General features: G+C 46.2%; 2 protein-coding genes across 10 annotated transcripts in view; one reads left to right on the top strand and one right to left on the bottom strand.

The window, feature by feature from the left end:
• The window catches only part of SLTM (SAFB like transcription modulator), a 230789-nt gene extending 26921 nt beyond the window's left edge, over positions 1 to 203868 (bottom strand). The window contains exons 1-17 of one of the 5 annotated variants that reach the window (XM_030188772.1): positions 203674 to 203868; positions 202132 to 202219; positions 177923 to 177984; positions 176284 to 176439; positions 176067 to 176123; positions 151659 to 151686; positions 149767 to 150235; positions 149163 to 149209; positions 114698 to 114816; positions 99850 to 99999; positions 99659 to 99765; positions 99418 to 99569; positions 85296 to 85390; positions 81895 to 82052; positions 72506 to 72686; positions 46065 to 46189; positions 27612 to 27779 (exon numbers count right to left, since the gene is read on the bottom strand). In XM_030188772.1, the coding sequence (XP_030044632.1) occupies positions 27612 to 27779; positions 46065 to 46189; positions 72506 to 72686; positions 81895 to 82052; positions 85296 to 85390; positions 99418 to 99569; positions 99659 to 99765; positions 99850 to 99999; positions 114698 to 114816; positions 149163 to 149209; positions 149767 to 150235; positions 151659 to 151686; positions 176067 to 176123; positions 176284 to 176439; positions 177923 to 177984; positions 202132 to 202219; positions 203674 to 203808 (2297 nt within the window). In that variant the 5' untranslated portion in view covers positions 203809 to 203868. The remainder of the gene's footprint in view (positions 1 to 27611; positions 27780 to 46064; positions 46190 to 72505; positions 72687 to 81894; positions 82053 to 85295; positions 85391 to 99417; positions 99570 to 99658; positions 99766 to 99849; positions 100000 to 114697; positions 114817 to 149162; positions 149210 to 149766; positions 150236 to 151658; positions 151687 to 176066; positions 176124 to 176283; positions 176440 to 177922; positions 177985 to 202131; positions 202220 to 203673) is intronic. The other 4 variants (XM_030188794.1, XM_030188798.1, XM_030188779.1 and 1 more) reach the window with 4 other exon arrangements.
• A 98828-nt stretch (positions 203869 to 302696) lies between these two features.
• On the top strand, positions 302697 to 575434 carry RNF111 (ring finger protein 111). 5 transcript variants are annotated; one of them, XM_030188739.1, is made up of 14 exons: positions 302697 to 302792; positions 329850 to 330739; positions 377356 to 377482; positions 425974 to 426140; positions 483807 to 483992; positions 492131 to 492450; positions 518538 to 518793; positions 525320 to 525659; positions 533078 to 533203; positions 533744 to 533870; positions 566956 to 567048; positions 569587 to 569682; positions 571997 to 572124; positions 573168 to 575434. In XM_030188739.1, the coding sequence occupies exons 2-14, from the start codon at positions 329917 to 329919 to the stop codon at positions 573283 to 573285; spliced, it is 2907 nt and encodes a 968-aa protein (XP_030044599.1). In that variant the 5' UTR covers positions 302697 to 302792; positions 329850 to 329916; the 3' UTR covers positions 573286 to 575434. The 5 variants fall into 5 exon arrangements, with proteins under 5 accessions (XP_030044599.1, XP_030044606.1, XP_030044591.1 ...); XM_030188746.1 differs by having other exon boundaries at positions 302697 to 303017; positions 572021 to 572124; XM_030188731.1 differs by having other exon boundaries at positions 302697 to 303017.
• The last annotated feature ends 1282 nt before the right edge of the window (positions 575435 to 576716 follow it).

The following is a 576716-nucleotide window of genomic DNA, read 5'->3' as shown; positions in this document are numbered from 1 at the left end:
TTAGTTTCTTACCTGAATTTCCTTTCCATTAGTCCCGACAGATCAATCCAGAGAATTGTGGGTTATGCCTATCTACTAGCAGGTGGAGATAGAGAACACCAGAGCTCTGCCACATAAGACGCTGTGGTGCATCCTCACTTTCAGTATTTTCAACAGAGCAGTAAGGATAGAAGGAAGAGAAATCTTTTGCCTCTGTTAAGAAACAACTGAATAAATCAAGCTCCAACAGTGCGAACTTGGCCTACAGTGACAACAAGCAGCATCACCAAGAAGATAAAAGGATGGGCCACTGGATTAACCTGTTGGGACTAACATCGTCCCGCAGATCAATCCAGACACTTGCGGGATGTAAAAGCAATCCTCAAGAAGAGTAGGACCTGAAGTCCCTACAACAAGCAGAGGCTTCAAAGGTGAAATCACCTTGAGCCAAAACATCAAAGTGGTAATGATTTGAAAAAGTGTAAACTGAGAATCAAATACTTGACCTACAAATCTCATCAATGGAAACAGACTGATTTTGCAAGAAACGATTGTGCTCTTGTGGAATGCACTTGAGATGCAAAGGCAGGGTCTTACCCGTCAACAAGTAAGCAGAAGAGATGGCTTTAAAGCCACCATGCAATAGTAGCTTTAGAAGCTTGGTTACCCTTATTGTGGCCAGCAAACAATATGAGAAGATGATCAGAGTGCCAGAATTCAATGGTGACTTCCAAGTACTGGACAAGGGTCCTGCACATATCCAGACAGCGAAGAGAATGAAATTTCTCTGGGTAGTTGTCCCAGTGGGTGGGGGAAATCGGCTGATTTAAATAAGAGAGACCACCTCAAGCAGAAAGGATGGAACTGTTCCGATTGAGACTCCAGCCTCTGTAAACCAGAGGAAAGGGTCCCTGACATGATACCTCAGCATGGTGCCTGCAACACCAACGTATGCTAATGGCCACGAGAAAAACCTGTCTTCAGTGTAAGATCCTTTAAGAAGAGCCAATCCAAGGGCTCAAAAACAAGACCCCTCTGGAAAGCCTGAAGCACCCGGGTAAGATTGCCAAGATGGACAGATTGATAGACTGGGGGTATGTCTCTCTTTGTTAAATTGTACAGCGCTGCGTAACCCTAGTAGCGCTCTAGAAATGTTAAGTAGTAGTAGTAGTAGTATGCAGATGGTTAACCCCTCGCAAAACCAAACCACGCCTGATGTGCCACCAAATACAACTTCTGGATGCAGCCCTGAAAACAAGCAAAGGCTGCCGCCTGAACTTTCAGGGGAACTGAAGTCAAACTCGTGTCAGGACTGTCCTTCCAAAATACCGAAATGTGAGCAGAGGATGCCAACAACAGCATCACATCCCTGGAAGCGAACCGGGCCTCAAACATTCTGCAAACTCTCTCATAAGCAACAGAGGTCACCTATTTCTTTGCCTGGAGTAACGTAGTAATTACCTTCTCTGGATTACTTTTCTTCCTCAGTTTCGACTCCTCAATAGCAGGATGTAAGACCAAAGGGAGAGGGATCTTCCATGATCACTAGCCCTGCACCAGGAGACCCTTTCGGCCCGATAGCTGAAGGAGGCTGTCAACCTGCAACCATTACAGGTCCACATACCACAGCCTTCTGGTCCCAGATGACAAGAGATGTGGCCGAGAATCCAGCCAACCATCGTTCACGGCAGAAAAGGAGCACATCGGCTGGCTACGATTCAAGAATAGAGTCTGCATGCTGCATTGCTTCTTTCTACTGAAAAATCTGGGAACTTTGGCGTTGACCCTCCGGACCTTCAGATCCAACACTAGAACTCTCCACCAGGCCATGATCCAATGAAAGGCCTCCCAGCAGTTTCCACTCTCACAGATCCAATATATTCTGACTGAGAAAATCTGCATGAACATTCAGCTTGCCCACTATGTGTATTGCCAACAGCAGGGCAAGGTGAACCCCCACCCACTGAAAGAGGAGGGACTATTCCTGAGCTAAGGAGTCCACGGGGTTGAAGCATGTCTGAGAAGCAAAAGCTGTAGAGTCCTCATGTGAAGTGTGCCCATAGCAGAAGGTCATCGAGCCCAACACTTGCATGTAATCCCACATCTGCAGAGCTAGGAGCCAGAGAAGGTTGGATACTTGAGTATGGATCTTCAGCTAGTGAGCCACCAGAAGGAAAACCTTCCCCTGTCTGAGAATCAAAGATCACCCCAAGATAATAGACAGATTAAGAGGGAGTCTAATGAGATTTGGTGAGGTTGACTACCCACCCATGTGTGTGAAGGAGATAAACAACCCTGCCACTTGAACACTCTCCTGCCTAGTAGAGGCCATAATCAACCAATCATCCAGGTAAATATGGACCCCGGATGCCTTCTCGACAAAGAAAGGTATTGACTACCACCATCACCTTGGAGATGGTTCATGGGGCTGTCATGAGCCCAAAGGGCATGGCTCAAAACTGAATGTGTTCTCTAAGCACAAAGAACTGAAGGAAAACACTCATGCATTGGCCAGATCTTTTAGCCCCCAGAGATCAGAAATTCTCCAGGCTTCACGGACACAATGACGCATGGTTTTCCATGCGCAAGTGCCCGACCTTGAGAGCCTTGTTGACATTCTTGAGTCGAGCATGGGATGAAGAGAACTATCCATCCCTTGGGCCACAAAATAAAGTGGCCATAGCCTGCCTCCAAAAGGGGCACCATCGTGGATAGTGCCCAAGTGCATGAGATCTGAAGGAACCACAAGAACCTTGACGGGGTCTTTGCATGAGGACTTCAAATAATCCACCAAAAGACAAGCAAACTCCAGTTTGTAAATGTCTCCGATTACCTACAAGACACACTGGTCTGATGTAATCTTGGTCCACTCCTCCAGAAATAAAGACAGCCATCCCCCAATGGAGAGCTCTGAGGAATGGTCCATAATTGGGAGGCACAGGTGGGTGGAGCAGCCCAAGCAGTGGAGGTCAGAGCATGTTTGTTGTCCCTGAAAGGGCTGCTGCTTCTGCTGGAATCAGCCACTGAAAGGTCTGTACGGTGGAGGTCAGAGCATGTTTGTTGTCCCTGAAAGGGCTGCTGCTTCTGCTGGAATCATAGCCACTGAAAGGTCTGTACGGTCTTGCTTCCCAGAACCTAGAGACTGAAGAACTGAATGAAGCTTTTGGCTCATCTTCTGGCAGGTGCTGGCCTTTGGAATCCCCCACATCTTTTACAAGCTCAGAGGACCTTACCGCAAAAAGGAAGCTTCACAAGCTGAGACTTGGATGCCATGTCTGCATTCCAATCCCTGAATCAGAGCTGTACTATACCACAAGGGAGAGTTCCTTAGCAGAAGCTCTCAGGTGGTCATATGATAGGTGCGCTAAGTACACCAATCCCACCTCCAATGATGGCAGGGCTGAATTAACTCCATAGTAGAGGAAGCCTTACGGAACATCTTAAGCATGCATAAGCCACATCAGAGCCACAAACCATGGCTTACAGGCACAAAGCAGCCACTTCGAAGGGTAGCTTTAAGGAGCACACCAATTTCCTCCAACTTCCTGTCCAGGACATCCTTAAGAGTCGTACCACCCTCCACTGGCAGGGTAGTTTTCTTGGTCACAGCTGTGACCAAAGAATCCACCTTAGGGAGCCACAGCAACTCCAATTCCTCCAACGGGAGAGGGTACAGATGAGACAGCTCACACCATCCGCAGCCCTGCCTCACACATCAGAACTTTCATTGCAGCATGAATTTGGAAAACCCTAGGGGGCTGCTCAGTACCCGACATCACAGATTGCGAAGTAGCCCGAGGGATGATGATCAGAAGAAGAAATATCACGCATCTCCAACACCTTAGAAATTAAGGCAGGCAACTCCTTCCTGATGAGCCGAGCACTCCAATGCCAGGGATACCTCATCCAGTTCCTAGTGGTTCTCCAAATATGCTGTTTGTCAACTGATCTGCAGAAACCCCTAGGGTAGCAAAAGAGGACTGGGAGTTCGATCTGCAGAACCCCCTAGGATAGCAAAGGAGGCCTGGGAGGCCAGTGGTCTCTTCAACAAATGTGTTTGGTGCATCAAAAGAACTCACTCCATGGAGAAAGGGGTTTCAGCTGCCACCACAGAAAAATCACCCAAATCTGCACCACTGAGAGGTTGTAGAGACCACACAGAACACTGGTCAGCTGGAGGGAAAACCACATGCAGCTCGGACTAAGTGTGTGTCAGTACCTCAAAGATAGCGGCTGACGTGCAGAATGAGGGAAGAACCACAGAGCCCGCCAAAACATGCCCCCATTGAGACTGCTGATATCCCCGAGATGGCCAATGCAGAAACTTCAGCCCGTGGAAGGCTATGCAAAGAGGCGAGAGTACACATGCTGCAAGTCCCCTACACTGTTCTCCAGTTCCCACACCAGAAGCAGTGCTTAACTGTTTTGGAAGAGTGGCCCTCAGAGCAGAGCACAGAAATATAGTTACTCATGTTTAGAAGAGTTCATTGACCCAATTGTTAGAAGAGGCAGAGAAATGAAAATATATTTTTTTTTGTGCATTTGATCCTTGACAGGGGACTAAGTGGTTTATAACAATCCAACCCCTAAGTGCCAAACAGCACTGCTGGCTCTTTTAAAGTGGCCTTAGCCAGTGTCAGGCTCTCTTTGTACTCATCTCTGTTCCCCCCCCCCCCCCCCAAACTGTTTTTTTTTCCATCAGGAGCCAGTACCAGTATCAACCATGAGATGCACAGGTTATATGCATCCTCCTGCTAAAGAGGATACCAAGAGCAAGGCTGCTGCACAGGGTCTTATGTGGCAGAGCTCCGACGTTCCCTATCTTCACCTGCTAGTAGACAGGTATAACCCGCAAGTCTCTGAATTGATCTGTGGGACGACATGGATTATTTTGTTCACCCATGTTAGCACCAAAGCTGCTGCTGCTGGATATGGGGCAGTGAGAAGCAGGCAGGCATGCAAGCAAGCTGTATTCTCCTCAATCTTCCCACATGACAAAGGCTGAAGAAGAAACTTGCATTCTGGAGATTAATGCATGGCTGTTTAGATGTGTTGAGCACTTTGGTTTCCTTCACCATGGGATACTCAGGTCTGCTGAGTTGAGATTCCAGCCACTTACTGAAGCAGAAATTATGTGTTTTCCAGAACAGAACAGCTAACTTAATGAGGAGGGCTTTAAACTAGGATCACAAGAGACAGGTCAAAGCGGTCCTAAGCTCAGTAAAATATGTAACTAATAGAAATGGGCATAAAAGGCAACTGGAAAGCTATGTTTAGCAATACTTGAGACTCATAACTAGGAAATAGTTACACTAGGTTACAATCTTAAGGGAGGAGCAGTATCACTATGTATTTATATAAAAATTAGTAATATAAAACAGAACTGCAGAGCTTATGTGGCAAGGATGCAGTACTTTGGATTAACCTGAACAAAGCTGATCTAACATCTATTTATATTGGTTTGATATATAGACCTCCACAAGATGAAGAAGCAGATTTAAATTAAGACCATCGTCAAATTGCTATAAAAGTTCAGGTGATTACTAGGACATCCCTGCTGTGGTGACTGAACATAGGGAGGGATCTTGCTTTCTCTGTAATGAACTGTTTTGGAAACTTAACAGAACCCCCCCCCCCCCCACCCCTTAAAAAAAGTAGTGATAGTTAACCTACTGTTTAAATCAACAAATATGGAGAATATTTCTGATAAGTGTGCTGAAGAAAGTATTAGAACATGAGGATGAAAATGAAGAGGGCCCAGGAATTAAGGATAATTGTCAAGCTGGAGAATGGGAGAAAATACATCAATGAGACGTAGTTAGATGGGAAAACCTGGAGGAACTAAAAAAGTAGTGTGCAGAAATGATATGAGATTTTTTATTTCTTACAACTAAAAGTCTTATTCCCCCATGCTAGTCAGGAAAAGTGCTCCAGTGCCATAGTGATAGGAAGGAAATAAAGTCTTATTCCCCCATGCTAGTCAGGAAAAGTGCTCCAGTGCCATAGTGATAGGAAGGAAATAAAGATTGATGAGGAAAAAGTGGATCTGATCAACAAATTTCCATTGGGTTGTCACTGAGGAAAGGCCAGTAGTACAAAAAAGTCACAAAAGATCAACCTCAATTTTCAAATGACTGCTTTTAGTTTAGCTAATACCTCAAACAACTGGGCTGGATAGAACACAAAGAACCTAGGAACCAAGGGCCATTCTGGCAGACACAAGACAGGCAGGTCTGGCTTTATTTAAAAAAAAATGGAAGTAGAGGGGGAGAAATTACAGGACTAGTTATTCTAACCTCAATGGCGAGTAAATCAATGGAATTGCTGATAAAATACAAGATGGTGAAATTTAGTCTTACCTGTTAGTTTCCTTTCCTTGAATCTTGCTAGACTAGTCCAGATGAATGGGTTTATACTACCTTGCCAGCAGGAGCAGATGGAGGCAGAACACACAATTTAGTGGTGACATCACTGTCAATAAGGTACTGTGCCCACAAGAAAGCATTAATTTGTATCAAAGCCTAATATGAATCAACAAAAAAACACTGATCAAAAACCACCCATCAAAAAACCACAGGAAACGGATGGCAAACTCCCAAATCCCCAGAACTTAAGGGAAAAGGAACACACACACACATTCAACCAGAAAACAAAGTCTGCTGCCGAGCAACAAAACACACACACAGGAAAACACCATTAATAACTTCCAGGATAGAGGTGTGCACATGGACAAGGACAACAGGAAATCTGCAGGGAAGAAGAGTGGACAGTAGCAATATGATGGAGACCAGATTATGTTCCTGTACACACCTCTACTTCAAACTCAGGCCACCAGAATATCATCAGAGCAATCAATTGAGGAACACAGAACGGAACTCAGCTCTGTCTCTGTGGATGGTTTATTATTTTTACATTGTCTGAAATGGACTGAAGAATATTATGGACTGATAGATTTGAAATGGACTGAGTTAAGAAAATAATGATTTTTGTTTTGCATATTTAAAGCAAATTTTGTTAAATATGCTAAATTTTTAACAAAGTTCTAGGATGCATTATGTTTTGTTTGAATTTATAAGCCTTTTAAATATGGGTTAAATATAGGGATGGGAAAGGTATGTATGGGGATAGGTGGGGATGGAAAAGAACTGACTGGGAATGGTGACCAGCAGGCCAAGAAAGCTTTCTTGAAGCAGCTTCTCCATCAGGCCCATGAAAAGATTAACTGGTGATCCAACTTCAGAAAGAAGTTTGCAACCTTCAGACTGTGCAAGAGAACTCATCACACATCCAGCTTGTGCAATAAACTCTTTGGAGAACATCAGAAAGATGACAACCTGAGTCACATGAAAAGGGGGAGATGCATACCACTGGGCAAAACACTACACCTGGCAAAAAGAGCAGATAAGGAACTCTGCATGTCAAAGCTTGCCGCTCTGAAAAGCAGCAAGTAAATGGGCCACCAAGATGAATTATGTTGTAGGAAGTAGAAAACTGCAAAACTATCACATAACTAATATAGTTTGCTAATTAAGAGGATAGACACAAGAGGCTCTATATAAATTATAAACAAATGGAACCTCAAAACACCAAAAGAGCACTCAGTGCTATTATATCTAATATCCCAGTCCTATTGTCAGTTCCTAGCGAAAAAGGTTTGAAGAAAAAAAAGCAGTACAAAAAACCCCACAAAGGGAGAAAAAAATTACCATTCCCCAAAAAACTCAACCCTTCTCCTCTGTGAAAATCCTTTTATACCTAAAAAGTTATGTTCCATGTAATGTCAATTAGCACCTGGTACAAAATAAAGAATAAAAAGACTTATGTTGCACTTTGCATTAATGTCTGCTCATATATTTGGGTTTAAAAGGAGATTCGAGACGTGAAGATGGCAAGATAAGTATTCTTTATTCTTTATTGTGTAGTAGGATGCAAATTGACATTACATGGAACATAACTTTTTAGAGGAGTTCTAATTGTTTGAATAAAGGGTTGAGGTTTTTGGGAACAGTTATTTCCTCCCCCCCCCCCCCCCCCCCCCCTTTTTTTGTGGACTTTTTAATACTGTTTTTTCCCTCAAACCTTTTTTGACAGGAACCAACAATAGGATTGGAACTCTAGATATAATAGCACTATAAAAATCTACACAGCTGTCTGGAGTTTTTGAGGTTCTGTTTGTTTACAATATAGGTATTTAGAGCCTGTCTATCCTCAATCACCAAGATGAATGCCTTCAGACAAGTCCTTAATCGAAGCATAGTGAAAAAGTTCATCAGGCAGACCCAATAAGACATTCAAAACCAAATTGTGTCACTGAGGAACAGCAGCCCTGATCTTATTGACATCAGTCAAGCACATCATATTCAGATCAGAGACTACTGCAGAGCCCTGAATCTGACCCACATGAACAAGAAATTCCCACCACCTGCAACTGAAGACTTTAGAGCCAGGCCTTTAGAGACCCTTCTGCATAAAGGATAAAATGGCAGGTCAGATTTGAAAGGAGGGGCCATCTCAACTGTATCAAATTCTTCAAATAGGCACCAAACCTGAACCTAGACTAACAAAGTTGAGGCTTATGAGTCTCAGGAAAAGTACAGATGCCCACCAGGATGCAGCACTTTTGAACTCTCTGCACCCTTTCAAGTGTCAAGTTCTAAGACAGAACTGAGCCAGGTTTTCCATATACACATGACAGCCAGAACTACCAATAGATGTTCCTCTGCCAGATTGTAACATAGTAAGAGACGATAGTATGTGATACTTCTTATGTATACCTGGTCTTGATTTATCCTTGCCATTTTCAGAGCATAGACCATAGATGCCTGTCCAGCACTGTCCTTGTTCTAAAATTTCTGAAATTAACATCAAAGCACCTGAACAGCTCCACTCCATCCCATCCAGATCTATTCACCCACAATCAGGTCACAGACCTTAGAAGTCTGCCCAGCATCGGCCTTGTTCTCAAATTTCTGAAGCAGAAGCTATCTAATCATGATCAGAGCACAAACTGTAGAAGTCTGCCTAGTCTAGTTTTCATTTCTTATCTTTGCTAAACTTCACTGGATCCATTCCTTCTAAACAGGATTCATTTATTCTTATCCCACACCTTTTTGAATTCAGTTACCATTTTCAACTCCACCACCTTCTGCGAAAGGGCATTCCAAGTATCTTCCACCCTCTATGTGAAAAAATACTTCCTGACATCATTCCTGAGTCTGCCCCCTTTCAACATCCTTATGAAACCACTTCCCACCGTAGGAACACATTGTATTCCCTCTGTATTCATCACCTCCTTATCCCTCTCTTCACCATCTCTTTTTTCCACCCCCTTCTTCACAGCTCTCAACCTTCAACACTTCCTGCCTTCCATTCACCCCTCGCCTTTTTACCTGAATACATCTCGCCTTCGTCGCTGTCGTCATACCTCTCCTACTCTCAGCTGGTGACATTAATCCAAATCCTGGTCCCCCACATCAGCTCTCATCCTATTCATGCAAGCCTTACCGTGATACCTCCAATCTTATTTATATTCTTCTCCACCCCCCTTCTTCTCTGCCCTTCTCTTGTGCTCTATGGAACACCCACTCTGCAACAAACTCTCCTACATCAATGATCTCTCTCTCTCATACCCTTCATCTGCTTGCCCTAACTGAAATATGGATTTACCCTGAAGACTCTGCTTCAGTTGCGGCCCTATGTCATGGAGGTTATCTCTTCTCCCATACTCCTCACTCAGTTGGCCGCGGAGGCGGTGTCGGGCTAGTACTCTCACCCTCCTGTAAATTTCAACCCATTCTTCCACCTCAGTCTCACTGCTTTTCTTCCTTCGAAGTCCACTCGATCCGTGTATTCGCTCCTCTACCTATCCGGGTAGCAGTCATTTATCGACCCCCTGCTAAATCCTCCTCTTCCTTTCTCACTGACTTTGATGCCTGGCTCTCTTTCTTTCTTGAACCTTCATCTCCTTCCCTCATTCCTGGGGATTTTAACTTTCATGTTAATGACCCCTCTAACTCTTATACTTCTCAATTCCTTGCCTTAACATCCTCCTTCAATCTTCAACTGTGCTCCACCACCCCTACTCACCAGAATGGCCACTGTCTTAATCTTGGATTCTTCTCCAAATGCTCACCCTCCAATTTCCTTGCCTCAACTCTTCTATCTTACCATCATCTTAACTTTCACACACACCCTCCTCCTCAGTCCCGTCCTATTCTAACCAACACTTTTAGGAATCTACAGGCTATTAACCCTTCTACCCTGTCCTCCAGTATCTCTAATCTTTTATCTATTGCTATATCTACCAAGTCTGTCAATGAGGCTGTCTCTTCCTATAATACTATTCTGTCATCTACTCTGGACACTCTTGCTCCTCCCGTGTCTCGTCCTGTAAAACATACCAAACCCCAGCCTTGGCTGACCCCTACTATCCGCTACCTATGCTCTTGTGCCCGCTCTGCTGAACGCTTTGGCTTAAATCTCATGCCCATGCTGACTTCATACACTTCAAATTCTTGCTGACCTCCTTCCAATCTGCTCTCCAACTTGCCAAACAGGATTATTATATCCAATTGACTAACTCTATTGGTTCTAACCCTAGACGTCTCTTTGCCATGCTAAATTCTCTCCTCAACGTGCCTTCTCCTCCAACTCCCCATTCACTTTCTCCCCAGACTTTGGCTGATTACTTTCACAATAAAGTTAACAAGATTACACTTGAATTCGCAACCAGCTCTCCTCCACCCTCTCTTCCCTTAGTCCACTCTCTCAACCCTCTTAACCCCTGCCTCCTTTTCTTTGTTTTCACAAATCACTAAAGAAACTTTACTTCTTTCATCCTCAAAACTAACCACATCCCCACTCATCTACTCAACACTATTTCTCCTGCTGTCACCCCTTTCATCTGTCATATCCTCAATCTGTCACTTTCCACTGCAACTATCCCTGATGCCTTCACACTTCTCAAAAAACCTTCTCTGGATCCTACTACTACTATTTAGCATTTCTATAGCGCTACAAGGCGTACGCAGCGCTGCACAAACATAGAAGAAAGACAGTCCCTGCTCGAAGAGCTTACAATCTAATAGACAAAAAATAAAGTAAGCAAATCAAATCAATTAATGTGTACAGGAAGGAGGAGAGGAGGCGAGTGGTTACAAGTGGTTATGAGTCAAAAGCGCGAAGTCTGGAGTTGGCAGTAGTGGAGAAGGGAACAGATAAGAAGGATTTATCCATGGAGCGGAGTGCACGGGAAGGGGTGTAGGGAAGGACGAGTGTGGAGAGATACTGGGGAGCAGCAGAGTGAATACATTTATAGGTTAGTAGAAGGATATTGAGGGAGCTCAGAGACGTCCTGGTGGAACCTCTTAGGGATTTATTTAATAGATCTTTAGAGACAGGAGAAGTTTCTTGGGACTGGAGATGAGCTGATGTGGTTCATCTTCACAAAAGCAGAGACAGGGAGGAAGTGGTAAGCCTCAAGTCGGTGGTAGGGAAAATAATGGAGTCGCTGAAGGAAACTTCCTAGAAGCCAACAGGTTACAGGATCCAAGGCAACATGGCTTTACCGAAGGAAAATCCTGCCAAACAAATCTTATTGACTTGTTCAACTGGGTGACCAAAGAACTGGAAGAAGGATGCACTCGGAGTAGAAACCATGGTAAGGGATCTCCAAATATTAGAAGAATAGTCAAGGGTTTGGCAGTATAAAAATTTAATGCACACCAATATTTAGGAAAACTATAGTGGTTTTCCTGTAGGGAGTGGCCTAGTGGTTAGAGCCACCAGTCTTGCAATCCAGAGGTGGTCGGTTCAAATCTCACTGGTGCTCCTTGTGATCTTGGGCAAGTCATTTAACCTTCCATTGCCTCAGGTACAAACTTAGATTGTGAGCCCTCCTGGGGCAGAGAAATATCCATTGTTGTACCTGAATGTAACTCACCTTGAGCTACCACTGAAAAAGGTGTGAGCAAAATCTAAATAAATAAAATATGATGTACTCAAATATATTTCAGTAATTACATTCAAAATATACAAATTTCTATTATACTATCGTTTGGTAATTCTTTCAGTCCCACTACTCTGGATTTTTGACAACTTCAATCAGTGAAGAGTCAAGAACCATCGTTGCACCACTTGTGTTCTTCATATATATGCACACTAATGCCCCCAGTGTGCATTAATCAAGTGATGTTACTAGCAATTGTTGCCTGCGTATATACTCTTAAAATGAATCCACTGTTCTCATCATGTATTCTACATGACGTAATATCAATGAGAGCTAGCTGTGCAAGTGGTCTTTAGCAAAATTGCTTTCATCGCAGGTTCACAATTTATTCTCCGTCCTCAAAGGTCTTATCCATTCAACAACATTATAATGCCTTTGTGATACTTCACATGTTTATGCCAAAATTGTTCCTGCTACTATGGAAGTTGTTGCGGTCTGAATATTGGTCCAAATATGTTCCGATGAGTCACCACCAATTTTGATGCACATTTCGAGTCAACGTGTTTGACTGGATTTTGCATCCACAATGTTAAAATGTATTTCATTGGAATTAGCATCAAAAACTGTACAGGATTTGAATTTTTTAGCCATTCTTATAATTGTTTGGATTTTATTAGACCCCAAAAATGGCATTTTGGTAACTGTCGCGTGCTCATGAACTGACAACCTTTCCGAAAAGGGGGTCTAGATCTGCAACTATTGCAGTTAGAGACCTCAAATTTTGGGAAACTTTGTTTAACATCTGACTCGCGCAACAGATAAAATTTGAACAAAATTGGAGACATGATGGTGGGAAGGTTTAGACCACTTGGCGTGGAATTTTTTATTTATTTTACTTACATTTGTACCCCGCACTTTCCCACTCATGGCAGGCTCAATGCGGCGGGCAATGGAGGGTTTAGTGACTTGCCCAGAGTCACAAGGAGCTGCCTGTGCCGGGAATTGAACTCAGTTCTTCAGGACCAAAGTCCACCACCCTAACCACTAGAATAACCCAGCATCAACATTCCGGGCACCACACAAATATTTTATTTACAGCAGAGGATGGACTGTAATATACTGTATTGTTTGCCTGTGTTGTGTTTTATTATATTGGTCAGACTAGAAGAATTATTAAAACCCACATAAGAGAACATTTGAGTAACATACGATTGAATAAAGGTGAAGCACCCTTGGTAAAACCACTGGAAGGAAAAATGTGATTCAAGATCTGCAATATCTGGTTTTGTTACAGGTGTGTCTTCTGTGGGGCAGTGATGTCACTAAAGTTCTTCAAAAGGAGCAGAGATTTACATTGTTTTGGAATACAGTTTGCCCGAGTGGCTTAAATAAGAGGAAGTGGAGTGGTAACCTTTTTGGGAGACATTAGTATTCAGATGACATATTGAATTGTGACATCACTTCCTGGAGTGATAAGGATTTAAACTGTGATGTTTTGCCTGTTACTTTGATTTGTTTCGTATACGTGGGAGTGAGTTTCCCATTTGGTAAGCAGCCGAAATTGTTTTAATTTTATTTACTTCAAAATCTATTTATTGCTTAAGTTCTCACGCTAGTGATTTATATTGAGGAGTAGTGAGCATGTATATTTTGTGGATAGTGATGACATAATTAGTTTTTATGGGATGTTTCATTTGTTGTAGCTGTTTCTTCCTGAGGAAGAGTTTGAAACTCAAAACTGAGTAGAGGGAATGATTTTGGCATAAACACGTGAAGGTAATTAGTTAAGTATGCTCCCAAGTATCTCTCCACACTCGTCCTTTCCTACACCCCTTCCCGTACACTCCGCTCCATGGATAAATCCTTCTTATCTGTTCCCTTCTCCACTACTGCCAACTCCAGACTTTGCGCCTTCTGTCTCTCTGCACCATACGCCTGGAATACACTTCCTGAACCCTTACGTCTTGCCCCATCCTTGGCCACCTTTAAATCTAGACTGAAAGCCCACCTCTTTAACATTGCTTTCGACTCGTAACCACTTGTAACCACTCGCCTCCACCTACCCTCCTCTCTTCCTTCCCGTTCACATTAATTGATTTGATTACTTTATTTATTTTTTGTCTATTAGATTGTAAGCTCTTTGAGCAGGGACTGTCTTTCTTCTATGTTTGTGCAGCGCTGCGTATGCCTTGTAGCGCTACAGATATGCTAAATAGTAGTAGTAGTAGTAGTAGTAGTAATATATCCCATTCGGCCCCATAGCTTTGTCCACATTCAGTTTCTCAAGCTGCTTATAAATGCTTTCTTCCATGAATGATACAATATCCTCTCCATTCCCAGATACTCCCTCGACGGACAACCGTGGTCCTTCTGAAGGATTTCCTTCCATAAACACTGAGAAGTATTTAGCACATTCGCTTTATCCCCATTCACTCTCTACACAGCTATTCTCAGCATTTTTCAGTCTACCAATTCCATTTCTATCTTTTCTCCTTTCCCCAATATAACTGAAAAAGTGATGGTGGGGGCACAAATCAGTCATGGCTGCATATTAGTGTCAACCACCAAGAAACCAAACTCTTCCTGCCTACACTTGATATGGTACTGAGTTAGAACTAGGTCCATAAGTGAGGAGACCCCACATTCCCACAACTCTCTGAAAGACCTCCCAACTAATCTCCCATGCCCTGTGATCCTGCCTGAACATTCTGCACTCCTGTAAATTTGAATTGCAAAATGTCCCACAGAAGTTCTGTTTTGGGCAACTGCAACACCATGTTCCTCCTTTTCTGTGTATATAAGCTACACGGTCACATCAACACTCACACCCCCTTTTCCTGGCCAGAAGGAGAAACCAAAACACAGCCAGACTTATGGCTCTGGTACTGTGGGTTTACAGACCACCTTGACTCTCCAGGAGACTGAAGCCCCTGAGCCACCTAACCTAATGAGCTCCCCAGCCCTGCAGATTCACATCAGACATGAGTAACAACTAGTCCAGAGGACCTTGATCCATCCCCTTGACCAGGTTCTAGGTGATCTGCCACCAGCAGAAGTTCACCCATGCTGAAGACATCAAGGGGATGTGCACACTGTAGTCTTGGGTCTGTGGAAACCAGTGAAATAAGCCTCTCTGCAGGAGCAGCATATGTACTCACACCAGCTCCAGGTAAGCCATCACAGACCAAGAGCTGAAGATAATCTAAAACTGATGGGGACTGGTGAGCAAAGTACTTCCTGACCTAAACCTAAAGCATGGCCACCCTCTCGATAGTCAAATACCAGGCCTATTCCAGTACTGAACAGTATACCCCATAAGGTCTGGGTCAGTGTTAACTTGGCTGTTTTTGTAATTCACCACCCACATTAGCCAATCCAGGAGACCCATAACCCTGGCAATGGCTGGCAATGCCTCCTGCTCCAACTCTGCTCTGACCAGCCAATCATCCAAATATGGGTGGACCAAAATCCCCTCTCAACACAAAAGTTCACTACTGTCATTAGCACTAAGATGGTCAGAGGGGTCATGGACAAGCCATAAGAGCACCTTAAACTGAAAATATCAGCCCAGGATCCAATTGTGCAAGAATTCTGATCCAGATAGTAATATAGAAATAGATCTCTGACGAATCCAGGGAAATTTAGAACTGTCCCATCCAGACTGACGTCACCACTGATCTGAGCGTCTCCATGCAAAAATGCAAAACTAAGTTGATCGACCCCTTTTAAGGTTGAGAATGAAACTGTCCTTTCTGGGAGCTGATGAAATCCGCTGACAACAATGGCACTAGCACCTCCGGAGCTACCTACTTGGAAAGAGCAGGTTAGAAGATAGCTTTAAGATGTAGCCCTTATGAGTGACTAGGAACCAAGCATTTGAGGTGATGCGAGTCCATGCCTCATAAGACTACCTGCTGCTTTATTTTTATTAATGTTTATGTTTATTTCCAGGTCTTGATGTACCGCATAGGCCGACTTGGTCAATGTTGTATTCTTATATTTAAAAAAAAAAAAAAAAAAAAGGAAAGAACCTCAATAAAATCCACACATCCACAGGAAAGTCAACCAGGATAAAAGAGTGGTGAAGGTGGGAAGGGTAACTAAAGTTACAAATAAGAAGAGAAGGTATAGAAGTGTCACACGAGTGAAGAATCTCAATATATGCCCAAAACTGCCCTCCCCCCAAAAAAAGTCTTGAATAGTGTTTTAAATTTAATGAAGGATTGCTCTGAATGTAATATGGGAAAGATCCAAAATTTGTGGTTTGGGGGGGGGGGGGGGGGGGGGGGGGGCACACAAGGGAGAAAAAGGCCACGTGCCTAGTGAATCCAAGACATACATATTTTAACTTGGTTATATCAATAAAATATATTTTGGTTTATTAACGATCTGCTTTGTATAGTTTCCACCCTGGAGTTTGCGGATCGTCTGCCCCTTTGCTTTCTTGGAAGGGGAAGGAGGACCATATGGTGAAAATCAAGAAACCTCAAAGAGGGATATAGAGAATAGTATGTGAAAAGGTAGGATGAGACACCTATGAGCAAGACAAAGGAGATTAAACAATTCTAGCAAAAATGAAAAAGCCAGTGCAGGCAGTACAGAAGTGGAGAGACATAATCTGAACATTGAGCATTGCAAAAAAGACTAGATGCAATATTATGAAGCATTTGAAGGCACTTCACTTGAAGCTATGGTAAACCAGCATAGATAGTTACAGAAATCGATGAGATGTAACCAAGGCATGTTTGTAGGCCTGAAAAAAATCTATAGCATTTTTCAAAGAATGAATACAGTAACAAGTGTGAAATCCTGATTGCAGAACCTGAGATATTTGCTTGTAGAACGTGAGATTGGAGTAAAAAAAAAACAAACAAAAAAAAAACACCCAGGTATCAGAAAGAGCCCCACTGGAGAAATAGTAGCATCCAAAAGGAATAAAGGTTGTTGCAGCAAAGTGATCCAGAAGGATGCAGTTTTGAGACAGTGTTGCACCAGTTTATGCTCGGAGCCAAGCTGCAACCTGACAAAGACATTTTTGCGGAGAACATAAGAGTAGCCATACTGGGTCAGACCAATGGTCCACCTAGTCCAATATCCTGTTTTCCGAATAGCCAAACCAGGTCACAAGTACCTGGCAGAAACCCAATTAGAAGCAACATTCCATGCTACCAATCTCAAGCATCAATATTAGGATGGAGGGGGAAGGTGGTATAGAATAGAAGATCATCTGTGTAAATTAGAGCTTTAATACCAGTCAAATCAGGGTAACCAAGGGACTTTGTTGAATAGAAGGGTGATAAAATTGACTCGAAGCACACCACAAGAGATGACATGTTTGGGAGAAAAAGATGGAGTTGAGACAAAAAGCCGATCACATAGAAAAGAAGTGAATCACACTACCAATACCCAAATCAGATAAGCGAGTTAAGAGGAGAGCGTGATCAACAATCACAAGTTGAAGAAAATCCCTGGCAGACAGAATTGCTGCCTTCGGATCCCTAGTATACCACTGTATAAAAAGGAGGAATGTCGCCTCCACTAGAAGCACTCCCTCCAACTAGGGGATGCAACCCAGAGACTGATGTCCTGGGAGATGAGTCAATCTGCAGACCGCCCAGGGAGCCTCAATCCTGCTAGACCAGAACAGCATATACCACTATCCGCTAGAGGATGAGAATAACCGGAAGAAAGCACTCCAGTATAGTAACTTTATAAGCAGTAATGATGCAAAGTTAAGTTCTCTGCCTCCATCTGCAGGTGAGGTACAATAAACACATTCATCTGGACTGGTCTAGCAGGATGAATGTAACCAAATGGATTAGCAAAACCAAGGCAGCATGGCGAATCAGTTTGACTAGATGATCAAGGGAAGACACTACTGTGTTGGATTTCAGCAAGGGTTCTGACACAGTATCGCACAAAGCAATTATGAACTCTACGCCCTTAATATGGGTCTTAAAATGATGTACTAGATTATAAACTGGTTGCGGGAGAGGAAAAAAGGTTGCTGGTAAATGGAGTTCTCTAAACAGATATTTATACTAGAGGTGTGCCATAGGAATTTGTCCTTGATCCAGTTTTCAACATTTCTGAAGCTTTACAGAAAAGCTGTCAAGAAAGAGAAGATAGTTACTCACCTGTAAAATACACAGCAGAACACGTGGGTGACATCACTGAGGGAGCCCAGTGCACAGACCCTCCCCAGAGCTCTCTTAAGCTTTTAGAAGCTTCCACCATGCATGTGTAGATCTTCCAACGTACTGTTACCACACCAGAGCAGTCTACTACAATAGCTGACAGAATTCAACTCCTGTAGAGGTGATTGGATATTTGAGAATATATGCCCTGCTGTCCCTGGAAAGCAACTGCTACAGGCGAGTACCTTTTCTTTCTCCAAGGACAAGAAGGGCATATCATCTCACATGTGGAAATCCCTCACAACCAGACTGACATTTTTTTTTTGGGGGGGGGGGGGGGGGAAGAAGAGAGAGAAGGACACACAAAGTCTGCAATAGGCAATTTGAGGGAGGGGGAAGCAACTGAATTCCAGACAACAAGTATAATCGGAAACACTGACAGACCAAAGCAGCTGTAGGGTCAGAGAATCTTGATCCTGACAGTAAGGACGTGAATGTGTGGACTGATGCCCACGTTGCAGCTTTGCAAATCTCCTTGATGGAGGCTGATCTCAGGTGGGCCAACACTGCAGTCATGGCTTTAAAAATTGTGACCACTGACATCACCCTCAAGACTCAGCCTAGCCTGGACAAATAAGCACAGGAAATGCAGTATGCTAGCCAAATGGATAAAGAGCATATCCTGATGGCTGCACCCATCCTGATAGGGTCAAACAAACAAAAAGCTGGTTGGACTGTCTATGGGCTTTAGCCTATTTCTAATAGGTCAAGGATCTCTTGCGAGTAGGCAGTGCCCTTTCAGAGTGGGCATAAGATTTTGAGAAAAATGCTGGTAGATCAAAAAATGCTCAGATAGGAGGTAGTGTGGATTAAAAACTGAGGGAAGGGAAAGGGGGGAAATGGGACTTGATATACCGCCTTTCTGAGGTTTTTGCAACTACATTCAAAGCAGTTTACATATATTCAGGTACTTATTTTGTACCAGGGGCAATGGAGGGTTAAGTGACTTGCCCAGAGTCACAAGGAGCTGCAGTGGGAATTGAACTCAGTTCCCCAGGATCAAAGTCCACTGCACTAACCACTAGGCTACTCCTCCACTCTGAGATAGAAAAGAGAGAAGGGTTAAATAGTCAGTATTCTCAATGGAGAAGGGTAGATAGTGGGGTTCTCTAGGGGTCTGTGCTGAGACTGCTGCTTTTTAACATTTATAAATGATCTAAAGATGGGCGTAACTAATGAGGTAATTAAATTTGCTGACGACACAAAGTTATTCTAATTTGTTAAATCGCAAGAGGATTATGAAAAATTACAAGAGGACCTTACCCAGACTGGAAGAATGGGCATCCAAATGGCAGATGTTTAATATGAGCAAGTACAAAGTGATGCACGTGGGAAAGAGGAACCCGAACTATAGTTACGTGATGCAAGGATCCACATTAACAGTCGCCGACCAGGAACGGGATCTGCTCGGTGTGTGGCAGCAGCTAAGAAAGCAAATAAAATGTTAGGTATTAGGAAAGAAATGGAAAACAAGGACCCTATGCCTTTGTATCGCTCCATGGTGCAACTGCACCTCAAATACTGTATGCAATTCAAAAAAATATAGTGGAATTAGAAAAGGTACAGAGAAAGGTGGCAAAAATGATAAAGGGGATGGGAAGACTTCCCTATGAGGAAAGGCTGCAGCAGTTAAGGATCGTCAGCTTAGAGAAAAGATGGCTGAGGGGAGATGATAGAGGTCTATAAAATAATGAGTGGAGTGGAATGGGTAGACGTGAATCGCTTGTTTACTCTTTCCAAAAATACTAGGACTAGGGGTCATGCAATGAAGCAACGAAGTAGAAAATTTAAAACAAATCTGAGAAACTTTTTCTTCACTCAACATGTAATTAAACTCTGGAATTTGTTGCCAGAGAATGTAGTAAAAATAGTGTGGTTTACAAAAGGTTTTGATAGCTTCCTAAAAAAGAAGTCCATAAGCCATTAAAAAGATGGACTCGAGGAGAATCCACTGCTTATTTCTAGGGTTGACAGCATAAAATGTATTGCACTATTTTGGGATCTTGCCAGGTACTTGTAACCTGGATTGGTCACTGTTTGAAACAGGATGCTGGGCTTGATGGACCTTCGGTCTGTCCCAGTATGGCAACACTTATGTTCTTATCATACTGGTTAAGGTGGAATTTGACACCACCTTAGGAAGAAAGTATCCTAAGAGCTACTCTGTTATGATGAAAGCTTGTATAAGGTAAATCATCTAGTAGGGCCTGGAACTCACTCACCCTGCAGTCTGAAGTGACTGCCACCAAAAACAAGGCATTCCAGGTCAGGTACTTCAGATGGGAATCATCAAGTGGCTCAAAAGGAACTTTAATCTGCTGACTGACACTGGAGAAGGTTTGACTGGGGGCTTTGGTAACAGCAAACCCCACATGATGCAAACTAAAAGAGCACTGAGATGGCTTTATCCTCTACATGATGGTAAGTACTAGTACAGAGGTATTCTTAAAATCAACTCTTGTAAGGCCAAACTCAGAAAAGTGCAGAAGGTATTCAAGCAATTTTTGCATAGCAGAGGAAAAAGGATCTAGGGCTTTGACCTCACAGAAGGAAAACTTTTCACTTAAAATTATATGATCTCTTAATGGAATCTTTCTGGAAGCAACCAGGACACAAAGACAGTCATGCAGTTAGGAATCAATTTCTAGTCTCTCAACATCCAAGCTGTTAGGGTCAATGACAGAAGACTGGATGCAGAAGTGAGGAGAGTTGGAAAGTATTCCAGTCTCTCCGAGGGTCTCTGGAGGCTAGTTCCAGAACTAGAAGGAACCAAATTGTCTCAACCAATATAGGGCAATGAGAATCATGGTTCCCAGTCCTGCTGGAGTTTCAGTCGATTTTCCCTATAAGGGGCATATATGAGGATATGCATACTGTAGTCCCTTCCCCAATGGAGGAGAAAGACATCCAAGACTAGCTTGTAATGTGATCCCTATCTGTAGCACTACTAAAGGACCCTGTACTAAAGGACACCTGTTTATGTGTGTGGTGAAGAGATCTATTAAGGTTGTGTCCCACTATGAGACGATCTCCTAGGCTATGCCCGTACTAAGACTACTCATGTGGTTGCAGTATCTGGCTCAATCTGTCAGCTCTGAGCACTACGCCATTGCTGGATGCCCATCACATTCTGCTTCCCGACACAACAGGTATTAAACTGTGCCTCCTTACACTGTGCAGTGTATTACATAATACACTGCAACCTCACTGTCCATTTGAAGGAAGATAATTTGATACATTAGGTCTCTGAAAGCCACAGACCAGAGTGTTCCACATAGCTCGTAACCCTAGGATGTTGATATGGAGCCAACTCCCCTTGAGAAACCAATGACCCTGTGTGCATAAGTATATAAGTACTGCCATACTGGAACCGAACAAAGGTCCATGAAGTCCAGCATCCAACAGTGGCAATTCAGACTGGCAAGGTCCCATAAAATTACAATACATTTTATGTAAAGTACATCTATGAGAGTTCCCCAGCCCAAATTAGATACATCTGTATATGTTTTGTGGGGAGAAATTAATTTGGAAAGATAGTCCCCTTGGTCAAATTTCTTCAAACCAACAAGACAGAATTCTTAAGAGAAAGAATGACCATGATGATATCTGCTAGGTCCCACAGCTTGGGACCACTGAAGATAGGGCCAATCTCAAATGGAGATGTGGCCTCAACTGTACATTTCACAATGGCCTAACAGTCTCAACATTGGCCAAGCTGTGACCTGCTGGCTCTAGCAATGTTGCAACACCATGGCTACTAAATTCTCCCTACACTGGTAAAGCCTGGGCTCAAACCATGTCTAGCAGGGCTCCTATGAAATCCAATTGTTGCACTAGTACTAAATGTAGTTTATAAATCCTAGTAGCTCCAGCACCTGAATCGTTCTGTACAGAAATTGAGTCCCTCCTTTGATGCACCATACCAGCCAATCATACAGATAGGGAAACATGTGCACTCCCAGCTTGCAAAGCAACACTACTGAAAGACATTTTGTGAAAACTTTGGGAGCCAACATGACGCCAAAATATAAAATGCGATACTAGTACTGGTGTTTCCATAATCTTAGATACTTCCTCTGACCAGGATATATGTGAATGTGAGTTTAGGCATCCTTCATACCAAGAGAACATAGCCAATTGTTTTCCAGAATCATTGAGATTAAGATGCCCAGGGAAACCATCGTGAACTTCTGCTTTGATAGATATTTGTTCAGGGCCCTTAGGTCTAGGATGGGATGAACTCCTCCTGTTTTCCTGGGGACCAGAAGTACATAAAATCCCTTTTCTCCTGGTGGGACAGGTTCAACTGTATTAGCTTGCAATAGGCATGAGGATTTCCTTTATAAGCAATTCCTGGTGCTGAGAGATTAACTGATGCACGCAACAGGCAGTTGGATATGAATCTGTCTTTATCAACGAAGAGTGTAACCTGTCTGGAATATTGACAACCCACTAATTTGAGGTCACCTTTATTGGAAAAATACAGCCCCCCCTACTACCGGTAGGCCATCTAGTAGATTCACTTTTATTGCAACTACGCTCTCTTGGAGACAAGTCAAAAACTGGACAGCTAGCTAGGACTTCTAAGCTCTCTGTTGCTGCAGGCAAGAGTGGGAGCTCTGGGTTAGCTAAGAGAATAGAGAGAACCTGAGCCTTTGAACAGTAGGACCTTCATTGCCCTCCCCCAGAAAGCCTCCTGAAGTGGAGGCTGCACCAAGAAAATAACTTTATAGTATCAGTAAGCTTCTTGATAAGGTCAGCAACCTCCTCCACCTTGTCACCAAAAAGATTATCACCCCAATACAGGATGCCCTCTAGTTTTTCCTCATCTGCATGTTCTAGGTCTGAGGCACGCAGCCAGGCAAGTCTGTACATCCCAATACCCATCACAGAGACCCTATACAGCACACAAAGTATCATAGGTGTCCCACAGCAAATGTTTTCAACATTCCTGCTGCTTGGCTACTAGCTGATTGAGTTCTTGGAGCACTAAGGGATGTAACTGAAACCCGAGAAAACTTCCTCCCCTCAAGTGACTGGTTAACATCACTGTCTTAACCAGCACCAGCTCCCAACACCCTCTGATGAACTGGCAGCAAAGCACAGTCAACTAGTGTTGAATGGGCCTCCAGAATGGATGGGTTGGGGCTGCAACAGGCTCATCACTGAAGTTCCCAATGCTTTAATATTGAGTTAGGCAAGGAAGCATTCTATCTCCTCCTGAAGTATTGTCCAGATTCACCCGTTGATGTCACCATCAGTCAAGACTGTGGGCCAGCTAGTGTGGTAACATTTGAAGGCATTGGGACCAAATCGATGTCCTGGTCCTGACTCAGTGGAGGATGACACATTCGTACCAAGTCCTTGGAGAGTGTGGCCATTAACGCGGATGTTTCTTGGATAAAGAGAATGTTGATGCCCCGATGCTTTTGATGCTGTGCTTGCTGTCGGGTGGAGGCCAAAAAGTGCCCTTCAGTATCAACGAAGATTATGTCAAATCTGTATGTTTTCTTGGGATGGGATCAGAGTGTGCTCAATCTTGACAGCTGTTACCAATGCACATCAAGGCAGGTGGACACCTCCAAGATATTGGTGCAGAACCAGAAGCCATTGACCAGATGCCTCTGAAGCCAAAGTCAACAAACCAGAAATAGTTTTGTACTGCTTTTCACAACTCTTAATATTTCTACTTGAAATCTTCAAACACAGTTTACAAAAATTATGGTGGGGCTTCCGACAAGCCAAACACTAGTTATGCCTGTGTCAGATTTGGTCTTGCCATATCAGGAACATTTCTTAAAACTGCCTTGGTCCTGGCATGGCAGGCAGGAAAACGCGTGACTGCATGTTGGACACTTCTAAAAGCTTGAGTTAAAGAACACTGGGGAGCATGTCAGATGTTCTGCTTGTCCTCAGAGAAAATATTTTGACTTTTTGCAGGCAATACCAAAAGGAGCTAAAGGGCAAAAATGCGAGATCTAGTCATTTTGAGGAATGACCTAGAACAGTGTCTCAAAAAAAAAAAAAAAAAAAAAAAAAGCTATCCCTGCTAATCTCCAGACAGTTGGGTTTCCATAATATCTGAAATAAATATACTTAAGAAATTTGCATACAATGTTCTCACTGGTTGGGGTTCAAGAATCGTTTTGGAAAACACCAGTCTAAGATTTGGCAGCCAATATTTAAAGCAAGATTATGCATCTAGCCTGCAAAAATTCAAGAATACAGCATGGTATATTAGGATAAAATTGTTTTGTGCATGAATCATCATCTCCATATCCTGCTCTTGAGGTGGCTAAACAGATGGATAAGGTGATGGCAAAGGTCAGAAGGATAAATAAGTGCAAAAGGAGAATGGCCAGGAGTGAGGATGATTTATACAGAGCTCAGGCAAGAACTCCAGTATTGCTTGCACATATGGGGACCACACCTCCAAAAGGATGAAACAAGTAGATGGGGACAAACCGACAGACCTAAAATGTACAGAATGGATTAAATGCAAGCTATGATAGGTAGGAGAGATTTATAAATACACAGGACACGAGCATGAAAACAAAAACAAAAGATGAACACACACTCAATGCATGGAAACAAGGACATAGAAAATACAAATACTCAAGACAAACCAAAAGGTCCTACTACAAAACTAAAATAGGACCGCATTACAAAGATATGAAGAAACTATTTCAACTCTTAAATAAGCTACTAGACACCACCCCTATCACCACAACCAACACAGACATCCCACCCGCAGACAAACTTGCCAACTACTTCTACAAAAAAATAATAAAATTACGCAACGCACTTCCTCAGCACAACACTGACATCGAAAACTTCTTTAACGACCAGCTTACCGTTTCTGCTCAACATCTACTCTCCTCACCTCTGAATCAGTCACAGAAACGACTCATAGGTTTGCCAACATCCACTGCAAACTGGACATATGTCCCAGTCATCTACTCAAATTCGCCCCTGACCGCTTCATTCCAGACCTCACATCCCACTTAAACTTCATGCTACAACAAGGTCTCTACCCCGAGGAACATGGCAACATCCTACTCACCCCAATACCAAAAGACGCCAAGAAAAACAAACGACCTAACCAATTACCGCCCAGTTGCGTCTATACCACTACTAGCCAAACTGACGGAGAGTTTGGTGACCAAACAGTTAACGGAATACATCACGACTCACAGCCAAGGTTCCGCTCCCACCACAGTACCGAAACTGTCCTAGTCACACTCCTGGCCAAAATCAAGCAAGAAATAGCCACAGGTAAAAGTATATTTCTCCTCAATATACTACTAAGATTCCATGGCCATTTTGGGATCGATGGGAACGTACTTAACTGGATAAAGGGTTTTCTAACTACCAGAACTTACTGAGTAATATCAAACTCAAACATATCACCATGGAAAGCTACCTGTGGAGTATCCCAAAGATCACCACTTTCACCAATACTCTTCAACATGATATGATCCCACTAGCAAAGTCCCTATCCAATCGAGGCCTCAACCAGTTCATCTATGCAGATGACGTCACAATCTACATTCCCTTCAGTCATGACCTGACAGAAATAACCAATGAAATCAATGACAGCCTGAACATTATGAACTCCTGGGCAAATTCATTCCAATTGAAACTGAACTCTGAAAATACACACTGCCTTATCCTCTCATCTCAACATAACAAGTACAAACCCACAACCATAAACACCCTAGAACACCTCGGACAGCCTAAAAATACTAGGCGTCACAATTGACTGCAACCTTACCCTTGAGAGCCAAGTAAACTCCGTAATAAAGAAAATGTTCTATTCAATGTGGAAACAAACGAATAAAACCTTTCTTCCCGAGGGAAATTTCTTTTTTTTTTTAAACCATTTAACTTTATTGAACAACAGCATTTGAATGATACAATATCTATTCTGAACCAGCCTCTGGCATGGCTCAAGTAACAGTCCGAAGGAAACCTTTCGAAACCTAATACAATCAATGGTCCTATGCCATGCAGATTACTGCAATGCAAATCTATGCGGGATGTTAAGAACTTGCAAAAAAAAACTCCAGACTGCCAAAAACACAGCTTCCAGGCTGATATTTGGTAAATCACGCTTTGAAAGCGCTAAACCCCTCCGAGAAAAAGCTACATTGGCTCCCAATCAAAGAACGTATCATCTTCAAAATTTGCACCTTTATCCACAAAATTATCTACGGCAAGTGCGTAACCCTAGTAGCGCTATAGAAATGCTAAGTAGTAGTAGTAGAAAGTCCCAGGATACATGAGACCTCATAGATCTACGAACAAGAAACAGAATCATATCAACACGATCATACCTAAACTTACACTATCCAAATTGCAAAGGACTTCAATACAAAACAATTTACGTATCCAGCTTCTCCTACATAAGCGCACAACTATGGAATGGACTCCTAAAAGCTGTAAAAACAATCCATGACCATCTAAACTTCAGAAAAATCACTAAAAACCAACCTCTTCAAAAAGGCTTACCCCACCGATCCAACGTAAATCCCCATACCCAGCAACACAACACAACTAATGATCGTACTGGACAATACACAATTTTCATTCCCTTCGACCTTCACGGTGCCTGACACACACCTACTTCATTCAACCACTATTCAACCTTGTATTTGTTATTCAACCGACTGGCAAACGCCTTTACGGTACCATGTAAGCCACATTGAGCCTGCAAATAGGTGGGAAAATGTGGGGTACAAATGTAACAAATAAATAAATGTAATGGAAGAGAAGCTCTGAACAAGAAATCATCATAAAGGTGGAAGTGGCTTGACTTGAGAGTAATCCAAAAAAATATATTTTTATAGAAAGGGTTGCAGAAAGACAATATCAGGTTCAAGAAAGCATTGAGAACCAGAGGATCTAAGGACGAAGAGATTGTAGAACTGAGAAGTACCTGTGAATAGACAAGACTAGATAGGTCATATGTTTTTTTGTTTTTTTTTTGCAGTCATGTTTTCTGAAGTTGCTAAAAAACAAATCACACAGCATGAACCAATATCTTAACGAGCCACTAAAAAAAAAAAAAAACACTTGTCAACTTACCAGGTTGCTTTCAATTTGTGCTTTTCTACATAAATTATCTGCAAATGGTCATGACTATGTTAAAATGTGTGCACTCTCTATTTTATTATTACACCGTCACAAACTTTCAAATGAAGAAAGAAGTATATTCTGTATACCACTTATTTCTAAACATTCATAGTTTTTAAACAGTTAACAGAAAGTGTGTACTCGTTTTCAAAAACAAGCTTCCTTTGGACCAGAGCAAGCCAGGTTTGACTACAATGGTATTTTTGTTTAATGGGTCTTCTTTTAAACCAGAAATTTGCAAATGGAAATAGGGAAAAAAACAAGTCAAGAGAAAAACAAATATTGAAAAGGAGCAAGCCAAATTCAAATATAATGTATAGAAAAGTAGCTTAGTAGGTAGAACATAGCTTTACCTTTCAAAAGATGAGGAGGGTACAGATGAACTACCCTCAGGAAATCGTCCTCTGTGATCAAAGTCATTAAATCGATTCTGCTGGCGAGAATAGTCAGACCCATGGCTGAAGCGTGTATCAGTATCTAAAGATATTTTTTTGCTTTCTGTCCAGTAAGGATCATCCCGCCTAGGAAAACCAAGGCAAAGCTAATTTGGCTGATTCACTATAAAACATACTAGCAACATGGTGATATAAGGAAACTCCTACTACAGCAATAAATATTTTGGGATTTTCTTTTTCCCCTCCGAGAAGAAACTTACCCAAAGCAGGTGTTCTGAGGACAGTAGGACAAATCCTCACACATGGGTGATATCCAATGGATCCCATGCACAGGAACTTCCTCCAGCACTGAAAACAGAACTTTTGAGATCACTTAACTACTGATGTGCACGAATTCCCACCTGCTGCAGTCCACAAGACCTCATCTCCTTGGGTAGCTGGGAGACTTTGCGGATGTGTGTCCCACTGTCCTCTGAGAAAACGCACTATAGAGAACTTCTTTAAGGACAAGCAGGACACCAAAATCCTCACACATGGGACTCCCTAGTTTTACAGGCTTCTTTCAGAAGAAAAAGGGATAATAGAACCAAAAACACTTGAACAGGCAAATTATTTTTGGCAGCAACAAGTCTTATGTTTGAGCTATATTTAAAAAAGGCAAGGAAACCTGGAACTGAAATGGGCATGGGCGACAACCCCCCTCCCCAAGGACACACTGGCCAAACTTACTGTCATTTCTGAAGTCTTGCTGTAGACCAGTGGTTCTCAGTGTGTCAGGATACACTGGTGTGTCCAAGAGGAGTACAAAAGCTCCAAATGTGTGCTTCCTTTTAAACATCTGTCTGCAAGCTGGGAAGATCAGAGATCCAGAGAGCTAGTTACTTGAAATACCCATAACTGGTCCCTAATTTCTTCATCCCGTTACCATCAACGAGGGTTGCTGCCACCAGACCCACTGGAAATATTTGAAATTTATTATCCATAGGTTCTGTTTGCAACATAGTTTTTGAGTAATATTTGAACAGTTGTACGATGCTTCAGTTATCTGGGAGCAATTTCTCCAAAGGGTGACACCAGAATTTGAATACGCATGTTTTGTATGACAAGCTGTAAGGAGAAACATCCTATCTATATGCTCTGTAAGCACTAAAATGAGTAAAAGTTTTGACATTTGACAGTAAGTTTAGTGTGAATTTTCTGACCATTCAATCCCATTTTGAAAATCTGTATGTAAAACATTAGATTTCTCACTGAAGCTTTTTAGAAAAATAAAACAGTATATATAAAACACAGTAAATTTAAGAATTTTATATTTTCCTTGCATTACTTTTTATAACAATGAAATATTACGTTTTTTGTTCAGCAGTGAATTTTGATCTTCATTGTGTCACAAGAACTTTGTCAGCTGTGTCAAAACAAATGTTGAAAACAAAATGTTTTTACTGATGGACCCCCCTCCCTTATAAGGAAGGATTCTAACAACGTGTATTTCCATTCTTTTTCACTTCATATTGTTCTTTCAAATTAACCACCACATTCTATTTAATCATTAATTCAACCCTACAAGTCTTTTATACTTATATATGTTGTATTCACTAATTTGTATTGTTAGTTTAATACATTAGATACATTGAACCCAATTTGTATTGTTAGTTTAATAATCTGTTAGCCACATTGAACCTGATTTGATTGGGAAAAAAATAAATAAATGTTGAGAACCACTGATCTAGACAATCATGCTAAGTGAACGTGTGGACAGATGTTCATATTGCAGCCCTGCAAATCTCTTCTACTGAGAATGACTTCAAGCAGGCTACCAACACCGTCACAACTGACATGAGCAGTGCCATGACCCTCTAGTCTGTCATGCCTGGACATAAAAGAAAGAAATGCAGTCTGCTAGCCAAATGGAAAATGTTTATTCGCTGATGCAGGCCCCATCCAGTTAAGGTAAACTGAAGCCAAAGTGGGCTTTCTATGGGTTTTAGTCCTCTCCAGATCAAAAAAAACCCATGGCTCTCTTGCACTGAAACATGCAGTGTGCTTTCACGCCTGTGGGTTCAAGGTTTAGGAAAAAAAGTTTGAGAGAACTATTGCTAGTGTTGGAATTTCATCTCAACCAATCTTGTGAAGGACTTCACACTGGTGCTCAGAATCACTGTTTAAACTCTCAGTGTAAGAATGATCTATTACCAGGGCCCGAGACTGACAGATGAAATTATGGCCACCAAAAAAAAAAAAAAAGCTTCCCGATCAGGAACTTCAGCTGACAGGTGTCAAAACAGCTCAGGAGGAGCTTTCATTAGTTGGAAAAGACATTGAGGTCCCATGACACCACAGGTGGCTTGACGGGAAGCTTCAACAGAAGACCACCACATAAATCAACTAAAGACTGTACAGAAATAAAAGAAATCCTAACTGCACTAAGGTGTACCTTAATGACCTAGTCTTGACCCGACTCAAATGTAGAAGAATTCAACCAGTTTTTGTGTTAAACAGGAAAAAGGATCTAGGATCTTGCTGTCTAGACAGCAAACCTCCACTTAAAACTATTTTTTTTTATTTATGGATTTTAAACTATAACATTCAATCTTGTTGAATGTAAATCAAAAATTAAACTAAACCGCATCAATTAAACAAGAAAAATATCAAAATACACTTTAGCCCACAATATTTAGGACCAAGAAAGGAAATGCAAAAACATTTAAGAAAACACACACTTTTAAAAAGGACCTTTAGTGGGTCAGCAACAACTGGTCGAGACAGCCTCAGGAGAGCTCTTTTCACGGAACTAGATTCGAGAAAGTCCGAGTTATTTAGGGTGTCAAAGAACAGTTTTATACCACTGTTACTCAAAAAACATTGACAAGGAAATTGAAGTATAAAAGTACCACCTAAGGCTAAGATTATAGGCATTGAAGCCAAGAATTCCTTTCATCTAAGTTGAGTACCTTCTACATAAATCAGGAAGCATACAGAAGAGATCCAAAAAACTGCTGATTAATATGTCTGAAGCCCTAATACTGTGTTTTGGTCCAGTTCAAGAACAAACGTAACTACGATCAGACTTTCCAGTTACCAATTCCATAGATGACTCGTCAGTCAGATTTAGAGGATTTACTTGAGGATTTTACTGTGTTCTAACTCCAGGTGCTTCTCTACCAGGTAGTGATAGATTGCCCTTACAATAGGTAGTAAATCTTCTGAGAAGCTCAAAATCCCATGCAAGTATCTTTTAAACTATGTCCAAAGATATTACTGGAGACCTATGTCCAAAGATATTACTGGAGACCTATGTCCAAAGATATTACTGGAGACCTAGGAAAGTTCAAAAACCAAACATTGGAATATTTAGAAAATTATGGCAGAAATTTTTAACATCTCTCTCTTTAGTTCGATGAACATTAAGTTTTTCACATCAGGCACTTGACTCATACTAATCCACCCAAATTGTCCGCTGGGTTTGCATTGATGTCTGAGCCAATAACCAAGAACAGTACTGAATTTACCAAAATTTGAGATACAGATACCGGCATAGTGTTATGCAGTAGCTTAAGAGCCTCCTAGACTGTGTCCAAAGTGACTACTGCTGGTTTTCTTGGCAAATGCTCCAACTCCATGAAAGGTTGTTGAACTTGCAGTCCAGAGTGGAGACCTTAACTTTGTCTTACAGATCCCGCCAATCCATCCCCTATCAGGGAAGACACAGCCTGCGAAGTCCCCTTCAAGGGCAACACTCCAAATTCCTGCAATGTCTGGCATTCCTCTGACCCCACAGCAGTTATAATTCCAGGCTGAGTCAGCACAGCATGTTTTAGGGGCTCAACACCCCTTCTAAGCTAAACTCTGCAGTGTTCGCAGAGCCACCCAAAGCTGCTGATTCCAACAAGACTGGCCAAACCACTGAAGTCTAGGATCAGCTGGACTATTTTGGGGAGCTTGCTCAAACCAGGGGGTAAGTATGCTGCTTTGCCTTCCATTTCCCCATTGTAATACATAACTGTCTATGCTCATTCCAGAGTGGCCACACTTCATGTCCTCTGATGCCACCTTGGTCCCTCCACTCAAAACTCCTCTGATGCCACCTTGGTCCCTCCACTCAAAACTATGATCTCCTAGTAGAATCTCTCCTGTAAGAGAAAATCTGAGAAACACTCAAGCAAATCCAGAAAAGCCAACATTAACCTCCCAACATTCAAGTTAAAAGGACTAGGGACTTGATGCTGGGATACACCACCACTCCCGTTCTTGCATTATCAGTTTTGGAAAACATTCCAGTCCTTTTAGATGGAGAAATCAAACAGAAGTAGAACTAAACCTGCCTCAGTTAAGAGAGTTAAGAGAGTTAAGAGAATCATGGTTCACTGGTCCTGCTTGAGCTTCAGACTAGTCCTTGCTATGAGGAGAATCAGAGGATTCACACACAAGACCTTCTCCCCAACAAAGGAGAAAGGCATATGAAGCTAGTTTGCTGTGTGTTCAGAAAACTAAGGTACTCTCCTGCAGAACAGTGGCAAAAAAAAAAAAAGATACGCATCAAAGTACTACTCTCAAATCTTGTGGCATCATCCAAGGACCATTTGTGTAGAAGTACTCAAGAGTACTGTCCTCAGCTGTCAGATATATGGCCCTGAAGGATGTTCCATGAGAAATGGCCCGTTTCCACTTGACAGTCTCCCAACACAGGGTGTATAAACCTGTCTCTTCCTACTTGTTTATGTAGTATAAATTGAGCTCCTCAAATTCAGTTGGACTCATCTGTTACTTAAATTTGACAGATTTGGAAGGGTACTCCTCCTGCCAGATTGGAATTTGTCCACCATGACCATGTCCTGCACAAGACTGATGACAGATGTCTCAGATTTCCAGTGGCTTGAATCCATTGTGTGGACAAGGTCTCCTGGGCTTGCCTCAAATGGAGACATTTTATTCGAAATACGCAACTCTTTACTCTTACAAAATCAATAACTAATAAACAAATCAATAAGTAATGGAAATAACTATTTGCAATATAGTTTTCAATTCTTATGGCAAAAAGGCATCATACAAAGGTAGAATAGGATATTGGATCTCCTACAGCACACAGCTATTCCTGATTCGGAACTCACCAATTTGTATTAATCATCTGCTTCAAACACCGATTTAATTTTTATTAAACTGCTTGAGTACTTATGGGTAAAACCAACAAATCAAAAAACAGAAAGCAACCAACTACTTAACTGAACACTGAAATCACAGCACTGTGGAAAATTAGTAAAAACGGAGGTATATGCCAGGGGTGTTATACTGTGGAGGCCATGTGGCCCAACATCCTCAACATTTATATAACTAATGCCTCTGAATTTCTTCCAAAATGGATATTAGTATGACAATCCTTTGTTGTAGAAAAATGCAGATGCTTGATTTATGTTTTAAAAGGCACCTATGAACTTGTGGCAGGCTTAAATGGGATAGTTTGACAAAACCTAGCAATTCCAACACTCAAATGGTTCTTTCTGTTCCTCCAGATACATATTTTATCGAACGGGAAAACGTGTACCTCCAATTTGCGTATATATACAAACTGTAACAAACACTAGGTATTTTCTGAATGCACAAAAAGTGGATGGGGCAAAATCCTCAGAGACCAGGAAATAAAATTCTTGCTCCTTTTCTCTTACTGGAACAGGTTCTACCACATTGGCTTCTAAGAGGGAAGACAGTTCCTTTATAAGTATTTCCTAATGCTATGAGCTTGATTTCAAAGTTTGCAGGGAGTTATTTGGAGGAAATAATGGAAAGTTATCTGGAACAGAGAAACTGATGCCATGTTCTCTTAGAAGCAGTCAGAACTCCAATCCCAGTATCAGATGTGAAGCCAATGGAGTTTTCTTGACCTACTACTACATAGTATCAGAGATACCTGTCTAGTCTTGAATGAGCTGGAGGAAGAAAATGTATGCCTTTGAACAGCAGTTAACCTCCAATACCTCCTTGGAAAGAAAACCAGTTAAGAAGAGAATCTGGAGAGGGACCTATACTACTTGAAAGCTGTGGTCTCCTGCACACTCTGAAGAGATTCCCTCCATGGCATGTCAGCAATTTTTTTCCTGTAGGTGAAACCTTTGGTCAGAGGCACTCAGCCAGATGAGTCTGCAGGAACTGCAGCAGCTCTTCATGCCGTATTGAAAATGGATCACACGAACCATATTTTCCACAATCTTCCTTTTGGCTAATAGCACACGGAGATCAAACATCACACTAAGGCAAGGGTCCTAAAATACAGTCCTCGAGATACACAAGGAACCCCTTCTCCACTACACTGTGAACGGTATCTTGAAAGTATATGCAGGATTTAATTTAATGTGGACAAATGTAAGGTGATGCACATTGGAAAGAATAATCTGAATCACAGTTACGTGATGCTAGGGTCCACCTTGGGAGTCAGCGCTCAAAAGAAAAATCTGTGTGTCATTGTAGGTAATACGCTGAAATCTTCTGCTCAGTGTGCGTCAGCAGCCAAAAAAAGCAAACAATGCTAGGAATTATTAGGAAAGGGATAATGAATAAGACTGAAAATACTACAATGCCTTTGTATCGCTCGTCCACACCTTGAGTATTGTATCGCTCGTCCACACCTTGAGTATGGACCGTATCTCAAAAAAAAAAAAAAAAAGATACAGAGGAATTAGAAAAGGTTCAAAGAAGAGCGATGAAAATAATAAAGGGGATCGAATTGCTCCTGTATGAGGAAAGGCTAGAGGTTAGGGCTCTTCAGCTTGGAAAACAGAGACGGCTGACAGGAGATACGACTGAGGTCTACAAAATCCTGAGTGGTGTAGAACGAGTAAAAGTAAATGTTTTTTTTACTTGTTCCAAAAGTACAAAGACTAGGGGACAGTCGAGGAAGTTACATGGAAATACTTTTAACACACATAGAAGGAAATATTGTTTCACTCAACGAATAGTTAAGCTCTGTAACTCTTTGCTGGAGGAGGTGGTAACAGTGGTTAGCGTATCTGGGTTAAAAAAAGGTTTGGACAAATTCCTGGAGGAAAAGTCCACAGTCTGCTTGCCCTGGGATTTGTAGTATGGAGTGATGCCATGATTTGGGTTTCTGTCAGGTACTTGTGATCTGGCTTGGCCACTGTTTGGAAAACAGAATACTTGGCTAGATGCACCACTGTTCTGACCCAGTATGGCTACTCTTATGCCCATGAATAGCTGGTAGGATGCTATGCGAAATGTCACCATATTCTCCAAATTTCTCCCATGACCAAACTTCCCTCTGAGAGGACCCAAGCAAGACTTAGGAACTTCTGGCCCTTGACAGAGTGTGCTCAAACACCATAGAATGGTTAAGAAAAAAAAAGCAAGCTGCTATTTAAACCCAGAAGCCTTCTAGACTCTGTACATAAAGGTGACCTTTTTACCAGGCAAAAAAGTGGCAATGTCACAGTCATCTTGGGTGGGATGAGGATAAGCAACGCTTCTCATGCTGGGCTCCTTCTTCTGTCCCCAACTTAAAAATGGGGTGGAATGCACCATCCTATATAATAATTCTCACCTCCAACATTCTGACTGGCTGCCTGGGACCATGGCTCATTCCGAGTTGGTCTGCTAGGCTCCGTAGATCAGGCTGACATCACTGTAGCCATTATGATGTCAACTTCAGAACCCGGGGGGAGGGGGGGGAGGGGAAGACATGCCTCACAGCTGATCCATGTCCAGAGGAGGGTCGCTGGAGGGGGGGCAGGGGAGAGAGGAGGGTCGCTGGACATGGGTGGCTGGAGGGGGGCAGGGGTCGCTGGACATGGGTGGCTGCAGGGGGAGAGGAGGGTCGCTGGACATGGATGGCTGCAGGGGAGCTGAGGAAAACCTTGCTAGCGCCCGTTTCATTTGTGTCAGAAACGGGCCTTTTTTACTAGTCTCTTAATAAAAGATAAGCAAGAGCTCCTCTGGTGGGGATTTAACTCTCTGAGGTGACCAAGTATCTGAAGGGAGACAGGAGGATCCTTTTTCTGAGAAGATCCCTCTCAATTCTTCCTCAATCTCAAGAGTGCTCCGAGTCAGATTCATAAAAATACTCCAAAGATGATATCTGAGTCTCTGCCTCTCTCAATACAGACTACAAGATCAGGCTTTGGCTGGGACATTGTGACACTGAGGATTCCTGATGTGCCAGCATCACTTCCTTACCCGATTCATTAAAAACATATCAAAGTTGCATCATCATGTCAAGCAAATGAATTGCTCCATTCTCTCCTCAAATTTAATGAGCTGCTCCTGATAAAGGTGTAAGCATCACAGTTAAAATGGTCAAGTCTTCCCAAGTCAAACTGTCATCAAAACTAGGTCTGTTGCTCCCTGGATGAGCAGTTCTCATGTCAAAAGCGCTGGGAGGACACCAGTGACCATCAGTGCTTTTGGTGCCATGATTCAGTGAGAAATGATACTGAGTTGTCTCAGCCTTCATCTGACTTCACACTCCCTCAGCATCAATGAATTTGAGGATAAATCCCTCCTCTTCAGTAAAGAATCTGACAATGAGCGATCCTGATAGTCTTCATTGATGCATGACATCAAAGGTGACCATGACACTCAATGCTGTTGGCATTTCCAAAACCTACTGAGAAATGTTTCCAATGCTGCTCTCTACCACAAAGCCCCCTCTGAAATCTGGGAAAACAGAAGATGAGAGGGTTCACAGACAGGTCCTAAGTTCTGCAGGCATCAGCTACATATATCTAAAGCACAGTCCTGTTGCACTGTGAACACCTTCTGACATTGCTAAGGGTCATCTTTAAAGAAATGCCTTGAATTTGATGTTGTGGGGAGAAAAAAAAGAACAAACAAAAAACCCATACCTAGATGTGTACTTTATGCTTAAGACCACACCAAGCAGACAAGAAAAATGAAAGGAATATTAATCAAAAATTTTTTAAACTAGGGATGCTGCCAGGAAGAGAACCTCACAACAGCAAAGAACTTACAGCACTGAGGCAATTGTGAAAAATACATCTGTTCACCAAGGCAATTGTGACAAAAATACATCTGTTCTGCTCCATGGAAAATAAAGTGACAAGGTCCCACACAACAGTAGTGGGCAAGAAGAGGCATGCATGTGAAGTTGAGCTCTCTCAAAAGTTCTGTCTTCAGTGCTGGGAAGGTTTCCAAATAGGGCTCTGTCAAATGACATCACCCTTGTGAAAGAATTTCAATGTTCTGCTTGTCCACAGAAGGGGGAGGGGAAGGTTCTCCTGTAACCAAAAAGGTGAAATTAGGCCTTACCTGCTAATTTTCTTTCCTCTAGATCCTCCAGACCGTTCAAGACGCTTGGGTTATGCACTCCTACCAGCAGAGGGAGACTGAGAACACAAACTTCTCATACAAGTAGCCTGTGCAGACCTTCTAACCAGTAAAACAGTAACAAAGCAGAGGAACAAAACACCTCCACCTAAACAAAACCACTGAATCCACACTCAGATCTCCTCCCCTTAAGACGGGGGAAGTCAACTGCAGATGAGCACAAACAGTACCACAAACTGCCCTTAGTAAAACTCCAGGACCCAAATCACAGGAGCTACTAAAAATATCAGCAACTGAAGTCTAAAGAAAATATCATACTGAACTGTCCGATACACTGGGTGGGCTCTTGAACGGTCTGGAGGATCTAGAGGAAAGAAAATTAGCAGGTAAGGCCTAATTTCACCTTCCTCAGCAATCATCCAGACCGTTCAAGACGCTTGGGATGTACCAAAGCAGTAAACACATCTAAAGGTGGGACCTGCGAAGCCCAGAGGACAGGAATGCAGCTCCAAAACTGGCATCCTCCCTTGCCTGTACATCCACTCTGTAATTTTTTTTTTTTGTTACATTTGTACCCCGCGCTTTCCCACTCATGGCAGGCTCAATGCGGCTTACATGGGGCAATGGAGGATTAAGTGACTTGCCCAGAGTCACAAGGAGCTGCAATATGTAAGCCGAAGAGATGGCATCCTTCAACCACCGAGCTATAGATGCCTTAGAAGCAGCCGCTCCCTTCTTGGGCCCCCCATGAAGGACAAATAACCTGTCCGAAGACCTGAATTCCTCCGACCTGTGCAAGTAAACCTTCAACACTCTGCGCACATCCAATTTCGTCAAACGACGCTGAGAAGCATCCCCCATCTGGTCCCCCAAGACTGGCAACGAAATCACCTGATTGACATGAAAGGAGGATACCACCTTAGGCAAAAACGAAGGGACTGGACACAGCGAAACCTTTCCCTTAGAAAACCACAGTAACGGAGGCCTACATGAAAGAGCCTGAAGTTCTGAAATCCAGCGAGCCGACGATATAGCTAACAAAAAGACCACCTTCATAGTAAGGTCTTTTATCGAACAAGACTCCAAGGGCTCAAAAGGAGAACCCGCCAAAGAGTCAAAAACGATATTAAGATCCCACTGAGGAACTATTGGCCGCTGAGGTGGATGAAGCAACTTCAACCCCCTCAAAAAACGGACCACATCCGGGGAAGACGCAACCGACCTGCTCTGCACCTTACCCCGAAAACACGCCAAAGCAGCCAGCTGCACCTTCAAAGATGTCAACGCCCTTCTCAAAACCATCCTGCAAGAAATCTAAAATGCACGACACAGAAGCTGTCGAAGGGACACATGCACGGTCCCCACACCAATCTTCAAATATGCGCCACACACGCACATAGGCCAAAGACGTTGAACGTTTGCAAGATTGCAGCATCGTCTGAATCACCTGAGGAGAAAACCCTTTCCTTCTCAACCGTTCCCTCTCAAGAGAGAACCGAGCCGGATCCGGCATGACTACTGGACCCTGACACAACAGCACCAAGCCCCCCAGCCGCAGAGGCTCGCCTTCTAACAGGCACATCAGATCCCCGAACCACAGCCGACACAGCCAATTCGGAGCCACCAACAACACCGGACCCGCATGACATTCTACCCTTTGTAGGACTCAACCTATCAAGGGCCATGGGGGAAACATGTACAGCAACACCCGCTGAGGCCACGGAAGAACCAACGCATCAATCCCTCCCGCTCGCGGATCCCGACACCGACTGAAATACCGAGGAACCTGAGCATTCTGTGCCGACGCCATGAGATCCACTACTGGCATTCCCCACTTTAGAACTATCTGGTCGAACACTGACCGGTGCAGAGACCATTCTCCGGGGTCCAACATGTGTCTGCTTAGAAAATCCGCATTCATGTTGTCCACCCCGGCCACGTGTGCCACCGAAATCTGCACTAAATGCCTTTCCACCCAACACATGAGCAGAGCCGTCTCGATTGCCAACCGCAGACTCTTTGTACCGCCCTGCCGGTTGACATATGCTACCGCTGTCGGACATGACTCTTACCGCCTTTCCGACCACACTTGAGCGAAACACCAACAGAGCTAGCCAAATCGCCCTTGTCTCCAACCGGACCGACCGAGACACTGAGCTCCCCAGCCCAGCAGACTGGCATCCGTTACCAGAATCACCCACTGAGGAGGTTCCAACGGCATGGCCCTTTTTCAGATGGGCTGAGCACAGCCACCACTGGAGACTGCGCCGAGGAGCCTCCCTCAATGGCAACCGCAACTCCAAACTGTGTACCTGAGGAGACCACCGGGACAAGAGCTGACTGAAGCTGACGCATATGCGCCCTGGCCCATGGTACTACCTCTATCGTGACTGCCAAGAGGCCCAGAACCCGAAGGTACATTCGAACCGTCGGACTCTGAACGGACATTAACAGCCAGACCTGCTGCTCAAGAGAGGCGATCCGAGAATCCGGCAGAAAAACACAACCCACTGCCGTGTCGAACCGCACTCCCAAGTACTCCAGACTCTGCGATGGGATCAACTGACTTGACTACATTCACTACCCATCCGAGCGATTCCAGAAATGCGACCACCTGAGCCATCGCCGCAACACTGTGAGCCCGAGACTTCGCCCGGATCAACCAGTCGCCCAGATACGGATGCACCAGAATTCCCTGCCTCCGCAAAGCCGCTGCTACCACCACCATTATCTTGGAGAAGGTGCGTGGAGCCGCTGCCAGACCAAAACGTAGAGCACAGACCTGAAAGTACCTCCCTAAAACAGCAAAACGAAGGAAACGCTGATGGGCCTCTCGAATCGGCACGTGCAGATACACTTCCGTGAGATCCAGAGACGTGAGAAATTCTCCATGACAACAGCCACTAAGACCGAGCGCAGAGTCTCCATGCAGAAGGATGGCACCTTGAGCGCCCCATTGACCCTCTTGAGATCTAAAATGAGTTGAAACTGGTCCTCCAGCACCACAAAGTAAATGGAACAACCACCCATTCCCTGCTTGTGCCGAGGAACGGGTACCACAGCTCCCAACTGGATTAAGCGACCCAGACCCAGAGTCTCTTGAATAGCCTTTAACTTGACTCCACTCAACCAAAACTGCGCTTACTAAAGTCTCCAATGACCTATTACTGGCTAAATCCAGAGGTCAATATTCCATCCTCATTCTTCTTGATCTTTCCGCTGCTTTTGACACTGTCGATCACAGCATACTTCTCGATACCCTGTCCTCATTTGGATTCCAGGGCTCTGTCCTTTCCTGGTTCTCTTCCTACCTCTCCCTCCGCACCTTTAGTGTTCACTCTGGTGGATCCTCTTCTACTTTTATCCCTCTGCCTGTCGGCGTACCTCAGGGTTCTGTTCTTGGTCCCCTCCTCTTTTCTATCTACACTTCTTCCCTTGGTTCATTAATCTCATCCCATGGCTTTTCCTACCATCTCTATGCTGATGACTCCCAAATCTACCTTTCTACCCCTGATATCTCACCTTGCATCCAAACCAAAGTTTCAGCGTGCTTGTCTGACATTGCTGTCTGGATGTCTCAACGCCACCTGAAATTAAATATGACCAAAACCGAGCTTCTCATTTTCCCCCCCCCAAACCCACCTCCCCACTCCCCCCGTTTTCTATTTCTGTTGATGGCTCTCTCATTCTCCCTGTCTCCTCAGCTCGAAAACTTGGAGTCATCTTTGACTCTTCTCTCTCCTTCTCTGCTCATATCCAGCAGATTGCCAAGACCTGTCGTTTCTTTCTTTACAACATCCGGAAAATCCGCCCCTTTCTTTCCGAGCACTCTACCAAAACCCTTATCCACACCCTTGTCACCTCTCGTTTAGACTACTGCAATCTGCTTCTTGCTGGACTCCCACTTAGTCACCTCTCCCCTTCTCCAGTCGGTTCAAAACTCTGCTACCCGTCTCATCTTCCGCCAGGGTCGCTTTACTCATACTACCCCTCTCCTCAAGACCCTTCACTGGCTCCCTATCCGTTTTTGCATCCTGTTCAAACTTCTTCTACTAACCTATAAATGTACTCACTCTGCTGCTCCCCAGTATCTCTCCACACTCGTCCTTCCCTACACCCCTTCCCGTGCACTCCGCTCCATGGATAAATCCTTCTTATCTGTTCCCTTCTCCACTACTGCCAACTCCAGACTTCGCGCCTTCTGTCTCGCTGCACCCTACGCCTGGAATAAACTTCCTGAGCCCCTACGTCTTGCCCCAGCCTTGGCCACCTTTAAATCTAGACTGAAAGCCCACCTCTTTAACATTGCTTTTGACTCGTAACCACTCGCCTCCACCTACCCTCCTCTCTTCCTTCCCATTCACATTAATTGATTTGATTACTTTATTTATTTTTTGTCTATTAGATTGTAAGCTCTTTGAGCAGGGACTGTCTTTCTTCTATGTTTGTGCAGCGCTGCGTACTCCTTGTAGCGCTATAGAAATGCTAAATAGTAGTAGTAGTAGACTCGAGAGTGACAAGGAGAGGGAAGAAACAGATCCAGCAGCGGCTGCTCGAACTCGAGCGCATAACCGTCGCGAACGACCTCCAGCACCCACTGATCTGAAGTAATTTGGGTCCACCCCTGATAAAACAGACGAAGTCACGCCCCGACCTTCACCAGAGGCTGGACCCGCACACCTTCATAAGGAGGACTTATTATCATTTCCAGCTCCTCCGGAGGAGTCCCGACCTCCTCGACGACCCCCTCGAAAGGACTGCATCCGCTGGAAAAACCGGCTTTTAGGAGATACAAATCTGCCCGGCCTGTACTGCCTCGCGTCCTTAAACCGACCTCTAGCCGAACCCCCTCGACCAGCCGACTTAGGCCGTAACTCCGGCAACCGTGAGACCTTGGTATCCCCAAGACCACTCATCAGTTTATCCAAGTCCTCTCCAAACAACATAGAACCTTTGAAAGGTAGAGAACACAACTCTGCTTTAGAGGCCGCATCTGCCACCCAGCCCCTAAGCCAAAGAGCCCTGCGAGCCATCACCGCCAGAGCCATATTCTTAGCCGAAGCCTTTAGCAAATCATAAAGGGTGTCCACCAAAAGACCCCATCTCCAATTTGGCCAGGTCCTGAACCAAACCAGTCCTATCTAACGCAGGCTCATCCAAGAGCTTCTCCACCCAACAGACACAAGCTCTGGCTACCAAGCCCCCACACACAGAGGCATGCAAGGCCAAAGCCGACAAATCAAAGCTGTGCTTCAGGAAGGACTCTAGCTTCCTATCCTGAGGATCCCGTAAGGCTGTACCGCCATCCACCGGAATGGTCGTAGCCTTAGTAACCGCCGTAACCACCGCATCCACAGTAGGTGGTTTCAGCAGAGCCAAATCTTCCAGAGGCAAGGGATACAGCCGCACCATAGCCCTAGACACCTTACAACCAGCCTCCGGCACAGACCATTCCTGAAAAACCATGTCTCTAATGTCTGAATTCATGAGAAAGGAACAGGAGGCTCTCCGAATCCCCTTAAACCAAGGGATCTACCTGGGGTCCCTCCGCAGAGGGAGTGGCCGCCAGAGCAAACTTCAAAGTAGAGATCACCTGAACAATGAGCTCTAACAACTCCTCCTTATGAAAAATGCAAACCACTGAAGAATCTTCCCCAGGCCTTAGCCCAACCTGATCCTCAGACACATCTAAGAGATCCTCCTCTCCTGGGTCACTCCAAACCTCCGACCCAGGCAGAGAAAGTATCCCCATAGGCTCCGAAATATCCACCCGTGGGCGCTTAACTCCCACTGAGCTAGCAGCCTCCGAGGAACAAACAGCCTCAGGGTCAGCTCTCCAGGCATTATACAGAGACCAAACAAACAAGAGGAAAACCAGAACCCCCCCCCCCCCCCGACGCTGCTGAAGTCCCAACAACACTTCCCGCAGTCTCCGCGGCGGCAGGTCCATCGCGTGATCTGAGGCTAAACTTGGCACGCTTCCCGCCACACATGGGTCCCCCGGCACCGGTACAGAATGTGCGGCCAAAAGGGCCGTGCTTCCCGCCAAAACCGGCTCCGTCGAGGCTGACCCGGGACGCGCAGCCAAAATGGCCGCGTTTCCCGCCAAAACCGGCCCTGCTGTTGCCGGCCTGGAATGTATGGTCAAATCGCCGCCCAACACCTCCGCAGACTCAAGGGAAAGCAAGGGGGGGGGGGCAAGAGCGCTGACAACGTAGGCCCCCCACAAAATTTACATTGGCCACCTTTCACTTCAACGCCGCGCTTCGCGCAAAACAGACACCTCACCGGCTTGGACATAATGGCCGCGAACACAATAAAAACAGTTGCTTTGTGCTCTGTCAGACTAATAGGCAAAATCGCCTAAGGCAAGAACGCCAAAATAGACGCCTTTTAAAAACGTTTATTTTTTTTTTAAACCTCGTTGCTGATGCCTAAACGCCTCAAGGGTGCAGAACGAGGTCTGTAGCCGAGGTCAAGCAGTCCTCCAGAGGAAAAGCACAGGGGGAGGGACCCGGCCACCCGGGTGTGACACCCCACAGGGAATAAGAAGCCCCTTAGGACTTACACCCTATAATAGAGATCCAAGTGTGGGTTCTCTAACATTTACAACCCAACCTAGAAACCCCAAATGGGCCTACCAGACTGAGTACACTGCACAGGCTGCACAAAGCTACCCTCTGCTGAGACTGAGAAAATACTGGTTAGTAGAAGGTCTGCACAGGCTACATGTATAAGAAGTTTTAGTGTTCTTAGTCTCCCTCTGCTGGTAGGAGTGCATAACCCAAGCGTCTTGAACGGTCTGGAGGATTGCTGAGGAAATGAAAGTTTTACAACTGCGCATTGGGCTGTTCATAAATTACGTGCTCAATAGCGCTAAGGTAGCAGAAGCTATGAAGCTAAAACGATTCTTCACATCATACTGCCTATGTGACTTTTTGTATACCGAAGTCTTAATGTTTGCATAAAAACGTGACTAACAGTGTATAACCCACTTTCATGCTATGTTCATACACTTCATATTAGTATGGCATCTGAACAGATGCATTCATAAGGTTGACAAAGTAAACACATTGATATTTGTTTTGAAAATACTATGCCATAAGCATATTGGGTGGCTGGAAAAGAAAACCATTAGAAAAATACTCATTTTAAATGCTGTATGTGGCAAAACAGGAGGCTTCCATACTTTGTGATTTGTATTGCTGCCCTAGGACAACTTTTCCATTCAGAGTATTTCCCTTGGTTGGCCAGCAAGAAATGTTTGACCTCTGTACTGTAGCTTTAACAGAGGTCCGTTTTCTTTTAACTACATTCCCCAAAAGAAAAGTCACCTGAAGTCATTGGTCAAACATCTTTAGTACTAATGCTTTGTGCCCTGTCCCTTAAGCCAAAGACCTAGTCCAGAATTTGCTAGAACTCCTCAGTCTCAGTTGGGAGTGTGGAGGGAGTAGACCTTTGCTCACAAGAATTGAACAGGGCCTCAGCGCAGTGTTTTGCCTGAACTCCCCAGGTACTTGCTTTTACCATTCACTGTTCTATTTTTTTTTTTTTTTATAATAAACCTGTTATTCTAGGACAATAGAGCCAACAAACTAGGAATCCTGGCAGCTTATATTCAATCTGTGGGTGTTTTCTAGGAACTGTGGGACCCCTAGGCCTGTGGCCCCAGTGCCCCTAGAAACCACTGGGGAAATACCTGCGGGTGGGAGAACTTGTCCAGAGGCAAGTGGGACCCAGCAGGCTGGTGGAGGGTATACCCGTGTAGGAGCATGTGCATGGGTGAAGGGGGGAGTGCTGGGCCAGAAACTCCAAGTGACCACAGGTTTAACCCCAGGTGGGTACTAGGAGTAATGCTAAGGAGTTACGTGACACTGTACACTTTAAATACATATGCACCTAGGTAGCAAAAGCAGGTACCAATAGGATACGTAGTACAGAATAGACCAAACAGCAAACACCAAAAAGGATAACAATTCCCTACAAAAAAATGCAAATGGAAAAGTAGGGGAAGGCCAATAAAGAATAAAAACAAACCTAGGAATCATGACAAAACTAATATAATAAGAACTAGACACACAGGTCTAAACATAAACAATTCCCCAAAACAGTGGAAGTTCAGAAGGACTTGACTGAATAGTTCTAGCCACAAGTATCTGTTATTGGGGGTTAAATAATCTTCAGAAAGGAAAATATCAATGTGAATGGTTTCTTTGCTAAATGCTTCAAGAAATTAGTATGAAAAGTCAAGCGTGCCTGGTATACTCCAAGAGATATTTGCATATAATGGAAGTGAAAGGCATACAAACCCATTTTATGCATATTCATTAGGAATATCCTGAAAACCAAATGGACTGATAGTCTCCCAGGACAGTTTTGAGAACCACTGGTTGAATTATTTCTGAATGAATGAACATCCTCAAAGTCCACTCAGCAACCCGTTACTGCAATCCATCTTTCAAGTTAGTGAAATTATCAATGAAAACCAAAAATGCTACTTCCTCCACACAAATGTTCAATATCTTGTGTGTTTTTAGGTTTGTTTGTTTTTTTAAAGTAAGCCACTAAGTTGTTGTAAGTTGTACAGTATAGCAAATTTAATAAACCATAAAATTTATACAGCTGCTCATTTTTGACACCACCAAAAATCAACTCAAACTCAACAGAAGGATTGGGTTGGGGGGGGAGGGGAAATAGTTAGAGATGCTAACATTTCCTCTGGCTCCTTTCCACTTCCAGCTTTGTTGAAGCCAGACTGGGTAAGAACGTCAAAGCCTTCATTTGGGTACTCCCTGGAGGTTTTTCCTTCCTATTTTACATCACTTTCCAACTTCATCTACCCATAAACACCAACAGCCCTTGATTAGAGGCCACAAAAACTGCAACACCCGAAGGTTCTGCAGCATCCTTTGCCTCACTTTGGGATTCTTTTACAAAGCTGTGATAGCACTTCCTGCACAGTAAATGAGGACGCCCATTCAATTCCTATGGGTTTCCTCTGTGACTTTTAAATATATTAAAAAAAAAAAAAAACTTAAAATGCTTCTCCATTTTTTTCCCAAAAATGTCACAATAGTCTATACAGCCATAAAGCCACCAGTTTATAGAAAGAAATTAAGCTACCTGTGGTCTACATCACGCGGTCGCTTTATAGAACTCCGTTTTTCCTGTTCATAACGAAGCTGCTCTTGCTGTCGTCGAAGTTCCTCACGTTCATGAGCAATCCTTTCAGCTTCCTTGCGGCGTTCCTTTACAAAATGAAAATAAACTTCTGATAAAATTTTGTAAAACTGCTGAATACGTAAAAGTTTGCCATAATCATCCCAGGTCAGCAAAAATAACCACACTTAAGAATCCCAGCTGCAGTGAACATGCTACAAACACACAGTGGTATTCGACACCAGCATCAAGAAACACACATTACTTTCAAGAACCCAAGCCTAAAATTACAACCATTTGTGCACCTTATTTCAAAATCCAATTTCCCTTTTAAAAGTATTGGATTAGTACAAGTAATGTAATGTTTCTGTTCCCTTTATTTTTTCTCATTTGTATTCTTTTTCTTAAAAAAAGGGGGGGGGGGGGGGGGGAAACTTATGCAGTACATCCAGATAGGGTATGATACATACCTGTAGCAGTTGTTCTCCGAGGACAGCAGGCTGATTGTTCTCACGACTGGGTTGACGTCCGCGGCAGCCCCCACCAACCGGAAGAAGCTTCGCGGGACGGTCGGCACGCAGGACACGCCCACCGCGCATGCGCGGCCGTCTTCCCACCCGTGCGCGACCGCTCCCGCCAGTTGAATGACTAGCAAAAGATGAAACACACAACTCCAAAGGGGAGGAGGGAGGGTAGGTGAGAACAATCAGCCTGCTGTCCTCGGAGAACAACTGCTACAGGTATGTATCATACCCTTTCTCCGAGGACAAGCAGGCTGCTTGTTCTCACGACTGGGGTATCCCTAGCTCTCAGGCTCACTCAAAACAAGAACCCAGGTCAATTGAACCTCGCAACGGCGAGGGAACAACAGAAATTGACCTACGAAGAACAACTAACTGAGAGTGCAGCCTGACCAGAATAAATTCGGGTCCTGGAGGGTGGAGTTGGATTTACACCCCAAACAGATTCTGCAGCACCGACTGCCCGAACCGACTGTCGCGTCGGGTATCCTGCTGGAGGCAGTAATGAGATGTGAATGTGTGGACAGATGACCACGTCGCAGCCTTGCAGATCTCTTCAATAGTGGCTGACTTCAAGTGGGCCACCGACGCTGCCATGGCTCTGACACTATGAGCCGTGACATGACCCTCAAGAGTCAGCCCAGCCTGGGCGTAAGTGAAGGAAATGCAGTCTGCTAGCCAATTGGAGATGGTGCGTTTCCCGACAGCGACCCCTAGCCTGTTAGGGTCGAAAGAAATAAACAATTGGGCGGACTGTCTGTTGGGCTGTGTCCGCTCCAAGTAGAAGGCCAATGCTCTCTTGCAGTCCAATGTGTGCAACTGACGTTCAGCAGGGCGGGTATGCGGCCTGGGGAAGAATGTTGGCAAGACAATTGACTGGTTAAGATGGAACTCCGACACCACCTTCGGCAGGAACTTTGGGTGGGTGCGGAGCACTACTCTGTTGTGATGAAATTTGGTATATGGAGCATGAGCTACCAGGGCTTGAAGCTCACTGACCCTACGAGCTGAAGTAACTGCCACCAAGAAAATGACCTTCCAGGTCAAGTACTTCAGATGGCAGGTATTCAGTGGCTCAAAAGGAGGTTTCATCAGCTGGGTGAGGACGACGTTGAGATCCCATGACACAGTAGGAGGCTTGATAGGGGGCTTTGACAAAAGCAAACCTCTCATGAATCGAACGACTAAAGGCTCTCCAGAGATGGCTTTACCTTCCACACGATAATGGTAAGCACTAATCGCACTAAGGTGATTCCTTACTGAGTTGGTCTTGAGGCCAGACTCTGATAAGTGCAGAAGGTATTCAAGCAGGTTCTGTGCAGGGCAAGAACTAGGTTCTAGGGCCTTGCTCTCACACCAAACGACAAACCTCCTCCACTTGAAAAAGTAACTCTTTTTAGTGGAATCCTTCCTAGAGGCAAGCAAGACCCGGGAGACACCCTCAGACAGACCCAACGCAGCGAAGTCTACGCCCTCAACATCCAGGCCGTGAGAGCCAGGGATTGAAGGTTGGGGTGCAGCAACGCTCCGTCGTTCTGCGAAATGAGAGTCGGAAAACACTCCAATCTCCACGGTTCTTCGGAGGACAACTCCAGAAGAAGAGGGAACCAGATCTGACGGGGCCAAAAGGGCGCTATCAGAATCATGGTGCCGCGGTCTTGCTTGAGCTTCAGTAAGGTCTTCCCCACCAAAGGTATGGGAGGATAAGCATACAGGAGGCCGGTCCCCCAATGAAGGAGAAAGGCATCTGACGCTAGCCTGCCGTGTGTCTGAAGCCTGGAACAGAACAGAGGCAGCTTGTGGTTGGTCTGAGAGGCGAAAAGATCCACCGAGGGGGTGCCCCACTCTCGGAAGATCTTGCGTACCACTCTGGAATGGAGCGACCACTCGTGCGGTTGCATGACTCTGCTCAGTCTGTCGGCCAGACTGTTGTTTACGCCTGCCAGGTACGTGGCTTGGAGAAGCATGCCGAAGCGACACGCCCAACGCCACATACCGACGGCTTCCTGACACAGGGGGCGAGATCCGGTGCCCCCCTGCTTGTTGACGTAATACATTGCAACCTGATTGTCTGTCCGAATTTGGATAATTTGGCAGGACAGCCGATCTCTGAAAGCCTTCAGTGCATTCCAGATCGCTCGGAGCTCCAGGAGGTTGATCTGCAGATCCTTTTCCTGGAGGGACCACAGACCCTGGGTGTGAAGCCCATCGACATGGGCTCCCCACCCCAGGCGGGATGCATCCGTCGTCAGCACTTTCGTGGGCTGCGGAATTTGGAATGGACGTCCCAGGGTCAAATTGGTCCGTATGGTCCACCAGAGCAGTGAAGTGCGGCAACTGGTGGAGAGGCGGATGACATCCTCTAGATTCCCGGTGGCTTGGAACCACTGGGAAGCTAGGGTCCATTGAGCAGATCTCATGTGAAGACGAGCCATGGGAGTCACATGAACTGTGGAGGCCATATGACCCAGAAGTCTCAACATCTGCCGAGCTGTGATCTGCTGAGACGCTCTGGTCTGCGAAGCCAGGGCCAAGAGATTGGTGGCCCTCGCTTCGGGAAGGTAGGCCTGAACCGTCTGGGAATTCAGCAGCGCTCCTATGAATTCCAGAGACTGAGTTGGCTGGAGATGGGACTTTGGGTAATTTATCACAAACCCCAGCAGCTCCAGAAGTTGAATAGTGCACTGCATGGACCGGAGGGCTCCTGCCTTCGAGGTGTTCTTGACCAGCCAATCGTCGAGATATGGGAACACGTGCACTCCCAGCTTGCGTAGGTAGGCCGCTACCACCACGAGGCACTTTGTAAACACTCGTGGGGCAGAGGCGAGCCCAAAGGGCAGCACACAATACTGAAAGTGCCGTGCGCCCAGGCGGAATCTGAGATACTGTCTGTGAGCTGGCAGTATCGGGATGTGAGTGTATGCGTCCTTTAAATCCAGGGAACATAGCCAATCGTTTTTCTGAATCATTGGCAGAAGGGTGCCCAAGGAAAGCATCCTGAACTTTTCTTTGACCAGGAATTTGTTCAGGCCTCTCAGGTCTAGGATGGGACGCATCCCCCCTGTTTTCTTTTCCACAAGGAAGTACCTGGAATAGAATCCCTGCCCTTCCTGCCCGGGTGGTACGGGCTCGACCGCATTGGCGCTGAGAAGGGCGGAGAGTTCCTCTGCAAGTACCAGCTTGTGATGGGAGCTGAAAGACTGAGCTCCCGGAGGACAATTTGGAGGCAGGGAGGTCAAATTCAGGGCGTATCCGCACCGCACTATTTGGAGAACCCACTGGTCGGAGGTTATGAGAGGCCACCTTTGGTGAAAGAATTTTAACCTCCCTCCGACCGGCAGGTCGTCCGGTACGGACACTTGTAGGGCGGCTATGTTCCCGTGGATCCAGTCAAAAGCCCGTCCCCGGCTTTTGCTGTGGAGGCGCAGGGGGCTGCTTAGGCGCACGCTGTTGACGGGAACGAGCGCGCTGGGGCTGTCCCTGTGCCTGACGAGGCCTTCGGGCCGGCTGGTTGTACCTACGCTTCGCAAAAGAATAGGGTGCAGCCTGCCGAGCCCGGGAAAAACGCCCGCCCGCGGGGGCGGGTGCTGAAGGCGCCCGGTGGGAGAGCTTGTAGAGAGCGGTTTCCCGCTGATGCAGTTGGTCAACCATCTGCTCGACCTTCTCGCCAAAAATATTATCCCCCCGGCAAGGGACGTCAGCCAGTCTCTGCTGGGTGCGGTTGTCCAGGTCAGAGGCACGCAGCCATGAGAGCCTGCGCATCACTATACCTTGGGCCGCAGCACGAGATGCCACGTCACAGGTGTCAAAAATCCCCCTGGACAGGAACTTTCTGCACGCCTTCAGCTGCCTGACCACCTCCTGATATGGCCTAGACTGCTCCGGCGGGAGCTTATCGACCAGGTCCGCCAGCTGTTGCACATTGGTCCGCATGTGGATGCTCATATAGAGCAGGTAAGATTGGATGCGGGTCACGAGCATGGAGGATTGGTAGGCCTTCCTCCCAAATGAGTCCAGAGTGCGAGACTCCCGCCCCGGGGGCGCCGAGGCGGTATCCCTCGAACTCCGTGCCCTCTTGAGAGCAGAATCCACGACCGCTGAGTCATGGGGCAACTGGGGCCGCATGAGCTCTGGGTCAGAGTGGATCCTGTACTGGGACTCTGCTTTCTTGGGAATGGTGGGGTTAGTTAGTGGTCGCACCCAGTTCCGAAGCAGCGTCTCCTTCAGGACATTGTGCAGCGGTACCGTGGAGGACTCTCTAGGTGGTGATGGATAGTCGAGGACCTCGAGCATCTCGGCCCTCGGCTCTTCCACAGAGACCACGGGAAAGGGAATGCTTATAGACATATCCCGCACAAAGGAGGCAAAGGAGAGACTCTCAGGAGGTGAGAGCTTCCTCTCCGGTGACGGCGTGGGGTCCGAGGGAAGGCCCGTAGACTCCTCTGAGGAGAAATATCTCGGGTCTTCCTCTTCCCCCCACGAGTCCTCATCCTCGGTATCGGACATTAGCTCATGTAGCTGAGTCCGGTACCGGGCCCGGCTCGACGTCGAGGCACCGAGGTCTCGGTGTCGTCGAGCGGTGGACTCCCGCGCCGGCGGGGACGGAGCTCCCTCCATCGACGTCGACGGGGACTCCACCTGCGTGGCGGTCGAGACCGGCACCGCAAGCGGCGGCGGTGTCGACAGCCCCGGCGCCGGGCTAGAGCTCGCCGGCGCCACAGTCATCGGCGCCGGGGGCGCAAGCACCCCCGACGCCGGCACAGCCTGGCGCATCAGCCCTTCCAGGATCCCCGGAAGGATGGCTCTGAGGCACTCGTCCAGGCCCGCTGCCGGGAAAGGCGGTGGGGCCGGTAAGGGTGTCGGTGCCGGAAGCTGCTGGGGGCCAGGAGACGGCACCGAGGTGCCGGAACCCCGACGCGTCGGTACCTCCACCACCGACGGAGATCTCTCCTCTCTGCGATGACGCTTCGGCGTCGACTCCCCTTCAGGGTGCACCGAGGGCTCCCGGTGACGGCGCTTCTTATCTTTTTTCCGGTGCACGTCACCGGCGCCGGAGGGCATGGAGGAGGAGGAGGTCGATCCCCCTCGGTCTCGAGGTACCGGGTCCGACAGGGTTCGGTCCCGTGGCTCACGAGCTGAGGGAGTGACCGGGGCCGACAGCCCACGCGGCCTCTCAACCCCACTCTCACCGGCGGACCGGCGGGCCGACGGGACCTGTTCTCCTGGGGTCGCTGCCATCGGTGCCGATGTCTCGGGCATCGATACCGGTACCGAAGATCCGGCCTTCGATACCGATGCCGTCGAGGTCGACGTCGAGGGGCCGGCGCAAGTTCCAAAAAGACGGTCCCGCAGAACCTGCCTCGCAACCTGAGTCCGTTTCCGGAGACCGAGACACAGCGCGCACGACTTGAGATTGTGCTCCGGCCCGAGGCACTGGAGGCACCAAGCGTGGGTGTCGGTCTGCGAGATCGGCCGGCCGCAGCGACCACACTTTTTAAATCCACTCGGGACCTTCGAGGACATCGACGGAAAAATCGCGTCGGCGAAGTCAAAGTCGGCAATGGTGGCTAAAATCACACCACGAAAAAACTAGCCGACCGAGCGGCCACTAGGCCGCAACGAGGCGTCCCCGCTGGAAGCGAGGGAAAAGGGGAGCGCGTGCTCCACACGCGCGAAAATCTTTTTTTTTTTTTTTTTTAACAATACGAAGAAAGAAAGAGGAACCGAACGGGTCAAAGCAACGATCCGCGTAAACGCGGTCGAAAAATCCGGCGGCTGAACGGAGAGAGAGGCAATTGCACAACTCTCTCCAGTCGCGGAAAAAAAGTAACTGGCGGGAGCGGTCGCGCACGGGCGGGAAGACGGCCGCGCATGCGCGGTGGGCGTGTCCTGCGTGCCGACTGTCCCGCGAAGCTTCTTCCGGTTGGTGGGGGCTGCCGCGGACGTCAACCCAGTCGTGAGAACAAGCAGCCTGCTTGTCCTCGGAGAATTTACATTACAAATACTTCTCCAAGTCAGAGCAAAAGGCGAATTTCAAATTTAGGCACACTTCCCAAGGAGGCTTAGAATCTGTCTAGAACTTGTATCAGGTACAATACATGATGATCTTGCTAATAATTGAGTACAGGTGACAGAGTCTAATTTTTGGAATTTGACTGAGGTAGAATTGCTGCAGAATTATTTTTTTGAGTCCATTACTACTAATTATCTTCAATTATAGCTTCCAAAAATGTCATTCTACTATTGCATAGTGGATACTTGTTTGCCAATTCACCAATCATTATAATTTTATGGCTTGTTTCATTTTTTAAAATAGTTTACTGATGGTTGGGAAGCATTCAGGAGAGATGTGCTGCATTGCTCACTCCTATATCAAAGGCTCAGAATTTGGATTTGTAGTTTACTTCGTTTTCAACCATAGCAGGGATTCCTCTGCTTACTAACCCCCGATTACTAAGCCGCGCTAACAGCTGCTGATGCACCAATTCTGACACAGCCCATTCACTTTGAATTTGCTCTGTCCGCACTAGCAGCCGCTAGTGCAGGGAGGGGGAAGGGGTACATTACTAGAAACACTTGCTGGTCAACCGTTATTTAAATATATTACTACTACTCAGCTTTTTCAGCAAAATTAAGTCGGCTTCAGAGGGTTTTAATCCCAAGTATACTGTTTATAAGAGGGGGATATCCTTAATACAGCCTCTTGAGAGCGAAACATGATTGGTGTTGGATTAAAAACCCTCTGATACAGACATTATTTTGCTGAATAAGCTAAGTATTATTCTATTGACTTGAGTTAAAAGTCAAGAGTTAAAAATGTTATAAAGGATTCTAAGTTTACAAAAATTCAAGTGGACCAGTGACGAGCTGGGGTCACTTAAGCAACATCAGAACAAACTGTTTTGCCAAAAAATATCTATAAAAAATTTATATAAATAATTGGTCTAACAGGAGACTTAAACCAGGTCGAGTTTTCCATATTATATGGAGTGTGGTTTATTGATGACATATTGCTGATATGGAAAGGTAACAGTGAAAATTTAAATAAGTTCATTGAATATTTAAATTCCAGAAGTGCACATACTAAGTTTGTACATCATGTTGGCGGACTGGAGGTGAATTTATTGGATGTTAACATTCAGTGGACTGAAGGACAATTTGTGACAAGTGCATACTGCAAAGAAACTGATCGAAATGCCATCCTTCATTACTGCAGCCACCACTCTCAGAATTTGAAAGTCAGTATCCCCAACAGTTTTTAACGTATTAGGAGATTATGTAGTTCCCATTTAGAATTTCTGAAGCAGGGAAGTCAACTGATGGCCCGATTTCAACGAAGAGGTTATCCTCGTAAGGTGCAAGGAAGGCTTTAAAGCGTGCATACAATTTTCAGCGGGAGTGGAGATGCCAAAGTACACCTGAACAATGTTTGTCCCGTTTAACTCGTGTTTTGCCAATATGGGGGATACATAATTTAGATCGATCCCTATCTTTGCGTTCAGTCGGGGTATGATTTTGGGTGGACGGCAGAATTCTCAGACACTGGATATACATCATGCTACAATGAGTCAGATGGAAGGCATTATGCATGCCATCAATGTGTGGTACTGTTGGTATGCTCTTCAAGTTAAGGATATTTTAGTTCCCCCCTCCCAGGGTAAGCTATACAAGCTGAAAGGGCATACCGACTAATTCCACACAACGGGTCTATGGCATATGTTGCCCATGTGGTCTATGGGAAAAATTAAGGTGCGGATTGCTCAGCATTTTAGTAACTTACGTACTGCCTGTGCTGAAGCCCCCTTGGTCTCCCATTGGATCCAGAAGGATCACACTGTGCAAGAATTGCGATTTGTGGAGTTGAATCAAATAACAGTTCTGGGGGGGGGGGGGGGGGGGGGGCAATGTTCCCCTTATGTTGATAGGAAGGGAACAATGCTTGATTTTCCTATGGAATACAATAATTTCCCATGGTCTTAATAAGGAAATTGAGTGGCTTAGCCTATAAAGTTGTAAGGTATTTAAACTCCACTTTCCAGACATGGACCATACGTCTGCACGGGCATCCATTTTGGGCATACCCAGTCGTTTGGTGCCATGAATGAGATTTCAATGGCGTGCTGTATCTGGTAAGCATTTTTATGTATTTTTGTATTGTATGAGATGAAATAATGAAAAATTTGTCATTGCTACTGTTGTTCTATGTAGAGATACTGACCCCTGAAGACACTCGGGAAAGTGAAACATTAATCGTGTTGGGTTACAGTGGAAGTGACACGTTTTAAAATCTAACGCCATTCAATACGGTGATTGACATGAGTACAAAAAAAGAAAGAGAAATAGTTTGGGAGAACTGTCACTTGATCGCTCAACAGTATTGAACATGAATAGCGCCGGTTTGGGTGAAGCAGAGCAAATGGAGCACATGTTGATATAGTTTTATTATTTGGCGACAAGAATATGGGAGCAACTGAAGCCTTTGTGATGCTGAACACAGAATACATTATAAAAGCATGAAATATTGGGACAACAGTTGACTGATTGTGGAAAGGCTTGGACAATTCTCTAAAGTGATGCAGAGAGAAGTACTCCACAGTTAATCTCCTATAAGATATACGACTTGAAGCGCAATGAGTATGTTGGGTGCGAAGGGATTTGAAGTGTGACTGTTGTGGTGTGTGAGAATTATATGTAATAGAACATGTTTAAAAAAATTTTAAGAATATTTATATGAAGGATAGAATAAAGATTGATATATTGCAACAGTTTTTTTTAATAATTGTGATAGTATCTAAGTGTACAACTAGTATATTATAATTAACCCTAGTTTTATTAGTATGAATATTCATTGTGGATATCCTGAAAACCTGATTGGATGGGGTGCCTCCAGGACCAGGTTTGGGAACCACTGCTCTAGGGGACTAAGAAAATTATAGTGTATCACACACCTTAATCCCTACATCCAGTTCTTCTTGGATGATCAAAGACATCAGATTTCTTTTTTCCATTTACTCAGGATGCGAGTCCAACTCAGTTCTACTGGACACAGACCTACAAATCCCTTGCTCCAGCTAATTCCCCAATACCCGTCAGGCTTCACACGAAACACTGGATAGTTAGCCCTTGGGCTACTGCCGAGGGCGGCAGCGGCAGGAGGAACACCCACCAGAACAGAAGCCACAGCAGGGAGCAGGAAGATAGTCCACGAACCCAGCAGAACAGGGGCCAGGCAAGCAAAGGCAAGGTCCAGCTCCAGGAACAGGTTCCAAGGCGGGCGGCAAGCAAGGTCAGAGTCCAGGTCCAGGCAAAGGTTTAAAGGCAGGCGGCAAGCAAAGTCAAAGTCCAGGTCCAGGCAAAGGTTCAAAGGCAGGCGGCAAGCAAAGTCAAAGTCCAGGTCCAGGCAAAGATTCAAAGGCAGGCAGCAAAGTAAAAAATCCAGGTCCAGGCAAAGGTTCAAAGGCAGAAACTGAAAGCAGCAGGGAAAGCACAGCAACAAACAACCGCAGAAGACACCTCTGAGGACCTCTGTTGCAAGGCAAACTAGAAACACTTCCAGGTGGTTAATAAAACCATCAACAGACAGTCCATTGCGACCACCAGGTCTGACCACCAGGGGATGAGATGAATGAGAGCATGATACCGGGACAGAGTCATAATACCCTAGATGTCAAGTTTCTCTCAGATTTGAGTAATGACTACAGAACTTCTCAACACACCTGGGAATTATCCCCAGAATGTTATTCCTCTCAGTCTCCAAACGTACAAGCCCAAGAACCAAATTCCTCCATGCAGATGTCCTACAATGCCCTTTGCTCCAACTAAAAATTTGAATTACAGTAACATGGGAAAAGAAGGAGTCTGACAAAACCAGACATATGCTGGGACACTTGACTTGACACTCACAGTCTATTCTTGGAGTAAGAGAGAAAGCAATTCTCTTTCATCTCTATTTAAGACTTCATTCCCATCCTCCCTCTGTCAGTCTGTGATGGAGATTGTAAATGCTATGTTGGTAATTCCATTTGGTACTAGCATATCAAATGTTTATTAAACTGTAAATTATACTGGAGTTTAAGGATTTCTGGTTTGAAGAAAACCAGCTACCTAAACTAAACAGAAATCAAATGGAGTGAAATCCAAGCACAAAAGCATAACCAAAAAGAAAAGTGATCCTTATGGAATACCAACAGTAAAGGCAAAGGGGTCTGAAAAGAGGGCAATATTCGCTGAGAAAAAGCAGGCCCTTGTATTCTCACATGTGGGCAACGTCACCCAATGGAGCCCGGTGCAGACGCTAACTAAAGAAGTTGTAGAAAATTCTAGCAGTGTCACCCTGCGCATGCGCTGGTACCTTCCCACATGAAGTGCGAGCTTGGATCCCTCAAGTCTTTATTTTTCTGCAGAGCTGAAAGGACGTGTCATGGTCTTCCCTTCACAACGCATATTTTTTCTAGTGTTCTAGTGCCTTCCTATGTGATTCTCATTCCTCTTCCTTCATTCCGCACTCATGGTTCATCTGGTACCTTGGGCTTAAACATGAGCTTAACTTGTTCCGTTTAAAAATGCAGCTGTGGACGGAGGGTGCGGCAGACACAACGGCAGAAACCTTTTGGCCCAAAAAGCACAAGCACTGGTCCTCTAATGCACAGCGCCGGGAGCACCAAGGCACTGGCATCCCAAATATCTGTGAACCACCTACATCGAGAGAAGCACTCCTTCCTCCTCTTTGGAAGTGCCAGTGGGCAAGCCTCAAGGCAGCCAGGTCCCCACTTCCGGTTTGACACAGGCACCTTCTGAAGATGCCACCTTACCAGATCCCCTGCCTTTACTGACGCCTTCAATGAGTAGTTCCGAGCCATACTCAGCGAGGAGCTGGCACAAATGCTGCTGCAGCAGACTGCTCAGGGGTTGAGAGTGCCTGTGCCAGCAGCTGATCAGCCCAATGTGTCTGATGCCATGTCTGTGCAGATATCCTCGGCACCTCTAAGGGTGTCATACACATTGGGGAAACTCACCCAGAAGCGGTTGTGACCCAGTCGGTAGGAGGAGGGAGCTAGTGTAAAGCATAAGCAGGAGGTGCAGGCTGACCTGAGCTGTACTGGGGATAGCCGTCTAAGCGGCCTTAGGGTAACTCCAGGCAAGTGGCTAGGCATTTTGTGACATCCACCCTGAGGGTGTCTCACCATAATTATCAAGGAGATGGCTTTGACCAACCCATTTAAAGTTAGAAACGGAGGAAGAGCCCAGGGCAGAGATGTTGGCTGTCTTGGACTAGGAGTCTCCGCCTAAAAAAGGGGTCATGGTACTATTGCACCCTACCCTTAGAGATGCACCGATGATGAACTGGGAATCTCCCATCAATGCAGGTGGCACCAAAGAAGATGGATACGCAGTATCATGCCCAGAAGACTCCTGAATTTGAGGGGGCCCAATTGTCACATCGCGCTCTGGTGATCAAATCTATTCTCAAACGAACTAAGAGCTCCAGGACTCATGCCGCAGCGTCCCCAGACAGGGAAACCAGGATTCTGGACTTAAGGAGGAAAATGTTTCAGGCCTCAACGCTAATACTCTCTCCCATAGGAGCAAACTGCTGAGCTTCATCAGCTAACCAAAAACAGCTGAAATGTAGGAAATATATGAGCAGAGAAGCTTATGACTATTGGTGGTTTCAAGACTGTCTGCCATGGGTGTGGGAATGTGCAGACTTACGACTATATCTGACCTTGATCCAGCGGTTCAGGGGAGGATAGCAGATGTCCTGTGTCAAGGGGACAACTTATTGTAGACAGTGGAGGTCGCTGACCTCATCAAGAAACACACAGATACTATCCAAAAGCTATCTCAGCATCCTCCACCGCTCAGAAGTTTTCCAGTGGGTCTAGGCAGTCACCTTATTACTCTTAAATGCATAGGTTCCTGCTACCCTCCTGCTCTGCCCAGCAGTCCCAGGGCCAACTTGCATGGGCCTGTCAGCACCATCTTGAAAAGTCCCAGCTGGCATCCCAGTCAAAGTAGGGGACAAGCTTTTGACTGGCTCCAAAAGCCCATAGTCACACTAAAAGTAACTCTCTCAGTCTTCTGTTTTGTTTTTGTTTTTTGTTTTTTTTTTGGGGGGGGGGGGGGGCTGAATTTTTACAACAAGAGGTTCTCTCCTGTAACCTCCGACTAGTGGGTTCTTCAAATAGTCCATCTTGGTTACTGCCCATCAATACCACCTTCACTCAGCTCTTAGCGCAAGCAGGTACTTGTAGAATAAGTCTCCACCCTTCTCTAGATCAATACGGTTGCACCTGTGCCACCAGTAGAAGGGAAGGGATTCTATTCCAGGTACTTCTTTGCGCCCAACACCTTTTTTTTTGTTTTTTGGGGGGGGGGGGGGGGATTTCATCTAGATCTAAGACCATGAACAAATACCTGGTCATAAAAGTTCAGGATTTCCCTGGGTACCTTTCTCTCCATGATTCAGGCAGACAACTGACTGATCTCTAAACCAAAACCATGCTTACATCTTAAGAACATAAAAGCAGAAATACTAGTCAGACCAATGCTCCATCTAGCCCAGTATCTTGTTTCCCAAACAGTGGCCAAGCCAACAAGTACCTGGCAAAAACTCAAATCGTGGCAACACTCTATACTACAAATCCCAGGGCAAGCAGTTGCTTCCCATGTTTGTCTCAATAGCAGACTATGGACTTTTCCTCCAGGAATCTGGCCAAACATTTTTAAAACCCAGATACGCTAACCGCTGTTACCACATCCTCCGGCAAAGAGTTCCAGAGCTTAACTATTGAGTGAAAAAATATTTCCTAATTGTTTTAAAAGTAGTTCCACGTAATTTCCTCATGTCCCCTAGTCGTTAACTCGCGACAGGATTGTGAACAATTATAGAAGAACCTTACAAGACTGGGAGACTGGGCAACTAAATGGCAGATGACGTTTAATGTGAGCAAGTGCAAGGTGATGCATATGGGAAAAAAAAACCCGAATTATAGCTAGGTCATGCAAGGTCCCACGTTAGGAGTTACGGACCAAGAAAGGGATCTGGGTGTCGTCGTTGATAATACACTGAAACCTTCTGCTCAGTGTGCTGCTGCAGCTCGGAAAGCGAATAGAATGTTGGGTATTATTACGAAATGTATGGGAAACAGGTGTTATAATGCCGTTATATCGCTTCATGGTGCGACCGCACCTTGAGTATTGTGTTCAATTCTGGTCGCCGCATCTCAAGAAAGATATAGTGGAATTGGAAAATGTGCAGCGAAAGGTGACTAAAATGATAGTGGGGATGGGACGACTTCCCTATGAAGAAAAACTAAGGAGGCTAGGGCTATTCAGCTTGGAGAAGAGACGGCTGAGGGGAGACATGATAGAGGTATATAAAATAATGAGTGGAGTGGAACAGGTGGATGTGAAGCAACTGTTCACGCTTTCCAAAAATACTAGGACTAGGGGGCATGCGATGAAACTACAGTGTAGTAAATTTAAAACAAATCGGAGAAAATGTTTCTTCACCCAACGAGTAATTAAACTCTGGAATTCGTTGCCGGAGAAAGTGATGAAGGCGGTTAGCTTGGCCGAGTTTAAAAAAGGGTTAGACGGTTTCCTAAAGGACAAGTCCATAAACCACTACTAAACGGACTTGGGAAAAATCCACAATTCCGGGAATAACATGTATAGAATGTGTGTACATTTGGGAAGCTTGCCAGGTGCCCTTGGCCTGGACTGGCCACTGTTATGGACAGGATGCTGGGCTCGATGGACCCTTGGTCTTTTCCCAGTGTGGCAAAGCAGCGGTCCAAGCACAGACCCCTGGGGAATCCCACTAACTATCCTTCTCCATTGAGAAATCTGACCATTTAACCTTACTCTGTTTTCTATCTTTTAACCAGTTTTTAATCCACAATAGAACACTACCTCCCTATCCCATGACTCTCCAATTTCCTCTGGAGTCTTTCATAAGGTACTCTGTCAAATGCCTTCTGAAAATCCAGATACACAATATCAACCGGCTCACCTTTATCTACGTTTGTTCACCCTTTCCAAAAAATGTAGTAGATTGGTGAGGCAAGATTTCCCTTCACTAAATCCATGTTGACTGTCTCATTAATCCATGCTTTTGAATATGCTCTGTAATTTTATTCTTTATAATGGTCTCTACCATTTTGCCCGGCAGAGATGTCAGACTCACCGGTCTATAATTTCCCAGATCTCCTCTGGAATCTTTTTTTAAAAATCGGCGTTACTTTGGCCACCCTTGATTTTAAGGATAAAATTACATATTACTAATATTACGTTTTTCAGTTCTATCAGTACTCTGAAATGAATACCATCCAGTCCAGGAGATTTGCTACTCTGCAGTTTGTAGTACTACCCCATTACATCCTCCAGGTTTACAGAGAATTCTTTCAGTTTCTCCAACTCGTCAGTTTCGAATACAATTTCCGGCACCGGTATCCCACCCAAATCTTCCTCGGTGAAGACCGAAGCAAAGAATTCATTTAATCTCTCCACTACGGCTTTGTCCTCCCTGATCTCCCCCTTTTACTCCTCGATCATCCAGCGTTCCTACTGATTCTTTTGCCGGCTTACTGCTTTTACTATATGTTTTGGCCTCCAACACAATCTTTTTTTTGAAGTCCCTCTTAGACTTATCAGCACTTTGCATTTGACTTGACATTCCTTATGCTGTTTCTTATTATTTTCATTCGGTTCCTTCTTCCATTTTCTGAAGGATTTTCTTTTAGCTCTAATAGCTTCCTTCACCTCACTTTTTAACCATGCTGGCTATCATTTGGTCTTCCGTCCTCCTTTTTTAACATGTGGAATATATTTGGCCTGGGCTTCCAGGATGGTGTTTTTGAACAGCATCCACGCCTGATGTAAACCTTTGACCCTTGCAGCCACTCTAAATATGTTTTTCACAGTTCTTCTCATTTTATAATAGTATCTTTTTTTAAAGATAAACGCCCAATGTATACTTACTTCAAAGCTAATATCAAATCCGATATGATCACTGTTATCAAGTGGCCCCAGCACCATTACCTCCCGCACCAGATCATGTGCGCTCCACTAAGGCCAAGGTCTAGAATTTTTCCTTCTTTCGTCAGCTCCTGTACCAGCTGCTCCATAAAGCTGACCTTGATTTCATCAAAGAATTTTACCTCCCTAGCGTGCCCCGATGTTACATTTACCCAGTCAATATCGAGATAATTGAAATCATCCATTATTATTCTGTTGCCCAGTTTGTTGGCATCCTTAATTTCCTTTAACATTTCTGCATCCGTCTGTTCATCCTGGCCAGGTGGACGGTAGTACACTATCACTATCCTTTTCCCATTTACACATGGAATTTCAATCCATAGTGGATGGATGCCCAGTCTTCCAGTTTCCTAAGGTCCTCCTGCAATACTTCAGAGTCCGCATGTGTTTCAACAACCTTAGTTTTGTACCATCTGCAAATCTGATCATCTCACTCCTCGTCCCAATTTCCATATGATTTATAAATATGTTAAATACCACCAGTCCCAGTACTGATCCCTGCAGCACTCCACTGCTCACCCTCCTCCATTGAGAGAAATAACTGTTTAACCCTACCCTCTATTTTCTGTCCAATAACCAATTTCTAATCCACACCAGAACCTTGCCTCCTATCCCACGACCATTTTCTCTAATGAGGAACTTTGTCAAAAGCTTTCTAAAAATCTAGATACACTACGTCAATCAGCTCAACTTTATCCATGTTTATTCACGCCTTCAAAGAAATGAAGCAAATTTGCGAGGCAAGACCTCCCTTGGCTGAACCCATGCAGACTCGGTCCCATCGGATGAACCCATTAAACCATGTTTGTCTATGTGTTCTGTAATTTTATTCTTTATAATAATTTCCACTATTTCACCTGGCACCTATGTCAGGCTTACAGGTCTATAATTTCCTGGATCACCCCTAAAACCGTTTTTAAAAATCGGTGACATATTGCCCACCCTCTAATCTTAAGGTACTACGGACGATTTTAATGACAGGTTACATATTACTAACAGATCAGTAATTTCATGCTTGAGTTCGAGTATGCCATCCGGTTCAGGTGACTTACTACTCTTTGTCAATTTGACTCAGTACATCTTCCAGGTACACAGAGATTACTTTCAGTTCTTCCACATCATCCAGTACAGGCAGACCTCTTACATCTTCCATAAAGACAGAAGCAAAGAATTCATTCAGTTTCTCAGTTATGGCCTTGCCCACCCTGAGTGCCCGTTTTGCTCCTTCGTGATCTAATGGCTTTCTGCGAGTCACAGGAAATATCTCCACCACCACTACTGCATACTGCCATTTGGCCACGAGTCAGCCCCCAGGGTGTTTACCAAATTTCTAGCAGTAGTAGTGGCATATCTATGCAGGCTAGGAGTGTATGCATTTCCCTATTTGGATGACTGGCTGGTCAAGAGCACGTCGCAGGAAGGGGTGTTCGTTCATGTGTCTAGCTATTCAGATGTTGGAGCTACTATGATTCACCAATCCACCACGTACCACCTTCTCAAGGTCCAGCAATTAGAATATATAGGAGCCCTGGCTAGATACTTTGCAGGCTCAGGCCTTTCTTCCCCAGGCCAGAGCAGACACCTTATCCGCGCTTGCTTCAGTGCTAAAGAGGACAACAAACCTGTATGCGCCCTTGGTGTCTGGTCCGAGGGCCTACTTTGAGTGCCTCATGTCAAGAGATGTGGAGACTTCCCTAATACCAGTGCACTCCCAGTCTGAGCAGCCATCGAGGTTGATGATTCTGGTGGTTCCTATGTTTTATTTATTGCATTTGTATCCCACATTCCCCCACCTATTTGCAGGCTCAATGTGGCTTACATAGATTTGATAACATTGTCATAACAGGATATCGGATACAGTTAATAATGTGTATCGATTAAGGAAGGGGAGAGGGAAGAAGGAAGAGAGTTGTTAGGGTAGTTAAGATTTGTTTAATAAATCCTTGGAGACAGGAGATGTTCCGAGGGATTGGAGGACGGCGGAGGTGGTCCCTCTTCACAAAAGTGGTGATAAGGAAGTAGCTGGAAACTACAGGCCGGTAAGCCTCACTTCGGTTATTGGAAAAGTAATGGAAGCGATGCTGAAGGAAAGGATAGTGAATTTCCTGGAAGCCAATAAGTTGCAAGATCCGAGACAACATGGTTTTACCAAAGGGAAATCGTGCCAAACGAATCTCATTGAGTTTTTTGATTGGGTGACAGGAGAATTGAATCAGGGACGAGCTATGGACGTAATCTACTTAGATTTCAGCAAAGCTTTTGACACGGTTCCCCATAGGAGGCTTTTAAATAAACTGGATGGGCTGAAGATAGGACCTAAAGTGGTGAACTGGATTAGGAACTGGTTGACGGACAGACGCCAGAGGGTGGTGGTGAATGGAGTTAGCTCGGAGGAGGGAAAGGTGAGTAGTGGAGTGCCTCAAGGATCGGTGCTGGGGCCGATTCTGTTCAATATATTTGTGAGTGACCTTGCCGAAGGGTTAGAAGGTAACGTTTGCCTATTTGCGGATGATACTAAGATCTGTAACAGAGTGGACACCCCGGAGGGAGTGGAAAACATGAAAAAGGATTTGAAGAAGCTAGAACAATGGTCTAAGGTCTGGCAATTAAAATTCAATGCGAAGAAATGCAAAGTGATGCACTTAGGGAATAGAAATCCACGGGAGACGTATGTGTTAGGTGGCGAGAGTCTGATAGGTTCAGACGGGGAGAGGGATCTTGGGGTGATAGTATCTGAGGATTTGAAGGTGTCGAAACAGTGTGACAAGGCGGTGGCTGTATCTAGAAGGTTGTTGGGCTGTATAGAGAGAGGTGTGACCAGCAGAAGAAAGGGGGTGTTGATGCCTCTGTATAAGTCGTTGGTGAGGCCCCAACTAGAGTATTGTGTTCAGTTTTGGAGGCCGTAACTTGCTAACGATGTAAAAAGAATCGAAGCGGTGCAAAGAAAAGCTACGAGAATGGTATGGGATTTGCGTAACAAGACGTATGAGGAGAGACTTGCTGACCTGAACATGTATACCCTGGAGGAAAGGAGAAACAGGGGTGATATGATACAGACGTTCAAATATTTGAAAGGTATTAATCCGCAAACGAACCTTTTCCGGAGATACGAAGGCGGTAGAATGAGAGGACATGAAATGAGATTGAAGGGGGGCAGACAAGAAAAATGTCAGGAAGTATTTCTTCACGGAGAGAGTGGTGGATGCTTGGAATGCCCTCCCGCGGGAGGTGGTGGAGAGGAAAACGGTAACGGAATTCAAACATGCGTGGGATAAACATAAAGGAATCCTGTTCAGAAGGAAAGGATCCTCAGGAGCTTAACCGAGATTGGATAGCAGAGCCGGTAGTGGGAGGCGGGGCTGGAGGGTGGGAGGCGGGGATAGCGCTGGGCAGACATACGGTCTGTGCCAGAGCCAGTGGTGGGAGGCGGGACTGGAGGTTGGGAGGCAGGGATAGCACTGGGCAGACTTATACGGTCTGTGCCAGAGCCGGTGGTTGGGAGGCGGGGCTAGTGCTGGGCAGACGTATACGGTCTGTGCCCTGAAGAGCACAGGTACAAATCAAAGTAGGGTATACACAAAAGTAGCACACATGAGTTGTCTTGTTGGGCAGACTGGATGGACCGTGCAGGTCTTTTTCTGCCGTCATCTACTATGTTACTATGTTACTAAGTTATAGAAGGTGTGCGTTCATAATTGAGTGGACTTAGTGAGGTTATTGGTTCTCATTGTAGGCCTTGTTGAAGAAGAATGTTTTCAGAGATTTTCAAAAGATAGATGTTTCTTTGATTGCTTTCCGGTCTGTGGGTAGTGCATTCCATATATGCGTGCTCTTGTAGGAGAAGGTAGTGGCGTGTAGCAGCTTGTATTTAAGTCCTTTGCAGCTGGGGTAGTGCAGGTTGAGAAATTTGCGAGATGATCTTGTGGCGTTTCTGGGCGGTAGGTCCACAAGGTTTAGCATGTATAATGGGGCATCTGCATGAAACATTTTGTGTACAATCGTGCAGATCTTGAACGCAATGCATTCCTTAAGTGGAAGCCAGTGAGGTTTCTCTCTTAGGGGCTTTGCGCTTTCATATTTGGTTTTTCCAAATATGAGTCTGGCGGCTGTATTCTGGGCAATTTGGAATTTTTTGATTGTCTGTTCTTTGCACCCGGCGTATAGTGCATTGCAGTAGTCCAGATGGCTTATTACCATTGACTGTACCAGGGTACGGAAGATGTATCTCGGGAAGAAAGGTTTTACCCTTAAGTTTCCACATGGAATAGAACATCTTTTTCGTTGTGTTTTTCACGTGGGTATCAAGAATGAGGTTTCGGTCAATAGTGACTGAGAATTTTCAAGTTTTGTGAGACCGGAAGAGAACAGTAAGGTGTGATTATGGCGTTGAAGTTTTTTGTGTTATGTTGTGAGGTGAGTACAAGACATTGTGTTTTTTCTGCGTTAAGTTTCATTTGGAATGCATCTGCCCAGGTGTGCACTATTTGGAGGCTTTTGGTTGATGTCGTTGGTGATTTCATTTAGATCATGTTTGAATGGGATGTAAATTGTGACGTCATCTGCATAAATGTAGGGGTTGAGGTTTTGATTGGCTAGTAGTTTAGCTAGAGGTATCATCATTAGGTTTAATAATGTTGGTGAGAGATGGGATCACTGAGGGACTCCACATTCAGGTATCCATGGTGGTGATCTGTCCACGTTCGTTGTTACTTGGTACGATCTTGTGGTCAAGAATCCTTTGAACCATTTGAGAACAGTGTCTCCTACTCTGAAGTATTCTATGTATTAGTATTTCATGGTTGACCATGTCAAAGGCACTGGACACGTCGAATTGCAGGAGGAGGATGTTGTTACCTGTCGCAATTGCTTGTTTGAATGAGTTCATTGAAGACACTAGTACAGTTTCAGTGCTGTGATTCATCCAAAATCCTGATTGGGACTCGTGCAGAATTGAGTGTTTATTTAGGTATTCAGTTAAGTTGTTTCGTCACTATGACTTCCATGAGTTTGGTCATGAATGGAATAGATGCTACTGGTCGGTCGTTAGGTCCATTGTGCTTTTTTTTTTTTAGCATCTTTCGGTAACGGAGTGAGTAGGATGTTTCCTTTATCCGTAGGAGAGTCCATTTTGAAGCCTGTAATTTATATGCTTCGCGAGGTCTGTTTTGAATTGTTTGGATGCAGATCTTATTCGACTGTTAGGGCAAATGTCTAATTTGCATTGCGATTTGGCGTATTTTCCTAGCCAATATGAAATTTCTTTTCATGAGAGCGTGTCAAAGTCGGTCCATGATCGATTTTGCTGGGCATTCTCCGAGTTTTGGGTCTAGACATTCAAGGATATTTGTGTATTCCGTTGTGGTAGTGGGTATCATGAGTCGGAGCTTTATGATTTTTTCATTGAAGTAGTTCACAAGGTTAGTTGCTGATGGGGTATCTGAGTTGTAGGAGGTGACCTTGGTAGTATTTAGGAGATTGTTTACGAGTGAGAAAGTTTGTGTGTATCCTTGTAGTTTGGTCCTATTTTGGTTTTGTAATATGTCCTTTTCGTTTGTCTGATAGTGTATTTGTATTTTCTTTGTAGTTTCCATTCTTTGTGTGTGTTTTCGTCTTTTTTCTTGCTCCATGCTCTTACCAATCTTCTGACTTGTGTTTTTAGTTCTTTTAATTCTGCGTTAAACCATGGTATTGAGTTTTTCCTATATGAGGTTCTGGTTTGAAGTGGTGCTATGTTGTCTAGTGTTATTCTGCATCTGTTCTCCCAATCTTGGAGAAATTGGGATGAGTCTGTAGGTATTGTCCATTCATCAGTGTAGAGTTGTTGCCAGAATGTTAGTGGATCTGTTTTGCCTCTCGCTTGTTGTTTTTGTGCTTGTCTTTTTTGTTCTCCATTGGAGGGAAAGGTTTGCACTGTAGTGGTCGGACCATGGCCTAGCTGTCCATTTTGTGTCTATTAGTGTGATATTTGGTTCTGGTGAGCATTTGTGGGTGATGATATCTAGTGTATGTCCTTTGTTATGGGTGGGTTGTGTGTTCGGCCAGTGGAGTTTCCATAGTTGTAGGAAGTCTTTGCATTCATGTACACTGCTTGAGTTATTATCTTCAAGGTGAAGACTGATGTCTCCTGCTATGAGAAGGTTCTGGGTGGTAACACAAGTGTTTGATATAAAGTCCACAAAGTGCGTTTGTGAGTCTTGCCAATTGCCCGGGGGTCTGTAGAGTAAGATTAGGTTTAGTTGATCACATAGGTTGGGGTGGTTGATTCTGACTGAGGCTATTTCGAGTTGGGGAAGAATAGTTTCAGCTGTTGTTGTAACTGTGAATTGAGATTTATAGATTATTGCTATTCCTCCTCTTTTTCCTTCTCTTGTCCAGTGGGTAATTTTGTATCCTGGAGGGCAGAGCTCTAGTATTATTGGGTCTTTGGGGTCATGGATCCAAGTTTCGCTAATAAGTAGGAAGTCGAGATGGTCAGTTGTGATCCAGTCGGTTAGTATCGTGGTTTTATTGACTGCCGATCTGGCATTGATGTATCCTATTTGTATTAGTTGATGATGGTGTTGAGTTTGCGGTGGTGTTAATTTTTATCAGCTGTCTTCTTGATGTGTAAGTTTGTTGTGTCTTCGTTCCTTTCTTTTGATGGTGAGTGTGGTTAGCCGGTTTTCCTTGCCATTGTTTAATTATTTGAGTATGCATATTTGTATTGTTTGTGTGGCTAGATTGTGTGTTATGGAGGTTGTGTCGTCTGTATTGGGGGTTGTGAATGAGTAGTAGGTTAGGGAGACAGAGTAGGTGATTAAGACTAATTTACTGGGTTTCATATCAATGCTAGTTTGTGTATTAATATGCGTGTCTGAAGCGTTAGGGGTTTCGGTTATTAAACCGTAGTACTGTTATAGAGTGTTAGTCTTGTTAGTTATGTAGATGGTATTTAATGCATTATCTTAGAGCATTTAGAGCTTTTAAAGGTAGCATTTAGGCAATTAGAGCATTTAAAGGAATCCTTCAGTATGCTACAGTGTTGCTGAACAGATATATCAATAAGGCTTTAAAGGAAGTCTTAGCCTGCTATAACATTGCTAAGCAGATAAAGCGTTTCAATCCTTTTAGGGAGTAATCAAAGCATTATTAGGAAGACTTTCAGCATGCTGATGCCTTTCCCAACAGTGAGCATTTAAATCCTTTAAGGGAGCATTTATATCAATATAGAATCCTAAGGAAGTCTTTCACTATTCTACAGTAAAACCATTCAAATCATAAAGCGTACAAAGAAAGTTTTTAACTTTTTATAGATTAAAGATCAGAGAGTAACACTTAAATTCTTTAAATATGGTATTGCTCGTGTTACAATAAAAGCATTCAAATCATTGAAGCATACATAGAGGTATACATCGAAGCTAACATAAAAGCAATTATATCATTATTTATTTATTGCATTTGTGCCCCACATTATCCCACCTTTTTGCAGGCTCAATGTGGCTTACAGGGTGTTAATATGAAAAAGTCATTACATAATCTTAGATATAGTCGGTAATAATCTGGAGGTTGTCCGTGGTTTTCAGGGCCATGGGTAGTGCATTCCATATCTGTGTGCTTTTGTACGCAAAGGTAGTACCGTATGCCTGTTTGTATTTAATTCCTTTACAGCTGGGGAAGTTCAAATGGAGGAACTTGCGGGCTGATCTTCTGGCATTTCTGGGTGGTAAGTCTATTAGGTTTAACATGTAGAGTGAGGTGTCTCAATGAATGATTTTGTGTACGGTCGTGCAGATCTTGAACTCAATTCGTTCCTTGAGCGGGAGCCAGTGCAGTTTCTCTCTTAAGGCCTTGCGTTTTCGTATTTGGTTTTTCCAAAAATGAGTCGGGCTGCAGTGTTCTGGGCTGTTTGGAGTTTTTTAATGGTCTGTTCTTGGCATCCTACGTACAGAGCGTTGCAAAAGTCCAGGTGATTAATCACTAGTGACTGTACTAGGGTGTGGAAGACGTATCTTGGGGAAAAAGGTTTATTCTTTTGAGTTTCCACATCGAGAAGAACATTTTTTCGTTGTGTTCTTCACGTGGGTATCAAGTGTGAGGTTTTGATCAACAGTGACTCCAAGAATTTTCAGATTTTCTGAGATGGGTAGTGTGCAGTAAGTTGTGGTTATGGTAGGGTAGATGTTTGTGTTGTATTGGGAAGTGAGAACTAGACATTGAGTTTTTTCCGCGTTCAGTTTTAACTGGAATGAGTCCGCCCAGGAGTGCATGATTTGGAGGCTTTGATTGATCTCGTTGGTTATTTCATTTAGGTTACTTTTGAACGTGATGTGGATCATAACATCGTCCGCATATATGTAGGGGTTAAGGTTCTGATTGGCTAGTAGTTTGGCTAGTGGTATCATGATCAGGTTGAAAATAGTTGGTGAAATGGGGGATCCATGAGGAACTCCACATTCCGGTGTCCATTAAAGCATTCAGTTTATTTAAATTTAGTGTTGCTCACGAGTTATGTCCCATGTTTTACTACTACTTAACATTTCTAGAGCGCTACTAGGGTTACGCAGCGCTGTACAGTTTAACAAAAAGGACAGTCCCTGCTCGAAAGAGCTTACAATTAATGGGCGAAATGTCAAGTTGGAGCAGTCTAGATTTCCTGAGGTATGGTGGTTAGATGCCGATGGCGACATTGAAGAGGTGGGCTTTGAGCAAGGCTTTGAAGCTGGGTAGGGAGGGGGCCTGGCGTATGGGCTCAGGGAGTTTATTCCAGGCATGGGGTGAGGCGAGGCAGAACGGGCGAAGCCTGGAGTTGGCGGTGGTGGAGAAGGGTACTGAAAGGAGGGATTTGTATTGAGAGCGGAGGTTACGGGTAGGAACGTAAGGGAAGATGAGGCTAGAGAGGTAAGGAGGGGCTGCAGATCGAGTGCATTTGTAGGTTAATAGGAGAAGCTTGAACTGTATGTGGTATCTGATCGGAAGCCAGTGAAGTGATTTGAGGAGAGGGGTGATACGAGTATATCGGTCCGTTCTGTGGTACGCACGGTTCGTGATTAATCCGCAGGTTCGGTGTGGTCTTGGTGTTTTTGTCGGAGCCTCCCTTGAGCTGGGTTCCCGAAATTTGCAAGGTCTGATTCTTTTAATTCTGGTCCACGTGGTGGGAAGGCCCGGCAGTTTATTTATTTCTCCCTATTTATTGCAGACAGCTCTCTCTGCTCCTATGCAGTTGTTAGGTTTGGATCAGCAGTCGCGGCGGTTCCTTCCGAGTCGGGTGTAATATTCTATTGGAGGACTGTTGCCCGTGTGGAACTGAAGATTGAAGCAGTAGTGATCCTCTCTCTGTGGCGTCGGTCATCCTCAACGCTGTCTGCCATCGGGCATGCTCTCATTCAGCGTGAGATCTCTCGGATCCCCTCCCATTGTGTTCCAGAGCGTCCTCCCGTGTTTTTCGCGAGTCGCAGCGCTTCTTCTCAGCTCCTTTAGCGCCCAGTAGAGAGGTACAAGCACTAGGGTTCCCTGACCCTAACCCTGAGGATCGGACGTGTTGTCAGTGGGTCTGGTCACTTCCTGGGGAGAAGTCTGCAGCTCACCTCCCTTCTGGGTAGCAGCGACAGAGCGCTTTCTCACTTCTGTGCGGTTCCGCTGCTAGATCGCGGCGGCGAGAGAGCTCCTGTGGTGTTGAATGGGGTAGAGGCCCGCTCCCACAGCGTCCAGCCAGCACAGTCCAGCTGCTAGGCCGCAACGGTGAGAAGACTCCTGTAGTGTCGGTGTTGAGTAGGGTGGAGGCGTGTTCCCATAACGCTCAGTCAGCGATCTCGTCTGGACTCACTCCCGGTCCTCAGAGGGTTGTCTGGCTCTCCGCCTTCCACACGTTAATCCTCACCTCCATGTCTCGCGTTGCCTTTATCTACACTGCGGTCGGATCTCTCTCCGCCAGCTGCGTGGTCGGACCTGGTCACCAACAGCGCTGTGTCCGGCAACGGTGTTGTCTTGGGGTGGCCGCCCGAAGCCGTGAGATACAGCTACGGCTCACCTCTGTTGCCTCACAATCGTTGGACGCTCAGACCGCTTTTCCAATCGTAGCCTGATGGCTCTGGTTGGTCCAGGAGCACCCTTGGCTCAGGAGCTTTTTACCTGGGCTTCTGTCCATCGGCCATCTTACAGTAGGGTTGATGGGACTGGCCTTAGAAGAGCCAACAAGTTTTTTCTGCTGCACCCTGTGTCCTCAACTGCATTTTAGGCTCTTGGATAGGCCCAAGGCACCTGAAGCAGCATGAGTGCAGGTCCCTCACAAACAAAGCAACTGAAGTTCTTCTTAGACATCAAAAAAGAATTGCAGCCAAATTAAACTCCTGAATTGTGAACGGTAAAAAAAAAAAAACAAAAAAACAAAACAGCATTCAAATTGAGGTTGGTGCCTAGCAACTCATGAAAAAGAAAGGATAAACTTGATCCCAAAATATTATGAAAATTAAAAGAAAATTAAAGATTTCTGATAAAAATTACAAAAAGGTTGAAAAATATTTGCGTGGGAAAGCACTGTAATAATAAGAAAACACACTGAGGAAAACACAAAAGACACGTCCTTCTTGCTTCGCAGAAAAACAAAGACTGAGAGACTCTCACTCACAGTGACTGGATGGGAAACTGCTGGAAATTTTCTACAATCATCTTGGTAATCAGCATTTGCACCAGTCTCCGTTAGATGACGTCACCCAGATGTGAATACAATTGCTCTGCTTATCCTCCAATAATACACACCCCTGTGAATACCGCAGTTTATATTCTGCAGAAACATTTGTAAACCTCCACAAAAAAATTGTTTGCCTACTAATACGGTACTTGATCCTCCAATTGAAAAGAGCTTACCTGCTCAATTCTAATGCGCTCTCTTTCCAAGCGCTCACGTTCCATTCTCTCTCTCTCTAGCTTTTGTCTTTCGATTTCCAGTCGTTCTCGCTCCCTTTGTAAACGTTCACGTTCTTCACGTTCACGCATCATTCTAAAATGCTCTCGCTCACGGCGTGCATTCTCTGCCATTTCTCTGCGCCTTAAAAAAAAATTTTTGAAGTTAACACAGACCTGAAATACTCACCATTTGAATTTAAATATCAAGCAGCCAAACACATACCAGGACCTAGGAAGTTACCATTTATGCCAATCATATTGCTCCGTATATTAACTTTTCCATAAAAGCTATTCTTACTACTACTACTTGCTTTCCCCCTCTGTGTTGCCCAAAGAACTCTGTCCTCCATTGAAGCGGGAGTGGCAGAGTACCAAGCATTATAACATTTTCTGTTAAGTTAGCTAGATGGTCAGTAAAACCACCTTGGGTGGAGTGCCTTTTCAAAAAGTCTTGGGAAGAACACCGAGAACTGAAGCAGTTTAATTAAATAAGAAAATCCAACAGGAAACAGAATGTCTTTGTTAGAAATAGAAAATAAAGATTTAGGAGTAAATGATGCTTTAAACTACCTCTAAAAAAAAAAAAAAAAAAAAAACACCCACACAAACTCTGAGGTGTCACGACATAATAGTGTTATTCACTTCTCTCCAATACATAAGTTGTATAGAGGCACTCATGGTCAACCTGTATGTTTCAATGAATGCCTAAGTGAACAGAAGCAGACCACCACTACATGGTACCTAAACAAGAAACCTTGCTACAATTTTTAAATGCATTAACTACTATATATTTGCAGTCTTTTGTACAGGTTCAAATTAAGCAGCAAATATGGCAGGTGCAAAAGCTTTGGACACTGGATCCAGGAATGAGCGACTGAGAAAACTTGTCTGAGCATCATCTTTGCCAGCTATGTGGACTGCTGACGAGGCCAGAAGAGTGCTTATACCCAGTGACAAAGGGCTGCTACTTCCAGAGCCATTGTTTAACTCCTGTAACCTCCCTGCTTTTTAATACAAGCCACCGCTGACACAACATCCACCCATCACACAGACCGCTCTCCCTTAGAGCGGAGAGAATTCAAGAGTCAAGCTGACTACCTGGGTCTCCAAGTGGTTGATGGTCCAATGTCCTTGTACCACACTGCCACCCCTGCCCCCCCCCCCCCCCCAGGCTGAGGAGACTTGCATCAGTGGGTACCACCACTCAGTCAGGCGGGTCCCAGTGGAACCCCAACCCCTCTCCCAAGGCAGTGTTGGGGGCCAGTCCCACCACATCAGGCTGCGTCAAGCCATGAAAGGATGTGGCAGATGGCAGTTGAAGTCCTGTGAAACAGGTGTCCACTGAGACAGGAGGGCTGCCTAGAAAGGACACAAATGGGCCCCAGCCCAAAGGTTCCACCTATCAGGGTTCCTGCTATGGAGCACAAGAGCTGAAGATAATCTCAGAATCGTGGGGCTTCCCAACTGCACTTTGCCCATTAACTCTTCCCCATAACTCTCTGGCCAATTCACCACCCAGCCCAAGCACTGGGAAAAGAATAATGAAATTTAAGGGAAGTAGAAATGTCTCACGCTGCAGTTATGTCTTGACAGTTTAGGAGCGTCTGCTGGTGAATTTGGCTGGACCAGGGAACAGGCAGACAACTAGATATCAGCTATAGAAATGCACTTTTTTCCCCAACACGTCTTCAAATATAGCTGTCTGCTGGTGTTATTTAACCTAATTAGTTGTTGCAGAGGCTGAAACTGCAAAACCATTTCAAGACTGCCATGTCTGCCACTCTGTATAAGAGCTCCTGAGAAGCATGGTGAATAAGGCCCTTTCTTGAACCCAGCCCTGATTGGGCACTATGCAAGATCCAAACAAAGGCACTCCTGGTATCACACATCTCCATCATAAAAGACTCCCCAGCAGTTAACCTGCATTGGAATGTTGAAAACCTGTCTCCTTTGATATTGTCGCCTGCAAGATGGTCAACATAGCCCAAATCCATGGGTAGTGATACTGGACCCCAACCCAAGACAACTAGATCTAGAGCCATCACATATAGCTGCCTGGAAAGTGAGAGATTAAACAAGTTTGCTCTGCTTTAAAAAAAAAAAACACAGCACAACCTTTAGTCTTCCTGTGGAGGTCCCTGAATGCTGTGTGCCTCTCTCTAATTATGTTTATAAGAAACACAACCCCCCCCCCCCCCCCCCCATAACCCTAGGTGTTCCATTACCTTTTTTTTCTCTTCACTAGGAAGATCATATAAAACCCTTGGACACTTTATAGCTAGAATCAGTTATCACAGCCTGTGGATATGTCAGCTCTAGCTGTCAAATGTATCAGGAAGAACTGGCGCAGGGAGACTGAAGGCCTGTGATCATCCAGGCATACAGAATGCTCCTACAGCTTAACATCTCCCAAGAACCATTCGGCAGCTACCCAGAGCTCAAGCCTTAGAAAGGAGAAATTAGGTACTGCATGCCAATTTGCTTTCCCTTAGCCCCTCTAGACCATCACAGTTGGGTTATGCACTCCTACCAGCAAATGGAGGCTGAGAACACACTAAACTTCCAGTAGGCGTACAAGTGGGTTATGAAGTCCAATGAACATCAGTCCACAAATAGCAAAGCAGAGCAGGCCAACAAAGAATACAAGCAAGAGAAGGGACCAAGCCAAAGAGCACAACCCCCAAAGGAGCTACGAAGACCAGGGTCAGGGCAACTGCCCCACCTTCCTGCTATGCTGCTGCCCACATATAGAACTAGGAATGCAACACAAGATGTTATTTTTTGTTAATGTGGTTCTTAAAACTATATTCCACGCTTAAGGCACACACATACACTCTGCAACCACCTTTCATCGCCCTGAAAAACACAGGATGGAATGACTCGCCAAACTCCAGGTGGGCTCCAACTGTCTAGAGGAACTAAAGGAAAGCAAATTAGCAGTTAAGACTTAATCTCTCCTTCCACAGTGTCCCTCTAGACCATCACCAATGGGAAGCACTAAAGCAGTGACCTCATGGGTGAGGCTCCTACAGCCCAAACTCCAGCACCTGAACCCCAAACTCTATGTCCTGGCGCACATGAACATCTAACCAGTAGTGATGCATAAAAGTGTGCAACAACCAAGCAGCTACATTGCAAATGCCAGAGGAGCCACCAAGGAATGTTCCACTCAGGAAGAAGCTAGGGCCCTAATGGAATGTGCTTTCAAGAATGCTGGAATGTGGTTACCATGCCGCAGATAAGCCAATACTATGGCAACTTTGATCCACCAAGCAATGGCCACTTTAGAGGCCGCTGCACCTCACTGGAAGCCCTCGACGAGCACAAAGAGCCAATCTGCTGAAACTACCCGAGATAGGACCAGAGGACCTGTCGCATGTCTAAACAATGGAGACTGTGCTTGTTACTATGACCCCCAAGGACCAAAGACCAGTGACAAGAAAGGGAGACACCACCTGTGACAGAACAGAACAGTGGGATTTTAAAGCCTGTAGTCACCACCACCAGAAACACAGTCTTCAATGTGAAAGCCTTAAGAATAGCCCCATACAACAGCTCAAAGGGCGCCGAGACCAGCACATAGATTGAAATCCCAAGGCAGAATAGCCGGACGAACTGGGGGCAGGAGAAGCTGCACATCCGGGAGAAACGCAAGGGGCTTCCCCTCCACGAGACGACCCTTGAGACAACCAAGCCAGCCCATAAAAAAAATCTAGATGTTAGGAAGAGGCATTCAGGGGCACAACATCATAATCCTGACACCACCCCTCAAAAATCCACCAAACATGCACATAAACGAAGTAGAAGGCCTACGAGAAGATAAGTCGCAATGACTAGAGCCAAGTAACCCTGCTTCAAGCGCACCTGCTCAAGGGCCAGGCCGTAAGAGAATCGAGCTAGGTCTTCCATGAATACTGGCTCCTGCGCCATAAGGGTGGCCGAGCACAGCAGACAAATGATGCTGACCCACCAGCAGTCGAACCAAGTCTCTGTACCATGGTCTTTGGAGCCAATCGGGTGCCACCAGAATCACCAGACTTGGACACCACGAGAGACCAGGGAGAAAACGCGTACAGGAGCCCCGACATGGGCCAAGGCTGCAGCAGCGCATCCAGGCCCTCCGCCCAACTGCCCTCTTCCTGCTGAAAAACCAAGGAACCTGGGCATTGATGGAGATTAAGGAGAAGGGATTAGGACAAGTAAGCTCTATCCAAACACGAGGGAGATGTATGAGCTTCCAAATCTTTACTGAGGAACAATCAAACGACTTAACACAGCTGCCATGTTTTGGTGCAGATGCACCTGTGTCAGGAATCTTATGAAATAACCTGGCATTTCCTTGTTACACGATATAATTACAAGAAATAATGCACAGCTAAAAATCCCAAGGAAAGGCGATAAGCGCAGAGTCCAGCAAGGAGTTCCAGTTAAAGTTGAATCATCGCACCACATGGTTTTTGCCTTCATTGACTGGCGTTGCCATCAAATCCATCACAGGTGACCCCCATCGATGAATGATTAGCGCAGAACAGCTGGGGATTGAGTCTCCACTCTCCAGAACTCTTCAGATATAATCTGCACACTGTTGACCCCAGCTAGAGGAGCAGACAAGAGATCTGCGAACTGCTCCTCCATCCATGCAAAGAGAAGGGCAGCTTCCTCCATTACCTGTAGGCTCTTCATGCCCTCAACAACTAAGATACACCCAGCGAACACTCAGACCACCTTTCCCAGGAAAAATTCCTGAAATATCAGGTGGATCCGCCCTGGTTTCGAGGACACTGATGGACAAGGCCACTTTGACGAACAGCCCTGAGCCACGTGACCTGCACAATGGACTTCCCAGCTGGAGAGACTGGCATCTGTGCTTACTATGGTCCACTCTGGAGCAGCCAAACTGAAGCTCTTCAACAGATTATAACGCTCCAGCCACCAGTACAAACTGGCCCTCACCTGGACATGGAGAAGCAACATGCGCTCCAGATCCTGAGATTGAGGGAACCACTGCGAGAACAGCACCAGCTGCAAAGGGCATATGCCATGGATGCTGCCACAGACCCTAACACCTGCAGATAGTGTCACCTGTGGATGCCTGGACTGAAGCAAAGCAGACACTTGCCCCTGCAGCTTCTAAATTCGCTCCAGAAAGACGTGCCCCTGCAGCATGTCAATATACTACTACTACTGAACATTTCTAGAGCGCTACACAAATTAACGAATATACACCCCCCAGGTAGTCTAATAGTCTAAGACCTGCGAGGGCTGAAGCAGTGTCTTGGCCAGGTGAATCACCTAGCTCGGCTACTGAAGCAACTGCACTACCTGAGCTGTGTCCGATACACTGTCCTGAAAGGACTTCAATACTCCCGCTGCCCTCACCGTCATCACCTTGAAAAGATGCCTGCACAAAACGGCAAAATGAAGGAACCTCTGATAGCTGACCTCAAGGGAATATGGATGTATGACTCAGTGAGATCTAAGGGTGGGAGAAACTCCCCAGGCTGGACCACTGCGATTTGAGAGCCTCCATATGGAAGGATGGAACCCGAAGGTCCAGTTCAGAACTTTGATATCCAAAATGAGACAGAAGAAATCCTCCTTCGTAGGAGCCACAAAATAGATGAAGTAGAGACCCGACCCGAGTTTGGCGGAACAGGAACCACCGCCTAAAGCCACAGCAAACAACTACTACTAAACATTTCTAAAGCGCTACTAGTGTTAGGTAGCGCTGTACAATTTAACATAAAAGGACAGTCCCTGCTCAAAGAGTTTACAATCTAAAGGACAAGTGAACAGTCAGTCTGATAGCGGCAGTCAAATTGGGGCAGTCTGGATTTCCTGAAATGTAAGAGTTAGGTGCTGAAAGCAGCATTGAAGAGGTGGGCTTTAAGCAAAGACTTGAAGATGGGCAGGGAGGGGGCTTGGCGTAAGGGCTCAGGAAGGTTGTTCCAGGCATAAGGTGAGGCGAGGCAGAATGAGCATAGCCTGGAGTTGGCGGTGGTGGAGAAGGGTACTGAGAGGAGGGATTTGTCCTGTGAGCGGAAGTTTCGGGCGGGAACGTAAGGGGAGATGAGGGTAGAGAGGTAGTGAGGGGCAGCAGACTGAGTGCATTTGTAGGTAAGAAGGAGAAGCTTGAACTGAATGCGGTATCTGATTTGAAGCCAGTGAAGTGACCTGAGGAGAGGGGTGATATGAGTATATTGGTTCAGGCGGAATATAAGACGTGCAGCAGAGTTCTGAACAGATTGAAGGGGGGATAGATGGCTAAGTGGGAGGCCGGTGAGGAGTAAGTTGCAGTAGTCAAGGCGAGAGGTAATGAGAGCGTGGACGAGAGTTCGGGTGGTGTGTTCAGAGAGGAAAGGTTGAATTTTGCTGATGTTGAAGAGGAAGAAGCGACAGGTCTTGGCTATCTGCTGGATATGCGCAGAGAAGGAGAGGGAGGAGTCGAAGATTACTCCGAGGTTGCGGGCAGATGAGACGGGGAGGATGAGGGTGTTGTCAACTGAGATAGAAAGTGGAGGAAGAGGAGAAGTGGGTTTTGGTGGAAAGACGATGAGCTCAGTCTTCGACATGTTCAGTTTCAGGTGGCGGTTGGACATCCAGGCAGCATCCTTTGCCTGGGTCTCCACGGTGATGTCTGATGTGGAGAGATACAGCTGGGTGTTATCAGCATAGAGATGATACTGGAAGCCATGAGATGAGATCAGGGAGCCAACTAGAGTCTGCCAACTGCCAGAACCTTCCTGTGAGCCCAACAAGGAGAGCAGAAATGTGTCTTTTAAGGGGTGAGCAAACTCCAAAGCGTAATCGTCCCAAATGACCTCGACAACCCACTAGTCTGAGGTAATGTGGACTCATCTCTGGTAAAACTCCAGTAGGCAACCGTTCACTGGAACCTGAGGCTGTAAACCCACACCTTCACTCGGTGGATCAGCCAGCGAAGAGATGGAGGAATCACAGTCCCTATCGCCCCCACAAAAGGCCTGCGTTCACTGAATCAACTGTGCTGAGGAGTTGCAGAACCCTTACGTGGATACCCCCAGGCCTCCCAAAACCATCCCCGAACAGATAAGGCCCAGGCTCCCGAACAGGGCTTATCATCCGGCAGGTAAAGAACCTTATAGTGTTCCCCAAACTCAGCTTACCCAGATCTTCACCAAACAGGAGTGAACACCAAAAAGGAAATTTGTTGAGCTTGGACTTAAAGGCCACATCTGCAGACCAGGCGCAACCAGAGACCTTTGAGCCGCAACACTCAAAGCCATGGACTTTGCAGAAGTACGGAGCAGAACACAGAGAGCATCAGACAAAAAGGACAACCCCATCTCTGGCCACTTCCTAGTCCGCCGTATCACGATCAAGAACACATTCTGCTAATCTGAAGCAGGCCCAGTCCACTAAGACACCACAAATGGACGCCTGCACACCCAGAGCCACCACAAACCCCATGCATATGCAAAATTTCCTACCAGCAGTTCTGCAGCACCGTGCCCCCACCCACTATGTCCATATTCTTTTTGGTCACTGCAGACACCATCGCATACACATGATGCAGGGCTCCCAATCCTCCTCAGAGATAAGGTAAAGACGAACCATACAGCAAGCCAAACGAAAAGGGACATCTGGAGCCTTCCACTGGGTCTGGATAATAATATCCCAGATGTCCTGATTCACATGGAAAAATTCAAATGACTGGGTGGCCTCCTTTGGAGGTTCCTCAAATCTGAGGGTAGGAAAAGAAGAAATTGGGAAATAAGCTGACCACCAAGGAATCTTCGCTCGGAGGTAGAGCTATTCAATCCTCATCGCAGCCAGCAAGTTCCAAGTCCAGATTTTCATCTGGGAACCAAACCTGCTCCTCCATAGCATCTAGATCCCACTCTAGACACCTATTCTTAGGAGATGACGACCCCTGTATGGGATGCTCCAACAAAGCACCCCCAGCAGCACTCTACCAGCTCCGAGAGAAGGCTATATACATAGCAAACAATAGATGTGAAAATCCATCACTGCTGGGGCCAACCACACAACCCTTCCAAACAGGCAACACCCATGGTCACTGGTTCCAGACGTGGTGGCAAATCCAAAGGCAACAAGGAATTCAAGATAGCGGCAGTTTCCACTGAAACAGGAGCAGCCAGCCCTGACTGCAGGTCCAGCAACTCCCTCACTGCCACCATAGCACACTCTAGACCCAGAGCCACTGAGGGCAACAGCAAAGGCAGCATGGCCCGATTGCTCAACTTCTACTGCAGAAAGGGCCCCCATGGGGACCGAGCTGACGGCCTCACACGGTAAATGCCTGTGAACAAAGACCAGGGAACTCCACCTTCTATCAGGTCAGATCAGTGGATAGGAAACCTGAGAGTGGGACTTTAGGTCCAACCAAGCAGTGCAGCCTTAGCCTACACAGCTAAGAGCTAGGCCCAGGACCAAGTGCGCCAGCCTACACAACCTACTATTTGTTGGTGGTAGAGAAGGAAACCAAGGAGTAGAAGTAGAACAAAAAATCTTCTTAGCCAATAATAAAATGCAGTAATCTTTATTCAGCACTACTGGTTTACAAGACCCAACATGGGGTTATGTTTCGACAGGACTAACCAGTCTGCTTCAGGGGTTATGCATATACTTGATGTACATAAGAACATAAGAGTAGCCATACTGGGTCAGAACAATGATCCATCTAGCCCAGTATCCTACTTTCCAAACAGTGACCAAACCAGGTCACAAGTACCTGGCAGAAACCCAAATTCTGGCTACACTCTGTACTACTACAAACCTCTCAAATAAGGTAGGTGCAGAAGAAAACCACAGGAGTATGCTAAAGCCTTTGTGGAGCAGATTTTTCACCATGCCTAACAACCTTGGTGTGGGAAGGGACAATACCATCTTTGTCTAAACAGCACCATTAGCCACTGTGGTAAGATAGACTACAATTCATGATTACCAAACTCACATATACAGAGGGTCATTTAGAGAGCACCAGCCCTTCTAATTATCACTAGGAAAGTCATTCTCTCTACCCCTATCTGCTGGAAGACAGGGAATACAACCCACTAGTTAGGATGATATAGCCTAGGCAATAAAGAATAATTACTAAAGAGAACGTGATGGACTAACAAAAACACTTAAGAAATCAAGCCAATGTAAAGCAGACCCTCTATTTCCTTTTGTTTTTTAAAAGTAGGTTTATACTGCATTGATTAGCACAAATAAAAAAAATCAATGTGATTATTATTGCATATGACTACAAAAAAAACACACACACATTATGTGCTAACACCATGAAAACACACCACAAAGATGACAATACCTAACAAATGAATTAAGTAAATCACGTCATAGCCTACCTTCGAAGCTCTACTGTACGGCGAATTCGCTCTATCCGTTCCATGTGCTCACGAATTCTCTGTTCCTTCATTTTTTCAAAAGGTAAAATATCTTTTCGACCCCTGAAGTCTCTGAACCTCATTTTGTTTGGAAAGAATCTCTCTCTGTTACCCATCATCTGCAGACACATTTGAAAGAACGTCAGTATGTACAACTATCTTTGAAAGTCTTAACTGATTAATGTTGAAGACAGTGGCGAAGCTAGACCCAGTATTTTGGATGGGCTCGGAGCTAACTTAGACGGTACTCCAACGCCCCCCCCCCCCCCCCCCCCAAGTGCAGATATTTTTAAAAATTATAGATTTTTTCTATTTATCCCACATCAACCTCTCCCCAGCGTCCCAGCATCTGCCCACTCATCGCTGAACCCCGTCCCTCCCTGGTGTACCTTACAGGAGTCCCCAGCACTTGCAGCCGGCCCTGCAGGCTTCCATTGGTTGGATCCTGCCAGACAGGAAATGATGAAAAGTCCTGTCAGAAAGGAAATGATGAAAGGGCAGGACCCAGCCGATGGAAGCCTGCAGGGGCCAGCACAGGCAGCAATAATTGAATCACTGCAGGCACTGGAGACCTCCCTAAGGTACACTAGGGGGGGCATGGGGTTCAGCGATGGGTGAGCAGGTGGAGGAGAGATGTTGATATGGTGTGCTGCCGCTGGGTGGGCCTGTATCCACCCAGGCCACGCCACTGGTTGTAGATTTAATATGAGTCTGTATAAATTAAAACAAAAAAACAAATTTTTTTTTGTTCATTCAATACTAAAGAAAAAAAAAAAAAAAAAAAGTAGTAAAGGGGCAGATCATTACCCATCCAGTCTTCTACCACCTGCCCTAACATTCACACTGGGTAAACCATGAGCATCTGTTATTTGTTGCATTTGTATCCCACATTTTCCCACCTATTTGCAGGCTCAATGCGGCTTACATTATGCCGTAGTGGCGATCGCCATTATCGGAATCAGAAATACAGAGTGGTATTGCATTAAAGTTCAATGGTGACAGAGTAAATTAAGCAATCAAGTATGGAGGGTTCAGTTTTGTCCAGTTCTGGTATAAGTTTCGTTATCTGCAATTTAGGATAGATCATTGTAGTATGCCTTTTTGAACAGGTTGTTTTTTTAGTGATCAGCCTGTTATGCCTGTTGGAAGGGGTTGGGTAACGGGCGGGGGATAGGGAAGCCTTGTGGGGCCCTTATCCAGGTATGGGCAAGCTCCTTGGTCACCTAGGTGCGCAAACTTTCAGTGGCAGTATCCAAATAACTAAGCAGACATAGTTAAAACTACATTTTATGTGGTCCTTCTTGCCCAGCTGGTTATCTGGGTACCAGCATTAAAAATTGGCAGCACCCAGATACTTTCCGGGTCCACCCTGACTCTGCCCCTGGACTGCCTCACCACAAGCCAGTGTTACTGATATCCAGGCAACTATCTCGTCAGTGCCACTAATATTCAGATCTGGCCCAGTAAGTAACAACTTGATAAGACCCTTTTCTATTCAGATATGTCCTGCTAAATATCAGATCCAAATATTCTCAGAACAAGCCCATTTAGACAGAAGCAGAGATGCCAAGGGTGAACCATACTTAAGGCCTAAAGCATTAGATTTTTCCACAGTGTGTCTAAGACATAAGTCTAGAAAGACTCAAGTGGAGTACATAGCAAAGTGGTTAGAGCTTCAGGCTTGACACCCAGGGGTGCCTGCTCCTTCTGATCTTAAGCCACTTAACCCACCATCACTTCAAGTAGAGATTGCGAGCCCTCCAAGGAGAGGGATATACTTTCTATACCCAAATAACTCAGCTTGAGCTGTTAGCCACCATCTGCAGATACAAAAATCTGCTACAATAACTGAAAGGTGGAAACAAAACCTAAGAAGTTTTGCAGAGCTCTTCGCCAGTCACAGATGCTACATCTGCCCAACTCCTCAATTATAGCCACTATGCAAACATCACAACAGCTAACAAAGAATATATAGTACCACTACAGTCAGAAGCAAATATTTTGTTTGCATAATGATCTATCATCAACAGGAAACCACAAGAGTGAAATCTGTTTGCTCTATCACAGACCATGAATGCTGTACAGAAACGTTTTATAGCATTTTTTTGCCCAATACGTATTTCTGAATTTATAACTGTGGTGTAAGGGAAAAACCTCCTGCACAAACAGTACTTTCACAATTACTTCATTAACTGTAGCATCAAACTTCCCCATCAAAAGTACCTTCATGTCCTGGCCAATTAAAATAAGCAGATGCTTGGTCTAACATGCAGAAACGTTGCACTCAACACATGCAAACATGGAGAATCCAAAGGAAGCCACTAACAGCAACTAAAAGGTGTAGTAACGAAATGTTTGGTCACAACATAATTTGTCTGATGCAAAGGAGAATGACTGCTGCTACACACTGCTCCACTGGAGGTAGCCAGCTGGAAAGAAGCTGGGAGCTCCTGCTTTGAACAATGATAGGGGCTAGAGAGGTAACAGTGGAACACAAGACCTCCACATACAACCTGGGGGAAAATTAACTGCTTGTGCTATCAATATCAAAGGTGCTTGAAAGTGGATTTGGACCAGACTAAGGTCTCCCTACTGCCCAAACCACAGCCTCTGAAAAGACATTCAGCAATACAATACTTGCACCTCTGCTTAGAGGCTAGATCTCAGTGCCCTATGATTCCAAAGGGAGGCAGACAGCTGGGAAAAGGGCTGGACTTCCAGCTCCAAACCAGTGCAACTGTGGATGCTGAGGAGTTGGAAATAAAGATGAACTGAACTGTAACCCAACCACTGATTTTAGCCTTATCTGAAGGACTGCACAGAATCCAGCAGTACAGTGTGTGCTCAGTGTTATTAGCAGCTGAACCTGGCCTGCTAACACCAACACCACCAGCTTTCACCAATGGTCACAATTTTATACAGGGGTGTCGAAAAGCCCAGCATGCCTTAAAGTCTTTTACCATGTAAAACTCTCACTCAAGTTTGAGCAAGCAGTTATGTATGCTAAAATGTGTACAAGAGATTACTTACAAAAGGCATGCATTTCTTGCTCTTCTCTTATTTCAATTCTTAAAAATAAAGTAAACCATTCCTCCTCTCAACTGGGTGACTGCTCCATTTGTTAAATGGTGGAATGATCTGACTGTATACCGCTTTGAATGAATTCCTTCAAAACGGTGATAAATACTAGCAAACTGTACTTGCAGTACACTGGTCAATATATAGGGAAGAGAACAAAGAACAGCATATTTAATTCAAAAGTCCCAGTGATTATTACCTGAAATACATGTCAAGTGGAAGGATATTATTCAGGCAAGATCGAGTTAGCTATGAAAAAAATAGTGCAGTCCTGTGCAACTTACTTTATCAAATCTGCCCCTTCTTAATGGTGGCCTCATGTAAAATTGGTCTCCTCTTGTTTGGTCTATGACCACCATCTGCCCAGGGCTTTTCCCACCTGAAAACAAAAAACTACATGTATATATCTATAGAAAAATACACACATACATTACACCAACAGTCATGTATAAAATTTCGTATGACATGTCATTTACCAGAATGGCACACACAAATGCAAAAACACACCAAACAAGTTTCGTTTATATATACTCCAGCCAATATTCAACCAGAAATGGTCAGAATTAAGCCCCGATATTATGTCATATCCAGGCATCAGCATTGAATATCTGGGGCCATGCTGGCATGTGCTGGCTTATTGGGTCTTATTCAAATCCCAGCGAATGCAAGACACACTTATATGGGCCCCAGCTGAGTACTGACCAGGACATGCACAAGGAAAAGCAGATACTCTCATCACCTCTGAGTCTCCCCCTCCCTCCCCACCCCCAAACACAGGAAACCCCTGATGAGACCTCCCATCCCACCTTGTATATCATGGTCCAGAAGTCCAACAGGAAGGAGCAATGCCCACTTACCCCTATTCATCACTATTCCAGTCTCAAAAGGTTGCCGTAACCTCTAGCAGCAGCCTCAAAGTACTAGTAAATACTTTGGAGACTACCACTAGCACCAGAAACCTCTGATGCCGCTACCCAGAAGTTAACTGAGCACTTGCCAATATTCAGACCCAGCTAGCTTTGTGGCTAAAGTTAGGACAGCACTTTTACAGTCTTAACTTCAGCCACTTAGCAGTCTATCATTGCTAACTGGTTAAGCACTGACTCCATCCATGGACCACCCCAGCACTAACCAGTCAGTGTGGGGGCAGTTAGTGTTGAAATTCTGCAGCACTATTCGGTTAGGCAGGTAAAAGTAATTTAACCGGACAGTTGGCTTTCCTGCCCAACAGTCCAGTCAATTTCCCTGTATTACCTTACACACACTGAACAAAATGTGCTTACTTATATGAAATTCAAAATCAGTTATGATTAGGGTTAGCATACGACTGGTTTTACCCAGACAGCCTGCCTGTTTGTCTGGATTTGTGAACAGACAGGGCTGGAGGCCGGACAGGCCTCAGGGTGTCCTATTCCCCCCCCCCCTTTACTTTAGTGTGGTACCCTGGTGATCTAGTGACCCCTTCCGAGCAGGAAAGAGGGGGCTCTTTCCTGCCCCAAAGAGGTTACTAGACCACCAGGGCACCACACTAAGGTAAGGGGGGAGGGGTAGTGAATGGAGTCATGTGGGTGAAGGGAGGCTGGAAAATTGAGAAGGGGATCTACATGGGGGGGCGAGAGGAAATCTGGTGGGGGGGGGGTCAAATTGACAGGGGATGGGGCAGGGCATGTGTCCTCTTCTTAGGGCAAATATGGTAACCCTAGTTATGATTTAATAGTAAGAAACAATTTTGTGTCAACTGCTAGCAGAACAGTGCATCACATAGACAATGGAAATCTAACATTGTGACAAATACTAAGAATGGAAAAGTTCTTTAAAAAAAAAAATTGCCTCTAAACAATTTCTTAAGATCCACCATATGTGGGTTACACCATCAGTATTCTAATATATCTAGATAATTGTGGTATTAGAAAACTCAATCAGCACACTCTGGTAGATTGTCTTATGCCTAACACAACAAGCTCAACTCCAAAACAGAAACACACTGTCTTCAGTTAAGACTCTTACAAATAACTTCACTTTCTCCAAGTATGAGCAGATCACCCGTGCATATGGTGCTACCTGGTAAGCATAGGCTTCAAAAAGGTGTCACAATGGAGGATGTGATATCTGAGGGGGGTGGTCATGTGTGTAAATTTATCAAGCTTATGTTTAATAGCAATTTTAGAAGAGAGGCTACTCAAAGCATGTACTGTAGGCATGCAACATGTACAGATTTCAAGGTGGCATGGTTTGCACAGTCCTTTAAAGTATGTATTGTCACCATCATAGAAAAGTAATGAAAGTACACTTACATAAATTAACTAGCATTTACACCTGCTTCAGCCACATGTAACCTGTAGGATAACTTCTCATTTGAACCTAGGCTATTGAGAAGATCCCGAGTAATACTGGTTTTCCACTCTGTCCACTCACCGACCATAACGTAAGCCAAGGGTCGACAAACCCCATGTGTCAGGTCGCTATGGTGACTAAAAACCGGACCTGGCACCTAAGGTTTGTAGCCAATAACATAGTAACATAGTAGATGACAGCAGAAAAAGACCTGGCCAGACCTGTCCAGTCTGCCCAACAAGAAACTCATATGTGCTAGTTTTTTGTGTATACCTTACCTTGATTTGTACCTGTCTTTTTCAGGGCACAGACTGTATAAATCTGCCCAGTACTATCCCCGCCTCCCAACCACCAGCCCCGCCTCACACCACCGGCTCTGGCACAGACCGTATAAGTCTACCCAGCACTATCCCCGCCTCCCAACCGCCAGCCCTGGCACAGACCGTATAAGTCTGCCCAGCAGTAGCCCCGCCTCCCAACCGTCTCTGCCACCCATTCAAGGCTAAGCTCCTGAGGATCCCTTTCTTCTGAACAGGATTCCTTTATGTTTATCCCACGCATGTTTGAATTCCGTTACCGTTTTCCTCTCCACCACCTCCTGGCAGGCAACCTCTTCCAGGCAGGCATCCTTAGTTTTTTCAGCCAATGAGATGCTGCCTTCCTTGTATGGGAATGAAAGCATCTCATTGGCTTGCAAAAGCAGCAGCTCTCACTGGCCAGCAAGGCAGCCAATGAAGCATTCATATGGAGCCTCTCTAGCCCACGTGGATCATTAAGCAATGGTGGTTTTGCAGCAGCAGCAGCAGCAAGGTCAAGAGAGTTAAGCAGCAGACTGGGGCACCAGCCAGAGGAGAAAGCAAAAGTGGCAGCTTTGAAGCAGCAGCTACACAACTATAAGGAGATAGGAGCAGCAGACTGGGGCACCAGCCACTGGAGCACTGAGAAGAGTACCAGCCAGGGAAGTATTGAGAAGAGGCAAGGCAATTTTGCAGTGACAGCAACCTGACCACTAGGAGGCATGAGCATTAAGGATAAAAGAGGAATGGCGGTTTTGCAGCAGCAGTGACCCAAACATAAGGAGAGCAGCAAACCAGGGAAGGGGAAGGGGGAGAGAGGGAGAGAGAGAGAGAGCGCGAGAGAATATATGGAGGGGGGGGGGTGATAACTACTGTGTGGAATAGGGGGACTGGGCCATGAGAGATGTGTGAGGTGGGTGTGGGATCATGAGACTGCTGTGTGGGATTTGCTGTGTGTGTGGGGGGGGGGGGGGTGAGACTGCTGCTGTATGTATGAGGGGGGGTTCATGAGACTGCTGCTATATGTATGGGGGGGTTCATGAGACTGCTGCTGTATGTGTGTGTGTGTGGGGGGGGGGGGGGGGGGGGTTCGTGAGACTGTATGACATTTGGTGTGAGAGAGATCATGCTGTATGGGATATGATGTGGGCTGGGTATGCGGGAGACCACTATACAGTTTTTGGGGATAGGTGTTAGAATGAGGTTACCTTTTTCCTTAGGGAAGATGCCTGCAGTTAGACCGGCTAAGTAGGTAGTGGTGCTTTCTAGGAATTGTGTGGGAGGTTCTTTTAGTAGGTAGTTGGGGCATGTGTCCAGTGAACAGTGGGATTTGGTGGTTTCATTAATAATTGCTTAACTAATGTGTTGGGGGGGGGGAAAGATGACCATGATTTATCCTTGTCGAATGGTTCATCGCTTCTGGTAAGTTCGTCCAGATCATTAGATATCCGGGTCATCTTTTTGAAAGATGGTTCTCATTGATGTTATTTTGTCTTCAAAATAGTTGGCTAGTTCTTGTGCTCCTGATGAGCATTCTGTTACACATTTATTGATCTGTGGAAAGGAAGGAGTTGATTATGCTACAGAGTTTTTGTGTTTTTGTAGTCGGATGAGATTAGTTGTTCGTAGTAGTTGAATTTCCTTAGTTTGGATTTGTATTGTCCAATTTCTGCTTTCCATTTCGTTTTGTTGTCCTTTGTTTTGCGCTTCTACCATAATCTTTCTAGGTTTTCTGATCTTTTACTTCGTTGTTGAACATTGTTCGCTTTGGTTCTGGTAGTTCTCTTCATTTTCAGTAGTACTACATTGTTAAGGACTTGTCAGGCATCTGTCTTCCTAGGCAGTTAGGAACTGTGTGCTATTGTGGTGGAGACACCAAGAATTGGCATAAATACTGATCCAGAAGATTGCATTGTCAATTTTACCTCGGGATTTGTACATCGTATTAGGGGGGATGTGGTTTGGGTGGAGGCCTCTTCCCAGTAGAAAGTAGTGAGTACTTTGACATGGTCAGACCATGGAGTTTCTTCCCATTTTAAGTCATTTTGCACTAAGTGGAGTGTTTCTGTGAATTTGTAGGCTATTAAGATGAGTGTGGCCTTTGTCATGTGTTGATTGGGGGGATGTGTATTGGAAGTTCCATTGTTGAAGTGTGCTTATATCGTTTTTGTTTTCCAGGTGAATGTTTAGATCTCTGAATAGCAGTATGTTTGAGTGAGATATGTATGTGTTGGAAATGAAGTCTGAATTCTTGGTGAGTTTCTGACCATTTCCCTGGTGGTCTACAGAAGAGTATGCAGCACAGTTGATCTTGAAGGGTGTCATCTCAGATAGTACATGATAGTATTTCAAGAAACAAATTTGGAGATAAGTTCTTTGAGGGAGGGTTTGAAGATCACTGCTATCCTGCCTCCTTTTTTCCTCTCTCTCGTATGTGTGATTTTGTATCCTGGAGGGATCATATTTCATTTATAATGGTGTCATTGAGTCAGATCCAGGTTTTTGTAATGAAAAGAACTCCAAGGCTTTCTTGTTCTATCCAGTCTCTGATGATTTTTTTTTTGTTCACTACTGATCTGGCATTTGTGTGCGACTGGTATTGTTATGAAGCTGGGGGTTGACTCACTGCTGTAGCGATTTATGATGAGGTTGTGTTTGTCTTGTTTCTGTGGGTTCGGGCTGTGAATGCTGTCGTATGATAGTGTGAAGTTGGTGGTGCTGGTGTGTGTTGATACACTGCTAAGCAATATGTGTGAAATGATTGGGATGTTATGTGTGTGTGAGATGAGCGGGATGTTCTATATGAGTGTGGAAGTGGAGAAGAGGAGTAGTGTGAGTAGGAATATTTTGAGGTGTCTCTCTGTTGGTTCCGACAATGCTGTTTTTTGTCCCACTGCTGCTCCTTGTGATCTTGGGCAAGTCACTTAACCCTCCATTGCCTCAGGTTTCCTTGCATTGAGGGAACTGTTGTGTGGGGTGGAATACGAGTTAAGGGGAATTGCTTTGTTGATGTCACGTTTGTGTTGTAATGAGATTTGCTTTACTGGGCGTTTGGGCTGGAAATGTTGCATGTGGGTGGGAAATAAGTGTGTGTGTGGGGGATCTGTATGGGAGGAGGAGTGGGAAAATTTTCAGGAGTTATCAATAGTAATTGTTAGAAACAACCTGAAGCTTGTAGCAGAGAGGAATTTTTTTCAAGGATTTTTCAGTTAGTCTTTTCAATAACACAAAGCTTCTAACAGATGGCTCATTGGGTAGTGGAGAGAGAAAGTGTCTTACTAGAGGGATCAACGAGAAAAACTCCACAGGTATTTTAGTTACAATCTTGCAGAATCATGGTTTGTTGGATAATTAATATGAGGGGGGCTCTACAGCAGAGGGGGGTGAGGTTTCCTGAACTCTGGCAGTATGGACCAGTATTGAAGTCTGAGAGGGTGAAAAATCCAAGCCGGATTGATGGTGTTTTTTTAAATCCAGGCATCTGGACAGAGCGAAACATCTAAGACCGGAGTCTCTTAAAGTCCGGGGAAAATTTGAGCTTTCGGCGGCTATTCTGTCACTGTCCCGCTCCAGTGTTGACCCGTCTGGTGGTGTTTTTCAGAGTACGTAAGAGGTGGGCGGTGCTTATTTTGCAGGGGCCAGTGCGGCAGGCCTGGTGCCAACTGGGAAAGAGAAACACGAGGGTGTTAGATCTACAAAGGGGCTTCATCTGTCACCAACCTCCTTCTCTGTGATCATGCCTCCAGTCAATCTCGGATGTCCCATGGTGTTGGAATTAAAGATTCTCCTAATTGGCAGGCAGATGGCGCTTGTTTTAAGTTTTAAAGCTGAAACTGGAGAACAATCTGCAGTACCATTGGGAAGCTACTTTCAAAACTGATGGTCTGGCCTCTGATTGGCCCTGGATTTCAAATCTAGCCTGAAGGTACTGCATTTTCCCCCGTCTCTGCCAGGCAGCTGAGACAAAGATCTCTCAAGTGTACAGCGCTGCGTACGTCTAAATATCACTATAGAAATGATTAGTAGTAGTAGTAGTCTTTACAGAGAGAGCCTGTGAGCAGCTATTTCCTGACCTCCCCAGGTACTACCCAGGTAGTAAACAAATGTTTAGTTTTATAACTGATCCATATTCAGTTACCTGTTATTGCTTGATTTCACCTCCCTGTTCAAGTTTCATGGCAAACCTTTTTTAGTTTATTGACTCTACTGTCCTGGACTTACTAAGAATCCTGGTTTGTGGGTGTCTTCTGGGAGATGTAGGACCCCTGGAGTGTGGTTCCAGTGTCCTAGAAGTCACCGGGGAATAACCTGAGAGTGGGAGACCAGCCCAGAGGCAAGCGGGACCCAGTCGGTGGGAGAAGGGTGCTAGTATAGAGCACAAGACCAAGTGCAAGTCAGATGGCCACAGGGAAACCCCAGGTGGGTGCTAGACATTTCGTGACAATGAACCACTTAAGGAATGAACAGAACTATTGATCAATACTAGAATACTTATTTGCAATTTGCATACATACTTGTGTGGTCAACTAAATTCAAGCAAATACTGTAATCCAAAAACAATAGTTTTTGTATGTTCTCGCCAATCTGGGGGCTGAAGCAAGGTGGATGGGGGAGGGGGCTGGAGAAAGGCATATAGTGTGCATGTCATGGGTGTAAGGCTAAAAAAAAGTGGTTGGGGGGAGGTACCAGCTCTGAGTTCTGCACAAGAAAATTATAAAATTATGCAGGATTTTCAAGTGTGTGCAGAATTCTCCCAGAATCTTCCTTTGTTGTCTGAGCATTGCTTTGATCCCATTATCTTTTCTGCTTCTCTATTTTTATTTTACACTTTTCCCAGGTCATGTGTCTTTTTTTTTTAATTTAAAGTTTTATACAGGATGCAGTCAATAGAGCAATAGCAAATACAGCAGCCATGATCACTGAATGATTAAGCAAAGAACATACCGTATACCTTTGATGTGTGGCCACAGGCAAGCTATACTGTATACCACCATTCTGTCAAAAAGGTGGTAAATAAATCCTAATAAATAAATGTGACCAGTATAGCTATTATGCTCCTCTCATCCCACCCAAAAACTCACCCCCACCCTTGAGAGGGCAACACTGGGATGACAATGCTTCCTACCTCAGGGGCAGCCAGCTAAGTAATTGTAGGAGAAAGTGGTAGAATCAAGTCTAAGTGCAGTCAGTTTAGATATCAAGTGTGTACGATTCAATTTAGTCATCAAAACCAAATGATCATGTAAGGTAGACGTCTTTCTCCTGTCCTTTACTTCTCTCTGTTTGCCATCCATCTTTCCTCTGCATCCCTATTCATCCAGTCCAGTGTCTCCCCCCCCTTTGTGTCCCTATCCCTATGTCCCCTCCATGTCCAGCATCTTTTCTGTACATAAGTACATAAGTACATAAGTAGTGCCATACTGGGAAAGACCAAAGGTCCATCTAGCCCAGCATCCTGTCACCGACAGTGGCCAATCCAGGTCAAGGGCACCTGGCACGCTCCCCAAACGTAAAAACATTCCAGACAAGTTATACCTAAAAATGCGGAATTTTTCCAAGTCCATTTAATAGCGGTCTATGGACTTGTCCTTTAGGAATCTATCTAACCCCTTTTTAAACTCCGTCAAGCTAACCGCCCGTACCACGTTCTCCGGCAACGAATTCCAGAGTCTAATTACACGTTGGGTGAAGAAAAATTTTCTCCGATTCGTTTTAAATTTACCACACTGTAGCTTCAACTCATGCCCTCTAGTCCTAGTATTTTTGGATAGCGTGAACAGTCGCTTCACATCCACCCGATCCATTCCACTCATTATTTTATACACTTCTATCATATCTCCCCTCAGCCGTCTCTTCTCCAAGCTGAAAAGCCCTAGCCTTCTCAGCCTCTCTTCATAGGAAAGTCGTCCCATCCCCACTATCATTTTCGTCGCCCTTCGCTGTACCTTTTCCAATTCTACTATATCTTTTTTGAGATACGGAGACCAGTACTGAACACAATACTCCAGGTGCGGTCGCACCATGGAGCGATACAACGGCATTATAACATCCGCACACCTGGACTCCATACCCTTCCTAATAACACCCAACATTCTATTCGCTTTCCTAGCCGCAGCAGCACACTGAGCAGAAGGTTTCAGCGTATCATCGACGACGACACCCAGATCCCTTTCTTGATCCGTAACTCCTAACGCGGAACCTTGCAAGACGTAGCTATAATTCGGGTTCCTCTTACCCACATGCATCACTTTGCACTTGTCAACATTGAACTTCATCTGCCACTTGCACGCCCATTCTCCCAGTCTCGCAAGGTCCTCCTGTAATCGTTCACATTCCTCCTGCGACTTGACGACCCTGAATAATTTTGTGTCATCGGCGAATTTAATTACCTCACTAGTTATTCCCATCTCTAGGTCATTTATAAATACATTAAAAAGCAACGGACCCAGCACAGACCCCTGCGGGACCCCACTAACTACCCTCCTCCACTGAGAATACTGGCCACGCAATCCTACTCTCTGCTTCCTATCTTTCAACCAGTTCTTAATCCATAATAATACCCTACCTCCGATTCCATGACTCTGCAATTTCTTCAGGAGTCTTTCGTGCAGCACTTTGTCAAACGCCTTCTGAAAATCCAGATATACAATATCAACCGGCTCCCCATTGTCCACATGTTTGCTTACCCCCTCAAAAAAATGCATTAGATTGGTGAGGCAAGACTTCCCTTCACTAAATCCGTGCTGACTTTGTCTCATCAGTCCATGTTTTTGTATATGCTCTGCAATTTTATTCTTAATAATAGCCTCCACCATCTTGCCCGGCACCGACGTCAGACTCACCGGTCTATAATTTCCCGGATCTCCTCTGGAACCTTTCTTAAAAATCGGAGTAACATTGGCTACCCTCCAGTCTTCCGGTATTACACTCGATTTTAGGGACAGATTGCATATTTCTAACAGTAGCTCCGCAAGTTCATTTTTTAGTTCTATTAATACTCTGGGATGAATACCATCAGGTCCCGGTGATTTACTACTCTTCAGCTTGCTGAACTGACCCATTACATCCTCCAAGGTTACAGAGAATTTGTTTAGTTTCTCCGACTCCCCCGCTTCAAATATTCTTTCCAGCACCGGTGTCCCCCCCAAATCCTCCTCGGTGAAGACCGAAGCAAAGAATTCATTTAATTTCTCCGCTACGGCTTTGTCCTCCTTGATCGCCCCTTTAACACCATTTTCGTCCAGCGGCCCAACCGACTCTTTGGCCGGTTTCCTGCTTTTAATGTATCTAAAAAAGTTTTTACTATGTATTTTTGCTTCCAACGCTAATTTCTTCTCAAAGTCCTTTTTTGCCCTCCTTATCTCCGCTTTGCATTTGGCTTGGCATTCCTTATGATCTATCCTGTTACTTTCAGTTGGTTCTCTTCTCCACTTTCTGAAGGATTGTTTTTTGGCTCTAATGATTTCCTTTATCTTACTGTTTAGCCACGCCGGCTGACGTTTAGTCTTTTTTCCCTTTTTTCTAATACGTGGAATATATTTGTCCTGAACCTCCAGGATGGTGTTTTTAAACAGCATCCACGCCTGATGCAAGTTTTTTACTCTGCGAGCTGCTCCTTTCAGTCTTTTTTTCACCATTTTTCTCATTTTGTCGTAATCACCTTTTCTATAGTTAAACGCTAGCGTACTTGATTTCCTAGTTTCACTTCCTTCAATGCCAATATCAAAACCGATCATATTATGATCACTGTTATCAAGCGGCCCTCGTATCGTTACCCCCTGCACTAGATCATGAGCACCACTAAGGACTAAGTCTAGTATTTTTCCTTCTCTTGTCGGCTCCTGAACTAGCTGTTCCATGAAGCTGTCCTTGATTTCATCAAGAAATCTTATGTCCCTTACGTGTACAGATGTTACATTAACCCAGTCTATATGCGGGTAATTGAAATCCCCCATTATTATTGTGTTGCCCAGTTTGTTTGCGTCCCTGATTTCCTTTAACATTTCCGCATCCGTCTGTTCGTCCTGGCCAGGCGGACGGTAGTACACTCCTATCACTATCCTTTTCCCCTTTGCACATGGAATTTCAATCCACAGTGATTCCAAGGAGTGTTTTGCTTCCTGCAGAATTTTCAATCTATTTGATTCAAGGCTCTCATTAATATACAATGCTACCCCTCCACCAATCCGATTCACCCTATCACTACGATATAATTTGTACCCCGGTATGACAGTGTCCCACTGGTTATCCTCCTTCCACCAGGTCTCAGAGATGCCTATTATATCTAATTTTTCATTTAGTGCAATATATTCTAACTCCCCCATCTTATTTCTTAGGCTCCTGGCATTCGCATATAGACATTTCAAACTATGTTTGTTGTTCCTAAGTACATCATGCTTAGTACTTGACAGTATTAACTGGCAATCTTTTGTCTGATTTTTATTGTTATTTAAAGATACCCGATCTACTACAATCTCTTTTGCAACCTCACTATCAGGATACTCTATCTTCCCTGTTATGGTGATATCTTTGAAAGATACCTTATCCCGAACCATGCTCTTTTGAGCGACTGTCGGCCTTCCCCCCATTTCTAGTTTAAAAGCTGCTCTATCTCCTTCTTAAACGCCGATGCCAGCAGCCTGGTCCCACTCTGGTTAAGATGGAGCCCATCCTTTCGGAATAGGCTCCCCCTTCCCCAGAATGTTGCCCAGTTCCTAACAAATCTAAAGCCCTCCTCCCTGCACCATCGTCTCATCCACGCATTGAGACTCTGGAGCTCTGCCTGTCTCTTGGGCCCTGCGCGTGGCACAGGTAGCATTTCAGAAAATGCTACCCTGGAGGATCTGGATTTCAGCTTTCTACCTAAGAGCCTAAATTTTGCTTCCAGAACCTCTCTCCCACATTTTCCTATGTCATTGGTACCCACATGTACCAAGACAGCGGACTCCTCCCCAGCACTATCTAGAATCCTATCTAGGTGACACGTGAGGTCCGCCACCTTCGCACCAGGCAGGCAAGTCACCAGGCGATCCTCACGTCCACCAGCCACCCAGCTATCTATATGCCTAATGATCGAATCACCAAGTACAACAGCTGTCCTAACCTTTCCCTCCCGGGCAACATTTGGAGATATATCCTCGGTGCATCCCTTTCTCGTCACCTTTTCCCCTTCTTCTGCAACCCACACCTCGGGCCCAGCATCTTTCCCTCTCCCCCTCCCATACACAGCTTGGCATCTCTCCATCAATGTGCATCTCTCCCCACTCAAGGTCCAGTCTCTGACCTCCAATTACCCTTAGGTCCAGCACCTCTCCACCACCATCCCCACCTGGTCAGTCAGTCTCATCTCCCGCAGCTTGGCATCTCTCCATCAATGTGCATCTTCACTTCAAGGTCCAGTCTCTTTTGACCTCCAAATACCCTCAGGTCCAGCATTTCGCCACCACCATCCCCATCTGGTCAGTACTGCGGTTCTCCCCAACACTGTTGCTCTGCTTAAAGAGCCAATAACTGGCAGGATCAGAATAGGGCTGCAGCCTGCTTCCCTGCTCACACTTATGACTTCCTCCCACCTCCTCTCCCATGTATCTCTGGAACCCAATGACATCTTTTTCCCCAAAGATACACTTTGCAGTAAGAGGTTTTAGGTGTGTGTGCTATTATGGACAATACAATGAAAAATTCTTCCCACTGTGCGGCAGCAGCCAAAAGCAAACAATGTTAGAAATTATTATGAAAGCGATATGATAGAGGTCTACAAAATACTGAGTATAGAATGGGTAAAAAAAAAAAAAAAAAAAAGCAATGTTTTACTTTTTCAAAAAGTACAGTGACTAGGGGACACTCAAGTTACATGGTACTATTTTGAAACAGACAGGAGGAAATATTTTTTCACTCAGCGAATAGTTAAGCTGTGGAACTCCTTGCCAAAAGGTGTATCAGAGGTTAGCTATCTAGGTAAAAAAAAAAAAAGTTTGGACAAGTTCCTGGAGGAAACATCCATAGTCTGCTATTGAGAAAGACATGGAGAAAGCCACTGCTTGTTCCCGAGATCAGTAGCATAATCTAGCTATCTGGGATTCTGTCAGGTACTTGCAACCTGAATTGGCCACTGTTGGAAGCAGGATACTGAACTAGATGGAACATTAGTCTGACCCAGTATAGCTGTTCTTATATTACCTTCTTTTTCCTCCTTGTACAATACTATTACTCCGTGAGCATCAACTGGCTAACATTTGCTGCCTATGAGGACTGCAAGCTCAGCAGCCGCCTCTTCCAACTACAGTCTGGGATTCAAAAAAATGAGCAGGCTGCAGCCCTGAGTTTTAATATTCAGGACTGGCGTGCACACTACTGGAGTTGAAGTCTAAGAGGGCTCTGCATGCCTGGGCCTTTGTTCATAAACTTACCAGACCCTGATATAGTTCAGTGAGGTGAAGTGTTTTAAGTTCTCAAAAGCATTGCAATTACCTAAGGCAAATAACTTTTTCCTCAGCTCTACCCTCTCTAGAACCAGACCATAGCCAAAGAAGAGCTGTATCCTCCATGAGGATTGAAACTTGCCAAATATGACTACTGCTCTGGAACAACCAATTTCTGGAGAAAAAGAACATTCCATGGATATCAGCAGCCATCAAGACCACCAGATCTCAATACATATGAGCAATCAGAGGAAACAGAGCACCTCAAGGTCATTTTTGACTAGCAGCATATAACCCTTCTGAATTTGCTTCTAACCTGCAGCAGAAAACCAGGCTGATCTAAAATTCCAACAGGTTTCTTAAGATCCGATAGCCAATGCTGCAAACTCAGGATTTACCACAATGTGAGACATCAATAGTCTTCAAGTGCCTCCTGGGAACACTTGGTGCCTCCTTTTTCTTCCTCGTACATCATTGTGACATCATCCAACAAGACTGGTATAGCCCTCCCCATGTCAACAGTGGGTAGTAAGGACAATCTGATGTCTCTAGTTTCCAGTTTGTTTATATATCATCTGGCTTGCCCCTGAACCCACTTTACTGGGCTTGGGATGTCTCTCCCACACCCCAGTTATCCCATCAAACAACGAACTGAGAAAGAAGTCCAAGTACGTTTTCCCCTCATCAGTCTGGCAACTAATCTGGAGCACAAGTAAACTGAACAAAACCCCCAATGATAAACACTCCTGATGGGCTTCTACTGTAATTTTTCAGTAACCTTGTTTTGAAGCACTTAATACAAGAAGGAAAAAAAACTAGGAGTGGCCTAGTGGTTAGAGCACCGGTCTTGCAATCCAGAGGTGGCCGGTTCAAATCCCACTGCTGCTCCTTGTGATCTTGGGCAAGTCACTTAACCCTCCATTGCCTCAGGTAGAAACTTAGATTGTGAGCCCTCCTGGGACAGGGAAATATCCAATGTACCTAAATGTAACTCACCTTGAGCTACTACTGAAAAAGGTTGAGCAAAATCTAAAATAAATATTTACCAGTGCTTCCCAGAAAATAGGTCAAAAGATAGCTACCCACACGCTTGAGCTCCAATGCACACAACAGATCCAATACAGAGGGCTGAAGCCTTTGCTCTGAGCTCTGCTGTGCCATGTGGGCAAAAGCGCTGACAACTTTACGTGATATTCTGGACTGGAATAGTCTGGTCAATGAAACTGTCATTTTCCTATGAAAGCTTGATTAGAAAAAAGTATGTTAAAATTATTCTGCTGGGAAATAGAATGAAAACTGGCATTGTTGTATTGTCATCTTTTTGTATGAGTAATTTCAATAAAAAGTTTGAATACCTGATTTCTTCTTTTCTTCAGATTTTCTTGGAGCCTCTTTACCAGAATCAGCGTCAGTCTCATTTTTACCCTCTGTTTTCTTAGCCTCCTTGTTTTCTTTTTTGTCTGATTTCTCAGATTTCTTATCTTCTTTTTTGACTGATGTTTGAGCCCTTATGGAATGGGATAAGAAAAGGGATTATTAAAGTCAAAAATTCCTTCATTTTAAAGTGGCTAGCCACACAAGCACATACAAACTCACTTTGTTTTGTCATTTCCTGTGGTTTTCTTATCACCAGATGATCTGCCAGAACCTTGCTTATCGTCACCTTCTTTCTTTACATCTTTTTTGGAAGGATCATTTTTTACCTACAACGTAATAAAGCCAGGTGATTAACACGTACAGTAGACATTACAAGTTCATCCGATATGTAAAGAAATCAAAACACCTGCCTTTTCAACAGAAATCTGTTGTCCATGCAGTTCTGTTCGATGAAGGTGTGAGATACATCTTGCCACATCAGCACTAGAAGACATAGTAACTATTCCATAACATTTTGCCCCAGGGCTTCGTGCATTAGTGACTATCTTTGCACTCAGAACCTAGAACAGAATATAAAAAGCTTTAAAAAAAAAAAAGGACAAGAAGGAAAATAAAGCAATATAAACAGTGTAACTGTTTTAGCATCAAATGCTATATGGACTAAAACCTGGTGTTTGATAGACTTGGAGTGGGAATTTTTTCAACTACATTTTACTAAATTTCAAGAAAAAATGTATCAAAGGACCTAAAACGAAAAAAATATTTAGCTACAGTTTTTAGAAGCATGTTTAAAGTTGATTAGTGCAGCTGACCCTGAAATTTAATAGCCTAAAGAAATTAGATCTTAATCTGCTGATTCTTTCCTTTTGCCTCTCCAGATGCATATGCTTACCTTCTCATACCAACAGGTAAAAACAACCACTGACATTAAAGTCATATACAGTTTCAAGTCAGCATTTCAATAACCAAGCAGGGCACAATATTCTCCACAAAAAAAACTCAGAAGAAACTAATCAAATTGAACAACACAGACATAGCTTACCTCTTGGTGTAAGCTCATGCCCTAGGATGCAACACACAGCAAATAACTGCTCAAAGGCCTTGTCTAAAACTGACAATCTTTGGCATTCTGACTAGTATGGAGGAACTAAAAGAAAATTGACAGATAAGATCTAATTTCTCCTTCCCTTAGTGTCCCTCCAGACCAGTTCATATGCACAGGAAGTATTAAAGCAGTAAATCAAGAATAGGGCTTGCACAGACTTGTCTTCAGGATTTTGGCACCCAAGACTGCATCCTGCTTTGCTTGTATATTCAGCCTGTAGTGCCATACAAACAGTATAATGAGACTCAAGCAGCTGCATTACAAGTATTATATAGAATTTTAAGACCATGCTCAATCCAGGAAGAAGCCTGCCCTCTTGTACAATGTGCCTCGAGTACTAGAGGCACTGGATGCCCCTTAAGGAGATGAAAGGACTCATTTCTTTTATTCAGCAGGCTACACATAGTAGCAGAAACTGCTTCTCATTTCCTATATCACCTAGTCTGTCTTCCTAAACTCATAAGTACATAAGTATTGCCATGCTGGAAAATACCAAAGGTCCATCAAGCCCAGCATCCACTCTGAAGACATTATGTACCAGCATGCCTATATATCTCCCCTGCTTGTCAGTAGGGAAATAGCTACCATTTACATCTTAAGAGAAACTAGGACTAAATCCCTATTCAAACTATCATGAAAAAAAAAACAAAAACAACAAAGCTTGCATAACCGAAGATCTCAGCAGAATAACTTGACAATCACCACACCACTGCTCAAGAACTCACTACACATTCACCAAAAAGATCAATATCTTCCTTGAACACAAGGGAGTACAATAGGTGAAGTAACTTTGTAGCCTCGCCCTCTTAACAGTCAAGCTGTAAAATAGAATCAAGATGCTTCTGGCATCCAAATCGGGAGCTTGCACCAACACCCCCCTTCCACTGATGATAAGAAAAACGCACCTTTCACTCATGGAGTTGCATAGGGTCTCCATATCAGGATCTCCTTGGCCAATCCAGCACTAATATCATCAATACCCCTCCTTTCTGAATTACCCATCCAGGAAGAGCCACAAGGGAAAAATACAACAGCTTCTCCTGAAACCACAGCTTTACCAGAGCATTGATGCCCGTTCCCCAATTGCAGACTAAAAAAACTGGGGAACCTTGGAATTCTTGTGATATGCCATGAAATCCATTGATAAGAGTAGCACATTTTCATACAATACTTGTGAAGGTTTCCCTCTACTAGACTCCATTCTCCCTGATCCAATGTATGCCTGCTTTAGTCTGCTTGAACATTTTCCTCTCAAGCCAAATGTACCACAGACAAATCCAGACTGCACTCTGACCAGCAAACTGTTGACCAGGAAACTGGTCCTTAAGCTGGAAATAACAGTTAAAAAAAAAAAAAAAGTAGGGAGGTGTTGGGGATTCTGGGGACTGAGGCGCTGTGTCATCCGGAATAATCATTTTTTCCCCAAAGCCTACTACCAGGCCAAGCCTTCTTCAGCTTACAGCTCTCTGTGGCCAGAGGGCAGCTATCCTAATTGCACTCCCCCAACACCATCCCTGACATGTCATCTTTATATACTGCATGGCATAGGAGGAAATACACCTTCTTGGGAATTTGGTTTAATTTATGTTTACCATTTTTGGTCAATTATGTAATTGGCATTTGTGTTACGTGTGACAGAGGTGTGAACATAAATTTTGTATGTAGCATTCTGTAGTAATTTGGCTTGTTCAATTTTCCTGATAGTGGAGGGGATATTTATGAGAGGAGACAGGGGTTTGGTTGATCCTTGTTCTGTACTGTTTGTGATTTATAAAAAGACAGCTGTACAGAATATTGTTTATATTTTAATAAAATGATTTAAATATAAAATCATAACTGCTCAAGACTTGAGTGGATGGGGTCCAGACAGTGTTCACGGGGGCGGGGTGGGGACAGAGCTTGAGGACAAACTTTGTCCTCAGGTCATTCTCTGCTTGGAACCTCTAGACCCCATTGGCAATGACTGCTCATACCAATAAAAAAGAAAAGAAAAAAACTCCACACCTTCGGAGGCTCTTAACCTCCCTGGAGCTTAGAGAACGCACTAAAACCTCTTCGCTGTTAATTAGCTTTGATGATGAAAAGGCATTTGACAGATTAAGGAGAAATTAGGCCTTACCTACTAATTTGCTTTCCTTTAGTCCCTCTGGACTGACCCAGTGATTGCCTGATGGGTTGTGCACACCTTCCAACAGGTGGAAACAGACTTCTGACTCATCAGAGATAGTCAATAAGAGCCCTTGCCATATAGAAGAGTCCAGTTTACAGTAACAAACCAGAAGAAAAGAAATCAACCTTATACACTCTGTGCACCTGGGAACCTGAGCAGCCAGAGACGTCAGGCTAACGAAAGGCCTGTGTAACATGCTTAAGGTGCCACACACTCCTCAGACACGAAAGTATAACGAAGGAACAATTCTGTGTTTTTTTTTTTTTTTTAATAGTAAAACAAAGACCAACAATCCTCTAAGGATGAACAAGCTAAACAGAACTATAGAAACCAGCTGTGAAATGTGAAGGATCTGGGCCGGTCCGGAGGGACTAAATGAAAGCAAATTAACAGGTAAGGCCTAATTTCTTCTCTCTTAGCATCCCTCTGGACCGGCCCAATGACTGACTGATGGGAAGTAACAGAGCAGTGAAATCATGGGCGGGACCCCAGCAGCCCCGCTGTAAGCACCTGTGTCCCAAACATAGAATCTTGCCAACTCTGCACATCCAACCAATAATGCTTGGAAAAAGAATGCAAGGAGGATCAAGTCACCTCTCTGCATATCTCAAGCGGAGGAACCAAACAGAGCTCAGTCCAAGAAGCAGCTTGACCTCTGGTAGAGTGAGCCTTAACTCCTGCAGGAGCTGGCATACCAGCCAAAAGATAAGCAGAAGCAATCATCTCCTTGAGCAAATGAGAAATGGTGGGCTTGGAAGCTGACAGCCCCTTCCTGGCTCCCCTGATAAGGACTAACAAACCATCCATCTGCCAAAATTCATCTGTAAGCCTCAAATAGCACTTGAGCGCCCTTCTAACGTCCAGACACTTGAGGCTGCGCTGCTCTTTCAAACCTGAGGAAGACCCCAGGACTGGCAAGATCACAGATTGTGACATATAGAAATGCGACAAGACCTTGGGAAGGAAGGATGGAACTGGCCACACCACCACCCGATCCTTCGCGAACAGCGACCGACACGAAAGGGCCTGCAACTCCAAAACTCTCCTAGCTGAAGCAATCACCACCAGAAAAACCATCTTGAGAGTCAAATCCTTCAATGTGCAGGATGCAAGAGGCTCAAAGGGAGTACGAGACAAGGCCCAAGAACCAAACTGAGGTACCACAACGGAAAAGTACTCCGCGTGGGAGGTCACACGAGACCCCCCCCCCCCCCGCAAAAAAACGAGCTGAATCCGGCCCCTGAAGCAAGATCAGGCCACAACCTGGACCTTAAGCGAGGACAGAGCTAAACCCTTGTCGAGTACCTGCTGCAAAAAATCCAGAATCTGCTATACAAAAGCGCTCACACCACTCCTCAAAAACACTCCATGTTCTGATATAATTTAGAGAAATGGAACGACGTCGAGACTTGAGCATGGTGGAAAAATCGGAAAATCACTCCTGCCGAGTAACCTCTCTTAGTCAACCTCACCCACTCAATAGCCAAGTTGTAAGACAAAATCGACCGGAATCTGGATGACCAACAGGACCCTGTATCAGTAATCCCGGGAAAACCAGGAATCGTAGAGGAGGACCGACCAGCAGACTGCGAAGGTCGGTGTACCAAGGCCTGCAAGGCCAGTCCAAAAATATTTAAAAAAAAATCACTTGACCCCTGCAAACCTCTATCTTCTGGATCAGGCGACCCAACAGGGGCCACGGAGGGAAGGCATAGAAAACACCCTCTGGCCACGGCTGAAGGAGCGCATCGAGTCATTGAGATTTGGAGTCTCTCGGTCGACTGAAGTGCCTCTAAACCTTTGCGTTGGCCGCTGAGGCGAAAAGATCCAGGGCTGGAAGACCCCATCGATGCACAAGTAAGCTGGAATGCGTCCTCACCTACAGCCCACTCCCCGGGATCCAGAATAATGCGACTGAGAAAATCCGCCTTCACATTTTCCATTCCTGCCATGTGAGTCGCTGACCGCGCTTGCAGATGAATCTCCGCCCAGTCGAGCAGTTGAGCAGCTTCCTGCTGTAAGTGAAGGCTGTTTGTTCCTCCTTGACAATCGACATAAGCCACCGCTGTGGCGTTGTCAGACATGATGTGCACTGCCAGGCTTTCCAGAAGAGGGCAAAAGGCTCAGAGCGCCAAGTGGACTGTCCGCAGCTCCAAGAGGTTGATGGAACTGGTCGCCTCCTCCGGCGACCAGAGACCCTATACATATTGGCTCAATGAGCTCCCCAGCCCTTCAGACTGGCATCTGTCATAACCACGGTCCACTGTGGAGCATTCCCCTGGAGAGATCAGATGTCCGACGCCACCAAAGTAGATCGCTCCGCTCCCAAGCTGGAAGCAGCAGCTTTTTCCAAACAGAATCCCGCTGTAGAGACCACCAGGAGTGGAGGTATCTTTGAAGTGACTTCATGTGGGCCCTGGCCCAGTTAACTGTGTCTATCGTGGCTGCCACAAAACCTAGGACCTGGAGATAGTCCTTAGGTGATGGACGAACTGACCGGTGGAATTGACGGTCTGCAATTTGATAATCCGGGCTTCCGTCAAGAACACTCACCCCTTTAGTGTGTTGAAGCGCACCCCCAAGTAATCCAGGGACTGTGAGGGGAGCAGGCGACTATTCTGTAAATTGACTATCCACCCAAGGGACTGAAGGAACTGGACTAGTCCGTGACCTGACTCTCCTGAAACAAATGAGCCAATCATCCAGATAAGGATGAACCAAAACTCCCTCTCTGTGGAGAGCCGCTGCCACAACAACCATCACCTTGGTAAGGGTGCGGAGGGCTGTCGCCAAACCGAACGGCAATGCCCGAAACTGGAAATGCTGTCTGAGAATGGCGTATCGCAGGAAGCGGTAGTAAAAGGGACGTATGGGGATGTGTAGATAGGCCTCTGTCAGATCTAGCACTGTAAGAAACTCTCCGGGTCTGACAGCTACGATAACCGACCGGAGAGCCTCCATATGAAAAGCAGACCTTGAGGGCCCAATTGACCGCCTTGAGATCCAGAATCAGACGGAAAGAATCCTCTTTCTTGGGGATAACGAAATAAATTGAATACCGCACGTCTGAGTTCTGCGGCAGGAACGGGACAAATAGCCTGGAGGCTGAGAAGACTGTCTAGAGTCCCCCCTGACGTCCACCTTGAAGCGAGCTCGAAAGGAAGACTCCAGAAAGGCGTCTGCCAAAGGATGCGCAAACTATTAACGCGTACCCTTCTCAAATAACCTCCAAGAAGCACTGGTCAGTGGTAATCTTGGCCCACCTCTGGAATAACTGTGCCAAACCCGCTCCCACAGGAACCAAAGGCTGGGCCCTGAAACCTTCATTGGGAGGAACAAGGGGGCTACTGGAAGGAGGCTCCCAAGTCCTTACCTCCTCTACGAGCGCCAAGAAAGGTCCGAGTCCTTTGAAAGAAGCAAAAGCAATGAGCCGGAGCCGACCTACCCGGCCGAGGTCACCAAAAATCACATCCCCGAGCGTGATCCGAAAATAAAGAACGACCTGAGGGCTTCTGCCTGTCCTCTGCTAGTCTAGGAACCTTAGACTCTCCCAGACTATGAACAAACTTATCCAAATCCTCACCAAACAAGAGTGAGCCTCGAAAGGAAAATTTAATGGAGTTTAGCTTTAGAAGCTGCATCTGCTGACCATCCTCTCAGCCACAGGGACCTCCTAGCAGCCACTCCTAACGCCATAGACTTGGCCGATGCTCGCAATAAGTCGTACAAACTATCTGCTAAGAAGGCCGAGCTCATCTCTAGCTTCACAACTTCTGTGTCAAGAGGGCAAATCATCCGAAGAACGGTCAAGCACTTTTTCGGACAACCGAAAGCACGCTTTAGCCACCAGGGAACCACAAATGGCAGCCTGCACAGACAGAGCCGAGACATCAAAACCTTTGGTCTGTCCCAGTGTGGCAATACTTACTTATTAATAGGGGAACCAAACAAGGCTGCCCCCTACCCCCACTGTTATTCACAACATGAGACCTGTTTATAAGGGACATCCTCACTAACCCAGTTATTAAAGGGATAGGGATAATTCATGTAAAATAGCAGCTTTCACAGACAATCTGCTAGTACATCTCTCAGATCCACAGAGCTCACTCAAGAAATTGCTGACCACGTTCCAAGAATGTGGGGACTACTCAAACTTTAAACTGAATCTGTCCAAATCAAAGGCCCTAGCCACTGAAGAGGAGGTATGCCGGACCTGTAGGGAGACATTCCTCCTAAAGTGAGGACAGTCCCTCCAAAACCTAGGCATCCAGTTGAGGGATCAATTGAGAGAATCCATTGAGAAATCAATTGAGAGAATCCATTGAGGGAGTGCAACTCCACCAGGATGTTGCACTCCCTCAATGTTACTCACTTGATAGACACAACATGTAGGCAGCTAGAGAGCTGGCAGGCACTGCCCCTTTTCCCTGTAGTGGAAAATTAGCCTATATAGGATGGTGGTGCTTCCTAGATGGCTTTACGTGAAACAGATCCTCCTTATCAGACTCCTACAGAAGGACGTTGCACAGGTAGAGAAACTACTGACCAAATATTGCTTGGGGGGGGGGGGGGGGGGAGAGGCAAAAATCCACCTACAGTACCTGTATGGCAATTGGAGAGGGGGAGGGTTGGGCCTTCCGGACTTACAGCAGCACAACTATGCTCGTCTCCTAAGCCACCTAGGCGACTGGCTGCTGAATAGATCAGATTATACCCCACTGGGATACGAGCAACTACTATGTGCCCCCTGTCACATTCAATCACTCTTGCAAGTCCCTGCCCGACAAACCACCTCCCTTGGGGAGTAGTGTACTACACAGGCCATTGAAGGACACATGGCTCCAGCTGACTTGTTGGCTGGGAAGTGCCTCCATAGAAACAGATCAATTGCCACAGAGGGAACTTATCCTTCCCCCCAGGAGAATACAACCTTCACCCACCCCCCACCCCCCCCAGGAATGGAGAACAGAACCTTCACCAGTTGGGAAAGGGAATACAGCCTGGTAGAGAACATGCTCAATGAAGAGCGAAACATGATATCCTTCGAGACCTTAGGCCCACAGAGATACAATTGGGGAAGGGGGGGGGAGGGAACCAATTTGCGAATTGCCAGCTGAAACACTATGAGGCATATTTTCAAAGCACTTAGCCTTCCAGAGTTTCATAGGTTTCTATGGAACTCTAGAAGGCTAAGTGCTTTAAAAATATGCCTATGTGTCAACTCCTTAGACCAGGATAGTTTAAAATGTAATACGGGGAGAAAAATAAAGAGGATTTTTTGAATCAGTGGTGGTGAATCAGAAATCCAGTCTACTTAAGGCAGTCCCAGTCCCTGGCTGGGGGAGGTGTGGAAGAAGTTACAGTTGGTTAAAGGTATATGGGAGACAGATTTGGGGAGAGCTCTCTCCGACTGAAATACAACGCAAGCCATTCGTAGGACCCCTTCCTTGACTCTGGGAGCTGATCTAAGGAGGTATACATTTCAGGTACTTCATAAGGCTTATTTCACTCAGGTATAGCTGTGTAGGTTGAGAGGGCTGACCTCCCCAACATGCCTCTGATGTTTCAGGGAAAACAATACCGTCTATCATGCTATGTGGACCTGTGTATCTATCCAGCGGGTCAGGGGTGGCCTCATATCTGAGCAGCTTATAGGGCCGAAGCATCCAATTCACTGAGGATCTGGTGTTCTTGGACCAGAGGCCTAGACGGGGTGAGCAGGGACAAGACGACCTTACTTTGTAGGAAGCGAGGGATGCAACAGAATCGGTAAAACAACTAATACCTTGCCGCATGGGATCCATACTTGCAATCTATATCCCCTATTATGGGGAGTATGATCTTGAATCACTTATACTCCCTGGGTGGCTGAGTTAGGGAGGGGACGAGGTACATACTGGTGCCCAAAGCTAATATTCAATTTCCAATGTGGCATTCAACCTGGTTACCCCCTCCTATAGGCATGATGTTCAGGTAGGTTATTGGACATGGGAGGGAGTGGGGTTAATATAGGGGAGAAATGTCAACTCTAGAGTAGTTTGAGCTCTGAGCTCATGCAACAAAGATGCTTTTCAAGTACTTGTAACCTGTGTTGGTTTTCCTTTTTCTGTTTGGGAATTAAATAATAAAAATGATCCACAAACACACACTATTCTGCTTTGAACCCGATTTAGAATACCCTGATGTACCCAAGATCATGTGAGCACCTTCTGATGCCTCAAAAATAACTCCACTCAGCACTGACAGACCAGGACTCCTCCTCTTCAGGTTCTGAAAGTACAGTTTTCCACACCAAAGTCAGGTTCACCACAGATATGGGGACCTTGCCCCAATAGAGGTATATACCCTGCTACTTCCAATTCTGGCTGCCTGTTGGCTCCATCCGGAGATGTGAAATGCATTTCACAATGCTGCAAAGAACAAACGTAATGGCAGACACCCAACCCAGACCACAGGGTTGTGTGTTCAGAACAAGTGGCCATACATACTGAGCTCTGGCCACTAGACAAAACTACCAGAGGCTCCTCCTGGCTTTTGGAGGAATTACCAAGGAAAAATTTTATTTGGTACAAAGTAATTAAACATGGTTTTCTGGTCCTACTTAATCTGAGCAATAAAAAAAATTTGGACCGATTCCCTCCACACTTGTTCATGTTTCTATGTTTCATCATTTTTATTGATGACATACAATACAAAGTATTCAATTACTGACCAAGACAAAAATGCCAACATTGTAACTTCCACAAGCGAACTATAAAATAGAATGCGTCATCAAACATTTTAACGATTCCCCCCCCCCCATCCCACCCCTCCTACCCCTCCCTCCCACCCTCCCCCATTGTCTTAAATGGTAAACAGGTGTTGATACTACATCATGCTAAACACTACAAAAGACTATGACACAGAAAGTACATATATCTCGATAGAAGGGTTTATCAGCATCTCTTCAACTGTTGCAGGTGGAACTCCCACCCCCATCTACTTGGAGCAACCTAAACATCATCCACAACCCAGAGCTGAATACCACTGCTGAAGCCGCTCTCCTCTGGGGGGAGCCTAAGGGCCTGTACTCTGATGACCCTCTCCCCCATCTCCGAAGAGCTCAGCTCTGGGTGCGGTCAGTTAATTGTTCACGTTTCTAATATCGAGATTACTGAAATAGCAGTATATGCTGGTGTTGCCCAATGCCAAGGGAAAATTAGGTTCTTACCTTGGTAATTTTCTTTCCTTTAGTCATAGCAGATGAATCCATTACGAATGGGTTGTCCCCACCTACCAGCAGGGGGAGATAGAGAACACTGAAAACCATAGTGCCTCTTAACCAGCTAGCTCCATCTGCCTCTCAGTATTTGAAGCATCCAAAGCAGTGTTACACCACAAAGTAGAACAACATGAACTTTCCTCACAGCAAATGAACGCCCCAGAACAGGAGCAGTAATTCAAAGGAGGGACAAACTCAACCTCCTGTAACAGAACAGAAATTCTGAAGACTGTTTTCCAACTTCTCCCAATGAGGGAACATATCTACAGGAAAAACTGAACCCAAAACAGCATCAAATCAATCAGGGCGGGCTCATGGAATCATCTGCTATGACTAAAGGAAAGAAAATTACCAAGGTAAGAACCTAATTTTCCCTTCCTTGTCATCAAGCAGATGAATCCATTACGAATGGGATATATCAAAGCAATCCCTAGATAGGGTGGGAACAGGCCACACCACGCACCAGCAATTGTGTTCCAAAATGTGCATCCCTCCTGGCACTTAAGTAGACAATAGTAAGAGGATTACCATACAGGACTCCAAGATGTTAGATCACCGAACATATAAAGAGGAATCCAATAAAATTTATATGGAAATATAATGTTTGATTTTAACAAAATATTTCTAAAAAGCAAGGAAGAGACCTCAAAATGCCCTACTGCTTACTTTCAGTTTTCAGCGGCTTTAACTGGGGGCGTGGTGTTCATCACTGGTTATAAAAACCTTGCTTGGAAAGAATTATTTAACTTTTAATTTGTTTCCAAATAGATTTTAACAATTTTGCTCTTTTTACAAGAAATTATTTTTAAATATATTGACAATATCAATGCTAACTTCAAATTTTCTTTGCTTCATAAAAACCTTCACTGATTCTCATGAAGTGCTCTAAAGCAGCTTTACAAAAATAAAGTAAAGTCGAGCACTTATCTGTTGCCCAACGATGGCCCCATCCATTTTGCTTGTGGGCTTTTTCAAGGGCTGTGCTTCGACAGGGAAAGCACTGAAAATTTTTTTCTGAAAAATATTTACCATATATTTCATTATAAGGGAAAACAATTGGAAAATTAATGTACAAAAACTGCTATAAAAATGCAAGTTAATCCTGTAATGTCGGGCAAATGAGAGCTTAGAAGCCCATGTCACTGCACTGCATATCTCTTGAAGAGAGAGTGCTCCAGTTTCAGCCCAAGAAGAGAAAATCACTCTTGTGGAATGTGCCTTAAAGGCTTCAGGTGGAGGCCAGCCAGACAGCAGATATGCTGAAAAAATAGCTTCTTTGAGCCAATGAGCCAGAGTAGCTTTAGACGCTGGAGACCCTCTGCGAGGACCTGACAACAAAACAAAAAGGTGATCAGAGGTCCTGAAAGCATTTGACATGCGCAGATACTGCAGCAGAGCCCTTCGCACATCTAGAAGGTGCAACTGCAGAAATGGGTCTCGACAGGACAGCGCCTGGAGCTCAGACACCTGTCTTGCCGATGTAATGGCCAACAAAAAGACCGTCTTTAGGGTCACATCCTTCTCCGAAGCTCGCCTAAGAGGCTCGAAGGACAAACACTGAAGGGCCTTTAAAACTAACCCCAGATTCTAGGCCAGACACCAAGCCCGCATGGGAGGACGGAGCCAAAGCACCCCTCTACGAAACCGTGCCACCTCCGGATAAGCAGCCAGGGAGAGGCCAGCCACCTTCCCCCGAAACATGCTAAGGCTGCAACTTGAACACGCAAGGAATTATGGGCCAAGCCTTTTTGTAAACAATCCTGCAAAAAGTCAAGTATCGGCAAGACTGAAGCCTGCATGGGAGGGGAACCAGAGTCAGACATCTGCGGCAGAGCTTTTTTTTTTTTTTAATTTATAACCATTTAAATTTTTACAAGCGATAAAACAACTTGCTGGAAATACAGAGATAGTAATATGTAGGAATTATTTCAGTCAGGTAATTCTATTCTCTTCCTTAGACCACTAAATAGGGAGAGTGAAACAAGATAAGGAGATCAATTAAACAGTAAACAGAAAAAAAAAAAAAACCAGTGGTATTAACCTGATTATCCCCAGATATTAGTCGTCTAATTCATTATTCCATATTGATCAACTGGTTGGCTTCTTCAAGGCCAATACGGTGTATAGTCAATCATTTCATTGAAAACATACTTATTGCCCAATATTAGTTAAAAATAATACATCTGATTACATTCTCTCTCTTTTAAAAACCAGAAATTATTTAACAATACATATACTTAAGTCTCTAATTCAAATCCCACTGATTAAAGTAATCCCAGTTTTCACAGGCTTCACTCCTTTTAAAGTAATAATTTGAGGAAATATTTCTGAGGAAAACTTTAGGAGTCATACCCGGAACTCTGGGAAAAACAATAATCTCGACATTAATCATCTATAATATTCATTTTATTCAAAATTTCTGGACTATTATCATTTTCAAAATCATAACCACTTCTTGCTCATGTAGAATCATTTGTTATATCAATTTTTTACTCTCAAAGGTTCCGTTGAATTGTCCATGTAACTCTAATAAAATTATATCTGAAAAAATTATTTACTGCCACCATTAGGTCCCGAAGCACCTTCCAGTTCGTATTCAATGTAACCTCCACGGGAGCCAAAAACTCCAAGTTGATTTCTCTTAGGTGTTTAGGAGTGGTTCCGCCGATTCGGGTTCTACTGTAAACGTCCTCTGTTTCAGCATATGCCTCTAACTCACTCCTCCACTCCTTTGGACATGGTGGTTGAATAATTCTGGACGACGCTCCTTCACCAGCGCTAATCAAAGGATTCGCCAACCATTTCATCTGTGGGCAGTTTGTCGCGCAGCGGTCCCGCACTTGCTGCTCAGGGGATAAAACGCTGGCCATTGGCGGCTGACCGCCGGTTGTCCCCTTCCTCTCAGTTAAGGTAACTGCAATTGCAGAGAGGAAATTTACGTAAAGACGACAAAACTTCAGAGGGCAGCTGGGCCATTGGGCATACGAACTTCAGATTACCACTCTCCCAGTTTGGGACATTCTTTGTCTGGTTTCTCCTCAGAGGCCTGTCTGATATGGGTAACCCTTCAGCATAGCCCCACAGAGCTCCGGTCACGCTGCACAGACAGAAGGAAGCCTCAGAATCACAGCACTAACAAGCGCGTCGCTTTTTTTTTTTTTTTTTTAACACAGTGAGGAAAGTTAGAGGCAACAGCTACAGAGGCACTCCGGAGGTCCAGGAGAGTGGGAAAGGCAGGGAAAGGACGAACCAGTGTGCCTGCATTCACATAGAAGAGTGTGGGAAAGGCAGGGACAGGGCAAACCTATGTGCCTTTAAAGTGAAGCTGCAATAGCCACAACATCCCTGCTACAACTGGCAAAAGCCCAGGAGCCACCCCAGGCAGATTTTTGAAGAAGCTGAATAAGCTGTGTCCAACCCTGCTGGGGAGATAGAGAATATCGAGAGGCAGATGGAGCTAGCTGGCCAAGAGGCACTATGGTTTCAGTGTTCTCTATCTTCTCCTGCTGGTAGGTGGACACAACCCATTCGTAATGGATTCATCTGCTTGAGGAAAAGGAAGTATATTGTGTGCATACACTGAAGAACACTGCTGCTTGCTTCATTTGTTACACTCAAATGAATGATCATACCACTTTATTACCATTTTTTTACCATTTGGTTGACAGTAAGTTACTGTATATATATTTTAAAATCCTTCAGGGGGAGGGGTGTTAAGGGGTTGTTACTGGCTGCTCTGGACAGTGGTGGAGAGTTATAACAGTCAAGATCCTGCTGCTGCTGGAGGTGGTCCTTTTGATTGCTGGACTGGTTGGTTGGGAGGAAAGGGGGCTCTGATAATTTTTGTTCTATTGGATATATGTTTACAAAAAAAAAAAAAAAAAAAAAAAAAAGATGAGACACATTTTAAAATCCTTTGTCTAGCCCACAAAGCTTTTCAACTGGGTATTCCACTTTGTCTTCTCCGACAGTCCCATATACCCTGAATTGTGCACTTTGCCCCATAGACGCTTGTCTGACCTTGCCTAACCACCCCCCCCCCCCCCAAAAAAAAAAAAAAAAAACACACCGATTCAACAAGGAAGCCTGCCTTTTTCTTCCTAGTTCCAAAACTATGGGATGATCTGCCCCCACTGATTAGGTTGGAGCTCCCCGTCACTAAATTTAAGTCACAATTTAAATTCAATTACTTTCAACAGAAATTTGGCAACTCTTTCCCCACAATTGGTTAGGGTGGTATGTACTGGAGACAGGGATGAAGGCTATCCTTGTCTATTTGTATGCATGACCTATGTGACTGCTAATCCTATTGAATATGGTATTCTTTTCTGATTCTTTTGATTACATGCGTTGATATACCACCATTACTGACACGACAGGTCACAGGCTTTGATATACACCATTACTGACATGACAGGTCACAGCGGTTTACAATAAAATCACATAACAAACAAAACAGATATAACTTTCCATGTCTTATAAAGCCTGTGTATTGTGTTCACCTATATATTATATTTACCTAACAAAGTTAGTGACTTTATTCAACTACACTTAAGATTAATGTTTCGTGAAAACCTGAAGTCATCTTTTCCCCTCAAATATGCCACTAAAAGTATTAAAAATTCTACTTTTGTTTGAGAAAATTAAAGAATTAGTTTCTAAAACCTTCATGCTTTTACAATCGGTTTAGCAAACAAATTCTTGGAACAATAAAAATCTTACCTTTCCTTGCTTGCCAAAAAGATTTTTCAAATCCGCTGCTTTGGTATTGGAAGAAAGTCCACTGACCCAGAGATTTCTGGTAGAACTCCCACTACCACCACTAGTGCTGCTTGCACTGCCTAGAAAATATTTAACAAATCATTAATGAAGGGAACATATTAGCATGTGCAAACTACTAGACCTGGACTCAGTTCTAAGACTGCACTTTGTTCTACTGTGCTAGAGGCAGCACAAAACAAAAATCAAACAAAATGAGTGGAGGAGTGGCCTAGTGGTTAGGGTGGTGGACTTTGGTCCTGGGGAACTGAGGAACTGAGTTCAATTCCCACTTCAGGCACAGCTCCTTGTGACTCTGGGCAAGTCACTTAACCCTCCATTGCCCCATGTAAGCCGCATTGAGCCTGCCATGAGTGGGAAAGCGTGGGGTACAAATGTAAAAAAAAAAAAAATCAGAGAACAGAGATCCAATGGTTAGAACCTATAGAATATATACTAGGATCAGAACTGAAACAGCCTGAATTGTCACTAAGATGGATGTAATTTCAATATGGAAACGGGAGACAACCCCTCCAACCCTTGGCATTTCTGTTATATGCCACATGGAGAACCTGATAAGCAGGAGATTGCTTTGACCTGGAGTTTTTAAGCCCTAGGTAAATAAGGCAGCGATATATAAAATATTAAAATTAAAACCCACTGCCAGCAAAACATCTCTAAACAATGGTAAACAAAAACCAAAGCAGTCCACTGCTCAATACCAGCATTTCTGACAAATTTACAATGTATAACATCTTGTATACCACCTTAGGCTTCTGACCTAACAAAGTTCTTAAAAAGGCAAGAGGTTCCATATATTTTAAGGCAATGCAAATCCATATTAATGTTTAACACTGGTCTTTCTGGAAGCCCAGACACACTTATATACAACTAGTAACAAAGGCCCGTTTCGGAAAGACATGCAACGGGCGCTAGCAAGGCTGTCCTCTAATAGTACTTATGGTTCGAGAGAGAGAGAGAGAGAGAGAGAGAGAGAGAGAGAGATCGAGAGAGAGAGATCGAGAGAGAGAGAGAGAATGTGTGTCTGTGAGTGAGAGTGTAGTGTGTCCCATGTGCACCAATTATGCTCTGTCCCCTGCATTCATCCATATGCAGCAAACGTCCTCTGTGCCCTGCCCCCTCCATCCATCCATGTGCAGCAATTCTCCTCTTTCCTTTGCCCTCCCACCCAGTTCCAGGCCCCCGTCCCTCCCTCCCAGTCCCTCCCTTTGAGTTCCAGGCCCTCCTCCCTCTCTCCTTTCCATCCCCCCTCCAAGTTACAGGGCCGGCCCCCCGTCCCCTCCCACCCTCCATTCCTCCAAGTTCCAGGGCCCACCCTCCTTTCCTCCCAGTTTGAGGGTCCCCCCCCCCTCCTTTCCTCCCAGTTTGAGGGTCCCCCCCCCCTCCTTTCCTCCCAGTTTGAGGGTCCCCCCCCTCCTTTCCTCCCAGTTCCAGGGTCCTCCCCTCCAGGATCATCGTCCCTCCCTTCCTGTTGCAGGCCCCCTCCCTCTGTTTTTGACAGCAGCGGTACAACGCGTGCAGGCTCGGCCCTTCTGTCTCTCTCAGCTCTGGTCCCGCCCTCATTTCCTCTTTCCGCAAGGGCGGGACCAGAACTGAGAGACAGAGAAGGGCCAAGCCTACAAGCGTTATACCGCTGCTGCCAGCCGCCGTAAACCCGATGTGGTAAGTGAAGATGACTTTTCAAAATCGGAGGAAGGGGGCCTGGAACTGGAAGGGAGGGAGGGAGGGAAGGAGGGACGGGGACCCTGAAACTCAGAGGGAAGGAGGAACATTGGGGTGAGGCATCTGGTCCCACCGGTCCGACGGCCACGTGGTCAGACCCCCTTCCCCCCCAATCCCCGATCAGGGGGGGGGGGAGGGGGTTGGATCAGCTGTGAGGTTCCCCCCCCCCCCCCGGGTTCTCGTCATTAAGGGGTCCAGTGACATCAGCTTGGGCTACGGAGCCTAGCCCACCAACTCCGAAGAAGCTACGGACACAGGCAGCAAGACGCATAGAACGTTGAAGGTGAGAATTATTATATAGGATTTGATGCTGCCATTATGATAAATTTTGGACTGAATTTGCAGAATTATAATAGGAAAAATGTAGACATCTTTTAAAGACTGTTGTCTTTAGCCTCTTCAAAATATTTGTTTACCATGGTGACAGTTCTCACTGTATGCATTATCTAATCCAAAATTAAGTCAAATTCTATTGTGCAAGCATTTATCAGAAAGGGTAAAATTGACACCTGGAATCCATGACAGAAGACTAAAGCAAACAAGAAGATGCTAACTTACCCAAAGGAATCCATTACCAATGACGAGTTAGCAAAGTTAATAATCCATGTCTCATACATTTTACTAGCAGCAAACTACATATGTAGGTCATATTTGAGAGAATACCCCAATATTGTAAACTCAGCTTATAAGGAACTATCACAAAAAAAAGAAATCTGAACATACACATTTCATTCAAATTGTTTCTTTAGTGCATGTATAGGACCTCCTTGAAAAGAAGTCAAAGTATACATTATAAAAGGGCAAGCAATTGTATGTATCCACACAAACAGATATAAATGAGGTACCTCATACCTTATAACCACAGAAGTCTAACAGAAGTAGCCACAAACTGCCGACTTCACAGCTAAAACATTGTCAGAAGTGGCAAGCATTTCTTTCTACCTTGGTTGAGAATCCTCATTTTCACATTTTAGTTCAAATGCCCCTAATGTAGCTCTAAAACCAGACTAAACATGACTGTCAGGCACTGGTTTGAAATTGAATTTGTGTTGTAGTATGATAAACCGGGCTGTCTATAATAAAAACTGGAAACCTCACAACAGAGATTTTCTCTAATCTCTCAACCACCACTCTGCATAGAAGGCGAGCACTAACAATAATAGAACCAGGGGACGCAAGATGAAATTAGAATGTGGTATGTTTAAAACAAATTGGAGAAAGTTTTTCTTTACTCAGCGCGTGGTTAGACTCTGGAACTAATTGCCAGAGAAGGTAGTGAAGGCAGCTGGCCTTGCTGAGTTTAAAGGGGGTCTGGACAGATTCCTGAAGGAAAAGTCCATTGATCGTTATTAAAATTTGGGTTTTTCCCAGGTTCTTGGGGCCTGGATTGGCTGCTGTCGGAGATAAGAGTGCTGGGCTTGATGGACCTTTGGTCTTTTTCCAGCGTGGCAGTGTTAAGTACTTATAACCAACAAGCTCCAGGAGTAGTGCCCGAGTTGTCGCTACATGTCCCCAATTAAGACTTTCCTTTACAGTTCAGGGGGAAGAATTATAAGATTGCCAATGGAAAAAAATAAAATAAATCTATGAAAAACTCTGGTGGGCAGAGGAAAGTCCAGATGACTCTGGATCCCCTCAGAAGCAGAATGCGCCAAAATGGCAGTGGGTTTCCCATGGCAAGAGTCAGCAGCAATACAGTGAGAGTTCTTGCAACTTAATGGGCTGCTAAAGGACCTTCTACAGTATAATGCAAAGAATGCTTTAACACTGACCAATGGGTAATACTACCGGATGAGGAAGTGTTAAAGAGTTGTTACTGAACAGATTACATGATTGAGGTACATGAGAAGTGTAGAATGAGTTCTCTAATGAGCAGTAGGGTTCCTTGACTTTGGGCTGGGGAGCCCTCCTTGGTGGTAGGCTTCCTGGGTTGTTGATAGCAAGCTGGTGGATTATGAGGCGGGAACTACAGGTGAATGGATGGGGTAGGATGGGAACTAATATACTGTATAGAAGGTAAACATGCAGTGTCCTTGGAGATATGCTTGACCGGTTACTTGCTTCTTTCCTGGAAAGTGGCATTGACATCTCTTAAAAATATCCTTTTATATAAGGGAGCTCAACTTGTCCATTAAGAGTCCATTTCTTCAAGGAGGTACAACAGTTGTCTGAATCCGTTTGCCTCATTCAAGAAATGCACCTGCTAAAAATAGAAAAAAACCTTCTGATTTCTGGACACATCTCGTGGGATTATTTTCTACAGATCCCAAAATGGAAGGCTAAGAGGTGTGGGGTATATTCTCAGAAAGCTGGCAACTATGTGTCCTAGGGAAACTTGCTGATCCTGAGGGGATGATCCAGCTGCATGGTTGAAATACAACTGTGCGTACATCTCCCTGTATCAGTCTATGCATCCAACGAGAAGTGAAGAGTTCTATGTGAGCCTGGAGGAAAAACAAATATTAGGGGTGGCAAGTGGATCATAAGTGGAGATAAGTCTGCCAAATCATCCCTCAAGCATTCAATAGGAAACCTTTGAAAATGTTCTCTTTCTACTCTCTAGTCCATAACTCACATTCCCAGACATTAAAAAAAAAGGTAGCAGACATGATGGACTTGCCAATTGTTATGGGGGGGTGACTTTAATATGGTACATGAGCCCTCTTTGGATAGATCTCGAGAGGGAGTGAGGGGTGGGGGTTTATCAGATAGGGGTATCCCATTTTTATGTTCGGGTTTGGATCTTCTAGATATTTGGTGAGCTTTGCATCCTTCGGATCGAGACTACACTCATCTTTTGAGGGCCCATGGGCTCGCAGTCCAGAATTGATTATTGGCTTCTTTCCACTGGGTTGTTTTCACAAGTGTTGGAGGCTGGGATTGGCCACTACAGCATATCAGACCACTCCTTTGTGTGGTCTTTGGAGTTTGGGGACTTTGGAGACCAACAATTTGTTTGGCGTTTCCCCCAGAAGTTATATTGGGATCCCCTGTTCAAGGAACAGTTATTGAAGTGGGTGGAGTACAGGCATCGGCCGATTTTGTACTGGGAGGCAGCTAAAGCTATATTGCGCAGGGAGGTTTTGGCGTACTCTTCCTTTAAGCGGAAATCTAGAGACAGGGAGATTTTATGATTACAAAAACAGCTAAGGTTAGAATTCAGTATGGACGAAGTCCGACAGTCCAAGTTCGTAACTCCTTGATTGCGCTTCAGACAACTCTGAACGAACTTCTGCATGAAAGGGCAATGAAATCAGTAAAGTATTATAAATATCAACTCTTCCTCCATGGGAACAAATCCGGAAAGCTCATGTCTAATTTGATTAAACAGTCAGAGGGATCGAGTATTATCGCTCAGATAGAAAAGGAAGATGGTTCGTTAGTACATATTGATCGGGAAATAGCAACAGTCTTTCGTCATTATTATCAACAGTTGTATGGATGCCCACAGGAGTTGCCTATGGATGGAGATTTATACTTAGAGAACTTGGACTTACCAGGGTTGAATGAGAGGGAAGTAAACGAACTTAACATGCCCATAACGGAAAAAGAGGTGGCTCTGGTAATTCAGCAGAGTGCTTTATTTAAAGCCCCAGGTCCAGATGGCTTTAGAGATGAATTTTATAAGCTTTTATCTCCTTCAATTCTTTCAACTTTGCAATCTTACTTTGCGCAGTTCGTGGTGGAGGGAACCCTTCCGCAGTCACTCCAATTGGCTCAGGTAGTGTTGTTGCTAAAACCTGGGAGGGATCCGGTAAAGCTTTCTTCGTATAGGCCCATCTCCCTTTTGAACACTGAAACCAAATTATTTGCGAAAATCCTGGCCAATCGGTTGTCTAAGGTGCTCCCGAAGTTGATCTCGGAACAGCAAGTAGGGTTTGTTACAGGGTGCACAGTAACACATAATATGCATAAACTTTTCATTTAATTTCTATGGAGCGAGTGGAAAAGGTAGCTGCTCCATCCTTGTTGGTTAGCTTTGGCGCAGAGAAGGCATTTGATCGGGTCCTACTGGGAGTTTCTCTTTACGGTCCTGTGAAGGTATGGGTTTTCGGGTTTCTTTTTAGAGGTGCTTCAAGCGCTTTATAGCTCCTCTCGTGCAAGGATCCAGGTAAATGCCGCTCTATCTTCGGAGTTCGAGATACACCGAGGCACTAGGCAGGGCTGCCCCTTGTCGCCCATGCTTTTTGTATTATCGTTGGATCCCTTGCTCAGGGATATTATGGGAAACCCTAACATTAAGGGTGCAAGAATAGGTCCTCATATATTCAAGATCTCAGTGTTTGCGGGTGACTTATTGGTGCATGTTGTGGAGCCTCAGACCTCATTACAGACATTAATGGAGTGTTTTATAGAATATGGCGACTTTTCGGGTTTCAGTTTGAATTTAGATAAATCTATAGCGATGCCTACTAGGTCATCTGTTAAAGAGAACTGAGTGGGCCCCTTTCCGTTACAATGGGAATCTACTTCGTTTCGGTATCTAGGTATTCAGTTGTCTCGCTGCACGGGGATGCTTTATAAAGCAAATATAACAGTTTTGTTGGATCATTGTTAAGACCGTTCTGTCTAAATGACAACACTTTCCTCTTTCGATACATAGTAGAATTCAGTTATTTGCTATGGTAGTGTTACCGAAATGGGTGTATGTCCTCAAATAATACCAATTTTGTTAAAACGGGACCTTAAGGCCTTACAGAGGATGCTATTATATTTTTGCTGGGGGGTGGGGGGGCCGGAAACCGAGGATGTCCTTCAAGCAGTTAATTGGTTCTTGGAAATATGGAGGTCTGGGTCTCACCAACTTATCACTGTATAATTATGCATGCTTACTTCGTCATTTGGGGGATTGGGTTTTGGAAGAACAAGGCTACACTCCAAGAGAATATGAGTCGGCATTTTACTCTCCATGGCATGTTAACTCTCTTTTGCATTGCCCCTCAGTTCCCTCACGCCATGGTTGTGACAGTGTGTTACTCCGATCGCTGCGTCTGACTTGGTGGTTCATGACTTTGCGGCTAGGAGGCGGCCTGATATTTCAGACCAGCTTGCGATTGGGGGAAATATGCAGTTTTCTCCTGGGAGGGAGAATGCTAGCTTCACTCATTGGGCGACCAGGGTAGTTTCTTTGTTGCAGCACGTTTTAGATTCTGAGGGTAGGCTGTTCTCCTGGGCGGCCTTATTAACGAAAGGAATTGCAGAGATGCGGGATTTGATGGCTTATTTTCAACTACATCATTATGTACTTTCTTTGGATCAGGGGGCTCTTGTTCCATTCTTGGGTGTAAGTTTACAGGCATTCTTTGATAAATTTTGGGACGGGGGTCTATCCATTTCTGGGTTGCACAAAGCATTGCAGTCGAGCTCTCAACCTCAGATGTATGATGACCTCACTGCTAGGTGGGGTCGGGATTTGGGGAGATCAGGTATTGCCATAGAGCCTCTGAAGCTTATCAAACGGATCCCTGAGATCTCGGTGAGCATTGAGTTGAGGGAGTGCCAATTTCGGTCTCTACATAGGGCATATTTTACTCAAGACCGAATGTTTAAGATAGGGGCGGTAGAGTCCCCGGTCTGTCAAAAATGTCAACAAGGGTCTAACTCATTTATCCATACCTTTTGGGAATGCCAGAAGGTGAAGGTTTTTTGGAGAGCTGTCTTAAATTATTTGGGGAGGCTATTGGGCTGCGACTTACCTTTTTCTCCTGCAGCTGTATTATTGGATAATTATGAAATCTTTCGTATCCGCAATTGGACACAAATTCTGTTTCTCCGGAAAGCTGGGGTTCTGGGCAAGAAAGTGATCCTTGGGGTTTGGGTTGGGGAGGTAGCTCCATCTTTTTGGACATGGAGAAATCGATTGCATGCCCTGATGCTTCTAGAGCGCTAATATGCTAGGCAAACAACCAAAAAAATTAAAGATTTTTCATGCAGTATGGGATTGTATATGTTGAGTCCCTTCCGCATAGGGCCAGGAGTCTGCTTCTGAACTCTCTTTAGCTTGATGGCTGACTTGGTGAGGGTCGAGATGCTCTGTTACAGGGTCAGGAGTGATGAAGCCTGCCAGGTGGGTAGGCCTTAGTCGCACGGGTCCTGCCTGGTTGGAACCCCTCCCTCTCCCCCCCCCCTTTTTTTTTTTTCTTTTCTGGCGAGCTGAAGTGGGGGTTGGGGGTAATTGTTCGTTTTAAAAACTTGATGATGATTTTCAGTTGGTAATTGTTGAAGTTTCTCAAATTGATTGTATGTAATCAGATGTTATGCTAGTTACCGTATGGTTTGTATTGAATGTGTCATCAATAAAATTTGTTGAATAATACAATACAGGAGTGGGGTGTGGATAAAAATGGTTAAAAGGCTGATGACAGATGGCATTATTGCTTGTATTACATGCATTCTCATATCTGACCAGTGTATCATTGCAATTTTGGATGTATATGCTTGGTTTGTCATCAATAAAATTGCTATAACATAAAAGGGTTCTAGGGTGGATCCAGAGAATTACAGACTGTTAAGCTTGACATCAGTGCCGGGCAAAATAGTGGAAACTGTTATAAAGAATAAAATTACAGAACACGTGACAAAAAAAATGTAGAAATGTGTTTCATCCTTCAAGTAACTTGTGCAGATCAAAAACACTGTTTGGTCTGACCATGGTCCACTCTGGGCCCAGTGTATAAAAGGGAAGTGACTGGAGATTACAATTCTGACACCTTAAACAAAGAGCCTGTTGGATGATGAAGCAGCCCAGGACCTGTGTCAATAAGAGAATACTTTCAACTTAATTTTTTTTTCTACATTCGCACATTAATACAATCACAGTGATCTGAATTTCTTAAGGAATTATGCGCAACAGGAAATCAAGCCCAATTAGGGAGGAAATATGGTCCACCTATGTATGAAGAGTCAATCCAAAAGAAGTTGACTAGTTAAGAAAAGAAAATGAAGAAAGTGAAAAATAGATTCCCATGTCCTGAAATTTGCTGATGCTCAACTGAAAGGCCATACCATATAAATCTAAAAGTTGGAGTTCCTTTACCTTCAAACTCTCAATTGTGATGGTTCATAAAAACACATCTAGTATTTTGGAAGGAAACCTTAATTGAAAAGTAGTCCCAAATAGACAAAACAGCCTTGCTTTAATTCCAGAAACTTTCTTCTAATCTGGTATATCTCTTCCTCGATAATACAGTCTCAAAGATACATTTACGTTCTCACAAGATAATCTAACTAAGAGTGACAAACTGCCCATAAACCGAGAGGACTAGAAATAGCCAACACATCCAAATGGGCAGCTCTTTTCATTTTTTAATTTTTTTGTTACATTTGTACCCCGCGCTTTCCCACTCATGGCAGGCTCAATGCGGCTTACATGGGGCAATGGAGGGTTAAGTGACTTGCTCAGAGTCACAAGGAGCTGCATGTGCCTGAAGTGGGAATTGAACTCAGTTCCTCAGTTCCCCAGGACCAAAGTCCACCACCCTAACCACTAGGCCACTCCTCCACTCGTCTGCTTAACCGAGACAAATCTTTTACAAGGGAGGAAAGCTATGCCAGTATGTCCCAAAACTTATGTCAGAAAACCTAGTAAGCAAATATTTGAGAGGCTAAGGACAACAGTCTAAAAGATTCCTAAATTTTTCTTATAATTCTCCAAATTCTCTAATTTCCTCAAAAAAATATTTTTCTCTCAGCCAATGATGAATCCAAAGAATCTATCCATGTATAGATTCACGTTAGCCTCCAAATCTTACAGTTTAGCCACTGAAGTTAAGGAAATAGTTATAAAGAAGGAACAGACCTTATAATGATTTTCCATGGCCAACCATAGTGCATAAAGTTAATCTCCAAAAACCTTACCAGAAGTTGTAGAGGCAATACCTCAAGATGTGTTTTACAAAGTTTGGCCATCCACTTCTAGTTTATGAGGTCCCCTTTTCTCACTGTACTCCTTTGGATCCCCTTCCCAGTGACAACTCCATTACTGGGGATGCAGAGATCAACTCAATTTGATCAGGCATCAATACTACAGCCTGGCTCGACTTACAGGCTCTTCCTGTCCCTGGGTCAATTCTGTGGCAAACTGCCCAGGTAGTGCAGGGAGCTCAGGATCAGCAGGGCACAGCGAGGTATCGCTGGATAGTGAAGGCCCTTCCTCACCTTGACAGCAACTATGCCCTTCATAGAAACTACTGTACAGGTTATTGTGGAAAGAGCTTGCATTTGGGGGGGGGGGGGGGGGGGGGTTGAGTTCTCCGCATCTTAGGCATGAAGAACAAAGTAAGAAAACAAAAATAACCTGAGATTGCATGGAGCTTGTTCCCAATGCACCTCAAGACGCCATTTGATCCAGACTCATCTTAATTAGAAAAACTTTTTGTATTGATTTGGGATGGGTTCAAAGCTTTTAATCAGGGGCCTTTTATACTGTTGTCCAACTGCCTGAAAATAGAATAGGCGATAGTGGCGACAAAATGAAAAAGGAGTATGACGACTATAAAAGTCTTCCATTCTTATCTGCTTGCTTCTCTGTGGGTGCTACTTTGAGGATTTACCAATAGCCAGACTTTTTTTCTTTATTGGAGAAAAGCAATAGCGCTAGTCTGTTGGTAGCACATCAACTGAAATCCAAAATTCTACAGCTCAAATTGTAAATCTGTGGGACAATATGGAGCTCGCTTTCTCAAATTTTGAGGCGCTGTATACCTCCAGTGTCCAGGATATGGTAGCTAAGGGTCACAAGTATCTTTGCTAGATAGGTAGATACTAGCAGAAGTACTATAGAAGGTAAAATCTTCAAGCTTAGACAGACTCATCTAAGTACTTAAGTTTTTCAAAAATAAACAGCACACAATTCCAACCCTCCCCCCAACCCCAGATGGTATATTATTGTGTTCCAAGCCAAATCAATATTTCCAGAACTAATGGTCTTGCAGAACTGAGAAAGAGTTGAACACTCCCGTAACGACTTATATCCACCCTTGATAGAAAACAGGAAAACAAGTTCCAAACTAAGCAAATCAACTGATCAAAATTTGCCAAGTCTTTTTAAACTTCTCCTGTATCCATGCCATAAAACCTAAAACTATATGCTTGCCACAGTTTAGGTTTAAACACAGGCAGGGATGACAATATTTTTGTTCTTCATAGTCTTGCAATCTCCCTTCTCAGAACTGCCAAACATGGCAATAGCACCCACAACTGTTCGTAGGTAATTCCAACTGGTAAACAATGGAACAGAAACTTTTTTGGGGGTCCTAGACAGTACACTGCACCACTCAGTTCAAAAAGGCTGAACAAGTAGACAAGACCATCATATATGCATATAAAAGCCCACTTCACCACAGGCTGACATAAGGTAGTGTACACTACCAATATATTCTGAAACCTCACAGAACAAATATACCAGCAATATAACATTTTAAACCCACTTTCAATTAAATTGGCTGAAATAGAAGTATTAGCATATATACTTTGCCATTCCTTTTCTGAGAGACTAACTCCCATTTGGTTACATACTTCATTTTAATGGCTCCCTCGACCAATAGAGAGTTACATAGTTTTGAAATTAAATTTTGCTGCAGTGCTCTCTCTGACCTAAAAGCTCCTAGGCTCTTCATGAAGCCAAAACCCTAGCTGTGTGGAGTTAAGTAAATGTCTCAATTATAAGTACACATAAATTCCAAAGACAGAAGGCTGAAAAGATCATTCAAAGACAGAAAAGCAAGCATAGTAGACTCATTATACAAATTGCATATTCCATCCCATTGTAGAGCAAATATTTGAAGAGAGAAGAGAAGAGCCAAGACAGTTGTTTATTTCCCAATAAACAATTCTGTACCTTTTGCCATAACATTTTGGTTCACTGTATATAATGGGAATTTTCGTTTTAAAGGGAGCTGGCCTCCCCTTAGGTTCCAAATAAAGTTTTACAAATGAAAATTCCCCAGTTACTCTATGTGTACTCATGCCTTATATGTTAATCAAGAATCACATCCAGTTGGGCTGCCCAAAACTATTTCCTAATTGCTGGGAACCCCCCACCCCTCTGAGTTGACCTCCTATACATTATCAGAACAGGATAACCTTGTGGGGGGGACATCTATGCCAGATAAAAATAACTTTTTCTGAACCCTCTTCGGGGTAGGCATCTGGAACATTAATAGACAGCTTGAAAAATGTGCAAAAGATTGTGAAGAACCATTTTGCAAATGGCAACCCTTCCCAGCCAAGTACGGTGAAGTCCATGCAGATATCAAGTTTCAGAAAAATCTCTGACAGTCTACCATAAGTTAAGGCATCCAGGGTCTTTAGATCCTAGAAAATCTTAACTTCAAGATACTTAATATAATTTTTTGCCCACCCAAAGAATGTCTGTGCTTTTAATTTAACAACTTGTTGGGGGCCCAAAACTAGTATTCAATAGCTCAGACTTTGAAACATTCATTTTAGAACCAGATAATGTTCCATAATACTATAGCTCAGCCACAATATGCGACTGGAAAGGGTCCTCAATTGTCAAAAGGGTATCTACAAAAAAAATTAAATTCTTCCTTCCTCAGGTCCCATTTTCCTGAATTTATCACCACAAGGCAAACAGTAAAGGGGATAGAGCTTCCCTACCACATACCTCTCAGAAGCTGCAATTTTTCTGAATAACCCCCATTTACTTTAATTCTTGCTAATGGATTGGAATATAGTAATGAGATCCACACTCTCGATAAACAGTGCATAAATACCCACTCCCACCCTATCAAAAGTGCTCTCGGCATCCATAGCTAAGTTTCATGGGCAATGGCCGTGTTTGTGCAAACCACACCAGATTCAAAGTCCTTCTCACATTATCGCCAGTTGTCCAACCTGGAATTAACCCTAATTCATCATCTTGATCTAGAAAGCTAATAGACTGATCATATGCCCTAACACTATGGCCAACAGTGAGATCCAGGTTCAACAGTGAGATCAGCCTATAGAAGCCACAATCATTGGGATCTTTGCCTTGTTACGAAAGTACCACCACCCCTGCCTCTAACATTGTGGGGAGAAAGGATCCACCCCTTAAAACCCAAGTTAATCACCTATGTATTAGAGCCAAGTGGCCACTAAATTTTTTGTAGAACCTGTAAGTAAACCATCCTGCTCCAGAGATTTACCCATTTTAAATGACATAATAGTTCTAACCTCATCTAGCTCAATTTCCCTATGTAGAGCTACAGAAGCTTACTCCCCAAGGTTAGAGAGATACACCTGGAGTATTGTGTTCAGTACTGGTCTCCGTATCTCAAAAAAGATATAGTAGAATTGGAAAAGGTACAGCGAAGGGCGACGAAAATGATAGTGGGGATGGGACGACTTTCCTATGAAGAGAGGCTGAGAAGGCTAGGGCTTTTCAGCTTGGAGAAGAGACGGCTGAGGGGAGATATGATAGAAGTGTATAAAATAATGAGTGGAATGGATCGGGTGGATGTGAAGCGACTGTTCACGCTATCCAAAAATACTAGGACTAGAGGGCATGAGTTGAAGCTACAGTGTGGTAAATTTAAAACGAATCGGAGAAAATTTTTCTTCACCCAACGTGTAATTAGACTCTGGAATTCATTGCCGGAGAACGTGGTACGGGCGGTTAGCTTGACGGAGTTTAAAAAGGGGTTAGATAGATTCCTAAAGGACAAGTCCATAGACCGCTATTAAATGGACTGGAAAAATTCCTCATTTTTAGGTATAACTTGTCTGGAATGTTTTTACGTTTGGGGAGCGTGCCAGGTGCCCTTGACCTGGATTGGCCACTGTCGGTGACAGGATGCTGGGCTAGATGGACCTTTGGTCTTTCCCAGTATGGCACTACTTATGTACTTATGTACTTATGTAAATACTCATCTACCTCACTCAGGATAGCAGTAACCTCTGATGAGATTGTAAGCTCTGTCAAGCAGGGACTGTCTCTTACACGTTTAGTACTGTGTACATCTAGTAACACTATAGACATGATAAATAGTAGTAATAGTCTGTATACAGTTTATGATAAAAGTGCACAAAGTAATTTCTCACTTCAGCTGGTTTCATCATCAAGTTCCCTCCTTTGTCTTTTACAGATACAGTCTTGGACTGCAATCGAATAGCTTTCAGCTGACGGGCTAATTTGCTGGTCTTACCTAACTCAAAAATCTCTGCTTTACTAATTGTAATTCCTAATCTACTTTCCCAGCCCATTTTTTAAAGTGTCTCTCAAGGTATTCAGGTGTGTGAAAACCCAAGGAGTTGAATTTTTAAATAGCTGGTTTTCAGAGGCCTGCATCTCCTGACATAGTTGCACTTCCTGTAATACCCTCTATGTTCTCAATCTGCTGGACCACTTGGTAAGATGGACCCTGAAAAAGGCCCTAAAGCCAACACCCACAGAGTGTCTAATGGAAAGTAAGGGTATTTGGGTCAAAATACTCGGGAATTAATTTGTATAAATCCCACATAAACCCCCCCCCCCCCCAAATCAAGAATGCTCTCAAAGGCAGATAATCAAAAATTTGGCACTGTTCGGAACAGCACTGGAGAAATACTGCCAGATCAGCACAGCTCCCTGATGTTCAGTTCTAATGACATGCAAATTAAATGCCATCTCAACGCTGAGCATTAAGCAGCTGTTTCCAATTCTGCAGGAGAACTGTGCCTGGGACATGTGCTTAACAGCCCAGGCACAATCATATCGATAAACATAAGCCGGTTCATATTGTGTATCTGGATTTTCAAAAGGCATCTGACCAAGAATCTCATGAAAGACGACAGAGGAAATTGGAGTGTCAAGGGATAGGAGGTGGTAGTGTTCAATTGTGGATTAAAAACTAGTTAAAAAGATATAAAACAGAGTACAGTTAAATGGTCAATATTCTCAATGGAGAAGGGTAGGTAGTGGGAGTTACCCAGGGGTCTGTGCTGGGAGCGATGTTTTTTAAACATTTATAAACGATCTAGAGATGGGAGTAACTTGTACTGACATACAAAGTTATTCAAAGCTGCTAAATCGCAAAAGGATTGTGAAAAGATACCCATGAGACTGGGCATCCAAATAGCAGATGACGTTTAATGTGAGAGTGCAAAGTAATGCATGTGAGAAAGAGGAACCCGAACTATAGTTACGTGATGCAAGATTCCACATTAGAAGTCACTGACCAGGAAAGCGATTTATCATTGATGATACATTGAAACCCTCTGTTCAGTGTGCAGCAGCGGCTAAGAAAGCAAATAGAATGTTAGGTATTACGAAAGGAATAGAAAACAAAAATGGACATTATAATGCCTTTGTATCGCTCCATACTGCGACCACACCTCTAATACCATATGCAATTCTGGTCACTGCATCCCAAAAAAGATACAGTGGAATTAGAAAAGGTACAGAGAAGGGGGGTGAAAACGAAAAGGGGGATGAGACGACTTCCCTGTGAGGAAAAGCTGAAGCTGCTAGAGATCTTCAGCTTGAAGAAAACACGGCTGAGGGGAGATATAACAGAGGTCTATAAAATAATAAGTTTAGTGGATCGGGAAGACGTGAATCACTTGTTTACTGTTTCCAAAAATACTAGGACTAGGGGGCACTTAATGAAGCTACAAAATAGTAAGTTTAAAACTAAATCTGAGAAAACATTTCTTCACTCAATGTGTAATTAAACTTTGGAATCCGTTGGTTAGAGGGGTTTAATAAAAAGGTTTGGATAGCTTCCTTAAAAATAAGTGTCCAGAAGCCAATAAGATAGACTTGGGGAGAATCCACTACTTATTTCTAGGATAAGCAGCATAAAATGTACTGTATGTACTGTACTATTTTGGGATCTTGCCAGGTACTTATAACCTAGATTGGCCACTGTTGGAAACAGTATGCTGGGCTTGATGGACCTTTGGTCTGTCCCGGTATGACAACACTTATGTTCTTAACCATCCCGCAGAAGAAAAGTCCAGACCTGTCAAACCTACTAAGGCTCTGAGGAACCTCAGGCCCCCACCCCTCCCAAATATGCAAGGGCCTGGAGGTCCGGGGAACCCCTAGAACCCCCTCACCCCACTAGCACAAAGACCTGGAGATCCGGTGAACCCTCAAACCCCCCAACAAGCACAAAGGCATGGAGGTCCACTGGATACCCAAACCCCCTAACCCGCACCAAAAACACAATCCCCCCCCCCCCCCCCCCAAACGAAAAAAAATACATAAAACCCTGGTGGTCCAGTGAGACCCTTGCCAGTTCCCATCTGCCCTACCCCCAAAAGCTAGCCCTGATGGTCTAGCATTCCCTCCCTCCTCCTGCGAGTACGCCTCAAAATGGTGGCGCCCTATCTAGTGCATCCTGGTATGCACTAAGGTGCTTAACTACCATATATATAAGGTTAAGCCCCACCTAATGCATTCCAGGATGCACTGGGCAGGGCAGGGGGCTGCCATTTGCCTGCAGAGCTCCAAACTAGAGAATGTCACGGGGACGGGGAACCACAGTAATCAAAGGGATGGGGACAGATCCCGCGAGGACGGGGACAAGGGACAAACTTTGTCCCCGTGTCATTTTCTATTTTGAAACCTGTTAATGAACTGTACTGTTATTTATGTTTAAGTGATGCCTACAAAGATATTTTGATTTTTTGGAAAAACAAGCAAATACACTGGCCACAACTAGCAAAATTTGCATGGGAGATCCTGTACATCCTGCTACCAGCACATCTTCTAAGAAAACAACTTCTATTCCAAGAAGGACTGCGGAAGACAGGAGAGCTAGATTGAATCCTGTGATTATTGATGATTTCTTATTTATCCACAGATTAAAAAAACAATGCTTTAAAGGGCATATTTCCCCTCTAGGGCATATAGAACGGGTTGTATTTTATACCCCTGGACTTTAACAGTGTGAATTAGGATTCCTTGGTGTAGTAGAAATCACCTATTGATGGGGTGGTGATGGGAAGGAGGATTATTATAGCTGTTCATTGTTATGCTGAGTCTCAAGGCGCCACGTCAAGGGGCATGCTCTACCCCTTTTGAAGAGACTCCGGGGAGTACTGCTTTAGATAAGCTTTTTTTTTCTCTTTTTATTGTGGTTAAGTTTTTTTTATTTTTTTATTTTAAGTTGGATAGGATATGTATATTTGCATTGATAGTAGTGTTGGGTCACAGTCCTCTCACTGCTACAAAAACAGAGATCGGGAATAATGGTCACCTTAAAGATAGTTATGGTAAGGGTGCATCCTGGCACAAATAAAGTTAAAAGAGTTGGTCTGCTGAATGCATGCTCTGTTAAAAACAAAATGACATAAATGCCCTGATTATTGAAGGAAACTATGATGCATTCTAAGTGAGAGAAACTTGACTGTTTTTGAAATCAGATTTGGCTGTTTTAAGACAATGTTGTCTGAAAGGTTTTATATAGAAATGGTCTTGTAGAGGTTATAAGAGAGGGAGGTGTAGAGATTTTTACAAAGAAAAAAAATCTTTGGGTTTTAAATTAGCAGTGATTTTGCAGATTTCTTAGTGGCTAAAAAATAAATTTTGTGCGATTTGTCTTGTGTACTGCCCACCAGGAAAGTTATGACTGTTCCCCATTTACAGAATTTTTATCTGTTTTAGACACAGATTCTTCATGCATTCTTGGGGATTTTAATGTTTTGTTTGAGGATACTTTTATTGTAGATAGCAACCCAAACCAATTTGGTTGAGAATTTTAAATGATTGTTTAAACAAGTAGTGGATGGGGTGACATCAAGCAGGACAGATTTAATACTTTTATCTCAAGAACTGTATGGACTTTTAGTAGCTACAGGAGAAATTAGAGAAGTTGGTTGGACTGATGTTTAACAACTTTCAATCTTCAATTTAGATACTATGATCACAGGAAAGAAAAAATTGAGTATAAGGCCTCAGTTTCATCTGTGCACTTTGAGAAAGGAATGAAAGTAAAGATTATCTATTACAGATTGAGACGAGAATTGGAATACTTCATTGTTAACATCTTTGGATATTATTGCACCTGAGATGTGTGTAGTATTAAAAAAGGGAATGTATGCACTGAAAGGAGTGCAAAGTGGTATCAGATAAGTTGACTGTATGTGTGTGGGGGGGGGGGGGTCATCAAAGGACGTTTATTACAATGCTTAGATGTTGAAAGTGATGGAGTATAATGCCATGTGTGAACAAACTGGAAGCGAATGCTACATACCTGTAGAATGTATTCTCCGAGGACAACAGGCTGATTGTTCTCACTGATGGTGACGTCCACGGCAGCCCCCTCCAATCGGAACACTTTCTAACAAAGTCCTTTGCTAGTCCTCGCGCGTGCATGCGCAGCCGTCTTCCCGCCCGAACCGGCTCGTGTTCGTCAGTCCCATATGTAGCAAGACAAATACAAGGGAAGACACAACTCCAAAGGGAAGGCGGGCGGGTTTGTGAGAACAATCAGCCTGCTGTCCTCAGAAAATACATTCTACAGGTATGTAGCATTCGCTTTCTCCGAGGACAAGCAGGCTGCTTGTTCTCACTGATGGGGTATCCCTAGCCCCCAGGCTCACTCAAAACAACAACCATGGTCAATTGGGCCTCGCAACGGCGAGGACATAACTGAGATTGACCTAACAATTTATCCAACTAACTGAGAGTGCAGCCTGGAATAGAATAAAACATGAGCCTAGGGGGGTGGAGTTGGATTCTAGACCCCGAACAGATTCTGAAGCACTGACTGCCCGAACCGACTGTCGCGTCGGGTATCCTGCTGCAGGCAGTAATGAGATGTGAATGTGTGGACAGATGACCACGTCGCAGCTTTGCAAATCTCTTCAATAGTGGCTGACTTCAAGTGGGCTACCGACGCTGCCATGGCTCTAACATTATGAGCCGTGACATGACCCTCAAGAGCCAGCCCAGCCTGGGCGTAAGTGAAGGAAATGCAATCTGCTAGCCAATTGGATATGGTGCGTTTCCCTACAGCCACTCCCCTCCTGTTGGGATCAAAAGAAAAACAATTGGGCGGACTGTCTGTTGGGCTGTGTCCGCTCCAGATAGAAGGCCAATGCTCTCTTGCAGTCCAATGTGTGCAGCTGACGTTCAGCAGGGCAGGAATGAGGACGGGGAAAGAATGTTGGCAAGACAATTGACTGGTTCAGATGGAACTCCGACACGACCTTTGGCAAGAACTTAGGGTGAGTGCGGAGGACTACTCTGTTATGATGAAATTTGGTGTAAGGGGCCTGGGCTACCAGGGCCTGAAGCTCACTGACTCTACGAGCTGAAGTAACTGCCACCAAGAAAATGACCTTCCAGGTCAAGTACTTCAGATGTCAGGAATTCAGTGGCTCAAAAGGAGATCCGAAGGAAGGCCATCAGACTCCTCGTCAGAGAAATATCTGATGTCCTCCTCCCTCCTCCCACGAGGCCTCACCATCGGTATCAGACACAAGTTCACGGACCTGTGTCTGAAGCCGTGCCCGGCTCGACTCCGTGGAACCACGGTGTGAGCGTCGAGAGGTAGACTCCCTCGCCGGGGAGCCTTCCTGGGAGGCGACTGCAGTCGGAAACCGCAAGCGGCACCGATGTCGGAGCCTCACCCCGGGCAAGGGGCCAGCCGGCGCCTCACTCGACGGTACCAGCGGCGCAAGCACCCCCGGTACCGGAGGGGAAGGGCGCAACAGCTCTCCCAGGATCTCTGGGAGAACGGCCCGGAGACTCTCGTGCAGAGCGGCTGTAGGGAAAGACATGGACGCCGATGCAGGTGTCGATGTCAGAGTCTGTTCCGGGCGTGGAGGCTGTTCCGGGCTGTCCAAAGTGGAGCACATCGACACCTCCTGAACAGAGGGTGAGCGGTCCGCTCGGTGCCGATGCCAACTGGGTGCCGACTCTCTCGGCGACCCAGAGCTCTCGGTACCGACGCGGGAAGGGGACCGGTGTCGATGCTTCTTTGACTTTTTCAAACGAAGCATGTCACCGGAGCTTCCCAGCACCGACGAGGAGGACGTAGAATCCAGCCATCGCTTCCTCGAGGCCGAAGGTCGGTCTCAGGGGGGCTGTACCGCAGGAGCCCTCAGGGTGGGGGGAGACCCACCCGAAGGCTCACCGCCACCAGCAGGGGAATGGATAGCCCTCACCTGCACTCCAGTCGAAGCACCACCGTCCGACGACATCAGCAGAAGTGGAGGTCCCGGTACCACCGACGCAGCCTTCCGATGTCTCGGCCCCGATGCAGAGGGTCGATGCCTCGATGCAGTCGCGGCCGAGGACGGAGGTCTTGACGCCGCCGACATCGATGCACTCGATACTCCCGGTGCCGATGCCGATGAAGAGCCCGAGAACAAAACATTCCACTGGGCCAATTTCGCTACCTGAGTCCTTTTCTGTAAAAGGGCGCAAAGACTACAGGCCTGCGGGCGGTGCCCAGCCCCCAGACACTGAAGACACGACGCATGCCTGTCAGTGAGCGAGATTACCCGGGCGCACTGGGTGCACTTCTTGAAGCCGCTGGGAGACTTCGATGACATGGGCGGAAAAATCACGCCGGCGAAATCAAAACTCGTAATTGCGGTAAGGCACCAAAAAAGAGGGGAAGAAAAAAATTCGACCCGAGGCCTCAAAAGGGCCTACCCCGAAAACGAAAAGAAACTTAACGGGGCAAAAACTGGAAATACCGGAGGGGGAAAAAGACCGGAAAGGCCTTCTTCCGAAATCCTTTCCCTTTTTTTTTTTTAAAGCGAAAAGCCAAAAAGACGCTCGAGGTCGACTTAAGGGGCGCGAACGGCGTAACACGACCGTACCGAGCGCGGACAAAAGAAGACTGACGAACACGAGCCGGTTCGGCGCGCGAGGACTAGCAAAGGACTTTGCTAGAAAGTGTTCCGATTGGAGGGGGCTGCCGTGGACGTCACCCATCAGTGAGAACAAGCAGCCTGCTTGTCCTCGGAGAAAATATGTATCATCAAAATTTGATTAAGGCAGACTTAAGTCATGCAAAAGAGTTATTCCAAATAGTACATTTTTTAGTGAACGGTTAAATGGAGGGAGGGTTAATTAGGAGAATTTAACTTCTCAGGATTATGGTGATTGGCTGTATAAAAAGCTATATGACGACGAAATATTACAACTTTCAGTAAGGGATCATTTTGATTCTCAAATATCTAGGTGTTTTTGGAGTGAATTTATTGTAGTAAATAATTCTGAAATAAAAAAATTTGTGAGTGGTCTTGCACTCATTTGCTCAGTTTCTGATCCTTACTCCACAATATTATTTTGTTCTATGTTGGAGTGGATAGTTCCGTCTTTATCCAAAACCGAACGAGTCACTCAGTGAGGTGAGGGAGAAACACCAGATAATTTGAAGTTAGCAACAATAATACCATTGCTGAAAAAGAGTGAAGGAGATTTAAACAATCCAAAATGCTACAGACCAATTTCTGTATTACCATTTTAAGCGAGACATAGAAAAAGTTTTTTTAAATAGCTTCAGGAATTGAATTTGTGTTGAGTACTGAATGATTTTCAATATGGTTTTAGAGAAAATCGTAGTGTTGAACTCTTACTAATATCTTGATTAATGAACCGAGACTTGGACTGGATCAGAAAATTGGTTTTTGTTTAGTAACTTTGGATATTACATCAGCCTTCAACATGGTTAATCATACTCATGTACTTTAACCAGAAATGATCTATTTTGCAAATAGGAGTGAAACCGTTGTAATACAACTTTTTCAGCAATAAAGTACATGAGGAAATGTCGTATTGTAATAGGATAAATTATGGTGTGCCTTAATGTGTACAATGCATCTGAATGAGGTCTTCCAACTGTTAGTCTCCTTCTGTATGTACCCTGCTGATATTCAGGGTTTTTTCTTCCCTATCACTGAAGCTCCTGATAAGTTAACAGGAATAATAGGCACTTATCTGGATGTTATTTGAGATTGGATGCAATACCATAATTTGTTAATTTTGTAAACTGAACTCATGTATGTCGGAAAAAAAGTTTAGATTCTTCATTGCCTACAGCTTTGAAATATCAGGGTGTGGACATATATGAAATCTATTATTCAGAATTTGGGTGTGATGTTAGAACATGATTTAAGTATGCAAAACACAATGATGTGATTTCTACTGCTTTCTTTCAGTTACATGTGCTGAGTAAATTAAAGGGAAAGATATCAGCTAGCAATTTTTGTGCAGTTCTGCAGAGCCTGGTATTACTGCAGTTAGAAAACCCTTGCTCAGAATGCGGCAGCTTGTTTGCTTGTGGGAACCAAGATTTGAGCATATTTCGCCTACTTTGGTTGCCAGTAAAATTTTGTGTACAGTATAAAATATTTTCTATGAATCAACAACATATATATCAAGCAACTCTGCAATATTTTATGGACACTGATCATAGGACCACGAGATCTTCATTCCAGGTCAAAGCAGCTATCTGTGCATATTTGTCATTTCAAAATGAGGAATTGTACTTTTTCAATTGCAAGGGGGAATTTGTGGAACCTTCTTCCAGGTTATTTAAGACTAGACTTTGAGCCCGTAAAAACGGGCTATTATAGGAAGGGGGGGTTGAAAGGCCCGCCCCCACCGCCGAGTTCGCCGCTGCCCCTCCCCCTCCGAGTTCGCGCCCCCCCACCGAGCCGTCACCACCCACCTTCCACCCGGCCGGGCCCTCGCTCCGCTATTGAAACAGCGAGGGTCCGGGAACGCAGCACTGAGCTCTGCTGAGCTGCCGACGTCGGCCTTCGTTCTTCTTCTCTGCCTGTCCCGCCCTCGTGTGACGTAACGTCGTCGAGGGCGGGACAGAGGCAGAGAAGAAGAAGGAAGGGCGATGTCGGCAGCTCAGCAGAGCTCAGTGCTGCGTTCCCGGACCCTCGCTGTTTCAATAGTGGAGCGAGGGCCCGACCGGGTAGAAGGTGGGTGGCGGCGGCGACTCGGGTGGGGGGAGCGTTAGACGGCGGTGTCCCTCCCTCAGCAATGCGCAGTACAGACCCTCTGTGTTCCGCCCCCCCCCCCCCCCCGTCATCACGTATTGACGTGGGGGCGGGGCAGAGAAGGTCTCTACTGCGCATTTGCGAGTGAGTACGGTCACTCGCCGTTTATATGTTTGACAAGCAATATAACAAGCCCATCCCCTTGCCCTTCCTAGAACTCTGTAGTATTGTGATAGATTACTCTTTCCTCGAGTTCTAGTTTGGTTGTTCCGAAAGCACTCTTTATGTCACTGTGGAATTACATTTTTGAAAGGCACAAACTAAAGATGTTCTCTCTCTCTTTCTTTTTCAGGGTCGCCATGTTAAAACAGGACAGCTCGCTGCCATTAAGGTGATGGATGTGACTGGGGTAATGTATCTCCTTTTTGTATCTAATTTTAGTATGCTTCCATAATTTATTAAACGAGAGGTAAGAAAAAAAAAATCTCATATTAGACCATGAAAGAAGGCTTTTATATGAAAAATGCAGAGGAGAAAGGCAGCTTTTTTTTCTAGTATACTAGCCGTTAAGCCCTCCTCGTCGCCGCTCCCTCCCCCCTCCGTGCCGGGTCCCCTGCACTGACCTGAAAGCGCCTCTCACCTCCGTGTGAAAGCGCTGCAGGTAGCAGCAGATCGCTCTGCTGCTGCCTGCAGCGCTTCCACACGGAGGTGAGAGGCGCTGTCAGGTCAGTGCAGGGGGCCCGATACAGAGGGGGGCGGGAGCGGCGGCGGGGATGGGGGGGTGGAGGTTGGTGCGCGCGATATTCGTTTCCAGGCGGCAGCGTCCGACAGTCCGACTCCGTTTTCCTCTCTGTTCAGCCCTCTGATGTCATCACGTCTTGTCGCAAGGGCGGGACAGAGAGGGAAGTCTCTACTGCGCATTTGCAGGTGAGTCGGTCACTTGCCATTTATCTGTTTGATTTTTGCATCGAATGTCAACAATTTAAGGAACAAACTTATTTTGTAAAAGCATTTACTGATAAAGTTAGGTCTTTCTTTGGCAGTTCTCCCTAGTTTGTCCATGGCAGTTAAGATTTATGATTTTATGTGACTGTAGTGTGTGTTTTGATATGGTGTTCCACTTTGATTAAAGCAACCCACCCTTTCTTTCCTACTCCACCCCCTTTCCTTAACCCTACCCCCAATTTCCCCACCCAGACAAACCCTCTCCCCCATTATCAAAATAGGCCATACCCCACAAAAACAGGTAAGGGTGAGAGGAAGAACCTCACTACTCCGAGATTAATTGTAAATGATGGAGAAACAAACTATCTGTTACCTCACAAAAAGCAAAAATAAATTAACATGGGTGAACAAGGAGTAAAGTTTAACTACTCCAAAGGGAAAGGTCCAGCAATATTTTAATCTCACATCTTTTGAGCTTCTGCGTTTAAGTGTCAGTGGTGACAAATCTGGAAAAATATCAATTGGATAAGTATCCCAAATGAAATTCACTTGTTTTCAGGGCATCTGAAGGACCTTTTCTTTTCCAGGTATACAGTAATGATAGCACACCAGAATATCCCTAGAGCTACTGGCATACTGCAGGCCGAAGTGCTCTGTGCACTCTCTTGATATCTGTGGGTTAAAGCGTTATTCCTGCTTTTTCCCAAGAGTGCTACTGACAGCTTTTGAGCAACTGCTAAGCAATCCACAAACTGTGGAGTTACAGGGAGACCCCAAATATAGATATTATTCCTCCTATTTCTGTTTTCAATGTCTTCAACCTATCAGAGAGCTCTTGCTGTTATTTACTAGGTCTGCAGTTCTATCGTTTGCAAAGCATGATCATCAAGCTGCACCACTGTCTCCTAGAAGTTCTTGCCTATGTTTATCCATGTCAGCCTGCAATTCAGAGCCCAGTGTAGTAAGATCTGTTCTGGTAGCAGACATTTCTGCATTAAGTTCTTAAAACCAGCTCCACAAGTTCAGAATTAGTAAATTCTGCTCCTTCAGTGGCCTGGTTTCTCAGCTGATTTAGCAACATTCTCTGTGGTACCAATAGTATGCTTTCCAGCTCTTTGCACAGACAAGATCCAACTTGGTAGGCAAACACCTGAAGTTATGCCAATTTCTTTGTAGAATCCAACAAGTATTGCAAAGTAATGCCCAAATCAATAGTTCACTCCTTTTCGGGCATAAAAATACTATGGAGAGAAACAATGGATTTAGATTTCCCAGATCAGGTGAGGAGTCATAGGCTTACACTGCCGTTTGGCCGATGAGGTCACTTCCTCCCCGTCTAAGTTCTATATAAAAATTTGTTAAATGGCACCTACGCTAACAGAGAAATAAAGCAATTCTGTGAAGAGGAGAGCTACCACCCTCGATACTAGAAGATTGCTAAACCCAGGAAGGATCCAACTCATTGACGATCCTACAGACCTCTCTCTCTTAAATCTAGATATAAAGCTTCTGGCAAAAGTTTTAACACAACACACTGAATTCAGCTATAGCAAAACTTATAGGGCAGGAGAAATCAGGGTTTCCTCCACGACCCTCCAGACCGGTCAAGACTAGTGGATTATGTCCTCCTACCAGCAGAGGGAGACTGAGAAACACTGAGCTTTTAAATACTGTATATATAACCTGTGCAGTACATCCACTAGTCAGTATTTTCTGAGTCTCAGCAGAGGTAGAAGGACAGCCTGTGCAGACTTCAATAGTCTGGTGAGGTAGTTTTGCTATTCGGTTAAGGGGATTTTACTCTTCTTGCCAATTTATTGGTTTTTGAATATACCCTGTACGTGTGTTGTCTAAAAAAGAAAAAAAAAAAAGTGCTTCGGGGCCCTGGGTCCGGTGGGGCCCAGTTTTTCCCCCTGGGGTGTCACACCTGTTTCGGGTCCCTCCCCCTGTGCTGCTCTCTATTGAGATTTCTGGCAGCTTTGTGCCTCGGCTGCTTTTATTATATTGTAGCCTTGAGTGCCTTCCACTTCTCAGCTGCCAATGTGTGCTGATATCTCTTTAAGAGCTATCTGGGTCTTTATCTGACTAGGAACGGACGGCAGGTTCAGTTCCTGTTTATAACGAGAGAGCAGTGCGAGTGAGTTGTGTGAGAGAGCGGTGTGAGATTTTTGGCGCCGCTTCGCACAGCGTGTTGTTACCTTCAGAGTTATAGCAGGCAAACTCCTCCGGTGTCACGTGTGTTTGCGCCGCGGTGTAGAAACGCCGGGAGGACAGTGTCGGATGTGTGGCGAACCGAAGCAGGCCTCGTCGATGTCGGCTCCCCCTGTTTTAACTGCGGAGGGTCCAACAAATTCGGGGGTGTCTGGGGCAGTGGGAACTCCGTCAGGGACGGCGTCGGCGAGTTTAGTTTTGGTGGGAACGTCCGCCATTTTGGACTCCGCACGTCCCGCTGAATCTGCTGTTTTTGGGCCTACTGCCCCTGTGTCGGCTCCAAAAGTTGTGCCTGAGGGTCCAGAAGGCGTTGGTTTTCCTCCGGAGTTTGTTTGGACCCTCTACCAAGCCTGGAAGTCGGGACCCCCGCATTTAGGGGAGGGGATAGTTCAGCACTGGCTAAGAGGCTTCGGTTTGAGTGGTCAGACGACGGGGAAAGATTCTCTCCTGTAGGGTCCGAAGGTGCTCTTAGTGAAATAGGGGATCCTGAGGGGTTTGAAGGCTCTCAGGATCCGGATTTTGTGGTTCCTGGAGAGGATCCTTCCGTAGTGAGGATTTTTCATAGGGAGGAACTTACGGAGCTCATTGAGCAGGTCACGTCCACCCTTAAGTTTGAACAACCAGAGGCAGCTTTGGGGGAGGCTAGACAGGTGGATCTTGGTTAAGGGTATTCAGCGGCAAGCAAGGTCCTTCCCCATGAATAAGGATCTCCAGGATATGGTGTTTCAAGAGTGGAATTCGCCGGACTCTCCCTGTAAAGTTTCTAAAGCGATGGCGAGACTTTATCCGCTTCCACAGGAAGATAGAGATTCCTTTAAGGCACCCACAGTAGATGCTGTGGTGACAGCAGTTACAAAAGCCACAGCCATTTCGGTAGATGGTGGGACCGCTCTCCGTGATCCCCAGGATAGGAGGCTTGAATCCTCTCTCAAGCGGAGTTTCAATTTGTCGGCCCTCACTCTGCAGGCCTCGGCTTGTGGGGGGCTGGTTTCTCGGGCACGTTTTCGTTGGGCCGAGAAGCTTCTTGAGGATTCGGTGGAGGTTGGGACCTCGGGGGTTCAGGAGTTAGCCAAATTGGAGATGGGATCGTCCTTTTTGTCTGATGCGCTTTATGATTTGCTCCGTGCCTCGGCCAAAATATGGCTATGCTGGTGGGGGCACGGAGGGCCCTTTGGTTGCGAGGTTGGGTCGCGAACGCAGCCTCTAAAGCTAAGCTGTGTTCGCTTCCCTTTAAGGAATCCATGCTTTTTGGTGAAGATTTGGATAAGTTGGTGCACGGTCTCAGCGATGCCAAGGCCCCTCGTCTTCCGGATTTTCGTCCCAAGGCGGCTACCAGGGGTACTTCCTCCCGAGGTCGGTTTAAGGAGGCACAACGGTATAGGCCCAGGAGGACTAGTGGGTCTTATAGAGGGCGGTTCTTCCAGCGCACTCAGTCCTGTCGTGGGAATCGTCGCGGAGGGCGTGACTTTTCCGCGGGAGGACAGGTTTCAGGGCGTAATTCACAATGAAGGTGAGCTCGTGTAGGCAGTCCACTTCGTTGGCGTATGCACTGCGTAACCCTAGTAGCGCTCTAGAAATGTTAAGTAGTAGTAGCAGTAGTATGTCCGGGACTGGAGAGTCTTTTAGCATTGCTGTGCAGGTAGACAGGTTCTTCCTTTTCGCGCATCGGTGACGGATGTATTGGAGTTTTTGCAGGATGGTATGGACAGGGGTCTGGCCTTGTCCTCCTTGAAAGTACAGGTGGCGGCTTTGTCGTGTTTTCGTGGGAAGGTTCAGGGGAAGTCGTTAGCGTCTACTCCTGATGTTCGTTTTTTTGAAGGGTGTAAGTTGCTGCGACCGCCCCGGCGGCAGATGGTGCCTCCGTGGGATTTGAATCTTTCTGGATGCTTTGGTGAGGCCGCCGTTTGAGCCCTTGGTTTCTGTTTCGGATAAGGATCTTTCCCTAAAGACGGTTTTCTTGGTGGCTATTACTTCAGTTCGGAGGGTGTCGGAGCTTCAGGCTTTGTCTTGTAGAGAACCCTTTTTGTCTTTTTCCAAGGAAAAGGTTTCATTGTGCCCGGTGCCGTCTTTTTTGCCCAAGGTGGTTTTGGAGTTTCATGTGAATCAAGTCATTTCCTTGCCAGTTTTGGGTGACTCGGCGGGGGATGCGGAGCAGCGTTGGCTGGCAAAGTTAGACGTGTGAAGAGTCTTGTGCTGTTATATTTCCAGAACTCGGGAGTATAGACTTTCTGATCGTTTGTTCGTTCTTCATGGTGGTGCAAGAAAGGGCGCAGCAGCTTCCAAAGCAACGATAGCAAGATGGTTGAAGGAGTCGATTGCTTCTGCTTATTTGCTGAAGGGTCGCGTGGTTCCTAAGCAGTTTTCGGCTCATTCTACCAGGGGAATGGCGGCCTCTTGGGCGGAGAGTAGTATGATTCCTCCGTTAGATACTTGTCGAGCGGCGGTTTGGTCGTCATTGCATTCCTTTGTTAAGCATTATAGGATTGATGTGCATGCCCAGGAAGAGGCAGGCTTTGGGGCTGCAGTGTTGACCTCTGGCCTTCGTGGATCCCGCCCTTAGGGGTCTTTACTGCTTTGGTACGTCCCATGCGTCTTGACCGGTCTGGAGGGTCGTGGAGGAAGGTGAAATTAGATCTTACCTGCTAATTTTCTTTCCTCTAGACCCTCCAGACCAGTCAAGGCCCGCCCTGTCTGTATTTTAGGCCAGGAGGTATGCTTTGGCTGTTATCTCTTGGCAGCTGTTGATTGTGGTGTCTATGGTTTCAGACTCTGTTTTTTACCAGTTTTGTTGGTATGAGTCTGGGCAGGTGTGATCGTGTTTGATAGTCCACCTGTGGAAGCATACACGATAAAGGGACACAGTGAGAGAAATGAAGAAAGTGACCAGTTGGCAGTGACCATGTACAGGGTTGTTCGTTATAGTTAGTGTTACTGTTTCTCTACTTTATTAGGGTTATACTGGCTAGTGGATGTACTGCACAGGTTATATATACAGTATTCAAAAGCTCAGTGTTTCTCAGTCTCCCTCTGCTGGTAGGAGGACATAACCCACGTGTCTAGACCGGTCTGGAGGGTCTAGAGGAAAAAAAATTAGCAGGTAAGATTTCACCTTAGCCCAGGGAAAGACAACCCATGACCACCTTCCATGGCTTGACAAATTTAATAAAGTTCCCATGGTTTTACTGTGAATAGATGCTGAAAATGCATTTGAATGTGTTGAGTGCAAATTTATATTAATGGTTTTACAACTAATGGGGTTTGATCCAAATTCTTAAATAGATATCTACTCTTTATTCAACAACTGCTGCTAGAGTAAGGATAAATAGAGGCTACTCAAAGAAATTATAAGTGGCATGAGGCAGGGTGTCTGTCTACATTATTTGGCCTCACAGTGGAAACTCTGGCCTCACTCATTCAGGAATGTCAGTCTATTTCGGAGGACATTGCGCTTATTTCAATAAAGTCTCCAATTATCAAAGCCTGCTTAGATTAAATTATTCCATTTTAGTGAAGGAGGTGGTAATTACCTGGATAGGTGGGCTAGATTAAACCACACAAGGCTTGGACATATAGTGACCAACTGATAATTTTATCCATGCTCCTTTACTTAACCCAAACTCTTCCAATAGCTGTTCTAAAAACTTTTAGTATCACTTTTTTCTGTATATGGAAAAGGCCACCCACAGTACCACAGAGGAAGGTTCTCATGAAATGTAAAACACTGGGGGGTTTGGGAGTCTCAGACATCATGAAGCTACCCAGCAGCTCAGCTCTGGCCAGTGTTGAGCAGTCAGGTTTCAGGACGGAAAGCATGCATCCACATAACGGACTACATCTGGGGAAAAATATCTACATTATTATGGAGAAATAATGTGAGGAGGTCCTTGCCCTTTTATTAGTCACACTAAGCATTTAAGGACTGGGTATGATATCTAGTAGGAGCATAAATGGATCTCAATTTTCTCCTTTACATAACCACTGCCTGGCCCCAAACTGAGACACTCAATGAAGTGGGAGGCCCTAGGGATGCACTTGGTAGATGCCATAATGGGACAGACCGAAGGTCCGTCGAGTCCAGCATCCTGTTTCCAACAGTGGCCAATCCAGGTTACAAGTACCTTACAAAATCCCAAAACAGTACACTACATTTTATGCTGCTTATCCTAGAAATAAGCAGTAGACTTTCCCCAAGTCCATCTTAATAATGGCTTATGGATTTTTAGGAAGCTATCCAAACCTTTATTAAACCCAGCTAAGCTGTTTTTACCACATTCTCTGGCAACGAATTCCAGAGTTTAATTACACATTACAAACTTTTCTCAGATTGTTTTAAATTTACTACTACTTAGTTGTGGAGGGTTTAGATCTGCAATTCCTGAGCCGAACTGCCCAAATCAGAAGAAATACGATCCGATCGTTGAACCTCCTCAATGGATTGCAAAAAGTGGTTCAGGACTGACTTGAAAGAGCATACGTAGATGGCGCTGGACTTGCAATTCCAAGGAAAAACCCCAGACTAGCAAAACTACTGTACGTTGGAAATGAAACCCGGCTAATTCCAGAAGCATAGAGTGCCACACTGAAGACACAAAGTAGAGTCAATGGCCTGAAGGATATCAACTTGAGAGGCAAATCCTTCAGAGAGCAGGCCTACCCAGGCCTAGAGGATAGCTTAACGAGGACTGAGAAAACCAAAAGTTTAGATCTCAACGACCTAAGACAATGCAATAAATTCACACCCAGAAGAAAACATTCCCATCTGGACGGCTAGCGAAATTCCTTCCCTTGAAATGAGCACAGAAAGAAGTACCTCTCAATAAGCAAGCAGTAAGCCTTGTATGAAAGCCACCCTGTAAGAAAAACAAACCACTGTCCTACAGAAGCATGCAAAGGAGAGAACTGATCTTCAGCAAACCTAGACTAGAAAAAAATGCACAAAGTCTGAATATAGCCTTGTGAATAATACTTTACAAGAATAACCCCTCAAACAAGCGTGCCCTTCCAAGCACCAAACCATAAGACAAATTCAAGCCCGAACTGGAAGAACCAGAGATTCCTGAAGAAGAAAGCCAGAAGAATCCAGAAGCTTCAACAGAGAGACCATTAGAAGGCACACAAAAGCAGCATACTAAGTCCTGCAAGGCCAAACCGGTGCTATCAAAGAGTAGAAGACCATTGTGGACCTCAGTTGAATGAATCTACCTAGAAAAGGCACCAAGGAAATGAACTTAGAAGAGAAGCATACATGCCCCCCCACTTTGTGAACCGCCTTGCGACTGAAGAAATATAGAACCTTGCAACTCAGATGTAGTGCCATGAGAGCCAAGCCGGAGGGGGCGGGGGGAATGCCCCAACGTGCTCCGAGAAACCACTCTCCTCCTGGATCTAGACTGTGACGAGTGAGAAATCTGCAATAACTTTTGATGACACTGAGTTTCGAAAGATACTGTTGTGCCCAAGTCATTAAAAGAACTGCCTCCTATTGGAAAGGACGACCAGTCCTATGAAATGATAGGCATAAGCCACTGTCGTCGTGTAGTCCGGTAGAACTCACACAGAATAGGAATCCATTAAACGTTGGAAAGACTATAAAAACAGAACGAATTGCCCGTGATTCCAACAGAATGATCAAAGAGCGGACTTCCGTGGGGAACCACTGACCCTGAGGAAAATGCCCCATACAGAGAGCTGTGCAGCGAACCCCCAAGACTGGCCTTGGGGTTATCTTTAACTACTGGGGCAGATGCAAAAGAACACCCCAATCAAACAGGGTCCGAAGGCATCGACGGAGACTCTCTTTCGAAAAATCTGAGAGGCAGTAAGACAGTCCACAGATCCGTATGTGGAGACCAGTGGGACATCTGTATAGGTCCTCCTGAACGCTCAGGCCCAAGGTGCTACCTTCATCGTAGCTGTTTTGGAACCAAGCGATCCAAAGATAATTCAATTGCCCAAGATAATGGCCTGCGAAAGACAGAACAAATGTAGCCCTGAAGAAGACAATCCTGTCCTATAGAAGAGACGCCCCCAGCCCTGAAGAGAAACGAAGGAGATTCAGAGATGAGAAGGGAAGAAAACGGCTCCAAAACGACTCACAACAGGGTTTACTACCTAACTGAGGAAGGAAGAAGCTGGAGTACTGGAGACATACTTTTCAGCCTGTTCTGGAGAAACTTTGTGTAGAACAACCAAGCATCTAGACAAGGGAGAGCTATAATACCATCAAACCCGAGAGAAGCAGATACTACTAGCATGGAGAAACAAAAAAAAAACAAAAAAAAAAAAACAACTCAGCAGTAGAAGAAAATAGAGAAGAGGGAGCAGGATTAAGAAAAAAAAAAAGGTAGTATAGCAGCCAAACCAATTCAGAATTAATTCATCCCTCTGGAGGTTAAATCTTAGAGCCAATTTATAGAACTACCACCATAGTGTCCAAGCAAAGTACTACATGGCAAGCACCTCGGATGCCACAAACATCCACATTCAAATGCTGATCTGTTGAAGGTAACTCTTGACATGATTCGTCAGGCTGGAGTACAAGACAGATGTTTACACTGTTCCAGTGCCACTTTGGCTCCCTTTAAGCCCATCAAGTCAGATCAGCGATAGAAAGGCAGGGTGCTGTATCTTTAGCAAGAGAAGAATCTGTTTTGCTCCCCTGAAGATACAGAATTATTCCTTTCTGGACAAGGCAAGAGGACACTGAAGAATATGTTTGCAAACTGAATTTCCCAATACATATTAGCTTGGTAAATCACTACAAATTAAGTACTTTTCTATATGCTTTCACATTATGATGCCTCTAAAGAGGTGAACCTATCCCTTAGACACTTATTTCTTTGAGATATGCTATGTATTAAAATGTGTTGCCTATAGAAATAAGGTTTTTATTTTCATTTCTTCAAAAGAATACTTAACCAGATCCCAAGAGAAAAGCTGAGAAGCAAACTCCTAACCACAACACCTTGGAAGAAAAATGGCCTCTCTACCTCGGCAGTTCTGTTTCTACAATAGCTGCATTTCCCGCCTAAACTGAAAACGACGTTGACCGAGCTCACTCAGCAATAAGAGGAGAAAACCACAGCATTACAAAAGGAACCACCAAATCGGCAGAGCAAGAAACCTTTGAAACGTACAAAACAGCAGCTGTCGAAATGAATTTTTAAAGGGACCCTGACGCGCCTCAGTTTATCTGTCATTGCAGGAACCAGCGAACTCAAGGTTTTCTCTCTCTTTTTTTTTTTTAAATAGACACAAACTGTCCCAGCAAGGAAACACAGCCAACTAGCAACGAGTCCAAGACAAAGGCATGGCTGCTGGAGAAAGTCTAAAATAGGGCCGCTTTGCTGTTTTTTTTTTAAAGGCAGAATCAGTGTGGCTGTCTCTCCCGGCTCTCAGGACACCCTTCCCGTGAAGGGGCTGAGGCAGTGCAAATCCAAAACTTCAGTCAATCAAAGCTAGAAGCACTAAAACATTTGGGAGGATTTTTTTTTTCTTTTTGGGGGGGGGGGGGGGGAGAGGGGCTCGGCCACCCAGAGTTTAACACCCCCGAGGCTTACTGAAACCCCAAAGGGCCTCAGCCTTCAACTTGAAGAGAAACACTGGAGCATATGTTTGCAAACAATTTCCCAATACATATTAGCTTGGTAAATCACTACAAATTAAGTACTTTTCTATATGCTTTCACATTATGATGCCTCTAAAGAGGTGAACCTATCCCTTAGACACTTATTTCTTTGAGATATGCATACAAGAATTTTTTTTTTATTAAAAAAGGGAGAAATGAGAGAGACTGAAGGGCTCACCACCTTCCACCTGCTGGAGACTGAGAATACTGTATCTCACCAACTTACCAGGGCTCTTATTCGCTCTCACGAAGAGTCACAGTTCTCAGTCTCCACCTGCTAGAAGGCGTGCACAGCCCATCAGTCACATTCTGGGCTGGTCCGGAGGGACGCTAAGGAATTTATGTTTGGAAAGCAATTGCAATGCTGCTGGTCTTGGTTTTGTTCTACAATGTTATAAAGTTGTAATAAAAATAAATTTATAGGTACTCTGCTAATCCTAACTTTTTAAACAAAGGTAGCATGATGTTACACAGATATCTATGCTCAAGGAAATAATTCTAGGTTTATGGCTTTTCCAATTGAAGTGAAATGTCAGACGTGTTGGGACACTCCATGCTTTTGACAAAAGTTAGGAATGAGTTTAAGGTAAGAAAGGCTGAACATATGCAAACATTTCCCCTTATGTAAGATAGAAAGACCAAAACAGAAGTTTAAAAAAAAAAAAAAAAAAAAAAAAAAAAAGCTTATCAAGTGCTTGCTTTAGGAACCGAAATCCTGAAGGGAGACATAACTTCCAAAATAACGCACAGGAAATTGGACCTTCATTCCATGGAATAAAATAATTGAAGGGTATTGGAATCCAGAGCAGCAGTTACCAGAAAATGTCTTTTTTTTTTATTACGCAGACATTAGGCAAATTCTTTAACTTAACTTGCATACTGCTGAAAGCTTTCTAAACTATGCATATTCATTAGAACTCTATTCACTCCACAACTAAGCTTATCTTCAGGGAAAAAAAAGCTGCTCACAGAATAGCAAACATAGAAAATGTGTAAGCTTACCTTTATCATCTTTTGAAGTCTTTCCTTCTTTAGAGTCTTTAGTGGAGCTATAAAAGTAAGTTATTAGAAAACAACAAAATAAACACAAAGTCTTTAAGATAAGTCACAACGATTTAAATACTACTACTAGCAGACAAAGTTAAAACTTCAGAGGGCTGGATTACATGAACAAATTATTCCCTTAGGAATCCTTGAACTGATTTTCCCCATGATGCCTGAAGATCTAGATTTTTGAGATTTCTATTCAGTGGATATATGGCAATCTTCTCCAAATTTCTGGACTGGGACTTGGCTTCATTTGTGTTCTTAGAACAGACTGCTGCTCATTACCATCACAGGGATTTTTAGAAACACGTCAAACTGATTAAAAATAAAAAAAGCTGACAACTCAAAAAGGCAATCAGTAGAACATACTGGGTACATACGAAGATCTTGATTTTTTTTTTTTGGCTTGCTTAAAAAGTAACTTATGGTGTTCAAAAAAGTGATAAGCAGGAGCATATGGTACTAATTACAAGGTTCTTGATGCTACCCCCTTAATGTAGAGTGATCTTATTGAATGCTGGTACCCAGTACCATAAAGAACTGACATAGAAAAACAAACCTCTTTGCTTGACCAGAGGTCCCAGTAGACGAAGGACCTTTCTTCACAGAATCCTTGTCTTTGTCTCCAGATTCTGCTTTCTTTGAACCTTCTCTGGTTTCTTTCTTGACAGGATCACCCTTCACGCTCTCCTCCTTTTTGCCATCTTTATGGTTCTCCGTCATCTCATGATCCTTGCTTTCCTCCAGGCTCTCCTGTGCCACAGCATCCTGCTCGTCTTTGGGCTTATTCGGCTCAGAATCTGTAATTTTCACATTTTTACCTGTTTCAAGGAGATCATCACCATCAAAATCCAGTGTGATGGCATCTTCAGCCTGGATTGTAACCGAAATGTTATCATCCTCCACTTCTTTCACAGATGAACTAGCTTCCATTTCTTCAGGAGCTGCCTGCTCAGCTTCAGCTGCATGTTCTTCTGAAGGAAGAGGTTTAGATACTTCTTGTGTACCATCACCAGAACCTGCTATATCTAAGAGGATTTAACAGGAATAAACATGGCAAAACAAGAAGTTTAAACAATTTCAAAATTTCATAAGCTGGAATATGACCTAGAACATACAAAGCTAATTATTAGGCTTCACAGAATGTTAGAAAAGCATACGACGCATACACATTTTACATAATCCTTTATCAAGGGTCATTCTTCATGGATAACCATTCTCTATAAACACCATCACACAATATAGTTCAGATTAGGAATCTTCAGCATTTGAATGTTGTCTTCAAGTAATAGATGAAATGTTCTTATGTACAGGTTTTTCCAGTTTTGTTTATACACCTGTACAGTAGCTGCAAGCTATAAGCTGTTGAAAAACCTCGTAAATAGGACATGGGGTGAAACTGTTCCTTCATTCATTTTAAGGTCTTCTAAAAAGAAATGCAGTCTAGAACCAAATTCCATCTTCAAAAACATGTTCTAGCATTACCTCAGTTTCTCTATCTATGGTTGTTCTTTCAGTCCAAATTGGTTAATGGTCTCCTGCAGATACCTTTCAATCTTCTTTACCCAATAGACATTTTCAGTTCCTGATCAGTCCCAAAACTTGTATGTGGTAATTTCAGACATCAAATCCCATGGACATCTCAGCCAGGTTCTTGAAAGTTTAGGTTTAATGTTTATATTTTCATCATTCTATCTTCTTAGGTAAATGCTCCACTTTCTTTCCAGTCCAAAAGCAGAAATCAACTCAATCTTCGTATCTTATTAAAAATCAATACTGGACATCCTCTTTTCATCCAACAAAAGGGCTGAAGAAAAGCCACTCAAATACAAATCTGAACACTTCTCTTAGAGAGTTTCAGAAAAGTCACTTGCCAACTAAACCAGGACAAGTAGTTTCACATGGCAGCATCAATGCCACATGCTGCTGCCCATAATTTAATCTTCACTTGGAGCTCAGCTATTCACAGGTTTGAATTATAATCGATTACTGTTAAATTATAAATGTTCATGTGTAGTATAAGCAGTTTAAGACAGCATTTTAAAGCAGACAGACATTGTCTGATAAAAACTATAAATGTCTTTTTAACCGCAGCTATAACTTTAAATAAGGAATTTACCTTCCTATATGAATTCTGGAATAAATACAGACTTAAATATTAAGGATTTGTGACCTGCATATTTAACTACTCACATATACTACCAGAAAAAGCTAAAATTATGCCAGCTTATGAACAACTCTCCCAACCCTCCCTCCCACCACCAAAAACAAAAAAAAAAATCTCTTCATTCAGTAATCAACTCTATTATAAGTTGGTAGAGCTGTACACACAAATACAATACAAAAGGAAAACACTAATACACTAGACTTGTTTTAATTACTATCTAACCTGCACCTTTTGTTTCACAAACACCTGGGCTCCACAAGAAAAACAAATTACACACAACTTACCTTTATCATCTTCATCCTCTTCTGCTTCCTTAAAAAACAAAACACAACACAAGAGAAGTGAATTCTCACCTAAAATCTTCATTCCCAGAGAAAACACTCAATATTTTCACACATTTGAACCAGAATGTTTCCTCTTTTTCACACTATATTTTTGAATGAACTCCCACATAAAACTCATGCATTTTAAGGATCAAGTGCTTTTCTTTTCCACAGAAGGCTACCATGTCAAGGAAAGATAAACAATCATGAATTAACTTCTAGCATTATTCCTCGACTCTCAGTGCACTAAATGTTATGGCAGCTGTCTCTGTAGATCTACAGTTCTGATTTAAAAAATGTAGTGACCACGTAAAATGAATTTATCATGCTCTGATATCCTTTAACCGATACCAAACAAGAAGAGTAGGGAAAGCAAAGGATGGGATTTGATATAACACCAATCTGTGGTTACAATCAGTGGCCTAGTGGTTAGGGTGGTGGACTTTGGTCCTGGGAAACTGAGGAGCTGAGTTTGATTCCCACTTCAGGCACAAGCAGTTCCTTGTGACTCTGGGCAAGTCACTTAACCCTCTATTGCTCCATGTAAGCCGCATTGAGCCTGCCATGAGTGGGAAAGCATGAGGTACAAATGTAACAAAAAAAATAAAATAAAAGCAGTTTACATCATATAGTTACTTCTTTTTTTTTTTTTTTTTAATGGGACAATGAAAAGTGAAGTGGAGTGGCCGATTCAAACCCCACTGCTGCTCCTTGTGATAGTGGGCAAGTCACTTGACCCTCCATTATCTCAGGTACAACTTAGATTGTGAGCCCTCCAAGGACAGGGAAATACTCAGTGTACCTGAATGAAACTGATCTTTAGCTACTACTAAAAAAAAGGCGTGATCAAAAAACCAAATAAACGACTTGGCCAAAGTCACAAGGAGATGAGGTAGGAATCGAATCTGTCCCTGGTTCTAAGGCCACTGCAAAAATTAAAAAGTGCCATTTTTCTTGGCATAGCAACATACAAAGTGGGAACAAACATTTCACAATCAGTGTGCATGAAAAAGTGAACCCACATATCCTTTGCAACAAGCGTTCAAATTAGATACTTAAATCACTGGGTGAGGAGAAAAAAAAAAAAAAAAAAAAAGCTTTCTGCAGACTAACATACATCCTGTCCAAAGGGTCCAAGATGTTTGGGTTTGATCACCACCATAGAATTCTGGGGAAATCATGTCATAATACATTTTACAGAGATCTACAAAAGTGTTTTATGCAGCTCCAGATTACAGAACAGTTCCTAAACAATTTAGTCTCCAACTATCAACTGTATGATAAGTCTATAAAATGGAAATTCCAAACTTACAGAAATTCTATGAAGGAACATTTATCCTGTGAACACTTGCAAGAGAAAAATGGAAAAATCTACACAAAGAACCATCAGACTAAATCTAGAGATCTTTAGGACTCTTGCTATGGCCAATGTACAGATTCATGCACTAACCACCAGGAGAAAAAAAAATTAGCTGAAATGTCACTGCAGTTTAAAAACACTGCAGTCTGACTCAGTCACCAAACAGCACGTGGATACCCCCATCTTATATCAATGTAATGTTTCACAGAAAAAACAATCCCTCATCCAAAACAAAGCCTGGAAGTTCACCTATCAATAGCTTGCCATCGTTGGTAGAACCATAAATGTCTGCTTTGTATGGGGAAATGCTTACCATCGTTGGTAGAACCATACATGTCTGCTTTGTATAGGGATATTGGGCATCTATCCACAAGCTGAAACAAGTCAGTGACCTCAAAATTTCAAGTAAAACTGAACGGAAGAACAAACAATTCCTCATATTTTGGACGGATCACAAAGTCCTAATCTAAATCCTATTGAACAGTTGTGGCAAGAACTGAAGTGAAATGCTCATGTAAGGAAGCCTTCAAATGGCACACAGCTGAAGCTGTTTCATATGGATTAATGAAGCCCCAACTCCTCAAGGATCATGTGAGAGACTGATCAGCCATTACAGGAAATTTGAGCTCTAGCTACTGTAGTCCTGCTCACAAAGGTGCCACCAATTACTGAATGAAAAATGTGTGTCCTTCACCCAAGCATAATAACTGATGAATGAAATATCAAAATATTTAGAGTAGAATACAAGTTATCTAAAAAATCTCAATTTTTGTTTGTATTTAATGGGGCTCTCATCCAAGTTTTGATTAGGACTCAAAAGTTACTTTTCCAGTAATTACCTTTCCTTGAATCCAGTCAGACAAGTGCAGACATATGGGTTATGCTTCCCCACCAGCAAACATCAATGGGTCGATGTCACCCTATATAAGGCAGTTGTGCAATCCCAGTATGACAGTCACAATGCTAACTATAATGAAAAACAACAATGAACTACCCCTGCCTGCCACTCTAGGGGAACTTGTGGGAGTGTATAATCAAATCCACATCCCTGCTCACCCCTCAGATGGCAGGAGCTAAACACATTCATCTATATCTAAGATAATCACCAGAAGATTTCACCATCTATCAGTACCCCAAACTATGAAAGGAACCCTGCACTGGTCTGGCAAGTAAGTAATAACTTCTCACACCATTACCCTAGCCAGAACAATCTAGACCCATCTGGGACATACCTAAGATGCCCTAGGCAGGATGGGACCCTTTCAAGCCTGCCCCGAGAACACTCAATCTAAAGGCAGATCCTACTTGGCCTGCACATCCAAGTGGTAACACCTTGTAAAAGGTTTACAAAGTAACTACCCTGCAAGTTTTATCTGGACACCAGGTGTTCTCTGCCCACAAACCTACCTATGCTCTATTCTAGTGATCCCACAGCCATTACAGGTCCTAGAAGACAACAGGCCCCACACACCAAATACAGCCTCTCTTAACCAATGAGCTAAATGCCTTTGAAACCATCTGGCCCTTCATCTTCCCCAGCCAAAGGACTAAAATTCATAACTAGGGCGCTGTTTATATGGAGATAGCTTAATCGAGAGACATATTTACAGTCTGAAGCAACCAGAACTAGCTCAAGCATTCTAAGTAAAAAGACAGATTCATCAAATCAATTTTGACAGAAAACCCATTTAAAACTTATCCATAAAAGTTTTTCTAAGTCTCATTCTTAAAAATCAGAACAAAGTCTGAAAAGCCTTAAAAAAACTGACAATATGGTACACTGAATTTGAACCGTGTTACAGAAAGTTCTGTAACCAAGAAATTTATTTTTCTGTGGTTTTGTAGAAATTGTAGCTAAAAACCCATTATTTGGTTTTCTGAATCAAAGTTCAAATACGAGATCCAATGGTAATCGAACTGCATTTTAAATTTGAATCTCTCAGCCAAATGGTGAAGCTCTAAAAACTGTTCCTCGCTTCTTTACCACAACAAGAGTATATCATCTATATAAACGAGGTCAAAGTTTAATATTAGGAATAAAAGTGTGAATGAATGCACACCTTCGAATGTACCTACATTGTGTACCAAACTTATGCAATTCTGTGATCCTTCAGCCAATGGAAATTTGGGAACCCTATCCTTAAGCTTTTTTCTGTTACATTTACTTAGATGAATCATAAATGAGTTCCTTGGACTTGGTTAAGCATCTTCAGTTTGGGAATGATGGAAAGGAGTGGGTAGGCTGGTAGACTGATGGAGCAGCTGCATTCTAGCTTTATGTAAAAGGTGCTGATATCTTCAACCATTCTTTGCCAGCTTTTTTTTTGTGGGGTGGGGGGGTAGATGGGTGATGAGGGATTGTTCTCTACTGAAAAAAAACACCCCCAAAAAACAGCTGTACAGAGCAGAGTGAAATTTATTAGGATTTATTTACCGCCTTTTTGAAGGAGTTCACTCAAGGCGGTGTACATGTTGACATTTTTTTCTAATGGCTGAATTAAAAATATATTTAAATCAAAGTTTTGCCAAATTTGGAGCCACAGAGGCTCCCATGGCTGTTCTTTTGGTGGAATCCTTCCTAGAAGCCAGCAAGATTTGGAAGTTGCCCTCAGGCAGCTGGAGGACTGCAGGTTCTATGCTCCCAACACCCAAGTTGTAAGGACCAGGGGCTGGAGCTTGGGATGCAGAAGGGACCCCACATTTTGTGTGATGAGAGTCAGAAAACACTATGATCTCCAAGGCTCTTTGGAGGACAACTCCAGAAGAGAACCAAATCTACCTTGGTCAATACGGCTGGAGAATCATGGTTCTCCGATCCTGCTTGAGTTTCAGCAGTCTTCCCTATTACAGGAATTGGAGGATATACATACAGAAGACCCCAAATAAAGAAAGGAGGAAGGCATTCAATGCTACCCTGCCATGTGATCCGAGTCTTGAGCAGTGCTAAGAGACTTTGCTGAGATGGGTGGCAAAGAGATCCAGAGCGGGCAACCAACTCAGAAAATCTTGTAGACAATGCCAATGCTGAGACCCAACTTGTGCAGTTGCATCAGCCTACTCAGCATGTCTGCTAAATTGTTCTTCACCACCAGGTATGTAGCCCTGAAAACTACGGCATGGCTGGTGGCTCAATTCCACATTCCGACTGCTTCCTGACACAAGGCGTATGATCCTGAATGTTGTACCCCCCCCCCCCCCACTTGATGACATAATACATAGGAACTAGGTGGTCTGTTTTGATCAGAACAATTTAGTTCAACAGTATATCTCCAAAAGCCTTTAGCGTTCCAAATTGCCCCTAGTTCTAAGAAATTAATATGAAACAGTGGACCAGTGACCTTCTGTGTAGAACACACCTACATGATAATCATCCCAGGTTGCATGCATCTGATTCATTCCAAATGCCACCTCTTCAGAAGATGGTAAAGACCCCAAGTTAAATTGGTCTGAATTCTCCACCACAAAAGGGACTGTCATAACCCTGGAGTAACTAAAATGGCATCCTTCAGATTCCCTTTGGCCTGACACCACTGGAAAGCTAGTAAACTGGGCACCTCTCAAATGAACATCATATGGCTTAACCTCAACATTTGCTAAACTGATCTGCTGGCAGTTGCAAACCCAATGAGCAAAGCAGATAAGCGGAATCGACCTTTACCCAGAGAAGGCAGGTTCTAGCAGGGCTCCAATATATTCCAATTGTTGCACTGGGATTTTGAGTAATTAAGAACCCTAGTAGCACTGGGATTTTGAGTAATTAAGAACCCTAGTAGCACCAACATCCAAATAGTTCTCTGAATCAATACTTCAGCACCTTTTGATGTGCTGTTGACAAGCCAATTGACCAGATACAAAAGTATAGAAGCACAAGAACTCCCCAGTCTGTGTAGCGATGCTGTGACTCGAACATATCCCCTCTCCCCGCGCATACATGTTGAAGGTCATAAGCCTGTCCCTATATGTTTTATGACCAAGACCGCTTACCAATTTTGTAGCCGCCTTCTGGACCGACTCCATCATACTTATATCTTTCTGTAAGTGCAGTCTCCAGAATTGCACACAGTACTCCAAATGGAGCCTCACCAGTGACTATACAAGGGCACTATCACCTCTTTTTTTTCTTGCTGGTCATCCCTCTCCTTATGCACCCAAACACTTTTCTGGCTTTGACAGTCACCTTTTCTACCTGTTTGGAGAATTAAGGTCATCAGACACAACCACCCCCAAGTCCCACTCTTCATTCATACACAGAACCACTTCACTACCTATATTGTACTGTTTCCTTGGATTCTTGTAAACCAAGTGCATGACACTGCACTTAGCATTAAATCTTAGTTGCAATCATTACACCATTCTTCAAGCTTTGCTAGATCCTTCCTCATGCCATCCACACCCTCCGAGGTGTCCACCCTATTACAGAGTTTGGTATCATCTGAAAAGAGACAAACCTTACCAGACAGCCCTTCTGCAATATCACTCACATAGAAGTTAGAAAAGGCTGGCCCAAGAACCGACCCCTGCGGTACACCACTGATAACATCCCTTTCCTCAGAACAAGCTCCATTTACCACTACCCTCTGTCTCCTTCCATTCAACCAATTTTTAAGCCAGTCATTTTAGGTTTATTTATCAGTCACCTGTGCATAACCTTGTCAAAGTCTTTGCTAAAATCCAACCACACCTCCCATGTCCAACTGTCTAGTCACCCAGTCAGTCGCTTTGTTTACTTTTAGTTTAGCTATCTCCTCACAAACAGTAATCTGATAATCGGTCCCATTCTACCCTACATCCACACCAATTACCATTTGTACTGCAGAAACAAATGCTAGTTTTCTGCAGTACTACCCCCAGTCTTTCATCCATGAACACAGACAGAAATTGTTAAGCAGTTCAGCTTTATCTTTCTCTTCTACATATTCCTCCTGCTCAGCTTTGAGCCACACAATGCTATTATAGAACTTCCTCCTGTCACATATCTGAAAAACATCTTGTCCCCCCAATTTTACCGTATCAGCTATCCTTTCTTCCATTTGCCTCTTCGCTTTCCTGACAGCTTTTTCGGCTACTCTTAGCTTTTCTAGGTATTTTTGCCAATCTTCCTCTTTCTGAGTCATCTTGTAACATATGAAGGCCAACCTTCTTTCCCTTACCTTTTCAGCTACCACAGTCAAAAACCAGAGCGGCCATCGTTTTCTTTTACTTTAATGTAAATTTCTAACAAAGGTTTGTTGCCTTTAAAATAGTTCCTTTATTTTGCCTATTGATGTTCTTCCTTCAGCTGTTCCCATCCAACTAACTTTTTCTTGAGAAATTCCCCCATCTCGGAAAAATTAGCTCTCTTGAAATCTAAGATCTACAATCTTGAATAAGCCCTCTCCTCTTTTGTCTTAATATTGAACCACACCATGGCGAAAGCTACATACCTGTAGAGGGTATTCTCCGAGGACAGCAGGCTGATTGTTCTCACGAATGGGTGACGTCCACAGCAGCCCCCCCCCCCCCCGATTGGAGATCTTCACTAGCAACAGCGTTTGCTAGCCCTCGCATGCGCGACCTTCTTCCCACCCGAACGCGCTCTTGTTCGTCAGTCCAGTACATAGCACATAGCAAAGACATAGACAAGGGAAGACAACTCCAAAGGAGAGGCGGGCGGGTTGGTGAGAACAATCAGCCTGCTGTCCTCGCAGAATACCCTCTACAGGTATGTAGCTTTCGCTTTCTCCGAGGACAAGCAGCCTGTTTGTCCTCACGAATGGGGTATCCCTAGCCCCCAGGCTCACTCAAAACAACAAACCTTGATCAATTGGGCCTCGCAACAGCGAGGACATAACTGAAATTGACCTAAACTTATCCAACTAACAGAGTGCAGCCTGGAACAGAATAAAAATGGGCCTGGGGGGGGGGGGGGGGTGGAGTTGGATTCTAAACCCCAAACAGATTCTGCAGCACCGACTGCCCAAACCGACTGTCACGTCGGGTATCCTGCTGAAGGCAGTAATGAGATGTGAATGTGTGGACGGATGACCACGTCACAGCCTTGCAAATCTCTTCAATAGTGGCTGACTTCAAGTGGGCCACTGACGCTGCCATGGCTCTAACACTATGAGCCGTGACATGACCCTCAAGAGTCAGCCCAGACTGGGCATAAGTGAAGGAAATGCAATCTGCTAGCCAATTGGATATGGTGCGTTTCCCAACAGCCACTCCCCTTCTGTTGGGATAAAAAAAAACAATTGGGCGGACTATCTGTGGGGCTGTGTCCGCTCCAGATAGGCCAATGCTCGTTTGCAGTCCAATGTGTGCAGCTGGCGTTCAGCAGGGCGGGTATGAGGACAGGGAAAAAAATGTTGGCAAGACAATTGACTGGTTCAGATGGAACTCAGACACCACCTTCGGCAAGAACCTAGGGCGAGTATGGAGGACTACTCTGTTATGATGAAATTTGGTATAAGCAGCATGAGCTACCAAGGCTTGAAGCTCACTGACTACGAGCTGAAGTAACTGCCACCAAGAAAATGACCTTCCAGTACTTCAGATGGCATGAATTCAGTGGCTCGAAAGGAGGTTTCATCAGCTGGGTGAGAATGACATTGAGATCCCATGACACTGTAGGAGGTTTGATGGGGGGCTTTGACAAAAGCAAACTTCTCATGAAGCGAACAACTAAAGGCTGTCCCGAAATCAGCTTACCTTCCACACGGTAATGGTATGCACTAATCGCACTAAGGTGAACTATTAAAGAGTTGGTCTTAAGACCAGACTCGGACAAGTGCAGAAGGTATTCAAGCAGGGTATGCGTAGGACAAGTGCAAGGATCTAGGGCCTTGCTGTCACACCAGACGGCAAACCTCCGCCATAGAAAGTAGTAACTCTTTTTAGTGGAATCTTTCCTGGAAGCAAGACCCGGGAGACACCCTCGGAGAGACCCAAGGAGGCAAAATCTACGCTCTCAACATCCAGGCCGTGAGAGCCAGAGATTGGAGGTTGGGATGCAGAAGCGCCCCCTCGTTCCGAGTAATGAGGGTTGGAAAACACTCCAATCTCCACGGTTCTTCAGAGGACAACTCCAGAAGAAGAGGGAACCAGATCTGACGCGGCCAGAAAGGAGCGATCAGAATCATCGTGCCTCGGTCTTGCCTGAGTTTCAGCAAAGTCTTCCCCACCAAAGGTATGGGAGGATAAGCATACAGGAGGCCTTCCCCCCAATCCAGGAGAAAGGTATCGGACGCTAGTCTGTCGTGGGCCTGAAGTCTGGAACAGAACTGATGGACCTTGTGGTTGGCTCGGGTAGCAAAGAGATCCACCAAGGGGGTGCCCCATGCTTGGAAGATCTCCTGTACCACTTTGGAATTGAGCGACCACTCGTGAGGTTGCATGATCCTGCACAACCTGTCAGCCAGACTGTTGTTTACGCCTGCCAGATATGTGGCCTGAAGACACATGCCGTATCGGCAAGCCCAAAGCCACATTCTGACGGCCTCCTGAAACAGAGGGCGAGATCCGGTGCCCCCCTGCTTGTTGATGTAATACATGGCAACCTGGTTGTCTGTCTGAATTTGAATTATTTGGTGGGACAGCCGATCCCTGAAAGCCCTTAGAGCGTTCCAGACCACTCGTAACTCCCAAAGATTGATCTGTAGACCTTGTTCCTGGAAGGACCAACTCCCTTGGGTATGAAGCCCATCGACATGAGCTCCCCATCCTAGGAGAGACGCATCCCTCAGCACTGTTTGCGGCTGAGAAATTTGGAAGGGATGTCCCAGAGTCAAATTGGATCTAATTTTCCACCACTGCAGGGATTGAAGAAAACTGGTGGGCAGGTGGACTACAGCCTCTAGATCCCCAGCAGCTTGGAACCACTGGGAAGCTAGGGTCCATTGAGCTGATCTCATGTGAAGACGGGCCATGGGAGTCACATGAACTGTGGAGGCCATGTGGAGGCCCTCTTTGAGCAGGGAATGTCTTTCTTCTATGTTTGTGCAGCGCTGCGTATGCCTTGTAGCGCTATAGAACTGGTAAATAGTAGTAGTAGTAACATCTGCCGAGCTGTGATCTGCTGAGACGCCCGCACCCAGGAAACAAGGAACAGAAGATGGTCGGCCCTCGCTTCTGGAAGGTAGGCACGAGCTGTCTGAGAATCCAGCAGAGCTCCTATGAATTCGAGTTTTTGAACTGGAAGAAGGTGGGACTTTGGATAATTTATCACAAACCCTAGCAGCTCCAGGAGTCAAATAGTCATCGGCATGGACTGTAGAGCTCCTGCCTCGTCGGTGTTCTTCACCAGCCAATCGTCGAAGTAAGGGACACGTGCACTCCCAGTCTGCATAGAGACGCCGCCACGACAGCCAGGCATTATGTGAACACCCTGGGCGCGGAGGCGAGACCAAAGGGTAGCACACAATACTGAAAGTGCCGTGTTCCCAGACGAAATCGAAGATACTGTCTGTGAGCTGGCAGTATCGGGATACGAGTGTAAGCATCCGTTAAGTACAGAGAGCATAGCCAATCGTTTTCCTGAATCATGGGGAGAAGGGTGCCCAGGGAAAGCATGCTGAACTTTTCTCGGACCAGATATCTGTTCAGGGCCCTTAGGTCTTGGATGGGACGCATCCCCCCTGTTTTCTTTTCCACAAGGAAGTACCTGGAATAGAATCCCAGCCCTTCGACCGCATTGGCGCTGAGAAGGGCGGAGAGTTCCTCTGCAAGTACCTGCTTGTACTGGAAGCTGAAGGACTGAGCTCCCGGTGGGCAATTTGGAGGCTGTGTGACCAAATTGAGGGAGTATCCTAGCCGGACTATTTGAAGAACCCACTGGTCGGAGGTTATGAGAGGCCACCTTTGGTGAAAAAAATTTTAACCTCCCCCCGACCGGTAGATCGTCCGCGTCCGGCAGGGACACTTTGATTGCGGCTATGCTCTGCTGGAGCCAGTAAAAAGCCTGTCCCTTGCTTTTGCTGGGGAGCTGCAGGGGCTTGTGGAGCTGTTGACGAGAACGAGCGCGCTGGGGTTTGGCCTGGGCAGCAGGCTGGTGAGAGGGAGGATTGTACCTACGCTTATTAGAAGAATAGGTAACAGTCTGCCTTCCCCCACAAAAACGTCTACCAGTTGAGCTAGATGTTGAAGGCGTCTGGCGGGAGAATTTGTCAAAAGCGGTGTCCCGCTGGTGGAGCTGTTCTACCACCTGTTCGACCTTTTCTCCAAAAATATCCCCCCAGCAAAGAGAGTCCGCTATCCGCTCCTGGAGCCTATTCTCCAGGTGTGAGGAGCGCAGCCATGAGAGTCTGCGCATCACCACACCTTGAGCAGCGGCCCTGGACGCGACATCAAAAGTATCGTAACCACCCCTGGCCAGGAATTTACAACACGCCTTCAAGCTGCCTGACCACCTGCTGAAAAGGCTTGGCTTGCTCAGAGGGGAGCTTGTCCACCAAGTCCGCCAACTGTCGCACATTGTTCCGCATATGAATGCTCGTGTAGAGCTGGTAGGACTGAATTTTGGAAATGAGCATTGCAGAATAGTAGGCCTTCCTCCCAAAAGAATCCAAGATTCTAGAGTCTTTGCCCGGGGGCGCCGAAGCATACTCTCTAGAACTCTTGACCTTCTTAAGGGCCAGATCCACCACTCTAGAGTCGTGAGGCAACTGAGTCCGTATCAACTCTGGGTCCCCATGGATCTGATACTGGGATTCGATCTTCTTGGGAATGTGGGGATTAGTTAGCGGCTTCGCCCAGTTCGCCAGCAATGTCTTCTTGAGGACATGATGCATGGGTACTGTGGACGATTCCTTAGGTGGCGAAGGATAGTCCAAAAGCTCAAACATTTCAGCCCTTGGCTCATCCTCCGAAACCACAGGGAAGGGAATGGCCATAGACATTTCCCGGACAAAGGCTGCGAAAGATAGACTCTTGGGAGGAGAAAGCTGTCTTTCAGGGGAAGGAGTGGGATCAGAAGGAAGACCGTCGGACTCATCTGAGAAATATCTGATGTCTTCCTCTGCTTCCCACAAGGCCTCACCATCGGTGTCGGACACCAGTTCATGAACCTCTGTCCGATGCCACGCCCGCCTCGACTCCGTAGGAACATGGCTACGGTGGGAGCGTCGAGAGGAAGACTCCTGCACCAGCGGCGATGGAGCTCCCTCCATCGATGTCGGGGAGGCAGCCTGGGAGGCAGCCGATGGACCTCACCATGGACAAAGGCCCAGCCGTCGCCCCAGTTGTCGGTACCGGTGGCGCACGCACCCTTGGTACCAGAGGAAAAGGGCGCAACAGCTCTTCCAGGATCCCTGGAAGGATGGCCCTGAGGCTCTCGTTCAGAGCGGCTGTAGAGAAAGGAGTCCAGTACCGGTGACGAGCTGCGAATCTGTCCAGGACGCGGAGACGGTACCGGCTGTCCACGGGGGAGCGCATCAACACCCCTTGAATGGAGGGTCAGCAGTCCTCCCGATGTCGACGCCTGGGTGCCGGTGCCACCGGTGACCCAGAGCTCTCGGTACGTCTGGAAGGTGACCGATGACAATGCTTCTTTTCCTTCGCACGAAGCACGTCACCAGTACCTCCCGGTACCGAAGAGGACGACGTCAAATCCAAACGTCTCCTGTGGACCGAGTCTGAAAGAGATCGATCCCGGAGGGCCTGTACTGCAGGCGCCCTCGAGGCAGGCGGAGACCTACTCGAGGGCTCACCGCCACCAGCAGGGGAATGGACAGCCCTCACCTGCACTCCGGAAGACGAAGCACCCTCCAACGACATCGATACCACCGATTACCTCGGTATCATAGACGCTGGATACCGCAGACATCGACGCACCGGACAATGACCTCGGTACCGAAGACGTCAAAGCACCGGACGAGGCCCTGAACAACAGATTCCACTGGGCCAATCTCGCAACCTGAATCCGCTTCTTTAAAAGAAGGCAGAGAGTACAGGCCTGGGGGCGATGCCCGGCCCCAGACACTGAAGGCACGAACGTGCCTGTCAGTGAGGGAGATAGTCCAGCTGCACTTTTTGAAGCTGCTGGCAGGCTTCGAAGACATGGGCGGAAAAATCACGCCAGCGAAGTCAAAATTTGCGATGATGGCGAATGGCACCAAAAAAATTTAGAAAAAACCCGTACGGGCGGTGAAAAAGGCCGCACCCGACAACGAAAGGAACCTTACGGGAAAAAACTCGACATAAGGGACGTTTTTGTTTTTTTAAAAAGAGAAGGAAAGAGAGAAAAACGGACACTTCCGAACGGAAAAATGCAGCGAAAAGACGCGAAGGGTCTCCTTGGGGCACAGACCAACTGAAAAACAGCCGTCCTGAGCCGCGGAAAAAAGAAGACTGACGAACACGAGCGCATTCGGGCGGGAAGACGGTCGCGCATGCACACGCGAGGGCTGGCAAACGCTGTTGCTAGTGAAAATCTCCGATCGGAGGGGCTGCCGTGGACATCACCCATTCGTGAGAACAAGCAGCCTGCTTGTCCTCTGAGAATCAATGATCACTAGATGCCAAATGATCTCCCCATTTGTAAACACAAGGTCTAGAATAGTTCCATCCCGCATTGGTTCCGTTACCCACTGCTGAAACAATTCTTCCAGTAGAGAATCCAAGATCTCTTTGCTTCTAGACAACCCCGCAGCAGGGCTACCCTAAACAACGTCATATTAAAGTCACCTATCAGTAGTACTTCCCCCTTTCTGAGCTATTTTGTGGATGTCTGCAGTAGTACTTCCCCCTTGAGCTATTTTGTGGATGTCTGCAGTAGTACTTCCCCCTTGAGCTATTTTGTGGATGTCTTCAGCTGTCCATTTCTTCTGACTGTGAAAGAGACCTGTGTATTACACCAATATACATTTTCTTTTCCCTCTTACCAGTTTAACCCACAGTGCTTCTTCCTTATCTCATGTCCCGCAGTTCTGTCACTTTAATATTCTTAACATATAATGCCACTTCACCACCCTTTTATCTTCCCTGTCCTTTGTGAATAGATTATAATCAGGTATAACTATATCCCAGTCATAGTTCTCCATGAACCACATTCCGTGACTGCCACTAAATCTAAATCGGCTTCTATCATTGCAGCCTCTAGATCTAGAAATGTATTTCCCATACTATGGACATTGACACAGAAGGCTCTCCAAATGTTACGCTTTGCCCTTTCTATAAAGGTATTTGATGTCTTACCTTCCTGAAGTGATATTAATTAATTTTGGGGCTTTGCTCACCCATCCCCAGCAAATTTAGTTTAAAGCCCTCACCAGTCTGATACTGAAGACACTTCACCCTTTCCTAGAAAGATGGACATCAACAGCTCAGTAGTTCTTAGAAAATCACTGCATCTGTCTGCATCAGCACCAATGCATGCCAGGGAACTGGCACCGATGAACAGCCAACAGCTAGATTACGAGTCTCCAGGATGACTTGGAGCGTCATCATAGTTGGTACCAACACCCTTGAAACCCTAGCATCGTACTATGCAAGGACGCACCTCTTTTCCAACTGTAAAATGACCATCAGACATTCCTTGCGGTCAGGCATTTGTAAAGGTGCAGCCAGAGCCGTGTCAGTACTATGGCAGCCTGTGAAGATAAAGGTGGGGTCCCGGCTTCAGAGAGACAACAGCATCGGCACTGCTTCCACAGTAGACAAGTGGTCCTCACAGCACCAATGATGCTGGTGACCTGAAGCTCTTTAGGTATCATGCCTCAAAAAGTGTAGATGCTGATGCTTCTTTGCCTTTGAAGCACAGCATCAAGACCCCTGGGTGCAAATCAGGATGAAATGGAATCCATATATGCCCTCTTTGTTGGGTCCAAGAAAGCTCAGCCCCAGCAGGCACTACTGACACTCATGAGGGTAGTGGAGACCTCCTTATGATAGTGTAGCTCCAATCATAATAAACTGGAGTTTTGCATGCTGAAAAATCTCTTGCACTAGGGTCTCTGCTCTTCTGGGTACAATTCTGCATTTTAGCAGAGTTTACATTGAGAGAGCAAGTAATCAGGTCAAACAATTCTTGAAACAACTGGAAGGTTTCTGGGACATCAGGAGGCTTGTGTCATTTGCTTTTGGTTCAGTATGCCAAAAAAGGAAACGACTAATTTTTGGAGGCCGTATCTTGCTAAGGATGTAAAAAAGATTGAAGCGGTACAAAGAAAAGCTATGAAAATGGTATGGGATTTGCGTTACAAGACGTATGAGAGACTTACGCACCTGAACATGTATACCCTGGAGGAGAGGAGAAACAGGGGTGATGCTACAGACGTTCAAATATTTGAAGGTATAAATCCGCAAACAAACCTTTTCCGGAGAGGGGAAGGCGGTAAAACAAGAGGACATGAAATGAGATTGAAGGTGGGCAGACTCAAGAAAAATGTCAGGAAGTATTTTTTCACGGAGAGAGTGGTGGATGCTTGGAATGCCCTCCCACGGGAGGTGGTGGAGGTGAAAACGGTAACAGAATTCAAAAATGCGTGGGATAAACAAAGGAATCCTGTTCAAAAGGAATGGATCCTCAGAAGCTTAGCCGAGATTGGGTGGCAGAGCCGGTGGGGGGAGGCAGGGCTGGTGGTTGGGAGGTGGGCCTTGTTCTGGGCAGACTTCTACGGTCTGTGCCCTGAAAATGGCAGAAACAAATCAAGGTCAGGTATACACACAAAGTAGAACATATGAGTTTATCTTGTTGGGCAGACTAGATGGACTGTGCAGGTCTTTTTCTGCCGTCATCTACTATGTTAATGACCAGAAGCAGAGTCCTAAGTGGTCACAATGAAACAAAAAAGGCTTGAAAAGGGTCACAGACATTAAAATCTAAACAGAGGAAATAAAGAAAATAAAAAGGTCCTGCTACTTACAGAATAAAGCAGGCAGGAATCAAGCACACATAAAACACATTTTCAGTTCAGCTATGCCAAAAAAAGAAAAAGGGTAATTATTTTTTGTTTAAACGACTGGAAGCCGAGCCTTAAGTAGCCGCGAGAGGGGGGAAAAAAAAAAAAGCTTTAAAAGGGCCACAAACACCAAGAACTACACAGATGAAAAAGAAAAAGAAAAAAAAAAAAACCAGGAAGGAATCAGACAGACCTAAAACAGCACACTAGATGATAAAGAAAACTAGAACACCGAGAGTCCTGCATATGCCATCAGGACTGCCAAAGTCTTCTAGAAAGTGTTAGAATGCTGAGCAGTGTCCCTAATAGGGCTCTGTGGATGATGTCACCCACACGTGAGAACTATTGTCCTGCTTGGCCTTGGGGAATATTTACGGGTCAACGAGTACGATTATTTCTTGATGAGTCTCAGCTAACAAAAGGGGGTTTTTTTTCTTGCTCTGTGGCAAGATCAGTCCATCATCGGTGGGCAGATTTTTCTACATTTTCCATGCTAAGTGGTCATTTATATACACACACACATATGAATGACTATCCACTTTATATTATATATATATATATATATATATATATATATATATATATATATATATCAGCTTTTACAGATGCCACAAAGAACTTTCCTGTCTAACCATTATGGCTTCTGACCTTATATTGGGTTTTTGGGTATAGAGTGCTATTTGAATTTGGACTATGTTACCCTAACTCTACCACCATGTTTGATTAGCCATATGTTTTTTGTTTGAACAGTTTGTACAACAGCTCCTATCATTTCTATCTCCACATATATGGTAGGCTAGGGTTTTGATATCAATGTACACTTTTTTAAATAATTATTCTTCCAGTTTAGTTTGTTGCATATCAACTTAAAGGCATAACAAAAACAGAATACATTTGTGGCTCAATATAACATGGCCCTTGGGGTCTAATTGCTTCCAAGATTTTTCTGCTGCAGTGTCATTACAATGCAAGGCTTGTAAACTGTTCTACGCCAAAAATCTGCATTGCTTTATCCAGCCTGACTACGAGTCCTACATGACAGCAAGACTTTTTTTTTTTTAACATCTGCTACTGAGGCCCTGCAATTTGCCAAGTGAGTGGTGCAGCCTCCGGCACCCACATGAATCATACAACAGGGCCTAAGTGCATTACTGGCAAATTCATGAAGTGTTTGCTACAGGTGATTACTGCTGTGGATTTCTGGCAGATCTGCGGACCTATTGAGCACTGACTTTTTTTTTTCCTTCCTCAAAGTGGTCTCAAATGTATAGTTTCTTACGGGTAGTCGCTTTCATTTTTGCAGATGTGGGAGGGGAGGGGGGAATCTCTCTGATCTGGTCCTGGAAGAGGGCGTTTTCCTTTCTTATTGGGGATGGGTGGGGGGATGGGGAGGGACAATAACAAGGAGTTGGCAATGTGGTGTGATTGAGGGATGGTTTGTGGTTGTGTTATATTGTTCTTTTGGAAACAAGGCTGATGTCAGTTACTTGATGCCTCTGGGGGTCTCTCTGGGATTCTGCATTTGTTTTCAGTTTAGGGTAACACCCATGGACTGGGGGTGTCCCCTTCTAACTTTGTATTCTGTAGCATACATTGTTACAACATTTGATTACTAGTGCCATGGTATCACAAATTTGACTCCTGGAATTTTTTTTTTTTTTTTTTGGGGGGGGGGGGGGGGGGGAGGGCTCTCCAGTTAAAAGAACCAAGGTGCTGCAGGCTTTGAAACACCAGAAGGCTGACACTGCTTTTGTGCAGGAGACCCATTTGACTTCAGCAGAGCACAATAAATTTCAGAGAGGGTGGGTGGGCAGCCTAGTGGAGGCCCCTGCAGTCCAGCGAAAGGCGGGGGGGGGGGGGTGATTTTATTTCACAGGGACTTAAAAGTGCAGGTGCATAGCCCTGAGAAGAGGTATATTTTAGCCTCAATCGCGTTAGATGGTTGTCCTTTAGTGCTCTGCAATGTATTCACCCCTAATATTTTTGATAAAAAAATTCTATCAAGGCTTAATTGATTTTTCGACTCCCTACCAGGATGTGATTTTGGGGAGTGACTAATTTGGTGTATGGTCCCCCAATTGGACAAGTCAACATCTGGTGCCCAAGCACTCCAGCAAATACCCTGGGAGGCCTGCCTCTGCTCTGCAATGCCTTGGATATAATAGATGTATGGCATGTTTTGCATCCAACAGAGATTATACACACTTTTCTCATGCCTCCCAGTCCCACAGATATTTCTCTAATGCCTTTTTCCCCTCATATCCCTGCAGCAGAGATCGGCACCTATGAGGTGGCCAACCACGCTTTGGTTTTGGATTGAGGTGGGCTAGGAAACTTCTTGGGGATATCCCCTAGTTATATGGGGACCAAAAATGTCAAGCTTTTCTGTGGGAGCGTTGGGATGATTATGAATTTTATAATGGTCAGCATATACATCAACCTGCTCTTTACTGGGTAAGTAGAAGCAATTGTCTCTTTTACCCATCTTGAAATGGTAGGTTAAACGCTGTTTAACTCTTGAAGGTGCCTCCAATGAGCAGGAAAAGACGATATGATTGTCTGAAATCCTCCGTAGTCTGCAAACAATACTTAAGCACTCTAAACTCGTTTCCAGTACCAGTAAAACTACCGACTAGTTCAAATAAAACCTGGACAAAAATTTTAGGAAGAAAGGAAGGAACAAGGTACAAAATTACCCGTTCCTTACAAAAAAAAGACAGAAAAACTGACACTTGCGAAGCACAGGCAATGAAACTAAAAATACCACTAAGCGTTAAATCTTTCAGAGAGCAAGCCGTCAAAGATTCAAAAGGTGACCTAGTAAGGGCTGAGAGAACTATATTGACATCCCAAGCCGGGGGAGGGGGGGGAATAAATTGCTCTGGATGGAGAAGTAACACTTCTCCTCAAAGGAAATGAATGACTAGCCAAAGGCTTCCCTTTGATTCTACCTCGAAAACAAGACAATGCTGCAACCTTCACCTTACGCAGATCAATTGCCAAGTGTTACCAAGCCTGTTCTGTAAAAAGTCAAACTTGCACCACCAACGCATGAAACTGAGATAAAGATCGATCGGCATACCAAGCCTCAAAAATACACCAGGTGTGAATGTAATTCAGAGAAGCTGGCAGACGTCATAAACAAAGCATTGTGACTGACAGACGAATAACCTTTTAGTTATCCGCACCCTTTCAACAGCCAAGCCGTAAGACAAAATAGAGCCAGATTTGGATGAACTACCAGCCCCTGAACTGGTAGTTCAACCAAAGGTGGAGCGATTCCGGAAGCTTGAGAGGGGAGTAAACATAGTAGATGATGGCAGAAAAAGACCTGCACGGTCCATCCAGTCTGCCCAAGAAGATAAATTCATGTGCTACTTTTTTATTTGTACTGTCCTCAGTGCACAGACCGTATAAGTCTGGCCAGCCCTATCCCCGCCTCCCAACCACCAGCTCTGGCAGAGACCCTATAAGTCTGCCCAGCACTATCCCCGCCTCCCAACTACCAGTCCCGCCTAGACTGTGAGACGTACGAGATTGGCATACCAAGGTCTGCAATGCCAATTGCGTGCCACCAGGATTACTAGAGCCTCATATGTACCTCAATTGTCGCTGCCATGGATCCTAATACTTGACGATCTCTCATACATGGTACCAGTTTGCAAAGAAGGGGCTGTATCTGATCCTGAAGTTTGACAATCCTGTTGTGAGGCAAAAATACTCAGCCTTGCAGATTATCTAAGGAAACGCCTAGATAAGTGAGTGAGATGGCACCAGACAACTCTTGAGAGGGTTTACCATCCAACCGATTGAAGAAATTGAACTACTCTCTCTGTAGCTTGCAAACTTCCTTGATACGATTTTGCTCTGATTAACCAATCGTGCGGGTAAGGATGGACAAGAACGTCCTCTTTTCCGAGAGCCACTGCCACCACCTGCTGGCCCAAAACCACAAAACAAAGAAAGAAACTTTTGGTATAAGGAATGAAACAGGATATGCAGGTAAGCCTCTGTCAAATCTTGAACCATTAGAAACTCTTCTGATCGAACGGCCACAATGACCGAAGTGTCTCCATACAAAAACTGAACCTTCAGCATACAGTTGACTGCCTTGAGATCCAAAATTGGTCAAAATGACCCTCTATTTTGGGACTACAAAGTAAATGGAATAGTGACCTGTTCTTATTTCTGAGGGAGTAACAGGACAGACCGCTTATAAAACAAGAAGTCTCTCCAGAGTGACCCTGACCGGTCCCCACCTTTACACGAGAACGAAAAGCACCTGGCAGCGATGCACCCGTCGTAAATAACCTCGAGAACCCACTGATCGGAGATAATTTGGGCCCACCTCCAATAAAACTGAGCTAACCAAGCTCCCACTGGAAGCGGAGGTTGGGCCCAGAAACCTTCGTCTCTTCTTCCACATCTGGCACCTCAAAAGGATTAGAACCTTTGAAAATAACGAGACTTTTGGACAGTAGCTTCTCTGTCTGCCTGAAGCCAACAAAAATCTCTGCCACATCCCAGACTAGAAAGAAGGCCACGACCCACTAACCTAATATGATCCTGAGGAAGTCAAGAAACTTTTTGTATCACCTAAACTTTTAACTTATCCAACTCGTCACCAAAAAGAAAAGATCCTTGAAAGGGGAACTTACTGAGTTTAGTCTTAGAAGTCGCATCAGAAGACCAGCCTCGAAGACAAAGAACGACGGGCCGCAACTCTTGAAGCCACAGACTTGGAAGACGCCTTCAATAAATCACACAAGGTATCTGCTGAGCCCATCTCTATCTTAGCTACTCCTGCATCCACTAAGGAGAAGTCATCTTAAGACCTATCTAAAACTCACTCAGACCATAGAAAACAAGCCCTAACTACCAAAGAGTCACACATAGCTGTTTGGACCACCAATACCGAGACAACAAAGACTAAGAGAGATTCTATACGCTGATCCTATACATCTTTCAGAGCTGTACCTCTATCAACCAAGAGGTATTGTGCTTGGTAACAGCAGAAACCACTGCATCAACTACAGGAGATTTAAGTAGAGCCTTGTCCGGATCCAGAACCAGGTAAAGGCAAACCATGGACCTGGAAAGACGAAATGAGCCATCTGGCACGTCCCACTGGGCTTGGATGATATCTCTGGTTGATGCATCAGAAAAGTTTTACCAGCTTTCCTAATGCCCTTTATCAAAAGATCCACCTTGCGCTCCTGACCACTGAATACTCCTCAAAGTTTAATGTAGAAGGGACCAAAGCTATGAATTCCTACAAAAAATAGATACTACAGAAGGATCCTCCCCAGGTAGGAGTGTGAGATACTGGATCTGCATGTGCAGTTTCATCAGAAAAACCTTGTTTCTTCTACACCAAAGAATCATCTTCCTCAAGGAAAGTCACCTCAGGATCCAAATCCATGTCATCATCTGCCTCTAAAGCCCAGGCAGCCCTAGGTCTTTTGAGAGAGGATCCAAGGTCCCATGGACCCTTCAAAAGGAAGTGCTGGAGAGGAATCCGATTTATTAAAAAAAAAAAAAAAAGCTCTAAACATTTGCAACACATATTCGAGAGGAAACCCGCCTTGAAGTTCTACCCCATGTGATGACCCAGGCAGCAAAGAAACTTCTGGGGACTTTTCTGGAGCCTAAGTAGATAGCTCTGACACGGTAGGATGTAGGTCGTAAAATGGTGGCACTTCCCACCAAAACCAGAGCCTGAGAACGACCAGCTGTTTGACCCTGAGAAAGTGAAGAACTCGATACACGCCCCAACAATGACAAAAGCATCGGGCGGTACAAAATTTTCAAATACCAGACACCATGAGGCCCCTGCGCTGGTATAGCACAGAATGCTACAGCTTCTCCTCCATAATGCAAAGGCACCTCGAACGAGGGGAAAAAAAAAAAAGGAGCTTCTGAAAATGCAGAAGCGTTATAAATACCGGTTGCAATACAAGACACGGCAAACCCGAAACTCAGCTGTTTTGCTCCTTTGGCTTTTTTTTTTTTTTTCTAAATACAAAAGCAGTGTGGCTTTGTCCTCAGAACACCCTTCCCTCGAAGGAGCTGAGGTTATTGCAGGCCTGAAGACCCAATTATCATTAAATAGTACTAATAAAGTCAGGAGGTAGTTGTGTGGGGAGGGCCTGGTCATCCAAGGCTGTAAGAGAACCCCTGCGGATCTCAGCCTCCTTCAGCAACAAAACTTGTCAAAGTTTTTTTGTTGTTTTTAAATCCCATTGCACAGAAGTACAGAACAAACAATATAGTTTGTTTGTTTTAACCAAAAGGAGTGAAAGATAGAAAGATATCTAAGAAGAATAAGAGACTGAAGGGCTCGCCACCTTCTACCTGCTGGAGACTGAGAATACTGCATCTTAATATAGCTAGCCAGGGCTGGCTCTCAGTCAGAATTCTCAGTCTCCATCTGCTAGAAGGAGTGCACAACTCATCAGTATCTTTCTGGGCCAGTCTGGAGGGATGCTAAAGAAGTAAGCTTTATTTCCATCGAAACATAGATAAAAATAAGCACCAATTTTTAAAATAAAAAGACAAAAAAAAATTTATTTTGGCTTCACCAAGCAAAAGCCCATGAGCTATATAGCTTGGGACTGCAAAGGGCACGAATCTCCCAACCTCAAATGGATTAATGAAGCATGGCCTCAACCTCAGAAGCCATCAGCCTGAGGACAACTTCACAAGACACTGCCAAGGACTATACTCTGGAAGTCAGGTCTATGCAAGGGACCTACTGTACTAGACTACAACTACACCATTTGCTAGAGATAGAGAAATACTGGAAAACTCCAACCCATTAAACCAGTGATGTCACTGCATTACATTAGTATGTCTACCTCCATCTGCTGGTAGGGGGCACTCAACTGATCCAGTAGAATAAGGAAACTTACTGACTTCACGGTAAACCTGGAGGACGTAACGGGGCAGTTCAGCAAACTGAAGAGTAGCAAATCTCCTGGACCGAATGGTATTCATCCTAGAGTACTGATAGAACTGAAAAATGAGCTTGAGGAGCTACTGTTAGTGATATGCAATTTATCCTTAAACTGGAGCGTGCTACCGGAAGATTGGAGGGTGGCCAATGTAACGCCAATTTTTTTTAAAAGGTTCCAGGGGAGATCCGGGAAATTATAGACTGGTGAGTCTGATGTCGGTGCCGGGGGAAATGATAGAGATTATTATTAAAAACAAAATTACAGAGCACATCCAAGGACATGGACTACTGAGACCAAGTCAGCACGGCTTTTTTGTGGGAAAATCTTGCCTGACCAATTTACTTCAATTCTTTAAAGGAGTAAACAAACATGTGGGCAAAGGGGAGCCGGTTGATATTGTGTGTCTGGATTTTCAAAAGGCGTTTGACAAGGTACCTCATGAAAGGCTACAGAGGAAATTGGAGGGTCATGGGATAGGAGGAAATGTCCTATTGTGGATTAAAAACTGGTTGAAGGATAGGAAACAGAGAGTGGGCTTAAATGGGCAGTATTCACAATGGAGAAGGGTAGTTAGTGGTGTTCCTCAGGGGTCTATGCTAGGGCCGCTGCTTTTTAATATATTTATAAATGATTTAGAGATGGGAGTAACTAGCGAGGTAATTAAATTTGCTGATGACACAGTTATTCAAAGTCATTAACTCGCGACAAGATTGTGAAAAATTACAAGAGGACCTTACGAGACTGGGAGACTGGGTGGCTAAATGGCAGATGACGTTTAATGTGAGCAAGTGCAAGGTGATGCATGTGGGGAGAAAAGAACCCGAATTATAGCTACGTCATACAAGGTTCCACGTTAGGAGTTACGGACCAAGAAAGGGATCTGGGTGTCGTTGTCGATAATACACTGAAACCTTCTGCTCAGTGTGCTGCTGCGGCTAGGAAAGCGAATAGAATGTTGGGTATTATAAGGAAAAGTATGGAAAACAGGTGTGAGGATGTTATGATGCCGTTATATCGCTCCATTATTGTGTTCAATTCTGGTCGCCGCATCTCAAGAAAGATATAGTAGAATTGGAAAAGGTGCAGCGAAGGGCGACTAAAATGATAGCGGGGATGGGACGACTTTCCTATGAAGAAAGACTAAGGAGGCTAGGGCTTTTCAGCTTGGAGAAGAGACGGCTGAGGGGAGACATGATAAAGGTATATAAAATGAGTGGAGTGGAACAGGTGGATGTGAAGCATCTGTTCACGCTTTCCAAAAATACTAGGACTAGAGGGCACGCGATGAAACTAGTGTACTAAATTTAAAACAAATCGGAAAAAATATTTCCTCACCCAACGCATAATTAAACTCTGGAATTTGTTGCCGGAGAACGTGGTGAAGGCAGTTAGCTTAGCAGAGTTTAAAAAGGGGTTAGACGGTTTCCTAAAGGGCAAGTCCATAAACCACTACTAAATTGACTTGGGAAACATCCACAATTCCAGGAATAACATGTATAGAATGTTTGTACGTTTGGGAAGCTTGCCAGGTGCCCTTGGCCTGGATTGGCCGCTGTCGTGGACAGGATACTGGGCTCGATGGACCCTTGGTCTTTCCAATGTGGCATTACTTATGTACTTATATTAGGACATTTTGAATTAAAAAATGCACAACAGAAGGGTAGTGCTAAGCCACCATTTCTCACAGAAAAACAGATATGCATGATCTTAGCAGGGACAGTACTCAAAACTAGGTATTTCTTATTTTTCCATCAAGATCCCTGTACATTTGTAGGAGTTTAAATCTGTACAAACGGCCTCATCTCTGCTCTCTCATCTCCACATTAACTATTAAATAGAAAGCCTATTCAAACATCAAAAAACAAGCCAGCTACAGTATCTCCATGTACTGCGACACTACTTCCAAATTGTTTTAACAGACTAACACTTAGAAGTTTAAAAAGAGAATAGTGGTAACATCACGATTTCTGCCTCATTTAAAAATGCTATAAAATTAGCACCAATAGTGGGTTCTGCCTCTTAATACAACTATACATAAGTAGCAATTGCTTTACTTCTCTCTCCAGGTCAAGGTTATCTGTTTACAAGAGTTCTATGCCATAACAGTACATTTTTATTCAGTTTCATTTTTGTTTCTGAAAACAAAATTTAAAGGAAGTAGCTAGAAATAACTTACATCAGCTGTTAGAAAGCTCTCATCTTTTGTTTCATCTTTTGTTTCTTCTTGATTTTCCTACATTAAAGAAAAAAAATATTGCGTACCTAGCTGAACTTTAATTATAAGCATTGCTTTCTGAAGTGAAAAAAAGCAGTGAAATTCAAAGGATGTATGTAAATTTTTTTTAGCATTCACTTCTACTTCTGGAAAAATAAGATGGAAATTGAAGTTTCACCTCCTGGCCATCTTTCATATTCTGTGCATGTTTCACTGTATCACTTTTTTCTTCCTCAGGGGGTAGCGCTGTGGCACAACTTCCATTTTCTTCATAATCTTTCTGGTCTTCATTTCCATCTTGATCACTTGCATCTTGACCTTCCAATTCACTTTCCTTTTAATGTTAATGCTTGATATTACTGAAGGGGCATTGGCTAAGAAATGTCTACAATGCTGTTTCTAAATTGCATAATTCTGTTTTTCTAATGGAGTTTAGTGTCTTTTAACATTAAGGGGCCTTAAACACAGAAGTATTTTTAAACACACACATGTAAGAAATCAGCCCAATGGAAGCACTATGTGCAGAAGGTCTCAAGTTTAAATTCTCAAGCCAAACTCTGCCCCACAGACCAGACTGGTATGCTGCGGAGGCAGTACTCATGGTCCCCAAGATAAAGGCATCACTCAACAGCAACAAGACCTAGGGATGATTCCACAGTCCGAAGTGAGCATACTTATGATACCCTTGGCTGATGAATGCATTCACCAGCTTAAGAGAGGATATGGAAAACATAATACCTCATATATGCAAATGAAGGCTTAATGTGTCAGATCCCATCCAGTTCTAACAAATAAAAGCAAAGGAAGGGAGGCAACACACAAAGGGCAAATAGGTACTGGAAAGGCAGTACTCAAGGTCCCCAGCATGGCAGCATCATCAACAGAACCAAGACACACACAAGCAACCTTACAGATCTGCAAGTAAAAGAGGAAGCTAATGCACGCCAAGCTTCTACTGCCAGAACTGGGGGGGGGGGGGGGGGGGGGACCACGCAGAGAGGTAAAAGGTCACCAAGACATCTCACTACAACAGGCTGGATAGTGACCTCCTAGAACTTGATGAATTCCCCACAATTCGCTCACTCCATGCCCTCTCAATCTCTTAACCTTTACTAGTCTTTATGAAGAACTTACTCCCATCCTTTTGTTTTTTTAATTTATATTTTATTAGAGTTTAAAGGACTGCAGGTACATGTACAGCAGATTTAGCTACCACATCCATTTACTGGCCCAGATCAGGTTTAAAAAAAAAATATTTTTTTTTCAGACTTCTTCCATTCCTTATTTGAAGATCTGGACTTCATGCACGATTGTCATGTACTTTAAAAATCACTCTCGCAAAATAATCTACATACACACAGAAAGATTTAACATTTTTACCTTTGCATCATCTTCTATGGGGGGGGGGGGGGGGGGGGGAACCAAGCAGAGAGGTAAAAGGTCACCAAGACACCTCACTAGTACAGGCTGGATAGTGACCTCCTAGCATTTGATGAATTCCCCACAATTCACTCACTCCATGCCCTCTCAATCTCTTAACCTTTACTAGTCCTTATGAAGAACTTACTCCTATCTTTTTTTTTTTGTTTTTTTAATGTATATTTTATTAGAGTTTAAAGGACTGCAGGTACATACATGTACAGCAGATTTAGATACATCCATTTACTGGCCCAGATCAGGTTTAAAAAATATATATTTTTTTTCAGACTTCTTCCATTCCTTATTTGAAGATCTGGACTTCATGCACTATTGTCATGTACTTTAAAAATCACTTTCTCAAAATAATCTACATACACAGAAAGATTTAACATTTTTACCTTTGCATCATCTTCCACTGAAGCGTCACCACCACTTAACTCATCAGTGTCCTGTTTTCTGCCTAAAAAATTTTCAAACAATTCATTGAAAAGTTTAGTACTTAAGGCTCAACACATTTCCAACAATCTTTCTCAGTTCAGATAAAAAGAGAAATTAACTACTTTTACAGAGATTAGTTCTAGTTCTGTTCAACTGGTAAGTTTTTGCCATAGTCTGAAATAAAATTTTATAATATCCAGGTGGCAGTTTCCATTCACATGAAGAAACCCAATAAAAACAAAAATTTACTTAGATATAAACAAGTGTTCTATAAGGACAGCAGAACTTTCTCTAACATGTGGGTGATGTCACCTGATTGGAGCCCTCACAAAGGAACTGCGCTCTAGCTTGTTTACCACAGCTTTTAAGCATGAGGCATGGCAACGGGGGGGGGGGGGGGGGGGGGGTGTCCTTTGTTAACAGCAATCCTCTCACAAACTGAACTAGAGACTGTACCAAGATGGGCTTACATAGAGATGGTAAGCACCGACTGCACTGAGCTGACCCCTTACAGAGAGTCAGTTTTTAAACATGACTGGGTGAACTGCAGGAGATACTCAAATAGTTTGTGTGTAGAACAAGTAAGAGAATCTTGGGCCTTGCCCTCACACCAGATGGCAAACCTCCTCCACATAAAAGACCACCACCTCTTAGTGGAGCCTTTCCTGAAAGCAAGCAGGTTTTCAGACAGATATAAAAGACACAAACTCTACATTCTCAACATCCAGGCCATGACGGCCAGGGACTGGAGGTTGGGATGCAGAAGGGATCTCTCATTCTGCATGAGGAGGATCGGAAAACACTGCAAACGCCATGGTTCTTCAGATGACAACTCCAGAAGAATTCAGATCTGCCTCAGACAGACAAAGTGCTATTGGGATCATAGCTCCCCATCTTGCTTGAGTTTCAGCAAAGTTTTCTCTATGACGAGTTGCACAGGGACAGAAACTTCACCCATTCCCACCTGACCCTGCTGAACTCGAACCCATCCCCATCCACCCCCACTGGAATCTCCTCCATCCCCACCCGTCCCCTGTGCTAAAATAACCCAACTTGGGTAAAACAATCCAACAGTAGCCTATATGTTGGTAACTTCCCTCTCAGTGCTTATGGGGATTTCAATGCTATTAACCGTATCCATTAATTTTGTTAGTGCTATAACTGCCATAGCACAAGGAAATGATAGGTAGGCTGGCCTGGAACTACACTTCCATGGGAACCCCACAGGACCTGCATCCATCCCTGCAGGATCCCTATAGTCCCGGAGAAGATGCCAGCGGGAGTCCCTACCGAGGGGTAGTTTATGATGAACCATAGTAGATACATCACCCAAACAGTTCTCTACATTGACTCTTACATCCCCTTCCTGCGAGGTGCTCTTGAGCAGCCAATCGTCCAGGTCTGGAAACACTAACTTCTAGTCTGCATAAGGACGCTGCAATTACTGGTTGGTGAATGCCCTAGCAGCTGACGTGAGGCCAAAAAGTAGAACAAGATACTGGTAGGGGTGTTTCCCTGCTCGATATGCATACTTCAAGTACAAAAAGTAAAGCCAATCAATTTCCTGAATCATGGGAAGAAGGGTGTCCAAGGAGAGCAGCCTGAACTTTTCTTTTGAACAGGAATTATTCAGTGCCCTTAGGCCTAGTATGAGACAGAAGCCCCCCCCCCCCCCCCCCCCCAATTTTCTTCGGCACAAAAACTACCTGAAACATAATTCCTTTTTCTTTCCCTAGTGGCACAGGTTCAACTGCATTTGCCTATAGAAGGGCAGAAATTTCCTCTGCAAGTACCTGCTTCTGCCCAGAGCAAATGAATGATGCTCCCTTTGTGGTTTCCGACACCAATGAAGTGCATAACTGAGACATCTATTTGAAGAACCCACCGGTTCCAGGTTACAAGGGGCCAGCTTTGAAGGAAAAAAACAGAGCCTTCCCCCCACCACCAGAAAGTCCTCCAGAGTGGTTACTTGGCCTCTAGCTATGCTCTCCTGGAACCAAAAACCCATCCCCTACTTTGACTGGGAATGTGGCAGGGCCAATAAGGGTGACAGCACTGGTACTGGGGCTGCTGTGCAGTGCGAGATGGCGGTGGAAACCTATGCGTTTGAGAATAGTAGGTCTGTCACCTAGGCCCACTTGAAAATCTCGTTGAGGAAGATACAGCTGGAGACTGGACAGTGTCAGAGTGCTTCTTTATGAGGTCAGCTATTTCTTCAACTTTGTCCCCAAAGAGACTGTCCTCAGCAAGGTACATCTGCCCATCTCTCCTGAACCATTGGTTCTATGCAGAGAGACACAGCCACGAGAGTGTGCATATCCCCACATCCATGTCAAAGACTCTGGGTGCAACATCAAAACTGTCTTATGTGCTCCTGGCCAGATAGAAGACAGATAAAGACCTGTACAGTCCATCCTGTGTGCCCAGCAAGACAAACTAATCGCATATGGTATGAACTGATACATCATATGTATACCTGATCTCGATTTATTCTTGCCATTTTTAGGGCACAGACCACAGAAGTCTGCCCGGCACTGGCCTTGTTCTAAAATGTCTGACGTTGTCAAAGCACCTGAACAATTCCACTCCAGCCCACCCAAATCTATTCAGACTTGATCCAGGCACACACCATTTAAGTATACCCAGCACCGACTTTCCTACCTAATCTCCTCTAAGCTTCTTTGGATCCATTCCTTCTAAGCAGGTTTCCTTAGTGTTTGTCCCAGGCATTTTTTAATTCTGTTACCGTTTGCATCTCTATCACCTCCCACAGAAGAGAATTCTAGGTATCTACCACACTCTCCTTGGGGGGGAAAAAAAAAACAACTTCCTGACATTATTCCTGAGTCAGCCCCCTTTCAAACTCAATTCATATGTTCTAGTTCTACTGCCTTCCCATCTATAGAAAATGTTCTTTTGTGCATTAATACCTTTCAAATATTTGAATGTCTATCACCCCTTTTTCTCCTTTCCTCCAGGGTACACGTTTAGGTCAGCAAGATTCTCCTTATACGTCATGCCACGTAAAGTGACGAAAATGGTATGGGATTTTCTTTGAACTGCTTCAAGTCTTTATACATCCTTAGAATGGGAAGGCCTCCAAAGCTGAACACAATACTCCAAGTGGTGCCTCACCAACTTGTACAGGGGCATCAACACCTCCTTTCTTCTGCTAGTTATACCCCTCTCTATATAGCTTAGCATCCTTCATCACCCTTGAGATATAATCTGCCACCATCACCCAGAGGTCCCTCTCATGAGTTGAACTTACCAATCTCCCCCCCGCTCCCCATCTAGTACATCTCTTTTGTATTTCTGCACCCAAAGTTCATCACTCTGCACTTCAAATTCAATTTTAACTACCGGACCCTTGACTATTCTTCCAACATTTGGAGATCCCTTCTAATAGTTTCTACTCCCTGCTAGGTATCCACTTATTGGCCATCTTCGTGTAATCTGCAAAAAGGCACTTTTCCTTCTAACCCTCCAGCAATGTCTCTCACAAATGTATTAAACAGAATCGGCTCCAGCACAGACCCCTGAGGCACTCCACTACTCACCTTCCTTTCATCTGAGCCGATTCCATTTACCCCATCTTCTGCTGCCTGTTGATCAACCAAGTTTACCATTTTGGGTCCTAAGTTCAGCCCTCTCAGCTTATTCACAAATCTTCTGAGGGACCATATCAAAGGTTTTGCTGAAATCCAAGTAGATAACATCTAGTACATGTCCTTCATCCAGTTCTTTGGTCACCCTGTCGAAGAAGTCAATAAAATTCGTTTGGCAGGATCTGTCTCCCTCAAGGCAAAGAGCTGGAGTGCAGAAAATAGGAGTACTAAGTAGCAAAGACTTCAAGTAGATGGTCATGTATTGCTCATAGACTGCATGAGGGCAATAAAAATTGAGGAGTGATAAAACTTTCCTCCTAAGCAAGTCTAGTGTCAGAGCCTCTCTACCTGGGGGAGCACAGACATGAATCCTGAAAGTCTTAGCTCGTTTAAGAGTGGATTCAACTACCAAAGAGTACTGAGGCAGCTAAGCCCTCTCAAATCCGGGAACCTTCTGGATACAATACTGCAAATCTACCTTCTTAAGTGCAACCTGCACCAAGAGGGAATAGTCCCAATTCTGTTAGTGTATCTTTAAGGATAGGGTATAATGGAACCGTGACCCATTCCTTAGAAGGCGATTCATAATCCAAAACGGGCATCTCTGTCCAGAGTTCCTCTTTCATCTTCAACTTAAAAGGGATGGCCAAAGCCATCTTCACAAACCTGTGGAACAGACCCTTAGGTTGAGAGTTAGGTCTCTCGAAGTGGGGAGGATAGGAAGGAACCCTGAAAGAATTCAGGTTTCTAGCTTCAGTGGCACAGAAGCATAGTCTCCTGGCTGACGAGCCTGGATTCTACCACTAGGGAATGACGAGACACCCTGGGGAACTCTGGATCCAATACATGGTGTCTATCTTCTTGGGTAGACAGGAATCAATAGAAAGGACACCCCAGTTCTTCACCTGAACCTCTTTCAGGATCCAGTGAAGAGGGACCGTCACAGCCTCTCTAGGAGATTCAGGACCTTGAACATCTCAGCCAATTTCCCCGCATAAAACCTGGGAAGGAAAGGCACTCTGGTGGTGACTTCCTCCTTTCCTCTGGAGGGGATGGGTCAGATGATACATCTTAGACTCTTCCTCTGAGAAGTACTGTAGAACCTCATCAGTGCCAGCAAAAAATTCCTTGTGGAAAGGCAGACACTGAGCCTGCCTCAGAACAGAGGAGCTTTGTCCTCAAGAAGGGCATCAAGGAGTGAGTTCCAACCTCGCTTCCTCCACTGATGTAGAGGGGGTGTCCACACGGGCAGCTATCGATACTGGTGCTGCAAGTGACACTGGCGTCAGAGACCTCAACACAGGCTGAGGACCTTACGGGGCAGCAGGAAGCAGCAGCTGTTGCAAGCACCCCAGATGCCGTTAACACATTGCTGTAAAAAAAAAAAAACCCACCAAGAGCTCAAGGAGCATGGCCCAGATGTGCCCATTAAGACAGGCCATCGGGAAAGGCTGGGGTGCTGGGTCAGAGAAATTGAACTGCCATGGTCGAGACAGGGGCACGCACCAGAAAGAAAGGGGGGGGGGGGGGGGAATCTAAGGAGATATACTATAACTGAGCATGCCAAAAACAAAGGAAACCTAAGTCAGGAAAAATAAATTAACTAAAGGGGAGGGAGCGGGACCTTTCTGAAGAAAGAAAAATAAATCGGGCGGGGGGGGGGGAACACAAAACGGAAGGCACACAAAAATAAAATACGCTCAGACGATGTGACAATTGCCTTCTCTCCTCAATGCGGATAAGACTGATGGTCCTGTGCTCTTGTGGCGGCCAGTAAGGCACTCACAGTTGCGTGGACAGGGATGATGCGTATGATGAAATTAGATCTTACCTGCTAATTTTCTTTCCTCTAGACCCTCCAGACCGGTCAAGACGCGTGGTTTATGTCCTCCTACCAGCAGAGGGAGACTGAGAAAACACTAAGCTTTTGAAGCCTGTATATATAACCTGTGCAGAACCTCCAGTAGCCAGTATAACCCTGACAAAGCAGAGAAACAAAAAACACCAACAACAACTAGCAACCCTGTACGTGGTCACAGTAAACTGCAAAAACAAGGAACATCTTCCGCTTGCTCTTACGGAAACATGTTCCTTGGCCTTTGATAAAACAGTTGGGCTTCTACAGGTGGACTATCAAAGAAGAGGCCCACCTGTCCCAGACTCCTATCACAAAACAGAAATAAACAGTCTGCAATTAGAGAAACAACAATCTACAGCTGCCAAGAATTATCCAACACACACACCTCCTGGCCTCCAATACAGACAGGGCGGGCTCTTGACCGGTCTGGAGGGTCTAGAGGAAAGAAAATTAGCAGGTAAGATCTAATTTCACCTTCCTCAGCGACCCTCCAGACCGGTCAAGACGCGTGGGACGTACCAGAGCAGTAACTAACTTACGGGAGGGACCTACTAAGGCCAGAGGTCAAAACTGCTGCCCCAAAGCGCACCTCGTCCTTTCCATGCACAGGAATCCTATTATGCTTCACACAGGAATGCAACGAAAACCAAACCGCCGCCCGACAAATATGTAACGGAGAAATCATACTATTCTCCGCCCACGAGGCTGCCATTCCCCTAGTGGAATGAGCAGACCAGCCCCTAGGCACCACAGGACCCTTCAAGTAAGCAGATGTAACCGCCTCCTTCAACCACCGTGCTATTGTCACCTTAGGAGCCGCTGCACCCTTCTTTGTGCCACCATGAAGAATGAACAAACAGTCAGAGGCTCTGAAGTCTTGAGTTCCAGAGAGATAACAACTCAAAACTCTCCTGGCATCCAGCTTGGCAATACCACGCTGCTCCGAATCTCCAGCCATATCACCCAACACTGGCCGAGAGATGACCTGATTAACATGGAATTCGGAACCACCTTGGGCAAAAAAGGAAAGCACCGTCCGCAACGAAACCTTTCCCTCAGAAAGGACAAAAATGGTTCCCTACAAGACAAAGCCTGAAGCTCTGAAACCCTCCGTGCTGAAGTAATCGCAACCAACAAGACCGTCTTTAAAGATAAATCCTTACAAGATGCCGATACCAGAGGCCCAAACGGAGGCCTGATCAAAGCAACCAAAACTAGCTTCAAATCCCACGGAGGCACCATCTGTCACTGAGGCGGACGCAGCAACTTAACACCCTTCAAAAAAAACGCACTACCTCAGGCACAGAAGCGAAGGACTTTCACTGAAGCTTCCCACGAAAACATGACAAAGCTGCCACCTGAACCTTCAGTGTAGACAAGGCCAGACCCCTATCAACACCATTTTGCAAAAATTCCAAAACTTCCGCCACCGAAGAGCGAAACGGCCGAACTCGATGGTCTTCACACCAGTGTTCAAAGATTCTCCAAACCCGGACATACGCCAAGGAAGTGGATCGTCTACGGGAACTCAACATCGTAGCAAAGCCACTGGACGAAAGCCCCTTCTTCAACTTGTGCCGCTCAAGAGCCAAGCCATAAGCAAAAACCGAGCCGGATCCAGCATGATTATCGGGCCTTGACACAGAACTGATCCCAACAAAGGCAGGGCTGCCGCCCCTGCCAACCGCACCAGGTCTCCGTACCATGGTCGACGCTGCCAATCCGGAGCCACCAGAATCACCCGACCGGAGTGATGTTCGATGCGCTATATTACTCGACCGACTAACAGCCACGAAGGAAACACATACAGCCACTCCCGAGGCCAAGGCAACAGAAGAGCATTGATTCCCTCCGCTCGAGGGTCTCTTCAGCGACTGAAAAAATCTCTGAACTTGCGCATAGCGAGCTGTTGCCCTAAGATCTATCACCGAAAGTCCCCAGACCGACAACTCGCTGGAACACTGACCAAAGAAAAGACCACTCTCTGGGATCTAGAGTGTGCCTGCTGCGATAATCTGCATCTATGTGACCTACCCCAGCCACATGCGCTGCCAAGAGAGCCTGAAGATGAATTCAACTGCGTCGCCAAGGCTCTTCGTCCCCCCTTGACGGTTGACATACGCTACTGCCATGGCGTTGTCGCAGAGCACTCGGACTGCCTTGTGGCGAACTACCGACGGCAAGGCCTGGAGCGCCACCCGAATGGCCCGAGTTTCCAGCCGGTTGATGGACCACTCTGCTTCTGCCCGAGACCACCGGCCTTGAGCTACCTGACCGAGACAATGTGCCCCCCAACCTTGCAGACTGGCATCCGTGACCATTACCCTCCGTGGGGACTCCAACGGCATTCCTTTTCCCAAATTGCGCGGGTTGAGCCACCAGTGCGGAAAACCTCTCCAAATCCTGCGACAGAGGGGACCAACGACTGAGCAGAGCTAACTGTACCTGACGCATGTGCGCCCTGGCCCACGGAACTACCTCTATGGTCGCCGCCATCAGGCCCCAGGACCTGACGATAAGTACGGGCCGTCGGCGCCTTCTCTGCAAGGAACCGACGAATCGGACCCTGCAACTTGGAACCAAAAGGCCGCACGAAGGAAAGTGAAGATAAGCTTCCGTCAAATCCAGGGAAGTGAGAAACTCTCCTTTCCGGACCGCACCAGTGACCGACCGCAACGTCTCCATCCGGAAAGAGAGCACCTTGAGTGCCGCATTGACCCTTTTGAGATCTAAAATGGGACGAAAAGTGTCCTCTTTCTTGTGGACCACAAAATAGATCAAATAGCACCCCGAGCGTTGCTGATCTGAAGGAACAGGAACCACGGCTCCCAACGCGAGCAGCCACCGCAGAGTGTCCCTCACTGCTGCCCTCTTGCTCCAAAACCGACAGAGGGATTCCAGAAACACTTCGGGAGAACAGCTTTCGAATTCCAGCGCATATCCGCCTCGAAACACCTCGAGAACCCACTGATCTGACCTGATTTGGGCCCAGCTCTGGTAAACAGACTCAGCCGAGCCCCAACATGCACCAGAGCCTGAGCCCGCACACCTTCATTGGGAATTGCGGCCTGAATACTAACCTCCCGCGGAAAAGCCACGCCCTCCGCGACGACTCTCACGAAAGAACTGTGTGCGCTGGAAAAACCGACCCCTAGAGGCCCTACTACTACTAAACATTTCTATAGCGCTACTAGACTTATGCAGCGCTGTACAAATTAACATGAAAAGATAGTCCCTGCTCAACAGAGCTTACAATCTAAATTGGACAGACGAACAGACAGCTAGGGGTAGGTCCCACTCGATCTGCCCGGCCTATACCACTGAGCCTCCCTAAACCGTCCCCGAGAGGAACTAGTTCTGGCCCCTGCCTTGAACCGAAAATCTGGAGCCATAGAACCTTGGTATCACTAAGACCTCACACTAACTTGTCCAAATCTTCTCCAAAGAGCATAGCTCCCTTAAGTGGTAGAGAACACAACTTAGCCTTAGAAGCCGCATCCGTGACCCAACCTTGTAAACCGAGGGCCCTACTCGCTCCCACAACCATAGCCATATTTTTGTCTGAAGTACGCAACAAATCATAAAATGCCTCAGACAAAAAGGATGAACCCATGTCCAAGTTGGCTAACTCCTGACCCCCCAGAAGGACCAACATCTACCGAATCATCCAGGAGCTTCTCGGCCCAACGAAAACATGCCCGAGCTACCAGACCCCCACAAACCGAGGCCTGCAGGGCTAGAGCCGACAAAACAAAACTACGCTTGAGAAAAGATCCCAACCTCCTATCCTGAGGATCACGGAGGGCCGTTCCTCCATCAACCGGGATAGCCGTAGCTATAATTACTGCCGTCACTACTGCATCTACCATGGGAGCCTTAAAGGAATCCCTATCTTCCTGAGGGAGGGGATAAAGCCTCGCCATTGCCTTTGCCACCTTACACGGCAAATCCCATTCCTGACAAATCATCTCCCGGAGATCCTTGTTCATAGGGAAGGATCACGCCTGACGCTGAATGCCCTTCACCAACGGATCCTGGCCAGTTTCCCCCAAAGCCACCTCAGGACAAAACTGAAGGGTCGACGACACCCGATCTATGAGTTCTGACAGCTCATCTCTATGGAAAATCCGCACTACTGAAGGATCCTCTCCAGAAATCCAACAATCCTGCTCCTGAGAGCCGTCAATTCCATCTGACTCCCCCAGATCACTAAGCGCAGCTTCTGCAGCTACAGGAGAAAAACAATGCCTGTCCTCTGACCACTCTAACCGCGGTCTCTCAGCCAAGACGGAAACAGCCCCCTCTTCCAATTGGGGGGGGGGGGGGTCCCGATCTCCAGGCCTGATACCGCGTCCAGACAAAATCTGGAGGAAAGCCTGGACCGTCATTAGGCCCTTTTGTGCCAAAAACGGAGGCCGCAGGCCCAAAAACAGCTGGCTCCACGGGCCGCGTCGGACTCAAGATGGTGGCCGTTCCCACCGAAACTGTTCCCGCTGACAGCGGCCCTGCCTACGCTCCCGCTGACCCGGAGACTCCCAACACCATCGATCCCTCCGAGGTCAAGTCGGGGGGAGCCACAGCAACCTTTATAGGCGCACCGCAAAGCTTACACTAAGCGCCCGGCGCCTCTACCCCTCGCCACGAGCACGCACGACATTGGAGGAGCTGGGCCGCCATAAACCACGAGGGAAGGGAAAAGCTGTTCCGCAAACGCGCCAAACCAAAAACTCACTCACACTGCAAAAGCACTGAAGAAAGCGCTGCTCCCTCGTTCCAGCAAGGAATCGAAACCCCCGTTCGGTCCGCTGAAAATAAAGAAATAAATGCCCTTAAAGGCACGGTACTCCAACTCTGGCAGCTGGAAATTGTAAGGCACTCAAGGCTACAATACTGAGAAAGCAGCCGAGGCACAGAGCTGCCAAGCAAAACGAAATAGAATAACTGACCTTAAAGGCACAGTACTCTAATTCTGGCATCTGGAAATTGTAAGGCACTCAAGGCTACAATACTGAGAAAGCAACAGAGGCACAAAGCTGCCAAGCAAACAGAAAGAGAGAGCAGCACAGGGGGAGGGACCCAAACATAGGTGTAACACCCCAGGGGGAAAAAACTGGGCCCCACCGGACCCAGGGCCCCAAAGGTAAAATTATGTATAATCATACCTGATAATTTTCTTTCCATTAATCATAGCTGATCAATCCATAGACTGGTGGGTTGTGTCCATCTACCAGCAGGTGGAGATAGAGAGCAAACTTTTGCCTCCCTATATGTGGTCATGTGCTGCCGGAAACTCCTCAGTATGTCGATATCAAAGCTCCATCCGCAGGACTCAGCACTTAGAGAATTACACCCACGAAGGGACACTCTGCCCAGCTCACCACCGCCGAAACAGGGGAGGGGAATTAACCCAGCTCATCCCCACACAAGTGGGGGAGGGGAATCCGTCCAGCTCATCCCCGCGGAGCGGGGGAGGGACACCACACCCGCCGATGCGGGGGGATCTGGCTTATCCTGCAACCGCAACCGCGGGAGGAGCTGACTGACCCTAACACCGCCGAAGCGGGAGGGGTACAAAGCTGCCCTACAGCCGCACGAAGCGGGAGGGAGTGCCGGCAGAATTTTAAGTCTCAATCCAGCCCCGTAAAACGGAGGGGAGAGGAATGCAGCAGCTCACTGTAACACAAACTCGTCTTAACTCTTGAAGAATCCAAGTGAAAAAACTTGAACACGAAGTCTTTCTGAAGTAACTGAAGACTAAACTTGAACCTGAAATGCAACCAGAATAAAAACAGTACAGATATCTGGGAGGGGCTATGGATTGATCAGCTATGATTAATGGAAAGAAAATTATCAGGTATGATTATACATAATTTTACCTTCCATATCATCAAGCTGATCAATCCATAGACTGGTGGGATGTACCGAAGCAGTACTCACCCAGGGCGGGACATTGAAATCCCTGACCTCAACACTGAAGCTCCAAACCGGGCCTCCGCCCGTGCAGCCACAGTCAAACGGTAATGCTTGGAGAATGTATGAGCCGAAGCCCAAGTTGCCGCCTTGCATATCTCTTCCAAGGAGACGGATCCGGCCTCTGCCATCGAGGCCGCCTGAGCTCTCGTGGAGTGAGCCTTCAGCTGGATAGGCGGCACCTTCCCCGCGGCCACATAAGCCGCTGCAATGGCTTCCTTGACCCATCTTGCCACTGTAGGCTTAGCAGCCTGCAGACCCTTACGAGGACCTGCAAACAGGACAAACAGATGATCCGATTTCCGGAAATCATTGGTCACTTCCAAGTATCTGATGATGACTCGTCTCACATCCAGATATTTAAGAGCAGAGTACTCCTCTGGGTAGTCCTCCCTACGAAAGGAAGGGAGACAGAGCTGCTGATTCACATGGAAGCGAGAAACAATCTTGGGCAGGAAGGAAGGCACTGTGCGAATAGTCACTCCTGCCTCAGTGAACTGCAGAAAAGGCTCTCGACATGAGAGCGCCTGGAGCTCGGAAACTCTTCTGGCTGAAGTGATAGCCACCAAAAAGACTGCTTTCAACGTCAGGTCTTTCAGAGATGCCCTCGACAAGGGTTCAAAAGGCAGCTTCTGCAATGCTCTTAGTACCAGGTTGAGATTCCACGCAGGCACCACTGAGTGCAGAGGAGGGCGCAGGTGATTAACTCCCTTGAGAAAGCGCACCACATCTGGCTGCGAAGCCAGGGAAGCACCCTTCAGGCGGCCCCTGAAGCAAGCCAGAGCCGCTACCTGGACTTTAAGGGAACTGAGCGACAGGCCTTTCTCCAGACCTTCTTGCAGGAACGCCAACACTGAAGAAATTGGAGCAGTGAAGGGAGAAAGTGAGCCTGCTTCACACCACGCTGCAAAGATACGCCAAACCCTGGCGTAAGCAGTAGAAGTAGAGCGCTTCCTCGCTCTCAGCATAGTGGCGATGACCTTGTCTGAGAAGCCCTTCTTCCTCAGACGCTGCCGCTCAATAGCCAGGCCGTAAGACCAAAGGGGGAGGGATCCTCCATCACCACGGGACCCTGATGTAACAGGCCCTGCTCCACTGGCAGCCGCAGAGGATCGTCGACTGAGAGCCTGATCAAGTCCGCATACCAGGGACGCCTGGGCCAATCCGGACCCACCAGGATTACCCTGCCGGGATGCTTTGCCACCCAGTCTAGCACCCTGCCCAACATGGGCCAGGGCGGGAACACATAGAGAAGCTCTTGTGTCGGCCACTGTTGGAGAAGAGCATCTACTCCCAGGGATCGAGGGTCCCGTCCTCTGCTGAAAAAGCGCGGCACTTGGCAATTGGCCGATGACGCCATCAGATCTAGGCTCGGCTGGCCCCAGCGCTTCGTGATGTCCAAGAACGCCTGAGCAGATAGCTGCCACTCTTCGGGCTCCAAGGTATGGCGACTGAGAAAGTCCGCCTTGACATTCATGACTCCGGCAATGTGGGCCGCTGAAAGCTGCTCCAGGTTCGCTTCCACCCACTGGCAAAGATTCATAGCCTCCTTGGCTAGAGGGGCGCTCTTGGTATCTCCCTGGCGGTTGACATAGGCCACAGCCGTGGCATTGTCCGACAGGACCCGTACAGGCTTCAACACCAGTACCGGGATGAACTCCAAAAGCGCCAACCGAATGGCTCTGAGTTCCAGGAGGTTGATAGACCACTTTGCCTCTGCAGGAGACCAGAGCCCCTGCGCTGTCCTTCCCAAGCAGTGGGCTCCCCAGCCCGACAACGAGGCGTCCGTCGTGACGACAATCCACTCTGGGGTCACCAGAGGCATTCCCGCAGACAACTTGTCTGTCTGCATCCACCAGCTCAGCGCCTTGCGCACTGCTGGGTCCAAGGGAAGGCGCACAGCATAATCCTCCGACATCGGAGTCCAGCGCTGCAGCAAAGAGTGTTGAAGTGGTCTCATATGAGCCCTGGCCCAGGGCACAACTTCCATCGTGGCCGTCATAGAGCCCAACAGCTGCACATAGTCCCAAGCCCGAAGGGGAGAGGCTACTAGGAACTGGTCCACCTGAGCCTGAAGTTTGACAATCCGATTGTCTGGCAGGAACACTCTGCCCACTTGGGTGTCTAATCGAACTCCCAGGTACTCCAGGGACTGAGTCGGGCGCAGCTGGCTCTTCTCCCAGTTGATGATCCATCCCAGGGAGCTCAAAAGAGCAACTACCCGGTCCACAGCTTTGCCGCACTCTGCATAAGAGGGGGCTCGGATCAACCAGTCGTCCAGATAAGGATGGACTTGTACCCCTTCCTTTCGTAGGAAGGCCGCGATGACCACCATTACTTTGGAAAAGGTCCGCGGAGCAGTAGCCAACCCGAAAGGGAGGGCTCTGAACTGGAAGTGTCGTCCCAGGACTGCAAAACGCAGAAAGCGTTGATGAGGAGGCCAGATGGGAATATGCAGGTACGCTTCCTTGATGTCCAAGGATGCCAGGAACTCTCCTGCCTTCACTGCCGCTATAACAGAGCGGAGAGTCTCCATGCGAATGTGCCGCACTTTCAAGGCCCGATTGACCCCTTTGAGGTCGAGGATAGGCCGGACAGAACCTCCTTTCTTTGGTACCACAAAGTAAATGGAGTAACGTCCCTTGCCAAGCTGACTTTCTGGCACCGGAACGACCGCGCCCAGGCGGATCAGATTGTCCAAGGTCTGCTGCACTGCCACAGCTTTGACCGGAGACTTGCAGGGAGAGAGTACAAACCCGTCTTTTAAGGGTCGGCAGAACTCTAGTTTGTAGCCGTCTCTGATGACTTCCAGCACCCACGCGTCTGAAGTTATTGTGGTCCACTCGCCCAGAAACGAGGACAGCCGTCCTCCAATCTGCACTGGGGCGTGGACCAAGACCCCGTCATTGGGTACGAGACCCTGGGGGAGGACCGGAGGGAGCACCTCCGGGACGGCGGTCTCTGCGAAAGGAATGCTGCTTGGGGGAGAAATTCCTCTTGAAGGAAGAGGGGGCAGAGGAACCCGACTTGCCCGGGCGGTACCGACGGGCTTCCTGCAACCGTCCTCTGGAGGTACCGGGACGAGTACTAGCCCGAGCCCTGACCTCTGGTAATTTCTTGCCCTTAGACGTGCCGAGATCGGTCACGATTTTGTCCAGCTCGACCCCAAAGAGCAGCTTGCCTTTAAAAGGCAACCTAGCCAGGCGGGATTTAGAGGCGTGGTCAGCAGACCAATGTTTCAGCCAAAGCCACCGCCGCGCAGAGATTGTCTGAGCCATGCCTTTCGCTGAGGCCCTCAAGACATCATACAGCAAGTCTGCCAAATAGGCTAAGCCCGATTCCAGGGCCGGCCAATCAGCCCTCAAGGAATGATCCGAGGGGGAAGCCCGCTGCACCATAGTCAGGCACGCCCTGGCCACATAGGAGCCGCAAACTGAGGCCTGCAAACTTAAAGCAGCCGCCTCAAAGGACGACGTTAAGGCCGCCTCCAATCTTCTGTCTTGGGCGTCCTTTAGGGCCGTGCCACCTTCCACCGGCAACGCCGTTTTCTTAGTCACCGCAGTGATTAAAGAATCCACGGTAGGCCACAGATAGGCCTCACGTTCACTCACAGCCAAAGGATAGAGGCGGGACATAGCCCTAGCCACTTTAAGGCTCGCTTCTGGGACATCCCCTTGAGCCGAAATTAAGGTGTGCATGGCATCATGCACGTGGAAGGTTCTAGGCGGGCGCTTTGTCCCCAGCATAATGGCAGAGCCAACAGGGGCTGAGGGAGAGACGTCCTCCGGAGAGGAAATCTTCAAAGTGTCCATGGCCTGTAACAACAGGTTGGGCAAATCCTCTGGGCTAAAAAGCCGCGCTGCAGAGGGGTCATCCGCTCCATCCGAGCGGGGATCCGTCTCCTCCAAGGAATCCGCAAAGGACCGTTGGGAGACCTCAGACACGCTGCCCTCATCTCCATCGGAGGAGACAAATTCCTCCAAGGCCTGGGAATCAACCCGAGGGCGTTTACCTCTGGGAACCTCAACCTCTTTACCAGACGAGGGAGCAGGGGCAGCGTTGTGCATGAGGAAGGCCTGATGCAGCAGCAAAACAAACTCGGGGGAGAAACCCCCCAGACTGTGCACTTCCGCAGCCTGGGCAACAGCCCTAGACGCACCCTCAACCGGCGCTCGCAATAGCGGGGGAGAGACATGCTGCGCATCCAAAATGGCGTCCGGCGCGAAACTCCGCGAAGGAGCCGCGCGGGAAGAACGGCTCTTAACTTTAGCCGCTTCTGTGCCGTCGCCCAAATTAAGGGCGTTCATGGCATTAATGTCTCCAACCTCAAGGGCGGCCCAAGAAGAAGCCGTCCGAGCCGCGTGGCCGGCCAAGATGGCGGAGGCGAGGAGCGGGGGATGGGCGTTTATGGCGGGAAAAACCGCCACGCCGGAGGAAGGACCGGGACATTCGTCGGTCACGAAACTGTCACCCAACAAGGGCGAATCAGGCTTTAAGACCCCCGCATCCCCTCTAGAAGCGCTCAAGCGACCCGGGGAGCGACCCTTTGCGCCCTCGCCCTCCGACGCCATATGCCACGAGGAGAAGAATCGGGGAACCCCCTGCCCGCTATAAAAAGGTAAAAATTACCTGCTGTCCGCTCCGAGTTGTAACGACCTGGTGTCCCAGTGAGTAGCTGCAATAGACGCTTAAATAAACGTCGAAATAAACGCCTTTAAGGACGTTCAAAATTTTTTTTTTTTTTTTTTTACGGAGCCAGCGGGAGGGGGGAGAAAAGGAGGGACCTGGCACCACCAGGTTTGCACTTGCTCAAAACAGCCCTCAACCCCAGGCACTCAACAAAACCTAAAAATTAGGCTTGGAGGCCTAGCCAGAGCTGCTGCTGTGTGTGACCACCACCTGCTGAGATAGAGAACATACTGAGGAGTTTCCGGCAGCACATGACCACATATAGGGAGGCAAAAGTTTGCTCTCTATCTCCACCTGCTGGTAGATGGACACAACCCACCAGTCTATGGATTGATCAGCTTGATATGGAAGCACTTTTTTTTTTTTTTTTTTTTTTTTTTTTTTTACACACACGTACAGGGTACTGCAACAGAATAAAGTTTGGAAGGAAAAAATCCTACGACCCAATGACAAACTACCTCACCAGACTCTTGGAGACTGCACATGCTGTCAACTGCTACCTCTGCTGAGACTGAGAAAATATTGGCTACTGGAGGTTCTGCACAGGTTATATATACAGGCTTCAAAAACTTAGTGTTTTCTCAGTCTCCCTCTGCTGGTAGGAGGACATAACCCACACGTCTTGACCGGTCTGGAAGGTCGCTGAGGAAGCTCTTAATGCTTTAGCAGTTTGTTTAACCTTTGCACCAGGCAATTTGGATAATATCACCCACATGTAAGAATATGGCCTGCTTGTCCTCAGAGAAGCAAGAGATGAAAAATGAGGCGATTTAACACCTTCCTTATGAAAAGGAGAGACTACAGAGGTTAGGGCTCTTGAACTTTGAGAAAAGAAAGCTAAGGAGAGATGTAATAAAACTTGATGTTGATACTATTAATTTCAATAAAAATTAAGGAATACTTATTTAACCTAATTCAGTAAAATGACACACCATGAAACGACAAACATTTTGAGGCCAAAATATAGTAAATAATTGAAAAGTGGATTTGTGACTGGTTTACATGGTCAAGGTGACAAATATAATAGTATTCAAAAGGTTTGGGAAAGATCATATAAAATTAGATAGGTAGCCTTGAGAGAGCAACTGCTTATCCTTGGAAATGAGCTATGAAAAACAGATCTACATTTTCCGTCCAGCAGGGTACTCATGACCCACACTGATCATGATGGGAAACAGGGTACCTGTTTTGATAGACCTCAGTCTGACTTTAATGCTCCTGTTTCTATGCAGAATAAGAAAAGAGAATGTAAAGGAATATAATGTTGGGCTGAGTTAATGGTCAGTTTCAATTCCAGCATCCTGTCTTAAGGTAGCCAGTGTGAGACACTTGGAAAGAATGGAGAATATCTAACACACTAATTAAATGTTCTATTCTATGTTAACACCTAGTAGAGAAAGATTTGTTCTGTAGTTTTCCTGGTCAAAGTTGGTAGTGGACCTATTCAGTAAGAAAACTCATTCAAAAAACTTCAGCCAACTACTGTATTAAGTTCTCATATTTCCCCGTTAACATTCCACAGCTTATTTTTACAGTAGTTACTTAAAATACCATTTTCCCAATATTTTTTTTTTGTACTTATTCAGGTGGTTTGGGAAAGTTTTGTTCCCTTTTTACTGTCTATGCCAAACAAGTCCAGACAAATGGACTATGTACACCTTCTAAGCCCATGGAGCCAAAAAAAGAAGCTTGGAGTTTATTTCACACCCTTATGGGATATTGTTGCTGTCTCTTACCCTCTTCAGCATCTGTCTCCAGTAAATGACGCAGGTATGTGCAGTAAAATTATTAAGCCCTCAAAGAAACGGTCTCCAAGCCATTCTCCCCTGGAGGAACAAGATCCCAAGGCAATAATCATTGGGCAGTTTCCCCAGCTAAAGAGGCTCCCAGGGTTCAGCCCTAAAGGTAAACCTCTTTGCTAGCCAAAAGAAGAACCCTTCCCTTAGAATTTGTAATAATAGAAGGGAGGTGTGGAGGAATAGGGGGAGGGACCCGGGACACACACACCCCTGAGGCTGAGCTAATCAAGCTGAAAATGCCTAACAAGCCTCAAAGAATTCCTGTGGCACAGAAAAGACCAAATAAAAAGACTCTAAAGTAATAGAGAGAGATTAAAGGGCTCACTTCCTACCTGCTGGGAGACTGAGAAAATACTGAGGCTAGGGTCACATGACCAGGACTCTCATTGGCTCCTTAGAGTCAGCGCTTTTTCTCGGTCTCCACCTGCTGGAAGGCGAGCACAACCCATCAGTCCAATCCTGGGCTGGTCCAGAGGGATGCTAAGGAATTTAGGTTACTGGACAGAAAACAGAGGGTAGGGTTGAAGAAACAAGATGGCACATAACAGCCAAATAGCCCATCCCATCTGCCCATCCACAGCACTATCTCCTCCTTTCCGTAAGAGATTCAAAGTGCTTATCCCATGCTTTCTTATAAGAAAGTCCTCATCTCAACCACCAGGAGGCGATTCCACCCATCTACCACCCTGTGAAAATATTTCCTTACATTACTCCTCAGCTTATAAACTCTTAACTTAATCCAGAGTTTTCCTTCATCTGAAATAGGCTCACCTCCTGTACATTAATGCCACAGAGGTATTTAAATGTTTATCATATCCCTCTCTCCCACCTTTCTTCCAATTTATACATATTGAGAGATTTCATTCTAGCCCCATACACTTTATGACCGAGACCACTAACCAATTTTATAGCTGCCCTCTGGACCAACTCCATCATGTTTATATCTTTTGTAGGTATGATCTCCATTGCACACAGTATTCTAAATGGGACCTCAATAATACAAGGGCACTATCACCTCTCCTTCTGCTGGCCATTCCTCTCCCTGTGCATCCAAGCATCTTTCTGGCTTTGACCGTCACCTTTTCTACCAGTTTGGCCACACAATCGCCCCCAAGACACACTTCTTTTGTACATAGAAGCCCTTCGCCCCCAATACTATACTGTTCCCTTGGCTTTTTACAACTTAGGTGTATGACCCTGCATTTCTTAGCATTAAATCTTGCCAACTGCTGGATCATTCTTAAAGCTTCACCAGATCCCTCCACGTGCTATCCATACCTTCCGGGTGTCCACCTTATTACATTATTTGGTATCATCCACAGAGACAAACCTTGCCAGACAGTCCTTCTGCAATATTACTCATAAAGATGTTAAAAAAGAGCCAGCCCATGGACTGATCACTGCAGTACATCACTGATCCTTTTCCTCAGAGCAAGCTTCATTTACCACTACCCTCTGTCTCCTTCCACTTAACCAGTTTTTAACAGTCAATCACTTTGGGACCCATATTGAGGGCTTTGCTAACATCCAAGTATACAACATCTAGCACCCCTCCTATATCCAACTGTTTGGTCACCTAATCAAATAAATTGTCTAGCAAAACCTGCCTCTACTGAAACCATGCTGCCTCAGGTCCTGTAATCCATTCAATTGTAGAAACCTCCCAATCCTCCACTTTAGAAGTAGTTCAATTAGTTTACTCACCACTGAGGTCAGACCAACAGGCCTGTAATTCCCAACCCCCCTCCTTACTTCTGCTCTTGCGTGGAGGGACCACCCTTCTCCAGTCTTCCAGGACCACTCCAGACTATGGAATCATTGAAGAGGTCAGACAACGGAGCCACCAAAACTTCCCCAAGCTCTTTGAGCACCCTCGTATGTATCCCATCAGGCCCCATCGCTGTGTCTATTTTTAGTTTATCTAGCTCCTCCCAACAGTCTTATAAAAAACAAAAATCAGTCCTGGTCTACAAAACATCCATTTCCATTAGCAATTTTTTTCTCTTGCCCTACCCCTGGCCTTTCATGGCCATTTTTCTCAAAGCTGTCAAAACACATGCGGACTGAAAAATTGCAGGAAGACTTTAACAAAGACTGGGCATCCAAATAGCAGATGAAATTTTAATGTGGACAAATGCAAAGTGATGCACATTGGGAATAATTCAAATCATGGTTCACCTTGGGGAACAAAAGAAGAAAAAGTCCAAACCCTCACAAACATAGTAAAACACAAAACAAAAGATGAGGCAAATACGAAGAGGATTCCAAGTTCAAGGACCTTTATAATGATAACACTTTTAGGACCCAATATGGCCATGTTTCAGTGAGCGTGCCTGCTTCAAGCGTCAAACCTGTGAGCATATTTATGTATTTATTATCTCATTTATACCCCACATTTTCCAAACTGTGTCAGGCCCAATGTGGCTTACATCACACTGCAAAGGCGGACGCCAATGCAGTAAATTAAGCTAATACATCATGAAACCTACATAAGAAATAAAGGAGAGGATGGGGAAGAAACAAAAGGAACAGGGAAATCAGGGAAGAGAAGAGAAGGGTGGATGTGTCCAAAATTGTCATTATATTGTTATGAATCAAGTAGTGGAGACACATGTTGAATCCTTGGGGCAAGCTTTTCCAAATAAAGTCTTTAGAGATTTTCTGAAATTTAGATGGTTGTGAATGGTTTTTATAGCTTTTGGCAAGGAATTCCATAATTGTGAGCTGATTAAGGAGAAGGATGAAGCATATGTGGATTTATACTTAAGCCCGTTGCAGGTTGGATAATTAAGGTTAAGGTATGAACTGGATAGTCTTACTGCATTCCTCGGTGGTAGCCTGATTAGGTCCATCATGTAGTCAGGGACTTCACCATAGAGAATTTTGTGTACTAGGGAGCAGATTTTAAATGTGATGTGTTCCTTGACAGGAAGCCAATGCAATTTCTCTCAGAGCGGTTTAGTACTCAAATTTGGTTTTACCATAAATTAATCTTGCTGCTGTGTTTTGGGCAGTCTGCAGTTTCTTAATAAGTTGCTCTTTACAACCTGAGTATACTCCATTACAATAATCCAAATGACTTAAACAATTGACTGTATTAGGTGACGAAATACCTCTCTCGGGATAAAAGGTTTTAACAGTTTTAGCTTCCACAGCGAGAAGAACATCTTCTTTGCAGTGGAGATTATTTGGCTTTCAAGTGAAAGGTTGCGATCAAGTGTGACTCCCAATATGTTGTTGTAAATACAGGTTGAGTGTATGGAAACAAAAAAAATGGTCCTGTGCCAAGTCAGTTGCAGTGCCCGTATACTGACCTAGCACTGCACCTGTACTATTGCTCTACATGAGCTATAACAGAAACTGTCAACACACAAGAAAAAGATCTAGGTGTCACTGTAGACAATATGCTGAAATCTTCTGTCCAGTGTGCGGCGGCAGCCAAAAATACAAATACAAACAAGATGCAAGGAATCACTAGGAAAGGGATGGTAAAATATCTATATAAATAATTCTCACCTCCAAAGTTCTGAAGCTCACTCTGTGGCAGGGAAACACTGAAGCCCTGCGCTGTTGGTAGGCTAGGCTGTCAGCACCACTCACTCTCACTCATAGACCCGCCCTCAGCCACACACCATCCAGACATAATTCACAACCCCAACGTTCTAATGAAGCCGGAAGCTGCAAAGTCTGCAACTTCCATGCTGGTGTAGATCAAGATTTCCCCATAAGTGTATGCCCCGCCCTCGTGTAACAGTGTGATGACGTCGAGGGCAGAGCAATGACACTCAAGACTTATGACAACCAATCAATGCACAGCAGCAGCAACAGAAGCCCCCCCCTCGTGCATCACCCAAAGCATGACAACCAATCAATGCACAGCAGCAGCAACAGAAGTCCCCCCCCCAATCACCCAAAGCAAGAGACTGGCTACTGCCCTCCAAAAAAAAAAAAAAAAAAATCGCTGCTGGACCCCCGCCCTTCTACCCGAGTACCCACTTCGGCTGCCTGCCTACCTCCACTCCCCGTCCGCACTCCCTCACCTGGACCCCGAGTGCACACCACCCTCTCTCCCCGCTCCCTCCCAGTCGCCACTGGACCCGCTGCTCTCTCCCTCCCCCCCTCCCGAGTCGGCGCTGGACCCCGTACCCCTCACCCACCCTCCTCCACGAAGGACACTCGCCGCAGCTGCACGCTCACCGTTCCGACGCCCTCCCTCTCCAAGTCCGGGTTCGCACTCTGACAGGACGAAGAGGGAGGGCGCCGAAACAACCGACCGGCTGCGGCGAGTGTCCAATGTGGAGCAGCCGGGTGAGGGCTCAGGAACGGGGTCCACTGGCGACTCGGAAGCGGGGGGGGGGGGGGGGGGACAGCACTAGCTCCGACTCCAGCGCATCTGTCATCCCCGTTCACTAGAAACAAAACAAGCAAACCTAAGGGATGCTTCAGGACGTTTCATACACAGGTCTGGTACAGACCCAAGCAACTGTACAGTAATCAAGGAAGCCCATTGGTTAATCTCTGTTTCCACTCCGCCGTCATTGCTATATACTCAAACAAGCAAACCTAGGAGCTGCTGCTTCACACTGTCGTTTTCCAATTGCTGTTCCATCTGAAAAAAAAAACGTCGAGGACAAAAGGAGGGGGAACACAGACAGACCCTGCAACTGGGAGGGAGGGAGGAGAGAGACCATGCAACTGGGAGGGAGGGCGGCACCCTGCAACTGCGAGACAGACCGGGGGGAGGGGGAGACCCTGGCACATACTCTCATTCTCACACACTCGCACCCAGTCTCACTCTCTGTCATACACACTCGCACAATCACTCTCTCTCACACAGTCACTCTCACACACTCTGTCAAACATACACACTCCGAGGAAAACCTTGCTAGCGCCCATTTCATTTCTGTAAGAAACAGGCCTTTTTTACTAGTCTACTATAATGCCTCTGTATTGGTCCATGGTGGCACCCCACCGAGTACTCCATTCAATTTTGTGGTCACCCTATCTCAAAAGATACAATGGAATTAGAAAGGTTCAAAGAAAAAGAGACCAAAATGATAAAGGGGATAGAACTCCTCCTATATGAGGAAAGGCTAAGATGTTTGGGCTCTTCAACTTGGAAAAGAGACAGCTACATAGGTATGAACGAGGTCTACAAAATCCAGACTGGTGTAAAACGAGAGTAGAAGTTCATCTATTTTTTTACTCTTTCAAAAAGTAAAAAGACCAGGGGACACAATGAAATTACATGGAAATACTGATTGGACAAGCTCCTGGATGTAAAGTCCATAGTCCGCTCCTGAGATAGACATGGGGAATCCACTGCTTACCCTGTGATTGGTAGCATGGAACATTGTTACTATTTAGGTTTCTGCCATGTACTTGTGATCTGCTGCTTCTAGTTTTATGATCTTATGAACTTCATTCCATAAATTTATATAAAATTATCTTCAGCTCAAGACTGGGGATGTATCATCCATGACTTTTCAAATGTTCACAGAACGAGCACCTTTACATTTACCACATAGAAAAAAAGTAAACACCCCATTTAGTTCAAAATAGCATGTTAAAAAATAGGGTATGAAAGACATTTGTTTTGGGTTTTGTTTTTTGTTGGGGGGGGGGGGGGGTATGCAACTTGGGCTACAGTTAAGATGTGTTATTTTACTGTTAACTGCAGTTATTAGTTACGTTTCTCATTTTATAAAATGGGACTTGTGCTAAAATAGCACAACAGTGGTAAAATGCTTTTCTACACATTTTCACATCCATGATCACAACGGTCATTCAATTATAAAATATTCTACATATGATTTTAGTTTAAACCAGGTTTTCATCTGTTAAAACCAACTTAACTAGAACTTAAAAGAAACAAAACAGCACTGTAAAAACTAAGTTGCATACCTACAGTGAGCAGGAAATGCAGTACCATGCGCAGGATTTTTTTTCCCTTCTTTTAGCAAAGGGACATTGCAAGCATTTGGTGGATGTTTCATAAAACTAAATGAGAGAAGCACCACACATTTAGAACTGCTTCTGAACTTAAGAATCCCACAAGGGAAAGGTCTGGATGGCATCAGCTGTGGGACTGTACTGGCTGTTGCGACAGAAAACAAAACAGGTCCTAGCACTGAACATATGATGTACTGTGGGTCTTCCCAATTCGTATCTGTAGTGTTTTAAATATATTAAAAGCTACAAATCACTTAAGCTTATTAAACAAGATACACAAAAATAGGTTTAACCTTTGCCTTTTGTTGCTTTCTTCGTAGGTGTATCAGCAACAACACTTATTTCAATATTATCAGGATCTCCTCCTTCATCTTCAATAGCCTAAATAAAATAAAGTAAATCGTTAATGCCTGTATTTTTGTCAGTACTATAACATAAATTTTAGCAATTTTCCACACAATTCCCAATTACAATTCAGTCCCACATTTAATCAAGAAAATAAACTGAGCACATCATACTGTACACAATAATCACCCAGAGAAAATGTCAAAAAGATAGTTAGAATACCCTTTCAAAAAATGTATAACACACAATATCATTTTGCACCATCTGTAGTGTTACTCATTAACTACACTGATCAGAAAATTCTGTGGCATATTTGCAGAACTTTGAATGTATTTGTTGGTCTTTATCTACTCTCATTTACTGCATGTTACTATGTGATATGTTATGCCTCAACATAGACAAAGTATCAAACCTTACTGAATTTTTTAAATTAGAAAACACTTTAGTATTAACATGTTTGTAAACTTTTGTGCTATTTTGTGGAAACATTTTTCCCCATTTCCATTATTTATCCTTCAGTCCTTTACTTCCCCTCCTTTTCTAGCTTACTCTTTTGCCAAGTTTTGATTACTTTCTATTAATACTTCTGTAATACCTTTTTTTTTTTCACCTTTCCACATCATATCCCATTCCCAAAGTTAACTTACCTACTACCTCCACTCTATTGTAAACCCCCCCCCCCTCCAAAAAAAAAGTTAACTGTTGAGAGTAGTGTATCCTAGCATGAAAGGATCCTAAGGGAGATGATCTACTAGCACGGTGAAAGGCCTAGATGCAATCGCGCCCAGCTGCAGAAATACGTGGACCCCAAGACCCTTAGATATAGCTCGTAAAACGATGCATAAAATCTAAAAGAATACAACCGTTTACAGCACAAATTATCTTACAGTAAATGTTCTGAAGGTCCTTGAAACCACTACACTGAACTTCGGGGGAAGTAGATCATAAAACTCATCAAATCAAATCTTAAATAAGATCGCAAAACAAAGGCTACCATAACTAAATTCTAATTTTATTATAAAAAGCATGCATAAACTTATAGAAGTTCCCGTGAAAAACCGGAATATGTAATTTCTTCATTTTTACACGTTTAAAAAAAAAAACATATCTACAACCTCCACTTAAAATCAGCATGCCAAAAGCAGTAAAACTAGCATTAAAAAAAACACTGAAAAGCATAAAGGCAGAATTCCTAGAGAAAAGAAGCGCGCACGTCCGCCACGCTGCTACCTTAAAATAATATGTACGACAAAAAAAATTAAGGCCAAGAAAAACAGAGTACCCAAAGCTTAAATCGGTTTCACGGGAGGCCACAAAAACTATTTAAGCAAACACAATCCATATAAAGTGTTTTAGTACAAGATGAATAATAACCACCACTTTCGGACGTAAAGAGTAATTACCATGTTGCTTCCATTCCTAACACGCGGCCTACGGTATTCCACACCCGCTTCACTAGTCCAGCCCATCACCCCTCTGGCTTTGCTTACTTGCTTCAACCTCGAGATGAGCACGTTTTTCACTCCCGTAACGTCTAGGTTCCTCTGCTTGAGCTCGTTTTTCAGATCTATAACTCGAAGCTCAGTAATTTTCTTGATTTCCACGGCGCTCGTAGTAGAAGCCATTTTACGCGCCTCACCAAGCTAGCGCTGAACAGCAAGAAAGAATGGTCTTCTGCGTCACAACCGCATGCGCACAAACCTCCCCCTCACAAGTACCCGGATGTGATCAGAGCCCATTTGCAGGGTTTAAGCCGCCGAAAAACCCGCCCAAGGTGCTCTTGACTTGAGCTAGACGAAGGAAGTTCGCGGCAGGTGCACATGCGCGTTAGGTTAGGTTCGGTTCTTTTCCTAGTTAGCGAGTTGAGCATTGGTGTGGCGGCAGTATTGCGCAGTATTACCTGCTGAAAAATGTCTAATATGGATTTAAAAACAAAAAAAAGTAAAGAAGAACCTGTAGTCTGTTAAACTCACTAAAATAACAATGTTTTTAGTCTAGTCGGCTAAAAGCCTCGTTCCAGTTTAACAAAATCCGAGAATATCCTCGAGGCCCGGTGAGAAAAAAACACAAATGAGGGGGGGGGGGGGTCCTGTAGATTTCAGGGAGGTTTGATAATTGTTTTCCCTATTTTTTTTTATCTTTTAGTGTTGTCAACTCATCCATCTTTGAGATTTTTACTAGCAACCTGATATTTTTTTCTGACACGTTTTACCATCGCCATTTTGTATAAATCAGGGCATCCGAGGTTCACCTTTCTATGTATCGAGATGAGTCCGGAGTGGGGGAGGGGAAGCGTGACGAGCCCAGGGTATCAGCGACGACGTCGCTCTGGATGTTACTGAGGTTATTTATTTGTGTGTCATTTCTGTTAAGCTGAAAACCTTTGGCTTCTTATTTTTGTGGATTGTTCCTGTGTCGATACGGAGGGGGGAAGATGGCGTTGAACCAGGAATATCAGGAAAAATTTCATGCAATTCTGTATTGCATCATAAATAATTTCTGGGAGAATCCAGTGACAAAATATTATATTCTGTATACTTTTCTAAATAGCACCATATAGCCACCATATGACAATACCATAATAGGACTCTGTAAGCCACATTGAGCCTGCAAATAGGTGGGAAAATGTGGGATACAAATGCAATAAATAACATTTATAATGTATCTTTTTAACTGGTGTAGAATTCCTCCGGGAACACCATAATAGTAACATAGTAGATGACGGCAGAAAAAGACCTGCACGGTCCATCCAGTCTGCCCAACAAGATAACTCGTGTGCTACTTTTGTGTATACCCTACTTTGATTTGTACCTGTGCTCTTCAGGGCACAGACTATAAGCAGTGTTGCCAGGTGGAAAATTTTTTTCCCACCCAAACGAGCCCAAATCCAGCCCAAAACCCGCCCAAACTCAAACCCCGCCCCTGACACCCCCACCCACGCGTCATCACCCCCGCCATCATCAACCCCGCCCCCGCTGTCACCGGCCCCGCCTCCCCCGTCACCAGCCCCGCCCAACACATCACTAACCCCGCCCAAAACGTCACTAACCCCGCCCCCGCGGCCGAAAAAACCGCCCGAAAAACCACGGAAAAGAAAAAAAAGAAGCCCAAAAAACCGCGACCCGCCACGGGCAAAAATTTCCCGCGGCGGGTCGCGGAAAACCGCCCAATTGGGCGGTAAAACCGCCCACCTGGCAACACTGACTATAAGTCTGCCCAGCACTAGCCCCGCCTCCCAACCACCAGCCCCGCCTCCGAACCACCGGCTCTGGCACAGACCGTATAAGTCTGCCCAGCACTATCCCCGCCTCCCACCACCGGCTCTGGCAGACCGTATAAGTCTGCCCAGCGCTATCCCTGCCTCCCAACCTCCAGTCCCGCCTCCCACCACTGGCTCTGGCACAGACCGTAAGTCTGCCCAGCACTATCCCCGCCTCCCACCACCGGCTCTGGCAGACCGTATAAGTCTGCCCCGCACTATCCCCGCTTCCCAACCTCCAGCCCCACCTCCCACTACCGGCTCTGCTATCCAATCTCGGTTAAGCTCCTGAGGATCCTTTCCTTCTAAACAGGATTCCTTTATGTTTATCCCACTCATGTTTGAATTCCGTTACCGTTTTCCTCTCCATCACCTCCCGCGGGAGGGCATTCCAAGCATCCACCACTCTCCGTGAAGAAATACTTCCTGACATTTTTCTTGAGTCTGCCCCCCTTCAATCTCATTTCATGTCCTCTCGTTCTACCGCCTTCATATCTCCGGAAAAGGTTCGTTTGCGGATTAATACCTTTCAAATATTTGAACGTCTGTATCATATCACACCTGTTTCTCCTTTCCTCCAGGGTATACATGTTCAGGTCAGCAAGTCTCTCCTCATATGTCTTATTACGCAAATCCCATACCATTCTCGTAGCTTTTCTTTGCACCGCTTCGATTCTTTTTACATCCTTAGCAAGATACTACTACTACTACTACTACTTAGCATTTCTATAGCGCTACTAGGGTTACGCAGCGCTGTACAAGTTAAAACATGGGGAAGGACAGTCCCTGCTCAAGAGAGCTTACAATCTAAAGGTAACAAACTATGTAGTCAGTGTAGTCAGTGTATCATGAATGGGGAAGGTGGTTAGGCGCCAAAAGCAAGGGAGAAGAGATGGGTTTTGAGTAAGGACTTAAAGATGGGCAGGGAGGGCGCATGGCGTATGGGCTCGGGGAGTCTGTTCCAGGCAGAAGGGACGGAGTCTGGAGTTAGCGGTGGTGGAGAAGGGTACAGATAGGAGTGATTTGTCCTGAGAGCGGAGGTTACGGGTGGGGACATAGGGGGAGAGGAGGGTGGAGAGGTAATGGGGGGCTGCAGATTGAGTGCATTTGAAGGTCATTAGGAGAAGCTTGAACTGAATACGATAGTGAATCGGGAGCCAGTGAAGCGACTTGAGGAGAGGGGTGATATGAGAGTATCGGTTCACGCGGTAGATAAGACGTGCAGCGGAATTTTGGACAGATTGAAGGGGGGATAGGTGGCTAAGCGGGAGACCAGCAAGGAGAAGGTTGCAATAGTCAAGACGAGAGGTAACGAGTGAGTGGACGAGGGTTCGGGTGGTCTGTTCAGAGAGGAATGGGCGGATTTTGCTAATATAGAGGAAGAAGCGACAGGTCTTAGCTGTCTGCTGAATATGGGCAGAGAGGGAGGAGTCGAAAATGACTCCGAGATTGCGGGCTGACGAGACGGGGAGGATGATGATACGGCCTCCAAAACTGAACACAATACTCCAGATGGGGCCTCACCAACGACTTATACAGGGGCATCAACACTCCCTTTCTTCTGCTGGTCACACCTCTCTCTATACAGCCCAACAACCTTCTAGATACAGCCACCGCCTTGTCACACTGTTTCGTCGCCTTAAAATCCTCAGATACTATCACCCCAAGGTCCCTCTCCCCGTCCATACCTATCAGACTCTCGCCACATAATACATACGTCTCCCGTGGATTTCTATTCCCTAAGTGCATCACTTTGCATTTCTTCGCATTGAATTTTAATTGCCAGACCTTAGACCATTGTTCTAGCTTCTTCAGATCCTTTTTCATGTTTTCCACTCCCTCCGGGGTGTCCACTCTGTTACAGATCTTAGTATCATCCGCAAATAGGCAAACTTTACCTTCTAACCCTTCGGCAAGGTCACTCACAAATATATTGAACAGAATCGGCCCCAGCACCGATCCCTGAGGCACTCCACTACTCACCTTTCCCTCCTCCGAGCTAACTGCATTCACCACCACCCTCTGGCGTCTGTCCGTCAACCAGTTCCTAATCCAGTTCACCACTTTAGGTCCTATTTTCAGCCCATCCAGTTTATTTAAAAGCCTCCTGTGGGGAACCGTGTCAAAAGCTTTGCTGAAATCTAAGTAGATTACGTCCATAGCTCGTCCCTGATTCAATTCTCCTGTCACCCAATCAAAAAACTCAATGAGATTCATTTGGCACGATTTCCCTTTGGTAAAACCATGTTGTCTCGGATCTTGCAACTTATTGGCTTCCAGGAAATTCACTATCCTTTCCTTCAGCATCGCTTCCATTACTTTTCCAATAACCGAAGTGAGGCTTACCGGCCTGTAGTTTCCAGCTACTTCCCTATCGCCACTTTTGTGAAGAGGGATCACCTCCGCCATTCTCCAATCCCTCGGAACATCTCCCGTCTCCAAGGATTTATTAAACAAATCTTTAAGAGGACCCGCCAGAACCTCTCTGAGCTCCCTTAATATCCTGGGGTGGATCCCGTCCGGTCCCATGGCTTTGTCCACCTTTAGCTTTACAAATTGTTCATACACACTCTCTTCTGTAAATGATGCTGTATCCACTCCATTTTCATTTGTACTTTTTCCAGTCCATCGCAGTCCTGCTCCAGGATTTTCTTCTGTGAAAACAGAACAAAAGTATCTATTTAGCAAATTTGCTTTTTCTTCATCACTATCTACATAGCGGTTCGCAGTATCTTTTAGTCTCACAATTCCCTTTTTAGTCATTCTCCTTTCACTAATATACCTGAAGAAATTTTTGTCACCCCTCCTTACATTTCTAGCCATTAGTTCTTCCGCTTGCGCTTTCGCCAGACATATCTCTCTCTCTTGGCTTCTTTCAGTTTCCTCCGGTATTCATTCCCGTGTTCCTGTTCTTGAGTTTTTGTGTATTTCTGTAACGCCAACTCTTTAGCCTTTATTTTCTCAGCCACTTGTTTGGAGAACCATATCGGTTTCCTTTTTCTCTTGCTTTTATTTACTTTCCTTACATAAAGGTTCGTGGCCCTATTTCAGCCTGGACCACTGTCCTTCCACTTCTTGTACTTCCTCCCAGCCCATCAGCTCCTTCCTCAGGTATTCCCCCATTTTAGTAAAGTCAGCACGCTTGAAATCCAGGACTTTGAGTTTTGAGTGGCTGCCCTCCACTACAGCAGTCATATCAAACCAAACCGTTTGATGGTCACTGCCGCCCAGGTGGGCACCCACTCGGACATTTGACACGCTATCCCCATTTGTGAGAACCAGATCCAGCGTCGCTCCCTCCCTCGTGGGTTCCGTCACCATTTGTCTGAGCAAAACACTTTGGAAAGCATCCACGATCTGTCTACTTCTCTCCGATTCCACCGACGGAACCTTCCAATCTACATCCGGCAGATTAAAATTTCCCAGCAACAGCACCTCCCTCTTCTTTCCTAACTTTTGAATATCTGCGATCAGATCCCTATCTAGTTCCTCCAGTTGTGTCGGGGATCTGTAGACAACACCCACGTGGACTGAGGTTCTATCATCTCTTTTTAAGGTGATCCATATCGCTTCTTCTTTTCCCCAGGTCCCTGTCATTTCAGTCGCCGTGATATTTCTCACATACAGAGCTACTCCTCCACCTTTACGACCCTCTCTATCCTTCCTAAATAGATTATAGCCTGGTATGTTTGCATCCCATTCATGGGAACCATTTAGTCACGTCTCTGGGTTCTGGTTTCTGGGATTTTAATTTGGTAGTCCATGGATCCCAGAAGTTACAAACTACAGCCAATGCCAACTTACTTGTAACAGTATTGTGTAACTGTTATCACAAATGCCAGTAGCTTAAAAAATTCAGTGGTAGCTCCTCTTGGGTTCTATGAATTATCAAATATTAAAATCCACAAAACTTGGAAGTCATAAGGTAGTCGATCACTCACCTTATCCCATTCTCCCTGTCCTATGCTCATCACTTCCTTTGTCTTTCCTCTCTCCCATATAGGATCATCTTACTAGTCTTACTATTTTTACATTTTTCCCAGCATGTCACCCCCCACCCCCCAAACATACTCTTTCATTTTGTTCATCCAACCAATCCCTAAGTCATCCCCGTGGCAACAAGTTCCCCCTCACCATTCCTTCTAGCCAACCAGGCTGCTCCTTTAGCCCCACAACCAGACTTCCTTTCCTCCACGCTCCACAAAACAGTCTACCCACCACAAGCTGTTAACCAGTCTCTCTCAACTAATGTGCCCTCCACCAACCGTCCTTCCCCCAGCTGCAAGTCTCCTGCCACCTTGCTTCCCCTCTTGTAAACATTCCTTTACTGTCTAGAACACCTAATGGTTTATGGACTGATACTGTCTGGCTCTCACTGATGGGCCGATGATCAGAAGCAAACGCAGGCGCTAGAGGTTGTTAGTGCCATACTAGCGCTTGCGTTTGCTACCGCCCCATGATCAGAGCACCCGAATGCATGAAACAACGTGCTCACGGGCTCCGAACGCAGGCAAATGCATGCAAAACAGGGCTCTTAGCGCAAGTAGCATGCAAATGCATGCTAAACCTATTCCTCTCCAATGATCAGCAACCAGCGCACCAAATATTGGTCCGCTGGCCGCGGCAAACTGTACACCCACTCGGAGCTGGCGTTAAGGTTTTCAGACCTTTGGGGAGGAATGGTGAGCCCTGTCAAGCATGCATTTGCATGCTAGCGGGGCCCATTCATCCCAATGCAGCAGCCTGTGCCCCCCCCCCCCCCACAGGAGCAGGAACCCCAACTCGACACCCCCCCAGCGACACGGGGGCTGGAGGTCTGGTGGGTCTCCAGCCCCCCTAACCCGCCCCCCCCCCCGACATCCCCTCTCATGAATGGAGCTCTGGTGGCCCAGTGGGTCAGGTGCCGCCATTTTTGAGGCGGCACCGATGGAAGAGGACGCAGGCCAGCTCCCTCCACCGAAGGTAGGAGGTGAGGAAGGGCCACTAAGACCACCAGGGGTGGGGTGGGAATTGACTCATGGCCCACTGGGCCACCAGGGCTCCATTCATGTGAGGAGATGCCAGGGGGAGTTAGGGGGGCTGGAGACCTGCTGGATCTCCATCCCCCCTGAACCTGTGTTGGGGGGTTGGGGGACTGGAGGTCTGCTGGACCTCCAGCCCCCTTGTCACTGGGGGTGGGGTGTCAAGTTGAGGTTCCTGCTCCTGCAGGGGGGGAGCGCGGGCTGCTGCATTGGGGGGAATGGGGGGCAGGCTAGCATGGTTTATGGACTGGTACTGTCTGGCTCTCACTGATGGGCCGATGATCAGAAGCAAACAGGCCCCCCCCAAACTTGTGTCAGGATCCCGTGTCACTTGACTCGGGGTGGGGGTACTTGGGGGTCTAGTGGTCCCATGGACTTCCAGCCCGTGTTTGACAGGTCCGGGCTTTTGACAGCCTAGACCTGTCAAACAAGTGCAGTAGGATTGTGCCCCTAGCGCATGCTCAGGCACAATCCTCCTACACTTTTACTCTATGCTATTACCTCTGATCATAGGAGCAGTAAAGTCCCACGCTGTTCCAGCGCTATTTTTAGAGCTCTGTTTGAAACAGTGCCGGGCTTTCATTCATCTGCCCATTGGTGTGAGCTACATGGTGCCTTGTAAAACAAAGGTCATAAAAGACCAGTATGGGTATACACGACTGTGCAAAGGCCAACGTGAGCATATTGGCATCACACAATTTAAATTTTGCTGAGTTTGAAGGGATCATCCATTTTGAAGGTGCAATGGCAGATACTGCAAGGAATGTAACAAGCTGGGGAAGGGATGAAATACAGAAGTGCAAGAACCCCAATGGCATTTTGCTTTTATTGGCCCATATGAGTGCCTAAGACATTGTACATAAAGAAAGAGAGGTGTGGTAGATGTGTTAGTCCACTCTTAACGGTAATCAATAGAAATCAAACAAAATTAAAACATGGAAAAGAAAATAAGATGATACCTTTTTTATTGGACATAACTTAGTACATTTCTTGATTAGCTTTCGAAGGTTGCCCTTCTTCGTCAGATCAGAAATAAGCAAATGTGGTAGCTGACAGTGTATATAACAGTCTCTCATAGACAGTCTAGCAGGGTGGGTAGGAGATGTGTATGGGGACTTCAAAGCATTCCATAGATAGTCTAGCAGGATGTTTGTGGGGAGGGGAGGGTGATAAGCAGAGAAATACAACTTTATGGTTTATAATGGGCTAGAAAACCCAGGACTTAACAAGGATCTGGGTTTTCTAGCCCGTTATAAACCATAAAGTTATATTTCTCTGCTTATCACCCTCCCCTCCCCTCCTCTCCCCACAAACCCCACCCCCAGTGACAAGGGGGCAAAGAAGGGCAACCTTCAAAAGCTAATCAAGAAATGTACTAAGTTACGTCCAATAAAAAAGGTATCATCTTATTTTCTTTTCCATGTTTTAATTTTGTTTGATTTCTATTGATTACATAAAGAAAGAAACAAACAGCAAAAACAATGCCGCACTGTCTTTTTTTGGGGAGGGGGAGACCTCCCAGGGCCTTACCCCCCCCCCCCCCACACACACACACACACACACACACACACTAGTAGTTCTATCTTCTGCAACTAGTCAGCGAATCTATGAAAAGGCAGCATTGCAAATACTATGCTGGCCCCTACCAACACATCTCTCCTTAGGAATACAGAACAAGCCACAGATAGATCATCAGTGTATACAGAATGAAAGACCACTAATTAAAAATGGAAAATTGCAGGCAAAAAGCTAGACTCCATATGTAACTGAAACACAGAGAAGGAGAAACAGACATGCCACCCTGATTTTTATTAGAAATACAGGATGTACAATGTACTTCATGTTACCATTCTCAAAGCTGACAAATTCAAATTATTAAGGAGCCCTTTTACTAAGCTGTGTTAGAATTTGGGCTTAGCATGTTTTAATGCCAGATTTTCCAGTGCAAAGCCAATTTCTAACATGGCAGTATTGTAGGAATTTTTCAGGGTTTTTTTTTTTTTCAGGTCATGTGCTAATACTCACTTTAGCATTGGTTACCTGAAAAAAAAAGTTTATACAGGAGCACTTACCACCTCCTATTTAGGTGGCAGTGTTAACTCTGCATTTACCAGTTAACGCACACTAATGCCAATGTGCTAGCCAGTTAACGCTTTCACACCCATTCTCCATTCATGACACGATCCCAGTAAAGGAGAAATCAGACCTTACCCGCTAATTTGCTTTCCTTTAGTCCCTCCGGACCAGCCCAGAATTGGACTGATGAGTTGTGCACTCCTTCCAGCAGCTGGAGACTGAGAAGTTCTGACTCTGGGAGCCAATTGTCACGTTTGTGGCCGTGACCCCTCTCAGACTCACCTTATTTCCAGCGGTCGGCTTCTGAGCTGGCTCCTGTCTGTTCTTCCTGAGTTAGTTCTGTCTCTGTGTGCTGGCTGCATTGGATTGTCTGTGTGCTGTTTCCCATTCCAGACTTCAGCCGAGTCCAGTCCGGATCTTCCGGCCTGCCAGACTTGCTTGGCTTGTTTGAGCCTGCACAGCACCCATAGTTGCCTTGTGATTGCTGCAGCTAAATCTCAGCTGCTGCTGGGCTTATTAGCCATTTGGAAACTCTCTGCTTTGCCTTTGCATCTCGTAAGGCCCTGGTTTGTTGGTGCTTGCTGCACTTCTGCCTAGTCCAGTTTATAGTCTGTATTCTTGCCTGATTCTAGTTTAGTCTTTGTGTAGCTTTGTGTTCTGTATTGCTTGTTTCCCAGTCTTGTTTCTGGTTTGTATGTCTTTGTCTAGTTCTTGGTTGCCTGTGTTTGTTCAGTGGCTGCCTGGCAGCTTTCAGTTCTGTCTTCTTATCCATCAGTGTTTGTTCCAGGTTTCAGTGGCTTCTTGCAGCTTTCAGTTCTGTCCCTTGTCAGTCTGACAGTCCTAGTCTAGTTTTCTGCCTAGCCTCCCTGTGTGCTCTAGTCCTTGTGTGTATCCTGCTAGTATCCAGTTCCTGCCCTGTCCGGTAAGCCCTGCCGGCCACCTGCACTCAGGGGCTCAACTCCTGAGGAACGGTGGTCAAGCGCAGGTGAAGTCTAGCTGGCCCTGTCAGAGTTCTGCATTATCCCTGTGTGGGGTGGTTTTGCCTGCCACTGCCGCTCCTCGGCAGTGGCCCAAGGGCTCACAAACCTAGTTCCTGCTTTGTGGAAACATGACACCAATAAGAGCCCTGGCCATGTGACCCTAGGTTCCAGGCGTTGTCATGCAGGGATCCCTTCCTCCATTTTTTGGAGGCGGTAGTGTGCATTCGGGCTGTTTCTTCCTTCATGCCTAAGGTAGTGTCTTGCTTTCATCTGGGTCAGGCCTTGGTGTTGCCAGCCTTTCGATGGGAAGAGTATCTAAGTGAGTTCCGGGCCTTGTGTTGTTTAGATGTGGCACGTTCTTTTGCACTATTTGGAGGCCTTGAATTCCTTCCGCCGTTCGGATTATCTCTTTGTGCTGTTTGCGGGGCAAAATAAAGGGGCAATGGCTTCTAAGGCCACAGTGGCCTGGTGGCTCAGGGAAGTGATTAGTTTGGCTTATGTGGCCATGGGGAAGATTCCTCCTCTTCGGGTGAGAGCGCATTCAAGTAGGTCTCAAGCTACATCCTTTGCGGAGGCCCATCTGGTGTCGTTGGAAGACATTTGCAGAGCGGCTACCTGGGCGTCGGTACATACTTTCATGAAGCATTATCGGTTGGATGTGGCAGCGCATCAGGACACAGCCTTCGGGGCATCTCTGTTGACCTCAGGGGTGCATGGGGCCCATCCTACTTGAGAATTGTTTTGGTACATTCCACAAGTTTTTGGATTGATCTGAGGATGCAATGGAAGGTAAAATTAGGTCTTACCTGATAATTTTCTTTCCATTAGTCCCTACAGATCAATCCAGAGGCCCTCCCTGGATTTGTTAGTGTTATGATTGGGGTCTGAACCCCTCTCAAACTTACCTCTTTCCTGGGAGTCAGCTTCTTAGCTGGCTCCTGTTTCTTTTCTCTGTCTTTTCTGAGCTGGCTCTGTCTCTCTGTGCTGGCAGCTTCCAGCAGCATGGCTCTAATTGTTTCATTATACTGCACCTGTGTGGGTAGTCTGAGTTGCTCTAACTCTCTTTGGGTGTACTGGCTTCAAGTGTGTCACGGTTTTGCATTGGTGTGGGTTGGGCCTCTCTGGGTCAGTGTGCTTTTGCTTAGGTCTAGGGAGTGTGACATCATCAGGGAGGGCCTTGATAAGGAAGTGGTCTTGTTTCCTTCGGGGCCTTTGCAACAGTTGTGTTTGCTTTAGGTAGGGTGGTGCAGTGTGCACTTCTGACATTGTGTCTAGGGTCCCTGCTTGCTTTTGCTAAGGTCCAGGTTAGTGTTAGTGCAGTGTGCACTGGTGTCTATGTGTTTAGCTTTCCTGCTTTTCCCTCTTGGTTTTGGAAGCATTGCTATGTGTAGGGCTTTGGAAGCTCTGTTGCTATTAGAAGTACTCCTGGGTTTGGTGTTGTTAGGAACACTGCAGAGTTTGCTGTTAGAAGTACTTCTGGTGTTTGTGCTATTGGGAGCATTGCAGTCTTTGCTGTTGGTGTTTGGTGCTTTAGAAGCACTTTTGGCTTATGCGTTAGCTTCACTGCTTTTTCCTTGTGGCTCCCCTGTCTTCCCTTTTAGTGCTAGGAGCTCTTCTGGTTGCTTGCCAGAGTAGTGCTTAGGAAGCACCTTGTTAGTTGTATCTAGCTTGCTAGAGCAGTGCTTAGGTAGCTGGTTAGTTCTGTGTTTAGCTTATTAGTGTAAAGCTCTGCTTGTAGCTTGGTGCTTAGTAGCACCTGTGTTAGCTTTGTATTTAGTACCCTGCTCTGTTAGTTTAGGGCTTAGGAAGTCCCTTTCTTGAGCAGGGCTTAGGAGCTCCTATTTAGTATAGGGCTTAGGAAGTCCTTTTGTCAGTTTACTGTTAGGAACACTCCTGCTGGTTTAGGGCTTGGGAGCAAGTAGATCAGTTTAGGTTTAGGAGCACTTCTGTTTCCAGTCCTGGTCCCTATGTCATCCGGTATCCAGTAAGTCCTGTCGGCTACTCGAACCCAGGAGCTCAACTTCTGGGGGGCTTAGTAGCTAAGTGCAGGTGAAGCTGTGTGGACCAGTCCAGTGTGCTCCAGTCCCGTGTTCCAGTCCTGTGTCCTCCAGTCCGGGGGACCAGTCCAGTGTGTTCCGGTCCGGTGTGTGTTCCAGTCTGGTGTGCCCCAGTCCAGTGTGTTCCGGTCCGGTGTGTGTTCCAGTCCGAGGGATTGCAGTCCAGTGTTCCAGTCCTGTGTCCTCCAGTCCGGGGGATTCCAGTCCAGGTGTTCCGGTTCGCTGGGCAGTGCCTGCAGTCCCTGCCGGTGTGCTTACCCAGTGTTGGTGGGTTTTGCCTGCTGCTGTCGCTCCTCGGCAGCAGCCCAAGGGCTCACGTTTGCTCCAGAGCCCGGCCCCGCGGGCTCTGAACCTGAGAACCTGACAGATTGCAAAGGCCATGAGCCCGGCAAGAACCCCCGCCCAGCTAACCCAGCTGGGGTCCAGCTCCATCGTTGTTCTTGATCCTTCTATGACTCTTCGTCAGTATCGTGGGAAACTTTTGTCTAATCCTGTTTTGAAGAAGACCCCTGAAGCGGCAGCTGAGAGAAAACGTGTCCGGTGGCTTGGAATCGCTGAAAACCCAGTTTCAGATATGGACCCTTTTATCACGCTCGCTGAATATCGCCGCAGCCTGGTCTTGAATCCAGCTTTGTGGGATACTCCTGAAGCTGTCGCTGAGAGGAGACGTCTTGGGAATTCCACGCTCTGGGCCCAGCAGGGGTCCAGTCCCGTTCAAGCAGCGCGCCCAGACAAGCCTCTGAATCCTGTCCGAGCAGCACGTCCAGCCAAGCTTCAGAGGCCAGTCCAAGGGATGCTCCTTACCGAGTCGCCGATCCCAGTTCAGGTGGCGCTTCCACTCAAGCCTCTGAGTCCAGTCCGAGGGATGCTTCTGACTGAGTCTCCGATTCCAGTCCAAGCAGCGCTTCAAACCAAGTCTCTGCGTCCAGTTCAAGTGGCGCTTCAAACCAAGCCTCCTAGTACCAGTTTGGATCCCAGTTCCAACCCCATTTTTGATCTGGATCCGTTTCTGACACTCCAGGATTACCGGGTTGCACTTTTGTCTGATCCAGCCCTGAAGAATACTCCTGAAGCTGCAGTGGAAAGAAGGCGTGTCTCCTGGCTTGGGTTCGAAGAAAACCCAGTTTCTGCTATTGATCCCTCTACCAAGCTGTTCTTTTACCGCTTCCAACTCCTCTCGGAGCCAACCCTACGGGATACTCCTGAAGCCCAAGCTGAAAGAAGGTGGCTTCCTGATTTTTCCCGACAAACTTCTGAGTCCAGCCTGAAGGGCTTTGTCTGCCAAGCTTCTGAGTCCACACTGAGTTCCAGCCCAGTGCCTGAGTCTGTTTTGAGTTCCAGCCCAGATGCTGAGTCCGGAGCGAGTTGCAGCAGTGACAGCCAAGATGCTGAGTCCAGAGCGAGTTGCAGCAGTAGCAGCCAAGATGCTGAGTCCGGAGCAAGTTGCAGCAGTGGCAGCCAAGATGCTGAGTCTGGATCGAGTTGCAGCATTGGCAGTCAAGATGCTGAGTCTGGATCGAGTTGTAGTTCCAGTCAAGAAGCTGAGTATGGATCGAGTTGCAGTCCCAGCCAGGATGCTGAGTCTACACTGAGTGATGAGTCCATGATGAATGCTGAGTCTGGATCGAGTTGTAGTTCCAGTCAAGATGCTGAGTCTGGATCGAGTTGCAGCATTGGCAGTCAAGATGCTGAGTCTGGATTGAGTTGCGGTCCCAGCCAAGATGCTGAGTCCGGGTCAAGTTGGATTTCCAGTCCCAGGCAAGATGCTGAGTCTGGGTCAAGTTGGAGTTCCAGTCCCAGGCAAGATGCTGAGTCCGGGTCAAGTTGGAGTTCCAGTCCCAGGCAAGATGCTGAGTCCGGGTCAAGTTGGAGTTCCAGTCCCAGGCAAGATGCTGAGTCTGGGTCAAATTGCAGTCCCGGTCAAGAGGCTGAGTCCGGGTCAAGTTGCAGTCCCAGCCAAGATGCTGAGTCCGGGTCAAGTTGGAGTTCCAGTCCCAGGCAAGATGCTGAGTCTAGGTCAAGTTGCAGTCCCGGTCAAGAGGCTGAGTCCGGGTCAAGTTACAGTCCCGGCCAAGATGCTGAGTCCGGTGAGAGTTGCCGTCCCGGTCAAGATGCTGAGTCCGGGTCAAGTTGGAGTTCCAGTCCCAGGCAAGATGCTGAGTCCGGGTCAAGTTGCAGTCCCGGTCAAGAGGCTGAGTCCGGGTCAAGTTGCAGTTCCAGCCAAGATGCTGAGTCCGGAGCGAGTTCCAGTGCCAGCCGAGATGCTGAGTCTACGCTGAGTACCGAGTCCAGCCAAGAGGCTGAGTCAGAATTGAGTGGCAGTTCCGGCCAAGATGCTGAGGCCGGACCAGGTTGCAGTCTCAGGCAACATGCTGAGTCTACTCCGAGTTCCCATTTCAGCCAAGATGTTGAACTCCTTCTGAGTTCCAGCTCCAGCCAAGGGGCAAGGTCTAGTCTGAAGTCCAGTTCAAGTTCCTGTCTGGCTTCAGATTCCAGGATGGGTGTGGGCTCTAGCCCAGTTCTGGCTGCTACAGTGGAGTGCCAGGAAGTCAAGGAAGTTGTGGACTCCTTCGGGAGATGGTTCCTGTTGAATAGAACTCCGCTTGTTGCATCCAAGACTCTGATCCTGCCTAGCAGCCGTTCTAAAGAGCCTCGTGGCGGCCAAAGCCATTCTGGTTTCCTAGTTCCAGATGTACTTGTCACGTCCTGCCCAGCCGCCCAGATTTATGTTGTGAAACCCATTGGGAAATTTCATCACAGCTACCCATGGAGACCTAAATTGTCTTTTGAGACCTGGGGCTCCCGTGGGGACATGGGAGCCTTGAGGGGGAGGTGCTGTTATGATTGGGGTCTGAACCCCTCTCAAACTTACCTCTTTCCTGGGAGTCAGCTTCTTAGCTGGCTCCTGTTTCTTTTCTCTGTCTTTTCTGAGCTGGCTCTGTCTCTCTGTGCTGGCAGCTTCCAGCAGCATGGCTCTAATTGTTTCATTATACTGCACCTGTGTGGGTAGTCTGAGTTGCTCTAACTCTCTTTGGGTGTACTGGCTTCAAGTGTGTCACGGTTTTGCATTGGTGTGGGTTGGGCCTCTCTGGGTCAGTGTGCTTTTGCCTAGGTCTAGGGAGTGTGACATCATCAGGGAGGGCCTTGATAAGGAAGTGGTCTTGTTTCCTTCGGGGCCTTTGCAACAGTTGTGTTTGCTTTAGGTAGGGTGGTGCAGTGTGCACTTCTGACATTGTGTCTAGGGTCCCTGCTTGCTTTTGCTAAGGTCCAGGTTAGTGTTAGTGCAGTGTGCACTGGTGTCTATGTGTTTAGCTTTCCTGCTTTTCCCTCTTGGTTTTGGAAGCATTGCTATGTGTAGGGCTTTGGAAGCTCTGTTGCTATTAGAAGTACTCCTGGGTTTGGTGTTGTTAGGAACACTGCAGAGTTTTCTGTTAGAAGTACTTCTGGTGTTTGTGCTATTGGGAGCATTGCAGTCTTTGCTGTTGGTGTTTGGTGCTTTAGAAGCACTTTTGGCTTATGCGTTAGCTTCACTGCTTTTTCCTTGTGGCTCCCCTGTCTTCCCTTTTAGTGCTAGGAGCTCTTCTGGTTGCTTGCCAGAGTAGTGCTTAGGAAGCACCTTGTTAGTTGTATCTAGCTTGCTAGAGCAGTGCTTAGGTAGCTGGTTAGTTCTGTGTTTAGCTTATTAGTGTAAAGCTCTGCTTGTAGCTTGGTGCTTAGTAGCACCTGTGTTAGATTTGTATTTAGTACCCTGCTCTGTTAGTTTAGGGCTTAGGAAGTCCCTTTCTTGAGCAGGGCTTAGGAGCTCCTATTTAGTATAGGGCTTAGGAAGTCCTTTTGTCAGTTTACTGTTAGGAACACTCCTGCTGGTTTAGGGCTTGGGAGCAAGTAGATCAGTTTAGGTTTAGGAGCACTTCTGTTTCCAGTCCTGGTCCCTATGTCATCCGGTATCCAGTAAGTCCTGTCGGCTACTCGAACCCAGGAGCTCAACTTCTGGGGGGCTTAGTAGCTAAGTGCAGGTGAAGCTGTGTGGACCAGTCCAGTGTGCTCCAGTCCCGTGTTCCAGTCCTGTGTCCTCCAGTCCGGGGGACCAGTCCAGTGTGTTCCAGTCTGGTGTGCCCCAGTCCAGTGTGTTCCGGTCCGGTGTGTGTTCCAGTCCGAGGGATTGCAGTCCAGTGTTCCAGTCCTGTGTCCTCCAGTCCGGGGGATTCCAGTCCAGGTGTTCCGGTTCGCTGGGCAGTGCCTGCAGTCCCTGCCGGTGTGCTTACCCAGTGTTGGTGGGTTTTGCCTGCTGCTGTCGCTCCTCGGCAGCAGCCCAAGGGCTCACGTTTGCTCCAGAGCCCGGCCCCGCGGGCTCTGAACCTGAGAACCTGACAGATTGCAAAGGCCATGAGCCCGGCAAGAACCCCCGCCCAGCTAACCCAGCTGGGGTCCAGCTCCATCGTTGTTCTTGATCCTTCTATGACTCTTCGTCAGTATCGTGGGAAACTTTTGTCTAATCCTGTTTTGAAGAAGACCCCTGAAGCGGCAGCTGAGAGAAAACATGTCCGGTGGCTTGGAATCGCTGAAAACCCAGTTTCAGATATGGACCCTTTTATCACGCTCGCTGAATATCGCCGCAGCCTGGTCTTGAATCCAGCTTTGTGGGATACTCCTGAAGCTGTCGCTGAGAGGAGACGTCTTGGGAATTCCACGCTCTGGGCCCAGCAGGGGTCCAGTCCCGTTCAAGCAGCGCGCCCAGACAAGCCTCTGAATCCTGTCCGAGCAGCACGTCCAGCCAAGCTTCAGAGGCCAGTCCAAGGGATGCTCCTTACCGAGTCGCCGATCCCAGTTCAGGTGGCGCTTCCACTCAAGCCTCTGAGTCCAGTCCGAGGGATGCTTCTGACTGAGTCTCCGATTCCAGTCCAAGCAGCGCTTCAAACCAAGTCTCTGCGTCCAGTTCAAGTGGCGCTTCAAACCAAGCCTCCTAGTACCAGTTTGGATCCCAGTTCCAACCCCATTTTTGATCTGGATCCGTTTCTGACACTCCAGGATTACCGGGTTGCACTTTTGTCTGATCCAGCCCTGAAGAATACTCCTGAAGCTGCAGTGGAAAGAAGGCGTGTCTCCTGGCTTGGGTTCGAAGAAAACCCAGTTTCTGCTATTGATCCCTCTACCAAGCTGTTCTTTTACCGCTTCCAACTCCTCTCGGAGCCAACCCTACGGGATACTCCTGAAGCCCAAGCTGAAAGAAGGTGGCTTCCTGATTTTTCCCGACAAACTTCTGAGTCCAGCCTGAAGGGCTTTGTCTGCCAAGCTTCTGAGTCCACACTGAGTTCCAGCCCAGTGCCTGAGTCTGTTTTGAGTTCCAGCCCAGATGCTGAGTCCGGAGCGAGTTGCAGCAGTGACAGCCAAGATGCTGAGTCCAGAGCGAGTTGCAGCAGTAGCAGCCAAGATGCTGAGTCCGGAGCAAGTTGCAGCAGTGGCAGCCAAGATGCTGAGTCTGGATCGAGTTGCAGCATTGGCAGTCAAGATGCTGAGTCTGGATCGAGTTGTAGTTCCAGTCAAGAAGCTGAGTATGGATCGAGTTGCAGTCCCAGCCAGGATGCTGAGTCTACACTGAGTGATGAGTCCATGATGAATGCTGAGTCTGGATCGAGTTGTAGTTCCAGTCAAGATGCTGAGTCTGGATCGAGTTGCAGCATTGGCAGTCAAGATGCTGAGTCTGGATTGAGTTGCGGTCCCAGCCAAGATGCTGAGTCCGGGTCAAGTTGGATTTCCAGTCCCAGGCAAGATGCTGAGTCTGGGTCAAGTTGGAGTTCCAGTCCCAGGCAAGATGCTGAGTCCGGGTCAAGTTGGAGTTCCAGTCCCAGGCAAGATGCTGAGTCCGGGTCAAGTTGGAGTTCCAGTCCCAGGCAAGATGCTGAGTCTGGGTCAAATTGCAGTCCCGGTCAAGAGGCTGAGTCCGGGTCAAGTTGCAGTCCCAGCCAAGATGCTGAGTCCGGGTCAAGTTGGAGTTCCAGTCCCAGGCAAGATGCTGAGTCTAGGTCAAGTTGCAGTCCCGGTCAAGAGGCTGAGTCCGGGTCAAGTTACAGTCCCGGCCAAGATGCTGAGTCCGGTGAGAGTTGCCGTCCCGGTCAAGATGCTGAGTCCGGGTCAAGTTGGAGTTCCAGTCCCAGGCAAGATGCTGAGTCCGGGTCAAGTTGCAGTCCCGGTCAAGAGGCTGAGTCCGGGTCAAGTTGCAGTTCCAGCCAAGATGCTGAGTCCGGAGCGAGTTCCAGTGCCAGCCGAGATGCTGAGTCTACGCTGAGTACCGAGTCCAGCCAAGAGGCTGAGTCAGAATTGAGTGGCAGTTCCGGCCAAGATGCTGAGGCCGGACCAGGTTGCAGTCTCAGGCAACATGCTGAGTCTACTCCGAGTTCCCATTTCAGCCAAGATGTTGAACTCCTTCTGAGTTCCAGCTCCAGCCAAGGGGCAAGGTCTAGTCTGAAGTCCAGTTCAAGTTCCTGTCTGGCTTCAGATTCCAGGATGGGTGTGGGCTCTAGCCCAGTTCTGGCTGCTACAGTGGAGTGCCAGGAAGTCAAGGAAGTTGTGGACTCCTTCGGGAGATGGTTCCTGTTGAATAGAACTCCGCTTGTTGCATCCAAGACTCTGATCCTGCCTAGCAGCCGTTCTAAAGAGCCTCGTGGCGGCCAAAGCCATTCTGGTTTCCTAGTTCCAGATGTACTTGTCACGTCCTGCCCAGCCGCCCAGATTTATGTTGTGAAACCCATTGGGAAATTTCATCACAGCTACCCATGGAGACCTAAATTGTCTTTTGAGACCTGGGGCTCCCGTGGGGACATGGGAGCCTTGAGGGGGAGGTGCTGTTATGATTGGGGTCTGAACCCCTCTCAAACTTACCTCTTTCCTGGGAGTCAGCTTCTTAGCTGGCTCCTGTTTCTTTTCTCTGTCTTTTCTGAGCTGGCTCTGTCTCTCTGTGCTGGCAGCTTCCAGCAGCATGGCTCTAATTGTTTCATTATACTGCACCTGTGTGGGTAGTCTGAGTTGCTCTAACTCTCTTTGGGTGTACTGGCTTCAAGTGTGTCACGGTTTTGCATTGGTGTGGGTTGGGCCTCTCTGGGTCAGTGTGCTTTTGCCTAGGTCTAGGGAGTGTGACATCATCAGGGAGGGCCTTGATAAGGAAGTGGTCTTGTTTCCTTCGGGGCCTTTGCAACAGTTGTGTTTGCTTTAGGTAGGGTGGTGCAGTGTGCACTTCTGACATTGTGTCTAGGGTCCCTGCTTGCTTTTGCTAAGGTCCAGGTTAGTGTTAGTGCAGTGTGCACTGGTGTCTATGTGTTTAGCTTTCCTGCTTTTCCCTCTTGGTTTTGGAAGCATTGCTATGTGTAGGGCTTTGGAAGCTCTGTTGCTATTAGAAGTACTCCTGGGTTTGGTGTTGTTAGGAACACTGCAGAGTTTGCTGTTAGAAGTACTTCTGGTGTTTGTGCTATTGGGAGCATTGCAGTCTTTGCTGTTGGTGTTTGGTGCTTTAGAAGCACTTTTGGCTTATGCGTTAGCTTCACTGCTTTTTCCTTGTGGCTCCCCTGTCTTCCCTTTTAGTGCTAGGAGCTCTTCTGGTTGCTTGCCAGAGTAGTGCTTAGGAAGCACCTTGTTAGTTGTATCTAGCTTGCTAGAGCAGTGCTTAGGTAGCTGGTTAGTTCTGTGTTTAGCTTATTAGTGTAAAGCTCTGCTTGTAGCTTGGTGCTTAGTAGCACCTGTGTTAGCTTTGTATTTAGTACCCTGCTCTGTTAGTTTAGGGCTTAGGAAGTCCCTTTCTTGAGCAGGGCTTAGGAGCTCCTATTTAGTATAGGGCTTAGGAAGTCCTTTTGTCAGTTTACTGTTAGGAACACTCCTGCTGGTTTAGGGCTTGGGAGCAAGTAGATCAGTTTAGGTTTAGGAGCACTTCTGTTTCCAGTCCTGGTCCCTATGTCATCCGGTATCCAGTAAGTCCTGTCGGCTACTCGAACCCAGGAGCTCAACTTCTGGGGGGCTTAGTAGCTAAGTGCAGGTGAAGCTGTGTGGACCAGTCCAGTGTGCTCCAGTCCCGTGTTCCAGTCCTGTGTCCTCCAGTCCGGGGGACCAGTCCAGTGTGTTCCGGTCCGGTGTGTGTTCCAGTCTGGTGTGCCCCAGTCCAGTGTGTTCCGGTCCGGTGTGTGTTCCAGTCCGAGGGATTGCAGTCCAGTGTTCCAGTCCTGTGTCCTCCAGTCCGGGGGATTCCAGTCCAGGTGTTCCGGTTCGCTGGGCAGTGCCTGCAGTCCCTGCCGGTGTGCTTACCCAGTGTTGGTGGGTTTTGCCTGCTGCTGTCGCTCCTCGGCAGCAGCCCAAGGGCTCACGTTTGCTCCAGAGCCCGGCCCCGCGGGCTCTGAACCTGAGAACCTGACAGATTGCAAAGGCCATGAGCCCGGCAAGAACCCCCGCCCAGCTAACCCAGCTGGGGTCCAGCTCCATCGTTGTTCTTGATCCTTCTATGACTCTTCGTCAGTATCGTGGGAAACTTTTGTCTAATCCTGTTTTGAAGAAGACCCCTGAAGCGGCAGCTGAGAGAAAACGTGTCCGGTGGCTTGGAATCGCTGAAAACCCAGTTTCAGATATGGACCCTTTTATCACGCTCGCTGAATATCGCCGCAGCCTGGTCTTGAATCCAGCTTTGTGGGATACTCCTGAAGCTGTCGCTGAGAGGAGACGTCTTGGGAATTCCACGCTCTGGGCCCAGCAGGGGTCCAGTCCCGTTCAAGCAGCGCGCCCAGACAAGCCTCTGAATCCTGTCCGAGCAGCACGTCCAGCCAAGCTTCAGAGGCCAGTCCAAGGGATGCTCCTTACCGAGTCGCCGATCCCAGTTCAGGTGGCGCTTCCACTCAAGCCTCTGAGTCCAGTCCGAGGGATGCTTCTGACTGAGTCTCCGATTCCAGTCCAAGCAGCGCTTCAAACCAAGTCTCTGCGTCCAGTTCAAGTGGCGCTTCAAACCAAGCCTCCTAGTACCAGTTTGGATCCCAGTTCCAACCCCATTTTTGATCTGGATCCGTTTCTGACACTCCAGGATTACCGGGTTGCACTTTTGTCTGATCCAGCCCTGAAGAATACTCCTGAAGCTGCAGTGGAAAGAAGGCGTGTCTCCTGGCTTGGGTTCGAAGAAAACCCAGTTTCTGCTATTGATCCCTCTACCAAGCTGTTCTTTTACCGCTTCCAACTCCTCTCGGAGCCAACCCTACGGGATACTCCTGAAGCCCAAGCTGAAAGAAGGTGGCTTCCTGATTTTTCCCGACAAACTTCTGAGTCCAGCCTGAAGGGCTTTGTCTGCCAAGCTTCTGAGTCCACACTGAGTTCCAGCCCAGTGCCTGAGTCTGTTTTGAGTTCCAGCCCAGATGCTGAGTCCGGAGCGAGTTGCAGCAGTGACAGCCAAGATGCTGAGTCCAGAGCGAGTTGCAGCAGTAGCAGCCAAGATGCTGAGTCCGGAGCAAGTTGCAGCAGTGGCAGCCAAGATGCTGAGTCTGGATCGAGTTGCAGCATTGGCAGTCAAGATGCTGAGTCTGGATCGAGTTGTAGTTCCAGTCAAGAAGCTGAGTATGGATCGAGTTGCAGTCCCAGCCAGGATGCTGAGTCTACACTGAGTGATGAGTCCATGATCAATGCTGAGTCTGGATCGAGTTGTAGTTCCAGTCAAGATGCTGAGTCTGGATCGAGTTGCAGCATTGGCAGTCAAGATGCTGAGTCTGGATTGAGTTGCGGTCCCAGCCAAGATGCTGAGTCCGGGTCAAGTTGGATTTCCAGTCCCAGGCAAGATGCTGAGTCTGGGTCAAGTTGGAGTTCCAGTCCCAGGCAAGATGCTGAGTCCGGGTCAAGTTGGAGTTCCAGTCCCAGGCAAGATGCTGAGTCCGGGTCAAGTTGGAGTTCCAGTCCCAGGCAAGATGCTGAGTCTGGGTCAAATTGCAGTCCCGGTCAAGAGGCTGAGTCCGGGTCAAGTTGCAGTCCCAGCCAAGATGCTGAGTCCGGGTCAAGTTGGAGTTCCAGTCCCAGGCAAGATGCTGAGTCTAGGTCAAGTTGCAGTCCCGGTCAAGAGGCTGAGTCCGGGTCAAGTTACAGTCCCGGCCAAGATGCTGAGTCCGGTGAGAGTTGCCGTCCCGGTCAAGATGCTGAGTCCGGGTCAAGTTGGAGTTCCAGTCCCAGGCAAGATGCTGAGTCCGGGTCAAGTTGCAGTCCCGGTCAAGAGGCTGAGTCCGGGTCAAGTTGCAGTTCCAGCCAAGATGCTGAGTCCGGAGCGAGTTCCAGTGCCAGCCGAGATGCTGAGTCTACGCTGAGTACCGAGTCCAGCCAAGAGGCTGAGTCAGAATTGAGTGGCAGTTCCGGCCAAGATGCTGAGGCCGGACCAGGTTGCAGTCTCAGGCAACATGCTGAGTCTACTCCGAGTTCCCATTTCAGCCAAGATGTTGAACTCCTTCTGAGTTCCAGCTCCAGCCAAGGGGCAAGGTCTAGTCTGAAGTCCAGTTCAAGTTCCTGTCTGGCTTCAGATTCCAGGATGGGTGTGGGCTCTAGCCCAGTTCTGGCTGCTACAGTGGAGTGCCAGGAAGTCAAGGAAGTTGTGGACTCCTTCGGGAGATGGTTCCTGTTGAATAGAACTCCGCTTGTTGCATCCAAGACTCTGATCCTGCCTAGCAGCCGTTCTAAAGAGCCTCGTGGCGGCCAAAGCCATTCTGGTTTCCTAGTTCCAGATGTACTTGTCACGTCCTGCCCAGCCGCCCAGATTTATGTTGTGAAACCCATTGGGAAATTTCATCACAGCTACCCATGGAGACCTAAATTGTCTTTTGAGACCTGGGGCTCCCGTGGGGACATGGGAGCCTTGAGGGGGAGGTGCTGTTATGATTGGGGTCTGAACCCCTCTCAAACTTACCTCTTTCCTGGGAGTCAGCTTCTTAGCTGGCTCCTGTTTCTTTTCTCTGTCTTTTCTGAGCTGGCTCTGTCTCTCTGTGCTGGCAGCTTCCAGCAGCATGGCTCTAATTGTTTCATTATACTGCACCTGTGTGGGTAGTCTGAGTTGCTCTAACTCTCTTTGGGTGTACTGGCTTCAAGTGTGTCACGGTTTTGCATTGGTGTGGGTTGGGCCTCTCTGGGTCAGTGTGCTTTTGCCTAGGTCTAGGGAGTGTGACATCATCAGGGAGGGCCTTGATAAGGAAGTGGTCTTGTTTCCTTCGGGGCCTTTGCAACAGTTGTGTTTGCTTTAGGTAGGGTGGTGCAGTGTGCACTTCTGACATTGTGTCTAGGGTCCCTGCTTGCTTTTGCTAAGGTCCAGGTTAGTGTTAGTGCAGTGTGCACTGGTGTCTATGTGTTTAGCTTTCCTGCTTTTCCCTCTTGGTTTTGGAAGCATTGCTATGTGTAGGGCTTTGGAAGCTCTGTTGCTATTAGAAGTACTCCTGGGTTTGGTGTTGTTAGGAACACTGCAGAGTTTGCTGTTAGAAGTACTTCTGGTGTTTGTGCTATTGGGAGCATTGCAGTCTTTGCTGTTGGTGTTTGGTGCTTTAGAAGCACTTTTGGCTTATGCGTTAGCTTCACTGCTTTTTCCTTGTGGCTCCCCTGTCTTCCCTTTTAGTGCTAGGAGCTCTTCTGGTTGCTTGCCAGAGTAGTGCTTAGGAAGCACCTTGTTAGTTGTATCTAGCTTGCTAGAGCAGTGCTTAGGTAGCTGGTTAGTTCTGTGTTTAGCTTATTAGTGTAAAGCTCTGCTTGTAGCTTGGTGCTTAGTAGCACCTGTGTTAGCTTTGTATTTAGTACCCTGCTCTGTTAGTTTAGGGCTTAGGAAGTCCCTTTCTTGAGCAGGGCTTAGGAGCTCCTATTTAGTATAGGGCTTAGGAAGTCCTTTTGTCAGTTTACTGTTAGGAACACTCCTGCTGGTTTAGGGCTTGGGAGCAAGTAGATCAGTTTAGGTTTAGGAGCACTTCTGTTTCCAGTCCTGGTCCCTATGTCATCCGGTATCCAGTAAGTCCTGTCGGCTACTCGAACCCAGGAGCTCAACTTCTGGGGGGCTTAGTAGCTAAGTGCAGGTGAAGCTGTGTGGACCAGTCCAGTGTGCTCCAGTCCCGTGTTCCAGTCCTGTGTCCTCCAGTCCGGGGGACCAGTCCAGTGTGTTCCGGTCCGGTGTGTGTTCCAGTCTGGTGTGCCCCAGTCCAGTGTGTTCCGGTCCGGTGTGTGTTCCAGTCCGAGGGATTGCAGTCCAGTGTTCCAGTCCTGTGTCCTCCAGTCCGGGGGATTCCAGTCCAGGTGTTCCGGTTCGCTGGGCAGTGCCTGCAGTCCCTGCCGGTGTGCTTACCCAGTGTTGGTGGGTTTTGCCTGCTGCTGTCGCTCCTCGGCAGCAGCCCAAGGGCTCACGTTTGCTCCAGAGCCCGGCCCCGCGGGCTCTGAACCTGAGAACCTGACAGATTGCAAAGGCCATGAGCCCGGCAAGAACCCCCGCCCAGCTAACCCAGCTGGGGTCCAGCTCCATCGTTGTTCTTGATCCTTCTATGACTCTTCGTCAGTATCGTGGGAAACTTTTGTCTAATCCTGTTTTGAAGAAGACCCCTGAAGCGGCAGCTGAGAGAAAACGTGTCCGGTGGCTTGGAATCGCTGAAAACCCAGTTTCAGATATGGACCCTTTTATCACGCTCGCTGAATATCGCCGCAGCCTGGTCTTGAATCCAGCTTTGTGGGATACTCCTGAAGCTGTCGCTGAGAGGAGACGTCTTGGGAATTCCACGCTCTGGGCCCAGCAGGGGTCCAGTCCCGTTCAAGCAGCGCGCCCAGACAAGCCTCTGAATCCTGTCCGAGCAGCACGTCCAGCCAAGCTTCAGAGGCCAGTCCAAGGGATGCTCCTTACCGAGTCGCCGATCCCAGTTCAGGTGGCGCTTCCACTCAAGCCTCTGAGTCCAGTCCGAGGGATGCTTCTGACTGAGTCTCCGATTCCAGTCCAAGCAGCGCTTCAAACCAAGTCTCTGCGTCCAGTTCAAGTGGCGCTTCAAACCAAGCCTCCTAGTACCAGTTTGGATCCCAGTTCCAACCCCATTTTTGATCTGGATCCGTTTCTGACACTCCAGGATTACCGGGTTGCACTTTTGTCTGATCCAGCCCTGAAGAATACTCCTGAAGCTGCAGTGGAAAGAAGTGTTGGATTATTTGTAGTAAATAATTAGCAGATTTTAGTACACACAGCTTCAGCTTTAGAAATGTTAATTTCTTTCTTCATCTCTCTCTCATTCACCCCTGAATAATTCACTGCTGAGTCACTTTAAAGTTGAAGTAACAAAACATCTGTTTACTCACAGTTTGCAGTTAGATTATAATCAGACAGGCTTATATATACATATTACTATACATTTGTATTATCAGCTCCTTCCATGTGCTTAGATGGTAATGGATGCTCACACCACCATAGATCCTCTCAGGTTAGGAGAGATCATGAGCTCCATGTGCTGCATGTGCTGCATCTAACCCCCAACAGGAAGTTGCATAGCAGTGTGACCTCTCTAAGTAATTCACATCAGAGGTCACAGAGTAATCACAGAGAAATAATAGGTGACAGGCAATGCATGTAAAATACAATTACATTCCAACAAACCCCTTCTCATGCATAACTGTCATGCAATTATTTATTCATACAAAGTCCAAGCTTTATACGCAGATTCACAAAATGTTCTCTGGGTAACGGTTTGGTCATGATGTCAGCTGTCATCTCACTGGTGTGACAATATTGTAGACTGATGACCCCTTCTTTTGCCAACTCTCGCACGTTGTGGTATTTCGTTGCGATGTGCTTGGTGCGTGACTGAACCTTGTCATTCTGTGACAGTCGGATGCAGCTCTGATTATCTTCCATTATCTGGATTGGTCTCTGTTCAGCTATTCCGAAATCCAGCAAAAGTTTTTCAATCCACATCAGTTCTCTGCACGCTTCCGATACGGCCACGTATTCAGCTTCTGTACAAGACAAACTCACAATACTTTGTTTATGACTGGCCCATGAAATGTGTACATTTCCATACATAAACACATATCCACTTGTGGATTTATAATCAGAATGATCCCCTGCCCAATCTGAATCACAGTAACATATTAGTTTTGGATTACTATTGGCTGAAATCTTTAATTTACAATCAATGGTACCCTTTAAATACCTTACCATCCTTTTAACTGCAGTCCAATCTGATTTGGTAGGTGAGCTGACCCTTCTGCTCAAAATTCCTACTGCATTTGCTATATCAGCCCTGTATGTGGTAGTTAGATATAAAAGCTTACCTATGGCTGATCTATATTGGATGTTATCTGGTAAAGGTTCTCTTACTGTTTCATCCTTCAGAAAATCAGTGATCATGGGAGTGCTTACAACTTGGGCATCTTGCATACCTAAACTTTCAATAAGCTCATTTATTTTCTGCTTCTGGCTTAGAAGATAAGAACCATCATTTTGTTTCTCAATTTCTATACCAAGATAGTATGACACATTACCAAGTTCTTTTATCTCAACATTGTGGTTTAAACACTTTACAATGTCCTTGTACTCTTGCTCACTTTTGCTTGCAATGAGCAGATCATCAACAAAAGCTAAAATGTATGCATATTGTCCATTTGTGCACCTAGTGTACAAGCATTTATCTGCTTCACCTTGCTTAAATCCTAAATTTGTCAATATTTCATGCAATTTATCATTCCAACATTTTGCACTTTGCTTTAATCCATAAAGACCTTTGTTTAATTTACACACTAGCTGTCTTTGTTTTGTATTTATGAAACCTGTTGGTTGTTCCATGTACAAGTCTTCAGTTATATCTCCATGAAGGAATGCTGTTTTCACATCAATGTGTTTGACTTGCATGCCTTTTGAGACTGCAATGCTCAGAAGTGTTCTAATTGTCGTGTGTTTCACTACAGGTGCAAACACTTCATCAAAATCTTCTCCATATTTTTGAAGATATCCCTTTGCCACTAATCTGGCTTTATACCTTTCCACTTTTCCTTGTGCATTCCTTTTTAACTTGAATACCCATTTGCATCCTATAGCTTTCTTGCCAGGAGGTAATTTTGTAAGAATCCAAGTATTATTTTTATCCAATGCATCAATTTCTTCTTGTGCAGCTTTACGCCATTCAGCAGCTTCTTCTGCTGACATTTTCTCAATCTCATCCCATGTTAAGGGCTCTTGAGCTTCTGCTGACTTTGTTAGGTAAGACAGTCTTGGGGGTGGAACACCTTTGTTTTCCCTGGATGAGCGTCTGACAACAGGTTGGTCTGACCTTTCCGCATCCTCTAAATCTGAGAGTCCTTCTCCAATTGATTCCCCTTCTCCAACTGTACTGTCTTCTTCAATGATCCTTTCTGTGTCTGTTTCCTCTGCCTGTTCCTCGTTAGATACAGATGAGTTGCTTTCAGACATCTGCCTTGGTATGGCATTTATATACACTGGCATGTCTATTATGGTTCTAGTTTCATATTCTGGATGATAAGGCTCATCTGGGATAATCCAGCCTTTATCAACCCTTTTGTTTTCATCAAAATATGTAACATGTCTTATGCCAACAATGCCAGTTTTCAGATTCAAAATTCTATATCCTTTGTGCCCTGGAGCATAGCCAACTAAAATGCCCCTTTCTGTTGTGGAATCCAGCTTATGCCTTCTTTGCTTTGGTACATGAGCATATGCTGTACTTCCAAATGTTCTTATGTGTGACAGGTTTGGTTTCCTACCATGCCATGTCTCATGTGGTGTGCGCTCAGCGCCTTTAGTTGGCATTCTGTTTTGTAGGTACACTGCTGTGAGAATGGCTTCCCCCCATAGTCTTTTAGGGAGATTGCTATCTGACAGCATACACCTGGTCATTTCCACAAGTGACCTAAATTTTCTCTCTGCAACAGAATTTTGCTCTGGTGTATAAGCTACTGTTGTGATATGCTGAATGCCTTCTTGTTCTAGAAATGTGCGCATGCTTTGTGAAGTGAACTCACCACCATTGTCGGTCTGAAGAACCTTTGGTTTTCTTTCAAATTTATTGCTCACCATGGCTACGTATTTCTTCAGCATGTCTGTGACTTGACTTTTTTCTTTCAGCAAATAGGCCACACAATATCTAGAGAAATCATCCAAGAATATTATCACAAATCTGTTATTTCCCAATGATGGGATATTAAACGGTCCACATAAGTCACTGTGTATTAAGTCCAGCACTTTATTACTCCTATTTCCTGTGTATGCAGGAAATGAGGGTCTCACACCTTTTTGAGTAACACAGTCTATGCATTTCTCCATTTTACCAGCATCTGCACTTATCTGAATGCCGGTGGCCAGTTGCTTACTGTAAAGATCCTGGATCACCTTAGAATCACGATGTCCCAGGCGGCGATGCCAGATTTCCAGACTACATTTACCATCATTCTTCCTTACTTGCGCCATATGTGAGGCTTCACCTGAAATGTTCAGCTTATAAACATCATTATGCATAAAAGCTTCAGCATACACTTCATCATTTTTAGAGATTGTGCACTTACTGTTTTCAAAATGAATCACAAATCCCTTCTTATCTAATGTAGATACACTAAGCATATTGCAAACTGCTTGGGGAATATACAAGACATCACTTACAGGAATTTCTGTAACTTCATTAGACACTTTGCATTTTAAGAATCCAATACCTTTTGCTTGGATCTTAGCAGTCCCTGCGTTTGCAGTTTTAAGAATACCTTCCTCTGGACACATTTCCTGAAAGAAATCTTTACAATTGGTTAAATGGCATGTACTCCCTGAATCCAAAATCCAAGTACTTTCATTTGAATTATTATTTACCATAGTCAAAGATTTTTCTGCCATTAGAAAGCCCTTGTGTTTATCTTTGTCCTTCATACATTTCCTGGTTTGAAAATTCTTTAGTTCCATTGGCTTAGGTGAGCTAGAGGGAGTGTTTTGTGTTTCCTTACACCATTTAGATACATGTCCCTCCTTTCCACATGAGTAGCAAATCAGCTTGCCCTTGGGTGGAGTTTTCCCATAGCTCCGCCTTCCTCTGTTCTTTGCCAAGAAATTTGTTTCATTTCTCTCTGACTGACTTTGAGAACACATCTCCTCAGAATCATTTATTATGCATTCCTGCCTTAGTTTTGATGTTGCCTGTTCAAAAGATTGCCCTTCAATGGCCTCATTTACAGACCTAAAAACATCAAACTTCTTTGATAGTGAGGTAAAAAGAAATGCTCTTTTCAATGCATCACACATGGGAATTCCTGAAAGTTCTAACTTTTGAAATGAAGACATAAGATGCATAATGTGATCATTACATTTACTTTTATCCCTTAATTTGGTTTCATTCAACTCTGCCAACCAAATTGGTTGCTGCTTTGCATATGTAGTTGCATACATAGTTCTCAGTTTATATAAAATGTCCTTTGGTGTATCTTTTCCCTCCACTAATATGGCTTGTTTCTCTGAGAGAGCTTCCAAAAGCATGCACTTCACATAATAGTTTGCATTGTCCCATTCAGCCATATTTTCAGCTGTTCTGTCTTGGTCTAAGCATATATTTAATCTTTTTGCTCGAAGGAGACATATGAATCTTAGTTCCCACTGCTGATAATTAAACTCATTTAATTTAGGCACCTTGAGAGAATAGAAAAATGGTGAATTTCTTCCCTCAGCCATTTTCTTAGCCTTCTGTCTGCTGTGTGGGGGGAGAGAGAGACAGACTGAATCTTTCCTTTAAAACTTAAGAGAAAAATGTGGCCTTTTTTTTTTCTGCCTGGTAATATTTCTCTTCTTTTTCAATTCTTGGGCCTGGGCCCATAACCCTTTTGTTGGATTATTTGTAGTAAATAATTAGCAGATTTTAGTACACACAGCTTCAGCTTTAGAAATGTTAATTTCTTTCTTCATCTCTCTCTCATTCACCCCTGAATAATTCACTGCTGAGTCACTTTAAAGTTGAAGTAACAAAACATCTGTTTACTCACAGTTTGCAGTTAGATTATAATCAGACAGGCTTATATATACATATTACTATACATTTGTATTATCAGCTCCTTCCATGTGCTTAGATGGTAATGGATGCTCACACCACCATAGATCCTCTCAGGTTAGGAGAGATCATGAGCTCCATGTGCTCCATGTGCTGCATGTGCTGCATCTAACCCCCAACAGGAAGTTGCATAGCAGTGTGACCTCTCTAAGTAATTCACATCAGAGGTCACAGAGTAATCACAGAGAAATAATAGGTGACAGGCAATGCATGTAAAATACAATTACATTCCAACAAGAAGGCGTGTCTCCTGGCTTGGGTTCGAAGAAAACCCAGTTTCTGCTATTGATCCCTCTACCAAGCTGTTCTTTTACCGCTTCCAACTCCTCTCGGAGCCAACCCTACGGGATACTCCTGAAGCCCAAGCTGAAAGAAGGTGGCTTCCTGATTTTTCCCGACAAACTTCTGAGTCCAGCCTGAAGGGCTTTGTCTGCCAAGCTTCTGAGTCCACACTGAGTTCCAGCCCAGTGCCTGAGTCTGTTTTGAGTTCCAGCCCAGATGCTGAGTCCGGAGCGAGTTGCAGCAGTGACAGCCAAGATGCTGAGTCCAGAGCGAGTTGCAGCAGTAGCAGCCAAGATGCTGAGTCCGGAGCAAGTTGCAGCAGTGGCAGCCAAGATGCTGAGTCTGGATCGAGTTGCAGCATTGGCAGTCAAGATGCTGAGTCTGGATCGAGTTGTAGTTCCAGTCAAGAAGCTGAGTATGGATCGAGTTGCAGTCCCAGCCAGGATGCTGAGTCTACACTGAGTGATGAGTCCATGATGAATGCTGAGTCTGGATCGAGTTGTAGTTCCAGTCAAGATGCTGAGTCTGGATCGAGTTGCAGCATTGGCAGTCAAGATGCTGAGTCTGGATTGAGTTGCGGTCCCAGCCAAGATGCTGAGTCCGGGTCAAGTTGGATTTCCAGTCCCAGGCAAGATGCTGAGTCTGGGTCAAGTTGGAGTTCCAGTCCCAGGCAAGATGCTGAGTCCGGGTCAAGTTGGAGTTCCAGTCCCAGGCAAGATGCTGAGTCTGGGTCAAATTGCAGTCCCGGTCAAGAGGCTGAGTCCGGGTCAAGTTGCAGTCCCAGCCAAGATGCTGAGTCCGGGTCAAGTTGGAGTTCCAGTCCCAGGCAAGATGCTGAGTCTAGGTCAAGTTGCAGTCCCGGTCAAGAGGCTGAGTCCGGGTCAAGTTACAGTCCCGGCCAAGATGCTGAGTCCGGTGAGAGTTGCCGTCCCGGTCAAGATGCTGAGTCCGGGTCAAGTTGGAGTTCCAGTCCCAGGCAAGATGCTGAGTCCGGGTCAAGTTGCAGTCCCGGTCAAGAGGCTGAGTCCGGGTCAAGTTGCAGTTCCAGCCAAGATGCTGAGTCCGGAGCGAGTTCCAGTGCCAGCCGAGATGCTGAGTCTACGCTGAGTACCGAGTCCAGCCAAGAGGCTGAGTCAGAATTGAGTGGCAGTTCCGGCCAAGATGCTGAGGCCGGACCAGGTTGCAGTCTCAGGCAACATGCTGAGTCTACTCCGAGTTCCCATTTCAGCCAAGATGTTGAACTCCTTCTGAGTTCCAGCTCCAGCCAAGGGGCAAGGTCTAGTCTGAAGTCCAGTTCAAGTTCCTGTCTGGCTTCAGATTCCAGGATGGGTGTGGGCTCTAGCCCAGTTCTGGCTGCTACAGTGGAGTGCCAGGAAGTCAAGGAAGTTGTGGACTCCTTCGGGAGATGGTTCCTGTTGAATAGAACTCCGCTTGTTGCATCCAAGACTCTGATCCTGCCTAGCAGCCGTTCTAAAGAGCCTCGTGGCGGCCAAAGCCATTCTGGTTTCCTAGTTCCAGATGTACTTGTCACGTCCTGCCCAGCCGCCCAGATTTATGTTGTGAAACCCATTGGGAAATTTCATCACAGCTACCCATGGAGACCTAAATTGTCTTTTGAGACCTGGGGCTCCCGTGGGGACATGGGAGCCTTGAGGGGGAGGTGCTGTTATGATTGGGGTCTGAACCCCTCTCAAACTTACCTCTTTCCTGGGAGTCAGCTTCTTAGCTGGCTCCTGTTTCTTTTCTCTGTCTTTTCTGAGCTGGCTCTGTCTCTCTGTGCTGGCAGCTTCCAGCAGCATGGCTCTAATTGTTTCATTATACTGCACCTGTGTGGGTAGTCTGAGTTGCTCTAACTCTCTTTGGGTGTACTGGCTTCAAGTGTGTCACGGTTTTGCATTGGTGTGGGTTGGGCCTCTCTGGGTCAGTGTGCTTTTGCCTAGGTCTAGGGAGTGTGACATCATCAGGGAGGGCCTTGATAAGGAAGTGGTCTTGTTTCCTTCGGGGCCTTTGCAACAGTTGTGTTTGCTTTAGGTAGGGTGGTGCAGTGTGCACTTCTGACATTGTGTCTAGGGTCCCTGCTTGCTTTTGCTAAGGTCCAGGTTAGTGTTAGTGCAGTGTGCACTGGTGTCTATGTGTTTAGCTTTCCTGCTTTTCCCTCTTGGTTTTGGAAGCATTGCTATGTGTAGGGCTTTGGAAGCTCTGTTGCTATTAGAAGTACTCCTGGGTTTGGTGTTGTTAGGAACACTGCAGAGTTTGCTGTTAGAAGTACTTCTGGTGTTTGTGCTATTGGGAGCATTGCAGTCTTTGCTGTTGGTGTTTGGTGCTTTAGAAGCACTTTTGGCTTATGCGTTAGCTTCACTGCTTTTTCCTTGTGGCTCCCCTGTCTTCCCTTTTAGTGCTAGGAGCTCTTCTGGTTGCTTGCCAGAGTAGTGCTTAGGAAGCACCTTGTTAGTTGTATCTAGCTTGCTAGAGCAGTGCTTAGGTAGCTGGTTAGTTCTGTGTTTAGCTTATTAGTGTAAAGCTCTGCTTGTAGCTTGGTGCTTAGTAGCACCTGTGTTAGCTTTGTATTTAGTACCCTGCTCTGTTAGTTTAGGGCTTAGGAAGTCCCTTTCTTGAGCAGGGCTTAGGAGCTCCTATTTAGTATAGGGCTTAGGAAGTCCTTTTGTCAGTTTACTGTTAGGAACACTCCTGCTGGTTTAGGGCTTGGGAGCAAGTAGATCAGTTTAGGTTTAGGAGCACTTCTGTTTCCAGTCCTGGTCCCTATGTCATCCGGTATCCAGTAAGTCCTGTCGGCTACTCGAACCCAGGAGCTCAACTTCTGGGGGGCTTAGTAGCTAAGTGCAGGTGAAGCTGTGTGGACCAGTCCAGTGTGCTCCAGTCCCGTGTTCCAGTCCTGTGTCCTCCAGTCCGGGGGACCAGTCCAGTGTGTTCCGGTCCGGTGTGTGTTCCAGTCTGGTGTGCCCCAGTCCAGTGTGTTCCGGTCCGGTGTGTGTTCCAGTCCGAGGGATTGCAGTCCAGTGTTCCAGTCCTGTGTCCTCCAGTCCGGGGGATTCCAGTCCAGGTGTTCCGGTTCGCTGGGCAGTGCCTGCAGTCCCTGCCGGTGTGCTTACCCAGTGTTGGTGGGTTTTGCCTGCTGCTGTCGCTCCTCGGCAGCAGCCCAAGGGCTCACGTTTGCTCCAGAGCCCGGCCCCGCGGGCTCTGAACCTGAGAACCTGACAGTTAGGTTCTGTTGTGTTTCCATTTAGGGTTCTTCTGTTGAGTCTATGGGGCAGTTTAAAGAAAATTAAAAAAAAGAGGAAAGGAAGAAAATTTCTGCTGGTGATGTTCTCCCAGGAGAGGCAGGAGAGCGTGTTGTATTGGATGAAGGGATTCCTTTTACCGCTTTGGTATTTTTCATACTGAGATTGAGCTGGCTGTATAGGACTACATATACCAATCTCGGAGTTCTCTCTATCTCCATCTGCTGGTTGAGGAACATAACCCACAAGTCTCTGGATTGATCTGTAGGGACTAATGGAAAGAAAATTATCAGGTAAGACCTAATTTTACCTTTTAAAAAAAGGTTCCAGGAGAGATCCGGGCAAAATGGTAGAGACTATTATTAAGAATAAAATTACAGAGCATATTCAAAAGCATGGATTAATGAGACAAAGAGGCATATTTTCAAAGCACTTAGCCTTCCAAAGTTCCATAGGTTTCTATGGAACTTTGGAAGGCTAAGTGCTTTGAAAATATGCCTCATAGTCAACATGGATTTAGTGAAGGGAAATCTTGCCTCACCAATCTACTACATTTCTTTGAATGGGTGAACAAACGTGGATAAAGGTGAGCCGGTTGATATTGTGTATCTGGATTTTCAGAAGGTGTTTGACAAAGTACCACATGAAAAAATCCAGAGGAAATTGGAGAGTCATGAGATAGGAGGTAGTGTTGTATTGTGGATTAAAAACTGGTTAAAAGATAGAAAACAGAGAGTAGGGTTAAATGATCAGTATTCTCAATGGGGAAGAGTAGTTAGTGGGGTTCCCCAGGGCTCTGTGCTGGGACCGCTGCTTTTTAACATATTTATAAATGACCTGAAGATGGGAGTAACTAGTGAGGTAATTATATTTGCTGACGACACAAAGTTATTCAAAGTCATTAAATCGCAGGAGGATTGTGAAAAATTGCAAGCGGCCCCTTACGAGACTGGGAGGCTGGGCGTCTAAATGGCAGATGACGTTTAATGTGAGCAAATGCAAAGTGATGCATGTGGGAAAGAGGAACCCGAATTATAGCTATGTCATGCAAGGTTCCACGTTAGGAGTCACGGGCCAAGAAAGGGATCTAGGTGTCGTCTTTGATGATACGTTGAAACCTTCTGCTCAGTGTGCTGCTGCGGCTAAGAAAGCAAATAGAATGTTAGGTATTATTAGGAAAGGAATGGAAAACAAAAATGAAGGTGTTATAATGCCTTTGTATCGCTCCATGGTGCGACCGCGCCTGGGATATTGTGTTCAATTCTGGTCACTGCATCTCAAAAAAGATATAGTGGGAGGAAGTGACGTTACCACGACTGATGGCAGCCTAGCTTTCTAGCTCCCACTCCCCGAAGCATAAAACAGTTATAAAAGGCAGTCGCCAGTCACTTTAAACTCACTGGAAGAATTCCCCATCGCCCCTCACCAGTAGTAGCATGAGTAAAGCGTCTTTGGCACGCCCAAAAGACTCGAAGTCGATGGGCGGCGGAACAAGCAAAACCGCCAAGCGCCACGAGGCAATGGCACGGGTGTCTCAATCAGACTCTGACTCTGCATTGTCGTTGGCGGAAACGCGGAAACCGCCTGCAAAGAAAGGAATATCAAGCGAACTTCGCCAGCTCCTTTCTGGTATACAAGATGATATAAAAAAATCGAAAGACGAGATCCTGGACCAGATGGAGACATTGAGCTCTGACCTCCGTGAGCTGGGGAACAGAGTCGAAGACACGGAAACAAAGCTGGAAGAGCACTCTGAGTCCCTGCTCTCGCATGAGGCCCAACTTCAAGCACTGGATCAAAAGAACTCAGACCTTGTATACAAGCTTGACGACCTCGAAAATAGGGGCAGGAGGAATAACCTTAGATTCCGCGGAGTCCTGGAGGGCGGCGAGACTGAAGATGTTCCACACATTGTACAAATGCTGTGCGCTACTTTACTGGGGGCTGAGGCTGCAGCAGTGAAGATAGAAATAGAGCGCACAGATCTCTTGGCCTGCGGCAGGAGAACAGAGTACGGGACATTATTACCCTGTTTCACAGATATGAAGTGAAGGAACAACTGCTTAATAGCGCCAGGAAAAAGCCTGACTTGGAATACGGCGGAGCTAAAATAACTGTGTATCAGGACCTCTCGCAGTTCACTTTACAACAGAGACACCTCATGAAACCGGTTCTGAATATCCTCTGAATATCCTAACTAAGGAGCAGGTCACGTACAGATGGGGGTTTCCTTTCTCTCTGAACTACACAATACAGGGAACCAAAAGTAGAGTCACATCATTTGTGGAAGCCTGGGCATCCCTGCACTTGGCAGGCCTGGTGAAAACGAGCAAACCCCCAGGTGGACTAGCCTCTGCTACGAAGGCCAAGCTTCAAAAATGGAAGCGGGTCCCTACAAACACTAAAAGTACATAAGTACATAAGTAATGCCATACTGGAAAAAGACCAAGGGTCCATCGAGCCCAGCATCTTGTCCATGACAGCGGCCAATCCAGGCCAAGGGCACCTGGCAAGCTTCCCAAACGTACAAACATTCTATACATGTTATTCCTGGAATTTTGGATTTTTCCAAGTCCATTTAGTAGCAGTTTATGGACTTGTCCTTTAGGAAACCGTCCAACCCCTTTTTAAACTCTGCTGAGCTAACCGCCTTCACCACATTTTCCGGCAATGAATTCCAGAGTTTAATTACACGTTGGGTGAAGAAACATTTTCTCCGATTTGTTTTAAATTTACTACACTGTAGTTTAATCGCATGCCCCCTAGTCCTAGTATTTTTGGAAAGCGTGAACAGACGCTTCACATCCACCTGTTCCACTCCACTCATTATTTTATATACCTCTATCATGTCTCCCCTCAGCCGTCTCTTCTCCAAGCTGAATAGCCCTAGCCTCCTTAGTCTTTCTTCATAGGGAAGTCGTCCCATCCCCGCTATCATTTTAGTCACCCTTCGCTGCACCTTTTCCAATTGTACTATATCTTTCTTGAGATGCGGCAACCAGAATTGAACACAATACTCAAGGTGCGGTCGCACCATGGAGCGATACAAAGGCATTATAACATCCTCACACCTGTTTTCCATACCTTTCCTAATAATACCCAACATTCTATTCGCTTTCCTAGCCAATAGGAGTAACCCAAAACGAAAAGTGGCTGTGGAAGACACTTGAACAGATGCGGCAGCCTGACCGGTATACTTTACTCGAGGTCACTTTTCGTAAGGCAGTCAGAGGGACACTGGATAACTCTGAGCCAATGGTTGGTAAAGATGCGGGAGTAACATCTGTTATGTTATGTTTCAAGATTTAATGTTACCTTTTGCATAAGGGATATGAAGTCTCTTAATTAATAGATGATAAGGGGGGGGGGTTAACAAGGGCGGGGAGGGGGAATGTTGTATATGATGTACTAAAGTTACAAGCGACACAGGGAGGGGGCAGTTTAAAGGGACGGTTGGTGTGTTGGGGCCTAGTGTGTGGATGAATGACAATGGCACGGACAAAAACGGGCAGTAGACCCTGGTGGTAATTTGGGGTAATTCGGGGGGGAGGCGTGGGGGCTGGGTTGTGTGGGTGTCGGTGTGTCACTTTCGCTTTTCCCACTATGGGGCCTTGCACCTATAGTTGGTGTCAGACAAGGGGGGAGGGGGAGACCAGGGAGGGTCGGGGGCACCACTTGTATTGGGGAGTACATGAATACGAAGTGGGTGGATTCTATCCGTTGGCGGGAAAAGTTTACCTAATATCCTAGTAATGAATACAGACATAAAGATAATATCATATAACGTGAAGGGGCTGAACATGCCTCAGAAAAGGCAGAAACTGTTTAAAGAGTTACAACAACTCAAACCGCATATTGTCCTGCTGCAGGAGACCCATCTCCGCAGGGTGCATGAGCGACTCCTCTCCCATCCAAATTATCCCGGTGCTTTCTTTGCCTCCTCTGTTGACGGATCCAAAAAATGCGGGGTGGCGGTGCTGTTGCACAAATCCATATCGGCTCAAATAAAAAATATTAAGCGTGACCCAGGAGGGCGTTTTTTGTTTTTGCAAATTGTCATAGATCAAGTGGACCTTACCCTAGCGTCCCTTTATGCACCCAATGAACATCAGGGGTCCTTTTATGCCAAAGTGAAGAGCATATTAGCCACACTTACTCATGGCTCCTTGATCTTGGGGGGGCGATTTTAATGAAGTCATGGATCCAGTGCTAGATAGATCCGGGAGACCCCAGCAATCAGTAAACAAGGACTCTTTGGCCCTGGGTTCACTGGTCTACTCACTGGGGACTTTAGACATCTGGAGACTGAGCCACACAACTATGAGGGACTATACATTCTTCTCACCAGTACATAAGACGTACTCTCGTATCGACTACATTTTTCTCAACGTCACATTAGCTGAGAGGGATCCGAAAACAGGAATCGGCAGCACGACCATTTCTGATCATGCCCCAGTTTGGGTTACCTTGCCAACCGTCAGGGCAGAAGTCAAAGATAAAAGATGGACGCTTAACACAGAATTACTGCAGGAGGGGGAGGTGGCGGAGGGATACAGGAAGGTCCTGAAGAAATACCTGGAGTTTAATAGGGAGTCAGGCCCACCTCTCAGTGTCATGTGGGATGCTATGAAGGCAGTATCAAGAGGTTACTTTATACAGATAGCTAGTAAACGTGCGAGGATTCGTAGGGCTCAGCTGGCACAGAGTCTGGAAAAGATCCAGCTCCTGGAGAGGCAGCATAAGGTGGGTGGTTCCCCAGCGGTTTTGGAGGAGCTGCGGGGGCAGCGGCTCCAGCTGGACTCTATTTACTCTGAACAATTAAGTTGGATACAAAATAGAAATAAGGTTAGATCATATGAATACACCAACAAAACAGGACGTCTCTTGGCCATAAAGTTACGTAGGCGAAAGGTTGACCGAGCGGTCACTCACATTAGGAATGTGAGAGAGGTGAATTACTAAATACATCTGACGCCATACGGCGGCGTTTTAGTGAATTTCACCAGGAACTATACGCACGGGAGATCAGCCCCCCTGAGGAATCTATTTTAGACTACCTAGCTGAGAGTGACCTAGCCTCGTTGACAAATCAGCAGAGGATCACTCTTGACGCGCCGGTCACTCCAGCTGAGATACAAAAAGCTATCCAACACTTGCCTGCATGTAAATCACCGGGGCTGGACGGCCTCCCCAATGAATTCTATAAGAAATTTGCCCCTGAGCTGGCCCCAGCCGCTACTAACTGACCCGTTTAATCTAATTGGGAAGGGGGAGTCCATGCCTACCTCCATGATGGAAGCATGGATTGCAGTATTGCCTAAACTGAATAACGACCATACGGACTGTGGGTCCTTTCGCCCAATATCCGTCTTAAATGCTGATGTCAAAATACTAGCTAACGTATTGGCCAATCGACTGGCACCCTTGCTCCCAGCCATTATCCACCCTGACCAGGTGGGGTTTGTCCCATACAGAAAAGCAACAGATAACACCAGGCGAGCGGTCGATTTAATGTATCTGACTGGGAGAATGAAGAGGCCTCTTTGTCTTCTTAGCTTAGACGCCGAAAAAGCCTTCGATAGGGTGCATTGGCCATTCATGTACAAAGTGATGGAGACATTTGGGATTGGACCACAGTTCCGTGGGTTTATCCAAGCATTCTATAGCTCCCCTAAAGTGTGTATTCGCGTAAATGGGGGCAATTCTGCAATGATCCCTTTACACAGAGGCACTAGACAGGGTTGCCCCTTGTCCCCCCTGCTGTTTGCAATGGTCATGGAGCCATTCGCAACTAGACTCAGAACTAACCCAGATATTTGTGGACTTTCTATTGGAGGGAGAGAACACAAATTATCCCTCTTCGCTGATGACATGTTGTTGTTCGTCACACGTCCCATGACCACTTTCCCTGGGCTACTATGGGAGATTGAGGAACACTTGAACGTGTCGGGTTTTAAAGTAAATATGTCAAAGTCTGAAGTTATGAATGTGAATCTCCCGGGGGAGCTTGAGGACTCGCTGAAGTCATCCTTTGCCTTCCGGTGGGCTAACAGGAGCATTCGCTACTTGGGGGTCAACCTGACAGCACACCTTTCGTATCTCTTTGTGGCAAATTATAAGGGCTTGGCGAGGACACTTATTGAGGACTTGGGTAAATGGGGCGACCTTGACCTTTCCTGGTTTGGCTGAATAGCTGCGGTAAAGATGAATGTGTTGCCGTGCTTGCTCTACCTCTTTCAAGCCCTCCCAATCACAATGCCCCGTAAATTCTTAGCAAATTTGCAGGATAGTATTATGCGCTTTATATGGGCGGGAAAACGTCCGCGATTGGCATGCTCGGTTCTGTGGCAGGACAGGAAGAGAGGAGGGCTGGGGGTACCCAATCTGGCATGGTACTATAGAGCGGTCCAAGCGCGTGTGGCAGTAGAATGGTTCCAGGACTACCCAGATCGGCAATGGGTGCAGTTGGAACAATACACTCCAGGTGCGAGGCCACTAGGGGCATTCATGTGGATCCCGAGTTCACTTAGGTCACTGGAGGTGGGACTGTGTCCTTCTATATACGTCACCCTTTCAAACTGGGATAGTATGTTTCCACAAAAACGTACCACACGTTCTCGTTTGTCTCCCCTAGCTCACAATCCACTATTTTACCCTGGTACGTTAAAAGGAGCCTTCACAAGATGGTATATGGGAGGTTTACGAATGTGGGGTCAACTGTTTGAGGGGGAGACCCTATTGTCGTACTCGGAGGCCCTTGAGAGATTCCCGATCCTAGTGTCTGATCGGTATGCTTATCTTCAGCTATCCTCTTTTCTCAAGACACGGGCAGTCTGGGAGGTAGTGTGTAGGGAAAAATCAACACTAGAAACCATATGTGAGGGTCCACCAAAGACCAATGGGCTGATATCGCGCCTCTATCACATCGTTAATAGACAGTCCCCGGCCTACACACTTCATAGGAAGAGTTGGCAGAGAGAGTTGGGCCTGGAACTGGAGGAGGCAACTTGGGAGAAATTGGAGCGGGCTGTGGTGGGAGTGTCTTCTCATGTACCCTTTAAGGAGAATGCGGTGAAAGTGTTGTACTGATGGTACCTGACGCCTGAGCGTCTTCAGCGCATCTACCCCACAACGACGGGGCTGTGTTGGAGGGGCTGTGGGGTAAAGGGAACAGCAGGACACATATGGTGGACATGTAGGAAGGTCAGTGCTTATTGGAGGGCGATACGCAGCAGGCTGCAGATTTGGACGGGTACCCCGATACCATGGAGCCTGACCTTTTTCTTATTTCCTGCGGGGGTTGTGGGTTGTCCTCATGCTCAGCAATTATTTTTGAAGCAGGCGATAAGCACAGCCAGGGTTGTAATTGCTGCTCATTGGAAGCAGCCCTCAGTTCCACCGATAACTCGGTGGATTAAAAAATTGAAGCATATCTGCGAGATGGAAAGACTATTAGCTGAAAGATGTAACCAACTGGGTAGATGGCACCTGACTTGGGATTCTTTTATCCTTCATGTATATCTTGACTGATGCTATAGGTTCAGGTGGTGCTAAAATGGGGGGGGGGGGGGGGGGGGGAGGGTTGAATGTTATGGGTGGGACGGAGTTGGGGAATAACATACAATTTATAAAGGCTGAAGTATTGGACTGGATAATCTGATTGGTCCAATAGGCGCTCTAGCGCAGTAAGATATGTTCACTTTGTTTGAATTGAGAGCATCACCACGCTTTGTATTAGTTGTTCGCTACATCACTAAAGATTTGTATTATGTTCAAGTGGAATGTACTATGACATGCATGATGTGTTATGTATCAGATTTTGTGTATTATTTTTCAATAAAGACTTCATAAAAAAACAAAAAAAAAAAAGATATAGTGGAATTAGAAAAGGTGCAGAGAAGGGCGACGAAAATGATAAAGGGGATGGGACGACTTCCCGATGAGGAAAGACTAAAGCGGCTAGGGCTCTTCAGCTTGGAGAAAAGGCGGCTGAGGGGAGGTATGCTAGTGGTCTATAAAATAATGAGTGGAGTTCAATGGGTAGAAGTGAAGTGTCTGTTCACGCTTTCCAAAAATACTAGGACTAGGGGGCATGCGATGAAGCTACAATGTAGTACATTTAAAACGAATCAGAGAAAATGTTTCTTCACTCAACGTGTAATTAAACTCTGGAATTCGTTGCCAGAGAATGTGGTAAAGGTGGTTAGCTTAGCGGAGTTTAAAAAAGGTTTGGACAGCTGCCTAAGGAAAACTCCATAGACCGTTATTAAATGGACTTGGGGAAAATCCATTATTTCTAGGATAAGCAGTATAAAATGTTTTGTAGATTTTTGGGATCTTGCCGGTTATTTGTGACCTGGATTGGCCACTGTTGGAAACAGGATGCTGGGCTCAATGGACTTTTGGTCTTTCCCAGTATGGCAATACTTATGTACTTATAATATATCTAAAAAAATGTTTACTATGTGTTTTTGCCTCCAACGCAATCTTTTTATCAAAGTCCCTCTTTGCCTTCCTTATCAGCGCTTTGCATTTTTCTTGACATTCCTTATGCTGTTTCTTATTATTTTCAGGCAGTTCCTTCCATTTTCTGAAGGATTTTCTTTTAGCTCTAATAGCTTCCTTCACCTCACTTTTTAACCATGCTGGCTGTCGTTTGGTCTTCCTTCCTTTTTTAATATGTGGAATATATTTGGCCTGGGCTTCCAGGATGGTGTTTTTAAACAGCATCCACGCCTGATGTAAATTTTTGACCCTTGCAGCCGCTCTTCTAAGTTTTTTTTTTTCACCGTTCTCATTTTATCATAGTCTCCTTTTTTGCAGGCCTTTTTGAAGAGATCAGTGCTGATGGGGACAAGAACTATTTTGCAGCTGTGGCTCAGTCGGGAGGCCCCCCATACACTACATTGGCGATGAGCGATGATGCAATGTTGCTCGTTAGAAAGACGAGGGATCAGTGATTTGGCTTCCACCAGAGGAGATCAGTTTTGTAAAATCTGGTCGCCGTTCTGGGACACGCTCACTCCCATTGCAAAAAGTAGAACATTGAATTGTTGAGGGAGGGGGGAGGGGAGATTAGGGTTAATGGGGAGAGGGGAGGATATGGGGGGGGGGGGGGGGTTAAAATTAAAATATGTACGTTTGTCATTCCTTTATCCCAGAACTGTGAATGTTTGAGTTCTGTAATCAGTCCGTTGGCTTTTATATTTAGGTATGCTCAATGTTGTGCCAATAAACAGATTTATAAAAAAAAAAGTTAAACGCTAACGTATTTGATTTCCTATGTATACCTACCTCAAAGCTAATATCAAATCCAATCATATTATGATTACTGTTATCAAGCGGCCCCAGCACCATTACCTCCCACACCAGATCATGCGCTCCACTAAGGACTAGGTCTAGAATTTTTCCTTCTCTTGTCAGCTCCTGTACCAGCTGCTCCATAAAGCAGTCCTTGTTTTCATGAAGGAATTTTACCTTCCTAGGATGCCCCAATGTTACATTTACCCAGTCAATATCGGGGTAATTGAAATCACCCATTATTATTGTGTTGCCCAGTTTTGTTTGCATCCCTAATTTCCTTTAACGTTTCTGCAACCATCTGTTCATCATGGGCAGGCGGACGGTAGTACACTCCTAGCACTATCCTTTTCCTCTTTACACATGGAATTTCAATCCATAGTGATTCCAAGATGTGTTTTGTTTCCTGCAGAATTTTCAATCTATTTGATTTAAGGCTCTCGTTAATATACAATGCTACCCCTCCACCAATTCGATCCACCCTATCACTACGATATAATTTGTACCCCAGTATGAGAGTGTCCCTCTGGTTATCCTCCTTCCACCAGGTCTCAGAGATGCTTATTATATCTAATTTTTCATTTAGTGCAATATATTCTAACTCCCATTTTTTTCTTAGGCTCCTGGGATTCGCATATAGACATTTTAAACTATGTTTGTTGTTCCTATTTACATCATGCTCAGTACTTGACAGTATTAATTTGCAATCTTTTGTCTGATTTTTATTTAAGGACACCTGATCTACTATAGTCTCTTTTGCAACCTCACTATCAGGATACCATATCTTCCCTGTTTTGGTGATATCTTTGAAGGATACCTTATCCCGAACCATGTGGTTTTGAGCGACTGTCTGCCTTCCCCCCATTTCTAATTTAAAAGCTGCTCTATCTCCTTTTTAAATGCCGATGCCAGCAGCCTGGTCCCACCCTGGTTAAGGTGGAGCCCATCCTTTTGGAATAGGCTCTCCCTTCCCCAGAATGTTGCCCTGTTCCTAACAAATCTAAATAAAGATCCGGTTGAAGTCTGGGCTGACCAGCACTAGCTCTAAGCAAATGCCCCTCTTCAGCATTTGGAAGACCACATCTAGATCTTTGGTCCAGTGGTCTGGAGCCTTCTTCTGTAGGAGTTGGGTTAGCGGTTCTGCTTTCTCAGCAAAATCTGGAATAAACTGGTGGTAATAACTGATGAGGCCAAGCAGTGGCGTACCTAGGGTAGTTGACACCTGGGGCCGGTCATTTTTTAACACCCCCCCCCCCCCCCCAAATCCAGTACTAGGCATGCCGAGAATACAAAACACTCAGGACCTATAGAGCAATTCTACCATACCATAAGCAGTCATTTCTACGAGTCACACAAGGAAAAGGAAAGCATCTTAAACACTACAGTGAGCACTAGAACATCAATTCACCTATTGTAAAACGAAACCAGACAGAATAGTACAGATCGTAGATCCTGCACAGTCAATGCCAACTGAAAGCCATGTCTTTTTCACAAACACAGATACACCCTAATCCACTATAGAATAAGTAATCATAAACTTTCTATTTAGACAAAAATTAAACTGAACCCCCAATGCCAGACTCTGCATACAATGCAACACCACAGAAACAGAAACTGTCCCCTAGTACTGTGCAAAATATAAAGACAGCAGATGTAAATTTGAAAAAAAAAAACCTAACAAGTACCAATCACCATTTTACAAATTAACAAATAGAAATAAAACAAATATAGAAAGTAAAATAATACCATTTTATTGGACTAATACATTTAGCTTTCAGAGGCCAAAACCTCCATCCTCGGGTCAGTACAGTATAGTGCTGTTACAGTATCCTATCCTGACCTGAGGAAGGGGGTTTTGTTCTCCGAAAGTTAGTCAAAATGTATTAAAATTAGTCCAATAAAAAGATTACCTTATTTACATGTTCTATTATAAACATTTAACACATCTACAATACTTTATCCTAAAGCAAAAAAAATAAAAAATATATATTTTATTTACAGTTTGTTGTCTCTGGTTTCTGCTTTCCTCATCTTCTTTTCACCGTCTTCCTTCCATCCAGCATCTGTCTTCACTCTCTCTCTCTCTCTCTCTCTCTCTCTCTCTCTGCCATCCAGTGTCTGCCCTCTCTGCCGTCCCTTCCATCCACTGCCTGCCCTTTCTCTCTGCCCCTTCAATCCACCATTTGCCCTCCCTCTCCCATCCATCCAGGGTCTGCCCTCCCTCTCGCTCCCCCTTCCACCTAGGATCTGTCCCCTCTCTCTCTGCCCCTTTTTTCAGCCCCCAGTTCCAGCCCCCTTCTCCCCTCTGAACACCCCCACCCCAGTCCCCTTCTCCCCTCCCCTTCTCCTGTCTGAGACTCCCACCACAGTCCCCTTCTCCCCTCCCCTGTCTGAGACCCCCACCCCAGTCCCCTTCTCCCCTCCCCTTTTCCCCTCTGAGACCCCCACCCCAGTCCCCTTTTCCCCTCTGAACACCCCCACCCCAGTCCCCTTCTCCCCTCCCCTTTTCCCCTCTGAGATCCCCACCCCAGTCCCCTTCTCCCCTCCCCCTCCCCTCTGAGATCCCCACCCCAGTCCCCTTCTCCCCTCCCTTTTCCCCTCTGAGACCCCCACCCCAGTCCCCTTCTCCCCTCTGAACACCCCCACCCCAGTCCCCTTCTCCCCTCCCCTTCTCCCCTCTGAGATCCCCACCAGAGTCCCCTTCTCCCCTCTGAGATCCCCTGTCTGAGATCCCCACCCCAGTCCCCTTCTCCCCTCCCCTTTTCCCCTCTGAGACCCCCACCCCAGTCCCCTTCTCCCCTCTGAACACCCTCACCCCAGTCCCCTTCTCCCCTCCCCTTCTCCCCTCTGAGACCCCCACCCCAGTCCTTTTCCCCTCTGAGACCCCCACCCCAGTCCCCTTCTCCCCTCTGAACACCCCCACCCCAGTCCCCTTCTCCCCTCCCCTTCTCCCCTCTGAGATCCCCACCCCAGTCCCCTTCTCCCCTCCCCTTCCCTTCTCCCCTCTGAGATCCCCTGTCTGAGATCCCCACCCCAGTCCCCTTCTCCCCTCCCCTTTTCCCCTCTGAGACCCCCACCCCAGTCCCCTTCTCCCCTCCCCTTCTCCCCTCTGAGATCCCCACCCCAGTCCCCTTCTCCCCTCCCGTCTGAGACCCCCACCCCAGTCCCCTTCTCCCCTCTGAACACCCCCACCCGAGTCCCTTTCGCCCCTCTCCTTCCCCACCTCAGTCCCGTTAAAACCGGCGAAGCAGCGTCGCAGGCAGCGCCTCGTGCCCTGCTTGTAAAAAAAAATCAAATCTCCTTCCTTCTCGTCTTGACGTCGACTCGGGCCTTCCAATCAAATTGATTGGAAGGCCCGAGTCGACGTCAAGACGAGAAGGAGGAAGGAGATTTGATTTTTTTTTTTTACAAGCAGGGCACGAGGCGCTGCCTGCGATGCTGCTTGGCTGGTTTTTTAAATGTGCGGCGCCGCGGGAACGGCCACGGGAGGCAGCGGGAGCGGAACACCCCCCCCCCCCCCGCACCTGGGGCGGACCGCCCCCCCCCCCCCCCCCCCCCCCTTGGTACGCCACTGAGGCCAAGTAAGGCTTGCAGTTATTTCTTTTTCTGGGTTATTGGCACCTGGGTGATTTCCTGTACCTTCTGGATCCAAAGTCTCAGTTGTCCTTTCCTGACTGAGTACCTCAGATACTGGACTTCTTGTCCTCCCAATAAGCACTTTCTAGGGTTCGCTGTTAGCCCAGAGGTCCGTAGACTATCCAGTACTACTTCTACCTGGATGAGATGGTTCTTCCAATCGTTACTGTAGATGACAATTGTCATTTAGGTAAGCAGCCATGTGGTCTCCATACAGTTTGAGTAAATGATCCATGAGGCGTTGGAAAGTAGCTGGAGCCCCATGAAGGCCAAACAGCAACACTGTGAACTGAAACAAATCCTGGGGCATGGAAAAAGCTGTCTTCTCCTTGGCAGCCAGGGTAAGAGGTACCTGCCAATATCCTTTGGTCAGGTTGTAAAGCTCCCAGCCGCTGGGTGATTTGGAAATGCAACCCTCTGCTGGCCGGGGTCTTACTTGCCAGTCTCTTTGGAGTTCCCTTGGCTCCCAAGCCAAGCTGTGTATTGCAACTGGCTAGGCAAACTGCTCAGCCACTAACAATTCCAACCAAAATCCTCAAGGTAACTCTGGCAAGCACAGCACAGAAGCAAACAGTTCACAACAAAAGGGTTTCCTTTATCGTCCCCTCCTCTGGGTATTCTTGAACTAAGCCCTCTTGAGGCTCTCTGACACTTGGCTTCAGGTCAGTCTGTAAAGACCTGTACCCTTCCTGGTCTCTCACAGGCCCCAGGCTCCTGAGCAGAACGGTAGTTGGTTTTCTCCCAGTCACTTGCAAGCACCCACCTCTATATCTGGGGCTCCTGCCTCACTCAGGGTGACTGCTTGGGCATGCCTTCCTTCGGCTGGAAATCCTCCCCTGTCCAGTCCAGTGTGCCCCGGTCACCCCTCTGATCCACGGGCCGTGACCCCTCGCACTCTCCTGGAACTTCAACTAGGATTCTCCAGCCTTCACATATATGCAAATGAGACAGTTATCAAAATGCAAATTCACTTTATTAGGACTTGGATTCAGTCTGGTGGGGCACAACTTCCTTCCAAGTATCCTTCACTCACAAATACACTGACTGAGCCCCTTTACTTTGAGAGACCGGGGTCTCAGTGTAAAACAGCCACCACCTGTCACGTCTGTGGCCGTGACCACCCTCATTCTTACCCTGTTTCTGGGAGTCAGTGGCTGTGCTGGCTTCTGCTTGTCTCTGTGTCTGTCTCTGTCTTAGTTTCTCTGTGGCTCTGTGTGCTGATTGCCTTACTGGACCTCACCTGTGTGGGCTATGCCTCTTCCAAGATGGCTGCCGACTCCTCTATGCCAGTATCCAAGATGGCTCCCGCTGTTCCTTCCTGTGGGCTGACTTCTCTGTGTGTCAAGCCTCTGTTTGGAGGCAAGGAGATTGCTGCAGCTGTGCCTCTGGTGTTGAAGGGCTTTATTAATCACTTAGAGACTGCAGCCCTTGCCTTTGCATTTCGTCTAAGAGCCCTGGTATGTAGAGTGCTCTGTACACTGCTACATTGTTTGCTCTGTGTATGTTTCTGGTGTATGACTTGTTAGCTTGGGCACAGCTTTGTTTGTTAGCCTGTGTACAGCTTTACTAGTTCTCCTGTGTTTGCTCTGTGTATGTTTCTAGTTTATGACTGGTTAGCTTGGGCATTGCTTTCCTGTTAGCTTGTGTTTAGTTTCCTAGTCTTCTCGTGTTTTGCTTTCTGTTTTTTTCCGTGTGTGTTTTCTTTTGCTTCTGGAGCTTCAGCCCTTGTTTTGGCTGCTGCCAGTACTCTTTGTTACTGGAGCAGCTGCCTTAGTCTTGCTCCTTGACCTGCCAGAGACTTTGCTTTGAACCTGACTACTGCTTTGCTAGCCGCCTGCCCAGAGACTTTGCTTTGAACCTGACTACTGCTTTGCTAGCCGCCTGCCCAGAGACTTTGCTTTGAACCTGACTTCTGCTTTGCTAGCCGCCCGCCCTGAGACCTGCTTTGAACCTGCCTACTGCGGGAACCCGGACATTCCCTGCCTGTCTGCCTTGCTTTCGCCTAGGTGCCTGGGGGCACTTCTGTATCCTGATTCCTGCTGTTCCTGCTTGTAAGTTCCAGTTCCGGTTTTTCCTGTAAGCCCTGCCGGCTGCCCGAACCTGAGGGCTCAACCTTCGGGGAAAGGTGGCTAAGCGTAGGTGAAGCCAGTCCAGTGGGTTCCACTCCAGTGGGTTCCAGTCCAGCGGGCTCCACTCCAGTGCGCACCCGTCCAGTGCGTTCCAGTCCTGTGTATTCCTGTGTAGGGCTGCAGTCCGGGGTTCCGGTCCAGTCTTGTTTCGTCTCTACCTTGAAGGTGATCTTGCCTGCCACTGCCGCTCGACAGTAGTGGCCCAAGGACTCACAAACCCAGTGCTCCCGGGGAAGAAGCCTGTCAATATGCCAAGGTCCTCGGGAATGCGACACCACCCCTGGATAGGACTTCTTCACTCGCATTGACCTTACAGTCCTATCCTCCACCCCACGGCTGTTAGTTTATTTTACACAAGTCACAAGCTCCTAAGCAACATAGCCTGGTAAGTACCTTCCCAGCTTTCAGAGTTTCCTTCTCTCTCTTTCTCTGGCATCATCCCGGTACTCCTCATTTGTAATCCTCAGGCTCTGGGCATTGCAGGTCCCCCCCCCCCCCACCCATCTTCTCCCTTCTCTTGGCTTAGAGGGGGCTTTTTATAGGGTGACCAATAATCCACCCCACCTCTTTAGGCCTCTCCCAGAAAGGTCCGCACCTAGAACTCTCTCCAACTTTCCAGCTTCTACTCAGAGAGTTCCCCCTGGTGGCCTCTCCAGGGAAGGACAGGTCCTATACCACGAGCACCCCCTAGCCTCCCTTCTGGTCACTACAATGGTCTATCCTCTTTGGCTCCCTCTAGTGGGCAGATCAGGGCATTTTCATGTTTCTAGTAGGAGAGCGCCATCTAGCGGCCTCCTCAGGGTAGGGCAACCACTGTGTTTATCACAAGGCCCAATGTTGAGACGAATTGGGCTCCTCCCAGTCACTCATTGAGTTTGTCTACCCTCGGCATTGGATAGGCTTCTAGTTTGGAGATAGTGTTCACCTTCCAGAAATCAATACAAAACTGGATACTGTCATTCGGCTTTGGCACTAGCACAATGGAAGATGACCAGTTACTGGTCAATTATTTGATGATGCCCAGTTCCAGCATTTCAGTGACTTTTGCCACAGCTTGCTGTCGTGCTTTTTGAATCTCCAGGGACGTTACTGGACTACCACTCCCGGCTCAGTGAGGATGTCATGATTGCAAGGTCTGGACTGGCACACCAGAAAATACATCTTGATTCTGACGTACCAGCTGCTCTAGGTTGGCCTTTTGTGAGACAGAGAGTTGGTTGTCAAATAGAACTTGTGAGAACCCAGACTCAGTCGGGACCTCTGGCCAAAAATCTCTTTGGACCAGTGCTGCAATCATGGGGGACCACTTCTTTTTTTTTTTTTAATTTATAATTTTTACATTATTCATCAAGCTTTACATCTTGAACAGAAAAGGTACTTCATCAAAGAAACAGAAAAAAACAAATACATCCTTAATTCACAATTAAGAGTTAACAGATAAGTACACTCGAGTCCTCAGTTTTGTGATCCAAGAATTACACATGTGGAAAATAAAGAAGAATATAATATTAAGAATTATTAAACCTGACTAAACAAAGAGTTCATGGGGGACCACTTCTTCAACAAATTAATATGGAAGATCTTTGCCTTGTCCCTCTAGTCTGGTTGAGCCACCTTATAATTAACAGGTCCTGTCTTTTCCACAACTTCATACAGACCTTGCCACTGGCAGGATGGTTCTCTGTAGCGCTTTCTGAATGCTTGAGCCTTTTCCAAGCAGAGCTTGGCTGCCTCACTGACTTTCTTCAGCCTCTCCTGTATGGTGAGCATATATTCAGCCAAGTTCCTTCCCAGACTGGGTTCTTCTTTCCAAGCTTCTTGAACCACATCCAGGATTCCTCTAGGTCTTCTCCCATATAACAGTTCAAATGGAGAGAATCCTGTCAAACTCTGGGGCACCTCCTGGATTGTAAACAGTACATATGGGAGTAGAGAATCCCAGTTTTTCCCATCTTCAGACACAAACGTCTTCAGTATTTGCTTGAGAGTCTTGTTGAAGCGTTCCACTAGACCATATGTCTGCAGATGATAAACGGATATCCACAAGGTTTTCACCTTTAATAGGGCACACACTTGCTTCATAACTGTGGACATAAAGATGGTGCCTTGGTCAGTCAATATTTCAGCAGGGTTCCCCATCCAGAATAAAACTTCCCAAAGAGATTTTCATATTATGCATAGCAATGGTCTCTGGGTAGTGAGTGGCATAATCCAAAATAACCAGGATATATTTGTTGCCACAGGTGGTGCATTCTAGGGGTCCCATTAAGGCCATCGCTATTCTCTCAAAAGGGGTGTTGACAAGGGGCATAGGCACAAGAGGGGTAGATGGAACACTCACAGGACTGCTCAGCTGGCAGGTTGGGCAGGACTGATAAAAAAACCCCCAACTTGCTTAATACAGCTTGCCAGAAAAACCAGGCCAAAATCAGCTCCTAGGTCTTCTCCTCCCCCAGGTGACCTCCTAACAGGTGACTGTGGGCTAATTGCATGACCTGCCTATGATAGGGTTGAGGAACTAACAATTGCTCTACCTCTTCCCCCTCCAGGGTTCCCTTGGTCACCCTATACAACAAGTATAGTGCTGCCTTAGATGGGTCTACTATTTACTACTATTTAGCATTTCTATAGCGCTTCAAAGATTCCCACAGGATTCCCATCTATCATAACAATCCTAGCTCTTACTGCTCTAAGGGACTTATCCTCTAACTATGCCCTTTTGAAATTCCCTGTAGCTCCCTCGCTACTCCATTTGGGTAGGCTGACTAAAGGGTCTGGGATGTCTGGACTGCCGTCTTCCCCCAGCTCCGGATCTCCATCCATTGCAGTTCCTAGATTCAGAAAGCAATGCAGTTTTTTTCTAACTGCTGCTGTGTTAGGTTTTCCAGGCAGGAACTAGGTTCCGTGAGCCCTTGGACCACTGCCTAGGGACAGCAGTGGCAGGCAAAACCACCCCACACCAGGAACAAGACAGAACTCAGACAGGAACAGCAAGACTTCACCTGTACTTAGCCGCCCTTCCCCAGGAGTTGAGCCCCTGTCTGCAGGCGGCCGGCAGGACTTACAGGACAGGGCAAGAACTGGAGACCAACTAGGCTGAAGAGGGACTGAGGGTCAGAGGGGATAGGAATATAAATGGAGAGCAAGGCAGGAAACTGGGCTAGGACTCATGGACAGACAATACCACACAAGGCAGGAAATGGACAAGCTAAAGGGCGGGAACTGAAAGCTGCAAGCAGCCACTGAAACAGGGAACAAACACTGACATACAAGAGACAGAGCTGAAAGCTGTCAGGCAGCCACTGAACAAGAAACACAGACAAACAGAAACTAAACACAGAAATACAAACAAGAAACAAGGCAAGGAAACAAGCAAGCAAGCAATGAACCTAAGCTAAACTACACACAGACTAACTAGAAACAAACAAGAAGCTAATACAAGAAATCAGACTAGGCAGAAGTGTAACAAGCACCAACAAACCAGGGCCTTAGGCGATGCAAAGGCAGAAGCTTCCAGTTGGCTAATAAAGGCCACATACAAGGGAGTTCACCAGGTAAGGGTGCTGCTAAGTTCCAAAACTCCCAAGACAATCTGGGAGGCTGGAAGATCCGGACTGGACTGGCCTGACTTCTGGAACCTGGGAAACAGCACACAGACAATCCAATGCAGCCACCAGGTCTCGCCACCAGGTGGCGAGATGACTGAGAGCCTGAAATATGGGCACGATCGTGACATGCTGGCAGATGGGTTTAGGCAACTTTGGGCTTTCAGTATACATGTCAGGATCCTCCAGCAGGAAGATCTCAGGGAAAGACTCCTCCTCTCTCTTTGGGCCAGCAATCAGCTGGGCCCAGATGGAAATGAAATTCAGAAACTACAGGTGTTTTAAAGGATACATGAGCTGTCGGGTACTGCCTCTGGTCACCTTGTACGCATGCCAAGGTCACAGTCTGCTCGTAATTCAACTGCAGTTGGTTGAGTATCTCTCTCTGAATAAGGGTCTTGACACTGCCAGAGTCCACTAGTGCTTGGTATGGATGTCCTTCCAGCTTAACTTGTAATACGCAATTCCTGCTTCCTGGATGGAAAGCTTCCGCAAAATTGCTGTCGTGTGTGGCTACCAAATTCATATCCATGGCATCTTCAGCTAGATCCTAGCAATCTCTAACTATATGACCTCTTCCCCCATACCTGAAACAGGTGAGGGAGTATGAGTCTTGTGATCAGGGTAAAGGTGCACTGTATGGTCATGGGGATGAGGGCTTCCATTGCTTTGACCCATTCCTTGGAGACCCTGGGCTGGAGGGTGGTTTCTGAACCCTCTGTTGTTTTTTTTTCTCCTATGACTTCCAGCCTGATTCTTTTCTTTATAGAATTTTGACTCTGGTTGTGCTTGGTAGAAGGCTTCAGCTGTTTCCAAAGCACGCTCTGGGGTTAATTTAGGGTGCCGCCCCACCCACTGTTTCATAGGTGGGGGCAGTGGTGTGCTGGAGCCGGCTCGCACCAGCTCGCAAGAGCCGCTTGTTAAATTTACTGGCATCTTGCGAGCCGGTTGTTGGCCAGTGCGAGCCGGCTCGCCTCTGCTCCCCCGCTGCCCCGGTCGTCCATCATCGGTCTTCCCTCTGCTCCCCGACAGACCTGGTTTCCTTCCTGTGCCGCTGCTTGCCTTTAAAAATTTTATTTTCCCTCGAGGCGCGCCGGCGTTGAAGTGAAGGCAGCAGGCTCAGCTCAGTTCCAGCCTTCTGTTCCCTTCCCTTGCATCATGGCTCCGCCCTCTTCTGACGTATTTCCTGTTTGCGCGAGGGCGGAGCCATGATGCGAGGGAAGGGAACGGAAGGCTGGAACTGAGCTGAGCCTGCTGCCTTCGCTTCAACGCCGGCGTGCCTCGAGGGAAAATAAAATGTTTAAAGGCAAGCAGCGGCACAGGAAGGAAACCAGGTCAGGGAGCAGAGGGCAGACGGATGATGGACGACCGGGGCAGCGGGGGGGGGGGGGCTGGAAGAAGGCAGATGGAGGGGAGGAGGGCAGGGGGAAGACGAGGGTTGCTGGACATGGGTGGATCATGGAGGGGATAGCAGGGGGAGAGGAGGGTTGCTGGACATGGGTGGATGGAGGGGAGAGGAGGGTTGCTGGACATGGGTGGATGCAGTGCAGGGGGGAGAGGAGGGTCGCTGGACATGGGTGGATGGAGCATGGAGGGCAGGGGGAGAGGAGGGTTGCTGGACATGGTGGATGGAGGGAAGGGGAGAGGAGGGTTGCTGGGCATGGGTGGATGAAGGGCAGGGGAGAGGAGAGGAGGGTTGCTGGACATGGGTGGATGCAGGGCAGGGGGGGAGAGGAGGGTTGCTGGACATGGGTGGATGCAGGGCAGGGGGGAGAGGAGGGTCACTGGACATGGGTGGATGGAGGGCAGGGGGAGAGGAGGGTTTCTGGACATGGATGGATGGAGGGGAGAGGAGGGTTGCTGGACATGGGTGCATGGAGAGCAGGGGAGAGGAGGGTTGCTGCTGGACATGTGTGCGTGGAGGGCAGGGCAGGAGGGAGAGGAGGGTTGCTGGACATGGATGGAGGAGAGGAAAGGGAGAGAGAAGAAATGCTGGACATGGATGGAGGGAGGGGAGGGAAGAGTGAGGAATGAGATGAGAAGAGGGAAAAGGAAGAGAGGAGAATAACTGCACATGGATGGAGAAAATAGGCTGAAGCTGGATCCACTGGACAGTCAAGCCTGCAGAGGACCCAGCTTTTACTTACAGATGTGGGACAAGAAATGAAGAAGAAAGGAGGAAAGGAAAGATATAAATGGAAAGGAAGCCCTGGAAATGGAGTTAAGAGGACAGATAGCAGCAGAATCGGATACTGGGCTGGCATGATCAGAAAAACAACGTCACCAGACAACAAAGGTAGAAAAAAATCATTTTATTTTCATTATAGTGTTTGGAATATGTCCACTTTGAGAATCAGGTGCTCAACATTAAAAGTTTATTTTTATTTACTTATTTATGGCATTTTATCCCACATTAAACATGAATTAGATTGCCCCCCGCCCCCAGGCTCTCTCCCCGGCTATAACCAGCTCTGCAATTTGGGGGGGGGGGGGGGGCGCAGAGGTGGACCAGAGAGAGAGCCTGTTGTTAAACATTTACCAGCTGGGAGGACGTACGAGAAGTGGAAGGGCAGTGGTCCAGGCTGAAAGAAGTAATAAATAGGGCCATAGACCTTTATGTAAGGAGAGTAAATAAAAGCAAGAGAAAAAGGAAACCAATATGGTTCTCCAAGCAAGTGGCTGACAAAATAAAGGCTAAAGAATTAGTGTTCCAGAAATATAGAAAATCTCAAGAACAGGAACACGGGGAGGAATACCGGATGAAACTGAAAGAAGCCAAGAGAGAGGTACGTCTGGCGAAGGCGCAAGCGGAAGAACAAATGGCTAGAAATGTAAGGAAGGGCGACAAAAATTTCTTCAGGTATATTAGTGAAAGGAGAATGACTAAAAAGGGAATTGTGAGACTAAAAGATACTGCGAACCGCTATGTAGATAATGATGAAGAAAAAGCCAATTTGCTATATAGATACTTTTGTTCTGTTTTCACTGAAGAAAATCCTGGGGAAGGACCGCGAGGGACTGGCAAAACTACACCTGAGAATGGAATGGATATAGCACCGTTTACGGAAGAGAGTGTGTATCAACAACTTGGAAAGCTAAAGGTGGACAAAGCCATGGGACCGGACAGGATCCACCCCAGAATATTGAGGGAGCTCAGAGAGGTTCTGGCGGGTCCTCTTAAAGATTTGTTTAATAAATCCTTGGAGACGGGAGTGGTTATTGGAAAAGTAATGGAAACAATGCTGAAGGAAAGGATAGTGAATTTCCTGGAAGCCAAGAAGTTGCAAGATCCGAGACAACATGGTTTTACCAAAGGGAAATCGTGCCAAACAAATCTCATTGAATTCTTTGATTGGGTAACTGGAGAATTGAATCATCGACGTGCTATAGACGTAATCTACTTAGATTTTAGCAAAGCTTTTGACACGGTACCCCACAGGAGGCTCTTAAATAAACTCGATGAGCTGAAGATAGGTCCCGAAGTGGTGAACTGGATTAGGAACTGGTTGACGGACAGACGACAGAGGGTGGTGGTGAATGGAGTTCACTCGGAGGAGGGAAAGGTGAGTAGTGGAGTGCCTCAGGGATCTGTGCTGGGGCCGATTCTGTTCAATATATTTGTGAGTGACATTGCCGAAGGGTTAGAAGGTAAAGTTTGCTTATTTGCGGATGATACTAAGATTTGCAACAGAGTGGACACCCGGGAGGGAGTGGAAAGCATGAAACAGGATCTGAGGAAGCTAGAAGAATGGTCTAAGGTTTGGCAATTAAAATTCAATGCGAAGAAATGCAAAGTGATGCATTTAGGCAGTAGAAACCCACGAGAGACTTATGTGTTAGGCGGTGAGAGTCTGATAGGTACTGAGGGGGAGAGGGATCTTGGGGTGATAGTATCCGAGGAACTGAAGGCGACGAAACAGTGTGACAAGGCAGTGGCCGTAGCGAGAAGGTTGCTAGGCTGTATAGAGAGAGGTGTGATCAGCAGAAGAAAGGAAGTGTTGATGCCCCTGTACAAGTCGTTGTTGAGGCCCCACCTGGAGTATTGTGTTCAGTTTTGGAGGCCGTACCTTGCGAAGGATGTTAAAAAAATGGAAGCAGTGCAAAGAAAAGCTACGAGAATGGTACGGGATTTGCGTTCCAAGACGTATGAAGAGAGACTTGCTGACCTGAACATGTATACCCTGGAGGAAAGGAGGAACAGGGGTGATATGATACAGATGTTCAAATATTTGAAAGGTATTAATCCGCAAACAAATCTTTTCCGGAGATGGGAAGGCGGTAGAACGAGAGGACATGAAATGAGATTGAAGGGGGACAGACTCAGGAAAGATGTCAGGAAGTATTTTTTCACAGAGAGGATGGTGGACGCTTGGAATGCCCTCCCGCGGGAGGTGGTGGAGATGAAAACGGTAACGGAATTCAAACATGCATGGGATATTGTCAGACTCCTGCTCCTCTCCGGGCTGTCTGCGCTCTAGTTGCACCTCTCCGTGCTGTCTACAATCCAGCCGCACCTCTCTGTGCTGTCTGTACTCCAGCCGCACCACTGTCAGACTCCTGCTCCTCTCCGGGCTGTCTGCTCTCTAGTTGCACCTCTCCGTGCTGTCTACCATCCAGCCGCACCTCTCCGTGCTGTCTGCAATCCTTGCAAATTATGCAAACCTCCCTCAGGCTTACACCGTTGTGTTCTCTCCAGCCAGTAGCCCACCCCCTAGTTCAACCCCTACCGGCTACTGGCAAGTATCTGTTTCCTGGTGAAGTCCCACTCCTCATAGACTAGCCGCCTAGGTTCTTTCCAGTCCGGCTATTAAGTCCCCGACCAGGCCTCGGGACCGGGACCTGTTCCTGGCACAGGCCCCTTTCTTTAGAGTCTCTATTCAGAATCAAATGCTTATCACACAGTTCAGCTTTTCTCAAGCAACACTATAAAGTTCCAAAGTTTCCCCTACGGTATGAATTCCTCTAGGTTTAGCACTGCATACTGGCTACACCTAGAGACCCACCTCCCTCATTTGTCAGCACTAACTCCTGACAACCACCCACCGGGTTAAAGAATTCATACCTTTTGTGATCCAGTACACACAGCCCTCTTTCTCCTCTCCTCATGGCCCTGAGCAAATGCTGAGATATCCATTTCTTCTGTTTCCCATCCCCCTTCCCCCCCTTGCCAATCCATCTGTTCCACCACTCCCTTCTCCCACAGGTGTTCCTCATCCCCTCCCTCTGACTTCATCTCCCAATCAACCTCCTCCCCCTTCCCCCTCTGAGAGGACTTCTCCTCCCACTCCTGCTTCCTGCTCAGCTCGGGCTTCTGGGACTTGTAGTTCTTATAGTCCCACTCTTTCTTCTTTTGATCCCTGGCGGGCACAGATAGCCCTTTCCTCCACCACCCCTCCGGTTTGCCACCCCCTTTCTCACATACCCCCCTCTTTAAGCGATTGCTAGCCCATTTTTCCAACCTTCCCTCGTTCCCCGGGCTAGCAACCCGACTCAAGACATCTACATGAGGCAACAACTTCCCTGCTTTATGCTCAATGTGATATTGAAAGGGTTGCAATGCCAGATACCACCTCATCAATCTGGCATTGCTATCTTTCATCCGGGACAACCACTTTAAAGGGGCATGATCTGTAAACAATTTAAATGTCCGTCCCTCCAGATAGAACTGACATTTTTGTATGGCCCATTTCACGGCTAGACATTCCCTTTCAATAGTGGCATACCTCGTTTCATGAGGGAGCAACTTTCGGCTCAAATACAATACTGGGTGTTCCTCCCCCTCAAAAACCTGTGACAGCACTGCCCCCAACCCAGTGCCCGAAGCGTCCGTGTGTAGAATAAATTCTCTATCAAAATCTACGGCCCTAAGTACAGGTTCCTCACACAGGGCTTGCCGTAGGGCCACAAACGCTCCCTGCTCCACCTCCCCCCACCTTAACCGGTTGGGCCTATCCTTCTTTAACATCTCGGTCAAAGGAGCGGCCAATGTAGCAAAGTGAGGAATGAATCTCCGATAGTATCCCACTAGCCCCAAAAAACCCCTCATCAATTTCTTGGTCTCCGGGCGGGGAAACAGTTGGATACTCTCTACTTTACCCTGTAATGGTTTTATCTGGCCATTTCCTACTTTGTAACCCAAATATTTCACCTCCCTCTGTGCAAAATAACATTTTTGGGGATTCAGTGTAAGCCCAGCTTGCCGAAAAGCCTTTAATACCTTCCCCACCTGTAGAAGATGAGACCCCCAGTCTTGGCTATGTATGATGACGTCATCTAGATACGCGGCGGCATATGCCTGATGAGGCCTCAACACCTGATCTAACAGGCGTTGGCAAGAGGCCGCCGCTGAATTCAAGCCAAATGGCATCCGCTTGAACTGAAACAGGCCAAGAGGAGTACAAAAGGCTGTCTTGGGCTTAGCTGCAGTAGAGAGCGGAATCTGCCAATAGCCTTTTGTTAAGTCCAGCGTTGACAGAAACCGGGCTGACCCTAGTCGGTCTAGTAGTTCCTCTATCCTCGGCATTGGATAAGCATCCGGGTCCGATAGAGCATTAACTTGCCGAAAATCAATGCAAAACCGCCAGGTTCCATCGGTCTTGGGCACCAGCACTACCGGGCTGGCCCAGGGGCTGTGTGATTCCTCAATCACCCCATATTCCAACATTTCCTTAACCTGCCGATTCACCTCTTGCTGCTTCATGGGTGATAACCTATACGGTCTTTGCCTTACTACCTTTCCCTCCCCCGTTACAATATCGTGCGTAATCAATCTCGTTGCCCCGGGGCAAGGAGTCAGCACATCCTTAAATTCTCCCAAAACAGCCCTTATCTGATCTTTTTGGGGTCCCTCTAAATCCTCTCCCACCTGCAACCCCCCTTTAGAATCCATCTCCGATATCTGAGGACCGAGATCCTCCTCCGTTAAATCCTCTGCAGTCGCCCAACAAACCTCCCGGGCCTGCCAAGGTTTGATCAAATTTATATGATAAGTCTGCCTCTTCCCCCGTTCATTCCTCACTTCATACGTGACTGGGCCCAACCGCCTCGTAACTATCATCGGACCCCTCCAGTTCCCACTAAATTTATGAGGACTATCTGAGACCATGATCAGCACTTTATCCCCTATCGCCACCTCCCGGACTCGGGTCTTTTTATCATAGGCGGCCTTCTGATACTGCTGAGCCGCCTGCCATCGGCCCCTAGAGTAAACCCCCAACCGCCTCAAGCGCCCCTTTAAATCATGCAGATAAGATATTACAGTGTTATCCTCGGCTTCCGGGGGTACCCATCTTTCTCTCACTATATCTAAGACCCCCCTTGGTGCCCGCCCAAAGAACAACTCGAAGGGCGACACCCCTAGGGTGGCCTGCACACACTCCCTCGTGACATACAGGACAAAGGGCAGCAATTGATCCCATTTCTCCGTGCAAGAGCCCACTCCCTTCCTAAGCAAAGTCTTTAGGGTCTTATTAAAACGTTCTACCAGGCCATTGGTCTGCGGGTGATATGCAGCCGTACAAATGTGAACAATCCCGAAGGCCTCCCATACCTGTGCTAGAACCCGTGATCTAAAGTTAGACCCCCGGTCAGTCAGCACCTCCCGAGGGAATCCTACTTCACAGAAAATGTGAATAAGTTCCGCAGCAATAACTTTAGCCGAAATGCTTCGTAACGGAATGGCCCAAGGAAACCTGGTGGCCATATCCATAATTACTAAGATATAGGAGAACCCCCGAGTCGATTTTGGAAGAGGACCAATTATGTCCATCGCAATCCTGCCTAGGGGTGTCCCTATGCGGGGCAAAGGATGTAAAGGGACTCTCCCTGGACCCTGTTCGGCCACCTTCTGACATAAAGGACAAGACTCACAATACTTTTCCACCTCTTTATATATCCCGGGCCAATAAAAGCGCCGTAACAATTGGGAAACCGTATTCTGAGCTCCTTTATGTCCCCCCAGAGGGTGATCATGAGCTACCCGTAACAGTAGATTCCTAAATCCCCTCGGCACCACTAACTGGCTCCGTCCCCCCTCTCCTCCGTTTCCTGCAGGTGTCCGAAACAGAAGGCCCTGCTCTATCACAAACCCAGGTCCCTGCACCTCCCTGTCCCCCTCCCTTGCCCGCGTCCAAGCATATTGCAGAGTAGGGTCGGCTTGCTGTTCCCTCTTAAAAGAGGGGAATTGTTCCTGCACCTCCCCTGCCTCCTCAGGGAAATCCGCCGTCTGCTCCAAGTCTTTCATAGACTGAGCCCGCTGACGCTGCCCCGTCTTCCTATGCCCCCCCCGAATCCCTGGTTTTCCCCGGGTTCCCCAATATCTCCATCTGAAATGGAAATATCTGGGCCAAAGCCTGCTCCTGCTCCGTCCCCTCCGCACCCCGTTGGGACCGGGTAACCACTAACCCCTCTCTCTCTTTCAAATATTGCGAAAATGGGGGCCAATCCCTTCCCAAGATAAGGGCCTGAGGCAACCTAGGTAGTACCGCCACCCAGACCCAATGAGCCCCCAAAGGGCCTACGATCCTCACCTGCCGCAACGGGTACCTACTGGAAGTCCCATGCACACACTGTATGGTGACCTCTCGCCCTTTCTTCCCCCCTCCCCCAACCCCCTTTTCCCTGATCCTCTCCCACAAGGACTGGGCTAGCATAGTTTGGTCTGCTCCAGAGTCCAACAGCCCCTCCACCCCCACCCCCATAACTTCTACCCGTTGGCAGAACTCCTCCCTGCCCCCCTTTCCCCCTCCAGCCACCAATTGTAACTTCACCACACAGTCTCTCCTCACATGGCCCTTCCGCCCACAACGATAACACATTCTTTCTTCCCCTTTACTCCCCTCCCACACTCTCATGCCCCTACCTTCGGGAACCTGATGCCCTTTTGGACCTCCCCTTCCCCCTCCCGGCGGGGTTCCCCTGTGGGCACAATGCTGCGACTCTAGGAAACAATCCATGCTCTGGATTGCCTCCTCGAGGGTACTGCAGCCTCGCTTAATCAAGTCAACCTGAAGCCCTCTAGATAAGGACTCCAAGAACTGTTCCAGCACCAGGTCTTCCATTACCTGTTGCATGGACCGTCTTTCAGGCTCTAACCATTTTCCTGCCAAATCACTTAGTTTCTGAGCAAGTACCCTAGGTGTCTCTCCCTCCACCCACCTGAACTCCCGAAACCTCCTTCGGTACGTATGCTTGCTTAGCCCAAACCTATCCAAAATAGCGGCTTTCAGCCTTGGGTAGTCTGTTATTTGTCCTGTAGGTAGGGCCCGAAAAGCCGCTAAAGCTTCCCCAGCCAGCGCAGGAGCTAGTCTTAGGGTCCATTGCTCCTGAGGCCATCCTGCTGTCACCGCCACCCTCTCAAAGGCCCCCAGATAATCTTCGATATTATCTGCTTCAGTTAATTTTCCCCAAGGTAACCAGTTCACCCCCACAGGTCCTACCAGTCCAGCAGCCCCTTCGCCCCGCACGGTTGTCCCATTTTCGTTAGGTCCGGACATTCGTCCTCCAGTCCGCAGAAATTCCTGAAATAGGTCCAAAAGTGGCTGCTGCTGTGCTCGGGAAGCTGCCAACGACTCCTCCATAAGTTTATGTGCCATCTCTTGTTGCTTTTGAAATTGGTGAGTCATAAAGGCAAACATCTCTTTCGGATCCATCCCGATAACTTTAATCTTCTTCCTATAAGAAAACACAAGAGAAAACAAAACCCAAGTGTGGACTTTCACAACACTTCCACTTCGCCCTCCAATCCCCCCCTGCTCCCACTATGCTCACCGGAAGCAGGAGGTTTGTTCGCCTTCGGGTTCAAGCTCCCCAGCTTTCTGGTCCGTCTCGATCCTCCGTCCTCCTCCTCGGCTTACTGGAACTCGGGCTCGACCGATCCCACCACTGCCACCAAATGTCAGACTCCTGCTCCTCTCCGGGCTGTCTGCGCTCTAGTTGCACCTCTCCGTGCTGTCTACAATCCAGCCGCACCTCTCCGTGCTGTCTGTACTCCAGCCGCACCACTGTCAGACTCCTGCTCCTCTCCGGGCTGTCTGCTCTCTAGTTGCACCTCTCCGTGCTGTCTACCATCCAGCCGCACCTCTCCGTGCTGTCTGCAATCCTTGCAAGTTATGCAAACCTCCCTCAGGCTTACACCGTTGTGTTCTCTCCAGCCAGTAGCCCACCCCCTAGTTCAACCCCTACCGGCTACTGGCAAGTATCTGTTTCCTGGTGAAGTCCCACTCCTCATAGACTAGCCGCCTAGGTTCTTTCCAGTCCGGCTATTAAGTCCCCGACCAGGCCTCGGGACCGGGACCTGTTCCTGGCACAGGCCCCTTTCTTTAGAGTCTCTATTCAGAATCAAATGCTTATCACACAGTTCAGCTTTTCTCAAGCAACACTATAAAGTTCCAAAGTTTCCCCTACGGTATGAATTCCTCTAGGTTTAGCACTGCATACTGGCTACACCTAGAGACCCACCTCCCTCATTTGTCAGCACTAACTCCTGACAACCACCCACCGGGTTAAAGAATTCATACCTTTTGTGATCCAGTACACACAGCCCTCTTTCTCCTCTCCTCATGGCCCTGAGCAAATGCTGAGATATCCATTTCTTCTGTTTCCCCTCCCCCTTCCCCCCCTTGCCAATCCATCTGTTCCACCACTCCCTTTTCCCACAGGTGTTCCTCATCCCCTCCCTCTGACTTCATCTCCCAATCAACCTCCTCCCCCTTCCCCCTCTGAGAGGACTTCTCCTCCCACTCCTGCTTCCTGCTCAGCTCGGGCTTCTGGGACTTGTAGTTCTTATAGTCCCACTCTTTCTTCTTTTGATCCCTGGCGGGCACAGATAGCCCTTTCCTCCACCACCCCTCCGGTTTGCCACCCCCTTTCTCACAATATGCATAAAGGAATCCTGTGCAGTAGGATTGGATCCTCAGCAGCTTAGCCGAAATTGGGTGGTGGAGCAGGTGGGGGAAGAGGGGTTGGTGGTTGGGAGGTGAGGATAGAGGAGGGCAGACTTATACGGTCTGTGCCAGAGCCGGTGATGGGAGGCGGGACTGGTGGTTGGGAGGTGGGAAATACTGCTGGGCAGACTTATACGGTCTAAGCCCTGAAAAAGGCAGGTACAAATCAAGGTAAGGATACACATATGAGTTTATTGTCAGGTTCTCAGGTTCAGAGCCCGCGGGGCCGGGCTCTGGAGCAAACGTGAGCCCTTGGGCTGCTGCCGAGGAGCGACAGCAGCAGGCAAAACCCACCAACCAACACTGGGTAAGCACACCGGCAGGGACTGCAGGCACTGCCCAGCGAACCGGAACACATGGACTGGAATCCCCCGGACTGGAGGACACAGGACTGGAACACACACCGGACCGGAACACACTGGACTGGAGCACACCAGACTGGAACACACACCGGACCGGAACACACTGGACTGGAGCACACTGGACTGGTCCGCACAGCTTCACCTGTGCTTAGCTACTAAGCCCCCCAGGAGTTGAGCTTCTGGGTTCGAGTAGCCGACAGGACTTACTGGATACCGGGTGACATAGGGACCAGGACTGGAAACAGAAGTGCTCCTAACCCTAAACTAGCAGGAGTGTTCCTAACAGTAAACTGACAAAAGGACTTCCTAAGCCCTATACTAAACAGGAGCTCCTAAGCCCTGCTCAAGAAAGGGACTTCCTAAGCCCTAACCTAACAGAGCAGGGTACTAAATACAAAGCTAACACAGGTGCTACTAAGCACCAAGCTACAAGCAGAGCTTTACACTAATAAGCTAAACACAAAACTAAACCAGCTACCTAAGCACTGCTCTAGCAAGCTAGATACAACTAACAAGGTGCTTCCTAAGCACTACTCTGGCAAGCAACCAGAAGAGCTCCTAGCACTAAAAGGGAAGACAGGGGAGCCACAAGGAGGGAAGCTAACACATAAGCCAAAAGTGATTCTAAATCACCAAACACCAACAGCAAAGACTGCAATGCTCCCAATAGCACAAACCCCAGAAGTACTTCTAACAGCAAACTCTGCAGTGTTCCTAACAACACCAAACCCAGGAGTACTTCTAATAGCAACAGAGCTTCCAAAGCCCTACACATAGCAATGCTTCCAAAACCAAGAGGGAAAAACAGGGGAACCAAAGGGAAAAGCAGGAAAGCTAAACACATAGACACCAGTGCACACTGCACTAACACTAACCTGGACCTTAGCAAAAGCAAGCAGGGACCCTAGACACAATGTCAGAAGTGCACACTGCACCACCCTACCTAAAGCAAACACAACTGTTGCAAAGGCCCTGAAGGAAACAACACCACTTCCTTATCAAGGCCCTCCCTGATGATGTCACACTCCCTAGACCTAGGCAAAAGCACACTGACCCAGAGAGGCCCAACCCACACCAATGCAAAACCGTGAAACACTTGAAGCCAGTACACCCAAAGAGAGTTAGAGCAACTCAGACTACACCCACAGCTGCAGTGAAGAGACAATTAGCCCCATGCTGCTGGAAGCTGCCAGCACAGAGAGACAGAGCCAGCTCAGAAAGGAAAGAGAAAAGAAACAGAAGCCAGCTAAGAAGCTGACCCTCAGGAAAGAGGTAAGTTTGAGAGGGGTTCAGACCCCAATCATAACATTTATCTTGTTGGGCAGACTGGATGGACTGTGCAGGTCTTTTTCTGCCGTCATCTACTATGTTACTATGTTAGCACACCACTGGGCGGGGGTAACCCTTCAAGGAACGGCTCCAGGAGGATGATTCTTGTGATCTCCGGGCCCATCTTGCTTTCTGGTTGCAGCCACCTCCTTGAGTTTGTAGAAGAAACTCTGGGGGTTTTATTTAACTTGGAGGGGCCCCTTCATTAAACGCAGCCAGTAAGCCTCTTGGTTGCAGCCCACCCTCTCCAAAACAGCGGTCTTTACTTCTGCTTAGGTGGCTATTCCACAGGGGTTGACATCTTGGAATGCCGTCTGGCTGCTACTGGTCAGTAAATTCCCCAAATAATCTATCTAAGTCGCTTCTGGCCAACCAGCAAGGTGGGCGGTTCTTTCAAGATTGGTCAGGAAATAATCCAGTTCCTCCTCTGGTACCATCTTTGGTAACACCTGAACTGGAGGATGCAATCTGGGAGACTGCAAAGGTTGTGTCACCTGGGTCAGTGTCACAACTGTGGTCGTGACTCCACTTTCAGTCTCACCTAGTCTTTCGGTGTTCTGTGTGTTTCAAGTCTCTTTCCTGTAGTCGTGACATCATCATAGAAGGCCCTCATAAGGAAGGTGAGGACATTTATTCAGGGCCTTTGCAAAGCCAAAGGTCTCCAGGCTTGTCGGTGTGCTGGTGTGGTACTTCTGCCCTGTTTCCTAGTCGGTGTGCTTGTGTAGCACTTCTGTCTTGTTTCCTAGTTGGTGTGCTAGGGTTAGCACTTCTGCCTGAGTTCTTCTGTTTGTCTGTGTGCCAGGGTTAGCACGTTTGCCTGATTTCTTCTGTTTGTCTGTGTGCAAGGGTTAGCACTTCTGTCTTGGTTATTGTTTGTTTTATCTAGTCTGCCTTGCTTAGAACTCTGCCTATTCTGCCTTGCCTAGAGCACTGCCTAGTCTCTTCTGCCTTCTGCTGTTGTGTGTTGGGTTCCAGTTTGGCCTTGTGGCCCATATGAGAGGGCTCTGTGTGCATGGGTTCCAGTTTGGCCTTGCAGCCTGTTTGAGTGTTTTCTTTTCTGGCTTTTCTTGGTTCTGTCCCTTTGTTCCCTGCCTAGTCCAGTCCTGGTTTATGTCTTGGTACAGCCTGTGTGCTCTGTGCACTTCTGGTCTGTTCCTGCCTGTGTGCTTATTACATTTCTAGTCTGCTCCAATCCTGCTTGTTCAGTCCAGTCCTGGTTGGAGGGTTTGCCTGCTGCTGCCGTCCACCAACAGCAGCCCAAGCGCTCACATTGTCCCTGAATCCGTGACAGTTTGCTAAGACAGTGACAGTCAGGGAGTTCTGCTGAGCTTTCAGAGATCTTTGGGAGGCTTGATGATGCTCCCATTGCCTCTGTACTACTTGCTGCAGCTGCTTCTGGCCTTCCATTATGGCCTGGAGTAGCCTCTCCATGTTTCTGCTGTAGCAGCTTCACCCAGAAATGTGCACTGTGTGAGGAAAACAAAAATAAAACCTGCCTGTCCAGCACTAACTATATGTCCCCCCCTGACTAGGGCAGGGCTAACCCCTTTTGCCCGATGTCCCAGTGTAGTATCGTTGATAGGCCCAGAACCCCAGAGGTCAAGGATCTGGCTTCCTCGGGCAGGATAAGCTCCAAATTCCACTCTTGACACCACACGTGATACTGCGAGCGAGGGTTGAGGATGGGCCTGCACAATAACACAGCCAGACAAAGGTATAAAACTGAAAATAAGTGCTTTCTTCACAGAAAACCGGAGGCCTGTTATGTTACATGGCCAGAACACAGGGGTTTCTCTTTGAGTTAACAAATACAGTCTTAACAGGGCCTGTGGCTGACAGGGCTCATATACAACCTGAGGCTGTTGGCTGTCATGCCCCAAACATAGCCTGTAAGTTCTTCTTCTTCTTCTTCTTCTATCTCTCTCTCTGAGTTCCAGGTCTGGCACTAACCAGACCTCAGGACAAGGCTTACAGGTCTCAAATCAAAAGTGACTTACCTCAGCCAAATCATTGTCACTAGATATAAGTTGTAGAGGCATATGGTGGGGCTTCAACCCTTCCTTCCCTGGGCCTCCTTAGCCCCAGTCTGCCCCTACCTTTTATACTTCCTCTTTCCTGTATCTTCGGCTCCATCTCTCCCATCTCACTTCCTCCCTGCTTGGGACTAATGGTTTTTTAGGTGTCTCAGGCAGTGGCATACCTAGGGTAGTTGATACCCGGGGCTGGTCATTTTTTAACACCCCCCCCCCCCTCCAAAATCCAGTACTAGGCATACCGAAAATACAAAACACTCAGGACCTATAGAGCAATTCTACCATACCATAAGCAGTAATTTCTATAAGTCACCAAGGAAAAGGAAAGCATCTTAAACACTACAGTGAGCACTAGAACATCAATTCACCTATTTTAAAATGAAACCAGACACAATAATACAGATCGTTGATCCTGCACAGTCAATGCCAACTGAAAGCCATGTCTTTTTCACAAACACAGATACACCCTAATCCACTATAGAATAAGTAATCATAACCTTTCTATGTAGACAAAAATTAAACTGAACCCCCAAGATGCCAGACTTTGCATACAATGCAACACCACAGAAACAGAAAATGTCCCCTAGTACTGTGCAAAATATAAAGACAGCAGATGTACATTTGAAAAAACTAACAAATACCAATCACCACTTTACAAATTAACAAATAGAAATAAAACAAATATCATTTTATTGGACTAATACATTTAGCTTTCAGAGGACAAAACCTCCTTCCTCAAGTCAATACAGTATAGTGCTATTACAGTATCCTATCCTGACCTGAGGAAGGGGGGTTTGTTCGTTGAAGGTAAAATGTATTAAAATTAGTCCAATAAAAAGATTACCTTATTTACATGTTCTATTATAAACATTTAACACATCTACAATACTTTATCCTAAAGCAAAAAAAATAAAAAATATATATTTTATTTACAGTTTGTTGTCTCTGGTTTCTGCTTTCCTCATCTTCTTTTCACCGTCTTCCTTCCATCCAGCATCTGTCTTCACTCTCTCTCTCTCTCTCTCTCTCTCTCTCTCTGCCATCCAGTGTCTGCCCTCTCTGCCGTCCCTTCCATCCACTGCCTGCCCTTTCTCTCTGCCCCTTCAATCCACCATTTGCCCTCCCTCTCCCATCCATCCAGGGTCTGCCCTCCCTCTCGCTCCCCCTTCCACCTAGGATCTTTATCCTAAAGCAACAAAATAAAAATATATATTTTATTTACAGTTTGTTGTCTCTGGTTTCTGCTTTCCTCATCTTCGTTTCACTGCCTTCTTTCCATCCAGCATCTGTCTTTGCTCTCTCTCTGCCATCCAGTGTCTGCCCTCTCTCCCTGCCCTTTCCATCCACTGTCTGCCCTCTCCAGTGGTGTGCTGGTAAATTTTTAACAACAAGCTCACTCCCCGGTCCACCTCGGCGCGCCCCCCCCCCCCGTCCACCACTGCGCCCCCCCCCCTCGGCGCCCCCCCCTGTCCACCTCTGCGTCCCCCCCATCCACCTCTGCGCCCCCCAAAATTGCAGAGCTGGCTATAGCCAGTGGGTGGGGGGGGGGGCAATGCATTACTCTCTCCAGGAAAAAAAAATTAAATGATCCCAGGTTCCAATCTAATTCATGTTTAATGTGGGATAAAATGTCATAAATAAGTAAATAAATATAAACTTTTAATGTTGAGCACCTGATTCTCAAAGGGAACATATTCCAAACACTATAATGAAAATAAAATGATTTTTTCTACCTTTGTTGTCTGGTGACTGTTTTTCTGATCATGCTGGCCCACTATCCGATTCTGCTGCTATCTGTCCTCTTAACTCAGTTTCTAGGGCTTCCTTTCCATTTATTTCTTTCCTTTCCTCCTTTCTTCTTCATTTCTGGTCCTCAGCTTCTGCCTATTTTCTTCATCCATGTGCAGTTTTTCTCCTCTCTTCCTTTTCCCTTATCTTATCTCCTTCCTCACTCTTCCCTCCCCTCCATCCATGTCCAGCATTTATTCTCTCTCCCCTCCTCTCCCCCTGCCCTCCATCCACCCATGGCCAACAGTGACCCTCCTCTCCCCTGCCCAGCATGCACCCATACCCAGCGACCCTTCTCTCCCCTGCCCTCCATCCACCCATGTCCAGCAGTGACCCTCCTCTCCTCTGCCCTCCATCCACCCATGCCCAGCAGTGACCCTCCTTTCCCCTGTCCTCCATCCACCCATGCCCAGCACTGACCCTTCTCTCCCCTGCCCTCCATCCACCCATGTCCAGCAGCTCCCTTCTCTTCCCTGCCACCCCCTCCCGACTTGTTTCACAAATTCTCCTGCTTCCTCCCTCGTGCTTCAAAATAGCCGCCGAGACTTACAGAAGTCTCGCGAGGCCGCCTCTGGAAGTCTCGGCGGCCATTTTTAAAGCGCAAACAGGCGGCGGAGGAAAGTCAGCGATAGCAGCGGGCAGGCAACACTGCCTGCCCCGAAGAATTCGATAGTCAAGGTAGGATCTGTGAGGGACCGGATCCGGAGGGCGGAGGGAGGGAGAGCCGGCTCGCCCTTTCCAACAACTGGCTCGCAAGTCCAGCCAAAATTTAACAACCAGATCTTGCGAGCCGGAGCGAGCCGGCTCCAGCACACCACTGGCCCTCTCTCTCCCTTCCATCCACCATCTGCCCTCTATCTCTGCCCCTTCCATCCACCATATGCCCTCTCTCTCTCCCCCTTCCATCCACTGTCTGCCCTTTCTCTCTGCCCCTTCAATCTACCATTTGTCCTCCCTCTCCCATCCATCCAGGGTCTGCCCTCCCTCTGGCCCCCCCTTCCATCCAGGATCTGTCCCCTCTCTCACTCTCTCCCACCTCTTTTCGGCCCCCAGTTCTAGTCCCATTATCCCACCTGCCCCTAGTTTCAGCCCCAGCCCTTTTCTCCCACCAGTCCTGAGATTCAGCCCCAGCCACTTCTCTCTGTCCCCCCTTTTTAGTCCCAAGTTTCAGCCCCTGCCTCTTTTCAGCCCTCAGTTCCAGTACTGGCCCCCTTAACCCACCTACCCTCCTTTTCAACCCCAAGTTCCAGTCCCCTTCATCCACATGCTTTGCATTAGGGCCCCCCCTTTTCAGCCCCAGAACCATTCTCCCACCTGTCCCAGGCATAGCCCCATTCTCCCTCCTGCCCCCTTCTCAGACCCCAGTTCCAGCCCCCTTGTCCCATCTGAGTCCCCCCTCCTATCTGAGCCTCCTTCCCTGACCCAGTCCCCACCTGCCTACCAGCTCCGTCGCCAGATGACCCTCTTCTCCTGCCACCCGGCACCTGACCCAGCCTTTAAAAAAAATCTCTGACGTGACGGCGCCTCGCGTCTGCTCTGCGTGTAAAAGAAGAAAGATCGCCTTGTCGGCCAGCCTTCCCTCACTGTGTCCTGCCCTTCCTATTTCCACAAGGGCGGGACACAGTGAGGGAAGGCCGGCCGACGAGGCGATTTTTGTTCCTTTACACGCAGAGCAGACGCAAGGCACCGCGCCGCCACTTCAGAGATTTTTTTTAAAGGCTGGGTCAGGTGCCGGGTGGCAGGAGAAGAGGGTCGACTGGCGACACGGAGCTGGTAGGCAGGTGGGGACTGGGGCACCAGCGGAGCACCCCCCCCCCACCCACCCACCCACTGACACACGGGGCGGACCGCCCCACTGCCCTGCCCTTGGTATGCCATTGGCTCAGGCTATTTGAGGGACTATCCTTAAGGGTGAGGGGCAGTATTCTGTATACCCCCTCACGTGGTGCATGATCAGACCATATGGCCTCAAGGATTTCTTTTTCCAGAACTGTCTGTGTAGTGGGGGATGGGTGGAGGAGGGTAATTGTTTTTCTGTGAGAAACATATCCAGTCTACTGTAGACATAATGTGGTGGGAAATAAAAAGAATAATTCCTCTTCCCACTATTACATTCTCTCAACATATCTATTGACTGACACTGATACATCAACATCTTAAACTTTTTACAATGGCTAGTGTCACTTCTTGCTGTTGACTTTAAAGAATCCAATTGAAGATTAGGTATCATATTAAAATCCCTTCCCAAAATAAGAGGAGATTAGCTGACCTCCCAAATCTGTCCACCCAGAACATCAAAGAACATTCCCTGTCCAGCGTTAGGACCACAGATACTCCCAGTCACCAAGTGCTGCCCAGCCACTTCATGCCATAACAAAACATATCTCCCATCCTGGTCCCTTTTAACCTCCCACACCTGCCCAGTTTTGGAGAAACCAGAATCCCTACTTCTCCCTTTTTGTGCTGCTGTTTGTTAGATGCCAGAAAGACCTGTGGATAGTCCTTTGTATGTAATACGTACTCCTGGTTTTTCTTCAGATGTATCTACTGTATGCAAGTAATACCAGCTTTTAATCTCTTCCCTTTCTGCTGCAATAGGCTCTTTTTTTGCCATTAATTTTAACCTTTAACATTAAGAGACATCAGTACACAAACCAGTCTAGTCTTCATAATGTCTACAAGTACCCCTCCACCTCCCCAATGTGGTTCAAATACCCTGTTTCCCCCATTCTCAACCCACTCCATACCCACCCACCCCCAGTATCTACTCTCCCTCCCTCCCTAATACTAACCCCAAGCCTGTTCTCCCAGTAGCCACTGCGGATGTGTGACTCACCTATGAAGCCTGCCAATTACAACCCACATAAACTTCCATCTGCTCTGACACTCACTATCCTAATTTTGCACATATACTCAAGCCCCGTTTTTCAATCAACCACATTAAATCACTTCCTTGCACTCAGAACACTCAACCAAGTGATGCCCCATCATTGACTGGCCATCATTGACCCAGTCACTTCCATTCCACACCATGTTCACAGAATAGCTTACAATAATTCAGTAGTGTTTTCATCTGCATAAACTCTGACTCCCCCATAGTACTTATGGACTAAGGTCAGCATAGCGCACAAGTATCCATCATGATTGCTAACATTCAACACTCCTGCCTCCTTCTCTGCCGTGTATGCTTTGGAGCCACTTTTTGTTGTTTCTCTATAGCCTGCACTTCGGTGCTAGATCAATCACAGTCTCACCCAAACCGCTTTTTTTATGAACCAGTACTATTTCCTCCAGCATGGAAACCTTTATAATAGTGCCACTGTGAGTACTGGAAAAGTCATTGTTAGCAAATTCCATGTGAGAACTTAGATGTTAATATCTTAAAGCTCTCCTCCACTGAGCCAAGTCCACAACCACTGCCACCTGCTGACCCCTCCAATTTTAATTCTCCGCATTTGAGCTACCACTTTCTCCCTTATGGAATAGCTATGCAAGCAAGTAACTATATCTTGGTATTCATTACTTCTTGCCTTGCCCAGTGAGTAAAACACTCTATCATTTTGTAAGTCCTGGTCAGGTTTCTCACTACCACCCATGCTAAGCAGCAACTTGCATGCATTGATGGCAATCTGCTTACAGGTCAGTAAACTCTGAACCCTCAGGAACTCCTCTAATTCACAAATTATTACTCCTCTGTCTATTCTCTATGTCCTCATGTTTGAGCTGCAGAGCTTTGTGTTTCTTTTTTAACTCAGGCAATTTTATCCCATGCGCTAACATCATCTCAGATACTTCCTCCATAAAGGTATCAACCTCTTGAACTCTATACCCCAGATCCTTCACATCAGTGTGCAGCTCCATCAGTTGAATTCCTCTTTCACAGTCATTATTTCCTGCTCAATATCTTCAAACCACTGTTGGAGTTCTTCTCAGGAGATCATAAAAGGGGCTCCTAAATCCAACTGTGCCATCTTTGAAGATTCCCCTCCAAGCCTGTTGGGCCCGCCGCAGCCCCGCCATTCTCAGAGACTACACAGTGTTCTTCCCAGGCCTTTGCCTTTGCATTTACCACTATATGCTCACAGATATCCATAGTTTTCCTCCTCAATAATATATCTCCACTGTCAGCAGGGTTACGAGCATTCAGGGCTCTTAGGGAGGCACAACACAAGGCTTGATGGAAGCAGATAGTAGAAAAAAAAGAGCTTGGGGTGGACTGAGCGCACAGCTCAAACATCCACCATGGTAGGTGGTGTCACTTTCTCCCACATTCCAAGGATGTTACCTTGCTCTGTTCCATTATACTCTGCCCCCATACCCCACCCTAGCCCTACCCTATAAGCTCACCCTAATCCCACCCTACTTTAGCCTCCCCAAACAGCTGAGTTACTGACCACCTATGAGAATCATGTTCTTTTGTTTTGGGACCAGAAAGATCTGTGGTCCAAAATCAGTCCAAAAGTAACTAAAATTATTTATTTGTGCAATAAGTTCTAATATTCTGCCAACTACATTATAGTTGCTGGAGAAAGTGGTGACGGCGGTTAGCTTAGCAGAGTTTAAAAATCCACAATTCCAGGAATAACATGTATAGAATGTTTGTTCAATTGGGAAGCTTGCCAGGTGCCCTTGGCCTGGATTGGCCACTGTTGTGGACAGGATGCTGGGCTTGATGGACCCTTGGTCTTTTCCCAGTGTGGCATTACTTATGTACTTATGTAAGTATTGCTTGACAAAACTGCTTAAAAACCTTTTTTGGTAGTCTAGCATTCTGAGATTAATGCAGTAATGTTAAATACACTTTGCAGAGGCACAACAAAATTTATTAATGGCACAAACAATATATCAGAAAGTTGGAAAAAACAATTTGGAACAATAATAGGCTTTCTATAGATACTTTGACTTGAACATTTTGTTCACAGTAGACTGAACAGTCTTTGTGTAACTGTTTTGTCTTCCAAGTGTAATTGCTGTAGGGTCAGGAAGGATTCCAGTAATGTGCAGTTTGACTTGGCCAATGAAGAAATGTGCAACCCTGTGTGGATGCATGACACTGATTAAGGTATCACATTCTTCCATTGGAATTTCACATACGTTTCCAACTGAATTTTGGTTTCGGTTTTGGCGTTAAACTGGCCCAAAATCTATTTTCTGACCAGTTTTGGTTTTGGCCAAAAGATTATTTTAATTTTTGGCCATGTTTTCATTTTTGGCCAAAAATGACTGTTTTTGGTGGAAGCTGAAAATTTGTTATAACAGTGAGCATCTTCAGTTATCAGTGTAATTAAAAAGCTTGCTTGATTCACATCAACCTCAAGGCATAGGAGCCAGTTCTGTGGGTGCTTGAGCACTCCCAATATTAAACAAACTCCTTGACTGTGTCCAGGGAGGGGATTAGCACCCTTAATGATTTCTGAAAAGTTGGCTCTTATGCTTCAAGGCACTATAAACTAGCATAAAATTCCATATGGGCTGTCATGAGTTTCTTGAAGTGGAGTGCCACAGGGTTCTCCTCTGTCACCTATTTTGTTTAACATTATGATGATCCCTTTAGGCCATTTGCTAGAATCAAACAGGTTTTCAGCATTCATATATGCTGGTGATGTAAGAATTTATATCCCATTCATCAAAGAATTAACATGAAATTGCAACTTTCTGCTCTAACGCCCTCATCTATCTTACTACCATGTAACACAAAACCCTCTGTAAACCAAATGTATATTCAATGCTACTTCCAGTATCCATGACGAACTGTAAGCCACATTGAGCCTGCAAAGAGGTGGGATAATGTGGGATACAAATGCCATAAAATAAATAAATAAATAAATAAATAAAGTAGGTATCAACTTAATGGAATCTTGGGTTCTTCATTTTATGTTTCAACATTTTTATTGACAAACCAATACAGAAATAAAGTTTTCACAAATTAATCTACAAAAGCAATTGTCATCTGTGTTCATTATCATAATCTAACATTGTTTTCTTTTCACCCTTCTCCCCCCCCACCCCTCCCCTCTTCTTTCCAGTGATATCATCCGATAGTTTGACTCTTCACCCCTCCTTCCCCTACCCCTCCCCCTGTCCCTCCCTCGGGTTCTTCATTTTAAATTGAAACTTAATACTGATAAATTTATGATAGTAGCTAGCCCTTATCACCCAATAACCATATCAAATTTTAAGATTGATAATGTTACTTATTCTTTGGATTCAACAATTAAAATCTTGGGGATCTTAATTGATCAGTTTCTTTCTTTTGATTGCCAAATTTCCAAAGTAGTCTCAAATATATTTAATTCACTGTAGAAACTTAAAAGATTAAGACCATTCTTTTCAAGATCAGTCTTTTGCACTTCAGTTCAGTTGTTAGTCTTAACCAAATTTGACTATTGCAGTTCAGTTTATACAGGTATTAAGCGGAGTCTCCTAAGAAAACTACAAACTGCACAAAACACGGCTGCCCACCATAATATATAGATCACCATGTTACATTAAAGCATCTCCTCTTCTTGGAGGTCACGTGGTACCATGGAGGAGAGCGGTCGCTGAAAAGCGGAGCTCCCACACTTCCTATATAACTGATCTGCAAAATCGGCATCTCATATACGACCTGCTAATACAAACCTCTTGTGGCGAACCGGAACGGAGAGCGAACAGAATAAGAACTTTTATTTGCTCTCTAGTAGCGACATGACCTCCAGAATCCAAAAAAAAGAAAAAGAGAAGGGCAAGATTCCGGATTCTAAAATGGCGGACAGCCCGCCGATGCCAGGCCCCTCGGCCTGCTCCGTGTGGACCGCGGAGCTAACAGCAGAGGTAACGGCGGCGGTAGAAGCAGCACTAGACAAAAAAACTACAAGCTCTTTATGATAGAGCTGAAGCTGCCCACGAGCGATTAGATGGCTTTCATTTGGACTTAGACAATATACAGCAGCGAGTCAGTGACATTGAGGACCGCATGCAAGAGACAGAAGAACCCAGAGAGACGCTCCAAAAGAAAATGAAGGAGATGGAGCAGAAGTTGGATGATTTAGAGAACCGGGCGAGGAGAAATAATCTGCGCTTTATTGGGTTACCAGAAAGCCTGAAAGAAGCGGATTTAGTGAGTTTTATGGAACGCTGGCTTACAGAGACACTGCAACTAAACAACTTACAAGATCCACTGCGCATTGAACGTGCACTGTTTTACAGCACTCTCTTGAAGTTGGTGGCTATAAGTCCTGGTTTGTGTGTACAAGTTATTGAATGTTACCAGAGACATTGATATTGTGGATTCGTTTTCTGTTGGGCCCCTGTAACCGGCATGGCTCTGGCCCCCCTGCCCGTGGTGCCCGCTGCTTCAAGTGTCCTCCCCGTGGGCTTAACCATCAGGCTGTGGCGGGAGAGCAGGTAGGGGCGCGGGACGCGACAGGTGCTTTGAAGGAAGACAATAAAACAAGTCAACAGAACAGAGCAATGAGGACTTAAGAGGTGTTGATAGGCATGAGGTCATAAAAGTCACAGTTTCCAACAAGTGAAACAATCTACTTAATGTCTGGGCAGTTCTTAAACAAAATGGCATGAGCACAATGCTGTTTTCAAGTTTTATACATGATACAAATCTACGTAAAGGTTGCTATTCTAGCCTATCGTGAAAGAGTATACCATAATTCAGATACATTTCCCTGTTCAAACACATACGTCCACACATATATTCACTTACTCAGACCTTCTAACCAACGTACAGTGTACTTTTTAGATATTCTGCCATGTGATTTTAAACAGTGCATCCAACTGGCACATTAACAGCTAACAACTTTTTCAATGTCTTATTACAAATCATTTAGTTGAACATCTCGAATTACCCAAAAATGAATGGGAATGTTCATCCATCTGCTTCACAATTAAACTCCCTACAATTCAAAACATAACTGTAAATCTTTATCATGGTAGTTCCCTCTGGTGGCTGAAATAAGGAGGAAAACAGAGACATTTGTAAGGTAGGAGAAAACGTTTTCAAATTCAGATAATATACAACAAAGTGGGGAAAGTTTGCACTCAGATAATGGTAATCTTATCTCTTATGCAGTGAAAGAGAAGGCAATTTAAACTAATTAGGGCACACTAGAGCAGCACAAAACAGTGTCAGGCAAGGCACATAAAAAAACTAAACAACTTCATAATGTAAAAGCTTATTTAGGTAAACATTTAATATTTAATTAGACAAACATGTGTTGTAACTAAATTTAAAGGTAGAAGAGCCTGGCACGTAATCTACTACAGAGAATGCAGATGTCACGTCTGTGGTCATGACCCCTCTCAGACTTACCTTATTTCTGGGGGTCAGCTTCTGAGCTGGCTTCTGTCTGTCCTTTCTGAGGTAGTTCTGTCTCTGTGTGCTGGCTGCTTCCAGCATGGCTCTAATTACTCCACTATACTGCACCTGTGTGTGTTTAGCCTCTCTATGCTTTAGTATGCTTTCTGCCTGCTTCTTGGTTTGTGCTCCCCTCGCCCTCTGGTGACCAGAACCAGTGGCTGCCATAGACTGTCTTGCTGTCCCTACCCGTTCCAGGCTTCAGCCCAGTCCGGTCCGGATCTTCCAGGCTGCCAGACATGTCTTTCTTGTTTGTGCCTGAATAGCACCCATAGTTGCCTTGAGATTGCTGCAGCTGAGCCTCAGGTGCTGATGGGCTTTATTAATCACCTAGAAACTTCTGTGTTTGCCTTTGCATCGTCTAAGTCCCTGGTATGTTGGGGGTGCACTGTGCCCTTCTGCCTAGTCCAGTTCTAATCTGAGTTTCTTGCTTGATTCTAGTTAGCTTGTGTGTAGTGGAGGAGTGGCCTAGTGGTTAGGGTGGTGGACTTTGGTCCTGGGGAACTGAGGAACTGAGTTTGATTCCCACTTCAGGCACAGGCAGCTCCTTGTGACTCTGGGCAAGTCACTTAACCCTCCATTGCCCCATGTAAGCTGCATTGAGCCTGCCATGAGTGGGAAAGTGCGGGGTACAAATGTAACAAAAAAAAATCTATTTAGCTTGTGTATAGCTTAATTCTAGTTAGTCTGTGTGTAGCTAGTTTTGGTTCTATTGCTTATTTCCTAGTCTTGCCTCTGGTCTGTATTCCTGGCTTGGGTTTCTTTCTTAGTGACAGCTTGGCAGCTTTCAGTATTGCTCTGCTCCCTGCCTGTATTTCTAGCTACTGGAGCTTCAGCCATAGTCCTGTCCTCTGCCTGTATTTCTCAGCTACTGGAGCTCCAGCCATTGCCCTGCACCCCTGTCTGCCTTGCTTTTGTCTAGGTGCCTGTGGGCACTTCTGAATCCTGATTCCTGGTGTTCTTGCCTGCTAGTTCCAGTACCAGTTTTCCTCCAAGCCCTGCCGGCTGCCTGCACCCGGGGGCTCAACCCCCGGGGAACGGCAGCTAAGTGTAGATGAAGCCTAGGTCCAGTCCTGTGTGTTCCTGTCCAGTGTGTTCCAGTCCAGTGTGAACCAGTCCAGTGGATTCCAGTGCAGTGCGTACCAGTCCGGTGCGTTCCAGTCCAGTGTGTTCCAGTTCAGTACTAAAGTCCGGGGTTCCAGTCCTGTTTTGCCTTGTCTCTGGTTTGGAGGTGATTTTGCCTGCCACTGCCGCTCTACGGCAGGGGTCCAAGGGCTAACAACCCAGTGTCTCCGGGAGAAGCCTGACATGCAAAGGCCATGAGCTTGGCGAAATCATCCTTCCAGCAGGGCTTCCTGCCCATGACTTTTTCCTCTGTTGGCAATTCGGGTCTCAGCCCGGGTGCCGTTCCTAGTTTGGATTTTGATCTTGACCCAGTTTCTGATCTTAATAGTTTTATCACGCTTCGTGATTACAGCCGAGAGAAGGCGTGTCTCATTGCTTGGGTTAATTAATAACCCAGTTTCTGCTATCGATCCTTCTACCAAGCTGTATGATTACTGCCTCAGACTTTCCTTTGATCCAGCCCTGCGGGATACTCCTGAAGCCGACGCTGAAAGAAGGCGGTGTGGAACTCCCAAGCTCAGTGCTCCCAGCCAAGCTTCTGAGTCCAGCTTGAGGGGCGCTCCCAGCCAAACTTCTGAGTCCAGTTCGAGGGGCGCTCCCAGCCAAGCTTCTGAGTCCAGTCCAAGGGGCGCTTTCAGCCAAGACTCTGATGCCAGTCTCGGTCCTAGTCACAGTTCAGCTCCTGATGCTAGTCCTGGGTTGACCTTTGACTCCTGTCCGGGTTCCTGCCTCGGTTCAGTTCCTGAGACCGGGCTGGGCTTCCAGCCCAGGACTTTTTCTTCAGATACTGCTCTTGACTGTTGGATGATGCTCCAAGAGTACCAGGATAGACTTTGTTCTGATCCAGCCTTGAAGAATTCCCCAGAAGCTGCTGCTGAAAGAAGGCGGGTTCGGTGGCTTGGATTTTTGAGAAACCCAGTTTCTGCTCTTGATCCTTCTATCACACTCTTTGAGTATCGCTGCAAACTTTCCTTGGATCCAACCCTTCGGGATACTCCTGAAGCAGATGCTGAAAGAAGGCGTTGTGGAAGCCCCGAATTCAGGGCTCGAATGCAGGTTTGGTGGAGCCTCCCAGATCCTGGTCCAGCTCTGGTTCAGAGTTCCACTTCTAGCCAAGCCTCTGAGTCCACGTCAAGTTCCAGTTCCAGCCAAGATGCTGAGTTTAAGCTGAGTTCCAACTCCAGCCAAGATGCTGAGTCCCAGCCGAGTTCCAGCTCCAGTCAAGATGCTGAGTCCCAGCCGAGTTCCAGCTCCAGCCAAGAAGCTGTCCACTCCGAGTTTGAGTTCCAGCCAAGATGATGCTGAGTCTACTCTGAGTTCCAGTTCCAGACAAGATGCTGAATCCACTCCGGATCCCAGTCCCGGTTCGGTTCCTGAGTCCAGTCCTGATTCCAGTCCAAGTTCTAGTCCTGATGTTAGTCCGAGTCCCAGTCCGAGTTCCAGTCCTGATGTTAGTCCGAGTTCCAGTCCTGATTCTTGTTCTAGTTCCTGCCCATCTGACCATGGTCATGCGTCAAAGCTCCTCCGTAGATTTCACCATTGTTATCCATGAAGACCTGAATTTCCTTTGGAGACCTGGAGCTCCCGTGGTGACACGGGAGCCTTGAGGGGGAGGTACTGTCATGTCTGTGGTCGTGACCCCTCTCAGACTTACCTATTTCTGGGGGTCAGCTTCTGAGCTGGCTTCTGTCTGTCCTTTTTGAGGTAGTTCTGTCTCTGTGTGCTGGCTGCTTCCAGCATGGCTTTAATTACTCCACTATACTGCACCTGTGGGTGTTGCCTGAGTTAGCTCTGCCTCTGTCTCTGTGTGCTGGCTGCTTCCAGCATGGCTCTAATTACTCCACTATACTGCACTTGTGTGTGTTGAGCCTCTCTATGCTTCAGTATGCTTTCTGCCTGCTTCTTGGTTTGTGCTCCCCTCACCCTCTGGTGACCAGAACTGGTGGCTGCCATAGACTGTCTTGCTGTCCCTACCCATTCCAGGATTCAGCCCAGTCCGGTCCGGATCTTCCAGGCTGCCAGACTTGTCTTTCTTGTTTGTGCCTTGAGATTGCTGCAGTGAGCCTCAGGTGCTGATGGTCTTTATTAATCACCTAGAAACTTTTGTGTGTGCCTTTGCATCGTCTAAGGTCCCTGGTATGTTGGGGTGCACTGTGCCCTTCTGCCTAGTCCAGTTCTAGTCTGAGTTTCTTGCTTGATTCTAGTTAGCTTGTGTGTAGCTTAATTCTAGTTAGCTTGTGTGAAGCTTAATTCTAATTAGTCTGTGTGTAGCTAGTTTTGGTTCTATTGCTTATTTCCTATTCTTGCCTCTGGTCTGTATTCCTGGCTTGGATTTCTTTCTTATTGGCAGCTTGGCAGCTTTCAGTATTGCTCTGCTCCCTGCCTGTATTTCTAGCTACTGGAGCTTCAGCCATAGCCCTGCTTTCTGCCTGTATTTCTCAGCTACTGGAGCTCCAGCCATAGCCCTGCTCCCTGCCTGTATTTCTAGCTACTGGAGCTTCAGCCATAGTCCTGTCCTCTGCCTGTATTTCTCAGTTACTGGAGCTCCAGCCATAGCCCTGCACCCCTGTCTGCCTTGCTTTTGTCTAGGTGCCTGTGGGCACTTCTGAATCCTGATTCCTGGTGTTCCTGCCTGCTAGTTCCAGTACCAGTTTTCCTCCAAGCCCTGCCGGCTGCCTGTACCCGGGGGCTCAACCCCCGGGGAATGGCGGCTAAGTGTAGGTGAAGCCTAGGTCTCGTCCCGTGTGTTCCTGTCCACTGCGTTTCGATCCAGTGTGTACCAGTCCAGTGGGTTCCAGCCCAGTGCATACCAGTCCAGTGCATTCCAGTCCAGTGTGTTCCAGTTCAGTACTCCAGTCCAGGGTTCCAGTCCTGTTTTGCCTTGTCTCTGGTTTGGAGGTGATTTTGCCTGCCACTGCCGCTCCACGGCAGGGGTCCAAGGGCTAACAACCCAGTGTCTCTGGGAGAAGCCTGACAGCAGAACAAGTAATGGCAAGCTTTGAACCCAATCATAATAAAATTGAGCTGTAAAAAAAGTACAAATCGTAATGAAGCAAACAAAGCCTCATCCTTGGCTGACCTTTACAAAATATAGATCAGGCAAGAAATAGCCTATAATTTGGAAATTAAAGATTATATGGCAAATGTAAACACTCCTCTGCTTTGTAATTTGGGCCCTTGAAACACAAATCAGTTGGAAGGTATACAAATGCAATTAAATTAGCTGTAATAGGGACAGCCGTAAGACTTGAGTAAGGTAAAAAATCATACAGGACATAATTAATGGGCAAACGAATCTGAACAAGTAAAATAAAGTAACAAAAAAGCAGGAAAAACAGTTTATTTAAAAGGAAAAGTCTTTGTATAATGTAGGTCAGGAATGAATCTCTAAATATACAGGCAGCTGAATTCTCCTTGAAAGAAAATAGAAACTGACCAGTCTGCACTCATGCCCACACATAGTGATGAAGGATAGCAACAGAAAGGAAAACAAAAGAGAGAAAGGCTTTAACTCCACCTCTGCCAGGAAGCGAAGAAAATAAATACAGCTGTATTTTATCATAGGTGCTAGGACACAAAACAGTTCTTGGTGATCAAAAAAATCCCTCTTTTCCCCTACTAAATGACGTCACAAGAAACCCGGATAAACAGTATCCCTGCACAACAACTCCAGCACTCTTTCACACCTCATTCCAAAGCAAACAGTCATAAATATCCTGAGCCATTAAGGGAAGAACACAAGAGCTATCTCCAATAAAGAATTACTGGTGCACACAATTCTAAATACACTATTTCCTACTCTCAATGAAAGTAGTTCAGAACTAAAAATTAAATTCCCCCAACAAAATCAACACACAAAAAATAATACAACAGCTGGCATGAAATTCCATACGTGCACTACTTTTGCCTTCGACGCGTCCACACAGCTCACCACACTTATGCCAGTGACCGCAGCCACCTAGCTGTTTGCAGTGAACTTCAACATAGCATGCAGGTTCCTCAAACTATCAGCTCCTGAGAAATTTCTTTTATTTTTTTTCTCTGTGCTATCAATAATCTCCACAGTCCTGCTGCAGGAATAGCTCATATTTCTTTGATTAGGTTAGTGGGGCAATCCAAGGGCTATTAGGGGCACTCACAGCCCTATTCAGGCGCCAAAATGCATTTTATTACCCCCGTCCCTTGGGAGGGGGGAACACTTCAGCCTCATAGGCTGAAAAATAAGAGAGAAAATCAGACTTAGTTGTAGGCACACCAGTAAAAAGCTTTATTGGTATATATCACTAAACCAATACAAAGTACTTTTCCTCCCTGGAGCAGTTTCGGACAGCAAAGCAAGACGCAAATCCTGAATAACAAAGACTGTTCAGCTAACACTGTCCCAGCCATTACATATATACTGTTGTAAGTTTCATTTCTCCTAAATCATGTGATTTTACTAAACTATAATCATTCGGTAGCCTATGCCATATATGGATTGTTCCTGTATCATATCAGTCTCTCCCAACTTGTATTCATGTGGACACCAGGTGGCTATTGGCTAGTCAGCTATCAGTACTGCATGCACAGTGTGTAGTTAGTCACAGAACAAAAAATACATATAACAATACCCTTGTGTCTTCTCACCCCAAGACTGAAACATTAGGCTCACTGTATCCTTAGTCTCTCAGCAGCTCCCAAGGTTATATCCAGCTTATATGAAAGGCACTCAGCTCCAGCCAAATGTGCATCTTTGAAGTGCCTGTTCTCAGCTCCTGAGAAAGCACTGATTATTACAAAGTGTAAGGATTATGAGGCTGTCCTACCCTGGTTAGGCCCCTAGAGGGCGCTGACCCCCCTAAAATGTCCAGGGAGAAGGGCTAGGTGAGTCAAAGGGGAGGTATAGCTGGAGCTCGCTAGGACCGGGGAGAGTCCTGGGGGGTGGAAACAGGTGCAGCCGGTTATGGGCTGGGTCCTGTTTGCCATTAAAACCCTTAATACCCCACCTGAGAAGGGAGAAAGTGGGGGGGGGGGGGGGGGGGGGGGAGCTGGCAGCTGAAGAAGAGAGCTGGAGCTGGAGCTCCCCAGGTGAAGTACTGGCTGAGCCCTTTTGACTTGTGGTGAACGGGGTGCAAGGCAGGGAAGCTGGCTGGGGTAAGAAGGCCCTAGAGTGCCAGGATAAGAACTATGTGTTCAGAGAGCTACTGTGTGTCCCAGATGCCAAGGCTATGTTTAGAACAGTGAAGAGAACTACTGTGTGTCCCAGATGCCAAGGCTGTGGTTAGAACAGTGAAGAGGTACTGTGTGTCCCAGAGTTAATATTGAGAAGAGACTGGATGTCCTGGACTGAGCTATTACTGAGCCAAAATGCCAGTGGGAAAGGGCTCAGGGGGAAGAAATAAAGGGACATGGGACTGTGCAAGAAGAAATGTTTAAACTGGAAGATTGCACTGAGAGGAAGAAAGGAAGGAAATGGTTAAGCTGGAAGAACTGTTGAGCTTGTGAAAGTGTTTTAAGCTAAGAGAGGTGTGCCCCATGGGCTGAAATAAAGATTTGTATGGAAGAAATCCTGTTGATAAGACCTGACTCTGTTTGCTTTTTTTGAGAACCAGGTCACCCCGAGTAAAAAGGGGTAGGATCTGAATTTGCATAAAATCTGCATACTAAACCAGCTCACCCTGAGTGAAAGAGGGACCTGGGAGCCTGAGGTGAGAGCTCCATCCTCACAATTTTTCACAATTAACCTCATCATGTTTACAAAAGATGCTGAGTTATTAGGCTAACGTGAGAACCAAACAGCAATGTCAGGCGTAGGCCTTAGTAACAGGCCTAGCATAGGAAGGAATATACACTTTCCATTTATTTCTTTACTTTCCTCCTTCATTTCTTGCCCTACATCCATAGGTAAAAGCTGGGTCCTCTGCTAACTTGAATGGAGGAGGTATAGAGTGGATCCAGCTTTTGCCTATCATCCATGTGCAGATCTTCTCCTCTTTTCCCTTTCGCTTACCTTATCAGTATGCATCTCCTTCCTCTCTCCATCACGTTCAGCATTTTTCCTCTCTTCCTCCATCCATGTCCAGCATTTCTCCTCTCTTCCCTCCCCTCCATCCGTGTCCAAAATTTCTCCTCTCTCCCCTAAATCCATGTGCATCTCCTCGTCTGATTTCCCTCCCCTCCATCCATGTCCAGCATTTCTCCTCTCTCCTCCACTCCATCCATGTGCATCTATGTCCTCTGTCTTCCCTCCCCTCCATCCATGTCCAGTATTTCTCCTCTCTCCCTTCCCCTCCAACCATGTGCATCTCTTTCCTTCCCTCTAACATTTATCCTCTCTTCCCTGCCCTCCACTCCATCCATGTCTAGCATTTCTCCTTTCTTCCCTCCATCCATGTGCATCTTCTTACTGTCTTCCCTCCACTCCATCCATGTCCAGCATTTCTCCTGCCCTTCCCTCCATCCATCCATGTCCAGAAACTCTGCTCTCTCCCCTGCCCTGTCTTCCCATCCATGTCCAGATTCTCCTTTGCCCTCCCATCCGTGTCCAGTGATTCTCCTCTCTCCCCTGCCCTCCATGTCCGGCGATTCTCCTCTGCCCTCCCCTCCATGTCCAGTGATTTATCCTCTCTTCTCTACCCTGCCCGCCCCTCCCATCCATGTCCAGCGATTCTCCTCTCTCCCCTGCCCTCCATGTCCAGCGATTCTCCACTGCCCTCCCCTCCCAGCTATGTCCAGCGATTTCTCCTCTCTCCCCTGCCCTCCCCTCCATGTCCAGTGATTCTCCTTTGCCCCCCTATCATCCCATGTCCAGTAACTCGCCCCAGGCCTCCACCTGCCCGCCCTTAGCTTCCCAACAGCCCCCCCCCCCGCGACGCGTTTAAATCTTTTATAACTTTTTTTTACGTGAAGTCGCAGCACCGGCGTTAGTGAGAGGTCCAGACTCGCCTCCTCCTACCTTCCCTTCGTTCCCTCTCAGTGTCCCGCCCTAACGGAAACAGGAAACTACGTCACAGGAAGGTGGGACACTGAGAGGGAACGAAGGGAAGGCAGGAGGAGGCGAGCCTGGTCTTCTCACTAATGCTGGCGCTGCAACTTCACGTAAAAAAAAAAAATAAAAGATTTAAACGCGTGAAGAAATTATGAGCACAAGTTATGCATTATGGAATAAGGTTAAAAAGGTTAGAGATTGATAAAGTCGGTACAGCTGTGGAAATTATCAAATTGACAGAGCTTACGTGATCGCTGGGATTTATGGTCCCTGGAATTTATGTTACCTTTAGGGGGCAGACAAGCGGGCCTGGGAAGGACAGCAAAAGAATGTTGCTTTAAAAGCTTAAAAAGAACCAGATCCCTGGAAATCAGATAAGCTCTGAGAAAGACAGTCTTGCAGAAGAAGGAACTACTGTTTGAAATAAGTATGTAAACTATCCTCTACGAAGAATATGTTGGAGATGAATGCAGACTAACATCTAGTTATGTTGCTGTATAATTCTCTCATGAGAAAATATTGAATTTGTAATTGGTAAGCAATTTGTAAGCAAATAAAAAGAAAATACTTTCTCATATCCTGTTTCATTAACATTGGTTCTCCGAAGACAAGCAGGCTAATATTCTCACATATGGGTGATGTCACGTCGGCCCGGAGGACTTTCTAGCAAAGTCTTCTTAAAATTTGAAAGTGTCAGTTGTCGCGCGTGTGGATGCACTGCGCATGCGTGCGTCCCTTTTCCCACCCGCCGCGAGGACACATTCCTCAGTTTTTTCTTCTCCGCGTCTGAGGTGACACGGTGTGATTTTCTTCTCGTCGTGTTGCTGAGCCCGGAGGTGAAGATTAAAATCAGTATCCTTTATTCCTTTATTATCAGTTTAGTTCTTTTTCGTTTTCAAGTTTCCTTTCCTTTTAGTTCGCGATTTTATTTAAATCGCTCGTTCGGTTGATTTTTTTTATTTTTTCCTTGTGTCCCTTGTTCAAGCTGACACAATCGCGTCTTTTGATTTGGCAGGGGCTGTTTTTCCCGTTATGTCATCGAAGACTCCCAGCGGCTTTAAGCCTTGTGCCCGCTGTCATCAGACCATCTCTAGCACTGATCCACATTCATGGTGTTTACAGTGCTTTGGGCCGGATCATCGCTCGGAGGGCTGCAAATTGTGTCTCGCAATGAGAAAGCGGACACTGCTCTCTCGAGACGCCCAAAGAGAGAAGATTTTTGGGTCCAGTGCCTCGACGTCTGCGTCGTCGAAGACGGCATCATTGAGGTCAACGTAGAAGGAAGTGTCACCGGGAGACCAGGGACAGGCTGCCAAACGACCGATGAACGCTGGGAGCAGTAATGCATCGAGTGGGTCTCCACCCGCCTCGGCGCCTCCTGCTTTGCAGACCCCCCGGGACCGTCCTGCATCGGACCCAGCCCAGAAGAGGCGTGTGGATTCCACGTCCTCTTCTCCGGTGCCGAGGAGTCTCGACGACTGGCGTCGGGCGAAGGCCAAGAGGCACCCTCGTCGTTCTCCTTCACGTCACGGCACCGAGAGCTCCGGGTCATTGAGACATTCGATACCCGAGAAGCGTCAGTGCCGAGAGGATCGCTCCCCCTCTGTTTCTGAGGTGCCAACGCGTGGGTCCCTTGGCAGCCAAGTCCCCACTCCTCAACCTCAGCAGGATTTGCCTCCACTGTCCCAAACGGCCCCCCAGCTCCTTCCGGCAGCAACTCTCGATGAGCATATGCAGGCCTTTTTTCCTTTTTTTATGGAAATGATGCATCATTGGCAATCGGCGCCGGGGATGTCGGTGCCGACGGTGCCGGTGTCAATGGGTTCAGAGATGCCGGTGCCGCCAGTGTTGGGGGTATCGATGTCGCCGGTGCCGGAGGCTCGTGCATCAGGCCTCCAGCCTGTGGTGAGGTCTATTTTGTTGGAATGTAATTGTATTTTACATGCATTGCCTGTCACCTATTATTTCTCTGTGATTACTCTGTGACCTCTGATGTGAATTACTTAGAGAGGTCACACAGCTATGCAACTTCCTGTGGGGGATAGATGCAGCACATGCAGCACATGGAGCACATGGAGCTCATGATCTCTCCTAACCTGAGAGGATCTATGGTGGTGTGAGCATCCATTACCATCTAAGCACATGGAAGGAGCTGATAAGACAAATGTATAGTAATATGTAAATATAAGCCTGTCTGATTATAATCTAACTACAAACTGTGAGTAAACAGATGTTTTGTTACTTCAACTTTAAAGTGACTCAGCAGTGAATTATTCAGGGGTGAATGAGAGAGAGATGAAGAAAGAAATTAACATTTCTAAAGCTGAAGCTGTGTGTACTAAAATCTGCTAATTATTTACTACAAATAATCCAACAAAAGGGTTATGGGCCCAGGGGCCAGGAATTGAAAAAGAAGAGAAATATTACCAGGCAGAAAAAAAGGCCACATTTTTCTCTTAAGTTTTAAAGGAAAGATTCAGTCTGTCTCTCTCTCCCCCCACACAGCAGACAGAAGGCTAAGAAAATGGCTGAGGGAAGAAATTCACCATTTTTCTATTCTCTCAAGGTGCCTAAATTAAATGAGTTTAATTATCGGCAGTGGGAACTAAGATTCATATGTCTCCTTCGAGCAAAAAGATTAAATATATGCTTAGACCAAGACAGAACAGCTGAAAATATGGCTGAATGGGACAATGCAAACTATTATGTGAAGTGCATGCTTTTGGAAGCTCTCTCAGAGAAACAAGCCATATTAGTGGAGGGAAAAGATACACCAAAGGACATTTTATATAAACTGAGAACTATGTATGCAACTACATATGCAAAGCAGCAACCAATTTGGTTGGCAGAGTTGAATGAAACCAAATTAAGGGATAAAAGTAAATGTAATGATCACATTATGCATCTTATGTCTTCATTTCAAAAGCTAGAACTTTCTGGAATTCCCATGTGTGATGCATTGAAAAGAGCATTTCTTTTTACCTCACTATCAAAGAAGTTTGATGTTTTTAGGTCTGTAAATGAGGCCATTGAAGGGCAATCTTTTGAACAGACAACATCAAAACTAAGGCAGGAATGCATAATAAATGATTCTGAGGAGATGTGTTCTCAAAGCAAGTCAGAGAGAAATGAAACAAATTTCTTGGCAAAGAACAGAGGAAGGCGGAGCTATGGGAAAACTCCACCCAAGGGCAAGCTGATTTGCTACTCATGTGGAAAGGAGGGACATGTATCTAAATGGTGTAAGGAAACACAAAACACTCCCTCTAGCTCACCTAAGCCAATGGAACTAAAGAATTTTCAAACCAGGAAATGTATGAAGGACAAAGATAAACACAAGGGCTTTCTAATGGCAGAAAAATCTTTGACTATGGTAAATAATAATTCAAATGAAAGTACTTGGATTTTGGATTCAGGGAGTACATGCCATTTAACCAATTGTAAGGATTTCTTTCAGGAAATGTGTCCAGAGGAAGGTATTCTTAAAACTGCAAACGCAGGGACTGCTAAGATCCAAGCAAAAGGTATTGGATTCTTAAAATGCAAAGTGTCTAATGAAGTTAAAGAAATTCCTGTAAGTGATGTCTTGTATATTCCCCAAGCAGTTTGCAATATGCTTAGTTGTATCTACATTAGATAAGAAGGGATTTGCGATTCATTTTGAAAACAGTAAGTGCACAATCTCTAAAAATGATGAAGTGTATGCTGAAGCTTTTATGCATAATGATGTTTATAAGCTGAACATTTCAGGTGAAGCCTCACATATGGCGCAAGTAAGGAAGAATGATGGAAAATGTAGTCTGGAAATCTGGCACCGCCGCCTGGGACATCGTGATTCTAAGGTGATCCAGGATCTTTACAGTAAGCAACTGGCCACCGGCATTCAGATAAGTGCAGATGCTGGTAAAATGGAGAAATGCATAGACTGTGTTACTCAAAAGGGTGTGAGACCCTCATTTCCTGCATACACAGGAAATAGGAGTAATAAAGTGCTGGACTTAATACACAGTGACTTATGTGGACCGTTTAATATCCCATCATTGGGAAATAACAGATTTGTGCTAATATTCTTGGATGATTTCTCTAGATATTGTGTGGCCTATTTGCTGAAAGAAAAAAGTCAAGTCACAGACATGCTGAAGAAATACGTAGCCATGGTGAGCAATAAATTTGAAAGAAAACCAAAGGTTCTTCAGACCGACAATGGTGGTGAGTTCACTTCACAAAGCATGCGCACATTTCTAGAACAAGAAGGCATTCAGCATATCACAACAGTAGCTTATACACCAGAGCAAAATTCTGTTGCAGAGAGAAAATTTAGGTCAATTGTGGAAATGACCAGATGTATGCTGTCAGATAGCAATCTCCCTAAAAGATTATGGGGGGAAGCCATTCTCACAGCAGTGTACCTACAAAACAGAATGCCAACTAAAGGCGCTGAGCGCACACCACATGAGACATGGCATGGTAGGAAGCCAAACCTGTCACACATAAGAACATTTGGAAGTACAGCATATGCTCATGTACCAAAGCAAAGAAGGCATAAGCTGGATTCCACAACAGAAAGGGGCATTTTAGTTGGCTATACTCCAGGACACAAAGGATATAGAATTTTGAATCTGAAAACTGGCATTGTTGGCATAAGACATGTTACATATTTTGATGAAAACAAAAGGGTTGATAAAGGCTGGATTATCCCAGATGAGCCTTATCATCCAGAATATGAAACTAGAACCATAATAGACATGCCAGTGTATATAAATGCCATACCAAGGCAGATGTCTGAAAGCAACTCACCTGTATCTAACGAGGAACAGGCAGAGGAAGCAGACACAGAAAGGATCATTGAAGAAGACAGTACAGTTGGAGAAGGGGAATCAATTGGAGAAGAACTCTCAGATTTAGAGGATGCGGAAAGGTCAGACCAACCTGTTGTCAGACGCTCATCCAGGGAAAACAAAGGTGTTCCACCCCCAAGACTGTCTTACCTAACAAAGTCAGCAGAAGCTCAAGAGCCCTTAACATGGGATGAGATTGAGAAAATGCCAGCAGAAGAAGCTGCTGAATGGCGTAAAGCTGCACAAGAAGAAATTGATGCATTGGATAAAAATAATACTTGGATTCTTACAAAATTACCTCCTGGCAAGAAAGCTATAGGATGCAAATGGGTATTCAAGTTAAAAAGGAATGCACAAGGAAAAGTGGAAAGGTATAAAGCCAGATTAGTGGCAAAGGGATATCTTCAAAAATATGGAGAAGATTTTGATGAAGTGTTTGCACCTGTAGTGAAACACACGACAATCAGAACACTTCTGAGCATTGCAGTCTCAAAAGGCATGCAAGTCAAACACATTGATGTGAAAACAGCGTTTCTTCATGGAGAAATAACTGAAGACTTGTACATGGAACAGCCAACAGGTTTCATAAATACAAAACAAAGACAGCTAGTGTGTAAATTAAACAAAGGTCTTTGTGGATTAAAGCAAAGTGCAGAATGTTGGAATGAAAAATTGCATGAAATATTGACAAATTTAGGATTTAAGCAAGGTGAAGCAGATAAATGCTTGTACACTAGGTGCACAAATGGACAATATGCATACATTTTAGCTTTTGTTGATGATCTGCTCATTGCAAGCGAAAGTGAGCAAGAGTACAAGGACATTGTAAAGTGTTTAAACCTCAATGTTGAGATAAAAGAACTTGGAAATGTGTCATACTATCTTGGTATAGAAATTGAGAAACAAAATGATGGTTCTTATCTTCTAAGCCAGAAGCAGAAAATAAATGAGCTTATTGAAAGTTTAGGTATGCAAGATGCCCAAGTTGTAAGCACTCCCATGATCACTGATTTTCTGAAGGATGAAACAGTAAGAGAACCTTTACCAGATAACATCCAATATAGATCAGCCATAGGTAAGCTTTTATATCTAGCTACCACATACAGGGCTGATATAGCAAATGCAGTAGGAATTTTGAGCAGAAGGGTCAGCTCACCTACCAAATCAGATTGGACTGCAGTTAAAAGGATGGTAAGGTATTTAAAGGGTACCATTGATTGTAAATTAAAGATTTCAGCCAATAGTAATCCAAAACTAATATGTTACTGTGATTCAGATTGGGCAGGGGATCATTCTGATTATAAATCCACAAGTGGATATGTGTTTATGTATGGAAATGTACAAATTTCATGGGCCAGTCATAAACAAAGTATTGTGAGTCTGTCTTCTACAGAAGCTGAATATGTGGCCGTATCGGAAGCGTGCAGAGAACTGATGTGGATTGAAAAACTTTTGCTGGATTTCGGAATAGCTGAACAGAGACCAATCCAGATAATGGAAGATAATCAGAGCTGCATCCGACTGTCACAGAATGACAAGGTTCAGTCACGCACCAAGCACATCGCAACGAAATACCACAACGTGCGAGAGTTGGCGAAAGAAGGGGTCATCAGTCTACACTATTGTCACACCAGTGAGATGACAGCTGACATCATGACCAAACCGTTACCCAGAGAACATTTTGTGAATCTGCGTATAAAGCTTGGACTTTGTATGAATAAATAATTGCATGACAGTTATGCATGAGAAGGGGTTTGTTGGAATGTAATTGTATTTTACATGCATTGCCTGTCACCTATTATTTCTCTGTGATTACTCTGTGACCTCTGATGTGAATTACTTAGAGAGGTCACACAGCTATGCAACTTCCTGTGGGGGATAGATGCAGCACATGCAGCACATGGAGCACATGGAGCTCATGATCTCTCCTAACCTGAGAGGATCTATGGTGGTGTGAGCATCCATTACCATCTAAGCACATGGAAGGAGCTGATAAGACAAATGTATAGTAATATGTAAATATAAGCCTGTCTGATTATAATCTAACTACAAACTGTGAGTAAACAGATGTTTTGTTACTTCAACTTTAAAGTGACTCAGCAGTGAATTATTCAGGGGTGAATGAGAGAGAGATGAAGAAAGAAATTAACATTTCTAAAGCTGAAGCTGTGTGTACTAAAATCTGCTAATTATTTACTACAAATAATCCAACATATTTCACCGGTGCCGCCTTCGGTGCCGGTGTCGTTGACATCCTGGGTCGGCTCTCCGGAGACATCGCTGCAGGAAGCTTCACCGGAATCTCAGGGACCGTCGACTTCTCGATGTCATCATCGAGGCCGTCAAGACTCTTCGTCGAGACGGGCTCAGATTCGGGCAGCTCTGTCTGAGCTTTTAGCCCCATCTGACAATACCTCATCAGATGATGATGGAGTGCATGGGGAGTTCTCTGGAGAGGATTCTCAAGGCATCCCGTTTGACTCTACTCCCTCACAAAGACAACTTTCTCCTCCTGAGAGTTTGTCTTTCTCCTCTTTTGTTCAGGAGATGTCTGAGGCCATCCCCTTCCCTGTGGAACTTGTGGATGAGCCCAGAGCCAAGATGCGTGAGGTTCTCGACTATCCATCTCCACCTACATCTTCTGCCACAGTTCCTTTCCATGAGACACTCAAGGAGGTGATGTTGAGGAACTGGGAGAAGCCTTTTTCGTGTCCAACTGTTCCTAAGAAAGTCGAGTCTCAGTACCGGATTCACGGGGAACCCAGTCTCATGCGGGCTCAGTTGCCCCATGATTCAGCGGTGGTGGATTCCGCTCTCAGAAGAGCTAAGAGTTCTAGAAACTTCTCCTCGGCGCCCCCGGGGTGAGAGTATAGAACTCTGGACTCTTTTGGGAGGAGGCGTATCAGGCTGGTCTGCTTGCGGCCAAAATCCAATCATACCAGCTCTTTACGAGCATTCATTTACGGAACTCTGTGAGGCAACTTGAGAGTTTGGTAGACGCTCTCCCACCGGAGAAAGCCGAACCCTTTCGCCAAGTGGTCAGGCAGCAGAAGGCGTGTTGCAAGTTCCTGTCCAGGGGCGTTTTTGACACTTGTGATGTGGTATCTCGATTTTCTGCCCAAGGTATAGCGATGCGCAGACTCTCATGGCTGCGTGCCTCTAACCTGGAGGAATGGACTCAGCAGAAAATAGCAGATATCCCATGCCGGGGGATCACCTTTTTGGAGAGAAGGTTGAAGAGATGATTGATCATCTCTACCAGCGTGATAATGGTATGGATTCTCTCTCCCGCCGGGCGCCTTCTGCATCCACTTCCACCTCTAGGAAGTTTTTAAGGGAAGGAGAAGTGCTCCTTAAGCCTCTAGGGGCCTTAAGTACATTTCTTATTCCCGACAGCCGGTTCAGGCTCGACCCCAGCCCGCTTGCTCTCGTCAGTAGCGTGCACCGAAGCAAGCCCCTGCAGCTCCCCAGCAAAAACCAGGGACGGGTTTTTGACTGGCTCCAGCAGAGCATAGCCGACATCAAAGTGTCTGTGCCGGACGACCTGCCGGTCGGGGGGAGGTTAAGATTTTTTCACCAAAGGTGGCCTCTCTTAACTTCCGATCGGTGGGTTCTTCAAATAGTCCGGTCCGGGTACACCCTCAATCTGGACTCCGAACCTCCAAATTGCCCGCCAGGAGCTCAGTCCTTCAGCTCCTACCACAAGCAGGTACTTGCAGAGGAACTCTCCGCCCTTCTCAGTGCCAATGCGGTCGAACCCGTTCCACCAGGGCAAGAAGGGCTGGGATTCTATTCCAGGTACTTCCTTGTGGAAAAGAAAACAGGGGGGATGCGTCCCATCCTAGACCTAAGAGGCCTGAACAAATATCTGGTCCGAGAAAAGTTCAGGATGCTTTCCGTGGGCACCCTTCTACCCATGATTCAGGAAAACGATTGGCTATGCTCTCTGGACTTGAAGGATGCTTACACCCACATATCGATACTTCCGGCTCACAGGAAGTATCTTCGATTTCGGCTGGGATCACAGCATTTTCAATTCTGTGTTTTGCCTTTTGGCTTGGCGTCTACTCCCAGGGTATTTACAAAGTGCCTGGCAGTTGTTGCAGCGTCACTACGCAGATTGGGAGTGCATGTGTTTCCTTATCTGGACGATTGGCTGGTGAAGAACATTTCCCCGCAGGAAACCTTGCAGTCCATGCGGATGACTATTCAGGTGCTAGAGATGCTGGGGTTTGTCACCAATTATCCCAAGTCCCATCTCGTTCCAGCCCAGAAATTGGAATTCATAGGAGCTCTGTTGTGTACAAAGACAGCTTCTGCTTATCTTCCAGGACCCAGAGCGGACAACCTTCTGTCTCTGGCTTCCAGGGTGCAAGCGTCTCAGCAGATCACAGCTCGGCAGATGTTTAGACTTCTGGGGCACATGGCCTCCACAGTTCATGTGACGCCTATGGCACGTTTACACATGAGATCTGCTCAATGGACCCTAGCTTCCCAGTGGTTTCAGGCTACAGGGAATCTAGAGGATGTCATCCAGCTGTCCATCAATTTTTGCAGCTCCCTCAAGTGGTGGACCATTCGCTCCAATCTGGTCTTGGGACGCCCATTCCAAATTCCTCAGCCACAAAAAGTGCTGACGACGGATGCATCCCTCCTGGGGTGGGGAGCGCATGTAGATGGGCTTCACACTCAAGGAGCTTGGTCTCTTCAGGAGAAGCATCTCCAGATCAAGCTCCTGGAATTGCGAGCAATCTGGAACGCTCTAAAGGCTTTCAGAGATCGGCTATCCAACAAAATTGTTCTAATTCAGACAGACAATCAGGTTGCAATGTATTACACCAACAAGCAAGGGGGTACCGGATCTCGCCCTCTGTGTCAGGAGGCTGTGCAGATGTAGCTATGGGCCCGCCAACATGGGATGTTTCTCCAAGCCACTTATCTAGCCGGTGTAAACAACAGTCTGGCCGACAGGTTGAGCAGGATTATGCAGCCTCACGAGTGGTCCTTGAACATGACTATTGCCAAAAAGATTTTTTGAGTATGGGGCACTCCCTCGATAGATCTTTTTGCTTCCCAGGACACTCACAAGGTCCCTCAATTCTGTTCCAGACTTCAGGCCCACGGCAGGCTAGCATCGGATGCCTTCCTCCTTTATTTGGGGAAAGGACTCCTGTATGCATATCCTCCCATTCCCTTGGTGGGGAAAACTTTGCTGAAACTCAAGCAAGACCAAGGAACCATGATTCTGATATCGCCTTTTTGGCCCCGTCAGATCTGGTTCCCTCTTCTTCTGGAACTATCTTTGGAAGAACCATGGAGACTGGACTGTTTTCCGACCCTCATTACTCAGAACGAGGGGGCACTTCTGCATCCCAACCTCCGGTCTCTGGCTCTCACGGTCTGGATGTTGCGGGCTTAGAGGTTGCCTCTTTTGGTCTCCCGAGTCCTGTTTGCTTCCAGGAAAGATTCCACACATAGGTGTTATTCTTTTAAATGGAAGAGGTTTGCCATCTGGTGTGACAGCAGGGCCCTAGATCCTTTTTCTTGTCCTGCACAGACCTTGCTTGAGTACCTTCTACACTTATCTGAGTCTGGTCTTAAAACCAACTCGGTCAAGGTTCATCTTAGCGCAATCAGTGCTTATCATTCACGTGTAGACTTTCTGCCTATCTCTGGACAGCCTTTGGTGGTTCGTTTCATGAGAGGTTTGTTTTTGACAAAACCCCCTATCAAACCTCCTCCAGTGCCATGGGATCTCAACGTTGTTCTCACCCAGCTGATGACAACTCCTTTCGAGCCACTAGATTCCTGCCATCTGAAGTACTTGACCTTGAAGGTCATTTTCTTGGTAGCGGTTACTTCAGCTCGTAGGGTCAGTGAGCTTCAGGCCCTGGTAGTTCATGCACCTTTCCTTGTTTTTCATCATGACAAGGTAGTTCTCCGCACGCACCCAAGGTTTTTACCGAAGGTAGTGTCGGAGTTCCATCTGAACCAGTCAATCGTCTTGCCAACATTTTTTCCCCCTCCTCACATGAGTCTGGGCGAAAGCAAGTTGCACACTTTGGACTGTAAAAGAGCACTGGCCTGTTACGTGGAGCGGACACGCCCCTTCAGACAGTCCGCCCAGTTATTTCTTTTAATCCCAATAAGAGGGGAGTTGCTGTCGGAAAGCGCACCATTTCTAATTGGTTAGCAGATTGCATTTCCTTCTCTTACGCCCAAGCTGGGCTGACTTTGGACGGTCATGTCACGGCTCATAATGTTAGAGCCATGGCTGCGTCACTGGCTCATCTAAAGTCAGCCACCATTGAAGAGATTTGCAAGGCTGCGACGTGGTCTTCAATCCACACATTTACATCTCATTACTGCCTTCAGAAGCATAGCCGACGCGACAGTCGGTTTGGGCAGTCGGTGCTGCAGAGTCTGTTTGGGGTTTAGAATCCAACTCTACCCCCCTAGGCCCATTTTTATTCTGTTCCAGGCTGCACTCTCAGTTAGTTGTGTTTTATTTCAGGTCAATTTCAGTTGCGAGGCCCAATTGACCACTCTTGTTATGTTGAGTGAGCCTGGGGGCTAGGGATACCCATATGTGAGAATATTAGCCTGCTTGTCTTTGGAGAAAGAGTAGTTACTTACCTGTAACAGGTGTTCTCCGAAGACAGCAAGCTATGTATTCTCACAACCCTCCCACCTCCCCTTAGGAGTTGTATTCCTCTATTATTTTGGATATAACTGAGGAATGTGTCCTCGCGGCGGGCGGGAAAAGGTGCATCCGCCCGCACGACAACTGACACTTTCAAATTTTAAGAAGACTTTGCTAGATAGTCCTCCGCGCCGACGTGACGTCACCCATATGTGAGAATACATAGCCTGCTGTCTTCGGAGAACACCTGTTACAGGTAAGTAACTACTCTTTTCTGTTACCCCTCCCAGTTGAGAATGGCTGGTTTATGCGAATTGGGAGGGGATAGAGCAGCCTTTATAATTAAAAACACCTATTGCTGGGGGGGGGGGGGGGGCTGTCTGGAAGCTAAGGGCGGGCAGGTGGGGCTGGGGCGCTGGAACTCGACGGGGGCTTAAAAGGGGCATCGCAGGTGGCAGGAATGGAAAGCAGGGTTGGGGAGCTAAGGGAGGGTAGGTAAGCCTAGGAAAAAAAGGTGCCAGTACAGGCGATACAAAAAAAGCACTGGATTTATGACTGTTTTTTTTTTAAAGTTTTATTTTTTGTTAAATTTATTTACAATGAGGCAGTGGACAAAGAAATGATATTAAAAGTCTGGTGTTTAAAAAGTTCAATTTTTTACTCTGCAAGTAAAGTGAAGGAATGCCAGATGGTTCAGATTATTTTGAAAGTCTAGCTTGCCGAGCTAAAGGTTAGAAAGGTCAGTGAGAAATGAAACTCTGTCCCTTGTGATTGATGGATTGCTAATGCAAACACATATGTATCCTATTATGAACAAGGTATATTGCAGGCAATTTAAAAGGATTAGGCTGAAATGCTGTTTAGTTAGATTCTAAATAATTCTAGATATAAATGAGTTAGATTTTAGAAGTTCTTAATATGTAGATATGGCTTATAAGGAATACTGATTCTGCTTATTTTAGAATATGTTTTATTCTGGTAGTTAATGTGTAGAATGTCTTTCTAAATTCTGTATTACTCTTTGTCTGACTTTCTAAGCAAAACTGTAGTTGAAGAGATCAACATATGGTTTGACTTAGCCATAGTTCTGGCTGGTTTGATGTATGGAGCTGATAGGTGGAAAGAGGTCAGGACTAGTCAGCTCTCTTCTCCTTGATTAATTATAGGTAAAATGTAGGAATGGTCCTGGAAGTAATAACAAGCTATGCCATTAAGTAAGATTGGCCCTTGACCCCTTTAATGAATGCCAGAGTTTAGTTAGCAGTTAGTACTAGGAATATGAGAAATTAATCATAATAACATGTAGGAGTTCTGGAGCCCAAATGTCTAGCTTGAGGGGCCCCCAGGTCATAGGTCAGTTTAGGATGTCTGGAACCTATGTAACTGATATTTTTAAAGTAATGATTGGTTGAGGCAAGGTAATCAATCTATTCCTTAACCAATTGGAGAGTAAGGGGGCTAGGCTAGGCTAGATAGAACTGTATTTAAGTGGGAGCAGAAGCAGCTTACGTCAGAAAGAAGGACAGAAGGAACAGACAGAAGAAGGAGAAGACAGCAGAAGAAGAGAAGCAGCTGAGACAGAAGCCACAAAGACACAGAGAGCTGAGAAAGAGAAGAAGAGACTTAATGCTGATGTTCTACTTTGTTTGCTGGCAAATAAAGAAGATTTTTCTCTCATTTTGATGTGTGCTGTCTGACTCCTGAAGTACCACAAATTCATGCATCCATTCCTGCAACAACAATACATAGAAATAGCACAAGACAAAGAAGACAATAAATAAAGTTTCCCATATGTAAACTAAGTGGAGTTTGTTTTTTTTCACCTCTAGGGGAGGGTCCCCACAATTCGGGCCCGAGGCTGAGGCTGAGCCGGAGCCTTTTTTTAAAGCTGTCCCCTACAAAAATCGAGCTTCCCACAGCTTTAAAAACAAGTCTGCTGCTCCAGAGGCCTGCACCCCTTGACCACACCCCAGGACCTCCCCCCCCCAGAAAGGTAAAAAAAAAGCCCTTCAGGTTACATATGGAGAGCTTTAAAATAATAATTAACCCCTGTCTCTATAGGCAGTCATAAACCTCAGGTTTGCTATTTTTTTCCAGTAGCATCTGCGAATTATTGGGTCACACAATATGGCGCCAAGCTCCGCCCACTGGCTTCAGCCCACAGAATGAGCCAGATAGGTTCATGCCGTCTCCTGTCATAAAACCTCCTTGGGTGTTTCTCTGGTTCCGACTATCAATGTACCCAGCAGATTTTTAAAAAGTATTAATAATATTCATTCTAACATACTTTCATTTAATATATTTTGTGTATCAGTCTGAGAAGCAGTTTAAGTACGTTATTACACTTTTCTACAACAACCGAGATTTCTCTGCTGGAATAAAAAATGGCGGTGGATAGCACGGCCACGTGACCAGCGCTTCCTTCCCCCCCTCCTAATGCCGAGGCTTTGTTACGCATTTTCCCGCAAGTCTGGCTGGCTGTCGCAAAGTGTCGTGCTGACCCGGGGATTCTCGGGCGGGCGAAGGGAGAGCTCGGTTTTGCTGGGGGACGGGCTGTTGAGAGCTTCGGCTGCGCAACAAGAAGCGAAAGGGCATAAAAGACCGGACTTCAGGTTGGATATATGGGGTTTGGGCTTTAGTGGTCTGGTTTCCAGCGTTGGTTTCGAAGACGGCGAATTGTGCCTTGGTGCTGTCTTGGTGTTTTGGGGAGGTAGAGCGGGGACAGCGGGAGTCCCGGGCAGGCCTGATAGAGGTGCCTGCTGACGTTCTAGGAACCTGCTCGGTCGGTCTTCTTGTTTCCACCCTGCCTCAGCGTTTCTCGGCTGCTTCAACCCAAGGTAATGTTGCCACTGGCCCACCCAGCCGCTTTCGAGAGATGTGTTTGGGGGAAGGGATTGATCGGTATTGAGTACAGGAAAGCGGATCTTTTGCAAAGCGGGCTCTCGATTTGTTTCCTGTTATATTGTGTAGCGCTGTTTCACTTTAAAAAATAAATAGGGGGTTCTGTTGCTGGTGGTGGTATAAACTGGAAATGGTGAAATAGAGGGCTCTTTTTACTTCGAGCTGTTTTAAAAGGGAGCGGAGTTAGTATTGAAATGGTGGGTGTGTGAGGAACCCTGTAGCGTTGCTGCGAAGTGAAGTCCAGATCCAGGGATTGAGTTTCTCAAAAGATATATTGTAGTGCATTAAGAAAAAAAGTCAGCCTTTATATTCGTCTTTTAACGTGTATGGATGTGTTTTTTTTTACTAGGCCCATACAAACCATAGTTAAAAATGGGAAATAGCATGAAAAAAGATGCTTTATTTGTAATACCTATTTTCTATAGTGTGATCATAATGAATTTTTTTATGGGGAATGGGGGCTTATATTAGTCATCAGTATTATTATACTTAAGAGGTCCTCGGACCTATAATTTTCAAGAAAAAATTGTGTAACTTTACAATTTTTAGGTACTGCTTTATTGACGCTTTAAGTAGTAGAGCATGTATTTAGGATCTGATTATGCTTTTGTCCCTTTAATTTTCAGAATGGAGAAAAGCCTTAGTTAAGTTTTAAGTTACAAATTAGTAGCCTCTTTAGAGATGGGTAAAACAACAGAAATGTTGATTTCTAGTTAGTGAACAACAAAATGTTCTGGTTTATTTTCTAAAATACAAATTAAGCTAATCTTAACTATCATGGAGAAGAATTACAAAAGTATCATAACGTTCATGTGATTTTCCGGTGTTTTCTTATTTTCCTTCTCCCCCTCTCCCATTTTAATTGCTTTCCTTCATTTTTGTCTGTATATTTGCTTCATGCCTGCCTCTGCAATCACTTCCTTTCCTCTATTCAGGTTGCCTATGGCGTTCACATAATTTTTACTGATACTATTTCCTGAAGAATTTCCCTTGTCTTTATCCCTTTATCTTCCCTTCTCTTTCTTGACTCTTTGCTGTTTTGTACCTTCATCTCTTCCTGTCTCTTCTGTCCCTTCATCTCTCCAACTGTCATTTTCCTGTCTCCTCCCATTTTTCCTTCCTCTGGCTCTCTTCCTTCTGCATAGGCTGCTTAGAATGCTGACAGAGCAGCTTGCTTTTTCTGTAGTGTCCCCGCATGGAAGTAGAAGGGGAGAGGTATTGTTTGGTACACTACCATTGCCAGCCCCCCCCCCCCCCCCCCCGGCTTGGTTTGTGTACTGCGAGGAAAATGGCAGCATCTTGTCATTTTGAGAATGCTGAACAGAGACCAGAAGAGAAGCAAATAGTAATAAAATTGTCTCTTTGATTCAGTAATTTGAATGATGTACAAGCCTTGAGATTTTCATGACTCTCCCAACAATGTGCATAATGCACATATACATTACTTTCTAAAGTTTATTTATTTGAGGAAAAGCAGAGCATTGTTTCTCACATTTGGGTGATGTCATCTGACAGAGCTGGGTGAGGGCACTACCCAGCAGTCTATAGCTTTAAGAAGCCTTTGGCAGCATCTTGCCAGCATGTGCCAGCAGTCTTCATGTTTCTGTTGAGCAAAGAGGTCTTGTCTAGTGAGTTCTTGTCTGTTTTTTGTTTCTTAAAACGCCTTCCCTCGTGGTACGTATTTTTCATGTACTTTCTATATTTTCTTTTCCTCCTTAGTTTGTTGTTTTTTTTTAAATCATTTGTTTCCTTTATTATTATTATTATTATTATTATTTATTATTATTTTGCAGCTCCTATGGCCTACTTAGGCCTGAGCACCAAACTTGGAATTTTTCTCACAATTGAGCTATTTGATTTTGCATTGGCTATTTTCTCCTTGATATATCAGAAAAATCCCAGTGGTTTTAAGCATTCCTCTAGGTGCAATAGTCATCACTGGGATTGACCCCCATAGTTGGTGTCTGTCATGCTAAGGCCCTGACTATGAGGTTTTTCATTTTATTTATTTATTTATAAAATTTATAACATGCATCATCTACAATTCTGAGTTGGTAGCAAAAAAATATAAACATAATTGTACACTTAAATTACTCATACTAACTCTTATTAAAACAAAAGTAAAAATAATGGTATAGACAGCAATTATAGCCTTATATCTAATCCTATCTAGAAGAAAAAGCCATCTGAATACAGTTTTTAAAACTTTCTTAAATTCAGGCAAACTTCTTAAAGCTCTCAATTCAGAGGGTAAGGAATTCTAAAGCTTCAGCCCAGTTATTATAGAAAATAGTTTTATGTTCGTCCAGATAAACTAACTTGAAAGAGAGAATATCCAAAAGGTTGCTAGAAGTAGATCTCTGTGTTCTAGCAGGTTGATCTAAATGTAGGCTATATGTGATGACAGGTGAAATCTTATTGATCATAACTTTAAAAACCAACAGTAAGATTTTGTACTGATTTAAACCAAAGCAGGGGTAATATGTTCAAATCAATTTAACTGTAGCAAAACCATGAACAACGGCGTTCTGGACAACCTGCTAAGAACATACAACGTTTTTTGGTAAACTAATATGCGGGGCATTATAATAAAGTGCAGTATTGCTACACTTTGAACAACCATACAGAAATTTTCTTGAGCTAATAATGTAATCATCTATCGTCTAATAAGCTTCAGTTTAAAAAAAAAGCTGTAGTGATTACTTTAGAAAACTGGAATTTCATACTCAAGGCTGTGTCCAAGATCACACCCAAAGATCAAACAGTATTTCAACTCATCAATCATAAAAGATCTCATTGCATTATCCATTGGAAGACTGGACATCAGATTCACTTGAGTCTTGGACATATTTAAACTGAGACAGTTTGCTCTCATCCATTGCTTAATGGTCTTTAAAAAGAGATGTAGCAACTAAAAATGCAAAAAGGAACTCAAACGAGCAGAGTTCTTGCATGAGAATGTTTTGACGCTTCTAAGACTGAGACATCAACATCGGAGGCATCAGGCCCCATGGGTGGAGGAGCTAGACTGGGGGGGGTGCACTGGCATTGAAGAGGTCTCCCCCTGTGTCAACATCGGTCACCAGTAGGTACCTGTTGGACCAGTCAGCATCACACCTGCCATCGAGAACATGCCTGGATTCAACATTGTCTTCGGCACTGAGGGACCCCGATGTCATGCGTCGGGTGAATGTAAAGAATTGGTGCTGTTAGGGCAGCTCCCTCTCCATGGAGTCAGTGCCAATGTGCCAGTCTCCTGATCACTGGGTCCAGCTTTCTGATTCAACACTGGCATCTTCACAGGCTGCCTCCAAACTGACACGGGCCCCACCTTTACTGATGGTGGCCTCTGAGGAATGGTTGGAGCAGATTTTGGCACAGCACGATGCTAAGGCTCTGAGGCATTGATTTTTGTCCATGGCTCTGCCCCATCCGATCCTGGAGGCCCACACCTCGTCTGTTGCCCATGCGTCGGCACCGGTGCCTAGAAGTGGACTGGTGTCTGCTCGGAAGAGGAAGCTCTCTTGATGTTCAGGACCTGGCCCTCAGTGCTCATGCCCTCAGCCTAGACATCAGTCTCTAGTCACCCAAGGCAGACACTCTGTTCTATCCAGAAGAGTTCTATGCTGTTTGACCTTGGAGAAGGCCTGCTTTGGTCTGTCTTAGCCACTCCCTGCCTCAGGAAAGGAGAGATCTATCGGAGAAACCCTACTTTGTTGGATTTTTGATGAAAATGGCTAGGGCCATTCTGTTTCATTTGGAGGTCAAGGATGAGCCCATGGCTGCTTTTTTGGACATTCTTGATTATGATGAAGATCCCTTGAGACTGTTGCAATGCTTGTGCTTGATATCCTTACAGACAATAGACTAGTTATCCCTTTACCACAGAAGGCTAGATGGGAATCTACCAGAAACTCAGCTTTCTTTTTTTTTAGCTCCTTCCCTCTGGAACTGTCTCCCTAAAAGCCTTAGATTAGAAGAGTCCTACATTCAGTTTCATAAATTTTTGAAAACATATCTGTTTCAGAATACGTTCGAAAATAATCTGTGATAAAAGGCAGAACTAGGTAGAATGAATATGCAGTAAAATAACAGTCTGTGTACTTGTTATGAATGGTTGTCCAGTATGTGTTGGTGTTGTCATCTTTTAGAATGGTGGTTTTAGCTTGCTGTGCTTTCCTATAATTTTGATGGCGTTCTTTTATGTTTGTTTTTATTATGATTTTTATATTGCTATGTAAACTGTTCTGTTTTGTGAATACAATTTGAAACGATATAGTAAATAAATAAACGATCCTGTGACAGGCGCAGATGAAGAAATGAGACCCCTCTTTGTGCAGCCAGTTCCTAGGAAGGCAGATTCCATGTATAGAGGTTAGAAGACTCCCAGATTTGAGAAGGCACAGCTGCTCTACCAGTCTATGGTGGTCTGAATCCACTCTCAAGAGTTGAGTTCTAGGACCCATGCTTCTAACACCTTGGAGAAGATGCTAGGACCTTGAAGTCTTTTGGGAGGAAGGTTTACCAAGTCTCTTTGCTTGTCCCTCATTGGCATACTAGTTCTACAAGAGCTCGTACTTGCGGGACTGGGTGCACAGTTTTTCGGAATTTGCAGACTCTGCCTGGGGATAAGGCTACAGTACTCTGCGAGCTAGTAGTCAAACAAAAGGAGTGCTGAAAGCTCTGGGCTTGGGCAACTTATGATGTTTTCAATGTGGTGTCCAGGCTTTACGCATTAGGAATTGGTATGTGCAGACTTGCCTGGCTGCATATGTTGGACATGGAAGAAGCTGTTCAGGAAAAGCTGACTGACATCCCCTGCTGAGGAGATGATTTTTGGGGGGACAAGGTGGAGGAAGTTGCTGACCTCATCAAGAAAAGAACTGACACCATGAAAACCCTGTCTTGGCCCACTCCTTTTGCAACCTCCTTGGAGGTATAGAGTGGAAACCAATAACTTATACTTCCTTGTCATCAAGCAGATGAAGTCATTACGTATGGGTTGTGTCCATCAACCAGCAGGGGGAGATAGAGAGCACTCAACTTTTCACAGTGCCTCATGGCCAGCCAGCTCCACTGCCTCTTCAGTATTCTCTATCTCCCCAAGCAAGGTGGCTGCAGCTTCTTCGAGCTCCATCAGAAATCTGCCTGGGGGTGGCTCCTGGCTTGCCAGTTGTTAGCTGGGGTGTTAAAGGCTATAGCAGCTTCACTTTGAGGGCACATAGGTTAGCCCTTTCCCTGCCTTACCCATGCCCCCGTGGATGTGGACATATATTAGCTTGCTTTTCCCTGTCCTTTCCTACTCGGTAGATGCAGGCACATTGGTTTGCCTTTCCCTGCCTTTCCCACTCATCTGAGCCTCCGGAGTTCTTATTACCTCTGCTTTCCTCACAGCTTTAAAAAAAAAAAAATGGAACAGAGGTTTTCCTTTGATTCTTCTATGGGGCCGGAGCTGTGAAACTCGGTCCGGTGAGGTAAGAGTGTTTTCTAACTCCTCCGGGGTGGACCCGCGATCGGGGTGTTTTTGGCGCGAAACCACCATTTTGAATTTTCCCGCCGTTTTCGGCGATGGCTGCAGAGAATGTAAAGCGCTGTTCCTGGTGTGGCAAGCGCAGATCAGCAGCGGGGCTCTGTAAATCGTGCTGTACAGGTGTAAGAGCCGGCCCGAGCATGGCGAGTGGTGATTATTCCCGCTCAGAGCTGGCAGCGGACGCCATTTTGAATTCTCCGCATGGCGCAGCCTCCGTAGAGACTGAGAGCCTTGAGACCGGGGGGGGGGGGGAACCTCGAATTGAGGCTATTCAGGGAGCAGCTAGCCCCGGACGGGATCTGGGTGCCCAGGGCGAGTTTTTCTCCCCTGAATTTGTGTTGTTGTTGCATAAAGCATACATGCTGAAAAGAGCTCTCCCTCAAGGGTCGTCTGAGGCCCCTTCTATTGTCTCCCCCCCCCCCCCCCCCGGTGGATTCTGGCCTGGGACTGCCCGCTGAGGCTATTTTCCCTGATAATTGGCATAAAGAAAAGCGTAGAAGGGCTAATTCCCCTTCAGATTGTGGTGCACCTCCTTCACCCCCCCCCCCCCGGTGGTCGGGCTGTGAGGATTCGGAGAGTTCTGGCAGGCCTTCGTGGTCTGAGGAACCAGAGTCAGGTGCAGAATTACCACAGGATCTGGATGATCCCTCTGCGGTGAGGATTTTCCACCGTGATGAGCTGCCAGTGCTTATTTCAGATGCCCTACAGGTCCTTTGTTGAAGAGCCTGACAGTGGCACTGCCTCCTCTGTGAATTCTAGGATGGCTAGTACCAAAAAGTCTGCTCGAGCCTTTCCTTTGCATGACTCCATCCAAGAGCTTATTTCCGCTCAGTGGGCTGACTCCAGGGGCGTAGCCAGATGGTCAAATTTGGGTGGGCATGGAATTCACATCCCCCTCAATCTCCCTCTGGTTTGTTGCTCTCTCCACCCTTCCCTGCCCACAGACCCCAAATATTAAATACTTGAGAAGGAGGGGATCCCAAAACCCTGCTTCCTGAAGATTTCCTCCTCCTCGAGGCAGCCGGCAGTACTTGCCTCAAACTGATGCTGCTACCGGCTTGTTGTGCATGCTGAGCGCTTATGCATGTGTGAAAACTGAGCATGTGCAGAAGGGCCGGTCTCCAGGCAAGTGCCGTTGGCTGACATTTGGAAGAGCGCTGGTGCCCAAGGAGAGAAAATATTCAGCTAGCAAGGTTTTGGGATCCCCACGAGCCACAGCAAGAGTGTCACAATTTTGCGTGGGCCTGAGTCTGAAGTGTGTGGGCCCAGGCCCACCTGTGGCTACGCCACTGGCTGACCCCGAGGGACCTTTGAAAGTTTCCAAGGCTATGGGGCAATTATACCCTCTGCGTGAGGAGCATTTGGCTTGCTTTGCAATGCCTAAAGTAGATGCCCTAGTTACTGCGGTGACAAAGAGAGCTACCCTCCCTGTGGAAGGAGGAGTTGCCCTGAAGGATATACAAGACCGTAGGCTGGAAGCAGCACTTAAACGGTCCTTTGAAATTGCAGGTCTTACTGTTCGGGCGTCTGCATGCAGTTGTTATGCTGCTAGAGCCTGCCTGGCGTGGTTGCAACAGGCAGTGGAACAGCCCGGAGATGGAGCGGAGCCCTTCTCGGATGTGGCTCCGCGGTTGGAGTCGGCCTTGTCCTTTTTGGCTGATGCCCTTTATGATATTGTCAGAGCTTCGGCTAAACAAATGGCAGTAGCAGTGGCGGCTCGCCGTCTTATTTGGCTACGACATTGGGCGGCGGACATGGCCTCTAAGCAAAGGTTGGTGAAGTTGCCCTTTCAAGGCCTTCTCCTATTTGGTGAGCAGATGGAGAAAATTGTTAAAGGCCTGGGAGATCCTAAACCCCAGCGCTTGCCCGAAGATAGGCCGAGGCCTTCCTCCAAGGGCCAGGCGGTCCACTCCTCTTATAGACCCCGCTTCCGTGAAGCTAGAAGGTACCGCCCGGGGCATTCTGCTGGGTTCACTTCTCGTGCCCGTTTTTCAGCAGAGGAACTCCTTATGCTCGGACAAGCGTTCCGCAGCCACCAACTCTGGGCCTGGAGTTCAGGGGTGACCCTCTCAATGATGGTGAGCCGGCCCCCTCCTCGCTTCCTGTCATCGGAGGACGTCTTTCCCTCTTTGCCGAGGAGTGGGCCAGTATTCCCTCAGATCAGTGGGTTCTGGACCTGATCAGAGATGGCTACAGAATAGAATTCAACGCCCCAGTAAGAGACGTGTTTGTGGAGTCCCGATGCTGTTCTGCCGCCAAATGGGCGGCGGTAGAGGAGACTTTGCAAGGTCTGATTCAGTTAGGGGCCGTGTCCCCGGTACCTCCCGCCGAACACGGCTACGGCCGCAACTCCATCTACTTTGTGGTGCTGCGAAAAGGTGGGTCTTTTCGCCCTATTCTGGACTTAAAAGAATTAAACAAGTCCCTGAGAGTACGGCATTTCCACATGGAAACCCTGCGCTCCGTCATTGCTGCGGTACAGCCAGGAGAGTTTCTCGCGTCTCTAGACCTGAAAGAAACTTACTTGCACATACCAATTTGGCCCCCGCACCAGAAGTTTCTGAGGTTTGCGGTGTTGGGAAAACATTTCCAGTTTCGGGCCTTGCCTTTCGGCCTCCCCACAGCTCCCTGAACCTTTTCAAAGGTAATGGTGGTAGTAGCTGCTTTGCTCAGGCGAGAAGGTATCAGGGTTCACCCGTACCTAGACGACTGGCTTATCAGAGCAGACTCTGTAACAGAGAGCTATCAAGCTACAGCCAGAGTGGTCTCAGTACTTCAATCTCTAGGCTGGGTCGTCAATATGGCCAAAAGTCACCAGACCCCCTCGCAATCTCTAGAATATTTGGGGGCCAGGTTTGACACAGACTCGGGCTATGTATACGTACCCGAGCTAAGGCGGTGCAAGCTTCAGAATCATGTCCGTCTGCTCCTGAGGATGCCCTGCCCGTGAGCTTGGGACATTGTCCAGCTGTTGGGATCGATGACAGCCACATTGGAAGTGGTGCCCTGGACGAGAGTGCACCTGAGACCTCTACAGTATTCCCTACTTCAAAGATGGTCTCCAGTTTCTCAGGATTATCAATGCAGACTTTCTTGGCTCCCTGCGGCCCGACTCAGCATGGAGTGGTGGTTCTCAGACAACTTGCTGCGGCGAGGAATGCCGCTGGCGCTCCCCGATTAGTGTCTAGTACTGACAGATGCCAGCCTGAAGGGCTGGGGCGCACATTGCAAGGGGAAGCATGCCCAGGGTATATGGACACCCGAGGAGTCGGAGTGGTCCATGAACCGCCTGGAGTTGAAAGCGGTGTTTCAGGCGCTTCTGGTCTTTCAAGTGACCCTGGAAGGATTGGCTGTCAGATTGATGTCGGACAACACGACAGCAGTGGCCTACATAAATCGACAAGGCAGCACTCAGTGCAGAGCACTGGCCGCGCAGGCCGAACAGATTTGCCACTGGGCCGAGCTGCATCTTTAGTTTCTGTCGGCAGCTCACATTGCAGGTCAGAGCAACGTGCAAGCCGATTATCTAAGCAGGCATCAGATCGATCCAGCAGAATGGGAACTAGCAGACGAAGTATTCCTGCAGATATGTGCCAAATGGGGCAAGCCCGTGATGGATCTTATGGCGACAAGTTCAAATGCCAAAGTCCCGTGATTCTTCAGCAGACGGAGAGATCCTCGCTCGGCAGGGTTGGATGCCTTGACTCAGCCCTTGCCTCCGGGCCTACTATATGTGTTCCCTCCGTGGCCCTTGATAGGGTGCGTGCTCCTGTGGATTCGGCTGCACCCAGGAGAAGTGCTCCGGATTGACCCAGGAGGCCTTGGTATGCGGACCTCCGACAGATGCTAGTGGAGGCTCCCCTTCCTTTACCTCTGGTACCGAACCTGTTGTCACAGGGCCCGGTAGCCATGGAGGACGCCTGCTGCTTTGGTCTTATGGCATGGCGATTGAGAGGGCGCAATTGAGGGACAAAGGCTATTCAAGCAGTCATTTCCACTCCTGCAGGCCCGCAAGCGTTCCACTTCCGTGGCTTATGCCAGGATTTGGCGCCAGTTTGAGTCTTGGTTTGCTTCAAAAGCGATCACACCCATGCGGGCTCCTGTCTTGCCGATTCTGGACTTTTTGCAGGATGGTGTACAAATAGGCTTGGCCTATAATTCCCTGCGGGTGCAAATGGCAGCGTTGGCCTCCCTTAGTGGTAAGGTTGAAGGCGTGTCTTTAGCTGCTCATCCAGATGTGGCACGGTTTCTTAGTGTGGAGCTTCGGATCCGGCTTTCCATGCGAGCACCCTGTCCAGCTTGGAACCTGGGGCTAGTTTTGAAGGCCCTGCAGGCTTCTCCTTTTGAGCCGCTTCGGCGAGCATCAGAGAAAGATTTGACACTAATGCCATTTTTCTGGTGGCCATTACTTCAGCGAGACGGGTGTCAGAGCTCCAGGCGCTGTCCTGTAGAGACCCATTTCTGCAATTCTCAGAGTCTGGGGTCACGGTTCGGACCGTGCCTTCCTTCATGCCTAAGGTGGTTTCAGCGTTTCACCTAAACCAGCCTATTTTCTTGCCCTCCTTTGATAAGGAGGAGTTTCCAGAATCTTTTGGACAGTTGCACCTGTTGGATGTGCGCAGGACTCTGCTGCAGTATCTGCGAGTTACTATCTCTTTCAGGATCTATGATCATCTGTTTGTTTTGCTATCAGGTTCTCGCAGAGGGTCTCCAGCGTCTAAAGCCACTATTGCCCGCTGGCTCAAAGAAACTATCTTTTCAGCTTATCTGCTTGCCGGCCGGTCTCCGCCTGTAGCCTTTAAGGCGCATTCTACCAGAGCGATTTCTTCCTCTTGGGCTGAAACTGGAGCACTCTCTCGTCAAGAGATATGCAGTGCAGCAACATGGGCTTCTAAACTCTCTTTTGCCCGACATTACAGGCTGGATGTGGCTGCTAGGAGGGATGTGCGTTTTGGAGCACGAGTGCTAGCGTGTGGTGTGACCTGTTCCCACCCTATATAGTGATTGCTTTGTTACATCCCATACGTAATGGCTTCATCTGCTTGATGACAAGGAAGGGAAAATTAGGTTCTTACCTTGGTAATTTTCTTTCCTTTAGTCATAGCAGATGAAGCCATGAGCCCTCCCTGTATGATTGTCTGTATGCTGTGAATCTGTTTCAGGTTCTGTTCTTGTTTCCTGAAGTTCTTTCCTTGGGAGAAAGTTGGAAAACAGTCTTCAGGATTCATGTTCACTTATAGGAGGATGAGTCCATTCCTTCCAGTTTGTTTTGGGAGGATGAGTTTATTCCCTCCAGGAGGTTGCGTGTATCCCCTCCAGTTATACAATAAGGAGGACGAGTTTATTCCCTCCAGGAGGATGTGTTCCTTCCCTCCTTTTGAGTTCATGCCCTTGTTAAGGGGCCATCGTTCGCTGTGAGGAAAGTTCATGTTATTCCCATTGCGGTTTGCCATACTTCTTTGGAAGCTTCAAATACTGAAGAGGCAGTGGAGCTGGCTGGCCATGAGGCACTGTGAAAAGTTGAGTGCTCTCTATCTCCCCCTGCTGGTTGATGGACACAACCCATACGTAATGGCTTCATCTGCTATGAGTAAAGGAAAGAAAATTACCAAGGTAAGAACCTAATTTTCCCATAATGTACACAAACATTTTAAAATGTGTTTATAAAGACTGTGAGCATAATTAACAAATAACATTTGGTACAATTAACCACAGTGCTTTACAGTATCACACTAATTGTAATGATTACTTGCATCATTTGTTGTACCTCAAAATCAATAAGAAAATCCAGAGAAACTAACCATGCTACTACGATTATATAATTATTCATACAAAACCAAGATCATAAATAGAAGGAAACAAATAGAAAGTTCTTGAAAAAGGAAGTTGATGGAATTTTGCACATCCTTAGACATTTTCCCATAATGTTTGAGGATTAATATCCCTTAGGAGCAAGTAAATTCACCATAATTTGTTTCCCACTATTTAATATAAGGTATTGGATACCTATTAGGCTGTAAGTAGAGCTATGTGCATACATCTGATTTTTATTTTCTTCAGTTAAATAGAAATCATCCAATGTTTCCTATTACTACACAAGGTAAAATATTTACATTCAAAGTAATCTCTTCTGTTGACCAGTTTGATCCTTTCCAGCATTCCAAACCAAAAGGAACCCATTTTATAACATATGACTACAATAAAAGTCTGACTCCATGTTATATTAACATAGACTGGAGGGTAAACACTTGTCTAAATCTTCTCTGTCGAGACTTTTTCTTGTTTTAATTTGTGTGTGCCTCACTGGACCAGCTTAAATCAAGTTAAAATACAATTAACAAAATACTAAATAAACTACAAAATAATTCACCTTGGGGTTCCCATGTGAAAAGCAGACATCCCATAGGTTATTTCATTGCCTCAGTGAACAGTTATTCTCTCCTAGAGTTTCCACCAGATATTTCTCAGATTCAGGTTTTTGTTTAATTTAAGAAAACATTGAAACTAGCAATTCCAATAAAATGAAGACTTTGATTCTATTGTTGTCTTAGCGTTTCCTTCCAGTCTTATTACATCTTACCAAGAAGTCCACATCAAGGGGAGATACTGGCAAACTAAATAAAATGGTGGAAAACGTAGGAGAAATCACAAAGCACGTATCTAGACCCACTCTGTATGCTACTGGTATTGTTAACCCTCATGATACTTGAAAAAATTATTCGACTCTGATGATGAATCCCAGAAGACATAATCAACATTTTGGAAAGAAAGCAAACATTTTTAAGAAAAATTAAGGAAACATTTGGGCCGCAGAGTCGGCACCTGGGGCTTTAAAGAAAGAAAAGCCTTTCTTCTAAGCAGCCTAGCCCTCTGGGAGTGTCGAGATCTTAGTTCCACAATGAAGAATTTTCTTAAACTGACTTTTAAAGGACTACTTTATCTTTTTTGTAGAGGGGTATCCTGAGAATCCTCTACAAATTTAAATATAGTCTGAGAAACTAAGGGCCTCGCCATGCTAGCGATTCCTGTGCGGCAAATTATGCCTAAGAAATCTACCTCCTGGTAACCTTCTGTAGGTCCCTGATTTCTTTTATTTGGTAAATAATTAGAAATAGGAAGAATTTGCATCAGAAAAATTCAAAATCTAAATTTGTAAAAGAATCTCAGGAACCAACAGATATATACAGAGAAAATGTAAGAATAGCAGGTTCCTTCTAAATTGAAATGCATATTAAGGGAATCTTTAATTGCAGATCAATTTAAATATTAGCTCTCTGCTTACTTATGCTCCTCCTTTGGGCAAATCATAAAGCCCCATGTTCATGTTGGACAAGCATAGTAAATACGGGTGTTTGGTTGTTGGGATAGAGTCTGCTCAATGGAGTTTAGTGGTAGCCAGTGTTCTCCAAATGTGGAACACCCTTTTCTCCCACCTTCCTGAAATTTAATTTAATACTTCTATTTTTTGGGTCATAAGGGAGCCCTCATGTCTCTAGAAGTGGCCTTAAACATCAGGGGTTGTAGGTCTTCTCCCAGTGTCTGAATCTTTTGTGTCCAGGACCTCCCTCTAAAGGTTAAAGGAATAAATTTGTAAGTTGTGTATTCCCTGTTTTACTCTTTTAGGTGATACAGGGCAACCACACTCTTTTCAGTCAAAGTAAATTCAGTGGCTCAGGAGGCACAGCATGGGTTGGGCTTGCACGGTGGACCCTTGGGAAGTGAATGATGCGCTCTGGTTTGGTAGCTTATAGTGGAGGGTCCTTGTCTAGGTTGAGAGTGGGAGCTTTCCATAAAATCTGATATCCTTATAGGGCTTAATTCCTGGACATAGAGCCTGAGCCTTAATATGGTCTGGCCATGTTGCTACTACTTGGGGTTCTTCCAGGTACGTGTGACCTGAATTGGCAACTTTTGGAAGCAGGATACTGGGTTAGATGGACCAGTGGTCTGACCCAGCATGGCTATTATGTTCTTAAGTTCTATGAGATTCTTGGCTGTTATTTCTACATTATGGCAGGTCTTGAAATTGGATCTGTTGCCTGTTCAAGCCTTTTGGTTATCTGAAGGCCCTGGGCCTTGCAAGCAGTTGTCCCAGTTATTGTTTTTGGTTTCCAGGAAGAGCTTGCTTGAGCTCAGACCTTGGTTCCTCCTGCGTGTATTTATGTGCTTGGTTACAGGAGGAGGTTTAAGGGAGGCTCTCTTGAGAGAGTCCGAGACATTTGGTTCTTTTGTAAGGGCCTTTCCCTGTCCCATTTTCCTATAGTGGGTCCATGGCAGATTGTTAGTGGTACTGGTATAGGCATGATCTCCCCTTTAAAGGTGAGGTTGCAGTTTACCTACCCTTTTTAGTGTAGTCTGCTGGAATTTGGTTTCCATAGCGTCCCACAGATTAGAGATGAGTAGGTTATTTCCCTCTGCCAGCAGGTGATGATAGAGCACCAGAGCTCTGCCATAAAGGATACTGTGCAGCAGCCTCACTTTCAGTATTTTCTCTATCTCAGCAGGTGGATGGACATATCCTGTGCACTTTGGATTGGGATTTGCTCCTAGTCTGTTCCCTCAGGTTTAGTTGAGCTAAGGAGTCGTGGCTGTTCTTGGCCTGCACGGGGTACACCTGGTGGTGCCAGGTTCCTCCCTTGCTTCCAGGCCCTTGTGGCATTCCAATGTGCTGATCCTCTGTTTCTGCTTCCTTACACTCCTGTCTCTACCAAATAAAAAAAAAAAAAAGGAGAGAAGTAGCAGAAAGATATAAAAACAACAAAAGTACCAACTCTGTGCTGGTCCCGACAGGCATTGGCATTATGTTTTCATCTTTGTGCCATGTTTCTGCCTTGCTTAACATGGTAAGTATTTATTTCTTACCCCAGTGGGAGCTGTTCGTTTGGCTCCCGTGGCACTTGCCAGAGAGCGTGGTTCCTGGGAAGGGATGATAGCCCCTGTTTTTGCGCCCCGGTGGCTGCAGTCTGCTCTTTCCCTGGCCCTTGGTCTCGAATGCTACCACTGAATCAGAGGAGACCATGTCGTGCATTTGGCGGGCTCCAGGGCTGTTCAGCTCTATTTACAGCCGCCATCTTGGTCCCTGTCTTTGGCGTGCAAGAGGGGGAAAAAAAGCCAGGGCTTTGTGCACGGACCTATGCGACCAGGCAGTTCTAGTCTGCGGTTCGTGCTGGCCTTAGTTTCTCCTGGAGATGCAGTCCGATCCAGATTCCTGCGCTTCGGCTGTGCCTGGCAGGGTGCTTGTTCGCTATGATGTGGTCCTGCTGGGAAGGAAGGAGGACACCAGGTGTGTGCTTAACACCCCTCTTCAGCCAGTTGGTAACTTTTATTTCTTAATAGGACCTTTCCGTTCGCTCCCCTATCCTTCCCAGAGCTTAGCTGCTTACTTTTGGAACTGCATTTTTGGTAGCCCAATATTAGCTGATGAATTTTCCTTACAGTATTTCAGTTGGAGGAATTGTGTGCGGTGGTAAGGGCCGGTATTTTTCTTGTGTCCCTGTAAGTCTCTTGTCCCCTGCATGGATACAACCTGGAGGGGCACTCGTTTCATGGGTTCTGTCTGTTTCTGCTGGACATAGGTTTGGGATCTGAACCAATTAGATTATCTCGGTGTCCCTTTTCCCCAGTTAGACCTGCTTTCAGATGTTGCTATTGTGTCTGTGTTTGCGGTTGGGTGTTTAAACTTCACTTCCAAGGGCTGTGGCCGCATTCGGGTTGCTGTGCCTTCACTGGGTTGACAGATTGCATTCGGGGACTTTCAAAGGCAGCTCTGTCTTTTTGAGCTTTCTGTTTCGGGAAGCTCATATCTGCTGCAGTTCAGGTATCTAGGGAAGAGTAGAGGTGCTCTCAGCCTTGTACTGGTTGGTCCACTGGCTCCACAAGACCTTTCTCTCATTATTCTGTGTCCCAGTTAAGATTATACATATCTTTGAAAGTGTTGGTTCCTGCTAAGTGGTTGTGCTTACTACGGGAGTGTATACTCTTAGCTTCCAGGGTTGAGTCGTATGCCGCTGTTGCTGCCGCACTGAGCAGTTTATCAAACAGCAGTATTAAAAGGATGGCGTTTGTGTGTGTTAAAAAAAAAAGTCTGTACTAGCAGTGATTGCACCTGGGGCTCGGGAAACCAGATGCCAGTCCTGGGCATTGAGCCCCTGTGATCTGCCTAGCAGCTCTGCGCTGTGATAATGTCCTGAAGCAGGTCTGGTTATTTACTGCTTTTTACATAATCACATTGGTGGCCCTCTCTGTGATTCTGCTTTCCTAGACTAGCAGTTTATTTGCCCTCAGTTTGGCGACCTTGCCCTACTCTAGGTTTTTCACTCTTACGCTTTCTCAGAGCATGGCAGTACAGATGGTGTTTAATTAGTCAGGCTTACTGGCAGAAATGTTACTCGCTGTGGTCCAGATACTGGGGGGGGGGGGGGGGGGGGGGGTGGCGCAAGGCCCTGCTGTTCAGAGACCGGGGAGGGGTTTGCATCCCATCTCTGGGGGCCAAGCTCTTCCTGTCTCTAGTTGGTGGCCTTGCTCCTTTACAGGGTTTCATTTTAGTTTTGGCTGCGGAACTGTGCGCCATCTTGGGATGCCGGGCCTTGCTTCTTCTCTGGATATTCTTGTCTGTTCTCGAAGGTTGGGACTGGTTGTGGAACTGTACGCCATTTTATGATTCCGGGCTGCCTTCTCTGGATATTGAAAGTCGGGACTGGCTCCGTTTCCGGATGCCATTCAGAGGTCAGTCTCTGGTTTTCGTGCCTTTCTCTGTTCCTGGAGCTTGTCCTGTCACCGTAGCTCCTTAGTGTTGGCTCCTGTTTCGGAAGGTGGTGCTTTGCTCCATTTCTGGGAGTCGAGCATGGCTGTACCTCAGGTTGGTGAACTTTACCCTGCATCTGGCGGTCTAGCCTTCCTCCATCTGTTTGCAGAGCTGGGCTCGGGCTCTGCCGGTTGAGCCTTGCCTCGCCTTTGTTGGTCGAGACTGGTGCTGTCTCTGACTTTAACGTTTGGCTCTGGCTGCAGAGTCGTGCTCTGGCAGTTGAGGCTGAGCTGGGGGCCATCTCTGGATGTCGACCCTTTCTTTTTCGGATTGTCAGTCTTTGGTTCCCTCCCTGGAGGTTGTGCTGTGGGCCAGCTCTGCTGACAAGCCTGTTCTTCTCACTGGCTTTCAAGTCTTGATCTGTATCTGTTTAGCCTGTCCCGCTTTCAGGTGGACCGGCATTGCTCCGGCTCTGGGGACTGGGTTTTGCCTGTTTAAGGGCGAGTGCCCCCCGTGTTGGTTGGGTTTAGCTCCATTGCTGATTCTCGAGCCTCGTCAAGCCTTGTTCTGTGCTCCATTATTGCTGGCACAGTTAATCTGACACTAGTTTCTGGACTGCTCCCATCATTGGGGCTCCAGCTTGATCGGGAGTTTGAGCCTTGCTTCATCTGTGGGTGTCGAACTTCCTCGTCCTTGGGCCTTGTTGGTTCAGGCTACATCCTTGCTTGATTATCAGGTATTGCCTCTGGTTGGTGCTGCTTCCCCTAGTTCTGGAGGGTGTTTCTTGAGAGGCCTGGTTTTGCGAGGTCTTGCCCTTTGTCCTGCCTCTGCTTCTGGAATCTGGTACCAGTGATGCCTATCGAGGCTGGTTATGGCTTTGCGGCCCCAGCCCACATGGGAGACTAGCTTGGTACATCCTACTCATCTCTGGATTGATCTGATGGAAGGTAAAATTAGTCCTAGTCCTTAGCTGATAATTTTCTTTCCGTTAGTCCCAACATATCAGTCCAGAGGCTCGCCCTTTATTCTTCTTGTCTAAAAGATGCTGTCTGGGTTTATCTCATTCTTCCAGATTTAGTTTGATTTACTCAAGGATACGGTTGTGTGGAAAGATGGTACAGGAAGAAGGCTGCTGCGGTCATTGCAGTCAGGGCTGCTGGCTCTCTCCCTGGTTGTCACAGAGGCAGGAGTGTACTTCATGGACTCATGGTCTCCTTACTGCTTAGGTATCAAACATACTGAAAGTGAGGCTGCCGCACAGTATCCTTTATGGCAGAGCCGTGGCGTTCTGTCTGGCAGAGGGATATAAACCCACTCCTCTCTGGATTGATCTGTTGAGATTAATGGAAAGAAAATGATGAGGTAAGGACTAATTTTACCTTGCTAGGCCCAGACCTTCTTAGCATTCAGGATCTTCTCTTAAAGAGCATGTTCTGTCTGTACAGTGGTACATTATTGTGCCCAAGCCTGCTCTCCTGGCCTTAGGTTGTGGTCGCAGTTTTCTATAACAAAGTTATATTTCTTGTGAATCTAGGGGTTATCTCGATACTTTTGTTATTCAGGTGGTTTGTGATCCCCTTCTTTCCTTGTCATCAAGCAGATGAATCCATTATGAGTTGGTTGTGTCCATCAACCAGCAGGGGGAGATAGAGAGCACTGAAAAACCATAGTGCCTCATGGCCAGCTAGCTCCAATTGCCTCTTCAGTATTCTCTATCTCCCTAGCAGGGTGGTCGCAGCTTATTCAGCTCCTTCAGAAAATCTGCCTGGGGTGGCTCCTGTGCTGTTACCAGTTGTAGCAGGGGTGTTGTAGCTGGTGGTGCCTACTTTAAAGGCACATAGGTTCGCCCTTTTCCTGCCTTACCCGACCCCCGATGTGGATGTAGACACATAGGCTAGCCCTGTCCCTGTCTTTGCCCACGCTGTGGATGCAGGCACATAGGTTCACCCTTTCACTGCCTTTCCCACGCTACTGATCCTCTGGAGTGGAAAAAATTTGCCTCTTGCGTTGTTGCCTCTAACTTTCCTCACAGCATTAACAAAAAAAAAAAAAAAAAAAAGTCGCATCGCGCTGGAAGCACTGCGATCTGAGAAAAGAGGCTTTCTTCTGATTGTGCTGCGGATCGGAGCTCTGTGGACTCAATCCGAGGAGGAAAGAGCATTTTGTAGCTCCTCCGGGGAGGGCCTGCATTCGGGACGATTTTGGCGCCAATCCGCCATTTTGAATTTCCTGCCGTTTTCGGCGATGGCTGTGGAGGTTGTTAAGCGCTGTTTCTGTTGTGGCAAGCGCAGATCATCCCTCTCCTCAAGTCACTGCACTGGCTTCCGATTAGGTACCGCATACAGTTCAAGCTTCTCCTACTAACCTACAAATGCACTCGATCTGCAGCCCCTCTCTACCCTCATCTCCCCCTACTTTCCTACCCGTAACCTCTGCTCTCAAGACAAATCCCTCCTTTCAGTACTCTTCTCCACCACTGCAAACTCCAGGCTCCACCCTTTCTGCCTCGCCCTCACCCCATGCTTGGAATAAACTCCCTGAGCCCATTCACCAGGCCCCCTCCCTGCCCATCTTCAAATCCTTGCTCAAAGCCCACCTCTTCAATGTCGCCCTCAGCACCTAACCACCATACCTCTATTCAGGAAATCTAGACTGCCCCAACTTGACATTTCGTCCTTTAGATTGTAAGGTCCATTGAGCAGGGACTGTCCTTCTTTGTTAAACTGTACAGCGCTGCGTAACCCTTAGTAGTGCGCTAGAAATGTTTAGTAGTAGTAGCAGGGCTCTGTAAATCGTGCTCTTCTGACGTCAGAGCCGGCCCGAGCATGGCGAGTGAGGTTTCTTCCCGCTTTGTGGAGGTGGCAGCGGGCGCCATTTTGGAACAGCATGGCGCGACCCCCGCTGAGGCGGAGGAGTTTGAGCCTGGAGGGGAGCTTCGAATGGAGGCTAATATGAGAGCCATTTCCCCCGGACTTTAACCGGAAGGCCAGGGTGAGCCATTCTCCCCTGAATTTATTTTGCTGCTGCATAAAGCATTTATGTTAAAAAGAGCTCTCCCGCAGGGGTCTCAATCGGCCCGGCTGCCTGTGTCCCCTCCAGTGGAGCGTGGCCTTGAATTGCTGTCAGGCATGTTTTCCCCTGACAGATGGCCGCAGGACAAGCGCAGAAGGGTGGATTCCCCTTCAGAGAGTGGCGCGCCCCCGTTCCCCCCCCCCCCCCCCCCCATGGTCGGAATGTGAGGAGTCTGAGGGTTCTGGCAGGCCCTCGTGGTCTGGAGAGCCAGAGGAAGGTGCAAGATTGCCACTGGATCCAGATGATCCTTCTGCGGTGAGGATTATCCACCGCGATGAGCTGCCAGAACTGATTTCTAATGCACTGCAGGCCCTCTCTATTGAAGATCCTGTGAGTGCTGAGCTCTCTTCTACTAATCCGAGGATGACAAGTACTAAGAAGCCTGCTCGAGCCTTTCCTTTGCATGACTCCATCCAAGAGCTTATTTCGGCTCAGTGGGCTGACCCCGAGAGGCCTTTGAAGGTTGCCAGGGCTATGGGGCAAGTATACCCTCTGTGAGGAGCATTTGGCGCGCCTAGCTGTGCCTAAAGTGGATGCCCTAGTCATGGCTGTGACAAAGAGAACTACCCTCCCAGTTGAAGGAGGAGTTGCCCTGAAGGACATGCAGGACTGACGCCTTGAATCAGCAATAAAGCGGTCCTTTGAGATTTCAGGCCTAGCCTTACGGGCGTCTGCATGCAGCTGTTACGCTGCCCGAGCCTGCCTTGCTTGGTTACAACAGGCAGTGGAACAGCCCGGAGATGGATAGGAGCCCCTTGCGGAGGTGGCACCGCGGATGGAGTTGGTCTTGTCTTTCTTGGCTGACAGATGGCTAAACAGATGGCTGTGGCGATGGCGGCTCGCAGCCTGTTGTGGCTACAGCATTGGCCGGCTGATATGGTCTCTAAGCAAAGGTTGGTGAAGTTGCCCTTCTCCTTTTTGGTGAGGAGCTGGAGAACATTGTTAAAGGCCTGGGGGATGCTAAACACCAGCGCTTACCCGAGGATAGGCCGTGGCCTTCCTCCAAGGGTCAGGTGGTTCCCTCCTCTTTCAGACCGCGCTTCCGTGAAGCTAGAAGGTACCGCCCGGGTCGTTCTGCTGCGTTTACTTCACGTGCCCGTTTTCTGCAGAGGAACTCCTTTCGCTCGGACAAACGTTCCGCAGCAGCTGGCTCAAGGCCTGGAGTTCAAGGGCAACCCTCTCAATGATGGTACGCCGGCCCCCTCCTCGCTACCTGTTATAGGAGGACGACTTTCCCTCTTTCACGAGGAGTGGGCCAAGATTTCCTCAGATCAGTGGGTTTTGGACCTGATCAGAGATGGCTACAGAATAGAATTCAATGCCCCGGTGAGAGATGTTTGTGGAGTCCCAATGCGGTCCAGCCGCCAAAAGGATGGCGGTAGAGGAGTCCTTGCAAGTCTTGATTCACATAGGGGCGGTGTCCCCAGTGCCTCCCGCCGAACACGGCTCTGGCCGTTACTCCATTTACTTTGTGGTGCCGCGAAAAGGAGGGTCTTTTCGGCCCATCCTAGATTTAAAAGTAGTCAACAAGTCCCTGAGAGTGCGGCATTTTCACATGGAAACCCTGCGCTCCGTCATTGCGGCGGTACAGCCAGGAGAGTTTCTCACGTCTCTGGACCTGAAAGAAGCTTACTTGCACATTCCTATGTGGCCCCCGCACCAGAGATTTCTGAGGTTTGCGGTGATGGGAAAACATTTCCAGTTTCGGGCCTTGCCTTTTGGCCTTGCCACAGCTCCCCGAACCTTTTCCAAGGTAATGGTGGTAGTAGCTGCCTCTCTGAGGTGAGAGGGTATCCGGGTTCGCCCGTACCTCGACGACTGGCTCATCAGAGTGGACTCTGCAGGAGAGAGTGTTCTCAGTACTTCAATCTTTGGCTGGGTCATCAATATACCCAAAAGTCACCTGACCCCTTCTCAATTTGTAGAATATTTGGGGGTCCGGTTCGACATGGTCTCGGGGTTTGTGTTCCTACCAGAGCAAAGGCGGTGCAAGCTTCAGAATCAGGTCTGTCTGGTCCTGAGGATCCTCACCCGCGAGCTTGGGACATTGTCCAGCTGTTGGGGTCGATGACGGCCACCTTAGAAGTGGTGTCATGGGCGAGAGCGCAGCTGAGACCCCTGCAGTATTCCCTACTTCAAAGATGGTCTCCAATATCTCAGGATTATCAATGCAGACTCATGTGGCTCCCTGTGGCCCGGCTCAGTATGGAGTGGTGGCTCTCAGACAGCATGCTGCGGCGAGGAATGCTGCTAGCGCTTCGCGATTGGTGCCTGGTGGTAACAGATGCCAGCATGAAGGACTGGGCTGTACATTGCCGGGGAAGGCATGCCCAGGGTCTTTGGACACCCGAGGAGTCGGCGTGGTCCATCAATCGCTTGGAGTTGAAAGCGATATTCCAGGCTCTTCTGGCCTTTCACTCGACCCTGGAAGGATTGGCTGTCAGAGTTCTGTCGGACAACACGACAGCAGTGGCCTACATAAATCGACAAGGCGGCTCTCCGTGTCAAGCACTGCCCGCAGAGGCCGCTCAGATATGCCACTGAGCCGAGCTACATCTGCAGTTTCTGTCAACAGCTCACATTGCAGGTCAGAGCAACGTGCAAGCCGATTATCTAAGCAGGAATCAAATCGACCCAGCGGAGTGGGAACTTGCAGACGAAGTATTCCTGCAGATCTGTGCCAAATGGGTGACGCCCATAGCGGATCTTATGGCCTCAAGCGCAAATGCCAAAGTCCCGTGCTTTTACAGCAGACGGAGAGATCCTCGCTCGGCGGGGTTGGATGCCTTGGCTCAACCCGGGCCTCAGGGCCTCCTGTATGTGTTCCCTCTGTGGCCCTTGATAGGGCGAGTACTCCTGCAGATTCGGCTACATCAAGGAGAGGTGGTACTCATCGCCCCGGATTGGCCCAGGAGGCCGTGGTAAGCGGACCTCCGGTGGATGCTGGTGGAGGCTCTCCTTCCGTTACCTCTGGTACCGAATCTGTTGTCTCAGAGACTGGTAACCATGGAGGACGCCTGCCGCTTTGGTCTTAGTGGCATGGCTATTGAGAGGGCGCAATTGAGAGACAAGGGCTACTCTAGTAAAGTCATTTCCACTCTCCTACAGGCCCCCAAGCGTTCCACTTCCGTGGCTTATGCCAGGATTTGGCGCCAATTTGAGGCTTGGTGTGTTGTTAAAGCGATTACACCTATGCGGGCTTCTGTCTCGCCGATACATGACTTTTTGCAGGATGGTTTACAAAAAGGCCTTCCCTATAATTCCCTGCGTGTTCAAGTGGCAGCCTTAGCATGTTTTCGAGGGAAGGTTGCTGGCCTCTCTCTGGCTGCTTGTCCGGATGTGGCACGGTTTCTTAGAGGGGTGCTTCGGCTCCATCCTCCTGTGTGAGCTCCATGCCTGGCCTGGAACCTGAGGTTAGTTTTAACGGCCCTTCAGCGTTTGCCCTTCAAGTCCACTTAGGCGAGCTTCAGAGAAGGATGTGACCCTAAAGACTGTCTTTTTGGTGGCCATTGTATCGGCGAGACGGGTATCTGAGCTCCAGGCGCTGTCCTGTCGAGACCCATTTCTGCAATTCTTAGAGTCCGGAGTTATGGTACGTACTGTGCCGTCCTTCATGCCTAAGGTGGTTTCAGTGTTTCACCTAAACCAGTCTATTTTCCTGCCCTCCTTTTCTAAAGAGGAGTTTCCAGAATCCTTTGGGCAATTGCACCTCCTAGATGTGCGAAGGGCTCTGTTGCAGTATCTACGCATGTCAAATGCCTTTCGGACCTCTGATCATCTTTTTGTTCTGTTATCAGGTCTGCGCAGAGGGTCTCCAGCGTCTAAAGCCACTATAGCCCTTTGGCTCAAGGAAGCTATTTTTTCAGCATATTTGCTCTCTGGCCAGCCTCTGCCTGAAGCCTTTAAGGCGCATTCCACAAGGGCGATTTCCTCTTCCTGGGCTGAAACTGGAGCACTCTCTCTTCAAGAGATATGTAGTGCAGCTAATTGGGCTTCTAAGCTCTCTTTTGCCCGACATTACAGGCTGGATGTGGCTGCCAGGAGAGAAGCCCATTTTGGAGCACAAGTGCTGGCGCATGGTGTGGCATGTTCCCACCCTATCTAGGGATTGCTTTGTTACATCCCACTCGTAATGGATTCATCTGCTTGATGACAAGGAAGGGAAGATTAGGTTATTACCTTGGTAATTTTCTTTCCTTTAGTCATAGTAGATGAATCCATGAGCCCTCCCTCAGTGGTTCATTATATGATTGATGTTTTATGTTAAGTTTTTTCTGTAGATATGTTCCCTCATTGGGAGAAGTTGGAAAACAGTCTTCAGGATTTCTGTTACGTTGCAGGAGGTTGAGTTCGTCCCTCCTTTGAATAGTTGCTCCTGTTCTGGGGCGTTCATCTGCTGTGAGGAAAGTTCATGTTATTATATGTGGCGGTGTCACACTGCTTTGGAAGCTTCAAATACTGAGAGGCAGATGGAGCTAGCTGGCCATGAGGCATTATGGTTTTTCAGTGCTCTCTATGTCCCCCTGCTGGTTGATGGACACAACCCACTCGTAATGGATTCATCTGCTATAACTAAAGGAAAGAAAATTACCAAGGTAATAACCTAATTTTCCCTTGGTGATGGGGAGTAGAGCAGTGCAGCTGTCATTAGTAGTCATTGGTTTAGTTGACTAAATTGTCTCAAAGTGTTGCTGGTTCAATGTTTACTTGATGTTTGCATGCATGCTGTTTTCAGGAAAAACTTGAGGTGGTAGTGCGAGAAATTATGGGCAGTATGGCTGCTTGGTTGCTGCTCCTGTTATCGAGCATCACAAGGTGGATACTTGGGGTGGAGATGTCAACTTGTAAAAAGGATGTTTTTTTGGGGCCTAGCCTTTTCCCAGTCTTTTCCCCTCACATGGGTTGGTCTCGCAGTTTCAAGTCTCCTGAGACTTGAAACTGTATTACTACTACTACTATTTAGCATTTCTATAGCGCTACAAGGCGTTTGACAAGGTACCTCATGAAAGGCTACAGAGGAAATTGGAGGGTCATGGGATAGGAGGAAAAGTCCTATTGTGGATTAAAAACTGGTTGGTATTACCAATCTAAACTTCTGGCACTGCGTTGCTCTAGCTTAGAGAGCTGAGTTGTGGTAGTGAACCAGGAAGCCTGCTATAAGCACCACAACAGTTGCCAAGCTTCCGAATTCCAGAAAAAAGCACTTGGTGAGCCAGATTCTCAAGGACAAGCAGGCTTCTATATTCTCACAAGTGGGTGACGCTGGTCCACGTCACCTGGTCTGGCTTTTGCTATAGTAAAAAAGAGCTTTGTGGGGCGTGAGCTGCGCTCCACTGCGCATGTGCAAGTGCTGTCCCGCCCGTCGAGCAAACAGTCTCCTTAGTTCTCTTTTTTTTTTTTGTGTGTGTGATGAGAAGGTGCGTTTTTTTTTTTTTTGTACTCCCACTCGCCTGGTCTTTTTGAGAGGTGTTAGTGCCTTTTAGCATTTATTCTGCTTTTCTTGGGCCTTACAAACCTGTCCTTTTATTTTTTTCTTTATTTTTATTTTGCTGGGTTTTAGTTTTTTGTAAGTTTTCTTTATTTTCCATAGTCTTTCGGCCATTTTTAGGCCCTGACTTTGGTCAGGTCTTTCCCTTTCTTTTTCTTTGTGCCTTGCCCTTTTCAGGCACCATCGACGAAGTTTTTTCCGTCCATGTCCACGACGATTCCCAGTGGTGTGTACCCGATGCAATAGGTACATAAATAATGCCACACTGGGAAAAGACCAAGGGTCCATCGAGCCCAGCATCCTGTCCACGACAGTGGCCAATCCAGACCAAGGGCACCTGGCAAGCTTCCCAAATGTACTAACATTCTATACATGTTATTCCTGGAATTGTGGATTTTTCCCAAGTCCATTTAGTAGCGGTTTTTGGACTTGTCCTTTAGGAAACCGTCTAACCCACTTTTAAACTCTGCCAAGCTAACCGCCTTCACCATGTTCTCCGGCAACGAATTCCAGAGTTTAATTACGCGTTGGGTGAAGAAAAGTTTTCTCGGATTTGTTTTAAATTTACTACACTGTAGTTTCATCGCATGCTCTTTTTATACCAACTTGGATCAATAATTCTAACATCTTAACAAAAATGCAGTTCAGGCCTAGTCTAAACAGCTAGGAAGCAAAGCCTAATTTGACCTAACTTCTCTCTAGCCTATAGGTGCAGGCCATCCCAAAATTAACCATAACAGCTGGTATAGGAGCAGAATCTTGCAAGATGTCGTTGAATGGAAGACTTTGCAAAGAAGAAAAATCAAAACACCAGTACTGATATCAAGTAATAGTCCCAGTGGTGAGGATGAAGTTGGTACAGTGGCCTCATAAGACAAGTCACTAAAGTTTTTTTTTATTTTTTTTAAATTTGCTTTCAAATAAATCAAAAATTCAGAACAATTCATAACAGCACAACAATAGAATCATTGTAAAATGTGTCTTCAACTCTGCCCACAATGGGGGGGGGGGGGGGGGGGGGGGAGAGATGTGAGGGGATGGGAGATCAAGATATAGTAAATCCATAGGAAAATGGATACAAAAACAACCTCAGTTCTTATTGCAAATTGAGCAGTACCGGCAGGTCTATCCAGCTAGCAAGAAACTGCTGACATTGGCAGGACTACATTAATTTTGTTACTTTTCTATAGCATTACTGCTACTTGTATGTGGCAGTGTTTGAATAATGTGCATAATTGATACAGAACTGATTCGTAACCAAATTTGTGTTCTGTATTTTTGTTAAACTTATTTTTAACTTTTTGACATGACCAAGCTCTTTCTAGATATTCAAATAAAAGGTGGACCAGTTGTAGGGGGTAAGACCTATGAAAATCAGTATATTTTGTTTTTCTATTTAAGCTCCACCCTAAAATACATAAAACTTATTTATAAAATAACACTATCTAGATCAGGCACTTTATTAGGTTAATCCTTGATTGCTGCCTCAATGTCCATCAAGGTTATGGGTATTCTAGAAACCCGACCAACTAGGGCAAGCTGAATTGCCAAGACGGTTTTTAAAAAGCCTCTGGAGGCCTGCATTTTGATGGGGCGAAGGGAACATTTCATCAAGAAACATTAAGAATTTGTGTACAGAATTTGGCCGACACTTTAAATGTGAACAGCATCCTCATTTGTAATAGACCTGTGCACACAAGTTAGGTTTATTATATTCTATTTTTAGCTATATGCTCTGTTTTATATTTATTTGTAACTGTTTACATGGCTATTACTATATTTGTATTTCATCTTGAGTGTGTTAGGAAGAAAGAAACAGTGGTTATAGAATGCTAAGCTTGTGCCTCATGGAAAAATCCTTTATAACATACTTATAAAACAGTGCAAACAACAATTACATTTTATGTTCAGCATACACTGTTTTGTCTTTTCAGGTCTTTCAGGTTGCTCACCAGTCCATGAAATTCTGAATCTAACCAGTCTCATATTCTAAAAGCGGATATGAAGAGTGAAGTTCCTTCTGATGAACCAAAGAGACAGGAAAGCCTGAAGGGGGTCCTGTTGAACCCTGAGCCCATTGGGGCAGCTAAAAGTTTCCCTGCAGAAGTTGACATGATTGCCACCAAAGTGGAAAATGAGTTTTCTCGCTTATGTGATGATGCTCAAAAGCAGCAGAAAGACCTGAGCAGCAACAGAACAGAGCAAGGAAAAGGTACTGTGCGGAAAAAACGCAAGAGCCAGCAGGCTGGCCCTTCGTACTCTCAGAACTGTGATGTCAAAGAAAATCAGGGGGTTTTAGAACTCAGACAGCATCTAGAAGTTCAGAGTGATGAGGATAATGATTCATCCTTTAGTGACTGTGTGTCTTCACCTTCATCTAGTCTGCATTTTGGAGATTCTGACACAGTAACATCTGATGAGGAAAAGGATACTCCAGTAAGACAGTCACAGGCACTATTGAGTAGTTCCAGTAGACCACATAACACAAGTTCACAAAAGTGGGCCCGGACTGAGACGGACTCTGTTTCAGGCTTGTTAATAAAAAGACCATTTCACAGCAGTACTCTAAGGAAACCTCCACTTAGGAAGAGATTTGTGAAAAATACTTCACCGCGAACACAAAAGCAAAAAGAACGGATTTTAATGCAAAGGAAAAAGCGGGTAGTATTAGCACGTAGAAAGTATGCATTGCTACCTAGCTCTAGCAGTTCCAGTGATAATGACCTCACTAGTGAATCCTCCTCAAGTTCTTCTACAGAACGAGAAGAAGACTTATTTGTCTCATCTAATGAAAACCACCAGAACAGTACAACTGTCCCCTCGCGTAAGTATTCAGTCTTTATTTTTAGCTTGGAAAGTGAAGGCAGAAATGCACAAGGATACAAAGGTAAAGGCTAAATAGTTAAATTAGGCCAGTTTTATATATCTGTGCCCTTGAGAGATCCTCAGAGCATGATGGCCAAAGTAATATGATTTTACTAGGGTTACCAATCGGCTAGTATTCAGTTTCTATTAAGGGAAGCCAGCAGAGCCAAATTAACATTATTAGGCCTTAAGCAAAACATACATGTGTAGCCTTCTCCTACTGTGAACTCCTGTTTACTTGGTTCCTTTCTCTTCCCCCCCCTTCTTTTTGTTATTGCTTTCCCCTACATTTTATCTCTCCAGTAGTACTAGGTAAAGTGTGCGTCTTGCTGTGGATGTGGTGGCAATAATAGTTTGGGAGTGAAGCTTGGGTCTAGGCAGGCACATGGTTCAAGTGGGAGTGGTTTAATGACTAGAACTGGAACTACCAAGTTAGCCAGTTCCAGGAGGGAGATTTTAGGCCGATCCTGGATTTCTAACAGTTTTATCCCAGTGGATTACATGACTTCATTAGATAGAATCTGGTCTACAAAAAGTATGAAGGATTGGGATGTAAGTTAAAAAACAGGACTGGACAAAATGTCTCTGTCCTGGAACTGGGTAAGTTGGACTTGCCCAACTACTCTGGTTCGCTGTCCATTGCTCCAAAGGTCCATTTTCATCCTTTACTACCTCTGATACAATCCTGAGATGCCAAAGCTGGACTGCCTGAAAAATGATTTACAGGTAGTGTCAAATGTACAAAAAATTTTACATGTAATAAAAGCTTCACAAATGGAAGAAGCAACAGAAAATATTTAGCTTTCTTTGGTGTTTTTGATAGTACATAACGGAGTGGAAGCAGTATTAGATCAGTTTTCAAAAGGAATGTGCCCAAGTAACAGTAGTGAACTTGGTAAATTTCCAGGACTGAAAACTTTGTTTGACTTCGTATATGCACTGGTACGTTTGTACAAGTGGTCTTCCTCATCTGAAGTTCAGTTATGTAAATTCTAAGGGCCCTCTTTGTGGCCTAGGAATACCCTTCTGTAGGGTCAAAGGGTCTGCGCTTCCACTATGTGTTGGGCCGCCTCCCTAGATCCTTTTGATATTCCATCCCAGTGATATCTCTGCTGTGTAGATACCAGAAGGTGTAACTCTAAGATAATGTCCAGGACCATGGTCTTCTGTCTATCAGGATCTAAGTGAATCATTGGTCATCTATGTAGCTACATGTATTCAATTAAAATGCAACAGTAATTTATATAGACATTGAGTGTTAGTTGTGTGCGTGGCTGAGTTTGTAGTATCAATGAAAGGTGAAGAATACTTGAAAATAAAGACAGAGATAGATTTCAGAGAGAAGGTTTTATTCTTACCAAGTGTTTTCAAAGTACAGACATCAAACAGATTCTGGGTTCAACAGCACAGGGCCCTGCCGTCCGAGAAGAAGCGTTGGGGAGGATTCCAACTTTCTCTCAAAATCTTATCCCTTTTATAGCCACAGATTCCAATAGAAGTCTATTGTGAGGTACATTTTTTTCTAATATTTCTCAATTTCTGAGATCATACTTTCGTATCCGGCCAGATGCGCATCTGTACCATCTGTCTTTCCGTTCTAGCTATTTCAAGAGATTGCCCCATATCCGTTAAAGTCAACATGTTTTTGGAACATTTAGTTTTGTCGTTTACCAAAATATCTTTCTGTTAAGATACCAGTTTCACATCTTTCTTTAGTAATACCTTTCATAACATCTTATGATCTCAGTGCCATCTGATGGAAAATAAGTCCCACTTTAAAAACCTCATTTTATTCCTTTTGCCCATTTTTATTTCATTATAGGTGCTATATTCAATTAGAAAGTTGTACCTGGTTGTGTTAAGACCCATTGTTCAAACCTGCTTTTTGCAGATTCTCAAATATGACATCATTAGCTTGTTATTTGGCCTAGTCAGTACTTTTCAGTTGCTTTTGCCTGTGTAGCTTAGCCCACCACTATTCCAGTGGTAAGTCTGAAGCCAGGCCACATATTAACAGTTATGAGACTTATTTTAACATTCTTCTCCACCTCCCCCCCCCCCCCCCCCCCCCCCCAGGACACTTGATGGTTCCAAAGCTGCATACAGAGTTTAGTTTGCCCCCACAACACTTGCTCAGCACTGGAGCTTGTTACTTCAGCTTTTCCTTCTTGTGAGTAGAGCAGCCTTCCTCTTGACTATATTCTACCCCAGTTTCTGTACTCAGAAGGTGGATCACTGGAAAGCTATGGACACTTTAGCTATCCTTCAGGCTTTGAAACAAGTAATTTGGATTGTTTCAAGGCTTTACAAATTTGTAAATAGTTGCCAATCTTTATCTTGTAAGTTCTGAGCCCTTCTGCCAGGGTCCTCTAAACCTTTAGGCCCTAGGCATCCACTTAGTTTGCCTATGCCTTAATCTGGCGCTTAAATCCATTCGGACTTTTGGAACAGCAATATAATTCTCAACAACTTGATTTGAGGTCACTTTCCCATGCCGGTCAGTTCAGCTGTTTTTTTTCTGGCAGTTCTGGAACCTTTAGCTATCAGGAATAGCTGGGGTCTTGGTATACAGTGACTGAGCTGGTGCACACTCATGGTTTGTGTATCACTCCACTTCCTTCTCGTAGGCTTTCTGTTTAAAAAGGAAAATTATGCTAGAAGAGAAGGAGAGTTGCAGGAACTATGGAGCAAGAGCTGGTTCTCAGTCTCTATGCTCTGATTACAGCTGCCACTTTGTGAGAGCATTGGATTCTTCTAACATTTCAGGGAGAAGGAAATTTTGTGTGGCTAGAGAAGGGTGGAGATGGAGGCCTCTGAAAAGTAGTGATTCCTTGTCATCAACAGCAGATGAATCCATTATCTGATGGGTTGTATCCGCCTACCAGCAGGTGGAGGTAGAGAACACTGAAAGCACATGGTGTTCTTGGACGCCCAGCCCCCTCTGTATTCAGTATATCGCTATCTTTCTCAGCTTCTGGATTTCTGCCTGGGGAGGCTCCTGTGCTTTGCCAGTAGTATAGCGGGGGATGTTGTGGCTGGTGGTGCCCACTTTAAAGGCATACTTGGTTTTCCCTGTCCCTGCCTTACCCCATTCTCCCTCCTCCCGGAGTTCCTCTGTGGCTACCTGCCTCTAACTTTCCTCACAGTAAAAAAAAAAAAAAAAAGAGAGAGAGAGGCTTTCTCCAGAGCTCCTGGTTCGGTGCAGCTTGACCGAAGCTCGTTTGACTCGGTCTCCTGAGGTGAGAGTGGTGCCCAGCTCCTCCAGGGAGGTTCCCACTAACAGCGCTCTGTGCGGGGTAAGTTTTGGTGCGGAGGCGCCATTTTGTTTTCTATATTTGATGGCTACTGAAGGGGTGAAGCGCTGCCTCCACTGTGGGGAAACGCAGATCAGCAGTGGGGCTTTGCAGCACATGCTGCCTTGATGCTAATGCTGGCACGAGCATGTCGGGGCGGTGATTCTTCCCGCCCGAAGGAGTTGGCAACGGGCACCATCTTGGAGGGTGCCGCGTGACTCGACCCTCGCGGTTGCGGAGGGGTCTGAGTGCAGGGGTACGCCTCGTTTTGAGGTTTCTAGTGGAGCTATTGCATCCGCTTCCCCCAATGTGGGGGCGGATGCACAGGGTGAGTTTTTCTCCCCTGAATTTGTGCTGGTGATGCATAAGGCTTTTATATTAAAAAGAGCACTGCCTGAGGCTCCTGACAATTCCTTTCAGACTGGGTTGCCTCCAGTTCTTGATAGCCCAGTGTCTGATGGAGACTTTATTTCTTCCCCCGAGGTTTTGGCTGACGCTAAGCGTAGACAATTGAATACCCCGTCTGAGGGGGACTCTTCACCCTGTTCTCCCCCGTGGTCTAGTTTCAGGGAGTCTTAGGGGTCTGGCAGGCCCTCACGGACTGATGATCCAGATGAGGGTGGCTGCTTGCCACAGGAGTTGGATGACCCTAAAGCAGTTCGGATTTTCCACCGCGACGAGCTGCCAGCTCTCATTCGAGACGAGGGCGCTGCCTCTTCTATTAATCCTCAGATGGCTAGTACTAAGAAGCCTTCTCGGGCTTTTCCCGTGCATGCTTCCATCCAAGAGCTTATTTCAGCTCAATGGTCTGACCCTGATGCTCCCTTGAAGGTCGCCAGGGCTATGTGTCACCTTTACCCTCTGAGGGAAAGTCAGTTGGCCCTCTTTGGGATGCCTAAAGTGGATGTGTTAGTCATGGCTGTGACTAAAAATACTCTCCCGGTGGAGGGAGGGGTCGCTTTGAAAGATATGCAGGACCGGCAGCTGGAATCCACGCTGAAGCGGTCCTTTGACATCTTGGGTCTGTCCTTAAGGGCAGCTATTTGCAGTTCCTATGCAGCCCGGGCCTGCCTTTCCTGGTTGCAGCTGGTGGTTGAGCAGCCTGCCGATGGAGCGGGTTCCCTCGCTGAGGTCGGCCCGTGTATGGAGTCTGTCCTGTCATTTTTAGCTGATGCCCTTTATGATCTGGTCAGAGCTTCGGCTCAGCAGATGTCGGTGGCGGTTGCTGCTTGCCGCCTTCTTTAGCTCTGGCATTGGGCGGCTGACATGGCCTCTAAACAAAGGCTGATGAGGTTACCCTTTCAGGGACGTCTTTTTTATTTGGGGAGGATTTGGAGAAGATTGTTAAGGACCTAGGGGTCTAAGTAAAAAAACGGCTGCCTAAGGATAGGCTGAGGCCTTCTTCCAAAAGTCCTTCTTTCCCCTCCTCTTCCAGGCCACTTTTTCGAGAAGCTCACAGATATCGCCCAGCTCAACGTACCCGTTTCCAGCAGAGGAACTCCTTTCGTTCGGACAAACGCGCTGCGGTGTCCGGGCAATGTCCAGGAGTTCAGGGGCATCCTCCACATTGATGGGGCGCTGATCTATTCGTCCGTTCCCGCAGTAAGGGGTCGTCTCTCCCTCTTGAGGAGTGGACCAAGATTACTTTGGATCAGTGGGTTCTGGACCTGATCAGAGAAGGTTACCGACTAGAATTCGCTGCCCCGTTGGGAGACGCGTTTTTGGAGTCCTGATGTGGCATTGCTGTCAAGCGGGCGGCAGTAAACGAGACCTTGCAGGTGTTCGGAGCGGTGGTTCCGATTCCTCCCAATGAACGCGGCTGCGGTCTCTTGTGGTGCCTCAAAAAGGTGGGTCGTTCAGACCTATCCTCGACTTACGCAGAGTCAACGAGGCCTTAGGAGTGCGACACTTCCGTATGGAAACCCTTGCACTCCATCATTGCGGCTGTACAGCCAGGAGAGTTTCTCACGTCTCTGGACCTCAAGGAAATGTATTTGCATATTCCCATCTGGCCGCCACATCAGCGGTATTGAGCCAACATTTCCAGTTTCGCGCCTTGCCTTTCGGCCTGGCAACTGCCCCTTGGACTTTTTCCAAGGTGATGGTAGTGGTGGCTCCCTTTCTCAGGCGAGAGGGTATCAGAGTTCACCCTTATCTCGACAACTGGTTCATCAGAGCGGATACTACATACGAAAGCCGACTTGCCATAGCCAGAGTTGTTACAGTTTTTCAGACTCTAAGCTTGGGTAGTCAATATGCCCAAAAGTCACCTGACCTCCTCTGTCTCTCAGTATTTGGGGGTCCAGTTCGACATGGCTTTGGGGTTCATTTTTCTTCCCGACAGCAGGCGTCTCAAGCTTTAGAATCAGGTCTGCCTGTTTCTGCGGATGCCTCACCCTCAAGCTTGGGACTTTGTTCAGCTCCTGGGATCAATGACGGCCACCATAGAGGTGGTTCCCTGGGCGAGAGCTCACATGAGGCCGCTGCAACTTGCTCTGCTTCAGTAATGGTCTCCGATTTCCCTGTAATACCAATGCAGACTAAGGTGGCTTCCTGCGGCCCAGCGCAGTATGGATTGGTGGCTTTCCGACAGCATGCTGCGGCAGGGGATGCCACTGGCTCTTCCTTTTTGGTGTCTAGTGGTACAGATGCCAGCCTTTTGGGCTGGGGAGCTCATTGCCGGGGATGCTATGCTCAGGGTCAGTGGACATCCGTGGAAGCGGGATGGTCCATCAATTGCTTGGAACTGTGAGCGATATTCTAGGCTCTTCTGGCCTTCCACAGGATGCTGAAGGGTCTTCCTGTCCGAGTTCTGTCAGAAAACACGACAGCAGTGACCTACATCAACCGTCAGGGCGGCACTCTGTGCAGGGCCCTGGCTGCGGAGGCATCTCGGATTTGCGACTGGGCAGAACGCCACCTAGAGCTGCTGTCCACGGCTCACATAGCCGGTCAGAGCAACGTACTAGCCGATTTCCTCAGCAGACATCAAATCGACCCGACGGAATGGGAACTGACAGAAGAAGCTTTTCTTCAGATTTGTGCCAAATGGCGGACTTCAGGCTTGGACCTCATGGTGTCAAGCGTAAACGCCAAAGTCCCTCGCTTTTTCAGCAGAAGGAGAGATCCTCGCTCAGCAAGGTTGGATGCCCTGGCTCAACCTTGGCCCTTGGGCCTCCTGTATGTGTTCCCTTCTTGGCCCTTGATAGGGCGAGTACTACTTCGGATTCACCTGCACCGAGGATTGGTGATTCTCATCGCCCCAGATTGGCCAAGGCGTCCGTGGTACACGGATCTCCAGCAGATGCTTGTGGACGCACCTCTTCCTTTGCCTCTGGTTCCGAACTTATTAGTTTAGGGTCCGGTGACTATGGAAGTTCCTTGCCGCTTTGGCCTTACGGCCTGGCTCTTGAGAGGGGGCAATTGAGGGACAAGGGCTATTCTAATAGGGTTATTGTCACACTCTTGCAGGCTCGCACGCGGTCTACCTCTGCGACTTATGCTCGGATCTGGTGCACTTTGGAGTCATGGTTTACTCCAAAGTCTATCTCACCGACTCTGGCAACAGTCTCGCTTTTGCAGGACGGGCTACAAAAGGGCCTGGCCTACAATTCCCTTCGAGGTCAAGTGGCAACATTGGCCTGCTTCCGGGGGAAAGTCTCGGGCTTGTCCCTTGCTGCTCATCTGGATATTGTCCAATTTCTCAGGGTGGCGCTTTGTCTCCATCCTCCTTTGCGGTCGATCTGTCAGGCTTGGAACTTGGGGCTCGAGTTGAAGGCGCTCCAGCGATCTCCATTTGAGCCTCTTAAACGGGCTTCTGAGAAGGATGTGAATCTCAATACAGTTTTTTTAGTAGCAATAACGTCGGCAAGAAGAGTGTCTGAGCTTCAGGCTCTTTCCTGTCGGGATCCTTTTCTACAGCTCTCGGAATCCGGGGTAACTGTTCGTACGGTGCCTTCCTTTCTGCCTAAGGTGGTTTCAGCTTTTCACCTGAACCAGCCCATTTTTTTTCTTTTCTTTTGTAAGGAGGAGTTTCCAGACTCCTTTGGGCAATTGCGCCTTTTGGATGTCCGCAGGTTTCTGTTGTAGTATCTGCAGATGTCAAATGAGTTTAGGAATTCTGATCATTTATTTGTTCTGTTGGCAGGTCCCCGATGGGAGTTTGTCGTCTAAGGCCTCTATAGCCCGATGGATTAAGGAACTCATTTTTTCTGCGTATCTGCTTTCAGAGCGGACACCTCCTGAAGCGTTTAAAGCGCACTCTACGTGGGTAATTTCCTCTTCGTGGGCTGAAACGGGTGTCTTTTCTCTTCGAGATCTGGCGTGCGGCTACCTGGGCTTCTCAGCTCTCTTTGGTGTGGCATTTCAGGCTGGATGTGTCAGCGCGGCAGGATGCACATTTTGGAGCGCAAGTGCTTGCTCATGGAGTTGCCTGTTCCATATCATCATGCTGATCAATCCATAGACTGGTGGGTTGTGTCCATCTACCAGCAGGTGGAGATAGAGAGCAATCCTTTTGCCTCCCTATATGTGGTCATGTGCTGCCGGAAACTCCTCAGTATGTTCTCTATCTCAGCAGGTGGTGGTCACACACAGCAGCAGCTCTGGCTAGGCCTCCAAGCCTAATTTTTAGGTTTTGTTGAGTGCCTGGGGTTGAGGGCTCTTCTTGAGCAAGTGCAAACCTGGTGGCGCCAGGTCCCTCCTTTTCTCCCCCCTCCCGCTGGCTCCGTTAAAAAAAAAAAAAAAAATTTTTGGACGTCCTTAAGGGCGTTTATTTCGACGTTTATTTAAACGTTTATTGCAGCTACTCACTGGGACACCAGGTCGTTACAGCTCGGAGCGAGAAGCAGGTAATTTTTACCTTTTTATAGCGGGCAGGGGGTTCCCCGATTGATCTCCACGTGGCCTATGGCGTCGGAGGGCGAGGGCGCGAAGAATCGCTCCCCGGACCGCGTGTGCGCTTCTAGCGGGGATGCGGGGGTTTTAAAGTCTGATTCGCCCTTGTGGGGTGTCAGTTTGGAGGCCGGTCAGTGTCCCGGGTCTTCCTCCGGCGCGGCGGTTTTTCCCGCCATAAACGCCCATCCCCCGCTGCTCGCCTCCGCCATCTTGGCCGGCCACTCTGCTCGGACGGCTTCTTCTTGGGCCGCCCTTGAGCTGGGAGACGTTCATGCCATGGCCGCCCTTGATTTGGGCGACGGCAAAAAAGCGGCTAAAGCTAAGCGCCGTTCTTCCCGCGCGGCTCCTTCGCGGAGTGTCGCGCCGGGCGCCATCTTGGATGCGCAGCATGTTGCTCCCCCACTCTTGTGAGCGCCGGTTGAGGGTGCGTCTAGGGCTGTGGCCCAGGCTGCTGAAATACACAGTCTGGGGGGTTTCTCCCCCGAGTTTATTTTGCTGCTGCATCAGGCTTTCCTTATGCAAAACGCTGCCCCTTCTCCCTTGTCCGATAATGGGGTTGAGGCCCCCGGAAGTAAATGCCCTCGGGTGGATTCCCAGGCCTTAGAGGACGCTGTTTCCTCTGATGTAGATGAGGGCAGCGTATCTGAGTTCTCCCAACGGTCCTTTGGGGATTCCTTGGAGGAGACGGATTCCCGCTCGGATGGAGCGGATGACCCCTCTGCAGCACGGATCTTTCGCTCAGAGGATTAGCCCAACCTGTTACTGCAGGCCATGAGCATTTTGAAGATTTCCTCGCCAGAGGACGTCTCTCCCTCAGCCCCTGTTGGCTCTGCCATTATGCTGGGGACGAAGCGCCCGCCTAGAACCTTCCACGTGCATGATGCCATGCACACCTTAATTTCGGCTCAATGGGATGTCCCGGAAGCGAGCCTCAAAGTGGCTAGGGCTATGTCCCGCCTCTATCCTTTGCCTGAAAGTGAACGTGAGGCCTTTCTTTGGCCTACCGTGGATTCTTTAATCACTGCGGTGACTAAGAAGACTGCGTTGCCGGTGGAAGGTGGCACGGCCCTAAAGGACGCCCAAGACAGAAGATTGGAAGCGGCTTTAAGGTTGTCCTTCGAGGCGGCTGCCTTAAGCTTGTAGGCCTCAGTTTGTGGCCAGGGCGTGCCTGACGATTGTGCAGCGGGCTTCCCCCTCGGATCCTTCCTTGAGGGCTGACTGGCTGGCCCTGGAATCGGGCTTGGCTTATTTGGCAGACTTACTGTATGATGTCTTGAGAGCCTCGGCTAAAGGCATGGCTCAGACAATCTCTGCGCGGCGCTGGCTTTGGCTGAAACATTGGTCTGCGGACCACGCCTCTAAGTCCCGCCTGGCTAAGTTGCCTTTTAAAGGCAAGCTGCTCTTTGGGGTCGAGCTGGATAAAATCGTGACCGATCTCGGCACGTCTAAGGGCAAGAGGTTACCAGAGGTCAGGGCTCGGGCCAGTGCTCGCCCCTGTATCTCCAGAGGACGGTTTCAAGAACCCGTCGGTACCACCCGGGCAAGTCGGGCTCCTCTGCCCCCTCTTCCTTCAAAAGGAACTTCTCCCCCAAGCAGCATTCCTTTCGCAGAGACCGCCGTCCCGGAGGTACGCCCTCCGGTTCTCCCCCAGGGTCTCGTACCCAATGACGGGGTCCTGGTCCATGGCCCAGTGCAGATTGGAGGATGCCTGTCCTCATTTCTGGGCGAGTGGACCAAAGTAACTTCAGACGCTTGGGTGCTGGAAGTCATCAGAGACGGCTACAAGTTAGAGTTCTGCCGACCCTTAAGAGACGGGTTTGTACTCTCTCCCTGCAAGTCTCCGGTCAAAGCTGTGGCAGTGCAGCAGACGGACAACCTGATCCGCCTGGGTGCGGTCGTTCCAGTGCCAGAAAATCAGACTGGCAAGGGACGTTACTCCATTTACTTTGTGGTACCAAGGAAAAGGAGGTTCTGTCCGGCCTATCCTCGACCTCAAAGGGGTCAATCGGGCCTTGAAAGTGCGGCACTTTCGCATGGAGACTCTCCACTCTGTTATAGCGGCAGTGAAGGCAGGAGAGTTCTTGGCTTCCTTGGACATCAAGGAAGCGTACCTGCATATTCCCATCTGGCCTCCTCATCAACGCTTTCTGCGTTTTGCAGTCCTGGGCCGACACTTCCAGTTCAGAGCCCTCCCTTTCGGGTTGGCTACTGCTCCGCGGACCTTCTCCAAAGTAATGGTGGTCATCGCGGCCTTCCTGCGAAAGGAAGGAGTACAAGTCCATCCTTATCTGGACGACTGGTTGATTCGAGCCCCCTCTTATGCAGAGTGCGGCAAAGCTGTGGACCGGGTGGTTGCTCTTTTGAGCTCCCTGGGGTGGATCATCAACTGGAAGAAGAGCCAGCTGCACCCGACTCAGTCCCTGGAGTATCTGGGAGTTCGATTCGACACCCAAGTGGGCAGAGTGTTCCTGCCAGACAATCGGATTGTCAAGCTTCAGGCTCAGGTGGACCAGTTCCTAGTAGCCTCTCCTCTTCGGGCTTGGGACTATGTGCAGCTGTTGGGCTCTATGACGGCCACGATGGAAGTAGTGCCCTGGGCCAGGGCTCATATGAGACCACTACAACACTCTCTGCTGCAGCACTGGACTCTGATGTCGGAGGATTATGCTGTGCGCCTTCCTTTGGACCCAGCAGTGCGCAAGGCGCTGAGCTGGTGGATGCAGACAGACAAGTTGTCTGCAGGAATGCCTCTGGTGACCCCGGAGTGGATTGTCGTCACGACGGACGCCTCTTTGTCGGGCTGGGGAGCCCACTGCTTGGGAAGGACAGCGCAGGGGCTCTGGTCTCCTGCAGAGGCAAAGTGGTCTATCAACCTCCTGGAACTCAGAGCCATTCGGTTGGCGCTTTTGGAGTTCATCCCGGTACTGGCGTTGAAGCCAGTACGGGTCCTGTCGGACAATGCCACGGCTGTGGCCTATGTCAACCGCCAGGGAGGTACCAAGAGCGCCCCTCTAGCAAAGGAGGCCATGAATCTATGCCAGTGGGCGGAAGCGAACCTGGAACAGCTGTCAGCGGCCCACATTGCCGGAGTCATGAATGTCAAGGCGTACTTTCTCAGTCGCCATACCTTGGAGCCCGGAGAGTGGCAGCTATCTGCTCAGGCGTTCTTGGACATCACGAAGCGCTGGGGCCAGCCGAGCCTAGATCTGATGGCGTCATCGGCCAATTGCCAAGTGCCGCGCTTTTTCAGCAGAGGACGGGACCCTCGATCCCTGGGAGTAGATGCTCTTCTCCAACAGTGGCCGACACAAGAGTTTCTCTATGTGTTCCCGCCCTGGCCCATGTTGGGCAGGGTGCTAGACCGGGTGGCAAAGCATCCGGGCCGGATAATCCTGGTGGGTCCGGACTGGCCCAGACATCCCTGGTATGCGGTCTTGATCAGGCTCTCAGTCGACGATCCTCTGCGGCTGCCAGTGGAGCAGGGCCTGTTACATCAGGGTCCCGTGGTGATGGAGGATCCCTCCCCCTTTGGTCTTACGGCCTGGCTATTGAGCGGCAGCGTCTGAGAAAGAAGGGCTTCTCAGACAAGGTCATCGCCACTATGCTGAGAGCGAGGAAGCGCTCTACTTCTACTGCTTACGCCAGGGTTTGGCGTATCTTTGCAGCGTGGTGTGAAGCAGGCTCACTTTCTCCCTTCACTGCTCCAATTTCTTCAGTGTTGGCGTTCCTGCAAGAAGGTCTGGAGAAAGGCCTGTCGCTCAGTTCCCTTAAAGTCCAGGTAGCGGCTCTGACTTGCTTCAGGGGCCGCCTGAAGGGTGTTTCCCTGGCTTCGCAGCCAGATGTGGTGCGCTTTCTCAAGGGAGTTAATCACTTGCGCCCTCCTCTGCACTCAGTGGTGCCTGCGTGGAATCTCAACTTGGTGCTAAGAGCATTGCAGAAGCCGCCTTTTGAACCCTTGTCGAGGGCATCTCTGAAAGACCTGACGTTGAAAGCAGTCTTTTTGGTGGCTATCACTTCAGCCAGAAGAGTTTCCGAGCTCCAGGCGCTCTCATGTAGAGAGCCTTTTCTGCAGTTCACTGAGGCAGGAGTGACTATTCGCACAGTGCCTTCCTTCCTGCCCAAGATTGTTTCTCGCTTCCATGTGAATCAGCAGCTCTGTCTCCCTTCCTTTCGTAGGGAGGACTACCCAGAGGAATACTCTGCTCTCAAATATCTGGATGTGAGACGTGTCATCATCAGATACTTGGAAGTGACCAATGATTTCCGGAAATCGGATCATCTGTTTGTCCTGTTTGCAGGTCCTCGTAAGGGTCTGCAGGCTGCTAAGCCTACAGTGGCAAGATGGGTCAAGGAAGCCATTGCAGCGGCTTATGTGGCCGCGGGGAAGGTGCCGCCTATCCAGCTGAAGGCTCACTCCACTAGAGCTCAGGCGGCCTCGATGGCAGAGGCCGGGTCCGTCTCCTTGGAAGAGATTTGCAAGGCGGCAACTTGGGCTTCGGCCCATACCTTCTCCAGGCATTACCGCTTGACTGGCTGCTCGGGCGGAGGCCCGGTTTGGAGCTTCAGTGTTGCGGTCAGGGATTTCTATGTCCCGCCCTGGGTGAGTACTGCTTTGGTACATCCCACCAGTCTATGGATTGATCAGCATGATGATATGGAAGGTAAAATTATGTATCATACCTGATAATTTTCTTTCCATTAATCATAGCTGATCAATCCATAGCCCCTCCCAGATATCTGTATTGTTTATATTCTGGTTGCATTTCAGGTTCAAGTTTAGTCTTCAGTTCCTGTTCAGGAGGACTTCGTGTTCAAGTTTTTCAATGGATTCTTCAAGAGTTGAGACTAATTTGTGTTACAGTGAGCTGCTGCATTCCTCTCCCCTCCGTTTTACGGGGCTGGATTGAGACTTAAATTCTGCCGGCGCTCCCTCCCGCTTCGTGCGGCAGTAGGGCAGTTTTGTACCCCTCCCGCTTCGGCGGTGTTAGGGTCAGTCAGCTCCTCCCGCGGTTGCGGTTGCAGGATAAGCCAGATCCCCCCCGCATCGGCGGGTGTGGTGTCCCTCCCCCGCTCCGCGGGGATGAGCTGGACGGATTCCCCTCCCCCACTTGTGTGGGGATGAGCTGGGTTAATTCCCCTCCCCCGTTTCGGCGGTGGTGAGCTGGGCAGAGTGTCCCTTCGTGGGTGTAATTCTCTAAGTGCTGAGTCCTGCGGATGGAGCTTGGATATCGACATACTGAGGAGTTTCCGGCAGCACATGACCACATATAGGGAGGCAAAAGGATTGCTCTCTATCTCCACCTGCTGGTAGATGGACACAAACCACCAGTCTATGGATTGATCAGCTATGATTAATGGAAAGAAAATTATCAGGTATGATACATAATTTTACCTTCCCACCCTACTTAGGGAGTGCTTTGGTACATCCTATCAGTTAATGGATTCATCTGCTGTTGATGACAAGGAGGGGAAAATTAGGTTCTTACCTTGATAATTTTCTTTTCCTTTAGTCACAGCAGATGAATCCATGATCCCTCCCTGTCGGACTTTAGTTTTTGTACAGACGTTGCATACAGACATTGTGCCTCATCAGGAGTACTTGTAGACAAGCTATCAGAGTTACTACATGCTGTTTTTATTGCAGGAGGTACCTCCTTTGTTTGGTTATTGATCCGGTTCAGGGGCGTTTGTTCTCTGTGAGGAAAGCTTATTTTGCCTTTCTTATTCACTCTGCTTTGGAAATTTCATATACTGAAGGCAGAGGGGGCTGGGAGTCCAGGAACACCACGTGCTTTCAGTGTTCTCTATCTCCATTCGGAGAACTCTGACAGACGTTCTTGGTCTGAGGAACCAGAGTCAGGTGCGGATTTACCACAGGATCTGGATGATCCCTCCGCGGTGAGGATTTTCCACCGTGGTGAGCTGCCAGCGCTTATTTCAGATACCCTGCAGGCCCTCTCGATTGAAGATCCTGACAGTGGCATGGCCTCCTCGGGTAATCCCAGGATGGCTAGTACCAAGAAAGCTGCTCGGGCCTTCCCTTTGCATGACTCCATCCTAGAGCTTGTTTTGGCTCAGTGGGCTGACCCCGAGGGACCTTTGAGAGTTTCCAGGGCTATGGGGCAGTTATACCCTCTGCGTGAGGGACATATGGCTCGTTTTCAAATGCCTACAGTGGATGCCCTAGTCACTGCGGTGACAAAGAGAACTACCCTCCCTGTTGAAGGAGGTGTTGCCCTGAAGGATGTTCAAGACCGTAGGCTGGAAACAGCATTGAAACGGTCCTTTGAAATTGCAGGTCTCACTGTTCGGGCGTCTGCATGCAGCTGTTATGCTGTGAGAGCCTGCCTAGCTTGGCTGCAACAGGCAGTGGCTCAGCTTGGAGATGGAGCGGAGCCCTTCTTGGATGTGGCTCCGCGGATGGAGGTGGCCTTGTCCTTTCTGGCTGATGCCCTTTATGACCTTGTCAGAGCTTCGGCTAAACAAATGGCAGTAGCAGTGGCTACCACACTGGGCAGCGGACATGGCCTCTAAGCAAAGGTTGGTGAAGTTGCCTTTTCAAGGACTTCTCCTATTTGGTGAGGAGTTGGAGAAAATTGTGAAAGGCCTGGGTGATCCAAAACCCCAGCGCTTACCCGAAGATAGGCAGAGGCCTTCCTCTAAGGGCCAGGCGGTCCACTCCTCGTACAGACCTCGCTTCCGTGAAGCTAGAAGGTACCGCCCGGGGCGTACTGCTGGGTTCACTTCACGTGCCCGTGGTCAGCAGAGGAACTCCTTTCGCTCGGACAAGCGTTCCGCAGCCGGTGGCTCAAGACCAGGAGTTCAGGGGCAACCCTCTCAATGATGGTGCGCCGGCCCTCTCCTCGATGCCTGTCATCGGAGGACGGCTTTCCCTCTTTGTCGAGGAGTGGGCCAAGATTTCCTCAGATCAGTGGGTTCTGGACCTGATCAGAGATGGATACAGAATAGAATTCAACGCCCCAGTAAGAGACGTGCTTGTGGAGTCCCGATGCGGTTCTGCCGTCAAACGGGCGGCGATGGAGGAGACTTTACAAGGTCTGATTCAGTTAGGGGCAGTGAACCCGGTGCCTCCCGCCGAGCAAGGCTACGGCCGATACTCCATCTACTTTGTGGTGCCGCGAAAAGGTGGGTCCTTTCGCCCTATTCTGGACTTAAAAGAAGTGAACAAGTCCCTGAGAGTGCGGCATTTCCACATGGAATCCCTGCGCTCCGTCATTGCGGCGGTTCAGCCAGGAGAGTTTCTCACGTCTCTAGACCTGAAAGAAGTTACTTGCACATACCGATTTGGCCCCCGCACCAGAAGTTTCTGAGGTTTGCGGTGTTGGGAAAACATTTCCAGTTCAGGGCCTTGCCTTTTGGCCTCGCCACAGCTCCCCGAACCTTTTCGAAGGTAATGGTGGTGGTAGCTGCTTTTCTCAGGCGAGAAGGTATCAGGGTTCACCCGTACCTAGACGACTGACTCATCAGAGCAGACTCTGCAACAGAGAACTTACAAGCTACAGCCAGAGTGGTCTCAGTACTGCAATCTCTAGGCTGGGTCGTCAATATGGCCAAAAGTCACCTGTCCCCTTCACAATCTCTAGTTTTTGGGGGCCAGGTTCGACAGTCTTGGGCTATGTGTTCCTACCCGAGCTAAGGCGGTGCAAGCTTCAGAATCAGGTCCGTCTGCTCCTGAGGATGCCCCCCCGCGAGCTTGGGACATTGTCCAGCTGCTGGGATCGATGACAGCCACGATGGAAGTGGTACCCTGGGCGAGAGCGCACCTGAGACCTCTACAGTATTCCCTACTCCGGAGATGGTCTCCTATTTCTCAGGATTACCAATGCAGACTTACTTGGCTCCCTGCGGCCCGTCTCAACATGGAGTGGTGGCTCTCGGACAGCATGCTGCAGCGAGGAGTTATGTCAGACAACACGACAACGGTGGCCTATATAAATCGACAAGGCGGAACAAGGTGCAGAGCACCAGCCGCGCAGGCCGAACTGATTTGCCACTGGGCCGAGCTGCATCTTCAGTGTCTGTTGGCAGCTCATATTGCAGGTCAGAGCAATGTGCAGGCCGATTATCTGAGCAGGCATCAGATCGATCCAGCAGAATGGAATCTGGCAGCCGAAGTATTCCTGCAGATCTGTGCCAAATGGGGCAAGCCCGTGATGGATCTAATGGCGACAAGTGCCAATACCAAAGTCCCGTGCTTCTTCAGCAGACGGAGAGATCCTCGCTCGGCGGGGTTGGATGCCTTGGCTCAACCCTGGCCTCTGGGTCTACTTTATGTGTTTCCCCCATGGCCCTTGATAGGGCGCCTGCTCTTGCGGATTCGGCTGCACCCAGGAGAAGTGGTCCTCATCGCCCCGGATTGGCCAAGGAGACCTTGGTATGCAGACCTCCGACAGATGCTCCTGGAGGCTCCTCTGCCGTTACCTCTGGTACCGAACCTGTTGACTCAGGGACCGGTAGCCATGGAGGACGCCGGCCGCTTTGGTCTTACGGCATGGCTATTGAGAGGGCGCAATTGAGGGATAAAGGTTATTCCAATAAAGTTATTTCCACTCTCCTGCAAGCCCGCAAGTGGTCCACTTCCGTGGCCTATGCCAGGATTTGGTGCCTGTTTGAGTCTTGGTGTGCTTCCAGAGCCATTGCTCCAATGCGGGCTCCTGTCTCGCCGATTCTGGAGTTTTTGCAGGAAGGTGTACAAAAAGGCTTGGCCTATAATTCCCTGCGGGTGCAGGTGGCAGCGTTGGCCTCCCTTCGTGGTAAGGTGGAAGGCGTGTCTTTGGCTGCTCACCCAGATGTGGCACGGTTTCTTAGAGGGGTGCTTCGGCTCCGACCTCCAGTGCGAGCACCCTGTCCAGCTTGGAACCTGGGGCTAGTTTTAAAGACCCTGCAGGCATCTCCTTTTGAGCCGCTTCGGCGAGCATTGGAGAAAGATTTGACACTGAAGGCCGTTTTTCTGGTGGCCATTACCTCGGCGAGACGGGTGTCAGAGCTCCAGGCGCTGTCCTGTAGAGACCCATTTCTGCAGTTTTCAGAGTCTGGAGTCACGGTTCGGACCGTGCCTTCCTTTATGCCTAAGGTGGTTTCAGCCTTTCACCTAAACCAGCCTATTTTCTTGCCCTCTTTTTCAGAGGAAGAGTTTCCAGAATCTTTTGGGCAGCTGCACCTTTTGGATGTGCGCAGGACTCTGCTGCAGTATCTGCGAGTTACTCTTTCAGGACTTCTGATCATCTGTTTGTTTTGCTATCCGGTTCTCGCAGAGGGTCTCCAGCGTCTAAAGCCACTATTGCCCGCTGGCTCAAAGAAACTATCTTTTCAGCTTATCTGTTTGCCGGCAGGGTTCCGCCTGTAGCCTTTAAGGCACATTCTACTAGAGCGATTTCTTCCTCTTGGGCTGAAACTGGAGCACTCTCTCTTCAAGAGATATGCAGTGCAGCAACATGGGCTTCTAAGCTCTCCTTTGCCCGACATTACAGGCTGGATGTGGCTGCCAGGAGGGATGCGCGTTTTGGTGCACAAGTGCTAGCGCATGGTGTGGCTTGTTCCCACCCTATCTAGGGATTGCTTTGTTACATCCCATACGTAATGGCTTCATCTGCTTGATGACAAGGAAGGGAAAATTAGGTTCTTACCTTGGTAATTTTCTTTCCTTTAGTCATAGCAGATGAAGCCATGAGCCCTCCCTGTATGATTGTCTGTATGCTGTGAATCTGTTTTTTCAGGTTCTGTTCTAATTTCCTGAAGTTCTTTCCTTGGGAGAAAGTTGGAAAACAATCTTCAGGATTCATGTTCAGTTTAAATTTAGGAGGATGTGTTCATTCCCTCCAGCATGTTTTTTTTGGAGGATGTGTTGATTCTCTCCAGGAGGCGCGTGTGTTCCCCTCCAGTTCTATAAATAGGAGGATGAGTTCATTCCCTCCAGTGTGTTGGGAGGATGTGTGATTCCCTTCAGGAGGCGCGTGTGTTCCCCTCCACTTATACAATAAGGAGGATGAGTTTATTCCCTCCTTTGAGTTCATGCCCTTGTGATGGGCCATCGTTCGCTGTGAGGAAAGCTCTTGTGATTCCCATTGCGGTTTGCCATACTGCTTTGGAAGCTTCGACTACTGAAGAGGCAGTGGAGCTAGCTGGCCAAGAGGGCACTGTGAAAGTTTGAGTGCTCTCTATCTCCCCTGCTGGTTGATGGACATAACCCATACGTAATGGCTTCATCTGCTATGACTAAAGGAAAGAAAATTACCAAGCTAAGAACCTAATTTTCCCTCTTGTTCTCCATCGGAGGGCCACAAAGGGGGGTGTAGCTATTTTAGTGAGAGAGACTGTTAAATGCACAGCAGGTTTTCCCATAGAGCCTCTAACACTGCAACCTCTCCAGCACAACCCCGACGATGCAGGATAAATGTGCTGGAGGCGCTCAGGCGTCAAGTACCACTTGAACAACACCTTTATAGCGTTTTCCTTAAAGGGCACATGAGTGGACAACCCCGCCGCAGCCCGCGCTATCCTCTCCCACCCAACCTCCGACAGCTCCAAGCCCAACTCCCTCTGCCACCCCTGTCTATGAAGTGTATACCGTGGAGTTTGCAGTCTAATGCAACTGTAAAGGCGAGAAATTAAACCACTGGTCGAGGCAGCCCCCTCGCATGCTGCTTCCAAAGGAGTCTTCACCCGAGCGACCACCTCCCGAACTGCCTTTGTGTTAAGGAAATGAGATAATTGAAGATAGGCAGATTTGTCCCTCCCCACAACTGGAAACCGTGCCACCGCCTCGTTAAATGATAGCAATGAGTCACCCTCAAATAACTGTCCCCATGTTCTCAGCCCTTCCCCATACCATCTAGTGAATACTCCTCTTTCAGTCCCAGGGTAAAACATTGGATTATATGCTAAAGGTGACAGACGTGATATCATACACCTTCTCTTAGGAAAAAGGCTGTCCCAATGGGAGAGTGTTACTGATATGGATGGGCACGCTTTTTCCCCAAGCGATCTAAAGGAACTGGGGATCCACACAAGTGTTCCAAGAGGTGTCGAGCCTATAGATTGTTGTTCTATGTGCACCCACTGTCTATCAGGATAGGCCTGGAACCATTCAATTGCGGCACGCACCTGAGCCGCTCGATAGTACCAGGCCAAATTGGGTACTCCCAGTCCTCCCCATTTCCTATCTTGATAAAGAAAAGAGCGTGACAAGCGCGGCCGTTTTCTCACCCATATCCCTTGGCCCCCCCTTTAATCCAGCAACTATCTCATCTTATTTCCACAGCTGCTGCCTCATCAGTCTACACCACTTCCTCTTTACCCTTCCCCTTCCCTTCCCCTCGGTCGGTCCAGCCTGCTTTTTTTTTGGCCCCTGCAATAACAGGCAGCCTTAGCTGGTTCTGGATATTTCCTTCTGCCACATCCCAACCCTCTGAGACAACTTCCTGTGTATGTGAGGGTTGAATGTGGCAGAGGGAAGGGATCCAGCGCCTGCTCAGGCAACCTTATATCGCTGCAGGAGCTACTAAAGAAAGCAGATTTGATGGCCTGAGGGGAGGGAGAGGGAAAAGAGAAAGCTGTGCTGGACTTGAGGGGGGTGGTGGGGTGTTTGAGGAAAGAAGTTGCTGGATCCATGGCAGGGGGAGGGGAGGAGGAGTTCATTCTGCAAAGTAAAAAAAAAAAAAAAAAAATCCCTGCTGCCCTATGCCATCCCCATGACACACTGGGTGAGAATCACTGCTCTAGGGTATACATATTGAGGTCTTCAACTTTCTTCTCATGTCTTTTGGCACAAACCCCATGTTACTTTTGTCACCTTGTGAACCATCAAGTCTTTTGGTGCCTCTCTATGCAGCTTAGCATCCTTTTGGTTACAGCCACTGCCTTGTCACATTTTCTCTGCCTTAAGATCCTCTGACAGTATCACCCCAAGGTTCCAGTCTGTGGTTCATCAGCCTCTTACACCCTAGCAAATATGACTTTTATGTTTCTATACCCTGTGTGCATCGATTTATTTGTATTAAATTTTAATTGCTAAATCTGAAAATATTAGAATGGTTTAATATCACACCTCATGTTGTCCATGCCATCTGGGGTGTCCATTCTGTTGCAAATCTAATGTTCGCGAAAAGGCAAACTTTCCCTTCTAACCCTTCAGCAGCGTCACTCAGATATGTTGAATAGAATCGGCCCCGTTACTGACCCTTGGAACACTCTGCTACTCACCTTTCTTTCCTTCAAGTGAATTCCATTCACTACCATCCTCTGACATCTGTCAGTCAACAAGATCCAGTTCCATCACTTTTTGGGTCATAGCTTCAGCCTGTTTAATTTGTTCACAACACTTCTATGAGAGCAGTGTCACATGCTTTGCTGAAGTCCAAACGGACCCATCTAATGTGTGTCCTTGATCCTAGTTCTTTGGCCACCCAGTCGAAGAAATTGGATTTGTTTGACAAAATTTTCCTTTGGTAAAACTGTATTTCTTTGGATCTTGTAAGCCATTAGATTCTTGGAATTGTACTGTCCTTTCCGTCAGCAGCGCTTCCATAACTTTTCTTAACACTGGAGTAAGGCTTTCTGTTAACCATTATTGTGGAGATGGACCACATCTGCCTTTCTCCAATTCGTGGAACCTTCCCTTTGGCCTGGCTGATGCCATGTACTTTTTCCCAGGTGGTAGCTGCACACCTCCAACCTCATTCAGGTTTATCCCTGCCTGGATGACTGGCTGATTCGTGCTGACTTGGCTTCAGAGGCCAGTTTGGCTACCTTAGAGGTCATTGCCCTCCTGGAATCCCTGGGTTGCGTATTGAACCAGCTCAAGAGCCATCTGGTTCTCAGTCCCTGTAGTATCTTGGGGTCTGCTTTGGCTTTGCCAGAGGGATGGTTTTTCTTCTGGAGGTGCAGACAGAGAAGCTCCAGACACAGTTGTGGCAGTTGTGTGGTTTCCTGAGGCCACAATTTGGGATGACATGCAAAGGTTGGGTTCCAACGCTGGAGGTAGTGTCTTGGGAGAGGGCTCATATACACCCTCTGCAGCGGACTGTTGTCCTGATGGGGACCAACCTCACAGGACTTCAGTTGTTCTCTGCCTGTGATATCCAAGGTGAAACTCAATCTAGCAGGATGTGATAGACCTGCAAAGTGTGTGTGTAGTCTCTCTCTCATCTGGGTGAAGGAGCCGCCAGGGATCCAGCAATCCCAATTCCTGACTAAATAAAGCCTGCTCCCCTGTTCCTCCCCAGTACTAGCAGAGACCCCTGAAGATCTCTGTCTTAGAGCTTGTCCATTACCCCCATTGAAATCTGCTGCAATTACCAATGGCTTGTTTGCGTACTTTTGATAGATTTGTAACAGTTGTTTTTCACTATGGGGAGCTGGCCCATAAAGACCCACCAAAATCAATTCTCTGCCTTGCAAATTAAGATGTACTCCCACTTAATGACCATGATCATCTTGGAAAATCTGCTGTGCATTTAACTGTCTTTCTCACTAAAATAGCTACACCTCCTGTGCGGCCCTCTGATGGAGAACAAAATACATATCCAACCCACTGGCGCTTTAATTTCTAATGCTCCATGTAGGACAACCTGGTCTCTTGGAGACAAACCATATCTATCTTGTGTCTGCCTAGGGCTCCTAGAATTTTTGCCAGCTTAGTGGGTGATCCTATGCCACAGACATTCCGCAAAACAATGTGCATATTGCCTGGTGTCATGTTACATCCTTTACATGGTACAAGTGGGAAAGCAAATCATTCCTGTGGTACAATAAGGTTCTGTAGCTCTGTGCATTCAGGGCTTCCTTGTCATCAAGCAGATGAATCCATTACGAATGGGTTGTGTCCACCTACCAGCAGGGGGAGATAGAGAGCACTGAAAACCATAGTACCTCTTGGCCAGCTAGCTCCATCTGCCTCTCAGTATTCTCTATCTCCCCAGCAGGGTAGATGCAGCTTATTCAGCTCCTTCAGAAATCTGCCTGGGGTGGCTCCTGTGCTTTGGCCAGTTGTAGCAGGGGTGTTGTGGCTGGTGATGCCCACTTTAAAGGCACATAGTTTTGCCCTTTCCCTGCCTTTACCACACTCTTCTGTGTGGATGCAGGCACATTGGTTCGACCTTTCCCTGCCTTTCCCACTCTCCTGAACCTCCAGAGTGCCTCTGTAGCTGTTGCCTCTAACTTTCCTCACAGCGTTAAAAGAAAAAAAAAAAAAACGCAACACGCTTGTTAGCGCTGCGATTCTGAGGCTTTCTTCTGTTTGTGCAGCGTGACCGGAGCTCTGGGACTTGGTCTGGTGAGGTAAGAGATTCTTGTAGCTCCTCTGGGGAGGGCCCACGATCGGGACATTTTTGACGCGAATCCGCCATTTTGAAATCTTCCGCAGTTTTCAGAGATGGCTGCGGAGGTTGTTAAGCGCTGCTTACGTTGTGGCAAGCGCAGATCCGCAGCGGGGCCCTGTAAATTGTGTTCTTCAGATGTCAAGGCCGGCCCAAGCATGGCGAGCGATGTTTCTTCCCGCTCGGTGGAGCTGGCAGCGGGCGCCATCTTGGATGCACCGCATGGCTCGACCCCCACAGGAGCGGAGGGGTCTGAGGCTGGAGGGGAGCCTCGGATGGAGGCTACCAGAGGAGCTGCTTACCCCGGATTGGGAGACTAGAGTGAACCTTTCTCCCCTGAGTTTGTGTTGCTTTTACATAAAGCGTTCATGTTAAAAAGAGCTCTGCCGCAGACATCTGACTCTGCATTGCTACCTGGTACCCCTCCGGTGGAGACTGGGCCGGGATTGCCGTCAGGCGTTTTTTCCCCAGACAGTTGGCCGCAAGACAAGCGCAGAAAGGTAAATTCCCCTTAAGAGAGTGGTGTACCCCCCCCTTTCACCCCCCGTGGTCAGGCTGTGGGGATTCTGAGGGGTCTGGCAGGCCTTCGTGGTCCGAAGAGCCAGAGGAAGGTGTAGGATTGCCACTGGATCCAGATGATCCCACTGCGGTTAGGATTTTCTACCGCGAGGAGCTGCCAGCGCTTATTTCTGATGCCTTACAGGCGCGCTCTATTGAAGGTCCTGTGATGGGTGAAGCCTCCTCTGGTAATCCGAGGATGGCAAGTACTAAGAAGCCTGCTCGAGCCTTTCCTTTGCATGACTCCATCCAAGAGCTTATTTCGGCTCAATGGGCTGACCCTGAGGGGCCTTTGAAAGTTGCCAGGGCAAAGGGGCACTTATACCCTCTCAGTGAGGAGCACTTGACACGCTTGGCCGTGCCTAAAGTGGATTCCCTAGTCACGGCTGTGACGAAAAAGACTACCCTCCCAGTAGAGGGAGGGGTCGCCCTGAAGGACATGCAGGACCGACGTCTGGAATCAGCAATCAAACGGTCCTTTGAGATTTCAGGCCTAGCCTTACGGGCATCTGTGTGCAGTTGTTATGCTGCTCGAGCCTGCTTTGCTTGGTTGCAACAGGCAGTGGAACAGCCCGGGGATGGAGCAGAGCCCCTTGCGGAGGTGGCACCGTGGATGGAGTCGGCCTTGTCATTTTTGTCTGACACCCTCAATGATCTGGTCAGAGCTTCGGCTAAACAGATGGCTGTAGCGGTGGCGGCTCGCCGCCTTCTATGGCTACAGCATTGGGCGGCTGACATGGCCTCTAAGCAAAGGTTGGTGAAGTTGCCCTTTCAAGGCCTTCTCCTATTTGGTGAGGAGTTGAGAAAATTGTCAAGGGCCTGGGGGATGCTAAACCCCAGCGCTTACCCGAGGATAGGCCGCGGCCTTCTTCCAAGGGTCAGGCGGGCCCCTCCTCTTCCAGACCTTGCTTCCGTGAAGCTAGAAGGTACCGCCCGGGACGTTCTGCTGGGTTTACTTCATGTGCTCGCTTTCAGCAGAGGAACTCCTTTTGCTCAGACAAATGTTCCACAGCGGCCAGCTCAAGGCCTGGAGTTCATGGGCGACCCTCTCGATGGTGCGCAGGCCCACTCCTCGATCTCTGCAGTGCATCCTTTCTCGAGGAATGGGTTAAGATTACCTCAGATCAGTGGGTTTTGAACCTGATCAGAGATGGCTACAGATTAGAATTCAGTGCCCCGGTGAGAGACGTGTTTGTGGCGTCCCGATGCGGCTCTGCTGTCAAACCGGCGGCGGTAGAGGAGACCTTGCATCTCGGGGCGGTGGTCCTTGTGCCTCCCGCCGAGTTCGGTTACGGTCATTACTCCATTTATTTTGTGGTGCCGCGAAAAGGAGGGTCTTTTCGGCCCATCTTCGACTTAAAGGAAGTCAACAAGTCAATAAGAGTGCGGCATTTTCGCATGGAAACCCTGTGCTTCGTCATTGCTGCGGTACAGCCAGGAGAGTTTCTCACGTCTCTGGATCTGAAAGAAGCTTACTTGCACATTCCTATTTGGCCCCCGCACCACCGGTTTCTGCGGTTTGTGGTGTTGGGAAATATTTCCAGTTTCGGGCCTTGCCTTTTGGCCTCGCCACAGATCCCCGAACCTTTTCCAAGGTAATGGCGGTAGTATCTGCCTTTCTCAGGCGAGAGGGTATCCGGGTTTAGCCGTACCTCGACGAGTGGCTCATCAGAGCAGACTCTGCAGAAGAGAGTCTTCATGTAACAGCCAGAGTGGTCTCAGTACTTCAATCTCTGGGCTGGGTCGTCAATATACCCAAAAGTCACCTGACCCCTTCTCAATCTCGAGAATATTTGGGGGTCTGGTTCGACACGGTCTCGGGGTTTGTCTTTCTACCCAAGCAAAGGCGATGCAAGCTTCAGAATCAGGTCCGTCTGCTCCCGAGGATGCCTCGCCCGCGAGCTTGGGACATAGTCCAGCTGTTTGGGTCGATGACGGCCACCTTGGAAGTGGTGCCATGGCCGAGAGTGCACCTGAGACCTCTGCAGTGTTCCCTGCTTCAACGATGGTCTCCAATATCTCAGGATTACCAGCGCAGACTCATGTGGCTCCCTGTGTCCCGGCTCAGTATGGAGTGGTGGCTCTCAGACAGCATGCTGCGACGAGGAATGCCGCTAGCGCTTCCTGATTGGTGCCTGGTGGTAACAGATGCCAGCCTGAAGGGCTGGGGTGCACATTGCCGGGGAAGGCATGCCCAGGGTCTCTGGACACCCGAGGAGTCGGAGTGGTCCATCAATCGCTTGGAGTTGAAAGCGATTTTCCAGGCTCTTCTGGCCTTTCACTCGACCATGGAAGGATTGGCTGTCAGAGTTTTGTCGGACAATACGACAGCAGTGGCCTACATAAATCGACAAGGCGGCACTCAGTGCAGAGCACTGGCTGCGCTGATTTGCCACTGGGCCGAGCTACATCTGCAGTTTCTGTCAGCAGCTCACATTGCAGGTCAGAGCAACGTGCAAGCCGATTAAGCAGGCATCAGATCGACCCAGCGGAGTGGGAACTGGCAGACAAAGTGTTTCTTCAGATCTGTGCCAAGTGGAGGATGCCCGTAGCGGATCTTATGGCCTCAAGCGCAAATGCCAAAGTCCTGTGCTTTTACAGCAGATGGAGAGAGCCACGCTCGGTGGGGTTGGATGCCTTGGCTCAACCCTGGCCTCAGGGCCTCCTGTATGTGTTCCCTCCATGGCCCTTGATAGGGTGAGTACTCTTGCGGATTCGGCCACATCAAGGAGAGGTGGTTCTCATTGCCCCGGATTGGCCCAGGAGGCCGTGGTATGCAGACCTCCGGCGGATGCTGGTAGAGGCTCCCCTTCCTTTGCCTCTGGTACCGAATCTGTTGTCACAGGGACCGGTGACCATGGAGGACGCCTGCCGCTTCGGTCTTACGGCATGGCTATTGAGAGGGCGCAATTGAGAGACAAGGGTTATTCCAGTAAAGTCATTTCCACTCTTCTGCAGGCCCGCAAGCGTTCCACTTCCTTGGCTTATGCCAGGATTTGGCGCCAATTTGAGGCTTGGTGTGCTTCTAAAGCGATCACACCCATGCGGGCTTCTGTGTCGCTGATACTTGACTTTTTGCAGGATGGTTTACAAAAAGGCCTTCCCTATAATTCCCTGCGTGTTCAAGTGGCAGCCTTAGCATGTTTTCGATTGAAGGTTGCTGGCCTCTCTCTGTTTGCTTATCCGGATGTGGCACGGTTTCTTAGAGGAGTGCTTCGGCTCCGTCCTCCCGTGCGGGCTCCGTGTCCGGCCTGGAACTTGGGGTTAGTTTTAAAGGCCCTTCAGTGTTCGCCCTTTGAGCCACTAAGGCGAGCTTCAGAGAAGGATGTGACCCTAAAGACGGTCGTTTTGGTGGCCGTTACTTTGGTGAGACGGGTGTTTGAGCTCCAGGCGCTGTCCTGTCAAGACCCTTTTCTGCAATTCTCAGAGTCTGGAGTGATGGTATGTACGGTGCCTTCCTTTCTGCCTAAGGTGGTTTCAGCGTTTCACCTAAACCAGCCTATTTTCCTGCCTTTCTTTTCCAGAGAGGAGTTTCCGGAAGCCTTTGGGCAATTGCACCTCCTAGATGTGCGAAGGGCTCTGTTGCAATATCTGCGCATGTCAAATGCTTTTAGGACCTCTGATCATCTTTTTGTCCTGTTGTCAGGTCCGCGCAGAGGGTCTCCAGCGTCTAAAGCCACTATAGCCCTTTGGCTCAAGGAAGCTATTTTTTCAGTCTGTCTGCTGTCTTGTTTGTTAAACTGTACAGCGCTGTGTAACCCTAGTAGCGCTCTAGAAATGTTTAGTAGTAGTAGTCTTCAGGCGGAGGCTGGCCAGCCTTCAAGGCACATTCCAGAAGAGCGATTTCCTCTTCTTGGGCTGAAACTGGAGCACTCTCTCGTCAAGAGATATGCAGTGCAGCGACATGGGCTTCTAAGCTCTCTTTTGCCCGACATTACAGGCTGGATGTGGCTGCCAGGAGAGACGCGCATTTTGGAGCACAAGTGCTGGCGCATGGTGTGGCCTGTTCCCACCCTATCTAGGGATTGCTTTGATACATCCCATTTGTAATGGATTCTTCTGCTTGATGACAAGGAGGGGAAAATTAGGTTCTTACCTTGGTAATTTTCTTTCCTTTAGTCATAGCAGATGAATCCATGTTCCCTCCCTGTCTGACTTTGTTTTTTGTTCAGATCTTTCATGCAGATTTAAATCTCATTGGGAGAAGTTGGAAAACAGTTATCAGAATTGCTACATGATGATCTACTACAGGAGGTTGAGATCGTCCCTCCTTTGATGCTCCTGTTATGGGGCGATTGTTCCCTGTGAGGAAAGTTTGTTATTATACCTTTATGGTTCACTCTGCTTTGGAAATCTCAAATACTAAAGGCAGTTAGGGCTAGCCATCCTAGTGGCACTATGGTCTTTCAGTGTGTTTTTTTTTTTTTTTGTTACATTTGTACCCCGCGCTTTCCCACTCATGGCGGGCTCAATGCGGCTTACATGGGGCAATGGAGGGTTAAGTGACTTGCCCAGAGTCTCTATCTCCACCTGCTGGTAGGCGGATACAACCCATCAGTTAATGGATTCATCTGCTGTGACTAAAGGAAAGAAAATTACCAAGGTAAGAACCTAATTTTCCCTTCAATTATGTAGATTCCCACTATTCCAGCAGGTGGTCATTCAGTCCAGCTCCTCAGTATTTTCTGTCTCCAGCAGGTGGATGGACACACTTTTCAGTTTCTGGTTCCAAATGATTTGTTGATCAGCTGGTCCCCAGTTAAGCTTTATGGATGCTTTGAGACTGCAGAATCATAGCTGGGAGGTCTTCAGGTCCCTGTCTCTGGTTTCCCTTGACTTTTTTTACTTTTTCCTGCCCTTCATCTCTCCCTTGATTCATAGTACCATAGTAACGTAGTAGATGACGGCAGAAAAAGACCTGCACGGTCCATCCAGTCTGCCCAACAAGATAAACTCACATGTGCTACTTTTTATGTATACCTTACCTTGATTTGTACCTGTCCTTTTCAGGGCACAGACAGTGTATGTCTGCCCAGCACTATCCCCGCCTCCCAACCACCAGCCCCGCCTCCCACCACGGGTTCTGGCACAGACCGTATAAGTCTGCCCAGCACTATCCCCGTCTCCCACCACTGGCTCTGGCACAGACAGGTGGTGTCTTTACTTAGATCAATCCCTAATAAGTTCATTGAGTTTTTCAAGCGCTGAGCCATATACTCAAATATTGCATAATTTCTTCCTAAGGTGGTGTCTTCCATTTAAATCAATCCCTAATAATTTCATTGATGAGTTTCAAGCGCTGAGCCATGTATTGCATCATTTCTTCCTAAGGTGGTGGCTCCCATTTTCTTTCATGTGGAACTCTCTTCTTCAGCACAGCGTTTGTTTTTTTTTTTTTTTTTTTTTATAGGTTTACTGAAGAGTGTGAGACAGTATGGGTCCTGATTTTATATTATCTGGGGTAAGACGTGAGCTTGGGGGAAGCAGCTGGCAGTGGCAACCTAAGAGACTCAGAAACACTTGAAAGACTGCAAGTTCTACTTGGTACAGGGGAGGAATCCTGACTCACCGCTTGGTGCAGAGCTTGTGACAGTGGGGATGAATGGTGACTCCGTGGAGGCAGTTAAGCAGCGTTCCCACTTTTGGATCCGCTGGCTAGCATTGGAGTGTTGCAGTGCATGCAAGCTGGGAATCCCATGGAATGCAGAGGAAATGGGTGGTTTTGGCATGTCTTCAGATTTTTCACAGCATCCAAATATGCCGGAGACCTTGGGCTCTCTGGCAGTGCTGGTGCGAAGTTTGATGCAGGAGAGCATGGGAACAGGTGCCATTTTGTCAGAGCTGATTGGCAATGAGGAACAGCCTCTGATCACGTGTGGAGCACAGTTGCCATTTTACAACTTCAGAACCCAACAGCATTTTCCTTGTCATCTATACCAGACCAGTCCAGACTAATGGGTTGTGTCCATCTACCAGCGGAAGGAGACAGAGAAAAAAGTTCCAAGTAAACCGCCCCTTAAGGGTATCGTGCAGCCTGGAATGTTCAGTATTTTTTCTGTCTCCTAGCGGATGGTGGACGGACCGTGCAGCTGCTCTGGATTGCTGGCTGGTAGCTCCTGTGGTAGCTCCTGTCCCAGATTCTTCTGGTGACAGTGGAACCAGGGGTGTGCTGGTGGCAGTGTTGGGCCTAGTTTTAGATTATACTCAGTGGTCCTGAGTTCTTCATCTGCCAGCTAGTGTGATATCCAGTGACCCTGGTTCCCTCCCCTCCCTTCCCTGGCTGTCTTTCTAGCAGGGTGATGGTTGATTGTGGCATGGAGTAACTTGTGGGGTCTTCTCTTCTGTGATGGTTGGTATATCTGAATTTCTGCCTCTGAGGCAAGCTTTTATTTTTTCCTGTCACTAGTGAAGAAGGTTTTTTATTTAAAAAAAAAAACAAAACAAAACTGTTTTTCCCTCCTTTTCTGCCTCTGAAGTAAACCTTTTTTTAATTCCTGTCACCAGTGAAGAAGGTTGTTAAAAAAAAAAAATAAATAAAAAAGAAGAAACTTTGTTTTTCCTTCTTTCTCTTGCCTGTTACCTGATTTATTTTCCCGCCTTTGGCATTGTATTCTAGGGGTCCGCTTGCGAAGTTTCTTTGAATTTCACTGGCTGGCGTCTGATTCTGATCTTGGACCCTTCTGAGCTGGTACCAGTTGCTTTGATTTTTTTTTTTCTTTGTGGGGCATGGCTCGTGTCTGGATTACTAAACTCAGTTGTTTTTCTCCTCTTCACGGTCCTAGACGGCGGCTGGTTCAGAGGGCGGCCCCGTTGCTGGAACTTGTACCTTTGCAATTCAGAGGTCTTAGTCTGCCATTTCAAAAGTGGGGAAAGTCTCTCGCTGGCTCCGTTTGGCTCGGTCTTTTTAGTCTAGGGCTATTTTTTCATTCCTGTCAGCTTTATGTGTCTGTTCAGTTCTTTTTCAGACCGGTCTCTGCTGCTTTTGGCATCTTGCTTGAGACACCCCTGCTATTTGATTCTTGTTTTGGCAAACGTTTTTCCTCCCTTCCTTAGGGAGGTTCTGGTTCTCTCGTCCCCGTGTATCCATCCTATCTTCTCTGGTTTGTCTGCAGGGTACTTTCCTTCTGGTGGGGGTCCAAGTTGCCCTTGATGTGCAACTGCTAGCTCAAGTCCCTCTTCTGTGTACCCTCGGGAACGCCATTCTTGCCAGTCTTTTGCTTGGACTCGGTTCACTTTACAGGAATGTGCATTTTGCTTGTTGAGCACGGCTCCATCGCTGCATGCTGAGCACGGCCCCATTATTCCATGCAGTTCCATCGCTGCATGCTGGGCACAGCTCCATCACTGCATGCTAGGCACAGCACCACAGTTCTGGGTTGGCTTTAGCTCTATCGCTGTATGTTGAGGACAGCTCTATCATGGCATGTTGAGTGAAGTTCCTTCGCTGCTTATTCTGCAACCTTTTCTTCTCTGTATGTTGAATGCAGCTCCATTGTCACAGGTTGAGTGTAGTTCTTCCTCTGCAGGTCTGAGCGTGGGGCACAGTCCTGTGTCTGCCCGTGGAACGCAGCTCCTTGTCTGTGTGTGGCATGCAGCTCTCTGCGTATGGCACGCAGCTCCCTGTCTGCGTGCAGAGCGCAGCTCCACCACTTGTTGAGTGTAGCTCCATCTCTGTATGTTTAGCACAACTCTTCTCTGCAAATTGGGTGAAGTGGAGCACAGCTTCATGTCTGCGTAGGAAGCATAGCTCCTTGTCGACGTGTGAAGCGCTGCTCCTTGCTGGCGTCTGGAGTGCAGTTCCTTGCCGGTGTCAGGAGCACAGCTCCTTGTTTGTGTGTGGAAAGCAGCTCTTTGCATTTTATACACAGTTCCATCGCTACCGCAGCTTCAGTTCTGCAGGTACCTCTTACATCCAGCTCTTTCAGTGGGGCACTGCTCATCCTCTGTTACTCTCAGCTTCTTCTCTGCTTGTTCAGTGCATTTCTATCTTTGCCAGAGGTGTGCAACTCTTTCTCTGCCTGTGGTGCATGGCTCAGTTTGTTTGCTTTGATTGCAAATCCGTTGTCGTTGAGCACGGATCCTTCTCTACCTGATGAGCGCACTGTTCAGTCTCTGGCTGTGGAGCATATTTTCACCTTTGCCTGTTGGGCACTGTTTCACCTTGTTGGTCAACCCCAGCTTTTTTTCTGTGGGTTGGATACAGTAACTTCTCAGCAGTTGTGGCATACCGCAGTTTAGACTGCTAGACAAGGCTGTCTTGTCTCCTGTTAGCTACCATTCCTGTGGCACCTTTTCTTCCCGTAGCATCTTGGTGGCTGGCGAGAAGCTTCTCCATTGCTGGAGTTTGAATTAGTCTCTGCTCGTTTTGTGGCTACTTGGCACCTTGGGGGTCTTTTCTCCACAGTGTGGCTGTCAACTCCTTCTTTTTGTCTCCTTTTGTTCTCTTGGCTCTGTTCTTTTACTCTTAAGTCCAGAGCGAGCTGGTTGAGGAGTACTCTTTCTACGGTTGTACCCTGGTATGCTGCTGCCCTTTTCTTCATGGTTCTCCTGGCGAGACTAGCGCTTCAGTTAGTTGGCTCTTTCGACTCTGGAGTCTCTTCTTCTTCTGTGGAGTTTGATTCTCTCACTAGGCGTGGGTCTGGGTGGTTCCTGGGCCTTGGTTCCTTTCTTCTATGAAGTGTGGCGCACTGTTTGGGGTTGCGTCCTCCTAGTAATTAGGGTCACTTCATCTGACCATCTTGGATTCAAGACAGGTACGTAATTTTTCTTTTGCTCAGGATGTTTGTTTTAGGTCCTGCGGCTTCAGTTCCTTTTCTAGTGTCTAACCCTGTTCCATTTTGGTGGTGGTTCGGATATTCAAATCCTTTCCTGCTGATCTTTTGCTGTGTGTATAGCTTTGTTGATTTTTCAACCTTCTGAATTCTTTTTCTCTCTCTCTCCCCCCCCCCCCCCCCCCTTTGGGAAACCGCTTTGCTACATCCCATTAGTCTGGACTGGTCTGGTATCGATGACAAGGAAGGAAAAATTATGTTCTTACTTGATAATTTTCTTTCCTTTAATCATACCAGACCAGTCCAGATGCCCTCCCTTGTCTAAAGTCTGTCAGAGTGTTGTTTCCTTTAGGTATCCCTGGCTGTTCCACGACGCGTCAATAGGGATGTCCTACAGCACTGCCGCCTTCATCTTCTCTATTCAGTCTCCTGCCACTAGTTGTTGTGCCAGCTCTGTATGACTCCTGTTACTTGGCATCAAGAGTTCTTTCCCTGGATTCAGGGGTAGATCTCTGTGCTTGAGCAACTTAGTATGGACCATTCCCTCCCGCATACTTTACTGTGAGGGGAGGTTGCAGTTGTCTTTGGCCAAGCAGGAACAGTGAGGTTCTGCATATTTTCTCCAAGAGTTTGCCTGTTTGGTATTAACTATGTTTTCTTCTAGACTTCAGAGCACCATTGCTTGGCTGTTTGAAATACTGAACATTCCAGGCTGCACGATACCCTTAAGGGGTGGTTTACTTGGAACTATTTTCTCTGTCTCCTTCTGCTGGTAGATGGACACAACCCATTAGTCTGGACTGGTCTGGTATGATTAAAGGAAAGAAAATTATCGGGTAAGAACATAATTTTTCCTTGCTGTATCAAGATCTTTGTTTTCTCTCGAGTTTATATTGCTCTTACACCAGCCCTGTTGACTGAAGCAGGGACAGTCTGAGATGCTGCAAGGTGCTTTAGTTTCTTGCCCCACTGCTCCTCCAGCTCCTAAGAGATCTTGTTTAGACCTCCAGGAGTGGGCAGATGAGGCTTTGTGCTTCTCCCTCCTTTATCTGATATGGCCTCGGTCTATTCAGAGAAGCCATGGTTGAAAGAGGTGTTAGAGGAGAGAGAGCACTCCTTCCTGAGGAGAGGATGATTCGATGGTACTGAGGTTTTTCATATAGAGGAGCTCAGTACTCTTAATTGAGGCACTGGTGGTGCTTTCCATTGAGGAGCCTTCTGCTTTGGTGTCAGGAGTTCATCTTTATTGTAATCAGGTCCCGAATGTCGAGATTCATCAATGAAAGCCTTAGAAGGACATCTAAGCCCCTTCATGATCGACAGTCTCTCACCGGATGCGGGACAGAGTGGGAAGAGCCATGGCTCGCCTCTACCCTTTAATTCCAGAGGAAAAATAAATTGCAGCTTCCCAGGGATGGACTCCTTTCTTAGGCAGTGAATAAGATGACTGCCTTGCTGGTGGAAGTGGACATTGCCCTAAGTGACCTACAGGCTCACTGAAACAAGCTTATGAAGTGGTCTCTTTAGGTCTTCAAGTGACCAGTGTGCAGCTCATTTGTGGCAAGAGCATTCCTGAAGTAACATCAGCAGTCAGCAACACAAGACTGGTGCCAAAACGCCTAGCTGGCAGTGGGGTCCACTTACTTGATGGATACTATTTACAGCTCGCAGTATGTCTTTGTCATTGTACTTTGGCAGCTCTAATTGCATATTGGGCAGCGGATGCAGCATCATTCATGTCTAGTTAAACTGCTCTTTCAGGACAGGTGGCTATTTGGAGAAGATCTTGCTGAACTGAACATGTTCTGGAGGAAAGGAGAAACAGGGGTGATATGATACAGACGTTCAAATATTTGAAAGATATTAATCCGCAAACGAACCTTTTCCATAGATGCGAAGGTGGTAGAACGAGAGGACATGAAATGAGATTGAAGGGGGGGCAGACTCAAGAAAAATGTCAGGAAGTATTTTTTCACGGAGAGAGTGGTGGATGCTTGGAATGCCATCCCGCGGGAGGTGGTGGAAATGAAAACGGTAACTGAATTCAAACATGCGTGGGATAAGCATAAAGGAATCCTGTTCAGAAGGAATGGATCCTCAGGAGCTTAGTCGAGATCGGGTGGCAGAGCCGGTGGTTGGGAGGCAGGGATAGTGCTGGGCAGACTTATACGGTCTGTGCCAGAGCCGGTGGTGGGAGGCAGGGATAGTGCTGGGCAGACTTATACGGTCTGTGCCAGAGCCGGTGGTGGGAGGCAGGGATAGTGCTGGACCGACTTATATGGTCTGTGCCAGGGGCGGGGCTGGTGCTGGGCAGACTTATACGATCTGTGCCCTAAAGAGCACAGGTACAAATCAAAGTAGGGTATACACAAAAAGTAGCACATATGAGTTATCTTGTTGGGCAGACTGGATGGACCGTGCAGGTCTTTTTCGCCGTCATCTACTATGTTACTAAGATCTCGGTAACTTGGTGAAAGAACTGGGGGAAAACTAAACCACAACGGTTGCTGGAGGATAAGCCGAAACCCTATGGTCGTCTGTCTTCAGGGGGCTCTCAGTTTCAAGGCAGCAGATGGTACCAATCTGGTGTCAAGAATATGGTCAGAAGTCCCACTTTCAGACATGCCAATCTTCCTGTCATGTGGACAGGAAGTCCTCCTCTGTCAGCTAGGGTGCCCAATGCCTTCCGAGCTTTGCAATGAAGCAAGGCTGGTCCACTTTTCCAGTGGAAGGACATCTTCAGGAGTTTTGGAAAGAATGGGCCAAAATTACATCAGATCAGTGGATTCTGGATTTTCTTAAAGAAGGTTACAATTTTGAGTTCTCCCACCCTGTCACTCTGCAGTCTCCTTGTCAAAAGGGAACCAAGGTGGTCAAAGTTAAGGCTATTGTGGATTTTTTGCTGGTGCTTTGAGTAACTTCCAGTTCCCCAGGCTGAAAGGGATAAGGCAGATACTATTACTACTTATCATTTCTGTAGTGCTACTAGACATACGCAGCGCTGTACACTTGAACATGAAGAGACAGTCCCTGTTCGACAGAGCTTACAATCTGCTTGATTGGATGAAAGGTGCTTTCCTTCTTTGGGACAGTCTTAGATCTCAAAGTTCTAAACCGTTGCCTCCCAAGTGTCCTGCTTTTGCATGGAAATGCCGAAAATGTTTCAAGACACAGAATTGTTAACACAATAGGCAGGGATATTGAATAAATGTTCTTTGGACCTGATGGTACTGATCATTGATAAGACTAAAGAAACTGCTGTTTCAATCAATGAAGAGATACAGAAGACTCTGGACCTGTTGAGAACACAAAGTGGGCTTGGAAGCCTTTGAAAAAGCCCATACTCAATTGAAACAGAAGATTGAATCATTTAAATTTTCATTACAGGAGTCGAAAATTAAGAAGTTCCAAAGGGATCAAAAAGACTATGAGAAAAATAGTGTATATCCCTGGCTAAATCGGGAATTGACTCCGCAACGTCCTTCTTTTGAAGAAGAAGAAGAAGGTGACTTTTCAGACACCAGTTCCTCGGGTTCAGATCCTTTTTTAGGGGATGGCAGAGGACGTCGAGATCGAGGCCAAGGGGGCTGTTCCAGGCGCGGCCGAAGTGGACAACAAAGAACAGATCAGCAAGAGCAACAACCCTACCGACAAGTCCCCCCACAGACCCGATCTCAGAGGTAAACGGATCAAGGGTCATCAACTTGTCAACTTATTAGCTCATGGATCTAGAAGTACAGATGGGGGCCTGTCTTTTGTACCTACACAGAAGCATGATGTATTTCAAACTAGGATAGATTTAGAGAGGGTTTTGCAGAAGCTTCGATTGAGATTATTTTTCTCACAGAATGCCAGTACAACAACAGATACCTTACGAGTTAAACCCAAATTTTCATGGCAACCTCCCGGACCGTTAGAACCTACTTTAGCGATTTTTAAACAACTGATTTTGAAAGATCTTGTCAAGTTGGAAACAACGGTGTCAAGGTCTCATAATAATTTGTCACATTCTGAAAGGGACGCACTTTTTTTACCTCAAGAATAATTCTCAAATTGTAATTCGAAAAGCCGATAGAGGAGCCGTGGTTGTCCAAGTCCAACAGTCATTTAATGATGAAGTTCTGAGACAGCTGACCAATAAAGATGACTATCAAGAACTCAGAGAAGATCCAACGCCCATCATACAACAGATGATTTTTGAGGTTGTGGAGAAGCTTTTTCTAACAGCCTGATTACACAGAATGAATTTAATTTTCTCACCGACATCACCAAGCAAATTCCGTTCTACACGCTCCCTAAGGTACATAAAACAGTTATACAACCTCCGGGACGCCCTAACGTTTCCAGTAGAGGGTCTCTTTTAGAACCCTTATCGATGTATGTAGACACTTTTTTTACGTCCCCTAGTACCGAAGGGTCGGTCATACATAAAAGACTCTACACGTTTTTTGAATAAACTACATCAGTGGTTAGGCCCCATGGATAAGTGCCTGCTTGTGACTTTAGATGTGACTTCTCTGTACACCTCGATTTCCCCAAGTTGAAGCGCTTACTGTTATTAAAAAGTCGTTGCAACAGACGGGGGGGGGGGGGGGGGGGTAGAAGACATTTTAGTCACTTTTGTTACCAACTTAGGTTCCATAACTATGGGAAAAAAATGTTCATTATGACACGGAGTTTTTTTCAGCAAATTGCGGGAGTTGCAATGGGAGCGACAATGGCTCTGTACATAGCGAATTTATTTGACTAATTTTTAAGATCATTTTGGCTATTCAAGCCCTTTTTGGGTGAAGATTGAGTTATGGGTCCGCTTCATAGATGATATTTTTGTGTTGTGGAATGTGCTGAGGTCTTTGAACCACTGCCATCCATGGATTAAGTTCACAGCCCATCATGATCTAAATGAAATTACATTTTTAAATGTGACAATACAGAAAGATAACACGAGGATTTAGAACTACAGTACATCGTAAGAAAACTGACAATTTGTTCCTTCAATATAATAGCTGTCGCCCAAAGAAACTACGTGACAAGTCTTCCATTTTCACAAATTCTTAGATATAGAAGGATTTGTTTTGATGACAGGGATTTTCGTAGTCAAGCTAAGGCAATGCAAGAATGCCTTGTTGAAAGAGGTTACCCAGCGTGAGTTGTAAAGGCAGCATATAAGAGAGCCAAATATAATAATAGGGGATCTTCTACTACATCCTAGTCCTAGAATGGAAGAAGATAAGGACCTACATACGTGTTTGTTGAACTATACACAATCATCTAGTAAGATAACACAGATTTTCAGGGAACACTGGCACGTAGTCCAGACACTTCCCGTTTTTGTAGAATCAAAAGTACGGTTTGCATATACTAGAGGAAGAAATCTGAAAGAATTACTTTATCCAGCGGAACTCCCAGCGGGTCCTCATGATATACCAGTTTATGCAGGCATTAAGAAATGCAAAGACTGCTCGATGTGTGATTTGATGATTGAGACGACAACTTTCATACATCCAGGCACGAATAAAGTTTTTAATCTAAAGATTAACACAACCTGCAAATTTAGTTTTGTGACTGCATTATTTGTCCCTGCAAAAAGATCTATGTAGGCAAACGTTTCGTAATCTCTGTGTGAGGTTGATAGATCATAAAAGTGCAATTAAGATTATGAAGAGTACCTCACCTTTAGCTCTCCACTGTAATGAGTTCAAACATCAATTTAACTCCCTTCGTTTTCTTGTGTTACAACTAATTTCAGTGAGAGGGGCAGATAGACGCCAGATCCTTTTACAAAATGAACAGAAGTTTTCCTGAAGTTTTTTTTTTTTTTTAATTTATACTTTATTATAATTTCAAATATATACAACTTATCCAAGAAGTATACAACGAGAATAAACAGCAAAACCCAAATCATTATTTTGAGACAAAAAAAAACAACTTTGTCTCATTTAAGGTAATAAATCATACATTTTCGACCCCCATATGGGAAATACATAAATGGAACCAAGATATATATTTAACATAGTTAACAATTAAAGTAATTAACAATCAGAACATTACAAACTCGAGTGATATTCTCAGCCTATCTTACAGCGACCGTGTGAGCACCTAAACTTTCACAATTACATTCTGAACTTCCTTGGAACAGACAAATTCCTCAAATTGTTTTGGATCAAAGAACTGATAGTTATTCTGTTGGTAAACAAACCGACATACACAAGGAAATTTAAGAGTAAAAATTACCCCAGAAAGGCCTTGCGTCTACTTTGGGTCTCTCTTGCGAGATCCGGAAAAATTCTAACTTTAGATCCAAAAAACAGTGAGTCTAAATGCTTGAAAAATAATTTTAAAACCACTTCTCTGTCCATTTCAAGTGCAAATGTTACCACAGCTGTTGTCCTTTGGGTAACCACCTCTAAGGAAGACTCTAAAAAGGACGTCAAGTTCATTCCTCCATCCACAACAGCCTGATTACTTCCAGATTTAGGTGTTAAAGTCTGAAGGTAAATTACCCTTGTTATGGGTGGCAGAGACTCACCCGGCATCCCTAGGACTTCCGTCAAATACTTTTTAACCATATCAATAGCCGAAATAATAGGAGATCTGGGGAAGTTGATAAGCCGCAAATTAAGCCGTTGCTGTTGATTCTCTAGATATTCCATTTTCCGTTTAGTAAAATTACTATCCTTAATTGTAGCTTTATTCAGTTTCTTCAGTCTCTGAAATTTTTCTTCAAATTCTTGAGTCATAGACAACTGGTGGGCATTAATCTGCTCTTGGACTGATAGAGCTTCAGCTAATAGCTTAATTTCTCCTACATTTTTAACCAAAACAGCTTGTTGTGAAGAATGCATTGAAAAAGTTAGGTCCCATAGTGACTCCATTGTCACAACGGCTGGTTTTGCAACTACTACACTCAAATCAGGAAGGGGGGCATTGGTTATCTGTTTCAAGCCATCACTCAACGTAGAAGAAAAATTTTTAAATCTCTGTCCTACCAGATAACCCTCGCTTCCTTCGCGTTCGGTTGGGCTCCCTTCCTTGTGGGTCCTCTCTGCTTCGGGCATGGGAACCGCCAAGGCACAACCCGATCGCTCACTTCCTGGTTGAGGAGGTGCCGTACGGACGTCGGGGCTGAGAGAAGCCCCGTCTGCGCTGCTGACCGAGTCGATTGAAGCCGGTCTGATAGCAGGAGATGAAGTCATCCGAGGTCCCAGCGTTACTCCGAAATTCTCCAGCTTTGTCTGCCTCGAGAGGGGGATTTCGGCGGGGGTAACAGGAGCCTCCCTCACCTTTCCTCTCCGCTTCCCCATATCTTGGGTATTCGGACACCTCTCGGGATTCTCTGCTGGAGCGTTTCTTGGTAAGTCTGGGGTAACGTCTCACGTCAGCGCCATCTTGGTTCCCTCATCTTCCTGAAGTTTTTGAAGTGTTCTTGAAGTTTATAATGGAAACATCAAGGATTTGGAAAGGACATTAAAGTAACAAAAGATTTTTTTCGGAATGGAGCAGCGTGTGATGTCAGCTAGGTTTTAAAAGAAACACCATTTTTCCAGGGGGTTGTCTCTGTTGCTCCCGCCGGCAGAATTGAGTGGAAGTAAGCACATTTGAGGAGAACTTCTGAATATATTAAGCTATAAATTGAGATCGGTGTATAAATTGAGATCGGTGTTTCTTTGTTTGCATTTTAGATTGATTGGCCTGTGATCCTGAAGCAGAAAGTGTAAATTTGAAACACTGGCCACCGTTGATCATGGTCAAGGTTAACAGAAAGACAGAGATCTACCAACTAAAGCTAAGTTTATTTATTTGGCTGTTTAATAAAAATATTAGTGAGTCTTTACCCCCCATGGAGGTTTTTTTTTTCCCGATGATGAGGAAGTCCAGCTCCCTATAGACTTTTTCATGTCTGGGAGTTTCTCGAGGCTTTTTCATAAGTACATAAGTACATAAGTAGTGCCATACTGGGAAAGACCAAAGGTCCATCTAGCCCAGCATCCTGTCACCGACAGTGGCCAATCCAGGTCAAGGGCACCTGGCACGCTCCCCAAACGTAAAAACATTCCTCCAAGCACTAACAGTGTGTTTGCTATATTCATTGAGAACCCGTTTTATTGTGTGTGTATTTGACTAGGGAGCTCTTCCCCTTATTTACGTTTGAATTGTAAGAGTCATAGCCTTGGTTCAAGCAGAATTTCTCGCTGCTATCAAGGAAGCATACTTGCATATACCCATATGGCTGCCACATCAGAGGTTTCTACGTTTTGCGGTGCTGGGCAGTCACTTCTAGTTCAGAACTTTGCCCTTCGATCGCCACAGCACCAAGAACATTTTATCAAGGTTCTAGTGATAGTGGTGTTGGTCTTTTTTAGTGCCAGTGAATCGGAGTTCACCCATATCTCGACGACTAGCTCATTCTTGCATCTTATTTGGACAGCACAGTGGCGACAAAGTTAACCATCTTCTGCAGTCGTGTGATTGATTTTGAGAAGAGCAGATGCCTCCATTGCAGATGCTGTAGTTACCTGAGCATTGTATTTGACACTGCAAGGGAGAGAATCTTTCTCGTGTAATGCATGAGATTGAAGCTGGTTCAACAGGTTTGTCTTCTCGTCAGTCAAGGCAGGCCCACGGTTGGGGATTACATCTAGATTCAGGTGGCAGTGGAAGTGGTGCCATAGTAACATAGTAGATGACGGCAGAAAAAGACCTGCACGGTCCATCCAGTCTGCCCAACAAGACAACTCATGTGTGCTACTTTTGTGTATACCCTACTTTGATTTGTACCTGTGCTCTTCAGGGCACAGACCGTATAAGTCTGCCCAGCACTAGCCCCGCCTCCCAACCACCGGCTCTGGCATAGACCATATAAGTCTGCCCAGCACTATCCCCGCCTCCCACCACCGGCTCTGGCACAGACCGTATAAGTCTGCCCAGTGGTGCCATGGGCAAGGGCTCGTATGTGGCCTTTACAGGAGCCTCTTCTCAGCCACTGGTCTCCGGTGTCACAGAAGTATGACCATCTTACTCAGATGCTGGTTGCAAGACAGAGTATGCAGTGGTGACTGTTGCCCAGGAATTTGACCTTTGGAGCTCCCTTTCCAATAACACAATGGGAGGTAGTGACAACGGACGCCAGCAAGTCAGGTTGGGGAGCTCATTATGAGTTCCATTTCGCACAGGGCACATGGACAAAACAAAGTCTCTGGTCAATTAAAAAATAATAATTTGGTGCTCAGGGCAGTGCAGAATGTCTTGTGCGACTTCACTCTCTTTCTGGCAGGGGCCCAGATCTGAGTTTTCTCTGACAATATGATGGTGGTGGCTTATATCAACAAGCAAGTTCGGACTTGCAGCCATCTGATGGACGTGGTCTTCCTCATGAGTTGAGCAGAGAAAAATCTCTGCTTGTTGGCAGCTCTCTTTACTGGGTTCTTGAATATGGAGGCACACTTTCTTAGCAGTTACTCCTTGGACCCGTGAGAATTGGAACTATCTTGCCAGGGTTTTCAGCTGAAAGTGGACAAGTGCAGTTCTTCGGTTTTGGACTTGATTACAACGAAATAGAATGCCAAAGTACCCAAGTTCCTCAGCCATCGGAAAGAACCGGGCTTGATGGGGATCAGTTCCTTAATGCAGCCCTGGTCGGAGAGACATCTACTGTGTCTTCACTCCTTGGTCCATGTTGCTGTACATGTCAAAAAGGATTGCATTGCAAATGGGTCAAATATTTCTCGTAATCTCAGATTGTCCACAGAGGCCGTGGTACGTGGACCTGGTTCAACTGCTGGATGGGGATCCTCTCTGTTTTCTGCAAGTACACAGCCTACTGATGCAAGGTCTGGTGCTCACAGAGGATCCATGCCCCTTTGGTCTTACAGCTTGGTCATCAAAATGGCTCAGTTGAGACAAAAAGGTTCTTCTGATTCGGTCATTGTTACCTTGCTTCATGCTCTGAAACGCTGTACATCCATGGCGAATGCAAGGGTGTGGAGGACGTTTGAGGACTGGGGTTCTGCGTATAGATGTTCTCCCTTCTCTGCTTTGATCGCGCACATCCTAGCATCTCTCCAGACAGGTCTTCAGAAAAGATTGGTATTGAGTTCTCTAAAAGTTCAGGTTGTGGCCTTGGCTCGTTTCAGAGGCTGACTGCAGAAGACACCTCTTGCGGCTCATGGATATTGTTAGATTCTTGCAGGGAACTCGCTTGCGGCATGCCTTTCATAGATCATATGGAGTGGAGGAGTGGCCTAGTGGTTAGAGCACCAGTCTTGCAATCCAGAGGTGGCCAATTCAAATCCCACTGCTGCTCCTTGTGATCTTGGGCAAGTCACTTAACCCTCCATTGCCTCAGGTACAAACTTAGATTGTGACCCATCCTGGGACAGAGAAATATCCAGTGTAGCTGAATGTAACTCACCTTGAGCTACTACTGAAAAAGGTGTGAGCAAAATCTAAATAAATAAATAAATCAAGTCCAGCTTGGAACTTCAATTTAGTCCTTCAGGTTTGCAGAAGCCTTCTTTTGAGCCACGCTGGAAGGTCTCTTTTTGAAAGATTTTACATTAATTACAATGTTCTTGGTGGCACATAGGGTTTCGGAGCTTCAGGCTCTCTTGTTGGGATCCCTTTCTCTGCTTTTCAAAGGTGAGGGTCTCCCTGTTCTCGGCTCCTTTCTTCTTAAAATGGTATCAGCATTTCATCTCAACTAATCTGAGGAGCCTCAGTCCTTATGCAGAGAGGATGAGGAGGCTCACCATTTTTTTTTTTTTTTAAAGGTTCTCAATATGGGTGAAGTCCTCATTAGGTATCTGGAAGTCACTGATTTGTTTCGCAAATTAGACACTGTGTTTTGGGTAAACAGAGACTTGGCCTCATGGTTTTCAAACTAATAATTGCTAGATGGTTGAAGGAGATTATCACGTCAGCTTATTTGCTTGCGGGGAAGCTGGCTCCTTGGGTCTTGGAAGCTCATTCTATGAGGCATACAGTGACATCCTGGGTGGAGAATACCTTATTGTTTCTGGTGGATATTTGCAAGGCAGTGATGACTATGCTGCATACCTTTTTGCCACTTAATACAACTAGTAAAAAAAGCCCATTTCTCATTGAAATGAAACAGGCGCTAGCAAGGTAATCACCTTCTGCCATTAATGTTTTTAAGGGAAGTTCCAGCGTCCCTTCCAATTCCAGGCCCCCTCCCTCCGAATTTTTAAAGTCATCCTGACTTACCTCGTTGGGGTTACGGCGGACGGCATCAGCGGTAAAAAGCGTGCAGGCTCAGCACTTCAGTTTTCCCTTCTCTGTCTCTCAGCTCTGGTCCCGCCCTCATTTCCTGTTTCCACAAGGGCGGGACCAGAGCTGAGAGACAGAGAAGGGAAAACTGAATAAGTTCCGAGCCTGCATGCTTTTACCGCTGATGGCTGGCCACCATAACCCCGATGAGGTAAGTCAGGATGACTTTTAAAATTTGGAGGGAGGGGGGCCTGGAACTGGAAGGGAAGGAGGGACGCTGGAACTGGGAGGGAGGGGGGGGGGGGGGACAGATGATGACCCTGGAACTCGGAGGGAACGGACTTCCGGTGGGTGAATATTATATGCAGCCTTCCCTTCCCTCCGAGGGCGGGGCACTGAGAGTGAGTGCGAGGCCTGTGGTTGGTCCCTTCTCCTTCTGACGTTGTGTTTCTTTCCCTGGCAACTATACAGAGTTCCCTCGAGGGCAGGGCGATTACGAACACTACATAGCTTCACTGCCACGGAGTCAGCTTCAGAACGTTGGAATTATTATATTATATATATATAACCAGTAGAGAGCATATCTCAATAACATTCAAAAATGTTTCCGTTGTATATGATACTGTCAATGGTAACAAGAGAAAACTAACACTCAAGTATGAAATCAGGTATTGATGATTATAAGGGGAATTCTGAGTTGTAACCCTTGCAGGGATAAGCTATTACCCTAAAGGGATGGATAAGTGTCTCAATCATTGCATATTCCCTGAAAAAATATTTTAAATGTTAAATTTGAAATCACTCCCTAGTGCCCCTATAATAAATATACCACATGAATACAACAAAATATACTAAATTCAATTTCTTTCACATTCACTTGTAATGTACATATTCACCACCCAGTTTTCAAAAAGCACATTTCTATACTGTATATTTTCATGCCATTTATGTGCTATGTATTACCCTAAACATCTTCTAATAAAATAGCAGGGCTGTCGAATAGTGGGGTGGGTCCAAGATGGCGCCAGTACGCCGAGCCCTGCAAACTCGTTCTGTGTAGATCGCTTGAATTATTCAATTTTTCCTCTATTGCTGTTAAGCCGCATACCAAGAGAAAGGGGAATGTAAGAGCCTTAACCTCCCCAGCTCTTACCTCTTGCCCGAGGCAGCGAACACTTGACGAATTTGCGGTCCGGCGCCCACCTGAAGTTACCGGAGTTGAGGTCTCGCTGGATCCTGAGGCAGGGAACTAGGAGTCCTTGGGATATGATGTTTCTCTCCGGACGCTGTAATTCCACACTGCCCTGCTGTAATGCGCGAGAAGCAAGCTGACCGGCAAGACCTGGAAGTCGGGAGTACTGAGGTCAGCAGAGAGGGCTCTTTCTTGAAGCGTGAGGCAGCAGTGGATGAGAGCTCGAGAGGGTCAACTTTTTTAGACCCTCCCAAGGTGGTAACTCTTGAAACGCTTTGGAAGGCTATGGAAAAAATGCATGCCATGATTGCTGAATCAATGCAAGAAACAAAAAACTTGGTTTCTACAGTGGGCCAGCTCTCTAAGTCTTTTGGCAAATTAGAACAGGATTTTAAGGATCAAGTAAAGAATAACCATGAAGAGACGGAAAAAATTAAGGAAAATGTGCTAGTTGTGATGAAAGATAACACCAATATGCGTCAAAAAATTGAACAAATTGAGAACTATAATAGATGTCTAAATATGAGGATTTTGAACTTTCCAAAGCCGACAGGAATGTCATCCATGGATTTATTTAAAAGATTTTTGGTTGAAAATTTAAAATAGTCCTCTCAACATATACCTCCTATAAATAAGATCTTTTTTCTTCCTTCAAAAAGAAACCAAGGGGTCAATCTGGAAGGATTGGAACAAGAAAAATCCAATGAATTTAAGGATTTATCCGTAATTTTGGAAGACTCATTGTCTGAGGTAATAAATAGAGCTACTCTTTGATTTCTTTTGTCTTTGAACAAGACTATAATGCAGTCCTAAAGTTATTCTTTAAAAATATTCACCAGAAATTCTGTGATCAAAAACTATGGATTTTTCCTGATGTTAAAAAAGTAACACAAGAAAGAAGGAAAAAATTTCCTGAAATGAGAGAAGAGACGAGGTCCTTGTGTGCAACCTTCTTATTCGCTTACCCATTTAAATGTATTATAAAATATTTAGGTATTAAGTATGTTTTCTTTGTACCGAAACAATTAAGAGATTTCATAGACCTGAAAAAGATAGTCAAGTGATAATAGAACTACAGCTTATAAAAGAAATAGGTGGTTTAAAGGTGTTTAGCCTATAGTTTTCCTATTATTTTCTCTGAAATTTCTTTGTCTCCCCCCCCCCCCCCCCCCCCACATTGTGGTCTAAGGAAGACATTTATGTATGTAACAATATGGGGTTTTTTTCTTTTTTTTTCCTGTTGTCTTTTATTGCTTGTAACAAGATTAAAGCTTGTGTAAAAAATTAAAATCACCTAAATAAAAAAAAAAAAAATAGCAGGGCTGTCGTGGCAGAGCCCCACACAACAGCCATTGTAGCAGAACTCACCTTCTACATACCAGAGTGTCCTTCTGTGCCGTGTGTTTTTGTTGGCAGTGTCTGTCCTGATGCCTCTGACAACTCGCAGCTTTTTATAACTCTTCTGGCAGGGAATGAGAATACTACAGGGTAGACTCTGGGGCTTTGGTCCTCATGGTGGCAGTACTAAGATCCCACCCTCTCTAGGGATTGCTTTTATACATCACACAGGTTCTGGAATAGTGGAAAGCTAAGTAATGGAAGGAGGAATTAAGTCTTACCTGATATTTTTCTTTCTATTAGTACTTCCCACTATTTCTGAGGCTTGCTGGAGGTTTCAGAGATGTTTAGTTGGTGCAGAGTAATGGACACTCAGTCTGCATGGTGCTTCCTGCATATCTCTTGATCCATACAAGTTGTCCTGAGTGAGAGGTCCACATTTTGCTCCTCTGGTTAGTGTTCTTTTTTTTAAGGTTGTTCTGTTTGTTCTGATTATTATCTGTATTGCTTGTCTACGTAAATACTGAGGAGCTGGACTGGATTCCAAGAGAGATCAGTGGGAAGAACTAATGGAAGGAAAATTATCAGGTAAGACCTAATTTCTCCTTAAAGGCATATGCCCAGCTTTTTGCATTTGTAAAGGGTACCTAACTTTCCTACAGTGAATTCCTTATAACCCATGTTATAATAGGGAAACTGTACAACTCGGTTACCTTCGGGTAGATCAGAGCACACTGCATGGTACTAAGCATTTTAAAAGCTTTCCTGATGTTGGTCAATAGTCATAATCCCTATCAAATTTTAATATAAAGATGGAAACTTGGGGTTGTGAAACATCCATACATTAATGTATTTTATATTACATTTTTAATTGTGTGTTCCAAGTTGTAAAAAATACATACTTACCCTAACATCGTTCAGTTGCACTGTATTCAGTCTGGGGTTTTTTTCCCAATCATTTTTAGGAAGCATTGATGAGGATGTTGTGGTGATTGAAGCTTCTTCCACACCTCAAGTCACTGTCAATGAAGAAATTAATGTTACTTCAACAGATAGTGAAGTGGAGATTGTCACAGTTGGAGAAACCTACAGGTGAGGCGGTAATGCATATATATTTTGCTTTGCTTTGCTTTAAGTCTGCTGATTATCCATGGGGGGGGGGGGGGGGGGGGGTCTACAATATGAATGCATAGGTATCCAGTGGGGTGAGAAAATTAATGGAACTCTTAAACTCCATGGTTATGAAGTTTTATACAGTAGTTCAGGAAAATCAAGGCCGAACAAGTGGCTTTGTAGCAGTGCTATAAGTTCTCACCTATTTGGAGGCTCAATGTGGCTTACATAGATCCATAAGTGGTGATCCAACATGTACGTTTTTTTTTTGTTTTTTTTTAAGTGAAGCTTTATTAAAAAAAAAATCAAACGGGCTCCAATGCTGCAAGCTCTTTTTTGGACATCATTCAACCCCGGAATAATAAAAACGTCCTTTTTGGCTGTGCTTCACTCAGGTGAGAGACCTGGAAGTAAGGGAGGGACATCCAAGAAAGTAGAGTTGTAGCCGAGTGGTTAGAGCACTGGTCTTGTAATCCAGAGGTGGCGGGTTCAAATCCCACTAATAGTTTTGTTTAAAAAAAAAAAAAAATGACGAGCACTTGGATTTTTTTCCTCTTTTTTTAAAGTTGTATGAAGTCTTTATTGAACATTTATCAAACAGCATTGGAGCCTGTTTGATTTTTTTTTTTTTTAATGTAGTGAAGAACGTCCATAAAGGACACTCCTGTCTTTCGCTGAAGAGGAGGACTCAGGCGGCGAGGTTAGCTCAGTGGAACCTCTTGTTCGGAGCCTCATCCGGTACTTTGACGCCTGCGGTACAGAGATCATCGGCGGTATCGATGTCGTCTGAGGGTGCATCGTCATCAGGAGCGCAGGTGAGGGATGTCCATTCCCCTGCTTGTAGCGGTGAGCCCTCAAGTAGGTCTCCGCCTGTCTCAAGGGCTCCTGTGGTACAGGCCCCCCGGGATCGACCTGTTTCGGACCCGGCCCTGAGGAGGCGTTTGGATTCAACGTCCTCCTCTTCGGTACCAGGAGGTACTGGTGACCTGCTTCGTGCGAAGGAAAAGAAGCATCGGCACCGGCCACCTTCCCGTCGTGGTACCGAGAGCTCTGGGTCGCTGAGGGATTCGGCACCCACTAAGCGTCGATGCCGGGAGGACCGCTCACCCTCCATACAAGAGGTGTCAATGTGCTCTGTTGTGGACAGCCCAGTACCGCCTCCTCGACCCGGACAGATTCTGAGCTCGTCGCCAGTACCGGCCCCCTTGCCTTCCTTGACAGCCGCTCTGAACGAGAGCCTCCGAGCCATCCTTCCAGGGATCCTGGAAGAGCTGTTGTGCCCTTCCGCTCCGGTACCGGGGGTGCTTGCGCCCCCGGTGCCGTTGAGAGAGGCGACGGCTGGCTCCTCGCCCGTGGTGAGGTCTCCAGTCCTGGTACCGCATGCAGTGCCTGAATCGGCGGCCTCCCAGGCTGACTCCCCGACTACTTCGATGGAGGGAGCTTCATCGACGCCGGTGCGGGAGTCTTCCTCTTGACTTACCCACCGTGGCCAGGTTTCCACGGAGTCGAGGGGGGTCGGCTTTGGACGGCAGTCCACGAACTGGTGTCCGATACCGAGGGTGAGGCCTCATGGGAAGCAGAGGAGGACATGAGATATTTCTCTGATGAGGAGTCTTGCGGTCTTCCCTCTGATCCCACTCCCTCTCCTGAAAGGCAGCTTTCTCCTCCTGAGAGTCTGTCTTTTGCGGCCTTGGTCTGGGAAATGTCTACGGCCATTCCCTTCCCTGTGGTCACGGAGGATGAGCCAAGAGCCGAAATGTTTGAGCTTTTGGACTATCCTTCGCCACCTAAGGAATCGTCCACAGTACCCATACATCATGTCCTCAAAAAGACATTGCTGGCTTACTGGATGAAGCCGCTTACTAATCCCCACATTCCCAAGAAGATAGAATCCCAGTATCGGATCCATGGGGACCCAGAGTTAATGTGGACTCAGTTGCCTCATGACTCTGGTGTGGTGGATCTGGCCCTTAAGAAGGTCAAGAGTTCTAGGGAGTACGCTTCGGCGCCTCCGTGTCGAGACTCTAGAACCTTGGACTCTTTTGGGCGGAAGGCCTACCATTCTGCAATGCTCATTTCCAAAATCCAATCTTACCAGCTCTACATGAGCATTCATATGCGGAACAATGTGCGGCAGTTGGCGGACTTGGTGGACAAACTCCCTTCTGAGCAGGCCAAGCCTTTTCAGCAGGTGGTCAGGCAGCTGAAGGCGTGTCGTAAATTCCTGGCCAGGGGTGTTTACGATACTTTTGATGTCTCATCCAGGGCCGCTGCTCAAGGTGTGGTGATGCGCAGACTCTCGTGGCTTCGTGCCTCCGACCTGGAAAACAGGATCCAGCAGCGGATTGTGGATTCTCCTTGCCGGGGGGATAATATTTTTGGTGAAAAGGTCAAACAGGTGGTAGAACAGCTCCACCAGCGGGACACCGCTTTCGACAAATTCTCCCACCGCCCGCCTTCAGCATCTACCTCTTCAGGTAGACTTATTGCATTTGTATCCCACATTTTCCCACCCATTTGCAGGCTCAATGTGGCTTACAGAGTTTTGTTATGACAGTCATTACAGGAAATCAAATACAGTTAATATTGTACAAAGATTGAATAAGAGGAGAGAGAAGGAAGGTGTTAGGCAGGATAGTATAGACTGTGAACTTTAATAACTGGATGGGTTGGTGAGGAGGTTTTTTAAGGCTATGGGTTCTCTTTGTAGGCCTTGTTGAAGAGATATGTCTTCAGAGATTTGCGAAAGTTGGTTATTTCATCAATGGTTTTCAGAGCTGTAGGTAATGCATTCCAAAACTGCATGCTCAGGTAAGAAAAGGTGGTGGCGTATATCAGCTTGTATTTTAGTCCTTTACTGCTGGGGAAGTGTAGATTGGGAAATTTACGGGCTGATCTTATGGCATTTCTGGGGGGCAGGTCCATGAGGTTAAGCGTAGGTACAATCCTCCCTCCTGCCAGCCTGCTGCCCAGGCTAAACCCCAGTGCGCTCGTTCCTGTCAATAGCGTGCGCCTCAACAGGCCCCAGCAGCTCCCCAGCAAAAGCAAGGGACGAGCTTTTGAGTGGCTCCGGCAGAGCATAGCTGAAATCAGTGTCCGTGCCGGACGATCTACCAGTCGAGGGGAGGTTAACATTTTTTCACCAAAGGTGGCCTCTCATAACCTCCGACCAGTGGGTTCTCCAAATAGTCCGGCTGGGATACGCTCTCAATTTGATTTCAAAACCTCCAAATTGCCCACCGGGAGCTCAGTCCTTCAGCTTCCAGCACAAGCAGGTGTCAGCAATCATTGTCTAGGGTTGGTCCCGGATGCAGTTCGCAGAGGCAGTGGGTTCTCAAAGAATGCACAGTCCACACGGGTTTGGATATGTAAAGTATATTATATTTGCATATAGGTATAGGCTCACAAAGGGTACAAGACTGTCTCTGTGTGTGTGTTTAGAGAGAGAGAAAGAACAGTTTAGCCAGCAGAGCCATGTGCTCTGGTGGCTAAAGATGGAGGTGTGCAGAGAGAAAGGAAGAAAGAGAAGCTGCCAGCCCCCCAGAGCCCTGTACTCTGGGGCTCAAGATGGTGGTGGGCAGAGAGAGAAGTGCCCTGAGCATATGCTCTGCATTTATACCTCAAGAACAGAAAGAGATCAAAACTTATCTTTCTTCCTAGCCAAAACTCTGTTTGCTTTCTTTGAAGCCAGGAGAGGTGAGCAATTTCACAGGTTGTCCTTTTTGAAGTCACTAGTCATGGAGCCTCTGTGTCTGGCCTCCTTTGTTCTTAGAGAGAGCCCTGCTCTCAAATGGAACAAAAGGTATGCTGATAAGAGCAATTAAACACAGGGCTAGCAGGCCCTCAACACAATTTGTTCCATTTCATCCTCAGTGGTTCCTGAGGGAGGGGAGAGAGTTATCAGAGGTCATAAGCTGGTTTAATATGTCAAGCTGGTTTCATATTAATATAAGTATGTTCAGCAATAATTTTGACTTCCAGCAATCCTGACATCTCCACCCCCTTTTATTTTTTTTCATGGAGGCAAGATGGAAGCAAATCTGGGTACCTGATCTGTCACTGTAGTGACAGACTATCCGCATACCTCCAGTTATATTGTTTCTGCTAATTCATATCTCCACAGTAGTGAGATGTTTAAATCCCAATACGAGTCCAAGCCTCGTGTCTTAGGTTGGGCAGTCCTTAATATGCCACCTTACCCGTCTTAGAGCAGAATGGACAGTGCATAAGGGATGCAGGCATTTGGGAGGTTAAGGCCTACTGGTACCAGGATGCCCGTTATACAAAGCTCAAATTAACCTGCCAGACTAGAGTGGCTCCAGAGTAGATGATGGGACTGTTAAAAAAAAAACAAACAAAAAAAAAAAAACAAATTACCATGCCAGATTAAAAATGTAAATGCTGGGAAGAAAGTAGTTAAAAATTTTTTTTAGATGGGCAGGAAAGTAGTGTGTGAGTGTATAGCTGCCTTATAGGGGTGAGGGTATTTTATAGGTTAAACTTTGCACAGAGTTGTACATATGTCTAAGTTTACAACACATGAAAATCATACCAATGCATAGCAATACTTGTACCAGTTATTAATGATAGGATGAATTAAAACATTAAAGACATGATCAGCAGTAGGTGAATATCCAAAGAATAGTTCCCATACTGAGACATGGGAGTCTTGTACCAAATTTTGAACAGTTTGTCTAATTTGTCCATTCTCAAGTGATGGTATGATTCACTTCTGTGGAGGTTGTTTTCAAATGGTCCATATAGGCATGAAGTTTAGTAAAGTTCAGTAGTTTGTGTAAAGTCTCTTCTCCCATGCCCAGAGGGAGTGGATATACAGTGTATGGAATAAAATCTGGAATGTCAATAGAGTCATTGGTAACCAGAGGTGCAGAATATGTTGTCTCATTAATGGTGATGGACACCAGCGGTGTATGACTGCACCAAGTATTGTTCTGTAAATAGTTCGAACTGTACAGCAAAGTTTTCTTAGGGAGGCGCATGTCATGTACTTGGGGAGCAATGGAAAAAGAAATATTTTGAGGAAAGAACAGATTAAAACAAGTGTCCAGCTCCAAGGTAGTACACCTTATGTGAGACAGTGGGTGAATACAAAAGTTCGGCAGTCAGAGTACAGGAGGATGAATTGTTCCAGCAGGAGCTGTCACTTTCTTTAAACTGATGAGGTTCACACTGGAAATGAAAGGGCGTTCGCTGGCAGGGGCTAGGGTTCATTGGTCTGAATGATGTCCAGTCATTGTCCAGGGGCTGCACCCATGCGAGATGGTCCAGAGGATACATTATCACATTATTAACTTGCACACCAATATTAACAACAGGGTAAATAACTGTAGGTTGTCCTGACCATGGGATCAAAGTACAGCTAGAGCATCCTTGTTGTGAACAGATTGGAACACTAACCGTCCACCAATCAAGGTGAGCTATAGCAAATTCTGGTAATTTGGTGCTAGCCATCTGAACAAGAGATGGTGGCCAGTGGCCTAACTTAGGCGTGATTAGAATTTCCTTTAAGATAGTAATAAGCTCGATCTGTATTTGATCACAGGCCATAGCCCATGAAATATTCTTTCCCAACCTGTATTCTTCATGTGCTAAAGTCACAATTTTCTGTTCTATAATGGGTGATATAAGAGCAAGTATCTACAATTACATTAGATAGTTTAGCTGAAGCCTCATTAATAATATGTTGTGATGTAAACCCTTCAGATGCATGTTGGGCTGTGGATCCCATCTTATTCCGGAGCACTTCCATATCAATTGTATTAAGGGCTCCCAGTGCAGTTCCTGTGGCCCCCTAAAATGGTGTCCAATAATTCCCGCTTGTATCTAGAGGGATTGGCTGGGGGTGTGGCTGACTGCATATCCAACCATGTATTAAGCATATGGTGCCGTGACTTGCCGAGGAACTCTCTGCCCTTCTCAGCGCCAATGCGGTCGAGCCCGTGCCACCAGGGCAGGAAGGGCTGGGATTCTATTCCAGGTACTTCCTTGTGGAAAAGAAAACAGGAGGGTTGCGTCCCATCCTAGACCTAAGGGCCCTGAACAAATATCTGGTCCGAGAAAAGTTCAGGATGCTTGCTTTCCCTGGGCACCCTTTTTCCCATGATTCAGGCTAACGATTGGCTATGCTCTCTGGACTTAAAGGACGCTTACACTCACATCCCGATACTGCCAGCTCACAGACAGTATCTTCGCTTCCGTCTGGGAACACAGCATTTTCAGTATTGTGTGCTACCCTTTGGTCTCGCCTCTGCACCCAGGGTGTTTACAAAATGCCTGGCTGTCGTAGCGGTGTCTCTACGCAGACTGGGAGTGCATGTGTTCCCTTATCTCTACGATTGGCTGGTAAAGAACACCTCCGAGGCAGGAGCTCTACAGTCCATGCAGCTTGACTATTCGACTCCTGGAGCTACTAGGGTTTGTGATAAATTATCCAAAGTCCCACCTTCTTCCTGTTCAGAAACTCGAATTCATAGGAGCTCTGCTGAACTCTGACGGCTCGTGCCTACCTTCCAGAAGCGAGATCCGACACACTTCTGTCTCTCGTCTCCTTGGTGTGGGCGTAACAGCAGATCACAGCTCGGCAGATGTTGAGATTGATCGGCCACATGGCCTCCACAGTGCATGTGACTCCCATGGCCCGTCTTCACATGAGATCAGCTCAATGGACCCTAGCTTCTCAGTGGTACCAAGCTGCTGGGGACCTAGAGGACGTAGTCCTGCTGTCCACGAGTTTTCTCCAATCCCTGTATTGGTGGGCAATTCGGTCCAATTTGACTCTGGGACGTCCTTTCCAAATTCCTCAGCCACAAAAAGTGCTGACGATGGATACGTCTCTCCTGGGGTGGGGAGCTCATGTTGATGGACTTCACACCCAAGGGAGTTGGTCCCCTCAGGAAAGAGGTTTGCAGATCAACCTCCTGGAGTTGCGAGTGGTCTGGAACGCTCTAAAGGCTTTCAGGGATCGGCTGTCCCAACAAATTATCCAAATTCAGACGGACAATCAGGTTGCCATGTACTACATCAACAAGTAGGGGGGGCACCGGATCTCGCCCCCTGTGTCAGGAGGCTGTCAGAATGTGGCTTTCTTCAAGGCACGTATCTGGCAGGCGTAAACAGTCTGGCCGACAGATTGAGCAGGATAATGCAACCTCACGAGTGGTCGCTCAATTCCAGAGTGGTACGCGAGATCTTCCAAGTGTGGGGCACCCCCTTGGTGGATCTCTTTGCCACTCAAGTCAATCACAAGGTCCCTCAGTTCTGTTCCAGACTTCAGGCCCACGGCAGGCTAGCGTCGGATGCCTTTCTCCTGGATTGGGGGGAAGGCCTCCTGTATGCTTATCCTCCCATACCTTTGGTGGGGAAGACTTTGCTGAAACTCAAGCAAAACGGAGGCACCATGATCCTGATCGCTCCCTTTTGGCTGCGTCAGATATGGTTCTCTCTTCTTCTGGAATTGTCCTCCAAAGAACCGTGGAGATTGGAGTGTTTTCTGACCCTCATTACTCAGAACGAGGGGGCGCTTCTGCATCCCAACCTCCGGTCTCTGGCTCTCAAGGCCTGGATGTTGAGAGCGTAGATTTTGCCTCCTTGGGTCTCTCCGAGGGTGTCTCCCGGGTCTTGCTTGCTTCCAGGAAAGATTCCACTAAAAGGAGTTACTTCTTTCTATGGTGGAGGTTTGCCGTCTGGTGTGACAGCAAGGGATCTAGGGATCCTCGCTCTTGTCCTACACAGACCCTGCTTGAATACCTTCTGCACTTGTCTGAGTCTGGTCTTAAGACCAACTCTGTACGAGTTCATCTTAGTGCGATTAGTGCATACCATTACCGTGTGGAAGGTAAGCCGATCTCGGGACAGCCTTTAGTTGTTCGCTTCATGAGAGGTTTGTTTTTGACAAAGCCCCCCATCAAACCTCCTACAGTGTCATGGGATAAGTACATAAGTACATAAGTAGTGCCATACTGGGAAAGACCAAAGGTCCATCTAGCCCAGCATCCTGTCACCGACAGTGGCCAATCCAGGTCAAGGGCACCTGGCACGCTCCCCAAACGTAAAAACATTCCAGACAAGTTATACCTAAAAATGCGGAATTTTTAAAAATTCCGCATTTTTAGGTATAACTTGTCTGGAATGTTTTTACGTTTGGGGAGCGTGCCAGGTGCCCTTGACCTGGATTGGCCACTGTCGGTGACAGGATGCTGGGCTAGATGGACCTTTGGTCTTTCCCAGTATGGCACTACTTATGTACTTATGTACTTATCCCATGACACTGTAGGAGGTTTGATGGGGGGCTTTGTCAAAAACAAACCTCTCATGAAGCGAACAACTAAAGGCTGTCCCGAGATCGGCTTACCTTCCACACGGTAATGGTATGCACTAATCGCACTAAGATGAACTCAATGTCGTTCTCACCCAGCTGATGAAACCTCCTTTCGAGCCACTGAATTCATACCATCTGAAGTACTTGACCTGGAAGGTCATTTTCTTGGTGGCAGTTACTTCAGCTCGCAGAGTCAGTGAACTTCAAGCCTTGGTAGCTCATGCTCCTTATATTAAATTTCATCATAACAGAGTAGTCCTCCGTATTCACCCTAGGTTCTTGCCGAAGGGGGTGTCTGAGTTCCCTCTGAATCAGTCAGTTGTCTTTCCAACATTCTTTCCCCGTCCTCATACCCGCCCTGCTGAACGCCAACTGCACACATTGGACTGCAAACGAGCATTGGCCTATCTGGAGCGGACAACCCCATTCAGACAATCCGCCCAAACAGAAAGGGAGTGGCTCTCGGGGAAACGCACCATCTCTAATTGGTTAGCAGATTGCATCTCCTTCGCTTATGCCCAGTCTGGGTTGACTCTTGAGGGTCACGTCACGGCTCATAGTGTTAGAGCCATGACGGCGTCAGTGGTCCACTTGAAGTCAGCCATTATCGAAGAGATTCGCAAGGCTGCGACGTGGTCATCTGTCCACACATTCACATCGCATTACTGCCTACAGCAGGATACCCGACACGACAGTCAGTTCGGGCAGTCGGTGCTGCAGAATCTGTTTGGGGTTTAGAATCCAACTCCACCCCCCTAGGCCCATTTTTATTCTGTTCCAGGCTGCACTCTCAGTTAGTTGAATAAGTTTAGGTCAATCTCAGTTATGTCCTCGCCGTTGTGAGGCCCAATTGACCAATGTTTGTTGTTTTGAGTGAGCCTGGGGGCTAGGGATACCCCATTCGTGAGAACAAGCAGCCTGCTTGTCCTCGGAGAAAGCGAAAGCTACATACCTATAGAAGGTATTCTCCGATGACAGCAGGCTGATTGTTCTCACCAACCCGCCCGCCTCCCCTTTGGAGTTGTGTCTTCCCTTGTCTATGTCTTTGCTGGACTGACGAACACGAGCGCGTTCGGGCGAGAAGACGGTCGCAGACGCACACGGTGCATACGCACGCGAGGGCTAGCAAACTCTGTTGCTAGTGAAGATCTCCGATCGGAGGGGCTGCCATAGACGTCACCCATTCATGAGAACAATCAGCCTGCTGTCCTCGGAGAATACCTTCTACAGGTATGTAGCTTTCGCTATGACTGTGAAATAACTGAAAATGTTAAATGTAACAATAGCCACCATAGGAACCAGTGGCATAGCCAGACCTGAGATTTTGGGTGGGCACTATGTATACATAGGTGAGGGTAGTGTTTCTTGGGATACTCCTAAATAATGCCTTAGAGTGTACTTGATGATGGATTTCTAAATAAATAATCTGCCCATCTGTCCTGCATCAACATAACATAAATACTCGGAGCCTATGTTGCAAACCTTAACACCACCAATTCTGAACACACAAATACCAATAACAGCACCTTTAAAAAGGCAGCAGTGAATATACACAACACCAATATGCGTCCTACTGGAAAAGCCAGACAAGTCAGACATATAAATCCCCACACAAACCACATGCCAGAAGAATCTCTCACATGCAGAACACAGCTGAGCCTTCATCAATTACAGCATAAAGGACCAAAACTTTAAAATTGGTCCTGTAGCCTAGCATCACCCCTGCCCTTCCCTACCCCCATCCCTCCCTGTAGCCCGACATCAGCCCTACCTTTGCCTTCCCTATCCCCCATCCATCCATATAGCCCAGAATCAGCCCTACCCTTTCCTACCCCCCCTCATCCATCCCTGTAGCCTGGCATCAGCTCTACCTTTCCCTTCCTACCACCCCATCTATACCTATAGTTCGGAATCAGCCCTACCTATCCCTTCCTACCTCCCATCCATCCCCATAGCTCAGCATCAGCCCTTCCCTTCTCTACCCTACCCCCATCCTCGCAGCCTGGCATCAGCCCTTCCCTTTCCACCCTACCTTCCATCCCTCACTGTAGCCTAGTGTCAGTCCTGTCCTACCCCCCCTACCCATCCCCCCCATAGTCTGTCATCTCCCCCACCCTGAGGTACATCAGCATTAAATATAAAACCTTTTGTTTTTTAATGTCCTGGACACAGCAGAGCCCAAACCCCCACCCCCCCACCCACATTAACTATAAAGTTTTTTTTTGTTTTTTAATAATCTTAACCTGGGCATTGCAGAGAGACCATCACCACCCAAGAACTCACCAAAATGAGAGGACTAGACAACTTTTTTAAAATTAAGCTGGGCACTATTAAAATTTATTGTTGGTAAATTTCTGGGTGGGGATGGGCTCCTCATTGCCTAGGGCAAAAGAAATATATTTAATGATTAAAATATACTTTAAGCGGGGCTGGAGGTTGGGAGGCGGGGATAGGGCTGCGCAGACTTATACGGTCTGTGCCAGAGCCGGTGATGGGAAGCGGGACTGGTGGTTGGGAGGCGGGGATAGTGCTGGACAGACTTGTACGGTCTGTGCCAGAGCCGGGGTTGGGAGGCAGGGCTGGGGAGGTGAGGATAGTGCTGGGCAGACTTATACGGTCTGTGCCTGTGCCAGAGCCGGTGGTTGGGAGGTGGGGCTGGTGGTTGGGAGGCAGGGATAGTGCAGGGCAGACTTATACGGTCTGTGCCCTGAAGAGCATAGGTACAAATCAAAGTAGGGTATACACAAAAAGCAGCAAATATGAGTTATCTTGTTGGGCAGACTGGATGGACCGTGCAGGTCTTTTTCTGCCGTCATCTACTATGTTACTTATTTTGCCCTTGGCAGTGAAGAGCCCCCCCCCCCCCACCCAGAAGCCCACCACCAGACCAGAGCCATCATTTTTATTACAAGAGTAATCAAAATGCTGGCTGGTGGTGGGCTCTTCACTGCCTAGGGCAAAAAAAGGTATATTTTAAACATCAAATATACCTTTTTTGCCCTAGGCAGTGAAGAGCCCACCCCCACCCAGAAGCCCACTACCACCAGCCAACATTTTGAATACAAAAATTACATGACATTAAAAATAAATGTGTTTAAATTTTATTACCTGATGTGACTCACTGTTAAGAACCCAACCGGTAGTACTGAATCATCTAGACCCAGACGCGGACGGCAGGGCACCAGGCAGGCAAAGCTGTGGACTAAGGAGCCATGCCCATGACACAGCCAGGCCAACAGCAGCCTTTCCTATGCGGCACTGCGTGTGGCCTGGCCGGCACCATCGTGCCATGTGCACTGCGGGCTGGGGCCGGGGTGGCGGGATTCGGGGGAAGCAGGCAGTGCCGCGTGGCTGCGGCACATGCAGCAGCTGAGCTTATGCTTACTTTAGTGCGAGAACGAGGCTGAGAGCGCGCACGGCATGGGATGGAAGGCAGTGCTGGCCGAGGAGGAGGAGCCAGGACCAGAAGTCAAGAGCTGCCGAGACTGCCAAAACACAGGTGGGCTGAACTGGGAGGTCAGCTGAGCGGCGCGGGCTGCCACTGCGACGGCAGAAACTAAGGCTGTGGCCCGTTCTGCTGCTGCTTTGCTGTGCACTTTTCACCGGCGCTTAAAGCTGGGTGGGCCCGAGCTGAGATTGGGTGGGCCCAGGCCCACCCGTAGCTACGCCCCTGATAGGAACAGACTTGGGCGCAATCACCATAGTTAACAAAAGAACACGTGTTCACAGGAAACTTCCTGTCCAGCTGAGATCACAAGAGCAGAAACTGTTTACTGGATTGCAAAGTCCCCCATTTCTGCAGGAACATGTCTGTTTGCATAAATTGGTTAGGATTAAAAAAAACCTAAGATCTCTGATTTGCACAAATAGCTAAGAAGTTCAGAAGATATTAGTACAGGGACCACTTAGCCATTTAAATTATCCATCCATAATGTGCAAGTACATTATGGATGGTTAATTTATATCCATTTAAATTATCCATTCATATGTAGCAAATACAGAAAGAAAAAAGGGAACAACTGAGTAAAAAAAATAACCCCCCCCCCAAAACTCTCCAATTAAAATCTCAAGAGAAAAACCTCAAATATCTCAAACAAAAATTTTTTTTTATAAAAATTGAACCACAGCCCTAGTCATTAGTGAAATATGTGTAACCATCTTCAGTTCTTCAGGTCTTAAAGTAATGTTGGTCCACTATTTTCACCACTTCAACATAAAAATCTTCTGCCCAACTGTAAATTCCAAGTAAATTTCCAAAGATAAACTCCCAACAAGGGCAACTTGTTTCGCCGATGGCTGCATCAGGGGAGCAAAATTAACTCCATGGTTTTTCGAATGGCACAAAATGGCAACCAGTTATTTAAAAAAAAAAAAAAAAAAAAAGTACCAGCAGTACAGAATAACCAATCGGCAATAGCTTCCTCATAACGTAATAGTGTCAGCCCAATTAATCTTAAAAAAATGGCTTTCCGTTCAACTGCAGTGTTTAAACCATTATGTTCCGTAGTGTTTCCGGATATCTCCATCACATTTTAACAAGAGTCAATTTTTCTATCACTAATACACTACAACAACACTACAGATATTCAATATCGAGGTTATGTTGTGAACAGTGGTGCACAAGAGGTGTGTCTGACCTCAATGTTTTTACACAATGTCTTTGTTCAATAATCCGAATTTTAAATGGGCAGTAAGTTGTCCTATCTAGATCAGATATACCATTCTTTGATGTTTAAGTGGAACAAAATTTTAACTGGGATTTCTGACTGGTCTGCATATCTTCAGACTGATCTTTCTAATGTGACCCGACAAATAAAACAGTGGCCAAGCTTCCATGTACAACATTAAATCTGTGTACAGCAGCATGTGAATTTCTTTTAGTGATGACTTCTTCTGAGGCAGGTACAGTGACATGTTAGGACTTTTAACTGGACTCCAAAATAGAAAAACTTAGGTGACCAGCATGCTTGCTTTCATTGTGTTTCATTCAGCTGATATTGGCCAAAACCAAACCAAGACCGAATACCAATTTTGGGCTGGTTTTGGCACCAAAACCAAAATTCGGTCAGCTTCTAAGAGCAATACACAGTAAACAACGGTTTAATGAGAAGTAAACTGAAACTAGAAGCATAAAATATACCAAATAATCCTAGTTTTTGTATCCCTACTGCCTTAACTCTTTCTCTCTGGGGCAAACAGAGGTAATGGGAGAGATGTGCGGGCGTTACCTCGGTTGGTTTGTGAGGTGGATGGGGAGCTGTTACTTGTGTAACCTAGAGTGAACTGTTTTGGTGTGAATTTGGATGCGTGTTTATTGATGAAGGTTCAAATTGGCCAAGTGGTGAGAGCAGTCTTTCTCAAATTATGCTTACTTAGTTGATTGATCTCTATGTTAACAGCATTTGCTTTCAGATGCTGTTTTTGTCGAAATTGGACTACTGCATTGCATTTTATCTGGGGATTGCTAAAACTCTGTGTAAAGCATTGCAGGTTATACAGAATTCTGCAGTACAAATGATTATGGGTTGTGGAAAACTTGACCACATTACACCAGGATTGAAACAGTTGGAGGAGTGGCCTAGTGGTTAGTGCAGTGGACTTTGATCCTGGGGAACTGAGTTCGATTCCCTCTGCAGCTCCTTGTGACTTTGGGCAAGTCATTTAATCCTCCATTGCCCCTGGTGCAAAATAAGTATCTGAATATATGTAAACCGCTTTGAATGTAGTTGCAAAAATCTCAGGCGGTATATCAAGTCACATTTCCCTTTCCCATTTCCCTTGGTTGCCAGTGGAGTACAGAACTGTGTACAAATTTTTGACATTGGTGTATAAGGCAATATTTTCTGATGTGCCATTATACTTGAAGCAGGTTATTCAGTTGTATAAGCCATCGAGAATGTGGTCTGAGGGGGTGAGACAGTTGGTTGTAACATCTTTGACAGGTCCATAAACCATTAAGATGGACTTGGGGAAAATCCACAGCTTATTTCTAGGATAAGCAGCATAAAATGTATTGTACTGTTTTGGGTTCTTGGCTACTGTTGGAAACAGGATGCTGGGCTTGGTGGACCTTTGGTCTGTCCCAGTATGGCAACGCTTATGTTCTTATGTAGATATCCATTATGCAGAGACAAAGGGGGCTGCTTTTTCAGTACAATGGCCCATGTTATGGAAAAAATTGCCTGGATTTCTTAGATTGTGTCCATCAATGGAGCAGTTAAAAATAGGTGAAGACATATTTCGTTCATGCCTTTTCATGTGTATTGTTTCAGACAGTTTGGTGTCCCTGGTGCTATGAAGCAGTTTGAGACTAAGGATTATTTTAGTGCTACTGTGGAATCTTGTTGTATATGTCAGTGACTATGCATATTTTTTTTAATTGTGAACCGCTTAGGTTTAAGCAGGTACAAACGGAGATTAAATAAATATAACTAAACAATTCGCCAATACTAAGACTACAACTACCAAAAGCTGTGAAAACAACGTATGACCACCTAAACTTCCGGAAATCTCTAAAAACTAACCCCTTTAAAAAGGCATACCCCACCAATCCAACTTAAATGTCTGAACTCTGCAACACAACGAAACCAAAGCACGTAATGGACATAACATAACTCTTCTGCTCTACGATTCCCTAATGTCTGTTTCACATGAACCTTTAATTTACCACAACATCACTTTGTATTTCTTCATACCGGAGTCGGCGAACGTCTCTCCGGTACTATGTAAGCCACATTGAGCCTGCAAATAGGTGGGAAAATGTGGGATACAAATGTAACAAGCACAAAAAGGGGAAAACTCCGTTTTAGTTTGTGAAATACAACAATAATCAGTAAGCAACTCTGTTACCTAGGATATCAAAAAATTAATGGAAGGGGGGAAAAGACCTCAGACAGGTGATAATCAGCCAGATTGCTGAAATTACTCATAGAGAATCACCATACTTCAATCATCGGTCACAATCCAACCTCCTCCCTTATAATGGACAAATATTTTTATAAAAAGAATGCTATATCCACTGTGCAAATCAGAACTTTCAAGACATCAAAATGCGAAAACACTTAGCTTGAAGCAGCATAAAGGATGGGCTACCCCGCCCAACGTACCCGCTTTGCCGGTGGGGCTTCTTCAGGGGAAAGGACGCCCAATTACTACTACTGCTACTTATTTCTATAGCACTACTAGACGTACGCAGCGCTGCTCAAAAAGCAATTAGTGATGTCTGCTTGACGGTCTGGCTGGAAGCTCAAAATGGGGATTGTGACCGATGTTTGAAGTACGGCGATTCTCTGAGTAATTTCAGCAATCTGGCTGATTTATCACCTATCTGAGGTCTTCCCCCCCCCCCCCCTCCCCTCCATTAATTTTTTAATATCCTACATCTGGTTATAATGGATTACAAATGTAACAAATAAAATAAGATATAGTCAGCAGTCCAAGAGTGAGATGGGTGCGCCTAGGCTTTTGCACAGCTATAGAAATGATAAATAGTAGTAGTAGATTTCCGAATGTATAATTATCTCACATTTGGTGAGAGGCCAAGCATGGGTATTTTGTGCAAAGAACTGATGGTTTTCAGGGAATTTATCTGATTTCTTGAGGCTAAAGTAGCAGACTTGGAGGAGCCAAAGCAGACAAATGTATATAAAGAATACCTACAGCAGAAGCGTAGCCAGATAGAGGGAACTGCTGATGGTGCCTGCGCATATTTTTTTATGTTTCAACGTTTTATTGATGACATTTCAAGGGAAACGTAGTGAACAATAAAAGTTACACATAGCGTCCAATGTCAAAATGTACATAATAAAGACAGTATGATAAAGTCTCATAATACCTTTCACAGTTTTATCCCCCCAATCCCTACCCATTGTAATCCTCTCCTTGCCCTTTATTTTCAACAAGTTTTGTTGATCCAGCATAGTAAACCTAGTCTACAAATTCCATATGCAACAAATTAAATTTCAAAACATATGCTTAAAAATTTTTTACCCTTCCCCATCCAGCTTTTTCTAATCTTCCTCCCCCCTCCAGTTTTTATAAACCCATCTTGAATAAGCTACTACAAATATCAATAAACTGGACAAATCACACCTCTTCGATCCTCTTCCTCGCTCCCAATTTCAAACATACCATACCAGTGAAAAACAAAATGGTATAAATATCTATGCTGCAGGTGGGGTCACCCCTCTTTGGACCCCTACCAGCATAAAGCTGAATAGATATATCCACATACAACTGCGCCTTCCCTCCCCCCCTTGTGTTGTGCCTGACTCCTATCTGTCTTAAGTTGTCTTCATTGCACAAGTGAAAATCTTGTCAAAATCTGGCTACACGCCAATGGTGAAATCTTTGTTTAAGCACCCCCAAATCGCAAGAAATTTCTGTTGCTTCTTAGGGGATAAATATGCTCTTTGTGATTCCCAAATCAGAAGCTCGTGTTTGTTCCTCCAGTACCAAAAGGATGGGGGATAATCTAGACCCAATGGTTGAAAATACATTTCTTTCCAAGGATACATGACTTCCTCCAAAGTGCCAGTTCGCACAAACTCTGGGCACTAAAAATTGTTCTTTCAAATGTGAAAACCACTCAAATGTCCTAAAACAGACTGGAGAAACAAAAATACAGCTTCCCAAAATGATTTGATCTGCCAGCATTGCTGTATCCCATGAGTAAAAGAGGCGTCTGTCATTGCACATTTTCAGAGGACAAGCAAGGCTGCTTGTTCTCACAAGTGGGTCGATGTCTGTGTCGGCCCAGGAAGCAGCAAAAGTTTTTCCAGCAAAAATATAAAACTTTGCCAGAGTCTTCTGGTGCACGAGCACCGCGCATGGGTGGATGACTTCCTACCCGTCGGGAGCGTGCCTCCTCAGTTTTTTTTTCTTCGGAAGAAGTGATAGCGTTTTTTTTTTTTTTGCTCTCCTCGTTTTTTGGCCCAGGAACAAGAATCTGACTAATTTTTTTTTTCTATTTTTAAATTTATTTTATTCCCATAGTTCCATTTAGTGTTTTTTGGCCTGTTTTTAAGTTTTTACTTTTCCTTTAGGCCGTTCGGTCGGGTTTTCCCCTTTTTGTGTCCTTCACTTTTTTGGCACACGTTTGGTTTCGCTGAAGCCATTTTTCCTTTCTTGTCATGGAGGACACCCAGCGGCTTCAAACATTGTACTCTGTGCAACCGGACCATCTCAGGTACCGATACCCATGCCTGGTGTATCAGTGCCTTGGGCCTGACCATAGCCCAGCTGCTTGTAGTCTGTGTCTTCGTATGAAGAAACGGACTCAAGCATCTTGAAGACCAGCAAGAAAAGCTTTTTGGGGTTCGGTCCAGTCCCTCGACAACGACATCTGTACCGAGGTTGGTGGCTTCAGAGTCGACATCGAGAGGAGCATTGACGTCGGAAGGAGAGGTAATGGCTGCCCCGAGACCACCACATGCTGGGAGCAGTGAGGCGTCGAGTGGGTCTCCACCTGCCTCGTGACCTCCTGTTATGCAGGCCTCCCGGGATCGACCTTCGTCGGCCCCGGCCCCGAGGAGACGTGAGGATTCCACGTTCTCATTGGTACCGAGGAGTCTTGATGACGGGCGTCGAGCGAAGGCTAAGAAGCATCATCATCGTTTGTTCTCTTTCGAAACACTGTGCCGGGAGCTCCGGGGTGTCGAGAGGACCGTGCCCCCTCTATATAAGAGGTGCCGATGCGTTGATCTCATGGAATCCTGATACCTCCTTCCGAGCCTCGACGGATTCTGCCACCGGCTGATCCACCGACCCCGCAGCCTTTTCTGATGGCGGCTCTCGACGAATGCATCCGGGCCCTGCTTCCAAAGCTTCTGGAGGGATTGCTGCGCCAGTGTGCTTCGGTGTTGGGGGTGCTTGCGCCTTCCGTGCCGCCAGCTGTAGTGGCGTCTGGCCCTTCTCCTGCAGAGAGGTCCCCGGCCTTGGTGCCGCCTACGGCATTGACATCAGCTGCCACCCGGGTTGACTCCCCTTTACAGTCTAGGCGGGCGTCGGAGTGCCCTGAGGGAGGTCTTATCCGATACTGAAGAGGAGCGTTCGTGGGAGTCAGAGGATACTTTTCTTCTGACGAGCCCTTTGGGATTCCCTCTGAACCTTCCTCTCCACCAGAAAGGAGACTTTCTCCACCGGATAGTCTGTCCTTTATATCTTTTGTCAGGGAAATGGCTACGGCTATTCTTTTCCCTATGGAGGTTGAGGATGAGCCCAGGGCTGAGATGCTCGTGGTCCTGAATTATCCTTCTCCACCTAGAGAGGCTGTGACTTCTCCTCTACATAAGGTACTGAAGTAAGTCCTTAAGCGGGTCTGGTCGTTCCCTCTGTCTGGCCCCGTGATCCCGAAGAAAACTGAGTCGGATCCACGGTGAACCTGGATTGATGAGGTCTCGGTTACCCCACAATTCCATGGTGGTGGACTCCGCCCTCAAGAAAGCCAAAAGTACTAGGGACTGTGCCTTGGCGCCCCCAGGCAGAGAAGCTAGGACTCTTGATTCTTTTGGGAGGAAAACGTATCAGGCCGTTAAAGCTCACCGCCAAAATTCAATCTTACCAGCTGTTCACGAGCATCCACTTGCGGAACTCGATGAGGCAACTGTCCAACTTGGTTGATGCACTCTTTCCAGATCAGAATGAGCCTTTTTGCCAGGTGGTCAGGCAGCAGAAGATATGTCAAATTCCTGGCCAGGGGTACGTTCAACACTTTTGATGTAGCATCCAGGATCGCTGCCCAAGGTTTAGTGATGCGCAGACTCTCATGGCTGCGTGTCTCTGACCTGGATCATTCGGTCCAGCAGCAGATGACGGATGTTCCTTGCTGGGGGGATAACCTTTTTGGTGAGGAAGTGGAGGATCTAGTTGACCAGATCAAGAAGCACAATGATGCTATGGATTCTCTCTCCCGCCGGGCATCTTCTGCTACTACCTCCTCATCTAGGAGGTTTTTTGGAGGGAAGAGGAGTGCTCCCTATTCCTGTGCTAGGCGTAGGTACACTCCTGCTTCTCGGCAGCCTGCCCAGGCTCAGTACCAGCTCACTCGTTCTCGTCAACAGCGTGCGCCTAAGGCCACTGCGGCTCCCCAGCAAAAGCAAGGGATGGGCTTTTGACCGGCTCCAGTTAAGTATAGCTTCAGTAAACGTGTCCGTACCGGACGACTTGCTGGTTGGGGGGAGGTTAATGTTTTTTCACCAGAGGGTGGCCTCTTATAACCTCCGACCGGTGGGTTCTTCAAATTGTCCGGTTAGGATACACCCTCAATCTGGAATCCAAGCCTCCAAATTGCCCACCGGGAGCTCATTCTTACAGCTCCCAGCACAAGCAGGTACTTGCAGAGGAACTCTCCGCCCTTCTACAGGCCCAAGCAGTTGAACCCGATCCACCAGGGGAAGAAGGGCTGGGATTCTATTCCAGGTACTTCCTTGTGCAAAAGAAAACGGGGGGGGGGGAGGGGGATGCATCCCATCCTAGATATAAGGGCCCTGAACAGTTTTCTTATCTGAGAAAATTTCAGGATGGTTTCCCTAAGCACCCTTCTTCCCATGATTCAGGAAAATGATTGGCTATGCTCTCTGGACTTAAAGGATGCTTAAACACACATCTAGATACTTCCAGCTCACAGGAAGTATCTTCAATTTTTGGCTGGGAACACAGCACTTTCAGTACCGTGTACTGCTTTTTGGCCTGGCATCTGTGCTCAGAGTGTTTACAAAATGCCTAGCTATGGAGATTGGAGTGTTTTCCAACCCTCATCACTCAGAATGAGGGGTTGCTTCTACATCCCAACCTCCAGTGTCTGGCTCTCATGGCCTGGATGTTTAGAGCTTACAATTTGCCTCCTTGGGCCTTTCAGAGGGTGTCTCCCGAGTCTTGCTTCCGGGAAAGATTTCAGGAAGAGGTGTTATTCTTTCAAATGGAGGAGGTTTGCCGTCTGGTGTGACAGCAAGGCCCTAGATCCTCTTTCTTGTCTTACACAGACTCTGCTTGAATACCTTCTACACTTGTCAGAGTCTGGTCTCAAGAGTTCACCTTAGTGCGACTAGTGCTTATCATTGGCGTGTAGAAGGTAAGCCTATCTCTGGACAGCCTTTAGTTGTTCACTTCATGAGAGGTTTGCTTTTGTCAAAGCCTCCGGTCAAACCTCCACCAGTGTCATGGGATCTCAACGTTCTCACCCAGCTGATGAAAGCTCCTTTTGAGCCACTGAATTCCTGCCATCTGAAGTACTTGACCTGGAAGGTTGTTTTCTTGGTGGCTGTTACTTCAGCTCGTAGGGTCAGTGAGCTTCAGGCCTTGGTAGTGCATGCACCTTATATCAAGTTTCATCACAACAGAGTAGTCCTCCGCATGCACCCTAAGTTCCTGCCAAAGGTGGTGTCGGAGTTCCATCTGAACCAGTCAATTGTCTTGCCAACATTTTTTTCCCCCGTCCTCATACCCACCCTGGCAAAATCAGTTTGCATACCTTGGACTGCAAGAGAGCATTGGCCTTTTACATGGTGTGGACAAAGCCCATCAGACATTCCACCCAGTTGTTTTTCTTTCAACCCCAACAGGAGGGGAGTCGCCATCGGGAAAGCGCACAGGAAAGATATCAGGAAGTATTTTTCCACAGAGAAGGGTGATGGATGCTTGGAATGCCCTCCCGCGGGAGGTGGTGGAGATGAAAACGGCAACGGAATTCAAACATGCGTGGGATATACATAAAGGAATCCTGTGCAGAAGGAAGGGATCCTCAGAAGCTTAGCCGAAATTGGGTGGCGGAGCAGGTGGGGGGAAGAGGGGTTGGTGGTTGGGAGGCGAGGATAGTGGAGGGCAGACTTATACGGTCTGTGCCAGAGCCGGTGATGGGAGGCGGGACTGGTGGTTGGGAGGTGGGAAATCCTGCTGGGCAGACTTATATGGTTTGTGCCCTGAAAAAGACAGGTACAAATCAAGGTAAGGTATACACATATGAATTTATCTTGTTGGGCAGACTGGATGGACCATGCAGGTCTTTTTCTGCCGTCATCTACTATGTTACTATGTTACAATTGGCTAGTGGATTGCATTTCCTTCACTTATGCCCAAGCTGGGCTGACTCTAGATGGCCATGTCAGGCTCATAATGTTAGAGCCATGGCTGCGTCAGTGGCTCACTTAGCCTCCATTGAGGAGATTTGCAAGGCTGCAATGTGGTCATCAGTCCACACATTCACATCTCACTACTGCCTTCAGCAGGATACCCGGCGCGACAGTCGGTTTGGGCAGTCGGTGCTGCAGAATCTGTTTTGGGGTTTAGAATCCAACTCCACCCCCCTTAGGCCCGTTTTTATTCTGTTCCAGACTGCACTCTCAGCTAGCTGTATATAGTTTCAGGTCAATCTTCATTATGTCCTCGCTGTTGCGAGGGCCAATTGACCAATGCTTACTGTTTTTGGTGAGCCTGGATACTAGGGATACCCCACATGTGAGAACAAGCAGCCTGCTTGTCCTCTGAGAAAGCGAAGATATTTACCTGTAGCAGATATTTTTCGTATTCTCACGAACCCTCCCACCTAGCCTTTGGAGTTGTCTTTTTATTTATTTATGCTTTTAACAAATATTAAACAAGGATAACCTTGTAGAGAAATACAGGCAAATTTAAAGTAATAGAGTATGTTCCAAACATATAGTAGAATTGGAAAAGGTACAGCGAAGGGCGACGAAAATGATAGTGGGGATGGGACGACTTTCCTATGAAGAGAGGCTGAGAAGGCTAGGGCTTTTCAGCTTGGAGAAGAGACGGCTGAGGGGAGATATGATAGAAGTGTATAAAATAATGAGTGGAATGGATCGGGTGGATGTGAAGCGACTGTTCACGCTATCCAAAAATACTAGGACTAGAGGGCATGAGTTGAAGCTACAGTGTGGTAAATTTAAAACGAATCGGAGAAAATTTTTCTTCACCCAACGTGTAATTAGACTCTGGAATTCATTGCCGGAGAACGTGGTACGGGCGGTTAGCTTGACGGAGTTTAAAAAGGGGTTAGATAGATTCCTAAAGGACAAGTCCATAGACCGCTATTAAATGGACTGGAAAAATTCCTCATTTTTAGGTATAACTTGTCTGGAATGTTTTTACGTTTGGGGAGCGTGCCAGGTGCCCTTGACCTGGATTGGCCACTGTCGGTGACAGGATGCTGGGCTAGATGGACCTTTGGTCTTTCCCAGTATGGCACTACTTATGTACTTATGTACTTATGTAAAGAAAATCTCTATTTGGAGCATTTATACAAATTAATATTTTAAAGCCTTTCTTAGACCACAATAGTAGTGCGGGAGAGAAAAAAGAGAAGATTAAATAAGAAATAGTCTCATAAGTGTAGGCTGCATTTCCCAGTGCTTCATTACTTTTTCACTTCACTTTCTTCATCTCTATAAACACTCTTAGCTGTTCCGGTGAAAAGAATGTATATTTTGTTTGAGCCAGTTTTACTACACACTTGCAAGGATATGTAAGAAAAAAGGAAGCACCGATGTCAATTGTATTTTGTTTTAAGGCAAGAAATTGCTTCCTTTTTTGCTGGGTTGACTTAGTAACGTCAGGATATACCCAAACCTTAGCACCCTAAAATTGTGATTTATGGTTTTTAAAATAAAGTCTTAAGATGGTGTTATAATCTTGCTTGAAAACGAGTGATACAATCACTTGTAGCTCTGTTCATTATTATGTTCGAAGATTGCTCTAAGATATCAGAAATATTTTGTAAGTCGAGATTATCTTTAACAGGACCTTGAGTTCCATTTCTAAAAGGAATATAGTAAATCTTGTTTAGCGGAGGTATGGCCTCAGGAGGAATATTCAGGATTTCCATCAGATATTTCCGCAAAATATTAGAGTTTCCCCTCTATTATTGGGAAATTGAGTAAACGGAGGTTTAGGCGCCTGTTAAAATTTTCGAGTTATTTTATTCCTAATGTCTAAAGAGTCTTTTGTTACCACATTTTAAAAAGAGTTTAAGGTTTCGACTTCTTTCTTTATAGATTGAACTTGCGTCGTTAGGTCAATCAACAGAATCTACAGTACTTTGCAATTCTTCAAATTTAGTATTTAAATTAACCACATCACCTGACATTTTCTGTAGTGTGGCAGCAATCTGGTCCAACATCACCTTCAGGGTTTGTAGGGTCACCTCCGAGGTCTGCACTGTGGTGAGCAAACTTCCCACAGAGCCCCGAGTTGCCGTTTGCATGCCTGGGTCCTCCACTGTAGCCCCTATCGATGCATCATGAGAGCCGATGGGGTTTCCCACCAGGGCCGCTCTCGACGCCGGGCTTGGAGGGATGAGCGAGGTGGATGGTGGTGATAAGGAGACTTCCTCTCCTGGCGGGGATTCTGCTCCTCCGTCTCCCCCCGCTATGGGATCCTCTCCTCGCTGCAATCTGGTGGCGCCGGGGAAGAAATGCTCAAGAGACTTCTGAGCAGGTGAAGAAGTTGATATGGGTGGAGGTACCAGTCTCAAAACTCCTTTTCGTTTGGTATGAGGCATTTTCAATTAGAAAAGAGTTAGTTTTCCTCATAGGCACAAGAGCGTCTGAGCAATCAACCGGCGCGGCAGCCATCTTGATTCTCTCCCTGGAGTTGTCTTTTGTTTTTTTTTTGTACTGTTTGATTTAACTGAGGTATGCGCTTGTGCGGCAGGCGGGAAGTCAGTCTGCACGATGCACGCACCAGAAGACTTAAGTAAAATTTTATTTTTGCTGTTGCAAAATGCCGATTCCTGAGACGACGCGGACATCAATCCACTTGTGAGAATAATCAGCCTGCTGTCCTCGGAGAATACCTGCTACAGGTAAGTATCTTTGCTTTATTGATCTACTAGCCACTTCAGTGTTTAATCTTTTGTTGAATCTTTTTATTGAAAAATTTTCTTAAAGGTTTGCAACATACAATTTAACAATAGAACAGAAAAGCATCCATTGTACATGGTGTGTGAATTCACAGATTGCTTATTTAAAAACCAGGAGAACTAAAAGGTAATAATAAAGGTATCAATAAAGGTGATTAGTCCAGATGTTGGTAGCACAATGAGTCTTACTGCCCAAGTTCTGAATTGGTGTTTATAGTGCTTTCTTTTCGTAGTAGACCTTTGTGTGTCTTCTGGAAGTTGATGCTGTATAGTATGGTAGGATTTCTTTATATGTCTTGATTGACTGACATATGTAGGGTTTTGTTGACCAGCAATATGCAGCTGCACTGGTGCGACACAGCAGAGATGTGCTTCCCTGTTACGTTCAAAAGTGACCTGTTGTCCGTTTACTGTTAATGATATAACCAGGGAATACCATCACCTTTCTCAGAAGCAATCATACACACAAAAACGAAAATATTTGTCCTGTAGCATACAAATAATTATGTAAAACAACTTTATAATTAAAATCTTTATAAGAAAATTGCATATAAAACTATCATTCTTTGTCATCAAGCAGATGAAGCCATTACGTATGGGTTGTGTCCATCAACCAGCAGGGGGAGATAGAGAGCACTCAACTTTTCAGTGCCTCATGGCCAGCTAGCTCCACTGCCTCTCCAGTATTCTCTATCTCCCCAAGCAAGGTGGCTGCAGCTTCTTCGAGCTCCATCAAAAATCTGCCTGGGGGTGGCTCCTGGCTTGCCAGTTGTTAGCCGGGGTGTTAGAGGCTATAGCAGCTTCACTTTGAAGGCACATAGGTCAGCCATTTCCCTGCCTTACCCATGCCCCCGTGGATGTGGACATAGCTTGCTTTTCCCTGTCCTTTCCCACTCAGTGGATGCAGGCACATTGGTTCGCCTTTCCCTGCCTTTCCCACTTATCTGAGCCTCCGGAGTGATTTTATTTACCTCTTTTGCCTCTGCTTTCCTCACAGCGTAAAAAAATAAAAAAAAGTTGTGTCGCGCTTTAGCGCAGTGATCTTGGAAAAGAGGTTTTTTTTCCTTGAGATTCTTCTGCAGAACCAGAGCTGTGATACTCGGTCTAGAGAGGTAAGAGTGTTTTCTGACTCCTCCGGGGTGGGCCCGCGATCGGGACGTTTTTGGCGTGAACCGCCATTTTTGAATTTTACTGCTGTTTTCGGCGATGGCTGCGGAGATTGTAAAGCGCTGTCCTAAATGTGGCAAGCGCAAATCAGCAGCGGGGCTCTGTAATTCGTGCTGTACAGACGGTAGAGCCGGCCCGAGCATGGCGAGCGGCGATCTTTTGCGCTCTGAGCTGGCAGCGGACGCCATTTTGGATTTTCCACATGGCGCGGCCTCCGTTGCGACGGAGAGCCCTGAATCCGGGGGGGGGGGGGGGGGGGGGGGGGGGGTCCTCTGAGTGAGGCTAATAATAGAGCTGATAGCCCTGGGCAGGATCCGGGCGGTCAGGTAGTGGTTTTCTCCCCTGATTTTGTTTTAATGCTGCATAGGGCATACATGCTTAAAAGAGCTCCTCCACAGGGATCTTCGGACCCTCTGCCTGCCACCCCCCCCCCCCCCCCCGGGTGGATCCTGGCCTTTTGGAGTTGGCTTTGCCTGTTTTTTATCCTCGTGATAAACGCAGAAGGGCTAATTCCCCTTCTGAGTGTGGGTTCACTTCTCGTGCCCGCTTTCAGCAGAGAAACTCCTTTCGCTCGGACAAACGTTCCGCAGCTGCCGGTTCAAGGCCTGGAGTTCAGGGGCGACCCTCTCAATGATGGTGCGCCGGCCCCCTCCTCGTTTCCTGTCATCGGAGGAAGACTTTCCCTCTTTTTCGAGGAGTGGGCCAAAATCTCCGGAGATCAGTGGGTCTTGGACCTGATCAGAGAAGGATACCGAATAGAATTTGATGCCCCGGTGAGAGACGTGTTTGTGGAGTCCCGATGCGGTTCTGCCGCCAAACGGGCGGCGGTAGAGGAGACTTTGCACAGTCTGTGCTAGATATAGGGGCTGTGACCCCGGTGCCTCCTGCCGAACAAGGTCTAGGCCGCTACTCCATTTACTTTGTGGTGCCACGAAAAGGCGGGTCTTTTCGCCCGATCCTGGGCTTAAAAGAGCTAAAGAAGTCCTTAAGAGTGCGGCATTTTCACATGGAAACCCTGCACTCCGTCATTGCGGCGGTACAGCCAGGAGAGTTTCTCACGTCTCTGGACCTGAAAGAAGCTTACTTGCACATACCAATTTGGCCCTCGCACCAGAAATTTCTGCGGTTTGCGGTGTTGGGAAAACATTTCCAGTTTCCAGCCTTGCCTTTTGGCCTCGCCACAGCTCCCCGAACCTTCTCCAAGGTAATGGTGGTAGTAGCTGCCTTTCTCAGGCGAGAGGGTATCCGGGTTCACCCATACCTAGACGACTGGCTCATCAGAGCAGACTCAGAAAAAGTCATCTAGCTACTGACAGAGTGGTTTCAGTCCTTCAATCTCTGGGCTGGGTCGTCAATATGGCCAAAAGTTACCTGATCCCCTCGCAATCTCTAGAATATTTGGGGGCCAGGTTCAACACAGCTTCGGGCTATGTGTTTCTTCCCGAGCAAAGGCGGTGCAAGCTTCAGAATCAGGTCCGTGTGCTCCTGAGGATGCCCCGCCCGCGAGCTTGGGACATTGTCCAGCTGTTGGGATCGATGACGGCCACCTTGGAAGTTGTGCATGGGCGAGAGTGCACCTGAGACCTCTACAGTATTCTCTACTTCAACGATGGTCTCCAGTATCTCAGGATTATCAGTGCAGACTTTCTTGGCTCCCTGCGGCCCGCCTCAGTATGGAGTGGTGGCTCTCGGACAGCATGTTGCGGCGGGGAATGCCGCTGGCGCTCCCCGATTGGTGCCTAGTGGTGACAGATGCCAGCCTGATGGGCTGGGGCGCTCATTGCCAGGGGAAGCATGCCCAGGGTCTGTGGACGCCCGACGAGTCGGAGTGGTGTATCAACCGCCTGGAGTTGAAAGCGGTGTTTCTTGCTCTTCTGGCCTTTCAAGTGACCCTGGAAGGATTGGCCGAGTGATGTCGGACAACACGACAGCAGTGACCTACATAAATTGACAAAGCGGCACTCAGTGCAGAGCTCTAGCCGCACAGGCCGAACAAATTTGCCACTGGGCCGAGCTGCATCTACAGTCCCTGTCAGCAGCTCACATTGCAGGTCAGAGCAACGTGCAAGCAGACTATCTAAGCAGGCATCAGATCTATCCAGCGGAGTGGGAACTAGCAGACGATGTATTCCTGCAGATATGTGCCAAATGGGGCAAGCCAGTGATGGATCTTATGGCGACCAGTTCAAATGCCAAAGTCCCGTGCTTCTTCAGCAGACGGAGGGATCCTCGCTCTGCCGGGTTGGATGCCTTGGCTCAACCCTGGCCCTTGGGCTTGCTGTATGTCTTCCGTCCGTGGCCCTTGATAGGGCGAGTGCTCCTGCAGATTCGGCTGCATCCAGGAGAAGTGGTGCTCATCGCCCCGGATTGGCCCAGGAGGCCTTGGTATGCGGACCTCCGACAGATGCTGTTGGAGACTCCTTTTCCGTTACCTCTGGTTCCGCACCTGTTGTCACAGGATCCGGTGGCCATGGAGGACGCCTGCCGCTTTGGTCTTATGGCATGGCAATTGAGAGGGCGCAATTGAGAGATAAAGGCTACTCAAATAAGGTAATTTCCACTCTCCTGCAGGCCCGTAAGCCCTCCACTTCCGTGGCTTATGCCAGGATTTGGCGCCAGTTTGAAGTCTGGTGTGTTTCAAGAGCGCTTTCTCCGTTGCGGGCTCCTGTCTTGCTGATTCTGGCCTTTTTGCAGGATGGTGTACAGAAAGGCTTGGCCTATAATTCCCTGCGGGTGCAAGTGGCAGCATTGGCCTCCCTGCGTGACAAGGTTGAAAGCGTGTCCTTAGCTGCTCATCCAGATGTGGCACGGTTTCTTAGAGGGGTGCTTCGGCTCCGTCCTCCCGTGCGGGCATCTTGTCCAGCTTGGAACCTGGGGGTTAGTATTGAAGGCCCTTCAGGGGGCTCCCTTTGAACCGCTTCGGCATGCTTCAGAGAAAGATTTGACACTGAAGGCCGTCTTTTTAGTGGCCATTACCTCAGCGAGACGGGTGTCAGAGCTCCAGGCGCTGTCCTGTAGAGACCCTTTTCTGCAATTCTCAGAGTCAGGGGTCACGGTTCGGACTGTTCCTTCCTTCATGCCTATGGTGGTTTCAGAGTTTCACCTAAACCAGCCTGTTTTTCTTCCCTCCTTTGTTGAGGAGGAGTTTCCAGATTCATTTGGGCAGTTGCACCTTTTGGATGTGCGCAGGACTCTGTAGCAGTATCTGCGAATTACAAATTCTTTCAGGACCTCTGATCATCTTTTTGTGCTGTTTGCAGGTCCTTGCAGAGGGTCTTCAGCGTTTAAAGCCACTATTGCTTGTTGGCTCAAAGAAGCTATCTTTTCAGCATATCTGCTGTCTGGCCGGGCTCCGCCTGAAGCCTTTAAGGCACAATTCCACAAGAGTGATTTGATCTTCCTGGGCGGAAACTGGAGCACTATCTCTTCATGAGATTTGCAGTGCTGCAACATGGGCTTCTAAGCTCTCTTTTGCCCGACATTACAGGCTGGATGTGGCTGCCAGGAGGGATGCACGTTTTGGAGCACAGGTGCTAGCGCGTGGTGTGGCTTGTTCCCACCCTATTTAGGGATTGCTTTGTTTATTTATTTATTTACGTCAATTTATATACCGTATTTTTTTGCTACTGCAAGACAGAACGGTTTACAATTTATAAAATAAAAGAAAATACAATATGTACAGGTTGGACATACATTAGAACTCCAATCATTACAGGAAAGCACAGCAAAACCACAAACCAGATACATAAGATGAAAACAATATAACTCATGATTTAGTATACAGGAAAGCACCGCAAATAAAGGATTAAGTACATAATATCTACCCAAACATAAACAGTACAATTTTGATTTAATATACATTGCAGATACCCATTTATAACCTTGCTTCCATTATTCTAAATTCTGTTCTACATAATTGATAAAATAGGTTTTCAAAAGTTTCCGAAAATGAAAGTAAGATTTCTCAAGTTTGATCTCTTTTGGAAGGCCATTCCAAAGAGAAGGGGACAAGTAGAAAAAAGCCGAGTTCCGTTTAGATTCCCATCTAGCCCTAGCAAGAGGAGGAATCACTAACCTGTTGTCTGTTAGGGATCTAAGGGTTCGTGTGACAGTGTAAGGAATAGTTAAATTTGACAGGGTTTAGTGTGTAAAAAGCCTTATGGGTCAAAACTAAGGCTTTAAACTTAACTCTTGCTTCAACCGGAAGCCAATGCAGTTGATGTAGTAGAGGTGTTACTCTGTCATCCCTCCGGGCCCTACAAATCATACGCGCCGCTGTATTCTGTATTCTTTGTAGTCGTTCCAAGCTAGCTTGAGTGATCCCTGCATATATGATATTACAATAATCTAAGCGTGAGGTAATATAAGCAGATGTCAATGTTTTAAGGGAATCCTTACTAATTGAATTCCTAACTGACCGAAGTCTCCTAAGATGGAAGAAAGATTTTTTCACTACGTCGGATATTTGTTCCTCAAAAGTCAGAGCAGAATCGATTATAACCCCGAGGTATCTAAAGGATTTAACTGTAGGGATGTTCTGGCCAAATACTACTACTACTAACAAACATTTCTAAAGCGCTACTAGGGTTACGCAGCGCTGTACAATTCAAACATAGGACAGTCCCTGCTCAAAGAGCTTACAATCTAAAAGACAAGTGAACAATCTAGAGGACGAGTGAACAGTTAATCTGATAGGGTGGATAGATTGGGGCATTTTATATTTCTCGAGCGGTTAGGCGCTGAAGGCAGCATTGAAGAGGTGAGTTTTAAGCGGAGATTTGAAGATGGGTAGGGAGGGGGCATGGCGTATGGGTAAAGGAAAATTATTCCAGGCATAGGGTGAGGCAAGGCAGAATGAGCGGAGCCTGGAGTTGGCAGTGGTGGAGAAGGGTACTGAGAGAAGGGATTTGTCCTGTGAGCGGAGGTTGCGGGCGGGAACATAGGGGGAGATGAGGGTGGAGAGGTAGTGAGGAGCCGCAGACTGAGTGCATTTGTAGGTAAGGAGGAGGAGCTTGAATTGTATGCGATATCTGATCGGAAGCAAATGAAGTGATTTAAGGAGAGGGGTGATATGAGTATATTGGTTTTGGCGGAATATAAGACGTGCAGCAGCGTTCTGAACGGATTGAAGGGGGGATAGATGGCCGAGTGGGAGGCTGGTGAGGAGTAAGTTGCAGTAATCAAGGCGAGAGGTAATGAGAGCGTGGACGAGAGTTCTGGTGGTATGCTCAGAGAGGAAAGGGCGAATTTTGCTGATGTTGAAGAGGAAGAATCGACAGGTCTTGGCAGTCTGTTGGATATGTGCAGAGGAGAGGGAGGAGTCGAAGATGACTCCGAGGTTGCGGGTAGATGGGACGGGGAGGATGAGGGTGTTATCAACAGAGATAGAGAGTGGAGGAAGAGGAGAAGTGGGTTTAGGAGGAAAGACAAGGAGCTCGGTCTTGGACATGTTCAGCTTCAGGTGGCGGTTGGACATCCATGCCGCAATGTCGGATAAACAGGCCGATACCTTGGCCTGAGTCTCCGTGGTGATGTCAGGTGTGGAGAGGTATAGTTGGGTGTCATCAGCATAAAGATGATACTGAAAACCATGAGACGAGATCAGCGAGCCCAGGGAAGAGGTGTAGATTGAGAAGAGAAGGGGTCCAAGGACAGATCCCTGGGGAACTCCAACAGATAGTGGGATGGGAGTGGAAGAAGATCCATGAGAGTGTACCCTGAAGGTGCGGTGGGAGAGATAAGAGGAGAACCAGGAGAGGACGGAACCCAAAAGAGGACAGCGTGGCAAGAAGTAAATCATGATTGACAGTGTCAAACGCTGCGGAAAGATCGAGGAGGATGAGGATGGAGTAGTGACCTCTGGATTTGGCCAGGAGCAGGTCATTGCAAACTTTAGAGAGTGCCGTTTCAGTCGAGTGCAGAGGGCGAAAACCGGATTGAAGTGGATCGAGGATGGCATGAGAGGAGAGAAAATCAAGGCAGCGGCTATGAACGGCGCGCTCAAGTAGTTTGGAAAGGAAGGGTAAAAGAGAGATGGCGTGGTAGTTGGAGGGGCAGGTAGGGTCAAGTGAAGGTTTTTTGAGGAGAGGTGTGACAACGGCGTGCTTGAAGGTGTCAGGGACAGTTGCAGTGGAGAGAGAGAGGTTGAGGATGCGACAGATGGCGGGGGTGACAGTATGGGAGATGGTGTTGAGTAGGTTGGTGGGGATGGGATCAGAGGAGCAGGTGGTGCATTTCGAGGAGGAAAGATGGCGGGAAGTTTCATCCTCGGTGATCTCAGGAAAAGAGGAGAAAGAGACCTGGGTAGGTTGGATGAGGGAGAGGGTTAAAGGGTGAAGAGGAGGTGGTGGCTTGGTCGTGAACTCAAGGTTGATCTTTTGCACTTTGTCGCGGAAATAGTTGGCCAGTGATTGAGGAGAGAGAGAAGGGGGAGTAGGAGCGGGGGGCACTTTTAGGAGGGAGTTAAGGGTGGTGAAGAGACGACGAGGATTGGAGCTGAGAGAATTGGTCAAATGGGTGTAATAGTCCTGTTTTGCATGGAATAGGGAGGAGTGGAGGGAGGATAGCATGAATTTGTAGTGGAGGAAGTCTGAAAGGGTACGAGATTTCCTCCAGAGGCGCTCAGCGGATCGGGTGCAGGAGCGAAGGTAACGGATGGAAGGAGTCAGCCAGGGCTGGGGATTGGTGCGTTTTGTGGGACGGGAGATCGATGGTGCGAGGGTATCCAAAGCAGAGGAGAGAGAGGTATTGTAAGCGGAGACCGCTTTGTCGACAGTTGCGGAGGACGTGATGGAGGGGAGGAGATTAGAGATAGTAGATGATAAGGTGGAGGGGTCAATAGCCTGGAGGTTCCTGGAGGTGGTGGTTAAAGTTGGACGGGGTGGGGGGGGGGGGGTGAAGAAGTGTGAATGTGATCAGGTGATGGTCGGAGATAGGAAGAGCTGAGACGTGGAAATTGGAGGGTGAGCCGGAGGAGGAGAGGACGAGGTCAAGACAATGGCCGTCACGGTGAGTAGGGGTGGTGGAGCACAGCTGGAGGTTGAAGGAGGATGTTAGGGTGAGGAACGTAGAAGCATGGGGGTCGGATAGGTCATCAGCATGTACGTTAAAGTCTCCGAGAATGAGGGACGGAGATGAGGGTTCAAGAAAGACAGAGAGCCAAGCATCAAAGTCGGTTAGGAAGGAAGGGAAGGATTTGTCAGGGGGGCGGTAGATGACTGCCACTCTGAGTGGTAGTGGGTAGAATAGCCGGATGGAATGGGCTTCAAAGGATGAGAAGCAGTGAGACTGCGGAAGGTGGAGGGGTTGGAAACTACAGGAGGGTGAGAGTAGTAGCCCAACGCCTCCGCCGCGGCCAACTGGGCGGGGCGTGTGGGAGAAGAGAGATCCTCCATGGCAGAGGGCTGCAACTGAGGCAGAGTCTTCCGGGGAGATCCAGGTTTCGGTTAGGGCGAATAGTTGAAGGGAGCGAGAGATAAAGAGATCGTGGGTGAGAGACAGTTTGTTGCAGACTGAGTGGGCATTCCACAAAGCGCATGAGAAGGGGAGGGAGGAGGGGGGACGGAGGGGAATAGAGACGAGATTGGAGACGTCCCGGGATCGTTCGCAGGGATGGGACGGGGACAGCTGAGGGGGACCTGGATTAGGGTTAATGTCTCCCGCGGATAGCAGGAGGAGGAGCAAGAGAGTGCGGAGGAGGGTGGGGGAGGTCGGGCGACGAAGGCGACGAAGACGGGGTGTACTTAGGAGGAAAGGGGATGGGTTAATGGCAGGAAGGAAGTGCCGAAGGTTGAGAGCTAGGAAGGAGGAAGGGGACAACAGGGATGGTGAGGTGAGGGATGGAGGTGAATAGGGTATTGCGGTGGCGGGCAGGGTGGGAGGGCAGCGGGTAGTTCTAATGGTAGACAGTGGGAGTGGGGGGGAAAGAAGATTAGGAAGGGACAGGGCAAGGAAGAGAACATGGACAGGGGCCATAGGTGGTGACTGAGGTGTAACAGGTGACTATTGTGAATGAGGTGTTAAGCAGTTAACGGTGTTAATGGGTGCCTATGTAATGATTGTGGTGTTAAGCAGATAGGGCTTGACGCTAGGTTTTGGGTTGGCGATTAGGTATGTCAATGGCTGATAAGCTAGCAGGCAGGTAGGTAAGTCAATGGCTGAGAGGCTCGCAAGCAGGCAGGCAGGTTACTCGATTTGTTAACAGGCAGATGGATTGGAGCAAGCTGAAGCAAGCAGGAACAAGCCGGAACAGGCAGGAACAGATGAACTGTGTCAGGATGAGCAGACAGACAAGCTGGGATCAGGAAGACTGGAACGAGCTGGAACACGCTGGAGCAGAAGAATCGGAGTAAGCAAGTAGAGGCTGGGTCAGGCAGGCTGGAACACACTGGAGCTGATGGACAGCAGGGGGAAGGCTGGATCGGCGGCTGGAACTAGCTGGACACGCTGGATCCGGTGGACTGGGGCAAGCCGGAAGAAGCTGAATCAGGAGGACTGGAACAAACTGGAACATGCTGGAGTCGATGGACTGGAACACGCTGTATCTGCGGCCTGCTTGCTGCATCACTGATTTTAAGGCAGCCTTTCCCTCTTTTTCTCTCCTCCTCCTCTCGATCTCTCCTTTTCTTCTCTCATTTTCTCTTTTTCATACTCCAGACTGCAGTTTGATTAACTGTAAAACTAGTGTTTACTTGCTTGGCACTCTTCCAAAAGCCTTTGAGGCTCTCACAGGGTGGAACCTGGGTCCCCTTCTCATCTCTGTGTGTGCACTCTCTCTGTCTGTCTCTCTCTCTGTCTCTTTCTGTCTGTCGCTCTGTCTCTTTCTGTCTCTCTCTCTCTTTCTGTCTCTCTGTCTCTTTGTCTGTCTCTTTCTCTCTGTCTCTTTCTCTCTCTCTTTCTGTCTGTCTCTTTCTGTCTCTCTGTCTCTTTCTCTCTCTGTCTCTCTCTCTTTCTGTCTCTCTGTCTCTTTCTCTCTCTCTCTCTCTCTAGCATAGGTACCACTGCTGGACATGTACCATGTCCTACTATCCAAGATGTTAGTCTTATCTGGATTTAATACTAATTGATATGTTGTGAGCCAATCTGCCACTTTATCCAGACAGATTTGAAGCGGTGTAAGGTCCATATTAGACGGTATAACATAATGAATAAGAAGGAAATCGTCCGCATATGAGTAAAAACTAATACCCATTGTTTGAATGAGGAGTGTCAAGGGACTAACATATAGATTAAATAGTAATGGAGACAGGACTGATCCCTGTGGAACCCCACATGGTAGATTGTATGTTGTAGAAGACGATTGCTGCTGAACTACTTTAAATGAACGTTCGGTAAGAAAGGATATAAACCATTTCATAATTGTCCCTGAAAGACCAATCTCACATAATCTATCAAGAAGTAGTTTATGATTAATTAAATCAAAAGCTGCAGATAAGTCAAGTGAAACAACCAAGGCAATATAGTCATGCTCTAATTTTGCATGAATCTCACTTAACAGCGAAGTCAGGATAGTCTATGTGCTATGGCCTTTCCTAAAGCCCGATTGTCTAGGATGTAACAAATTTTTGGAATCCACATACGTTTGCAATTGTCTGAACACTATTGTCTCTATCACTTTGGATAGGAACAGAAGATTAGAAACTGGTCTATAATTGTTGGGTGTTAAAGGATCTAATGAGGGCTTCTTCAGAATAGGCTTTACTAGCGCCTCTTTCAGAGTAGCAGGGACTACCCCTTCAGAAAGACTCCGTAGGATGATTGAATACATAAACTGTTGAATTTCTAGCCTGTGGTTTTTCAGCCATGCTGATGGTATAGGATCCAAGGAACTGTAAGTGGGTGAAAGAACTGCGACTAAAGTGTGCAGTGATTCCATAGATGGGAGCTCAAAGTCCTGCCAGGGTACGGTTAGTTGTGAATTTGGGGAGTTGTCAATATGACTGATCCCTGATACCCTTGGGAATTTGAACTCTTAGATTCTCAATTTTAGAGCTGAAAAACTTTGCCAGAGTTTCAGAATCAAGAGCAGGTGATTCTCCATTTTCACTAGTCGTAGTTGTCAAGCGTTTCATAATATGGAATAACTTTTTCTGTGAACTAGCTGCTTCCTTTATTTTTTTGGAGAAATAAGTAGTTTTAGCAGCTTTTAGTTGTGTTAAATAATATTTTTGACACTGCTTACATTTCTGTTTAAGTTCTATAGTTCTGTGCTTCCACCATTGGCATTCAGCTCTACGTATCTGTTGTTTAGATAATTTTAATCCTGGATGGTACCATGGTTGAAACAGTTTTGTATTTTTATTAATTATTCTTTCTGGTGCAATATCTTCAAGAACTACAGATAGAACTTGATTCCATGTTCCAATTTGATCATCTATAGAAAGTGTATCAACATTTAATGGGAACTTATCCGCTAGAGAAGGTAAAGATAACGAGGCAATTTTTTGTAGACTCCTTGTTTTAGTATAGGTGGAATTGGTATTATATAACAACTGTGGTACAGATAAGTAAAATTGAAGAAGATAATGATCAGACCATGATACCGGAGTTAGTACAATTTTTGAACATCTGACTTCATCCAATTTATGCGTTATCAAATCTAGTGTATGTCCAGCAGTGTGAGTTGAACCATCCACATGTTATATAAGATTAATATCCCGTAAAAAAATTAAAAATTTTACTGAACGTGGATTAGATTGGTCATCCATTTGGACATTAAAATCACCTAGTATTATAAGATTTGAAAACCTAATTGTGGCATCTGCAAGGGATTGATATATGTGGTCCCACCCCACTGCTGTAGTGGAAGGGGCACAGTAGTACGTGAAAAATGGAACTAGCTGTACTAAATTTTAGCAGTAGAAGTTCAGGGTGTGAGAGTCTATGATCATTGATTTCCTGAACTTCAAAATCAGACTTAAATATTATAGCCAGTCCACCACCTTTTCTCCCTGTACGTGACGAATAGCTAACCGAACCCTGGGGGTAGACATTGAAAAAGGTAAGATTCTTCCCCTGATAAAAGCCATATCTCAGTAATAGCAAATAAATCAGGCTGATGCAGTTTACAGAGATCTAAAATATGGGAGAACTTACTCTTGAGAGATCTACAATTAAAGCTGTGGACAGCGAAGAAAAAGGAGAGGTGATATCGGGGACTCTGTTATTGGATAATGCAACAGATGTTAGATAGCGTGTGCTATTAGACCTACTGGAATAGGCAGGTCTCTGATTAGTATGCCAACTCCAATGTACTGGAATATATGCTAAATCCTGCATACCTTTAGATGTTATCAGAGGCGGTGGGTTAGTATTCCAGAGAATCAGCAGAATAAAAATAGGGAACATCATTAGTTCATTAGGAGCCAAGGCCTTACATCCCATACGTAATGGCTTCATCTGCTTGATGACAAGGAAGGGAAAATTAGGTTCTTACCATGATAATTTTCTTTCCTTTAGTCATAGCAGATGAAGCCATGAGCCCTCCCTCTATGATTGTCTGTATTGCAGTGATTCTGATTTTAGGTGCTGTTCTTGTTTCCTGAAGTTATATTCCTTCCTTGGGGAGTCGGAAAACAGTTTTCAGGATTCTTGTTACAGTTATAGGGAGGATGAGTTCATTCTCCGAGGACAAGCAGGCTGCTTGTTCTCACTGATGGGTGACGTCCACGGCAGCCCCTCCAATCGGAAACTTCACTAGCAAAGTCCTTTGCTAGCCCTCGCGCGCACCGCGCATGCGCGGCCGTCTTCCCGCCCGAAACCGGCTCGAGCCGGCCAGTCTTCTTTTGTCCGCACTCGGTACGGTCGTGTTTTCGCCGTGTCGAGCCCCGGAAAGTCGACCTCGCGCGTCCAATTTGTTTTGAACGTGTTTTTTTCCTTCGGGAAAGCTTTGTCCTAGTCGGGAAGTGCTCCGGAAACCCCTCGCCGGGTTTCGTGTAAATCCTCCCCGTACTTCTAGCTTTTTTGCCCCGGTAAGTTTCTTTCGTCGTCGGGGTAGGCCTCTTTTCGGCCTCGGTCGAGATTTTTTTCTCCCTCTAAATTTTGGTGCTCCAAATTTCGCCATTTCGGCTTTTGATTTCGCCGGCGTGATTTTTCCGCCCATGACATCGAAGCCTTCCAGCGGCTTCAAGAAGTGCACCCAGTGCGCCCGGGTTATCTCGCTCACTGATCGACACTCGTCGTGTCTTCAGTGTCTGGGGGCCGAGCACCGCCCTCAGAACTGTAGTCTGTGTTCCCTGCTTCAAAGGCGGACTCAGGTAGCGAGACTAGCCCAGTGGAACGTGTTGTTCTCGGGCTCTTCGTCGGCATCGGCACCGGGATCTTCGAGTGCATCGACGTCGTCAGCGTCCAGACCATCTTCCTCGGCCGCCCCTGCATCGAGTGCATCGAGGCATCGGGCCTCTGCATCGGCGCCGAGACATCGGATAGCTGCATCGACGTCGGTGGTACCAGGACCTCGTCTGCTGATGTCGTCGGACGGTGGTGCATCGGGTGGAGTGCAGGTGAGGGCTGTCCATTCCCCTGCTGGTGGCGGTGAGCCCTCGGGTGGGTCTCCTCCTACCCTGAGGGCTCCTGCGGTACAGCCCCCCCGAGATCGACCTTCTTCAGTCTCGGCCCCGAGGAAGCGACGGATGGATTCGACGTCCTCCTCGTCGGTGCCGGGGAGCTCCGGTGACATGCTTCGGAAGAAATCGAAGAAGCATCGACACCGGTCTCCTCCCCGTGTCGGCACCGAGAGCTCTGGGTCGCCGAGGGATTCGGCACCCAGCAGGCATCGGCACCGAGAGGACCGCTCACCCTCTGTTCAGGAGGTGTCGATGCGCTCCGCTCTGGACAGCCCGGAACAGCCTCCACGCCCGGAACAGGTTCTGACGTCAACGCCTGCATCGACCTCTCAGCCTTTCTCCGCAGCCACTCTAAACGAGAGCCTCCGGGCCGTTCTCCCAGAGATTCTGGGAGAGCTGTTGCGCCCTAACCCTCCGGTACCGGCGGTGCTTGCGCCTCCGGTACCGTCGAGCGTGGCGCCGGCTGGCCCATCGCCCAGGTTGAGGTCCCCGACGTCGGTACCGCGTGCGGTGCCGACCGCGGCCACCTCCCAGGAAGGCTCCCCGACTACGTCGGCGGAGGGAGCTTCGCCGATGCGGGCCAGGGAGTCTACCTCTCGACGCCCCCATCGTGGACGTGGCTCCACAGAGTCGAGCAGGGCGAGGTTGCAGACACAGGTCCGTGAACTTGTGTCTGACACCGAGGGTGAGGCCTCGTGGGAGGAAGAGGAAGATCCCAGATATTTCTCTGACGAGGAGTCTGAGGGTCTTCCGTCTGATCCCACTCCCTCTCCTGAGAGACAGCTTTCTCCTCCCGAGAGTCTGTCCTTTGCCTCCTTTGTCCGGGAGATGTCTACGGCCATCCCCTTCCCGGTGGTTGTGGAGGACGAGCCCAGGGCTGAAATGTTTGAGCTCCTGGACTATCCTTCTCCACCTAAGGAAGCGTCCACTGTTCCCTTGCACCATGTCCTGAAAAAGACATTGCTTGCGAACTGGACCAAGCCATTAAGTAATCCCCACATCCCCAAGAAGATCGAGTCCCAGTACCGGATCCATGGGGACCCAGAGCTGATGCGCACGCAGTTGCCTCATGATTCTGGAGTTGTGGATCTGGCCCTAAAGAAGGCTAAGAGTTCTAGGGAACATGCTTCGGCGCCCCCGGGCAAAGACGCTAGAACCTTAGACTCCTTTGGGAGGAAGGCCTACCATTCCTCTATGCTCGTGTCCAAGATCCAGTCTTACCAGCTCTACACGAGCATCCACATGCGGAACAATGTGCGGCAGTTGGCGGGCTTGGTTGCTGCTCTTCCCCCCGAGCAAGCCAAGCCTTTTCAGGAGGTGGTCAGGCAGCTGAAGGCGTGCAGAAAATTCCTGGCCAGAGGAGTTTATGACACTTTTGATGTTGCGTCCAGGGCCGCTGCTCAAGGTGTGGTGATGCGCAGGCTCTCATGGCTGCGTGCCGCCGACATGGAGAATAGACTCCAGCAGCGGATTGCGGACTCGCCTTGCCGTGCGGACAACATTTTTGGCGAAAAAGTCGAACAGGTGGTAGAGTCTCTCCACCAGCGGGACACCGCATTCGACAAGTTCGCCTGCCGGCAGCCTTCAGCTTCTACCTCTACAGGTAGACGATTTTTCGGGGGAAGGAAGACTGTTCCCTATACTTCTGGCAAGCGTAGGTACAATCCTCCTTCCCGACAGCCTGTGGCCCAGGCTAAGCCCCAGCGCGCTCGCTCTCGTCAGCAGCGTGCGCCTCAGCAAGGCCCCGCGGCTCCCCAGCAAAAGCAAGGGGCGAGCTTTTGACTGGCTCCAGCAGAGCATAGCCGACATCCAAGTGTCCGTGCCGGGCGACCTGCCAGTCGGGGGGAGGTTGAAAGCTTTTCACCAAAGGTGGCCTCTCATAACCTCCGACCAGTGGGTTCTGCAAATAGTCCGGCAGGGATACACCCTCAATTTGGCCTTAAAACCTCCAAATTGTCCACCGGGAGCTCAGTCTTACAGCTTCCAGCACAAGAAGGTACTTGCAGAGGAACTCTCCGCCCTTCTCAGCGCCAATGCGGTCGAGCCCGTGCCATCCGGGCAAGAAGGGCTGGGATTCTATTCCAGGTACTTCCTTGTGGAAAAGAAAACAGGGGGGATGCGTCCCATCCTAGACCTAAGGGCCCTGAACAAATATCTCGTAAAAGAAAAGTTCAGGATGCTTTCCCTGGGCACCCTTCTCCCCATGATTCAGCAAAACGATTGGCTATGCTCTCTGGACTTGAAGGATGCCTACACACACATCCCGATACTGCCAGCTCACAGACAGTATCTGCGATTTCAGCTGGGCACACGCCACTTCCAGTACTGTGTGCTACCCTTTGGGCTCGCCTCTGCGCCCAGGGTGTTCACAAAGTGCCTAGCTGTGGTAGCAGCGGCGCTTCGCAGGCTGGGGGTGCACGTGTTCCCATATCTCGACGATTGGCTGGTGAAGAACACATCCGAGGCAGGAGCCCTGCAGTCCATGCAGATGACTATTCGCCTCCTGGAGCTACTGGGGTTTGTGATAAATTACCCAAAGTCCCATCTTCTCCCAGTGCAGAAACTCGAATTCATCGGAGCCCTGCTGGATTCTCGGACGGCTCGCGCCTATCTCCCAGAGGCGAGAGCCAACAACTTGTTGTCCCTCGTCTCGCGGGTGCGAGCGTCCCAGCAGATCACAGCTCGGCAGATGTTGAGATTGCTGGGCCACATGGCCTCCACAGTTCATGTGACTCCCATGGCCCGCCTTCACATGAGATCTGCTCAATGGACCCTAGCCTCCCAGTGGTATCAGGCCGCTGGGGGTCTAGAGGACGTGATCCACCTGTCCACGAGTTTTCTCGAATCCCTGTATTGGTGGACGATTTGCTCCAATTTGACTCTGGGACGTCCCTTCCAAATTCCTCAGCCACAAAAAGTGCTGACCACGGATGCGTCTCTCCTGGGATGGGGAGCTCATGTCGATGGGCTTCACACCCAAGGAAGGTGGTCCCTCCAAGAAAGCGATCTACAGATCAATCTTCTGGAGTTGCGAGCGATCTGGAACGCTCTGAAGGCTTTCAGAGATCGGCTGTCCCACCAAATTATCCAAATTCAGACAGACAATCAGGTTGCCATGTACTATGTCAACAAGCAGGGGGGCACCGGATCTCGCCCCCTGTGTCAGGAAGCCGTCAGCATGTGGCTCTGGGCTCGCCGTCAAGGCATGGTGCTCCAAGCCACATATCTGGCAGGCGTAAACAACAGTCTGGCCGACAGGTTGAGCAGGATTATGCAACCTCACGAGTGGTCGCTCAATTCCCGTGTAGTGCGACAGATCTTCCAGGCGTGGGGCACCCCCCTGGTGGATCTCTTCGCATCTCAAGTGAACCACAAGGTCCCTCAGTTCTGTTCCAGGCTTCAGGCCCACGGCAGACTGGCGTCGGATGCCTTCCTCCTGGATTGGGGGGAGGGCCTCCTGTATGCTTATCCTCCCATCCCTCTGGTGGGGAAGACTTTGTTGAAACTCAAGCAAGACCGAGGCACCATGATTCTGATTGCTCCTTTTTGGCCGCGTCAGATCTGGTTCCCCCTTCTTCTGGAGTTATCCTCCGAAGAACCGTGGAGATTGGAGTGTTTTCCGACCCTCATCACGCAGGACGAGGGGGCTCTTCTGCATCCCAACCTCCAGTCCCTGGCTCTCACGGCCTGGATGTTGAGGGCGTAGACTTTGCCTCTTTGGGTCTGCCAGAGGGTGTCTCCCGCATCTTGCTTGCTTCCAGGAAAGACTCCACCAAGAGAAGTTACTTCTTTCATTGGAGGAGGTTTGCCGTCTGGTGTGACAGCAAGGCCCTAGATCCTCGCTCTTGTCCTACACAGACCCTGCTTGAATACCTTCTGCACTTGTCTGAGTCTGGTCTGAAGACCAACTCCGTAAGAGTTCACCTTAGTGCAATCAGTGCATACCATTACCAAGTGGAAGGTAAGCCGATCTCAGGACAGCCTTTAGTTGTTCGCTTCATGAGAGGTTTGCTTTTGTCAAAGCCCCCTGTCAAGCCTCCTACAGTGTCATGGGATCTCAATGTCGTTCTCACCCAGCTGATGAAACCTCCTTTTGAGCCACTGGATTCATGCCATCCGAAGTACTTGACCTGGAAGGTCATTTTCTTGGTGGCAGTTACTTCGGCTCGTAGAGTCAGTGAGCTGCAGGCCCTGGTAGCCCAGGCCCCTTACACTAAATTTCATCACAACAGAGTAGTCCTCCGCACTCACCCTAAGTTCCTGCCAAAGGTCGTGTCGGAGTTCCATCTGAACCAGTCAATTGTCTTGCCAACATTCTTTCCCCGTCCTCATTCCTGCCCTGCTGAACGTCAGCTGCACACATTGGACTGCAAGAGAGCATTGGCCTTCTACCTGGAGCGGACACAGCCCCACAGACAGTCCGCCCAATTGTTTGTTTCTTTTGATCCCAATAGGAGGGGAGTGGCTGTAGGGAAACGCACCATATCCAATTGGCTAGCAGATTGCATTTCCTTCACTTACGCCCAGGCGGGGCTGGCTCTTGAGGGTCATGTCACGGCTCATAATGTTAGAGCCATGGCTGCGTCGGTAGCCCACTTGAAGTCAGCCTCCATTGAAGAAATTTGCAAAGCTGCGACGTGGGCTTCTGTCCACACATTCACATCCCATTACTGCCTGCAGCAGGATACCCGACGCGACAGTCGGTTCGGGCAGTCAGTTCTTCAGAACCTGTTTGGGCTTTAGGATCCAACTCCACCCCCCGAGGGCCCTGTTTGTTCTGTTCCAGGCTACACTCCCAGTTAGTTGGTAAATTTTTTAGGTCAATCTCTGTTATGTCCTCGCTGTTGCGAGGCCCAATTGACCATGGTTGTTGTTTTGAGTGAGCCTGGGGGCTAGGGATACCCCATCAGTGAGAACAAGCAGCCTGCTTGTCCTCGGAGAAAGCGAATGCTACATACCTGTAGAAGGTATTCTCCGAGGACAGCAGGCTGATTGTTCTCACCAACCCGCCCGCCTCCCCTTTGGAGTTGTGTCTTCCCTTGAAGTGTATTGTCTTGCTACATACTGGACTGGCCGGCTCGAGCCGGTTTCGGGCGGGAAGACGGCCGCGCATGCGCGGTGCGCGCGGGCGCGCGAGGGCTAGCAAAGGACTTTGCTAGTGAAGTTTCCGATTGGAGGGGCTGCCGTGGACGTCACCCATCAGTGAGAACAATCAGCCTGCTGTCCTCGGAGAATACCTTCTACAGGTATGTAGCATTCGCTTTCCCTCCAGTTCATGTTTTGGGAGGATGAGTTTATTCCCTCCAGGAGGATGCAAGTATTCCCTCCGTTTATACAAAGTGGAGGACTAGTTTATTCCCTCCAGGAGGATGAGTTCATTCCCTCCTATTTTGGAGTTCATGCCCTTGTTAAGGGGCCATCGTTCGCTGTGAGGAAAGTTCATGTTATTCCCATTGCGGTTTGCCATACTGCTTTGGAAGCTTCAAATACTGAAGAGGCAGTGGAGCTAGCTGGCCATGCGGCACTGTGAAAAAATTGAGTGCTCTCTATCTCCCCCTGCTGGTTCATGGACACAACCCATACATAATGGCTTCATCTGCTATGACTAAAGGAAAGAAAATTATCATGGTAAGAACCTAATTTTCCCATATGCACAATAGGAAAGGAGAGGGAAAGAAATCAGTAATCATTTGAAACAGGTCATAGGATCTCCTACAACATATAGTGGTGCCAGAGCCAAAAACCTAGTTAAGGTTCCATCACTTGTCTAAACCCACCTTCCTCTAAAAGTCATTTATCACTGTTAAAACATACATTTATTAAAGTATTTCTTAGATCAATCTGTGTGAAAAATTGGGACCACTTATCTGTTAACCATAGGGTATTGTCCATTTATTGCAGACATGGTGGCACCTCCCCAAGGATTTTAACTGGTCCTACCCCTCTTTAGCAGCCCCAAATGACTGAATCACTGACTGCCAATGAACAGAGGCGAAAGTAAACCAGGCGCCTTTAAGGGAAGAGCAGACAGGGATAATTTACAGTCTGCTCCGTCAGCTGCCATTCAGGTTGTGGATACAAACACACTTGAAAGTATCTGTATACAAATGCTAGAGTGATACTGGTGCCAGAAATGATGAGCCAGAGAAACTGAATGAAATCTGTATAAACCTGGAGGATGTAAAGGCACAACTGGACAAATTAAAGAGTGGCAAATCTCCTGGACCGGATTGTATTCATCCCCGAGTACTGATAGAATTGAAAAATGAACTTGCGGAACTATTGTTAGTAATATGTAATTTATCTTTAAAATTAAGCGTGGTTCCGGAAGATTGGAGGGTGGCCAATGTAACTCAGATTTTTTTTTTTTTTTTAAAGGTTCCAGAGGTGATCCGGGAAATTATAGACCGGTGAGCCAGATGTCAGTGCTGGCCAAAATGGTAGAGACTTTTTTAAAAGAACAAAATTATAAAGCGTATTCAAAAGCATGTATTAATGAGATAAAGCCAACATGGATTTAGTTAAGAGCAATCTTGCCTCACCAATCTATTACATTTCTTTGAAGGGGGTGAACGAACATGTGGATAAAGATGAGCCAGTCGATATTGTGTATCTGAATTTTCAAAAGGCGTTTGACAGTGTACCTCATGAAAGACTCCAGAGGAAATTGGAGAGTCATGGGATAGGAGGTAGTGTTCTATTGTGGATTAAAAACTGGTTAAAAGAAAATACAGTAGGGATAAATGGTCAGTATTCTCAATGGAGAAGGGTAGTTAGTAGGGTTCCCGAGGGGTCTGTTCTGGGACCGCTGTTTTTTAACATACTTTTAAATGATCTAGAGATGGGAGTAAAGTGAGGTAATTAAATTTGCTGACGACACAAAGTTATTCAAAGTTGTTAAATCTTAGGAGGATTGTTAAAATTTACAAGCGGACCTTACGAGACTGGGAGACTTGTCATTTAAATGGCAGATGACATTAAAGTGCAAAGTGATGCATGTGGGCAAGAGGATCCTGAATTAGTTATGTAATGCAAGGTTCCACATTAGGAGTCACTGACCGGGAAAGGGATTTACCCGTCATCGTTAATACGTTGAAACCCTCTGCTCAGTGTGCGGCGGCAGCTAAGAAAGCAAATAGAATGTTAGGTATTAACATGAAAATGTTATAATGCCTTTGTATCGCTCCATTGTGTGACCGCACCTCAAATATTGTGTTCAGTTCTTGTCACCGCATCTCAAAAAAGATATAGTGGAATTAGAAAAGGTACAGAGAAGGGCAACAAAAATGATAAAGGGAATGGGACGATTTCCCTATGAGGAAAGGCTAAAGCGGCTAGGGCTATTTAGCTTGGAGAAAAGACGGCTGAGGGGAGATATGATGGTTTATAAAATCATGAGTAGAGTAGAACAGGTAGACGTGAATCGCTTGTTTACTCTTTCCAAAAATGCTAGGACTAGGGGGCACGCAATGAAGCTATAAAGTAGTACATTTAAAATGAACCAGAGAAAATATTTATTATTTATTTATTTTTCAGCTTTTATATCCCACAATTTTCCCACCACTGGCAGGCTCAATGTGGCTTACAACATTTATTACAAATAGTTGAGTACAATGAATGGAAAGGGATAGTCAGGGTGGAGGGTAAGGATAAAGAAATGGGTCAGTCCAGAAGGGCCATGTCCTGAGGTCAGTGTGGTTGGACAGGTTCGTTGGGGTATGCGTGCTCAAATAAGCAGGTCTTAAGTGACTTCCTGAAAGCATCGTCTGAACCTGTTTCTTGTCTCCTTTGCTGTGTCTATGCATCTCTTTTGAATGCAATGACTTGTTCTTCTGTATCTTTGTCTAATATCTTTGACTCAGCACAATTGTCCTGCTCTATCTTGAAGTCTTGTCTCCTCCACCTACACTCTTTATCGCCTGTTCTTGAAGCAAATTATCCCTGTCATGATTTCTTCATTCAACGTGTAATTAAACTCTGGAATTTGTTTGCCAGAGAATGTAGTTAAAGCAGTTAGCGGGGTTTTAAAAAAAGGTTTTGTATGGCTTCTTAAAGGAAAAGTCCGTAGACCGTTGTTAAAATGGACTTGGGGAAAATCCACTTCTTATTTCTAGAATAAGCGGCATAAAATGTATTGTTTTGGAATCTTGCCGGGTAATTCTGACCTGGGTTAGCCACGGTTGGAAACAGGATGCTGGGCTTGTTGGACCTTTGGTCTGTCCCAGTTTGGCAGTACTTTTGTACTTAGAGGTAGATATTCATACATGTCAGAAACTTAGTGGAAGGAGGATAACTAATGTGACATTGATATTAGTGTGACATAATTTGCATCTCGGTAGGGTGGATCAAATTCAAGAGAGGGTAATGCTATAAGTTACAGAATCGAGTCAAACAATAAAAATTCTGCAGAAAACAGCTTAGAGATGCCATGTTGACTTTAAAGAACTTAACATAGATTATGTAAATATCTGTGACTTGCACAGACACAGTGAAGGAGACAAGAAAAATGTTCAGACGTTGCTTTAAAAATGTTTATTAATGGACTGGCGAAATGCTGATTCTCAGAATAAGGAAACTGGTAAAATCCCGTGGATGTTAGCAAACAGGATTCCCCATCAATAATACACTCGCTAAGTAAACCCTAGCAGGGTTGCTGAGAGGAAGTTTGTTTAGCGAGTGTATTGTTGGCGAATCCTGTTCACCGACATCTTTGGGATTTTACCAGTTTTCTTATTGTGACAATCGGCTTTTTGCTGAGGTCCATTATATGGTGCTGTGAAATCACACAAGTTGTTCTATATACTTCCTATTGAGACCCCTGAAGCTGGCCAAGAGGCCAAAACACGCCTGTGTCATCTTGGATGTAATAAACACTTGAATTTTTAAAGCATCGTCTGAACCTGTTTCTTGTCTCCTTTACTGTGTCAGTGCATCTCTTTTGAATGCAGTGACATGTTCTTCTGTATCTTTGTTTCATATCTCTGACTCAGCACAATTGTCCTGCTCTATCTTGAAGTCTTGTCTCCTCCAACTACACTCTTATCGCCTGTTCTTGAAGCAAATTATCCCTGTCATGATTTTTGTTTTGGTATATAATTGGTATAGCTTGTTTTTATATGAACTTTTTTGTGAATTTTCTTTAGCATCGGGTATTGGATCCCCCATTTTTTGTGGACTTTAGTCAGAATTTATTTTTTTTCTTATTTGGATGTACAATGTGTAAACGTTTTTTCTTATAGTCTTTTGTATACAACTGTAGTAGTTTGATATGGCAAATAAAATAATTGTTCCAATTTAGCATCTGTATTTTCTGAAACACTGACTTAGAGAGTCTGTAGGACTGTGCCCCTCTCACTTAAAAATTTAGAGTTGGAACCACCTTAAACCCCATAGTCCCACTTCAAGAGGAAGTGACACAGGAGGGATGGAACCAGGAAGACAGTTGCCAGAATGTATAAAAGGCAGGGCCAGAGTTTGGTAGAGAGGCCCAGAAGGAAACAGCGACACCCCACAACATATAACTCCACCACAGTTGTATAAGCTACAGCTATAGTCAGGTAGGTCGTCCAACTCGCAGACTTTGTATTTTGACCAGATTACTTGACAGACTGTACTGGTAACTGGAGAACCAGGCCATAGATAGTAGATTGTGTTGTGCCAAGAGATAGGAATGTATGCTGTGGCTCTGCAGGAGCAGGCCACTTGAGGACATTGTCACATTTAAGGATTTTGCTTTGAGTTTGACAACTTCCTCCCTGTGAATTAAACAGGACCCCTTGCCCAACATCTTCAATAAATATTATTTGCCTTTACCTGCAGCCAGTGTGTGATAGGTCCTGCCTGGGTTTCGGGCCCAGGCTCGCCCTCACTCGTGGTACCACATGGACATAGAGATCAAAGCATTCTTTTAAACAAGATACCATGCAAGAAAACATTGTATTATTTTAGTTAAATAGTGATGAATCTGTTTGGTTTATAGCAATGTTCTTACACTTCACATTCTTGGAGAAGCTGAAAATTAAAGATTTAATCTCTAGAAAAAAAAATGATTAAGTGTGATGTTTACTAGATATTTGAATGTTGCTCAATAAGGAGCAAGAAGGAAGCATGTAGCATAAAATGAGACTTAAGAATAGTTTCCATGTGAAGCTAAAAAGGAGGGAAGCACCAAAGGAATAGGAAAAAATATTTTCCATTGGGAAGGTAGTGCACACCTGTAATAGACTTGAGCAGTAGTGTCAGGACTGTGGCAGAATTCAAGCATGTATGGGATAGACAGAAAGAAAGACCTTAGTATCAGAGGGAGGAAGAAGGATCAAGAAGAACTGTGACTGCATAGGTGAATAAGCAGATTGGGTAGATCAAGTGGTCTTTGTTTACTGACATCTCTTTGTTACTGTGAAGACCTGAAGTTTGAGAAAGATATTTTGTAAGAAAAACAATTTTTTAAACTGCTGCAAAGTACTAAATAGCTACTGACTTTTAGTACAGTTAAATTTTTATTTTAATTGACCCTCTCTCTCCTCAGATCTCGTTCCACACTTGGACACTCACGATCTCAATGGAGCCAAAGCTCAAATTCACAGTTTACGCGATCACAGGAACAGCGAAGCCGAAGTACAAGGATCTCCACAGTCATACAGCCACTGAGACAGAATGCAGCAGAAGTTGTTGATCTTACTGTGGATGAAGATGGTAGGTTATTGCTCTGGCTTTTGGTCATTTTGAAGGAGAATGGTTAGCCAATTCATTTAGAAGGAAACAAATAGTCACCAATTGCTTTCCCCATAGGAAAAGTTCAAATCAAACAGGTTCATAAGCTAGCAAAATATAACGCCAAGGGGGATATTCAAGAAATGGCGCTGAAATTAGTTGCCAGGATGATGTGTACTGAGGGCAAATTCTAGAACAGCAGTTGATATAGAAGTCCATCTACATGCCTAATATTAGGCGCTGGCACTTAACTCTAACTCAGAAGACTGGTGTAAATGTTTGTCTGAAAAGTTCTGAGAGAAGAGGACATTTATCTGGCAAGTGAACATTATTTTGCCTTGTGCTTTGGAAACTTAAAGGTTGGGGTTTAAAGGAGGAATTGTAGGTTAGTGATAGGCAGAATAAAAATATAAAAAAGTAAACTTAATCAACTAATCTCCATACCCCCCCCGCTCCCCCCCCCCCCTCCAGTTTTAAAACTTGAACTTCGTACCAAAGCATTAACCACCTCTAGCAGGCACTGCAGGATCTAGTTTAGTCTTCATCCCTCACACCCCTGGCACAACTCTTCATTTATAGTCTGTTATTGTAATTAGGATAACGAGGAGTGCTCTTAGAGTTTTAATTACATTACATCCTAAGAAGAAAACACTAAATCACACAATATACCATATAAACTAAAGACATATCTTTAATACCTTAGCAAGCTTTAAATTATTAAAAAAAACCTCCAAAATACTAAGATGGAGTCAGCAGTCCAGCTGCTAGAGGGGTGCTATCCAGTCTTTTGCATTGAGTGTCACATGTATGATTATTTCCCATTTGGTGAGTGGTTATATGCATGTGCCCGATACAAATAACTCCGTTCTTGGAGAACGGGTGTGTTCTCTTGAAGCTAGAGTAGCAGACTTGGTGGAGCTGAGGAAGACAGAGGTACATAGAAGTGAACTGCGGGGACGTTGTAGAGAAGTCCCACCTCCAGTCTGGCAACCCCTGTGCTGCCTTGGAGAAGGGAGGTCTCCTAGAAGGAGAACACTACCCTGGTGAAGTAGGAAGTACTCCTGTAGCCAGGACCTGCCCACCAGGGGTTGTACTATCCTCTCGCAACGAGGATATGTCTCCAAAAACAGCTGCCCAGGAGGGAAGGGTTAGGACAGCTATTGTAGTTGGTGATTCGATCATTAGACATATAGATAGCTGGGTGGCTGGTGGACGTGAAGATCGCCTGGTGACTTGCCTGCTTGATGCAAAGGTGGTGGACCTTACTTGTCACCTAGACAGGATCTTAGATAGTACTGGGGAAGAGCTGGCTGTCTTGGTACATGTGAGTACCAGTGACATAGGAAAATGAGCGTGCTGTTCACCGCCGCTGCCTTGATTTTTCTCTCCTCACATGCTATTCTTGACCCACTACAATCTGGTTTTCGCCCTCTCCACTCAACCAAAACTGCGCTTACTAAAGTCTCCAATGACCTATTACTGGCTAAATCCAGAGGTCAATATTCCATCCTCATTCTTCTTGATCTTTCCGCTGCTTTTGACACTGTTGATCACAGCATACTTCTCGATACCCTGTCCTCACTTGGATTCCAGGGCTCTGTCCTTTCCTGGTTCTCTTCCAACCTCTCCCTCCGCACTTTTAGTGTTCACTCTGGATCCTCTTCTACTTCTATCCCTCTGCCTGTCGGCGTACCTCAGGGTTCTGTTCTTGGTCCCCTCCTCTTTTCTATCTACACTTCTTCCCTTGGTTCATTAATCTCATCCCATGGCTTTTCCTACCATCTCTATGCTGATGACTCCCAAATCTACCTTTCTACCCCTGATATCTCACCTTGCATCCAAACCAAAGTTTCAGCGTGCTTGTCTGACATTGCTGTCTGGATGTCTCAACGCCACCTGAAATTAAATATGACCAAAACCGAGCTTCTCATTTTCCCCCCCAAACCCACCTCCCCACTCCCCCCGTTTTCTATTTCTGTTGATGGCTCTCTCATTCTCCCTGTCTCCTCAGCTCGAAACCTTGGGGTCATCTTTGACTCTTCTCTCTCCTTCTCTGCTCATATCCAGCAGATTGCCAAAACCTGTCGTTTTTTTCTTTACAACATCCGTAAAATCCGCCCCTTTCTTTCCGAGCACTCTACCAAAACCCTCATCCACACCCTTGTCACCTCTCGTTTAGACTACTGCAATCTGCTTTTTGCTGGCCTCCCACTTAGTCACCTCTCCAGTCGGTTCAAAACTCTGCTTCCCGTCTCATCTTCCGCCAGGGTCGCTTTACTCATACTACCCCTCTCCTCAAGACCCTTCACTGGCTCCCTATCCGTTTTCGCATCCTGTTCAAACTTCTTCTAATAACCTATAAATGTACTCATTCTGCTGCTCCCCAGTATCTCTCCACACTCGTCCATCCCTACACCCCTTCCCGTGCACTCCGCTCCATGGATAAATCCTTCTTATCTGTTCCCTTCTCCACTACTGCCAACTCCAGACTTCGCGCCTTCTGTCTCGCTGCACCCTATGCCTGGAATAAACTTCCTGAGCCCCTACGTCTTGCCCCATCCTTGGCCACCTTTAAATCTAGACTGAAAGCCCACCTCTTTAACATTGCTTTTGACTCGTAACCACTTGTAACCATTCGCCTCCACCTACCCTCCTCTCTTCCTTCCCGTTCACATTAATTGATTTGATTTGCTTACTTTATTTATTTTTTGTCTATTAGATTGTAAGCTCTTTGAGCAGGGACTGTCTTTCTTCTATGTTTGTGCAGCGCTGCGTATGCCTTGTAGTGCTATAGAAATGCTAAATAGTAGTAGTAGTAGTAATGTGGGATGGAGGTTCTGGAATCCAAATTTAGGCTCTTAGGTAGAAAGCTGAAGTCCAGATCCTCCATGGTCACATTTTCAGAGATGCTTCCTATTCCACGCGCAGGACCCAAAAAGGCAGGCAGAGCTCCAAAGTCTCAATGTGTGGTTGAGATGATGGTGCAGGGATGAGGGATTTAGATTTGTTAGGAACTGGGCGACATTCTTGGAAAGGGGAAGACTGATCTGAAAGGACGGGCTCCAACTTAACCGTGATGGAATCAGACTGCTGGCACTAACTTTAAAAAAAGGAGATAGTGCAGCTTTTAAACTAGAATGGGGGGAAAGCTGACAGTTGCCTAGGAGCGCATGGTTCATTGTGGAGTATCCTTGAAGAATACTATTGAAACATGACATTTAGGGAATCCCAGTGGAGAGGTTTCAGCAATGAAAGTAAGCCAGGTGTGCTTAATGAGAGAGCAGGATAAAAGATGCACACTATCCCCATGAACTTCTAAGCAGCTTGTAGATCAAAGGAAAAAACACAATTTGAAGTGCCTGTATACAAATGCTAGAAGCCTGAAAAATAAGACGGGATAGTTAGAATATATAGCACTGAATGATGATGTAGATATTAGGCATCTCAGAGACTTGGTGGAAAAGAGGACAATCAATAGGACACTATTAACAGGGTACAAATTTGTATCGAAATGATAGGATCAAATTGGAGGGGGTGGGGGTGGGGGGTTGTGCTATATGTTAAAGAGGAAATTAAGTCAAGTAAAATAAGCATTTCATGTGACACAGATAGCAGTGTGGAATTGTTACGGATAGAAATTCCGCATGTGAAGGGAAGGAGTATTCTTCTAGGGCTGTACTACTGTCCACCGGGACAGAACTAATAGACAGATGAAGAAACGTTTACAGAGATTAGCAAAGTTGGCAAATTGGGCAGCGCTATAATGGTGATTTGAATTATCCCGATATTGACTGGGTAAATGTTACATCAGGGAGTGCCAGGGAGATAAAATTTTAGATGTAATAAATGACTGCTTCTTGGAGCAACTAGTCCAGGAACCGACAAGAGTGGGTGCCATTTTGGATCTGGTCTTTGGTGGCGTGCATGGCATAGTGTGAGAGGTGGTGGTGTTGGGTCCCCTGGGAAGCAGTGATTATATAACATGATCAAGTTTGAGCTACTATCTGGGATGAACCCACAAAGAAAATCTACTGTAGCTGCATTTAATTTTCAAAAGGGCGACTATAATAAAATGAGAAAAATGGTTATAAAGAAACTAAAAGGATTGGCTCCAAAGGCGTGGACATTATTCAAAAATTAGAAACTAAACAATAAGCTCTAGATAGCTCTATAGAGTAACCATGCTAATCTGTATATATAAAAGGCACCTCCAACGTTCGAATGAAGCCTCAAGCCAGAACATATCCGGTTTGGCCTTAAGTGTCTGCCCCTCCCTCGCGTCACAACGTGATGACGTCAAGGGCGGAGCAAAGACACTCGACGAATCAAGGGAGCCCAGCTGTGTTTCCACTCCCCACGAGGTTCGTCACCTCCTCTTTCCACCCCCGCCCCAAGTACGCAGCTTCCCCGCCATCTCCATTCGCCCACGAGGTCGCCGCTTCCCCTCTCCACCCCCCTAGGTCGCCTCTTCCATTCTCCACCCCCCCCCCCCCCCCAGTTTGATGCTTCCCCTCTCCATCCGCCCGCGAGCAAGGTCGCTGCTTCCCCATGCTATGCACCCCCCCCCCCCCCCAGGTCGCCTCTTTCAAACTCCACTCCCCCCCCGAGTTCGCCGCTTCATCTCTCAACCCCACCCCCTGAAGTCGCCGCTTTCCCTCTCATCCCCACCCCTGAAGTCGCCGCTTCCCATATCCACCCTCCCCCCTCAAAGATCGTCGCTTATCTTAAAAACAAACAAAAAAAAAACTGAAACGCAGGCAGCCTTCAGCCATTGGCTGTCTGCTCTGCAGCCACTCATCTCTCCTCTCACTGGCCCTGGAGCGCAGGAACAGGAAGTTCAAAACAACTTCCTGGTACCTGTGCTCCTACGGGGACAGAGAGAGGAGCAGCAGCACAGCACACAATCAATGCCTGAATGCTGCATTCAGTGCCTGGGAGCAAAGAACAGGGAGGGAGGAGGGCTTGGGGTGAGGAGGGGGGGAGGGAAGGAGGGCAGACTGGAAAGTTGACAGTGAGCAGAGGGGGAGGAAGAGGAGCACAGAAGGGGAAGGGGAATGCACCACCTGCTTAAAACACTCACACATATACACACACACACTTTCAAACACATACACTCACTCTGAGGGGGGGAGGGTGGCCTGGAACTTGGAGTGTGACTGGGGCGGTGAGAGGAGGGGGAAGAAGAGGGGCACGGTAGGGGGAGGGGAATGCACCACCTGCTTAAAACACTCACACATACACAGAAACACACACACACTCTTTCAAAGACACTCCCTCAATCACTCACACACAGTCTATATCAAACGCACACTCACATTCTTTCTCACACACACACTCTCATTCTCACACACACAGTCTCAGACAGCCTCACTCTGTCACACACACTCGCACATTCACTGTCTCTCTCACACACACACACACACACACACACACTCTCTCTCTCTCAAACATACACACTACTGATGAAAACCATGCTAGCGCCCGTTTCATTGCTCTCAGAAACGGGCCTTTTTTACTAGTGTCCATATAGTAAAAGGTTTAAATACTTTTAAATGGGGGGGGGGGGAGGGTCACGTGACACGATGAGCAGGAGAAGGACGCTAATCGCGCTGCTCCTGCCTTCTCAAGAATCTTGTAAAATAATCGTCTTCAATCAAGCTACAAAATCCCAAAACTAACAGCTAAATCTGATAAAACGTATAGAGATTGGAGAAAAGAGGTTTTTGGCGAGTATGGCAGCTAAAACGACCAGAAAAGAGAGAGAAAAGAGCCGGCCACCAGATGACAAAATGGCAGCTCTGGCGAGCCCTGGAACATCGGCGGTGGGGTCCACATGGGCCGCAGAAATTGTAGGAGAGGTCACCCAAGCACTGGAAGCTATCTTGGAAAAAAAAACTGAGCACGCTAGACAGTAAGTTGGGAGTCCTTACATGATAATGTGCATCAGATCCAAGTAGATATGGCGCAGTATCAGCAAAGGGTGAGTGATACAGAAGAACGAACAACATCGAAACAGAAGTAAACCGACTGAAAAAAATAATTAATACTCCGATAAGATTGAAGACCTCGAAAATAGATCGAGGCGAAATAACATCCGAATTATAGGGCTCGCCGAAGATCAAGGTGAGCGGGACCTGGCGGGATATTTAGAAACTTGGCTGGCCAAAGAACTTCAGCTACCAGACACATGGGGCCCGCTTCGAATCGAGCGGGCACATCGACTGGGCCTTAGACAAGCGGCAGAAGGTAGACCACGAGTAGTTTTAAATTTTGCTCACAAAAATGCTATTTTACAAGCGATGAGAAGTAGCAAAGAACTCCACAGTGGCAATTGAAGAGTCCTCTGTTTTCAGGACTATTCGGCTGCGGTAGCAGGACAAAGGAAGACATACTCCCCGATATGTTCTGACCTGGTGAAGTGAAAGATCAAATTTTCCCTGTTTATATCCAGCCAAGCTGAGAGTGATTCATGAATCGGGCACCAGGATTTTTGCAACAGCGGAAGAAGCTAACAAATTTATACAACAGTTGGAGGGAGAGAAATGAAGCGCTAACTTAACCACGTGCGTGCAAAGTAAATTTCTTGGACCCAGATAAATAGAGTGTGAACGGGGAAAGTTTGGACATGCGACAAACGATATCAGGCTGTTAATTACTAGCTGATTTAAACTACAGTTAAAAATTGCTTGAAGAACTGTAGATATGAACAGTGGAGAAAGAAAGCTAATACGGAGAAATGATATAAGACTGAGATTAAACACAATACAACACTGACAGAGAACTTAAAGAATCAACAGGAGACATGACCGTTAGAGCTATGTTTATTGGATTACAACTGCTGCCGATTTTGGATTTGGAACTTTGGATGGGAGCCTGAATGACCAACAGAGTGAATTGATATACTAGAAGAAGACCAATGGTCGCCATGACGGCAACAGCGGAGCCAGTGGGATGTACAGAGGCCACAGATCTCTGAAAATAGAAACGTAATGTTACACATAAGTGCAGAACTGTTTATGATGATGTTTATAATACTGGTTTGCTTTATAAGGTTTAAGTGTTTGTAAGTATAATATGCAGAAAGAGGGCTAACCCACAATTGTAGATTGGGGGGGAAAAAACTTAGGAGGGAGGATATAGAAGAACTTGGCTTGCGTGAAAAGAGAAGGATTTATAATATAAACTATTATAGGGATCAAGGGGAGGTGATAAGATTAGAGAGAAGGGCCATTAAGGATAGGGATTCACAGGGAAAGATACGTATTGGAATATATGATCTATATTCGAATGAGGAGAGGCATTGGAAGTGACCTCATTCTGTAAGGAATAACGAGGGTACAGAAAGGGGGGAGGAGGGTATTTAGGGAGGGGAAGGGTATATGGGTGGGGAAGGGAAAGAGAGAGCTAATCTGACACTACAATTGTTATATGAGTGGAGAGAGAGAATTCATAACTGGACAATAGGTAATGGGGAGAGGAGCTTGGGGGCTGGACTGGCTGCTCTCGGGCACCAAGAACACACAAGATTGGACATGGATGGGCTACATCAGGCACATAAATTAAGGTTGTAACTTGGAATGTCGGGAGCATTCCCTCGCCCATTAAAAGATCAAAAATTTTGAGACACCTTCAATGAATTCGTGCTGATATAGTATTTATGCAAGAAACCCATCTGACAGACATCAAACATGCTAAATTGAATAAATGGTGGGTGGGGGATTGCTTGGCCTCTGCAGCAGCAGAAGGGCGCAGAAGAGGGGTGGCAATTCTTATTAGAAAAGGAATCACAAATCAAATACGTAAGATCGTAAAGGACCCAGAGGGACGATATATTCTCTCCCTTATTACAATTAATAGACAAAAAATTCTGTTGGGCAGTATATACGCACCAAATGTCCTAGACCTTAAATTTTACAAAAAAACTAGTAGCAAAAATTACGCAATTGGAACCTGTGCCCATAATGTTAAGGGGCGATTTCAATATGACTTGGGATCCTCAACTAGATCGTTCCCACCCCCCTGGAATCGCTCAACGAACAAATACTAGGGGACTGCCTGATTTTTGTACAGCGCTAGATCTCATAGATGTTTGGAGGACGCTACATCCTGGGACCAGGGAATATACACATATGTCGAGAGCACATGGAACCTCCTCTAGGATAGATTATCTGCTAGTCTCATGCACACTATTCACAACAATTAGGGATGCAGACATAGGACTGTGTGTCATTTCAGATCATGCGGCGGCATTTCTGACTTGGACTGGAGGCCAGGAAGAAGAGAGGCTAAGGGGATGGACGTTCCCGACTTATCTAGTAAAAGATGTGAAGTTTAGAGAGCACCTGCATGAGAAATGGGCGGAATATAAACATTTTAATGAGGGGTCAGTGACAGAAACTACTAACTACTGGGAAGCCGCAAAAGTAGTTTTAAGAGGCGAGATCATAAGCTATACTACTCAATACAAACGCTCAAGAGATCGGGAAATATTAAGATTAGAGAAACAACTTCGAGGAGTAAATAGACAATATGGTTTGAATCCTTGCCCTCGACTTAGACAAGAGATACTAGAAGTATTTCAACTCTTTACTTCACGATAAAGAAGTGAAATCCCAGGTTTATTATCGCTATCAATTACATAAGCATGGGAGTAAAAGAGGTAAATTCTTGGCACGAGTTATTGCCCCTAAATATGCATCCAGAACCATTACTACTCTTAAAAATGAGACAGGGAGCCTGATACATACCAATCATGAGATCAGAAAGGCATTTCAAACATACTACCAACAACTATATAGGTCCACAGAGCAAGCGGACTTCCGGGGGAAATGTATATGCAAAATATCAAGACCCCGAAGTTAAATGAGCATGACCGCAGTCGACTAAATGCTGAAATTAGCGAAGATGAGCTTACATGGGCTATAGGACGTGGAGGGGCATAATCGAAAGCGAACGCCTATCTCCATGGGCGTCTATGTCCGAAAACGGGTACGTGAAGAGGTGGGACAGACCGTATTTTCGAAAAAATGGGCGTTTTTTTTTTTTTTTAAGCGATAATGGAAACTAAAAACGTCCAGCTCAAAAACGTCCTAATCTGGGCCATTTGGTCGTGGGAGGGGCCACAATTCGTAGTACACTCGCCCCCTGACATGCCAGGACACCAACTGGGCACCCTAGAGGTCAGTGCGGTGGACTTCAGACAACGCTCCCAAATGCATAGCTTCCTTACCACGGGTGCTGAGCACCCAACCCCCCTCCCCCAAAACCCACTACCCACAAATGTACAACACTACCATAGCTCTTAGGGGGGAAGGGGGCACCTACATGTGGGTACGGTGGGTTTTGGAGACCTCCCATTTACCAGCACAAGTGTTACAGGTAGGGGGGGATGGGCCTGGGTCACCTGGCTGAAGTGCACTGCAGTACCCACTAAAAGTGCTCCAGGGACCTGTATACACGCAGGCCTCTAGGACTTGTTGCTGCTATATAACATTGGCACACCAGTTGACACCTGAAGACTAATCTCTCCGAAAACGTCCTTTATTGGAATAAGCACGCTTACTCACAGTTAACTGCAGATCAGAGGTTGTGCCCCACTGGCAACGAGTCTCCCTGGTACTGAGATTAGCAGTAGGTCAGAGCTGGCAGAATGGTGTACAATGCCCTCTTTCAGCCACATTCAAGGTAAGAACTAAGTTCTGTAACGTGGCTAACACGTGAAAGGGATCTAAAACTGGCTTACAAAAATGGCCACTACCTCATGGACTACCGGAAACAAAACAGTAAGCAGTAAGCAGGGGGAAAAGCACCATGGGAGTAGAGCCTACCAACTACCAACATCGTGAGCATTTGCCCATCTCTCCTCGGCCAATAACCACGCCCCAGTTCCGCCTTCACCACGCCTCCGACACACCCCCGTGAACTTTACCCGTTTCCGCGATGGATTGCAGTTGGAAACGCCCAAAATCGGCTTTCAATTATACCGATTTGGGCGCCCACAGGAGAAAGACACCCATCTCCCAATTTGGGTCGCAATATAGGCGTTTTTCTCTTTCGATTATAAGCAGGATAGTAAACTAGGCAAAGCACCAGGTCCTGATGGGTATAAAGTAGAATTTTATAAAGTAATGGGGGAATCGATAATACCCACATTAGCTAAGGTGTTTAATGAGTGGATAGAAAGTGGTAGAATGCCGGAACACTTGAATCTGGCTCGTATAATAGTGTTTCCTAAACCTAACCGAAACGTGCAATTGGTAACATCATATAGACCCATATCGCTAATCAACCACGAGGCTAAAATATTCGCAAAAATTTTAGCAAATAGACTAGGCCGAGTTTTGCCTAAGATTATTCACGAAGCTCAGGTTGGATTTGTGAAGGATAGATCGATAACAAAGAATATTAGACGAATTCTGACATCACTGGAACATTTGGAGCATACTAAAGAACAAGCCTTAATAGTTAGTTTCGACGCCGAAAAGGCGTTTGACAAAGTGGAATGGCCTTTCTTGTATTCGGTGATGGAAGAGTATGGATCCCAGGGAAAGTTTATGCAGGTGGTAAGAGCGCTGTATAAAGATCCTCGTGCACAGGTAATGGTCAATGGAAACCTCTCGGAGGAAATTCATATTGGTAGGGGAACGAGACAAGGGTGCCCGTTGTCACCATTACTCTTTGCGCTATATTTAGACCCACTAATTAGGGACATATACGTGTGTACAGCGGTGCCTGGAGTGGATATACAACAACAGAAGTTTAAAGTGGCAGCATTTGCTGATTTCCTCTTAGTGATTATAACGAGCCTGAGAGATGCTTTGAATAATCTACTGGAAATCTTTTGAGAGTTTGGTGAATACTCGGGGTTCACATTAAATTTGGATAAATCAGAGATCCTAGCTATAAATTGCGAAGCCCATAGCCGTTGGCCAACAGATTTCCCCTTAAAATGGGCAAACAATCATTTTAAATATATAGGTATCTTGCTTCCGGTAAACACAAGGGATTTATATAGTTTAAATATTAAAAAGTTATGAGAACAGACATTGGCGGGGAGGATATGTCTCGCGGGGATGGTGATACTGCTGAGATGGTTGTATGCCCTTCAGGCACTGCCACTGCAACTTAAACAAATAGACATAAAATATTTTTATAAACTAGTGATGCGTTTCTGCTGGGCTGGGAAGCGAGCTAAACTTCAACAGAAATTCGTGCTGGGCGGATGGAAACAGGGGGGAATGGGGATCCCAAATATCAAGTATTATAATATGACTTGTTTGCTATGGCAGGTGAGAGATTTGGTTATTTTCCACTCAAACCCATACTCCACTTGAATATGAAGAAGCTTATTTTGCTCCATATAATCTTATAATGCTACTACATACTCAGAACAATATGCTTCCCAACAGAATTAGACATAGTGTATTATTGCTGCCCATCAGAGACGCATGGAGATTTTTAGGAAAATTACTGGGGGGAGACCCATCTGTCACGGAACTATTGACAATTAGGGGTAACCCGATGTTCTTACCGGGAATAGAGAATCAAACATTTATTACTTGGGAACGAAATGGCATAGTTAATTTGCAGGATGTAATACGGGACGAAGGGCATATAAAAAAGGTGTCACAGCTACAGACCATAAGGATGGCAAGTTGGAAGGATCACTTTGCGCATTATCAATTACATCATTATGTACGTACTCTTAACAGAGAAGAGCTTTATAAGAAATTAGGGGAACAAGTTAGTAAGTTCTATGAGGCAATTTCTGAGAGTGCTCCATCCATTTCCAATATACATTTAAAACTGTGGGAGTTGGTGCCTGGGAGAGAGAGAGATCAGCTTCGGAAATGGTGGGAAGTAGATCTGGGAAGAGAACTGACAACATGGAACATTATTACACAAATAAAAGATATTTCCAGGATAATAGGAGGGGCAGGCCTTAGAGAATGCGCATTTCGAATGCTACATAGAGCTTATTTCACTCAGGTGCAATTGTATAGATCGGGAGGAATCCAGACGGCTACCTGTTTGAAATGTAATGGGACAGATAATACACTATACCAGTGATGGCGAACCTATGGCACGCATGCCAGAGAGGGCACGCAGAGCCCTCTCTGTTGGCACGCGCGCCGTCGCCTCAGCCAGTTCCAGCCCCCCCACCCTCCGAGCACCAGGGCCCACCTCCGAAATTTAAAAGTCATACCTGGTCTGGGTTAAGGCGGCGTTGGCAGCAGCAGCAGTAGTGAAAAGCGTGCTGACTTGGCGCGCTTTCAGCCTTCCCTTCTGTCTCTCAAGCTCTGTGGTCCCGCCCTCATTTCCTATTTCCGCAAGGGCGGGACCACAGAGTTTGAGAGACAGAAGGGAAGGCTGAAGGCGTGCCGAGTCAGCACGCTTTTCACTACTGCTACTGCTGCCGACGCCGCCTTAACCCTGACCAGGTATGACTTTTAAATTTCGGAGGGAGGCCCTGGTACTCGGACGGAGGGAGGGCGGGCTGCTCAGCAAAAGCTTTTGTCTGGAACTGGGTGGGAGGAAGGGAGAGGGGAGGGGGGACTCTGGCCCTGGAACTGGGAGGGAGAGGGGACCCTGTGGAACTCAGAGGGAGGGGGGATCCTGTTGAACTGGGAGGGAAAGGGGATCCTGGAACTTGGAGGGACGAGAGGGAGGGGGGAGGGGGAATGGCACTTTGCGATAAATAATTAGATTTTGGGTTGCTGTTTGGGCACTCGGTCTCTGAAAGGTTCGCCATCACTGCACTATACCATGCGATCTGGGTCTGCTCATTAATACAACGGTATTGGAGACAAATAGCTGCATTCTTGTCTACTACTGTGAACAGTAGAATTGAAATGAATCCACTGATGTTAATACTAGATATACGAGATACATATCCTAAATTAAAAGCAGACAGAATATTGTTTTGACGTAAAGTGTGCTTGGTGGCTAGAAAATGTATAATGCAGCATTGGACTTCAACACATCCACCAACCTTCTGGCATTGGCGCAATCAGATACATCAGCTGCTGACCTGGGAAGCAAGAGAAGTGAAAGGAACACACAAACGAAAAATACGTTTTCTTAACATTTGGGGGTGTTACTTGGATGGGATGACTCAAAGAGGGAGAAGCCGAATTCTCAACACTTTGTAACAATAATTGTATTAATTGTAGTGGATCAATATACATATAATAGGCTAGGGAGGGAGGGAGAGATACCAGTATATAATGATAGGTTGGATATATAGTGTTGATGTGAACATTGGACATTAAAGCGATAGGATAGGGAACGGAATTAGAATAATTAGGAATAGCATTAAAAACTTGAGTCATTCGTAGATGATATCACTTTATTGCACAATTCTTTAATTCATGATCAACAACTTAAACATCAGCATGTTAAATCCCAAGAGGGGGATGGGTGGGGGAATATGTAAAATGATGTTGATAGAAGTTGATGTTATACTTGGTTGACAGAGATGTATATGTACTAAGATATGCTGTAAAGTATAATGACATTGCAAATATTCTAATAAAAAATGTTGAAACATAAATACTTTTAAATAAAGAGGCCTCAGTAGCTCAGGGTACCAACTCAGTGGACACACCTGATAAGGCTTTTATCATAGGCCAACAACCCTCTGAAAAAAACCTACAGTGAAATACTTCAAACAATCTGTAGTAAAAAAAAAAAAACAACAGAGAAGTTGTGATATTAGTAGTAATAATTCAACTATTGGACCACATTATTAGCAGGGTCAACAATATGAGAGCATGAAGATGACAAAATACCAATCGGAAGGGAGAAAAAATATCAAGAGAAAAAAGACAAAAAATGTTGTAAAAAGACCTAACAGATTCATATAGCATACAAAAATGAATTATACACTTTAAACTTCAGCAGAAATGGAAAGAAAACGACACAATATAGAAAAATGCATGTTGAAGTATAGGACGTTGCTATTTCTAGGATCTTATATGCCAGCGATGAAAAACCAACCCTACTTTTTTAAGGGGTTTGAAACATGCTCTTTCTAATGAAAATGATTAAAAAGAGTTTCCAGAAGGTCTTTTTTTTGTAAAAGTGGGCTAAAAATACCCTATTTTGGACGTTTTTTGCAAAATTCATCAACTTTACACTCAATTTGTGAACTAATGGAAAATATTAGGAGAATGAAATTTTATATTCGAAAACCTTGTGGTGGTGTTAAGTTGTTGTGTGCAAAGTTTCACGTTTATCACACCTTTAATTCCAGAGATATAAAAAGCCAAACTTTACAATTTTTTTTGTGCCGCAAATTTTTCGGACCAAGTTTGCTCCAAGTTTTCTTCATGGAAATTATTTTGTTTCAATCTTTTATTTTATTTGAAAGGCAAACATCTCAAAAATAACACCCTAGACACTTCATTCCGTGTCCGGGGAAAAGATCAACCTTATGTACAAACATTTTCTCAACCACTTTTCCTTTTTCCCGTCATGTTAACATTATTTCAACGATATTGCCTTTTACTTTTCTTTCCACCTCCCTCCCCCCCCTTTCCTGCCCCCTTGTATAGTGCTAAACTACCTTCCCTCTAATCCTTCACATCAACAACATCTTTAGTCTTAACTAGTCATCTTGTTTAACATTTATCCCACAAACTGTCTTTAAAAGTTCAAAAGGTAGCTCCGGGCTGCTGGGGTGAGTGTCGACCAAAAGGGAGCCCAGCATTGTTGGAATTTCTTCCCTGTCATTGAGTCTAGATCGCGATTCCCTTGCCGTTCTAATCTCATTAAGTGCAACATCTTGATTCTCCATTGTTGTCTCGTGGGTGGTTTGGCTGAGATCCATTCTGTCAGAATGACGTGCTTAGCTATAATGGTAGCTTTAAGTACAAACTCTTTGAGCCCACCGGGGCTGGGTGTGCTCAGCCGTGGTTGACCAAATAATAAAGTCGCTTCACATCTCCAAGTCGTGTTCCATAACTGCGAAACATAAGTTGTAATGTCTCTCCAAAATTTCCCCACGCTCCGATAGCTCCAAAACATGTGTCCGAGCGTCGCTCCTTCTTCTCCACATTTTGGGCATGAGCCCCACGGGGATACTACCATATAAAAAGCTCTTCGAGGGGGTATGTATAGCCGCAGTGTGAATTTATATTGTAATTCCCAGTTAATTCTGATTGAGAGGATATGTGCTTGTAATTGTGAGGCTTGTATCCTGATTGGCATGTCCTTATTCCATTGTTCAGCCAGTCCTTTGTAGTCCAGTTCCGCTTTAGTATCTCGACTATGACGATGGTGATAAGTGAGTGGGACCTTTTGTTGCGCCTCCATGGAAAATGCTGATGTCAGTTCTTCCTGAACGTCCTCTGCCAACCATTCCCATGGTAAGGTATCCACATAGTGTTTGAGCTGTCTGTAATGAAATTCGTCTGTTGCTGCGAGTCCAAACTCTTTTTGCAACTTCGAAAACGATTTTATCTTGCCTTCACGATTAAACACCTGCAGGAGATATGTCACCCCTTAATTTTTCCATCTATGGAAGACCGCATACATGTTTCCAGGTGCGAAACTTCTATTTCCACATATGGACCTGAATGGTGTCACTGTAGCTGAGAACTTATGCAGCCGACATATCCAGTTCCATGTGGCTTTGACTGACGGCACTATCCACGAGTATCTTAAAACTTCTGGTATAGGGCCACCTCCCACATGTAGGTAATTTGTGAAATGAGTCTCTGGCACCACTTGTAGTTCTAAACTCGTGTTAGAGAACTCTTCTGTTCCACGGAACCAGTTGTTAATATGACGCATTCCACAGGCAACAGTCATGTGTCGTACGCTCAATAATCCTAGTCCTCCGTATTCCACCGGAATTGTTAGGGTAGACATAGGCAGACGTGCCTTTTTCCCTTCCCAGAGGAATCTCTGTAGAATTTTATTTAAGATCTTTTCATCTTTTTTTCTTAAGGTAGAGTGGGATAGTTTGGAATACGTATAGCCATTTGGGTACTATGCTCATATTGTAGAGGGCAATTCGTCCTAAGAGTGTTATGGGCAGTGATCTCCACATGGCCAACTTCTCTTCAGTCTCTTTTAATAACCTCTTAACGTTCTCTTTATAAAGATCTCCCAGATCCGCAGGTAGCTTTATTCCTAAATATGTAATTGGTCTCTGAGTCCACGTTAAACGTTGCAGGCCTTTCCAGGTTTCCACTGCTTCTGCATTGACTGGGAGAACATATGATTTAGTATAGTTTAGTCTGAACCCTGAATGTTCCCCAAACCTCTCCTACCCAGCACCACCTCTAGAGAGCATTTGGGGTTGGTTAGAAATAATAATAGATCATCCACGTACGCAAACACTTTGTCGGTGGCCTGTCACCTCAATTCCCTGTATTTCTTTATCTTGCATTAAGTATTTTAATAGTGGTTCCACTGCTAGCACAAACAGTGGTGAAAGTGGGCACCCCTGCCTGGTGCCCCTCTGTATGAGGAATTCTCTCTCTTTCTGTCCGTTTATGATCACACTGGCCCTGGGGTCTTTGTATAGGGTTTTTATTGCTTTTGCGAACCACCCCGTTATGCCCACCGTTGTTAAAACCTGGAACAGATAATCCCAGTTTACTTGATCGAACGCCTTTTCGGCATCTAGACTTATTACCCAAGCTGGGATATCTCTGACTTTACATGTTGCCATCGCTAGCAACAGCTTCCTCACATTGTGGGCCGCTCTCCGGTTTCTAATGAATCCAACCTGCTCGGGACTGACAATGTCAGGTAGACATGCCGCCAGGCGATCTGCCATAATTTTTGCCAGCAATTTTATTTCCACATTTAATAATGATATTGGTCTGTAAGACCCAGGTCTCTCTGGTGACTTTCCTGCTTTTGGAATTAGTGTTACTAGAGCTGTGTTGGCAAAAGCCGGGAAGCGGCCCTCTTGAATCACGTCTTCAGGTGGCAATAATTTGTAGTATTCCCCTGGGAGTCCATCTGGACCTGGGGCCGATCGGAGTTTTTATGTCTTAATTGCTTTTTGCAATTCTTTTAGAGTCAAGGGTGCGTTCAGAGCTTCTATCTGTTGGTTTTGCATTTTTGGAAGTCTAGCTTTTTGAAGATAATTAATGAGTTCCTCCCCTTGAACACTCTCTTGACCCTTATATAGCGTGGCAAAATATTCTGTAAAAATTTGACCAATCTGCTTATGATCATTAGTCATTTTATCTGATTTATCTCTTAAAGTAGTCACTGCTCTGGGGCCTCCCTGGTTTTTAATTATATTTGCCAGTAAGTGTCCTGTTCTGTTGCCAAACTTATGCCGTCTATACTTACAGAACAGTACGGACCTACTTTCCTTCTCATGTAATGAGTTGAGTGTTATTTGTGTTGACTTTAAAGTGTCCAAGGTGACTTGTGATGGCCTCTGTGCATGTGCTTTCTGTGCTTTTTTGAGTTTTTCCTCCAGCGTTAAGATTCCCGCTATTCTGCGTTTGTTATGTTTGCTACTATATGCAATAATGTCCCCTCTAAAGACCGCCTTTGAGGCCGTCCAAAATAGAGTAGGCTGCGTTTGTGCATGTGAGATGTTGTTCCTTGTGTACTCTTCCCATCTGACCGCAAGATACTTTGCAAACTGTGGGTCTGAGTATAGATAGGCTGGAAATCTCTATCCTCTACCCCTTTCCTTGTCTGTATGTGTTTCTATGTCCACCCACACAAAAGCGTGGTCCGATATTTCTTCTGGACCTATGTCTGCTTTTACCATCTGTGAAAAGACCGTGCGTTCTACCAATATGTAGACTAGACGGGATTGTGAACCATGGGCTTTCGATCGTCGCGTGTATATTCCCTATCTAGGGGGTGAAATGTTCTCCACACGTCAACTAAGTTAAGTTCCCTGGCAAATAATGCCATCTCTTTAGCCCTTTTTCCAGAGTAGTGTGGTGAGGTGCTGTTTGAGCAGTCTATCTGGGGATCAAGTACCAAGTTAAAATCTCCCACCACTATCAGCTTCTCCTTTCCTTCTGTGACACATTTACTTATCAATGTCCCTAAGAAGCTCGGCTCGTAGGTGTTTGGGCCGTAGAGGGCCACTAGTCTGAGTTCCAAACCTGGCATCCACACTTTTAATATAATGTATCTCCCAGTGGCCAGCAATGACGCTTTGTACATTAATCCTTTGCGAAAAAGTATCGCTATCCCTCCTGGAAATTATTTTGTTTAATAGAGCGCAAAAAGTTGTACAAGATGGCCAAGTTTTGTATCTCTCAACAAAATATTGCCGGAGATACAGTGTCTCAAAGTTGCCAAAATCTCGGAGTCATACCATAGAAGGCTGCAGTATGGGGTCAAACAGGTTACTATATCTCAGCAAGTATTACATTGGTGAACGTAAAACTTTACCAATGTTCATTGGGGGCGTATGAATGTTCACAGAAAATTTAATCGAAATCCATGATGATCGAGCAGGGCACTTCTCTGAAATCAGACCACTTGACATGGAATGACCCAGCTTCCAACTTCAGCTAATTTCTGTTTTGCTGCATAGTTTACATAGAATGCAGCACACTGTCTGAATGTTATGGAACACAGCATCTTATAACAAGTCCAAGGTTTCTTTTACAGGAGATTGTAGCCATCATTTTGCCACAGGAATTTCTCCAAGACTCAGGTCTTATCATTGTTTTGTCTAGTAACCTCAACACATCTTCGCTTTCAAACTGTGTGTATACATTCTTAGTGTCCTTGTGATGTAGAGTCAGTGGTACCAACTCTGTCAGGGAGGGGAAGAGCGCTCCTTACTATAGATCAGCATGACCTCGAATTCACAACTTTCAGCAGAAAGTACAGAAAGATACAGCACTCAGGCATTTTCAGTTTGAGCCTTTAGCTATGAAGTTCATGGGTCATAACTGACCTGTCAGTGGTCAGGAAAGTGCAAATCAGGAGGGGAAGTGACGTCACTGACTGCAATGGTCGCTTGAACAATAAGCTTCTTCTCCCCCTCTGTTTCAATCGTGCTTATATCCCAACAAATAATACCATCAGTGGTGCAATTGCGGGAGAGGTGATAGGATTCCCAGAAGAATCGTTTTTTCTATATTCGGAGGATGAACTGGCAAGCCGACTTATCCCAATATGGGTTCTCAAGTGCCGCCATGGTCCGTATGGTGAGCCCTACGCCGGAGGCCCTGCGACCAGATCAACATTCATGGGGCTCATCCCCGAAAGACCTGTTCAGATCTAATGTGGAACCTGATCGCTCGGAGGTAATGCCTTTTTCTGAATTTAAAGAGTGGAAGTCAGAGGAGATCTTAAAGTGGTCCGTGCTGACCTGGCGACCCTGGGGGTGAGATCCGGGAATTGGGAGCGAAGATGGAAGAAGCGGAAAATCGAATGGATGACCATGCGGAGGAGCTGAGTGCGATGAATCGGCGTTCACCGAAACACAAACAGATCTTCAGCAGCTTACTGAAAAAATTGAAGACATTGAAAATCGGAGCCATCGGCACAATTTGCGTTTTAGAGGATTACCTGAAGTGCCGTTAAATCAAGATTGTGAGGCAGTGATAAAGCAAATTGTCGGCTCACTGAAGCGGGCACGATGATTGATCCTGCAGTGAATTCTACTGGAGCGTTCTCATTGAGCTTTAGATCCCGCCAGAGGAAATCTTTCAGAAGACATAATAGCTTGCTTCCAGGATTTCAAGCTTAATGAGCAGGTGATGCAAGTGGCTCACAAAGCTCATAATTTCAAATGGGATTCCTATGCCATCGAGATTTATCAGGATCTGGCCTCAGCCACTTTAAAACGCAGGGCTGAACTGAAACCTGTCACTCTAAAGCTCCGAGAAATGGGTGTTAAATATCGTTGGCAACACCCTTTTGCTGTGGCTTTTTACAAAGATGGCCAAATGTATGAAGTTACAGTGGGGGAAATAAGTATTTGATCCCTTGCTGATTTTGTAAGTTTGCCCACTGACAAAGACATGAGCAGCCCATAATTGAAGGGTAGGTTATTGGTAACAGTGAGAGATAGCACATCACAAATTAAATCCGGAAAATCACATTGTGGAAAGTATATGAATTTATTTGCATTCTGCAGAGGGAAATAAGTATTTAATCCCTCTGGCAAACAAGACCTAATACTTGGTGGCAAAACCCTTGTTGGCAAGCACAGCGGTCAGACGTCTTCTGTAGTTGATGATGAGGTTTGCACACATGTCAGGAGGAATTTTGGTCCACTCCTCTTTGCAGATCATCTCTAAATCATTAAGAGTTCTGGGCTGTCGCTTGGCAACTCGCAGCTTCAGCTCCCTCCATAAGTTTTCAATGGGATTAAGGTCTGGTGACTGGCTAGGCCACTCCATGACTCTAATGTGCTTCTTCCTGAGCCACTCCTTTGTTGCCTTGGCTGTATGTTTTGGGTCATTGTCGTGCTGGAAGACCCAGCCACGACCCATTTTTAAGGCCCTGGCAGAGGGAAGGAGGTTGTCACTCAGAATTGTACGGTACATGGCCCCATCCATTCTCCCATTGATGCGGTGAAGTAGTCCTGTGCCCTTAGCAGAGAAACACCCCCAAAACATAACATTTCCACCTCCATGCTTGACAGTGGGGACGGTGTTCTTTGGGTCATAGGCAGCATTTCTCTTCCTCCAAACACGGCGAGTTGAGTTCATGCCAAAGAGCTCAATTTTTGTCTCATCTGACCACAGCACCTTCTCCCAATCACTCTCGGCATCATCCAGGTGTTCACTGGCAAACTTCAGACGGGCCGTCACATGTGCCTTCCGGAGCAGGGGGACCTTGCGGGCACTGCAGGATTGCAATCCGTTATGTCGTAATGTGTTACCAATGGTTTTCGTGGTGACAGTGGTCCCAGCTGCCTTGAGATCATTGACAAGTTCCCCCTTGTAGTTGTAGGCTGATTTCTAACCTTCCTCATGATCAAGGATACCCCACGAGGTGAGATTTTGCGTGGAGCCCCAGATCTTTGTCGATTGACAGTCATTTTGTACTTCTTCCATTTTCTTACTATGGCACCAACAGTTGTCTCCTTGTCGCCCAGCGTCTTACTGATGGTTTTGTAGCCCATTCCAGCCTTGTGCAGGTGTATGATCTTGTCCCTGACATCCTTAGACAGCTCCTTGCTCTTGGCCATTTTGTAGAGGTTAGAGTCTGACTGATTCACTGAGTCTGTGGACAGGTGTCTTTCATACAGGTGACCATTGCCGACAGCTGTCTGTCATGCAGGTAACGAGTTGATTTGGAGCATCTACCTGGTCTGTAGGGGCCAGATCTCTTACTGGTTGGTGGGGGATCAAATACTTATTTCCCTCTGCAGAATGCAAATAAATTCATATACTTTCCACAATGTGATTTTCCGGATTTAATTTGTGATGTGCTATCTCTCACTGTTACCAATAACCTACCCTTCAATTATGGGCTGCTCATGTCTTTGTCAGTGGGCAAACTTACAAAATCAGCAAGGGATCAAATACTTATTTCCCCCACTGTAAGTCTATAGAAGATGCTCGGGTGGTTTTACCTGAGGGAAATGCAAAGGAGTCATCAGCAACCCCGAGTACTTCCAGAGCGACCTCCTTGCCTGTGCGCCCACAGTGGCAAAGAGTTGAGAGGTCATAAGCGTCTACAACGCCAAAAATCTGATGGTCAACTCACATGACTGGATCAAGTGTGCTTTCTATTCAACAGGCTTGTTTGAGTGAGGCTTGTTTTAGAACCAATTGACCGATTTGTTATAATGTTGGGAATAATATGCACTCAGTAAGATAGGATCTGTTGTTACAAAGGTGAAGAGGAGCATTGAAAATATCTCATTCTCCTTTTGATACCTCTCTGCTGTTCTTATAGAGAGGATTTTGATGTTAGGGTTGGGGGGGAGGGAGGGATGGGGAAAAAAGAATGCTAGAGAGTACCTGTATAGCAACAATATAAGCTTAGTATCTTGGTGGAGAGAGGGACTGGAAAAGAGAGGTCTGGGAATGTTAGAGGGTGGGGCTCATGATATCTTTATTTTGATTTGAATGCAGATGTCTAGCATAACTTTGGTAAGTTTGAATGCTAGGGGCCTTAATATTCCTATGAAATGTCAGCTACTATTTAGGGAGTTGGTGCGTTTGAAAAAAGATATTACTTTAATTCAAGAAACACGTTTAAAGCCAATTCATGAACCACTTTGCAAACATCATAAATATCTCTATCAAATATTTTGCCTCTAACAAAGATGGTACTAAAACTAGGGGGGTCCTAATTGTCTTTAATGAGTCCCGTCCTTGGAGTATAGATAGTCAGAGATAAGGAGGGAAGGTTTCTGTTATTAGTCATTTCTTTAGGTGATCAAAAATACACTTTGCTAAATGTTTATGGACCTAACTCTGATCATGGGGATTTTTTCCACCAGTTAGACCAAATACTATTAAGACATAAAGTAGGCCTTTTGCTGATTGGAGGAGATTTTAATCTTTCAATCCTTATTTGGATAATTCCACCAACACGGTGTTATATGCAAAGCGAGATCACAAACTATTTTGCGCTTTCTTGATGCGATGGCAGCTGTCAGATTTTTGGAGGCAAACTAACCCTGTCGCGTGGGAATATACATGCTTCTCGCAGGTTCATCAGTCCTTTTCACACACAGACCTCTGGTTGGGAGATGTGGAGCTTGTGCATGAGATTCTCCGAGGACAAGCAGGCTGCTTGTTCTCACGACTGGGCTGACGTCAACGGCAGCCCTCACCAACCGGAAGAAAACTTTGCGGGTGCGGTCCCGCACGCAGGGCACGCCCACCGCGCATGCGCGGCCGTCTTCCCACCTGTGCGCGACCGTTCCCGCTCAGTTTTTTTCTATTCCGCGCTGGAGAGAGATGTGTTATCGTCTCTCTCTCTCTGTCAGCCCCGGAAACCGGATCGTGGCCTAGCCGCGGTTTTTCTTTTTCAATTGTTAAAAAAATAAGTGTCCTCGTTGTTCTTAGCCGCGAGGGCGCTTCGCTGCGGCCTTCTGGCCGCGCGGTCGTTTTCTTTTTCGGGTGTGCCTTTTCACCGCCACCATCGATGACTTTGACTTCGCCGACGCAATTTTTTCGTCTGTCCTCAAAGGTCCTGAGCGGATTCAAGAAGTGTGGTCAGTGCGGCCGGCAGATCTCGCAAACCGATACCCACGCTTGGTGCCTCCAGTGCCTCGGGCCGGAGCATAATACCAAGATGTGCACCTTGTGTCTCGGCTTAAGGAAGCGGACACAGGTGGCGAGGCAAGTTCTTTGGGACCATCTTTTCGGAACTTGCGCCGACCCTTCGACGTCGACTTAGGCATCGGTGTCGACGGCCGGATCTTCAGTACCGATGTCGATGAAATCGACGCCGACTCTGGCACCGACACCAGGAGTACAGGTACCGTTGGCCTGCCGGTGACGGCGGGGGTGAGCGGCCGCGCGGGCAGTCGGCCCCGGCCACTCCCTCTTCTATTAGATTGTAAGCTCTTTGAGCAGGGACTGTCTCTCTTTGTTAAATTGTACAGCGCTGCGTAACCCTAGTAGCTCTCTAGAAATGTTTAGTAGTACCCAGGGCCATCGGGACCAAACCTTGTCTGATCCGATTCCTCGAGGCCGGGGGGGGGGGGGGGTTCTACCTCCTCTTCGTCTCTACCGCCGAGCGCCGAGGACGGGCATCGAAAGAAAACCAAGAAGCACCGTCATCGGTCGCCCACGGCACACGGGACTGCCAGCTCCGGCACCTCGAGGGAGGACTCGACGCCCAGGAAGCGGCAGTGCCGAGAGGAGCGTTCCCCCTCGGTCAAAGAGGTGTCGCTGCGTCAGTCCGCGGGTGCTTCGGTACCGTCTCCTGGACCCGAGCAGCTTCTGGCACCAACACCCACACCGGCCCCACTGCCTTTCCCGACAGGGGGCCTGGACGAGTGCCTCCGAGCCATCCTTCCGGGGATTCTGGGGTGCCGTTGATGGAGGCGCCGGTGTGCTCTAGCCCGATGCCGAGGCCTCTGACGCCGACGCCGCTTGCGGCACCAGTGTCGACCGCCACGCAGGTGGAGTCGATGTCGATGGAGGGAGCTTCATCTCCGCCGGCGCGGGAGTCCACCGCTCGACGCCATCACCGAGGACGTGGTTCCTCGCAGTTGAGATGGGCCCAGTTGAGGTCTGAGCTGCAAGAGCTCATGTCCGACACTGAGGAAGAGGCCTTGTGGGGAGAGGAGGAGGACCCCAGATATTTCTCCTCAGAGGAGTCTGTGGGCCTTCCCTCTGACCCCACTCCTTCACAGGAGAGGAAGCTCTCGCCCCGAGAGCCTCTTATTTGCCTCCTTCGTCAGGGATATGTCTATTTGCATTCCCTTTCCCGAAGTCACCGTGGATGAGCCGAGGGCTGAGATGCTCGAGGTCCTCGACTATCCATCAGCACCTAGAGAGTCTTCCACGGTGCCGTTGCACAATGTCCTCAAAGAGACACTGCTTCGGAACTGGCTGAAGCCATTATCTAACCCCACTATCCCCAAGAAAGCGGAGTCCCAATACAGGATCCACTCTGACCCAGAATTGATGCGGCCTCAATTGCCTCATGACTCGGCGGTCGTGGACTCTGCTCTCAAGAGAGCACGGAGTTCGAGGGATACCGCCTCAGCACCCCCGGGGCGGGAGTCTCTCACTCTGGACTCGTTTGGGAGGAAGGCATACCAATCTTCCATGCTCGTGACCTGCATCCAGTCCTACCAGCTCTACACGAGCATTCACATGCGGAACAATGTGAGGCAACTGGCGGACCTGGTCGACAAGCTCCCTCCGCAGCAGTCCAGGCCTTTTCAGGAGGCGGTCAGGCAGCTGAAGGCGTGCAGAAAGTTCCTGTCCAGGGGTATCTGACACCTGTGATGTGGCATCTCGAGCTGCGGCCCAAGGTATAGTGATGCGCAGACTCTCCTGGCTGCGTGCCTCTGACCTGGACAACTGCACCCAGCAGCGACTGGCGGATGTCCCTTGTCGGGGGGGATAACATTTTCGGCGAGAAGGTCGAGCAGTTAGTGGACCAACTACACCAGCGGGAAACCGCTCTCGACAAGCTCTCCCACCGGGCGCCTTCAGCATCCACCTCTGCAGGTGGACGTTTTTCCCGGGCCAGGCAGGCTGCTCCCTACGCCTACAGCAAGCGTAGGTACACCCAGCCGGCCCGAAGGCCTCCTCAGGGACAGTCCCAGCACGCTCGTTCCCGTCAACAGCGTGCGCCTAAGCAGCCCCCTGTGCCTCCACAGCAAAAGCTGGGGACGGGCTTTTGACTGGATCCATGGGAACATAGCCGCCATCAAAGTGTCCGTACCGGACGACCTGCCGGTCGGAGGGAGGTTGAAAGTTTTTCACCAAAGGTGGCCTCTGATAACCTCCGACCAGTGGGTTCTCTAAATAGTGCGGTGCGGATACACCCTGAATTTGGCCTCCACTCCACCAAATTGCCCACCGGGAGCTCAATCCTTCAGCTCCCATCACAGGCAGGTACTTGCAGAGGAACTCTCCGCCCTTCTCAGCGCTAATGTGGTGGAGCCCGTGCCACCCGGGCAGGAAGGGCAGGAATTCTATTCCAGGTACTTCCTTATGGAAAAGAAAACGGGGGATGCGCCCCATCCTAGACCTGAGAGGCCTGAACAAATACCTGGTCAAGGAGAAGTTCAGGATGCTTTCCTTGGGCACCCTTCTACCAATGATTCAGAAAGACGATTGGCTATGTTCCCTGGATTCAAAGGATGCTTACACTCACATCCTGATACTGCTATCTCACAGACAGTATCTCCGATTCCGTCTGGGGACACGGCATTTTCAGTATTGTGTGCTGCCCTTTGGGCTCGCCTCTGCACCACGGGTGTTCACGAAGTGTCTCATGGTGGTTGCGGTGTATCTACGCAAGCTGGGAGTGCACGTGTTCCCGTACCTCGACGATTGGCTGGTCAAGAGCACCTCAGAGGCAGGAGCTCTTCGGTCCATGCAGTGCACTATCCACCTTCTGGAGCTGCTGGGGTTTGTGATAATTTACCCAAAGTCCCATCTCCAGCCAGTCCAATCTCTGGAATTCATAGGAGCACTGCTGAATTCTCAGATGGCTCAGGCCTTTCTCCCCGAAGCAAGGGCGCAGAACCTTCTGTCCCTTGCCTCTCAGACCAGAGCGTCTCAGCAGGTCACAACTCGGCAGATGTTGAGACTCCTGGGTCATATGGCCTCCACGGTTCATGTGACTCCCATGGCTCGCCTTCACATGAGACCTGCTCAATGGACCCTAGCTTCCCAGTGGTGTCAAGCTACCGGGAATCTAGAAGATGTCATCCGCCTGTCCATCAGTTGCCGCAATTCGCTGCACTGGTGGACCATTCGGACCAATTTGACCCTGGGGCGTCCATTCCAAATTCCGCAGCCCACGAAAGTGCTGACGACGGATGCATCTCGCCTGGGGTGGGGAGCTCATGTCGATGGACTCCACACCCAGAGACTGTGGTCTCTCCAGGAACAAGATCTCCAGATCAACCTCCTGGAGCTCCGAGCGGTCTGGAACACGCTGAAGGCCTTCAGAGATCAGCTGTCCTACCAAATCATCCAAATTCGGACAGACAATCAGGTTGCAATGTATTATATCAACAAGCAGGGGGGCACCGGATTTCGCCCCCTGTGTCGGGAAGCCGTCGGGATGTGGTGCTGGGCTTGCCAGTTCGGCATGCTTCTCCAAGCCACATACCTGGCAGGCGTAAACAGTCTGGCCGACAGACTGAGCAGTCATGTAACCGCACGAGTGGTCGCTCCATTCCAGAGTGGTACGCAAGATCTTCCGAGAGTGGGACACTCCCTCGGTGGATCTTTTCGCCTCTCAGACCAACCACAAGCTGCCTCTGTTCTGTTCCAGACTACAGGCGCACGGCAGACTGGCGTCTGATGCCTTTCTCCTCCATTGGGGGACCGGCCTCGTCTATGCTTATCCTCCTTTGGTGGGGAAGACCTTACTGAAGCTCAAGCAAGACCACGGCACCATGATTCTGATAGCGCCCTTTTGGCCCCGTCAGATCTGGTTCCCTCTACTGCTGGAGTTGTCCTCCGAAGAACCGTGGAGATTGGAGTGTTTTCTGACTCTCATTTCACAGAACGACGGAGCGCTTCTGCACCCCAACCTTCAGTCTCTGGCTCTCACGGCCTGGATGTTGAGGGTGTAGACTTTGCTTTGTTGGGTCTGTCTGACGGTGTCTCCCGCGTCTTGCTTGCCTCTAGAAAGGGTTCCACTAAAAAGAGTTACTTTTTCAAGTGGAGGAGGTTTGTCGTCTGGTGTGAGAGCAAGGCCCTAGAACCTCGTTCTTGTCCTGCACAGAACCTGCTTGAATACCTTCTGCACTTATCAGAGTCTGGTCTCAAGACCAACTCAGTAAGGAATCACCTTAGTGCGATTAGTTCTTACCATCATCGTGTAGAGGGTAAAGCCATCTCTGGAGAGCCTTTAGTCGTTCGATTCATGAGAGGCTTGCTTTTGTCAAGGCCCCCTGTTAAGCCTCCTGCAGTGTCATGGGATCTCAACGTCGTCCTCACCCAGCTGATGAAACCTCCTTTTGAGCCACTGAATTCCTGCCATCTGAAGTACTTGACCTGGAAGGTCATTTTCTTGGTGGTAGTTACTTCAGCTCGTAGAGTCAGTGAGCTTCAGGCCCTGGTAGCTCATGCTCCTTATACCAAATTTCATCATAACAGGGTAGTACTCCGCACTCACCCTAAGTTTCTGCCAAAGGTGGTGTCAGAGTTCCATCTGAACCAGTCAGTTGTCTTGCCAACATTCTTTCCCAGACCACATACCCGCCCTGCTGAACGTCAGTTGCACACATTGGACTGCAAGCGAGCATTGGCCTTCTATCTGGAGCGGACACAGCCCCACAGACAGTCCGCCCAATTGTTTATTTCTTTCGACTCCAATAGGAAGAGGGTCGCTGTCGGGAAACGCACCATCTCCAATTGGCTAGCAGATTGCATTTCCTTCACTTACGCCCAGGCTGGGCTGACTCTTGAGGGTCATGTCACGGCTCATAGTGTTAGAGCCATGGCAGCGTCAGTGGCCCACTTGAAGTCAGCCACTATTGAAGAGATTTGCAAGGCTGCGACTTGGTCATCTGTTTACACATTCACATCACATTACTGCCTCCAGCAGGATACCCGACGCGACAGTCGGTTCGGGCCTTCGGTGCTGCAGAATTCTGTTTGGGGTTTGAATCCAACTCCACCCTCCAGGACCCGATTTTATTCTGGTCAGGCTGCACTCTCAGTTAGTTGTTCTTCGTAGGTCAATTTCTGTTATGCCCTCGCTGTTGCGAGGTTCAATTGACCTGGGTTCTTGTTTTGAGTGAGCCTGAGAGCTAGGGATACCCCAGTCGTGAGAACAAGCAGCCTGCTTGTCCTCAGAGAACGCGAATGATACGTACCTGTAGCAGGTGTTCTCCGAGGACAGCAGGCTGATTGTTTTCACCTACCCTCCCTCCTCCCCTTTGGAGTTGTGTTTTACTCATTCCTTTGCTTGTCATTCAACTGAGTGGGAACCGTCGCGCACGAGCGGGAAGACGGCCGCGCATGCGCGGTGGGCGTGCCCTGCGTGCGGGACCGCCCACGAAGTTTTGTTCCAGTTGGTGGGGGCTGCTGTGGACGTCAACCCAGTCGTGAGAACAATCAGCCTGCTATCCTCGGAGAACACCTGCTACAGGTATTTATCATTTGCTTTCTGGAACATCAGATTGTCTGCCGCACATGGTCAGATCATAGCCCTGTATTCTTGAAAATAATCTCCCGGTGACTCAGAGAACCCGGCCTGAGTGGCGCTTAGATGACTGTATCCTATCAGAGGTGTTGAACGTTCTTTAGATAGAAACCCACATTAAAGAATACATCCAATTTAATGATAATGGAGTGGTCTCTCTGGGTGTTCTGTGTGATGGATTGAAGGCGGTACTGCGTGGCCACCTTATGTGTACAATGAGAGCGTAGGAAAGTAGAAGATGCTTTGAGGAAAAGACTACTGGAAATAGAGAGGTTGCTACATGAGAAGGCCCCACAGCATTCATTGTCACTGCTGAACCAGCTTCATAAACTTACATGAGTTGCAGCTGGCTGATATTGCTGAGCAACTGCAATGAGCTCGGCAGTGCCAGTTTGAATTTGGCAATAAATCGAGTAAACTTCTAGCTCTCAAGCTCAAGAAACAGGCCTCGCGAAATCATGTCTCTAGCCTCAAAACTAAGGAAGGTATATTAACATCAGGTCAGTTGCATATACAAAGATTGTTTCAGCAGTTTTGTGAAAATCTTTACGCTCCTGATGTCCCTTCGAGAGAGGCTATCTCAGAGTTTTTAGATCAGATCACGTTGCCAGTGCTCTCTGCGGGGGCTCAACATCAATTATCACGCCGTATTGAAGTAGATGAGATTCTCCAGGCGATCCATACTCTTTCTTCAGGTAAAGCCCCAGGACCAGATGGTTTCTCCAATAAGTTTTATAAGGTCTTTGCTAAAATCTTAAGTCCGCTGATGTTACGTCTGTTTAACTCTTTTTAGTGCAGGCCAACTGATACCAAAAACTTGGAATCTGGCGACTATCTCAGTAATACTAAAACCGGGTAAAGACCCCCTTCACTGCGGATCTTATCGCCCCATTTCAAAGTTGGGGGTCGACTATAAAATCTTTACTAAGATATTAGCCACCCGCCTACAAAGATATCTTCCATTTGATCCATGAAGATGGCTTTATTAGTGGTCGGCAAACCTTCGATAATATAAGAAGGGCCCTTCATCTCATATATTATGCTAGGTTGGCTAAAATTCCCATGGGCTTGCTTTCCTTAGACGCTGAAAAAACGTTTGATAGAGTACATTGGCCATTTACAGTGGTGGAAATAAGTATTTGATCCCTTGCTGATTTTGTAAGTTTGCCCACTGACAAAGACATGAGCAGCCCATAATTGAAGGGTAGGTTATTGGTAACAGTGAGAGATAGCACATCACAAATTAAATCCGGAAAATCACATTGTGGAAAGTATATGAATTTATTTGCATTCTGCAGAGGGAAATAAGTATTTGATCCCCCACCAACCAGTAAGAGATCTGGCCCCTACAGACCAGGTAGATGCTCCAAATCAACTCGTTACCTGCATGACAGACAGCTGTCGGCAATGGTCACCTGTATGAAAGACACCTGTCCACAGACTCAGTGAATCAGTCAGACTCTAACCTCTACAAAATGGCCAAGAGCAAGGAGCTGTCTAAGGATGTCAGGGACAAGATCATACACCTGCACAAGGCTGGAATGGGCTACAAAACCATCAGTAAGACGCTGGGCGAGAAGGAGACAACTGTTGGTGCCATAGTAAGAAAATGGAAGAAGTACAAAATGACTGTCAATCGACAAAGATCTGGGGCTCCACGCAAAATCTCACCTCGTGGGGTATCCTTGATCATGAGGAAGGTTAGAAATCAGCCTACAACTACAAGGGGGGAACTTGTCAATGATCTCAAGGCAGCTGGGACCACTGTCACCACGAAAACCATTGGTAACACATTACGACATAACGGATTGCAATCCTGCAGTGCCCGCAAGGTCCCCCTGCTCCGGAAGGCACATGTGACGGCCCGTCTGAAGTTTGCCAGTGAACACCTGGATGATGCCGAGAGTGATTGGGAGAAGGTGCTGTGGTCAGATGAGACAAAAATTGAGCTCTTTGGCATGAACTCAACTCGCCGTGTTTGGAGGAAGAGAAATGCTGCCTATGACCCAAAGAACACCGTCCCCACTGTCAAGCATGGAGGTGGAAATGTTATGTTTTGGGGGTGTTTCTCTGCTAAGGGCACAGGACTACTTCACCGCATCAATGGGAGAATGGATGGGGCCATGTACCGTACAATTCTGAGTGACAACCTCCTTCCCTCCGCCAGGGCCTTAAAAATGGGTCGTGGCTGGGTCTTCCAGCACGACAATGACCCAAAACATACAGCCAAGGCAACAAAGGAGTGGCTCAGGAAGAAGCACATTAGGGTCATGGAGTGGCCTAGCCAGTCACCAGACCTTAATCCCATTGAAAACTTATGGAGGGAGCTGAAGCTGCGAGTTGCCAAGCGACAGCCCAGAACTCTTAATGATTTAGAGATGATCTGCAAAGAGGAGTGGACCAAAATTCCTCCTGACATGTGTGCAAACCTCATCATCAACTACAGAAGACGTCTGACCGCTGTGCTTGCCAACAAGGGTTTTGCCACCAAGTATTAGGTCTTGTTTGCCAGAGGGATTAAATACTTATTTCCCTCTGCAGAATGCAAATAAATTCATATACTTTCCACAATGTGATTTTCCGGATTTAATTTGTGATGTGCTATCTCTCACTGTTACCAATAACCTACCCTTCAATTATGGGCTGCTCATGTCTTTGTCAGTGGGCAAACTTACAAAATCAGCAAGGGATCAAATACTTATTTCCACCACTGTATGTTTGCAGTCTTGGGCGGGGTGGGTGTCGCAGAACGGTTTCTCTCTTGGCTCCATCTCTTATATGCGGAGCCCTGTGCTTCAGTGAAGGTCAGCGGCATGAGATCTCCCTCATTTTTTCTGAACAGGGGCACTAGACAGGGATGTGCTTTGTCCCCTCTGCTTTTTGCATTGGTGGTAGAGCCCCTGGCTTGTTACATTCGGGAGCACCCGGAAATTACGGGATTATGTGTAAAGGGGTTGGAGTCATGAATCTTGTTGTTCACAGATGATATTTTATTAACACTAACCAATCCAGATGTCTCTCTTCCCGTATTGTTGTCTACAACAGTATGAGCAGGTTTCGGGCTTTAGAATTAATATGAAGAAATCGGAAGCTTTGAATATTAGCTTACCTGATGATCAAATGGTAAAACTGAAATCCAATTTCCACTTTTTTTGGGTGAAAAAAATTATTCACTATCTGGGAGTGAACTTGACAAGTGACTTAAATGATCTATATGATGCAAATTTCCCAGGAAAGCTACGAGAGTTACTCTCTGAGTTGGGGTGTTGGGAGGTCTTGACGATCTCATGGATGGGCTGCATCAGTGCAATTAAAATAATACTCCCCAAGCTGCTTTATCTGTTTATGGCTCTTCCCATCTCTTTGCCAGATCAGTTTTTTCGGAACCTGAAGTGAAAGATCTTTTCCTATATTTGGAAAAAGAGGCCACCCAGAGTCCGCGCAAAGGTGATGTTCCGGAGGCATGAGCAGGGAGGAATGGGTGTCCCTTCTTTTGTAGATTATTATCAAGCTGTCCATCTTCGCATTTTGGCAGAATGGCTCCGTGGGTCGGGCAAACTTTGGCAGTTACTTGAACAGACAGAGCTTGCTCCATACCCATTGAGGGCTATCCCCTGGTTGCTGGATCAGCTATTGAGATGGCTTGCCCATACAGCCCCTCCACTTCTAAGTTCTTCCTGGGACGAAGTGTTTTTTTTACAAATGTATATCCGGTTTGCTCCGCAATTTGTCCCGGGGACCATAGATCCCTGCCTTAGTTCGTGGAAGAAGTTGGGTTTGTGTACACTGGGTGAAATCTGGGAGGAGGGTGAGCTTATATCATTTCAGGATAATCTAGAGGAATATGGCCTTTTTCAGCAAGTGCAGGACTTTGTGGTCAGACGAGCCAAAGGTGAGCTAAACTTAATTGAAATGCCTTTGGAATGGGCAATGGTGAGTGGAGCAAATAGAGGATGCATCTCCAGAATACATACAGCCCTTTTAACATATCAAAAGCCAATTACAGACTATCCGTCAAAGTGGGAACTATCGTTGGGTGCTTCCTTTGATTATGGGCAATGGGAAGATATATTCAAATCCTTGCTTAAAGTATCGATATCTAGTAATTTGATGGAAAATGTGCATAAGATTCTATATAGTTGGTATTATACGCCTAAGCGACTGTCCAAAATATTCCCTGCAAGTTCTGCCTTGTGCTGGTGACAGTGTGGGATGGAGGGTGATATGGTTCATAGTTGGTGGACTTGCCCAAGAGTTCTGGTCTATAGTACTGAACTTTGTGCCCAATCTAACGGGAGTCCAGTATTCTTTGAAGATGGAATATTGCCTTTTGCATGCTAAACCTCCAGGAGTGAAATCTTCCACGCGTCAGTTGACTGCTTATGTGTTTGTTGCTAGCAAACTGGTGCTTGCTGCTGCTTGGAAACGACCAACTTTGCCAGGTCTTTGGCAGATTCTGCAGAAGATGGACTATATTAACTTAATGTGTAAATTAACAGCTTTACGCACTGGACACATGCCATATCACCATATCTGGGACCCCTACATACAATGGTCCTCTGGTCCCAGCCCTTCTATATTGCTACAGTAACTGAGATACTAAAGACTACTATACGAATAAGGGGGGGGGGGGGGCAAGGGGAGGGAGGTGGGAAGTAACATAGTAGATGACGGCAGAAAAAGACCTGCATGGTCCATCCAGTCTGCCCAACAAGATAAACTCATATGTGCTACTTTTTGTGTGTGCTGCTATTTTTTGTGTAGCAGTATACACAAAAAGGGGGGTGATAAAATAATTGTAACACTACTGTGCAATTTACAATTATATTGGAGAAGAAGTCCAGCTGGATATCTTGTTATAATCTTTTCTTATGTTGTAAAAATTTAAAAATAAAAATACAAAAAAAAATTAGTGCAAATCAATTCATTCCCCTCTTGATTGTTAAATCATCACCTGTACAGATAATAATTGTTAATTCCGCCGGGTGTGTATTCGATGTCCATCGATGAAGGGTACAACAATCGGAAAAGGAAGGAATCCAACCTAAACCTATCTATGCCTGGGGAGCTGAAATAAGCGCTAGAAGGATAAACTCATGTAACAAATAAGCGGCTAAATCAAGAAAAGTGCTGAAGATAAATTTAAACATTGAATTTCATAAAGACAAGATACAAAATGGGTGAAACAGGTACAAAAACAAACAAAAAAAAAATATATATATATCTATATTAATAAATCCCACCTTGAACGTTCTGAAGCTCACTCCAAGGCAGAGAAGCACAAAAATCCTGTAGTCTTCATTGGCTAGGACCAATCACCCTCCCTCATGGACCCACCCTCAGCCACGCCCCATCTGTACATAAAACGCTACCTCAACATTCTGAAGACAACCTGCTGAAGCCATCTGCAAAATCCCTAAACAGTTCGTAAGTTCATGGTGGTGAAGCCATCCAACTCACCATGTCTCTCTGCCCCGCCCTCAAGGGCGGAACACAGAGAGTAAAGGGATCCATAAAGGCACCCCTACCAACTGGCAACCCCCTCCAACAAACAACGACCCAGGCAGGGGGAGTGTTTCCGTACTCCTCCCCCTGCCTTGGAATCGCTACAGACTGCTGGCAAACTCCCCAACCACACGACCACAAGCCACCCGCAACCCCCCCCCCCCCACACACACACAAACGCAAACACACACACACACACGCAAACACACACATATAAACAAACACACACACAAATGCAAACACACATATAAACACACACACACACGCAAACACACACGCACGCACAAACACACATATAAACACACACACACACGCAAACACACACGCACAAACACACACACACACGCACGCACAAACACACATATAAACACACACACACACGCAAACACACACGCACAAACACACACACACGCACAAACACACACACACACACAAAACACGTGCACAAACACACACGCGCACGCAAACACAAACGCAAATACACGCACACACAAATGCACACGCAAACACGCACACGCAAACACGCACACGCAAACACACAAACGCACGCACACACACACGCAAACGCACACGCAAACACAAACGCACACGCAAACACAAACACGCAAACACGCAAACGCAAACACACGCAAACGCAAACACACGCAAACGCAAACACACACGCAAACGCAAACACACACACACACGCAAACACACACACAAACAAGGGAGAGAGGAGGGACGCTGCACATGCGTGCCTGCAGGGGGACAGGAGGGATGCTGAGGGGGGGGGGCCTGAGACCACATGGGTGGCTGCAGGGGGAGCAGGGGAGACAGGAAGGACGCAGCAGGGGGAGAGGAGGGTTGATGGGCATGGGTGGCTGCAGGGGGATGCTGGACATGGGTGGCTGCAGGGGGAACACAGGGAGAGGAGGGTCGCTGCACATGCCTGGCTGCAAGGGGGCAAGGGAGGGGGTGAGGGGGTTCCTCACACCACACACGCAGTCACTCATTCTCTGCCACATACACTCACTCACACACTCACTGTCTTTGTCCCTCTCTCTCACACAGTGTCACACAGAAACACAAACACTGTCTCTCACACACTCTCTCTCTCGCACAAACACATACACTCTGTCTCTCTCTCTCACATTCTCTTTCTGACACACACGCTCCATCTCTCACACACGCTCTTTCTGAAACATACACTCCAAGGAAAACCTTGCTAGCGCTCGTTTCATTTCTAACAGAAACGGGCCTTTTTTACTAGTATATATATAAAAGAAAAATATATATAATATTTCAACTAAAAGCAGTATGAGCAGAATAAATGCCTTCCTGAAGGAGGTGTGCTTGCGTTACAGGCGGTAAATGTTTTAACAGTAATAAAATGAATAAAGTCAACAGTAGTAGGCCTACACAACATTCATGAAGGGAATATATTTTGTCTTGTACCAAAAGTAGTAGCAAGAAGTTTAAAGACAAGCCCACGAGCACAGGGAATAATGCAACAGACAATTAAAGCAAAAACTAAAATGACAACCAAAAGTGAGGTAAAAATAGACATGAAAAAGGTTTTCCAGTTACCAAAAGTTGTATCCCACCAGGATGTCCAGCTAGTATCAACACCTGAATTGGTGTTTCCTTTGTTATTATCTGGATTGGTAAGGAATAAAGACTTTCTCCTTGGAAGGAACATAGCCTCCTTCTTCTCTGCCACCCCATATCTTCGGGGTGGCTGGTCCACTATATCTTGGGGTTGGGTGTAAGGAGGCAGAAACCCTATTGCCCCACTTGTCCAAATGGTATATTTCTTATGGTAAGTAGAAGGATCAGAGAGAATTCCCACATATTACAGCCTTCTCTGAGACTAGGTGGTTATCAGAGGAGACCATATAACCACAGACAGGAGTATGCTATCACAGTTATCTGTAGGCCATCTTAAGTTGCTTTCAACTGTTCTTTATATTGGATTTTTCTCAGTTGAATTTTTTTCTACATATAAATTTGTGCTCGTCTCAAATTCAGCATGCTAGAAATACAGGCATTAGAATGTAGACTCGTTTGATTTTGAGTAGGGAAATGTATAGGGAATTCTAATAACTCTTCCATTCGTTATCCTGGCTATACCAGTTTGGAAAAGTGGAATTGTGTTCCCTTTCCTACCAGCTGAATCTTTTGGTGACAGCATCGGGATATAAACTGGTGCTGTTCTGGAACTTTCCAGTATTTCTCTACTTCCAGCATTTCTCCACCTTCAGCAGATGGTAAGGGTGTTCCTTGTCCTAGGCCTGAGTTTTTTAACCTAGTGCTGTTGTCTATCGCCTAGTGACTTCACTTCTGCCGCTGATCCACTAGCCAGGGCCAGTTCCTAGCCAGCACTAATGAGTACCTGCTAGGTGGCAGTCAGACTTGATCCTCACAGGGCCTTTGCAGGGTTGTGAATCCCTATTCCCCCCCCCCCCCCCCCCACGGACACTGTTAGATGCAACACTTTTTGGATTACGTGATTGCTAGTGTAAGCCATGACGTAGTTAGGAATTTTGTACTGCATAAGCAATCCATATGCATTTATCCAAATTTGGCTAAATCCAAGTAACTTAGTTTAAATCCATCTCGGGTACCTCTGCAACATGACACGTTAACTATTCTGTAACTGAAATCACATGGACCCATGTTGGCTTATTTTGGACTATAATTCCATATTTAGAGAGAATTGGTGTTACTTTGTGGCCAAAAGTTTAAAACCTTGTTTTTAAAACTTCCCTGAAGTTCCAACTATTGTAGACTTGATATATATATTTAAAGTTTAGTCTGAGGCCAGTGCAGTGTCTAAATTTTTTTGCATAATGGAATTGCATGCAAAAATCTCAAAATCGAGAGGTTTTTGCATTTTTGTTTTGTGCAAACCTCATTGGCCATAACTCACCAAAGCGCTCTCCTTATAGCTGGGAGGTTGTTTTTTTTTTTTTACAACTTTGACAGACCTCATCTACAGTTCGGACTGCATGAAAGCACTGTGATTGGGTGGGAGGGACCTTTGGGTGTGACTTGATGATCTCATCTGGACCTGATAAAGCTGATGCCAGTTCCTGAGGTGTCATGTCAAAGGGGCACATCCTGCCCCTTTGTGCATATCTTTAAAATGTTCTTGAACTAATTTTTATAGGACTTCTGTGTGTCTAAAACTTTTATTATACTTTTTTTTTAGATTGTAATTTCAAATATAAAAATGAAATTTAGACTTTGGAATTAACTATACCAATCAATGCAGTGGTTTTGGATAGTATTTGTACTACTGGTGGGGAGAATTTCAACTAGTTATGACAATTTGTATGAAACTATTCCACTTTTGGTTAGTATAAATCGTAAACAAGACCACACAAGTATTTGTCCACAACAAGACGTTTAGTGGATGTTTTTCAATCTTCATATAGAACAACTACTACTACTTAACATTTCTAGAGCGCTACTAGGGTTATGCAGCGCTGTACAATTTAACAAAGAAGGACGGTCCCTGCTCAGAGGAGCTTACAATCTAAAGGACAAAATGTCAAGTTGGTGCAGTCTAGATTTCTGAGTAGAGGTGTGGTGGTTAGGTGCCGAAGGCGACATTGAAGAGGTGGGCTTTGAGCAGTGATTTGAAGATGGGCAGGAAGGGGGGCTTGGCGTATGGGCTCAGGGAGTTTCTCCGAGGACAAGCAGGCTGCTTGTTCTCACTGGGTGACGTCCACGGCAGCCCCTCCAATCGGAAACTTCACTAGCAAAGGCCTTTGCTAGTCCTCGCGCGCCCATGCGCGCCGTGCATGCGCGACCGTCTTCCCGCCCGAACCGGCTCGTGTTCATCAGTCTTCTTTTGTCCACGCTCGGTACGGTCGTGTTTGCGCCGTTCGCGCCCCTTAAGTTGACCCTCGCGCGTCTTTTGACTTTTTCGCTTTCAAAAAAGAAAAAAAAAAAAAGGGATTTCGGAGAAGGGCCTTTCGGTCTTTTTCCCTTCCCCGTATTTCTACTTTTTGGCCCCGATAAGTTTTCTTTCGTGTATTCAGTAGGGCTGGTGGGTATTTTAAGTCGTAGTTGTATGATTTTTTCCTTGAAGTATTTCGCGAGGTCGTCGACCCCTGGTGTGTCTTTGCTGTTGTTTGTTACTGGTGTGATGTCTAGCAGTTTGTTTACAAGGTAGAAGAGTTTGTGTGTGTCTTTGTAGTTTGGTCCAATCATTGTTTTATAGTGTAGTCTTTTAGTCTGTTTGATGGTATATTTGTATTTCCTCCGGAGTGATTTCCAGGCATTCAGTGTATGTTCGTCTTTCTTTTTGTTCCATGTACGTTCTAGTTTTCTGACTTGTGTTTTGAGTATTTTCAATTCCTCACTGAACCATGAATTTGTTTTTTTACCTGTGTGATGTTCTAGCTTGGATTGGGGCGATTGTGTCTAATGTTGTCTTGCATATGTCGTCCCATTCTTGGAGGAATTGAATGGTGTCTGTATTTGTTGACCATTCGTTTTGGTAGACCTGTTGCCAGAATGTTGTGGGGTCTATTTTTCCTCTTGTGGTGTATGTTGTTCGTTCATGCTTGTTTATTTCGTTTCTGTGTATTTTTCGCCAGTGGAGGGAGATCAACGCTTTGTAGTGGTCTGTCCATGGTGTAGGTGTCTATCTTGTATCTGTGAGTAGGAGAGTTGAGTCTGGGTTGAATTTGTGTTTAATGATGTCCAGTGTGTGTCCTTTTTCGTGTGTTGGTTGATTATTAGGTGCGTATAGATCCCAGAGTTTTAAGAAGTCTTTGCATTCTTGTGTGCCTGTTGAGGTATCGTCCTCAAGGTGTAGGTTAATATCTCCTATTATGAGGATGTTAGAGGCAGAGAGAGACACATGTGTTGGAGATAAAGTCCATGAGTTGTGTTTGGGAGTCTTTCCATTTTCCTGGTGGCCTGTAGAATATTATTGTGTTGAGGTGTCCTTGTAGGTTTGGATGAATGATTCTTGTTGAGGCAATCTCGAGTTGTGGTGAGGTGGATTCGCCAGTAGTTATGGTAAACTCAGATTTGTAAATTATGGCTATTCCGCCACCTCTTTTTCCATTTCTTGCCCAGTGGGTGATTTTGTATTCTGGTGGGCATGTCTCTGTGATGGCGGGGTCTGTAGGACCGTGGAACCATGTTTCCGTGATAAACAGAAGGTCTAAATTCTCTGTGGTAATCCAGTCTAGTATGTCTATTGAATTGCTTACTGCTGATCTTGCATTGATGTATCCTATTCGGATGAAGCGGTATGGTTCTGTAGGGAGGTTAGATGTATTTATTTTTATTAGTTGTCTGTTTCCTCGGTGATTGTTGTTGTTTTTTTCTCTTTCTGTTGGTGAGGTTCGTATGTGGAGATTTTTCCTTTAGGTTGGTTGTTGTATTTTTGGTCTGGTAAGTTGTTGATAGTTTGTACATAGAGTTGGTGGATTGTGGTTGGGTCGTTATTGATGTTAGGGGTGGTCCATGCGTGGTAGATTATGGGAGTGAGGTAGATTATTATCAGTAGCGTATTGGTATTCATGTTGGATTTTGTGGACGGTGTTTATAAGAGTGTTGGGTGGTGTTGGTAGTGTCGGTTGTTTTGTGGGCAGTGTTCGTGGGTGTGTTGGGCGGTGTTAGTGATATCTGTAGTTCATCGACCGTCTTGACAATTGGTCCAGGACAGGAGTTTTTTCAGATATCTGTATTAGCGGTGCTTAATACAGGTAGTCCATAGCAGTAATTAAATTCAAGAAAGTATAGTAGTGCTTATTACTATCATGTTTAACCTTATCATGTATTTGAAGGCGTTAGTGCAATTAAAACGTTTGTGCTAGCATTTAGGTAGTAAGGGTATCCGTCAATTGTAATATAGGGTAGGCAGTTGGAGGCAAGGCTTGGGAGCAGAACAATACGAGGGGTTTTTGGTGTGTTTGAGGGCAATAATGCAAAGCAGAGTAACAGCTAGTAGGTAAGGCAATTTTGTAAAATCAGTGTAAGGCAATGAAGCAAAATCGAATGCAGTCAGCAAAGCAGTCAAAGTGATATGCGTCCTAGCGGCAGTGGTAACAGCTCATGTGGGGTCTATTGCCAATCAAAGGCAATTTGTAAGATCAAGCAAGCAAGGCAATTTGTAAGATCAAAAGCAAGGCTGTAAAGCAAAATCAGATGCAGCAGGCAATTTGTAGAATCAGAGCAAAGCTGTAAATCAAAAGTAAGGCAATAAAGCAGAATCGAATGCAGTCAGCAAAGCAGGCAAATTTATGTGCGTCCTAGCAGCAGTGGTAGCAATTCATATCGGGTCTATTGCTAGATCAAAAAGCAATTTGAAAAATCAAAGCATGGCTTTAAAGCAAAATCAGGAGTAAGCAGGCAATTTGTAAATCAAGTCAAGGAAGAAAGTTGTTAGCAGAAAGCGGAATCAGATGCAAGCAGGCAGAGCCCCTGTGATTTCTTATCACCAGACGTTCGGATCGCGCTCTCCGCTACACAAGTCGGATGTCCAAGGCAGTCTGGGAGCGTTGTGGCACGAGAGCACAGTCTCAGGGCTCCTATCCGTCGATCATCAGGTCTGATTGGGGTTTACCGGGGTGGGTCACAGGATTGGTGTATCGATTCCCGCGTGGTTGCCTATCACTCCTGCCCAGCTCTGGACGGCGCACTTTGGGTCGGTTGGGCACTTACCACTTGGTCCTCCGCCTGGCGGGCCGCTTGGAGCAGGGCCCTGGTCTCTGCTCAGCGGTGCTGGGCAGTGCGCCGCACCTGGGTGGTCCTCCGGCAATTCCCGTCTGCCTCGAGCTCGCGGTCCCATGTGGCCGACCATGTAACGCTCTCTCCACTTCGGTTTGATTAGGCGCCTCTTCACGTCGTGCCCCTTCCGGGCGCGCGCTATCTCCGAGGGCCCCTTTCCAGCCCTCCGACGTGGATCTGAGTGGTCGGACTCACAGCGGTCTTCTACGAGGTCGTTGACTGGTAAGGTCGGTCAATCTCGGCACGGCTAGGCCTCGCCCGATCGGGGCCCGCCGTATCCGCATGTGGGCCGACGGCCGCGGCTCTCCGAAATTGCACGGGCTGGAGTCTCAGCTAGATTCTCCCAGTTCCCCGGATCACCGGTTCCTTGCCCGTCGGGTTCAGCACTTCAAATTGGACCAGGGTGGCCTGATCCGCATAAGCCACTCGTGGTTTGGACTCTCAGCAACCACGAGGCAGGTCGATGGCCGTGGCTCGTCCCAGATCGCCCGCTTGGGTTTGGGCTCGGGCTCGAGGCCAGAGATCCTCCCGGTCTATTGGTGTTTCTCCATTCGGTTCACCTCTAGCTCCGGTTCAATTCTGAGGTTCCTGGATGGTTCAGGCAGGGTTAGGTAGGCCCTCCTCCTCAGGCTACTACTACTATTTAGCATTTCTATAGCGCTACAAGGCATACGCAGCGCTACACAAACATTGAAGAAAGACAGTCCCTGCTCAAAGAGCTTACAATCTAATAGACAAAAAATAAATAAAGTAATCAAATCAATTAATATGAACGGGAAGGAAGAGAGGAGGGTAGGTGGAGGCGAGTGGTTACAAGTGGTTAAAAGTCAAAAGCAATGTTAAAGAGGTGGGCTTTCAGTCTAGATTTAAAGGTGGCCAAGGATGGGGCAAGACGTAGGGGCTCAGGAAGTTTATTCCAGGCGTAGGGTGCAGCGAGACAGAAGGCGCGAAGTCTGGAGTTGGCAATAGTGGAGAAGGGAACAGATAAGAAGGATTTATCCATGGAGCGGAGTGCACGGGAAGGGGTGTAGGGAAGGACGAGTGTGGAGAGATACTGGGGAGCAGCAGAATGAGTACATTTATAGGTTAGTAGAAGAAGTTTGAACAGGATGCGAAAATGGATAGGGAGCCAGTGAAGGGTCTTGAGGAGAGGGGTAGTATGAGTAAAGCGACCCTGGCGGAAGATGAGATGGGCAGCAGAGTTTTGAACTGACTGGAGAGGGGAGAGGTGACTAAGTGGGAGGCCAGCAAAAAGCAGATTGCAGTAGCCTAACGAGAGGTGACAAGGGTGTGGATGAGGGTTTTGGTAGAGTGCTCGGAAAGAAAGGGGCGGATTTTACAGATGTTGTAAAGAAAGAAACGACAGGTCTTGGCAATCTGCTGGATATGAGCAGAGAAGGAGAGAGAAGAGTCAAAGATGACCCCAAGGTTTCGAGCTGAGGAGACAGGGAGAATGAGAGAGCCATCAACAGAAATAGAAAACGGGAGGAGCGGGGAGGTGGGTTTGGGGGGGAAAATGAGAAGCTCGGTTTTGGTCATATTTAATTTCAGGTGGCGTTGAGACATCCAGACAGCAATGTCAGACAAGCACGCTGAAACTTTGGTTTGGATGCAAGGTGAGATATCAGGGTTAGAAAGGTAGATTTGGGAGTCATCAGCATAGAGATGGTAGGGCTCTCGGAGCTGCTCGTTCTGGAGCTCCTTACTTGTCGGCCATCATAATGTTACATTATGGAAAGGCTGGTGCATATGTGGAGGTATGGAAACAGACCGGATTCACAGAGAATTCTTCGGTGTGAAAAAGTGGAGAGGAACCAGAGACGAACTGCAGTCTATGGCATGCAACATGATTGAGATGAAAACAGTAATGGAATTCAAACATGCGTGGGATATACATAAAGGAATCCTATGCAGAAGGAATGGATCCTCAGGAGCTTAGCCGAAATTGGGTGGCGGAGCCAGTGGGGGGAAGAGGGGTTAGGGAGTAGAAATCCACGGGAGACGTATGTGTTAGGCGGGGAGAGTCTGATAGGTACGGATGGGGAGAGGGATCTTGGGGTGATAGTATCTGAGGATTTGAAGGCGACGAAACAGTGTGACAAGGCGGTGGCCGTAGCTAGAAGGTTGTTAGGCTGAATAGAGAGAGGTGTGACCAGCAGAAGAAAGAGGGTGTTGATGCCCCTGTATATGTCGTTGGTGAGGCCCCACCTGGAGTATTGTGTTCAGTTTTGGAGGCCATATCTTGTTAAGGATGTAAAAAGAATTGAAGCGGTGCAAAGAAAAGCTACGAGAATGGTATGGGATTTGCTTTACAAGACGTATGAGGAGAGACTTGCGGACCTGAACATGTATACTCTGGAGGAAAGGAGAAACAGGGGTGATATGATACAGACGTTCAAATATTTGAAAGGTATTAATCTGCAAACGAACCTTTTCCGGAGATGCGAAGGCGATAGAACGAGAGGACATGAAATGAGATTGAAGGGGGGCAGACTCAAGAAAAATGTCAGGAAGTATTATTATTATTATTTATTATTTATTGCATTTGTACCCCACATTATCCCACATTTTTGCAGGCTCAATGTGGCTTACAGAGTGTTATGATATAGTCATTACATGATTTTAAATAGTCGGTAATAAGCTGAAGGTAGATGAGGATTTAAATGGAAAGGTGATAGTTAAGGTCGTGTGAGAGGTTTTTGAAGCACTTGGGTAGTTTAGGAGTGGTTAGTTTCATTTTTTTCACGGAGAGAGTAGTGGATGTTTGGAATGCCCTCCCGCGGGAGGTGGTGGAAATGAAAACGGTAACTGAATTCAAACATTTGTGGGATAAACATAAAGGAATCCTGTTCAGAAGGAATGGATCCTAAGGAGCTTAACCAAGATTGGGTGGCAGAGCCGGTGGCGGGAGGTGGAGATGGTGCTGGGCAGACTTATACGGTCTGTGCCAGAGCCGGTGGTTGGGAGGCGGGGATAGTGCTGGGCAGACTTATGCGGTCTGTGCCCTGAAAAGGACAGGTACAAATCAAGGTAAGGTATACACAAAAAGTAGCACATGTGAGTTTATCTTGTTGGGCAGACTGGATGGACCGTGCAGGTCGTTTTCTGCCATCATCTACTATGTTACTATGTAAGTACTGAGCATGATGTAAATAGGAACAACAAACATATAGTTAGAAATGTCTATATGCCAGAAGCCTCAGAAATAAAATGAAAGAGTTGTATGTAATTTTTTATTTAGTCAATATATTCTAATAGGCATCTCTGAGACCTTGTGGTAGGAGGATAACCAGTGGGACACTCTCATACCGGGGTACAAATTATATCGTAGTGATAGGGTGGATCGAATTGGTAGAGAGGTAGCATTGTATGTTAAGGAGAGCCTTGAATCAAATAGATTGAAAATTCTGCAGGAAACAAAACACTTTTTGGAATCACTATGGATTGAAATTCCATGTGTAAAGGGGAAAAGGATAATGATAGGAGTGTACTACCGTCTGCCTGGCCAGGATGAACAGATGGATGTAGAAATGTTAAAGGAAATTAGGGAAGCAAACAAACTGGGCAACACAATAATAATGGGTGATTTCAATTACCTCGATATTGACTGGGTAAGTGTAACATCAGAGCACACTACAGAGGTAAAATTCCTTGACGACATTAAGGACTGCTTTATGGAGCAGCTGGTACAGGAGCCGACGAGAGAAGGAAAAATTCTAGACCTAGTCCTTAGTGGAGCGCATGATCTGGTGTGGGAGGTAATGGTGCTGGGGCCGTTTGATACGTGATCAAAATAATATGATCAGATTTGATACTAGCTTTGAAGTAGGTATACTCAAGAAATCCAATACGTTGGCATTTAACTTTAAAAAAGGAGACTATGATAAAACAAGAAGAATGGTGAAAAAAAAATTAGAGGAGCGGCTGCAAGGGTCAAAAATTTACGTCGTGCATGGATGCTGTTCAAAAACACCATCCTGGAAGCCCATGCCAAATATATTCCGCGTATTAAAAAAGGAAGCTGAGAGACCAAACGACAGCTGGCATGGTTAAAAAGTGAGGTGAAGGATGCTATTATAGCTAAAAGAAAATCCGTCAGAAAATGGAAGGAACTGACTGAACATAATAAACAGCATAAGGAATGTCAAGTCAAATGCAAAGTGCTGATAAGGAAGGCAAAGAGTGACTTTGAAAAAAAGGATTGTAAAATTTTTTTTAGATATATTAAACAGGAAGCCGGCAAAAGAATCAGTTGGATCTCTAGATGACCGAGGGGTAAAAGGGGTGGTGGGGACAAAGCCATAGAGGAGAGATTAAATGAATTCTTTGCTTCGGTCTTCACTGAGGAAGATTTGGGAGAGATACTGGTGCCAGAAATGATATTCAAAGCTGACGAGTCGGAGAAACTGAATGAAATCTCTATAAACCTAGAGGATGTAATGGTGCAGTTCTACAAATTGAAGAGTAGCAAATCTCTTCGACCGGATGGTATTCATCCCAGAGTGCTGATAGAACTGAAAAATGAACTTGCGGAGCTATTAGTAATATGTAATTTATCCTTAAAATCAAGCGTGTTACCGGAAGGTTGGAGGGTGGCCAATGTAACGCCAATTTTTAAAAAGGGTTCCAGAGGTGATCCAGGAAATTATAGGCCGGTGAGCCTGATGTCAGTGCCTAGCAAAATGGTAGAGACTTTTAAACAGAAAAATTTATAGAGCATATTCAAATGCATGGATTAATGAGACAAAGCCAACATTTCTTTGAAGGGGTGAATATGTGGATAAAGGAGGGCCGGTTGATATTGTGTGTCTGGATTTTCAGGAGGCGTTTGAAACACTCCCGAGGAAATTGGAGGGTCATTGGATAGGAGGTAGTGTTCTGTTGTAGATTAAAAACTGGTTAAAAGATAGAAAACGGAGAGTAGGGTTAAATGGTCAGTATTCTCAATGGAGAAGGGTAGTTAGTGGGGTTCCCCAGGGTTCTGTGCTGGGACCTCTGCTTTTTAACATATTTATAAATGGCCTAGAGATGGGAGTAACTAGTGAGGTAATTAAATTTGCTGATAACACAAAGTTATTCAAAGTCGTTAAATCGCAGGAGGATTGTGAAAAATTACAAGAGGACCTTATGAGACTGGGAGACTGGGCATCCAAATGGCAGATGACGTTTAATGTGAGCTAGTGTAAAGTGATGCATGTGGGAAAGAGGAACCCGAATTATAGCTACGTCATGCGAGGTTCTATGTTAATCACGAACTAAGAAAGGTATCTAGGTGTCGTTGTCGATGATACGTTGAAACCTTCTGCTCAGTGTGCTGCGGCGGCTAAGAAAAAGCTACAATGTAGTAAATCTAAAACGAATCAGAGAAAATTTTTCTTCACTCAACGTGTAATTAAACTCTGGAATTCATTGCCAGATAAAGTGGTAAAGGCAGTTAGCTTAGTGGAATTTAAAAAAGGGTTGGACGGCTTCCTAAAGAAAAAGTCCATAGACCGTTAATGGACTTGGGGAAAATCCACTTTTTCTGGGATAAGCAGTATAAAATGTTTTGTACTTTTTTGGGATTTTGCCAGGTATTTGTGACCTGGATTGGCCACTGTTGGAAACAGGATGCTGGGCTTGATGGACCTTTGGTCTTTCCCAGTATGGCAATACTTATGTACTTATGTAAGAAAAATTTTATCTGATTTGTTTTAAATTTACTACTTTGTAGCTTCATTCCATGCCCCTTAGTCCTAATATTTTTGGAAAGAGTAAACAATCGATTCACATCTTCCCTTCCCACTCCACTCATTATTTTATAGACATCTGCCATATCTCCCCTCAGAAGTCTTTTCTGCAAGCTGAAGAGCCCTAGTCGCTTTAGCCTTTCCTCATAGGGAAGTCGTCCCATCCCCTTTATTGTTTTCATCGCCCTTCTATGTACCTTGTCTAATTCCACTATATCTTTTTTTGAGATGCAGTGACCAGAATTGAACACAATATTCAAGATGCGTTTGGAGCAATACAAAGGCATTATAACATTCTCATTTTTGTTTTCCATTCCTTTCCTAATACCTAACATTCTATTTACTTTCTTAGCCACCGCCACACACTGAGAAAATCCCAGAACTATCAAACCTCTTCAGTGGGTCTCCTTCATTCCTCCTTCACTGGCAAACCTTAATGCTAGCTCCAAGCTGGTGTAGGGTTTGCAGCACTAGGAGCGCCCTGGTTTGATGCCACCCACTGATCATGAGGGAGGAATGCAGGAGACCCTTGTTTGCATGTATTTGCATGCAATTAGCGTTTAGAGCCAGCGAGCACATTACATGTGCTCACCTGCAGTGCTCATCAGGCGGGAACAAACATGGGCGCTAGTATGGTGCTATTGGCCTCTAGCGTCTGTGTTTGCTTCTGATTGTCTGCCTCTGAGTCCTTTCCAAGGCCCTGTCAACATCTGGGAAGGCATGAGGGTGTAATTTGATAAGCTTCATGGAGAAAAGAATGCACAAATTCCTGTCTCAGGAATGTGGATGGTGTGCACAAATATCCCTTTGCAATTGGAATTATTCTCCATGGCAGAAACCCTTGAAGCGCTCCCATGAGCAATATCTCATGTGCATCTACCTCAGAAGGCGTAATTGACTTGCTGGGCTCTGCAGTCCTATGATGTTGAGGTTCACCTTCCGCTCCTAACGCCTTGTCCTTTTAGCTTTTGGGTGGGTGTGATCTCCGCCTTTGTCTAATGGATGTTCTCCTTGGGTGGACTGTATTGTCTGCATAGCACATCTCCAGGGTTGGGGACCCCACTGAATGGGGCATTGTGCCAGGGGTGTTGGTTTCTATTGGAGGCAATGTCATGTCTGTGGCTCACTTCCACAAGCAGGGAAGCATACAGATGGCAATAGTTGCTATGGAATCCAGCTACTACTACTACTTAACATTTCTAAAGCGCTACTAGGGTTACGCAGCGCTGTACAATTTAACATGGAAGGACAGTCCCTGCTCAAGGAGCTTACAATCTAAAAGACAGGTGTAAATCTAGAGACAAAGGTACAATCTAAAAGACAAGTGTAGAGTCGATGTGATGGGGCATACTATATTTCTCGAAAGGTTAGGTGCCGAAAGCAGCATTGAAGAGGTGAGTTTTAAGCAGAGATTTGAAGATGGGTAGGGAGGGGGCTTGGCGTAGGGGTTGAGGAAGATTGTTCCAGGCATAGGGTGAGGCAAGGCAGAATGAGCGGAGCCTGGAGTTGGCAGTGGTGGAGAAGGGTACTGAGAGGAGGGATTTGTCCTGTGAGCGGAGGTTACGGGTGGGAACATAGGGGGAGATGAGGGTAGTGAGGAGCCGCAGACCGGGTGCATTTGTAGGTAAGGAGGAGAAGCTTGAATTGTATGCGGTATCTGATCGGAAGCCAGTGAAGTGATATGAGTATATCGGTTCTGGCGGAATATAAGACGTGCGGCAGCGTTCTGAACGGATTGAAGGGGGGATAGATGGCTAAGTGGGAGGCCGGTGAGGAGTAAGTTGCAGTAGTCAAGGCGAGAGGTAATGAGAGCGTGGACGAGAGTTCGTGTGGTGTGCTCAGAAAGGAAAGGGCGAATTGTGCTGATGTTGAAGAGGAAGAAGCGACAGGTTTTGGCAGTCTGTTGGATATGTGCAGAGAGGGAGGAGTCGAAGATGACTCCGAGGTTGCAGGCAGATGGGACGGGGAGGATGAGGGTGTTATCAACTGAGATAGAGAGTGGAGGAAGAGGAGAAGTGGGTTTAGGTGGAAAGACGAGGAGCTCGGTCTTGGACATGTTCAGCTTCAGGTGGCGGTTGGACATCCATGCAGCAATGTCATGCCGATACCTTGGCCTGGGTCTCCGCGGTGATGTCTGGTGAGGAGAGATATAGCTGGATGTCATCAGCATAAAGATGATACTGAAAACCATGAGATGAGATCAGTGATCCTAGGGAAGAGGTGTAGATTGAGAAGAGAAGGGGTCCAAGGACAGATCCCTGGGGAACTTCAACAGATAGTGGGATGGGAGTGGAGGAAGATCCATGAGAGTGTACCCTGAAGGTGCGGTGGGAGAGATAAGAGGAGAACCAGGAGAGGACAGAACCTTGGAACCCAAAAGAGGTCAGTGTGGCAAGAAGTAAATCATGATTGACAGTGTCAAACGCCGCGGATAGATCGAGGAGGATTAGGATGGAATAGTGGCCTTTGGATTTGGCGAGGAGCAGGTCGTTGCAGACTTTAGAGGGTGCTGTTTCTGTCGACTGTAGAGGGCGAAAACTGGATTGAAATGGTTCGAGGATGGCATGAGAGGAGAGAAAATCAAGGCAGCGACTGTGAACGGCGCGCTCAAGTATTTTGGAGAGGAAGGGTAGGAGAGAGATGGGGCGGTAGTTGGAGAGGCAGGTAGGGTCAAGTGAAGGTTTTTTTAGGAGAGGTGTGACTACGCCGTGCTTGAAGGTGTCAGGGACAGTTGCAGAGGAGAGAGAGAGGTTAAGGATGCAACAGATGGAGGGGGTGACAGTATGGGAGATGGTGTTAAGTAAGTTGGTGGGGATGGGATCGGAGGAACAGGTGGTGCATTTCGAGGAGGAAAGAAGGCGGGAGGTTTCATCCTTGGTGATCTCAGGAAAGGAGGAGAAAGAGACCATGGTTGGTTGTTGGATGGGGCTACAGGCTGAAGAGGAGGTGGTGGCTTGGTAGTGAACTCAAGGTTGATCTTTTGCACCTTGTCGCGGAAGTAGTCAGCCAGTGATTGAGGAGAGAGTGAAGGGGGAGTGGGAGCGGGGGGCACTTTGAGGAGGGAGTTAAGGGTGGTGAAGAGACAACGAAGGTTGGAGCTGAGAGAATTGGTCAATTGGGTGTAATAGTCCTGTTTTGCAAGGAATAGGGAGGAATGGAAGGAGGATAGCATGAATTTGTAGTGAAGGAAGTCTGAATGGGTATGAGATTTCCTCCAGAGGCGTTCAGCGGATCGGGGTGCAGGAGCGAAGGTAACGGATGCAAGGGGCCAGCCAAGGCTGGGGATTAGTACACTTTGAGGGACGGGAGGTGGATGGAGTGAGGGTGTCCAAAGCAGAGGAGAGAGCGGCATTGTAAGCGGAGACCGCTTTGTCTACAGTCGCGGAGGACATGATGGAGGGGAGGAGATTAGAGATACTAGAGGATAAAGTGGGGGGGGGGGGGGTCAATAGCCTGGAGATTCCTGGAGGTAGTGGTTAAAGTTGGGCGGGGGGGGGGGGGGGGGTGAAGAAGTGTAAATGTGATCAGGTGATGATCGGAGAGAGGGAGAGCAGAAGCGTGGAAATTGGAGGGTGAGCTGGAGGAGGAGAGGACAAGGTCAAGACAATGGCCGTCACGTTGAGTAGGGGTGGTAGAGCACAGCTGGAGGTTGGAGGATGTTAGTGTGAGGAACTTAGAAGCGTTAGGGTCGGGATGGGTCATCAATGTGTATGTTAAAGTCTCTGAGAATGAGGGACGGAGATGAGGGTTCAAGAAAGACGGAAAACCAAGCATCAAAGTCGGTGAGGAAGGAAGAGAAGGATTTATCAGGGGAGCGGTAGATGACTGCGACTCTGAATGGCAGCGGATAGAATAGCCGGATGGAGTGGGCTTCAAAGGAAGAGAAGCAGTGAGACTGCGGTAGGGGGAGGTGTTGGAAACTACAGGAGGGCGAGAGTAGTAGCCCAACGCCTCCGCCGTGGCCAGCTGGGCGGGGAGTGTGGGAGAAGAGAGAACCTCCATGGCAGAGGGCCGCGACTGAGGCCGAGTCTTCTGGGGAGATCCAGGTTTCGGTTAGGGCGAGTAGTTGAAGGGAGTGAGAGATGAAGAGATCGTGGGTGAAGGGCAGTTTGTTGCAGACTGAGTGGGCATTCCACAAGGCACATGAGAAGGGGAGGGGAGAGGGGGGGAGGAGGGGAATAGAGACGAGATTGGAGACATCCCGGAATCGTTCGCATGGATAGGACGGGGACAGGTGATGGAGACCTGGATTAGGGTTAATGTCTCCCACGGATAGCAGGAGGAGGAGCAAGAGAATGCGGAGGAGTGTGGGGGAGGTCGAGCGGAGAAGGCGACGAAGACGGGGTGAACTTAGGAGGAATGGGGATGGGTTAATGGCAGGAAGGAAGTGTTGAATGTTAAGAGCTAGGAAGGAGGAGGGGGACAAGAGGGATGGTGAGGTGGTGGGGGATGAGGGTGAATAGGGTATTGCCATGGCGGGCAGGGCGGGAGGGCAGCGAGTTCTAGTGGTAGACAGTGGGGGGGGGGGGGGGGGGGGGGGGGAAGAAGATTAGGAAGGGACAGGGCAAGGAAGAGAACGTGGACAGGGCCATAAGTGACTGAGGTATAACAGGTGACTATGTAGTGACTGAGGTGTTAAGCAGTTAACAGGTGTTAACAGGTGACTATGTAGTGACTGAGGTGTTAAGCATATAGATAGAGCTGGAAAGCTGGGTCTTGGACTGGCGAGTAGGTAAGTCAATGGCTGACAAGCTAGCAGGTAGGTAAGTCAATGACTGAGAGGCTCACAAGCGGGCAGGCAGGTTACTCGATGTGTTAACAGGCAGGCAGGTAGCAGCTGGAACAAGCGGTCAGGAACAAGCTGGGATAGATGGACAGGAGCAAGCCGGGACAAGCTGGAACAAGCAGGAACAGATGGACTGTGTCAGGATGAACAGACGGACAGGCTGGAGCAAGCCGGGGCAGGCAGGAACAGATGGACTGTGACGAGTTGGACCAGAAGACGACAGAACAACAGGATACTCTGAGATAGATGGGTTGGAACACGCTGGAACGGACGGACTGGCACAAGCTGGGTCATGCAGGAACGGATGGACTGGAACAAGTTGGAACAGACGGACTGGAACAAGTTGGAGCAGGCTGGAACAAGCTGGGTAGGCTGGGATGGACGGACTGGAACAAGCTGGAGTAAGCTGGAACAACGAGTTGGAACATGCTGGGGAAGGCTGGAGCAGATGAACTGGAACAAGTTGGAATAGACGGACTGGAGCAGCTGATTCAGCATTCAGTCTGAGTTGCTTTACTTGTTGACAATCTGCTTAATAGGTGCACAGAATGTCAGACTTTATCAGTTGGAGTGCTCTGGATCTGGGAGAGTGGGAATTGAGCTCTTGTCTTCTGGGTTTGTGATGGAGCGTTGGTGTCTGCCCCACTTTTTGCCTTGATGCCAACTTGCAAAAGATCCAGTGTTCCCAGTTCTTCAGTTGCAAGCACAAGTTTGGAATGAAGGGACTAGGTGATCCAATTCAGCCCTGGCCTCTCCAGGAACATCTGTAGGTACTGTGCCCTGGATAGGTAGGATATTTTGGAAGGCTGTAAGGCATCCATTCCGCTCTGGACTGGGCCATTGTCCATGGTGTGCAAATCTGGTCTTCCTGCTGCTGGGGCTCTTCTTCCACTCCTGTGGGGCTAGAAGCTTCTGGTTCAGGTTCCTGTGGTCATAGAGAAGCCAGTTCTCCTTGGCTTATGCCCTATCTCTTGGAAGGTGTGCCACTGGAACTAGGGCTTCCTGATGTTCGTCTTCTGAAGGCGCACAGGTGGTTGATTTCCTTGATATACATCAGGGTCTGGCATGCCTGGAGACACAGGTGCACAGAGTGGTAGTAGTCCCATTAGTGATTAGGAGTACCTGAGCTTCTGGATTGTTTGAAAACAGAACTTGGAGCGGGCTCTGCTCTTAGACCATTGTTTCAGGAGGTTTTCTTCTGCTTTTGAGGATCAAAGGAGTTCATGCACTGCACAAGTGAATCTTGTGTGTCACTCATATGAGGGTCATCAGTGGGGAGACCCTGATGTTTTTTGTTTTTCCACTGTGGGATCTTAACTTAGCCCTCAGATTTCTCTCCAGTAATGTTGTTTTTTGGAGGCTAACTGCCAAGAGCATGTTGGTTCTTCAAGCTCTGTTCTGCAGGACTCCCAATTTGTCTTTTTTTGAGTGCAGCAATTGAGAGGGGGAGGAAGTAAATGGGGGTTCCTGTGCATGGGGGGGGGGGGGGGATAAGGAGTAGGAGCTTGGTTTATGCAGGGACCTGACTGAACTGGTCCCCAGTGGCCAGTTTTGGTTTCAGCCCTCTGAAGATGGTTTCCATTCCACATGTATCAGGTAGTGAGTGGTTTTTTCAGTCTTCTGGAGCTAAGATGTTTCGTGTCCTGGCAGAAGCTTCTTGGATTGAATGTTCGTCCGGTCTTGTTCTGGCATCTGGAGGTGTCCAAATATCTTTGTTTGTTGAACAGACTTTGTCTATTTCAGGGCCCATTTAGCGGTCGGGTGGCCTTTAAAGACTTTGTGCATGGGGTCAAGGATGCACTAGAGGTGGCTCGCATCTTACATGGGTAGGAAAAGAGCACAACTCATTGTGTTTCAGTGGTATATTTAATTTTTTTTTCATTTGTATCCCGCCTTAACCCAAAGTGGGTAACAAAACATATAAACAAAAAAAACAGTCAACAATTTAAAGTACAATCAAAACAAAATCTAAATGATGTAAGTCCCTCCACAGACAGTGCAAAGACTCACATCACAGTCACTTCAGTATCCTTTATTCCTTTAGAAAGGCCTTTAAAAAATGGATCTTTGTGTCGATTGAACTGTTGCATGGTATTAGATGACCAGAAAGATGATCCCAGCAAGAATGCCCAGCAACAGAGAAAGCACATGCTTTCGTTTCAACATGATACATCAGAGGAGAAGGTAAACACAACTGCTTCAGTCTTTAAGATCTCAATGATCACCTCAGGCAATACATAATTAAAACATTACTAAAATATACAGGTTCTTCCCATATACGGGTTGATGTATCAAAGCAAGAACATAATTTGATATGTAACAGGCAACCATTGGAGCTTTTTTTTTTTTTAAGCATTGGAGTGATATGTGCTGATCCTGACCCTCCAGAAATTAACCATGCTGCCTCATTCTGTACAATCTGCAGAGCCTGGAATCTGGATCATGACATAACCAAATATAAAGAGTTAAAGTAATCAATTTTTGTCAGAACCAGGTTCTGCACAGTTGTCTAGAAATCTGACAGTGGCACATCCCCTTCAACTTGCTCAGTAATCGAGATTGGAAAAAAAAGCTGCAGAAATGACTTGATCTACTTGCTTTTGCATGATTAAATTAGCATCTAGCATAACACCAAGGCTTCAAATAAGTGGTTCAACGATAACGTTCACCCCCACAATATAGAAAAGTCATGGGTAAACCTGAATCTAAAGTTCTTTCATCAAGCATAATCTCAGTTTTTGACACATTCAGTGACAAATTTATGTTGCAACATCCATTCCATGATATTATCCAAAACTTCCAACAACTTAGACCCAGAATCAGACATATTTTTTCCAAAAGGGAAAAAAAAAAACTGTACACAATGTGCATACATTCTGTAGGAAACAAGTAGTTCTTGAAGTACAGTACCAAGAGAGACTATGAACAAGTTGAAGAGGACTGCCGACAGGACAGAACCCTGCAGCACACCTTGAGTAATAGAGAAATTTGCTTATGCAGAATCCTGTATTCAAACATGAAACTCATGGGAAGCAAATTAAGAGGGCAACAGAGTTTTGGCTTTGGTGCTAATGCTGATGCGTTTTTGACTGGATCTGAAACTGGTGGGTCCCCTAGCTGTCCTTCCCACTGCCAAAGTGGATGCCGTGATCTCTAGCAGCAGTCTCAAAAGACTGCCTCTGGAGGTCGCAGCAGTCATTTTTACATTGGAGCTAACAAGGGAAGTAGTGACTGGGGATTGAGTGTTCCTGCCCATGTTGGCTCCAATCTCAAGATGGGTGCCGTGACTGGTTTCAGTCGCCCTCTATTAACAGGTATGAAAAACTTTTTTTTTTTTTTTTTTGTATGAATGCTTGCTTTCATTCACTATAAACTTGCACCTGTCTTTCATATTCTCAAAACATATACTTGCTGCTTGCTGTATATGAAATAAGTTCACCACAGAGTCTTTATGAAATACAGCAAATAATGAAGCTGGGTATTGCTTTAATTTTTTTCAAAGGCAGCAGGAGGGTCAACTTGAGAGTTTAGTTTGTTCTCGTTTTCCAATTGTGCCAGTTTTCTAAAGATAGTGTCTGCGATGAAAGTGAATATTTTCATTGCAAGAGAATGCCGAAAAAAAATTAGTCTAGATGGTATTTGAAGCAGATGGTATCCAAAGCTAGTTTGGTTGACTGCTCATTGTTGTCTGTCACCTGCATCTGCTGCCTCACTTGGAATGATTATGGCATTACCTACCTGGTTTGTCTATGATGTACTTATGTGGAGAAAAAAGTGAGGCAATGGAATGAGGATACCAAATATGTTTATTCACATAAAAAATGACAAAATTTTCATAAAAAATGACCCGTCACGGCCGTGTTTCGGCCTCAGGGGTCTTTAAAACCTTTGGAGAGTGCGGCTTGAAGTATGTGCTCCAAAGTGAATGATAAAACAAAATTCTCTTGGGTCTCCTCTGCAAAAACAACGTTGTTTTTGCAGAGGAGACCCAAGAGAATTTTGTTTTATCATTCACTTTGGAGCACATACTTCAAGCCGCACTCTCCAAAGGTTTTAAAGACTCCTGAGGCAGGCCTTTTGGGCCGAAACACGGCCGTGTCGGGTCATTTTTTATGAAAATTTCGTCATTTTTTATGTGAATAAACATATTTGGTATCCTCATTCCATTTCCTCACTTTTTTCTCCACATCTCACGGTTTCGTGAGGGTTTTTACCTCCTGTTTGTTTTATCTATGATGTACTTATAACATCAAACATGCTATAGTATATCCTTACAGATGAGACAGCGTACATTATCAGTAAATTATTTGTAAAGTCTAGAATGTATTGTGAAATTTCTTGACGGATGCTGTAAATGACATCAAATGTTAGTACGGCAGGATGACTTTTTCGGGATACTCTGATTTTCTAGGGACAGTTCGAGCACTATCTTTTAATAAGGGTCACCATAAACCTTTCCATCTTCCCTATTCAATTTAATATTTCATATATGTTACACTTCATAATGAAAAGCACAGTACAAGATAAGTAAATAAAAACACAAGGCTAGTAATGCATTGAAAGGTTCTGATGCCATCTTACCTAGATGTGTAGTGAGAAGTCAGAAGGATAGCCTCAGCACTGCAGAAGTGTATCTACTTATAGAGGGCACCCTGGTGTGTTTTGTTTGTACTTGTAGAATGTTCCAAAGTAGAGTTGCAATTGGATTAAAATTTTAATTGCAATTAATCACGCTCTTTGTGACTGGGGGTTAGGCACTTATCCCTCCATTGCTCAGAGTCACAAGGAGCTACAGTGACATGACTAATCGCGATTACAAATTTTAATCAAAATACAGCCCTAAATAAATTAAAGAATAAAGAGTAATGAAATGATAAATACAAATTGACATTTTACAAATTAGAGAATATAAAATAGAGTGCAAAATAGCTCTGAACGGCCTTACAGTTTTCACAGCGTTCTTCAGAAATGCAGTCCTATTCCAAAGGATTAAAAGTTGGATTGTGTTTAATTTTTTATCCCTGAAATTTGTAGTTTCCTGAACGCTTAACCATATGTTCAAATCTCATCAAGGCCAGGGCACATTTATGATGTAATTGGGCATTGTTACAGTTGCCTGGCTATTGGTTAATACCTCATGAAGTGCTCACTGTTGACATCTAAGGATTTCAACACCTTTGATGCTGTGACATTGTACAATTGGTACCATTTTGGTGAACCATTTTTAAATAGTTTTTTTGAACAGTTAAAACAATTTTTATTTATACAGTGAAAAGTAATGGAAAAAAACTCAACACAGAGAGGTGTGTTTTTGAATTGAATGAGACCACGTAACGTAAAGCCGGTGCTGCATAATTTCATCCATTCTCTGATAACTCAGATCGTAGAAGTGTTGCACAATGTACAGATAAGACAATTTTAGAATCCTGACTGGAATGATGGGGCATATATACGTTACCCTTGAAACCAGGATTCACTCTTCCTGGGCACTGACACCCTAGCATGCCACTGGTGAATGGCTCATTAATCTGAGCATTAGACTTTGTTTACATAAAAGTGGAAACTTGATATTACACAAAATCTGTGTTTGTAGGAAAACAGTATAAACCTATGTATTCCTGTGTGCTGTGTGTGATTTCAGATATAGTGCAGTGTGAGTAGCAGACTTAGCATATGTATTGATGCTTCACTTAACACAGACTAGGTGTCGTTATACAAATAACTCACAAGCAAGAAGAGGATACGGTCACACATCACAGCAGTTACAGTATAAGCATGTGGGAACTATTAAGAATACCTAAGGATGAGCATGAAGAGGGATATTTGATAGCTACAGCATGGAGACCGCAAGGATTCATGTATCAGGGTTCTACTAGAAGACTTGTAGTTGAATGAGTAGGGGCAGTTCATGTCAAAAGTAGAGAACAAACTTTTTTTAATGTACAACTCAAAAGAAAAGAAAGCACTTGATTTTTAAGGCACTTTCTCTCATTGTGCCTATAAGTACCGCCTATGGCTTGATTACCAGCTTGCCTGTTCCGTACAATGAAATACTTCTGGTGGTGTGCTTGTTTTCATCTTTGAGATTAATCTGCTTCTATTTAATATTGATGCTCTCTCATATAGATCCTGCAGTAGTGCCAACTACTTCTGCTAGAGTGGAATCCCAATCCGTTGGTTCTGCTTCCAGTAATTTATCTACCTCGGGGCAGGCTTCTGATGCTGCTTCAGCCCCCTCCAATGGCCATTCTTCCACTGTGGCAGAGACTTCTACAGCTCCTCACACCAGCTCTGCTGGAACTTCAGCAGCTGGTAGGACAACTTTTGCAAGGTTTATTTTTAGAAGGGCATTCCTCTGGCCAACTTGGTCACAGTAACACTGATTGATTTTGATTTATTACTAAGCGTTCATAATTCTTAGTGCTGAATGTTGGGGTTTTTTAATTATAAAGACCACAGGAAAAAAGAATTGTACCACAAAATATTAGTCTCTTAAAGACATATAATTGTGATTTAAATATTTGTTGAGCTTAAACATATCCTGCAAGTAAACATAAATATAAAAGAGAAAAAGATGGGTGAGTGACCATATGGCCTATCAAGTCTGCCCATCCATAACGGCTACTATCCTTTCTACTCCCTTAGAGATCCTATATGTCTGTCCTTTCTACTCCCCTAGAGATCCTATGTGCTTGTTGCATGCTTTCTTGAATGTCTTGAAAGTGTGTCACCGTATAAAGTATGGGGGTGGGGTTTTAAATGTCTCTCGCTTGTCAATAAGTTGAACAATTGGTATTGGACTTGTATCGAAATGGAAAATGTTTACTTTACATGTGAACTTGATAATTCTTAAAAGTTTTTGATTTAAAAAAAAAAAGGGGAAGAAATTTTTTTAATGAAGTGAAGTTATTTTCTCCTTGATTGTCAACTTGGCTTGCAGTAACTCTAGGACATTTTGCAGATTTAATAATAACTTGAATGTTCTTGCAGCTTTCTGGTAGTCTCACTAGGATGAAGTTGCTAGAAGGCAGATAAATGTGCTCAATCTGTAGAGAATTGCTTTTCATTAAAAAGATAATGTATTTTGGGGTGGATTGAATTGTATTTTAGTGCTGTACATAAGCCAGCTTTTCAAAGTGATTGGTGGACACTAAACACAAATGAACCTTGTTTGGACACAGTGAAAGGAGTTTTCTCAATATTGGAGGTAATCAAGCACCTACTGAGCTGATATTTCTGATGTTGCATATCTGCCAGGAGGGAAACATTTTAACTTGATTGGTATTTTGAATCTATCAAGTTAAAGGCAGTTGTACTAGCAAGAGAAGTTTATAGATCAGTTTAGAATTAGAAAAAAGTTATTTACATCTATCATTCCTTGTCATCAAGCAGATGAAGCCATTACGTATGGGTTGTGTCCATCAACCAGCAGGGGGCGATAGAGAGCACTCAATTGTTTCACAGTGCCTCATGGCCAGCTAGCTCCACTGCCTCTTCAGTATTCTCTATCTCCCCAAGCAGGGTGGCTGCAGCTTCTTCGAGCTCCATCAAAAATCTGCCTGGAGGGTGGCTCCTGGCTTGCCAGTTGTTAGCCGGGGTGTTAGAGGCTTATAGCAGCTTCACTTTGAAGGCACATAGGTCAGCCCTTTCCCTGCCTTACCCATGCCCCCGTGGATGTGGGCATAATAGCTTGCTTTTCCCTGTCCTTTCCCACTCAGTGGATGCAGGCACATTGGTTTGCCTTTCCCTGCCTTTCCCACTTATCTGAGCCTCCAGAGTGTTTTTATTTACCTCTTTTGCCTCTGCTTTCCTCACAGCGTTAAAAAATAAATAATTAAAGTCGTGTCGCGCTTTAGCACAGCGATCTTGGGAAAGAGTTTTTTTTCTTGAGATTCTTCTGCAGGACCAGAGCTGTGATACTCGGTCTAGTGAGGTAGGAGTGTTTTCTGACTCCTTCGGGGTGGACCTGCGATCGGGACGTTTTTGGCGCGAACCACCATTTTTGAATTTTACTGCCGTTTTCGGCGATGGCTGCGGAGGCTAAAGCGCTGTTCTAAATGTGGCAAGCGCAAATCAGCAGCGGGGCTCTGTAATTCGTGCTGTACAGACGGTAGAGCCGGCCCGAGCATGGCGAGCGGCGATCTTTCGCGCTCTGAGCTGGCAGCGGACGCCATTTTGAATTTTCCACATGGCGTGGCCTCTGTTGCGACGGAGAGCCCTGAATCCGGGGGGGGGGGGGGGGGGTCCTCTGAGTGAGGCTAATAATAGAGCTGATAGCCCTGGGCAGGATCCGGGCGGTCAGGGAGCGGTTTTCTCCCCTGATTTTGTTTTAATGCTGCATAGGGCGTACATGCTTAAAAGAGCTCTTCCACAGGGTTCTTCGGACCCTCTGCCTGCCCCCCTCCCCCCCGGTGGATCCTGGCCTTTTGGAGTTGGCTTTGCCTGTTTCTTATCCTCGTGATAAACCCAGAAAGGCTAATTCCCCTTCTGAGTGTGGCGCACCCCTCTCTCCCCCCCCCCCCCCCCCCCCCCCCCCCCCCCCCCGTGGTCGGGCTATGAGTATTCTGAGGGGTCTGGCAGAACTTCTTGGGCTGAGGAGCTAGAGTCGGGTGCAGACTTGCCACAGGAGCTTGATGATCCGTCTGCGGTGAGGATTTTCCACCGCGAGGAGCTGCCAGCGCTTATTTCAGATGCCTTACAAGCCCTCTCGATTGAAGATCCTGGGAGTGGCATAGCCTCCTCTGTTAATCCAAGGATGGCTAGTACCAGAAAGCCTGCTCAAGCCTTTCCTTTGCATGACTCCATCCAAGAGCTTATTTCGGCTCAATGGGCTGACCCCGAGGGACCTTTGAAGGTTGCCAGGGCTATGTGGTAATTATACCCTCTGAGTGAGGAACATTTGTCTCGCTTTGCAGTGCCTAAAGTGGATGCCCTGGTCACGGCTGTGACAAAGAGAACTACTCTCCCAGTTGAAGGAGGTGTTGCCCTGAAGGATATTCAAGACCGCAGGCTTGATTCAGCTCTGAAGTGATCCTATGATTTGGCAGGTCTCACTGTTCGGGGTCTGCATGCAGTTGTTATGCTGCTAGAGCCTGCCTGGCTTGGTTACAGCAGGCAGTGGAACAGCCCGGTGATGGAGCGGAGACCTTATCTGAAGTGGCTCCGCAGATGGAGTCGGCCTTGTCCTTTTTGGCTGACGCTCTTTATGATATGGTCAGAGCTTCGGCTAAACAAATGGCTGTAGCAGTGGCGGCTCGCCGCACTCTTTGGCTACGACATTGGGCGGCGGACATGGCCTCTAAGCAAAGGTTGGTGAAGTTGCCCTTTCAAGGCCTTCTCCTGTTTGGTGAGGAGCTGGAAAACATTGTTAAAGGCCTGGGGGATTCCAAACCTCAGCGCTTGGCCGAAGCCTTCCTCTAAGGGTCAGGCGGTCCGCTCCTCTTACAGACCTCGCTTCCGTGAAGCTAGAAGGTACCGCCCGGGGCGTGCTGCTGGGTTCACTTCGCGTGCCCGATTTCAGCAGAGAAACTCCTTTCGCTCGGACAAACGTTCCACAGCTGCCGGTTCAGGGGCGACCCTCTCAATGATGGTGCGCCGGCCCCCTCTTCGTTTCCTGTCATCGGAGGAAGACTTTCCCTCTTTTTCGAGGAGTGGGCCAAAATCTCCGCAGATCATGGGTCTTGGACCTGATCAGAGACGGATACCGAATAGAATTCGATGCCCCGGTAAGAGACGTGTTTGTGGAGTCCCGATGCGGTTCTGCCGCCAAACGGGCGGCGGTAGAGGAGACTTTGCACAGTCTGTGCTAGATATAGGGGCTGTGACCCCGGTGCCTCCCACCAAACAAGGTCTAGGCCGCTACTCCATTTACTTTGTGGTGCCACGAAAAGGCGGGTCTTTTCGCCCGATCCTGGGCTTAAAAGAACTAAACAAGTCCTTAAGAGTGCGGCATTTTCACATGGAAACCCTGCACTCCGTCATTGTGGCGGTACAGCCAGGAGAGTTTCTCACGTCTCTGGACCTGAAAGAAGCTTACTTGCACATACCAATTTGGCCCCCGCACCAGAAGTTTCTGCGGTTTGCAGTGTTGGGAAAACATTTCCAGTTTCCGGCCTTGCGTTTTGGCCTCGCCACAGCTTCCCGAACCTTCTCCAAGGTAATGTGGTAGTAGCTGCCTTTCTCAGGCGAGAGGGTATCCGGGTTCACCCATACCTAGACGACTGGCTCATCAGAGCAGACTCAGAAAAAGAGAGTCATCTAGCTACAGCCAGACTGGTTTCAGTCCTTCAATCTCTGGGCTGGGTCGTCAATATGGCCAAAAGTTACCTGACCACCTCGCAATCTCTAGAATATTTGGGGGCCAGGTTCGACACAGCCTCAGGCTATGTGTTTCTTCCCGAGCAAAGGCGATGCAAGCTTCAGAATCAGGTCCGTCTGCTTCTGAGGGTGCCCCGCCCGCGAGCTTGGGACATTGTCCAGCTGTTGGGATCGATGACGGCCACCTTGGAAGTGGTGCCTTGGGCGAGAGCGCACCTCTGAGACCTCTATAGTATTCTCTACTTCAACGATGGTCTCCAGTATCTTAGGATTATCAGTGCAGACTTTCTTGGCTCCCTGCGGCCTGCCTCAGTATGGAGTGGTGGCTCTCGGACAGCATGTTGTGGCGGGGAACGCCGCTGGTGCTCCCCGATTGGTGCCTAGTGGTGACAGATGCCAGCCTGAAGGGCTGGGGTGCACATTGCCAGGGGAAGCATGCCCAGAGTCTGTGGACGCCCGATGAGTCGGAGTGGTCTATCAACCGCCTGGAGTTGAAAGTGGTTTTTCTGGCTCTTCTGGCCTTTCAAGTGACCCTGGAAGGATTGGCTGTCCGAGTGATGTCGGACAACACGACAGCAGTGGCCTACATAAATCGACAAGGCGGCACTCAGTGCAGAGCTCTAGCCGCACAGGCCGAACAAATTTGCCACTGGGCCGAGCTGCATCTACAGTCCCTATCAGCAGCTCACATTGCAGGTCAGAGCAACGTGCAAGCCGACTATCTAAGCAGGCATCAGATCGATCCAGCGGAGTGGGAACTAGCAGATGGTGTATTCCTGCAGATATGTGCCAAATGGGGCAAGCCAGTGATGGATCTTATGGCGACCAGTTCCAATGCTAAAGTCCTGTGCTTCTTCAGCAGATGGAGGAATCCTTGCTCTGCCGGGTTGGATGCCTTGGCTCAACCCTGGCCCCTGGGCTTGCTGTATGTCTTCCCTCCGTGGCCCTTGATAGGGCGAGTGCTCCTGCGGATTCGGCTGCATCCAGGAGAAGTGGTGCTCATTGCCCCGGATTGGCCCAGGAGGCTTTGGTATGCGGACCTCCGACAGATGCTGTTGGAGGCTCCCTTTCCGTTACCTCTGGTTCCGCACCTGTTGTCACTGGGTCCGGTGGCCATGGAGGACGTCTGCCGCTTTGGTCTTATGGCATGGCGATTGAGAGGGCGCAATTGAGAGAGAGAGGCTACTCAAATAAGGTAATTTCCACTCTCCTGCAGGCCCGTAAGCGCTCCACTTCTGTGGCTTATGCCAGGATTTGACGCCAGTTTGAAGTCTGGTGTGTTTCAAGAGCGCTTTCTCCGTTGCGGGCTCCTGTCTCGCCGATTCTGGACTTTTTGCAGGACTAGCCGTTGAGCCCATGAAAACGGGCTAGTAAAGGAAAGGGGGGGTTTGAAAGGCCCCCTCCCCCCCAGAGTCACCGCCGCTGCCACCCCTCCACCCGGGCTGGGTACCTGGCTTCACTATTCAAACCGTCATAACGCAGCACACAGCTCATCTGAGCTGCCGTTGGCCTTCCTTCTTCTCTGCGTGTGTTCTGTCCTCTTGTGACGTAACGTTGGCGAGGGCAGGACACAGGCAGGTAAGGAAGGCCAACGGCAGCTCAGATGAGCTGTGTGCTGCGTTCCGGCGGCAAGGTTGCCAAGTGGACGGTTTTCCGCGACCCGCTGAGGGAAATTTTTGCCCGCTGTGGGTCACGGTTTTTTGGGCTGGTTTTGGGGGGTTTTTTCGGTGGTTTGTGTGGTTTTTCGGGCCGCTGGGGGTGGGGCTAGTGATTTGGGCGGTGTTAGATGTCGTTTTGGGCGGGGCCGATGACGGAGGAGGTGGGGCCGATGACGAAGGAGGCGGGACCGATGACGGAAGAGGCGGAGTCGATGACGGCGGGGGCGGGGTTGAGGGTGTGAACTTTTTGGGCGGGTTTCGGGGCCGATTACCTGGCAACATTGTCTGGCGGTTTGAATAGTGAAGCCAGGTACCCAGGCCGGGTAGAGGGTGGGTGGCGGCGGCGACTCCGGGTGGGTGGGGGGAGCGGTAGCGACGGCGGTTCCCTCACTCGCAGGTGCGCAGGTTCCCTCACTCGCAGGTGCGCAGGTTCCCTCTCTGTCACGCCCCCGTCATCACGTATTGACGCGGGGGTGGGACAGAGAGGGTCTCTACTGTGCATTTGCGAGTGAGTATGCCTCTTGCCATTTATATGTTTGATGGTCCTGTAGAGACCCTTTTCTGCAATTCTCAGAGTCAGGGGTCACGGTTCGGACCGTGCCTTCCTTCATGCCTAAGGTGGTTTCAGCGTTTCACCTAAACCAGCCTGTTTTTCTTCCCTCCTTTGTTGAGGAGGAGTTTCCAGATTAATTTGGGCAGTTGCACCTTTTGGATGTGCGCAGGACTCTGTTGCAGTATCTGCGAATTACAAATTCTTTCAGGACCTCTGATCATCTTTTTGTGCTGTTTGCAGGTCCTCGCAGAGGGTCTTCAGCGTCTAAAGCCACTATTGCTTGTTGGCTCAAAAAGCTATCTTTTCAGCATACCTGCTGTCTGGCCGGGCTCCGCCTGAAGCCTTTAAGGCACATTCCAGAAGAGCGACTTGCTCATCCTGGGCGGAAACTGGAGCACTATCTCTTCATGAGATTTGCAGTGCTGCAACATGGGCTTCTAAGCTCTCTTTCGCCCGACATTACAGGCTGGATGTGGCTGCCAGGAGGGATGCACGTTTTGGAGCACAGGTGCTAGCGCGTGGTGTGGCTTGTTCCCACCCTATTTAGGGATTGCTTTGTTACATTCCATACGTAATGGCTTCATCTGCTTGATGACAAGGAAGGGAAAATTAGGTTCTTCCCATGATAATTTTCTTTCCTTTAGTCATAGCAGATGAAGCCATGAGCCCTCCCTGTATGATTGTCTGTATTGCAGTGATTCTGATTTTAGGTGCTGTTCTTGTTTCCTGAAGTTATATTTCTTCCTTGGGGAGTCGGAAAACAGTCTTCAGGATTCTTGTTACAGTTATAGGAGGATGAGTTCATTCCCTCCAGTTCATGTTTTGGGAGGATGAGTTTATTCCCTCCAGGAGGATGCAAGTTTTCCCTCCGTTTATATAAAGTGGAGGACTAGTTTATTCCCTCTAGGAGGATGAGTTCATTCCCTCCTATTTTGGAGTTTATGCCCTTGTTAAGGGGCCATCGTTCGCTGTGAGGAAAGTTCATGTTATTCCCATTGCGGTTTGCCATACTGCTTTGGAAGCTTCAAATACTGAAGAGGCAGTGGAGCTAGCTGGCCATGAGGCACTGTGAAAAAATTGAGTGCTCTCTATCTCCCCCTGCTGGTTGATGGACACAACCCATACGTAATGGCTTCATCTGCTATGACTAAAGGAAAGAAAATTATTATGGTAAGAACCTAATTTTCCCTTCTGAGTCTAGCTTGCATTTGATCTTGAAGAGAGAGTAGTGGGCAGAGGCTTTTTTTTGTTTTGTTTTTTAAAGATCCTCCTCAGGCATTCCTGTAAACACCAGATCTAAGTAAATTAGAACTTTGATATATGGATCCTTAAGAGTCTACCAGTCATGGAGATCACAAGCATGTGAATGTTGTAACATAACACTTTGTAGTATGAACAAGGATCGTATGTAAACTAAGTTTTCATATTTACATATCTGATGACATGATATATTGTACGTTAATAAAATAACGACGTTAAAAGTCTGAAGAAGACCCAAGTCTGATCATGGAATTCATGTACGCATCATCTTCATTTGTATTCTAGGTTGTGATCCCTTTTGCAGAGCTTTGTAAATCCTGGGGTATTCCTCTAAAACAAAACACATACGACACCTTGAAATATAGTGACATTATTCCCTTGAAATTGATGTGAGCGTTAAAAGCTAATGTTTTATAGTGCAATGTACAAGGAAGATAAGTAACAGTTATCTCTTCTCTTTCATAGAAAGCTGCAGAGATTAAATTGTGACTTGCATTTGCTTCCTTCAGGCTTTTGATTTTTTTGCCTAACATGCAGAAGTTAAGACTTAATTTTTAAATGGTCTTATTTTGGATACATTTAGAAATTATAGTTGTAAGTTACACATACTTTTGTCTGTTTTTCCTTCCTGCTTACATGTTTGGGTTCTTTTTATTTTAAAGATGATGTTAGGCGAACTGCTTCTAGTGCTGCAGTGGAAAATGGCCCTCCTGCTATGCCAAGGCTGCCATCATGCTGTCCTCAACATTCTCCCTGTGGCGGATCATCACAGACTCATGTATTAGGACACCCTCATGCAAGTTGTTTTCAACAACACAGCCACCACTTTCAACACCACCACCATCACCATCACCATACTCCTCACCCTACTGTTGCATTGTCGCCTCCATTCAGTGATTCTAACTGCCCTGTGGAAAGACCTCCCCCAGTGCCAGCACCCTGTGGTGCAAACAGCAGTTCTGGCACCAGTTACCATGACCAGGTATGTATATTGTGATTATCAAGAGAGACAGGAGTGGGAAGCACAAGAAAACTCAACTAACAGGACTTGCGATTAAACTATGCTTTATTGACTCTTTTTTTTTTTTTTTTTTTTTTTTTAATGAAAGACTCGACATGGCACTGTGTTTCAGCTAGTGCCTGTCTCAGGAGTCATTATCAATCCTCCATGATAACAAGAACAAACTGATCCAAAATTCACAGCTCCAGGATTGGTAACTGACTGTTGGTCACAAGATATTTTGTTACTTGTAAGTCCTGGAACTGTTTCTGCTCCAAAAATGGTGTTTCTCCCAGCATGAAGTTGGGTCTATCTTTGGAGGAACACCGTTTTTGGAGCAGAGACTGTCTGTTGGTCGCAAGATATTTTGTTAGTTGTATTTTTTCCATTGATAAGACAAAGTGCTACACCACTACTTAAATTTTAATAGTAGGAGCTATTTCCTATACTTTTGGTCTAAATGTGTTGCAGAGGGCCTAGTAAGAAGTAACAGTCAGCACTGCTTTTTCTCTGTCTTTAGCCAACCAAGTTACTGGGACTGTCTATAGGAAAACTGAATGGGGAATAAGAAGCAGGTTTCAGGAAGCTAGTGCAGAGCATAAATAAATGAACCACCGCGAGTTAGCAGAAATACAATGTAGTATAGCCATCAATGATTAACATATTTGTTATACCAGAAAATTACTGTATATTAGTGCTGGGCTTGAGAAACCCCAGGTGCCAGGTCACCACAGCAACTAAAAATTCAGACCTGGCGCCTGAGGTTCGCAGGCTGCGACACTGACGTTTTTTTTTTTTCCTCGTGCTGCATTTCTCCCTCCCTCCTCCCCGAATGCGAGTTGTCAGCTCTCCCACCTCTCCCGCTTATTCCTGTGCTCCGTGGTGCTTCAAATCTGTTGTCTTGCTGCAGCAACAATCAGCACACACTTTCTGCAGCCTCCCTGGAACCTTTTTTTTCTGTACGTCCTGCCCCCCGCTGATGCTATTTCCTGTTTACTTAGGGGCCGGATGTTCTGTGTCTGTGTGACCAAGGCTAGGTGTTCTATTAGTTGAATTTTCTATGCAACGATCTGTAGTAATTTGGCTTGTTCAGTTTTCCCAATAGATATATTGATGTTTTAGGGTCCACAGTAGAGAGCTGCACGGCTTCCGTCCCCGCGGGAATCCCGCGGAACCCGCGGGATTCCCGCGGGGACGGAGGCAGTTCCTGTGGGGTTCCCGCGGGGATGGCAGCAGTTCTGTGGGCTTCCCGTAGAAGTGTAAGCTGCACCTGCACCAACCTCTCATCTACCGAATACCAATTTATTTGAGTGCTGTCTCCTCCTCCTCCTCTTCTTCCTTGCTTTAACAGCATAAATGTGGAAAGTCTTCCATTAAGGAGGTGGTAGAGTCACAAATGATGACGGAATTCAAAAAGGCGTGGGATGAACACAGAGGATCTCTAATTAGAAAATGGAAGTTATATAAAAGCTAACCTTAAATGGCTGCATGTGTGTGGATATGTCAAGTGACACTTAGATGGCAACTCTGGCTGTGATGAACTAGAGCTGATGGGAGACTTGTATGGTCTGTGTCTAATATATGGAATTCTGGTTTAGGATGGGCTGGAAAGGGCTTAGACAGCAACTTCAGTGGCTGGAACATGAGGACAGTGCTGGACAGACTTTTACGGTCTGTGTCCCACAAATGAGAAGATGAATAGACTGGAGTAGGCTTCAACGGCAACTCTAGTAGTTGGAACAAAAGGATAGGGCCAGATAGACTTCTGTGGTCTTTGTTCCAGAAACACGAAAGAGAGACCATAATCAAGTATATAATATCACACTCGTTGATTTAATGATGAATTGATCATGAGTGTGACTATTGGGCAGAGTGGATGGACCGTTCAGGTTTATTTGCTGTCACTTACTATGTTACTATTAATCCTCTTTGCTCCCAGGCTGGTGCACAGACCTCAGCTCTGACACAGGCACGAGAATCAGATGTCACCTGACGTACTGGCACGTGCATGTGGCGACCTCTCAGCACACACTGCCAGTGAATCAGAGACAAATCTTACATGTGCGCACCAGAGTGTTCCAAGTTCCAACTTCCGTTCCTTCCTTGCCTACAGTGCTGTGGCTCAAATCCAGAGAGAGACTGAGGGAGCTGACTGGAACTTTCTTTTATATACTATTAAATTCTTACGGGGATGGGTGGGGATGGGTTAAATTCTTACGGGGACGGGTGGGGACGGGTTGGGATGGTTTAAATTTTTGCGGGGATGGGTGGGGATGGGTAAGATTCCAGTGGGGATGGGTGGGGACGGGTAAGATTCCAGCGGGGACGGGCGGGGACGGGTAAGATTTCTGTCCCCGTGCAACTCTCTAGTCCACAGTAATATTTAGGGCATTGCTGTTGTGTGTGTGTTGGGGGGGGGAGGGGGTTCAGAAAGAGGTGGCAGTAACAACTGGGTGAGAGGAACAGATGAACGTGCTGGCAGTGTTCATTGGGGGAAGAAGGAGGGATGGATTGGCTGCATGTATGTTGAGGTGGCAGCATGCTTTTGGGAAAACAAAGGAGGAAAAAAACTAGCCATGTGCATTGGGTGGGGAGGCAAAGAGGTCTCGACTGCTGGCTGCTAAGTTTTGGTGCTGGTTCCTAGATTTAATAAAAATTTGTTGAGGCCTTTATTAATGCTTCAGGAAGAGCAAGTTTTTTAATACTTAAGAACAAGAATAGCCATACCGGGTCAGACCAATAGACAATCTAGCCCAATATGCTGCTTCCAACAGTGGTCAATCTAGGTTAGGCAGAAACCAATTAGTAGCAACATCCCATGCTTACCAATCCCAGGGTAAACAGTGGCTCCCCCCATGTCCGTCTCAGTAGCAGACTAAGGATTTTTTCTTCCAGGAACTTGTCCAAACCTTTTTTCTAACTGCTGTTACTACACCCTCCGGCAGCAAGTTCCATAGCTTAACTATTCTTTGCGAGAAAATATTTCCTCCTAATTGTTTTAAAATTAGTTGCAGGCAGTTTCATTGAGTGTCCCCTGGTCTTGGTACTTTTTGAATGAGTGAAAAATCGATTCATTTCTACCCATTCTACACCACTCAGGATTTAATAGACCTCAATCATATATCCTGTCGGCTGTCTCTTTTCCAAGCTGAAGAGCCCTAAACTCTTCAGCCTTTCCTCATACAGGAGGACTTCCATTCCCTTTATCATTTTGGTTGCTCTTCTTTGAACCTTTTTTAATTCTGCTGTATCTTTTTTTTTTTTTTTTGAGGTACGGCAAACAGAATTGAACGCAATACTCAAGGTGAGGTTGCACCATACAGAGGCATTTTAATATTGGTCTTATTTTGCATCATTTTCATAATAATTCCTAGCAACCTGTTTGCTTTTTTGGCTGCTGCTGCCACACACTGAACAGAAGATTTCAGTGTGTTGTCTACAACACCACCTAGATCTTTTTCCTGAGTGCTGACTCCTAAGGTAGGCCCAAGCATCAGCACCAGATTTGGATTGTTCTTCCCAATGTGCATCACTTTGGATTTGTCCACATTAAATTTCGTCTGCCATTTGGATGCCCAGTCTTCCAGTTTCCTAAGGTCTTCCTGCAATTTTTCACAATCTGCATGTATTTTGACAACTTTGAATAGCCCCTACGTCTTGCCCCATCCTTCTCCCCCCGTTTTCTATTTCTGTTGATGGCTCTCTCATTCTCCCTGTCTCCTCAGCTCGAAACCTTGGGGTCATCTTTGACTCTTCTCTCTCCTTCTCTGCTCATATCCAGCAGACCGCCAAGACCTGTCGTTTCTTTCTTTACAACATCCGTAAAATCCGCCCCTTTCTTTCCGAGCACTCTACCAAAACCCTCATCCACACCCTTGTCACCTCTCGTTTAGACTACTGCAATCTGCTTCTTGCTGGCCTCCCACTTAGTCACCTCTCCCCTCTCCAGTCGGTTCAAAACTCTGCTGCCCGTCTCATCTTCTGCCAGGGTTGCTTTACTCATACTACCCCTCTCCTCAAGACCCTTCACTGGCTCCCTATCCGTTTTCGCATCCTGTTCAAACTTCTTCTACTAACCTATAAATGTATTCACTCTGCTGCTCCCCAGTATCTCTCCACACTCGTCCTTCCCTACACCCCTTCCCGTGCACTCCGCTCCATGGATAAATCCTTCTTATCTGTTCCCTTCTCCACTACTGCCAACTCCAGACTTCGCGGCTTCTGTCTCGCTGCACCCTACGCCTGGAATAAACTTCCTGAGCCCCTACGTCTTGCCCCATCCTTGGCCACCTTTAAATCTAGACTGAAAGCCCACCTCTTTAACATTGCTTTTGACTCGTAACCACTTGTAACCACTCGCCTCCACCTACCCTCCTCTCTGCCGCCCCCCCTAGGTCTCAGTTGTATATAAGCTGTGGGAAAGTGGAGGAAGCATGTGACACTATGAATGTAATGCATGCATATTTATGAAAGAGGCATGAATGTGATGCTAACAGAATTTTAAAGCATCAAGGACTAAGTTTCATGAGTGATTTGCACTAGTAGTCATTGTTTTGAAATAATTAGAAGGGTATCAAGAAATGCTCAAAGAGAAAATAACACATACCACTACATATTCAAAGAAAACTTTTATAATTAAAAAGTGTTGCTTGAAAATTGAAGGACTTCATGCTGGTCATCTTTAGGAAGTCACAGGAGATAAGCATGCTGATGTCTCTGCAGGGGGTTTGGCATTCCCTTGTGGTGGGTCAAAAGAAAATAAAATTCAATTGTGGGGTACTGTTTTAGTGAAAATGCTCTTTAAGGTTGTCTATCTTCAACTTTTTGAAAGCATTTTGTTTTTTGTCTATATTCTTGTGGGAACATGCTTGAACTAGTATAGAGTAGAGCAGAATGAAATGACAAAACAAGATGGATTAATAGAGTAGCCATAGGTGTATTTGTTTTTATAGAGGTCATGCAGATGTGATGACACCAGGATAGGGGAGGGAGCAGAATGCAGTAATCCTGCAACTGATAACAATGATTTGATGGTTAAATAAAACTTTTTGGACCACATACTGATCTTTTTAGGAAATTAGGATGTATTCACATATCACCTTTGTAAGAGGTTTGAATTAAACTTTAAATGTTTTTCACTATATGTATACATACTCCTAAACTAGGCTTTCTCAACATTTAGCTATTCTAATCTGATAATTATATGTAAGTATTAAATAGAAAACACTATAAGAAGTACAGGAGAAATTAGTTCTTATCTGCTAATTTTCTTTCCATTAGTTTCTCCGGATCGGCCCAGAATGTGACTAATGGATTGTGTACGCCTTCCAGCAGGTGGAGACTGAGAACTCGGACTCTAGAGAGGCAATAAGAGCCCTAGTAGCTAGAGATAGATTCACTATTAACATATATCCAGAATTGTCTCATAATACTTGCTTGTTATACTATTATGCTTTATCATTATCATGTACCCAAGATCCTTCTGTAATACTAAATGTCTATTTTCTTATATATTTCCACCATCCATGATGTATTGTAAGCTACATTGAGCCTGCAAAGAGGTGGGAAAATGTGGGATACAAATGCAATAAATCAGAAGAAGAAAAGTAAAGAACCATATTCTGTGGAACTTGGGAAACTTGAGCAGCCACCAACAACATACTATCAGTGAGCATGTGCCTCTTGCAAAAGTAAATGTACTTGCACTTTTTTTTTTTTTTTTTAAATAACAAAGAAACTGCAAACACATAAAGCAGCTCTATCCAAATGCCACGAACCGCATAACAAACTGAACTTCATCACTTCAGATAATTACAGGGAGGGATCTGGGCTGGTCTGGAGGGATTAAAGGAAAGCAAATTAGCAGGTAAGAACTAATTTCTCCTTCCTTGGCGTCCCTCTGGACCTGCCCAGAATGTGACTGATGAGAAGTAACAAAACGATATCTTTATGTGAGGGACCCTAGTAACCCTGCCGGAGAACTTTTATCCCAAAAACTGCCTGCTGATGACACTGCACAATCCAGTCTGTAATGTTTAGAAAATGAATGCAAGGAGGACCATGTTGCTGCTTTACAAATTTCTAAAGGCAGCACCAAGAAGCGTTTCACCTATCACACAGCTTGCCCTCTGGTAGACTGGGCTTTTACTCCTCCTGGAATAGTTTTTCTAGAAAGAAGGTAAATGGAAGCAATCATTTCTTTAAGCCACCTAGAAATAGTGGGTTTAGACACTTTCAACCCTTTACGGAAACATCCAATCAGCAGGAACACACTGTCCATCTAAAGTCCTCCGTCGACTTCAAATAGTGCTTCAGAACTCTCATGCCATCTAGCTTCCGCAAACACCGCTAATCCTCCGATCCGGAGGACGAACCTAATACAGGCAAAAGTACCGATTGGGACACATGAAACTGTGATAAGACCTTAGGGAGAAAAGAAGGGACTGGGCGTAAAACTTACCTGCTCCTCAGAAAATTCCAAAAATGGAGACCGACAGGAAAACACCTGCAACTCTGAGACTCTCCTAGCTGAAGCAATGGTTACCAAAAATACATGTCTTAAGGTTTCATCCTTCAGAGAACAGGACGCCAGGGGCTCAAAGGGATACCTAGAACTGAGAGAACCAGATTAAGGTCCCAAGCCAGAAAGATGGCCCTAGGAGAACGAATGAGACCCATTTCGCAAAGGAACAGTTATATCCGGTTGACTAAGGCCTTTCCCTGAATGCGCTCCCAAAAAACAAGACACTGGCACAATTTGGACTTTGAGAAGCTGTTGCAAGGCTTTTATCAAAACCTCATTGTAAAAAATCCAAAATCTCCGTCACCAAAGTGTGAAATAGAGAAATCCTGATATAACTCAGAGAAGTTGAATGATGTGATCAAAGCATCATGGCAATCAAACCTCTCTTCGTCAACTGAGCCCGCTCAAGAGCCAAGTCAAGCCGTAAGACAAAATCGAGCGTAGGGCTGACGAGTAGGCACATGAGATCAGCATACCAAGGCCTGCAAGGCCAATCCAGCACCATTATGATTACAAGACCCCTGTGCACCTTGATCCTTTGAATTAGGCACCCCAGAAGGGGCCATGGAGGAAATGCTTACAGAAGCTCTGAGGGCGAAGGTTGGAGAGGAGCATTTGTGCCCTTCACTTTGAGATCTCTTCTTTGACTGAAGAATTATGGCACTTTTGCGTTGAGATTTCAGGCCAACAGATCCATGACCATTTGAAATGCTGTCGCACTGAGAGCTTATTCTGGGTCTAGAATGTTGCGACTGAGAAAATGTGCCTGAATGTTCACCATTCCCACTACATTGGACACCGAAAGGGCAGCCAGACAAAGCCACACCCAACTCATGAGCTGCACCTCTTCCTGTTCCAACTGGTGACTCCTCATCTCCCCCACCAATTGACGTAAGCCACCGCTGTAGCGTTGTCTGAAGGGATGCATACCGACTCGCCTATTAGCAGAGGGCGAAACACTTACAGCGCCAACTGAATTGCTCTGGTTTCCAAGAGGTTGATAGAGCAGAATGCCTTCTGCCAAGACCAAAGACCCTGTGCATACTGTTCCTGACGGTGAGCTCCCTAGCCTCTGAGGCTGGCATTTATTATGACTACAGTCCACCGTGGTGGATCCAGAGGCATACCTTTGGACAGGTTGGTCGTCCAAAACCTCTAACGGAGGCTGCCGTGCTCCCGAGCTCGCAGTGGCAGTCTCACTTGCAGGGAATCCCTCTGCGGTGACCATCTGGACAGTAGGGACTTCTGCAGAGATCTCATGTGTGCTCTGGCCCAAGGCCTGTTTCTATCGCCGCCATGGAACCCAAAATCTGAAGATAATCCCATACACAAGGTACTGACCTGTGCAGAAACATTTGAATTTGAGCCTGCAACTTGAGAATTTTGGACTGGGTAAGAAACATGTGACTCTGCAGTGTGTCAAAGGACACACCTAGATAGTCTAGTGACTGAGAAGGAACAAGATGACTCTTGAGCGAGTTGACCATCCAACCGAGAAGACTGAATGCACTGAACCACCCAAGCCATGACCTGTAGACTCTCTTGATATGACTTTGCTCTGATCAGCCAATCATTCAGGTAAGGATGAACTAGAATGCCTTCTTTCCGCAACTACCACCATAACCCTTGTGAATGTGTGAGGGGCTGTAGCGAGACTGAAAGGCAGAGCCCAAAACTGATAATGATTGCCCAAAACTGCAAAGTGAAGAAAACTCTGGTGCTTGAGATGAATCAGAATATGCAGATAGGCCTTCATTAAGTCCAGCATGATCAAAAACTCCCCAGACCGAACTGCCACTATGACTGAACGAAGAGTCTCCAAACAAGAACTGGTGACCTTGATGTCCAGAATCTGCCTGAAAGACCCTTCTTTCTTCGGGATGACGAAGTAAATTGAATAACACCCCTGTTTGATCTCTGAAGAGGGAACTGAACAAATAGCCTGCAGCTCAATAAGCCTTTTCAGAGTATCCCTGACCATGCTTGCTTTGAGATGAGACTGACAGGGGAGACTCTAAGAAGGCATCTGGAAGATGCCGCACAAACTCTTATGTACCTGTCTCGAATAACCTGTAGCACCCACTGATCAGAGGTAATCTGGGCCCACCTCCAATAGAACTGTGTTAGCGAGCTCCCACAGGAATCGGAGGCTGGACCAGGCAACCTTCATTGGGCAGGACGGGCTGTTGACAGGAAAAAGGCTCCTGCATCTCTGCCTCCCCATTGAGCTCCTCGAAAGGACTGATTTTTCTGAAAGAACCGGGACCGCTGAGCCAGAGCCATTTTACCAGGCCTATACCGGTGAAAATCTCATCCCCGACTGTGGCCAGCAAACAAGCTGCAAACAAGCTACGACCGGACACGCTAGACCGTTTCTCTGGTAGTCAAGGCACCTTAGTATCTCCCAGACTGCGAACTAACTTGTCCAACTCTTCTCCAAACCAACGGGATCCCCAGAAAGAGAACGTGTTGCAGCTACATCTAAGGCCGTAGATTTAGAAGAGACTCTCAGCAAATCGTATAAAGCACCGCCAAAAAGGCTTAAACCCATCTCCATCTGAGCCATTTCGGCATCTATCAAACCAAGTCCCTCTCAGACTAGCAGAAACAAGCCCTGGCTACCGAGAAACCGCCTGGACCGCCAAAGCAGAAACGTCAAAACTACTGTTTAACAGGGCCTCCATTTAGCGATCCTGAATGACCTTGAGTGCCATGCCCCCATCTATGGGGACAGTATTTCTTTTAGTAACAGCTTGAAACTATCGCATCCACTACAGGAAGCTTAACAGGGACTTATCTGAATCAGGGACTGGATAGTGCTGGAAGAATCCGGCACATCCCACTGTGCCTGAATGATATCTCTGATATCCTGGTGCATAAGTAATGCCACACTGGGAAAAGACCAAGGGAAGGTCCTACCTGATCTTCTTATGCCCTTCACCAGGAGGTCTACCTTACGGCCCTCTATAGCCATGGGCTCCTCTTCAGAATGCAATGTAGTGGCCACCAAAGAATTAAGCTCTTGCAAATCCTCTTTGTAAAAGATTCTAACCACTGACTGATCCTCACCCGAATGGAGAGTCTCCACATCTGGGTCCACTGGACCAGAATCCTCAGAAACCTGTCCTTCTCCTAAAAAGAATTGGCCTCCTCCAGCAGGGGCATCTCCTGGTCCGACTCAGAACCCACATCCTCCTCCTGATCCCAGGATGCCCTAGGCCAGTGATGGCGAACCTTTCAGAGACCGAGTGCCCAAACAGCAACCCAAAATCAAATTATTTATCGCAAAGTGCCGGTACTCATTATGGGTGGGGTCACCACATATGACTCCACCCCTATGATAGCCACACCCCTTACACCAGCCATGTCGCAAATAAACAGACATCATTGAAAATATTATACTAGTATAGAAGAAAAAAATAACATGACTTTTTTTCATTATATATCATTTCTGTATGCTGTTACAGCTCCAGTATACCCAGTGCAAAATAAGACAGCACATGTAAATTCTCAAATTGGACATATTCCAAACACTAAAATGAAAATAAAATGATTTTTTCTACCTTTGTTGTCTCTGATTCTGCTGCTCTCTTAACTCCATTTCCAGGGCTTCCTTTCCATTTCTTTACTTTCCTCCTTTCTTCTTCATTTCTTGTCCTCCATCCATGTCCAGCAACCTTCCTCTCCCCTCCAGCCACAAATGTCCAGCCACCCTCCTCTCCCCACTGCCCTCCCAGCACCAGGCCGCCCTCCCACTCAGCACCCAGCACCAGGCCTGCCTGCCTCCCACCTACCCAGCACCAGGCCTGCCTGCCTCCCTCCTTCCCAGCACCCAGTAGCACCCAGCACCAGGCCTCCCTCCCTCCCAGCACCCAGTAGCACCCAGCATCAGGCCTCCCTCCCTCCCTCTTCCAACCAACGAGGCACCTGGCCTGCCTGCCTCCCTCCCGCTTCCAACTAACGAAAAGCCACCAGGCCGCCCGCCCTCCCTCCCTCTTCCAACTAACGAAAAGCCACCAGGCCGCCCGCCCGCCCTCCCTCCCTCTTCCAACTAACGAAAAGCCACCAGGCCGCCCTCCCTCCCTCTTCCAACTAATGAAAAGCCACCAGGCCGCCCGCCCTCCCTCCCTCTTCCAACTAATGAAAAGCCACCAGGCCGCCCTCCCTCCCTCTTCCAACTAACGAAAAGCCACCAGGCCGCCCGCCCTCCCTCCCTCTTCCAACTAACGAAAAGCCACCAGGCCGCCCGCCCTCCCTCCCTCTTCCAACTAACGAAAAGCCACCAGGCCACCCGCTCTCCCTCCCTCCCTCTTCCAACCAACGAAAAGCCACCAGGCCACCCGCTCTCCCTCCCTCCCTCTTCCAACCAACGAAAAGCCACCAGCCTGCCCGCCCTCTCTCCCAGCACCTCTCAACACCAGCGCTCGCCATCCTCCTCTGAAATTGAAAAGGCGTCGGCAGCTACAGCGAAACGCGTGGTCTTCGCTCGGTGCGCCTTCAGTCATCGCTTGTGTCTGTCAAGCTCTGGTCCCGCCTGGTGGCTTTTCATTGGTTGGAAGAGGGAGGGAGGAAGTGCGGGTGGCCTGGTGGCTTTTCGTTGGTTGTAAGAGGGAGGGAGGGAGGGTGGGTGGCCTGGTGGCTTTTCGTTGGTTGGAAGAGGGAGGGCGGGCAGCCTGGTGCTTCGTTGGAGGAGAGAGGGTGGGCGGAGCGGACCACCGACGGCGCGCATGCCAAAGGAGAGTGCTCTGAGTGCCCTCTCTGGCACACGTGCCATAGGTTCGCCATCATTGCCCTAGGCTGCTTTGCTGAGACCACTGCTTCTCCAAGCATCCTCCTAAAGGGGCTGAAGGTGGATCTAATTTGTGCAACATGAAGGCTTTGTACACCTGCATGACAAACTTGGGAGGGACCCCCCCCCCCCCCCCCCCCCCCCCCCCCCCGGTCCTGCTAGTAGTACAGGCAGAGCCACTCCAGGTTGCTCTGCCAAGTGGAGCGGCAGGGAGGCTGGCTGGTCCGCTTCCACAGACTGAGGACAAAATGGCAGAGTTTCCCACCAAAACAAGAGCCAGCGCCTTTCCCGACCCCCGAATCCAGCTTAGCTGCGACCGCCAGTGAGGAGGAAACCGCCCACCTTCTTTCCTCCTCGAAATGCACCACCTGTTCCTCTGATCCCATCCCCACTAACTTACTAAACACCATCTCTCCTACTGTCACCCCCCCCCATCTGTCATATCCTCAACCTTTCTCTCTCTCCACTGCAACTGCCCCTGACTCCTTCAAGCATGCTGTAGTCACGCCACTCCTCAAAAAACCATCACTAGACCCTACCTGCCCTTCCAGCTACCGCCCCATCTCCCTCCTACCCTTCCTCTCCAAGATACTTGAACGCGCCGTTCACAGCCGCTGCCTTGATTTTCTCTCCTCTCATGCCATCCTCGATCCGCTTCAATCTGGGTTTCACCCTCTACACTCGACAGAAACAGCACTCACTAAAGTCTGTAATGACCTGTTCCTTGCCAAATCCAAAGGTCACTACTCCATCCTCATCCTCCTCGACCTATCCGCCGCTTTTGACACTGTCAATCATAATTTACTTCTTGCTACACTATCCTCATTTGGGTTCCAGGGCTCTGTCCTCTCCTGGTTCTCCTCTTATCTCTCCCACCGTACCTTCAGAGTACATTCTCATGGATCTTCCTCCACCACCATCCCGCTCTGTTGGAGTTCCTCAGGGATCTGTCCTTGGACCCCTTCTTTTTTCAATCTACACCTCTTCCCTGGGCTCGCTGATCTCATCTCATGGTTTCAATATCGTCTTTATGCTGACGACACCCAGCTTTATCTCTCCACACCAGACATCACTGCGGAAACCCAGGCCAAATTATCGGCCTGCTTATCTGACATTGCTGCCTGGATGTCCAACCGTCACCTGAAACTGAACATGGCCAAGACCGAGCTCATTGTCTTTCCACCCAAACCCACTTCTCCTCTCCCTCCACTCTCTATTTGTCGATAACACCCTCATTTTCCCCGTCTCATCTGCCCGCAACCTTGGAGTCATCTTAGACTCCTCCCTCTCCTTCTCTGCCCATATCCAGCAGACAGCCAAGACCTGTCGCTTCTTTCTCTATAACATCAGTAAAATTCGCCCTTTCCTCTCTGAGTACACCACCCGAACTCTCATCCACTCTCTCATTACCTCTCTCCTTGACTACTGCAACCTACTCTTGACTGGCCTCCCACTTAGCCATCTATCCCCCTTCAATCCGTTCAGAACTCTGCTGCGCGTCTTATCTTCCGCTAGACCGATATGCTCATATCACCCCTCTCCTCAAGTCACTTCACTGGCTTCCAATCAGGTACCGCATACAGTTCAAGCGTCTCCTACTAACCTACAAATGCACTCAATCTGCAGCCCCTCACTACCTCTCTACCCTCATCTCCCCTTACGCTCCTACCCGTAACCTCCGCTCACAGGACAAATCCCTCCTCTCAGTACCCTTCACCACCGCTAACTCCAGACTCCGCCCTTTCTGCCTTGCCTCACCCTGTGCTTGGAATAAACTCCCTGAGCCCATACGCCAAGCCCCTTTCCCTACCCATCTTCAAATCCTTGCTCAAAGCCCACCTCTTCAATGTCGCTTTCAGCACCTAACCATTGTACCTATCCAGGAAATCTAGACTGCCTCAGTCTTAATTGACTGCACTTTTTGTCCTTTAGATTGTAAGCTCCTTTGTTAATTGTAATTGTTAATTGTACAGCGCTGCGCAACCCTGGTAGCGCTTTAGAAATGATAAATAGTAGTAGTAGAGGGACCTGACTCCAGCATCACTTAACTCGCCCTGAGCCCCTACCGCTGGCACGACGACAACGGAGTTTCTCTGCCATCATGTTACGCTGTGAAGCACCGGGGCAGCCTTTTCTTTTTTTTTTTCAACAGGAACTCACTAAGGCAGGGCTGGAGCTGACTCCTGAGCCGCAAAAAAAAAAAAAAAAAATCCAATGCATGCAAAGACAGAGCTGCCTTGCTTGTCCACGCCTTAGTTTAAATTTTTTTTTTTTTTTTTTTAGATGCAGCTGCCTTTCCCCGTCCTCAAACTCCTCTTCCCTCGAAGAGAAGGAGGGAAACGCAAACATTTGACAGCGCACAGCATTGTAAGGAGACAACAGGAGGACGGGGGGGGGGGGGGGGACCTGACCACCCTAGTGTGACACCCCTCCCCCCCCCCAGGCTGTTACAGACCCCTGCGGGCCTTATCCTCTAGAACAAGGCAAGACACTGGTGCACAGAAAGGAACAACTAATACTACTCCTTAGCCTGCAAAAGACACTCTACACTCAAACTAACTTTTTTTTTTTGTACTATAAAGAATGAAAAGGAGCAGAAAGGAAAGAGACTAAAAGGCTCACCACCTTCCACCTGCTGAAGACTGTGACTCTAGAGAGAGCTAATAAAGTGCCCTGGCTAGCTGGAGATAGATACAGTGTTCTCAGTCTCCACCTGCTGGAACGCATGCACAATCCATCAGTCATATTCTGGGCTGGTCCGGAGGGATGCAAAGGAAAGATGCGTTGTATCAGGGGTAGCACAAGCCACAGGCTCCATGGAACTTATTGGCAAAATAAAATGTATAGAAGAGCTAACACAAATATTTAGATAATGCAGTTGTTAGTCATCATCATTGATTTACTAGTGAGAAATGCCCGTTTCGGATAAAAATGAAACGGGCACTAGCAAGGTAATCCCCCCCCCCCCCCCCTCCACCATCCTCCCTCCCTCCCGAGTTCCAGACCCCCCTCCGTCCCTCCCCTCCAATTTCCACACCCCTCTCTCCCTCCCTCCATCCCTCAGTCACTTGGTTGCAAGTTTGTGATTAAAGTTCGCAGCGCTCTCCCCGCTGCTGTCACTGAAATGTGTGGGACTCCCCGCTGCTGTCACAGAATCTGTGGAACTCATGCGTTGTGCCTTCCCCGCCCCGCCCTCTACGTCATCGCGTTTTGACGCGAGGGCAGAGGTACAGTGACTGCAGGCCCGCCCTGCCCTCTACGTCAGTGCGTTTTGACACGAGGGCGGAGCTGCACTGACTGCAGGCCAAACCGGATATCTCTGGCGCCTCAGGTTTCCGGCTTGAGGCTTCATTGGAATGTTGGAGGTGCCTTATATATATATATATATATATATATATATATATATATATATATATATATATATATATATATATATATATATATATATATATATTTTTAGATACCTTTTTTTTTTTCTTCCCCCTCCTATTTCAATTGATTTGTTTTTCATTCCTAGTGAGAGAGGGTTCAATGTTTCTGAAGCTTCTATGTAGTTCCTTTCACCATGATTAATGTCAAATTGGGGTTCAGGCATACTAAATTAGCAAAATAGTTTGCAGGTATGGTACTGATAATAATAACCTGAAAATACATACAAAACAAACAGCTGAGAAGATCTTCAAAAACCACAGTGTCCATTCATAATAAGATGCATATCATAGTAACATAGTAGATGACGGCCGAAAAAGACCTGCATGGTCCATCTAGTCTGCCAAACAAGATAAACTCATATGTGCTACTTCTTGTGTATACCTTACCTTGATTTGTATCTGCCATTTCTCCGAGGACAAGCAGGCTGCTTGTTCTCACTGATGGGTGACGTCCACGGCAGCCCCTCCAATCGGAAACTTCACTAGCAAAGTCCTTTGCTAGTCCTCGCGCGCCCATGCGCACCGCGCATGCGCGGCCGTCTTCCCGCTCGAACCGGCTCGTGTTCGTCAGTCTTCTTTTGTCCGCGCTCGGTATGGTCGTGTTTTGCGCCGTTCGCGCCCCTTAAGTTGACCCTCTCGCGTCTTTTTGACTTTTCGCTAAAGAAAAAAAAGGGATTCCGGAGAAGGGCCTTTTGGTCTTTTTCCCTTTCCCTTACTTCTAGTTTTTGGCCCCGTTAAGTTTTCTTTCGTTTTCGGGGTAGGCCCCTTTGAGGCCTCGGGTCGAGTTTTTTTCTCCCCATCTTTTTGGTGCCTTACCGCAATTACGAGTTTTGATTTCACCAGTGTGATTTTTCCGCCCATGTCATCGAAGTCTCCCAGCGGCTTCAAGAAGTGCACCCAGTGCGCCCGGGTAATCTCGCTCACTGTCTTCAGTGTCTGGGGGCTGGGCACCGCCCGCAGGCCTGCAGTCTTTGCGCCCTTTTACAGAAAAGGACTCAGGTAGTGAGATTGGCCCAGTGGAACGTTTTGTTCTCGGGCTCTTCGTCGGCATCGGCACTGGGAGTATCGAGTGCGTCGACGTCGACAGCGTCAACACCTCCGCCCTCGGCCGCGACGGTATCGATTGCATCGAGGCATCGACCCTCTGCATCGTCGGGGCTGAGACATCGGAAGTCGGCGTCGGTGGTACCGGGACCTCCGCTTCTGCTGATGTCGTCGGACGGTGGTGCTTCGTCTGGAGTGCAGGTGAGGGCTGTCCATTCCCCTGCTGGTGGCGGTGAGTCTTCGGGTGGGTCTCCCCCTACCCTGAGGGCTCCTGCGGTACAGCCCCCCCCGAGACCGACCTTCTTCGGCCTCGGCCCCGAGGAAGCGACGGTTGGATTCTACGTCCTCCTCGTCGGTACCGGGAAGCTCCGGTGACATGCTTCGTTTGAAAAAGTCAAAGAAGCATCAACACCGTTCTCCTTCCCGCGTCGGTACCGAGAGCTCTGGGTCGCCGAGGGAGTCGGCACCCAGTAGGCATCGGCACCGGGAGGACCGCTCACCCTCTGTTCAGGAGGTGTCGATGCGCTCCACCTTGGACAGCCCGGAACAGACTCTGACATCGACTCCTGCATCGGCTTCCATGTCTTTCTCCACAGCCGCCCTGCACGAGAGTCTCCGGGCCATTCTCCCAGAGATCCTGGGAGAGCTGTTGCGCCCTTCCCCTCCGGTACCGGGGGTGCTTGCGCCACCGGTACCGTCGAGCAAGGCGCCGGCTGGCCCCTTGCCCGGGGTGAGGTCTCCGACATCGGTGCCGCTTGCGTTACCGACTGCGGTCGCCTCCCAGGAAGGCTCCCCGACGACGTCGGCGGAGGGAGCTTCGCCGGTGCGGGCGAGGGAGTCTACCTCTCGACGCTCCCACCGTGGCTGTGGTTCCACGGAGTCGAGTCGGGCACGGCTTCAGACACAAGTTCTTGAACTTGTGTCTGATACCGATGGTGAGGCCTCGTGGGAGGAGGAGGAGGACATCAGATATTTCTCTGACGAGGAGTCTGATGGCCTTCCTTCGGATCCCACTCCCTCCCCTGAAAGGCAGCTTTCTCCTCCCGAGAGTCTGTCTTTTGCGGCCTTTGTCCGGGAGATGTCTATGCCCATCCCCTTCCCGGTGGTTGTGGAGGACGAGCCCAGGGCTGAAATGTTTGAGCTCCTGGACTATCCTTCTCCACCTAAGGAAGCGTCCACAGTACCCATGCATCATGGCCTAAAAAAGACATTGCTGGCGAACTGGACCAAGCCTTTAACTAATCCCCACATTCCCAAGAAGATCGAGTCCCAGTACCGGATCCATGGGGACCCAGGGCTGATGCGCACTCAGTTGCCTCACGACTCTGGAGTTGTGGATTTGGCCCTAACGAAGGCTAAGAGTTCTAGGGAGCATGCTTCGGCGCCCCCGGGCAAAGACTCTAGAACCTTAGACTCCTTTGGGAGGATGGCCTACCATTCCTCTATGCTTGTGGCCAAAATTCAGTCTTACCAGCTCTACATGAGCATACACATGCGGAACAATGTGCGGCAGTTGGCGGGCTTGGTGGACAAGCTCCCTCCTGAGCAAGCCAAGCCTTTTCAGGAGGTGGTCAGGCAGCTGAAGGCGTGCAGAAAATTCCTGGCCAGAGGGGTGTATGACACCTTTGATGTTGCGTCCAGGGCCGCTGCTCAAGGTGTGGTGATGCGCAGACTCTCATGGCTGCGTGCCTCCGACCTGGAGAATAGGATCCAGCAGCGGATTGCGGACTTGCCTTGCCGTGCGGATAATATTTTTGGAGAGAAGGTCGAACAGGTGGTAGAGCAGCTCCACCAGCGGGATACCGCTTTCGACAAGTTCTCCCGCCTGCAGCCTTTCAGCTTCTACCTCCACAGGTAGACGTTTTTATGGGGGAAGGAAGACTATTCCCTACTCTTCTGGCAAGCGTAGGTGCAATCCTCCTTCTCGACAGCCTGCGGCCCAGGCTAAGCCCCAGCGCGCTCGCTCTCGTCAGCAGCGTGCGCCTCAGCAAGGCCCCTCGGCTCCCCAGCAAAAGCAAGGTACGAGCTTTTGACTGGCTCCAGCAGAGCAGAGCCGCCATCCAAGTGTCAGTGCTGGGCGATCTACCGGTCGGAGGGAGGTTGAAAGTTTTTCACCAAAGGTGGCCTCTCATAACCTCCGATCAGTGGGTTCTCCAAATAGTCCGGCAAGGATACACCCTCAATTTGGCCTCAGAACCTCCAAATTGTCCACCGGGAGCTCAGTCTTACAGCTTCCAGCACAAGCAGGTACTTGCAGAGGAACTCTCCGCCCTTCTCAGCGCCAATGCGGTCGAGCCCGTGCCATCCGGGCAAGAAGGGCTGGGATTCTATTCCAGGTACTTCCTTGTGGAAAAGAAAACGGGGGATGCGTCCCATCCTAGACCTAAGGGCCCTGAACAAATATCTGGTCAAGGAAAAGTTCAGGATGCTTTCCCTGGGCACCCTTCTCCCCATGATTCAGGAAAACGATTCTCTATGCTCTCTGGACTTGAAGGACGCCTACACGCACATCCCGATACTGCCAGCTCACAGACAGTATCTGCGATTTCAGCTGGGCACACGTCACTTCCAGTACTGTGTGCTACCCTTTGGGCTCGCCTCTGCGCCCAGAGTGTTCACGAAGTGCCTGGCTGTAGTAGCAGCAGCACTTCGCAGGCTGGGGGTACACGTGTTCCCATATCTCGACGATTGGCTGGTGAAGAACACATCCGAGGCAGGAGCTCTACAGTCCGTACAGATGACTATTCGCCTCCTGGAGCTACTGGGGTTTGTGATAAATTATCCAAAGTCCCATCTTCTCCCAATACAGAGACTCGAATTCATAGGAGCTCTGCTGGATTCTCGGACGGCTCGTGCCTATCTCCCAGAGGCGAGAGCCAACAACTTGTTGTCCCTCGTCTCGTGGGTGCGAGCGTCCCAGCAGATCACAGCTCGGCAGATGTTGAGATTGGTGGGCCACATGGCCTCCACAGTTCATGTGACTCCCATGGCCCGCCTTCACATGAGATCTGCTCAATGGACCCTAGCTTCCCAGTGGTTTCAGGCTGCTGGGGATCTAGAAGACGTGATCCACCTGTCCACGAGTTTTCTCAAATCCCTGTATTGGTGGACGATTTGGTCCAATTTGACTCTGGGACGTCCTTTCCAAATTCCTCAGCCACAAAAAGTGCTGACTACGGATGCGTCTCTCCTGGGGTGGGGAGCTCATGTCGATGGGCTTCACACCCAGGGAAGCTGGTCCCTCCAGGAACGCAATCTGCAGATCAATCTCCTGGAGTTACGAGCGGTCTGGAACGCTCTGAAGGCTTTCAGAGATCGGCTGTCCCACCAAATTATCCAAATTCAGACAGACAACCAGGTTGCCATGTATTACATCAACAAGCAGGGGGGCACCGGATCTCGCCCCCTGTGTCAGAAAGCCGTCAGCATGTGGCTTTGGGCTCACCGTCAGGGCATGGTGCTCCAAGCCACATACCTGGCAGGCGTAAACAACAGTCTGGCCGACAGACTGAGCAGGATTATGCAACCTCACGAGTGGTCGCTCAACTCCAGAGTAGTGCGACAGATCTTCCAGGTGTGAGGCACCCCCTTGGTAGATCTATTTGCATCTCGAGCCAACCACAAGGTCCCTCAGTTCTGTTCCAGGCTTCAGGCCAACGGCAGACTGGCACCGGATGCCTTCCTCCTGGACTGGGGGGAGGGTCTGCTGTATGCTTATCCTCCCATACCTCTGGTGGGGAAGACTTTGTTGAAACTCAAGCAAGACCGAGGCACCATGATTCTGATTGCTCCTTTTTGGCCGCGTCAGATCTGGTTCCCTCTTCTTCTGGAGTTGTCCTCCGAAGAACCGTAGAGATTGGAGTGTTTTCCGACCCTCATCACACAGGACGAAGGGGCGCTTCTGCATCCCAACCTCCAGTCTCTGGCTCTCACGGCCTGGATGTTGAGAGCGTAGACTTTGCCTCTTTGGGTCTGTCAGAGGGTGTCTCCCGCATCTTGCTTGCTTCAGGAAAGATTCCACTAAGAGGAGTTACTTCTTTCTATGGAGGAGGTTTGCCGTCTGGTGTGACAGCAAGGCCCTAGATCCTCGCTCTTGTCCTACACAGACCCTGCTTGAATACCTTCTGCACTTGTCTGAGTCTGGTCTCAAGACCAACTCTGTAAGGGTTCACCTTAGAGCAATCAGTGCATACCATTACCGTGTGGAAGGTAAGCCGATTTCAGGACAGCCTTTAGTTGTTCGCTTCATGAGAGGTTTGCTTTTGTCAAAGCCCCCTGTCAAACCTCCTACAGTGTCATGGGATCTCAATGTCGTTCTCACCCAGCTGATGAAACCTCCTTTTGAGCTACTGAACTCCTGCCATCTGAAGTACTTGACCTGGAAGGTCATTTTCTTGGTGGCAGTTACTTCAGCTCATAGAGTCAGTGAGCTTCAGGCCCTGGTAGCCCAGGCCCCTTACACCAAATTTCATCATAACAGAGTAGTCCTCCGCACTCACCCTAAGTTCTTGCCAAAGGTTGTGTCGGAGTTCCCTCTGAACCAGTCAATTGTCTTGCCAACATTCTTTCCCCGTCCTCATTCCTGCCCTGCTGAACGTCAGCTGCACACATTGGACTGCAAGAGAGCATTGGCCTTATATCTGGAGCGGACACAGCCCAACAGACAGTCCGCCCAATTGTTTGTTTCTTTTGATCCCAACAGGAGGGGAGTGGCTGTGGGGAAACGCACCATATCCAATTGGCTAGCAGATTGCATTTCCTTCACTTACGCCCAGGCTGGGCTGGCTCTTGAGGGTCATGTCACGGCTCATAATGTTAGAGCCATGGCAGCGTCGGTAGCCCACTTGAAGTCAGCCACTATTGAAGAGATTTGCAAAGCTGCGACGTGGTCATCTGTCCACACATTCACATCTCATTACTGCCTGCAGCAGGATACCCAACGCGACAGTCGGTTCGGGCAGTCAGTGCTTCAGAATCTGTTCGGGGTTTAGGATCCAACTCCACCCCCCTAGGCCCATGTTTTATTCTGTTCCAGGCTACACTCTCAGTTAGTTGGAAAAATTGTTAGGTCAACCTCAGTTATGTCCTCACCGTTGCGAGGCCCAATTGACCATGTTTGTTGTTTTGAGTGAGCCTGGGGGCTAGGGATACCCCATCAGTGAGAACAAGCAGCCTGCTTGTCCTCGGAGAAAGCGAATGCTACATACCTGTAGAAGGTATTCTCCGAGGACAGCAGGCTGATTGTTCTCACAAACCCGCCCGCCTCCCCTTTGGAGTTGTGTCTTCCCTTGTTTTGTCTTGCTACATACGGGACTGACGAACACGAGCCGGTTCGGGCGGGAAGACGGCCGCGCATGCGCGGTGCGCATGGGCGCGCGAGGACTAGCAAAGGACTTTGCTAGTGAAGTTTCCGATTGGAGGGGCTGCCGTGGACGTCACCCATCAGTGAGAACAAGTAGCCTGCTTGTCCTCACTGATGGGTGACGTCCATGGCAGCCCCATCAGTGAGAACAATCAGCCTGCTGTCCTCGGAGAATACCTTCTACAGGTATGTAGCATTCGCTTTTCAGGACATACCGTAGAAGTCTTGCCCAGAACTAGCCCCATTTTCAGGACACACCGTAGAAGTCTTGCCCAGAACTAGCCCCACCACCCAAACACCAGCGGCTAAGCTTCTGAGGATCCATTCCTTCTGCACAATATTCCTTTATGTTTATCCCACGCATGCTTGAATTCCACCTCCCGCGGGAGGGCATTCCAAGTATCTACCACTCTCACCGTGAAAAAAATACTTCCTGACAATTTTCTTGTCTGCCCCCCTTCACTCTCATATCATGTCCTCTCGTTCTACCGCCCTCCCATCTCCGGATTAATAACTTTCAAATATTTGAACGTCTGTATCATATCACCCCTGTTTCTCCTTTCCTCCAGGGTATACATGTTCAGGTCCGCAAGTCTCTCCTCATACGTCTTGTAACGCAAATCCCATACCATTCTCGTAGCTTTTCTTTGCACCGCTTCCATTTTGTTTACATCCTTAGCAAGGTACGGCCTCCAGAACTGAACACAATACTCCAGGTGGGGCCTCAACAACGACTTATACAGGGGCATCAACACCTCTTTTCTTCTGCTGTTCACACCTCTCTCTATACAGCCTAGCAACCTTCTGGCTACGGCCACTGCCTTGTCACACTGTTTCGTCACCTTCAGATCCTCAGATACTATCACCCCAAGATCCCTCTCCCCATCTGTAACTATCAGACTCTCCCCGCCTAACACATACTTCTCCCGTGGATTTCTACTCCCTAAGTGCATCACTTTGCATTTCTTCGCATTGAATTTTAATTGCCAAACCTTAGACCATTTTTCTAGTTTCCGCAGATCCTTTTTCATGTTTTCCACTCGCTCCCCCGGTGTCCACTCTGTTACACATCTTAGTATCGTCCGCAAAAAGGCAAACTTTACCTTCTAACCCTTCGGCAATGTCACTCACAAATATATTGAACAGAATCGGTCCCAGCACCGATCCCTGAGGCACTCCACTACTCACCTTCCCCTCCGAGCGAATTCCATTCACCACCACCCTCTGGTTTCTGTCCGTCAACCAGTTCCTAATCCAGTTCACCACTTCAGGTCCTTTTTTCAGCCTGTCCAGTTTATTCAAGAGCCTCCTGTGGGGAACCATGTCAAAAGCTTTGCTGAAATCTAAGTAGATTATGTCCATAGCACGTCCTTGATTCAGTTCTCCAGTCACCCAGTCAAAGAATTCAATGAGATTCGTTTGGCACGATTTCCCTTTGGTAAAACCATGTTGTTTTGGATCTTGCAACTTATTGGCTTCCAGGAAATTCACTATCCTGTCCTTTAGCATCGCTTCCATTACTTTTCCAATAACCGAAGTGAGGTTTACCGGCCTGTAGTTTCCAGCTTCTTCCCTATCACCACTTTTGTGAAGAAGGGACCACCTCCGCTGTTCTCCAATCGCACGGAACCTCTCCCGTCTCCAAGGATTTATTAAATCTTTAAGAGGACCAGCCAGAACCTCTCTGAGCTTCCTCAATATCCTGGGGTGGATCCCGTCCGGTCTCATGGCTTTGTCCACCTTTAGGTTTCCTAGTTGTTCATACACACTCTCTTCTATGAACGGAGCTAAATCCACTCCACTTTCACATGTACTTTTGTCAGTCCATCTTGGTCCTTCTCCAGGATTTTCTTCTGTGAAAACAAAACAAAAGTATCTATTTAGTAAATTTGCCTTTTCTTCATCATTTCCTACATAGGGGTTCGCAGCATCTTTCAGTCTCACAATTCCCTTTTTAGTCTTTTTCCTTTCACTAATATACCTGAAGAAATTTTTGTCACCCCTCCTTACCTTTCTACCCATTTGTTCTTCTGCACGCGCTTTCGCCAGACGTATCTCTCTCTTGGCTTCCTTCAGTTTCATCCGGTATTCCTCTCCGTGTTCCTCTTTTTGAGTTTTTCTGTATTTCTGGAACACCAACTCTTTAGCCTTTATTTTCTCAGCCACTTGCTTGGAGAACCATATCAGTTTCCTTTTTTTCTTGCTTTTATTTACTCTCCTTACATAGAGGTTTGTGCCCCTATTTATAGTTACTTTCAGCCTGGACCACTGCCCTTCCACTTCTCGTACGTCCTCCCAGCCCATCAGCTCCTTCCTCAGGTATTCCCCCATTTTACTAAAGTCAGCACGCTTGAAATCTAGGACTTTCAGTTTTGAGTGACCACCCTCCTCTTCAGCCGTCATATCAAACCAAACCGTTTGGTCACTGTCGCCCAGGTGGGCACCCACTCGGACATTTGATACACTATCATTTTTTTATTTTTAACTGTTTTTATTGATAATCCAACATGTTGAACATTTTCAATACATTCCACCTTACAAATTTCAATATCATAACATGCTGCTTACAAACAACATAATCCTGATCAGCATCCAATATTTTAACTTTTTCTCCCCTGCCCACCCCATCTTCCCCCCTCCCCAGTGTTTCTGTCCCAGCTCGATATTTAAACAGTTTTTATTGAAGTTCCACATAACCGCACATTATATACCTACATATCACAAATGAATAGGTGTCAAACATCCACCGAATCTGATTCCACATTGCTGTAAATATTCCCTCCCTTCCCTCCCCATGCCTCCTATAAAAAGACTCCTGTTCCCTAATGAGAACTTGCATTCAATCTATTCAGAATAAGACTTCTACCTCTGGTTGACGAGGCCAGATAAGGGTTCCATAGTTTCAACAATCCTTTCCTTCATTTAAGAGAGTTTTTTTGCTTCTCTTGCTTCCCAAGACAGTAATTGATGCACCATATTGCGCCAGTGCCAAAACTCCGGTGGGGAATCGGAGGTCTAAGTCTGCAGGATACACTTCCTCGCCAATAGACATAATTTACGAACCAACAGTCGCTGTGCCTCTCCAGGACTGCACGGGGCACCCAGGCAGTCCAATACTAACTGCAGTGGAGACTCTGACACTCTTCAGGACAAAATTGCTGATAAGACAATTCTGGCATCAGATTACAGACTATTTATCACCACGCATCCCCAAAATGCATGAAAAAAAGTATTATCTGTTGTTTTACACTTAGGACACTCTGAGGACACTATACCCTCCGCCCGGTGGAGCTGAACCTGTGAAAAATACGCTCTGTAATACACCTGAAATGAACACTCCCAATAAATAGCGCTGCTGGTGAGACTTGGGATGTTCTTAATAGATGCCCGAAAGTCCCACGTGTCCAACCGTCTCCCCACATCTCGTTCCCATTTCAGCTTAATTCCCTCCACTTTCTTAGTATCCCAAAACTGCCATAAAATTCTGTGTAAGTGTGATACCTTGGGGGCACCCTCAGTCACCTGTTCAAAAACCTCCCACAGCTTATTTCCATACCTTTTTCCCAGTATACCTACTGGTAGAGACCGAATGTAGTGTTTGATCTGGCAGAATGCAAAGGTGTCTCCCCATCTGATACTTTCTTTGTCTTTTATTTGTTCCAAAGATTTCAGCTTTCCCTCCGCGTCTATTATGTGTTCCAATATTTTCACTCCCATCTGTTCCCAGTGTCCAAAAACGGGACTATCTAATCCTGGGGGAAAGGTGGGATTACCTCTTATGGACAACAACTCCATAACTTATGGGTCTCCCCCCAGCCCCCTCAACAAAAACCGCCAGGCTTCCCTCAGCGGGTTTATCATTTTGTTTTAAAGTATAGCATTAATACAAGAGTTTAGATGGCAACAGAACCAGGAAACCAGCATGCTTTTCGTAGGATTAATATAGAGATGTAGAGAATCCTAAAAAAGAAAAGCATGCTGGTTTTCTGCATCTACATTCTTGTACTAATGCTAAAACAAAATTTGGTTGTAGTGGTTAAAATGAAAAGAAGTTGAATAACCAGCTAATCAAATCAGACATGCAAAGTAGGAAGGATAGCAGTATGGTATTTGTCCGTTTTTTTTTTTTTTTTTTTAATGTTTTCATTCTAAGGGGTTCTTTTACTAAGGCGTGCTAGAAAGTGGCCAACGCAGTGATTAGCACGTGGATTTGCTGCCCGCCTTGGCCACTTTACAGCACAGCTGAAAAATGGCTATGGTCGGCCTTTTTTAAAATTGTCCGTGCACTAATTTCCCCAGTAGCAAGTGGTCATTACTGCCAGGAACCCTTACTGCCACTTATTTAGGTGGCGGTAAGGGTTCCTGCACTACTCCTGAGTAAATCGGATAGTGTGAATTAACGTGCCCGCACTACCTGAATAATGCAGGCATTCCCACTCTCCGCCCCCATACATGCCTTCCAAGCTAGAAATTTAAAAAAATATGTTTTCCAGTGTGGGATTAGCACACACTATACGGAACACTGCTGTCAGATTCCTCAGCATGTTTCGCAGTATTGCTTTTTTAGCATGCGGTAGGCCTACTGCGGCTTAGTAAAAGGGCTCCTAAGAGCAGCTTGCTTGTTTCAGAATGTATTAACGAAGTGAATTCTTAGTTTGCCTTTTGTATAAGTGATTCTGTTGGATAGAAATTGCACCCATGTTTTGTGTAATTTGGTTCAGATAGTTTGCTTTGACAAAGGATGTCTACATTTACATTCTGCTTTTTCAACTGTTCATAGATTCAAAATGCAAAAAATAAAATCAGGCTGATATGTTTTGTTTAAAATAGCGTATGTTATAACAGGTATATTTTTTTTCTTTTATTAAAAAAAAAAAAGCCTATTGAGAGTATAGTGTGTTCTATTTTTCCGTATTGTAGCAGGCACTGCCAGTTGACTTAAGTAACAGTGGTATAAGAAGCCACGGAAATGGGACTTTCCATGGAGCATCTGCATTTGATCCTTGCTGCCCTGGTTCTTCATCTCGATCTGCAATCTATGGACACCAGTCTGGGGCTGTTTCTACCCCGTCAATAACAATAGATGGGTATGGATCAAGTTTGGTAGCACAGCCGCAGCCTCAAGGTCCTCCTCAAGCTTCACTCTCGTCTTGCCGACACTATATGCACTCTCCTTGTAAGTATATCTGTCATTATCAGGTGGCTTCCAGCTGCAAGTATGTTGTATATAATGGACAGATATTTAAACCATTTGCTGTAGGTTTAAGAAATTGAAATAAGCAAATGTCTTATACTTGGATATTTAAACAAATTCAGACATTATTCAGTGTTTTAACGTATACTTTAAATTATGACTGTTACTTGAGAGCAGACTAATAACTCAGTGGTGGTACTGCACTCTTCTATGCAGGAGACCTGGATTTGATTTGTCATTTATTTTATTTTTTGTTTGATGAAGTAACTGTTTGACGTGCTATGAAGATAGCACTCATAGCCCCTGATGAGAGGGAGTCCCAGCAATTCTAAACCACTGCTATCAGTGGGGAGTCAGGGGGGAGGGGTGCATACGTACGTACCATCTGCATCCCTATCTGAAGGTTATGTAGGTTGCTTTAGTCTATCCATTATATGTATGTTTGTTGCTGGAATTTGCGGTGACTTATTGGCTACAATGTGTTTGAGTACCATTGTAACAGTATTACCATTAATAACGTGGGCTGTGGATATGACGCTAGATGCAATATATATATTTTTTTTGGCATATAAGTGTAAAACCTTTAAAAATCCAGAAAAGAATTGTTAGAGGGTGAGAACTTTTTTTTTTTTTTTTTTCATGAGGTTTAATGCTTCCTCTTTGATCCAGGTTGTAACAGTTTCATGTTGACAATTTGGATGAGAGTGTGCTCATCCCCACAGTACAGGGTTTGTTTCAGCTGTAAGGCCAAGCAGAGGTTATCCTCAGTTCATGGCTGGGACCTAATATATGATTTTAACCTAAAAAGCAAGATGTAACATAGGGCAAATATTTTAAAGGTGGTCTTGGAAGGAACATCAAATTAGGCAAAAGCAAACATAACATGGTTCATGTCTAGGCCGCTGGCTCACATGTTTCAAGCCCAAGCCTTCAACCTTCATCATTCGCAGAAGTAGCCAGGTGCCTTCTCCATTCCCACTCAAGCAGTGGGCCAACTTTGAACATGCAGGCCACTAGCAGCCAAAAGTGGACAAGCTGCTCTTCACACCTAGTGAAGAACTGAGGCCTTGTGCTGAGCTTTTCCATAAGAGGGACAGGGCAAGCTAGCTTTAGATGGGGGGGGGGGGGGGGGGGGCTTTAGATGATGTCAATGAAGCCAGTAAGCATCTAATTTGTCCCTCTTGCAAGGCTTTTAATATAGCCTCTGACACCTTATTTTGGCCAGTAGCACAAGCAGAGGATATGCACAACTGCCTAGCAGACAATGTTCTTAATATTTGCTGTAGTGCTTTTCATTCCAGCTGATCAACGCAGTTTACATCCTGGTTAAATATAATGGAGGACTAGTTATTGCTGAAGGAAAAGATAAATTAGCTTTCTAGAATCCATCGGTTTGCAGGATTAGCAGCAACATGGCTTTACCAAGGGAAAATTCTGCCAAACGGATCTGGGTTTTTTTGACTGGATGATTTTAAAAAACTGGGTAAAGGACATACACTAGATGTAATCTACTTGGATTTCAGCAAAGCCTTTGATACGGTTCCTCACAGAAGACAATAGGCTGAGAGGACTGAACTTAGGACACAAACTAGTGAACTGGATTGGAAACTGGTTGACTGACAGGCGACAGAGTGGTGTAAATGGAATTCACTCAGAGGAAAGGAAGGTGAATAGTGGAGTGGCTTGGGTTGGCACTGGGACCAATTCTGTTTAATAATATTTGTGAGACACGTTGCTAAGAAAAAGTTTGCCTCTTTGCAGATGACACAAAGATAGCCAGTAGAGTGGATATCCTGGAGGGAGTAGAAAAGAGGAGATCTCTGGAAAAATAGAATGGCCAAAGGTCTAGCAGTTAAAATGTAATATGAAGCAGTGCAGAATGATGCACTTGGAGTGTAGAAAGTCAAAGGAGATGTATGAGGTAGGAGGAGAGAGATTGATAAGCACAGCTCATGAGAAGGACCTTAGGGTGATGGTGTCCGAGGATCTGTAGATGACAAAGCAATGTACAAGACGACCACGGCCATAAGGATGCTAAGTTGCATAAAGAGGGTTATAACCAGCAGAAGAACGGAGGTGTTGATGCCCCTATACAAGTCATTGGTGAGGCCCCACTTGGTTGTGCTCAGTTTTGGCGGCCGTATCTTGCTAAGAATGTAAAAAGATGACGTGATTCAGAGAAAAGCGACAAAAATGGTATGGGGTTTGCACCACAAGATGTATGAGAAGAGACTTGATGACTTGAAGATGTATACCCTGGCGGAAAGGAGAGATTAGAGTGATACAGACATTCAAATATTTGAAAAGTATTAATATACAAATAAACCTTTTCCATAGATGGGAAGGTAGTAGAACTAGAGGACATGAATTTAGATTGCGGGGGGGGGGGGGGGACTAACTCAGGAATAATGTCAGGAAGTAGGTTTTCACAGAGAGGGTGGTAGATGCCTGGAATACTCTCCCATGAGAAGTGGTAGAGATGAAAACACTAATTGAATTAAAAAATGCTTGGAAACACACAGGAATCCTGTATGCAAGACTTGGAACCAAACAACTTAGCGGTGATTAGATGGTAGCAACACCTGTAATTGAGAAGCAAAGCTAGTGCTGGGCAGAGTTCTGTGGTATATGTCCTGATTATGGCTGGACAGATTCAGCTTCAGTAGTTGGAGACCAAGGCCAGTGCTGCGTCTGTACCCTGAAAATGAAAAGGATAAATCTAAGCTCAACTATTCATATGTAATATATTATACCTTATGCTATGAGTTTCTTGTTGGGCAGACTGGATGATCCGTATGGGTCTTTATCTGCCATCAACTACTATGTTAGAAGAAAAACAGAAATTAGGATAGACCAAACAAAACAAACCCAAACTATTTGTCATAACTGCAGCCAACACCACACTATTCCACCAGGAGCACCATAACTACAAATCATTGAATGCTTTTACGGAAAAGTTTTTAATCCCTTTTTGGAATGTTTAAAATTTTTGTTTCTGTCCTGAAACACTGAGGATGCTCATTCCACAGTATTGACACCAAATGGAAAAATGCAAATTGTGTGGGCCCTTGTTGCAAGGGATGGTTTAGTAAGCTGAGTTTGATCCTCAGGATGTAGAGAGCTATCTTCCAGTGCTGTGATGTATAAACATATTCCAGCTGTCCAAAACCTTGACAAGGGCCACTTCTTTTGTGAACTTTTATCGAGGTTTTGGACAGCTGGAATATGTTTATGCATCACAGCCCTGGAAGAGAGCTGTTATGCAACAGAGTAGTAGTGGTTTTGATGATCCAGTATGGGAACAGGATGCCTCTTCAGTCAAACTAAGTATCTGTGGAACTGTATTTTGATATAATTTGTGAATTACCAGAGGTATTTATTGGGAGTAATGAGGATTTTGATGTGCAAAGTTTTGGGTTTTTTGATGACTAAACAGACTGTGGGGGTTTGGGCTGCTTTTTCTTTCTCCATTTTTGGTAGTTTTTTAGTTGCTCTCTCTTTTTTTCTGGAGTTTAGTTTATTGAGGCCAATGATAATATCTGGGAATTCTTTGGGAACATTGACACATTTGGTAAGACCGATGCTGTCTGAGCTTTGAGGCTTTGTTCAATTTTTGAGATGTTTGTGTCCCCCATAGTCAAGTGTTAGACATTTTGTTAGCAAGCTGCATGTTTCATGCTTTTTGACAAAGTTAAACATAACATCTGTCTGTATATTTTAATGTATAGTTACTCATTTGTTGGGGTGTTTTTTTCAGAATAAAAAAACGGAATGTGGTGGTTGATTCATTGAGGAGCCTTTAGTTTTCATAGGGCCCAAAAAGGTTTAGTGACTCGTTGCGCCCTTCAGTAAGTTAAGCAGATTTTCATGGTTGAATAACTACATAGACTCTTCTAATCTCTCAGCTTGTGGTTTTGCCTACTTTCAGCTGGAGGGTTCAGCTGGCAAACCATGTAGAAATGAAGATAATTCAATCTTAGAAAGCATGAGAAGATTATAAGGAATCTCTTAAGTACTTCCAATTAGAAATTTAAACAGTAAGAAACTAAGAATGGCAGCCAGAAAAAAAAATTCATTTCTTTGTCATTACTGGAGTTGGTAATCTTTTCCTGACTGTGCATACAATGGTTTGAGTGGATGCTCTATTATAATGAGAGCACATACTCTTTTGAAAGAGTGCAGCCTCTGCACATAGTCTGCACAATATTATTGGCAAATGAAAAAGCACAAAATGTGCTGGTTCTGCTCATTTTTGTTCACTTACTGACATGTAACTTCATGGGATGTGTCCTTGACATTTTCCATGTCATTGGAAAAGAGCCCATCCCTATTAGAAAGATTTGAACAGTTGAAGTCACGGTAAGATGTGGAAAACCAACAGAAACCTCTGCTGGAACTGCCTGAAAACTGGTCAGATCAGCATAACAAACTGCAGATCACTGTAAATACCACTTCAAAAAGTTTTTAGCTGAAACTGAAGTAGCTGCCTACAATAAAACACTATTTATACAACAAGAAACTGCGTGGGAGATTTGTCAGAAGGAAACCTTTGCCACAACCTCTTCACAAAAGTCATTGTCTCAAGCATGCAAAATAAATAAGCCTAAAACTTTTAGGAACAGTGTTTTGGACTGATAAAAGGATGAACCTTTTTAAAGAGAAGGACACCCTAGCAACTGAACAGGGATGGATCTCTTAGATTTTGTGGTTGTATGGCAGCCAGTGGCACAGGAAATAGTTGAATTTATTTATTTATTTTATTTATTGCATTTGTATTTAGTCTTCCTTCTATCCACACAATTAAGTATCTGTATATTCTAGATCCTGATTTCCCATAGTGGGTGAAGACATTGAACCTGAAAAAGGTTGGATATTTTGGCAATACAACAGTCCTTTAACATACCTGAAAAATATCCAAAAGGAACGTAAACGTGAAGGTTTGGAATGGTCTTCATAGTCCCCAGACTCGAGTATTAAAGAAAATCTGTGGGATGATTTTGGACATGCAATGTTATGGGTCAACATTTTTGGCTGAAACCGAATTAAAGTTGAACATGGATTTTGCACCAGTTTTGACACCGAAACCGCAATTCGGATGGCCTCTGATTCATATATTTACTGGTATTCTATCATCTGTCCATCCTCCATCATGTTAGTCACCCTTCTGATGTTTTTCATTGGGGTTTCTTTTGCCTTCTTTTTTGTCTTTAATACTCTCCTAGATCACTTTAATTAGAGTCTTTGGTAAGCAGGTTTTATATAGAGAGAGTTGGCTTTTTAGTTCATCTTGTTCTTTGCTTTACTTTTCGTTTTATTTTGATTAGCTTAGTTGGGGCCAAGGCTGGCACCATGAGCTTTCATTCACAAATCCCTGGGGGGGTTTGCTTTTATAAACTTACTCCCCTCTCTCAATCTTTTGCTAATCTGGTTATTACCTTGGCCGTCTTTAGTTGGGATCATATTACTAGAGTCCCTTAGGGCACATAATTTGCCAGGTTCCAGTTTCTAGAATGACCATGACTCCTCCCCTCTCCCAGAGGTGTTAGTGTGTCTGCAGCATTCCCAGCCAATCAAAGACTTGTTGCATGGCAATACTGTGAGCCACTGGGCCAGCCCTTCAGTCCTTATTTTAAGACAGAAAATAGAGGAGTGTGGTAGCCGTGTTAGTCCACTCTTAAGGTTATCAATAGAAATCAAACAAAATAAAACATGGAAAAGAAAATAAGATGATACCTTTTTTATTGGACATAACTTAATACATTTCTTGATTAGCTTTCGAAGGTTGCCCTTCTTCGTCAGATCGGAAATAAGCAAATGTGCTAGCTGACAGTGTATATAAGTGATAACATTCAAGCATTACTATGATAGTCTGACAGGGTGGGAGGATGGGGGTGGGTCAGAGGTATGCATGGGGACATCAAAGCATATCATTGATATTCTAACACCTACCCACACCCATCCTGTTAGAATATCAATGATATGCTTTGATGTCCCCATGCATACCTCTGACCCACCCCCATCCTCCCACCCTATCAGACTATCATAGTAATGCTTGAATGTTATCACTTATATACACTGTCAGCTAGCACATTTGCTTATTTCCGATCTGACGAAGAAGAGCAACCTTTGAAAGCTAATCAAGAAATGTATTAAGTTATGTCCAATAAAAAAAGGTATCATCTTATTTTCTTTTCCATGTTTTATTTTGTTTGATTTCTATTGATAAGACAGAAAATGAAAGTACAGTTCATCTGTATAGACAGTATGTTATTTCCCACTTACAAAATTTACATGCAAAATGTTTGCAGCATTCTGATTTGAGTTTTGAAAGGAGTTAGAAAGTCAAGGACAAAAATGGAACAGATTCATGGGAACAGTTAACTTTTATCGTAAACAAAAATTGAATGCAGTGCATTTATTCATTCAAATGTCTGATGTATACACAGTGTAGTTCATATAAATGTTACGTGTTTTAGACTATAGTTAAACCATATTTGTTTTGTTTCAGATGCTTCTTTAACAAGACCACTTCATCACCAGGCTTCAGCATGTCCTCATTCACATGGCAACCCACCTCCCCAGCCACAGCCTCCACCTCAGGTTGATTATGTCATTGCTCATCCAGTGCACCCTTTTCACCCTCCCATCCCCACTCATGCTTCAGCTCATCCTGTACCAGCCCCTCCTCCTCCCCCAACTCATTTAACCAGCACAGCAGCTCCAATTCCACAGCATCTTCCCCCGACACACCATATCCCTACTGCAGCATCCACAGCACAGAGGCTTCACACACATGAAGTGATCCAAAGGATGGAGGTCCATAGAAGACGACTGTTGCAGCACCCGACGTAAGAGTTAGACTTAATTTGATAATTCTTTATGATCAGCTTAAAACAAATTGCAGTCCTCATCTGTTTCCCTCCAGTCATTTTATTTATTTGGATTTCACTCATGCCTTTTTAGTAGTAGCTCAAGAGTTCGTTTAATAGTAGATATTTTCCCTGGCCCTAGAGTGCTTACAATCTGCACCCAAGACAGTGGAGGGTTATGTGACTGCCCAAGTTACAAGGAGCCATAGTGGCATTTTAATTAGTTTTCCCTGGTTCTCGGCTTACTGCTCTAACCATTAGGCTGCTTTGTCTATCATGTAACTGTTATGGGACTGGACGCTGTATTTCCATTTCCTCCCCTGTGCTGTTTTCTCCCTATTCTTCTTTTCTACTCCTCTCCCTCAGGTCTGTCTTCTTTCACCCTTCCATTTCCTTTCCTTCCTCTTCTCTCTATCCGATGTGGTTAATCCTTTGTATGCTTGTACTTTTTGTGTTGAACATTGTAGTTCCTTTCTGACAATCCTTTGGTTTTATTGTATACCACCTAGATCTGCTAGTTAGGCTTAGCAGTATTGCAATTCTCAAACTATAAACTATATAGTAAAAATACCAGTTCATGAGGAGGTAGTGAAACAAGGTGCCATTTGCTCATTTGTGTTCTGTTATTTTTGATGTAAGGTAATATTAGTTTATTGTACTATATGCATTGTTCCCTCTAAGCTTGCGCATGTACTTGTGCACATGAGTCAGAGAGGGAGCACACATGCTTAGTAGCAACTGTGCGCACCCAATTTTTGTTGGCGTTCTTTATTGTGAACATAGACTAAACTGCACATATCAAGCGAAGGCTATCCACTTATGCTCAAGATATTTTTGTTGTGCACATGGGCCAGCAAAAATTAGAGAGAACATTGATGATATGTGTTTGATTATGTATGTTTTAAGCGGTGAAACGTCTTGGTAGAGTTGGAATAGTAACATAGTAACATAGTAGATGATGGCAGAAAAAGACCTGCACGGTCCATCCAGTCTGCCCAAGAAGATAAATTCATATGTGCTACTTTTTTATTTGTACTGTCCTCTTCAGTGCACAGACCGTATAAGTCTGGCCAGCTCTATCCCCGCCTCCCAACCACCAGCTCTGGCACAGACCGTATAAGTCTGCCCAGCACTATCCCTGCCTCCCACCACCGGCTCTGGCACAGACCGTATAAGTCTGCCCAGCACTGTCCCCGCCGCCCAACCACCAGCCCCGGCACAAACCGTATAAGTCTGCCCAGTACTAGTCCCGCCTGCCAACCACCAGCCCCAGCACAGACCGTATAAGTCTGCCCAGCACTAGTCCCGCCTCCCAACCACCAGCCCCAGCACAGACCGTATATGTCTGCCCAGCACTAGCCCCGCCTCCCAACCACCTGCTCTGCCACCCATTCTAGGCTAAGCTCCTGAGGATCCCTTCCTTCTGCACAGGATTGTTATATAAATTGGTAAGCCATAATACCAGGCATCCTTTAATTCCCTGACCTTATTTGTTTTTAACAACCTTATAATAACTGTTTTATGGTAAGAGGACAAAGAAAAAATGGGTTTCTTTTTGTGGAATCTATTTTGAGTTAGTGTGAACAATGGAGAAATTAGGGCCTACCTGCTAATTTGCTTTCCTTTAGTCCCGGATTGGCCCAGAATGACTGGTGGGTTGAGCACGCCTTCCAGCAGGTTGAGAATGCTGATTCTTGAGAGAGCCAATAAGAGCCCTGCTCAGTCCCTGAAAGCCTAGTAGTTATGTAACAAAGCAAGAGGAATTAAGCAAAAGACCTTCGACATCTGTGTCCCGCTCAGCTGCCACAGTCACCTACAGCACTGGCACCATCATGATTGTCATCACATAGAAGCAGCAAAATTGACCAAGAACTGCAGTGTATGATGATCAAAACACTGTTCTCTTATCCTCTGTGTGTTCATCACATGCCATTTTGAATTCCATCACCATTTCGGCCTCAACCACCTTCTTAATAGAGTTTTTCTGCATCTGTGCTGTTAAAGCAAGGAGGAGGAAGAGACAGCACTCGAACTTGGTACTCGGTAAGTGAGAGGCTGGTGCAAGCGCAGTGTACATTTCCACAGGAACTCGGCAGGAACGGCTTCTGTCCCCGCGGGAACCCAGCAGGAACGCAAACCCCGTTCCCGTGGAAGTCTGTAATCTGGGCCAGTCCAGAGGGACTAAAGGAAAGCAAATTAGCAGGTAGGACCTAATTTCTCCTTCTTTGACATTCTTCCAGACTGTCTCAGAATGACTGGTCAGAAGTACCAAATCAGAAAATCACACGAGGGACCCTAAAAGCCCCACAGAAAACACGACAACCCAAAACCATGTCCTGATGCACCTGCACATCCACTTTGTAATACCTGACAAGCAAATACAAGGAAGACCAAGTGGCCGCCCTACAAATTTCCACAGAAACACCAACTTTCCACTCAAGACACAGCCTGTCCCCTTGTAGAATGAGCCTTTACGCCCTCTGGAGCAGACCTACCCACCAGAAGATATGCTGAACCAATCACCTCTTAATCCACTGGGCAATAGTCACCCTGGAAGCTGCCAGACCTTTTCGGCCACCACCTAGCAAGACGAAGAGATGGTCTGAACATGTAAACTCTTCGGTCTGTCGCATATTTTCACTATGTCCTCCGGACATCCAACTTATGGAAGGAACGCTGCTCCGCCAAATCCTTGACTCAAAAGAACCCAAGGCTGGAAGCACTAGACTGGTTAACTTGAAAGTACATCAACACCTCCTGAAGAAAGGAAGGGACCGATCGTAAAACAACCCGATCCACATAGAATTCCAGTAACTGTGCCCTACAAGACAGAGCCTGGAACTCAGAGACCCATCTCACTAGGAAATGGCCACCCTGACTTCAGCGTAAGGTCTTTGAGGGAAATCCAACAGCTGGAAAGGCAGATGAACCAGAGCCAAGAGTATCAGTTTAAGATTCCAAGAAGGAAAAGAATCGTTCAATCATAAGCCAGCAAAGTAGAGCGTCAGCGGGAACACAGCACCATGACATTCATCTTAGCTGAGTAGCCACGCTTCCTCAACCTAGCTCTCTCGAGCCAGGCCATAAGACATAATCGAGCTGGATTTGGCATTGCTATTGGACCCTGGGAGAGAAGACCTACTGACCCAGGAATTCTGAGAGACGCTCCCACTACAAGATGCTTCAGACCTGCATACCAAGGATGCCTTGGCCAATCTGGATCCAGAAAAATTACTAGACTTCTGTGCCATTCAATTCTGTGAACAATGTGACCTAACAATGGCCAAGTAGGAAATACATATAGAAGGTCCCTTGGCCAAGGTCAAATTAGAGTATCCGAGCTCTGAGTCTTGTTCCTTCCGTCAACTGAAGAAGTGAGGAACCTTGGCATTCCTGTGAGTTGCCTGAGGTCCATCACCTTCAACCTCCACGTGGACTATGATCACAAATGCTTCAGAGCTCAGAGACCACTCCCCTGGATCCAGGGTCTGTCTGCTCAGGAAATCCGCCTGAATGTTCTGGACTCCCGTGACATGGGAGGCCAACAGGCCTTCAAGGTGACATTCTGCCCAGTACATCAGAAAAGCCGTCTCCACCAACTGACGACTCTTTGTTCTTCCCTGATGATTGACACATGCCACTGCTGTAGCATTGTCTCACAAAACATGTACAGCTGTGCCCTCTGGCAGGCCCTGAAACTCGCACAGTGCCATACGAATCACTCTCGTTTCCAATAGGTTGATAGAACAACTCACTTCCGTCATGGACCACAGCTCCTGTGCCAGTTGACCCATACAGTGAGCTCCCCAGCCCCTGAGATTAGCATCTGTAGTCACTTCGGTCCACTGAAGAGGGTCCAACAGCACCCCTTTCGACAAGTTGGCTGTCTGCAGCCACCACTGGAGATCCCAATGCACCAACTCTGGCAACAGTAACTTGTCTCCCAAGCAGCTGGACTGGGACGACCACTTGGAGAGAATAGCCCACCGTAGCTGCCTCATGTGAGCCCTGGCACACACAACCGGCCGGATCAACATCTGTTGAATCTGACAACGTGATCGCAAAGCATGTCAAAAGTGACCTCCATATATTCCAAGGTTTGCGTCAGAATCATTGACTTGAGCGGATTGATCACCCAACCAAAGGACTCCAAAAACTAAACCTGAGCTGTCACCTGACAGTTCTCCTGGTGCAACTTTGTGCAAATAAACCAGTTGTCCATGTACGGATGAACCGAAACTCCCTCCTTCCGGTGAGCCGCTGCTACTACCACAGTGACTTCAGTGTAAACGTTCTGAGCGCTGTTGCCAGACCAAATGGCATTGCACAAAATTGATAATGCTTTCCCAAAATTGCAAAGCAAAGGAATCTCAGGTACTGCTGCTGAATCGGGATGTGAAGATAGGCCTCCGTTATGTCTAGTGCTGTGAGAAATTCTCCAGACTGCACTGTGACAGTGACCAACCGAAGCGTCTCCATGTAGAACGAGGAAACCCAAAGAGCCTGATTGACCCCTTTGAGGTCCAGAATGGAATCCTCCTTTTTAGCTCTGGAACTGGGCAAACCACCCGCAGACAAATCAGCTGGTCCAGGGTGTCCATGACTGCCCGGGCCTTGACGTGCGAGCAACATGGAGACTCTAGAAAGGCGTCTTTCAGAGGATAAACAAACTTGAGAGCATAACTTATGAATACTGTCGAGGACCCACTGGTCTGAAGTAATTCAGGCCCACCTCCCAAGAAACTCATAACCGAGCCCTGAGCAGAGGAGGTGAGAACCTCCACATCTGGCTCCACGAAAGGGTGAGTACGCAAATAGAACCGAGACCATTGAAAACCAACATCTCTACCCACTTGAAACCACCAGGAGTCTGCTCCTGACCTCTACCAGTCGCAAAACTATGGCCAAACAATTTAGGTCGATCCTCCAGAAGACAACGCACCTTAGATTCCCCTAAACCCTTCACCAACTTATCCGGCTCTTCTCCAAACAGAGATCCTCGAAAGGGGAGCTTGATCAACTTAGACTTCAAAGCCACATCTGCCGATCAACCACCAAACCAGAGAGATCAACAAGCAGCCACACCTAAGGCCATTGACTTCGCAGACGCCCTGATCAAATCATACAAAGCATCAGAGAAGAAAGCTGATCCCATTTCAATCTTAGATAGATTTTCCTTGGTGGATTGAGAGGTTGCTAACACCCTGTCAAACCACCGGAAGCACACCTGTGCCACTAAGCCACCGCAGACGGCTGCCTGTACTGCCAAGGCCAAAACATTGAAACAGTGTTTCAAAAGCATCTCCATACTGCTATCCCGAGGGTCTCAGAGAGCCGTTCCTGCATCTACAGGCACCATAGTCTTTGTGACAGCCGAAACCACAGCATCAATGGCCTGGGGCTTAAGCAAATCTTTGTCCTGATCCGGTACCGGATAAAGCCTAATCATAGACCTGGCCAACCGAAAAGGTGCATCTGGAATGTCCCATTGGGCTTGGACAGTGTCTCTGATGTCAGGATGCATACGAAAGGACTTAACAGACATGTTAGTCCTCTTCACCAGCGGGTCTACCTTACGAGTCACAGGAACCTCTTGCTTCTCTTCAAAATAGGACCAAAGAAATAAGTTCCTATAAGTCCTCTTTATGAAAGACCCGCACCTCAGAGCTCTTTCCGTGGAGACAAGTCATCCTGAGAAGGAACCGCGTCATTCTCACCTAGAAACTTCCAGTCTTCATAGTCCTGTTCTTCGACACTCCCCCCCCCCCCCCCCCCCAAGGGACTCTGTGTCCAACTCTATGGCAATCCCATCCTGTTCGTTCCAGAAAGTCCTGGGCTGCTTGGAACCAGACTAGAACCCCTTAGAAAAGCCTGGGTCCATCTCACAGGGGCTTGGACTGCTTTAATAAAAATGCTTTATACATGACCAGGACAAATTCTAGAGGGAAGTCCTCCCCGCAACTCACAAGAGTCCTGCGCTACAAAGGCCTGCTTCAAGAGCCACACAGGCCGCTCCCCCACCGCATACTGCACTTCCAACACGATGGAGTTTCCTGCTGAAACAGTTCTGCTCTGCTAGCTGAACCTGACACTGGAACCGCTACTGCTTCTCATGCCAAAGAGTTAGCTGACTCCAGTGCTGTGCAGATCTTACTCCAGCGGCAGTAAGACCCTGCTTCTGGCAAATGAAACACTGACACAGCTTCTCTGCCAAAGCAGACACCAACAACAGGCCTGAGACTTGGTGGGGAAGCAGCAGACGGTGTCTCTGCTGCTTTCTGCTTCTGTGGTTTTTGTTGGTTTTTTTTAAGGACGTTCTAAACGGTGGCTGTTCCCCCTTGACACTTCAACACCCTTCCCTCAAAGGGGTGGAGATCAACAACAGAGCACAGAACACCCTGGCCCTAAGGCACTCAGGAGAAGCTTGGGGATAGAAGGGAGGAGGGACTCGGCCACCCATGTTTGCACCCCTGAGATAACCAGACAACTCCATGGGTCTCTGCCTCTGCAAGCAAAGGGAGCAGCGTATAGATGATTTGTTTTTTAAACCCCAAGCAAGGAAAAAGGAAAATATAAACTGAGACTGAAGGGCTCACCAGGTCTTCCACCTCCTGGAGATTGAGAGATACTGAGGCTTTCAGGCACTGAGCAGGGCTCTTACCAGCGCTCTGGGGAACTGAGGAACTGAGTTCAATTCCCACCTCAGGCACAGGCAGCTCCTTGTGACTCTGGGCAAGTCACTTAACCCTCCATTGCCCCATGTAAGCCGCATTGAGCCTGCCATGTGTACCCCGTACAAATGTAACAACAAAAAAATCAGCATTCTCGATCTCCACTTGCTGGAAGGCATGCACAACAGTCATTCTGGGCCAGTCCAGAGGGATGCTAAGGAATTGCACTTTATTTGTGGCCATTTTGTGCTCGTTTATTACTTGTTCGTGGTTCTTGGTTCCTTCCTTATCTTTTGTGGTTGTGCAGTTTGTCATTCTTTTTTAATATATCCCTGACTGTATTTGGATACCCATATACCTGAATGCTGAAATGGATATTCAGTTAAAATGGCTTTTCATTTGTCATGTACTTAAAGAAGTAGTACCTCTTAACTGCCACAAAACTAAATTTCCCCATGAGGAGAAGGGCCATCTTTGCAGTATGGGAAGAAATCAATAAACCACCTTTTTTCTAAAGGGGATCCTCTTAAATTAAAATTTCAGCAATGATAACCCCTGATTACTTTGGAAATGACACCCCACTGGTATTTTAAGGGCATGGTAATGACCATGTTGTAAAACTTTGTTACGAGTAGGGAAATGAATGGTTTTAACTTCAGTAGAATAGACGCACACTGAGTACTTGAACTGTATTTAAATAATTGTACCTTGCTGCTGTGTTTTCAGACGTGCACATGAGCGTCCGCCACCACATCCTCACAGAATGCATCCCAACTATGGTCATGGTCACCATATTCATGTGCCTCAGACAATGTCTTCACACCCCCGGCAAGTTCCAGAACGTTCTGCGTGGTCAGTATTTATAAAATCCATTAAAATCTAGGCCATAAGTGAGAGAGAGAGAATTTAATGCATCACGGTATTTTTATGGGAAAGGAGGTAGTAAACTGAATTGGCCCAATATTCAGAAGCAGTTATCCATATAGCAGAAGCATTAGCATAAGTGTTTTATCAGCCTTATCTGTAAGTTTTCTGTAGAGCATGGATGTACCTCCTAACTCTATGGATAGTTGGCAATATTGACTTATGTCTGGGTAGCTATGTGGTTTGTTAGAATAAGAAGAAAACTGAATATTGCTATTCATACAACTAGCACCAGTCACTATTGAATATGTATATTCAGTGCCAATGCTTCTGTGAATAGCGGCACTGAATATACATGGACAATATAAATGTTGCAGAGAGTGCTTAAAACAAACTCTGATCATGATGTTTGAATATTGACCGAAAAATATATTTTTTGAAAAATTATAGACCCCTGAATTGTAATTTTACATTCATTTTAGATTTTCTGTGTACCAAGATTGTAATTTGTTTCTGTTCGTGTTGCAGGGAGATAGGACTTGAAGCTGGAGTGACTGCGGCTCCTTATCCACCAGGCCCATTACACCCTCACTTGGCCCACTACCACCCACCTCCTCGACTTCACCACTTACAAATTGGAGCACTTCCTTTAATGGTAAGACACTTGCCTGTTGAATGTCTTATGTGAAAGCATTATCACATGTAATAAGGCACACCATCTTGCATGCTAGGGTAACCATTTTTAGTCCCTGACTAGTTGTTGATGTAATTTTTAAAAAGACACCTCTTGTTTTCCATTGTGTAATACAAATTGGAAATTAATTTTATGAAAATATTGGCTTGCAGGACTTTGTTTTAAGAAAATAGCTTTTTTTGTTCAAGAAAGATGTTACCCAGAAAAGCTGTCATGATCAGTCTTTACATACACACATCCAGTCAACTTTTAGAACTAACTGAACCCAGCTAACACAAATTTCCCTGTGTGTGTTTAGTGTACTGTTGACCCTCTGCATCTGATTCTAAAACCCAATTCTTCCACCTTGGTGTGACAACTTTCCTACCACACATTTTGCTTTCATGTTTAGTGCTTTATGAGGCAGAAACACGTTTCTAAAAAGGTGCATTTAATCCCATGAGAATAGTCAAAATATAAAACGGGTATTTGGTCTCTGGTTTGTTTTTGCCCAGTAGCAGAAATGAGAAGTCCCTGTGCAGCCACTTCAAGTGTTATACAATCAAGAATAGAAAATGTATGACTTGAATTTGAAGCTGGTATGCAAAATAAGCAGTTTGGGGCACACACATAGACTGCATTCTCCATATCAGGAGCCCTGTAAATACTTCACCATATTAGCACAATTTAAAAACAAAAGTGTATGTGTGCTAATACACCACATAGGGTGGTGTTTATTTTAATATAGTCTGTGCTCAAAACATAAGATCTTAATCTGAAACCTGATGAGAGAACCCCATTTGAATAAATCGGAAAAAGGATATATTTTGATTATTCAAGAGAAAAATTGGATAATATCCTTGTATGAAAAAGCATGTGAACCTTTTCTTCAGTAACTAGTTGACACCCTCTTGAGCAACAGAACTTTGACCAGAGGTTCCACCAGTTACTGAAGGAACGATTTACGTGCTTTTTCGTACAAACATATGTAATCTTTTTGTTGAATAATCAGAAAATGCCATTTTTTTTTGTTCTTGAGTGAGTTATTCATTTGTTTTTATCAGGACGATAGGAGATGTCTCCCCTTGCCTGGCTTCTGTTGCTAATTTGTCACTTGTAGACTTTCATAGCCCACTATTTCTAAAAATCAATATGGGGAGTTTATTGTGGGGTTTATTTTCCTATTTGCATAGCTGTGATATTTACTCTGTTTAAGCATTATCACCTTTGTATTATGTTTTTATATTTTCTTTAATAAAAATTAGAAAAAAAATTAATATAGGTTACAGCTAACACACACACAAAAAATCAAACAATAAGTAAGCATAAGCAATCAAAATTAAAACAAACAAAACTTTAAATCCAGATGCATAAAATCAATATTCTAATTACAGGGGAAAGACGGGTAGAGGGAGGGATGGGAAGGAGAGGATTGTACAATCAGCTCATTGAAGGAATAACGGTGAGCTCTGTAGAGTTATAGAAATTTTATTTGAATGGGAAAGGGAGGGGGTTTCTTAGGTGGTTCATTTTACTGTCTTTTGAGGTTGTGTTTCCTTATATGGTTTATATTTTGTTTTTTGTAACTGGAAAGAATTTAGAGATACAAAATACATACCGTCAAACATATAAAATTAATAAAGTAAACATAAAATCTTATGTAAAATGATGACAAAAATGATACTACGGCATACCCCCCATTAGACATCAATTTGCATAATGGTTATATGGCAAATGCCAAGCTGTTTGCAATACAATATTACATTTGTAATCAGCCATAACTCAACGGTTAATATATTCCATACAGTCAATGCTCCTGCAGAAAAAAAAGCATAATCTCTCTAGTCTCACTCAAGCAAACACATCTGAAAACTGGAGTTGATCTTTGGAACTCTAGGTGGGTAGTAAATCCTCAACACAATAACTGTAGCAACTGAGCCTCATTGCATAAGGCAGTGGTTCCCAAACCTGGTCCTGGAGGCACCCTAGCCAGTCAGGTTTTCAAGATATACCCACAATGAATATTCATGAGACATATTTGCATGCACTGCCTCCACTGCATGCAAATCTACCTCATGGATATTCATTGTGGATATTCTGAAAACCTGACTGGCTAGGGTGCCTCCAGGACCAGGTTTGGGAACCACTGGCATAAGGCCTTGGATACCCAATGTAAGTATTTTAAATCTAGTAGCCAATTCAGGTTATGTAAGAGGAGTGGCAGGACAAATCTGTTAGTCCCAGTTAGTATCAGTGTAGCTGCATTTTATGCTACCTGAAGTGGTCAGCACAGATTCTGGAAGGCCAAACAATAGTCTGTTGCAGTGATCGAAATAAAATGACTAAGGACTGAAAAGACAGTATGCAAATTATCTAAAGTTAGAAATGGTTTCATTCCTTGGTGTCCCTCCGGACTGGCCCAGAATGTGACTGATGGGGTTGTGCATGCTTCCAGCAGGTGGAGACTAAGAATTGTGACTCTAGAGAGGGAGCTAATAAGAGCCCTGGCCAGTTAGAGAAAGATCCAGTGTTCTCAGTCTCCAGCAGGTGGAAGGTGATGAGCCCTTCAGTCTCGTTCCTTGCTTTTTCCTCTTCTATGTTTTTATTTCTGGCTGATTTGGTTAAAGGCTTAACAGAGTGTGTTCTTTTCCATCTGTTTATCCGAGGTTCTGCCTGTTAGTGGAGGCTGAGGCCCTGGTTGGGGGGGGGGGGGGTTCTCTTGCAGCCTTGAGGGGTGTCACACGGGTGGTCGGGTCCCTCCCCCCATGTCCTCCCTAGCCTCGAATTGATGCCTTGGTGTGCTGATTTGTAGCTTGCTGTCCAAGGGAAGAGCTGTGCAGGCAGGTAGAGGCAGCCACTAAAAAAAAAAAAGACCACAGCCATCAGCTGTTTGAGTGCAAGTGGGCTACACAGCTCCCTTTCTCTCTTCTGAGGCTGACTGTTCCTGTTCCTTCTACTGCTTTTAGCCACGGCACAGCTTGTTGAAAAAAAAATCATTTTTGGAGAAGGGTAGATAGTGGGGTTCCCCAGGGGTCTGTACTGGGACCGCTGCTTTTTAACATATTTATAAATGATCTAGAGATGGGAGTTACTAGTGAGGTAATTAAATGTGCTGACGACACAAAATTATTCAAAGTTGTTAAATCGCAAGAGGGTTGTGAAAAATTACAAGAGGACCTTACAAGACAGGACATCTAAACGGCAGATGATGTTTAATGTGAGCAAGTGCAAAGTGATGCATGTGGGAAAGAGGAACCCGAACTATAGCTGCGTAATGCAAGGTTCCAGGTTAGGAGTCACCGACCAAGAAAGGGATCTTGGCGTCGTTGTTGATACATTGAAACCCTCTGCTCAGTGTGCTGCGGCGGCTAAGAAAGCAAATAGAATGTTAGGTATTATTAGGAATGGAAAACAAAAATGAGGATGTTTTATAATGCCTTTGTGTCGGTCCATGGTGCGACCATATAGTGGAATTAGAAAAGGTACAGAGAAGGGCGATGAAAATGATACAGAGGATGGGACGACTTCCCTATGAGGAAAGGCTAAAGCGTCTAGGGCTCTTCAGCTTGGAGAAAAGATGACTGAGGGGAGATACTATAGAGGTCTATAAAATAATGAGTGGAGTGGAACAGGTAGATGTGAATCGTTTGTTTACTCTTTCCAAAAATACTAGGACTAGGGTGCTTTCGATGAAGCTGCAACTCAGTAAATTTAATGCGAATCGGAGAAAATATTTCTTCACTCAACGTGTAATTAAGCTCTGGAATTCATTGCCAGAGAATGTGGTAAAGAGGGTTAGCTTAGTGGGATTTAAAAAAGGTTTGGACGGCTTCCTAATGGAAAAGTCCATAGACTATTATTAAATTGACTTGGGGAAAATCCACTTCTGTTTCTGGGATATGCAGCATAAAATGTATTGAACTTTTTCGGGATCTTGCCAGGCAATTGTGACCTGGATTGGCCACTGTTGGAAACAGGATGCTGGGCTTGATAGACCTTTGGTCTGTCCCAGTGTGGCAATACTTACGTACGTATGAGAAGCTGTGCCGCAGTTCTGTGTGTCAGTGATGGGGCATCAGATCGAGTGGGTGTTATAAGATCTTCGCTGGATATCTCATCAAGGGCTTCTAAATCGGCGGGGGGGGGGGGGGGTCTGATTTGGGCGCGGCATGTTCAGTTCAGTCTGCTCCACTTTTGGCAGGAGCTGCCTCCATTTTTTTCTCCCTCATCGAACTCTGTGTCCCTGCCCGCGGCTTTGCCAGTGCCTTTGAATTCAGGCAGTTCCTCGGTAGTGGCGGTGGTGTCTGAAGTGGGGGTTTCCTCCTGAATTTGTTGTACAAATGGACAGATGTTTTGCTGCATAAACCTAGCCCTGTTGAAGATTCTAATAAGAGGCCTCTGGAGGGTCAGTTGGCCTCTGCAAAGTGGGTCAGACAGTCCTGGGACTTGGAGGAGGGCTTAGCCTCTGATCCAGACTAGAAGATGCCATCTCTGGAGGAGCCAGGTTTTTTTTTTTTTTCCTGGGAAATGCAGTGGCTGAGGTTCTTCCCCCTAGAGACGATCCTTCTGTGGTGAGAATTTTCCACAAAGAGGATTTGCAGGAGCTTATTTACCTGGTGTCCACTACATTGCATTTTGAGGAGCAGGAGTCCCCTGTGGCGGAAAGTAGGAAAGTTGACCTTCTGGTGAAAGGAATTCGTCGGCTAGGTAAGACCTTTCCTATGCACCAAGATATTAGGGACATTATTCAGGCACAGTGGGATGTTCCAGATGTGTCTCTTCGTCCTGCTAGGCCCATGGTGCGTCTTTACCCCATTCCGGACTCCGATAGATCTCTTCTGAAGCCGCCGGTGGTGGACGCAGTGGTGTCTGCGGTTACTAAGAGGAACATGTTCCCCCTAGATGGCGGTACTGCCCTTAGGGATGTTCAGGATCATCGTTTAGAGGCCTTGTTAAAGAGTTCTGTGATGTTTTGGCTTGGATGATGCAGGCAGCCATTTGTGGGGTTTTTTATAGTGAGATCTTGCTTTCAGTGGTCTGAAAAGGTATGAGATCGTGCATTGTATGATTTGTCAGCTATAGATACGAAGGTGGCTAAGCTTGAGATGGGCTCGACCATCTCTTTATATGATTTATTGAGGGCCTCCTCGAAGTCTATGGCCTTAATTGTGGCGGCACGTAGGTCTCTTTGGCTGTGAAGCTGATCAGCAGATGAGGCTTCTTAAGTCTAAACTTAGTAAGTTTCCCTTCAGAGGTTCTCTGTTTGGTGAGGAGCTAGACAAGGTGGTCCGCAGTCTGGGAGTGACTAAGGCCCCTAGATTGCCTGTGGATCGCCTTAAGGGGTCTGGTAGTGGTGTTTTCACTAGCCACGGGAGGGGACACAATTTTTTTTTTTTTTTTTTAATTTCTTTATTATATTTTAACATGTTAAATACATCTCCACATATTTGCAACGCTCACCATATGTGTAACATATTTATCTCTTCTTCTATAACAATATTTGCAAATAAACTCTTAACAATCCTTCCCCCCTTCCTCCCCCCCCTCCCCTTTCTTAATGTGGTGATTTACATGTTTCTTTCATCTGTTCATAAGGTTGCCAAATTTGTTGAAACCTATGTAATTGGCCTTTTCTCAATGCGGTCAGTTTCGCCATCTGATGCAGATAATCAAGTTTATGCTTTACTACTTGAATATGTGGTACCTCTATCTGCTTCCATGCCCTTGCCACTGTCATTTTGGCTGCTGCAAAAATCTGGCTAGCCATTTTATGTTGGTGTATCTTACATCTTCCCGGCCGGAAGTGTAAAAGACAGTATTCCGCCTGATTTGGATATTCTATCTTTGTGATTTGGTATACCATTGCTCGAATTTGAGTCCAAAATGCCTGTATCTTGGGACATTCCCACCATATATGCATAAATGTACCTCTATTACCACATTCCCTCCAGCAGTTCGGTGATATCTTATGGTATATTTTTTGCAGTCTATCCGGTGTATAGTACCACCAGTACCATATTTTATAACCATTCTCAGCCACTGACTGAGTGATAGAGGCCTTCAATAAATATCTAAGTCCCCTCATCCAGCATTCTCTTGTAAAGGTTTGTTGTAAGGCCCCCTCCCACCTTCTCATATAGTGATCTTGAGGGCTGGACATTTTTAATAGTGCCTTATATAATCGTGACACTCCCCCTTTGCCCCCTCCTCCCTTAATTGCCCTTTCTAACCCTGTTTCTGTAAGTTCCAGCTCTTCCCCTGCCCGTCTTTTTATATAGTTCCGCAGGCTATGATAATATGCCATATCCCTTTCTTCCAACTCATATTCCTCTTTTAATTCTTCAAAATTTTTAATTTCTCCATTGTTCCATATCTGGCCTAACATGTATAATCCCTTACGGGCCCAATTTTTATATACACTATCTGATTCTCCTAACGGAAACCCCGGAGCCCCACATATAGCCATTTGTAAAAAATATCTCCTCTCCGGAAACACTTTTCGTCGTATCCGTAACCATGTCTCCAGTAAGAGGCCAATCCCCACCGGCACCCTTTTAGTTAGAGACATAATTTCAGTCCCCTTCCTCCAAAGTATATCTCCTATATAGCGGGTACTCAACCATGAACGTTCCCAATGTAGCCATTTTTTATTATTTCTAGGAGTCCATTCCGCTAATACTCTTAGTTGGGCTGCCTGATAATATAGGTGGAAATTTGGTACTCCCATTCCCCCTTCCACGGGCAGCTGGAACATCATATCCCTATTTACCCTGGGGGGTCGCTTCCTCCAGATGTAGGCAAACATTTTCCTATTTAGTTGTTGGAAGAACTTTTGTGGGATAGGTATTGGGATGGCCATGAACAGGTATAATATCTTTGGTAAGAGTATCATTTTTATAGCATGGATTCTTCCCAGCCATGATATAGTAAGTCCTTCCCATCTGTCCACTTCCTCAAACAGTTCTTTGATTTTTTTGGGATAATTTGCTTGATATAATCCCCCTATTTCCGGTGTAATCTGTATCCCTAGATAGCGAATTGACTTATTTGCCCATGTGAACGGAAACTTATCTGTTATCTCTTGTATTTCCCTAGGTGATGCCGAGAGATTTAATATTTCCGATTTATTTATGTTAATTTTAAATCCTGAGACCCTTCCATAGTTTGTCATCACCTCCATTATCTCTTGTATTGATTGTGATGGATGGGTTAATGTCAGGAGAACGTCATCGGCAAAAAGCATTATTTTATGTTCCCTTTGCCCCCGTACTACTCCCCTTATATCTTTGTGTGTCCGTATTATCCTCGCTAGTGGTTCGATTGATATTGCGAATAATAATGGGGAAATTGCACATCCTTGCCTTGTTCCTCTGTGCAGCTCTAGTATGTTAGTATGTGTCCCATTTATCTTTAATACCGCCATCGGTTTCGTGTATAATAGGCGCAGCCATGTCATAAATCGTCCCTCTATACCTATCTGACGTATTACTGTAAATAGAAACTCCCAATCTACACGATCAAATGCCTTTTCAGCATCGACTGAGAATATTATTGTTGGTGTTTTGTCATCCTGTATTTGTTGTATGATATGTAACAGTGTCCTAGTATTATCATGTGTTTGACGACCCCTAATGAAGCCAGTCTGGTCTTCATGTATTAATCGTGGCATTACCTCCTGTAGGCGGCGTGCCATTATTTTAGTAAAAATCTTATAGTCCGTGTTCAGGAGAGATATTGGCCGGTAGGAGCCACACTGTAGCGGGTCTTTACCTGGCTTTAGGAGTATGGTCACTTCAGCCATCCTCCATGAGTATGGCAGCTCCTGTGCCTCCTCGAAGGCAGCAATAGCTTTCAGTAGTACTGGGGCTAGTATTTTTGCAAACCTTTTATAAAATCTAGAAGGGAAGCCATCCGGCCCGGGGGATTTGTTGTTTGGCAAATCTGCTATTGCTTCTTCTATCTCTTCTAATGTTATGGCCTTTGACAGCGCTTCCTGCTCCCTTCCCGTGACTCTAATCATCTCCAGGTCCCGCACGTATTGTTCCATGTCCTCCCTTGATGTATCTTGTTCTGCTTGATATAGCTGATTATAGAAATCCCAAAATACCCCTGCCATTTCCTCTGTTTGTGTTATTAGCTCCCCTGAGGGGCTGTGTATGCCCTGTATATAATTGCGCTGTGCCTGCTTTTTAAGCTTATTAGCCAGTAATCTGCTTGTTTTATTTCCAAATTCATAGTACTCCTGCTGTACTTGTTCTAACTGTCCGGCTATATCCGCCAGTTGTATTTCATTAAGTTGAGCTTTAAGTTGGCGTATTTCTTCTGTTTTTTTACTATCTGTTGGGTCTTTCTTATGCATGTTCTCTAGTTTCGTTATTTGTTTCCGTAAATTGGTTTCTGCCTCTGCTTTTTTCTTATTGATATATGCTTGCTTCGCTATACATTGGCCCCTAATAACTACTTTCAGGCCCTCCCATAAACTTGTCGGTTTAACCTCTTCAGTATCATTGAACTGTATGTATTCTCTTATATTGTTTTCTATTTCTAGGACACTCTGTGGGTCCATCAAAAGTGTTTCATTTAGGCGCCATCTTCTCTTCTTTGTCTTCCCTCCCTCTCCCATCACCTCCAATAGCACCATCGAGTGATCAGACCAGCTACATTGTTCTATCTCCACTAATTTGATATCATTTCTCATCCCTCTGCCTCCTAGCCAGTAATCAATTCGTGAATAGGTATTATGTTTGGGAGAGAAAAAGGAGTAATCTCTCTCTGTCCTATGTCTCTCTCTCCATATGTCTACTAGGTCCCATCGGGCCATCCACCTTATGAGGGCTTTCCTATCTGTTTTTGCATATTCTACTCTCCCTCCTGAGTTGTCCAATTTAGGATCTATCGTGAGATTAAGATCACCTCCCACCAACAATTCTCCTTGTATATTTTCCTGTATCACCTTTTCCACTGTATCTAAAAATTCTCTCTGCCCCACGTTAGGGGCATACATGCACACTAGAGTATAATGCTTATTATATAGTGACACTGTCATCAATATATATCGTCCCATTTTATCTTTCACTGTAGTATGTACTTGCCATGGGAGGGATCCCGACAAAGCTATCAGGACTCCCTGCGTTTTTTTATTCGCCCTATTGGAAGCACATTGGACAGTGGGATATCTCTTATGTTTCATCAGGTGTTCATGATTTCTTCTCAGATGGGTCTCCTGGAGAAACACAACATCCGACTTTTGTCGGGTCAATTCTCTAAACACCTGTCTACGCTTCTGCGGTGTATTGAGGCCTCTTACATTTAGTGTTATACATTTAAACATTTTACAACTTGTAATAATAAACCTTCAACATATTTATCACCATACTGTAACATCATAACATCCTGTCCCCCTTTTTTCCCTCCCCCCCCATCTTGTAATATACCCCTAAGGTTTATCTTCCCCCCGTTCCCCCCTCTGAACTTCCCACCCCCCCCCCCCCATCTTCCTTTCCCAAATCCAGAGCACCCGTTTCATCTCAAAATAAAAACGGTGCTTTGTAGAGAGGAAGTGATCCCCTTTGCCCATCTCTAATTAGAAATTACCATTTTAGATTCCCCCTCTCCAATCCTTATGTATTTCTAACATTTCCCTTTGCTCTTTCCCCTTACCTACTTGCCTCCCTCCCCCCGTTTGATCTTCCAGAATCCCCATTTCCCCTTATATGCTATACTCCCCCAAACAGAGCCTTATCTCTAACCATATCAACCACTGAATATGTCAGTCCTTGACATTACCCTTGGCATTTGTGTTCAAGTGAGGCGTCCAGCTGATTGCTGGCGTTGCAGGCGTTTGCGGCCTACTCGCTGCCACTTCGGATAATTTCTCATGTTCGTCTGAGAGCGCCTCGTTTCCACATCCGTGGATGCTGTTGCTGGAATATCTTCGGGCAGCAGCTCCCGTGCTTCTGCTAGCGTTTTTATCTGATGTTGTCTCCCATCTTTATAGAATACCAGGGCAAATGGGTGCCTCCATCTGTACTGAAGCCCCATCTCCCTTAATCTCCTGGTGACTGGTTTCAGGTCTGCTCTTCTCCTCAGTGTTGCCGCCGCCAGGTCCTGATATATCTCGATTTTGTATGTGTCCCATTTAAAATCTTGCTTTTGGCGTGCTGCTTGGAGAACTCGCTCCTTGAGCTTATAATCCCGGAAGCAGGCGATCAAATCTTTGGGAAGGTTGTTTCTTGTGGCCCCAAGGGCTCTATGAGCTCTGTCCAATAGCACTTGCTCGGGCTCCAGGGGCTGTTCGGAAGTTGCCACCAATGCACATACTATCTGTTGTACCACCTTTTCCGTTTCTTGGTAAGTGGGTGACTCCGGTAACCCCCGAAATCGGAGGTTGTTCCGCCGGCTGCGATTCTCCAAATCTTCAATCTTGTCAGCTAGTGCTTCTTGCCCCAGGTCTATATCTTGAACTCTCCGGTCCAGGGCCCCCATGTTCTCCCCCTGTTCCTCCAGTCTAGTCTCTGTTTCCTCCACTCTGTGCCCAAGTTCTTTGATTTCACTTCTGAGATCTGCCCCCATCTTAGCTAAGTCAGCTCGCATAGCTTTTAAATCAGTGCGAATTTCATTCAGCAAAGTTCTTAGTTCTGGGAGGGATTCCTCCTCTTGATTCATTTGTTCTGGCGTCGGGAACATATCTTCGGTAGAGGGATTGCGTTTTCGGTCCCCGCTTGCTGCAATTTCCTCTCCACTGGCCGCCATATTGTTCTGCCTCGTGGCTCCCGCATATGCGAATTGGGAGAGGCTTGGCGTCGTAGCGCTGGACTCCATCGCTTCTGTTTTCTCCCCTGTTGCTATTTTATTTTTTGTTTTCCACTCGTGCTGATGGGTCTGCTCTCCCGCGCTCTTTTCGCCTGCTTAACGTGGAGCCGATGGATATTTCTCCCTCCGTCGCTCCTCCACCTCTCCGTAGCGCCCGGGGCAAAACTTCTCAGTTCGCTACTGGCAGTGGATCGGCGCCGATTTCCTTTTACCTGCACTGTCAGAGGCTTTGCACTCGTGCTGATGGGTCTGTTCTCCCGCGCTCTGTTCGCCTGCTTAACACGGAGCCAATGGATATTTCACCCTCCGTCGCTCCTCCACCTCTCCGTAGCGCCCGGGGCAAAACTCCGCAGTTCGCTACTGGCAGTGGATCAGCGCCAATTTCCTTTTACCTGCACTGTCAGAGGCTTTGCCCCCTCCGGTAGATGTTTTTTAATTTTTGATTATGGTAGGGAATCTTTCTATTTTTGCTATGGGCAGGCAGGAGCTCAGCATTTATGCTGCCATTGCTCCCGTGACGTCACTTCCTCTCCGAGGGGACACAATTTTTGTCGCTATAGATCAGTTAGAGTGGCTCCAGTTCAGCGTTCCTGTTTTTTTCAGAGGACTCTCCTTTCGGGATAATCAAAGAGGAGGGAGGGAGTTGGGCTCTTCCTTCCAGTCTTCCTCTCGTACTCCATAATGAAGGTATGCAGGCCCAGCCTCTGATTTCCGTCTGAGCGCGGTTAACGCAGTTTTATTGGAGATGGGCCCAGATTACTTCTGACCAGTGGACTTTAGTGGTTATTCAAGACGGGTACGCCTTAGAGTTTGCGTGTCCTCTTACAGACCCCTTCTTGGAGTCCCCCTGCCGTTCTCCTCTCAAGGCGGTGGGGGTTAGGGAGACTACAGAGGCTCCTAGACCTTCAAGCTGTCTGTCCAGTTCCATATTCAGAACTCAGGCAGGGATGCTATTCCATTTACTTTCTAGTTTCAAAGAAAGAAGGTTCTTTCAGGCCAATCCTAGATCTCAAGGTGGTCAATCGGACTCTGCGGTCGATCATTGTAGCAGTTCGGGCCGGAAAGTTTCTGACTGCTCTGAACCTGACAGAGGCCTGTCTTTATATTCCAATTCAGACCACACATCAGTGTTTTCTCTGCTTTGCTGTGTTGGGAAAGCATTATCAGTTTCTGTTGCTGCCTTTCGGGCTAGTGGCAGCTCCTTGTATGTTTACCAAGGTGATGGTAGTAGTGGTAGCGGCCCTCAGAACAGAGGGCATCCTGGTTTATCCTTACCTGGATGATTGACGGATTAGAGCAAAGTCATTTCAGGAGAGTGTTCAGGCCACGGACTGAGTGATTTAATTTGCAGTCCTTAGATTGGGTAGTCAACTCGCAGTAGAGTCCTCTTCTATCATCTTCTACCGTCCCAATCACTGGAATACCTAGGGGTGTGCTTTGATACTCATCAGGGTTGGGTTCTTCTTCCCCTGGCTCATATCCTCAAGTTGCAGTCTTGAAGCCGAGGGCAAGGGATTATCTTCAGGTTCTGGGTTCCATGGTGGCGGCAATAGAAGCAGTGCCCTGGGCAAGGGCCCACATACAGCCTCTTCAAAGGTCTCTACTCTCCAGGTGGTCGCTGCAGAGGGATTCCCTGCAGACGAAATTGTCCCTGCCGATTCAGGTGAGGAGCAGCCTACACTGGTGACTCTGGACACCCAATCTATCCAAAGGGTATGCCCTTGGAGCAGCCGAAATGGATAGTGATCACAGCAGATGCCACTCGGGTTGGGGAGCTCACTGTCGGGAGCAGTATGCTCAAGGTCTTTGTTCTCGGCAGGAGACGTCATGCTCGATCAACTTTCTGGAGACCAGAGCAATTCGACTGGCTCTCTAGGTGTTTCATCATCTGGCAGGCAAGGTAGGGCGTATCATGTCAGACAGTACCACAGTGGTGGCCTATATCAATCGGCAAGGGGGAACAAGGAGTCGCCAGTTGGAGGAGGAGGCAGCGGAGCTCTTGCGTTTGGCGGAGTTGCATCTTGTGGCTCTTTTCTGTGGCTCACGTAGCATGTGTTCAGAACGTTCATGTGGACTTTCTCAGTCGAAACACACTGGATCCCAGGGGGTTGGCCCTCAGCGAAATAGCGCTTCACGCAGTGGTAGAGAGTTGGGGGCTTTCAGTGATGAATCTTTTTTGTCCATGCTCAACGCAAAGCTTCCATTGTACTTCAGTCATCGATGGGACCCCAGAGCACAGGGGGTAGATACGCCCCTTCAGCCTTGGCCAGCCAATCTGCTCTATGCATTTTCTCCATAGCCTCATAGGCTGTCTCAGAGGATCAAGACTTAGAGTTTGGGCAATTTTGGTGTTGCCAGATTGGCCTCGCAGGCCTTGGTGCACCGATCTGTGGCGTCTTCTGGTCGATCCTCCTCAGTTTCTGGAGTCTATAAGTCTTACGGTACAGGGTCTGGTGCATTCAGATCCGGCTTTATTTTGTCTTACAGCTTGGCTTTTGAGCGGGCGTGGTTGACGAAGAGGGGGTACTCGGTGAATGTGGTTGCCACTATGCTTCAGTCGAGGCATCAGTCTATGTCTCTAAATTATGTAAGGACCTGGAGAATTTTTGAGGCATGGTGTGAGGAGCAGAACATCTCCCCCTTTCGAGCATCGGTTCTGCCGATTTTGGATTTCTTGCAGAGCAGTTTTGACAAGGGTCTGGCCATGGTCTCTTAAGGTACAAATTGCAGCCTTGTCCTGCTTTCGGAGATGCGTTCAGGGCAAGGCCTTGGCGAGTCATCCAGATGTAGCCCAGTTTTTGCGAGGGGCGAACCTTATTTTCCGCCTTACCGGTCTGTGTTTCCGCTTTGGGATCTAAATTTGGTGTTCTCTATTATCACCAAGCCTCCATTTGAGCCTTTGACTTCCAGTACGTTAAAAGATTTGACACTTAAGACGGTACTTTTGGTGGTGAGTCTCTGAGCTGCAGATCCTTTCTTGTAAGTCACCGTTTTTGGAGTTCTTAAAGATTGGGTGGTGTTATGCCTTGTTCCCTCCTTTCTACCTAAGGTACTGTCCTGATTCCACTTGTCTGTCGTTTTTCCCTCATTCTATGAGAGGACAAGCAGAGTCTTAGGAGGAGCGTTGTTCTGGTGCCTCCTTTGGATATTTGCAAAGCGGCCACTTGGTCGTCCCTGCATTCCTTTGCTAAGCCATTATAGATTGGATGTGCAGTGTCGTGAGGTGGTGGATTTCTGTGCAAAGATCCTCACGACGGGGTTACTTGGATTCCTCCCATGATCGTACTTCTTTATTATTTCTCATCAGTCACATTCTGGGCCAGTCCAGAGGGACACTAAGGAAAGGGAAATGGGACTTGATATACTGCCTTTCTGAGGTTTTTGCAACTACATTCAAAGCGGTTTACATATATTCAGGTACTTATTTTTGTACCAGGGGCAGTGGAGGGTTAAGTGACTTGCCCAGAGTCACACGGAGCTGCAGTGGGAATCAAACTCAGTTCCCCAGGATCAAAGTCCACTGCACTAACCACTAGGCTACTCCTACGGAAGGAGAAATTAGGCCTTATCTGCTAATTTGCTTTCCTTTAGTCCATCTGGAATGGCCCAGATCCTTCCCCCAGTGTATTCTGTTTTATTGTCGATGGTTCTGTTGTTTGTTTCCTCTTGGAGCTGAGTTGTACATTTGCTGTGCTATTTAAAAAAAAAAAAAAAAGACAGAAAAGAGAAACAAGCAAAAGGATATGACAAAGTAGCGCGTGCTCTGCCTGGAGTGGCATTTTATGAAAGCACGTTTATATGAGGTACTGGCTCTGTTAGCAATGTGCTGGTGGGTGCTCAGGCTCGCGGATCCACAGGCAAGGTTACTGCTGCTTTTCTCCTTCTGCTTTGTTACGGTAATACTGGATCTTTCTCTAGCTGTCAAGGGCTCTTATTGGCGCTCTTCCCTAGAGTCACGGTTCTCAGTCTCCACCTGCTGGAAGGTGTGCACAACCCATCAGTCACGTTCTGGGCTGGTCCAGAGGGACTAAAGGAAAGCAAATTAGCAGGTAAAGCTTAATTTCTCCATTGCTGTAGTGTCCATAATTTACGTTCTTTATTATGTTCGATACATGTGCCATTTTCAGTACTGTGGAATTAGTAATGCCTAGATTTATTATTTTTTTTTATTTTTAGAGAATTAGCAATGGGCAAATTAAATCAAATCAATCAAGAAAAGGAGAAGGAATCTGGATCAAAGAGTGCCCATGTATTTGTAGCTATGGTTGGTTGTAAATTACTGGTGGTAAATCCAAACCTAAAGATGCACTATGATCTAAATGACTGATTGTTATAGGCTAGTGTCCATTTTCTTTTTTTTTTAAGCAAATTTATGAAGAAATGGGCTTTCCATCAATGTTAAGACTATTTTGAAGAGATAGGCGCAGTTAACCCTATACAATCATGTTCCAAAAAGGTCATGGCACTGAAACGATGATATTTGCTTGATTCTCTTTACTTTAAGTGTGGTGCAGCTGGTAGCTGACTTTAGGACAAAGTGCCTTATTGATGTGTTGGTCAAAAGACTGCTGACAAATTTTGTCAGCTGCTTGTAGAGCATCTGACCAGGATTGGGATTACAGGGCAGGCTGGGGTTTTTTGTTGTTGGTTAGGGGAAGAATGGAAGGGGAGGATATAGTTCAGTTGCTTTTCGTTCACTGTTCGTCTTCCAATGATAGAACAATTGGACATAAAAGGGACAATTCTTTAACTGGGTGGTTCCATGTAGGTGCCCCGAGGCCGCATAATTAGGAGCCCATTCTGACTAAATTTTCTTATAGAATACAAGCATATACCCTAGTATCAGCGGGCATAAGATTTATACGACTGCATTTACACACTGACCATAGAGCTGGCCTAACTGTGGGCACCTGAATGCCATATGGACACAAGGAAATTTATTTGACATTTATACCCTGCATTATCCCAAACAAGTTTGGGTTTAGTGTGGCTAACTATAAACATTTGTAAAAGGTACAATACAATTAGTATTAGAATACATAGTAATAGTAATAACTTACATGCTTAACTTACAGAATACTGTAAATGGGTAGAGTTCCCACCCATGCTTTGCCCAAATGTACTCCCCCTTGCAAATATGTGCTATACAAAATAGTCTTGTATTTAGAGAATAGGGCTTAGAATGCATTCAGTGGGTGTATAAATTTTAGTGCCCAGTTATAGCTTTTGTGTCAGCTCTATACAAATGACTTACAACTCTTATGTATTGATGGGACTAGACCAGTAAACTGGTATCCAGTGGCATAAACTTTATTCGAGCAGCACCTGTGAAGCAAAGGGGACCATGTGTAGCTGCTCTCATATTTTCTGAGATGCATCCTCCTGTTTGTTGTTGATATATTAAATTGATACCAGACAGTAGTAGCTGTATGGTTAAAGATGAACATTTTAGGGAGGAAGTGATGTCACGAGGCTGAATGGCCGCCTGAGCTTTTAGCTCCTGCACTTCCCCGCTTGCAAATTGCAAAATCTGCCGACATCGGGACCCGAGTTACTCCCAGATTGGGTACAAAACGGTGTTGACTAGGACCGACATGAATAAAAATTTAGGATCCCAGCATAGAGAGGGGGAGTGCTGTTCGGCACGGAAGCTAGTGCGGGACCTCTCGAGACACGTGTCACCTGTGGCGGGTCGGTCGTCTGGTTCGGAAATCGGCCTCTTCTCAGATGGAAGTCAGGCACCCGACCCCAAAGAAGAGTCTCCTGAAAGAGCTAGTGAAATGTTTGGAGGAAATCCGATCCGAAATAAAGGCCTCTAAGCTCGAGATTTTAGAGCATGTGGACATCATTAGCCTCGACCTTTGAAGGCCTCTAAGCTCGAGATTTTAGAGCATGTGGACGCCATTAGCCTCGACCTTAGAGAGTTGGTGGGGGGGCAGGTCGAGACACTTGAAGAGTACGTAGAAGAGCAGGAGGAGAGATTCGCTGGGGTAGATACCCGTGTACAGCAGCTGTTCGAGCAGACGGACGAATTGCATTATAAAAGTGATGACCTCGAGACCCGGGATAGGAGACACAATGTCCGGTTTCGAGGGGTGCCGGAAAATGACAATATGGAGGACGTCCTCGCAGTGGTTTGTACCCTCTGCCTGAAAATTATGAGGGAATCGCTGGATTTAGACTCCGTGGGGATTGACCGCGCTCATAGAACGCTTGGCAAACCAAGAGACATAATAGTGCGCTTCACATCTTTTGCTTTTAAAGAACAGTTGTAGCTGAAAGCGCGTCAATCACCAGCTTTAGATTATAATGCAGCACAGGTGACGGTTTTCCAGGATATATCGCTTTTTACCTTGTCACAGAGGAGAGTGATGAAGCCAGTTCTGGAGATCCTAATAAAAGAAAAGATTTCCTATCGATGGTTGTTCCCTTTTGCGTTGTGTTTCTCTGTCCGGGGAAAGCAGGCCCGATTTCGCAAGATGGCGGAGGTATAGAAGTTCCTGCACGAAGCTGGACTGGCTGTGGTGGCGACCCCCCCCCCCCCCCCCCCCCCCCCACCGGGTGAACTGGCTCCCGCCAAAAGGGCACAGCTGCAGAAATGGAAGCGGATCCCCCAGAAAGATAAGATAAGCAGCGTGATCAAACCTGACTTTGTCTTTTTTCTTTGGTTTTACAAAAAGCCTGTCTTAATCGTTTAAGAGTTATGAGGATTTTGGAGCTGCTGTTTCTTCATTAGAGTGGTTAACTTGCCCTAAGGGGTGATGGTAGACTGTGTGGGTCCTGTTGTTTGGTTAGATGTTACATGTGCTGTTATAACAAGAATGTGTGGGGATGTGTGAATGGGGTTAATGTTAGATGGGAGGGGGTTTATTTAGCCTTTGGGGGGATTTTCCTGTTTTTCCCATTCAGGGCCTACGGGTGCTGTCTATTGGGGGTATGAATGTTGAGTGGATAGAGTGGGGATGGGGAGGTGGGATTGGAGGGGGGACTTTTGGGGTTTACCAAGGGGTTGGGGATTTTTGTAGTTCTAGAGGATGTGGGGGGCTTCCAGGGATGCTGTATCATTGTGCTGCTTGCCTACCAAAGGTTGGTTATGACAGATGATCTAAAAATTTTGTCTTATAATGTGAAAGGCCTGAACTCTCCACAAAAGCGCCAGAAGCTATTTAAAGAATTGACACATTTTAAACCTCAAGTGGTGTTTCTCCAGGAAATGCATCTGAGACGGGACCGTGAAAAGTTTCTATGCCACCCTCAATATCCCCACATTTTCTGTGCATCTGCGATTGACGGGTCTAAGAAAAGGGGGGGGGGGGGGGTGGCCATTTTCATTCTTCATTACAGTTCCAGGTGGAGAAAGTGAATTGAGATAGAGGAGATTTCTGATGTTCAGTGTGTTACTGGGTGATCGGTCTGTCACTCTGGCGTCGATTTATGCACCCAACGAAGCGCAAAAAAACCACATTGGTGGGGCATTTTTTAAAAATCCACCCCTTTCAGTTCATACCCAAGGTCTCTCTATTCCAAGCCTCCTTAAGAGGACCATTCTCTCGGGGAGGAAGAAGAGAAACCAAAGCTCTATGTAAACCTGATACAGAAACCTGACCAAAAACAACATCTTGTAAAAAATCTCGAAGTTTCTGACCTAACCTTGTATGCACAGCCTTGTGATCTAAGCTAGAATAATAGTGGTGCAGCTGCCGATAAGCAAAATAATCTATGTAAGTTAGGGAGAGTCTCTGCTGTAAATCATGAAAAGAATAGAAAACACCTTCCTCATTGAGAAAATGCTCTGTCGGAACATCTCTTAATCCAGACTCCAGCCCTGATGGAAAATCTGCATTACCCCTACATGACAATAAATCACTAGCATTTGGGTTCTGATGCCAACAATTCAAAAGAGCCCTCCAAATGCCTCTCAGTGGCTGCAGCAATACACTCTGACAAGAGCGAGGCAAATTTTTTGTCTGGGCATTCAAAAGAAAATTCAAATGCCAAGGTGTAAACAATTCCCTTTCCAATCGCGTAGGAGTAAACTACTCAGTACCAAACAACCAAACCCTAAGGTGCCGCTGAAGATAAACATGATCATATCACCTAAGGCAAGGTAGACCTAAACCTCCTTGTGGCCAGGAATCATAAAGATTCTACACACATTTTTTATTTCCTCCCCCCCCCCCCCCCCCCCAAATAAAAAAAAAATTCCTACACAGCATGTTTAACAGCTGTAGATCTTAAAAGGTGCAATGGTAAAACTTGTAAAACATAGAGCCAGCAAGGAAAAATAATCATTTTAAAGAGGTTTATCCTGCCCATTAAAGATAAAGATAAATGACTCCATTTCTCGAAGTGGAATTGGGTGTCTTTTAACAACCTATCAACATTCAAATGATATAGCCAACATCATCTCTAAATAAAAGATTCACCGGTCTATTTCATTGACTAGTGTCCCTGCCAAGCCACACCTTGACCCCCTTCCCTTTGCAATGCCTCTGATTTGTCAAGCTTTAACCTTAATCCTGAAAAATCCCCATTTTCAGTCATGCATTCTAATAAAGCCCCTATTGATACTTGGGGATTAGTCACATGAACCAACTAATAGTCAGCAAATGCTATTTTAAAGGTATCTGTACCTAATTGAAAGCTTTGTATGTCTGGATTCCTCTGAATGTCACGGAGGGAGGGGGTCCAGAGTAAGGACAAACAAAAGCAGTGAGAGCAGTCAACCCTGTCTGGTACTACGATGTATTGAAAAGTGGGGGGGGGGGGGGGGGGGGGAAGCAGTCCATTCACCCTCACTTGAGCTTTAGGAAGAAAACACAAAGCCAAAATCGCTTCCTGAAAAAACCCCCCCACATATTCCATAAGTATCCAACACCAACCTGTCAAAGGCCTTTTCAGCATCAAAACTGATCAGCACGGAGGGAACGTCTTAACCAGCTGCCAATTCTAGAGTAACAAGAATCTTTCTCACATTCTTGGTAACGTTGTGGCCTTGCACGAAACCCACTTGAGAATCCTCAATCATATCAGGAAGTATACGAGATAAACAGTTCACCAAAACGTTTGCAAATAATTTGGCTTCATAATTGAGCAACGAGATCTGTCTATTTGATTCTGGTTTCTGTGGATCTCGACCCGGATTTGGCAAAAGGACTATCTGGGCTAGCCGCAAGGATTCAGGCAGCCTTCCCACTCCTATTATAACATAGAAGTCAGTGGGGATACAACCTCCTCCCTCAGCATCTTATAGAACTCTCCTCTATAGCCATCAGGTCCAGGAGCCTTACCAAGGGGTCCCCATTGTATAGCCCAAGATACCTCCTCCACTGCAAAAGGATCATTTAGTATAGCCAAACTGTCTGGTTCCAACTGCGAAGATCCAACCAGAGCTTTCCAAAGGAGTAGGATCAGGGGACGAATACAGATGGGCATAGTAGTCTCTCATAATGCAATTAATTTGAGCATCCTTATTTTCCAAAACCCAGTAGAGGAGTACAGAGCATCAATCTTAAAGGGACTCTGACAGGGACGAGCCAAGTAGGCTAGCAATCTACCACTCTTATTTGCATTCTTGTATAATTGATATTGAAAATAACTGCAATTTTTGGGTAGTGTGATGAATTAATTCATTTAGAGTATGTTGCCACTCTAAAAGCTGAGTTTTAACCTGTACATTATAGTGGATCCTATAAAGATGTCTCAGACATTGTAACCTCCCTTTCCAACCGGAGCAGCTCCCTGTCTCTGACCGCAGTATCCCAATATAGGATTTATCCACATGAGCAGTATTCACTTCCTTAAATGTCTGATATTTCAGTGAGATAAAGTCTAGAAATCTCTCGTCCCCGTAAAGATGAACATGGAACTTCCACTGATAGTGTCTTGGAGATGCCCCGGGAAACTCCAAGCAAGCAGGTACCATAGCATGATCAGAGATTTTAATGTGTCCAATCTCTACTGCCTGTATCATGGTAAACAGACAGTGAGATATGAAAATGTAATCAATCCTGGACATGGTGGTGTGTTCTTGAGGCAAGTGAATAGAGTCCCTTTCTACCGGGTGCAAGGTGCGCCAAACATCCACCAAATCCAGTATCTCACTCAGCATTGGAATACCCCGGGATTCGTGGAAGAATCCACTCATTGTCCCATAAGATCTATCTAGCCTCAGATCCCCCACTTCATTAAAGTCCCTTCCTACCAAAAATAGGAACCCCATCAAAGCTTTGAGGATGATGGTGAATCTGCTTGTAGAAAGCTTTACTGTAAGTATTTGGTGCAAAAACATTGCAAAGGAGCTGTGGTTGGCGTTCAATAGTTACATGAACCAACAAAAATTACCCAGCATCATCATGAATAATTTTGTGAGTAGTGAGCTGGATCCCTTTCCAAACTAATATAATGACACCCGCCTTTTTGGCCCGTGCCAGAGATTCAAAATAAGAACCGACCCACCAGACACAAAGCTTTTGATGCTCCCTAGCATCTAGATGCGTTTCTTGGAGCAGGACAATGGACACCTTCTGTTGGTTTAGCGCTTGAAGTATTTTCTGACACCTAATTGAGGAAGAAATACCTCCCACATTCCAGGTCACTATTTTGAAGGACATTACATGATAGCATTATACAAATGATACAAAGAGTTGATAACCACTCTAATAGAGTAATAAGGGCATCCCAGCCAGTACCCCCAACACCCCAATCATACTGTCTTCTGATACAAATACTCCCATTTACCAGTCCAGGGTTCCCTGCCCACTTCCAGCCTCCCATCCCTCGGAAGAAAATCTCCGCCAATCCCAACCCTTCAAGTATCAGCTTTATTGCTGAGTTCTTAAAAGTATAGTGCTCGGCAACCTTTCTTGGTCAAATGTCACCTTAGAGTCCATTTAGATTCTGATCTTAGTGTGAAAAGTTGGATTCCAACTGTAGTTGAGAGGTGGTATATTAAAATCAATAAACAATATTCCATGCATCATTTGCTCCGTTGCAGTTCTTGACTGGTAATTGTTTATATAATGGTTTGTCTAAAAAAAAACAATTGCTAGTGCTTGAGCTGGTTCAGAACACAGCCACCAAGTTGCTTACATACTAGAAAGCACATGATTATGTGTTGCCAGTTTTTAAGGATCTCCATTGGTTCTCAATTATAGAATCATTCAGTTCTGTAGTGGTTATATTTCTTTTGCAGTGAGGCCCTAAATAACTTAGGTAAGTTCTTAACATGTTCCTGGGAGGGCACTTTGGTACTCGCAACAAAATTATAAGGCAACCAACATTTGCTTGTTCATGCACCAAGCTATGGAATTAATTGCCAGAAGAATTGAGCCTTGAGAACAGCTAGCTATTAGGAGAAAGGATAAGGCCTGTTCTTGTTTATTATATACTTTTATAACAGATTAGTTTGATACTGTGTATGGTAAATGGGAACCTAATTGTAGCTTTTGAAATTTTTCAGATTATCTGTTTGTATAGATAAACTAAGGGATGAGTTGGGTAAGATTTTAAAATAAGAAGGTGCTTTATGATTGTAGTGTTCGTGTTTTCTGTTTGGTGAAGCCTATAATCAAATGTCAATCTGTAAATTTAAAAATAAATCTAAACATGTACTGAGTATAAATTTTGCTAACATGCAAACCATCTCAGGAGGGGTCACAGACTTATGTATTTATGAATTGCTTGAAACTCCTGGCTCCAGTTTTAGCGGAGGTTGGGTTGCGACACTGGTAATTGGGAAGGAAAACCGGTGCTGGGCAGACCTCTACGGTCTATGCCCTGATCATGACTGAATAGATATGGATGGGCTTGAGTGTAAATTTTAGGGGGCTTCGATGTTAGCTTCAGAACATTTAGTACAAGAAGAGTGCTGTGCTGACTTTTTTTTTTATATTTAAAATTTGTTTTACTGAACATGTAAAGAACATACAAAAACGTAGTCGGTTGTTCATCATTTTACAGTGTAATTCTGTCGTCCCCCCTTCCCATGTATACATTACACTCATACATATTTATTGATAATCTGTGAACAAGGATCACAAAAAGCAAGCACTTGAACATCAATACAGCTGCTTTGAATAGGTTTGAGAAGGCCTGTTCCCTAGTGGCCTTCCCTCATCTAGCTCAAGTGCTCCACTTTCCAAGCACACTGAACTCCCTCCCCCCCCTTCAACACTCAAACAACAAAAAAAACACATACACTCGCTCCACATCAGGATCTAGAGTGTATTTAAAACCCCACTTCGGGCCCTGTGGGAAAGTGACTGAAGGTATGTCCCACAAACCAACAAACACAAAGGGTTTCCTTCCTTTAGGTGATCTCCGGGCGTGCTTGCTTTCAAAAATCATTAAACTATGAAATTTATTACACCAGACCCAGAAAGAAGGAGGGTCTTGACTTACACATACCCCCAAAATTGTCTTTTTACCCACAACTAGCCATTAAGCCCGTAACAACGGGCTAGTTTTTTGTTTTCCCCTGCCCTCCCCCCATGTCCAGCAACCCTCCTCTCCCCCCTCCCATCCACTCCATCCAGCTATGTCCATCAACTGTTCTCTCCCCTACCCTCCATCCTCGGGCTCCCATCCACCGTGATTGTGGCCTCCTGTGCCCTGCCGTCCCCGCCGCCGCCATTTCGCCATCCCCACCGCCGCCATTTTGCCGTCCCCCCCCCCCCCCGGCGTCGCTCCCCTCTTTCCGCCATTATCGTGTTGTAGGTTCTCCATTGCTGCATCTGTTTCCCTCAGTTCTGCCCCCTCCTTCCCTCCCTGTTCCCTTCTCCGATTTCCACGCCCATGCCCAAGCCCTCCTCCCTATTGGGCTGTACTGCTGGTGGAGGCGGGGCTTGGACTTCTACACTCTCAGCGTTCCGACTCTGCTGCGCATTTGCAGTTGAGTCGGTCACTTGCCGTTTATATGTTTGATACTAACCTTCCTAATTAGTTGTCAGCCTCCCCTCCCCAACATTGCAAAAGCTCCTAGATGATCCAGACGGGGAGAAAGGTATAGGCATCCCCAAAATGTTCCCTATAAATGTCAACACCTTTTTCTAAAATTTTCTCACAACCGGGCACGCCCAGATAGCGTGAAAAAAATCTCCCTCTATGATGTGGCAGCATCCACACTGTGGAGAATCTACTTGTCGTATAAGCCCGATTCAGTATCCTGAATTGACATTCCCTTAGCTCTGCATTTGTCGTGAGACTAGGCATTCTCCCCACCAGTACTTTAAAGTCAAGGCAGTCTACAGATCTGCACAGATCCACACTCCATCTCCTTCCCACCTCCACATAATCTTTTTCTGGGCAGATCTGTGTGAAGGCCCTGTGCAGCGCTGAAACCGTGACCTGATCTTCCCCAGCCTTTTTTTTTTTTTATATATATGAACTTTTATTGGTAACAACAACATTAATTAGCATACACCAAAGTCTTGTGAACAAAAAAAAAACAATTTAGACACTATCAACACAGGTTACATTATTTATCATCACCCATTTTCGTTTTTTTTCTTCTTCCCCCCTCCCTCCCCCCTCGCCGCGCTCCCCTTCCCTACCCTCCAGATCATGACTCCCCCCCCCCCCCCCCCCCCCCCCCCACCCTTCTTCACCAGGTATGTCTCTAATATTATAATTAACCATTGATAACTCTACTCCGTGCTAGCGGAGTCAATGTGTCCATAAACGGTAGCCGACATTGCGGAAACTTTTCTCCCTTTAGGGAGGCCAGATCCAAAACATCTTTTCTTTCCATGGCACAAAGTGAGATCATGTAAGCCCACCACAGTTGGGTCGAGGGTCCCTCCTCATGCAGCCATTGTTTAAGTATTGATTTCTTCCCCATCATCACCGATCTGCGCAGAAAGGCTTTAAATCCTGCTTTGTTTCTTCCTCGGAGCGTGTACATCTCAACAGTCCTGGGTGCCGTTTCCATGTAATACCCCACATCCTAGACACTTGTGTACATAGTGAGGTCCAAAAGGCTAGTATCGGTGGACAGTGCCAAAGCATATGTCCCAAGTGTGCTCCCAGACCCGTGCAACTTGGAAAGTCGTCTCTTTGCCTCAGTGTTGCTTTGAATGCCCTATGGGGTGAGATATGGAGTCTCATCAGAAATTTATACTGGGTTTCTCGAATATCTGCGTTTCCAAATTCTCTATAGCATGTCTGTAAGCAGGATTGCAAGCTGGCTTCCCCAATGCTTAGCCCCAGTTCCTTTGTCCATTCTTGTGCCAACTTGGCATATTGAGCTGTTGGTTGTGCCTCTTTAATCTGCATATGATAGTATTTCAAGGGGACCACCCTCTGTGCCTCTAAGTCATAAATTTCTATCAGTTGATTACGCACTTTAACTTCGAGCAAGGACCTGGGTAGTGATCGTAAATAATGTTGCAACTGGGTGTATGCTAGAAAATCTTGGCATTCTAATCCCTGGCGTCTCTGCAACTCCTCCTGAGTCCATAGCATACCATCTTCCTTCAGAATTTGGAACAAGAAAAATATACCCTTAGCTCTCCAGTTGGTAAAGGTGGCCGAGGAGTTACCCACCGGGAACTCCTCGTTGCCTCCCAAGGGCAGGAAAGGAGTCACCTTCGTGTTAAACTTGAATAGGGTACAGATCCAGTTCTACGTCTTTTTTAAAGGTTTAAATAGTAATGCTATGGGATTTGGGATTTTCTCCCCTCCCGGTCCCACATGTAGCCAGTAGCTAAAATGAATGTTTCCCAGCAGACTGCACTCCGTTTCAGGGAAAGAAAAGTGTGATGTCCCCTTGAACCAGTCCGCGATATGTCGCATGCCGCCCGCTACTGATATCCATTTAACGCTCAATACTTCCAGGCCCCCCTTATCCCTAGGTAGATATGTTTGCTTCAGTGACACTCGGGCCCTGCGTCCATCCCACAGAAATCTGTTAAGCAGCCTGTGTAGCTCTGATTCTTCTTGATTTGTGATGAACAATGACAACACCTGTACCACATATGTCCATTTGGGTATTAAAATCATATTATATAGGGCTACCCGCCCCAACAGCGAGAGGGGTAGTTTTTGCCACATTCGTAATGCTGTCTTTGTTGTTTCCCATGGTGGTTTTAGATTAAGTTGGTATAGTTGCCTCAACTGTGTTGGTATCTGGATGCCCAGGTATTTTATCGCATTCGTACCCCACTGTAAAGGAAAATGTCCCATCCACTGTCTTTATTGTGGGTGTTGTTGGCAGGGCTATAGATTTTTGTTTGTTTAGTGTGAACCCTGAATAATATCTGAATTCTTCTATTGTTTCTAGTAGATTTGCAAGTGAGTTTTGCGGATTTGTAAGAGTAAGCAGGATGTCGTCTGCAAAGGCCAATACCTTTACCTGTAACTGTGGTAGTGTTACTCCCGAAATCTCTTCATTTTTGCTCACCATGTGTAAGAGGGGTTCTAGGTATAATAGAAAGAGTAAAGGGGAGAGCGGGCACCCTTGGCGCGTTCCTCTTTGTATACGGAAGGCTGTAGAAGTCATATTATTCACTGTGACGCGCGCTGTGGGTGTTGTATATAGTGTTGATATTGCTTTTAGATACATGCCCTCTAGTCCCACATATTTAAGCACCTTAAAAAGATAGTCCCAATGCACTTTATCAAATGCTTTCTCCGCGTCTAGGCTCACCAGGAGCAGTGGGTCGTCACGTGCTTGACTCTGCGCTAGCGCTAGTAATGATCGTCGGACATTGAGCCCTGGGTGTCTCCCCTTCACGAATCCTACTTGATGATCACCTATTAAAGCTGGTAGATGTTTTGCTAGCCTATCCGCCAGTAGTCGGGCCAATATTTTGAGGTCTACGTTTAACAACGAGATTGGTCGATATGCCTCCAAAGCCTCTGGGGTTTTCCAGGTTTCGGTATTAAGGTTATCAGAGCCTCATTTGCTCTGAGGGGCCAGGCTCCTCTCTCCACCGTTTCCTCAAAGTATATTGTTAGGGGCCCACTCACCCTGTGTCCCAAAATCTTGTAATATTCCGTTGAAAATCCGTCTATCCCGGGGCTTGTTCCTCCCACTAGAGACTTAATCACCTGCTGAACCTCTTGTGTACGTAATGGGGCATTTAGTTGGTTGCTAATTTCTTGGGAGAGACGTGGCATCCCAGCGTCCTCTAAATAATCCCTTAGCTCCTGCCCTACTGGTTCTGGATCTGCCCCATATATTCCTGTAAAATAGTCCTCAAAAAGCTGTAGGATTTCCTTTGGCCTATGTTTCTGTGTGCCGTCTGGGCCTTTCAGCATATGAATGAATTTTTTAGATGCCCACGTTTTTACCATTTTTGCTAAGAGTTTTCCATTCCTATTGCCAAATTTAAGTTGCCCATCTGCTAGCGACTCTGGGAAGCCTATAAATCATAGATTCTCACGTCTTGCGCAGTTCTCTAAGTCGTCCAATTTCTGTTGGCATTCCATTGCTATTTGTTCCAGCTTGCCCATGCTTGCTCCATGTGTCTGCTGGGTGTCTTCTACCTCCGAGACTCGTGCTTCAAGTTAGCCAGTTTGGCGCGTGAGTTCAGAAGTCGTGTTTGTTAGTCCCGCTATTTGTTCCGATAGTTGTACAAATCTTGAATCCAGGGCATGGACGACCGCCTCCGTGAGCTCCGTTACCAGCGTATCTGTTGGGGCATGGGCTGGTGATACAGACGGCGAGGTCGGCGCCATCTTGGTTTCCGTTCCTCGGAGCCGTTCATCTTTTCGCTTCGTTGTTTTTGTGGGCGCCGACATTGTTTGCTGCACCAAAAATCTGTCCATGCACTCCCGTTCTTGTACCTGGTCCGTGATGATCAAATCTACGGGGATAGGGGCGCTCAGAATTCGCGTTTAGCGGAGGGTTCCGGAGCCACGATGTATCTCACGTCCACCGTCACTCACTGCATCACGTGACCACCCTGCTGTGCTGACTTCTAAGGTCTGTGCCCTGAGAATGGCAAGAACAAATCAAACTCTGGTATACATATAAAGTATCTCATATCATGTAAAATGAGTTTATGACTGGGTAGACCGCACAGGTCTTTATCTGCCGTCATTTACTATGTTACTATGTTTTTGAACTGAGAAATTACCCTTTGTATAAGTTTAAAATGGAAATTTCAGATGCACAGTTTGCAAGGAAGAACATTAAGGTGTCTGCCAGGAGTGGAAATATTTTTTTAGAAAACGTAAGTGCCAGCCACAGATTTTTAAGAGGCACAAAAATTGTATTTTTCTTAAGTTTTACATTTGTTTTCTTTTTTTCTTTTTTTCTTTCTTTCTTTCCTCCCCCCCCCCCCCCTTTTGTATTTTGTTTGTTTTGCTTTACTTCTATTCTTTGCTCACCCTCTTTCTACTCCAATCAGTTGCCATTTCCTTTCATCCCTCCTTCCCATGCTTCCTGGTCTCCAGGAATGTACCTACTTTGTGGCCCAACAGGAGGGACATTGGCAATTGCCATAACTTCTTTTTCCTTGCCAACAGTTGTCGAATTCTCCCTGGTCCAGGTGCTAGGCCTGAATTTTAGGTACCCAGGCAATGTAGTGCTTGGTAGTTTTCCGTCTCTGATCTCTGCTTTGTAAACTGTGATGCTTTCTATGCAAGAACTTTAATATAACAATGTTGATCTGCTTTGGAAGAAAACGGTGAAGAATAATTTGCAACCTTTAAATTTTTGTGATAATAGTTCTGTATGTAGATACCACATAGATATGGTGTCAGATTGGTTTGTTAAATATTGACTGACAATTAGCAGTGTTGTGCATAGATTATCTCTGCTTATTATTTCCCAAATGGCATTTAAGTTGGGGGGGTAAACCTCCCTAATGTTAATGGAGCAATACTCTATATTATTTGTCTGCTAAATAGTGTCCATGCCAAAGTTGATTAAATAGCCTACCGATGATAAAAGCTGATAGCAGTAGAACATACCCAATAAGCTGCACTTAGCAGTTAGAAATAGCCCTTCTGTTTGGTTTCTATGTATTTAACTTTGTCTTGCAGGCAGTGTATAATTATCATAGTAATGGTAACATTCAGGTACAGTATGTATTTTTCTGTTCGTGGAGGACTCGTAATCTGTTTGTACCTGAGGCAATTGAGGGTTTAAGTGACTTGCTTAAGATCACAAAGAGTTTTAATATAATTTGCTGAGAAAGAAAAACATTGGTTATTTGAATTACTTGAGTCCTAAAACAATGTTTTACTTTAGGTATTCTTCTGTTTTGGTGTATTCTTTGCAAATAGAGCAATCTTTATTGAAAGTGTCATGAATGATTCCTTCTACCATCAGTAAAGATCCAAGTTTCATAAAACATTTTTTCATAAGTGTATTTTGCTGTATTTTCTAAACAAATAATTTAATCCTAAGCAAAGTGGAATGCTGTTCTTTTGGAATATCAGTGCTTTGTATTTGCTGTTCAAGTCAAACATCACAAGGTCACAGATGTAACAAGACTATGGTACTGGGATCCTTTCATATAGAAAGCTATGAAAAACAGAAAGCTGCTTGAGTAGCTAAGAATATAGGTAAAAAGGAGAGCCAGTCTAGATCCCTGAGCTAAGCCTTGCTCCTTTTATTTAATACTTGTATGGAGTTTGTATCCAGAATTCCTAGAAGAGTTTGAGGTTTAAAAAAAAAAATGATCGGCCAACATTTCTTTCATGTGTTACCTTTCAGAATGGATTGTAGTCACCCTTCCCCTTTCTTAAAAGCACTTCATTACTGAATTTACATGAAAGACCTGCAAGTAGTTTTAAGAAGAAAAAGCATAGCATTTCTTTGATTTAATTAGATTCTACCTCTGGAAGTAGGTAAGCAGTAGTAGATTTGAAAAGTGTTAAACATTAATATCACTTATTAAAAAAAAAAGGAAAGAAAATCCAAAATGAAAAGAATCATGTGATAGCTGATATCCCACCCAAATGTATTCAAACATTTTTTCTGATACTTTTTGCCTTTAGACTTCAGTGGGTGTATAGTCTTTAAGCTATGAGAAATTCAGTGGATACTGAAGTATACCCAGTTGAGAAGCAGTATTCCATGTACATCATTTGACCTCTTTAGTTTGTAGTATGAATGCAGCATGCATTTGCTAAGTTATGCATACTAAATGTGTAAATAAACACAGGTTTGTAAATGAACACGGGTACATCCACTAAGTGAAACCTTGAACTGTAATATACATTACAGTTTGCTTTTGCCTTAAAATGGTGTACAGTATCCTTTTTTATGGCTATTTTCTTCCTTGCCCCTCCATCCCCAACTTTTATTTGTATACCTGGAAATGTGGGTGTTAAATTAACAAAAATGGATTTCTCCAAGGGCAAGCAGGATGTTTTCTTACATAGGGGTGACATCATCTGACAGAACACAGTGTGGACGCTGTCCAGCATCATATCTCTTTAAGAGCTGTTGGCAGCGTTCCACCATGCATGTGCAGGTGCCTTCCCACCCAGTGCGTGAGCGCAGGACCAGCAGTCTTTCGTTTTCTGTGGAGGAGAGAGGTCACGTCTATGATCTCTCCAGCACCCCAATGTTTTCTTTTTGTAGTGCCTTCCCTTGCAGGTTTTGCGCTGTTTCACATCTTTTTTTAAAATCTTTACATCAGTGTGTATCCTCATGAGCTTTGTGCATTATTGATCATTTTTAATTTTTTTTCAGCTCTAAGGTTGTCTTAAGGCCAGCTTGAGCCGGGTTGCATAGACTGTTTTTCTGGCATCAGTTAAATTGACTCCCCTCACCCATACAGCCCTTTCCTTTGGGCCATTTTTTCACTACACATCGCAGAAGGCACCAAGCATATTCAAGCTTGGTACATCAGAATTATTTTAGTCACTGACCCCTGTATCTGGTGTATCCACAGTTTGGGACCACACCACGAGGGTCTTAATTGTGTATCAGACCAGTTTTTCGATGATGCCATCGGTGATGTCGGGTCCATTAGTTGTTGAGTCTATTTCCAAACACCGGGATTATGAGCATCAATGTTGGCCGCTGAATCAGCACCCCGAGACTAGTCAGCATCAGCCTTGACACTGTAGAGGTGTGCGAGAGAATCCCATATTTCCAAGGACTGGCATATGCGTTGGCAATGAAACATTGACATTGCTAACCCATGGTGCTAGGAGTTCCGGGTTTATTAGCATCACTAGTCTCTGAAAGCTGTTGACGCTGGGTGGATTATTAATTTTCCATGGTGATAGTGCCTAGCTGCCCGATGTCCTCTGGCTATGACATTTGGCTGTGACCTTCGGCACTGACAAATGTGCAGGCTTCCTGCACACAGACTCCCAAATGTTTACTCGTGCCTGTACTTCATGAGGAGATCTGAGCCATGCTCAAGGAGGAGCTTTGGGGGCTTCTACAACTGCAGAGCGGTTTGGCATCAAGGGCACTTGCACTAGCCACAGCACAGTCCTTGGTGCTGGAGAAGGCTCAGTCAAGGGAGAAGACCTGGACATCGGTCTTGCATCGAATGCTGAGGTCAGCACACACCCATCTGGTGCAGCCCTTGACATCAAAGATTCTCTGGGGTCTGAAGGTAGACCTGTACCTCAATGTTCTTCAATGCATGGCCTCCTTGTAGCTGCTTGAGTGTTTCTCCAAGGTCTTGCTGACTTCCAGAAAGCTTTTCATCAAGAGGTGTACAATTTTCAAATGGAGTAGGTTTGCTGTCTAGTGTGAAGGCAGAGCAGTCCTACTTTCCTGCACAAAGACTGCTTAAATACTTCCAGCATCTCTTTGAGTCTGTTTGCACACTAACTCTGTAAGGTTTCACCTTAGTGGAAATGTGCTTATCAGTCTTGGGGGTAGACCAATGTCTGTACAGCCTTTAATTGTTCTCTTCATGTAATGTTTCCTGTTGACCGAGCCCCCTCTCAGACCTCCAACTGTGTCATGGGACCTCAGCATCATTCTCATCCTGCTGATGAAAGCGCCTTTTAAGCCACTAGATTCCTGCCATCTGGAGTACCTGATCTCGATTTTCGTGGCGGTTGCTTCTGCCCACGGAGTCGGCGAGCTTTGGGTCTTGGTGGAGGGATCCGCGTTAGATGCAATTTCATCACAGCAGGGTAGTGAAATTCCTAAATTCCTTCCTAGTCTGTTGTTGGATTTTCATCTTAATCAGTTATATGTCCTGCTGACATTCTGTTCCAAACATATCTATCCTGGTGAGAATATGCTCCGTTCCTGGAACTGCTTGCGAGCCTTGACTTTTTACCTGGAGAGGACAGAGGCCTTTTGGCAGTCCAACCAGCTTTTTTTTTTTTTTTTTATATTTTTAATCTGAGATCAGAGGAAGACATTACTAAATGCATAATATCCAGTTGGCTTGCAGACTGCATTTATTCGCTTCTGCACAGGCTGGACTGACTCTGGAGGGTTATGTCATGATTCACATTGTCAGATCTATGGCTGCATCACTACAGCATGGGCTACCGTCTACACATTCAATCTCTCTTCTGCCTTGAGCAGAGTTCCCGGTTTAGACATACAGTTCTGCAGGGTTTGTGTCTAGAATCCAACTCCACCCTCCTAGGGCTGTTTCTTCTGTCCCAAGCTACACCTTCAATGCCAGTAATTTTTTATATATATGTAGTATCAGATTTTGTTTTTCCAGGGACTTGTCGTTGCAAGGTTTCTCTTGGCCTAATGTTTTTTTTGCTTTCGGTGAGAATGGTAGCTATGGATAGCCATATGTGAGAAACAATGTCCTGTTTGTCCTCGGAGATAGCAAAGCTACTTAACCTGTAGCAGATTTTTTCCAAGGACAGCAGGGCATGTATTTTCACATCCCCTCCCACCTCCTCTTTGAGTTGTATTCCTTCAGCAATAGAAGTCTACTGCTGGTCCCGCACTTGTGCATCGGGCAGGAAGGAACCCCACACGTGCACAGTGGGATGCTGCCAAAGGCCTCTTAAAGAGATATTATGCTGGTCAGCGTCCACACCAGACTCTTTCGGATGACGGTCACTTATATGTGAGAATACATGTCCTGCTGCCCTCAGACAATACCTGCTACAGGTAAGTAACTTCATTTTATTGATGCTTGTACATTTATTTGGAAGACACAGCACAAAGATAATCGTACATGCAGTGGTGTTAGTATCATCTGGCCAGTGGACATTTTAGTAGCTTTGTCAGCAAGTTCTTGTGGGCAGTATTGAAGCCAGCAGTTTTGATAGAGGAAGGGAGGAAAAAAATGTCTATTTTAGCTCAAGTAGTTTTGAGTAGCTTTAACTATTTTAACTGCTATTTGACTAGGTTCCAGACATGGCGGGCTATCCTCACATCCGTTACATTTCATCTGGATTGGATGGAAGGTCATTCAGAGGTCCTTTCAGGGGCAATTTTGAGGTTTGTAATAGAAGAAACTTAGATACATACCATAATGCATTTTTCCATTGTTTTGCAGAAGAGGGAAGCTGATGGACCATTTTATTTACTAGTATTCCTATGAGAGATCTACACAGAGTTCTAATTTTGTATAACCATGTTTTAGTATTTCAGGTTGAAAACAATAGAACAAAATACTTAAGGAACATTCAGAATAAACATCTTAAAAGCTTTATTCCTATATAAAGTTATAGTTGCTTTAAAAACTGATGAGAGAACTAGATGGGTAAATAAAAGAAAAAACATAGTCCTTCAATACTAGTTGATAACTAAATATTGGTGTTTCAAAAACCTATATGTTAGCTGATGGTTAATTTTTGAAAGAGTCGAGCATTCCCACCATATATAGGAAGTAAATGGGTTTCCATCAGATGCAGAGAGTTGTTGAACACTGGCCCTCTAAAACCATATTTTATTGTGAACGAGCAGTATTAAAGAAGCTGCCTTTCATATTTCCTTCTACCTCTACCACCAAGTACACATATTCCCCTCCCCCCCAAATGTGCACATCTGTAGAAAATGAAGAAAAATAACATGTTGGCAATCTTTCTTGGTATGGAATAATGAAACGTGTTTCCTTGAATCTTTAAAACTATATCATTGAAGTGTGGTAAACAGCTTTCAGAATTTAGCCTTAAAATCCTAGAATATGGCTGCTTGGTTTTTAAAATGCCTAAGGCTAGAATACTCAGTTTACTGCAGTACATAAGACTTGTACCTTGTGTAAAAGTTTCTTTGCATGAAGTAGATGGAAGAAATTGCAGTCAAAAGCTATTTTGTGGTATACAACCAGAAGTATGCTAAATCACTTCTGAAATCTCCTGTGCAAATATACTTGCTCTAGTGAGCAAGTTATGATAGTGTTGTTGCAGGAATTACCACTATTGTTAGCAGATTCTGTGGTACCTCAGGAGTCAAACACCACACACCAGAATGAGAGAGAGAACTCATTTTTTACACTATTAACTTTACTTCTCATGACTTTTGAAACAATATTGGATAGCATATTTAACATCTACCATAAAATCAAATTTTATTGTGGTCTGTGGGGTCCTTTTACTAAGCGGTGGCAACGCATGCTTACTGTGCAGGAAAATGCACAACTGCAGGATGCGTTCAGGCATCCTGTGGTAATGTTGGCATCTGAGCTCAATTCCCACACGCTAAAAAACAATTGTTTTTTTAGCACTGGGGTGTGTGTGGGGGGGTGGGGTGGGAGAGTAGGCATGCCTAGCACTAATCTGTGCAGCCACATTGCCATGTGTGTACTGATTAGCACATGGTTAGCGTTGAGCCCTTTCCACTTATTAAATATCAGTAAGTGCTCGCATGCTATTTGGGAAATTAGCATGTGGCTATTAGCATATGGCCATTAATTGAGGAAATTAAAAATCAGCCATTTTATATCTGCACTAAAAGTGACCTTGGTGCGCAGGGGAACCCACGCACTACGTAGCTTAGTAAAAGGGCTCCTACGTGGTTTGCTTAATGTTCTCCCCTCCAGATAAATTATGTGCACGTGACAGAGAGATCTGCCTCTCTCTATGGATTCTGTTCTGCAGAAATACATAGTTAAAGTATATAGCATTTTTTATAGCACTAGACACTCACTGCAACCAAGATTAACATCTTAAAATGTCAAAACAAATTTTGTGCAAATGCTCCATTTGTCTTCCTAAATGGTCTGATCTGAATCTTCTCCACTTAAGAAGCTCTTCACTGGTGAAATGGGGGTAAAAGGTCATTTAGGTAGAACTCTCAAAATTACACCTAGATTTCAGATCCAATAACTTTTTCAGTTATAAATAAAAGTTGGTGTTTTGACAGTGCAATACACTTGGAAATAGCCATGGTAAATAGATGGTACAGGTGACCCAAGAGATCCGTGTCAGGATCGCTTGACACTTAGCAAGAATACCAAATGAGAATGGATGACGGTTCCCAAATACTAGCACTTGTAATTATTTAGTAAATTAATTCAAAATAGTCTACAACAAGCACTTTCAGGATAGGTAAATTCCTATGAGGTTTGTTCAGATCCTGAACTAAGAAGCAGCAACAATGAAGAGGGCCAGATGAGACAAAACAGAGCCAAAATGAATGGAACTTGATTTTATTAGAGAACCTGACACTGCCTGTATTTCAGCAGATGCTTGCTTCAGGGGTCTCAAGATGTAGCAGCTGTATAAAGCTTCCTGTATGTCGCACAATCGGAGTGTCCAAAAATCTAATACACTGAAAAAGCAGGCTGGCAGAGTCCTGGAAAACCTGAGAACTGGGATAGGCAGACAACTTCTAAAATCAATTTCCTTAGATTTTGGCTCCACATTATCTTCTCATTTGTGACCCTCTACACTGTTGCTGCTTCACGGTTCCTCTTGTGTTGCTGTTTGCTTCTGGTCTGCTTGGCGAGATCCTGAATTAAACCATTTTTAACTTCAGTATTGAACTATAATGCTTCTTGTTCGTAATGCTGGTTCTATGTTTGTTCCATCCCAGGAGCTTATTCATTTGGAAGAGCGATTAGGAAATGTTAATCGTGGTGCCTCCCAGGGAACTATTGAAAGATGCACTTACCCTCACAAATATAAGAAGGTGAGAACCACTGAAATTCTGTCTTTAGTCACGTTTTTAAAATGTGTTGAAAACTTTGGCTAACTTGCAAGGTTGCATATATTTTGACCTAGTTACTGATTTTTCTTTGGTTTTCTTATGATTGGAGTCTTGTGTACTGCATTTATTAATGTTTTAGTAGCCGAACAAATGTACACAGTTCCTTTGCTTCATCTTTTCCTGTATTCAAATAAATGTTTGAAAATGTGTACATAAAATGTGCTTCTGTTTCTCGTCTTATTGAAACCTAGAGCTGTATAGTAGTGGTTTACAACCTGACTCTCAGGATTCACTCAGCCTGTCTGGTTTTTAGGTTGTACAGTATAGGTAGTGTATGCCAATATACTTTATGTAATTCATGGTTGCTATTCTCAATATCATATTGGCTGGGCAGGTCCTGAAAACCAGGTTGAAAATTACTGCAGTAGAAAGCTGCTTTTGTAGTGTGGGGGTTGGGATCCAAATGTGTCACAAACAGGGCTGCCCTCTCTACCCCTAGACCTCCACTATGTCCTGTCCCCAGTAGTGGAAGTCAAGATAGAGCCTGTGAATGTTCATAGGCCTGCCTGCTGTACTGTGTGGACCTCCTATTAGACTGGGAACCCATATAGAGTACTGAGATCTTTAAGTCCACGCTCCAGCACAGGGCTTGTTTTTCCCTGTGCTGACTCTGGCCATTGTTACCTCTACTGCTGACTTTCGTCATTTGGATAAGTGGAGAAGGGGTGGCAGAGGATGTGTTTGAAGGAAGGAAAGATTACTTGAATTTTCAAGTGGTAAATTGGAGTTACACTGGATAAAAGTTTTTGGGAAGCGCTGCTCTAGAAATTGAGTATTGAGAGCTCTTATGGTGACACCAGCTGGCTGTACTGGAGGAGTCCCAATTGTTTTGCACACTTTTGCAAAAGTTATCCATTGCAGCTTCTCGGTTGACTTTGGACTTGTAAGCTGCTGGGGCAGTGGAGCTGCATTACTTTTCCCCTTCACTTTCCTAGCTCCCCCGGCCCTCGGATACAAAAGTATCCTGTCCTCCTCAATCTATAGCTACTGAACAGTGAGCTTAGTGAAAACTGTCCCATCATTCTCTGCCAGCCTGTCCATGTAAAAATAATAGAGGCATGGTGGCAGGTGGAGAATATAGGGATAAAAAATTGTATACAGGATAAATGGGTTGTAGTGTAACCTCTTATAAAAAAAATTATATAGATATATATATATATATATATATATATATACACACCAAACAGCAACATAATATCAACAGCACTGTGAAAATGGAATCCAAAGTTTGAGGGTTCTTTCCCTTCCTACATTTTTCTATCTAATGGCTTTGGCTCAAAAAACATATATATTTTTTTCTGTCCAGTAACTACTAAAGCTTTTTTTTTACATAGAAATTTTAATTTGATCAAGACACAGGATATGAGCTCTGCACATTAACTATCCAAAGATCTAATTGTCATGATCACAAAAAATATTATGATATATAGCTTCAGCTCTTAAACATTTTACATCCTATGAAACTACAAAAGCAAAACTTCATTTAAATTGTTTCCAGAGTATAGACGTTTTAATTTAGATATAACTGAAAAGTTACCATGTTTCTGAGAAACATTAGCTAGAGATGAGAGAAATACTAATTAAAAAAAAACTGATTGCAGATAACCTATATAGCTGGGTATGTAATGACAAGAAAAAAAATGTACAGGTAAACTTTTAATTCATGTATGCATGATTTTGGTGCCAGATGAACTAAAAAGGTTTGTGGGGCCATTTTATAACAGGATATCTGTTGAAAAAATTCACATCTTATACTTTTCTTTATAAAAGCAATTTATGCCTGTATGTGTTTTCTATAAAATAGGCTTCTAGAATAAGCCCCAGTGATGCACAAATGCTCCCAGTTAAACCGGCTCCAAGGCATATGCAAATGTGTCCATTTGCACTGTACTAGTACACGTGTACTTCACACCCCTGTCCCAGCTCTGCCCAGATGCTAGCCTTGGGAGCACCTACATGTGGTCCACATAAGTATGCTTTATAGTATCAAGCCCTTTGTGTGTAGTTAGAGAAATTCTTCCTATATCTGGGCCATAATGTTTAATATTGGCATGAACCAATTTAGCTCTAATTGCTTGAGGAAAGAGGATGGTTGAAACCTATAAGAATAAGTTGATACTTTTGTGCATATTGGAGATTTGGTGTTTAACCAATATTTTCTTAAATGTTGAAACTAAATTGTTAATTTGCATGAGAATTTTTTACCCAGTTTGTCAATATCATCTCTACTAATAAGGTATCAACTGATTGGTTCTCACAGAGGAAACTGCATGGCAAGCAAGATGGAGAGGAAGGAACAGAGGAAGACACAGAGGAAAAGTGTACTATCTGTCTGTCTATATTAGAGGAAGGTGAAGATGTCAGGTAATATAAACATAATTAAAAAATAGAAATCATTACATGTTCTGGTTTAGTCTCAGCAGTTGTTTCTGAAACTGAAGGATGGGAGGGAAAGCTAGAATGAGTGTGGGTTAGTTTTCATTTGCCAGTTCACGTGCAGGTAAGAAAATTGTACAATTTCCCAGTTTTAAGTATATAGGACTTGTTACAGACCCAAAGGACTGACAGCCACTCCCTGCTATATGATATTGTTGAATTAACAAATGCTTTGGTGTTTTCCCACATGTAACTTCTCAAAAGTGTGAATTGCATCTTTTAACAGTCCTGCTTCACAAGATGAAAAACTTTCTTCAGACATCATTTTTACTGTTTTATGTTCAAGTATCTAGATTGAATTTTTGTTTGATTACACACAGTGGGAACACTTCTTAGCATAATATTTTGTAAGATTTTGGATTACAGAAAAGAATTAACAAGGAACAGTGTGTTGGGGTCCTTCTTACTGTTCTCACTAACAGATTTAGTGTGCCTTAGTAAAAGGACCCTTAGTGTGGAGGATTAGTAAAGGCAGTTATGGGTCCATTTACTAAGGTGTGCTGAAAAATGGGCTTTTACATTTTTGCCGAGAATGGACTGTGGCAAAATAAAACTTGGCAAAACTTGGCGCTTATTCATTTTGGGTCTGAGACCTTACCGCCACCCATTGACTTAGCAGTAAGGTCTCACACGGGAACTGTGCGGTAATTGTCTAAGCGTGTAGAATAATGATTACCGCCTGGTTTCCTCCACGTGCAAGAAAATAACAATTATTTTCTGACGTGCATAAAAAAATGAAATTACTGCCCAGGCTACGCGGTAGCCGGGTAGTAAGTCCAAACTGGTGCTCATATGTGGTTTAATAAAAGGGCCCCCTATTTTGGAAACAAGCCACTGGAATACTATTGTGGCATCCAGATACACTCCTTGCTGTAAGCTTTCTGTGTCTATGCTGCCTCATGTGAACAGAAAGCAAAGTTAGAGGATTTCATCTAATAAGCTAATTCATTTTTTTTCTTTTGGTATGACAGGCGCCTTCCATGTATGCATCTTTTCCATCAAGTGTGTGTAGATCAATGGTTGATCACTAATAAGAAGTGCCCCATTTGCAGAGTGGACATTGAGGCGCAGCTGCCTACTGAAAGTTGACAGGATTTTCCTGAACTCTTGGGACCCTTCTACCCTTGCTCATCCTGGTACTGCAGCCAACCAAAGATGGCATGACTTACCTGCGCAGATTTGGAAGCATTGAATTCTAGAGTGCTTGCTCTGCCATATAGTATAACTAATGCTATAGACTTTGTATACAGTTGCGTTTTAATGTATTTATAAAACTTTTTTAGGTTTTACATTTTTTCTTTTAATCCATTTTAGTGTAATTCTGTTTTTGCATGGTTCTTATATTGCATTTCTTTGCACATACTATGGGCTTTGTGAACCCCCAAAACTTGCAGGCAAGATTAGCTGCTCTATAAAGTAGATGTGTGTATTTTTTTTTTGTGTGTGTGTGTTTTTTTTTTTTTTTTTTTTAGTATTGAGCTTTATGGGACTGATTTCATCAAGTACTAATCTTAATTTAATCGATCATGTATTTTAGTTTTAATGTATAAAGATAATCTAGAAAAAAAATAATGTGTATCAAGACATTCCTTAATTAGGAAAAGCCTGGCTGCTGTATAATATCAGTTCTGAATTAAAAAAAAAAAAAACTTTAATACTGGGAACAGAATACATGCTCTGTTTAGTCAAATAACACAAAATACATGCCACTGTAACTTTTTTTGCCATCATGTCTTTGTGTTATGTTTTCCATTTCTACACAATGAAATGCATTTGTATGTCCGTATTAAAACATTTAGACTAATGTTCGTAGATTATATCATTTCCTTACATTGTCTAGAAAAATTCATATCGTTTAAAATTTTTGCTGCTGTGAAATGGCTAACAAACACTAATTATCAACTAGCTGGATTACAGATCTCTGCTAGGTGAGTTATCGGCTCATATTGGTATTGTGAAAGTATTCTGTCAAGAAATAGACTTGCAGCTATAATGGCAGGTAACCATGCATTTATAGAACTTTTTAAAGGTCCTAGGATTTTCTTTCCAAGGGATTATTAGTTTTTAATTTAATAAATTTAGCTAAATCCATTTGTGTGTTTTGTTTTTTTATTGGTAACATGAACTTCTGAATGTTGCTCTACAAGAAACCCAAGACCTCCACTGTATACTTTTTTGGTTTTGATTTGGGGCCCACTTATGAATTGTTTTGCATTTGATATAACTAATACAGTCCATTAGTTGATTGCAAATATAAGTGATGTTTCTTGGGTTCTCTGTGGACACAGACAAAATTTAAAGTGTTGCAGTTCTGCTTCAGGAATTGCTGTTCTTAAAATCTTTCTGCTAGAATGTGAAAAATCATTTAAATGTGTTGCAGGGGTTTTGTGAACCTCATTCACGTCTGTCACAGCAGGGCTGAATTTGTTTTATAGAAACGCGATTATTTTGAGTGGTTTTATATGTGTCTTCCAAGGTCATTAATTCCATTAGAAAATATGAATACCAATGGAAATGGAAAAATATTCTGTTTATACTAATCAAAATTGTCATTATTAATCTTAACTGTTGATCTTATCTAATACTGTGTCTATAGTTATTTGGAGGTGGGAAACAGTTACTTCCATTTCTGAGCAGTGAGGTTTTGTGATTGATGGCCAATTTTAAGTTCAAGTATTTAAATTAGTTAGATTGAAGGAAAGTTTGCCCTCTCTTTAACTGATTTGCATAACTTAAAAAAAAGATAAAATATTGACTGACCCTACAACAATGAAATGGAATCCTGGCTATCAAACTTTGGTTGTTTGGGATACTAAGTGTGGGCCATTTAAACTGTGACAGCTATAAAGAGGACATTAAAATAGAGTAAGAAGGAAGAAGCCTTGAAAATCTGCAAAAGTGGAAGTTAATTCCAGTTACGTGGAGGAGCAGAGACTGAAAATTGAGCCCTTGAGAAGCAGCTGAAGTGTTTGCAGCACTATTATCACTCCTGAGAGAATAGGGAACACAAGTTTGAGGGAGCATCCTACTATGATTTTGTTCCCATTTTTTGCCTTTATGAAAATTATATTTTGACTACTATAGGTAATAAAGTACCATATGTATTTTCTGTGTAAATATATGAGTTTGTATACTGCTAAATGTAATAACACTGAAACTTGAGGTTAAAATATCCCAGACTGATGAGCCATTGTGGAAATTTATTCTCTGGTATTGAAAACCTACTAATAAAACTGCAGCCTACATCACAATGATAAACCTTTTAGCCTGTCTTTATTTAAATTAAAACTATACTTTGTTGTCTTTATGTAAATTAAAACTATACTTTGTGCTCTTTCAGAGTTCCAAAAGTAGACCAGTAGTAGTAATGAACTTTTCTCAGTGTGAAGTTAAATTGTTCTACTTCTTGAAGCATCTTTGGCAATTCCTTTGACTCTCTGAGAGCAGCCATGTTAACAATTGCTTAAGCCTTATTTGAATATTCATTGGTCCATATTGACTGATGTCATAAGTGGTGACATACACAATGTGTGAACCAGTTACCCTATTCTTTTATACCAGTGTTTCTTAAGTCCTCAGAAAACACCCAGCTAGTTAGGTTTTCAGGATGTTCACAATGAATATGCCTGAGATAATTTGCATATAATATAGTGCATGCAGGTTTATCTCAGGCATATTCATTGTAGATGCAGCTTAAAATCTTCACAAGAGGTGGTTTTAAAGAATTTTACATAATTAGCAGTATTTTTTTTATTTATATTGTACTGGTTTGTATAATTCTGTAATATGTAATAGCATTTTTATGTACACCAACATTGTAATGTAGTTATGAAACTGACCACACTTGGAGTAATACTCACTGTATAGTTTTGGAGGCCACAGACTTGGAAGTTGTTCAGAAGATAATGACCATAATGGTAGTGGGTCTGCACCAGAATACATACAAGAAGACACTTAAACTTCAATATAACCTTGGGCACCTTATGGGCAGACTAGATTGCTCAGGCTAGTCTTATCTCCTGTCATTTACTATTTTAATTATGTAGGGGCTATTAATTTCAAACTAAGTTTATATTTGATATCCCACAGTCTGGATTTAATATTGATACACACATTCTTGGGTAAAATGTTCAGGTCTAGAGAGCTTCATCCATATAGTTCGCACAATATCCAGATGTGGTCTAGAGAGTGGCTACAAAATTGGTCTATGGTCTCTCAATGCTTATGAGGACAGACTTATAAACATCAATATGTGATATGATGTTTAAATATCTTTGTGATATTAATGTACAGGAGGTGAGCCTTTTTCAAATGAAGGAAAACTCTGGAATGAGAAGGCAAAAGATGAAGTTAAGATGTTATAATTGTGGCTCTGATCTTAAGTTGCTCAGATACTTAGAAACTTGGGACCCCATTTACTAAGCACTGTCTGCTTAGCACAGCTAAAAATGGAGTACCATGGGGTGTGCTCAGGTATCTTGCAGAAACTCCAAAACATGTGTACGCTAACCATGCACTAA

The sequence above is a fragment of the Microcaecilia unicolor genome, chromosome 1 (assembly GCF_901765095.1).
Source record: "Microcaecilia unicolor chromosome 1, aMicUni1.1, whole genome shotgun sequence".
NCBI classification, from domain to species: domain Eukaryota; kingdom Metazoa; phylum Chordata; class Amphibia; order Gymnophiona; family Siphonopidae; genus Microcaecilia; species Microcaecilia unicolor.
This window is presented reverse-complemented; position numbering and strand designations above follow the sequence as displayed.

Coding starts and splice junctions, on each gene's coding strand:
- RNF111 (XM_030188739.1), top strand. CDS start 329,917: ATGAAGAGTGAAGTTCCTTCTGATGAACCAAAGAGACAGGAAAGCCTG. Junction 330,740..377,355: donor CAGTACAACTGTCCCCTCGC/GTAAGTATTCAG, acceptor AATCATTTTTAG/GAAGCATTGATGAGGATGTT. Junction 492,451..518,537: donor GCACCAGTTACCATGACCAG/GTATGTATATTG, acceptor TCCGTATTGTAG/CAGGCACTGCCAGTTGACTT.